At 42.1% G+C, this 576,716-nt stretch overlaps 4 protein-coding genes across 9 annotated transcripts; 2 read left to right on the top strand and 2 right to left on the bottom strand.

Moving 5' to 3' along the window:
* Positions 1-3,360: 3,360 nt before the first annotated feature.
* Positions 3,361-103,871, bottom strand: Grxcr1 (glutaredoxin and cysteine rich domain containing 1). Its single transcript, XM_075943350.1, has 4 exons — positions 103,488-103,871; positions 45,010-45,252; positions 10,043-10,108; positions 3,361-3,645 (listed from the first exon to the last, which is right to left on the bottom strand). Exons 1-4 carry the CDS (start codon positions 103,869-103,871, stop codon positions 3,466-3,468), a joined length of 873 nt encoding a protein of 290 aa, XP_075799465.1. The 3' UTR covers positions 3,361-3,465.
* Positions 103,872-191,327: 87,456 nt separating this feature from the next.
* Positions 191,328-191,714, top strand: LOC142832612 (large ribosomal subunit protein eL43-like). Its single transcript, XM_075943175.1, has one exon. The coding sequence runs from the start codon at positions 191,359-191,361 to the stop codon at positions 191,635-191,637; it is 279 nt and encodes a 92-aa protein (XP_075799290.1). The 5' UTR covers positions 191,328-191,358; the 3' UTR covers positions 191,638-191,714.
* Positions 191,715-236,964: 45,250 nt separating this feature from the next.
* Atp8a1 (ATPase phospholipid transporting 8A1) lies at positions 236,965-446,112 on the top strand. Of its 6 annotated transcripts, none has more exons than XM_075943172.1 (37): positions 236,965-237,217; positions 270,059-270,173; positions 271,596-271,695; positions 272,584-272,682; positions 276,746-276,791; positions 289,493-289,533; positions 295,225-295,298; positions 298,891-298,960; positions 300,212-300,339; positions 305,086-305,197; positions 306,504-306,669; positions 308,581-308,708; positions 310,861-310,938; positions 312,100-312,188; positions 316,487-316,531; positions 324,196-324,268; positions 325,837-325,942; positions 327,310-327,392; positions 329,116-329,165; positions 333,409-333,478; positions 340,435-340,519; positions 342,062-342,201; positions 358,121-358,259; positions 363,260-363,324; positions 382,410-382,582; positions 397,154-397,337; positions 397,431-397,541; positions 405,199-405,273; positions 405,376-405,498; positions 409,453-409,531; positions 413,402-413,463; positions 417,381-417,437; positions 418,524-418,631; positions 434,367-434,455; positions 435,112-435,204; positions 440,284-440,375; positions 441,606-446,112. In XM_075943172.1, the coding sequence occupies exons 1-37, from the start codon at positions 237,169-237,171 to the stop codon at positions 441,701-441,703; spliced, it is 3,495 nt and encodes a 1,164-aa protein (XP_075799287.1). In that variant the 5' UTR covers positions 236,965-237,168; the 3' UTR covers positions 441,704-446,112. The 6 variants fall into 6 exon arrangements, with proteins under 6 accessions (XP_075799287.1, XP_075799286.1, XP_075799284.1 ...); XM_075943169.1 differs by lacking the exon at positions 295,225-295,298 and adding an exon at positions 293,215-293,288 and having other exon boundaries at positions 237,035-237,217; XM_075943171.1 differs by lacking the exons at positions 295,225-295,298; positions 316,487-316,531 and adding an exon at positions 293,215-293,288 and having other exon boundaries at positions 237,000-237,217.
* Positions 446,113-451,815: 5,703 nt separating this feature from the next.
* On the bottom strand, positions 451,816-456,784 carry Shisa3 (shisa family member 3). The gene is made up of 2 exons (XM_075942827.1): positions 455,974-456,784; positions 451,816-453,528 (listed from the first exon to the last, which is right to left on the bottom strand). Exons 1-2 carry the CDS (start codon positions 456,248-456,250, stop codon positions 453,089-453,091), a joined length of 717 nt encoding a protein of 238 aa, XP_075798942.1. The 5' UTR covers positions 456,251-456,784; the 3' UTR covers positions 451,816-453,088.
* Positions 456,785-576,716: the final 119,932 nt, after the last annotated feature.

A 576,716-nucleotide genomic window follows, 5' to 3' on the forward strand; every position in this document is an offset into this window, starting at 1 on the left:
TCAAGGAGCCCCAGAGGCATGGGTCCTTTACTTCATTTCTGAACACTCTGCTGCTGCAAGTCCGCAGCCTCTTTGTTTCCAACTCAGCAGAACTGCAATGCCTTTGTGGATGTGTGCAGCATGGGCCAGTAAGTTCCCAGAGGAAACCCCAGAAAATGTAGGATTTACTTCCTTTTCCCACTTTGTTACAAGAGGGAGGCCCTTGTTTGTTCCTGGCACCAATTGTAGTAGGAGCCTACTTGTTCATCCTGGCCACCCAAAAACCCAAATAATCACACAGAAACTGTATTAATTAAATTACTGCTTGGGCCATTAGCTCTAGCTTCTTATTGGCTAACTCTTACATCTTAACCTAACCCATTTCTATTAATCTGTATATCATCATGAGGTCATGGCCTACCAGCAAAGTTTCAGTACATCTATCTCTGGCAGCAGATCATTGATGGAGGAAGGTCATTGGTTAAATAAAAAGAAACTGTTTGGTCCTCATTGGTTAGAAGATAGGTGGGAGGAGTAAACAGTACAGAACGCTGGGAGGAAGAGGAAGTGAGCTCAGAGACTCGACAGCAGACGCCTCAGCAGAGACGCCATGCCCCAGCTCCGACCCAGGATGGACTTAGGGCCCCACTCCTGGGCAGACTCACGCGATGAAACAAGCCACCAGGTCAGACATGCTGAGTCTTTCCCGGTAAGACCGGTGCACACAGATTATTAGAGATGGCTTGATCGGGATATCAGAATTAGCCAGTAAGTGCTAGAGCTAAAGGGCCAAGCAGTGATTAAAAGAATACAGTGTCCGTGTAATTATTTCAGGGCATAAGCTAGCCGAGCAGGCGGCTGGGGTGTTGGAGACGCAGCCTCGCAGCTCCTATTACTACAGATCATGGCATCTCCCTGACTCTGCCTTCTTCCTCCCAGCATTCTGTTCCATCTTCTCTGCCTGCTGAAGCTCTGCCCTACCAACAGGCCAACACAGTTTCTATATTCATTAATGGTAATCACAGCACACAGAAGGGACTCCTACATCACATCCAGTGTTGTGGGACAATGGTTTTACACTGTAAACAATTGTTTCTTGTATTTGTATAATAAAATGTTGATTGGTCAGTAGCCAGGCAGGGCAATCATGCAGGAAATAGAGGCAGGGAAATGAGAACAGGAGAAATCTGGGAAGAGGATTCTGCAAACTGCTGTTGTGACCCAGCCACTGAGCAAGATGGGACTGCCTCACCGAAAAAGGTACCAAGCCACATGGCTAACATAGACAAGAATTATGGGCTAATGTAAGTTATAAGAATTACTTAATGAGAAGCCTGAGCTAATGGATCAATCAGTTGATAACTAATGTAGACCTCTGTGTGATTAATTGGGACTTAATGGCTGCAGGACCTGGTAGAACAGAAAACTTCAGACAACACCCTTTCAGTATTTAAATACCCTCTTGTTCTTTTCTATTGTTAGTTGCTCTCCAAGGCTTTAAAAATGTATTTATGTGACATCGGCAGGAAGTCAGGCACACTATAATCTGGCCCACTCTCATGATATGGTCATTGTCTCCATAAGATTCCTAAACCTTCTTTAAAAACAATTTTCTCTGACCTTAAAAAATGTGTAAATTAGTCCTTTGCAAGACACAGTGTCCTCTTGCTTTTGACTAACAAGCTTCCAATTGTCTATATATCAGCTATCCAGTACATTCTGTCTGTTTCTGCATGTAGGTCCTCCAGTTGTACCTTTTATAGCACACTCATTGCCTTTCTGTTATGGGACCCATTTCTCTGTATTTGTGTCCTTTGCTCCTTCCTTCTAGGGTTATAAGCCTCATGAAAACAGAACTGCTTTCCCCCATGCCTGACTAGAGAATGTCTCACAGGCATTTGTTGCTTTTTTGATGATTGTATGGGTGTTATGGAGGTTGTGGTGGTTTGAATGAGAATGGTCCCTGTAAGCCCAGTTAGTAGGATTGCTTGGGAAGGAAGTGTGGGCTTGTTGGAGGAAGAGTGTCACTGGGAGTGGGCTTTGGAGTTTCAGAAGCCCATGCAAGGCCCAGTGTGTCTCTCTGCCTTGAATTTGTGGGTCAGATGTGAGTTCTCAGCTGTTGCTACAGCACCACACCTGTCTGCCTGCCACCATGGTCTCCATCATGATGGTCAAGGACAAACACTCTGAAACTGTAAGCAAGTTCTAATTAAATTCTGTCTGCTATAAGTTCCCTTAGCATTAGAATAGTAACTAAGACAGGGGCGATTCTTTCAAACCATTGATAAGAGAATCCATAGCTATAGATAGGGGCAGACAACAATGTATTGTCATCTACTCTGCTCATATTACTTTGTTTCATATACTCATGCTTAAGCAGTTATTCTGCCCTTCTCTAAAGACCCATGAGTATGCATAACTTTATGAGTGGCTTTCCATGACAGTAACACAAAGCAGGTGCTTCAAAGTAAGTTTATTTAAAAAAATTAAACACAAAATAACTTGAAATATCTTATGGCAACATGTGTATATGTGGTAAAGGTGTGTGTGTGTGTGTGTGTGTGTGTGTGTGTGTGTCAGTGTGTAGCTATGTGTGTGTGTCTATTCATGTGTGTGAGTAGGGAATGTATGAATGCCATGGCATGTGTGTGACAGTCAGTAGACAACCTTCCTCTCAGTCCTCACCATGCACCTTGGTTGAGACAGAGTTTCTTGTTCAAGCATGCATAAACAGGTTAGCTGTACTGCAAGGTTTGAAGAATTCTCTTGCCTCTGCTTCTCATCTCACTGTGGAGACACAAAGATTACAGGTGGTAGCTTACTACTGTGTGTAGCACTTTGTGGGTTTGGGGTGTTCAAGCTCTGGTCAACAGGCTACATAGCAAGTATTTTGCACACTGGACCATCTCCCCAACTGTTCTGGCAGTTTTTATAACATCCTCCAAAGATCTATCTGAGAACACTGATAATGCATAATTAAAGTCATCTGCTTTGGCATTGTTATATAACTTAAAAAAATATGGCTTAAGAATACAGGGTCCACTGTTCCCCACCGTTCAAAGCTTATGCGTCCCTGAAGTTAAGGAATGCATCGCATGCATTACACATCTAAGGAGTTCTAACAGACCATCCTAAAGAAGAGTACTACTGCAACAAGCACTGAGATACGTTTTCTTTCCTTTAGGAATCAGAAACATTTGGGGAATGAGACTTTGGATATGTTAGAATGATATTGAGTTCTCTGTGATTTCCACTAGAAACCATCATCTAGCATAGGTCTTTGTTCTTTGAAGTTGCCGAATAAGTGCTTAGTTAATAAAACAACAAAAATAATCATAACCAAAAATTAAAACAAAGGTAATTATAATATACAAACTTTATTTTGTAATCCAAAAACATTACTTTCTTTAAAAAAAAAAAAAGCTTAGAAACCAGATTTTAGCCTTTGCTCAATAAAATGAGGCTCTCTCTGGGCAGAAGCTGCAGTTAGCCAGCACAGTTCTTACAGCGCTGAAGACCGTTCTCATTGCAAGCTGTACACTTCAGGGCTTTGAAAGCGTCCGTAAAGCAATTTCGAAACACTGACATCTTGCTTCCATGGCACACGGAGCATGGAAGGAATCCAAAGCCTCCACAGGAGGGACACTCGTGTGGATGCTGTACTCTCTGCATAGGGTGGCAAGAAACAGGAGAGAACAGAAAACTCGTTAATGTAAACAATTCAGTCAGTGTCGTGAGAGGTTGTAAAACCACACTGGTAAGATAAATTGTGGCTATGCACCTGACACTTTACTATCCTTTATGCACCGCCATTACTATCCTGGGGACCTAGGGGAAGGACAGCTGCAGGATTCTTTCACGGCCTTCCTTAATGACCACCTATGGCTCAGGCTTGGTTTAGGAAGTCTAGTAACTTTTAGCCTAAGTGTGTTGCATGGCACATACTTCCAAGAGTTTCATCATATGAAAACATTTTTGTCAACTAAATAAAGCAAGAGATAATTATTGTCATGAGAAGAAAATACTTTTAGCTTTCCCTTTTGACTCTCTTGACACTTTTCTGTCTTCTAGAAAAAAATACATTCAATGAAGAATTTGAAAAATCAGAAAACTGCGAGCTAAAGTTTGAAGAAGCCAATATCTACTGAAGATTCGTCATTGTGTTGCCAATTTGAATAATTCTTTAATCTTTGCAAAGCATTTTCAAGTGTATCATTATATGCTATTTCCTCCCTCTACCCTCCCCCTCCACATACAGACATCATCTTCAAGAGCGACACAATGCAAGCATCATTATCCTCATTTGATACATAAGAAAACAGACACGGATATCTTGAGACATGTATGCACATCATAAACCTTTCTTAATAGCTATCAGCCTTTCCACTTCAAGCAATGATAAAGGATCTCAAATATAGAATAAATACAACCGGGCCCTATGTGGAAGACAGTATTTCATAAAACCTTACATTCATTTCAGTTTGCTTCTTTGCACACATAAGCTTTCTCGAGTCCACTGTTGGAACTCTCCAAGCCAGGGGTGACTAGAAGCCATTGCAGGATGAGCATAAACAGAATGATGCTAAGTTCCTGACTCGCAGGAAAGGAATTGGCAGCAATGTTTGAAAGCCTGGCTTTGTGCAAAGTTAAAAAACTGTAGGCAAAACACACATACAGACACACACATACACACACACAAACACATACACACACACACACACACACCTGCAAAATGACAAACTCAGACAAACATATTTGAACTATGCAGATATATACAGTATTGCAATAGAGAGTCAAAATTGCACATTAAAATCTCTAAAAAACAAAAAACTCAACTAAAAAGGAACCTAAACTAACTGAATTTATTTTCCAATTGCCTACTATACCCAACTAAAAGAATCTAGAATACAAATAACTAAATGCAATTTTATCCCTATAAGTAATTTCAGAATGTAATTTGGAAAACAAGCATTAGAACATAATCAACTGCATGTCTACACCCTCAGATATCTTTTCATGTATATATTTTCAGTAAGACCCACTTCCTACTATTCTTTGGTTTAGCTCTTATAGTAAGATACAAAATCTATGCAATATCTTATTTTTAACAGCACAGAATTATTTTGATGTAAAGTAGTTGTTGCCGATCTCAGTGACACAAATTGGAAACTGGAAACGCTCTTAAGATCAAGGAAATTCAAAAGTCTCCCAGATAGATAGATTGAGTGTAAATGATAATTTGATGATTTTGTAATAGTTCTGTGCAAGAATTGGTCCCTGTAAAGAAAAGTAAGTTGGATTTAAATTTTTCGTAATGCTAAAATGTCTTTGTAAATATTGGGTGGGGGAGAATATACTTTAAAAGCTAAATATAAGGGAATTAGCAAGTAATTACATTAGTCTAATTTCAGAAATAAGATGATCAATGTAATACATCCCTATAATTGTGAGATGATACATTGAGAAATATCAAGCTGGTCTTGTTAGTATACACTTGCAAACCCAGAACTTCAGAAGTAGAGGCAAAAAGATAAAACATGTAAAGTTATTTTTGACTACATAGTGAGTTTGAGGCAAGCTTGGGAGATGATAGATAGATGATACATAGATGTATAGAAGATAGATAGATAGATAGATAGATAGATAGATAGATAGATAGATAGATGATAGATAGATAGATAGATGATAGATAGATGATAGATAGATAGATAGATAGATAGATAGATAGATAGATAGATAGATAGATAGATAGATAGATAGATAGATAGATAGACAGACAGACAGACAGACAGACAGACAGACAGACATCATGGCTTATATAAGAATTGCATCAACTAGGCAAAGCTGATGTTAAGCCAGTCGTCTATGGCTTAGAAGAGAGCAACAGGATCAGAAGTCCAGGACTCCATCCATTACTGCAATAGTGTAACAAATTTTGACTTCCTAATAGACCAAGATTGCCACATATTAAAAATAAAAATAAAGAATATTCACAAAATTTGAATTTCAGATAAATCACAAATAATTTTTATAGAAACATCTATTTCCTTGGAAGTGGACAACAAACCATAGTTTATGTGAGACTAAAATGGATGTGGGAGTCGAGCTTTGGCAGACTAACAGGGCAGGTGCTGTCAGGCAGCAGGAGCAATGTTTGGAAAAGAGCTGTTTACCAACAGATGTAAATTGTTTGGCTGTTTTTAAAAAAAATGTGCCTCAGCATTTCAGTAACAAACATAAAAGGGCATCAGGTGAACTTTATCTGTAACCAGTTCCCACTGTGTCCTGGAACACTTGTGGACGAAGAAGCTTTAAAATAACATGGTTTTCCAAAAGAATGTGTTTATAATGACAAAGAATAGCAAAGCCGAAATAAGCTGTGATCTCCAGTAGTCACCTAGTGCCGTCCTCTCTGTCACCCTCTCACCCTAAACATTGGACTGTCCATACATAGAACTCAAAATTGTACTGCAACAGAATTAGAGGATCTGAAACATCATAGATCTGAAACAGAGCCTACAAAATTACTTTTGATGAATGAAAACATCAAATGTTATATTCACTAGTATCAGGAGTTTACCCTGACTTCATAATTTATCTGTAAGTCACAACTAATAAATTTCCTAAGAGAAAATTAACATATCAATATTTAAGCCACATTCTTATATTAACAGAGCCACTGGTTTATCAAGACCATCCTAAAATCTTCTCTTTGGAGTCCTTGAATTGTAAAGTGAAATCTTTCATTGATTACTTAGTTGTTGACAGTATTCAGTGAACTAATCCACACTGGGCAGATAGAAGGCTGACTGGCGTGTGTAAGGTCAGGCATTGTAAGCCAGTCTTTTATTACTATATCACTACCTAAAGTCATATGCACCAGCTGCTGTCTCCAGATAAATTAGTCACAGGCTACATGCCTCAACCATATTCTTTTATGTTGGGTTATTTGATTTAAATGCATCAGTATTAGTCTTCTGATTTAAGAGCTTGCCTCGGTAAAGGAAGAGTAAATATTACTTTAAATCTGTTAATTCTGATGCATAAGGCACAGTGATAAAACTACTATGAGACCACTTCTGTTCTAATTTTTAAAAACAGCTATTTCAACTATCAATGTGAGTCAAGACATAGCTTCTGTGTCATATAAATCTGCTTCTCTTGGCCTGTTGCTCATGTGCAGGGACATGGGCAATATCCTTCAATAAGTCCCAGCCACTCAGCTTGCCAGAGAAATGTTCACTTGAACAGTATACATGATAGCATTCTTGAGCTCGAAAAATGTAAATTTATTTGCTGATTTCCTTTTCCTGGCCCCATACAACTGCTAAGCCTTATCCCTCACCTTCACTTAGGATAACCACTAAGCCTTGGACTTGTACTATGAGAACAAAAGGTAGTTGTATGGATGACATGTGGCAACCAATAATATAAATGAGAACTGCAAAACCTGTCTAATGTCTTACTAAAGAATAACCAGTTGTCTGTCTTCTAGGATGTTCCATAAGAAACAGATCATAGTATTAGAACAGCTTATTCTCTGAACATCATACACTAGATAAATTTCTCAAACAGTCTTGTGTCTTGTCATGATAAAGTCATATGACCCATTTACTTATATGTCATCTGAGTTGAAAGTCATAGGAGCATAACTATATAAATAATATTGTGGGCTTTAGAGTCAGACTGATCAGATTCAGGAATCAAACATTTTCTGTAACATCTTGAGCAAATGATTTAGTCTCTTACTATGTCTATTCTCTTACACACATCATGAGAATAATAATATAACATATTTTAACCACTCAGTATATATAAAACACCAAGCATATTACTTGCTACATGATCAGGATTTAAATGCTTTCAGTCCTGCGAATATTTAACTCCTACCAAAACTAACCAGAGTACTGGATATGTGGGGGCCCACAGAAATGGGTCTGCTCCACCTTGACTGAAGATTAGAGAGCTTAAGCCTGCTCTTGATCTTTCAAAGTTACTGACAAGAAGCCTGACTTAAGGAGTGGCCACAAACAAGATATCCTGACCTAGGGTGTGGTTACTTGGTGTTTTGGATATTAAGATGGCCCATAGACGTGGATCCACTCCACCTTGACAAAAGATCAGAGAATTCGAGCCTATTCCTGTCTTTTCAAGGATATGACAGGAAGTTTGACCCAGGGAGTGGCTGCCTACAGGATACTTGGTCCAAGGTATATCCACTACATGTCAGCATCAGAATGCTTAACTCAGGAAATACTTTATGTCTCAAATATTGAAGCAAGTAATTGTTCTGTTTGTCCTTTGTGTCATGTTAAAGCAGTTTTTTGCCTTCTTCCCCTCCTTTCAAATTGGAGTATATAAGCACATGGAAATAAATGTGGGTGGATTCAGTATTCATTGGGTTACCCCCATGGTACTATTCTCTGTCTCTGTATTTCTTTCATCTCTGTTCCTCTTGCTTAACATTTCTAATCCACATTCCCCTACCCTGGAACATATGAACCCATCAAGGCTGAACCCTGGGAGATGTTGCCCCAACATGTGGCTACGACATAGATATTCATATTTGAATGTTGCATCCTCATCCACTTTGATTGATCATCTAATGCTTCTCTAGGATCTCTCTCTTTGTCTAGATTGACTTCCATTAAACCCTAGTTCCTTCATAGGCAGGATTTTCTGGATGACTACAAATTTTACCCTTGGGACAAGAGGTCACATGGCTATCAGTAGAGCTGTATTGCTGGTAAATTCTCAAATTTTCAGACCATAATACTTCATAAATTACAAACTGCATGTGCTAAAGAAATTTAGGAAACCAGATCATGCCATATTTTCTTTCTACATCCCCGGGACACTCCCTGTTCAGAAGCACTTTCTCTCTGCCTGCCCTTTTTCTCAGCCTCTGTGTATAACTGTAATGCAACTGTTACTATTATGACAGAAATTAGCTCAGAACTTTCCTGAGTTACTGCTATTTTTGAGCAAATCTTTGAGCAGACACTGTTGTCTTGGAAATCACAGCTACTCAAAAAAAATTGTCAAATGAGTAAATACATCTTGATTTCCTTCCAAGAGAGACTAAATATCATTAAAAATAACTGTCAAAATCAAGGAGTGTGTAGTTTATTTGGGATGTAAATCAAATACCCAAATGAAAATGATAAAAGGAATCCTTTAGCAACCATACAATATGAAAAGTCACGGAAATAAGAACACAGAAAAAGCTAGAAAGTATTTTTAAAACTAGTATTATGGATAGAGACTATAGACCTTCCAGACATAGAGATAAAATGAGGAATTGAAACAATAGCAGTCTAGGTAGACAGAACTTGCATTAATGAGTGGTTCTAAAGAGACCAAGGAGGTCACATAACTCTTACTTTTGATTGATTTAGAAGGATCAAAAATAAAGTTAGAACAAGAAGGGCCAGTAAAAGCATGTGGATGATGGTCTGCCTTGTTCATCTGGTAAAGCTCTAGACAATCATGAATGTATAATTTTCCCTCTTAAAAGCATTTCCATCAGGATAATAAAGCATATGGTCTTCCTATGTGCAGGAAGAAACAGGCTGATACAGTCATTTACCAGAGAAATGCTAGAAGTTTCCCAGTTACATATTAATTTATTACACTATGTATTTGAATAATTGTGTCTCTTATGCTATCATTGTAAAGGGTACCAACAGAAATTAAAACCTGTGTCTCACAGAAATGATTTTTCCTTTACCTTCATAAATGATGAATAAGTCCATGGGAATAAGTGTGCTTTAAGACAATTTTCTAGCTTAATACTTCCTCAACACCTCTATTATGGAGAATTAGTCTCAGATAAAGTCAACTAAAAAGTTCAGTTAATAGGATGAGGTTGTTAGAAGCAGATATTTAAATCACCCTTGTTGGAGCAAATGCAATGGCAGGTGGTACCCAATTAAACACTCACACATATACCATTTTACAATTGTATGAACATGGAATAAAAATTCAACTAGGAAACCAATTACAATCAGAATGTGCCTAACATCTTTGATTACTAAAAATGAGTTGTTAAAAACACAATTACCTCAATTTTGGTTAAGAGATCTTGCAGTTCTCCTGATTCATTCATTGACAAAATTTTCTCAGCACCCTGTTGACAAGAGGGGTAGGAAGAAAAGAAAATCCATTGTGTTAATATTTGAAAGCCAAAGTCATAACCAGGAAAGGTTAGCTTACCAAACAATGAGCACAAATTTCCCCCTCAGCTCTGAGTAAACTTAAAACCAAAGGCCAAAATGTTTTACTGTCACATACCCACTCCTGTGTCAAGGCACTGAGAAGGCAGTCAAAAGGGGCAAGCTCTGGGAAATCCTACCTCTCACACCAGGCCCAACAGGGATGCATACAGCAAACCCACGGAACCCAGCACCAGGTCTTCTATCTGGAGAAGGGAGCTTTGAGAAAAATCCACAGCCTGGGTTATCTCTGCCCCCTCCTAGTCACCCTGGAGTGACCCTCCTTACTGCCATACATGTACGTTTAAAGGCTAACAAAATCATCATCATTAACCCGGCGCTGTTGTCAGACAGCAAGCACCATCTCCTTTGATACAGTGTGTTCTGCTGCTCGCAGAAGTTGACCCTTAGTAAAATTAAATAACAATCCCAGAGTGTCCTCGAGAGAAAGCATAAAGGCAGCTGGAACACTGGCAGGGAAGTTGCTCCAGAGCTGAAGTTACTATGAAAGGAAGAATAGGAAACATGTCGGCTTTTTTCCACACACTCATCATAGTTCTTTGAACTATCCCCATTGTCTCTCCTTTCCATATTCTTCTTAGCACCCTTCCATGGAACTCCTCAGAGTACAGAGAAGGGAGGAAGACAGTTTGGGTAATTATTACTAATGAAAGGCTGAGTTCACTTTGACCTTGTTCACGCTGTCTCTGCACTGCTTTAAATAAGAGTCTAATCCACCGTTTTCTTAATGAACAAGTCATGGATGAAGATCAAACCATATTTTTATATTCCTATTTGTGGTAAGCATGGCAAATATTCATTTAAAGAAATAATGAGATCTTATTTGATCCCATGGGAATCAAAGTGTATTTTGTGTGAATACATATAAAAGAATAATCCACTTACAGAAGAAGATATTAATGCTAAAAGAATGATGTGTTGGGAAATCCCAACATGGGCTAAAGATCTACTTGCTAGGGCTGCAGAATGCCTTCCAGGGTTAGTGGCATCTGGTCAATTGATCACTTGTTCAGGTCATGAAGAATGTGTGACTTATTTAAGTAGGTGCTGGTTACTTCCCCATGTTGTCTAAGAACTCTAGCCCTTCTTTCATCTTAGTTTACTCTGCCTTCTAACGTATCAACATGAGAAATGTCAAGTCAATATATTAAAATCCACTACAGACGAATACACAGGGAGACAGAAAATGCACAGAGCCTAAGAGGTAGATTACATCCATTCATTCATTGATAGCTTCACCAGGCACACAGACAGATGTGACAGTCAACATAATACAGGTGATGGAAGCCCACTGCCAGAACATTAAACGTAGAAACTTAGAAAGAACCAGTAATATTTTCGAATTGCAGCTTTCCATTTCCTTTCCTGAGCTAACCAGGCTAAAATGAAAAAATCCTCCAGGGAATTGGGCACAAGAACTAAGGCAGCAAGGAGAATATACACCTCATTTTTCTCAAATGAAGGAAAATGCACCGCAATGACGGCAAACAAAATGAATGCCCCATAAAAGCCATGGCCAGTCGGCTTCCCAGCTCTTTCCTACGCAATGCATTCTGCCTCCATCAATGGTGTAGAATACACTATATGCTGAGGAAGGATCTAGTTCATTGCTCTTATATGCATGGAAATTTCCAGAGCATAAATTCCATCTCACATTAGATGGCTAAGCTTTGATCATATCAAGGTCTGACATAATCCCAATCGGCAAGATATAACCGAATGATTAGTGGATAGGTGGTGTACCGAGTACTCAAGATTTCAAAAAGGTTTCCCAGTTACAGGAAGCAAAGAGCTGAATACCTGCTTCCTCCATCACCAGCTGCAGTTCAAGGGTCTCCACAATTCCTCCTCAACCAGTACTCAGATCTGTACCGGGAAGCCAGTTTCTAGTCTCGGTACCATCGGCTAAGCTACAATGGTAACCAAAATCTCTGACTTTATACTGGGCCTCACATCTCTTTGAAAGTAAAAGATATAGGAGTGAGGGTGGACAAGAGTGTTCTAGGGTCCCTTTGTCTGATCCGAAGGGCAGCAGCCAGAAGGGTGATCTCAGCCTCATGGGGCCATTTCCTTCCATGCTGAGGTTCAAGGCACTTGTCATGGAGTTCTTTAATTGGCCTGCTCTTCACTGTGTTTGAGTACTCCAAAAATCTCATCCACTCCTTTTTTTTTCAGTCAAATCAATCCAAACCATTAATTGTCTTACCAAAGATGCCCGTGTGTGTACAACAAAGAGACACTGACACTCTCGATAAATAATATTTTTCTGGTTTGTTTGGCAAAGGATATGAGAATTTGACACTTTTCATATACAACTCCACCATTCAATCATAAGCTACCAGATATTAACCATACAATTATATGCTCCAGTTCGCCAAAGCTACCAGGGCAACTTTGTTTTATTTATTGTTCAGTATTTTTTTCTGTTCTGTATTTTTTCTTAAAATAAATATAATACTGAAAACAACAATAATAGGACAGTAGTAATACATGAGGGAGATTATAGGCATTTAGTCATTGCTGCAAAGTAATCATAATTATCACAAACTTTAAAAAGAATGAAACTAACATTTAAAGAGAAGCTAGAGGATACACAGAGGAAGAGAGAGGAGGGAGAGGGAGAGACTGTTGTCCCCCCACTAGCTTGTTGATCAGTGAGAGAATAGTATCCAAAACTCAGTCTGGGACCTGAGACTTATGATGGGCGAATTTCTGTTTAGGACTGGCAGTTCGCTGAATTCCCAGGAAGTTCCAAGTGAGTGAATGGCACTTTGTACCACAAGGACCCCACAGCCACAGTGAGCATACCGGAAAAATTGGGGAAAAAATAGTTTAGTTTTGTCCATTTCAGGACTGTGTTTTATCCAATTATATAGACTACACTGTGTGTGCCAGGGTAGGTTCTGTCTTGCAAATATTCATTTGTATATACACATATTTGTTGTGTAACACCTAAGCACCTATATTTTAGGTTTTGTTCATATTTACTTATTTATTCCACTTCATCTTACTAAGAGCACAACATAAGTAACAGACCTATGTCATAGCATAATAAAAAATATATTGAATATGATTTCAAGAAAAAGAAAAGGAAACAAAGAAAAGGAAAATACATTCCAAAATGACAGTTATGATTAAGGCTTACACTGGATTCTCAATTATATCCTCAGAAGAAACAAAGTCTGTCTTAGCACCGGAGTCTGGACAACAACTCAGATAAGAGGTAAAATGGCTCATACAAGTAATATCCTTACTTTTTACTGACCATAAAAATTTTGCTTTCAATAAATACTATTAGAGAAATGGCTCTTGAAACCAACCAGTAAAACTTTCAGCCTCCTGCTAGCTTTAAAGAGGATTCTTTTATTTCTCACTTAATTGACTCCCTGCCATGCATTTGTCTCCATTTTGTTGCATGTCCCATGCTGACCATTAAACGGTCTTCTCATGACTAACATAAAACCCACACTCTCAGCAGGGCCCACAAACAGCAGTATTGCTGGTTGACCAATCCTCCCAGAGCTGTCTTGCCCTACTGTAAGTTCCGCAATATTTCCCCTCCTCCCTTCTTTACATTTTACACACAGACTCCATCCATTGCCTGAACTTTCTCCTCAATCGCCACTAGGAACACTTCAATACACTATTCAAACCCCCATTAAAATGGTAACGCATCCTTGAGTTTCTCAGGAGAATCAGCCATCCTTAGACCTCACTGCCCAGCAAGCTGTGACGACATCCTTAGGTATTCAATGTTCTATGTGCCATCAACAACTCCTGAAAACGGGGCAGTAACACATCATTAAATTTTAAGCAAGTATTTCTTATAATCAATACTATCTCAACAAAGGTAAGCAAGCCTGGGAAATATCAGATTGTGTATTTGTGAGGGAGACCATGCTAATGTGATATCATAAAAGAATGTCAGATGAACAGCAAAACAGGCAGATGAAGACTGCAGAACCAGTCCCAGGTCACTCTCTGGAGAGGACCGGGAGGCTAGGACTCAGAGATCCTGCCTGGTAAGTAACCCTTCTGCTGTGTAATCAGGAGAGCAGATGGCACGTTTGGCACTGAGAGAGCTCAACTAGAAAGAAGCTTCACGCCTGCCAAAAGATGTGCCCAATTAGTGTTTGCTGCTCTGATTGCTGCGCCCACCGGAAATGGGAGCCCATATCCACTCTGCCTGGAAGAGGCCGCCTGATCCCTGCTGATGAAGTGAGTATTTCCTCTAGGACTCAGCTCTGGATCTCCTCCAGTGTGTGGCAAGCTTCATGTGTCTCTGGAGTTCTGCATCAAACACTCAGAACGGGAAACTGTTCAAAACAAGTGTAGCAATATCCTACCAATGTCCAAAAAAACACAGCAAAGGCTCCTCTGGGTATTTTAATAATAAAACAACAGCAACAAAAAAACATGGTTTTTCTATGTCCCTGCAGGGAAACTTGGGGGCAGAATTAACTAAGATAATTGACTTATTGAGCAAATATGAAACACAGACCCTTGGGTGTCAAATTCCTGCCAAAGCCGATGTCTTTAGTTTAATGTAATTAGTGTTGAGCCACTATTTTCAGTGCAGTTGAAAAGGACAGTTTTCTAGTAAGGCCAATTCTTACTTCATAACAAAATTACATCATCAAAATAGAGGATCATGGGAGTAATTATTTCCTCCTTCACTGAAAGCCACTCAATGAACTTGATATTAACAAGTCAGTAAGTTGTTTACTTTGTTTGTTTGTTTGTTGTTTTAGTTTGGTAAGGGTTTGTTTTGTTTTGTTTTTTGAGAAAGGGTCCCTCTATGTAGAACTCTCTTTGTAGACCAGGCTGGCCTCAGACTCACTGAGATCCACCTGTCTCTGCCTCCTGAGTGCTGGGATCATAGGTGTGAAACAACACTGCCCAGCCCAGTAAATTGTTTTTTAAGGAACAATATTGATGATTAGGTTAGCAAAAATATGAGGATTGTTTTACATAATAAATTCAAGATTTTTACTGTTATTTGCCCAAATTCTCTTTGCATAAACTGATTTTCAATGCAGTCATTAAGGTCACTAAAACACTGAAAATTTAAATTCTAATGCCTCCATTTATAAGTTAATCTTGAAAATTAACAACTGTAGGAATTTCTTCAGCCACTAGCCTTTAAATTACCTGCCCACTTGGGCGTGGCCTCTTATACTATATATGCCAATGAAAAGTGCATGTCCAACCTCTTTTCCACAGTCATCCATATTTGTCGTACTTATAGTTAGACTAATCAGGTTCTTTAGATACATAGTGATTGTATTCTATATAGATAGGTAATCTTCAGCCACTTCAAAGACCTATAGAATATGACATTTAAATAACTTAAGAGTTCTGTTGAAGTGAGACACGATTGCTCCTGGCAGCACTGATCTAGTCCCAAGAGAATGTTGAACACTGAAGACACTCCACTTGGAGCCTATTTTCTTCTTGGCAAAACTGGCCTTTGGGCAAGGAACTGCCCATGCATCGACCACTGACAAAATACACAATTGTCCAGACAGGACAAGCAGGATACAAGAAAAAAGACTGTCAAATCTTGCCAACATAGGGTAAGACAGTTTTGAAATTTTTCCTGCCTCTGAAAATGGTCTATCAGTTACTCTAGGCCTTAGCCAAAGTTGGTTGCTCCAACTTTGCAAATGGGACTTTGGGTGATTTCCCAGGTAGCCAGTTGTCTCTGTCATTTGTTGCACATTTTGAAAGTTGCTTGGTTGCACTTCCTGCTTACTCAAGTAATATTATTTCCCTTCTCAGGTCGTTGATGGGGATGAAGACTAGATAGTTGTAGTTACTTTCCTCTCATGACTTAGCCAAGTTATTTATAATACAAGACAAACTCTTTAGGATAGGATATTATTGAAACATTTATTATGTGTTTCTTGCTTGATATTGTTTATCCTGGTTCTAATTTTAATTTTTATACCTGACATTTGTTCTTATTGTATATAATTTTGTATTAGGCTTAGAACTCTTTTATTTAAACTAAAGAGGGTGGTGCTTTAGGTATTCCTGCCCACTTAGGTGTAGCCTCTTATACCATATACGAGTCTAGCCTCTTTTGCAGCTGTGGGGTTTGGTTGCTATTCTCCATTTGAGCAGAGGATTGTGATCTGTGAGTCTACCCCTAAATAAATAACCTTTTATTATACTCAATTCTGATCTGGTGTAGGATTTTTTTTAATGTTCTTCAGTTAACTGATGTGCTCTAAGAATCAATGTATTTGTGAATAAAAGGGGTGTAATAATGATGACAAAGTTGCAGGGCTGACATGAAATGATAGATAAGAGTCTAGAAACGTACTTCATACTTGAATGGGAATTCAAAGAGTAGCCTTCAAGGAGTAAATTCCTTAAGAATCCATGCCAAGCTCACAAAGGTTAGTCCACAAACAAATAATGAAACATTCATAGAGTCCAGAAAGTATTTTCCATTACCTTAGATGATGTTACTATAAGTTTAAACAGAACATGATGTTTTTAAAGGGGAATGAGTGGTTGAGCTTAGTAGGTACTTATTCTTCATGATAGATATTTGAAAACAAATACCTAAGTTTGTGGTTTATTCAAAACAAAAGTGATGGGACTGGAAAGATGGTTCCAAGGTTAAGAGCCCCTATTGTTACAGAGAGCTTGGCTTTCAGAACCCATAAGTAGATCACAATCACCTTTAACCCTCTAACTACAGTTTCAGGGAACTGACACCTTCTTCTGGCTTCCATAGGCTTCTGCAGGCATATGGTGCACATGCACTCACATCACACACACACACACACACACACACACACACACACACACACACTCACATTAATCAATCGATAAATCTTTAGTAAGAAGAGTGACATAAATTTTGAGGATTCTTTTCCAGGCCATGAAGGTTTTCAGTTCACTTGAGAGATGGGTGAAGTGTTACTTATTATGGGAGATTTATCTAGCTTTTAGTTAGGGTTCCCTGAAGAGTCATGAACAAATAAAAACCTAAGAATAATTAGTTGACAACACTGCTGAAAACTAAAAATTGAGTTGATTGCTTTTCTGGAACAGTACGGATATTTAATCAGTCAGCAGAAAAAAATATTTGAGGAAGACTCACATTGAGACAGTAATTGAGAAATATAATTAGATGATCAAAATGTCAATTAAAATTCCATTCATTGGAAGGGATTCCAACTTGAATGGGCTCTCTTCCCAGATGAGAACTGGGGATATTTGAACATAGATTGGTTACTGAAGACAGAGCACTGCAGAGCTCACATTCAACAGACTTTTGCATTATTCATATTACTCACAGTAAAACGATCAAAGCCCTGAACAACAAACACCATACCAAGCTGCCACCTCAGAGGACTTTTCTATGGTGCACATAATGGTCAAAAATAATAGAGTATCACATTTTAAAGGTTTTGCAACAGTAAAGAAACACGGAACACCTAATGAGAGTTCTTTTTAGACTCACAATAAAAACACAATCTATCCTGTAAGATCCTGATGAATACACAAAACATATTATTAAGGAACTTTTGACGAAAGCCCACAGTTCAGAAATGTAGACAAGGCTTGGTAAATACCAGGCTTGGTGATGCACAAAATACCTGCCGACGTTGGAAAACTTTTATACCAAGCTTAAAGGTTCACTGGGAACCTTCTGGCTCTACTTCATTCTTGCTGCTGTCTTTGGTCATTTCATGGTACTGGAATCTCCAAAATGTTGGGGTCTCAGCTGGAACTGGGCTACAAATTCAGTAATAACCCCTTCTGGGCTCTTTTTATGGTGCTAAGATTCATCTGCTTTTCAAATCCAGTACCATCTAGGCGAGGCTTAACACATGACCAAGTCAGGCAGCCACCTCTGGAAGATAAAAGAAAAAAAAAAACACTGAAGTAAAAACCTTGCTTTACTGAGAAAACTGATGCTGTTCAGAAGGAGCTAAGGAATTAGCAGTGATTGAAAAGAGAACCGGTATCATTAAGGTGAAATCTTCTGTGAAGTGTTTCCTCTGAGTCAGCACATAGATGCTATTTCAGAGGTGGACTTTTCCCTCCTGCCCACCACTTCCCAAATAACCACCATGGTGACTCAATATTAATTGTAAATACTCAGTTAATAATTGAGGCTTATTACTAACTAGCTCTTACAACTTGAATCAACCAATTTATATCAATCTACATTCTTCCATGTGGCATTATCTTTTTTTTCATCTTATGTCTCGGGTTTCGTCTGAGTCTTGCTGGCCACTCCTCTCACTCTGCCCTTCTTCTGTCCTCAGTCTGGTTTTCCTGCCTAACCTTATCCTGTCCAGCTATTAACCAGTCTTTATGAAACCAATCACAACATAATTTACAATGTAAAGGAATATTCCTCCGTAGTTCATCACCGAAGGAAGTCAGAACAGGAAATAAGGCAGGACAGGAAACTGGAGGCAGGGGTAGGTGCAGAAGGTTGATGCAGAGGCCATGGAGGGGTGCTGGCTTGTCGCTCATGATTTGCTCAGCCTGCTTTCTTAAAGAACCCAGAACCACTAGCCCAGGGATGGCCCCACCCATAATGGACTAGACTCTCCCAATCAGTCACTCATTAAGAAACTGCCCCAAAGGCTTACCTACAGCTAGATCATACAGAGGCAAATTTTCGCAGTTGTGGTTCCCTCCTCTCAGATGACTTTAGCTGTGCCTAGTTGATTGGAAACTAGCCTGTTAGGATGTTGTGTGTGCTGCAGAGGGCAGAACCAAAGAAGTGACCCAAACCCTTTAAAGGAACCCAGAAGATCACAAATGAATTCCAAATATTGAACACTGAGTTATTTACACTGTTGGAATTTAGTTTTGCTTCAATCTGATTGTAAGTGTGACCTGGTTCTTCCTTCTTGAAGTAAGAAAGTATTCAACTTAAATTTGATTTTACAGGAGTACACATTGAGTTTGAACTCTTCAAACAGATTTTGAATTTTTAAAGAAACTAAACTTTTAATGTGTTTGAATTTGTAAAGAGAGTAGTAGGACTCTTAAAGTTGTTTTTGTTTTATATTGTGATATTAATATTAACATGCTGTCTTGGGAATACATGAAAAGGAAATGTTCTTGAGAGGGGTGTGTTTGTGTATGACGATGCCAAGGGGTTAGCTGTGCTAGCTATTTTTATGTCAACTTAACACAAGCCATAGTCATCTGAGAGGCAGAAGCCTCAACTAAGAAAATACCTTTATAAGATTTGGCTATAGGTAAACTTGTAAGGTATTTTATTAAGTAATGATTGAATTGGGAGGACCTGGCCAATTGTGGGTGGGTGGTGCCACCCCCGAGCTGATGGGCCTGGCTGATGGGTTCTGTAAGAAAGAAGGCTGAGCAAGCCATGAAGAGAAAGTCGGTAAGCTGCATTCTTTCACAGCTTCTGCATAACTCTTACTTCTAGGATGCCTGCCCTGTTTGAGTTCTTACCTTCATTGCATTTGAACTGTTATATGGAACTATGAGAGTAATAAACCCTGTTCTCCCCAAGTTGTTTTCAGCCATGGTGTTTCATCACAGCAAGAGTAGCCCAAAACCTCTAACTCCTCAAGCATCTACCCTGCCTCACCAAACAACCTTCTCCTTCTGCCTAAGTTCAGGTAGAAGGCAAAGCACAAATCTGGAGATCAGAAAGAAAAAAAATAAACAAGCAAAAGTACCAATAAATCAAATGAATTCATTATTCGGAGACCATCACTGTGTAGGTCTATTTATTTCATATTTAAAATAGAGGTAATATAGATGTGAAATTCTCCCTGCACTCCTGAAATGGAGGAAGGAGATCGCATGAGACGTGTTGGGAGAGCTCTAGCACTGAAACTGCAGTTGTGGTGTCGGCCACACAATGAATCCTGTTTCCTCTGATAATTAGATATCTGAACTTGAATAAATGATTTATTTCCACACAGTTTGGATTTTCAATTGGAAAAACTATTTTCAGTGTATAGAGTTTCGGGAACTGAGTGAGACAATTTATAGTAAGCGCTTAGCATACTGCCTGTAACACATAGGTGCTTTGTAACAAAAACGCCTTTTTGTTGTTTTCATAAGCTTAGTATTTGTGAACTTTCTGCTGAGCCTAAATCCAAAATGATTTCTGAAATTTTACATAAACTTGCTTTTACTTATCAATAGTAGGAATCTACCTAATAATCTCATCTTATAAGTGCTAGGCACTTGCTCTTCCACTGAATGATATACACAACCCACTTTGTTCATTTTTGAATTCTAAAACAGAGTCTCACAAAATTGCCAAAGCAATCCTTAAACTGCAAGTCCCCTGCCTTAGCCTTTTCAAGTAATCTCAAGCATATACCATCAGGCTCAGTTAACTTCCTAATTTTTAAATTAGCTGATCCCCATGGCACCACCATTGCCCATCCTTCCTTTTAATGAGAACATCCCCTGAAAGTCATCTGAAATAGTGTTCAATGAAGAACTAAATTTCCTAGCCTCTGCGATGTTTGAGTGTATCCACCAGCCTGGAATACGTCTTGACATTGCACTATGGGCTGAAGTAATTCATGCAATATCTAGGCAATTCTCTTCTAGACAATCTCCTCATCTTTTACTTACTATTTTTAAATTCCAACTATCTAAAATTCCATTAACATGATAGAATTAAAATATTGTTAATTATAAAAATGGGCTGCTCCAAAGGAGTTACAACCAAAGAACCACTCATGGGTAGAGATTTCTATATCTGTGGGAGTCCCAACCCAGCACTGCAGTCTTATTAGAGAGATGAATCATCTTTCATGAGGATCAAAGTTTCTGACTCATAATGATAGATACATAGCAATGTAAATGTATAATAAGACAAAAACATATGTATGTATACTTACATTTATATGGAGAGAAGTGTAACTTGGATGCTTGCCCTCCCCACACAAAATACTTCGTTCATTGAAATCTTAATCCCGGTGTTCTTGTTTTAGGGGGCATATCTCCTTTGGGAGATGATTAGGACATGAGGGCACAGTTTAATGAATAATGACATTAGTGTCCCTGTAAAAGAGAACCCAAAAAGCTGCCTTTCCTTGTACACCGTGCTAAGTTGGGAGAGAAAACGACCATCAATGACTTAAGAGGATGTCCTTCTGCAGACACAATCATCTGTTTTCCCCTTGATTGAACCTCTCAGCATTCAGCCTACAGAACTACAGGAAATATGTTTCTGTTGTTTCTAAGCTACCAAGCATCGCACTAAGACATGTGCCTATATGTGTGCATTTAGACATAAATACTTATGTATTGGTGGTAAAAAAAAGAGATTGTCAAGATAGAGCCAGATAGGTTCAGAGAGAACAGAATCTAGCACAAACTCCTGGATACTACCAAAATTTAATAATGTAACTTCTGGGTTAACAATAAAAATATTATAATAGTAATAACCTTTACAGAAAGTTATATATTATATATCTATATAGAGACACATACAACATAGATATATATATTTCTGGCCATCCCTCCAAGAACTCTACCTTCCAGGAGGTATTCTGTTTGGAAATGAAGAAGTTGTAATTCTTCTCTGTGGATTCTATAATTCACAGAGGATGGATAAACCCTGCCCCCACCCTCAGTAGCAAATCTTTGCAGTCCTTTGCCATCTCCCTCTGTTTTGACCTCTACAATCTTCAAAGAAGGGAAGTTTGGGATTATCTTTAAAGCACAAGGCTCTGTGATCCATCTCCTGAGGATTTCCTGTGTCTGAGTGGTTTGAACAGTGCCAGGGGAATTTCTTAAGGATGGAGCAGAAGGGAAATTGTTCAGCATCATAGGAGTTGACAGACCCGCAAGAAATACCCTTGATGTTCTCCAAACACCACTTATTTAATTTCCTTTGCATCCTGCAATGGTTTTTCAAAATCTTAAGTCCTAAAATCACAGAATCTGAAATATAAAGATACCAAGAAAAAAATCAAGAGTTACAAAAGCATGTATTCAAGATAATAGAGTTACCAGGTAGCAAGGCCAGAACTGAAATATATGTGTGATTAGCATTAAAGCTCAGACTTTTTTTTCATTTAAATTAACAAATGTTTTTAAAATAACATCTACCTTTATGTATATAAGAAAGTACTATATTAACATATATCAAGGAATAGTTTAATAAAGAAAATATTAAGTGCTTGATAAACAATATCTATTGCTGTTGAACATTAGTGTTGGTATTATTAATTTGACTCTAGCCCACACTTAGACAGTACAGTATTATAAATATTGCTAAGTGTACTTTGATGTCTAGCAATAGAGAACAGGCTTTGGATCCTGTCATTTCTTGGACCTCACTGACTTTTCGTGTTTTGTTTAAGTCATTGGTAATGGGTGGGAATACAAGCATTTATTAAAATCACATATTTAAGTCTGTATCAGATCCATCCAAAGAGAAAATATGAAGCTCCTTTGTTTACAAGATGAGCTAGCTGAAAAGACACCCTCTTATTAGATGGGGTCTTACCCATCTAATTGCCATTGACATTAGTATCAACTTTATAATTTAAACACATCTAAAGGTACTAAGCAATATTTTCAAACCACAACAACAAAAAACAGAGAAGGTAAAAATATATTTATGATAATAAAGATTAAATTAAAAATTAGATTCAATGAATAAAAAGTTTAATTGAATCATTAAAAACTATAACTAATCAAGAAAGCCCTGGAGAAAAGATATTAGTGATATAAAGTGTTATGACCAAAACCATAGGAGAGTGAGAACATTAATATAAAGAGAGCCCTAGAAATACTTTTAAAAGAAAATAAAGTGAATAAAATAGTTGAAAATATACAACATCCAGTAAGGTATTATAAAGCAGGTGAATAAGAGCCAAAGGATTTTACAACAATATATAAGTCAGTGGGCCTCTAAGCCCTAAGCACAGTTGTCCACAAGGAAGTTATCTGAGCTCCAAAGATGAACATTCACACTGAATAAACTGTGTCTGTATGTCAGTTACTCGCTTGTTCACATCAGTATCACAGTGGTGCACACAGACTCATTTAACCCTACACCCAACCCATCACTAAGTCTGCATGCCAATCAGACTGAATGCATGAATTCAAGGAAGAGATGCTAACTGCTAGCCCCCCTGCCTTATGTTTGACATCTCACACAACCCCCATCTACCTGCTATTGTCAGGGCAACCCTGCAGAGTAAAGCAGGTTTATATATAGCCTGGCATCTTGACAACTTTTGTAATAGATTCCCTCATACAGTGGCATCTTTTTCTTCAGTAGCATAAGGTTGAACAATATGGAATTGTCAAAGATGAATGAACATCAATAATTTGTAACAGTTAATATTTAATCAATCATGAAAGCAATCACAGAACTAAAACTAAAGAATTCACTGCAAATACTGAAACATACCCCAAGCAGCCTTCTGAAGGCCAACACAACCCTGGGTATATTTAGAACTTGAAGATCCTGAAAAGAAGCTGAAAGTTAAATTTCATTCAATACAGACCACACATTTCAGTAGCTACTTTTTCTATATGTCTGGGAGTACTTTTCTTATGGGACTATAGCCTTTATCCATAGGGACTTGGAGTAGAAAAGAGCACCAGTACATCTAATTTGCATCTACAGCATTCAACTGAAATGCGAGGCAGATAACACAAGTGCCTGGAAATTATAAACAAGCTCTTTAAAAGCTGCCAGGCAAACATATATACCCTGAAAGACTCCCCCAAATCCACTGAACACCTCTCTCTCCATACTGATGATCAAATGCAGGAATTGAGCATGCTAGATAATCATACTGCCACTGAGATACACTTTCAACCCTTTTTAAGATGGGGGTCTTAACATGCAACCCAAGCTGGCTACAAATTTAAGATGGTTCTGTCTCAGCCTGCAGAGCACCTGGGATTATAGACATGAGTTTATCATGCTTGGAAAGGATTTGCCTTTTTAAGAGCATAGATGAAAACAGTTAACCTTCAAGAAAATGGCACCTTTCCTCACCATGTGAAGTAAATGTCATTGATACCCAAATTCAGCATTTTAAGTTGGATCCTTTACAACAGTAAAAGTCTCAAATTACAGCCAGCTTTACTGGGTGACTTGGCACATGCCTGTAATCCTAGCACTCAAGAGATGGAGGCAGTGACCATCCTCAGTGACATAACAAGCTCAAGTCCAGCCTGGGATACATTAGACTCTGTACACACACACACACACACACACACACACACACACACACACACACACATCCCTGATGTATTGTCTATGTGTGTATCTGTGCACAGATTGAAAGAGTGCAGTAAAGAAACAAGTCAATGCAAGGGTAAAGAAACCTGAAGAATCCCTGCAGTCAAAAGTGCCCTTGATAAGCCGTGGTTTTCATGAGCTGTCTTTGAATGCAAGTCTCTCCTCTATCTCTCCACAAGCCCCCTGGTTCTCAAATAAAATTTAAGTAGTCCTATATACTACAAAGGCATCATACACAGGAAACAGCAGCAAGAAGGCAAAGTACACCCAGAGCACAAGCAATCATCAGAACGCAAAGCCTCTACCCTCAGCCCCCTTCACTCTCAAGAATCCATGAGGATCTTGGGGACTTTGAGCTAAGGATGAAGTTCATCTTTACCCATCAGGCATTACGCGGCATCTGACTCTTCTCCCGTTAAGTCATTTGTTTCTATGTTCTGCTGATTCAAAATATTTTACCACAACTTAAAGAGGTCTAGTATAGACAAATCAATAGGATAAACTTTATTTCCTAGCATGCTAATTTTCATACCACTTTTTTTAAGTCAGTTCTCGAAATTTAACTGTGAAATACAAAATTCTAACCAATAGCTCTAACCAAGAATCAAAACATTGAAAAAAAAAGTATCTTCTGTTTAAACTTAGATTTCAAAGACATTTTTTTTCTTGAAGCAAGACCCTCTCTATGCATTGGGGAGAACTCAGAACCCAGGAAACTTTGCGAACACAAATGTTACTCTCTCGGAAAAAGTTCACATGGGAAAGTCTAAGCCCACCAGCCCAGAGATAAATCCTGGAGGCTTTACAATACGATCAATGAGGACTTTTCTCATTTTCCTCTTTGTGATGGAGGAAGGTCATTGGTTAAATTAAAAGAAACTGCTTGGCTCTCCTTGGTTAGGAGATAGGTGGGAGGAGTAAACAGAACAGAACTCTGGGAGGAAGAGGAAGTGAGGTCAGACTCGACAGCTCTGCTCTCGGGAGCAGACGCCGCAGCAGAGACGCCATGCCCAGCTCCCAGGCAGACGCAAGCAATGAAGCTCCGACCCAGGATGGACATAGGCTAGAATCTTTCCGGTAAGCGCACCTAGGGGCGCTACACAGATGATTAGAAATGGGCTAAATTAATATGTGAGAATTAGCCTAGAAGAGGCTAGATAGAAATGGGCCAAAGCAGTGTTTAAATGAATACAGTGTCCGTGTAATTATTTCGGGGCATAAGCTAGCCGGGCAAGCGGCTGGGGGTTGGGGACGCAGCCCCGCCGCCGCTCATATTACTACATCTTTGCGTCTTTATTTTGTTCTTTTTCAACTTTCATGTGTGTGGTGTGCGTGTGTGTGTGTGTGTGTGTGTGTGCGCGCATGTGCGCATAAGCTTACATGTTTATGTATGCTCATTGTGTGGCACAAGTCTGTGTACATGAATGTGGAGGCCTGAGGATGATGTCAGGAATCTTCTTCAATTATTCTTCTGCCTCATTCATTGAAGCAAGGTCTCTCAATCAAACTCAAAACTCACCAGCATGGTTAATTTTGCTACCAGCTTGCTCTAGGAATATTCTGCCTTTGTTTCCTATGGCTGGAACTAGAGTCAGGTTGTGGTGTTCCAGCTTCATTCTGTTGCTAGGGCAAATATGATTCCATCTTGCAGGTCCATCACTGAATGAACTCAGGGCAAGAGTTCAATCAGGAACTTGAAGGCAGGCCTGCTTGCTATTCCATATAGCATACCCTCTGACAAAGGAATTCACAACAAAAGAGGTATACCAGAAACCATGGAAGATGCTGCTTACTAGCTGGTACTCAGGTCAGGTTAAACTCAACTAGCTATTTTATGTAATTCAGGAACACCTGCCTAGGGATGCAGGGGTACTTGGTCCTCCTACATCAATTAGCAACCAAGTTAATCCCCACAGATAAGCCAACAAAGCAAACCAATATAGGCAATTCCTCAGCTGAGGCTCTCCTTCCAGATGACTACATCATCTGAAAGACTACGTCAGACTGACAACTAATCACGAACTAGAGCACATGAGTCTTGGGAATCCAAACTCTGATTGTCATGCTTGTATGTCAAGCATCTAAACACTGAGAAATCTTGCCAAACCCCTCTTTTTCCTTTGCAAATCTCGGTCATTTTGATGGCTTTGTATCAAATCATTGAATGTTTTTAACTTGACGTTCATCAATATGTTTGTGATATGGTCTCTAAGAGTCATAATTTCCGTATCTGCCTTTCTCAGATACACTGAAGTAGTCTTCATGCTCCACCAAGTTACATACCCATAGAGCACACTGTTATATGAATAAAAATGCAAACACTGACAGAGTAGAAGATCCAGGACAAGTTTACCTATATGTTAAGAATAGAATCTCTTTATAGATGGACAAGCCATGGGGAAATGAAGAGGGTGCATTGTTGTAGGAGGTCGCTTGTTTGTTCCCAGCTGCTCAGCCCCCAAATAGCTACACAGAAACTGTATTAATTAAATCACTGCTCCGCCTATTAGATCTAGATTCTTATTGGTTAGGTCTTATATCCTAAACTAGCCCATATCCATTAATCTATCGCCACGTGACTGTGGCTTACTGGGTAAAGTTCTATCCAGTATCCGGCATCTGTCTCAGGTGGAGCTACATGGCTTCTCACTGACTCTGCCTTCTTTCTCTAAGCATACAGTTTAGCTTTCCCCACCTACCTCTATCCTGCCCTGCGCAGGCTCAAGACAATTCCTTTTTAACCAAGGGTATTCACAGCATAGAGAGGGAATCCCTCATCACTTCCCTTTTTCTGTTTAAATAAAAAGGAAGGTTTTAAATTTAACATAGTAATTACATATAACAAAACAGTTATCAAGCAAGAATTACAGTTACAACATTTATATGTACTTTATTTTTTATCATAACTAAGAAAAACTATATCTATTTCTTAATTTCATTAAAGACTCCAGAAGGATATAATATTACGTAAGTAAGCAGAAAGTGCATTGTAAGCAACTTTTAAAACTCTAGAATTGACAGAGACATCTCGCTGCCTGGACAGTCACCCAAAGTTCTGTTGGAGCATCCATCTTTAGCCTAAAGGCGCATAGTATGAAATGAAGAGGGTGCATTTGTTAATTCGTTGTTGCTAATGACTTTTTTGTTTTTGGTTTGTTTTTGCTCTTTTTTACAAAGCACGTCAAGTGAAAAGAAGCATGGTTGAGCTCTGGGGCTAGGACTGTAGGCTGATTAAGAAGATCTTATTCAAAATTTCGTTCCCCCACTTTCCATCCACAGATTGTTGAGAGGGTTCCCTGAGTCTGCAAAATAAATGTTAAGTCTTCTCTCCAAAGATTCCAAAACAAACCAAATTCCAAATAAACTTCACCAATATTTGAAGTTCCTCATAGATAGCAAAGAAAGACGAAGAATAAATATAACAAGTCTTTTACAAGACATTCTCTACATAAAAGGCACTTCACCTATGGGTAGTCATTTCCTTTTAATATAGGGTGTTTGTGTATGCATATCACTTAAAGTATAAATGACATGCAAGAAAGTTTTACACAAAGATTGTCAAAGTGGCTACTAGCTACACACAGTAAGAGGTTGAGCTAATATGGGTGGTATTTAAAAAAAAAAAGAAAGAGACATGAGCACCCATACAAATACATAAAGTACTTCTTTAAGAAACTGTGACCAAAGATTTCCTTGTTATGGTAAGGCAGAGATGCAAGCCTATATATCCACAGTGTAATCTACTGACGTTTTGTTAACTGACTTAAAATTTGTGGTATTTATTGACGATTATACTTTCATACGAGCAGTATATTATTTTGGCAACTTCAGTAATTACAGTTTTGAACATATATCACAGAGTCATCTTCATAACATCATAATTAAGGATGCTGGATCTCTATAATAAATCTACACTCAGTATTTCTGAGCTTGCTGTATAAATTCACAAGGAAGTGACTACTTGACTATAATTTGGGGGACAAAAAAAATAAAACTTGGTCACAAAAAAAATCTATAGGCTTGCTGGAATTACACAGTTTATCTTCAAACTACACAGAATATTTATATGTCAAGATTTCTTCCCACACACTAAAAACACAACTTAGGAAATGTAGGATGATTTATTCTCCAAGTAACTTTAGGTCAAAGTTAAAGATGACTTATTAAGGTCATAAAATCACACTGGATGTTGAAATTTATGGCTTTGCTTTGTTCCCTGTCATTTTGTAACCGAAGCTGTTTCTACCCTGCCATAATACATACCTTTAATCAGACAGGATTAGCCACGGCAGAGCAAACCACAAGTCACAAGGACAGAGGACTATAACTCTATTTATGTTAGAGATGGGTTCCCGTGGCGCTACACCTAGAACAGGATTTATTCATCAAATTAAATTTCCACTTCGCTTCCTTCGTAATTTTTCTTCTAAGGAAGTCATTTTGACCCCTAGATTTTATCCTTTAAAATGTGTGATTTTCTTGCATGCTTCTAATGTAACAAACAGTAAGCTAATGGAAAATGTTTGTGCTCCTAATTGATTAAAAATTTTCTTTGAGTGGGTTGGGAGGTGAGAAAGGAAGAGGAAATTGGAGAGAAACATGGCAGCGGGAGGGACTGCAGCTGGGATGTAAAATAAAAAGTAAATACATTTATAAAAAATATAATTGGATATCCAAAAGAAAATTATCTGTGATAAAATAGCATGAAGAAGAAATCTAAAGGCTTGAGCATTTTTTTTAATTTATTTATTTATTAAGGATTTCCGCCTCCTCCCCGCAACCGCCTCCCATTTCCCTCCCCCTCCCCCCGATCAAGTCACCCTCCCTCATCTGCTCAAAGAGCAATCAGGGTTCCCTGACCTGTGGGAAGCCCAAGGACCGCCCACCTCTATCCAGGTCTCCTAAGGTGAGCATCCAAACTGCCTAGGCTCCCCCAAAGCCAGTATGTGCAGTAGGATCAAAAACCCACTGCGATTGTTCTTGAGTTCTCAGTATTCCTCCTTGTCCTCTATGTTCAGCTAGTCCGGATTTATCCCATGCTTTTTCAGACCCGGGCCAGCTGGCCTTGGTGAGTTCCCGATAGAACATCCCCATTGTCTCAGTGTGTGGGTGCGCCCCTCGCGGTCCTGAGTTCCTTGCTCGTGCTCCGTCTCCTTCTGCTCCTGATTTGGACCTTGAGATTTCTGTCCCGTGCTCCTCTGTCTCTGTCTCCTTTCATCGCCTGATGAAGGTTAATATTCATGAGGATGCCTATGTGTTTGTCTTTGGGTTCACCTTCTTACTTAGCTTCTCTAGGAACATGCATGAGCATTTTTATAATTGCGATGATCTCTCAGAAGCCTGGGGGTAACATTCAAAGCCATTGTCTGCATCAGTGCCAAGTACCAAGTTTAGTCGGAAGCACCTCAGAGTTCTCAGAGTCAATAAATCCTTGTCATTATCTGGCTGTAAAATTCTTAATCTTACAATTTTGTGAACAACTCTTCTAATTCTTCAAAGATGGTGTTCTTTTTTTTGGGGGGGGGGGTTGTTTTGTTTTGTTTTTTGGTTTGTTTTTGTTTTGGTTTGGTTTGGTTTGGTTTTTTTGGTGTTCTGTTTAATTGATTAAATTATCCGGGCATGTGACATGTTCTTCCTTTCCTTGGATGAAATCATCAAATATTTGAAATGTCTCTGCCTGATTTATGAAAATTTATTTTATTAATGTGAAGACTAGCATACATGTACTATGAATTCTCCAGTACCTCCGTTTAACAAGACTCGCGCCACCTGTGGCTTTTCCTCAATAATACGACTCAGCTGTCTACCCCGTGCATTCGTTTTAAAGCGGGAACCTAGCGCCTCCTAGTGGTCAATGGTGAACAGTGAAGATATCTATTTCCAGAAAAGGCTAAAACAATAGGAAAACATTACACGGCACACTGCTTTTATTCTTCTCTAAACAGAAGAGTTATCCCCATGGATCATCTCTGTTCTGAAAAACATACATGTAAGATGTGTTTGAAATTATAATAACAACATCTTGTAAATTGTCCAAACCAGAGACACTGAAATGCACTATTGAATGCTCTACATGGAAATACGCTGTGCGAAGCTCTCATCTCTTCTGGGTTCTGCTGAGAACACAATTCCACAGCAGCAAGATTTCATATCTGGCATTTTCTGTGAGACAAACCTCTCTGCTGAAAATATCAATGTCTAATAACAAGGAAACATTTTAGGTTGTATCATCATAATAATACATTTGATGTTAGTAATTTTTTATATGAAGAAAATTGATGCTGGGGAGAAGGAAGGACAAAAGTGTTTTAATATGTCTATGTATGGGCAACAGATGTGCATAGAGTTCATACGAGGGGACGATGAGTGAATGAATGAGGAATTGCGTGGCAGCGCAAATGCAAGGGAAGCCTTCTGCACGGAAGAATTGACAGCAGAAAGAACACTGAGGAGCCGTGACCCGAGAAGCTGTGATGTCACACGCTGTCTCCTTGTAGAATCCCTTAAACTACAAAGAAACAGAAATAAGGGGTGTGCGTGCGTGCGTGCGTGCGTGGGTGTGTGTGTGTGTTAAATACATACATATAAGCACGGGGAAAATAAATTTCAAGAAAAACGGAATAACATGATGTGAAATATAATGACAGCAGCAGTACTGGAGAGATGGGTTCCTACGGATTGATTACCAGCCAAGGCCGCCTATTTGTGATTTACAGGTCAAGAAGTCCTTTCTTAAAAATCAAGGTGGACAGTCCCTAAGGAATGGCACCCAACATTGACATCTGGCCTCCACATGTATGCATTCATATATTTGTTAGCACAGACATGCGCGTGCACACGCGCGCACACACACACACACTCAATCACTCACAGATGAAATGACAACAGTATGAATAAACTTTGTTTAAGACAATAAATTTTGCTGGCTGAATTCCCATGCTGAAACATAAATGTTTACAAACTGTGTCAGTAATATGAAATACAAGATTATGTTTGTTCATAGACCAGACTATCAACTCCTAATTATAAACAAAGAAATATAAGACTAACTAAACAAAACCCATAAGTTGAATGTATTAATATGAGACAGGGACAAGTTCAAGCCATAAAGCCATGAGCTAACTAAAGCTGACTAATTACAATAGTAAAATATTATATATTATAGTAGTAGAATATTAAAGCAGAAGGATAGGGTACTAACAACAGACACATCTGCAAACGTTTCAACAACCGAATCTCAGCTGATAAAATCACACCACTGCATTTGATAAAGATATTAGATGGAAGCAGGAACAAAGTATCCAGTGATGCAGCTAGAAGACACAACTTAAAGCAGGATGTGGTGGTGAGTGTCTGTCCTCTCAACACCCAACGGGAGGAGCAGGAGGATCGGGAGTTCAAGACTACACTAAACAGCAAGTATGAGGCCAGCTTGGCTACATAAACCTATCTCAATAAAATGAAATAAATGCAGAATTTGAAACTGTGTGGTATTTATGTTCGCATGTGTACATACAAACGTAAAAGAAATGTATTCTTTGCAAAAGACTACAAAAGTTCTACAAAAACCTTACCATAGTTTAGACTGCAAAGAAAATATCAATAAATTCCAAATAATAAGAACCCCATGGGTCATATTGTCTGACCACAATGTAATAAAATTATAAGTAATAACTATAAAACTAAACCCATTCACTTTCTTGGAAATTAATAAATTCTTTGAAGAACTTTTACACAAAGGAGCAAACAAAATTCAAAATTCCTACCGACCCGAATTACAACAAAAATAAAGATGTGACAGGTCCATTTGTATCATGAAAGTTATTTTAGGAGATAAGTTCACATCAATGAGTTTTCACATCTTAGACCACAAAATGAACTAATAATTCAAGAAACTGCACAGTAAAATCAGAAGCATCCTAGCAAAACAAGAGACAGAAAATAATAAAGGCTGGAATAGAATCAATCAATTACAAAGCCAAAAATTACTTTAGAACTAGTCTGTCCTGAGCTTCCCTGGAAGCTACTGAAGTTTCCAAATAATTATTTTCTTCAGTTATTAACTCAAAGCTTTGTAGAATACCAAGAGGAATCAATAATACAAATATGGAGATGCATACTACATCTACACCTGGTGTCAGAATTTTTTGTAGGAAGTGTCCTATCCATGCCGGGAAGAAGAGTTTAATGTTTGCAGGTGGAAGATAATGCTTTAAGAGAATTAGGGATGGAGAAACATCTGAAGATAGTGGCTCTCAACCTGTGGGTGCCACCCTTTTGGGCAAGACATATCAGATATCCTGCATCTCAGATATTTACATTATAATTCATAACAGTGACAAAATTACAGTTATGAAGAAGCAACAAAATAATCTTCTGGTTGGGTCACCACAACATGAGGAACTGGATTAAAGGACGGCTGAGAACCAGTGTTCTGAGAAAACAAAGGAAGGGCACATTTGTTGGCATGGAGAGAAAATGTGGGAAGATAGACAATAAAGGAGTCAGACATTTGGTTCAGCTGGTAAAGACACTTGCTGCCACGCCCGAGAATCTGAGTTCAGTCTGTGGTGGTAACCCAGTGGAGGGAGGAGAGAACCAACTCTAACAAATTGTCCTCCAACCCCTACACCAGCATCAACATGTATTCCTTGCACACTAAATCAATCAATATGTCTCCACTGTGGTGATGAAAACTTTAAGAAGTGGAAACTAGTGGAAGGTCATGGGGGCTTCATGCGTACATTGATGCTGCCCCATGGGAGCAAATTGCGTCTGCCAGAAGAAGAGTAACTCCCCAAGAATTGGATTATTATAAAAAGAGAGAACTTATCCTCCCCCAAAGCTCTTGTTTGTAATCATAGTGTGTAACCCATCCGCATGTGCCTGACACACTCATGTCTCCACAGACGTCTCTTCACCAGAGTGGAGTTGGTGCCATATTCTTGAACTTCCAGAACGATAAGCTAAATAGACTTCTTTTCTTCATGAGGTGCCCAGCTTCAAGCATGCCACACAAATGGAGTGGGACAGACTATGTTTTAAGACAAGGCTCTCTCGCGCTCGCTCTCTCTCTCTCTCTCTCTTTCTCTCTCTCTCTCTCTCTCTCTCTCTCTCTCTCTCTCTCTCTCTCTCTCTGTGTGTGTGTGTGTGTGTGTGTGTGTGTGTGTGTGTGTGCTTTACACACATATATGTGGGTATATAATCCATGCAGAGGCCAGAGAACATTAGGTGCCCTGCTCTATCAGGTTCGGCCTTATTCCTTGGAGACATTGTCTCTCATCAAACATGGAACTGGGGCTGGCAGCCAGTAAGTCCCAGAGACCCTAAGGTCTCTGCTGCTCTCCTCCCCTGCATGGTGCTTAGCCCCACGCAGTGTTGTGGAGCGGGTGAGCACTCCTGATATTTTAGGGGAACCCGGGTCTTCAGTGTAAATCCTCTTACCTATTAAGCCATCTCTCCAGCTGCTGAAGACAGAATCTGTAAGGAGATACTGGGCTACATTAGTTCATAACTTGGAAACTAACCCAGTAAATTAGTGTCTTTGTAAGAGGAGGGAAAGACATGGGAAAATCGCAGAAGACACCACAAGAAGGCAGCCATCTGTAAACGAAACACAGAGGGCCAGGAGAGACCAACATGATGAAGTCCTGACCTTGAATTTTGACTCCTCAGATCTGTTGTTTGGGCCACTCAGTCTGTGGCATTGTATACTGATGTCCTTAGATCCATAACACAAGAATCATAAAGCTGGGTGAAACCGGTCATTCAGAGACCAGGAAGTACTGCTATCCTGATTATTCTAGAATGTCCAGGCAAGTAACTTTTTAAGTATATATCTTTAAAGGTTATAAAACTATATTGTAGATGTTCACATGACAGACACACAGATCAGTCAGTCATCCACCAATGATGGGAACTGTACCACAACTGGGCACATGACAGACACACAGACCTGTCAGCCACCGAGGGTGAGAACTGTGCTACAGCTGTGCACATGAGACAAGCCCTCACAATAACGTCCTGTAGGAGCGTCTCCAGAGCCCAGCCTAATGTGCCCAGCTTTTCTTACAACTCTCTCATTCATCGCTCCCTCCGCTGGTCATAACTGACATATTCTGACAAATTTTAAGTTGCATATTGACATCACATTGATCTTTTTAGTCTTAGTGCAGACTTCTGGTAAGTGAAGGCCACACACCCCTGTGACTACTAAATTCTCCTAAGGGCCCCATTCAGTATGAACAGGTTTCATGCACATATTAACTAGTTACTTCACAAAGTGTCAAGTTATTCAACGATGAAGCGAAGTGCGAATATATATGTATGTGTATATATATGTATATGTATAAACATATACATACTGTTTAGAAAATGTAGTTGAACATTTTATTCTGTTTGTATTACACTAGTATTTTTGATAGAACAAGTTTTAGTATATTTTTAAATAACTTTGAATGATTATTGCAAACTTACGTATGTGGTGTGAAAGGTCCTTCTGTCTGTGTACTGCTTTCATTGGTTAATGAATAAAGAAACTGCCCTGGCCTGTTGATAAGGAAGAACTTAGGTAGGTGGGGAGATGGAACTGAATTCTGGGAGAATACGGCAGAGGGGAGAGATGCTATGGAGCTGCCGCCAGAGTCAGACATGCCAGAACTTTGCTGGTAGGTCATGATCTCCTGGTGATATACAGATTATTAGAAATGGGCTAAATTAAGATGTAAGAATTAGCCAATAAGAAACTAGAGCTAATGGGCCAAGCAGTGTTTTAATTAATAACAGTTTCTGTGCAGTTATTTTGGGGCTAAATAAGCCTGGACGAACAAGCTGGCCCTCCCCCCTGCAACACGTATGTTCCAAAGCACAGCTCAAATGCTTCCTCCTTCTTGGAATCTTCTTTCATGTTCCTAGTTAAAATATGTGATCCTCCTCCTTTCTAAATACCTTATTCCTGCTGTTAATTTAGTCCTTACCACAAATAGTACACCACCGAATGAGACAGCAGTATCCTTCACTCCAGTACCACACACTCCTTTGACTTTTAGTTGGATTGGAAGAACTGTAAGTTAAAGTCTTCAGACTGTCTAGAACACTTCACAGTGCTGTGTACCCAAAGAGCGCTCGCTATTTGCTCAGCAGATAGACAGCTTGCTCAGTCAAGGTTTTCAATATGATTAATTTTAAAGTACAGAGCAAAAAGGAAATGTTCTACTGGATTCAGATGCCACTCCACACAGAGGGTTAGCGCCATGGCCCAAGTGCCAGGGAAACTCAAATGACGTAAGATTGCCTGAAAGAGGCTCAGACATTTGGTTTACTGTTACTTCAAGTTACTCCCCGAAACCTTGTTGTTTATTTTAAGTCTTTCAAGGGAAAACATATGTAGCCTACAATAAAGTGTGGCATGGAAGACGCCATTTGCATTTGTAAGAGTTTGAAATCCCTCTCAGTTCCATCATAGCCCCCGATGGAAAGGAGGAAGGCGCTCTTAGGGTACCACAGAGATTAATTTGGAAAGCAAAACTCCTCATCCAGACTCTTAATGCCTCAGACGGGCAGCATGAATCAGAGAGAAGAGCTGAAATCCAAACAATGGATGTGCTCACTGGCCCCTGGAGACTGAAGACCAGCCCTTGTTGGTTTCCTTCTGGAGACAGCCCACCGTGAGCCTGTGAACCACTCGTCCAGCCTCGGCGCTTGCTGTTGGCCAGATGGCGTGCTCCATTGTGCTCATTATAGCCATTCTTCTCATCTGACTCCGTCAGGATGAAACATATGGCTGGATCTTTAGCTTAATTTTTTTTGTTGTTTTGTTTTTTGAAGGGAGAGGTATCTTGGGTTGAGCTCAATCAAACTGGGAGCCCCAGGTGTGATTAAAACGAAAACAAAACCATAAGACAGTGCATGCTGATTCCACCTAAGCAGAAGGAAGCCTGTGCCTGGGCTCAGGGGCTGTAGTTTGTTAAATCCCTGGGTAAAGTACTCACTCAACTGTAATCATATATAATCTCCAAGTTACAAGCTATCTGTTTACAGAAAATGAGTGCTTCGGGCCAGACATTCTCAGAAACAACACACACACTTTCCTCTCAGTTTGTCAGTCAAATAGAAATGAATGGTGTAAGAGTTGACCCAGAATTCAGCCCCAGGTTACAAAATAGTTGCCGATCTTTAAAAGTTTTTGAGTCATTAGTTAAAATTGCTCTTCCTAGTCTGATTCTTTTCTGAATAGAAATCTAAATTTAAAAATTTGATTGTAATTTATATATTTAAGACATTTGTTTTTTATTCAGGTCTAAAGAAACATGTAATACAAATGATTTATCCTATTTCTGCTTTCTTATATATTTAATATAGTTCTTATGTTGTGAGAGAGCCCTCTGGTGGCTGAGAAGACATTAAATCATGGTTCATTAGAGTCAAAAATCGAGAGTCTAACCAATCAATACTTTTCTTCATTGAAATATTGATTTCAAGTTTAGTTGGAAATGGATGCCTAGGAAGTTTTCTCTACTACTTTCCATTTACCTTACTTATATTCATGTATTTGATAGTGTTCAAACTGTCTGGCATATTTTTGATGCAACTTTAAAACTAAGAAAACACTGATAACATGCAAGTACATTTCCTGTCCAATAAGAATGAGAATAATTAATAACTAATACTTAAAGAAAAAAAGCACATGGTTTGATTCCTCAGGGGCTCTAATACATGGTGTGACCTATGCCCTCATTAATTTGCAGCCCAGTTTGAAACAGACACAACTGTATTAAACTTTTATTGTGGGCAAATCCAGTGCATCAAATTAAGCCTGAGGCTTTGTGAATTCTGTAGAGTATTAAATAATGGACCACCAGGCACTTCATCAGCCATGCAGAGAATCACAGCAGTAAGAGAGAATGAAGTCCTATGCTATGTGACAATGTGTTTCAATGTGTAAACTGATAAAAAAAATACAAAATGAAAAACAAAAAGGCGACACTGTGTGGGTGATGCTGTTCCTGTGTAATTTAGAAGACTGTGTCTACCTGCCTCAAAACTTCTTCCAACTGGCATTAAGTTTCAGGAGCAAATAACTGAATTGTGCATTAACAGGTTTCAAAGTTTTTACTGTTTGACTTTTCTAAATATTGAGTTGACTGTAGCAATATGGGAGATAAATTAGAACCCAAACTTTGGCATTGGCTGAGAGAGAGCTCAGTAGGTAGAGTACTTGCCATGTGTGGTGGTTAGAATAAGAATGACCTCCAAAGGCTCGGATATTTGAAAGCTTAGTCACAAAGGAGTAGAACTATTTGATCTGTTTGATAGGATTAGAAGGATTAGGAGGTGTGGCCTTGTTGGAGGAAGTGTGACATTGAGGATGGGCTTTGACCAAGTCTTGCTCCCTCTGCCTGTGAATGAGGATGTAGCTCTCTGCTGCCTCTCCAGCAGTGTGCCTGTCATGCCTGTGGCTATGCATGCTCCCTGCCATGATGATAATGGACTAAGCCTCGAAACTGTAAGCAAGCCCCCTTTAACTGCTCTTTCTTACGAGAGTTGTCGTGGTCATGGTGTCTCTTCATAGCAACAGAATAGTGACTAAGACGCCAAAGAAGCATGACAACTTATGTTTGATCCTTGAGGACCCATGTTCTAATGGGGTGGACTTGGTAATACCAGCACTGGGAAGCAGAGGCAAATACCTGAGCTCACTGGCCAGCCAGCCTAACTGAGTTTCCAGACAGTGAGAGACTCTGTAAAAAAAAAAAAAAAAAAAAAAAAAAGAAGAAGAAGAAGTTGGGCAGCATTCCTGAAGAACAGACACCAGAGGATACCTCAGTCCCCCACATGCACCTGCAAACAGGGACACTTGCACACCAATGAATACGAGAGAGAGAGAGAAAGAGAGAGAGAGAGAGAGAGAGAGAGAGAGACTAAAGTTACGGGCAAAAGAAAATTTTCATTTCTTCTGTAAGAATAAGATTAGAGGGAAAGAGTAACAAGCAGATAAAACTGTAAAGCTGAAAGGGAAGATTTGGCCAATACTACAGTAGGATGCTGCTGGCTGTGGGGCCAGCCATGATAAGCTAAGTATGAACAGGTCACCCATTTTCCAACCTCGATAAATTTAATAAGAGGCCTGAGTCTCAGTAGTTTACCCTGAGGCAATACCTGGTTCCAAGACTGGACCATGCCCAAGAACAGACCATTCAAAGGAAATGCCTAACATTCCAACCACAGTAGATAGGATCACCTGCCAGTGCACACTCACCAGGACACCCCTAGACAAATGTCAGACAATCAGGGGTCCTAAACCTCAGAGACCCCTCACCCAAACCTTTACTACTATAAAAACCCAATTCTAACAGAGCTCAGGGCTCTGGTTATTCCAATATGTTGGCTATGCAGAGAGACGAAGTTTGCAAACTTGGTTAAAATAAAGGCTCTTTACTTTTACATACGGGACTCAGTTTCCTTGTTGGCTGGTGCGGGGTCTTCATGGATTTGGGCATAACACTGGCCACATTATAGAATTAAAAAGTGAAATGGTAAGTTGATGGTGTGTGCTTGTGGAAATTTGAGAAAACATAGTACTTCAATTTACATCCCCAAGGCTGGGTGTTCAGTAGCAAGCCCAAACACAAGTCATGAGCAAGAGGGGTAGGACATTTTTAATAGCTTTGATCAAACAAAAGTATCCTTCAACCTGGAAATGCAGGGCAAGAGTGAATACATTTGGGTCCGGCAAAAGCCTGGGGTTAAATAAAGCAAAGTCCTAATTTGCTGCAGGTATGACCCCAAATGTGCACATATTTATTGTATGCCCTAAGGCATAGCACAATATTGGGGCAGACAGTCCTCTGTAAAGAAGTACAGTCCATGTCCATCTTCAACCTGGACTTGATTATATGTTCTAGTCAAGTCAGTGACATCAAAGCACAAGTGACAGGAAGAGGGCTCAGAGGTCTTTGCTCACTGGGGCTCACCGGAGAAAGGTCTGCTGGAAAGTCCTTTGAGCATTTAGTACACAAGAGTTGGTTTCTGGAGAAGCTTGTGAAGGCCATCTCAAGCTAAAACAGAATTGCCATATGAGCCAGCTATACTTCTCCTGGGCGTGTACCCAAGGGACTCTGTATCCTACAACAGAGACACCAGCACATTCTGGTTTGGTGATGCTCTAGTCACCAAACCAGTCATAGCAGAAATGCACTCTCTCAATATTCATCAACAGGTATTTGGATAATAGAAATATTGTACATAGCCAGGCAGTGGTGATGCATCCCTTTAATCCCAGCACTCGGGAGGTACAGGCAGGAGAATCTCTGTGAGTTAGAGGCCAGCCTAGTCTACAAGCAGGCTCCAAAGCTGCACAGAGAAACCCTGTCTCCAAAAGACAAAAAGAAAAGGAAAAAAAAGTTGTACATATAATTAATGAAATTCAGTCATAAGGTAAACTAAAATTACACAATTTTCAAGAAAATGGAAAGAATTAAAAGCATTTTTGGAGGTAACCCAAACACAGACAAATACTGAATCTTCTCACTTATGTGAGTCCTAGCCTCAAACTGTTAAGTATGAGTGTTCAGGTAGGAATAAATAATATAAATATGATAACAATGAAGAGGTCATCAGTTTGAGAGGGAGTGAAGAGGAAATGGGAAGTTAGAGGGAGACAAGGAAGAAGGGAAGTGATGTAAGTATGTCTTAATTTTAAAAATTTTAAAGAAAAAACATTTGGGTGCTTTGTTCTCAGTTGAAGTCTTTAGTCTTTACTGATGACCAAATATATATGATCTTTAAGTTTTTTCTTTTTGGTGCTACTTATACATTCCATGGATGGAGCTTGCTGGACCAGCAGTTGTTCTGGGAAAGTCAGCCAGTGAATAGAGCTGGAGAGTGGGAACGCCCAGGATACCTGCACATCACTCCACATTCACTGCCCACTCAGTCTACACCAACCCCTAACAAAAATCCCCTGTTCATTCTAAAGCAACTTTAATCACTGAAATCACTGTCTCTTTTATAACATCCTTTTAAAGACTTGTTACCTCCTTTGTAAATACAACCAAAGACATGAACTGTGAAGCTCCTACCGGAATACTTTCTTTATAGTTTTTCTTGCTGCACTTCAAGAGTAATCCTTAGAAATGTTTAGAAATGTTCCTGGAGTCTCTATTCCTAGGGTGAAAAGCTGAGCTCAACAGTAAATGTCTTCATTCTTAAACGAAGCAATGCGATACTTTAAGTAGATAGCGAATTATTGGCTGTGAGACCTCAGCATCAGCTTCTTAAAGAGGTCTCTGTAGATCAATGGCTGTTTTCCATGATGCCCTTTGTGCTCATTTTTGTTTGTAGCTCCATTCCAATGTGAACTTTTTAGATTTCCATTGTAGATTTGATGGTTGGTGCAGAAAAATCATGATTGCTAGTCCATTCCTTAGTGGAATGTCTAAGGTTACTTAAGACTAAGTTTGTAGAGTATAATCTTTTTATGGAACTATGTTCTGATGGCAAAACACCAGAAGAATTGTTGAAACCACGTCTGAGCTGAATGTACCCTCATTCCCCCTGCCAGAAAGCATCCCTAGGCAGTAAAAATTTTATTTACTAAACTAATTTTTTCTCATCAAGTCTTTCAGTCCTCAGTTATTAGCTTTAGTGGAGTCAGGAACTGTAGGAAAAGTTTTCTTGCTTCTCCCATTCTTGGGTTCACTGGCCTCTCTTGGAAGAACACAGTTAATTCAGCCAGCATCACCCACCTAGGTGTTGGTGATGATGGTAAATCAGCAAGAAAGCTACCAAACACTGCCCTGCTCTCCCTGCCCTATCTCTCTGTCTGAAGTCTGTCTGAATCTTCTCCATCTGCCCTGTCCTCCTTCTCCTCCTCTCTCTCTCTCTCTCTCTCTCTCTCTCTCTCTCTCTCTCTCTCTCTCTCTCTCTCTCTCTTTCTCTCTCTCTCGCTGTTTTATTCAATTCATCCCTCTTTAAAGAAAGTTGTACTGTATAGATGATTCCCACATCCCAATCCCACAATCCCATTCTCACTCACCTAATTTAAAACTCATTTAAACGGCATCCTGTGACAGTTTAAAGCACCACAGATGTTAGGAAGTCAGCAGCAGCAGCAACCAAATTTTCCTCCCTAAGAGCAATGTTTCATAATCTGCCAAAACCCAGCAGAGGGCATCCTTCCATTTCAGATCCATGAACTGCGCAGCAACAACTCATTATAGTGGAATGTATTTCACTGCTGGTTCTGCATCGAGATGCAAATGATGGCTGGCTGGGTTGGGAGGACTGTTATACAAGTTATTCAGGGCCCCACCATCCTGAATTGTGGGGTTAGAAATCATTCTCCCCTTCTGAGAAGGAAGAAGAAAATGCCTCCATTTCCTGATTCCCTTCACGTGCAGAGCAGCAGATTGAAATTACAGAAGCGGAGGAGTTACCCGCTGTGGCCTCTCTCTGCTTAGTGCTGAGTGTGCACAGAAAGATCAGAGGGAAGACACAACTGAGAAAGAGCCAGGATCATGACCTCATTTGCAGCCATCACCTCTGTCCATCCATCTGAAAGACAAATGGCAGATCAGGTACCATGGCCTGGTACATGGCCTCAGAAGCATTACAGACATTGTTGCATTGAATGGCAATTGGGTGGGGCAGCATCTGAGTGGGGCCAACCTCATATCTGAGGAAGCTGGTTGTGCTGCCTTCTTTTATGCTGTGGAATATCTGTTTAGTGATGCAAAGATGTGTTGCATTCTTTTATGCTGCATTTGTTTAACTCCATGAAGCTGTGTTACTTTCCCTGCCTAAGATACCTGATTGGTCTAATAAAAAGCTGAATGGCCAATAGCTAGGCAGGAGAGGGATAGGTGGAGCTTCCAGGAAGAGAGAATACATACAAGGAGAAAAAGAGAAGAGGGAGGAGCAAGAAAAGGAGAGGAGGACAACAGGGGCCAGCCACCCAATAACACAGCCAGCCATGGAGTAAGAAGGAAAGAAAGGTATAGAAAAGTAAAAGCCCAGAGACAAAGGGTAGACAGGCGGGATAATTTAAGTTAAGAAAAGCTGACTAGAAACAAACCAAACTAGAGCTGGCCAGGTATTCATAAGTAAGAATAAGTCTCCGTGTATTTATTTAGGAGCTGGGTGTTAGACTCCAAAAAGCAAAGAGTTAAAAAATAAAAATAAAAACTACACTGGCAGGTTTAAATTAATTTTAGTCCTATAGTTTCACTGTAATTAAACTTACAAAGTATGGTGGTTGGAACAAAAATGACCCCCATAGGCACATAGGGAGTGGCACTATTAGGAGGTTTGGCCTGTTAGAGTAGGCATAGTCTTGTTGGAGGAAGTGTGTCACTGGAGGTGGGTTTTGAGATTTCAGAACCCCAACAAAGGCCAGGGGCTTACTGTCTCTTCCTGCTGCCTGTGGATCCAGAGATAGAACTCTCAGCTACCTCTCAAGTACCATGTCTCCGGCATTCTCCCATGCTTCCTGCCATGACAATAACCAACTAGACCTGCAAACCATAAGCCAGCCCCAATTAACTGCTTTCCTTCATAAGAGCTGCCATGGTCCTGGGGTCTCTTCACAGCAGTAAAACTCTAACTAAGACATATAGTAAAACATATTTTACATTATCAGAATACTTCCCTAGTTAAAAGACAGAAGTGTCCATCTATCTTTCTTTGCCTGTTTTTTGTTGTTGTTGTTTTTGATGTTGTTCTTGTTCTTGTGTTTTAAGATGGAGTCTAATGAATCCCGGAGTAGCCTCAAACTCACTGCATAACTGAGCGCCTTGAACTTCTGAATCCTGCCCAGTATCCGTGCTAGAATTACAAGCATGTGTTACCACCCCCATATTATGGAGTGCTGGGCTGGAACCCGGGGCTTTGTGTTACTAGATAAGCACTCTCCACTGGAGCTACATGCTCAGCCACAGTCTACAATCCCTGTAAGTGACAGTCCCCTGCCGGTGAATGGATCCTATCCTTTGTTTATGGAGGAAGACAGGGAGGGAAGAATTGAATGTGAGGAAGCTGCATAACAAGTCATGGATCCAGCCAATCTTAGTTCCCTGGAACGTCTACTTCATGCCAAGCCCTCTCCTAAGTGCTGGCTCTACATAGTAAAGTCCCTTTCCGTATAAGGGTCTTTCACAAAGCAAGGGTTAGGAAGTCAGACATCCCATCCATTCCCTCTGGTTAGCTATGTTACGTGAAGCAAAGGCTTTTACTACTTTGGGAAAGAGGAAGTTCTTAGTAATTTTTGTAAATCTGCATTGTTCCTCTCTATAAATTCTTGCAATCAGCCTATGAGGTCAGCCTTATTGTCATCCCAGTGTGTCACATGATGAGTATCAGAGCAAGGATTTAAAACAATGTTGCCTGGAGTCCATGATTTGCTTCTTCTCCAATAGCCATGGGAAGGGCTGAGAGTTGAGCATCCTGAGGGTCAGACATATGCCGAACATAAGGCTGAGAAGGCAGTAGACGATATCGCCATCACTGTCCTTGTTTTTAACACTACTGCCAAAGCCACTATTTTGTGGGACCTAAGAATGTATACATACAGTGGATAGATGATCAATATTCAAGTCAAAATTCCTTTATTTCAAAAGGTAGTACTTTTCCAGTTCTGTCTAAAATAACATTGTACATCACCAAAGCTAACTATTCCTGGATTCATCACATTTATCTTTCCCTTAGATAACAGGCTGTCTCTAACAGCAAGGGCTGTAGTTAGGGTAAGAAACACAAGGTCCTGGAAACCAAGCAGGAATCCCTTTTAATCCCAAGTTAAAAGTTAAGATCAGACGCTGAGGGTGACCAAGATCCAAGTACCCTTCTAAGGTTTGAAAGTTTTTGATCTCTGATGAGGGATCATTTGGTTGGCAGCACCACTCAGCGGTTGATATGCCCCCTAGGCTCATCCTCTGAAAAGCCTCTCCTGGGGTGTTTTCCCCGAGTGTGTGCATAGATCTAAGGGAGCCAACAACACTAGTAGTGTTATCAAAGAACAAGAAGGAGGGAGGCATATTTGTAGCTCTCCTGGAAGTTGGGTTCTTTCTGCAAGCCTGCATCTTTGTCACACTGCCACGTTACCAAACTCAAAAAGTGATATTAAACAATAAGCAGATAAAACTCTGGCTCCGGACCTCATTGGAAAGCTGCCATTTTTGTATCATTAGGTAAGAAACTGAATATTTGATTACAGAGAATTAAGGAAATTTGCAAATGTTCCTCTTATAAATATTCTATTTTTCTTGCTTACACTAAAAATGTAGTTTCATCTTGGGTCAGCTTTTAAAAGTCAAAGTTAACTGAGCATGTCAGGAATGGATTGGTATTCAGCAAAGCAATTTCACACTGATTTTATCTCACCATGCTTCCCTGGGAATGGGCAACATAGCAGGGCATTGTTTGGAATGGAAATAAAACTCCCAGCCTTTTGGTCTGAGCTCCTCCAAATAGCAAAAGTCTGGGTGGTCGTGTTATCATCTCATACAGTTTCTAGATACATATGACAAAGGCAGTTTCCTTCTGCAGAATACTTACCCCGAGATAATGGCCGTCAATGAACACAACGGGGAGGGAAGGCGCTTCGGAGACACGCCTGCATCGTTCGTCCAACTCCTTCCCGTAGTCACCATTCAGAGCTATGTTTTTCTCTTCGAATTTTACTCTATGGTTTTGGAAGATCTTTCTAACCAGTTCACATCTCTCAAAGGTTGTTCTCACCACACGAAGGCAGGTTGTGTAAATCACCACCCGGTCAAATTCCAGGTCAGCTGATGGTTGCTGGAAGGGAAGCAGAACAGTGTCAATCTATTTGCTTTGACTTGCTTAGATTTTACTATCTGTGCACAGCTCCAACGAACAGCTTTGAGTAAATATCCTATATACTAATAAAAGACACTCACAGAAGTTGAATGGGCACTTTGTAAATTCAAGAGTCATGTTTGTTGCTGTTGTTGTTTGTTTGTTTTTTTTTGTAGGGTTTTTTTTTTTTTAGACAGGGTTTCTTCATGTAGCCCTGGCTGTCCTGCAACTCGAGCTGTAGACCAGGCTGACACCACATTCACAGAGGAGCTTCTACCTCCTGAAAGCTAAGATAAAGTTGTGCTCCACCACAGCCCAGCAGGAGTCATGCGTTCTCTAGTAGAAGAGTTGATGAAACCAGAAGTTTTTGTCATATGCCGAATCTAGATTACATATGTGTGCATGTTTATTTATTATATAAAGGGCAAAAGAAATGATAAAAGGTGAAGAAGGAAGATGGAACACATGGAACAGAAAAGCATAAACGAGTATTTAGGTGGTGAAGGAGGCAAAGGACATTCACACAACATCAGAATAAATAAGAATAAAATATAGTGGTGCTAGTTAGATGGCCTAACAGACTTGCCACCATGCCCCATGACCTCAGCTCTATCTCAGGAGCCCACATGGTAGAGAGAACTACCTCCCACAAGTTTTCCTCTGACCTCCATATAGGTACATATATACACAAAAGAAATGTTTAAAAAGAAGTGTGTGTGTGTGTGTGCGTGCGTGTGTGTACGTGCATTCGTGCTTGTGTGTAAATGAAAAATCACAACAGAGCAAATTACTTTGTGTGGTAACTTTAAAATAATTTATAAAACAGTAAACAAATAAATAAAATTTAGAAAAACCTGAGGCATATTATTGCAATTTAGAATTTAGCGCCAGGTGGTGGTGGTGCATGCCTTTAATCTCAGCACTCGGGAGGCAGGAGCAAACAAATCTCTGTTCAAAGCCAGCCTGGTCTACAAGAGCTAGTTCCAATGCTACAGAAAAACCCTGTCTAGAAAAAAATAATTTAGCAAAAAATAACAACATAATTTAAGTGATGTGTTTGGACTGTTTTTCCCTTCTAAATATCATGTCAAATAAGTTTACTATTGATGGAAAACACACAAGGGATACCATGTGGTAAAGTAATGAGCAGCTGAATTTTTATTACAGAGAAGTTGTTCAATATCTGTATCTGTCTCTTCAATCCAGGAGGGAGAAGGCTGAATGTCTGATGAGACGCTGCTACAAAGCAAAAAAAGGTTAGCATTTAACCAGGTGGAAATTCTTAGAGGATCCAGAGTATCTGAACCACAGGATGATCCGAAGCTGAAACAGCACAGCATCTGTGGATGTTGATGAGAGACAGGACTACAACATGCAACGAAAAGGCCCTGTCACAGGGAATACAGATTGGGTGGTACAGAATGGAAGTCTCTAGAAGCCAGCACAAGGGGGCAGAGGGACCAATTGGGGAACTGAAAATAAAATGAGTATTGGCACACACAGCAGTAGAGGCAAACAATACCCCAAGGCAAGGTGACAATTGTTCTAAGAGTCTTTTTTATGCTTTCTGATAAATCAGACACCTGAAGCCACTCGCCTGGGAACCCTGCCCCAGAAATGCCAGAGTGAACCAACGAGAACTTTAGTCTTCCTTACATTCCAACCATGGAATAAAAGTCCTGCAACATGAGTTGAAATAAATGTTCCCTCCTATTAAGCTGATTATTGTAGACATTTCATCACACTGACATGTAAAACCAACTAACACAACAGGGTTAAGATTATTTAAGACAACAACACACCTTGTGAAATTCCTATGATGTCAAAAATTAAATTAGAAACTATTCCAGACAACTAAATGCTAAAACCAGCCACGCAGAGCTTCACTACTTTGGATTTGAAGAAGTCAGATCGATCTTCCCGTGTACAAAAGGAAAGACAGTAGTAAATCAATCCAAGTCACAAGGATATTAATATGATGGCCTCCCCTCAAAGAAAGAGAGGACTTTCCCCTGATGACAAATTTTGATAAAGATACAGGAATGACCTACTAAATCCAGATGTGTTCTCCACATGTGCATGACAGTGGGACCATCCTCTGGAATATGGGAAACCTACAGCGGCCACATTCTCAAACCAAATGACTCTCTTGGAATTGGGAAGGGCTCACATTGGGAGTGGCGCATGATCATTCTTCATTGTGTACCCGTATCAAGTGATCAAAGATTAAAAAAAATAAAGATAATAGGGATGACTTTTTCTCTCCAATAGAGTATAACAATTAAGCTTACAAACAGAACAGAATCGTGGAAGGAACAGGAGGAGGCGATTTCACAACCGTAAAGGCATGAGGAAGAAAAACATGGTGAGAAAAGACAGGGAGAATGACATATAAAAGATTAAATGGTTCAGGAAGTCATCAGGTTGTAGGCATGTGACCCTAGTGTTGTCAAGCATAATTGTTTTGTATATAAAATTCTGAATTTAGGAGATTATCTTATTTGTAAATGGTTTTATCTAATTTTAAAAAAAATGCTTTAAAGAACCTTATATGGACCAAAGTATCTGAAAGCAAGAGAAAAAGTCTATTTTAGTTCACAGGTTGAGAAGTTTCAGTCCCGGACTGACAGATTCAGTTCCTTTGGGCCTATGGTGGGATATGTGGTGGGGTTGGACAGTTTACTTTATGAGGCAAAAGTGAGCAAGGGGCCGTGGTTCCACCTGTAACAACACTAGAGGGCGCACCTCAGCGATCAAAAGTCCATCTTCAAGCCTTCTATCTTTTAAATATATTACTCTTATATTTTGGTTGTGAGCCTAGCCTTTAACGGCTCCTCTCTTGGAATCAAGCTTTTAATACACGGGCTGTTCGGAAACATCAAGATGTAATTTCTATTTTAGTACAAACTACTAGAGTAGAGAGAGCGGGACCTTGTCAATTAGATACAGTTAGGTACAGACCCAGACTCTGTATGTGCTTGGGAAGCCCATGAGTTAGGAAGCCTGAGCTTTATTATCTGTAACATGTGACAATTATGACATATGTCTAGCTGGTTTGCTGAGAAGTCTGAGAGAGACTGTAGACGTGGCAGAGAAAGGTTTAAATGGCAGCTCAGTATTCAAAGTTAAACAGAGAAAAGGCAGTTCCAGTATGGAATGTTTACGATTGAAAACACACAAAATATCAAGGGAAAATGAAGGTAATCAACCACAGAAATAAACCAACTCCACATTTTAAATTTAGACTCTTAGGAACAAAGCAGGCGCTCTTGGGTTAGCTGCTCCTCTTCACATTCAAAGCAATGGAATGGAGATAAAGACAAAAGATTTATATGGTCTGAAGAGAATGGCTGCCAAGGGTCATGTCTGGGTCCGTGGCCCCATCTCAGCTAAGGTTTGCATTGATATCTGAGGCACAGTCTAAACAAAGGGTCTGCCCAGAATCATGTAGTCCACACTCTGAATAATTATATTCAATCTCAATGCCAACGCCTTCAGTCTGAGAGCAGAGACGAATGTACATGGGCTAGATCGGGGTTGGGGACTATGGTTATATATTACAATAGGGTGTTAAGTATAACTTAGAGGTATGCCTGCCTAGGGGTAGGAATATTTGGGCTGAGTTTTGAAGATATTTTCCAGTTTTACTTATTTTTATTTTCCAGTTTTATAATATGAATTCTAAATGAGAATTTCTTTGATCAAAAAACATTGTCTATATTTGATTCATTTTTCTATCCCTCAACAGATTTGTCAAAGCATCTGGTCCGGAATCTAAAAATAGCTTCTCTGTGGCACACTATCCCTTCTCTCCCTCCCAGAGGGTTACCATGGGAATAGCATGAGGATAGAAGGGATAGAAGTCTCTGGGATGGCAGAGATAGGCCACTGTTGTTTTGTCTGCTGATTCCCAGGGAGAGTAAGAGAGTAACAAAGTCGGGCTTCTCCTCCTTTGTATGAATCTTACAGATGCCCGGCAGCTTCCCCACAACCTGTAACAAATAGACAGAAATGTGGGCAAATAGCTATGAATGAGACTGAGGGGTTGTGAGTCAGTCTGTGTGCCCTGCCCCCCCCCATGTTACCAAGCAATAGCCACAGTGGACTATTAAGAACTTGCAACCCTGTTCATCTTTAGGCATTCTAGGGGACCAGTGAGATTCAAGCTTAGCTCCTCAGCTTGGAGCAAATCCACTGGACTGTCCCACCATAACCTTCTGTGAGCAGCTGTGCCACAGCCAAAGCTAGAAAGACTTCTTAATATAGTCTTCTAAGCCTTGTTCAGGTGTACCCCCAAGACCTTAAAGAATCCAGGAACCCCAGTCTTCAGCACCCATTAAAAACTAATTAGCTGGGGAGTGGTGGCACACACCTTTAATGCCAGCACTAGAGAAGCAGAGACGGGTGGATCTCTGAGTTCATAGTTGCCTGGTCTGCATAGACACAATGCTAATAAATTTTTATGTCTTTAATTCTGAAGGTCATTTACATGGTGCAATTTTAAGGTCATGGATCTAAATTCTGGATTCAGACAAAATTCTGATTAGGTGATAGAGTTACATAGATTCAACCAAGTCAGCATAGGAAACCAGAAAATTACCTTTCCAAAGTCTGGGAACTCCGGGCTCCCCATTCAACCCCACTGAAGCCAGCAGCTCACTATTGTCTCCTTTTCTTCTTCACCCCAAAGTTGCTACTGTTGCTAGACAGACCCCACTGCCCATGACGTAGACTGTAACTTAAAATCTTGGCTTCCTTTCCAAATTACATCTCACATTTACCAGGAACATTTTCAGGCTTGTGTGTGTGTGTACACACGCATGTGCTTGTGCATTCGTGTGTGTGTGTGTGTGTGTCTGTGTGTGCTGCCATTTGTCTTTTTAAAGGACTCCTTTGAGATAAGTAATGTATGGATATCTTTTGTCCTCCTCCTGAGAGCAAACAGGCAAAGAGATTGGCTCTGAGTTATACAGCATGTCAGAAGGCAACCTGGGACCAGACCCAGATCTCTTGATGACCTGACAACAAACCAGTCTGGAGTTTTTAATCAGCAGGCGGGTGGTGCCTCAGAGCTGGAGCACAAGTTATTGCTCACTTTCCCTGTCCATGAGACCCTGCAAACTCCTGTAGTCGACAATGTGTTAGGAAATGCATCTTAACATCACGTTAAGGAAGTAAGTTAACCCCCACCCTGATTCTCATTCTCATCAGGTGACAGTCTTCGAGAGCCCCCTGTCTATCTGCACCAGGTTCCCCTGTCAGCTGAGATCCTGGATCAGCTTCCGGTTTAACCATCCTCCCTGTTTAGGTTCCAGGAGATGATGACTTTCTACCCTGCACTCCCCTTCCAGCACAGATTGTTATGTGATGAACAGTGGAGAGCTCTGATGTGCCCTTCTGAAGTTCCTGTGCACCGCTTGCATCGTTATGAGTAATGAGGATAATGACCCAGTTGAGGAAGTCTAAGCTTGCTAACAAGCCTAAGGAGCCCAGGTAACCTAGAGGAAAAGGAGCAAGGTGGTATCTCAGTGTGTCCCTGTCTTAGCTGGGGTTTCTATTGCTGTGAAGAGGCACAGTGACCATTGATCATGAGAGCTCTTATAAAGGAAAACATTTAGTTGGGGTGGCTCATTTACAGTTCAGAGATTTAGTCAGTCCATTATCATCATGGTGAAGAGCATGGGGGCATGCAGGCAGACATCATGCTGACTGCTTCTTGATCAGAGAGCAACAGGAAATAGTCTGAGTGTCGCACTGAGGGAAACTTGAGCAAAAGACACCTCTAAGCCCACAGTGACACACTTCCTCCAACAAGACCACAGCTCCTAATAGTGCCACTCCTTTGGGGGGGGGCATTTTCTTTCAAACCACCACACTCCTCTTTCCAGAAGGTGATGCTATATGATCCTGCAAATAATAAATGACCAAAGACACTGTTCTAGAACTGAATGGCAAGTTATAGCAGGCTGTGATTGTCCCAGGGACAATCCTGAAAACGCCTCCTTTCCTCTTCTTTTAATGTTTGGTTAAATGTCACCACACATGGGCAACCATTTCCCCATTACACCGTGCACATAAGCCTCTCTGTCCTCTTACCTAATCTTTTCCTTTAAAATAGGCAGAAATGTGAAATATTATACAGTGCACACTTATTTGTTCACTACCATGACCTACAAATAAACTATAACCCTACTGAAGCAAAGGCATACCTTTTCCTTAAGGTCTAAGATCACATAATACAGCCTGGCACATAGTAGCTGCTCAGTAACACTGACTATGCTTTTCTATAATTCACATCGATTTTGTTAGTCTCCTTTTTACTAAGTAACCTTAACTTAGGTATTCAATCTTTTGTCCCTTACTTGTAAAATAGGGACCTCAGAGTCTATCTTATGTTAATTTGTGAGGTAAGATTATTTAACAAATGAAAAATAACAAAAAAAAAACACACCCAGATGCCTAATGAGCTCTCAGCAAAAATGTGCTTTGTTGTAAATCTCATTCGTAACATAAAACGCCACTGACATGCCGGTTTCATCACTGTTCTATAAACTAAAAGATCCCAAAGAGAGATGCTCAGCTCACACACTTCAGCGGCAGCCTTTTACACTGTTACGCAGTGACTATAAACTCTCCTACTGAGGATAACTGTTATTTATATTTGTTTTCTGTACATGAAAACAGTCAAGTTGGACAAATCAGATATCACAGAAACCCCTTCTTTTCCAAGTTCAGCAGCCCCTTTTTGACACGCAAGAATGACCAAGCACACTCTGCAGGTGAATATTCCTGGGAACGGAGCTTTTTGTCTTATTAATTGTCCAAGATTGTGTAATAAAAATGTCAATGAATTGCCAAGAAATTGTTTATTTGTTCACATCAATTGCTGAGCCTTCTTAGACAGTAACCGAGAAGTCAATCCAATCTTACACACCAAAAATGAAATGGCTGTTTTAAAAAAAAAAAAAAAGCCCTCCTGAAACAGTGCTGATCTTGTAGAACATCGGACTTTGGGCGAATGAAGAATGAAGCCTCCTTCCCCAACCAGAAAACTGGTGGGGGCGGGGCAGGCATTGTAGCTCTGCCATTCACCGCTAAGCCAGCTCAAGGTTTCAGGCTAAATCCTGTATTTAAATCTTTTGGAAAACGAATGAATAAGGCAGCAGGAATGACTTGCTTCCCAGCCCAGAGCAGTAACTGAAGCTTGACCCAGATTCCCCTTTTGCCAGCACTTGCTTCTGCATGTCACATTCCATTTTATCCTTCTGTATCTAAATAATTCTGTAGGAGGAGGGAGCTGCTTGTTCATCCCGCTGCCCAGGTCCCGGCCACCCAGCTAGCTTAGCTCCTAAATAATCACACAGAAACTGTATCAATTAAATCACTGCTTGGCCCATTAGCGCTAGCTTCTTATTGACTAACTCTTACATCTTAGTTTAACCCATCTCCATTAATCTGTGCATCGCTACGAGGTCATGGGTCTCCAGCAAAATTTCAGCAGGTTTATCTCTGGAGGCTCCATGGCATCTCCCCCTACACCTTCCTTCTCCCAGCATTCAGTCCAGTTTTTCCCGCCAACCTAAGTTCTGCACTATCAACAGGCCAAGGCAGTTTCTTTATTCATTAACCAATAGAAACAACACATAGACAGAAGGACATCCCCACACCCCAATTCCACTTGCTGTCATTGTTCACAACACCCTTTAGATTTATGTTCACATGTGGTGTCAAGGTTAGCCCATACACACGTTCACATCTGAGAAAACCCAGACATACACAGTTGATTTATTAGAAACAAACATGTTTTCTTGCTTTTGAGGCAAAGGCTCACTCTGTAGTTCCTCCTGCTAACTCTTACATGCTGGATATGGGCATGAGCCAGCATGCCCTGTTCGAGCTTTTGTTTCAGAAGCAAACACTGTGCACTGGGATGAAGTCCACCTTAACCTTGATTTTGGCATTTAGCTATGATCATAACGTCATTGTTCAGGGGACACCCAGGAACCTGAGTAATCAAGTCCTGTTCCTGGGTTAGTGTATAAGGAGGTTTCTAGAGAAGATGTTCATTTAAATTTAAGTCATTATACAAAAGAATGTCATCAGACACCATGAAGTCTGGAGAGGGCCTGAGCAGGCCAAAAAGGGAGAGCAAGGCAGGATACATGGTCTCTACCAGACTACTTGATATCCACCCTCTCTTTCCCTTGTGAATTTTTGTTCTCAGGATTGTAGACTTGACTCTCAGGATTTCAACTGTATGGAGTTTTCCCTGGATCTCCAACTTGCAAATGTACAATAATAAAACTTCACAACCTCCATAATCACAAGGCTAAAAACATACAAAAAATCCCTTGCTAGACATAAATACCTTTCTGTATAGAGATAGGTAATGACCGGGTCTTAGTTAGGTTTCTATTGCTGTGATAAAATACGATGAACAAAAACATTTGGGAAAGAAAGGTTTTACTTCATCTTGTAGCTTGGGAATACTAGAGACAAAGACGTAGAGATAAATACATAGAGAGGAAGACTGGGCAGGAGTTTAAGGAAGGAACAACTGACATAGAAGCCATGCAAGAGTGCCACCTACTGGCTGACTCCTTGAGGCTTGCTCGGCTTTTAATTGGTAGAGGCATTTTCTAAGCTGCAGTGTCTGCCTCCCAAATGACTCTAGCTTGTGTGAAATTGACAAAACACTAGGCAGCACAAACAGATGCATTCTTGGTCCTGTTTCCCTGGAGGACGCTAATGGAGCAGCCACATGAACTCGGGAGACAGTGACTTTTCTAGGACGAGTGTTTCTCTTTTCTAATATGGGAGTCACAATAATCTAGCCATAAGGAAACTAACGCACAATGTAAAAGGTACCTAGACACACATTGTTAATTATATAACATTACAAGCATTCCAGTGTCAGTAATTGCTCAATCCTATGACTAGGGAGGAAAATACTGTTTAAATCTAAAACTTCTTCTGGAAACTTTGTTCCAATAAAAGCCATTTTTCCCCATAGGACACTGGCCTTTGTCAGGATATTTGCACACACTACCGATTGATGGTTAATATTTTCTTATCTCCACAGACCAAACCTGTATCGAGGTAATGATATCCAATAGCATCTGGTCCCAGAACACTGGGCTTACAACAGCAAAAGGCCAGACAACAAATCAATCGGCTACATCCTTACAACAGAGAGATTTTTTTAAGTCTATTTTCTTTGCATCCTTTGAAATAAGCAATTTGTAAATCCAGAAGAAAACACTGGACGATGACATCAGAATAAGTGTCACATACTAGCCATTTTCATAGCTAACCCTTCATCTTATTTTAGAAGACCCTGGTACTTTTACTTAAAATCAAAGCAATTCTTTCCTTTTCACTCTCCCCCCAATAATCAATGATCAAAGAGAATGTCCTCAATTTTCCAAATCAAGGAAAATGTTTGAAGAATCATGTAAATATAACCAATTTCCTCCAGTGGATTTGGATGAGAAGAACCTATTTTAGGGGCTGGAATACCTGTACCCCACTTTAGCTCAGGCTTCCATAAATTTCAGTGTGGTGAAGAGAAGTGATCTCAGCCTCCGTGGAATTTCCAGAACAGATGGAGAATGGAAACCAACAAAGCCAATGAAATTAGAAGTTCAGAAAACTGAACCGAGCCACAGGCAAATTCCTTGTGCCTGGCTCCTTCTTGGGCTTCCATCTTTAACTCTTCGGTCCCTTGGACTGTGTGACTGATAGTTGGCCCAACTGCAACCAAATATACTCATTCTCAGACTCTAATATTGCACATGGGAGAAGTGATTACTGGAGAATAGTATAGGAGGTTAGAAGTATGTGTAAGAAGTGTGTTTTAGCTGACTGTGTTTGAGCTGACTGTGAGACAAGACTCATACAATATGTGTGTGTGTGCACGCATGCACACACACACACACACACACACACACAGTATATAAGTGCACAAGAAAAAACACTGAGGTACAGAGAAGCAGTGTGTCCTGCCCAAAGCCAGAAAACTAGAAAAATAACGAAGCTGGTACTTAATCCAAATAATAGAATTCATGCCTTTAATAAGCTTATTAACTGTTTATTGACTGTGACTGTTTTTACATCCCATTTTATTTGGTAAAGAGTAAGAGATTAGAGGGACCAAAACAGGATTTGTGAATCATAAACTTTTATAGATAGAAATTTTAAATAGCATATTCATTCAATTCATTGTAGCAAATAGCTACAAGCTTAATATTCTAGAAAAGCAAACATTATTTTACAAAACTGGAGTCCCAAGTCTCCCATGAACAAATATCAAGGTGTCATCAGGTCTCATGCCCTTCAAAGCCTTGCCATGGTCCTTGATGGGACCATATTCCTTGAATCATGGTCCTTTTCCACATCTTCAAAGCATGTGACCCAGACTTTGCTTCCTCTTTGGTTCTGACCCTCCTGCTTCCCTTTTATGACCCTCTTGGATTATAGCGGGTTTGTCCAAAAGTCTAGAACACTTTTCTCATTTTAAGATCCCTAGTTTCACTATATCTCAGAAATACTTTGAAAGGTAATGAGTCCTTGTTTGGAGGAACTATGAAACAGACAACTTTTGGAAGGAAGTTAGATAGCGATCATCCAGCTGCCTTCCACAAGCAGATAGGTAAATTTAAAGATAATAGATGCAGATAAAAGATTTACATAGATTAAAGGTAGATAGATAGATAGATAGATAGATAGATAGATAGATAGATAGATAGATAGATACTTACTAGTTTGAAAGTACTATAGCATAGCTATGGGAATAAAAAGACTTCAAGTCACACAATGTTAATACCAGTAATGGAGTTAATCCAGTACAGCGCAAGCAAGCACACAGCTTTCAAAATACGCAGTGTTCAAGGACACACAAACAAGGCCATCTTCCTTGTTAGACAAGCATTCACGTATTTTAAAACTACAACCTGAGTGCGAGTGTAGTAGGTAAGCAGTAAGCATGCAACATCTTGTTCTTCTAAACCTAAAACTTTCATAGAGCCATCCATGAGTAAGACTTTTCTTCAAGTTGCTACTTAAGAAGTGGGAAGAACATAGACACAAAGCAAGTGCCCTAAAGAGAGAAGATGGTGTGTCCTTGTCAATCAGGCATGACTCACCCCTTCTGTCTCTTGCCTTGCTTGCAATAGACTTTGCTTCTATTGTCAGAGAAGCGTGGGACCTTGCTATCAAAGTCAGATACAGAGTGTGACTGAGTGTGGGAGATCCTTCTAATGCAGAGGAAAAGACAAATGGAAAGAGTTCATCTGTCTGCACTAGGCCACAGGCTGAGACTACCTCAGTGCCGCACAATGAGTCCAGATAATATTGCAGCTCAGCTTCGAAGAGAACAAATCACTATCCAGAAGATTCCCAAACTAGAAAAGTGTTGTCTTAACATCTCTACTCTTAAATTTCCCAAATTAAATTACAGCAATAAAAACACCTAAACCGTGGGGTGCATGAAGGCTACGGGAGCAAATAGGCAGAGCAATGGACAAAGCATTAAAGGTCTTCTCTTCTCAAATATATGCTCTAGAGTTCAGAATGATTGACAGAATTGTGTAAGAAAAGTTTAGTGTCTGTTATTATAGCTTCAAATGAGAAATGAACGTGGGTATTTTTAAACAAGAGTGATTGGATCACAGTGTCATTATCAAAAGGAAGAAAACAATTATTTCCAGAAATTCCCTGCATCGGGTCTGTCGAGTTTGTTAGTACAAGCCCATACAAAAAGCTGATAATAGATGCCAGAGATTCAGCCATTAAGAAAGGGATCTAACTAAATTACTAAATAAATAAAGCAGTTAAGTCTCATTAAGTGGTGGATTTCATTGTGAACAATTTTACCAATAATCCAGTCAACATGGATAGCATAAAAACATGCAATTGGATAAATCCTACATTCCAAGATATTAACTGAATGTATTTCTTGTTATCATTTTCACAATGCACTACATAATAGTTTTTATTATTCCTTTTCATCTACATGGAAAGTTTAATACTAAGATATTGCTAGCTTTCTTGTGGTCACAAAAATTAAGAAACTTTTCTCATTGGTGTATAGACTATTTGCCTGCCTTTAATAGTATTCTGTGGCGTGTATGTCTGCTCCTTCTCCATGTTTGGAATAATCACTTTCTTTCTTAGCATCCTGGCTTCAGTAAACTCTTGAATATACCCACTTGATGCCTTATCCGTCTCCATTTTCACTGCTGCAGAATTCCAGCTGCTAAATGAAGGCTGAAAAACCTCAAATGTATATCTTCAGCTCAGGTTTTTCCCCAGCAAAGACCTGAAGTCCAGCTATACCGCTATACCATCTTCATCTGGATATACTCTCTGGAGGCTGAGTTCAGATTTCCAAAGCTAGCAGCTAATCACCACTAAACCTGCTCAGCTAAATGCTTGCCGTTGCCCCGAGATGATCATTTAGAGTTTCTTGCTACAAGCCCTATATCCTATCTGGTGTGGTGGTTTGATTGAAAATGACCCCCATAGGCTCATAGGGAATGGCATCATTAGGAAGTGTGGCCTTATTGGTATAGATACGGCCTTGTTGCGGGCAGTTATAAGCCATCCAGTATGGGTCCTGGGAACCCAACTCCAGTTCTGCAAAAGAACAAGAAGTGCTCATAAACACCGAGCTCTCTCCAGCTACTTAAGGGTTTTGCTTGTCTGTTTTTGGTTTTGTACACTAAGAATGAGCATGTAAATCCTTGGCAAAAAAGAATTGCTTCCTTTAGCTTGAGAATGAAATTCAAGCACCCACAAAGATTTCTTTACCCTGACCCCTACTTTTTTTCCTTCCCCTTGATGCTTATAACACACTTTCAAACACATTTGTTATTTATTTGACAAATATTTATACAGTTCTATGATCGAATATTTATCAGTTCTATATACAAAATTCTTCAGGCCAACAAAACTGCTGTCCTCCTCCAAAATGTATCAAATCCTTTAGTGTCTTGAATTCCCTAGGCAGCTCTGAAGTCTGGAACACACTTGCCTCCATTGCTCCCTTGACATCTTGTCCTCTCCCTGCTCAAGCTCAGATAAAGTAGCACCAGCTCCAAGACTCTCCAAGCCTTTCATATAGTGGGATATGATCCAGTTATCACCTACATTCTCATCACTTCTGCATACCATGGCCTTCACAGAAAAGAGGTCTGTGCTATGTAGTTTTACATCCTCTAGACTCAGTGAAATTTCTGACCCCAGTAATGGAATGCTATACAGACACTTTTCAAACTCAGCCTTTCTGTTAAAAACATTGTAACTTCTTGCTTCCAAGGACCTGCTCACAATCACCTCTTCAATCTCTGTTGGTCTTACATGGTTTGATTATTATACAATGCTGGGACTCATATCCACAACCTTACACATGGTAGGCAGGTTCTCCACTCCTAAGATGCATAGCCCCTATTTTATTTATTAATGCTCTTGTATGTACTGAGCAGATTGTACTGAGTCTAAATGTCTATCTATTTTGAGATTTTACTATTATTGCTATTTACTACGTATGATTTCACTCCTAAAATAAAGCTGAGGATGGGAGGAAAGAGTGGCTAAACGACCCTCTAAATTTCCTGTAAGATGCAAGATACGTTGCTGTAGTGTCTGAAAATGTGGTCCATGGATCACAGCATCAGCAGCCCTTGAGTGTCTGTCTCAGGCTCCATCAGCACTGTTTCTAATGCAGTACTTGGACCTCAGTAAGAGGTGTCTTAAATGCTCAGTGAAAACTACTAGTAATGAATTCTGAAGTTTGTCAGTGTTCTTGTGATAAAAACTGAACTTTAAAATAGCATATTCTGTTTATTTTTATGACCGTCGGGGGATGGGACTTGTCACATTTCCCCCTCAGTTTCTCCTTCTTTCTGAAGGCGACTTCCTAACTCAAACCTCCCACACAGGTGACTGTGAGTACATGCTCTCCTTTCTTGATTATATATTTTTAACAAACTGTGAACCAACATAGCATGAGACCTCACACAATATTCATATTCCTGGAACGAGACCTCAGTGTGCTTAGCTTTTCCAGATGAATATGGATCGCGTTATATCCAGTTTACCAGATATAAGATACTAAAATCTCCCTTAGCTGCCGGTTATATTTTACGAGTGATTTCATTGTTGTTACCATACCAGCTACCAGAATAGCTCCCTGTGAAAAGCTGTAGTCCCACACAAACAATGTGAGCTTTCCTCCCTCTTTGGAAGGCAGAACAAGGGCAAGCTGTGAAGTGAAACCTCTTGGGAAGATTTAGAAAGTATGTTCACAAATTGCTCTTGGCAGTGGGTACACTGCATATTCCTCAGACAAAGGCTTCATTCTCTTGATAGTGCCCAGGCTGAGCCCACCCCTTACCTAAAAGAAAGATGAGGAGGGTGCTGAGATTGTTGCCACATACCTTTGAAATGGTGCTTTTGGTTGTTGTGGTAGTGGTGGTGGTTTTGACTTTCAACAGTGAAGATACTTTTGTCTTTGTTAAAATTCCCATCCTGTCCCCGCTGTTATATATTTTAATATGAGGCTTTAATTTCAAGCCCTTCTCCCACTGTCATTAAAGAAAAATTTGGCTGAAGCAACCCTGAGGAAGCCACACCCTGGTGTGGAGACAGTTTTGGGCTGGGAATCAAAAATGCCAGATTCCAGTTGGGTGGCATCTTGGAGGATTTTGTGTAGGCCATCACTTGCCTTGATACTAAAGAAGAGTATGTTGAATCATGGGGTCACAAATTCAAAGGTTTTTTTCTAGAGTCAAGCAGATGAATCAAATGGGGATCAAGTCATGATATGATTTAATAAAGGCTAGCAGACACTCTGAAGGACTAGATTTCTCTAAGCCCTCCACACATATTTGGGTTGAGAATATTTTTAAGATACTATTATAATCAAATTTCTGAAAGTCAAATTCAGCCTTCAGACTCGCTATGATTACTATATGTGATAGTTTTTCACATATCTTCCCCCTTTAACCATACACAGTGTTAGCCTCGTTATTACCAAAGCAAATAATAGCAATTGTTACATAATAATATTAACACTTATTTAGTGTTTGCTATATGCCAGGCTCTTCTTTAGAGGTTGTGCTTACAGTGACTCATTTTGGTCTTTATGACAGCCCAGTAAGATTCCATTATTGTATAAAAAAAAATGCCTTTTCAATAAGAAAAACACTAAGGCACAGAGAATGAGGAATTTTCCAGAGAGAAGCCGCTTACATTTTTACATATGTAACAATTACCATTCTCAATACAATAGAGTAGGCCAAGTAACAAATCCCACAGTTGGCTAAATATTCACATTATAACCCAAAATAAAGAGATTTAATGAAGAATAAAGGCAATCATCAGGAGTTAATCCTCTCCCTCATACTGGGAATGAACTGAGTTCATCAGGCTCAGTGGTGGGTACCTTCACCCATTGGGTCTAGAATCACCCTACTATTCTACAGAACATCATAACTTATTCCATTCGTTTTATTGAATTTTGGCTTTTTATTAATCATCCTCCCTCTACTACCACTTACTGCCCTCTTTCAGCCCCTATGCTCTCTTCCTACAGGATTCAACTTTTTCTCACTCGCAAGTATAGGTAAGATTAGGGTGGGGTAGAATCGCAAATAGTTATAACTCTCTCATCTCTCCGTGCATCAACCCTTAGTGAGAGAGAATGGGGTGAAGGCCACCATCGTGAGTGAGGCATGGATTTCAGTGGTACCCATGAGATGACACTGGGGTGTCAATAGCATCTATCTTGTGTGTCTGTATAAGGGGGGGAGAAAGAAAAGAGGCAGAAAGGTGAAAGAGGAGAGAAAGGAGAAGAAAGGGGGAGCCAGACATGACAGTGATACTGTCCACATGAACTCACGACGTAAATGGTATTTACAGACAAAAGAACCTCGCTGGATCAAGCCAGCCAATGTTCCAGCATGGATGAGGGAAGGACTCAGAAGCTCCACTCCTATCTGGACTGTTATTGGCAGATGATGGCTAGGGGGAGTGTCTCTTTTTATTCAGAAATGCGAGCCCTAGGAGGCTCCCCAGCTGTAGAAGACTGCCCCACACCTACGCACATACAGGCAGCACCAAGAAGACTCAGAGGATTTGGGGAGAGGAGGACATGACATTAGGAAGACAAGTGGGGAAACTGGTAGGGAATAGAGGAAGAATTGGAGAGGCGGGAGTGGGGTGGGTTGGATCAATTCAAAGAAAAAAAGAAAAATGAAGAGAAAGAGAACAAGGATGGACCTGCCCTGGGTCTCCTATACTCATGACTTTCTGCATCTATGCAAATGCATGTGCCTCTATACCTGCACCCTCTTGTAGCTCACACTCTAACTGTGCAATACTCTAGAATGCTCCCTCTCTGTCCGTCCTGGTTCCACAACCTGCAGAGACTCCTTCTTGAATCTGTTCTCCACAGGAGCACAACTTTTAACCCAAGAGCTTGCTGTCTGGAGCACACGGGAAGAGGTGAAATAAAGCTTGAACAGTCTGGTGGGTGGTGACACACAGGTGTGGGGAGCATCTGATCATGGGAGACAGAGCCAAGACAGAAAAGATAGGATACTTGACCTTGGACCCCAGATGGAGAATGAGGCAGGGCCAGGGACTTCTCATCTTATGCCGTCACATTAAAAGACAAATTTCCAAGAACCTGAGGAACTGGAGAACCTAACTTGGCTTTGCAGGTCAGCAAATCAGATAATTGTCAAAATAAAGGCAAAAAAACCACACTGGATGTAGCAGATTTTTTTGCCTCGATATATTATTCCTTAATGTATTTAAGATATAAATCTACGCCTTCGTTTTCCCCTTCACTCTACACTCCACAGATGTTGTGGATAGACACCAGAGGGGCGTCTGTGTCAGTCGCAGAGCTGACCAAAACGTAAAGGAAAAACGCTGATCACTTTGATTCCATTTTCTTCCTCGCAACCCAAACATGGGAACCTGGGAAAGGGAGGGAGTGAGCGAAAGGAAGCCAGTGTGTGTTCGCGAAACAGGCCACCCACATGTTTGTCTTAGTCTTCCTAGCCTTCCATACACAAGCAAATCAATGTTTCAATAGGAGAGAAGTGTGGGGTCTTGGTGGTATTTGTTTAAAATCTTAATGAAATTTTTTTTAAACAAGTGTAACACTTCTTTAATCAATATTCTACAACAGTGGTGGATTTCCTCAGTGTCTCGGTATTTGTTGTGATCTTCCTCTTTTTTCTCTAATTTTATTAATTTAGATCTCCTCTCTCCATCTTTTAGTAATTTGACCAAGGGTTTGTCAATCTTACTGATTTTCTCAAAGAACCAACACTTATTTTCATGAATTCTTTGTATTGTTTTTGTTTGTTTCTATTTTATCAATTTTAGACCTGAATTTGATTATTTCTTGCCATTTACTCTTTTTGGGTGTTATTTCTTCTTTTGTTTTCTGCATCCTATCTGAGCACCATGGACTAAAGTTGAACATCAACAACAACAGAAACAACGGAAAGCTACGAGCTCATGGGAACGGAACAACTCACTACAGAATGAAAAATGGGTTGAGAAAGAAATCAAGAAGGAAATTTAAAGCATTTTAGAATAAGGTGAAAATGTAAACAAAACATATCCACACAACCTGTGTGACACAGTGAAGGTGGTTCTGAGCGGCAAGTTCATAGCACTGTCTGCAACAAGTAGTTGAAGGGATCGCATATTAGCAACTTAAAAGCACACCTGAAAGCTATAGAAAACAAAAGAAGAAATGAAATATTTTTTTAAAAAAGCATTTAAATGAAATGTGTAGAAAGACAGAAGCTCAAAAAAGTCAAACTCAAGAAAACAATAAAACACGGCAATGTACCAAAGGCAGATGCTGAGGAAGGAGGGTATTGGTCAAAGGTTACAAAACTTGGGGAAAAAACTGTAGGGATAAATTTGAGATATTATAACACCTAGTGATTACAATTAACAGCATTCATATTCCTGAAAATACAAAATACATTAAAATAGTTAAGAATAGATTTTAAGTGTTTTAGCACATACAAAAATAGTAAGTACATGAGGTGATGTACTTCTCATTGGTTTTATTTATCCACTCCATAATATGTGTTAATACACATGTGCATATGCATATAGATACATACACACATGTGTACCAAAGCATGAGGTTCCATAAGTTGAGGAACCTAACTATGAATACATATTTTGTCAATCAAAATGACATTTTTAAGCAGTTGAAAAATAAAATTTTTTATTATTTGTTTCACCAAATCACAGTATTTAGCAAACTGTTTAGAAGTGAACTGAATGTGTATGTGTGTCTGTGCATGCATGCGCACATGCGTGTGTGTGTGTGTGTGTGTGTTAGTACCCCCTATATATCAATGGCAAATTCTTAGTTAAAAAAATACTTCTGTCCTCCGTTAGAGCATTTTCTGCAATGAAATTTTCAGTTACCAGAAACCTGATACAGTCCTGGATTTACAATCGTAGAAGACCCTAAGAGAGAAAAACACACAAAGAGAGAGAGAGAAAAGGAAGTCTAAATAAAGGTGCAAATGAATTCTTTATAGGAAACTTAGTGACATTCTTTTTTTTTTTTTTGGATTAGAGGTTAGAAAAGATCTTAGTGCTGATCTGAATGACAGATAATCCTACTTTCAAGTAGACTGGGAAAGATTTATCAGTCTCTACTTGCTGAAAAGATCAAAGGTGGGAAGAAAGCCAGGGGGAGGAATTATCAGAGGTGATTATTAGAGATAATAAGGATCCAAAAAGGACTAAGGAGATGGCTTGGTATGGGAAGTAAGAGAAGAGTAAAACATATGATTTCCCAAAAATAAATCAATTTCATGAAATTCTATCAAAAATTATATATATACATATATATGCACATGTACATATAGAGAGAGTGTTTTTATATAAACAACTTTAAAACTTAGTTAAAAGGGAAAGGGAGAGAAAGGGGGAAATTTCAACCCTGTAGGATTTCTCTAGTTGATGGGAAAGGAGAAGCCCAGGTTGTGACACACGGAAGTGGATCTGCCGTAGAGACTCCACTCCTTGTTACACAGTTGTCTGCCAACACCATGTAATTTGTTCCTCAGCTCTGTTTTCTCCCAGAATGTTTACCACACATTACAGTACTGTCTGCTATTTCTACGTGACACACTGTCTCAACATACACATCATAATGTCATACTTGGCTCTGTACACCATTCTTCCCCACGTGTGCTAGGCGTGATGGAGGTAGTAATAAATCAGTTCTCACGTTAGATCATCATAAACTGTGAATGACTAACCATGCCATCAGAAATATTAGTAATCCTCTTTGTTGAGCGAGCTGTGTGGTCCATACTTGCTGCCTTTGCTCCTTGCTCCCCTCCTGCCCCTTGCCTTCACCTTGCAGATTGCTGACTCCCGGGAACAAAGGCAGTCTTGGAGTTCCTTCATCACTGTGCCTACTGCCTTACATCAAACTCTCAACCAGAGATGTTGAGGAAGCAGATTAGAGGAAAACCCTACCAATTAATAACCAGCGGTGTCAACACCCTACCCTCTCATCACACACCAGCAAGGTGTCCCCTACTCCTTTGGAGAACCCGGGGCATGGTACCATATGCCACAAAGACAAAGCTTTGTGAAGGACAAAGACCCACGGGTATACTGAAAACATCGATGATAATTATGCCACATCTCCTATCACTCACAGCATTTGGATTCTGACAGGTATCCAAGTTAACAATTTTCAAGTCAGTAGTATAAATTATAGAAACCAGCCTCTATAAAAGTCTTAGTTTCTAGATATAAAATAAAACACAAGTTCTAAGACCTGACTTCTTTTCCCAAGTTTGTGACATATTCTTGGATATGGCCATGTACCTGTTAATCTGAAAAAGATACTGCACTGTAAGAGATACTGTGTATCTACCAAGAACCATGGGCTGGTGAGCTTCTGTGTCATCCAAAGGCAGCCTTTGCACATTGTGAGCTCTCCGCTCAAGGCAGTTTCCTAAAGGGCTCCAGTCTTTCTGTGTCTAGAACCACAGTATCCCTGGATAACAGGAAAAGAATTAAATTCTATAGCACACTGTAAAAAGATGAGAAGAAGCAAGCTGGATGCTTTTAAAACATCATATCCAAGAAGTTAGACCACACACTCAAAGTGTCCATGGGAGATTAGCAAGCACTTTGATGGTTCTACATGAGCTGAGGCCAGGAAACAACGGAGTAGACTGATGGGAACTCCTGGGACCCTCAGACTTGCACTTTGGGAAATGGTAAAGAGTAAAAGCGGGCTGGCCTTGACCCAGCTACCACTGGAACCAAATGAGAAAATTCAGAAAACTTTATTTTTGCCATGTCCCATTTCTGTCAAGAGATGAGACTAGTCCAGATTCTATGTAAATTCTCCTGATTTAAAAATATTAGGAACTATAAGTTGTTTTTAGCCCAAATATTTTCAGATGGTTGTTAGATGCTATTAAAATAGCATCTTAATGAGCTTGCAAGTTGAGCCTAAAATGGATTCATGTGTGTGCAGGGCAGCAGGAAGAAAGACCTCCTGGGACTTGCATTACATGAGTGGAATTGGAACACCTGCTGAGAAAGAACTCATGTACCCAAATAGAAAGGCTGAAAGTGAGAAAATATTGCAAAAATAATAAGAAATAGTAGGGGTCAGGACAAACACCTTAGTGTAATTTTACCCTGTCAACGTTAAGTACAAATAGCTTCAGTGCAGGTGACATGGCCATTTTCAGAACAATATCTGACCATCAAAAGCAATGATTTAGCACAGGGTTAGTCTTTGCCACAGTGAGAAAAGAAAGTGGAGCTGGGACAAGGGGAGAAAACGGTTATGATGACCAATGCTACAGATTGAATGTCTTCTAAAAGATCCCAGTGTTAGAAGCAAAGCGGCACTGAGAGGTATTTAAATAACAAGGGCTCTTCCCTCACAAATTAACTAATGCCACAGGGAAAAAAATGGCTATCAGAAATGAGTTTTTATCCCTTTAATGTCTTCTGCAATGAAAGAAGGAATGTTTCTCCTCTGTGGCAGATCCAGAATTCAAGGTACCATCTTGATAGTGGAAATTACCAAATGGCCGATCTTGAACCTCTGTGCTTCGAGAATTGTGAGAAATAATCTTCCACTCTTTATAAACTTGCTAGTCTTGGATATTTTGCTAAGGTATGTTAAAATGGACAAAGTTACCAATGGAGACATGTTATGCTCTCAGGCATCGCTTTCAAGGCTTTGTTTTTGTAAAAAAACCTTTGTCTGAGTATCTTGTCACAGTATACATTCTGAGGTAATAGGGCTAAGTGATACCAGGAACCTTCCAAACCCTTCTCTGGTGGTGCTGATGCTGCTCCCCTCAGCTGACTGGTTATGAAGGTAGACCCTGCATTTACCCAGGAATGTTAGTGCTTTGTAGCTAAAAATAAAATGGTTTAGAACCAGAATTTATGTGTAGTTAGATAGAAAGCAAAGCTCAAGCTTAAATGAAGACAATCATAGTCTTTGCCCTTCCGGGTTAGTATGGAAAGGACAATACCCACCAGATAGGTCTTGGAGAAATGTTAGGTACATATAATGATGGAGCCAAAGCAATATGGGCCGGCTACCCTGTCCATTCCCCAATTTAGTTCCATTTTAGGTCTTAGAATATATAATAACTAAACATTCGTGTGACTATTTTATGTTTTCTGTCCTCTTTAATTGTTTAAATACATTCTTGTTTCCCTACTGCAGAATTTTGTTTGGACCTAATAAAATCCCAGGTGATCTTATTCTACCCAGAAATACCGAAGTGATTTTTAAATTTTTTTAACTACATTTATTGTGTGTGCATAAAGGTCAAAGGACAACCTGTGGGAGCTAGTTCTTTCCTTCAACATGTGAATCCCTGGGATAAGATTTGGTGGCAGTCACCTTTCCACACTGAGTGCTATCCCCAAAGTCTCTTTTCTTCTAAGGAAGATTTTTTATTTTTTTTACAGTGAATTCACTCTCCCTGAGAAACATAGCTGAGAAACCTGTTAACCTTCATCCTGACTGGACACCTGTTTCTGGATACTGTTTAATTAACACAAGTGTCCCTGGCTTCATTTGTCACTCTCCTCCGTGTAAGGAAGAGTAACCATAATGTCTGGAATTACTGCCAGTAAAATCCTCACTTATGTGTCTCAGCTGAGCTGCAGACATGCAACATTTTCATTGGCAGTTCCTCCAGCCCTGCAGTTGGGATTAATTCCTCTGCAGGAGCTGTCTGCCTAGCGTGGCAAAACAATTTTCATTCATCATCCGCGGGTGTGAGATTAATGAAAGCCACGAGCTCACTGGAATGAGGCACTGAGTTCTCATTTGTACTGTCAACATTGGAGAAAATGGGACACAGTTTTCCTTTCTCCATACTGCTTTTAGCAATAAACCAGTCCAGACTTTCATAAACACCAAGTACAGTACCTTTAGATAATATGTACATTTGTTGTACACATACTATAAACGATATATGTTTATTTATAGTGTGTATGTACCATATATGATGTGGGTGTGTCATAAATAGACCACATATATGACATATATACAACATAGAATATGTATACCATCTACATGTATATGCCATGAATATATAGATATTATATACCTATATATGGTATATTACATGTATTGAGAAGATATTGGCAGCTTCCATAGGCAGGAAATAAACTAAAATTTCAGAAGCCAGCCTCACATAAGTCCTATTTTTAAAGATAAATTATTGGGTTTTGTTATATAAAATTATCTTCTTTGACCCTGAAACAACCACATTAGGGTAAAATGTTGCACGGCATGAGATCATAAATTTTCAACAGCATGCACACATATATTGGAAGTCTCCATTTGAACTTTAATTATCCTGAAGACAGATAAGGCCTGGATAAGGACAACCTGGAGAGATTTGGGATCTCAGACAGAGCCAGTGATCAGATAATGAGAATTTGATGGATCTGAGTCACATACCTACCTCAGATCAATCCGGTGATCAGATAATGAGAATTTGTTGGATCTGAGTCACATACCTACCTCAGATCAATCCAGTGATCAGATAATGAGAATTTGGTGGCTCTGAGTCACATACCTACCTCAGATCAATCCAGTGATCAGATAATGAGAATTTGGTGGATCTGAGTCACAAACCTACCTCAGCTAAAGCCAGTGATCAGATAACAGGAAATTGGTGGATCTGAGTCACATTATCCACCAAATGATGAAGTCAACAGCAGCCAAATAAAGTGAGCCTGACCTTCTTCACAGAGTAGGGAGGAGAAAGTAGCATGAGCTTCAAACAACAGCAACAATCTTGTGTCCCAAAGCACAAAAGTGCTCAGAAAATTGATAGGGACATGTTGAAAAGATACTAAAACCTGGGATTTTATTTATTTATTTATTAGGCTTACATCCTGACCTCAGTTTCCACTCCTCCAAGTCCCTTCCCTCTGCTCCCCACATCCTCTCTTCCTCTGTTTCTATTCATGGCAGGCCTCCCATGGATACTGACAAAACTTGGCATATCAAGATGCAGCAAGACTAAGCACCCCCATTCCTTGCATTAGGGCTGGGCAAGGCACCCCAGTAAGGGGAATCAGGTCACAAAAGCCAGCCAAAGTCAGAGAGAGCTCCTGCTCCCACTCTTAGGGGTCACACATGAAGACCAAGCTTTATAACATCTATGTAGAGAATCTAGGTCCCACGTAGACTGCCTGTTATCTGACTAGAATCTGTTCTATAGGGTTCCCACCTGCAAAACCTGAAACATTTAGAAAATTAAATAAGTAGATTTATTATTTACCAGTGAATAAGAAGCCACAAGTATGAATATATAAGATAAATAAAACTGTGAGAAGAGGGTAAATCGTGTTACTTATAGAAAATGCAAGCTAATATCTGTATTTTTTTTTAAAGAAAATCGTGATTTTGAATGGTTTCGAACCCACTCATAGCCCAGGCTGCCCTCAAACTCTCAGCGGTCTTGATTCAGCCTCCAGAGTAACTGTGACTACAGATCTGTGTCACTAGGTACGTCAGCTTGGCCAATATTATCCTAAAAGTTGATTCAGGTAATAAATCACCAGTTACTTTTTAAAAATATTGTATATAGTATATATTATATACAGCATATAGAAGTTTGATGAGGAAATTTACATGTGTGTGTTCATAGAAACAAAATATTGATACATGTTTAAATTATCTCCAAAAAATTAATTACAAGAAAAACCTACTATACAGAAGAGAAATATTAAAACACCATATGCAGTTATGAAAATTAACCTCATTAGCTGAGGTAAAATAGAAACCATGTGTCTTCAGATACCTTCCATGAAGGATGTGATCACCTGGCATTCTAGTCAAAACTGTGTAACCTAACTCCAGGTATGACAAAATTCCAAAAAATTTCAGATAGAGTTATAGTCTATAAAGTCACCTAAATGTCAACTATGTCAGGGAAAGCAGACAGTTGCAATCATCTCAAGGACATGCATCTAACTCATATTTGAATTATGATTTCTTTATTTTTTTAACCATTTGCTAGTTGGTTTTCTTTTCATTCTAGAGTTTTCAGATGTTATGTTAATTCATTAGTGTGGGATTTTTCCAGCTTCTTTATCTAGACATTTAGTACTATAGACTTTCCTTTTAACATTTTCATTGTGTCCCATAAATTTGGGTATGTTGTGGGGTCATTTTCATTGAATTTCAGGATGCCTTTAATATTTTCCTTTATTTCTTCCTTGACCCATTGATGATTCAGGTGAGCATTGTTTAACTTCCATGTGTTCGTGGGCTTTCTGAAATTAGTGTTGCTGTTGAATTCTAAGCCATGTGATCTGATAAGGTATATTGGGTTATTCCAATTTTTTTTTGTATCTGTTGAGGTTTGCTTTGTTACCAAGTATGTGGTCAATTTTTGAGAAGGTTCCATGAGATCCTGAGAAGAAATTATAATCTTCTATGTTTGGATGGAATATTCTATTTGAGTCATAACATCTATTAGTTCCTTTATTTCTCTGTTAAGTTTCTGTCTGACAGACCTGTACAGTGGTGAGGGTAGGGTGCTGAGTCTTCCACTATTAGCATGTGGGGTTTAATTGTAATTTTAACTTTAGTGGTATTTCTTTTACATATGAGAGTGCCCTTGTATTTGAGGCATAGATGTTCAGTATTAAGGAAGAAAGAAAGCATCTTCAACAAATGGTGCTGGCACAACTGGATGTCAACCTGTAGAAGAATGAAAACAGACCCATATCTATCACCGTGCACAAAACTCAAGTCCAAATGGATTAAAGACCTCAATATCAGCCCGAAAACACTGAACCTGATAGAAGAGAAAGTGGGAAATACCCTACAACAGATGGGCACAGGTGATCGCTTCTTAGGTATAACCCCAGAAGCACAGACATTAAGGGCAACATTGAATAAATGGGATCTACTAAAACTGAGAAGCTTCTGTAAAGCAAAGGACACTGTCACTAAGACACAAAGGCAACCTACTGACTGGGAGAAGATCTTCACTAACCCCGCAACAGACAAAGGTCTGATCTCCAAAATATATAGAGAACTCAAGAAACTAGACTTTAAAATGCTAATTAACCCAATTAAAAAATGGGGCACTGAACTGAACAGAGAATTCTCAACAGAAGAAGTTCAAATGGCCAAAAGACACTTAAGGTCGTGCTCAATTTCCTTAGCAATCAGGGAAATGCAAATCAAAACAACTTTGAGATATCATCTTACACCTGTCAGAATGGCTAAAGTCAAAAACAACAAGGATAGCCTTTGCTGGAGAGGCTGTGGAGGAAGGGGTACCCTCATCCATTGCTGGTGGGAATGCAATCTTGTGCAACCACTGTGGAAGTCGGTGTTTCGGTTTCTCAGGAAATTCGGGATCAACCTACCCCTGGACCCAGCAATACCACTCTTGGGAATTTACCCAAGAGATGCTCTATCACATGTCGAAAGCATTTGTTCAACTATGTTCATAGCAGTATTATTTGTAATAGCCAGAACCTGGAAACAACCTAGATGCCCTTCAATGGAAGAATGGATGAAGAAAGTATGGAATATATACACACTAGAGTACTACGCTGCGGTAAAAAACAATGACTTCTCGAATTTTGCATGCAAATGGATGGAAATAGAAAACACTATCCTGAGTGAGGTATCCCAGACCCAAAAAGAGGAACATGAGATGTACTCACTCATAATTGGTTTCTAGCCATAAATAGGGGTCACGGAGCCTACAATAGGCGAACCTAAAGAAGCTAAGTAAGAAGGTGAACCCAAGGAAAAACATATAGTTATCCTCTTGGATAAGGGAAGTAGACAAAATTGCCCGGGAGAAAAGTGGGATCTTGGGGGTGGGGTGGGATGGGGGTAAGGGGAGATGGGGAGAGAAAAGGTAGAAGGGAAGGAGGGGGGACTTGGGGAAACAGGAGGATCGGGATAAAGGAAGGTTGGATAGGGGAGCATGGAACCACAATTCTTAGTTAAGGGACCCACTTTAGGGTGGGCAGGAGAATTGACCCTAGAGGGGCTCCCAGGTGCCCAAGCTGAGGTCCCCAGTTAGTTCCTTGGGCAGCTGAGGATAGGGAACCTGAAATGACCCTATCCTAGAGCAATACTGACGAATATCATTCATATCATCCTAGAACTTTCATCTGGCGATGGATGGAGATAGAGACAGAGAGACCCACACTGGAGCACTGGACTGAGCTCCCAAGGTCCCAATGAGGAGCAGAAGGAGGGAGAACATGAGCAAAGAAGTCGGGACCACTAGGGGTGCACCCACCCACTGAGACAGTGGAGCTGATCTACTGGGAGCTCACCAAGGCCAGCTGGACTGTTACCAAAAAAGCATGGGATAAAACTGGACTCTCTGAACATGGCGAACAATGAGGGCTGATGAGACGCCAAAGACAATGGCACGCGGTTTTGATCCTACGCAATCTGCTGGCTTGGTGGGAGCCTAGCCAGTTTGGATGTTCACCTTCCTAGATATGGACGGAGGGGGGAGGACCTAGGACTTACCACAGGGCAGGGAACCCTGACTGCTCTTTGGACTGGAGAGGGAGGGGGAGAGCAGTGGGGGGAAGGGGAGAGGGGTGGGAGGAGGGGGAGAAGAGTGGGAGGAGGGGGAGAAGAGTGGGAGGAGGGGGAGGGAAATGGGAGGCTGGGAGGAGGTGGAAATTTGTTTTTTTTTTTCTTTATTCTCCTTTTATCAATTAAAAAAAAAAAGATTTCCTCTTGGGCCGGGCGGTGGTGGCGCACACCTTTAATCCCAGCACTCGGGAGGCAGAGGCAGGCGGATCTCTGTGAGTTCGAGACCAGCCTGGTCTACGGAGCTAGTTCCAGGACAGGCCCCAAAGCCACAGAGAAACCCTGTCTCGAAAAACAAAACAAAAAAAAAAAGATTTCCTCTTGATGGATTTCTCCTGTGACTAATATAAAATGTCCTTCTTTGTCTCTTTTGATTGATTTAGTTTAAAGTCTATTTTCTTAGATATTAGAATAGCTACACCAACTTGTTTTTTAGGTCCATTTGATTGGAAAATCTTTCCCCACCCTTTACTCTGAGGTGATATCCATCTTTGAGAGTAAGGTATGTTTCTTATATGCATCAGAAAGATGGATTCTATTTTTGTATTCAATCTGTTAGCCTATGTCTTTTTATGGGTGAGTTGAGTCTATTTATTTTAAGGGATATTAATGACCAATGATTGCTAATTCCTGCTATTTTAGTTTTCTCTGTTGATGATGTTATTGTGTGTGTTTTCCCTTTCTTTGGGATTTATTTCTGTGAGATCATCAATTGTCTGAGTTTTTGTGAATGTAGCTAACTTCCTTGGGTTAGAGTTTTCCTTCTAATACTTTGTGTAGGGCTGGATTTGTGTCTAGGTATTGGTTAAATCTGGTTTTGTCACTGAATATTTTGTTTTTCCATCTATGATGACTGAAAGTTTTGCTGGGTATGGTAGTCTGCGCTGGCATCCATGGTCTCTTAGTGTCTGCATAATGCTTGACCAGGACCTGACTTTCATTGTTTCCATTGAGAAATCAGGTATAATTCTGATAGGTCTGCCTTTACCTTTAAATGTTACTTGGCCTTTTCCCTTTGCAGTTCTTAATATTCTCTCTTTATTCTGTATTTTAGTGTTTTCATTATTATGTGGCAAGAGGACATTTTTGTTCTTTTGTTTATTTGGGTTTTTTTTTTTTGGTCCAATCTATTTTTTGTTTTTTAAGCTTCTTGTATCTTCATATGCATATCTTTCTTTGGGTTGTGAAAGTTTTCTTCTCTGATTTTGTTGAACATATTTTCGGTGCTTTTGAGTTGGACTTCTTCTAACTCTGTTCTTATTAAATTTGGTCTTCTCATGGTATCCTAAATTTCCTGGGTATTTTATGTTAAGTTTTTGTTAGATTTAACATTTTCTTTGACCAATGAGTCTATTTCCTCTATAGTATCTTCAGTGCTTGAAATTATGTCTTCCATTTCTTGTATTCTACTGTTTATGCTTGCATTTGTGGTTCCTGGATATTTTCCCATATTTTCTGTTTTTAGAATTCTCTCAGTTTGTGTTTTCTTTATTGTCTCTATTTCAGTTTTCAAGTCTTGAATCATTTCTTTCACCTCTTCGATTGCTTTTTCTTGGCTTTTTTAATGAATTTGCTTTTTTCATTCTTTTGCTTGTCTTTTCTCCATTTCTTTGAGAGAATTTTTTATTTACTTTGTAAGGAACTCAAACATTCTCCTAAAGTTATTTTTAGGTCATTTTCATCCCTTTTATTTGTACTAGGTGTTCAAGTCTTGTTGTTCAATTCTTGTTGTCACTTGATTTTGATGGTACCATGTTGCTCTTTGTGTTGTTGAGTGTATTCTTACCTTGTCTACCCATCTTTTCTTCTAATTGGTTTTGTTGGGGTCATGTCTCTCCTGATCACTCACTCTTCCAGATGCCAGTGGATTCAAGGCTCAGATGGTTACTCCTCGTGGTGGAGTCAAGGCCAAGTTTTTAGTCACCCCAGAGGCCACTTGGCATTGCCAGAGGTCACTTGGTCCTCCTGGAGGTTGCTCTGTAATTCCAGATGTTGTTTGGGCCTTCTCCCAAGGAGGTTGCTGGCTTGGGCTTGTTCCTTGGAGGTAGCTCCCTTGTACCTACTCCTGTGGAGGTTGCTGGCTCAGGCCTGGGGCAGAGGTCACTGGCTTGGGCCATGATTTCTTTATTAGCATGTGCAGCGTTGTTTGACACTTTTTTATTTACTGGCCTTTCTCTTGTTTGATAAGTTTGTGCATCACTGATAAGGTTGTCTTTTTGGTGTCTGAAGATCTCTCATCATCATTTAGCCTAGCAACCCAGTCTGGTCCAGATGCTGCACATTAGCCTCTGAGGATCTTCTGATACTATTCTTGAGTTGGACCCAATGTTTTCTGAATTCCAAATCATCTCATTTCCTAGGTTATAACTTTTTACCTTAAAAAGTGCATTCTTTTGAAGGGCATCTAGGTTGTTTCCAGGTTCTGGCTATTACAAATGATGCTGCTATGAACATAGTTGAACAAATGCTTTTGTCATATAATAGGGCATCTCGTGGGTATATTCCCAAGAGTGGTATTACTGGATCTTGGGGTAGGTTGATCCCAAATTTCCTGAGAAATCGCCACACTGCTTGCCAAAGTGGTTGCACAAGTTTGCATTCTCACCAGCAATGGATGAGCGTACCCCTTTCTCCACAACCTCTCCAGCAAAGGCTATCATTGGTGTTTTTGATTTTAGCCATTCTGACAGGTGTAAAATGGTATCTCAAAGTTGTTTTAATTTGCATTTCCCTGATCACCAAGGAGGATGAGCATGACCTTAAGTGTCTTTTGGCCATTTGAATTTCTTCTGTTGAGAATTCTCTGTTCAGTTCAGTGCCCCATTTTTTAATTGGGTTAATTAGCATTTTTGGATGCTCACCTTCCTGGTCCTGGATAGAAGTGGGAGGACCTTGGACTTCCTGCAGGGCAGGGAATCTGGACTGCTCTTCATTCTCGAGAGGGAGGGGGAATGGAGTGGGGGGGAGGGGGAAAGAGGTAGGGGAGTGGGTATGTGTGCGAGGAGGAGGAGGGAAATGGGAAACGGGAAGGAGGCGGAAATTTTTTTTTGCAACAACTAAAAAAAATTAAAATAAACAAAAAAAGAAAGAAATATATAAATACAAAAATTTTTAAAAAGTGCATTCTTTTTTTATTGATTTTCATTGAGCTCTACATTTATCTCTGTTCCTCTTCCTGCCTCTCCCCTCTCCTTCAATCCTCTCCCAAGGTCCCCATGCTCCCAGTTTACTCAGCAGATCTTGTCTTTTTCTACTACCCATGTAGATTAGATCTATATAAGTCTCTCTTAGGTTGTTGTCTAGGTTCTCTGGGATTGTGATTTGTCGGCTGGGTTTTTTTGCTTTATGTTTAAAAACCACTTATGAGTGAATACATGTGATAATTGTCTTTCTGGGTCTGGGTTACCTCACTCAAAATGATGTTTTCTAGCTCCATCCATTTGCCTGCAAAATTCAAGATGTTATTTTTTTCTGTTATGTAGTACTCTATTGTGTAAATGTACCACATTTTCCTTATCCATTCTTCAGTTGAAGGACATTTAGGTTGTTTCCAGGTCCTGGCTATGACAAACAATCTCAGGTATGGCTCAGCCGTTAAAGGCTAGGCTCACAACCAAAAATATAAATTTTACATTCTTAAGCAATTTGTTTTTCTAAAATGATGTAAGAATAGCAAAGTCTCAAATCTTCACACAAATGATAAATCTCTTTTCTATATTTGGCTGAGCACAGAAATATCTGTTCAAAACCATTTTTCAAGATTTTCAAGTCTTTTTTATTTTTGAGATTTTAATTTGATTACAACATTTCTCCCTTCCCTTTTCTCCCTCCAAACCCTCCCATATAATCTTACCCACTCTCTTTCAAATTTATTGCTCTTTTCTTAACTAATTGCTATGACATGCATATATGTATACATATAGACATATATTCCCAAATATAACCTGTTCAATACATATAATTCTACTTGTATGTGTATTTTCATGGCTGATTATTTGTCAGTAGGCAACCAACTTAAAATCTAAAACAGTGAAACTGTAGAAGAAAACATAGGTGGTACCCTAGATGATATAGATGTAAGGCAAGACTTCCTCAATAGGGTTCCATTTTCTCAAGAATTAAAGTTAACGATTGACAGGTGGTACTTCATAAAATTAAGAAGATTCTGCAAGCTAAAGAAACAATCAACGGAATGAAAAAGAAGCCAATAGAATAGGAGAAAACTTTTGGCGGCTATACATCTGACAGAAGTTTAATATAAAAAATATATAAAAATTCAAAAAATTAAGTACACACACAAATGGGTCTAGGGCATTGCTTCTTCTCAAAAGAAGAGAAAATGGCTAAGAAATGTCTTTTAAAACTGTTCATCATTCCTAGCAATTAGAAAAATGCAAATCAAAATAACTGTGACTTTATATTAGCCCAGTCATAATGGCAAGGATCAATATAAAAGCTGGCAACAAATTCTAGAGGGAGTTCAGGGAGAAAGGAACCCTCATGCACTGTTGATGGGATGCAAACTGGTGCAGCCACTGCAGAAATCAGTATAGAGAATTCTCAAAATCATTTTTGGGAGAGGCGTCCAGTTACAGTGAAGTACAGAAGTGCTCAATCAAATGTCCCAAGGACCTCAAAATTAGAGATGAAATGGAAAAGAGGAAATTTCTTAAAAATCAAAACATGATATCAAGCACTAGAAATAGAAGAGAAGCAACATGGTAAATAAATGAAGTCCAGAACTCCAAAGCCCTGGGCTGAAGCAGAGTCTATCTGGAACAGGGTAAGATGCGATCACTCTGGTCTTAATAGCTGGAAGGAAAGCAAGCCCCACTGGTGGCCTAAAACCACAGACCAAAAACAAACAGAAGCTCGCACCAGGACTTCCACAAAATACATGCTTGTTTTATGACTGTGTTTAAGACATACCCCAAACCACCAGGGTCTTAAGTCACCACTTGAAATGTGGTTCCAGACTGGGTGGACATGCCAAAAACTAGTAAACGGGAAAGCAGATGGGGAAGTGAAGAATATCATCAGAGACAACCGTACACATCTGAGAGTGGTGCATGTGACATGGAAATGCTAGCACATCTGGAGATTCAAAGACCCCACTCAGCCCATTTCAGATCCTCGTGGCTCCATAGCTCTCCCAACCTGATTCTTGCTGTGGTGCTCAGCTCTGCATGAGTTCTGATCATTGTTAAGCAAAGACTCAATAACAAAGTTCACCACTGGCCTGTCTCCAACATTTCAGGGAGTAGACTCAGGTCCCCTCAACATAGGGGCTATAGGCTTGCTTTTCTGAGCGTAGTTAATGATTTCATATTTCACGTCTCTAAGGCGTTGAGATCTCTATTTCACAGCACAAGCACCCATGCTTGAGTTCCCCTTTGCGCTATTCTGTCCATCAGATGATAATGACAAAGTACAGAAGAGTACTCAGACACTGCAGGTGTTGTCACTGTCACAGCTGGAGTGTGGAGGAGCAGAGCTCCCAACCCCACAACTGAAAACATTTCACGACTGTCTTTTGAGTATAAGGTAAAGCACGCCCCAAACACAAGGAGCTGTGTACTTCAGTGACAACGAGTTCTAACCTTTTAGTGCTGACTTTTTGTTTCACAAATCAAATTCACTTGTTTACTTTGACATTTTGAATTACAACGAGAGCATATTCCAGCCTGCCAATACATAAAATGGAGAATGGATTTTGTCGGATTACCTACTGGGTATGTACATGGGTTTAGCCCTGAGATTTAGGAAATTTTAATCTCTTGGAGAAACACTGAATAACACTGGAGAGGAAGACCACAAATGCCTCTCTCTTTTCCTTGGGAGCATAGATTCTGAAAGGCATTTGGACAGTTCTCCAAATGCCAGCTCAGAGCCCAGTTACCTGTGGCAGCAATGCATGCACCCATGCCTCACCTTTCCCATCCTTCTCCCACACTCCTCCACACCCACTACCTCTTTCTCCAGCGTTGCCGCCTCCAGAAACTACCTGAACGCAAGTCCATGTTTTCTACTCTTCCTTTGAGAGAAACTCTAGCATCTACATCAAACTGGTACATTTGATTTAAATGTAAATGTTACAGAGAACCAAGAGTCTGTCTTCAACAGAGGAGAACTGCAATTAGACTGTGCAATCATCTGAGCCCAGAGACTGGAGGCTGAAAGAGAAATGTAACTGTGTTTCTATGTTCTGCAAGGTAGCTAGACAGCAACTAATCAAACCCAGGAGGCAGATGACTTTTTTAATGAGAAAATGACAATAATGGCTCTAAAATTTGACTAGCCAGATGGCACCTTCTGATTGCCTTTTAGGAAAAGGAAAAATGCAGGCACTAGCCCTGGCTGGAGAAATTATTCCGTGCATACAGCATATTTGTGAATTGGGTGCTTGGTTTGGTTTGGTTTGGGGAGTGTAGACTAGAGACACTATTGTTCCGCACCTTTTCCTGTTGTGACAAGCTTGTTAGCAGTCTCACTTCCGGAGCTCTGGCAGCATTGGGCAGTTAGCTATACATTGGGAGGTTTGAAAGATACACAGAATGGCCTCCTCTCTTATAAGCCCGTAAGAGTCAGCACTGGAAACTGCAGATCTCTAAGTACTGGCCAGAGGAATGGAGCCTAAGTCATGTCTCTGGCCCTGAAAGCAGCTGTGACAGATTAGACTGGACAGAAGGTCATTTAATGGATAGCCACCTAAACCCAGTTCCAGGAAACTGAAGATAACAGAAGATAAAGAAGCTTTGGTGTAGAGCAACCATATGCCACTCTATGCCCTTCTAAGAGTCAACCTCAACAGGCCCATCAATCCCCTGAACAGGAAAATGTCCCTCAGGTAAGCTGAGTATTCTAACACCTTTATAGTGTAAAGGCTTCCTACATGTAGGTTGGCACGGGGTCCTGTCAGCCATTGCCCACTGTCACCCTTGAGAGTGTTCTCTGCCGTGGTTGCTGTGGCCACAGCTCACTCGATTCTCTTGAAGACACCTGCTTTACCTATCTTCTACTCTTTACTCTCTGTGTCTCTTCAGAATTCTTTCGATGGAGATCACAAAAATGCAGGGGCCAAGATGAGGCATACAAAAGGTGCTATGACAATAGAAAATGGTTTCCCTCAGATGAAGATTCCCAATCTGTAGCATTTCCTGATTTCTGTGGCGCGAAACTGGGGTAATGGCTAACTGAAAACTCCACAGATCTCACCACTAACTTCTGAGTTTCCAGAGGACCAGTTCTCCCCCTTTCTCTTCTCTCCAAGGCATACCTACCACTCTCAGCTTTCCAGTGCCGTGTGTCAACTAGACATCCAAGTATCTTGAATCTTCATCAGCTCTCTATCCCCATGAGCCCACCTTTTGTTTCTAGATGATGTGACTTTACATTGACAGTGTGTGGCGTCTACTGGTTTCTGTTCTCCATTAGTTCCAAAACCAAGCTTTTGCATCATTCCCAACTCTTCTCAGCTACCTCTCTCTCCAGACAGAGAAATGCTTCCTCAGGTGATGGGACGGGGTGGCATTTCACTCAGAAAGTCTATGTGAGAAAGATCAGCCAAAAACATAAGCCACAGAACTCACACTGGTCCTTTAGCTGCAGTAACATCATTGTAATGAAGAGCAAAAAACCCTAAGGTTCTGTGTAGCAACATTACATTTGTATTCTAATAAATAAAGCTTGCTTGTGGAACAGAAAATAAATAGCCACACTGGCCAGCCTTACAGAGAAGGCAGCAATGACAGACATCTTTAATCCCATAACCACATTAGTTCACCATAGAAACCAGACAGTGGTGATACATGCCTGCAGTGATGAGGTGAGCAGGCCTGCTTTTCATCCTGCCCAGCTCCCATATGGCTAGGTTAGCCCCAGAAATAATAACACAGAAACTGTATTCATTTAAACACTGCCTGGCCCATTAGTTGGCCCATTAGCCTCTTATTGGCTAATTCTCACATCTTGATTAACCCATTTCTAATAATCTGTGTAGCACCACGGGGTCGTGGCTTACCGGGAAGATTCTAACCTATGTCCATCGCAGGCAGGAGCTTCATGGCATCTTCCTGTCTCTACTTTCTTCCTCCCACAATTCTGTTCTGTCTTCCTCGCCTACCTATGTTCTGACCTATCATGTCAAGCAGTTTTCTTTATTAATTAACCAATGAAAGCAACAGATAGATAGAAGACTCTCCTACATCACATGCCCTTAATCCCAGAACTAGACAGGATTATAGGAGAGGAAGAGACAGCTCTCCGGATTAGGCTCATTTTGAGATTCCTTGAGGCAAGATCACCATTTTGGACTGAGGTAGAGGTAAAAGCCAGTGACTGACTGTTTTGCAGTTTTGACCTTCAGGTTGAACCCCAATTTCTGTCTCTGAGTTTTAAATAATCATGCTTCAATTCTGGATGATTTGATTAGCAAACACATTTTGTAGAGACTGAGATAAACCAAACATAGAACTCAACCAAAAGCCAACAACTTTTAACTCCTGCAGAAACATTTGGGAGTCTAGTGGCATGGGTATGCTGGAGCCATTCTGTAGCAGCTAAGGACCAGTAATCCGAGTTTTTGATTCCCAGTTCTATCAAAGAAGCACAGAAGATAGTGGGGTGATTGGGGTGTTTTGGGTATTTAGGGTTTCAGAACCCTCTATGCAGTGACACAGAAGCCTATTGGTTCTGGTGTAAGATCCAAAAAGGGTTTAGATGGTTCCAAACTGAGGCATAAGGAGCCCTGAAGCTTAGTTCACACAGCCCAGTAGATCTTATGATACTCGAATTATCTGTAGTATGGAGGGTAACCATTTGGAGCCTCCCTCTGGTCTATCTCAATAAGGAAGTCATAGCAGTACAAGAGAACATTCACAACATTTTAGCAAAAGCTACTGGCATGACCTAAGCACTGGAAATGTGAACATCTGCCATGTCCTGCCATCAAAATTCCCCATCAACACCTCTCACATGTACGTGCGCACCTTTAAAGTCACAAGGTCAAGCAGGCACAGTAGAAATTCATCACAAAATGAGACGGGTTCATCTAAGATCAGGCTCAAGAAGGTTCAAAGATTTAAACTATATGTATAGGAAGGGACATTGCCCTGACATGTACCTCACTCTCCCAACTTGCAACCAAATAGCTTTAGAAGAAAGTACAGTAAGCTGCAGGGTCTGTTTGGTGGGTCTATTCAGGGGAAAGAAGCATGGTTCTTCAGCTTCACACTTAGATCTAACCAGCCTCCACCACATAGTGCTATGTTGCCAATAGCACTCATGGGGTCAGGAACCATAGGAAATATGCAAGAAGCTCATTCCCCCATCACTCCCAGTCACCTGAAGAATTCTGCTTTACAGCCCTGCAATGGCAGAGCAGTCTAAGTGCTTGAGCCCAGAAGGAAACTCTTCTTCCAGATAACAAAACAGAGGTTCAGTAAACTGTAAACTCCAGGGTGTCACCCAGCACACACCATCACCCAGTGCACACCATGACATTGATTCAACTGGTAGACCAAGAAGTTGCAAGGAGCTGTAGAGATGGTTCAGCAACTAAAGATGCTTGCTACTGTTTCTGAGAACCTCAGTTTTAGTTCGTGGAACCCACATGTGTAACTCCAGTTTCAGGAGATTTGATGTCCTATTTTGGACACACACACACACACCACCACCACCACCACCAACAACAACAACAGAAAATTTTTTTAGATAAATAAAATTAAAAAAGGAGTTTTCATAACAGCAAAGGCAATTTGCCATGACTGTCAAAAAGAAGTAGAACTAAAAAGCAGGAAAAAATATATTCGACGTTTGGTTACCTCCCTTGAAACTCAGAGGGATTTAAATAAAAACGAGGAAATACAGCAACCACTGCAAGATGAGGGTATAGTGTTAAGAGCTCAGAAACTGCAGGCATTGACAAGATAGGCCATTCAACCATGGACGCCATTAAGATGAGGAGAAGTCCTAGCTCAGTGCAGTGGGCTCATAAATAAAGAGAATGGTAAGAGGACACACTAAATCCAGGTTATCACCCCAAGAACAACAGCATCTTAGGAACTATACTCTCTTCTGCCAACTGTGGCAAGGCTGTACCAGACTGGAACAAAGAGTACCAGGAAGCAAATGAGACAAGAGGTGCGCAGCGGTAAAGTGTTCCCAGCTGGCCAACCCACTCCTAAGCTGCCCTGAGCTAGGAGCCAAGGACAACTGACAAGGTCAGGAGAAACAGCAACCTGGACCTCCAGCAAGTTGAGTTTGTATTCTATATCATCCAGAAGGTGTGGACTGATGCTGGTACCTGCTCACTCCTTGCTCAGCCTCCTGGCTGTACTAGCTTCTTCCTGTCCATCCTTTTTTTTCCCTTGAGAGTGTCCCTTATAATTCATTTTTCAAAAGCATCTTATCTCCAGATCTGTTTCTTAAGAATTCAAGACAAAGAAGATCTTTGGAACAAAGAAATAAAGGAAGCAACAGAAAGAATTCCAAGTAGCAGAACAAAGGGAAGATGGGAACATTTGGGGTGAGATGCTTTCGTTGTCCTTTTAATTATTTGAGGTGTGTTTTCATCTTATATGACGTAAATTAAGGGTTAAAAATATACTTCCTGGGATGGTAGCACACACCTTTAATCCCAGCACTTGGGAAGCAGAGGCAGGCAGAACTCTAGAAGTTTGGGGCCAGCCTGATATACAGAGTAAGTTCTAGGACGATCAAGGTTATATAGAGAGAAACCCTGTCTCAAAAAAAAATCCAAATAATTAATAATGATTAATAAATAATAATAGTTACTTGTTGCCAAGACTATAGATTGCTCTCCACAAACTGACAACTCCCTCCACCCCCCAATTTACTTAGGACATCCATTTCCTCTTCCCAGTGAAACTGGAGCATCAAGATCATGACGGGGAAACACACAGAGACAGCTGACCTGAGCTTGTGGGAGCTCACAGACTCTGGACCAAGAGCTGGGGAGCCAGCATGGGACCCATCTGGGCCCTCTGCATCTGGGTGACAGCTGTGTATCTTTTGTGGGGCCCCTGGCAGTGGGACTAGGAGCTGTCCCTGAGGCATGGTCTGGCTCTTTGGAGCCTATTCCCTATGGTGGGATGCTTTATTCCGCCTTGGTGCAGGGAGGAAGAGCTTGGTCCTGCCTCAGCTTGATGAGTCATACTTTGTTGTTTCCCATCTGAATAGAAACAGAGAGGGGTGGAGGGGTGGCGGGGGAGGGAGTAGAAGAAGAAGAGGGAGAGGGAACTGTGGTTGGTATATAAAATAAATTTAAAATGATGGATTTTGAAAAAGAGTTTAAGAACCAAAGGGGATGAAAGACACCAGGAGAACAAGGCACTCTAAATCAACTGAGCAAAGCTCATACGGACTCACAGAGACTAAAGCAATAATCACAGGGCCTACATGGGTCAGCACCAGATCCTCTGCATATATATGATGGCCTTCAATTTAGTATTTTAATGGGAAAGTTGAATGTGGGCAGGGTATGCCAGTCATACCCTGGAACAGGTAGGACTGAGGGATGATGGGAGGTCCACTTTGATAAGTTAAATAGGCACCTCAGCCATTTGTCCCAGATTTGAGACCTAACAACAGTGCCTACTCTTGGGTTCTTTTCCTTATGTTTGTCTTGTCCGACTCCAATGTGCTTTGTATTATTTATTATCATCCCTTAGAAAACTGTTTTCTAATGAGAGTAGGGGTGGATGCAGATGGGAGGAGAGGTGGGGAGGAACTGGGAAGAGTGGAGGGAGGGGAAATCATAATCAGAATATATTGTGTGAGGAAAAAAAAATCTATTTTCAATAAATGAAAAAAAATAGGTACTTTCTAATACATTCAGACATTCAGTAAAAGGTTTTTCTCTTATTCCTAATGTGGAAGCATGCTTTCAAGTAATTCAAAAAATAAAACCAAGCTTGTTTGTGAGTAGCAGAAGGAAACCAGCTGAAGCCAGTTTGCTTGGTCTCTCTGAAAATGAGTCTGTCTGGCTCTGCATGCAGAGAGCTTTCTAGCATTGTTCTCAGATGGTAAATGACTTCCAGCCCAGTGCCTGCAGAGCCCCGGAGGAACTGGCTTCTGAGGCAAGCGGGGAGGAAGGAGCTGTGAGAGGGAACACAGTTGTGTGTTTTATTTTTGATTTACTGTAGGTAAGCATCAGAAAGAGACAAAGCCATGTGCATTGTGATGCATAAGCTGTTTTCTCCTTTAGATTGCTCCAGCCAGGTCAACTGCAGTGTGCACCTTTTCCTTTCTTATTTTCTTAATTTTAACTAATTTTAAATTTATATATGTGAACTGTATCTATGTCATTTCCCCCTCTCTCTTCACTCTAAATCCTCCCACATCACCCATCACTTCCCCACAAATTGATAGCCTCTTTTGCTTGAATTATTATTGTTATACACACACACACACACACACACACACACACACATACAAATTAGTATACAAATGCAACCTGCAAGTTTAAACCAAATAGTTTAGTGTTGCCCAGATGTATGTTTTTAGATCTGAATATTTGATATTGTATAACCCATCAGCAGGTTCATCTCTGGGGAAGACCTACTCTCCTCCTCCTACCAGACATCAATTACTTGAAATTCTTCATCTAGAACTGGAGCCTTCTGAGATTTTCCCAACCAACCTTGGCAAGTCAACTGCTCCATTTTCCTTTGATATTCATGGTGATTGGATTCGGTTACTCAAAAAGTATGTCCCTAACCTAAATGTGTGTTTTTAAAAATTATATAACTGACTGACTATAAGTGAATCATATGAATAGTATAGATGACCATAGATACAATAGATGACTAATATGCTAACACTTCACAGTCATTAATATAAAATTGTTTCCAGTTTTACTGTTATTTGAAGTTACTGCAATTATAGTATTACATATGTAAACATGTCAATTAAAAAGCTCTAGACCTGGAGGTGGGCAGAGATAGACATAGACAGAAGATAGATAGATAGATAGATAGATAGATAGATAGATAGATAGATAGATAGATAGATAGATAGATATAGATAGATAGACAGATATAGATAGATAGATAGATAGATAGATAGATAGATAGATAGATAGACAGACAGACAGACAGACAGACAGACAGACAGACAGACAGACAGACAGATAGATAGATAGATAGATAGATAGATAGATAGATAGATAGATAGATAGATAGAGGCTATAAAATAAGAACACTATAAAAGTACTTTTATAATTCAGGTGGTATGGTGGCATTAGTTAACATGAAATAAATGACAAAATAAAAACTAGGTATGTCAAAGTACTTGCACAATGGAGAGGCAGTCCTGCCTGTTTATCAACAGCTGATCCCAAGCCCATCTTCCTGTGCTACCTTCTACCAGTTCAACAAAGGCAGCGCCAAGTTCATCCCTAGCTGCTTCTGATAGCCATGTAAAGCGACAGAGAAGTAACTCTAAGACAGCATACCTAGGATGCTTCTAGACTTACCTTTTCCTAATAAAACAGTAACATCTGTACAGAATATTCTTATTTGTCCCCTCTTCCCTTCTACTTATTATCTTGTCCTGGCTTTCAAATCTATAAGAGGGTGCCACAGATACCCCACAAACCAGAGTGTGATCCAGAATCAAAAAAGGGCCATTGAGGAAAACCTCTGGTCAAGAGTCTAGAATCTCTGCCCTGGTTAAGATCTGACATTCCAGTTAGACAGCTTCAGTCACACTAAGAGACCACCCCTGGATGGTGGGCTCACCTGACACCACACTAAAGAGGTGTGTGGAATTAGTCCTAATGAGTGTACATTTTCTCCCCAGAATCCCACATCTAGTGCTACAGCTTTGAGCCACACTGGTGTAGCATCAAAAGTCTGTCCACTTTGATGAATTATTTAGCCCTTTGCAGTTTCTCTCTCTTAGCATGCCTTTTCTGACACCTTGCGATTTTCCCTAACCTCTGGGCTTCCTTCCTCTTTCTCTCCACTACTGAAATCCAGCCCCCAGTGCCCTGTCCTGTCTTGTCTGCCAGGTGAGCCAGTTTAAATGGCATAGATTTATTTTTCCCTCTCCTTCATTTCCCTCTGCCAGGAAGCAGCTTAAGTGTACAGCTTGCCTGCCCTGGGGTTTCCTTTTAAATTCTAATAAAGCTGTCCTTAAGCTTCCACTTGAACTCATTCTTAATTTGTTTTAGTAATGAGGCTAGGAACCCCAAGAGAGAGATAATACTTTTCCCTGTATCAAGTGGAACCTCGGAAAAATGCTGGGTCTTTATCATATTATCAATCCACCAGATAGGCTCGGCAGCTTTTGCTCCTAAATTCTTGTCATATACCAAACTCTGTGTGTTAAGCCCTGTCTAGTAGTGTCCTCTGAGGCTTGTAGCTGAAAACCTTCCATAGAGACAAAAGAATTCTGGATTGGCGAGAAAAAAAAAGCATGGGAAACCAACCCAGAAGAGATCGAATTTGCCTACACCCTGAAAGTGCAGGCTAAGCTTTGGGGTGACAGGTGTGGGGAGGGGAAGCAAAGACACAAGGCGTGTGGGTGGCTGACTATGCTGGGGACCGCTTGGCCAGGTAGCCAAGGGAGGGAAACTATGCCATCCACAGCAAAGGCAAGGGCCAGAGCCAAGGTAGGATGCCCGAAAGAGGAGCTGGCCTCAGGAACACAGGTTCTTGAGGTAGAAGCTGAGCCAAATTTAGAGGCAGCAGCTGAGAAGTGAGTTCTGGCAAGAGAGGGTTCAGGGGCAGGCTGCTGCCCATGCAGCCTTGGGTTAAACGATGCTGTCTTGAGCCAACAGCATCTCACCAAGGTTTACACAGCTGGGTCAGATGCCCTACTTCTGTCCCCTTAGAAGCTCCTGAGTTCATGTTATATGTTACCAAAGTGTGATATTTTTCATAAGAATAAACTGAGATTCTCTTAGGATAGGAAGTGTGTGTTATTAATCTTTGCACCATCATTGCTTAACAGGGCTCTTTCCCACCTCCATAACACCAATTTTAATTTTTAAGACAGGAAAATGTATTTGCAATACACATTTGGAGAAACATGAATTTTTTTGAGAACATAATATAATTTCATAATTTCTTTTTTCCTTTTCTTCCCTCCAAACCCTGCCATATACCCTCCTTTCTCTCTTTTAAATTCATGCCCTGTTTTTCCTTTAATTTTTGCTACATACATACATATATCCATATATATAAATGTGCACACACACACATATATATACATATATATATTCCTAAATTCACCATGCCCTGCTATAGGCTCAAAGCAGTCCTTTATTAACCAATGGTATTCGCAGCATACAGAGGAGAATTCCACATCACATCACACACACACACACACACACACACACACACCATATATATATATATATATATATATATATATATATATATATATTCCTAAATACACCCTACTCTGCTCAATCTGACTACTACTTGTATATTTGTGCATTCAGGGCTGATAATTTGACACTGAGTAAGCAGTTGATGTGCTCCCTGGGGAACCCTATTTCTTCTGCTCTCAGCATTTTAGTAACACCTTGCCTGTAATTTTCTGAGACAAATTATATAAGTTAATAAAAGCATTTATAAAGCACTTACAATTAGCCAAACATTGGGTAAAATACTTTTTTTAAAAAAGCTTATTAATATCATGAAAAACAATGACTACTACAATCTTCTCTTTGTCCCTTTGTCAACTAAGAAACTGGGATATGTGTGTGTGTGTGTGTATTTTTACAGAATACACGGCTAAAAGCAGACTGCATCTGAAAGGAGGCCATCTCCCTCCAGAGCACAGTGCTGTTACTTACTAAAGTAGGAGAAGTAAGCACATTAATCATTTAAGATTACTAGGGAGTAATCTTTCTATTCTTTTTCTCACAAGGGAAAATGGGCCTTTGGTTCCTGAGTCTCCTCCTGCTTCTCAATAACTGGCAGAACCACGGACAGGGAGGCAATGAAATTGGAGAGTTTTAAGAGTCAGAATAGTCCATGGGCACCATGGGAAAGAGGTGGTGGAAGAGCTTCACGGGCTGCCTACGGCACCAGGAACACATCACAGGGCTAAGGACAGTGATGGAGATAAATGCATCGGGACTCATGGGCCAGGACTATTTTGTCAATCTCCTGGACCCTTACTGTGCTGTTTATCACTGAGTAGGAAAATCCCTGAAAGGCAATGAACAGACATTCTAGTCCACTCCGAAGAATAGAATTTAAGCATGACTTTAAATCTGACACAGAAAAATCAAGTCAAATAATGTCCCTTTCAGTCACTGCCGTGTCCTGAATGACTAACAAGGGAAAGGAGAAAATGCAAAAGTGCTCATCCAGGCAGTGCTGGCAATTACCCAGTTTACCCCAGCAGTCCTTGTGTCTAATTCAGCTCTCACTAGCTTCCATCATCAAACCTATTCTTTGGGGGTCACTATTCTATCCTCAGAAGTCATTTATATAATATAAGAGATCCTCCTTGAGGAGATCAACTTATAACTGAGGCGGGACATACTGGCTTTTCATGATAATTAAGAAGAAAGCCAGGAGATAAAGACATAGACAGATCATCAGACAATGATAGTTATAGTTGGGGTTAACCTTCCCCTCAGAGCTCAGAGAGATGTGCAGAAGAGGAGACAGAAAGATTGCAAGAGCCAGTGGGGATGGATGGCTAGCAGGGTTAGTGTCTTCAGGACACCATAGAACTGACACACAGTTGAGCTCACAGAGACTGTGGCAGCATGGCCAGGTTTGAGCCTGATGAACCCCAGCACTGCGATAAGTGGAAACGAGCCCATATCCCTGACACAGAAGCTGTCTCTAAGTGTCAGCTACTCCCAAATGACAAAATAGTTTCTCAAAAAAGAACAACAAGTAGAAACAAGCCCAAGAAAGTTCAAACATTAATAAGGCAAACGTTACATCTCAGAACTGGAACATTACTAGTCTCTTGTTTCATGTGATACCTCCTAGGCAGATGGAGCGCCCCTACTTCTATGACTCTACTGCAGTCAGTCAGCCATTCAGATGTCTCAGGCTGGCATTGCACACCAGTTCCGCAGCTTTCCTACGTGGAGAATCTAGTCTGGGTTTCTCTGTGACAGAGCTCTACCCACAATTCCACACAACCTGGCTCTTGTGTGCCTACTCTGTGATAATTCTGCCTCTGCAGTACAACACACTGGACGCCTGTGCTATGGTTAGGGCTGCGGAGTGCTGCACCAGGCAGAAGGGAGTAGAGTCCTGAGGTGAACTGTATGGAGAAGTCTATAGAAGGTTCTCTGAAAATCACTCTACCCTCCAAAGGCACTAGGCTGCAGGGGCGGGGGGGATGCCGGGAGAGGCAACCTGAAAGATCTCTGATATTTATATAGAAACAGCTGACTTTCTCAGGACCAATTTCCTCTCTTATTCTCTTACTACTGAAACTGAGTAATTTACAAAAATAAAAGAAGAAGAAGAAGTTTATTCTTAGGCTCATGCTTCTTGGAAGTTCAAGATTATGTAGTCATATCTGTCAAGACCTTGTGGTGCTTCATAACTCGGTGAAAGTTGGAAGCAAAGACTTTATATATATATAGTCTTTGCCAACTTCATATATATATATATATATGAAGAAATGAAGGCAAATTACTGTGATAGTTAAGCAATTTCTATGATAAAAGAATTTATCCATTCATGAGGACTCAAACACCTCTTAATAGAGCTGGCCCATCTTTCAACACTACCACATGGAAAAACTGTATTTTCAACACATGACATTTAGCATAGCAATAGCAGTGATACACAAGCCTTCGAGGACGAGTGAGTCTTATACTAAGTAAAATTTCTGCCATGGCAAGAGTAGTGTATAAGCATTGTTCTTAAAGATCATTTTTAAAGACTCAGTAAGAGGTACTATGGAAAGTCCTGATGCGGACTTTGTCAGAGCTACTGCAACATCCTCTGTCTCCCTCTTCCTTCCACATTTTTCTCTTCATTGTCAAATACCATTAACTTAACTCACAAGTCTGAAGATTACTAGGTGACCAAGGTTTTCATTGTCTCTCTCTCCTGCTTCTGGGACAACTGGGTTTTCCAAACATGTCCTTCTTATAATAGTGGAAACAATGTAGAAAGTATGAGTGTGATCAAGCATGCATATTTACTTTGAGCCTCCAAGTGTGCTTTATCTGTTAATGTCTTATCAGTCAACACCTGTATTAAAAGGTTAAGATTGCATTCTGCTCTTAAGTAGCTATGACACATATATGGTAATATAATACTTCTATATAGAAACAAAACAGCATGGGACAAGACTCTAGTCTATTACACAACCTTAATATACTCTGACAAAATTGCCTAATATCAGAAAGAATAGGCAGAATAATAAGTGACAAAATGCCCATATCATAATCCTAGTGGCCTGTAAGAATATTCTTTTACATGACAAAAGATTTTGTAGACAATACGGATCCACACATGTTGGTGTAGTAACTCTTAACTGTTACAACTAAATATAAGAGAGAAACAACTTAGGGGAGAAAGGATTTTATTTTGCCTTGTGGTTTCTGGGGTTTCTGTCAGCGTTACTTGTGTTAGTTGCTTCTTAATTCCTGTTAAAAACAACATCATAGGAAGGAGCAAGTGGCAGTGTGAAATGACTTTACTCATGGTGACGGGACAATGAAGGGAAAGACCAGGATGGATAGGAATAAAATGTACAAACGTCAAGCCCCTATTGACCTATTCCTCCAAGTATTTTATTTCTTCCTAATGACACTAAGCTATCAGCAACCCCACCATCCTCAACCCCAACTTATATGTATTTCTCTTGGCAAACTTTTAGTATTTCAAATATTTTTACTCTGCTCTTTCATCTTTGTTCTCACTGCAAATTAGGTTCTATACAGCCAACCACGAGTTTGACATTACTTGAATGTACTAACATTTTCTCCTCCAGATTAAGGCTAGACATAAAGTCTCTGGGCCTGGCCTAAATATAGAACGTTATTTTACAACGTACCATAAATATTCTAGTCCAGTTCCTAATAGAGTCTTTGTTCCCATCTGAACCTTCATGAGCATGGTCTTCACGATCTGCATTCTCATCAGCACTCTGATCTTCTGAGCTCACCATGGTCTCCCATTAAGTTTCACTCACAACATTTTTGGGCCTCTCCCATGCACATTTCCAATCCTTTCCAAGCTCTTTCTGCAAAGCAACTCCCATCCTTCTGAACCATGTCACTGAGTACAGTCACAGTAACGACTCCACTTATTAGTCCTAGCGTATCTGTAGGCAAGCTTTCTGACACTGAGACCAAAAAAAAAAAAAAAACACCACAGGAAAGACAACTTGAGAAGGAAAAGTTTAATTTGCCTCCTGTTTTCAGAGGTTTCAATCCATTGTCAATTGGCTTTGTTGCTTCTTGGCCAACAGCGAAATGAAACATCCTGTGAGAGAGAGTGCTGCAGAACAAAGTAACTCACCTCGTAATGAAAGGGAAATAGAAGGAAGGAGCGTGGAGGTGTCCGGGTGAAAAATAAAGCCATAAAGCATTCCCCGGCCACCTACTTCTACCTGTTTCCAGGTCCCTACTTTTTCTACCACTTCCAGTTTCCACCACCCGCTGGGTACCAAGTCTTTAACATATGAGTTTTGAGGAATTATTCCAGATCCAAATAATAATGGTATGTTGTCTTAGACTGTTTCAGTGAGCCCAGAGAAATCATAAATGCTTAAACAGGGTAAAGAAGAACAGTCAGAGAAGACATGTTATTGGAAGCAAAAGTAGGAATTGTCCAGGGCTAGGAGCAATGAAATGCGGACATCCTGTGGAAGCTGGAAAATAATAGTAAAATATTCTTAGATCTTCAGAGAGATTGCTATGTCAAAACCTTGATTTAATATTGTAACACACAGGCTTTGGATAATCATCACTATAAAGTAATATGCCTGCATTATTTTAAGCCACAAAACTAACAGCACTCATTTTAGCACCAATAGAAGGCTAACATATTAGAGTGAATAGTGATCATTATTTACCCTTTATTAAGCATAGATGCTATATGCCTCAATTCTTATGTAATCAGCTTGTTTGATCTGAGCGCAAAGTCACAGCTCTCTATCCAGGGGAAGTCATGAGTCTTGGATCAATGCAAACAAACATGTTGAATCGGAACATGTTGGATGGAATTCACAACAATCTTCATTACAGGGGAGGTAATCACTTCTTCCAGATGCCATACAAGCACAATGCTGATAGCTTTCAAAGGAAAGCACTCCCTAGATGTCCATGAGGGTATATGAACCTGGTTCCATCCTCTCAGTAATATGGAAATAAGAATGGATGTTCAGTGTCATAGCTTGGTACTGGGACTTTCCATGATGCTTTAGTTTTAACTGATGAAGTCACTTCTCTCAATCTCTAGACCCATCAGTTTCCCCCTGGGATCACAGCCCATCTAGATCTTCCCACCATTGTACCTAAGATGATCATCATTCGGGCCCTACCACATGCTCGGACTCTCTTATTGCCTCTTCTCTTTTCCTAAAAGCTATCTGGGACAATAAAGACACTGGCTTTCACTTTTCTATTACCCTTGTAATCTAATAAAGGTTCTACAGGATTTCCTTGAAGAAAGATTATAGACATGCTGAGTGGCAATGGTGCACGCCTTTTATCCCAGCACTCAGGAGGCAGAGGCAGGTGGATCTCTTGAGTTCCAGGCCAGCCTAGTCTACAGAAAGATCGAGTTCCAGAACAGCCAGGGATGCACAGAAAAACCCTGTCTTGAAAAAACAAAAAAGGAAGAAAAGAAAGAAGGAAAAAAGAAAAGTTACAGAGCATAAACTTTATAAAAGAGGAAAAGATCAAAGATCAACTTAACTTTTTCACAATCCCAACTTGTTGCCTAGAAATTGATAAAATACCAAATACTGTTATTGTTTATTGAATTTGTAGCAAAGTTATGGGAAAAAAATGATAATATTTTTTTCTCCCAAGAAAATGTTATAAGGCATAATTTGTCAGAAGAAGGATAAAATAATGGTTATTGGGAAAATAATGTATGAAAGAGACATCAAACCATTAGTGTACTTGTCGCATAAATAAACTTCTCTTAATTAAAATTTTCTGTATGATATTTTATTTAGTTCATAATTTTGTAAATGTCCTATAGGTAATAATGACTCAGGCATTGGCATATTTATATAAATATATAATTTTATAGACTAAATTCTTATATTACTGGTGTACACATGTTGAAATATATCGGAAACTCTGCCAGCATGAGCTAGCCACCAACAAGAGGCTGTCGGCTCTGTGGTGACAATGCTTTCTTAAAGTCTAGAATCGTATGTCCAGTCTTCCAGATCACTGATTCTTCCTTCAGCCTTATCGAGTCTTCTGTCAAAGCCTGTTGTTGAATTTGCCAATTCACTTATTCTGTTCTTCATCTCGAGAATTTTTATTTTGAAATGGTTAACTTTTATTTCTCTGTCAAACATCTCATGTTGCTCATGAATTATTTCCCGAATTTCGCTTAGTTTTTTGTCTGTATTTTCTTGTAACTCCCTGAATTTTTGTAAAAGGACAATTCTGAATTGTTTGTCCGTCATTTCGTAGATTTCCTCTTCATCTTGGTCTGTTTCTAGAGGTTTCTTGATGTCTTTCAACAACGCTGTGTTTCTCTGGTTTTTCATCATCCGGTTATCCTTATGTTGCTGCCTGTACATTTGATGAGACAGTGGCCTCTTTGAACCTTGGTTGGCATTCTTTGATGGCAATAGATCTTTACTAATTCTAGCCTGGGATTCTGCATGGCCCGGCTGGTGGCAACCCAGACATTGAAATTTTCCAATCAGAGGAGAAAAAGAAAAAAAGAATGAAAAGGAATGAAAGCTTAAATGATTTATAGCATAGCATCTAAAAGAGCAAAACTACAAGACTTTAGCATTCAAAAGGGCTGAAAGACAGGAATAGAAAGCTTACTTAAGAAGCAACAGCATGAAAGTTTCCAAACCTGTAGAAAAATATAAATATCAGGGTTCAAAAAAGTCAAAGGACACCAGTCATGTTTAATCAAAATAAAATCACCAGAAATGTATTCCAATAAAACTATAAATGTTCAGACTCCAAGAGAGAATTCTGAAAACAGCAACATAAGATCAGAAACACTGATGACAACTTATGCTGGAGAAGATGTGGAGTAAAGGGAACACTACTGCATTGCTGGTGGAAGTGCAAACTTTGGAAATCAGTATGGCAATTTCTCAGAAAATTAGAAAACAACCTACCTCAAGATCCAGCAATACACTTTTGGAAATATACCCAAAGGATGCTCAATCGTACCACAAGAACATGTGCTCAACTATGTCCATAGCAACATTATTTGTCACAGCCAGATCCTGGAAACAACCCAAATGCCCCTTGACCAAAGAATGAAAAAAAAAATGTGATGTGGTACATTTACAAAATGGAGTACTACACAGCAAAAAAAAAATCTTGAAATTTGCAAGCAAATGGATGGATCTAGAAAACCAGTTACCCAGACCCAGAAAGACAAATGTAATGTGTACTCATTCATAAGTGGCTTTTAGACATAAAGCAAAAAAAAAAACAGCCTACAATTCATAATCTCTGAAAACCTAGACAACAAAGAGAGACATACATGGATCTAATCAACATGAGATGTTGAAAAAGACAAGATCTCCTGAGTAAATTGTGAGCATGAGGATCATGGGAGAGAGTAGAAGGGGAAGGAGGAGAAAGTGTGGGGAGTGGAGAAAAATATATAGCTCAATAAAAACAATACAAGGAACTGCTTATGTACCAAATATCTCGGCAGAAACATTACAGGGCACAGAGGGGTAGCATTCCTCACTTAAAGTACAGAATGGATCCCTGCCAACCAAGAACACTACAGTCAGAAAAGGTGCCATTCAGACATCAATGAGGAACAAAGACTCTCAGACTCACAACTGAGAGAGCTCGCTGCTGAGCTTGTCTTCTAAGGAATGCTAGGGAGAGTGATAAATGGAAACACTGAATAAAACCTAGACTCCCCTAATCTTGTATACTAATATGAAATTTAAAAAGCAAACTTATTAAAGAAAAGGAGCATCACACAAGCATAAGGATGTATGTTCAACCCAAGTACCCATACAATAAGTCAACCATGGTGATTTCTACTTTTAATCCTCTACCTAGAGAGGCAAAGGCAGGTGAGTCTCTGGACCTCATTGTCCAGCCAGCATAGCTGGTCTGAGTGAGAAATTCTGTCTCAAAAGAAACAAGACAGACAGCAGCTAGGGGAATACCTTAGCCTCCACATGTCATACACAAGTGCACATACACATGTGCACACATATACCATATGCACACACATACACCAAAAAGAAAAAAGTAATCAGCCAGCCTTGGTGGCTCACACCTTTATCCCAGCACTCAAGGAGGCAGAGCCAGAGAGGTCTCTGAGTTCGAGGCCAGCCTGGTCTACAGAGTGAGTTCCAGGACAGGCAGAGATACACAGACAAATCCTGTCTCAAAAAATAAAAGGATATAAATCATAAGTACAACGATTCATTAAGGAATATACAATATAAAGACATATATAATGCATAGCATCAAAAAGTTAATGTGGGAGAACCAGTAAAATGAAAGTGGGGAGTATTTTTATAACCACAGTTACATTGCTATCAGATTAAAATGTCTCTTGTAACTACATGTTTTTGTAAGTCCCATAGTAATCACAAAGTAAAAACCTATAATAATACACTAAAAACAGAAAAGGAATGGATAAAAACATACTACTTGAGGAGAAAAATTGTTTAACCACAAGGAAATATCATAAGCAAGCATGAACCAATTCAGAAAAATGAACAAAATGACAGTGGTATATCTTTGCCCACCAATAATTACTTTGGATATAAATGAACTAAATTCTGAAATTAAAAGATATACAGTAGGTGCCTGGATTAAAAAACAAAAACCAAAACTCAACCGTCTGGAATGTAAATGAAACATACTTTTCCTGTAAAGAATTATGTCATCTGAAAGTAAAAGAACGGAGAAAAATATTCCATGCAAATGGAGACCAATAGACAACATTTCATCAGACAAAGTAAACTTGACCAACAAAAACTGTAACAAAGATACCACAAAGGTAACTGCAGAAAAATGCAGAGGTCAGTTTAACCAGATAACAGTTATAACTGTGTATATACCTGCTGTGGGACAATGGTCTTTTATCCTGTCACTTGTATTATTTTTAATAAAATGCTGATTGACCAATAGCCAGGCAGGAAGTAAAGGCAAAAATTATGGGAAGAGGAACGTTTCCGTCTGCAGCTGTCACCCAGACAGAGAGGAAGCAAGATGTAAATGACTTCCTCACTAAAACAAAAAGGAACCAAGCCATGTGGCTAACACAGACAAGAGTTATGGGCTAATATAAGTTATAAGAGCTAATAAGAAGCCTGAGCTAATAGGCCAAGCAATTTATAATTAATGTAGGCCTCTGTGTGTTTATTTGGGATTAAATGGCTATATGACTGGGTGGGACAGAAACCCCGGTCAAAATATACCCAAAACATGAGACCTGGAACATAAAGCAAGTGCTAATGGGTGTGAAGAAAGAGTTAGACCATATTAAATGACAAGAGAAGACTTCAACATTTCATCTGTGGTGGACAGATACAGATAGTCCAGACACAAAATTATCAGGGACACATACTTAAACTATACTCTAGACAAAACAGACCTTATAGATATTTATAGAACATTCCATTCGATAGCTATAAAATACACACCTTTGATTGCATGCACATAAAACATACCCCAGATAAAGTGTTATCTACACACCTTGTTTATTACAGTACTAATCACAGCAGCTAAAACATATAACCCACCTAAGTCACCATTAGTGAAGAAATGAATATGAAAAGGTGATATGTTGATAATAGAATATTATAACACCATAAAAAGTGGAAATTCGCAACAATACTGATAGCCTTTCAGGTTACCTAAAATTAATCTAAAAAGGCATATAAATACCATACGATCTCATATATGAGATACGAAATGTTGACCTTCCAGAGAGTAGAAGAGTGGTTATCAGACATTTGAGGGACTAGCAAGAATTGAGGACTATGGAGCTGTTTGCCAATGGATGTATGGCTACAGTTGTGTAGGAATAATGTGTTTAAATGGAAACACTAGGCAGATAACTAGGAAATAGACAAGCAATTTCTTATAGCCAGGAAAAATAGTGAAGAAAGGAAATGCAGGAGGGAGACAAGAGAAATGAAGACAAGTGCTTACAGATTTTCTGTTTAGATAATGAAAACATTCTTAAATAGCTTATAAATAATGAAAGTACAGTTTAGTTAACTCACTAAAAGCATCTGGTGGTGCAATTTGAATGGGTGAATAAAGTTACATATTATTTATGTTTCAATAAGATTATTACAAAAAACATAATTTGAGAAATCATGGGCTAGTTTCCTTAATTATGTGGTTCCTGTGTATTATTTGTAAGAGCTTATTGATGGTTACAAGTCATCTTGCTGAGAGTGTGTGCTTGTTTAGCATATTGTTCTGGAGTATGACCTCAGGCAGATTCCTGAGGCTGAGGTCATGTAACCAAAACCAAAGTTACACAAGTTCAAATATCATAACAATAGAAGAGTCTCACAAAGTAAGGAGAGTGGGCAATACTGATGGAAATAACAACTTCAATAAAATTCACAGAAATTGGAAAAGTGCTAATTTTCTGAAGACTTGTAGGATGAGAATTACAAGTCCTAGGTTACACAGATTAACCTGAGTCCTAAGTCTATAAGGAGGAGCTAAATTGGAAAGAACAAGGAAAAAAAAAACACAAGAGAAAGGAAGAAAAAAAGACCAAATGGAATGATGACATGCCAACAGAAAATCAAAGGGAAAAACATTCAAGAAATTAAGAATGAGTAGCAGAAAATATTATGCCAACAACAATAATAACAGAAAAACCAGAAAATCGTTTGAGAATGGGAAGTAAAGCCAACTTCAGATAAATTCTTTCAGAACCTGTTTTGGATCATCATCCATTAAACAGCACTTATCCTACAGTGCTTAGTCCACAAGGATGACACCAGCTAAGACCCTAAGCAATAGAGGAGAGGGGGCCCCAACTGTCTTTGCCCTGTTGTCAGACTGATGGATATCTTAAATATCACCATAGAACCTTCATCCAGCAACTGATGAAAACAGAGGCAGGGACCTGCATCAGAGCACTGGACTGAGCTCCCAAAGCTGAGTTGAAGAGTGAGAGGAATGAGAATATGAGCAAAGAGATCAAGACCATGATGGGGACACCCACTGAAACAGTCTACCTGAGCTAATGCAGCTTACCAACACCAGCCAGACTGGGAAGGAACAAGCATCATATAGAAAAAGAGCTTCACAATAACTAATTTGTTAATACCAATACTAAGATTTGTGAGAAATTAATATGTTAGTACACATATATAATAGGAATACTGTCTGGTGTTGAGGCGTTACTTATTCAGCCCTCAGAATTCTTCAAGTAAGAGAGCAAGGTCACGACTCATGAAGAGTATTCCAGGGAACAATAGAATATTACCAGACCTATACTCTGGTATACTATGAACCAAAGATAGATAAAAGTCTTCCAGCAACTTCTATCACTATCATCCATCCTGACTCAGTGGACAAGTCTGAGAGTCAGGCTTTTGTTTGTTTGTTTGTTTGTTTGTTTGCTTACTTGCTTTTTGTTTCTCAAGAGAGGGTTTCTCTGTAGCTTTGGAGCCTGTCATGGAACTAGTTCACATAAACCAAGCTGGCCTTGAACTCACAGAGATTCTCCTGCCTCTCCCGAGTGCTGGGATTAAAGGTGTACACCACCACTGTCCAACCAAGAGAGTCAAATTGCAATCTCATGACTACTTAATCAATTGGAAATGATGTCTGTGATAATTTTTTAAAAAACCGTTAAAGCTGAATAAATACTGTCTATTTCTTCAGACCTCTCCCAGCTGAAAACCAAATATTAAACCAATAGAAAAATTTAAAACCTCGCAAATGATGAAATTTTAAAAGATTAGATGATATCATAACATGATATATTTAGTCTTATAAATATTTGTGTTCATCATTATTAAATTTTAAAAGGTAAATTTGGACATTTTTATATTTGATATACTTTTAAAAGAAGAAATGTTAGAATTCATGTATTATTAGCTTTGAACCAGATACTTTATCTATAACACTAAAAACATTATCAAAGAGTATGGGTTGCATGTATTGTAAGAATAATTGTCAAAAGTTATGAAAAAGTAAGAATGAATTTTTCTAATTATCACCAGGGACATAACAAAAGTCTCTTTGCTTCTTTCATAAGAGTTTTAGGTAAAAAAAAAATAATACACAAGAAAGTTCTGTGGGTAATGCAAATTACTATGCCAACATATCACTTTTTTGTCTTAACACATTAGATCAATCCTAGGTGCAACTACCATAACAAGAGATATGCATGTATGCATACAAACATAATCTATGTATTCAAGGTCCTTCTTTGGATTCATTTTTCTTTGATAATTTTAAATTTGAACAAGAAGTTGTTAAAATTATGGAAACTAAAAAGGTATATTCTACAAGAATATCCTAACATAGTTTGAGGAGAAGGTCAAGGAATGAAAACCATCTAAACTATAGATTCATGATAATATATTGGCAAGACTAAACAACATTGATTATCTGCATCACCGATCCACACTAAGACACTTTATTTAATGCTGCTGCTAAGAACAAAGAGTACCTCAATTTCATCCTGCCAACTGGACCACAAGAGCTGGGAGCCACCCAGAACTCTTATAATTTGCTTTGCATGTGATTACTGACTAGCACTGAGGGTGAAGGAAAAGAGGAAAAATAAGTACTGTAGGTATTGTAAATTATTCCAGTAATCTGGATTTGAAAAATATCCTTAGAGTAGACTTGCTAGTGCTACAGAGGTCACCCACCTTAGACAGCATTGGTAACACCTGTGGGCCTGTCTCAATTGACCAATTGATGAGCTTAGCTTTGATAGGAAACATGGCTCCTCTTCAACTCCAGGAGATCTTCCCAGTAACCCAACCTGATCAGAATCTCACCTCGATGCAAGTCTCCTTCATTTTTCCCCATTAAATATTGACAGCATAGGCAATGGGAAGGACTCCTATTTTACACTACCCAGGTAAATTCGCCATCTGCACAGCTGTTGAGTTATCTTCACACCTTGATGTGTGTGAGAATAAACTAAAAAGCTTCTAACAGAAGCGAATTCCAAGTTTTTGCTTAAGAGATTCTAAACAATACACGTTTCCATGCTCAAACTAGATTTGAGGCTTTCAGATGTCTGGACTCGCCTCTCTTCAGCATTGCCTTCTGGATACCTGTGGCAGGGGTGAAACAAAAACCAGCCTCTGCCTTTGAAGACTTATAATCCAGACCAACTGGAAATCCCTGAGTAATTTATCCAAGCTCCACTTCTCTTCCGAGCCCAGCGGGCCACCAGGTGACTGACCACAGTCTCCTCACTTCTTGTCACTACAACCATCACCCCAATACATACTGTGCATCCCATTGTCTGGTTTCTGTGGTGTAAACTAAGAGACAGAATAGAAACCAGTTCAGCTATCCACTTGAGAGTCTAAGTAAGTACCACCAAGAAGTAAAAATGATTGAAAGAATCATTTAATCAACTCGTCTCTGTATAGTTGAAATTTTTGGAAGTGGAGCCAATAGTTTTTGACAAAGCAGTAACTAAGCAAGGAAATAACAGAGAGGAAGCCAAGCATCTCACGTGCACGCTGGATGCCTTTATCTTTATTTAGCACTTCCCCTCAAGTTTCAAACTGAGTGCTTTAAGATTTTATAACCTGAAACAGGAAGAAAGGTCTAACTGTTTCTTCAATCATGGTTCCTTGTTTACTGAGAGAAGCTTTATATCAAAACCTGAACCAGATGTCTGAGAAACTGGTTGTTCACTTTTTCATTCCTCCCTGAACTAAATCACTAAGTTATGGTGACATTCAGGTAAGTTTGTTGCACAGTTTGCTAAAGTTATGGAAAAGGGCAGATCCAAGAAGTGATACCTATGGAAACCTATTCATCTCGGGCATCCCAGGCAAGACATAGGGTACCATTTATGATGTGCACATTCTTTATGAAGTAGCAGGGACTCAAATCTATTCTCTATATAATGCCCCAAATGTCTTTTTTGCTCATATTGCATAGAGCTACTGTTCTTACAGTAGGGAAAATGGCAGCCTTGGTCCAAAGTCACGGACCTTTTAACCTATGCTTCTCCCTGGAGAGATCAAATAGCATTCATTTTAGGGTAATGGTAATTATGATGAAACTAAAGACAATGTCAAAACTTTGTGATTGCAAATGCTGATTGTTTCAACACTTGGAGTAGACGAGATCATCAAAAAAGTTGTACTGAATTTGTGCTCACAAAATTGTTTACCAAGTCATGCAAAGAAAACTATGCAAGTAATTATTTAAGTGGCAGAGTTTTGACTTGGAAGTTTCCTTTGATGCTCGATTGTACATTTGTAGCACTATTGGGTTAAAACAAAAGAATAAAGCTAGAGTTTCCCTTGTAGGTTTTGGAGTTTGTGGCATTTATTCATAAGTGACAGTATTTTTGAGAGGTTGGTAAACAAGTACAAGTCAAAATAATAAACTAAAATAGCAGTTTTGTGATAAAACCTTAAGCCATAAAGCAATTCAAATAATAAGAAACTGATTAACCACCGGGAATGTACAGGTGTAGAGCCTATTGCCATATAGAAGCTTGGTCTCGAGCCTGACAGTAAAAATGTTTATAACGAGGAAATCTCATTCCTGTAAGGTTTTCTTTAACCCAGAAGTCACATCTCTACAAATTTCTGTGAGACCATTCCCTATCTCATGAAGAATAAGTATCAGTCTCTGATTTTGACTCTCATCCTTAACCTACTAAATCATTCATGAATGCGTTCTACATATGTAAAAAAAAAAAAACCACCACTCTTTGCTGCTCTTTTTTCTTTGGGTAAGATCTAAATTTGTTTCTTTAGATTCTCATGATTTGATCTTTGCACAAACTTCCTTTGAAGTAAAATATATTGCAGTGACATTTGGTTTGAAACTCTTTCTCTCTATCATCCTTGTTTCTTTATAAAATATAGAAGCATGGAATAGTTTATTACAAGAGGTCATTTTGCTTAGGTATCAAAAATAATAGAAAATGCAATTGCAGTGAAAGAGGTGAGTTGCCGCTGTAATCACAGTGATTATAAACACTATTCCTGGGTTGATATTTTAAACAACCTCAGAAAGATAATCCTACTAACACTTCCAGGAAATTGGAAACGTTTTCCTGAGCATTAGATCATTGTCAAAGGCATCAGATCTAAATAACACATACCTATGTTCGGGTGCAGAACTTAGCACTTCTTAAGCTTATTTCCTATGAAGTCTAAATCTCTGTATTTTTAAAGCTTTTTCAAGTACTGCTCTAAAGCCATTAAAAGCAAATTAATGGAAAAATGGACTTCAAAAAGAGTACACCATCCTGAACATGGGAGGAAGACCCATTGGTCTTTATAACTGCACTACTGAACACATTACACCAAACGCGAGAGCACTCTGCTTTTCTGGTGTAGCTATCAATGTAAGCAGCAAAGGATGCTGATTTAAGGATAGGCCAGAAAGGAATTAACTTCTAGGCATTGAAGAAATGCTTTAAGCACTCTAGTTTGCCATCTTCTTTCTTTGTTAAGGAATGGATTCTGTGCTAGTTATCACAATCAGAGGAGATGACGTACAGGTCAGAAATTTGGTTATGAGAAGGCGATGTAGTTTGCCAAGAACAATGAGCCTAGTGGGCATCTGTGCACACAGGGTCTTAAATGGAGAGAGCCCCATGAAGTTGGAGGAATGAGAAGCTATCCTGGAGAACGGAGAGAGGTGGAGAGTGTGAGTGAGGAACCAAGCTCAGAGCGGGAAAGTGCAATGACTTACCTGTAACACTTTGGTCAAATTGTTAAACAGAGCTTGGCCAGCACTCACTTTGTATTTGACGCCTCTCACTGTACCATTTTTGCTTAAAATGTTGACTCGTCTCGTTCCAAAGGTCTTCTCACTGGCTGTCCTGGCTAATACCAGCAAGTCATCCTGATCTTTCTCATGTTCACTATCTTCTGGTCCAATGTGGCCGTTTTGCTGTCCCTCAGAGTCTCTGAGTCCATCTAGTCCACAGACACTGGCACATTCAGAATCCAGAGAGCCCGGGGGTTGTCCATCTTCATAGACTTCTTTCAGAACTCTGCCACTGTGAGACGAGGCAATCCGAAACCGGACTTTCCGCGGCCTGTCACTTTCTGCCTTTGTCTCTCTTTTTAGCATGGTCACCTCTACCCACATGCACAGTTTACACCATTATGGATCTGCTGTCAGTTCCTCCCTTGGCCACAGCAACAGCAGAGCTGACTTCCAAGGACGGCAGCCCTCCCGTGGCACAAAGAGTGAAAGAAAAGAGGATGCCCAAGGACATGCGGTGTGCCTTGGCTATCAATAATGCATGTGCATGTGTGCTATGGTTACCATTAAACTAAAACCTGCAAAACGATCCCAGCCCTTAAATATTAAACATGCAGGGTGGGCTCTGACAGAACAAGTGCAAGAAAGTGGCCTGAGATGAGACAGACAGTAAGCATGCGACAAGGACGTAAGGGGCTTGAATGTCAAAGCAAATGATGGGTGTCGAAATGATCTTAGCCGAAACTACAGGTTACTGTCTAGAATGGAGGTCTGAAATAAAACGTAGAATCAAATGTGTGGGACACAGGTGCCCCCCTCATCCCTAAGTGCTAGTTTCTTCTCCCACTCTCTCCAGGCAATCTTTCAAAGGGACAGCGAGTGTGCTCCACGCCTGCATAAACCTGCAGGGTTAATTCTAGTTAAGTAGCTGATGAGACTGCAATACCATTGCATAGGCAGATTTTCGGCACGTTTATTGGTAGTACTCTTCTAAAGGCAAGCTTTCACACTATGAACTAAAGAACTTCAGGTCGGTCGCCTTCCTACTTCTGCTAGGAGGGAGTGTTCTCTTCAACACAGGGAGGGGTTTGGAAAGGAGCTGTGGAATGATCAAGGAAGAACGGAAAATCCTCCAAGCTAGCCAGATCAGCAACAGCCATCCAGGCGATGGGCACTGATAGATGCTCCACCCAGTCACTCCTGGGTAGAGAAGGCCCTCTGCACCTGCCTGGTGTGTTGTCTATCACTCTGGCAAACATCCAAGAAGCTTTTTAAGTTGTAAGATTGTGTTGAAATGTTGCTAGTGAGTGTGGTAAGCTAACTGAATACCTCGAAAAGAGGGGAATCAACAAACCCACAGTGCATTTTATGGTCAATTGTTTATGTTTTAATCTACGATTGTTGTTGATATTGTTTTTCGAAATTAAGAAAATACTCAGTAGAAAAAATTGAAGACAAAAGTCTCACCAGACACATTAAAGTTTTTTTTTTTTGCGTTTTGAAGTGTGTAACATGGAGGTGGTCCAATGCAAACAAAACTGGACAGCTTGGCTTTTTGCTTTTAAGGACAAGAGTAACCAAGTGCCACCTTTGGCCAATAAGAAATGAACAAAAGTTATTAACCCCTTATGGTCCAGAGCAGTAAAGACAGAGAGTCTTCCGTCTGCAATTTCAAGAAATCGTTGGGCATATGACCCCTTCCTGTACTGGTTTGGTCATGTCCAGGTAGTGTCCAGCAGCAACAGCCACTATGAGTTCTTGAGTCCAGCAGTCCTGCCATGCCCAGAGCCACTGCTTTGCTGCTGTCCTCTCCGTCCTCCAGCTCCTGTCATCTTTCTTCTCCCTTTTCTGCCAAGGTCCCTGAGCCTTGCAGAGGGCATGGTATAGACGTGCGCTATGGGCCTGAGCACTCCACGCTCGCTTATTCTCTGCTCTTTGACCTGCTGTGAGTTTCTCCTCTAACTACCACCCACTGCATGCAAAAATATCTGCTCTCATGAGGTCTGAGAACTGTACTATGAACCTGTGAATATAATAGACATGATACCAGTTTGAGATTAAGCTTATACAACATAGAAATAAGAACAGAATAAAAAATGTGAGACGAATTACAAAGAATAAAAAAATAGATACAACTTAAAAGGACGTAGGAAAGAATTCTCCTGTAGATCAGGTAAAACTGATGAGACTTTAGGAAGAGAAGGGGTTATGCTGGAGTCTATCAAAATTAGGAGTTTCAAAGTGTGTGAAAAACTAGAAGTTGGTCACTGTACCAATCACGAGCTAGAACCTCAAAAGCTATGAGCCACACAAACCTTCATCCATTATCATTATCTCTAACACTTACATAACAGACAACTAACGTGGGAATAAAAAGCAGTTTTCCAAATTGAAACAAACGCAAGTGCCGAGTATGGAATCTGGGGAGGCCTCCTTAGTGCGTCCTTTCACTACTGAGCTTAGAATCTGGGAGGCCAAGTCCTTAGTGCGTCCTTTCACTACTGAGCTTAGAATCTGGGAGGCCAAGTCCTTAGTGCGTCCTTTCACTACTGAGCTTAGAATCTGGGAGGCCAAGTCCTTAGTGCGTCCTTTCACTACTGAGCTTAGAATCTGGGAGGCCAAGTCCTTAGTGCGTCCTTTCACTACTGAGCTTAGAATGGCCTCAGAGAAAGTGTAGAATTTTCTACCTTTTGAAGTACAACAAGACTACCTTAGAGAGTACCCTATTAATAAACTTACATAACAGAAATCTCCAACTTAATACAGACATCTTGTGTTATTTTTATGGCTGGCATGTTTTTAAATACTAACTTCTGTTACCTTGTACCAGTAAATGACACAAATCTAAAAAGAATAGCTACCAGAAACTAGGCTGTTACAAATTATATTTCACAATTGCCTTGTTTTCCTTTCATCCAAGAGCATGAAGCTAGAATGATGCCCCGAGACGTTCTAATTCTATTAACCTATCAGCGTTGCCAAGGTAACAGGGCCTGCTGATCCCACTGTCTGAGGAGAAGGTTAGAACTGGCAATGAGAGGCACATCAGAGAGGTAGCAAGCCAGGAAAAAATAACCCTTTCCTCGTTTAGGAAGCTAAAGGTACTTTGCTCCTCTGTTAGGACTGCAGTTTTGACCTTACAAATAAATGAGAAGGATTTTTTTTTAAGAACAGATGAATGAGAGGTACCCAAAAGAGGTCAGTAAGAACAAAGTTTCTCTAAAGAGAAAGCATAATGGATAGAAATTATGAGTTTCCTTATTGGGAAAGACATATCACGCCAGAAAAAGACGTTGTCCATTCAACAGTCCCAAAACAACAGTTATGCAGCAAAGAGGGTGAGGGCCACAAAGCACCAAGATAGATTTGTGTGACCCATTGGGATCAAAAATAATTTGACACACATTCCAAAGCCTTTATACATGTATACTACTATAATTTGTCTTAATTGGTTCAGATCTTCTTTTTTGCATAGGGAATCTCTCCAGAATGATTCTGCCAGTCATGCTAGAAACAGTACCAGTCACTGACCATTTATGTTGACTACGAGAATGTGAAAATATTCACAAAGTACATTTGAGAAAATGCTCACTTTCAAGATATTGGGAATTCATTACAGAGAAAAGAGATTGTTTGTTAATTAAGAAAAGTCCATTACCATTGCATTAAACCAGCACATTAGGACATGGGCCCCTATATCTTCAGTGCTTATGTATTTTGCATAAATTAATACTCACAGGAGTCACTACTGGTTTGTAGATAACAGATGCTTCAGTGAGCAGAGAGCAGGGACTATATTATACATTGTTTTTCATGGTGAGGGATTAAGAAAGAGAGTCTGGGAAATTTCAGAAATGTTATCATGAAACCTATCTCTTTTTCTAAAGTTCAGCTGGTTTGAAGTCCAAAGGCTGGAGGTGTTACAGATGAAGGTGGACAAACTCGATGAACTGGAAATACACCTTGCTGCTTTAGAAACCAGAAAACAAAATGTGACAATGATAGGGCCATTTTTACTATCTCTTCACAAAAGCTCCATCTGTGATTTGCAGTTGAGGGAACATCAGAAGCCTGCCCCTCTTGGCACAGATGTTACAGCTTTACAGGGTGGAGACCACAGCTGACATCCGGGCAACTTCACTCAGCACAAGTCAACGAGGAGAATCAGGCCCCAAGGGCTAACCCAACAGATTGCTGGGTGTTTTCATGCAAGATTAACTGAATTTCCTTTCATGAAACCATCAATGAGGTTTTGGAGTTGAGAGACCTGAGGTCCTGCCTCTGTAATTTATGAATCATATTCTCCCAGACCATGGAAGCCCGCAACATGTAGCTGTTGTTGCATCTATGTGAAAAGCTCCATCTAGTATGAAGTCTGTGAAGGACAGACCTTGGGACACTAGGACTGAAGAGACATCCTAGCGTGTTTCATCAATTCAAATGCTCAAATGTTTTGTTTTGTTTTCCATTTAACATCTCTGAGACTATTGCACACCAGGGTCTTGGATCGATCAGTGACAATCATGACATAGTTTGTCATTGCTGCCTCAAAACTCACAAGGCATAACTAGCTCGGGAAAATTTTCTGGAGACAATGCCAAAACGCATTTGTAAAAAGTGATACATCAGGGCTGGAGAGAAGCCTCAGAGGTTAAAAGCACTGACTGCTCTTCCAGAGGTCCTGAATTCAATTCCCAGCAACCACATGGTGGCTCACAACCATCTGTAATGAGATCTGGCGCCCTCCTCTGGCCTGTAGGCACACATGCAGGCTGAATAGTGTGTGAATAATAGTGAATAATAAATAAATCTTTTTTTTAAAAAAAAGTGATACATTGCCACCAAAGCTCTCAACTGCAGGTAAAACTGAGTTCGCCATGTGGAAGAAATACAGACATCAGTCCTGCTAGCAGAGACACAGTCCAGAGGACTGTGACTGTAGGAGGGAACCCAGGGTCACAGCCTTAGGCAGCATTACTATTGCTGTGATGAAACACCACAACCAAAGAAACTTGGGAAAGAAAGGATTAATTCAACTTAAACTTTCACATCATTATACATCATGAAAGGAAGTCAGAATAAGAATTCAAACAAGCCAGGAACGTGGATAGAGGAGCTGAAGCAGAGGCAAGGGAGGAAATGTTGCTTACTGGCTTGCTCATCATGGCTTGCTCAGCCTGCATTCTTTTAGAACCCAGGACCACCAACCCAGGGACAGCACACCCACAACAGGCTGGGCCCTCCCCCACAATCAATTAAGAAAATGTCCTACTGCTAAATCTTAAGGAAACATTTTCTCAGTTGAGGGTCTCTCCTTTCAAGTGACTCCAGCTTGTGTCAAGTTGTCATAAAACTAGATGGGACTGTCATCAGATCCACTCATTTCACAGGATTAGACCTCGTCTGTATGGTCAGGAGCTGCACATGAGTGCGACCTATATGTATAGACATCCAAATCGCTTCCGTGTGTTTAACAGGAAATTTTCAAGTGGCAAAACCCTTTCAGATGACAATAAAATCTATGCCACAGTTAAGTTAGCAGCACTTTGATTTTCCTCATTTATTGATTCATACAATAAGGCTGCATCTTCCATTCTAAACTTTAGATGCTGTTGACTACCATCAGCATCTTTAGATTCAGCAAAATGTGGGTAGGTATCACAATGCTTCCCATCATTCAGAGGGACCAACAAGAAAGAATTTGTTGATCAAAAAGGAAATAATTCTAACATTCTGTCAGGAACTCATTGTGGTCCAAAGGAATAGCATTGCTATCTCCATGGGAACCACTGTGCTATCTAGTAAAGATAGAAGCATCTTTTGTCCTCTGAGAAGCATCCAGAATTTTCTTCTCTTCTTTCACTTCTTCCACTAACTCTTCCTCCTCTGCCCCTCACGCATCCCCCCGGGGTCCCAGATCTATTTGGTTGTGACTCTGTATAAAAAGTCATAAAACTTGGTTCCTTACTCCTCTAGGAGAACTGACTCAGTTCTTACCGACATTTTAAGATAATTCTCTCAGAAACTACCGAAACGTGCTTTTGCCAGCACTGATGGCATCTTATGGTATAAAGGCAATGGCTTGTGAAGAAGCCCTCTCTGGCTAGGATGAGGATGGGAAGGGATGAATTGTAGGAACTTCTAGAGAATGCTTCCTGCTGCTTTATTTCAACTAAAAATAGTCTCGAGACTTTGACATTATAAAGAAAACTTGAGATTACAAAGAAAACTTGAGCTAAGTGATTGAATTTCTTGCTAAGTTTTACATGGACTGATAGAGTGAAGGACTTTTGGAGACATTGGCTTAGGTTTCACTGGAGGAAAATAAGTTACTACCAGTAATGGTTCATCACATGTTTAAGTGTTTGAGTCTCATGGAGTTTACTGATAGAGGAATCTGACTTGATTTTAAACAAAATAGTTTTATTACTTATGAGTAGATTTATCTGAATATCTTATGTTTGTGTGTACTCAATTCTAATAAGATGTTAAGAAAGCTACAAAGACACGCAGGGATAGTTTATATTATAATATAAGTTATATCATCTAAAACAATCATCACAAAGATAGTAAAGTAAATCTAGGCAGTTAACACAAAAATATTTACTTTCCAGAATCTAATGAGGTACAGCTTTATATTTAGTGTTTCTCCCCTTTTATCATATATTATCCTAAGAAACAATGAAATCAAAGTTTCATGTCAATCAGAAAATCCTAGCATCCAGCTCTTTATATTTTTACTTTCCCTATTATGAAGCCCTTCTCTTCATTTCTTTGATCAATCCACTTATTCAGTCAGTGCTTTCCAAGCGTACTTTATGTATCTAACAGGGCCCTAGGTAGACCCCCACATACAGATGACAAGCCCAGTGCTTGCCCAATGCAGCAAGAGCCTGCTCTACACCTTCCTTTTCCAGCCCACCAGGTCAAATACCAGCACAGGGCTATTCAATTGTATTTAACTTCCACGAGCTCCCAGGATCCCCATTGTCATTCGTTAAAAGAATGATGTTGCAGGGCAGTGATGCACACACCTTTAATCTCAGCATTTGGGAGTCAGTGCTAGGCAGATCTCTGTGAGTTCAAGACTAGGTCTACAAAGTAAGTTCCAGGACAGCCATGGCAAACATGTCTCAAAAAACAAAAACCAAACAACAACAACAAAAGAAGAGGAATGCTTATAAAAGTAGTGTTTATGTGTAATAAAATTCTTCATTCTGGAAAGTACACAGAAAAAAAAAAGATGAGGCATTTCCTGGTTCATAGTCTGCCTGAAACATCTTGTTAAAGAATGTATTTGTCCTTTACAGATAGATTATGCTATCCACATACAGACCACAGTGTGTTGGAGAAAAAAAAAAAACTATTGTCAAGCAAGTATTTCCACAGAAAGTTATTCCATCTTTCTCAGAATTTCCTATTCTCTCTAAAAGTCAAAGTTTCATATAAGTGCAGAATGCCACTCCCAAAGGGAGGGAGGGAGGGAGGGGAGGAGGGAGTTACAATCAGCCTGTTAGCTTCCTTCCCCTATAACATGGAATTCTTATCCTTTTTATATTTACAACCTCCCACTCTACACAGAGAACACGGATGGTAAAGGTTCAAAGAACCGAAGTCTACGTATCTGTGTAACTTTGTGAGATGACAGTATGTCAGTGGTAAGTTCTCCAAAGCTGATTTTCAGCAGGCCACTCATTGGTCTAAAAGAACCACTCTGGCCCTGGAAGAATTTTATCAGAGACGGTGTGAGAAAACAGGAGTAGTTGAGAGGCCTATCAAGCAGCTGAAAAGACTGAATCATCACAGAATGAGTGTAAATATTGGGTTAGTTTGCCTAAACTTCATGAGGAAACCTACAAAAACACTTGATGTATGTAAACAGAAATCTATTACTAAAATCAGGACTTTTTAAAAATTCATTTTAAAATTACATTAATTTTTGAGCTTTTTTTTCCCCTGTGTATTTTCAAATAAGGAGTCTATTCTTGTAGCTGATAGAGTATTGGTATTCCTTAGAATTGTTTTCCCATCACATCTACAGAGATATAAATTACAAACATTAAAATATGCCCTTGTAATACTGCATATTGATGAATTTTAACAAAAGTCCAATTTTTAAGAGACTTACTACCACCGGCTTTTTGCCAAAACCTGGAGGGTTTTTTTTTTTTCCTTTACATCCAAAGACTTTTGAACATTACTCAAAATTTTATACTCACTTCAACTTGAATTTTATAATACATCATTTGGAGTCTGGAAAATTAATTGTGTCAATAAATGCTCCCATAGCTACAAGTAGGAGAGCATTCTTTATTTTTGCACATGAAGAAAATGTACTGTTGGCAGTGAAAAAGCAGAAAACCTAACATCTTCTTCTTCCATGAATTTCATTTCTAGACCTTTTTTTCTGGGTACCATTTGAACCATCTTGAATGTATAGCATGTCAATACTTCATGTATTTAAAATTATGACATTCTAACGAGAGTCACAACTTCTAATTTATTCATGATTTTCTTTGCTCTACCTGCCACGGTAATTTCAAGGATCTAGGGAAGCTTTTGGAGAAATCAAGAGTAGAGACACACAACTATCCAGGCATATGGCATGAAAGTAAGGCTGAAAGGTCATACAAATGAGCTATTGGTACCCTACCAACACAATATAGCTACTGTGGACACAGGATGATGGATGTGAGGTGAGGTCACCCATTCAGACAGTGCGTGATAGTCCCATAGCTGCTGGGATATTGTCCCTAACTACACTGGTAACAGCTTGTAGTCTAGCACAGAAATCAGATATCCCTACCCCAAATAAATTAATTTATGTGCACAACGTTGAATGCAAGAGTCCCATTTGCCTGCCCAATTTCTTTCGAAAGTATTCTTCATATTTGTGTTTGCTCTGAACTTACCAGTGGAGCCATAGAGCACTCAAGCAGGCCGCTTCTGTGGTTTAATTCTCTTCTGTCACATCAGGAGATTGTAATCAAGCCTTAATAATGTTCTGTGCAGCCCATGGAGACATCAGCTGTCCCTAAAGCCCGGCTAACTTGTCATTCCAGGCATGTGCTCAGAATGGATCAAAGGCTGCCCAGTCTAGGCTGCAACCATGCACACTCCACGGGGGTCTCGGCTAGTGGGCTCAGAAAGCCCTGGAGTTCTGTCCATCATCGGATTTCTTACATCTGATAGATCTGCAAAGACCCTTAGTGTTGTGCTATGGTGTAGAAGACAAGCAGCGGTGGTTGAAAATACCGTCTTGAGAGGAATTTTTTTGTTTGCTTGGTTTTGTTTGGTTTGATTTTTAGTTTCATTTTTTGATAGCAAACTGAGTCCAATCAGTGCTCTCCATATGTGCGTGGATGTGGGACATCCACTATGGCACAGAAAACCTACCAATGGCCACATCCTTCCCTTCCCGAGCAGGTGCCACGTGCCAGTAGCTCCGAAGTGAGGCCTGGGACCTGGAGATTGCTGCTACTTTAAGTACATTTTTATTTCCTTCTTTCTGTCCTAGAATCTGTGACTCCAAGCTTCCCAGGAGACACCATTCATTATAAAGTGATGATGATAAATTTTGCCTCCTTTTCCTGCCGTCTTTTCTAAGAGACGCTCACATGCTGTGTGTGTCTCATACACCAACCTAATGACTACATTGGCAAAACAACTCCCACGCCTGTGTCTTAGGATCATTATAGATGAGCGAGTAGAAAGGTTGTGACAGTCAGAGGATCCGGGTGTCTTCTTCTAGTAGCATCAGAAGCTACATCCAGAAACTTTCACAAACACGACTATCTAAAAATGAGCTAAGCAGGGATAGTGAAATCGCTACAGTGGACAGGGGAAAGCTCAGGAGGCCTCAAACCTATACAAAGAACTATACAAGTTATAGTGATATTTTATTTATGTTTTAAATAAAATCGGAAGAGCAAAGCTAAGCCAATAGAGGTCAGGCAGTGGTGGCATACACCTTTAAACCCAGGATGTGGGAAACAGAGGCAGATGGATCTCTGTGAGTTCAAGGCCACCCTGGGTTATATAAGATGAACACTGAAACAAATCTAGGTGGTGGTGACCTACACTTTTAACCCTAGCACTAGAGGGAATATAAAATGGGAGGAGAAAGAGGCTTAGTCTGCTTAGGCTGTTTAGTCTGTTTTGTCTGTGGTTGCCCAGCCTTGGTAGAGGTGAGACTTCTCTAGTGGCTTGGCTGCTTTGCTTTTCTGGTTGTCAGGTTGTACTCCAATATCTGCTTCTGGGTTTTTATTATTTGTACTACAACAGGCAACTAAGGAATGCCAAGAGGAAGAAAAACAGTGTTTTTTAAGGAAGAGTACACCAACCAATTATCCAATACCAAACGATCAGCTCTGGAAACAGACATGCAACATTATAGAGACTTCACAGGGTGTATTTGTGTCCTTGGGAATATATATGTGTGTTTGTGTGTGTGTGTGTGTGTGTGTCTGTGTCTGTGTGTGTGTCTGTGTGTGTGTGTCTGTGTGTGTAAATATATAAATATAAAAAGCAATTAAAAAAGAGGCCATGAATCTGAAAGAGAGCAAGGAGGAGTATATGGGAAGGTAGAGAGGGAGGAAAATGAAGAGGAAATTATATAATTACAATCTCAAAAAATAAAAGAAATAACTTTTATTCCTTATTTTACTTTATACTTATAAATGATACTTTGCCCCCAGCAAGCTCTTGTTTGATGTCCAGATCACACATGTCCAGGTCCTAACAGATTCTCTCAGCAGATTTTCTCCTGGCTCTTTATATGCATTCCTGGGCTTACTTCTTGGACCTCACAGTTAGTTTTTGTGGACCTTGTTAATGTTTGTCAGCTCAGAAATTCACTCTGTTCCCTGTTTTGAGCACTAGCTCGTTGTTTTATAGACTGTGCGATCTCCTGGGATCTATAAATGCATTGCATCAGTGTATCCTAGTCTGAATTCTCTCCTAGTAAAGAACTGAATAATTTCTAGTACTTTAAATGACATTCAACAGTCAGTGAGCACAACGCAAGAACTATGGACTTAGGAGTCAACAATCTTTCATCCAAATGCTAGCTGAGTCAAAGTACATGTTTTTTTCAAGTTTTATCTGAATATAGTTTTTGTAGTAGGGTGTTCTGTTTTGTTCTAAACATTATCTCTAATCAGAAGAAACTGCCATTCCTACACATCAAAATAATTAGAGTATAAATAATGTCACACAGATCTACCTAGCAGCATTGTGCCTTTCTTACAAGTGAGCAAGAAAGAGGTTTTAAATACTTAGTAAAGGTATTTCCAGTGAACAATGTTCTGTAATTTTGATGAATTGCTACTGTTGCTATTTAACACACTGTTTTTGTGCACCCAGCTATTATATGATGAGAAAGAAGAGGACTTAGGGAGACAGAAAAAGCGTAAACTTCCCGTTATAGTTTAGGTATGAAATGCCTCTCCGAAAGGCTCTTTTAGTAGAGATATTCACTCCAGTTAGCAGCAATACTAAAAAAAAATGACTAGATACTGAGAACATTAACTTAATCAGTGAATTAATCCATCAGTGTATTCATGGCTGGATTAACTTTTAGGAGATAGGATCAAGTTGGAAGAAATACATCACTAAAGCATCACTAATGGCATGCCCCTGAAGAGTACATATTATCTCTGTCCCCATCCTATCTATCATCTATCTGTCCATCTATCATCCATCTATCATCTATCTATTATCTATGATTTCCTCTTCCAGCAGATACACTTATCCTTCCACCAAGCAAGCTGAGTGGCTGTGGACTGAAGTCTCAGAATGGTGAGTCAAAAATCAACCTTTTCTCCAATGAAATAGTTTCTCTTGAGTATTTTTTTTTCACAATAATGAAAGCTCCCCGGACCGTTTTCTTCCAGGACACATAGAGGATAGGTGGCCACATGAGAGGAGGTGCAGGCGCATCACAAGCTGAACTGTGACAGTGAGATCAACCCAGGCTCTATAAGAACACTCCGAATCAGAGATACACAGAGGAGACAAGAGGCAAACTCAGAACAGAGGTGCAACAGCCGCCCCCCCCCCACCCCAAACCTTGACAGATGTTATCAGGCTTGAGATGAACCAAATCACTGGCTAGAAAGTGCTTCCCTAAGTGGAGCCATAGTTGAGTCCAGCCTGTCACAGAGCAGCACAGCCTCCTCCTCCTCCCCCCCTGCCGCCGCCGCCACCCACAGTTTGCAATGGGCTTCCAACTGGCTGGTGTCACTTGCTCTCCACCCACCGTCCCATGTGAATGGTCATGGCTCAGACAGAGCAGGCTAGCCAGTGTTCATGGGACTGGTCCTAGAAGTGACATTCCTAGGAGCGGCAAAAGCCATGGTGGTCTCTTTCTGTTTTGTAAACTCGAAAATTCAAAAGACCCTATATAGCAAAGTGGGAGATGGCTCAGTGAGTGAAAATACATGTCATGCAAGCCTGAATATGTGAGTTTGGGTACAGAGAACCCACTTAAAAGCCAGGCAGAGTAGCGTGAATCTGCAACCGAAGTACATATCCTGCAACAGGTGGAAGGTGGAGACAGGGTTAATCTCCAGAAGCTTGCGAGCCAGATAACATGGCTTACAGAGGCAAAGTGACCCTATCCAAAACAAGATGGGAAAGTGAAGATCAACACCCAGAGTTTGCCCTCTGGCCTCTATACGTGTGCACATGTGCAGTGATTCACATACATTCACACCCACACTCATGAGCAAGCACAGATACACGCTCACCAATGTACACATTACAGCACTTTTTAGTGGAGGGCTTCCTCTTCAACACGTAGCAGGCATATTAGAGGGTACCTGCCTGGCCCACCATTCTCCTCAGGGCCTGTCTAGCAGCTTGACTGACTGGCAAGGAGTGGTCCAATCAGATTACTGAGAATTTAGAGCATAGCAATTGGGCTCTTCAAATACAGAGTAAGATGGAGAAAATGGTTGCCTTGATACTTGGCTCTTCTCAAAACTTGGCGTTCTGACCTGCCTTCTATACCTCTAGATTATTCCGCTGTTTACTTAAATTGGTTTGAAGCTTCCGGTGTCTTCCAACAACAGCCTCTGAGTTGGCAGGGAAAGCTCATCAAAGGGGTTATTTCGTGTGTGTGTGTGTGTGTGTGTGTATGTGTGTGTGTGTGTGCAGTTTTTGAAGTTGTTTTTATTGAATTATTTTCTCCACTGAGGTTATTCCTTCTTATTACCAAAGTGGGAACCAAAATCCCAATGCAAAGGTACTGCCTGTCTGAGGCTGCCAAGTATTGTGAGTTGAATTTGGGCAAATGAAGCATTTGAATGAAAAGATATTGATAGTTTAAACTACTTCCTAATTTTCTTGTTCTTATGTGCTGAGTGGCCGTTGCTGATAAATGGGATCTTGTCACCTGAATGCTCCCCCTTTCTATCTCCTGTACTACCGACACTACCTCAGTCTCTCTCCACAAGGCTACCAACTCCACAGCATCACCCGCGCCTCCCTGTAAACATCACTGGTGTGTCCTTTTCTTCACTGAGTCCCCACTTCAGACCAACTTCTTGTGTGAAAACTGCACTCCGAATTACTAGATCTACGTTTATCTATAAACAGGCTTTGACTTCCATGTTTTAAGTTAAATAAATAGGTTAAAGAGTTTGAATGGATAAAAGTAGACTAGTGAGTCCACGTAAAACTTTTGAGGGAATAATGATCATTTCTCAGACAGCAAAAGAGCTCTTTAATACAGCTCTGTGGGTAGTTTTATCCCCTTCAAACTGGTCCCATGTGAGTCTTCTTCCTCCTCCTCCTCCCCCACCTCCTTCTCTTCATTTACCTCTTTCCTTACACCCATCTCCTCTGTTTGTGACATATTTTGTTCCATATTTCTCCCCCTTTGATTTCTGTGCTCTGGCATCTGGTGAGCACATGAGTACACTCCAGCTTTAGACAGTGGTACAGCTTCCTATAGAGATAGCCCATTCATCCTACAGCTTCTAAAGTCCAGCTTATGAATACACTACATAAAAGGTGCAGCCTTCTATGGGAAATGGAAAAGGACAAAGCCCCTGATGACCTGAGACCTTGTCTATCTTTGTAAACTCAGCTTTATGATTCATTGTGTAAAGGACTAGCATTTTGATATCAACAGAGCACCCATGGCCCTGAGAGCAATCCATTGTTATAAAAGCAGGTGGGGCTGAATAATGTTAATTGTATATTTCAATATTTTATGAATGGGCTTTTACCCATTTCATCCACCAAATCTAGGCTTTAACCCAGTCAGTGATTCCCAGAATATGGTTATTTAAAAGTCTTTCTTAAACTGTGCCAACTGTATCACAGCCCAAACTCCCTTTTATGTTAATGGTTTTATACTCCCTTTACTCTTCTGAAAGGAAATGCATAGCTATAAATCCCACCCCATAGAGATACTCCATTCATCCTACAGTTTCTTCTCCACAACTCTTAAGCAAAAGGTCAAGTTCTGGAAGCAGACAGTGTTGATGTGTGCTAACAAAACTTACAATGCAGCATCTGACCCAGACTGAGGAGTGCAACATATGTGTGTGCGTGTTTCTTTGTGTGTGTGTGTCTGTCTGTCTGTCTGTCTGTCTGTGTGTCTGTGTGTGTCACATTTATAAGGACATATATCATACTTACTTATGAAAATTTGCTACAGTAAAAGCAATATGTTTGATTTACCTCATAAATATACCCCCATGTCTTACAAAAGTATTACATTACATCAGTTGTGTGTATTTCATAACCTACTCAAAATATGAAAGAGGCTAAAAATCATTCTAACTAAGAGATTCAGGAAAACAGTTTGATACCTATATAACCTACCTTCACACAAAAACATGATATAATACTTTGGCTCTACAATGAACTCTATGATGAAGAAGAGACAAATTAAAATCATACATATAAACTAGAAGCAATGCATTGTGGGCTGAATTTTGTTTCCCTAAAATTCTTACGTTGAAGCCTTCATCTTCAGTACCTAAGAATTCTCCTGGCACTCCAAGTAAGGACTCTAAGGAGTTAGTTCCACTACAATGGAGCCTTTTTGTATGGGCCTTTAACCAGTGGGGGGCAGGGGGCTTTATAAGACTAGATTAGGGTTCAATAACAGATGCCAGACTTTCATGGTCAGAGACAGCCATACCAAGGGACAGTGAGAAAGTGGCCACCTACAAACTAAGGAGAGAAGTATGAGGTGAAATCAACCCTTCCTGAATCTTAAGCTTGGACTTCTAACCTCCAAAACTGAGAAAATAACCCCTAGTCTTGTAAAATACCCAGATTGCAGCATTTTGCTACAATGGCTCCGGCAACCTGCTGCAATGTACATATGGAATTCTGGAAGTCCTTGACTTTGACCCAGTAACGGTACTCAAGTGCGCTGTACACCTGGCTGTCACTACATATAACAAGAAAACAGGTTTGGCTTACAAACGCACACCCATGCAAACAGGTCAAGATGTCAGCAAAAACATTACAACATGTGATGCATCAGGTGTTTGTTAGGGCTGTCCCAGGTATGACAAGACACCTAAACCTCTAGACAAGACTTTCCTAAATGACATCACTCACGGCCACCTGCCCCATCATCTAAGCAAAAATATGCCACAGCTTCAGGAATGCCCCCCAGGGGGCAGTGCTTCCCTTCCTGAAAGGCACCTATGCAATTAATCGTCATTTCTCCTGGATCATGTCAACTTACTCCAGACTGGAAGAGTGGTTCCCATGAGACCCAGGTCTTTCTGGTGCTTTAGGATTCCCATGTGCTTCTCTTCCCTGGAAATCTCATGAAAATGATCAGCATTCCCTCTGGGTGTATCCATGGCTCCTCCCCAAGAATACTGGCTTTACTCACTCTTTCAACAGTACATTGAACACAAAGTATACAAAATTCCTTAGGCTCCTGCCCTCAAGAAGCCACTAGCATAGAGAGACTAGAGACGAATGAATGAAATAGAATGGAACATAGAAATATAGATGTGGTCCTGCCTTTCATAAACAAACATACAAGGTCATGGAATTGTGTGTGTGCGCGCATACCCACACACAAATTGTTGAAAGATTATTAGAAGAGTTCTACACCAAACTCACTACAGTTCTTTATCATGTAGTTTTCTCATTATTTTCATGCCTTGACCTCCCCCTATAGACTCTAGATTAGAATACTGAATCTCATGTATGTTGTTCTAAAGAGTTATAAATATTCCATGTATACCATCTAGTTTTCTGTCACCTTCTTTCGAGAAGGGATATGCTGCTGTAACTATGGCATAGAACACAGATCTAAAGCGTTTTGCTTCCAAAGCTACATCACTATCATTTCCACTGATTATGCATTCTGGCTCTTTGCAAACAAGGTGAAAAGAGAAATAAGCCTGCCAATGGTGACACTGCTCAGTAAACAGGATTCATTCTCCAAGCAGAATTGTTCCTAGAATTCTGCTCTGTTGGTGATGTTGTTTTCCCACACACGATACCACTACTGGAACATACAACTAAGAAGTTGCTTTGCATCCTGGGAAGACAGACAAGTAGCCTATTTAGAGGATCTCAGTGTTTGGTGTTTTGAAAGCTTAAATGTTTTCTTTTGTCTGTAAACTTCTACTCTTTCAGAAGCCAAGATTCATAATATCCAATTGTGAAACTGTATCTGAAGACAAGAATTTGGCTGTGCATAAATTATTTGGAGTAAAACCTTATTCCATTCTATTTGGCTACTTCCGTTTTGGATGCTTTGTAAATATCAGTGGTAATGACATTTTTTTTATTTACTACTTACCAAAAAGTGTTCCATATGTTACTTCTTTCAGCCCTTAAAATAAGCCTGTGTAATCTAATATACGCCTCTGCTTTGCGCATGGCAAAGCTGAGGTCAGAGACATTAAAGGCATTGCTCAAAGTCATCGAAGCAGAGTAAGGATTCAGATGCAAATCTAATTCCTGTAGTTTAGCTTTAAAAGGTTGGGATGTCAGAAATGGAAAGACGAGTTCCTCAGTGCTGCTTTCTCTCACATTTCTGGCTGAATGAAACCGCTTGTTCTATTTCTGGAAAATGCAAAGGGCCTCTTATCTTTTGTGCTTCTGTATGTGGTGAACTGTGCTCCCTCAGCCCATGCAGGGAAATATTTCACTCCACTGTCTCTTACAAACCTATTGGAAGATCAAAGAGGAGCAAATAAAATTCCTCAGAGTGTAAAAGCAGCCCGGATTTATTTGACATTGGCATTTTCCTACAATTTCTAGGATATTTGTACTCCTTTAAGGGGCTGGAAAGAGCAGCGGGTTGAATCCATAGTGCTGCTGGGACCAGTTGTAGGCATGAGTCACAGGCAAAGCTCAGAGACAGAACAAGAAGGGAGCTTTAGAAATAAAACTCCATTGTTTCCATTCTCAACGAAGAAAATCAAGGAAGCCATATGGATAATTAGGGACACTTTGCAAATTGAAACTGACTTTCAGTGGACACATTTTCCCCTTCCCACTGGTGTGTGGTACCATGACTCACTAGTACCTATGAGATCATGTTTACGCTCTTCAAATTAAATCTTAAATTCACATTATTTATTGACACGCTCTGTACCCTGTTGAATATATGGCCTGCTAAGGCCATCAGTGTTAGTGGGGGTTCTCTTTCCCATTATTCTCCCCTGATAAGAGCCAGGCACCTGCTTCTTCATTATTTTCCCTTCCACAGCACACCTGCCGGCCTCTAGAGCGTCTGGCTTGACAAATCTACCCATGCAGTTGCCTTTCCCTCTCTGATTACCATTCAAAGCCTCTGTTTTATTCGGAATGGAAATACTAAAATAAAATTCGATCAAGAGAAAGGAGATGATGGAGTACTCAGAAGAAAACCATGTATTCAGGCTGGCAGAAAGGAACAGGCTAATTAAGAGAGTGAGTGGCTCGGGGGGGGGGCATAGAAGAGAACGAGAGCCAGGTACAGAGGCATCAGGGTCAGGGAGCATGTGACTAATTCAAACACCGTTTTCATATGAGAACCTGTGTTCAAGCAGGGGCAAAGCCCATAAGGCCCTGCAGCAGAAAGGTCAGGCAGGAACTGTTTTCAACACAAGGGTATGTTGAGGTAAGAGACAGGTCTGGGCCAGGATTCCCTGAAGAGATATAGAAAAAGCTAAGCAATGAGTAGCAGTTTCTGAAACCAAGAAGAGTATGTGAAGGTCCGGGGTCAAGACCCAGGAACAGCAGGGATTGGTACAATGAACTTTCACAGAGCGGGTTGAAGATGCTGGTCAGTGCTCAGTGGAGGATTCAAGTGTTGTCTTTGGCTGCCTGATTTGACTAGGCTCACCCATTAGCACTGTATTGTAACCTATAGCCTCTGAAAATGGTGTAAGTTCAAAACCCAAAGGTGAGCTTAAGAAAACTGATGCTACCAGATCACATGTAGCTTGCAGATCAAGGTAACAAGAAATAAGGAAAATTATGATAAACAAAAACACGACAGTTGAATGAGTATCACAGCATCAATATGGAAGCAGACCTGTGGCCCCACCTCAACCCCCCCAACAAAAAAATTCTATTTTGAGCTAAATCAAATCAGTTTTGAGAAATTTTTATATATTTCTCCATGAAAATAAGACATCAAAATTCAACTAACAAGAGAGAGAGAGAGAGAGAGAGAGAGAGAGAGAGAGAGAGAGAGAAAGGATAAGCCATGTAGCTAAAATATAAACATATGATCTGATGTTTTAGATTGTTGTTGCTTTTATCTTTCCTGTTTGTTGTGTATAAACTTCTGGGAGTCTAATCAATAAAGAATCAGTTAGGAATGACCCTAATAATGATTTGTACCTTAAAAGTCTCCACCAAAGTCAAGTGTCCCCACCTGGTGACACTGATAGGAACAGAGGAGAGAACGGGGTTGGGAGAATAGAATAATAGAGGGTATAAATGCGATGAAAATCATCGTGAATATATGGACCTGTCGATGAAAGCCCTCATGCTGTGCAGTTCAAATACACAATAAAACAGGAATTATTGCAGCACTGGTCTGAGATTCTTGAATCTTTAGGAGCTGGTACTAGAGGAAGGAAGTTAAATCACAGGAGGCCCATCATTGAAAGGCCTGTCTTCGGAACAATGGCCCCTTCCTCTCTCTCTCCCACCACACATTTGCATCATGATGTTATGGGCTCAGAACTGCAGGGCCAGGTGACCATGGACTGAACCCTCTCACTCTATTGGCTCAAATAAAGCATTTCTACTTCTAATCTGATGTCCTTGGGTGTCTTGCTTTGATGACAGAAAGCTAAGAGTATTATGAAGAAAGGACATGTAGTCAAGGGGAATGGTTATGCAATGTTAGTCAAATCAACTATACTGAGGTAAGTCAGAAATAAACCAGTGAGATCCATTCTCTACTTTGGCATAACAAGTTTCTTCAAAATCAATTGACTCAAACAACAGGAATTCACTATCTTTGTCCAGTGACACTCTCCCATACACACACCAAAGTCTACCTTGGGCTTACTGACATCAGGTTAGGTTTATCAGGTCAAGGTATGGCCCTGCCCATCACTGTCTGGGCTTCATTCTTCTCTTCAAAGTGATCTGACAAAGTTGTTAGATCTGTGGAATCTCTTCCCATGAGGCAAGTTTCTCCTCTGGCTGGCACTAGTATTCAACTTTCTTCTCCAACATGAGATTCCAAGGGAAAATTTCATTTCTTGTAGACCATTTTTCAGGAGCTGTCTCTCTGGCCCCCATATAGACTTGTGTGAGATTAGAATCAGAGGAGTTGTACACACCTGACTGCCATTCTGAGGGCTGGTGGAGCCATACTCATTCTTCAGACTGAGATCATCAACCCAGGTAACACACACTCTGGTCACAAGTTTCAGTGTGGCTAAAACAGTTGTAGGAAAATCCTGTGTAAAAACATTTTAAGAACAATAAAAATATATTTAGTCTATTAGGAAAGAAGTGATTTTTTTTTTCTTTTTAGAAGTGGGACATTGGGAGGTAATCTCATCCAGACATTACAAGGCAGCAAAGGAAGCTGAGTCAGAAGCCAAGAGTTAGTGCCATTTCAAAAAGTCTATATGGGGGCCAGAGAGACAGCTCCTGAAAAATGGTCTACAAGAAATGAAATTTTCCCTTGGAATCTCATGTTGGAGAAGAAAGTCAGACTTTCTCCTACAATCATTTGCATGGGTGAACACGGTTTTTCCTCTGGTGATTCACAGGTCCCGAAATTACATCTCTCTCCCTGCACACTAGTCTAGATGTCCAAGCCAACTGCAGCACCCAGAACTGAAATCAGCCCAAACTCACGACTTAGCAGTGAGTCATCACACCAATCCCCCAGTCACAGTGTCTGTTCTTTATGGAGACAGAGTTGGGACTGAGTGTCAAGGAAACAGGGACATGTATTGAGGCTATATCTTGTCTGAATTCTGGAGATTGTGTGTTAGATGGAAAAGATAACAAAAGCAGAAGACAAGATACACTGAAACAGCCAATATTGTCTGTTTTATACCTTATCACTTTCCACAAAAGATTTAATATGATTTACCACAGAAGACATTCAATAAGACAGCAAAGCACAAAGAGATTAAAAAAAAATCAGAGCCAGACAAAGTGTAATCTAGGAGAGACTTAGGGTAAAGTCACACATAAAGTAGAGCAACATTAAAATCCTAAGCATTGCCTATTATTCTATTCTAATTTTAAAGAGTCCAATACCAACAGTCAGCAAAGGTTCTGAAGCTGAATGAAGCTAGCCACCACCTGCACAGGAACATGAGGGACTTAGTTTAACAAACTACGGCTTCTAAGAAGTTTCAGAAATACTGGGATCCTATAATATCTATAAATTAGGGAATATAAGTGAAGAAAACAGAAAATAGTTTGACAAATGTTTTGGATATTGGATATTGTGCTAATGAGTTAATACATGATTTTGGATCTGGTACTTATTTCTTAGAAAAAATAATTACCCATCACCACCACCACCACCACATAATCTGAAACCTTTCTTAAATTTCAGCTTTATTTTTTCTTGAGGCAGGATTTTTCTCAGTTTTTACTTGTTTATGTGTGTGTGTGTGCATGTGTCTGTGTGTATCTGTGCGTGTGCACACATGACGTGTGTGTGGATGCCAGAGATCAGTCTCTAGTGTCTTCCTCTATCACGCTATACTCCTCTTGAAGACAAGTCTCTCACTGATCTGGAGTTCATCAACTGACCAAGCTACTTGGGTAGCAAGCACTGAGCATCTTCCTGTGTCTGCCCCCACAGTACTAGAGTTACAGACACAATCCCTCACACCTAGCTTTTACCTGGGTGCTGGTTGCAAATTCAGATCCTCATGTTGCTGCTTGAGTGACAGGTACTTTACCAACTGAACCGTCTCCCCAACCCAACTCCTATGTTTCAGGGTTAAAGATATCATGGCATTGTGTTACACAATCAGCAAGAAGCTTGTTTAAGTCATTCTTCTCTTCTAACTTTACCAAAGGCTCCCACACAAAGCCCATGTTAAAACCAAAAAAAAAAAAATCAGTGATAATAATTATATATAAATCTAAGTTGTTATTCTGTTACCTCCTATAAGTTCATTCTCAGTGAAGAGTGAATAATTCTTTTACACATGTCAGTCAAAGGAATAGACTCTGTCCTAGCCCTATTTCATTCATCTCTTTCAAATGTTGATTTGTGTACCTATATTTGCTCACTGTAAGGTCTTATATGGTTGGTCAATCTGACTGGCTCTAGAATTGTCCATGATACAAATGCCTGGGGGTAAGAGGGATTCATGGATTCCCTGCTAATTCAGGGAAGAAAACCCTATGAATTGAGTTCTAGAGTACATGAAAAGAAAAAAGAGATCTGGGCATAAGCATTTACATCTGTCTACTTCTTGGCTTCACTCACAGTGTGACCAGCTACCTCCTTCTCTGACTACTGTGTCATCCTTGCCTTAATGAGTGTATTTTCTCAAACACACTCAAGTAATTTCCCAAGTAATGCCTTCCCTCTTTAAACTGTTGCCCATCAGATACTTGGTCAGTGCCACAAGGGAGGTAACCAAGAAACCCATACACTCTGGATTTTGCTTCCTTAAGCTTCCAAAAGTCCACTAGAAGTTGGGGCTAGCTTTTGATCCCCTCCTTCAGTAGGGCTGGTCCTCATTCATGATCCTGCAAGATCAACAGTTTCTTAGAAAAGCCAGTTCAAGGGCAGGGCAGACCAGGTATTGCTAAGGAGGCAGTCCAATCAGATTCTTCAACTTTAGTTCTGTAAGAAACATATCTGGAATGCCCAGGCTATTTTAAAAGATAATGCTACAGTTTAGATACTAGGTTTACCTCCCCAAGACTTATGTGTTAAACATTTGGTCCCCAGTGCAAATTTCAGAGTGGATGGGGGGTGGGGGAGTGGCTAAACTTTGAGAGCCTTGACCTAATCCACAGATGGAATTATAATTGAGCAGACTCTTGTGAGGTGGGGGAAGGGGCATTGTGAAAGATGAGGCCTAGCTGAAGGTGGTAGGTCATAGCCACGAAAAGCTAACACAAAAGTTAAGTGTTCCTTGTAAACCGGACTCTCTGGTTTGAAAAACCAGAGAAGCACCTGAGCAAAGCTGAGCCAAGGCTTTGCTGCTGGGAGGAAAACAACAATCCCACTTAGTTATTCCTCTTGTGACATTTTGACATATGAAATGCCTTTAGCTCCTGAGCTACAGCTACAGCTTTAATTCGCTCGTGTTTGGCTCATCTTGCAAATTCCCTGTAATGTCGCAAACACCGAGCTAAAGGGCTGCTGGAGCAGCCAGCCACACATTAGAGTCTCTGACTTGTTTCCATTCCACCACGGCTCTCCAAGCAGCCGCTGAGCTAATCCAATTTTCAGGCCCATTAATCTGGAACTTCAAATCAAAAGAGACCACGCATCTCCCCGATGGGTTTTTAAAGCTGTAACAACTGTAGCAGAAGCATCTTCTCAAAGTTCTATCTCTGCCTGCAGATCAGTGAGTGCACCATTTCCCAGTGCCCCTGATCCACATATGGAAGGCCCCTTAAAGGAAAGGCAGAGGGAATGGGGGGGGGGGGGTGTTGAATTTACTTCCCCAGCTTGCCATTAAGATCAACACAATCCAGCCTCTCAATAATGTAGACCGGAAAATGTGTGTTGCCAGAATCTCTAGGTGCCCCACTGAGCTCTTCTGGTGGTGTGATGAGTCACTTTCCTATACCGCTCTATTAGCATGCCATTCAGTAAGATGTCTGATTTCAAAGAAAGCAAAAACAAAATGCCTACTTAGTTATCTCAGGTCCAGATGAACACAAGACGGTGTCTTCTGTGCTCTAGCTACGATTGAAGTGTACCCCACCTCCAAACTCATCACCTAGAAACTTAATCCCCATACAGCATTGCTGAAAAGTGGTGGAGGCTTTAAGATGAGGGGCCTAGCAGGTGGTGGTTAGGTTATGAACACCCTTGCGAAGGGGAAGACACTGGCATCACAGAGTGGGTTAGATCCTCAAGAGTGGACTAGTTCCTGTGAGTAGTGGTTATGAAATAGCAAGTACAGCCCAGGCCTCTGACTCTTGCTTCCTGCTTTGCCCCTGAGCTGCATCACCTGGACCATGGTTACGTGAGATAACCACCGTGTAGAGCCATCTCCCAAGCTGTAAGGCAGCCAGTATTACAAGCCAAATAAGCCTCTTCCTTGGACAAGACTTCATGCAGGATTGTTAGCATAAAGCAGATAAAGATGTAATCACTATCACAAGGTTTATCAGCATTACTTGAATAATAATCACTGAAGAATTGTTTACAGTTACTAGGATGTGGATTCCAACCCAGGCAAAGAGAACCAAGGTCTTCTAGGGTTAGAACACAAGCATGGCATTTTTTTTTCTAATCACTTCTTGATTGAATCAAATTTGTTCTTTGATTCAATTTGATGCGTAGGGAAAATGAAGCATTTAAAAAGTTGAATCTCCCATTTAAAGAATTTCAAGCAACAAAAAGCAAGGCAAGTATTTGGGGGATCTAGTGGAAGGAGGTTTTCCTAGAATTCTTAAAATTCCTTAAATATCCAATTTACTTTCCACTATTTAGATATAGCTCTGAAAACATTTCACTTATGCCAATCAAATCAAACCTAAGCTAAGGGGCAAGGTCTCATATCAGTTTTGACTCTGAATATCTGTAGGAAAACAAAAGCTGCTTCCATGTTTCAGCTATAGATTCCATCAACCGCACATTACATATGTCACTAGTAGTGACAACAGATGTCACTGTGGGACAGATTTTTTTATTTTTCTGTCAGTGTGGTTTATTAACAAGCACTGTGTGAGCATTCACTGTAGAGAGCATGTACTTGGAAACTTTAGGAGGTTAAGGAATAATCGCAATCTTCTTTGTCTATAGCATCCCATGAGTGTGCTGCAAATCTCTCCTAAATGATGCCCACTTTCAAAGACTTACTATGGCATGGGATTCTGACAGAATGAGAGGTCATATGATGTTCCAATCTCTCTCTTTTCTAGTTTGCCTATAAATCCCCATTTCCTCTACATGAGTCAATATAAAAATCATATACTTGACTTGGAAAAGATAACACATTTTCAGATTGGTGGTACCTACCTGAAAACGTTGTCCACTAAATCACCTAGAACAAGTCTCCCAAGCTTTAGGACTCAGAACAGAAAAGTTATACCAAGAAGATAAAACAAGAAACCTTGAACCTTGGGCAGGTGATTGATACAGTGAGGAATTGGGGGTGGGGTAGTGGATGCTGCAAACTGGTAATAACAGACACATTCATTGGAGATACCTACAAGGGTGTAGCAACAGGTATGGTCATTATGTGGGACTTGTTGAGAAAACATATTCTTGACAGTCTGTGGGTACAACGCCCCTGCCATGTCAGGAAGATGCTGTCTAGCAGCAGGGCTACTGGTACTCTGGTCTGGTACTCTGGTTCTTAAACCTTTCTGAAGGGATAGAAAAGGCATAAGCATTGTACTCATGCATGAAACTCTCAAAACATTTTAACTAGATTTTAAAAAGAGTAACTGGCATAGCACTTTAGAATTTGTGAAATTCTCACACACTATGCTTTTAGTTTACTGTCTTATGATAAACAGGTATGACAGACACACTTTCCCTCTTAGATGCCAAAGTATAAACCACAACTTCCTCCCAATCTCACCATCTGTAAATGGGAAAAGTGGGCAAAATATATGGGAAACTCAGCCCACTGCCCTGTTTTACACCTGTATATTCTTGTATAATAGCACCTGCCTATTCATATTTTTAGCAATATTTTTGTTATTTATTTGAGAATTCCATACAGTGTATTCTGAACAAATTCACCTTCCTCTTCAACTCTTCTCATGAACATCTCTACTTTCCTGTCCTCTCCCATCCTTCTTTGATATTTCTTCTTTTTCTTCTTCTTTTCTTCTTCTTCTTCTTCTTCTTCTTCTTCTTCTTCTTCTTCTTCTTCTTCTTCTTCTTCTTCTTCTTCTTCTTCTTCTTCTTCTTCTTCTTCTTCCTCATCTTTGGATTGGGGCCTATGTATGGTCAGCCTATCAGGAGGTATATTATTAAAGAACAATGACTCTCCCTCTCATAGCAGCTACAAAATGCCAACAGATCCTCAGTTAGTGTGAAATTTCATATCCACCTTTCTCCCCCTCTATGCTGAGGTTTTTGTCTGGATGGCACTTGCTCAGATCTCATGCATGGTTTTATAATCTCTATAAATTCATATGTGCATCTGCCCTTCTGTATCTAGAAAGCTAAAGGGAATAGATTCTTTAGGTGTTTGTCTGCTTACTAGCCTGGTCCTCGCCTGAAGATCTCTCTCCCTCCATTCTAAACTAGAAATTTTTCCCTGGCTTGCTCTTGTGTAGGTAGGCACTGCTTCTGTGATTCATGCATACAACAACATTATGTCCACAGGACAGCAGCTAACATCCTATTACCTTATTTCCACCTCCCTTTTCCAAAATGTTCTCTTAGCCTTAGGGTGACAGGGATAATATAGCCCTCATCCATGGCTGTACACTCAAATTGAATAATTTGAGTCTCTACCTTACTCACAGAAAAAAATAAAAACTTTCTTGACTCAAGATTAAAAACAGCTCAGATCTCTAGATATAAGCATAAATATTTAGAAGACAGTTTGACAACATGATCATTCAGCAAAACAACTTAATTAGATTCTACTCCAAAGCCTCTGCCTTTTGACTCTGTTTACAATACCAAGAATGATATTCTGTCCCATGGAGAAGGCTTCAGACCCAATCAAGAGAGTAGCTACTGCAGAAATCTTTAATAAATAAATACATTTTTTAAAAAAGGAAAAAGAAAAAGAGAGTAGCTACTTAAGTCTGTAAACAGTCTTGCCCATATTGCACCATTGGGCATATCTTGTGTTATACAGAGATATTGCAGCATGCAAAGTCCCTACTGGTTAAGACCATTATTGCCTTTTATCCTCTAGCAGCCCGTACAACACCTTCAAACACTGTGACAGCTAACCAACAATGAGAGAGTTAACTTGTCCATTCAAGATTGATGTTTTTTTTATTAGTTACCAAAGTGTGTGATCTCTTTAGCAATGGGGTCTTACCATGCAGTCATAGTAGGTAACTAAAAACAATAGCAATCACCTGTTTAAGTGCTTCTGGGGCCCCACTGAACCATAATTCATAAGAAGATATCTCATCCCTGGCACTGAGATTTTCATTTAATAACCATGTCATTTGGACACATTATTCTCCCATGTAGAGTACCTCTAATTCCAACTTCTTTTTAAAATAAAAATTTATAGTTTTAATTAGCGTATCAACTAATGGGGTTTCATATGACTCCTTCATATAATCTTAGTTATGGTTAACTTAACCTTCATTTCCCCCCACTCCTTTGCTGCCGTTGCCACTTTATTTACAAGTATTTCTCCCTGTTCTTAATTTCAAATGCATTCTATTGCTCCCTCTTATTGTATTTTACTTGCATTGCAAGATTATAAGTTGATAGTCTTATTAGGCAAACAAATGTAGATTGTAATACGATATCTAGAATTGTAGTCCAGCAGAGTGGCTTATGATGGCAATACGGCTTATGCTTCAGATTTAAAAGACATGGCAATGCGGATTATTAATGGAGCAAGTGGAAAAAGGGTGAGAAGTGGTTCAAAAATATGAGATCTCCAGAGTTCTGATACTGCTATGTTCACTAGAGGAAGAGAAATTTGCAAATAAAAAATTAACAAGGAACTATTTGCATAAGATGAAAATCAGGAGCCATAAGCTAGAAGCCCTTGGCTGCTCCTATCTACTTCAACACTGAAATTAAACTTTCTGCCTCAGTTAGGCTTCGCACTGTGGTGATAAAATACACTTCTCCCAGCCTGGGGAGAAGACAAGGGATTTCTGCTCAAAGTTTCACATCACAGTCCATCACTGAGGGAAGTCAGGACTGGAACTTCAATAGGAATCTGGAAATAGGAACAAAACCTAGGCCATGGAGGAAGGATGCTAATTGGCTTGCTTTCCATGGCTCGCTCACCCTGCTTATACCATTCAAAGCCCAGGATAGTATCATCCACAATGGCCTGGATCCTCCCATGTGAATGACTAATTTAGAAAATGTCCCATAGGCTTGCCTCAGCTGAAGTTCCCTCTTCTCTGATAACTCTAGTTTGTATTAAGTTGGCAAAAAATTAAATAAATAAAAAAGCCAACCAAGAAAATTGGGAGAAGGATGAGTGAATTAGCAAAGCAAAGCAATGAATAGTAAAACTATTCTACATGTTATACAAAAATACCATAGACCTGAGTGGGATAAATAATAGGTTTATTTCCCACAGTTCTGGAATCTAGGAAGCAGAAGTACAACCTGCCTGTAGATCCAGGCTCTGCTTTGGCTTGAAGATAGTAACTGTTTCTGTCATCACATTACCAATATAAAGGAAGAAGGAAACAGGGAGAAGGAAAAAGAGAGGCAGAGACGGAGGAGGGGGGTGAGGCGGGGTGGTGATATCTCCCACTTTCTTTTAAGAATACTAATCCAGTTTATGAGGTCTCCACTTCACTTTTGGAACGTTCTCCCTCCAAACAGTACGCCTTTGAGAGTGGGGATCCCAGGCGTGGGTCTGGTGAGGACACATGCATAGCAATCAACTGTTTAATCACGACACTATGTGCAGAGGTGCTGTAATGCTCTTTAGAGATCACAGGACAGGAGATTGCTGCTTCCTGTAGCCTGGGACTGCCTTAGGCCGATACTCCCACGAGTCTAAGCAGATAGTATACAGTAGAGGAGACATTTGTCACGGTGGGAAAGCTAGCATATGCTCATGATACGTTTCCAAGAGCGACTGAGCTGGTTTGGAAAGGTCTCTCTTACTCATGTCGTATCACCAAACATTATGAGGTATCCTAAACAAGACTTGTTTGGAGACTGCTGTGGACAGGTAGGTGGACAAAGACATTGCATTGGATTTAAATACGCATGCTTTGGAAGGCAAGAAGTTACTAACTGTCCTCTAAGTTTTCCTGAAACTGTTCAAAACACTGAACATGTATGTCTCTGTGGCCCAAGTGTGTGCGTGTGTATGTGTGTGTGCATGCCTGAGTCTGCATGTTTGCATCTGTACTTGAGACAACTATGCTGGAGATGCTGGAGGTAAGGGTAGGGGCTGATAAAGACAGACTTACTCATACATCTTGTTCAGAAATGGCTCGATATTGGTAGAACTCTGGCTAGAGGAGTGACCTGGAAGCGGAGCAAGAACATAAAAGTGCCCAAACTGCATAAGAATGGGAAAAAAATACTGAAGAAGTTGGGAGGAGGACAGTAATGAGGCAGTGGATTGGTAACTAGGCAGTAAAACACCCTGCAGACCAACGCTGGAATCCTGCACCAGACACATCACAGTACATGAGCATTTGAGCAAATGACCAAATAGAGTCAAACTCTAGTTTCTCCATACACAAAGCAGAGAAGATAACATCATGATGAAATATTATAAAGCTCATACAGACTTCGTTAAGTGCCTAAGAATAGATCTGGAATTTCCTAGGTAATTACCAAATGCTGTTTATCAATTCTCCCATCTTTTCAGTCTCTTTGGATGAACTATAGGTTCCATGACCAGAAAAAAAAAATATGTATCAAATTTACAATTAGATTAAAGGCATGCAATGTAGGTCTTGACATGTATTAAAAGCTCCAGAGCTATTTTGAGATGGAATGAATGAATGAGACAGAAGTTGGCAATGGCAAACAGCAATGAGGCTAGGGGAGGTTGTGACAGCATCCATAAGCGGGTGATAACCAGAGTTTTAGAAGGATATCTGGCTTTGAGTATCAGCTAAGCCTCTCACTGTCTGCAAGCTGCAGTGGGAATCATAACCCTCCTTGCCCAGTGGGTTACTGGAATGGATGAGTGAGTAAATAATTGGATGGCCAGTACACACACGCCAGCATCCACCATTGCATTGGAAACACTGATGGCAACCTAGGTTAATGAATGTATTCCGATCCATCGGGTTTCTTTACTTGCTGTGAGCACAGTGTGTTTGTTTGTGCAGCATGCATCCAGTAAGAACAAGAATTTGATGATCTGGTTAACTTTCATGTGCATTTTGTAGACTTCCAATTTTGCCCGTTTTTCTGCTTTAAATTTTGTCTCTAGGCTCACATTAATTCTACTGATTGTTTTAAAGTCTCAACTAATATTCTTTGACTTTGTGAAGATGCTTAGCACTTCAGCATGTTGGGAATAAAGCTGCAGAGTGCAATTAACAAAGGGTACTATTTTCATCCAAATATAAACGACTCACACTCTATTCCACTTCTCCCCGGCACTTGACATGTATGCTCATTTGATTTAATTTTATTTTCGTTCTCTGCAATGACTTGTCTCTATTAATTATATACTAAGTGCATCTCATCCCTGCAAACCATTAGCCAGTTATAGAATTTTTCTATTTTTCCTACAAAATGTCAAATTTATTATTGATTCTGTAATTCAAAGAAATGGTTGCACAGTCCTATGAACTCTATGGTAAAATATGTTTATTGTATTTCTTATTGCACCAAAACTTGACTTTTCTGTTATCTTTCTTTTAAATTGCAAAGGCAGTATGAGCTCTTGTCCCTACAGTGATTGCTGAAGCAAAAAGAGTAATTCTCAGGGAGCTGAGTGTTGTATTTCTTAGATGCACTCTATAGATTTTTAGAGCTTCATTCAAAGGCTGACTCTGATTCAATCAATGCTCAGTCTCTTTTGTTTCCTCAATAAACAGAAAATATTGCAGTACTCTCTTAAAGGAATGGTGCAAAGATTTTTTAAGCAGTAAAATCCTTGAAATAAGCACTTGAACAAAACATTTTCAAAAGAAAAATACAAATGGCAAAAAAAGGAACAAATAACCTTAATAGCAAATACATAATTATGAACCTGGCATCTGCCTAAGACTTTCCATTTAATTAACTGGGAAAAAAATCAGACCAAGTCAACTCAACTTCCCTGGCTTCCAATAGGAGCAAACTGCAATTCAGCTCACTAGCAAGGATCTTAACCAAGCAGAAATGTCAGCTGAGTCCTCAATGAGGAACCTGTGCTGGGACAATCCAAATAAGGTCAAGGCTCCACCTAATCCATTCACATGTTTTTTATTTCATGTTCTTCCTGGAAGAGGATGCCTTGCATGCCCCCTTAGCAGACTCCAGACCACCTACCCAAATCACAATCGCTCCTCAAATGTACACCTGGAGGTTTTAATGTACCTTATTTGCCTTTAAACACTACATGCAAGGACTATTCTAAGTGACTTGCACATACTAACTCATTTTGTTCTCATAACTATCCTATAATTATAGATCCAAACACAACTAAACTAGGGCCCATACTTAAGTTGTAAACTGTATGAACAGAAGAAATAAAAATAAAGGATTATGAAATACTACATTTTACTTTCAAGTTGATCAAAAAATTTTGTTTGTGACATGTATTAATAAAGGAGCCTTCAAAATAATACAAACTTTTGCCACTCCTCTTGGTTGTCAACCAGAAATAGATGATAAGAAACTATTGCTGATGATACCACAACCCTAGGTTTTAAGATACAGAAGAATCAAGTTGGAGATGAGTTGGAAGCTGGGAGTTCCATTCATGGTGACTAGCTTTCATAAAGCCAAATGGTACTATGTAGGTACTCTGGGGAATAAAGGGCATTGGTAGTCTTATCTATCTGTAAAGCTTATGACCTACAATGCCAACCCATCAGACAAGGTGTGCCCATTTGTGGAATAATAGCACAATTACAGAGGTAACCAATTGTCCTCTGATAATATCTGAAGCCTACTCTACAGGAAGGAACTCATGCCTGGTGCTGTAAACCAGTCAAAACCCCATGATTTAATGCACAGAAATGGCTCAATTAAAAGCCTGTACTACGCTTGTAGAAGACAAGAATTCAGTTCCCAGCACCCAGATCAAGCTAAATGCAGCTCCAGGAAAACTGAGGTTCTAGATTTCATTGGTACCTGCATTCATGTGTAAATTCTCACACACAGGCATACACATATATGCAAAATTAAAATACTTTTTAATGCCATTAAATTTTTTTTATTGAGAAAAGGAGAAAAAAAAACAAGTTTCCACCTCCTCCCAGCCTCCCATTTCCCTCCCCCTCCTCCCACCCTTCTCTCCCTCCCCCCAATCTAAACAGACCTGTTGGTCGCGAAGAATTAGAAGCTGTAATCAAAAACCTCCCTACCAAAAAAGCCCAGGACCAGATGGTTTCAATGCGGAATTCTACCAGAACTTCCAAGAAATGCCATTAAAATTTTTAAAGTGTCTAGGGAGATCATAGGGCCAGGAATTAATTTATTACTGTTGTTTAGCTAAATTGACATGGCATTAAATTACCTTCTAAACATCTATGTGTATACCCATTGTCAAAAGCTGCTCTCAGTCTTAGTATAACGTCTTGTTATTGAAATGAACAATAGTGGATGCAGGGACTTTAAGATGCTCAAGTTGTTGAAAATAAGGGTAGTTGAGTGCTCAGCCCAAAATGGAACATTTATACCACCCACTTCTAATGCTCAGGTAATATCATGCAAGACAGGGTGGAAAGAATATAGGAGTTAGGAGATGGACTGCTAGATACTAACTTCTGAGCACAACACAGCCATGGTAACCAGGAACTCACCACAAATTGAGAAAATGTCATCATAAAATTGTGGAGAGGCAGAAAGAAAAACCCACCACAAATGCACTGAGCTAGTCAACAGTCAACCAAGGATACTGAAGAGACTCTTGCAACCCTACTTCTCCTTACTGAACTGTGAAGTAATGATTCATTATCGTGAGATGTTTACCCACTTGTGAGGGCACCAGATTTCACCTGATAGTTCCGGACCCATGCTTACCCAGATGGCCCTCATTAAAATCAATGGGCCACAAAACATGCCAAAGGGACCTGTAAGGGGATGGATTATAGTGTGGCAGGGGCAGGAGGAACATGGTAGTGGTTTGGAAGGAAGATTAATCAGAATGCATTGTACAAATATACAAAATTGTCAGGAAACCCCACAAATTTAATAAATAAAAAATATGAAACAAGCTGCTCTACAAAGTGATATGAGTGAAAATTGGAACATCCTGTCTGTAAATAAATAAAAAAAATCACAGTAACGAAATGCTTTTTAGCTATTAAATCATTCTAGAACTATTTCTTTAATAAATTTCTAAAAGAGGAATGGCTACCCTGTAGTGCCTCTGGGTTACAATCAGTCTGATATGTGGGAGCCCTCCAACAGCTGTCTGGTGAGTTCACTTACTTCTCTGTGTCTGAACCTCCTCATAATGAAACGTGGCAGAAGTAACTTTGGAGGAGGTTAGACAATCAGGCACATCAGACAAAGCCAACTTTCCAATTCCCCATTGACCATTTCCCCTTGAAAACAATGTCATCATAAAATTGTGGAGAGGCAGAAAGGAAAACATTCCTCAATATGGGCCTCAGGTCGCCATTTTGATTTGTACAGCAAGCTCAAAAAGAGAAATAAAAGTTATTGCAATAACCAAAATTACAGATGGACTGGGTCTGAATAAGCATGGGATAAAACCGGACTCGCTGAACATAGCGAACAATGAGGACTGCTGAGAAGTCAAGAACAATGGCACTGGGTTTTGATCCTTCTGCACGTATTGGCTTTGTGGGAGCCTAGGCAGTTTGGATGTTCACCTTACTAGACCTGGAAGGAGGTGGGAGGTCCTTGAACTTCCCACAGGGCAGGGAACCCTCACTGCACTTTGGGCTGATGAGGGAGGGGGACTTGGTTGGGGGAGGGGGAGGGAAATGGGAGGCGGTGGCGGGAGGAGGCAGAAATCTTTAATAAATAAATTAATTAATTAATTAAAAAATAACCAAAATTAGTAATATATTGGTAAAGAAAAATGATCCATGTGTTAGTAAGCATAAACTTAGCATATTTATGTGTTTAAATATTTAATAAAGAAGAGTAAAATAAGAAAGTAGTTGTTGGTGAATGGCAATGTTGTTTATTAAATAACCACTTCATTCCTCGTAATTCAGGACACATTCTGGGATTTTAGTGCTTACCCATAGCACAGTTAATCACTTGGAGTATTGTTTCAGCTCTTATCACAGGGACTGGTAGCCCTTGGCAAAGGCGTTTCAATTTCATCTCAGTCCCCTGTGTTTCACAATATGCTCACACCATTCTGTAAATATCAGGGCTTTGTATGAAAAGGCAGGATGCAAATCTTGAAGGGTGCAGACACTTAGGAAATATATCTAAGCTGCCAGGAAAAAAAAAAGAATTTGTTGGCAACACATACAGGAAATCCATTTTGCAATCTCTCTGGGTTTTATCAAGTTTCTGTTTGCTAGGCAAACACTGATCAAGCAGGAACCTAAGAGGTGACTGGAGCTTGTTTGCTAAGCGATTATTCAGTGTTCTCTGGCTGATATGTGGCATTAGCTGCAGTTAATAGACACAGTACTCCAACCTAGGACACATGCCTATTTTATCTAATGTGATGAAATATAAATTTATAACTTCACTTGTTTGATGTGCCAATCGATCCAACACTAGATAAATAGCTAGCTGGGAAATTGGTGCCTGCTGTCATTAGGAAAGTTTTTAAGAACAGGGAGGAAAGAGCAGGTGTGTGAAAAAAGCAAGGTGCCTATTTGTCCTCTCCTCTTACAGCACTAGTAACACAGACGATATCCACGATCTAAAAGATGGTGGGTATTACCTATGCACCAAAAAGAAGCCTCCTAATTCTGCTGTAGGTTCAGTATGGATGTCCTCTAGTTCAGTTCTGATACTGTTACCTGGGTGGCCCTAGATTCCACAGGGTGGAGATTCAATTTCCATGACTATGCTTATCACTGTCGAGGCCAGTTGCAAACCCTGGCTTGTTTTAGCTGGACTTGGATCCCCCTTATATAAGCCAGAGGTCTCTAGTGTCCTGTCCTCGGATTTGATCTATTTGATTGAGTCAGGCATTGAATTTAAGGAAACACATATTTGTCCACTGGCCTACTATGGACTGGTCTATCATCAACTATCCTACAGAACATAGAAAACAGATACACATGGTGAGGAGTGGGGGAGGTGGTACAGAGCTCTTATACCCTCTCCAAGGAAACCCCACCTTAGGAATTCCCATGTTCTCATCTTTCCCCAAGCTCCCTGAATTTAGTCATTTAGGGTTTTAATGGAAGCTTCACTTCATACATATAATTGCAACAGGGTAAGGAAATTCAGGATGGTTTGTTCCGATTTTTCAACATTCCTTCCTGAATATAAAGCAGGACTCCTCTAGAATAAGGAAAGCAGGTGACAGAATTTCCTTATGGCCTACAAATAGCAGGGGATGCTTATACTGCTTCTCTGACTCACCTGGATGAGTAAAATCTGAGGCAGCTTTGATGCCCTGCCTCAGAGATAGAGTCATGAGTCATAATAAAAACAAAAGTATGTATAAAGCATGATATCACAGCAGGAAACATTTACTTAGTCTTTACATAGAGACAGGAAGAGGCGGTCAAAATTCATAGGAGAAAAATCTTACAAGCATGGATATCTCCTTACCTAGAGCCACAGTGGACATTCTATGGGAGACATAAAAGAAGCACTAACTGGACCATTGGCTAAGTGGTCCTGAATTATCCTGATAAATTTATCCTCCACCCAGGACTCAAAATCTAATCTTTTAAAATGACACATTTAAGCTTTTCATTTACTTACATCAAAATATTAAGGAGAAAGTTTTAACTGTCATCCCCAACGCATAGAAAAGCTATCATTTCTCCTGTCTACTTCATTTCTCTAGACACACTTTTGTAAAATCCATGCCATCTTCACAGGCTAGGTAGCTTCCAGGTGGATGGCAAAGTTTCTTTAAGACAAAATATATTTGTGTGAATATATTAGCATGCATGACCTCATGGCTTTTGGAATGCATTGGGCAATATGTAGCATAGTTATTTGGAGTAAAACACAATACTCCATGATTTAACCTCAACTGTAAAATTCAGAAAATGGTAGCATCTTGTAGATTGTGAAGGGTAGTTTTATGTCATCTTGGCAAAAGCTAAAGGCGCCTGAGAGGAGGGAACCACATTAAGAAAATGTCTCCATAAGATTGAGTTGTAGGCATACCTGTAAGGCATTTTCTTAATTAGTGATTGATGTGGAAAGGCCCATTTCATTATGAGGGGTGCTGTGCCTGGGCTGGTGGTCACGCGTTTTATAAGAAAGCAGGCTGAACAAGTCATGAGGAGCAAGCCCCTAAGCAGCATTCCTCCACGACCCCTGCATCAGCTCCTGCCTCCAGGTTCCTGCCCTGCTTGAGTTCCTGCCTTGACTTCCTTTAATAATGAACTGTGAAATGAAAGCATAAACCAAATAAGTCCTGTTCTCCCCAACTTACTTTTTGTTATTTCATTACAGCAATAGAAGCCCTAACTAAGACACAGATGGAAATGTAGTGTGGAAAACTGGTCATAGTTGCCCAAGGCTTTAATCCCAGTACTTGTGAGTCTCTCTGGGTTTCTCCCTGTCTCCTCCTCATTCACCTGGACATGAGAAGCTTGACAAAAGGGGCAGCCAAGGTAGACGAAAGGAAAATTTATGTGTGTGTGACGACTCTGAAAACTACAGAAAGGAACCAAATTATTTGAGGTACTCCGTGAGATGAAAAGACAGTACAATAAATCTACCTGCCTAGATCAAACAAAACTCCAAATAATTCTTTTATTTATTTCTCCTCTTTTCATCAGAAAATGCCAACATCCTCTCTCTCTCAGACAGACATAGATGTCCTGAGTTCATGGATGCAGAGCCATGTAATGTCAGAAGACATCATTGGGCAGCACTCCTTCCTGTCCTCTGGCTCTCACAGTCTTCCTATCCCCTCTCCCATGATGCTCTTCTCTGAGAGAATGAGAGGTGTTGAGTGTTAACAAAATGACTAAAAAGAAAACACCTCAGTAGGTCAAGTTATGGTTGCCACCATGGTCAGAAATCACCTGCTGGTTCAAACAGAGCTACCATGATAGTCTAAGGATAAAGTTCCAACCATAAACAGAACGACCAAGGCCAGGCAAGCCTGTAGTTTTGTTTGTTTTCTTTCTTCTGCTAACCATCAGCCTTTATTGAGATTCTACCTTCAGCTCTGAAAACTCTAACAGTGACTGGTCTGGAAAGCAAGACAGGGGCTTGGATTAGGTAACACACTTCCTTCAGATCCGGAAAACATCACTTAAGGAGGAAATCCAATTCAAATTTAGACATCCGTAGTTGCTCAATCTGACCCAAAGGTCAGCCTAACGCATCTGAACCAGACCAGCTGGTTTATATATAAACTCCAATCTATACCATTTTTCCAAGATTATAAATAGATAATCAATTAAAAAAAAAACCCACAGGTGAAAAAAAAGCAGTCGTCGTTTCAGGATAGGTGGGTACTTGGAACTGTGGGATGTTGCACGGCTTGAGGTCACTTCCATTACAATCAAGCCAGACCTGAACCTTTAACACAATAGCCAGTTCTTTTGTAAGTGACAATTCCTTTTCTATTTATGTGCTCAGGTTAGGAGCTGTGCAAGTCGCTCAATGGGAACTCTTGAGTGAGTTCTGTTGCTCAAAACTCTTCCACCTGAATCTGTCTATCCGGCTTTTCTCATATCTCCACTGGGAATAATAAGGAAAGGAGAACAAGAGCCCAGGATTAATTAGAAGTTGGACTATTATTCAGGCACAGCAGGGAAATCAATGGAGGGCGTTATGCTGATGGATGGCAGGGATGGAGTGGGGAGGTTAAATAGGATAAGCCATCCTAGAGGCTTGGCACACAACGACCTCAGTAAACGCTAGCTGTCATTGTTACCACCATCAATAATATTGTTAGTCCCTGTGTTGCAGTAAAGAAAATACCATTCTTCCTAGTAAGAACCAAAATGCTATACACACCAGAGATCTGATGGTCTTCCATCCTCTTTGTCTTCAAACTTTTTCCTTCGGTTTCTCATTTTCAGTAGCATCTAGCAATACTTTCCTACCTGCCTTCTCTTACAAAGGTACCTCTAATTTCACATCGAGTTAATTGTCTTTTCTCCCTTTAGTTGATTAAATAAAATCTTTGAATAATTTTCCACATGGTTGGCTTTCCAATTTCCATTCCTGTTTTCACCCACACCATGATGACTTCAGCCCCTACTGCTTCCACCCAAAGTTCTCTGCCCCCAGCCAAGCATTGGCTTCTTCAATTTCACCCATGCGGTTGAATACTTTTGTGTGTTCTCTCTTGTTTAGCAAAAACTTAGGCACATTTAATCTCACTTACAGCCCTCTTCTTGAACCACACTATGTTTACCCCACCTCCACACCGCACCCTACTTTTCACAATGTGTTCCCCTTGCTTTGCAAAGATTAGACTTCACTGTGGACAGTCCCAGGCCTCCTCTGCCCTCACTCCCATTCTTCCCACCAGGGATCACATCCAAAAATTAAACTGATTCTTCCACTTATTTCTTCCCCTCAGAAAATGGCTAACACACACCTCCCCTGTTCAATATGCCAAAGATGTCAGGAGTTTGTGGGTACCACAGCTCTGTCAGATCCAGAAGACATGATGTTGCAGGACTCGTCCATATCCTCTGGCTCTTACAATCTTTTCATCTGTAGAAAATAATTCCATTCGAGAAATAAGCAGGCCAGCTTAAAGATAAACAATTAAATTTTTAATTGTTATAAGCAGAAACCCACACCACAAGAATGGGAAGTCCGAGTTCCTCTGTATCCGGCAGGAGTCATTCAGAGAGAGAGTGCACACCTGGTCCTTCACAGTTTTTCTTCCCTAAGCTCCAGCTAGCCACGCCTTAACTGTGCGTGATTGGTTAACAGAGCTTCCCATCATCCATCCTCCGTTTTAGGATGATCCTCTGAGACAGACAGACGGACAGAATAAAATGATTACTTGCCTTCCTCTTGGATCAATGCCAAATTTGTTCTGATATTCTCTGGCTTTAAAACAAAATACAGACAAAACTTGTCCCCTAAACTTTTACAGAAGCCAGCTCCTAAGATTTTTCCTATGGGAACTAACTTCTCTTTCTCATTGTATATCTTTTCTTCTTGTCAACATAAATATTGTTTTCTATCTTGCCAAGGCCAATAGTCACTTCTGGGTCCTCATTTATATAACTTCTCAGAAGTATTTACCTGGCCAACTACTATCTTCTTATAATTCTTTCCTCTTCGACATCCAAGTCAGAATTCTTCTGATTTTTCTCCCTTCCTGGGATTTTCTTTTTGTTTTTTCTCTTCAAATTCTTTTAGATTCCCCTCATCCTTCTACTTCTTAGGGTTTGGTGCCAGTCTTCTGCAATTTGTCAATTGCATCCTCCTAGATCATGTCATTCATTCACATTGATTTAAATATGATGGGGGGGTTCAACTCAGTGAGTCCAGAGTTATGTATCCATAACTTACCTGACACCCTCATTTGGGAGTTTAATACACATCACATAGCAAACTTAGATTTCTTCACTGACTCCAGTCTTTCTCACCTTGGTCTGATCCCATCATTCCTTTCCTTGTTCAACAACCTAAAGGTCACCGCCCCGTCTTCCTTCCTTTATGTCTTTCTTTCCTTTCTTTTTCCCATGTCCAAGGCAGTAGGAATTATGTAGACTAGCCGTCCAGTATGTACTTCAGCTGTGTCCATTTCTCAGCCCTGTGACAGTCACCTCAGCCCCACATCATAATCTCCAAGATGAGACCTCAGTTTCTCCACTCACCTATCCACAGTCTCCTCTGTCAGCATTCTAAGTGATTTTTTTTCATTTTTTAATTTGCTCTGTTTTGATGCTGTCATTTTCCTGTTTCTAGGAATGACCAGCCAAAAGAATAGTAGTTTCTTAAGATGGGGTTTTGAGAAATTAAAGTGTTGCTGTTATAGTGAAAAAATAAGGATCATATCTTAAATATATGTTTAAAGGGTAGATGATAAGACTGGTGTTTGGGTGGATGTATTTCTCATGGCCTTTGTACCAGGCTCCTTGTCTATGCCCACAGGCACCGAAAGGGCTGGCTCTGGTCTACTTCTTGGCTCATATTTCATGCCACCTTTCCTTTCTATCACCTTGTTCAGTACACAGTGACCATATTTCTCTTCTCAAATGGCTGTGACTTTAGGTTGGTTCTTCCATATGCCTGGAATACTCTGCTTCCAGCTAGTGTTCTGGTACCACCTTAAATGTCATTTTGGCAGCACAGATTTTCTTAATTATTTAAGCTCCAGTCCCTCCCAGTCACTTCTCCACCACCCACCCTATTTTATTATCTTATTATCCTTCAAAAGTTATTACAACTTCAAACTTTACTCATTTTAGCCTAGTCTATAAAGACATGACTTTGTCTCCTTTATTATAGTAATCTTTAAGTCCAGAAAACACATGTCAAATTCTCAGTGAGCCTTGATGTATTATTAAATCAGTACATTAGTAGAATATTTTGATGTAGCTATTCTTTTTATATCTGGTGAGGTTTTCCACTGGTGACCATATTCAATTAGTCATTATATTAAACTACCCATTAGTGATATCTATATGTTATTAACACTTTAGTAAAAATATTCTGAACTGCCTCAGCTTCTCTGAATGTAAGAATGGGCACACCCTCTTACAACCACAAACCATTCTCAACTCGAAGTAAAGTTTGCCACACTTGAATAATGGTAGTGACACGAAAGGGAAGACCCAGTATTTGCAAGTGAGAGGGATTGGGTCTGGTGAAGCAAACATATTGCATGTGCCATTGTCCCCTTTCATACAAACCTCCAGGTCTACTTCTCTCTAAGATAATGTACTGAATTTATTTGACAGTTGCGTATGGTTATTCTGGCCAATATTTTATGTTCCTCATGCCTAGATGAAACAAAACAGAATAGACAAACCTTCAGACAGATATCTTCATGTATTTCAGTGGCTGATTACTGTGACATCTATTTGTATAATTGATATTATTATACACAATAGCTTGCTGAATGTATTTGAGTCAGGCCAAAAAATTAATGGGTTCAACTCCTAAGATTGGCAAAAATCTTTGAAGTGTCAGCTTTTCTTTCATCAAAATGTTGTGGGAGCTATTGACAGCCCAGAACACTTCATATCCTCTCTCAAGTAAAAGGGCAAACATATACCACTTCCTAATGTTACACGAAAATATCCTTTTCTTAACATTTTATTTGACATGAGTTAACTACAAGACCCCCAATCAAATCCCAGCAGAACAATGAACATTGGGAATGTACCAGAACCAGAAAGTCCTTCTCTGAGTCTAACAGTCCCAGAGCATAGCTTTATCACCGAGCCAAGTCAGCATATTCCAACACAGAGAGCACAGTTATGGTCTCCCAGCTACAGGGCAGATGGTGAAGTAGTGCAGGCTGCAGCAGTCCTTGACCTAGTCCTAGAAGAATACAGAAGCTAGAGAAGGAGGGTATGGACATTAGGGCCAAACATACACAAGATAAAGAGTCAGGAAAATCCTGAGCTCCCAAAACCCTATAACTGCTTTGTGAGGTGGATGATTAATTGCTTCAAGAGCATGGGGAAATCTAAGTGATTCTCATCTCTCTCCCACATTGTTCTGAAATAATCATAACCTAGTCCATTACTATTGAAATAGGCACATCAGGTCAAGTAACCCTGCTGAGAAGAAACAAATGAAGAGTGTGAATTGGGGGGGGGGGGGCTGGGAAGCCAGCATCTCCAATTGCTTTCCCTCATGCCTCTGAACTGGTGGTTTATAACCTAAGATAAAGCTTTCCTGATTTCTCTTTCTCTTTATTACCTTAAAAGTACAACTCTGTGTTGCCTGGTGGTATGAAATCAAATAAATATTAGCAGTAGCCGTGGATGTCCTGGAGTTCACTGTATGTGACAAAATCCTGCCTTAACTTCTTGAATGCTGAGATTTCAGCCATGTATGCTGTGATCAACTCAAAACACATTATATGTTTCTTTGGTTTTGCTTCTCTCTCTCTCTCTCTCTCTCTCTCTCTCTCTCTCTCTCTCTCTCTCTCTCTCTCTCTCTCTGTCTCTCTCTCTCGCTCTCTTTATTGGAGCCTTAAGATGCTTGGTGGGTATTCTATTTCTGAGCTACATCTTTAAGTCTTGACTCCCTATAAAAGGACTCAGTACCCTCTGCTCAATCTCAGGTTGTATAGTAGAAAGAGTCAAAAGAAAGCTTCCCATTAATTAGCCTTTGTTCTATTAGTTTTAAAATTTGAAATACAATGAGGTCTAAGTAGAGAACACATTCACACTCACAGCTTCTGGTGGGCCATTCTGAACTCCCCCCATCATGATTGCCATTTCCCACTGTAGTCCATAAAGAATAAGAACTGTAGTGACACTTCCTTCCAAGATTTTCCTTTATGGCTCAGACGTGACTTTGGCTCTGCTTGGAGGAAGTAACATGATGTAGACATGCATCCTCCTTGGCAAATGAGCTTTCTCTTTTTTCGTTGTTGTTGCTTCTTCTTCGTTATGGTAGAAAGATAAAGTGGGGAAGCTTTCATTGATTGCCCAACAGTGATGGCTTTTCCTAAGGCCTCTTTTTCTCTTCATGCTAATCTTTACTCTATGTGTTTCTGCATTCAGTTGTTTATTGACTCTTCACAAGGTGCATGTGAGTTTTCAGAAGAACTTTAGGATGACACCGCAGTTTATGTTGTGTATGGAGGGACCAAAGACTGGGGCTAAATTCATTGCTATCTTGATGTTTAATGAGAGAATCAGATAATTAAAATCCTCTAAAATTTAAATATTAAATATACCATGAAGTAAGACAAATACATCCAAATATAATAATTTGTGTCAGACTTTAAGCAAAATGGGAAAGCAAGGAAGAGATGCTCCTGGCATGAAGAGATCATTAGCCCCTCCCAACACAGTTGCTCCTCCCATGAATAACTACAGCAAATGCCCATCACTTTACCCCTTTGCCTTCCTAAAGGAAAAATTCCATGCCGCAGCCAAAACTCCTCAAAAGAAAGGTAGGATGTGAAATTCTGTTTCACTTCTTATTTTTTACTAAGTCAGTTGCTATTTTATTACTTTGGCTCACAATTTTATATTAGGAAAAGAAAAGGACACTGAAGAAAATAAGTAAGCTCAAAGCAAAAGATATCTCACATTTGCTGTTTTTCAATGTCTTCATATAAATTTTAAAAATCTATCTAAGCACCTTCCAAGTTTTTCTAAGACCATAATAACACATGTATTTAATAACCCCATTAGGCAGAATGTGCTTTAGAAAACACTGAAGACTTAGATCATTATGATTAGCATAATAATTAGGTCATTCATCAAGAAATACTATGAATAATTCATTCTAATTAAGTAACTGATAGAATAGTGAATCAATCATCAGTGCCAGAACTCAGCAAGTTAGACTGCAATCAATTCTGGAATACTTCACTTCCGGTTATAACTGGGCAAATTAAAATGTGACTAAATGCTTGCCCCAGGACTAGACACTCAGTAGATTCACCCTGTATATACGGTTAACTCTGCTCCTGCGTTGTTTGAAGAACATGAGAAGAGAGTTGACAAATGTGTCTACTGCCTTGACAACTGCTCTACACATTCTGGTACCTTCCCCTAGCTTAGCTGAGTGAGTAACCTCAGCAGTAGGTGTAGGATAATATGTATTATATAGGTGAGAATATTATTGGGAAAAAATAGATAGTAGACAAAAATCTGAATTATGTTAATGCCAAAGAAAATGCTACTGAGAATAAAATATCTTGTTCCACATCTGTCTGCCCATGTGTCCATATGGGGAAGCAGAGAGCCTCCTTATAAGGCCTGTTGTAATGCTGGGCTTTAGAAGAATCTATTATTAAATATCCTATAACTCTTTCTGGCTTAGCCTGAAGGAAAACAGCTCAAAAGCTGTGTTTATTTCCCCAGGGAATGATAAAAGATCATTTTCAGATTTTAATAAAGGATTGATGCTAAGAGACTGGAGACCAGCACATAAATTCCTACCTACCTGGGGAAAATGATTTATTTAAACTTGAATCAAACTGTGTCTCTTATTATTCTTGATTAAGTAGTCTCTAGACTTTGGAAAAAACCAAATGGAACTTTGTTTCAATGGGAGAGTAACTAACACCAAATATTAAGAGCTGTGAATAACTTAATTGAACCAGGACATGTTTCTTGCACAGGCAGGAAGACAAATGGGATCAATAATCATTTCGTTCCAGTGTGGAGTGCCTGACCCACTCGCCAATTAGTGCTCTAGCCAAAATGCTCACCTCATATTGCTACTGCTCAAATAATAAGTGCTGTTCAGAGCAGTGATGGACTCTGGCTCTTACACTTATCTAAGACACTGAAGTAGGAAGTCTGTGCCTTCCTGCTCCATTTCATTTTATTATATATAAGTTATATTATATGTAAAATTTTATTATATATAGGTTATGTATGTTCAACTTAAAGCAATTTAAAATGTGACTAAGCAAGAGAAGGTTTACTTAATCCATAATCTAGTAAATTTGATATATATTTCTTTACTCTTAGATTCTTATTATTTATAATGTTGGTTGCTAACCATACTGAATTTTTTCCCCTTTTCTAATGGTAGAGTCTCATCCTTCCAGGTCGTCTCAGAGATTCAACCGAGGAGAAAGAAATATTTAACATTGAGGGCAGAGCATAGATTGTCTACCTGGAGTTGGTAGTCCTTTAGGACTTAATGGGATATCTTGAAACTCCATGTTACTTTACTTAGTAATAAAAATCAAGAGGGATGGTAACTTCTGTTCTTTACAATTTGAGCCTTCTTGTAGCATTGAAATTGGATTTATCATTTATTCACTAATAAATATCAATATAAAAAGGAAGCAACCATAATCAATAAGAAAAAGAAGAGGAGGAAGAAGAAGAAAAAGGAAAGGAAAATGGAGAGGAGAAGGAGAAGAAAAAGAGGAGAAGGAGGACAATGACAACAATGAGGATGAGGAGAACTACAAGGTTAAGGACAAGGGAGAGGACTCAGGACCAGGAGGGCCAGGGGGTGAGAATAAGGATGAGGAAGACTATGAGGATAAGCACAAGGGAGAGGACTCAGGACCAGGAGGGCCAGGGGAAAGAGAATAAGGATGAGGATAAGGAAGACTATGAGAAAAAAGACAAGAGAGAAGACTCAGGACCAGAAGAGTGAGAATAAGGATGAGGATATGGTGTGGGATCATGGTCTATACTCTATCGATTATATTTTAAATAAATGCTGATTGGCCAGTAGCCAGGCAGGAAGTATAGGCAGGACAACTAGACAGGAAGTAGAGGCAAGTCAATGAGAACAGGGAAATTCTGGGGAGAAGGAAGATGTGACTGCCTTGCTGAAAAAGGTACCGACCCATGTGGCTAAAATAGATAAGAATAATGGGTTAATATAAGTTATAAGAGTTAATAAGAAGTCTGAGCTAATGGGCCAATCAGATTATGATTAATGTAGACTTCTGTGTGATTTCTTGGGACTAAACAGCTGGGGGACCTGGTGGGTCAGAAAACCTTGGACAACAAGGATAATGATGAGAAAAAGAAACTTTGAGGCTAAGTCCTCAGAAACTAAAGCCTAAGTCTTTTTACTTTATCATGAACTAAATCATTTCAGGCTATCTAGTTCCCCAAAAGGAACCCAGCATACTACAATAGTGACTTCAAAAACAACTAGCAAAACTGAGAAATTTGTTAATTTATGTCTATGGGATAAAGACCCACATTTAAATAACTTAGAGGTCTGTTGACATGAGACACATTTGCTCCTGGCAGCACTGATCTATTCTTGAGAGAATGTTGAACACCAAAGACACTCCACTTGGAGCTTGTTTTCCTTTTGGCACAACTGGCCTTTGGGCAAGGAACTGTCCATGCCTCTACCACTGACAAAGTGCATGGTGTCCAGAATGGACAAGCAGGATACAAGATCAAACCTTGCCAAAACAGGGTAAGAGAGTTTTGAAATTTTTTTCCTGCCTCTGAATATGGCCTATCTCTTATTCTAGGCCTTAGCTAAAGTTGGTTGCTTCAACATTGCAAATGAGACTTTGGGTGATTGCCTAAGTAGCTAGTTGTCTTTGTCATCTACTGCATATTTTGGAAGTTGCTTGATTGTACTTCCTGCCTACTCAAGTAATATTATCTCCCTTCTCAGGCCTTCAATTGGGATTGAAGATTAGATAGTTGTAGTTACCTTCTTCTTATAATCTAGCCAAGTCATTTCTAATACAAGACTTATATTTCTTAGGATAAAATGATTACTAAAATATTTAGCATATGCATTCCTTGCTTAATATTGTTTATGCTGGTTGTAATTCTAATTTTTATACTTGATAACTGTTCTTATTGTATATAGTTTTATATTGGGTTTGGAATTCTCTTCTTAGACAAAAGGGAGCGGTGCTATATAGGAACCTCCTTCAGTCCATGGCCCCTTTTAATAAAAAAAAAAAACCTTAGAAAACTCTATTTGGAGTTATCTTGGGATTATTTGACTCACATTCCCCCCATTTGACACATTCTGCATCATACAAGCAGCATATAAAGTAATTCATTAATTGATTAATTAGCTAAGCTTCTAAATATCATCTGGCCCGTGTGTTGTATATCTCTTCTTATGATAGCCGTTCAAGTCTACAGGCCAAATAATATATTTCTTTTTTATTACTTCATGATAACACGCTATAAAAATGCAGTTATTAGCAATAACTGAATGCTAATATTGTTGCTGACTGAGGTATTGTGGTCAAGCAGTGCAAAAATATACACACCCAGAATTCACACCAATTTCATCAGGCTATGCCATTGCCCTTCCTAGAGTGAAAGGACTTAAGTAATCAGTTAGGAACCATGTATCTGGTTGGCCCCTATGCTGGCTAGTTCCATGTCAACTTAATACACAAATTAGAGTTATCTGAAAGGATGGAACCTCGGTTGAAAAAAATGCCTCCATAAGATCTGGCTGTAAGGCATTTTCTTAATTAGTCATTAATGTGAGAGGACCCAGCCCATTGTGGGTGCTGCCATTCCTGGGCTGATGGTCCTGGGTTCTATAAGAAAGCAGGTTGAGCAACCCAGGGAAAACAAGCTAGTAAGCAACACCTCTCCATCAGTTCCTGCTTCCAGGTTCCTGCCCTGTGTGAGTTCCTGTTTGGACTTCCTTCAATGATGAACAGCTATGATGAAGTATAAGCCAAATAAACTCTTTCCTCCCCAACTTGCTTTTCTGTCATGGAGTTTTGCTGCAGCAGTAGAAACCCTAAGATAGCAACCTAGAATGAATCCAAACTCAGAGGCACAACATTGGAGACAATTTAAACATTCAGCAAGAAATATAGTCTTGCAGCTGAACTCATGTTTAAGCCTTATTTTTGCCACAGTAACTGTGTGTTTCATTTTTCCTTTGCTCAGATCCAAGAAGAATTAAGAATAGAAGCCAGCTAACATCTGCATGCCAATCTTGTTCCTTTAATGACTCCGAGGCTCTTTTGCAGTTAACGCTTTCTGGTGAACATTCACATTGAACATGAACATCCTCCCTCACTTAGTGCTCATTAGCATTGGGCCACCTTGTGTCTGTGCCCCATACCCTTTGTTCCTGACCCTCTAATGGCCCTCTTTTCACAGCTTTATAAAAATAACTTGGGGGCTGGAGAGATGGCTCAATGGTTAAGAGCACGAGCTGCTCTTCCAGAGGACCCAGGTTCAATTCTCAGGAATCACATAGCAACTCACAACTGTCTGTAACTCAAGTCCAGTAGACGTGACGTCTCCAAACAGACATACATGCAGGCAAAACGCCAATGTACATAACTTAAAAATTTTAAAGAAAAGCCGGGCAGTGGTGGCGCACGCCTTTAATCCCAGCACTCGGGAGGCAGAGACAGGCGGATCTCTGTGAGTTCGAGACCAGCCTGGTCTACAAGAGCTAGTTCCAGGACAGGCTCCAAAACCACAGAGAAACCCTGTCTCGAAAAAACCAAAAAAAAAAATTTAAAGAAAGAAAATAACTATTTGCTAAGTTATTTGCCCCCTCCTCATTCTTTCAGTCATTCCTGTTCTAAATGAGGCCATCCTGGCACTTCTGGTTTCTAGGGTTCAACTTCAAGGTTTCTAGGTATGGTATTTGGCAGTTCCCACATGTAACATCTACATTGGTCTTTAAAAGCTGAGGTATTTGTCATTACCAAATTCCCCAGTCACCTAGATAAACAATGGTAAACTTCACTGAGAAAGAACTGGAGGCATTATTGCCATTTATAATTGCTAGGATATGGAAAGTCCTTTCCTAGTGAGGATTTTGTCTGTTCTCCATCCGTGGATGAAGTCTGGATATGAAAGCATGGCCAAACCAGATCCAGCCTTATCAACTCTCGGTAAGAAAGGTGTCTGACTGCGAGTCAGAACTGCTTAGGGAAAGACAGTAGAGCTACAGTGAAGACTGGTTTATTAATTCGTTCATAGTGTTCTCGGGTTCTTGCAGCAATATGTAAGTTGTTTGTCAATAAATACCTACCTATATTTGCATTTAGTCTTTACTACAGTTTGCATGTTTAAATGAGTATTCTGTTTCTAATTGGCTCCTTTTAGCTCAGTGTTATCACCACCCCTACCTCCAAGAACCCCCTGCTCTGTGAGGATAGCATTGCTGTGAAATTGATACCTATTCCATTTAATCCATGTCTCTCCTAACAGGGAGGCAGTTTGCTTCACTTCCCCATTACCAGAAACAATGGCACAATTAATATTTTTAGATGTGAGAATTTCATGGACTGTGTAATCAAGAGCATTTTTCTTGGGCTATATGGAAGAAATCCACTTAGTTTTTATTAAATATCACCAATCTCCAAAATGAATGCACTCTGGATACACCCCTGCCAGGACCTGAAGATCCCTAATCCCCCATACTCCTACACACAATTACCATTATCCAGATAGCTTAGAGTGAAAATTACACCAGAGAAGTCTCATTTCTCTTTGAGCCCCTAATTATCAGTTGTTGGAGTATTCTGACATATGACTAGTCACCTTTTAGAAATTTTTCCTCTCTAAATTATACCTTTAAACTCTTTGAGTGTTTTCCCAAATTTCAGTGAAAATGGCACATCCTCAGTTCAACTTTCTCTTAGTTGGATTCTGAACTTGTTTATGATTGCTCCAATACCAGAAGAAAAGTGGGCCTCAGTAGGTGAAGCCAGAATCATCCGAGCTAATGGTCTGAGATGATTGCATCAAATATAGCTTACTCTTGCAAAATTACACAAAATACATAATTATGGGGGGAGCCTTGGAGAACTGTTCGCCAAACAAGAGCACAGGTTTCGTTGCTCCGCAGTAAATTTGCTGCTGGTTCATGCACACATGAATCCAGCCACAATTTGGCTCCTCCAGCCTATTGATCTGTTCTTGTACATCATCCGAGCCACAGTAGGTATGTGACCATGTTACTGCTCTTGAACTTAGTAATAAGCTTATATTCACTTGTTTTTATGTAGTTTTCCAAACCACACTGAAAAATTGTTTTCGAATGTTATGCACTGCCCTTTGTTTTTCCTAACAGAGAATGATTTCCCCTGACCAATAAGTGGCATGCCCACCACATTGGTTGCCTAAGAGCATGCAACCCATAAGTATTGAACAAAAACCAACCCAAGTGAAAGGACCTCTTGAACGAGACTTTGAGTTTTAACAATCATAATCACAGTAGAATGAACTCTGTGGCTAATGATATAGCTTGGTGGCCCAAGAAGAGGTAGGGTCTTTCCCACACTCCTGCTCTACAAGTCAGCCCTATCAGTTAACTAAAAGTTGAAAATTGGCTCAAGTCTGATTGAACTCTGGGACCCACATAGGGAAAGGAGAAAGTTGACTCCCTCAGGTTGTCCTCTGGCCTCTATATGCATACTATAACATGTGATGTCATGTGTATGTGCACACAGAAATAAAATAAGTCAATGTAATTTAGTGAACCAATGGCTGCTGGGGGAAGGAAAGTTAGTTTTCATCAGGGATTTGGCCCCTGAGAAGTTATCCATACTCTGGCAGATGATCCTACACCCATGAGCACTCAGATAGCACTAAGGAGACTCAATGGGTTTTCTCTTTTAAGAGCATGAAATCAGGGGGGAAAGTGATGGGAGCAAAGGGGAACAATTAAAAGGGAGGGGATGAGAGAATGTTGTTCAATACATATATGCATGTATAAGATACTCAAACAATAAAAATAAAGCATTATAAATATCAGTTACTTTATATGTATCACATTAATAGTTACTAATTGTTCATTTATAATATCACAATGCATGAGTTTAGGGAAGGGTGCTTTAACTTTGCATTTTATACTTCAGATGGCATGGTTTGTATGGTGCACATGATGTGTGTGTGTGTCTATGTGTTTTTGTGTATGTGTGTGTGTACATTGCTGAAATTTAGTGTTTCTCGTCTAATTTCCATGGCTATGTGATAGTATTAAAAGTGAATGAACTAGATGAGGTGGAGGTGGTGAGGTGTGAGGACCTGGCTTCATGCCTTATTAATTATGAAACTTAACATGACAACCATAAAGTACCTGAACTTGATGTGAGGTGACCTCCTTTCTCCTCATCAACAATCTCTTATTTAAGTTTTCTGAGTTGAGCAAGTAGATACTGAAACTTTCCGCTTCATACATCTATCTCTATAAACACAAAATTTCCATACTTCAAAGATTCCAAGGTTCCTACAGAGCATGGCAGGACAGACAGGAAGAAGGGCCAGTGAAGAATGCTCCCTAAATTGTAATTACCTATCTCACAGTTATTTTTAGCGTTATTGACTCTATCTATCACTGGGGAGTGCAGCATCTCTTGTTACACATGGTTACATCCTGCTTGGTGAAAGGGGAGGGTCTTCTTGAGGTCATAATCCATTCCGTGAGTTAAGCAGGGAACAGAACCTAATGTTCTGTTTCATGCCTGGAAGACTCCCTGGTGATGTCAATGATGCTGTTGGTCACAGAACTCACTTTGAGAAACACTGAAGAATCCAAACAAAAAAGATCCAATTTGTAACTTGTCTGGAGTGCACAGTCTTGCAGGGGACACAGACATAGATGCTAATGACTCATATTCAAGGCAGCAGAAAGTGAGTACAGGACAGGAGGCTGGAGACACAGGCTGCCCTGAGGTCTCGGCAGACAGCAATTAGTCATGTGAGCCAATGCCAACATCTCACTTTAGATGCTTTAAAAAGGAAATATAAAAATCAGAAGGCTTGGCAAGACACCAATCAATAGGTCCCAAAACAAATTAAGTGTGTACTCTCAACTCTCTGGCTCTTCTCTTGCCTGTTTTTGCCACAGTTGGAGAATGATATTGGCAACAAGCAGACACCCGCTTCCTGGTAGCAGGGACAGCAATAAAGAAACATGTGCTTCGGAGATAAGAAGCCAGGCAACGCTAGCTTCCTCCAGGTTTCCCCAAACATCCTTTTACATTGGGCAGCTCTTCACCATGGCAGGGATGTCTCCTCACAGAAGGTAGTAAAACTATCAAGCCAGAACAGCATGTGTAGGTGTCTGGGTGTCAGGCTAGGGGAAGACAAATGCAGGTCTGCCCACACCTTCAGCAGTAAATTGCTTTGGAAAATTCCTGAGCGTGTGACAGTTTTTTTTTTCTGGACTCTTAATAGATTAACAATGCCAATGTTATACCCTCAAAATGTCAGTTTAGGACCTTGGAAATCATTGCAATAAAATGCGAGGTCACAGGACTAGACTACAAGGTTGATAGCTCATATGTTCTTCAGGATACAGGAGACTTACACTTACAAATGCGCACAGCTTTGCTGATGAAATCTGCTTATCATAAAGAAAATTCTCAGTCGCAACCCTTGTCTGTTTCTCAGAACCTTTACAGTGGCAGTCTGCACAGCAGGAAGAATGGACACGAGGGAATCCAAAGGACATCAGACTCGAGACTTTGGGCAACTTTTCTGAATAGTACATTTTTACCCACATAATCAAAAATGATTACAGTCATCTTCTAGGATATTGTAATTATTTAAAGAAGCAGATGTATATAAAAGACCTGTGTAATTTGCGAAGTGATGATGGTGATAACCAATATTTATGGAACAATCTTACGTATCTGGAATTTTCCACTACTAATTCAGCCCTCAAAATAATACAACAAAATGAGATCATCATATTATAATAAAAAAAAACTTGAACTAGGAAGGTCAAGTACCTAGCCAATGACCATACTGCAGTTAACAAGCCAGGCTAATAATATTGTGCGTGTGAGTGTGTGTGTGTGTGTGTGTGTGTGTGTGTGCGCACACACACACACATGCTGGTGTGTACTTGCAATGACATGTGTCTTAGGTCAGAGGACACCTGTCAGAAGAGTTGGTTCTCTCTTGCCATCTTGAGGATCCAGAGGTCAAACTCATATCAGCAGATGTATTTAGTAATTTCTCTAACTTTTGAGCTGTCTCAACAGTACTATTGTTATTTCTTAGCTTCAACATCCATCGTCCATTTCTTTAACAAAATCTATCTGTAAAATTAAATTCATTTTAACTGATGAATAAAAAATCTTAAAACTATATTTTTTAGTGGCACATCTTTATGATTATAGGTTAGAGTCAGGGTTAAGGGTTCACTTAGTACTTTTTTTTCTTTTTTTTTAACTTTTATTGAGCTCTACATTTTTCTCTGCTCCCCCTCCCTACCTCTCCCCTCTCCCTTTCAATCCTCCCCCAAGGTCCCCAAGCTCCCAATTTACTCAGGAGATCTTGTCTTTTTCTACTTCCCATGTAGAGTAGATCTATGTAAGTCTCTCTTAGTGTCCGCATTGTTGTCTAAATTCTCTGGAATTGTTGTTTGTAGGCTGGCTTTCTTTGCTTTATGTTTAAAAACCACCTATGAGTGAGTACGTTTGGTAATTGTCTTTCTGGGTCTGGGTTACCTCACTCAAAATAATGTTTTCCAGCTCCATCCATTTTCCTGCAAAATTCAAGATGTCATTATTTTTTTTCTGCTATGTATACTCCATTGTATAAATGAACCACATTTTTTTAATCCATTCTTTGGTCAAGGGGTATTTAGGTTGTTTCTGGGTTCTGGCTATGACAAACAATGCTGCTATGAACATAGTTGAGCACATGTCCTTGTGGCACGATTGAGCATCCTTTGGATATATACCCAAAAGTGGTATTACTGGGTCTTGAGGAAAGTTGTTTCCTAGTTTTCTGAGAAATTGCCACACTAACATTTAAAGGGGCTGCACTAGCTTGCATTCCCACCAGCAATGCTGAAGTGTTTCCTTTTCCCCACAACCTCTCCAGCATAAGTTGTCATCAGTGTTTTTGATCTTGGTCATTCATACAGTTGTAAGATGGAATCTCAGAGTTGTTTTGATTTGCATTTCTCTGATGACTAAGGATATTGAACATTTACTTAAGTGTCTTTCAGCCATTTTAGATTCCTTTGTTGAGAGTTCTCTGTTTAGGTCTGTATTCTATTTTTTATTGGATTATGTTAAAATGGAAAAAAGGAAGCATATTTAACAAATGGTGCTGGCATAACTGGATATCAACATGTAGAAGAATGAAAATAGACCCATCTCTATCACCATGCACAAAACTCAAGTCCAAATGGACAAAAGACCTCAATATAAAGCCAGCCACACTGAACCTTTTTGAAGAGAAAGTGAGAAGTACACTTGAATGCACTGGCACAGGGAACCACTTCCTAAATAGAACCCCAGCAGCACAGGCACTGAGAGAAACAATTAATAAATGGGACCTCCTGAAACTGAAAACCTTCTGTAAAACAAAACAAAATGACAGCTTACAGAATGGGAAAATATCTTCACTAACCCCACATCAAACAGAGGTCTGATCTCCAAAATATACAAAGAACTCAAGAAATTGGTCACCAAAAGATCACTTAGTACTTTTGTATGATGTTTCTACATACATAGATTATATATTTAAGCTAGACATACTTGTCTCCTCATTTACTTATTACTTTTATATAGAATCAACATCCTAATTCCTTTCTTTCAGCTCCCTGAAACATAAAGAATGTGGTCGGTATCTATAGCATCCCTTCTACATAATAGTATTCTAGAACTTTTGACTCAGCTTCAACTTAATATTCAACCCCCTTTGCCTATCTCTACAATCACCAACTCTTCCCAACCTCTGGCAATTATTCTTGTATTCTCAGTTTTTATGAAGTAAACTTCCTTAGGGTGCACTCGTGAGTGAGAAGCTATACGATATGTATCTTTCTGTGTTTGTTTTATTTTATTTAGTATAATGGTCTTCATTGACACCCTCGCTATCACAGAAGGCAGGATTTCCTCCTTTTCTGTCTGAATAAGCATTCTACTGTGTATATATAAGCCACATTTCTTTATAAATTCATCAGCTGATGGACATTTAGATGGTTTCTAATTCTTAACTATTGTCAATAGTACTGTACTGAACATGGACATGTAGACATCACTGCTGCAGACTGATTATCCCTTGATAATACTTACTCAGAAGCAGAGTTGCCAAGTCATATAATGGCTCCATTTTTAAAGGAAATTCCATATTTTCTATTATCACAGTGTTCAAGGGTTTTCATGGCTCTATATCCTTTTCAGTTTCTCTTCTGCATTTTTCATAAAAGTTCTTTGATCAAAAGTGTGGTGAGATCGCATTGTGGTTTTGACTTGCTTTTCTTAGATTAGTGTCACTAAGGAGTTTTTCATAACTCACTAGGCCACTGAGGTATGAAAAAAATATATGTAGAGAGAGACATATATATAGAGAGAGATATATATATATATGTTGTCCACCTTTAAATATATTTGTGTTTGTTATTTGTTCTGCAATTGTCTTTTGGAGTTCCCTTTTATATTCTGGGTGTAATTTCATACTGTAAACATTAGCCTCTTGCTAAATCTATAATTTGAAAATATTTCCCCCATCCCTTCTTTACTCTGTTAATAGTTTCCTTTGCTGTGCAGAAACTTCGTTGTTTAATGTAATCTTTTAGTCCACCTTGCCCATTCCAGAGTATGAAGCATTTTCCCCTCATTTTCTTCTAATAGGTTTATAGTTCCAGCCTTACCTTACTCCCTTTTGAACTGTAGCAGGTGAGAGATAATGACCTAGCTCTTGTATCTGAATCTGAACACTTCATTTTGTATTGACTACACATCAAGTATTAAAAAGACTATCCCTACAGCTCCCCAATTTCCTCTTGAGGGCTCACATCTCATTAATTAAGAATAATCATACTAGAGTGTCAAAATAGTCTCTGGGTATAACTCAATGTCAGAATATTTTCAGAACATACATGAAGTCTCGGGCTCAAAACCAAGCACTTGAAAAACAAATGAATAAATAGGCAAATACATATGTAGATAGATAGATAGATAGATAGATAGATAGATAGATAGATAGACAGACAGATAGATAGTAGATAGATGATAGATAGATAGATAGATAGATAGATAGATAGATAGATAGATAGATAGATAGATAGCATTTATAAGTGTTCAAAGACCAGACTCATCCACTAGGCTGACATTGGAAGGGGCATCATAATTCCCAGAATAGGAGGAAACACTGTAACTCTTTCTGAAGAAACCACTCCCCGCTCATTCAGGAGTCTCATTCTCAGCTGATCCTTCCTCCCTTCAGATATTTTATTCCATTTCTGCCTTCTTGTCTCATACATCTCTTCCTGTTTTAAGACATGGTTTTCCCACCCTTCAAACTGTTAAATCTTTACAGCTTACTGATAAATGTCCTTTCTGCTTGTTATCCAATATTTATTTCTGTGTAATTAAAGACAGAGCCCCCAATCCAAAGTTCTTGCACCAAACCAGTAACTCCCATGGGCTCCTGAGAGGTCATACACTGTCAGTGTTAAGATATACACTGCATCTCTTCACCATCTGCAATTATATGAGTCCACAATGCCCTTTGAGTTCCTCTGACTTCTGCCTTCTAAAACTAAATGTGAAGATTATTTCTCAAGTGATATTTAAAAATTCCCACAAAAGTCATGGTTTTCAAGTAAACTAGCCAGTTGGGAAATTAAATTATAGAACTCATTGGCATCTATGAAATCACTACATAAATAAGAATGCCATAAATATTTGAAGAAATTCTCATCTATGAGACTTACACTTTCTTCTTCCTTTGATACATGAAGCAACGCTGTGGAGAGGCTGTGCACTGTGGTCAGCTCCTAACAAATAGAAACTGCAAATAAGGCAGCAGAGGCAAAACTTCTCTTTCTGAACTTCTTATTTCAAAGCTTAAAAAAAAAAACAATAAACAAACACCCATACTCTGCTGGGGAGACTGGTGGTCTAGGAGCTCATGGGCTTGTCTGTGCTCACCGTAGACTTCAAGGCGTGAGAAGTTCTCCAGAAAGAATGACTCCAGAGCAGTTTCATTTCTTCTCATTTCAAAAAAAAAAAGTATTCATCTGCTGCTTGAGAACATGACTTTCTCACACCCTCTTGACACCTTTCTGACTGTGCAAGTGAAAATGAGAAGGAAGAGTGCTCTGGGTACTAAGAGCCAGGCTTTGAGGAAAAGAGGTTGCAAGAATGGGCGCACAGTCCATATGGGAGCAGGGAAGAGAAGCCAGAGGAGGTCTGGCTTTTGCTAAAACTGTTGTCTTTCACGCTGTCATTCACCCTTGGCACGGCTAGACAAAAGAGACTAAATGCAATACAAACACTTCACACAGGGAAAGTATGCTTAGGGCGAATGACAGTTTATTTTAATTCCCTGTGCATGTAAACAAAAACGGTCTAGAGATGCGGCTGAGGAGTCAAGCTCTTCGCGAGAGAGACCCAATGTTGGCATGAAGAACTCTCCTGGAGCTGGAACACTCCTTCATCCCTCTGGTTTGCAGTTTGAGGCTTCGAGGTTTGATTTATTTTACTTCTGTATTGTGCTGTTTGGTTGGTTGGCTGGTTTGGTTTAAAGTTTGCTGCTAATTTGTTAGCTTGTCTTACGCACTTTAGCAGAGTACATTAAGCACATAATGAGTTTAAATCGGTATTTTGTTCTAAGCTGAAAGACCACTTTATTAACCATCATAAGGTTCTGTGAGTGATATTAGTATTTTAATCTTGTTGAATATGCTCAAACAAAACCATAAAACACCACATTTAATACAGATTCGATACAATCTAAAAGTACTTTTTATATTTTAAATTCTGATAAAATATATAAAGACAATTTGGGCAAATAGTTTGAGGATTAATTGAAGTATAAGTTTTCCTCAAATTAGAAGTTTTAAACCATCATATTGTAAAAATAGGAGGATGAAGAAGGAAGTATAGAATGTCCTCTATCATCTTAGTTCTCCGATGTATTCATTGAGAAGTTTAGAGTCTTTGTATATTTGAGATAGCAAAGTGCTTATGAAGCGTGTATGTGTGAGAAAGACAGGCAGAGAGAGAGAGAGAGAGAGAGAGAGAGAGAGAGAGAGAGAGAGAGAGAGAGAGAGAGAAAGAAAGAAAGAAAGAAAAAAACTTGGGAACATTATTTTCCACTGAAGAAGTTAGTTTGAGTATACTATTGTTTTTGAGATTCAAAACCAAGCCCCCTTCTTTACAGGTAATGGCTTCTTCTGGGCTTTGCTGTTTTAATCAAATGCAATTTTGACTTTCTCTCTGTTGCTCAGACTGTCATAGCTTGGCCAGAGGGAGCTCTTTTTAAGTTGGCTCCTGAGACCTGTCAACACCACATCAGAACATTTCAAACTGTACTTGTTTTTTGGCAACAAAAGTTTCTATCCAGATCTTGAAATATCTTTTCCCCAAGACAGAGAATGAAACCTTCCTAAACATACTGACATTTTTAGCTAGATTTTACTGTTTCCTTATGAACTTTCTACTGAAATTATAGTCTTGCAAAAATGATAATTAAACTTCTGTTTATGCTCATTAGATTTTTTAAAAATTTTATACATTAAAATGAGTATAAAAGATAAAACTATTCTGAGTGATTTGTGATATTTTTATTCTGTCTAATTTTATACACATTTTTCCCAACCCTGAGATCCTATGTTAGATCAAGGTTTCTAACTATTCCCAAGAAACCTCAGAATCAGCCTAGTTTTTATACACCTTTACTCCTAGGACTTTCTCTTATCTTTAATCAGTTTTTTAATTGCTTTTCGTTTAAATTAAGATAAAAATATTTGCAGACAGATTCTTGGCAAATTCAAAGAAATACACTTTGTCTCTCAGTGCATATAGACAAAAGTGTCGATCTTTGGTAGTTAATTTTTTAATTAAACAACAACGTTTATGCAAGTAATAAAACCAAAATTTAAATAATAATAATAAAATTAAAATCGAAAAATAGCTAGATGAGGTGTTGTGCACCTGTAGCCTCACAATTCAAGAAGCTGGAGCAGGGAAATTGAGTTTAAGGCTATGCTGACTACATGAGACTCTTAAAAAATGATAGTGCGTGTGTAAATATATCGGGAAATAGTTTTAAGTCTTTCGTTCTGAGAAACCAAGGCTTGAGTATATGCAAAAAAATCAGCATTTAAGTTCATAAAACGTTTATCTCTTTAACAATGTGACAAAAGGACCCTGCGGAGCTAGATTACTTGAAACTACTGCTTTCATTTTTATGACTGATCGCATATAAGAGAAAGGACCCCTATAGATGCAGTAGCAATACTCAATTAGAGGCACCCAATTGTTAGAGGAAATTATACTGATTATCTTGCCAGAGAGCCTCAAGTTAATTGTGCAAAGGGGTTCTCTACCATTTAAGACTGTATTATGTGATTCACAGAACTCAATACCCAAGCCATCTAAGTACAGGACTTTCCCAAAGTAATTGAGAAGTGGGTTTCTTTCTCTGGCTGGCATCTGTTTAAGAGATACGCAAGCAATAACTTGAAGCACAGACAGATGCATCAGGATACATGAATGATTACATCCTGTATTTAGCTTCACCAAAACTAAGCTGCACTTATAATAAAAGATTTTTCACCATTCAGTTTTGACTAATTAGGAAATAATAATTTGTCCCAAACTATTTCTGCTGGTTCTTATGTTTATGATCCTAAAGACCTGACTAGAAAACTTACATGGCTGATAAACATTTACAAAATTTGGACATATAAAAATTAACATATAAAAAGTCAGTAACATTCATATATGCTAATTAACTGAGAAAGAAATCAGGAAAACAATCTCATTCATAATAGCCTCAAAAATGGTATCTCAGAATTAACATAAGCAAGATAATAAAATACTGTAAAATGAAATACTTAAAATAATAAAAAAAAAGAAATTGAGGAAGGCATCAGAAGAAAGAAAGACCCTCTAGGCTCATGGACTGGCAGAATTGATATTATAAAAATGGCCAATATACCAAACAGTTTACACATTCAATGCCATCCCCATCACAATTACAACAACACAACTCTTCACAAAAAGTAGTTCGCTGCATTTTGCAACTTTCTTTCACTGTACAACTATTTTTGCTAATGTTCATCAATCTGACTGGTTATTGTAGCTAGCTTCACACAGAAAGTCTAGCAAGAGATAGAAATATTTTTGGAAATTCATACATTAACCTTCTTACCTATTGAAATACGCTCACAATTATTTTGTGTTCTGTACCATAGGGTGCAACTATTGTTTTTCTATTTTAAGTATTCATTTTATTTTTATTTGTGTTTCTATGTGTTTATCTGTTACATATGTCTATCTGCACAAGTATGTTCCACGTGTATACAGATATCTGGGAAGGCCAGAAGAGGGCACTAGACTTTTGCAGGTGGAGTTATGAAAGGTTGTGAGCCACCTATCCTGGATGCAGGAGTGAGCAACAACCAGCCTTAACTCTGAGCCATCTCTCCAGGCTCTGTATTTTGTATTGAAGCTCTACCTTGAACTTGAACTTGTCACTATCTTTGAAAGTTTGAAGCCAAGAACTTGGAAGAGACTCTAGAACTTCTACCCATCTTCATAGAGAGAGCAAGTGATGTCAGGAACTCAATCACTCACTGTATTGCGTTTCTTTAAAATTCTCCTGAAGGATCCAAATGTGGTGTCTATACCCCGAGTGAGTAGACACAACATGAATACCTACACAATACAACCTTTGTCTCAGAGAAGTTTCCTCCTCACGATCTCAGGGGCTATATATGCCTCCTGACTGTCTCTTCCACTGCCACATACTCCTTTTAAACATCATCTGCTGTGACCTTAACTAACTCAGCTTTGTCTCAATCTGTGAAGACTTCTTAGAGGTATGTACTGTGAAGATGAGAAACTAAAAGCTTTACTAAGGGTAAGGATCTTGTATGTTCAGGAAAACCCTGGGCAAGTTGACCCCTTTGTGCTATCAAGGAAAACATGGCTAACCTCTCAACTCACACTCTGTTCATTATCTCTTTGGTTCTGGCGAGGCCATGCCTCACCTGGTGGCAGAAGACACATTTTGTTCCTAGGGCTGATTATTATTAAAAGTAGTCGGCTTCCTTATATAGTGTTTGCCAACATAATTTTTCTTTGGGAGCAATAATGAAAGATGTAGATCTTTTCACGTGAAAGCTTCTGAATCAGTATGCTGAATGAATCAAGTAGTGACAACTCCAGACAAGTCTGTGGAATCACTTAGTGAAAAGAAGTAAGTTTCCACTACCTTCCATAAAGTAAATTCTGTGTCTATCTCTCTGTTTGTAATTGTTCAAGAAAATAAATCATAATGCCCTTGGTTATTGCCAGTCAATGATGGAGGAAGGTCATTGATTAAATAAAGAAACTGCCTTGGCCCTGATAGGACAAAAAAACTAGGTAGGCAGAGTAAACAGAACAGAATGCTGGGAGGAAGAGGAAGTGAGAGCAGACTGGATAGCTCTCCTCTCTGGGGCAGACACGATGAAGCTCCGACCCAGGATGGACATAGGCTAGAATCTTCCCGGTAAGCTCACCTTGGGGTGCTACACACATTAATAGAAATGGGCCAGGCAGTGTTTAAAAGAATACAATTTGGGTGTTGTTATTTTGGGGCATAAGGGAGCCTGGCTGTGGAACGCAGCCCGCAGCTCCTTCAACAGAATGGTTGTCCAATGTGTGGACAAGTACATCCACAGAAAGCCTGAGAAAGCTTGGGAAAGAATAGAGTAAAGAATATTTTCTTGGTAGCAGCTTTTTCTTTTGAGATTCGCCAAGGAAAGCAAAAAGGAGGGGAGAGAAGAGGTAGGGATGGAAGGTCATAGAAGTAACCTGAAATACTAGTGAACCTGTTCTCATAGAAAATGATAAAGCAATACAATGTTGGAATAAGGTAGGATTAAAACCTATAAATCAAAAATATTTTACTCACCCTTTTCAATTATATTAAGAAAAAACATATGTATATATGTATATATACATACACACACACACACACACACACACACACACACACACATTCGAAGAGGACAGAGTCCCGCATTTAAAGAATTTTAAGTAATTACTGTTATACACATTCAAACTTGTTTTCTGGTATTATCCTAAAGATTAACAGGAAATGTTTGTGTAAGAGTGAGTTAATTAAAAAAAAGTCAAAAGCAATCTATAAGCTAAATATTTCTCATAATTTAAAGACCTCAACAGAAATTTTATATGTCCTTAGAAAGAGCACTCTGTATTTCTTGCTCTGCTATTTATGAGTTTAGAAGTAAGTAAGAAAATATGAGCATGTATAATATGAACGATGTCTTTTTATACAGGTGTTTTCCCCAGCTCCAGCATCCCTGCCATGCAGATCTTCCTCTCTTCACTCTTCCCTCATTTCCATTGCATAGATGGGAAAATAGGACTCAGGAAAGGCGAGACATGAAAGGACTTGTAACCAGACATGTCTTTTCATGCCAGGAAAGCCAGGGATTTCTGGGATGCCTCACTCAGTAACCTTGGTCAATACCCCCAATATATAGCAGAGAAGGGACTATTCATGGGCACTGAGTAGGAAAGCCATGGGGGAAGGCATTAAATAGGAATGGGGTAGGGAAATGGAGGAGGAAAGAAGGAAGAAGTGAGAGAAAAATCAAAAGAAATGGTGCAGGACAATGTTGTATAGAAACCTACTACTTTGTAAACCAGGAGTTAGAAGGGTGAATGAATGAATAACGCTGAACTTAACAGCTCAGTGTCAGGAATGGGTGCTTACTTAAAAGCAACTGGTCCAGGGATGTCCCAGAGACTTCCAGAACAACAGAGACTCTGGCCTTTCCTCTTAGACACCCACAAGAACCAATACATTGAGGGTCTTGGGTTCACCAGGAGTCATACTTTCCATGAGCAACTGTTTCTCCAGTAGCAATCATGTTCCTCAATGCTTAACGAGCAAAAGAAATTTTCTCAGGCACGTAAACTTGGTCTTACTACCATCCTCATTCATTCAAGTTTACATTCCAATTTACATGAGGTGCTTAGTGCAAAATTTCAGAATTCCAAACATAAATGCAATACATGAAGGTTTGCCCAAATTTTAAAATCAGTTTGAAGTTTAAGAAACCAAATTGCTAGCACTAAGTTGAAACTGATTCCACATGAATCTGTCATTTGAGTCTCACAACAGAGACAAAATAGAAGAACTTGCCTGGGTTTATATTCAACGGTTGTGAGTGAACATGAATATTCATTTTTTATTATGAAGATCCAGAGAAACACAGATGGTTTGTTAAGCAAATTATAGATTTTCTTTCCAGAGTCTTTCAACAATAAAGTGTGAGTCAATTTAAAATCCTTGATAATTAGCTTTATTTGTAATATCTATAAATTATCATAGAGGAGGACTTATTGGAGACAAAGTACTAATAAGCATACAGCACAGTATGTATATTAATATGTGTATATTTAATATCATTTCATTATATTATATATTTATGTGTATATATTACATATACATATATGCATATATGTGTGTTGTACATGTATAGGAAATATTAGTCTGAAGGGGTATTAGCAAATGTAATAAACTCTTAATAAAAATGTTTTATGAAAAGTAAAATGATAATATTTATTTGCAGATTGGTATAGTCACTTATATATACACAGGGCACTTTGGTTATATTATCATTTTCTCAAAATTATCATAACATTCTATTTAAAAAGTTTTCATGTGTCTCTGGCACCAACTATATGTTATACAAGTATCTTGTTTATAATTTGTCTACACTAATACAGAATCTTGCTTGGGAGTCACTGAGTGTTTATCATTTGCAAAATGATTTAGTGTAAAGACCAGCATGGTTAGACTTTATCACTCAGACCAATGTCCAACCCTTCTTCCAGATTACTCTAACAAAGAGCAGATAATCCATACATACTTCTGTGTTTGCAGCAATGCAATAAATGTGTTAATTTATTTTTAATAAAGAAAATAAATTAATCACTCACTAAGCTTTGGAGGCAGCTGATGATAGAATGACTTCACATCTCTAACATGACCTTTTGCTAGAAATGTGAAGATTTATGAAGAAGAAATATCAACACTGGATGCTAACCTATCACCAAAGTGAACTTCAAAGTAATGTTTCCAGACACCATTATTTTAATTTCCTGTCCAGGGGGAAGTGGCATTTTATCAACATTTCTTGCAGTTATTTGGAAGCATAAAAAGCACTTCAGAAACATAAAACTATAAGATCTTCATTTGAGTTACAAGCTAATAAATCCCCCTGTTGTTCTTCCCTGAAAGCCAGCCAAAGAAAAAACTCCTGAGCCAGAAACAAAGAGCTTATGACTCATGGTACAGCAAGCAACAGAAGCATCAGCAAATTTACAGCAGGTTCTGTGTAGGGGAGACATGAAGGAGTTAAGATGGAGCTACATGTGTTGAGGATTTGCATCCCAGCTGGCACACAAACTGGTCAACTTTCCAGTTTATATAGAAGAGAAAGATTGTTGATTGTCTGGACTGAGACATTCTAACACCTTTCAAGGTTATCAACTACATAAGCAATCCTGAAAAACAGCCCCAAGGACTGGCAAGGTGGCTTAATCAATCACATGTTTTGTGTGTTAGCATAAGCACTTGAGTTCTATTCCCAGTCCACACAGTGGTATGTGCTCATAATGCCAGAACTCAGGAAACAGAGACCGGCAGATCCTTTGGACTCACTGAAAAGGGAATTTAGCTTAATTAGCCAACCTCAAGTCATGGGGGAAAAAAAGAAAAAGAAAAAGAAAAAAACAACTGTCTAGGCAAGGGAGCAAATAGGCCTGAGCTAGGACCTCCAAAGGACTGAGCCCAAGCCAGGTTCCTCCTTGGGAGCAGACCCAGGCCAGGGACCTCTACAGAAACAGGCCTGAGTCAGCAACTCAGAGCAAGCCTGAGGCAACAAACTCTATGTAAGCAGGTACCAGGGAATGACCTGCCTAGGGAATAGGCCCAAACCAGAGACATCTGCCTGAAGGGCATGAATCAGCAACCTCTGAGGTAGCAGGCTTGAGCTAGCCACATCTGCTGGAACAAGCCCAATCCAGAGACCTCTGCCTGAGCCAGCAACCTCTGCCAGAGCAGGCCCAAAGCAGCAACCTCAGAATAAAGAGCACCAAGCAAGCAATCTCTGTGGGAGCAGGACCAAATGACCACTGGTATTACAGAGCAACCTACAAGAGCACTGGGCAACCTCCAGGAACACGGAGTGACCAACAAGGTGACTGGAACCATGGCTCTGACTGCACCACAAGGAGCAACCATATGAGCCTTGGATCCACTGGCACCTGGAAGATTGATTGCCAGAGACACAGACAGCCTCAACTACACCAATCAGAGGAAAAAATAGGTAGACAAGGTAAGAACACACACAACAAAGAGCAACATGACACCAGTAAAAACTAGTGGCCCTACGACAAGACTTGAACAACCAAATATAGATGAAGCAGAAGAAAATGACCTAAAAAAATGACTTTAGGAGAATGTGTAAGGCACTTAAAGAGGAAATGAAAAATTCCCTCAAAGAAATGAAGGAAAGGACAAGCAAAAACTTGGAATACATCAAAAAATCCCTTAAAGAAAACCAAGAGAAAGCAATCAAACATATGAAAGAAACTATTCAAGTCTTGAAAATTGAAATAGAGACAATGACAATAAAGAAAACATAAGCTAAGGAAATTATAGAAATAGAAACCATGAAAAAATGATCAGGAACCACAAATGCAAGCATAAATAGCAGAATACAAGAGACGGAAGAATCTCAAGTGCTAAAGATACAATAAAAGAAATAGACTCATTAGACAAAGAAAATATTAAATGTAAAAAAAACTTAACACAAAATATCCAAGAAATACGGGATACCATGAAAAGACCAAACCTAAGAATAGTAGGTATAGAAGAGGAAAAGACATTTAACTCAAAAGCAAAGAAAATATATTTAACAAAATCATAGAAGAAAACTTTCCCAACCTAAAGAAAGATATGCCAATGCAGACACAAAAAACTTACAGAACACTAAATGTACTGGAACAAAAAAAATGGTCCCCTCGCCACATAATAATCAAAATACTAAACATACATAATAAAGAAAGAATATTAAGAGCTGTAAAGGAAAAAGGCCAAGTAACATATAAAGGCAGACCTATCAGAATTACACCTGACTTCTCAATGGAAACAATGAAAGCCAGAAGGTCTTTCTGGTCAAGCAGTATGCAGACATTAAGAGATCACAGATGCCAGCCCAGTCTACTATACCCAACAAAACTTTAAAACACCATAGAAGGACAAAACAATATATTTCATGACAGGACCAGATTTAACTAATACCTAGCCACAAATCCAGCCCTACATAAAGTTCTAGAAGGAAAATTCTTACCCAAGGAAGTTGGCTCCATCCACAAAATCACAAGCAATAGATGATCTCATAAAAGCAAATCCCAAAGAAGAGAAAAACACACAAAATAACATCAGCAACAAAAGAAAACTAAAATAACAAGAGATAGCAAATACTGGTCATTAATATCCCTTAATATAAATGGACTCAACTCACCTATAAAAAGATACAGACTAACAGATTGAATACAAAAATAGAATCCATCCTTCTGCTGCATACAAGAAGCACACCTCAGCCTCAAAGACAGACATCACCTCAGAGTAAAGGTTGGGAAAATTCTTTTCAACAAAATGGACCTAAGAAACAAGCTGTTGTAGCTATTCTAATATCTAACAATATGGGCTTCAAACTAAAATAAATCAAAAGAGACAAAGAAGGACATTTTATATTAGTCACAGGAAAATTTCATCAAGAGGAAATTTCAATACTGAACACCTATGCCCCAAATACAAGGGCACCCTCATATGTAAAAGAAACACTTCTAAAGCTTAAATCACGCATTAAACCCCACACACTAAGAGTAGGAGACTTCAACACCCCACTCTCACCACTGGACAGGTCTGCCAGACAGAAAATTAACAGAGAAATAAGGGAACTAACAGATGTTATGGTTAAGTGGACTTAGCAGACATCTATAGAACATTCCATCCAAACATAAGAGAATATACCTTCTCAGCACCTCATGGAACCTTCTCAAAAAATGAGCATTTACTAGGTAACAAAACAAACCTCAACAGATACCAAAAAAAATGGAATAACCCCATGTATCTTATCAGATCATCATGGCTTAAAATTAGAATTCAACAGCAACACTAATTTCAGAAAGCCCACAAACACATGGAAGTTAAACAATGCTCCTGAAGATCAAGGAAGAAATAAAGGAAGAAATTAAAGACTTCCTAAAATTCAATGAAAACAATTATAGAACATATCCAAATTTATGGGACACAATGAAAGCAGAGTTAAAAGAAAAGTTCATAGCCTATGTAAAGAAGCTGGGAAAATCCCACACTAGAGAATTAACAGAACATTTGAAAACTCTAGAGGAAAAAAAAAGCAAACTCACCCAGGAAAATTAGACAGCAGGAAATAATCAAATTGAAAGCTGAAATCAACAAACAAGAACAAAGAAAAATGAGAAAAGAGTTGGTTCTTTGAGGAAATCAACAAAATAGGTAAACCTTTATCCAAACTAACCAAAAGGCAGGGAGAGAATATCCAAATTAACAAAATCAGAAATGAAAAGGGGTACATAAAAGACATGAAGGAAATCCAGAGAAACATTAAGTCATATTTTGAAAACCTGAACTCCAGAAAATTTGAAAACTTAAAGGAAATAAACAACTTTCTGGATAAATATCATGTGCCAAAATTAAATCAAGACCAGATAAGCAAATTAGACCTGTAACTGCTAAAGAAATAGAAACAGTCATCAAAAGTGTCCCAACCAAAAAAAGCCCAAGACCAGCTAGATATCAACATGTAAAAGAATGAAAATAGATCCATATCTATCACCATGCACAAAACTCAAGTCAAAATGGATCAAACACCTCAACATAAAGCCAACCACATTGAACGTCATAGAAGAGAAAGTGGGAAGTACACTTTTACACATTGGCACAGGAGACCACTTCCTAAATATTACCCCAATAGCACAGACTAGCAAGCTCAGGCTTTAGCAAACTCATGCTAACTGGCCAAGAAAGCAAAGGGTATTCTGCAAGTGCTAACGAGCCTGGTTCTTCCATGGCTGCCTGGTGTTCAAACTGTGGTTGAGCATTAAGACATCCAACAACAGTTGAATATGCATTTCTGGTGCTCTGGAAGTAGTTCTGTGCATCTTCCACAAAAGTGAGCAGTAACTGAAGTCCTGCAACAGAACACAGTCGTAAGTAGAGCATATGAAGAATAAGAAAGGGGACAGGGCTCAGATGAGAACCACACAGTCCAACATTTTTAAGGACAACCAAAACATTTACAGTCACAGGAAGAAAATCAAGGATGTAGGATACCAAGAGAGTCCAAAGAAAAAGACCATTGTAAAAGAGTCAGGCAGAGGCAAATGCTGAGGTTAAGCAAAATGGCTTCAGAACTTAAGGTTACTTAAGGTTTTTATTAAACTGGAAATGGAAGGCCTTGTTCTTTCTACATAAGCAGCTTCTTTTGGCATCAAGGAGACAAGAACAATATCAGTAGGAAATTTACAGTGTGTCTGTACTTAAGCTGCTCTTCCTGCAAGTTCAGTGTAAAAATGCAAACAAAAGAGAATTCAGCTTTATAGTGGTTTGGGGGTGACGTTTTTTTAATTATGTGATATCTTTATGCTCAAATAAATATGAAAAGGTATCAATAGATAAGGAAACATTTAAGCTATGGGAATAAGACAGAAAAGATAATTTTAAAAGATATTAAGCAGAATTTTCAAAGAGGTAAAAATCATGGTTCTCAAGCAAATGTTAAATGGACACACATCAAAGGGTATTATTTAATTCATTCCTTAATGAGGTAAACAGGAAAATGTTCACAGCAGCTGGTTTACTTATGGTAATTGAAGAAGTGAATATGAAGATAAGGTAAGATTGGCATAGAATTTATACTCTGCAAAGCATGAAACAAACCTCTGGAGTTATTCTTCTGTGGAAAAACCCTCAATGGAAGATATTCATCACTAAAGTACAAAAAATGCTTAAAGTACCATACAATTTCACTAATTATTAGGTTTCTGTACTAACTGTGAGCTGAACAAAGTACAGCCCATCTAACAATCCTTGTCTAGACAAGTAATACAATAGCCCCAAATTATAATAAAGGAAAATTCTGTTCACCTTTGGTCTTATTGCCAAGTTTTGAATAATTTTTTGACAGAGTAGCTGATAAAAAGTAGAGGGGAAAAGTATCATCACAGACTGGTCAAATAACAGCAACTCAATAAAAAAAACTCTTAAAGTGATATGAGACAATGAACAATCTGTTAACAAAATTACAGACAAGGTTAAGAGAAAGAAAATTGATCTGATGGCTCATGCATGTAGTTCCAGCCCTCAGGAGGAAGACTGCCATGAGTTTGCAGTTAGCCTAGGCTACATAGTAAAATCCTGTCTCAAGAATCAAAAAGAAAATAACTAATAAAGCAAGACCAAAGATGGGAAACTCTTGAGATCAGCAACCAGTGGACTGATGAGGGAGGAAGGAAATGGCTGCCCAGACCTTTGAGATATATAGCTATAACAGCCGACTTCTCAATGTAATTCTTAAGTCCTTTTATGTAAGAACATGGTTCCTCCCTACCTGACTGAGGGAAAAAATGGAGAAATAAATATCAAGGTATCATCCTCCCACTCTACCAAAGCATGGCGACTGCCATTGGCTAAATCCAACCTCATTTCCGAAGTCAAAGCTCCATTTAAACATAGCAGAATAAATGGATGCCAGGAGAACAGGTGATAATCACCCAGCCCACGGAAGATGTAGAGAACAGAAAATATTCCCTAGAGAAGTGAGAAAGATTTTTTTTGTTATTGTAATTTAAGGAGACAAGAGTAGAGGAGTTAGCTATCGATTAGTTTGTATATTAGAAAGCACTTCTGGGACTCCCTGTTAAATGAATTAAGATTTCTCTATTATCTTTCAAGTATTCATTGAATAACATTTGGTAAAAATGAAGAGTGGATAAAAATAAAGTTTTTAGGTTGGAGTTTTGAAAAAAAGAGCAAAAGTTTAGTTAGTAGTTACAAATAAGTCAACATGAATTATTTGGTGGTGGGAATGGGCAAAACTGAGGTAAAAAGACCAGAGCTCCATGTGGAAGCCATCACTGAGGTTGTTTGGATTCTTTCTCTACATCTTTTGATAAAATACATGCTGCTTCCCTGTCTTATCAATATTACTTCCTAAGAGTGGTTATATGTGTAATAAGACTGTTTTTGTAGGTCAGGAAATCACAAGTCACACTAGGGGAAGTGACTTCCTCAACAAAGACCTCTGACCTCTGGATTCCTGATGCACACTGTAGAAACTCGCCCAGTAACACACATCATCAGGTTTCTTCAACACCATGTGCTCGGGATGCTTCTCAACAGGGATGCTCTCCCTTTTAGCTAAACCCTTGTCTCCTCAAGGTGCAGCCGTCATCTCGCTTCCTTGTGACATCCTTCTCGGCCTCTCTAGGGCAAATATCAAGTATCTGCAGTGTCTAATTGGTACTATTCTAAAGGATACTGTGGACAGAGTCCAGTTTGCATGGATGTGGTGTCTCAGGCATTCTGGTTCCAGTGAAGGCATTTCAATCACTACTTCTTAGGAATACTTACTTGGAGTAGGCTCAATTCTATAGGCTATCATGGCCAAGATTCTCCATGTCAATGTGTGGTTAAGATATTTCATCTTTGATAGCTGTATCTATGTTATTTTCCCCCAAATTTAAAAACCAGTAAAACTTTGTCACTCTGTTAAATTGACTCTTAGAAAAAGAAAACCCACATCCAGCCATATCCCATGATAGAAACTGTTTGAGAATGCTTATAATATCATCTGGTTTGTAATACATAATAAACTCAAAAATAGTTTTCTCAATACTTTATCTTTTTTGATGTTGAGCACTTTACAATTTTTGTTTAGCTGAATTCTAGAACATTGTGGTAGGAGAGGAAAGGAATGATAACCAAAATCTCAAAGGAGATGGCGATGCGCATGGTACTTTCAAGCACACTGAGCAGCACTGTAACTGGTGTGTGCTGTACCCAAGTGTGATCATATAGCTCACGCTAGACCACAAGTCATGGGTCTGAAGCTTCTGTAACTAGCAACTGCCAACACTCAGGATCTTCTTGACAGTTTGTATCTGCCCACCTACAGAAAGACTGGCAAAAACTACATCTCAACAGTAAATGCCTCCCATTGAATGCTCTACATTTTTCAAACTTGAATATATTCCCTTAGCTTTTCTTAAATTATTATTGGAATATTAACAAGAACTCATTGAGATGGACAAGAAACATCACTTGTTGTAAAGCCACTGTGAGCAGTTAGAATTTTGGAAATCACTGAGACTGCTATCTACATCTCACTGAGTGTAGTTCTTTCTTTCTAACAAATGCGCACATGGTCTCTCTCCACCCTCAGGTGCAAACTCTTTATGCACTGGTTCTATCGTGCTTGCAATTAATTATCCTTGGGGACCATCATAGGACTATCACCTACAAGTATTTGGTAACTACCAGTTGGATGGATGGATGGATGGATGGATGGATGGATGGATGGATGGATGGATAGAATGCAACTAAAGAATCTATCAGATAATATTTAAAGAACAATTATCTACTGAAATTGAAATTGAAAGCCAGAACTGAAACACACTTTTGCTAACTGTCTTATCAGAATATCAGATGGAAAAGATATATATGTTATAACACCTATGTCATAAATGAATAAGAGATATAAATAGTAACTGTCATCAAATATGACAATGTATAGCATAAAATCTTAGGTTTTGTGGATGAAGATACAGTAATTAATTGGTTTGTAAACCCTTCTAGGAGCATTTTTAGAGCAGTGTTATACACACTACCAGCCAACACACTGGGAAACAGAATATAGTTAAATATTATCTGGTGATAAGAATAAACAAAATATCCATATAAACCACAACATAAATAAGACTTACAAACATTGTAGTAGATGAAATAAGCAGCCATAAAACCCCATTTAGTATACAAATTCATTAAAGAACTGCCTAAGATAAAGAAATCTGTAGAAAGAGCATATTCCTATTTCAGAGGTCGAGGAGACAAAGAATGAATTCCCTATCTAGGGATGAGACACACAAAATTATATGGTGGTAGTTCTTGTGCAATTCAATTAATATACTACAATTTTAATTATATTGTAAATAGTTGAATGTTGTGGGGGGAATGGATGATATTACAGAAAAGCTATATTTTAAAAGTAGAGTGATTTTTTTTCTCCATTATGCAAGCAGTTGGTGAAGCCAGAGCTGGAATCGATGATTCCCCAGCTGGCACAGTTGCTATCGCTTCTGTTGGGTTGGCTTTTCAACCCCTCCATTTTACGAACATCTTTGATTCTGTGTTTGTACTTGAGTGTTCATATTTAGTCCTCTTTATCCCTTGTCAGTCCCCAGCCTCCTCTAGAGTCCACGCTGTCCATGCCCAGCTGTTCAATGGCCTAAATTTCAATGCTGGCTACTCAGCTCTATTTCATATTTCACTGTACGGTGGTGACTTCTGTTGATCTATGCTGTCCACCAAATGACCATACAATAAGACACTCTGTGAAGTGTGGTCAGCAAGACTTTGGGAGAAATACGACTTTAGCAGTGTGTGAGCATCTGGTGGGAAAACAGGGAACAACAGCCTGATTCTATTACAGGACTCTTCTTAAAGTGACAGATAGGAGAACTTAGGGAGGGACACTGAACCTGATACTCTTACCTGAGAGACTGACTTACAAGCCAGTGTGTGAGAAATGCCATTTTCCAGTCTGACTCTGGCTCCCTGCCAAGTGCTGGAACTTCTTCACGTTCAAGATTTGAGAAACTTGTCTTTCCCTCTGGTGGATTTGTCCACTCTATTTTTTTCAAGGTTCCTGATGTAGGAAGATAAACTATCCCCTTTGAGCTCTATGATTTTAGCAAACTATGTGTAGACAGTGAGATGTTTCCTACTGAAGTAGAGGGTATGAGGTGAATGGCAGCTGATATTATTGAAGAAGACTGAATGCAATGCATGTTCTCTCTCTACATAGTATGATTGAGTTAACCTGTTCCTATTTTATAAATAAAGGTGGACATTTCCCTATTGTCAACCTCTAAGAAAAGAATGAGATGTTATTTTGTGACTTTAAGCATATTTATTTACTTAATATCAAGAGCAATTTTCCATAAACTCTAAAAGTTATTTGGGTAAACTTGAAACTTTTGTAAGAAAACTGTAGATATTGGTAAGTTCATGTCATTGCCCTGATATGAAGCACTCGCTAGTTTCCTAGCAGGGCTTGCCCAAATCATGACACTCTGATGAAGTGTTAAGAAGAGTAAGGAAGAAGAAAGGGAGAAGCGAGAACATTCCCCAGGGCACAAATATCATAGATAGAGAACTCTAAGGCAGAAATTTTCTCACACTTTAATTCAAATACTAGTTAACAGCGAAGAATCTCATGTAGCAGATATTAGTCACCAACCCCTCACCCATTCTCTGCCTTTCTTCTTGTCAACAGAAGGTCACTTTGTTTGTGTGACCAATCTCAATGCCTGAATCCTGATTAGCCTCACCAGTCATGATTTAGCATTACTTTTGTACATTTCTTTTATTCTTCATACTATAATTATCTCATTAACCTGCCCCGCGCACGCGCGCGCACACGCGCACGCACACACACACACACACACACACACACACACACACACTCCCAAACCCTGCTATAAACCACTCCTTGCTCTCTTTCAAATTCATTGCCATTTCTTCCATTAATTACTGTTGTATACTTAGGCAGATGTAAATATACAGATAGATAGATAGATAGATAGATAGATAGATAGATAGATAGATAGATAGATAGATAGATAGATAGATAGATAGATAGTGTTTTCAGGCTGACGATTTGATACTGAATAATCAATTGGTGTACCTTTTTATCCCATTCCACTTGAAATGACAGAGTGTTGCAATGTGCTTAGAATAACAACAGTCATCTTGCCATCCAATGAACTAGACATTGAATTGCTAAGATATTAAAGGTAACATGGAATTGGGTTTTTGACGACATCACTGAGTTAAACCAACCTAACTGCTTCCTCCCTGTGCTTTATACCTCAGTTTAGAAGCTTTCGTACCTCACTATAACTGAGACAGTCTTACCATCAGAAACATGTATGGCATTATCAATTGTGAAACAATTTTAGCCCTCGACAAATTATATAATTAGATAGGCTTTCCATCAAACTCTGTAACAGGGTGGTGAGGCCACATCTTCCCTCTTCAATAACCCTCTACATTTCTTGAGTGAAAGACGCTATTATTGGAACAGAAATGGCTATCAGTGTGAGTCATCTCTAGGTATTTAGATACAATTTACAAGAAACATCCTTTAGAAAAAAAGCAAGATAATTGTTTTATCTCAAGAAGATGTATCATTAGAATCATGTCAGTGCCCCTGGAATGGAAGTTACAGACGGTTGGAAGTTGCCACGTGGGTGCTAGGAATTGTGTGCTGACTTCTCTTCATACTTGACTTGCTAATTTCACTGCATTTGATGCTGAACAATGACATCTCCATTCCTATTGCCCAGTGAAGTCATAAACATTACAATACCATAGCAGAACACATGACCAGATCAGTTATGATACTGTCATACACAATATGTGATGCCAGCTACATAAAACCATATTATGAACTATTATCCTTAATAATGATAAGCCATGTTGCTGCTGTTCTATGATTTGCTATGCTATATATTTTTAACTTAGATAATATTTCTATTTATTTGAGTAAAAAGCTCCATGCTGTGCTGGCAACAACCACATACAGTTCTGGTTTACCTCATCTTATTATTTCATCATTTCTCTTATTCTTCATGCAACCTCCGAGTGTTTTGTTACCTTCATTAAAACAATTACACCAATGAGTTAAATTTAAATGATAGTAACTGTCTACAAAGTATAAAGAAAACATCACAACTTTTAAAAGAAATGAACAATACCACTGATACCTGTCTCAACAGGTACCATTCCTGAGTTCCTATCCCATGCTAGGTAGTGTGTTTCTCACTTCAGTACAATTCTCATGAGAACCACAAGAGAAAATCCAAAAATCCTTCATTCCAAATGTACCAGTGGAATGCCTGCGACCTAGAGAGAGTAATAACTCATCAAAGCTCACATCCTTGGTACCTGACAAAGATGGTGTGCGGAACCAGGTGGCCTTATCCCAGACTACATGCACTCCCCACAGCCAGCTTCCCAGCATGATTCTCGGTTGATGTTTTTGTCCACTTTGCTCTCAACTGCTTCTTTTCTCAGCTTGCCTCTGAAGATAAGAAAGCAATTTTGCAGCTACCTAGTACTCGACTCCCACTGAGAACACACAAAAGAAAAAGACTTTTCATGTGTGTTTCCCCTCAAACCAAAAGAAATATTTTCTGTCATAAGAGTAGTAAAATTGAACCTTGCCTTTTTCCCTTTTCAAACTAAACTGGCTTGATGGGCTACGGTCACACAGTTAAACATCCGTGCTGGGGAGTTTGTTTCTCTTAGTACATTCAGGAGTGTTGGTTTACATTACATAAAATGTACTATATTGTTCAGCTACTAAATGAAGAACAAGATAAAACACTGTCAATCCCAAATTTAACATCTGGCAAAATATATCTTCAGTTATGAAATTTAACAAAGACACCTGCAGTATCTAAAAGAGGTAGGTCTATTATTGTGAGACAATAATCCCACCTAAACAGGTTAAACTAAGGTAGAAGGACCACAGGCGATAGACCGGAGTGGGTAATTTGGTCAGACAATGTCCAATTGAAAACTTGAAAAGATGGTTCAGTAGTAGAGAGCTAACCTAGCACACAGAAGGCTCCAGCCTCAATCCCTAGGACTACAGACTGTTCCACCTGACTGTGAACAGATTCCAGGGATAATTGCCATTCCCACCCCAAACTTCCCAGTCAGTACTGAAACCCAGGAATCACAGAAGATCACAAATCTCACGTAATGTCCTCCTGAGGTCAGGTAGCCTTAGACAGAGCAAAGAAGCAGTAATAGGGGCCATGTGACCATACCATCTAGTGCTCCAAACACACACTATGCCATCTAAGCTCCCAGCCCAGAGAACATTAAAATGACCCCTTGAACAGAAACCATCTTTTAGCAAGTGGAATTGAGCCTAATCCAATGTACTAGTCCTGTGTCCATAACATACAGAATAAGCAAGCTACCAGACACAGGAGAAAGGCAAAAATCAGCCTCCCCTCCATTTCACCCAAAGACTATTGGAAAAGCTAGAATGCCTCCCCCAGTTTTTGGTAATGCTGTTGCCTATTGACTTTGGGGTCCTTACCCATGCGGAAGTGTGATGGCTGAGATGAGGGAGGGAAGAACATGATGAGCATTCAGATGCCAGTCTCAATAGGAATAAAGTAACCCGGGGCCGGATGAAGGATCAGACCCCTCTGAGATCATGTGGGGCCTGAGTCACCACTCTAAGCAACCCACTCAGCCTAGGAGAAATGCTAGCCAATGGGAAAAGGAAGTTAGAATGGAGCAGGAGACGAGAAGTGATGAGTGCTCATTAAGGCCCTCGGATAACTAAAGCGGCAGCTGCCAGACTTCATCCCAGTAACTCTGCTGTGATCACTCGGAATCCTGAGCAAGCTGTGCCAAGATCATGTGGGTCTGAGCTCAAAGGGGACATCACAGAGAACACTGTTGCTGTCCCACCCACACTGTAAACATAGCAGAAGGTAACCTTTTCCTAACTACTGTCAGTTGATAACAACTCCCGGCTACTTTTATCTCTGGAAAACCACCCTCATAAAACCAGCAGCAAGCAGAGCAATGTTCCCTAGGAGGCTGTGAAGCTGCTATCAAACTTTCTACTTTTTTCAGGGGAGATGCTGATGATAACTCATTCTCCCTGGAAGTGACTCTCAGGCTGTTCTTTACATCCTTCCTCTGAGATCAAACTACAGTCAAAACCACTTATTGGTTGTATTTCCTTGTTTAAGTCTCTCTCTCTCTCTCTCTCTCTCTCTCTCTCTCTCTCTCTCTCTCTCTCTCTCTCTCTCCTTTCCCTACTGTCTTCCGTCTTCATTTCTTTCTATCTCCCTCTCTCTTCCTTTCCCTCCCTTTTCTCTTTCTTTCTCTCAGCCTCTGCTCTCTTCACTGTCCTGTCTTCCTCTTAGGTTCCTTTCCCCCTGTGAAGCACATGGCTAACCAAAGTCAGGACTTCTATCGTATCCTTAGCTTAATAAAGGACACATGACCTTAAAATTATTCTCAGCTACATGAGGTGACAGGAGGGTAGGAACTTAAAAAGCTAAATCAAGATTGATGTGAAAGAAGCCAATTTGCAGGCTGGCAAGTTGGCTCGGCAGTTAAGAGCACTGATTGCTCTTCCAGAGGACCCAGGTTCAATTCCCAACAGTCACGTGGCAGCTCACAACTGTCTGTAACTCCAGATCCAGGGGATCTGAAACCCTCACACCAATGTACATAAAATTAAGTAAATTTTAAAATAAGAAGCCAGTTTGGAAAGGAAGTCTGGAAGCCCCTTGAACAGAGCACACACTAAACAAAACCCAAGAAATACAAACTGGAAGATAGAACTAAACGTTATGGTAGGATGCCTTTTGGGAGCTCTTTCCTCATGCTGTGGGACAATGGTCTTTTATCCTGTCACTTGTATTATTTTTAACAAAATGCTGATAGGCCAGTAGCCAGGCAGGAAGTATAGGCAGGACGACCATTCAGGAAGTAAAAACAGGGCAATAAGAATGCTGGGAAGAGGGAAGCAGGGTCTTCCATTGTGACCCAGCCACAGAGGAAGAAAGATGTGACTGCCTCACCAAAAAAGGTACCAAGCCACATGGCTAACATTGACAAGAAATACGGGCTAATATAAGTTTTAAGAATTAGTTAATAAGAAGAGCCTGAGATACTGGGCCAATCAGTTTATAATCAATGTAGACCTCTGTGTGATTTCTTTGGGACTTAACTACTGCGGGAACCAGGCAGGACAGAAACCTCAGTCAACACCCACATCCATTCTTGGGAGTGCCTTTTCTTTCCTGATGGTCTATTTCTATTCTATACCTAACCTAGAAGTCATGGCTTTTTCTCCAGCTCTTCTCTTTGCTGCTGGGACTTTCCCCATAACCTACACTACATTCTTTCCTTAAATGTTAATAAAAGTGTTCATGAACTTTAAATCCATTTCTAACTTGTTCTGTTAATGAGACTAGGAAACTGTCTTCGTTGGGGTATCCGCTACTGTGCTGAAACACAATGAGGAAGCTGGGGAGGAAAGAATTTATTTAGCTTACACTTCCACCTTGCTGTTCACCACTGAAGGAAGTCAGGACAGGAACTCAAATAGGTCAGGACCTTGGAAGCAGGACCTGATGCCTTGGTGTGCTCAGCCTGCTTTCTTACAGCACCCAGGACCATCAACACAGGGAAAGCACCACCTACCATGCACTGGGCCCTCCCCCATTAATCACTAATTGAGAAAATAGCTTACATTTGGATCTCAAGAAGGCATTTCCTCAACTGAGGCTCCTTCCTTTCTGATGACTCTACCTTGTATTAAACTGACATACAAAACCAACCAGTATAGATGCCCAAAAGGGTATCTTTATTTCCCTGGCAACATACATAACTTGTAAAATTTGATGGATTTCTATCAAATCTGAAACCTAGGCAGAGGGGTGGATTTGATCAAACTCCATTGTGTACATATGTGGGAAAGTCATAATAAAACTCTTTCTTTCAGATTGTTAAGATGTGCTAATAAAATTTAAAAATCCGAGGTGGGAAAGAAAATAAATTTAAGCTTGTAATGAATGCAAACTATATGGCACTTCACATTTTGTGTCTTGCCAGTTCACTCCAGGTCAATGGAGTGGAACAGTTTACAAGATGAAGGAGCCAGCTTTCTACCACATCGACAACATCTACAAAGCCATCTCTTAAACCAGGAAAAGTGTGACCTCACAGCATGCCTGCATATTAGTTGTTTATATGTCTCCCAAGAGTCACAACAGAAGACAGCTGGAAATGAGAGAACTGACTTAGGAAATAATCATCCTGTACTATGGAATTTATTCTGCTTTTTATAAATCATTGTTTGGGCAGTTTTTCACAAAACCTACACTATTGGAAGATAGATCACAGCCTGGTCCTGTACTAGATCAAAAATGTTCTAGCAATGATATATAAAGTCTTTAGTTCTAACATTCTAAAATTTGGGGGGAAACGTCAAAGAGATTTTCCATCTCAATTTGTAATCAGTGACACTAGGAAAACTAACAGCCTTGAGTCTTCCAGGAAGGTCACAGAACACATGTATTTTCCATTAATTCTGATTCCCCAAAGCTATGAGATTAGAAATTCATTTATGTAATCCAAATAAGAGGGTGGACCTGGAGATGTGTAACTCAAGTGGTAAAATGCTTGCTTAGCACACACAAAAGTTTGAGTCTAGTCCCCAACACCACAAAAACATATAAAAACATAAAATAAACTTCTAAAAATCATGAGGAAAAAGGCTTCAATAATGATTTAAAAGCTAATGTTATTTAAATGAACTATTCATCTTCCATAAGTTTACCAATTTCAAATTTCATCTTCCCTAAAAGGGAGTTTTAAATATTTGACAAATCATCATGATTAGGCACTAAATTAGAACTGGATTTTATCATGGAGTTTTGAAACAGACAGCTGAGTGTATTAACTATGAAATAGTAATCTCTGTTTAAACTGTTTAGGCCGTTCTCCCATACCCTTCCAGTTTTGGCTTTATCTTACCTTCTTGATATTTGTGTATAATTATTTTTTAAATATATTCTTTAAGAACTTCATATATGTTAAAGTTAAATATGATCATATCTACCCCATTACCCTCCCAATACTCCACTGTATCCCCAAAACACCCCCTCCCTACTTCATGTCCATGATTTTGTTTTTAAGTAACCCACTAAGTCAAGTTGGTTTCTTCTCTATGGTCCTCATAATTTATTGAAATTGGGCTGCTTCAGAATAATTCTTTCCACCACTGTGAACATGTGTTACTTTCATGGTTTAATGAATAACCAACCTGCCAATAGCTACACAGAAAAAGGTTAGGCAGCAGAGTCAGACTAAAAGAATGCTGGGGAAAAAAGGCGAGGTCTTCAGCCAAATGAAGAGAAAGCAGGAGATGAACATGGTGTTTTGTAAAAGGATACCATCACATAGTAGAATATAGATAAGAGATATAGGTTAATTTAAGTTGCAAGGGGTAGTTAGAAACAAGCCTAAGCTATCAGCTGAGCATTTATAATTAATAAGTCTCTCTGTGATTATTTGGAAGCTGACTGGTGGGGAAAAAAAAACCTGTCTACATTGGGTAGTGCATGCTTCTCTGTCTGTTTCTTTATTGCAACAGAGTAATTGCAACACCACTCTCTGGAAGAAACTGTTTGACTTCAAATTCTTCATCACTGTTTTGAATCACACCTCAGACTTCCAAACCAATTTGTCATTTTACCCATAAATATTTCATTGTATATTTTTAAGTCTAATCTTACTTTCTTGTAACATAGACATATCCATTATCACATGTAGAATATTAACAATAATTCTTAGAGGTCATTAAGCTGTGTTCAAATGATAGAGATTATCTACATGTCATTTGGCATGTTTATTTTATTTCAAACATGAATTACAGCCTGTAACTGATTTTGTGTTGCTCAGGCTTTAAGTTTCCCATACTTTAAATCCTCCCTTGCAGTTTTGTTTACAAAGTACTCAGATCATTTGCTGTCCAGAGACCTTTACTTTAATGACCATTTCCTGGTGTCTTTAATATGCTCTGTTCCCTACATTTCCTATAAACTAGTAATTGAATCTAGGGACCAGAGCTGACTCAAGATAAAATTATGAGAAAGAACATTTTAAAAGTAGTGATGTACTGATATACAGGATGTTCAAAGCTTTCTCCTCTTATCATGGTAACAACTAAAACCACCATTTTTTATTTGATAATTTGTAAAATTGGACATCTTTTTTATTGTTTTAATTAACCTATACATTTTTCTCCACTCCCCTCCCTTTTTCCACTCTCTCCTCTAACCTCTCCCATGACCCCTATGAGATCTTGTCTTTTCCTACTTCCTATGTAGATCCATGTATGTCCCTCTTAGGGTCCTCTTTGTAGTCTAGGTTCTCTGGGGTTGTAGACTATAGGCTTGTTTTTCTTTGTTTTGTGTGTAAAAATCACTTATGAGTAAGTACATATTATATTTGTTTTTCTAGATCTGGGTTACCTCACTCAATATTTTCACTTATGAGTAAGTACATATTATATTTGTTTTTCTAGATCTGGGTTACCTCACTCAATATGGTTTTTTTCTCTAATCATCCATTTGCCTGCAAGTTTCAAGATGTCATTATTTTTTACCACTGTGTAGTATTCCATTGTGTAAATGTACCACATTTGCTTTATTCATTCTTTGGTTGAGGAACATCTAGGTTGTTTCCAGGTTCTGGCTATGACAAATAATGCTGCTATGAACATAGTTGAGCACATGTCCTTGGGGTATGACTAAACACGCTTTTGGGTATATACTCAGAAGTGGTATTGCTGGGTCTTGAGGAAGATTGTTTCCTAATATTCTGAGAAACTGTCATACTGATTTCCAAAGTAGCTGTACCAGTTTGCACTCCCATCAGCAATGGAAGAGTGTTCCCTTTACCCCACATCCTCTCCATAAGATTTCATCAATGTTTTTTATCTTGGCCATTCTGACAGGTGTAAAATGAAATTTGAGAATTGTTTTGATTTGTGTTTCTCTGATGGCTAAGGATGTTGAGCATTTCCTTAAATTTCTGTCAGCCATTTGAGATTCACCTGTTTAAGAGCTCTCTGTTTAGGTTTGTACCCCATTTTATTGGATTATATGTTCTTTTGATGTCAAGTTTATTGAGTTCTTTGTATATTTTGGAGATCAGTCCTCTATCTGATGTGTGGTTGGTAAAGATCTTTTCTCATTCTTTAGGCTGCTGTTTTGTCTTGTTGACCATGTCCTTTGCTTTAGAGAAGCTTCTCAGTTTCAGGAAGTCCCATTTATTAATTGTTTCTCTCAGTGTCTTTCCTACTGGGGCTGTATTTAGGAAGTGGTTTTCTGTGCCAATGTGTTCAAGTGTACTTCCCACTTCTCTTCTATGACGTTCAGTGTGGTTGGCTTTATGTTGAAATCTTTGATCCATTTGAACTTGAATATTTGTATGGTGATAGATATGGATCTATTTGCATTCTTCTACATGTTGATATTCAGTTATGTCAGTAAAGCCACCATGGTTTAACTACATCATTAATGGTTAATAAAGTGATAATATTCATATTTCATTATCTCTTTTTAATTTTATAACCTGTAATATTTTTATATAGAGAACTTTACCTTTATTAATCACTTAGTGATCCTGATACATGATTCAAGCAGAAAAAGTGGATTGGTTGTGTGTTTGTTTCCTTCAGTGAGAAAAGAAGTTTTCAAGATAAATTTTTAACGTTTTTAAAATAAATTTTTGAATAGTTCTGCTAATTAGTGTTCAATAATAGAAAAGTAGTCAGGGATCAATGACAGCACTTGGAGAGATAAATAAGTAAACACAGAAGGTTGAAGATTCCAGGAGACTGAAATTTGACTCATTCTTGACAAAATCAAGAACTAGAAGAAGAGTGGCCAGCTGTTGATGAAAAAGTCAATGGATTTTGAACCCTACCTCTACTCCAGAGTTGATCAGGTCAGAGCTTATGTGAAGGGTTCTAGTGGTCATGCATGAAACAGAGAATCTGAGGGGAGGGGTCGTACATCATGCCAGACCCAATAAGATTCACTGGGATATGAAATGAGGTGTATATATACTAGGAATCTATCTGGATTATATATATATCCAGATATCTATATGTATCCAGATAGAATCCTAGTGCCTGAGAGAAAGACTCATTATGAAACTGGAGGAGAATGCATCTTTTATATCAAGAGACGGACAAAGAAATAATCTCTTAGCATGAGATGGAATGTTTGAAAACCTCACTTAAAAAAAATCTACCTTCAATCGTCTGCTTGAGCCAGAAAGTACACTGCCATATCAAATTGCTTTAAAAGTTTCCCTCATCAAATGTTTAAGAACAAAGGGTGTTTACTGGATGATTTAATGTTAAATATAATCGAAAGAAACATTGAGTAACAAACTAGTAGTCCGAGCTAAAAACAGCTGGCCCTTAATTGTGATGGGACTGTGAGTGTGTGTGTGTGTGCGTGTGCATGTGTGTGTGCACGCACGCACATAAGTGTATGTGTAAAACAGTTTTCCTACACAGAGGATAATGTTAATCCCAGAAACTATAGTCTGCCAAATAAAAAGCCCAGCCCTGGGTTTAGAATAACTCCCCTTGAGTTGTTAGTGTCCCATGGACTCCAAAAACAATGCATGTTATTGACACTGATCCTGGCTACCTACCAGAACTTGATGGTAGGACTCTATTGCTGAAGACCTCATATTCATTTACCATATAGGACATATGATCATAGGACATGAATAAATCAAATCAGTACTGCCTAGGAAACTTCTTATCTGCTGGCTACCTTTCTTAGTACTGGAAGGCGCTGTCCAGGCTGCTAGGGAAGCAGCGGGGAGTCAGCAGAGGTCTTACCCAGCCTCAGAACGGCAATAATAGCTGGTGTGGCAAGGTATGAACGTGAGGTCATTAGTGGCACAAATGTTATGGGAGAACCAACCACTTTCTGATTGGATTTAAAGCCTGTTCCACAGTAGGAAACACATACTTTATAGTATAAATCCCCATAAAATCCCATGGTTGAGTAGCTCACAGGTCCGAGGGGTGAATCTACTACTCTAGTTTTGACAAATTGACATGCGGACAAACTCCCCTGTAAATACACAGCTCTATGTTCATAGATTAGTGCAGCTCTCTAATTGTCAGAGAGGTCTCGTTGTGAAGTCGACAGTGGTTAATGCAGCAACTCACAACTGACCACAGTGCAGAGAATAGTTACCAGCAGTGTGTTCAGACACAACCAAGACATCTATATCACACCCCTCTCCCACAAGGCTCGGGGATCACTCATTTCAGAAGAGGTGACAGAAATAGAGAAGAGCCAGAGGTCAGGGAGAGACAGGAGCAGAACAGTGTTTTCTGGAATTGACAGAGCTGCTTCACTCATGATGTCAGAGCAGCTGTGCGGTTGCCTGCACAAGGCCTACTCAAGCTCAAGCCAACCAACACTGCAGTTTGGGGTGGGGAGGCATTCCCGAATCTCCACCCTAAGTTGAAGAGCTATTGACAGTTGATAGCCGCTAGAGGAGGAAGAATCAATCTTCATTAACTCTGTGGCTTCTGGTATTACTCCAGTGGCCCCACATCCAGAAGTATGAGGACAGCACAAATTAGAATTGATAGATTATTCGATAATAAAAAAGAGGACGAGAAATTGGGTGGTTAGGAAGGTCAGGTGGCTCCAGATGAGAAAGCAGATGAGTTGAGGTGATTATGACCAAAATACTTTATTTGAAATTCTCAAAGAGTTAATAGTTTTTAATTGCAGGAGTTCAATTGTTTTGGAAGTAAAATTTCAGGCAACTAAAGGTCAATGTCTTGGCTTAAAAACAGCTTTGTATTGATTTCTATGGTTCTCCTTCCACTCTGCCTTAGGCTACGATCCATCCTCTCCTTTGTCCATTTTCTGCCCAACCATTTTATATTTCAGCAGAATTCTTGCTGTGTTATTTAATGAATTTCTGCAGGTGAAAGAATAACTTCAATAAAAAAAATATAGTGAATTAAAGATGCCTCAGGGGTTAAAAGCATTCATTGACTGCTCTCCTAGAGATCCCGAGCCAATTCCCAACAACCACATGGTGGCTCACAGCCATCTATAGTGGGATCTGATATCCTCTTGTGGCCTGCAGGGAAACATGTAGATGGAGCACTTAGACCTAAAAAATACATAAATAAATAAACTTTTTAAAAAAAATTTTAAAAAGAAAGCCAGTCAAACTAGTGACATCACCATCCAATCACGGTGTCAACCAAGCCTTTGACACAAGGTGGAGGGGCATCTCAAATTCAAATCACAGCGTGGGACTTTCTGTACACTACCATTTGAGACCCCAAATAAATTCTCTGAGAACAACAACTTACCATATTTTTGTACCCTGCTTCTCCCCAGAGCATCGTACAATACAGGTTCTACCTTGAAGATAAGCAAATATTCAATGGGTGTGTCATTCTTAAGGAATAGCAGGACAATGAACAAAGACAACACTTTCAATTCCTGATTTAAATATATGTAAATCTCCAGCATCTCAAAATGTTAAGTCATTTATATGCAACATTAGATGTTCTCTCCTGTTAAATGTATGGAGATAATAAAGACTTAAAAATTATAAACAGCGCATATAAGCAGGCACATCTGTTATTTGCAACAATTTGAGAGTTTCATTCCCCTGGCGAGGTGAATTGAAAGTAAGCTATCATATGTATAATTAATACTATCACAAACTCTTAACAAGAATGCAGAACTCAAAACTCACAAATAGAAATGTGTTTAATTTTAGTAATGGCCTCTGAGATTTTTAAATATTCATCAGTAAAAAAAGTGTGCTCTGTTTCCTTTGCAGACAAAACATTGTCAGAAATACCAAAGTCTTCAGTTTTGCATAGCTTTCCATATTTTTGCAAAGCATAACTGGAAAGATGAACCTTACCTATCTCCTCAACAACTAAAATCTTAGGAACTCGAGAGCTATGCGTAATAGCCCCAACTCCTGGGAAACAAAGTGTTCTCCGAGCACTTTGCAAAGAGTGGCTTGTGATGTTCCATTTGATCTTCAAGCTCCAGGGACCTGTGACCACACATACCACAAATACATCTCAAGTACAAATTATTTGCACTCTTAAACTTTAGAGTCTACAGAAACATTCATAGAGAAAGCAAAAAAGAATTGAAGGGCTAGATTTCCAGGAAGGAAGATAAAGACATGTTAGCAGCCAACTTTTCTGCTTTTACCAGAATAATCGTGAAGAAAATACTAGGAATTTCAAAGACCTAGGTTTCATACACGCTTCCAAAAAAAAAAAAAAGAGCAATGCTAAAATTTTTCATTACATAGAATTTAAAATAGTTCTTTAAACACTTAACCTTAAGAGTCATCAGTACTTAGACCCCAGTCCTTCTGGGGATATACACCATATTTGACATTAATCTCCTAAAACCTGCAGTAGTTTGAAAATGGTTCTGTAATCAAATGCCCAGATGAAACAAATATAAACAATAGAGACCTGCATTTTAACCAAATGAATCTGTCTCCCTTTGATTAAGTAGTAGTGGTTGTATTACCTTTTTGAAGCTTTCAAACACTGTATCTTAAGTTAAGTGCTGTAGACAACAGAAATATTTCCCCAAGGTTTGCCTGGCTGGGGGACAAGAAGGACTGGTTCTCTGACCACTGGAGGTTTGTTGGCCATATGCAGCATTCTTTGATGTATAGAACACTCTCACCTCTGACAGTTTTCTCTTTGTAAGAAAACAACTTGTACCTAATTAGAGACCCAACAACTCCAATATGTCCTCAACTATCTACAATGGTCCCACCTCAAGTAAAGTCATATCCCATGGTACAGTAGGTTAGGGCTTCAAAGTAGGACCTTTGGAGATAAATCACTCACTGCATAATAAGAATTGGCTCCAGGAGTTTTGATAACAAATCATCTAGAAATAACAGCCAAGCAAATAGTTATCAAATGTAATCAAGAAATTTTTATAAAGAAATAGTTTATAAAGCACCGTACTTTCAATAATTCATTTACACAGAATTCTTATTTCTTTGTTTTTTCGAGACAGGGTTTGTCTGTAGCTTTGGAGCCTGTTCTGAAACTAGCTCTTGTAGACCAGGTTGGCCTCAAACTCACAGAGATCCACCTGCCTCTGCCTCCCAAGTGCTTGGATTAAAGGCATGCATCACCAATGCCAGCTTGCACATGAATCTTATAAATTTAGGAATAATGCCAACAATTTAAAGACTCAATCAGAGATACAAGGTACATTAAATGTGCAATCAAGTCATAGTTTACTCACATTTTGTGGGTAAAGATTAGGAGTACTGTAGGAGGGGGCTACTAGTTTGTTCCCAGCCACTCAGCCCCAAAATAACCACACAGAAACTATATTATTCACATCACTGCTTGGCCCATTAGCGCTAACTTCTTATTGGCTAACTCTTATATCTTAATTTAGCCCATCTTTATTAATTTGTGTACCGCCATGTGGTTGTGGCTTCTCTCTGACTCCACCTCATTTCTCCCAGCATTCAGTTTAGTTTTCCCTACCTACCTAAGTTCTGCCCTGATATAGGTCCAAAGCAGTTTCTTTATTCATTGATGGTAATCACAAGCATTCAGTTTAGTTTTCCCTACCTACCTAAGTTCTGCCCTGATATAGGTCCAAAGCAGTTTCTTTATTCATTAATGGTAATCACAGCATACAGAGGGGACTCCCATATCAGAGAAGTAAGAGGACCCTTTTAAAATGTCCATTTGTTGTCCCAGTGTAGTCAGAGGTAAACAGCAAATGAACAGTATCATTTTCTAGTGGTTCCAGGAACTATTTATTGAACTATGAATTGATAAATATATGAGATTTAATCATCTTATTAATTGGATCCCCAGGAATCCCCTTGACTTAACCTAAATCATTTTTGCAAGTTAATAAGGGAAATGGCCACATAAATCAGGGAATCACAACACGGATAAAGACCCTGGACCCATTTTCAGTATTTTTACCCATGCCCCAGAGTATATGTGGCAGAACCTTCCAGAGTTGGGCATGCAGAATTACTCTGGTGCAACAAGAGCCTGACAGACCAGTCTGAGAGAGGTAAGGTAAGAAGGGCCCATAGGACTGTCAGTAATGGATCTCCTGACCCTCCATGGAATGAGGGCCTGACCCGACCTGCTGATGGAACCCAGGAAGAATTTAGATCACAGGCAGTCTTCTGATTCCCTGGGTTCTTATAACAAGGAGTATCTCTTAAGAGGATTAAAGATAGTTTTCCCTACAAGCCCTGTTGGAGGAGGAAAACAATCAAACTGGTTTAGAAGAATAAATATGACATTTCTCTCCACTGAAGATAATGGAACTTTTTCCACAATGTTGCCCTATTGGATGTCTCTTATTATTTTAAAGTATACTCCTCTGAATATAAAATGCTCGCCCACTGTTGTCTTATACTTTGCGATATGTAGATAATACTGGTGTAACCAGAAACCCAAGTTATACAGTAAGATAATGTCATGGGTCTGATATGATGCTGAAAAATTCTATTGCTCCAAAATTAGTGACAGCAAGGAGAGCCTCAGAAAGGGGGTAGAGGCATGAAAGAAGTTGGTAGAAATTCACAAGTTCCTCACTGTGTCTGTTCATCATATGTGTACACATAAAAATACACATACACAATACTGCATATACACTCTGGATGTTGAACGTTTCCCCTTCCAAATCTCACATAAAAATTCATTTACCTCTTCCTCTCCGTGCTTGGCTTAGGTTCCGGCGACATGGCTAAACACACCAAGAAGGTCGGGATCGTCGGGAAATACGGGACCCGCTATGGTGCCTCCCTCCGGAAAATGGTGAAGCAAATTGAAATCAGCCAGCACGCCAAGTACACGTGCTCTTTCTGTGGCAAGACCAAGATGAAGAGACGAGCGGTCGGCATCTGGCACTGTGGCTCCTGCATGAAAACAGTGGCTGGCGGGGCCTGGACCTACAACACGACTTCAGCCGTCACAGTGAAGTCTGCCATCAGAAGACTGAAGGAACTGAAAGACCAGTAAAAGCGCTACCATTTGATACCCAAGCCTACTCAAGAGTGCACAGTCAACTAAATAAATGGGTTAATTTACGTAAAAAAAAAAAAAAAACATTTACCATGGTAGCAGTATCAAATTGTAACTAAGAACGGGAATTTCACAAGGTTATCGAATCCTGGGGCTCCACCTTTATGAATTGACGAGTGCCCCTATTGTAGGAGTGGTTTCTTCATGAGAACAGCAGCTCCACCCCTGCTTCTCTCTCCTTGTCCTTCTGTGATCTCTCTGCCTCTCCCCCATGAGATGACGCAGCAGAGAGTCTGCAGTAGAGGACAGCACATTGATTTTAGATACCCCGTCCCACAGAACTGCAAGAGAATAAGAGTCTGTTCTCTATATGTTACCCAGTCTCGGCTAACCTGTTATGGCAGCAGCAAATGGATGAAGACATCTTTCTAATGTGTTCCGTGCCTGCCCTGAGTCAGTTTTACTATATGGCAATTGCCGGGTTCTTTGGCATAAAATTTTAGCAGGTGGTAGTAGGCAGGAGGCACAGATGACTTTAAAGCTGCAAGAGGCTATAAGCAAGGCTTAGCACAAACATCCCTCTGCCTTGGCTTCTCTGGGATAAAGCCATGACCAAAAGCAAGCTGGGGAAAGAAAGAGTTTATTTGACTTACATGCCCAGATTACAGTTTGTTACCCAGAGAAGCCAAGGCAGGAACTGAGAAGCCATTGTGTGAGGCTGTTAAAGCGAAACCTGGGATGGCACTGGAGACCCCCAGAGTGTTGGAGGTGCCAGAGGGATGGGATGACTGCCAGGCAGAGCTGCATAGAAGGAGAGGAACCAGCGCAAGGGAGAGAAGGGAGTTGCAGACAGCAAAATTAGAAGGATGGAGCCGTCTGAGCACTTTCATATCAGAAGAGAAATACAGCATTTGGAGTGGGCCCTGCTGGGTTCCGGTGTTGCTTTGATCCATTATTTCCTCACCCTGCCCCATTCCTCCCTTTGAAAATGTTAATACATACTCTGTGCCAGTATATAAGTATTTAATTTGCCTTTTGATTTTTCACAGTGTTACAATTAAGTGATTCCTTTTGTCTCAGAAGAGACTTTAGACTCCGAAACTGCTGAGTCTGTGAAAGATTATGGAGACTTCTGAAGCAGGCCTAAGTGTATTTTGCATTACGATATGGACACAGGCTATGGAGACCAGTGAGTGAAGTACAGTGGTTCGAATGAGACCAGCCCCTGTAGGCTCTACTATTTGAATACTTAGTCTCCAGTTAGTGAGACTATTTGGGAAGGGTTAGGAGGTGTGGCCTTGTTGTGGGAGGTTTGTCACTGGGGGAAATCCTTGAGGTTTCAAAAAGCTCCCGCCATTCCATAGTTAGCTCTCCCTGCTTCTTGCTTGTGGACTAAGATGTAAGTGCTTAGCTATTGCTTCAGCCTCATGACTGCCTGCCTGCTGTGGTTCTACCCACCATGATGGTCATGGACTCTAGCCTTCTGGAACCATAAGCCACACATGAAATGTTTTCTAAGTTGCTGTGTTCATGATGTTCTGTCATTGCATCTGAAAAAAATAACCAGGACAGCAAGCAAGCGACCTCCAGACTGCATGAGGTGGATGTGTGCTCACACTCATGATACTGACTTTTTCATGTTATTCCTCCTCCAATCCCTCACCCACCACCCCATGGAGAGTGACTCATTCTGTCTATGCCTAGTCTTCAGCAGAAATGCACGCTTTACAAAAAATAAGAAAACTCCAATAGGAAGACACATGTAGGAAAATTTTGTGTCAATGCAACTGCTATCTGAACAGCAGGACTGCTCTGAGACACCGCACAGAAATCCATTTCTAATGTGATGTATCTAGTTTTTCCGAAGTCAGAAAATTGCCTCTTACAAATGCATTATCCCAGTGGCAATTGGGGAAAGAACAAAAAAATAATTGCTGAGTTCCTTCGTCTTCCATTGTACATTTGAAATTTAGACTAAAAGAGAAAAATCTTTCTGTGCTGAAACTTGACTTATTTTAAATAAAAATAAAAGCAGTTGAGTCTCCTCTAAAGAGCTCGAAGGGGAGGAATCTGACCAGGAAAGTGTCTAGTAAGCTTTCCCTGGAATTGCCAATTTCTCCCCTGATTACAAAGGCAATGGTAATTCAATGTAAAAAAAAATATATAAAATATAAAAAAGTAATAGAAGAAAATAATATTTATATTCAAAGGAAGCCATTGCTAAACTCTCATTTATTTGATTGCATTTTATAGGCTTATTACATAGTAAATCTAGAATAATATGCAACATTACAATTTTTATATTAATTCTTTCTGTTAATGTCAAAATAGCATTTCATGTAAATGTAAGATTATACAGTCATAGTTTTATGTTGCATAATTTTTCTGATTTGCATCTATTGTATGCATGTCCCAAAATATATTCACACTTTCCCCAGTGTTAAATAATTAACTGCCTTCAAACTGTTCATTATTCATAAGCAAATCTGCCACAAACAGCTTTATACATAATGAATTTTCTACATTAAAGATTATTTATTTGGGATCAATTCTTAGAAGTGGATTGCTCGTGCTGAAATTAATAAATTTTAGAAAAACCTCAATGCACATAACCATACATCTTCCTAATGATGCGCTATGTGCAAGCAATACTTGGGATTTTCCGCAGCCGTCCCTGGCTGCCCACGGAGGACTGGTTCCAAGTATCGCAACAAATGCTAGATTTTGCTGGTGTTCAACTCCCATATGAAATGGCACAGCATCTGCATGTATCTCACACACAGCTTTCCATTCTCCCAGTCATCTCTAGGGTAATTAAAATACTGAAATCTCACTAAAAAGATATTGCATGTATTATTCAGACAAAAATGACAACAAAGAAATTCCATGCCTATTCAATATGGATGCAAATATTTTTAAATCTTATTTCACTGAATCTGTGCCTGTGGAACGGATGGCTACAAAAGAACAAATGTATGCTAACAATCCCTGAAAACACTGCTATTTCAAAATGTTGGTAAGCAGAAAGCAGTAGATATCAACCTTACAGGGTCTAGAATCACCTAGCAGACAAACCTCTGGCTGTGTCTCAGAAGAACTTTCTAGATTAGGTTAACGAAGACGGGAACGACACCTTCTGACTATGAGTGGTATCATTCCATGGGCTGATATCATTCCACTGTGGCAAAGAGTCAAACATGAGCATTCACCTCTCTCTGCTTCCTGCTGAAAACACAATGTGAGCAGCTGCCTCACATTTGGCTGCCATGATCTCCTTGCCATGAATGTATGAGCCGAAATAGACTCTTCTTTCCTTAGGTATTTTTGCCCAGTATTTTGGCACAGCAGTAAGGAAAACAGTACAATTATGTAGAATTAAATCCCCAAAAAGTTGGTTAAGCAATAAGAATATTTTCTTCTCCATTAAAAAGAAGTAGTTATGTGGGTTCTCCCAGGAAAACAGACTCAGTGGATAACCACGTCTTGGACTCTTGTTGCAGCTGTGTGGCTTCTGGAGCTGTTCCATTCGCTTGTCAGTTTGTTTGTTTGTTTGTTTTCTATCAATACTGGGAGTGACATCCAAGGCCTTGCACGTGCAAGGCAAATGTTCAGCCACTAACCTGCTTCTCTATCTCATGGTTTTGTTGAGCCATAATCTTACAACATAGTTTAGGATGGCTTCGGAAATACCTTTTCTGGTGCTGAGATTGCAGGTTGAAACCACCGCACTAAGTCATAGCTGGATTTTCCCATCACCTCCGTAGCTCCAAATGGAGTTATTTTGTACTATTTTTATGTGTATGAACATTTTGCCTGTGAGTATAATAGGTGCCCCATGTGCATGCAGTGTGCAAGGTAGGCTAGAAAAGGGTGTCAGATCCCAGTTGGGATTACAGATAGTTGTGAATCACCATGTGGGTGCTAGGAATCGAACAGTATCCTCTGTAGAATCCGCCATTGCTCTTTACCAGAAACATCTCTCCATCTTCCCAAATACCATATATAAAAGTGCCAGTGTACACTCAGGTGTCATAGCCATTTCATAATGGAAAACGTATAGAACAGAGAATGGGCTTCCTTAACTGTAACGAGCTAATCCTGACTTGTTGCTGAGCCAGACATAACTTCCTGACTGTACTGAGCAGCTTTTCTTTTTGACATTGATGTGGTCAACCTAAAAAGAAGAACTTGGAGTTTTTCAGCCCATGGCTGTGTGCTTTCTGCCTGGAGTCTGTGGTAGCACAGTGTTTAATAGAAGGGCCACATGGAGGAGGAAGCCTATTCACCTTGTGGCATTCAGAAAACAAAAATCAGAAAAAAACGAGGAAAGGACAAGGTCCTAACACTCCTTTCAAAAGTGACCAAACTTCCTTCTGCTTTGCTTCTCCTCAGAGATTTCAACCAATGATTTGGTTGGTGTACAGGCTTTGAGGAGCACCCATCCAAACAACAGTACATACATAGGGGAAACCTCCAGGCTCTGTTGGCCCAGAAAGAGCAGAGGGTGTGTCCGCAACCAGTTGTATCTAAGCCAACACACTTTATTTATTTTTCTCCAAAATCTGGTAAAGTACTCTTTACATGGTTGATATAAAGCAAATGTGTATAGGCTAGTTATTAAATAAAAGTAAGTATTTAGAACACCTTTGCAGGAAGTCAGAATATTCCTTCTACAAAGATTATTCAAGAATTATGAAATCATAACTTATTTTTGTTGAACAAAAGCAAGATTCAGTGAAACAAACTTTTAATATTTGCCTTGACTATACAGATATTCTGAATTTGACTGTATCAGAATTCTTGAAAATAAAAAAAAATTGAGTTTATACTGACTTGAAAATTGAGGCCAGATTAGCTAAGAGGAAATATTTCTTAGGAAAATATTCATAATTGTATTATAATGGTAATACAATTATTTTGATAATATATTTGATAATTATATTGATAATATAGTACAATTATATATCAATCTCCTTTAAAGTGACATAGGAATTGAGGTGATTTTTAAATCTGAAATGGCTAAAAAGCTAAGCAGTACCTAATTAATAAGTTGAAGGATGTTCAGACTTACTGTCAGTGGCACTGACACCACTGTGTCATGAACCGTTCATCACATTATCCTGTAGGGCTGATCTTCTTCCATCTTTTTCGAGAGTAGAGACAGGTTCAGGGTTTTGTGGTCAGAGATTTTGTAAATTGTTTTCCTGAGACCCTGAGGACTTTTCCTGAGCTTTGTCCATGTCACACTGTTGCTGCCTCAGTAAATGATGATCACTCCTACTCAGCATGGAGCAGGAGGACATTGTTTTCCAAGAACATCTCAGTTCCCGAGCACAAATATGTTATGCAAACCCCCTCTGTTCAAATGCAATGCTCCCTAAAGCAGCCCACCAATCACATGACTTCCCCTGTTGATACAGCCTAGTGATGTTCCCCTTCTGCTTGGACTTCAGCTTCCTGGTTACCATAGCATTATCAGGTCACAAAATGTGTTTACTTTGAACCATGATCTCATACCAGGCCACACAGCTCTTTGTCCTCCTAGTATAAAACTAATTCGCATATCAGACATCGACAGCACACAGTGCTCATCTGTTGGCCCTGCAGTTCTCAAGAGAGCAAATGCAACCCAAAGTTTCCATTTCTTTCATTTTCTTTCTCAAAATACCCAGAGATGACTTGTTGGTTCTGAGCAAAGCTGAAGGTGAAGCACTCTGGAGACAATTCTAGTGAAATCTTAGCAACATAGCGATGGATTTTTATGTAAGCACATACGATGTGGCTTTAAGCAAACATAGAAACCTGAGACCTGAGTGAGTTTGGTCTTCAGGACCCATGTAAAAGTGGAAGGAGAGAAATTACTTCACAATAGTAATAATAAATTTAAATATGTTAATCTGTATTACAGACGTGGTTTTAATTTGCTATATTCTATCATTTTAAACTTGAATAGCTTAACTTCACAGTAAATAGAAACCATTTTTATCACTGGTTTTCATAATGGAGATAGGGAACTGTTCTTTCCCATCTTTCTACAACAAAGCAAGCTAAACTCTGTCTCCTATACTTTAAGTGTAGTAGTACAATTTCATGAAAACATTTTTGACCTCCAAAAAACTGAACTTACATGAACCTCACAGTCAAGTTAATGCTATACCTTAAGATTATTTAAGAATATGAATTGAGTTGTCTGCCCTACTATGTACTCAGCCAGTTTAAGTTTAACTTGCCTTTAAGAGAACAAACTTCCTTGCCTCAGATTTTCCATGAAATCCCCTTTTACAGCCTAAAGTAATGCATAGCTTTACACTCAAGTTATGTATTCGTCCTTGCCTATGATCCAGAAAAATCGTGTGTGTGTGTGTGTGTGTGTGTGTGTGTGTGTGTGTGTGTGTGTGTGCGTGTGTGTCTGTGTGTGTGCTATAGTAATCATTTGCTGAAGGCAATTTTATAAAATGTGTCTACAATCAGTGCTGGAAACATTATCTGTTTTTAGTCACATTTGCTAATTTGTCAATCGGATTCCACAAAGTTTCTTCCTTTATAAAAACTGTTAGAGATTTGTATAGAGAACCCCGCTTCCTTCCCCATGCGAGGTTTTCTGTGATGCTCAATAAATACAGAGCAAAGCCCTCTATTGGAGACAGAGGTGCATAGGGACAGTCAGAGGTCTGGAAGCATTCAGGCAGGCGCAGACACATGCAAGTGGCAGACTGTAAATGGGGCAGTGACCATAAATCACAGACAGGCACAAGAAATAGGGAGAGAGCCGGGCGGTGGTGGCGCACGCCTTTAATCCCAGCACTCGGGAGGCAGAGGCAGGCGGATCTCTGTGAGTTCGAGGCCAGCCTGGTCTACAAGAGCTAGTTCCAGGACAGGAACCAAAAAGCTCCGGAGAAACCCTGTCTCGAAAAATCAAAAAAAAAAAAATAGGAAGAGAAGTGGAGGACTCAAGTTTTAAAGCTGCTGGAGATCGTGTCTCCTTGAAAAGGCTGGGAAGTTCCGTGACATTGCAACAATATGGCTGCCTAAACAAGACCCGACAACACCAATAGGCATGCTAACATGGAAGGAAGAAATGTCACAGGGCCCCACGTAGAGGCAATGGAGCACTGAAGAAGTTGTTTTCCACAGGGATGAGTCTTCTAATTGACTGTCCACCACCAAGTAGTCATTCCCGAAATCATATGCACACAAGTTACACTAAACAGGTCATACAGGGGTATGCATGTATTTAGGCTCTAAATTTATTTATTTGTATGCATGCATATGGAACAACTAAAGAAAAAGAATCCATGATTTGGGGGAGGAAGCAGAGGGTCTGTGCATTCATCGGAGGGGTTAGAGAAAGGAAAGGAAAGGGAGAAATTATGTAATTATGTTTAAAGTTTTAACATTAAAAAGTAAAATTTTAGGAGAGGTCATAAATGCTTTACATCCGCCAGCATAAAACCAAGCTACACATGGCTGGAGTCACTGCTCTACCAGCTAAGTTTTTCTTTCTTTTCTCCTGGTGTGCTTTTCCTGACCCCTCTTCTCAAACTGCTGCCAAACTAGGTAGCTACCTTGAAATCCAGTCAGGCTTTTACTGTTCTATACAACAGCAATAAGCTTTGCATCTTCATCGTCACTGGTGGCAGATTTGGTGAGAAAACGTGGAATTCTTTAAAGGGAGGAATTAATTAAAAGGGAGAGTTTTTCCCATGTTAAAAAAAAATGGAAGACACAGTTATGATAGAAAAAAATCAGGTCTCTGTATGATTACATAATACATGATTTTAAAATGGAACAATTAAATGAAGAGATAATCAACCAGGAATGACATACTATTAATTATCATTTTGATAATCCGTGTTGTCATTTTGATAATTCTTGGCTTATCTCTTAAAAAGTTGTTCAGTTTGACTGCCAAGATGCAGGCCTTAGAAAAACTTAATAAAATAAATCATAGAGATATTCAGATTCAGATGAAGGAATTTAGTGGATAACCAATTTCAGCATTGCATTATAACGTTAGAGAGGAACAGCCTAAGGTTTTCAAACAACCAACCTTAATATATACAGTAACCTTACAGAAATGACTACCAAATGCAAATATCCCTAAGGCTGTGCAAGAGTTCAATGGACTCCTATGGAAATGCTGGATTTAAGGAGATTCAAGGAAGTGATAGCTTCATATGGCATGCCTTCACCATTTGTGAAACAAATGCTAAACTCATGATCAATTTGTAATAGAATTATCCCTAAAGACTGGATAGACTTGGTTAAAGCTGTTTTAGAACCTGGTCCACAATTACAATTGACTGCCTGGTTCAGAGAAGAGGCTAAGACTATTGAACAATGGAGTAAAGCAAAAAGTATAGAAATCTCCCAAGATCAACTTCTTGGAGAAAAAGATTATGCTACTGTAGAAAGGTAATATTTATATGATGATCACACCTTGGCTTTATGCTGTATGTCAGCTTTGAATGCTTGGGACAGAATTGGAGAAGAAGGAAAGAAAATTGAGTCACTTACTAAAGTTTCACAGAGCCCAAAGGAAGTCTTAACCGATTTCTTACAAAGACTCATTTAAGCAGTAAATAGAATGATACCAAATTCAGAAGCTAGACAAATAATAATTGAATCTCTGGCTTTTGAAAATGCTAATTCTCAATGCAAAAGGATACATAATTAGGTCTTTAAAAGCAAGGTCAGCACTCTTGCAGGAATGGATCTGAGATACAATCAATATTGAATCTCATGACCATAATGATGTTTGGATAGGACAGATAATTTCCAGAGGTTTGAGGAAAAATTGAAATGTCATGTGTTATAATTGTGGCAAACAAGGTCACCTTAAAAGGGATTGTAAACAGGGCATTCTGAGAAACAAGGTTTTTTATAAGCATAATCAAAGCAAAACACTCCTCCCTTCTGGATTATGCAGAAAGTGTAGCAAAGGCAAGCATTAGAATAATGAATGTAGATCAACAAGGGACATTCAAAGTAACCTTTTACCATCAGGAAACTCCTTGAGGGACCACTCCCAAGCCCTTATGCTAAATTCAGTTCTGTCATTTCCTGTCATTTCTGAGGAAACTTTTTCCCTGAACAATTAAAGAACCTAATATATATATATATATATATATATATATATATATATATGTTTATAGTTTTCTTTGTTTATGAGACTCAGAAAGAAAATTCACTAAAGAAGTGTAAATTGTATAAGGTTGAGATTTATCAAAAGATAGTTTTGGATAGTAATGCAAGTTATGACAGAAATTAAATTAGGTACAAGACTCTGGACTCACCAAGATAGGATAGATAATAAAGTGCTTCCTCTGAATTTGTCAAATATAAATGGACTAGACATCGTTAATGTGCTTACTGCCTGTATACACTGTATACAGTTATTACACTTATTGTATATAGTTTTTCTTATTATTAGCTATAGCCTTCTTTTTTATATTAGACAAAAAGGGGAGATATAGTGATGTTTTATTTATGATCTAACAAATAAAGCTTGCCTGAAGATCAGAATGCAAAGCAGTCACAATAGTCAGCTATACAGGCCTGGCAGTGTTGGCACACACCTTTAATCCCAGCAGTCACACTAGTTAGCCATAGAGACCAAGCAGTGATGTTACACGCCTTTAATATCAGCACTAGAGAGGAATACAAAGTGGGATGAGACAGGAACTCATGCTTTCTTTTCTGAAGATTTCATAGAGGTAAGAGCTCTCTAGTGGTTGGTTGCTTTGCTTCTCTGATCTTTAGGCAAGCTTTATTTGTTAGATTATAAATAAAATATCACTATAAAATACATCATTTCCTTGTATTTTATTTTTGTTTTTTTGTTTTTGTTTTTGTTTTTTTTTTTGTTTTTCGAGACAGGGTTTCTCTGTGGCTTTGGAGCCTGTCCTGGAACTAGCTCTGTAGACCAGGCTGGTCTCGAACTCGCAGAGATCCGCCTGCCTCTGCCTCCCGAGTGCTGGGATTAAAGGCATGCGCCACCATCGCCCGGCTTTCCTTGTATTTTATTATCTTTTATGATTGTCTATCTTCTTGGAATTCTTTGTGTATCTGTGTGTTCAATAATATTACAGTGTAGTTTGAAATGGTCCATGGTGGAAATTTTAATGCATAGAAATTAGAAAAGTTTAAACACTAGAGGTTTTTTTTTCTTCGTGAAGAGATTACTGTTAAAACATTTAGTAGCATACCAGTATATACTAAGTAGTTGCTGGATGCATACAGATACATATAAATACATGTATGCTTTATATATCAGACAAACACACAAATTTTTGACATCTCAACATAATCAGATATGTCTTAAGTTTTTTCCTTTATAAATATTCTCATAAACTTTAGTAAAATTCCTGTATGTTGCATACAATTCTCACTGGAATTACAGAAGATGGTTTGTACAGGGCAGAAAAAGCAAGACACAAACAACCCACTGGGCCTCCTTTCATATGAGCAGATAATAGAGAAAGAGTGCTAACAATAGGAACCATGTAGAACCTTCAACAAAAGGCTCTTTGAAGGGCTAGAAGAAAAGGCGCTGAGCCAGCACACATCCCAAAGGGCACATTTCTGTGCTCTAACCACAGTAGTCAGGGCAAATACACTCTGACAATGGAGTATACTTAGAAACTCCTTCCTAGACAAGAAAAATGGCACTTTAAATTGTAGCAATGGGTAACCAAGTTCTGTATCAGAGAGCAAGGCTACAAACATTTGGAAAACCTACGAATCAGAGAGTCTGAGGTAAATTTTGTAGGGAAATTTCCTCCAGGAATTTCCTAGTTATACAAATAATGTTTTAAATAAATGTCATGAGATTATTTAATGGTTTTATTTTCAAAATAACAGCAATACATAAGAGTAACTATGGTGTAAGATCTCAAAGAACTGGGACACATTGTTTCTGCTATATTGCAATCCCCCCAGATCCTCTGTGAACAACTTGCTGATACATTAATAAAACACTTTAAAACGTCACATCAAGGATGTAGTTATAAGCATTAAAATAAACACATAGTACAAGCAATTTAATTCAGTTCTGTGTTCTTAGCAATGTGGAAATACTAAGATTATTCCCCAAGGCCCTCACAATGTAGATGTTCATGTCTATAGCATCACTAGGAAGTGTGACTAGGAAAGCACAATTTTGGCTAACCTGGGAAACCTGCAAACCAGGATGGATGGCAAACATCGTCACATTTTGGGGGAGGGTTGTTTTGTTTTGTTTTCTGTTTTGTTATGTTTGCTTTGGTTCGGTTTTTGAGACAGGGTCTTTCCATGCAGCTTTAGAGTCTATTCCGGAACTCGCTCTGTAGACCAGGCTAACCTTGAGCTCACAGATATCTGCCTGCCTCTGCCTCCCAAGTGCTGGGATTAAAAGCATGCACCACCGCCGCCTGACACAACATCTCATTTTTAATATCCCAGTGTCATCATCCTAGGGTTCTAAGCTCAGTCCCCAGGAGGAGTGTCAGAAAGGAGGAACTGAGTTGAGTCTATTCCAGAGGAACCATTTGTGAGTGACCCTAGTGACATCCAGAGGAGCGCGCACACACACTCAGAACATCGTGAACTCCATTTTATAATTTTCCCTGCTCCTTTTGCTATTGCTGGCATGTGTCACTATTGAAAATGGACCTTGCTTTTAACTGCTGAGTCATCCATGCTAAATCAGCTTTCACAGGTCACAGAAACACAACAGACTCAGCTCCCAAAGGCATCATCTCTTTTTTTTTTTTTTTAATTTTTTTATTGATAAAAGGAGGATAAAGAAAAGAAAAAAAAACAAATTTCCGCCTCCTCCCACCAGCCTCCCATTTCCCTCCCCCTCCTCCCACTCTTCTCCCCCTCCTCCCACTCTTCTCCCCCTCCTCCCACCCCTCTCCCATTCCCCCCACTCCTCTCACCCTCCCTCTCCAGTCCAAAGAGCAGTCAGGGTTCCCTGCCCTGTGGTACGTCCTAGGTCCTCCCCCCTCCATCCATATCTAGGAAGGTGAACATCCAGACTGGCTAGGCTCCCACCAAGCCAGCACATTGCGTAGGATCAAAACCGCGTGCCATTGTCCTTGGCGTCTCATCAGCCCTCATTGTTCGCCATGTTCCGAGAGTCCAGTTTTATCCCATGCTTTTTCTGGTAACAGTCCAGCTGGCCTTGGTGAGCTCCCAGTAGATCATCTCCACTGTCTCAGTGGGTGGGTGCACTCCTCGTGGTCCCGACATCTTTGCTCATGTTCTCACTCCTTCTGCTCCTCATTGGGACCTTGGGAGCTCAGTCCAGTGCTCCAGTGTGGGTCTCTGTCTCTATCTCCATCCATCGCCAGATGCAAGTTCTAGGATGATATGCAATATATTCGTCAGTATTGCTCTAGGGTAGGGTCATTTCAGGTTCCCTATCCTCAGCTGCCCAGGGAACTAACTGGGGACCTCAGCTTGGGCACCTGGGAGCCCCTCTAGGGTCAAGTCTCCTGCCCACCCTAAAGTGGGTCCCTTAACTAAGAATTGTGGTTCCGTGCTCCCCTATCCAACCTTCCTTTATCCCGATCCTCCTGTTTCCCCAAGTCCACCCTCCTTCCCTTCTACCTTTTCTCTCCCCATCTCCCCTAACCCCCATCCCACCCCACCCCCAAGATCCCACTTTCCCCCCGGCAATTTTGTCTACTTCCCTTATCCAAGAGGATAACTATATGTTTTTCCTTGGGTTCACCTTCTTATTGACACACACAAGCCCACAATGCCAAGATGCCATGCCCAAGACCTGTCCACCCCACACTTCCGCTCTATCATAAACAAGTGGCCCTCACAAACAGGGAGAATAGTAAGAAGTCCACGTCACACATTGTATCCACATTCCTTCCTGATGAGCCCCACCCCTTCTGGTCCTTGATATGTTTTATGAAAGAAGGCTAACCACATCATGGCCATCTCAATCCATCAGAAAAAAAAATTACACCATAAAACTGCAGGAAGAAAGAAAGTAGCATTTCAGCCTCTCCCGTGAGGTTCTTCCTGGCCTCTCTGCAAACGTGGACGGCACTCCACGGTGACCAGCGCTAGGTGGGAACAGTAGGTAGTGTCCATGCTGCACGTGTAAGCCCACTGTGCAGTTGTGTAATGATAAGATGATTGCTTAAATTACCATAGAGAAGTCTATAAAACCTGCTATGAGGTGACAGTCTGTGTGTACAAAGACAAATGGCCACCTTGCTTCCTTTAGAATGTGTTGTCAGACATCCTGTCTGTTAAGTAATTGAGAAGGATATTGGGCTATGGTGACTATATGTACATATCCCATAATAGCACAGTGTACAGGGCAGTTAAGTTTGATTGAATGAGTAAGGAAGGACTTCCGAAGTGAAGAATATTTTATCTGCCATCCATGGTAACAGAGAGATAAAGGGATTTGTGGGACAATTAGCAAAAATGAAAGGATTTTGAGTGGTGAGTCATGAACATGGGTGACAGAAATGGTTTTTACAGGTAAGGAAGGAATGAAGGGACTGGAAAAAAAAGCTAAGAGACCCATCTTGGATACAGCTGTGGATGTGATGAATGAGGGTGGACTCTTCTGAGGACAATGAGGGCAGTCACAGACTTAAAGAGCAGCGGGGGCAGTGTGTGTGACCTGTAATTTAGAGATAACTGATGCCTGTGCAGATTGGAGACAGGCAAAAACTCCACACTGCTGTCACCCAGCACAGCACAACCCTGAGAATAGAGGCAACATCAACCAGAGAAAGAACAGTGAATCTACCAGCCGGGGTTAGCAAACATACTGGAACGGTGTGTACTGGGGAAAGTTAGCAGTGATGCTAAGGTCTGTAGTTAGGAGCCTGGTGGAAACCAGGACATTCATGTGACAGGGTGTGCTGGAGCAGCAGAGCTGTAGAAGGATGTGGTTTCTTTTGCTTGCATTGAGTTTGGAGTGCCTGCCGGCCATCTACACAGAGAAGAACCCTCTAAACTCATTTTTTAAAAGAAAAGAAAATTGCTCTCATTTGTCTGGAGACTCAAGACTATAGCAACAGTACAGAAAAGAACTTCTGCCAAAGCACTGTGGACATCAGAAATAAACAGAATAGACTGGAAATATTCACATTTTTAGTTTCTATATTGTTGTAAAGTGAAGACATGCAAATCAATAGAGAAGAAAAGGCTTACTTAATAAATAGTGACTCGCAGTTGGCCATTTGGGGGAAAATGTGTGTATTTCAAGCATTGCCTCGTGCCATGTACAAAATTGAGAACCTCAGCTGAAAAAAGTACCTCCATGAGATCTTATTTCGTGATTGATGGGGAAGGACTCAGCCCACTGTGGCTGGTGTCATCTCTGGGCTGATATTCTTGGTTCTATAAGAAAGCAGGGTGAGCAGCCATTATAAGCAAGCCAGTAAGCAGCTCCCCTCCGTAGCCTCCAGCTCCTGCCTCCAGGTTCCTGCCTAGTTTGAACTCCTGCTTTGACTTCCATCAATAATAGACTATAGTGCAGAAGTGTCAGCCAAATAAACCATTTCCTCCTCAACTTGTTTTTGTTGTGGTGTTTCATCGCAGCAGTAAAAACCCTAACTAAAATAACTATTAACCACAAATACTTTTCCTTCTGTTCTAAGTAGATAATGTATTTCTCTTGCTGAGATTCAGGGCAGGGTAAATATTTTAGACATATTAAAAGCTTATGATTATGATGGTATAATGTTGGAATAGAAGACAATGGGGAGGAGGGAGAAAAACAAGGGGAATTATTAGAAAGGGGAATTATTAAACCTCTTAATGTTTTACCTGAAGCAAATCTTAAGGCACTTGTTCTCTTTAGCATCATGGTATTACCTTAACATCCAGGAGACACAGCTGCAGTCAGTGATAAACCTGTTATGTTAAAGTCTGTTTTGTGAGTTTTTGGAATCTGGGGCTGTGAATGTCTCTAAACTCATTATTGTTTCTTACCACCTGGGCTTTTGGCAATCCTTGTACCTCTGGCTCTATGTTTAATGATAGTCCCTGTAATAACAGCTGAGTGGTTAACTGGAAATTGAAGTATGACATTGGAGATATAGAGAAGTTGGTAAAGAAGATAGGAGAAAGAGGAAGAAGGAAAATATATGCAGTTTTGGCATGACTAAAGATGAATGAGCAAGATAAATACACAGTTAAGTGAGGGGTCCCCCTACCCTGGCCATAGGGAAACAAGAAGGAGAGGTAGGCCCCCAAAATTCCCTCAGTACCAAGTATGTGGCTCTGGTGTCCAAGAGAAAGGAGATGGGCCATCCTGATACCATGATGTTTACCTGCGGCTCCTCCTGTTACAGATAGTGGTTGTGGTCGGGTCAAAGGAGTCCAGGCAGCCTCACTTGTCCATGGCCAGACCTAGAAGGTCAACTTGGGAATTTTCTCCATGCCACAATGTACACGAGGACAATCAACTGCCCAATGTCTTTCCTTATGGCATCTTGGACAAGGTCTCACAGGACCAAGATAAGGATTAGGGCATGCTCAGCCCCAGTGACCAGTTCTACCACATTTGAAACACAGGCCTGGGGGTTCTCAAGCCCTGGCAGGCAAAGGAGTAGCACAGACAGCACAGACTGAGCGGTCTGTTGCCTCGGCTGGTTGGAGGGCCATGGCTAGCATGTGACAGTGATGATTGCCGGCTTTGTCATCCCTTGCATGGTACACCTTAAATGCCAACTCTAAGACTTCCACCTGTGGGGGTCAAGGGGCCTTCCTCCAGATGTCTAAGTTTAGCCTTAATGTCGGGGTAGCACTGAAAAAGAATGAGTCATGAGTAACTGTCTGCCTTCCGTGGTTTCTGGACCTAAGTTAGTATATTGTAGCAGGGCTTTAGTGAGGCATTCCAAAAATTCAGAAAGATTTTCCTTCATATCTTGAATGACCTCTAAGAGCTTATTATAGTTTACTGGGTAGAGGGTAGCTTTAGGGAAACCTGCCAGAAGGCAAGTCAAAAACTGGTCCCTAGCTAAAATTCCACATGGGGTATTATAATCCCAGTGTGGTTCCTGCCTGGAGACCGCCTCTCCCCCCGGGGGTGTATTGCATGTGTTTGGTGAACCTCATCTGCGTGTAGTCTGGCCTGTTCCCAAACTCACCTGCATTCTTCAGGAAGGAGGTTATTAGATAGGATCATATAGATATCATGAAAGGTGAGATTATAAGGAGTGGGAGTAGCTGCCTGCAGAGGTCAAAAAGACAGGGTTTCACTAGCAGGTCCAGAGCAGAAGTGGAGTGTTCTTCCGGCTCAGATGGCATAGCCAGGAACATGTGAGCAGGCAAACAACTTGCAAGGACAGAGGGCTTAGGCTTAGGGTTAAGATAGTAAAAGGCTTATATATAAGGAAATGCCTTCCATTTGCCTATGTGCTGACAGTAGTTAGAAAGCTCCTGTAGAATATTGGGATCAAAAGTGCCATTAGACAGCTTCTTTAAATTGTTATCTAAATTATAACAAGGCCTTTTTTTAAAAAAACAAAGATGGACAAGTGTGGGAATCTGTAAGTAGGGCATAAAGGCCTAGGATTTTAGGGCCTCTAAAAGCATCTCAGGGGGAAGACTGGATTGATGTTCTTGGATGGCTTGCTACCCATAGCTGAAATTGTAAAAACCTGCAAAAATGGCAATACCACAAGGCTTATAGGGGGATGTCTCTCCTCTATAGGGCGGCAAACACCGCAGGGCTTGTAGATGAGCATCCTCTACCTACAGGCGGGTGTTAAAGCCTGACTGGCTCCAGTCTGGGAGACTAGGAAGCCAGAGAGGCTAGAGACTGAGCCGTCTCTCATGGTGGGGACCACTGGCGAATGGTCCAAAAGAAAAAGAAAGAAAAAGAAAAAAGAATCTGAGGTGGGTGGGTAACCCTGGGTTGTCCAATTACGTTTTTAGCTAAGGGAAGCTATCCAGAGATAAACATCAGTGAAGGGCTCAACCGTAGCCATGAAGGCCGTAGTTGGGGGCTGTCCCCCCCCCCCCCATTTCTAGGATGATTGCCAGAAGCTCAACAGCCAATTCTTCCGGTTCAGAGAAATGGTTGGTTAGGCTGACCAAAATGGGGAAACTCACCAATTGAAGCCAGTGGTTTGCATAGAGGTTTCACTCAGGCAGATGGAACACGTGGTTGTTGTGGATAAAAAATACCCAGTTCTGGAAACCAACCTCAGGAGAGGAGCGGGAAAGCATCCCAAGTCTCACAGAACCAATGAAATTACCTGATACGAGTAAGAAGGAAACATGGAACATGCAACAAGCCTGCTCAGGAGTTTATTGGGGGGTGGTATACAGGCCTGGTGAGGGTCAGTGTTCACAGAGAGAGCTAGATTGCATTCTTAAGGAGTATTTTGTCAACTGTTAAGAAAAGAACACCATATTGGTAATTGCCAATTCTAGTAAATCTTGTCAATTTTTATTGATGAGCAAATTTCCTAAAGCAAACTTTCAAACTTATGACAGTGGTTCTTAACTGCACTTCATGTTCATGTTTAGTTACTGTGATAATAAAAAATAAAAACACTAATTGTTAGCTAGGAATACAGTTCCTTACATTGAAATTTACTTTACAGTCACTTTGACCTACATTTGTCAATGGCTGAATTACTTCTAGTGGGTGTAAGCCTAAATGATACATACAAGCTTCAAGAAGTATTCATGGTGGCCGAGTGCAGATATGAGGCCTGTGTAGAGGGCACCATCTTAGACTCTGAATTAGAAGCCATGGTAAGGCTGCCACTCAGACCTGATTAAAGGAATCTGAGTTGCTCACACTCACGATGTCTCCTTATTAGTGAAGGAGTGCACGCTTTACTCTATGTTTATTGATAGGGAAATACACAAACATCACCTTTGATCTTTCTGCTGTTTACACTTTGAACCTATCACTGTTCTATGTTCTCACAGGACTTAGGAAGCAATTTAGACCACAGGCAATCTGAAAGCAATCCTGAGGACTTTGAAATGGGAATCGGTGTTACACTCCGCAGTGCCCCATACCTTCAGAGCAGCAGCTGGTTGTCCCTCTGCCCTTTCAGTCTTGGTGGCTCCTCAGTCACAGCACTTCTGACTCAATAAAAAGGCTATGAAATCAGTTTTTGTTGCTGTGCAACACACCTTAGAGAATTACTGTAGCCTCCTATGTTATAAGAGAACAGATTTTCGATATAGCAATGTCTGAAAATCACTTATAAAGCTATATAGTGGCTTAACAAATCTAATAACACTGTTCAGGTTGAAATGAACTCAATGTTTCCTTGCAATCAGAAAAAAAAAGCACCAATGGCCAGTGTGATAAGAAAAGCAGGTGGTCTTTATGTTCAAGCTCTAGAAAACAATTACTTAGTGAAAACCTAATGACTGTTAGTTATTCTCACACTTGCCTCGGTGTGTAATCACACTGAAGACGTTAAACAACAGTAGAATAAAATCCTTTCTCTTCTGGGCCACGATGGTGGTGCATGCCTTTTAATCCCAGCACGTGGGAGGCAGAGACAGGAGGATCTCTGAGAGTTTGAGGCCAGCCTGACCTACAGAGAGAGTTGCAGGACAGGGTCTAAACCTACAGAGAAACCCTGTCTCAAAAAATCCAAAAGAAAAGAAGAGAATAAACCACTTTTCCAATGTGGCAAAACAGAATTCCAGCGAGTCTACATCCACTGACTGACTCACTTGGTGTGGTCAGGGGGGTGGCAGGGCTGTGAGAAGAGGCTGTGAGATAAATAGAACTGTGTTTTTGCTGTTAGATCTTGTTTGATATGTATTTATCAAAATGCATCATGTATTTTTACCTCAAAAAATAAGCAATAGATTTTCCTGCCTGAGACATTAAGCAAAATGATAAGATAATTTAATCAAGGTTATCAGTATCATATATATATATACATATATGCACACATACATTTATATAAAATAATAAAGAGAAAAGAGGGAAAATATTGGGGGTTTTGCTCACAAAATAATACTGGTGAAAAAATTACAGCAGTAATTGAGCTAGAAAAATTACCATTTCATAACTCCTTAAATCATAATTAGCAATGATAAGAGACGTACATGAATAGTAAGGTCATGTAAGGAAGAGCTGTTGAGGCACAGGCTAATTCAACCCAAGTATCACCCCACAAATTACTTTTTCTCTGCAAGGGGAAGGCTTCCCCCTTTTTCGCAGGGGTCCAGCGACACTTCTCTTTGTCACAAAGCTGCTCACTGCTGCAGGTGACACAGACAGATAGGTGTATGAGTCCCAACCCAACGCAGCAGGAAGCACAGTACTAAGTGATGGGATGTCCTATAAGACATTCAACCCACAGTCCTCAAGTGTCAAGGGCAGGAAAGCCAACAAGCTCTGTTGGGGGGATTGAAAAGACACATTAGGAACAGGTTTTTTATGACTTTTGTTAATCATAATTTCCTTAAATAATTGTGAGACTTTTATTGAACAATGTGAGATGTTTCTGAAATATATATTATGTGTTTATGTTATGAACTAAGGGTGTTGGGCACACAAATGAAATGTGGTTATTTAAGAGAAAGATCTCATTTTGTAGATAGAGGCATGCTGACTTCCTTAGAGGTAAGCACTTATCACTCCTGCCACCTTGGTTAGTTTCAGAAATGTGTCATTGTAACAACAAAAGAACAGATATCACATGAGTTTAAAAATTCAGTAATACATGAGAAATAATGATTTTCTTGACTAGAAACACAATATCAAGGAATAGAGACGGATATGAAGGCATAAATATGAACAAAAATCATGGTCTCAGGCAAGCAATGTGCCCAAAGGGTAAAGGTGCTTGCTGCAAAGACTGATGACCTGAATTCAGTCCCCAGGACTCACACAGTGATAACAAAGAACAGAATCCCTCAAGTTACCCTTTGACCTCCACACCCTCACCAAGGCACACGGGCTTATGCAATACACATTATTATCTAGATCATTATTTCGTATGGAAATTATTACTAAATGACTCCAAGTTCAAATATTGCTCTAAAGTTTAGGGTGATTTGTCTCTTCACTTCTCTCCAAGACAGCAAAGAAATATATAAAGGCTTCACATGAACCCATAAATATTAGCTGCTGAGATCTTTCATATTCTCATTTCAAATAAGATTAGCTTAATAATTTATACATTGGTCGAGGGTGAAGTAATAAGCACACGCTTTCTTGTGAAGGGAAACAAAACCATATCTCAAGTTACACATGAGCTCAGCACTAGAATGCTATAAAAAATAAAGATCAGTGGGTCCAAGACTGTGAATGCCAATATTAGTTTATAGAGAGAAAGACGTGTTTACCGCAGGGATAAGTGATTGAGCAGTCTTATGTAACAGAATTTCACCCATTTCAAAGCAATTACAGATAACTTATTTTTCATCAATTCAACTTTAGAAGTTTAATTTTTATTGTGTTTTGTTGTTGCTTCCACCATGATTTGTGGTGTTGTTGCTATTCCATTTTTGTTTATACTTTCTCCCACTGGGTTTTGGTCATAGTCAGCTATACATTAGATAGTCTTCTCTGGTCCAAATCGTTGAGGTGGTCTAGATAGCTTTGCTATGAAGTATGTGGAAACTTCTAGACTAATAACTACATTAAAAAATAAAATGGAATTTCCTCTCTAATCACTTGAGAAGCAGACGAACAAAGACCACTGTAAGTTAAAGGCCAGCCTGGTATGCATAGAGAGAAAGTTTCAAGCCAGACAGGTCTGACTGCTTTGTAAGACTCTGAAAGAAGAAGAAGAAGAAGAAGAAGAAGGAGGAGGAGGAGGAGGAGGAGGAGGAGGAGGAGGAGGAGGAGGAGGAGGAGGAGGAGAAGAAGAAGAAGAAGAAGAAGAAGAAGAAGAAGAAGAAGAAGAAGAAGAAGAAGAAGAAGAAGAAGAAGAAGAAGAAGAAGAAGAAGAGATAAGGCTGATACTTGTTCAATGACAAACAAGATGCTGCTTTTGATCTGAATAAAACTCTCTTAAGATAGCAAAATAATTTCCTAGAGCTCATTAATTTTACATTGGATAAAATATATTTCATATCCCTTCATTTTCACATGTTTCAAAGGAAAAGTCACAAATAATTAAAGGGCCCTTTGAAATGTTCAGCAGTTGATCACTTGGTATTCAGTAGTCAGTGACTCAACCTAAATTACATTTCTAAGAGATTTAATTTGTAAAGAACTGATTATTAATTTTTTTTTTTGGTTTTTCAAGATTGGAGCCTGTTCTGGAACTAGCTCTTGTTCTGCTCACCTGAGCAGCACAGTAGTTGACCCTGTAGACAGGGGTGAGGGTGAGCCAGCCCGAGGGTATGAGGGGCATAGCTGTTACCACCTCCCTTGTCCGTGGTGTGGTGGTGAGGGCAAGGAAAAGATGCCCTCCCCTTGTCCTTAATGCCTCCAGCTAGTGAGGAAGCTGACCCTCCGTTTTACCAGCTACACTACTGGGGAAAGCAGGCCCTGCACCTTGTCTGAGTTGCAAAGCTGAGCTGGCTCTGATGACATGGGCACAGCTGAGCCTGCCCAAAAACACTAGCATGGGAAAGTTGGCCCCAGCCTTCATCTGTCCTATGGTGACAAGGGCAGGGGAGAGATGTGCCTCCCCTCCCCCACCACCACTTCAACTCCTGAAGCAGGTGGGAGAACTGGCCTACACCACACCTGGAAAGCACAATAGAGCTGGCCCTGAAGGTGTAGGCCTGAGAGAGCTGACTAGGAGGATGTGGAAACAAAAGAACCAGCCCCACCCTTTACTCCTCGCAGCAAGGCTTTGACTAGTTGGGCAACGCTGGTGAGCACACCCTGGTGGTGAAGACAGGAGAGAGCTTGAGGGCTGACCAACCCTGTAACCACCCAGGCCCAGAACCAGGCTTAAGAGTTGACCCACCCCAGCATCCACCTCATCTGTGATCTTCTAGATCATATAAAGGGGATAGTCCTGAAGACCCAAAGCTGTATGACTTCCACCAGACAGGGCAACAACAGAATATCCAAGAGGAGTCCCAGTGAGGACCCAGCATTAATAGTGTAGCAGAAAGCAGAGGCCTTGCCGGGTGGTGGTGGCCTACGCCTTTAATCCCAGCACTCGGGAGGCAGAGGCAGGCGGATCTCTGTGAGTTCGAGACCAGCCTGGTCTACAAGAGCTAGTTCCTGGAAAGGCTCCAAAACCACAGAGAAACCCTGTCTTGAAAATGAAAAAAAAAAGAAAGAAAGAAAGCAGAGGCCTCAAACCAGACCACTGGCTTTTTGCAATGAACACTTGCACATAAAGATATATGGATAAAAGGGTTTACTGCGTGCGTGACTCACTATGTCACACTGCAGCTTCCATGAGGCAATTTTTCCGTTTGTTTCTTTTCCTTCCTTCCTTCCTTCCTTCCTTCCTTCCTTCCTTCCTTTTCATTCTTTTTGTTCTTTCTTTTCTTTTTTCTCTTAAATTTTACTTTATTTTGGGGGAAAGTTTGCAGGGGCAGAGAGCAGATACTAAGAAAAAGAATGGGAAGGAGATGCATGCTGTGAAAGACACGGAGAAAAGTACTGTTGTCTGGGGACCAGCCTCCAGCAGCACAGGGCTTTGACAGGAATCCATGGGGTCGGTAAGCTAAACTTTTCTATCTGAGGGGGGATTAGGGAAAAAGGCACTCACGAACTTCTTGATGGTTTCCTTATTTATTCTTATTACTTTTCCTCTCTCTTCAATCTCATGTTGTTTTACAGCTTTTATCCCCCAACAGAATCTTCCAGGCAGCACAAGAGTCAAAACAGTTGCTTTCCATTTTTCAAGTGAATGATTTGGGGTAAAAACATGGTTTTCATCTCCCTCACATGTTTAAACATTTTATGTATTACAGGTGAAAGACAAATTATCCCAAGAACCCACATACATTCCTACCCAAGCAACTTGTTATATATCAACCATGTGGCCAGCAAGGTATTTTTGTCTTTTATGGGCAGGCCGCATTTTGCAGTTAAAAAGAAAAAGCCAATTACTTTATCACTTACCTTGAAATGTAATCTTATCAGGATTCTTAAGGAAATCACAAACCTAAACTTTCATATATGGAAAAGAATCAGTCAGCTCTACTTTAAATCTTTAGGGTACATATCCATTCATTAATAAATTTTTATATCAGGAGATTGAGGACATAAGTGGGCATAAGGAATTATCATCACTTTAGGTCATCAACCAAACCTAGCAAGGAGAGGACATCTGCCAATAGTAATCGGGTTGTTTTGTTCTGGTTCCCTAACCTTAAAGAGTTCCCTATTCAACCACGTCCCTTTCTAAACCTTTAAATTGTCTTCTTGGATTTTCCACCTCAAAGCCATTTAACAAAACATCTTAGACTAACTTTGTTATTTTCTTTTTTTTCTTTTTTCTTTTTTTCAACAGTGTATAGAAAAGTTACTAACTTTGTTATTTTCAAAGCTTTCTTTCAGCTGTAGTACATTCAGTCCTGTGAACACATCTCCCAACATTAAGGTTAAAAGAATTTAAACAGCTCTGCTATTTGGACTCAATTGTTAGTCATTAACTTGAGCTACAATCCATGCAGCTCCATTGGTGAAACTCACAGACCATGGCTATGAAACATATCCTTGTATTTATTTTTATTCATCAAAACTCTGTATAAACTATTATCATTATTATCAAATTAGATAGTATAGCTTAGGGAGGGGTCACCTTCTTGACAATCCACATATAAAAATGCCCAGTAGAATGGATATTTCCAAGAGATAAACACACTATATCACAGGCAGTGGAGATTGCCCCTCCTCCACGCACACCATACTAGATACCAGAGAAAGAGAGCTGCAGCAAACGTGTAAGGGCACAGCAGAAGCAAAAGACATCCCGTGATCTGTAGTCCCGTGGCCTTGCCGAAAAGAGACTGGCTCATCAGAGGAGTCCCTTCCTCTGGGCTGACCCATGGAACTTCAATTGCTACTCGCTGCTCCTCTGGCATGGCCCATGGACAAAAAAGAACATTAAAAAAAAAAAACAATTCTACTTACTATGCTTGCTTACTTTATTTAGAGTTTCTTTTTTTCTTTTTTTTTTTAATCTGTATCGATGAGGAACGTAGACCATGGTTTAATTTTTTCCTGCCATCTTTGCCTTCTTTTGTATGAGAATAGCAACACCCTCCCCATCATAAAATGAATGGAGACCATTCCCTCCTTCTAGTGGAGACTTAATGTTATGAAAGGTTAGTAGAATTTTCTAACTAAATTCTCTCGGCCTGAAGATTTTGTCTTGAGAAGTTTTTAAGTTATCAGTTTTGATTTATTTAGTCGTCATGAGGATTTGAAATTATTTATTTCCTATGGCGGGAGCTGTGGTTAATTTGTGGCTCTAAAGGAATTGACACATTTAATCTAAGCTGTCAGGTGTGTGCATATAGAGTCATTTGGAACACTTCCTTCCTGTCATTTCTGAATGGTCTCCAGGGGCATCTTCGGTTTCATTCCTGCTGGGCTTGGGTCATTTCGGATGGCTTTCCTCGAGGGTTGTGGCTCTTATTGATCATTTGAAAGTCAGAGCTTTCTGTTTCATTGATTTTTCTTCATTGCCTTTCCATTTCTGGTTTTACAAATCTCTTCATTTATTATTATTCCCGTTCTTCTCCTTACTCCTTGTCTCCCCTAGGCTTTTAGACAGGGAATAATTTAAATTATCAGTTGAGACTTTTCCTGCTCTCTGGTGGTGTGCCTTTGTTCATTCCTGTGTTAGCTGCATCCCACAAATCTTGATACATGCTGTTTTCTCTCTCATTCAGTTCGATGCATTTTTTTTCTGTTGTCTTTAAGCTACACTCCTTGATTGTTTACAAGTGTGTTGTTTCAAGTGTGATGCTCAGTTTCCAAGTACTCAGGTATTTTCTATCCAAACTTCTCTCTTCTTAGAAATATACTAGCCACAGGACATTCACAGCACATTTAGGGTCCACACCAACCTAGCATAATCTTGGCCTTACCTGATTTTATCTGCAAGGACTGGGTTTGCAAGTGAAGCTGGATTTAGAGATTCCAGGGATTTGGATGGAATATTTAGGGGCTATTGCTCAGACTACATTGGGGGCGTCGTTAAGCAAGACAAATGATGAGAGCTTCGGCCACAAGTGAGGTCAGCAGTGCAGCTGCCTTAGTTCCCACCCAACACCCCTGCTCTGGTTGTCTCATTATCTAGGTCTAGATCCCATTCCGACCCAGCCCGCTCCAGCTATTTCTGACAGAAATGCTATCATATTGTAGGAGCCAGCCATGATAAGCTAACTATGAACAGATCACCCAAAGGAAGTTCTTTACTTCCAACCAGTATCACCTGCCAGAGTAGGACTCAGCCATCGATAAGTTTAATGGAGGTCTGAGTCTCAGTAGTTTACCCTTCCTGGTTGCAGGAAGAACCATAAACTAAGATTACCTGAGCACCACCCAAGAACAGACCACCCAAAGGAAATGCCTAACATTCCAATGTAGATAGGATCACCTGCCAGCACACACACACCAGGACACCCCTAGACAAATGTCAGCCAATCAGGGATCCTGAACCACAACCCTCACCCCTGCCTTTACTACTATAAATACCCAACTCTAACTGAGCTCTAAGGCTCTTTGCTTTTACATGTGGGACTAGGTCTGCTTGTTGGCTTTTGGGGGACTTTGTAAATTTGGGCTTAACAATATGAGCATGGTACGTTACATATTTCTGTGTGTAAGTCCTCAAAACTTTAGTTCTAAAAATGATATCAATGTTATCAATGATAAAGTCATAATTTTATTTTTTGATTATTTATACATTTCCATTTTTATGAATATTTTTGAAAGAGTCTCACTATGTAGCCTTGTCTGGCCTAGAATGTGCTATTTAGACCGGTCTGGTCTCGAATTCATAGTTCTCCCTCTGCCTCCCACCTGCTGGGATTAAAGACATGTGCCATCATGCCAGGCCCATTTTCAAGGAATTTTGAAAACAAAAGTTTACCTAGGTGCCAGTGAGATAGTTCAGCTGGTACGGGCACTTGCTTGTAAACTGGATAATCTGAGTTTATTCCGAGAGCTCACGCAGTGAAGGAAAGAACAGTCCCACGCGTTGTCCGCAGATGGACACATTGGCAAATGTGCTTGTGTACACGCATGTGCCCACACTAAGGCATACAGGTAAATAATCCATTTATGTGGCAGCTGGGAAGACGGCACTTCCTCCTCCGCTATTCACAATGGTTTCAGTCTTTTAAAAAAAAAATACATGAGTCTAGCAATGACCACTGTCCTCTTCCATTGATGTTCATCTCAGATCCATGCTACTCTTTTTTCTCCAGTCCCTTCCCCTGACTGTTTGGACTTTGAGCAGAGTGTTTTCAGTACTTCTTAAAGATACATTGGCATTTAGCGCTCCTGCCTGTCTTTACTTTTATATTGTAAGTAGCTAAATCATGGACGGTCAGATGTGTCCACCAATGGTTGGTACCTTTTACATGCTGGTTTACAATGCCACATAATAAAAATATCCACTTCCATTGTGATTTTCTTTTCAGCTCTCTCTTCTGCCTCACTAACCCTTCCCTTTGTCTCTGACCAATAGTTTACAGGGACTAATGTTGCCAAGAAGGCAATTCCTCAAAACTTGTCTGTTGTGAAATACTAGTTTCAAATGTGTTACATTCAAATGTGTTATCGTTGTGGGATATTTGTTTAATGGTGCAAAGATGTTTTGCATTCTTTTACGTTGCAATTGTTTAACTCGGTAAAGCCGTGCTACTGTGCCTGCCTAAAAAAGCACCTGATTGGTCTAATAAAGAGCTGAATGGCCAACAACTAGGCAGGAGAGAGAAATAGATGGGGGTGCCCTGCAAAGAGAATAAATACAGAAAAAAGAAGGAGGAAGATGCCAGAGGCCAACCACCCAGCCACACATCCAACCAGAGTAAGATGGGAAGAAAGGCAATTAGAATAGAGAAAGATAATAAGCCCAGAGGCAAAACATAGAAGAAGAGAAACAGGTTAATTTAATTTAAGTTAGAAAACCTGGCTAGAAACAAGGCAAGTTAAGGCCAGGCATTCTTAAGTAAGAATAAGTCTTTATGTTTTTATTTGGGAGCTGGTGGCAGGCACCTAAAAAGTAAAAAGAAAAACCAATTACACTTGTTGTTTGTCTTAGTTCCTCTGGAATCCTAACTTCCCTACCAGCTCTTGGATTGGCTAGGAAGCCACATCATCCCATTTTCTCCTCAATTCTTTCTGGAAGTCTCTTGCAATTATTCTCTAAAACCCGAGAGTGATTTAACAAATAAAGTGAAAGTAAATCCTCTCTATGGGTTATTTTCATTTCTATTTTTAAAATACAATATTTTTCTAACGGTAGCTTTGGGTCTCAGGCTGCAATTTTAACTCTGAAACTCTCTATGAGGCTATATGAGAACATTATTTTTTTTCAATTTAATTAACTTGCTCAAACAAATATACTTTTTGATTCCATATGTCGTTACAAGATCTGTCTGAGAATTGCTATATCCTAAGTCAGTGTTTCTCCACAACCCTTTGACAACCCTCTATTTAAAAAAAAATTACATTATGATTCATAATAGTAGCAAAATTATAGTTATGAAGTAGCAACAAAAATAATTTTATGGTTGGGTATCACTACAACATGAGGAACTGTATTAAAGGGTCACAGCACTAGGGAGGTTGAGACCCACTGTCTTAAATGCTCCAAAAATCCCTGAACATGAATCAGGCAGAAAAGGCCAGTTGTATTTGGATGGCAGGTAGACGCTATCCATTGTCATCCTTCAAACCATCATCCCTTCCCACTTTTCCGCTCTACTCTCCATCGACCCTTGGCTTTATGACCTATCCTCAAAGCTGTCGTTCCATGGTGGGAGGTATAGCAGGGGTGGCACCTGATCCCAAGCAAGTGACTGGCTAAAACAAGTCATAATTATTTTTCTCCCTCTCAACAAATGATTGATTTTGATCCTGTGATTCAGTCCTGTCTGATAAGACATACAAGCAGGCTGAAGTACTCAGAGCGATGCTTTCTTTCTCTCAGAAAAATATCCAAGGCAGAAATATTTGATTTGTTCCTTTCATCCTGACCGATAAGAAGGAGTACGAAAGTTGAACCTGCAGAAACTACTACACAACCATGGAGTAAACAGCTGGTGGCATTTCTGATAACTCAACTGATTCTTGAGATGATCAATAACCAAGTGAAACCCAGTCTTCTCTACGGACTCTTCTGAATCTTCATGGCTAATGATTGTTTACAAAATGCCCTGTCTAACTATACCTTTCTCCTTCTGCAGGGACTGTACTAGGTTACAGCATTCTGTGGGGTGTTATGTCACACTCAGACACGCCTACTTGATTTACTTATGCTATCATTTTATCTACTGTAAATATATTTGAAATTGTTCTGTTCTAATCACAAAATTCCAAGGACATTCTTTGTGTTCTCCTGAGCCAAGCTCTTCTGATTCGGAGACTACCAGAAATTTTAGTGATCCTTACAAATGGCTGGAGCTGGCAGAATATTCTTATCTTCTGGAATTCTGATTATATGAAGAGATGTGATAAGAAATGGACTTCATTAGAGATAAAAGAAAATCCAACTTGCATGAATTTAAACGAATTTTTCCTTATCTTGCAATACAGTCTAAAAATAAATATCAGACTTGGAATATGACTGCCGTTGAGTCTTAGAGAAGGTGCCTTTGCTAAGGTATTGATCAATATAGGAAGAAAATGTAAATTTATACTAGAAACTAGATAGTAAGGATTACAAAGCAGGCAGATTACAAAGTATGAAGACTTGAGTGATTTAAGGTCATGCCTACTTTATGTCTTCTACAGAAGTGCACCTCCCAGCCATCACAATGTGATGGAGTAAACAGCCTCTCTCACCTGTTGAGGCCAGAAGTGTGCTTTCCCTGTCCCGCATGCTGTTGATCTAAGGAGGAACAGCACTGTCATCAAAAATCAACTCTGTAACCACAGGAGAAAGAATTCACTGTGACAAGACCGCTTGCTAGACTCAGTCCTGTGACTTTTCATGCCCCATACATGAATTTAGCACTGTACTGATAAAATTAATAGCCTTGAAATTGGCATAAATAAGAAGGTACATTATCAAAGAACAGGTCATTGGCACTTGACTGACCAATTGAGGAGGCTAGAAGACAAGTCAACACGTCTGTTAGGCTGTCCCCTGCTGTGATATAGAATAGATTTTTATGTGGATAGAGCCCTCAGCATTACAAAGGAAAGAGAGATGGCATATAATGGGGATTTCAAACTCATTCAGCCTACTTAATATTTTTCCTACATTCAAATAAAAAGATGCAACATTAAAGGAAAGGATCCAACCTCCTTCAAACATTGGTGGACTAAAGGTACCAGAGAACTAAGTAATAACGGAGACAATGATAGGCATTTTATCGTCAAACCTTATTGTTGAATTGAATAACTGAGGATTCAATGTTCAATATGTTCTTCAAAGGCTTGTACCACTATTAGCAATATTTGTATGTGAGTGGTTGAATTAATAATAGCAATAATAAATCCTCCTCTAAGATACTTGTAGATTTTAAATTACTCTAAATTTAATTTAAATGTAATTGTGTGTGTGTGTGTGTGTGTGTGACAGAGAGAGAGAGAGAGAGAGAGAGAGAGAGAGAGAGAGAGAGAGAGAGATTAAAGCCATTTACTCAGTCCTTACAATAATCCTGTAGGCTAAAGTCTACTATCATCTCTACAAGTGCGGAAACTGCAATAAGAGAAGTTAAATTAAATTATGCACCCAACCACAGAAATCGGAAAGCGTTAGTATTTAAAGGCGAAAAGTGATAGTATTTAAAGGCAGAACTCTATATCAGAATCTCTGCTTAAGTATTATGCTATATCACTCCTCAAAGCCAAAACAAAAATTTGAGGCTTAAGGCAGAACTTTCAGCTGTCTAGGAAAAGTACACTCACGCTGGGATAGATTTGTTAGGGTGAATGTCAGTTATGCACTTGACCAGAGAGAGGGCTGTCTCGCTTAGCAAGAACAGTGATCTGGGTGAGTCAGTAAACACATTCCAGGAGAAGATTGACATGTGAAAGAAAGGGCACCTGAGAGGCAAAGACCTTTCTTGACTGCATATAGCACCACCAGCAAGTCAGGGGCCCAGAAGAATAAATAGATGAGAAAGCCAACCAGCACGTGTGAGCTTTATTCTACTGCAGTCAGGGTGTCTACCACCGCTGCCATCCCCTGTGGACATCAGGCTCCAACTTCTTCAGTCTTTCAACTTGGCATTCACACCAGTGACCATCCAGAGATTTTCTGAGGCTTGTTAATTTTTTCTTAGCCCTGATCCTGACTCTTTGAGCCTTATCTCAAACCAGTTTGGATTTATTGATATGGAAGCACTGTTGTTCCCAGCGGAGGACAAGAAGCCCATTACTAGCGGGGGTCAGGGGATCTAGTCCTCTTCAGTTTTGGAGTACCATGGCAGACAGAAGATCAAGTTGGTGCTGAAGGATGTCAAGCTGTTATGAGATTTCTTTCAGGATTTCTGAAAGCTGAGGAGGCAGAGAGATTTATTGGCACAAAGTAGCCCTTAGTTCAGCTCCTTCAGTTCTCAGTCCTGAGAAAATGGCCAGAGCGGCAAGAAGAGGGACGAGATTGATGTTCCACTGACGAGCCAAAAGCTAATGATATTAAGGAAAAACCAGTGACGGTTTTTTAGGAGCCAAAGGGAGGCAGCAGAGTTAGACATGGAGGGGCCATTAAGTATTTGCCTAGCCTAGGGATGTTACCCCCCCCCCCCCACACACACACAAATATTGAGAACCAGAAGAAGAATCAGAAAGATTGGAAGTAGAAAGGACAGAAAGGAAGATAGTGCCAGAAGGGTGATACCCAGTCTTGTGGAGCAAATGTGAAGGCTAAGTTGTATTCGTTGTATTTGTAAAACTGGAGAGAGCCATCAGGAATGGACACACGGATGTGGCTTCTAGGAACACATAAGATTTGAAATGAAGGCTTAATGACTTACAGCAAAGAACAACCATTGAGTTGAGACATTCCTGTCAAAGAAGCTAACATATGGATAAGAACATCTGCTAGCATTTATTATCCTGAAATCAGAGAAAACAGATTTCCAGATGGAATTTTCCACCCCACCCCCAAATCCCACTTCTGTCCTATAAAACTCTGAACCCATTGTGGCTGGGAGCACAGTCTCCTTTCTCTCAGAGACTGCTGCTCTTAATTGTTGTAATCAAGGAAATCAAGGATGCTCTCCTCCTGTGAGGTCAGTCTCCTCTTTCTTTTATTTTCACGTCACCTCAGCCAAGCACAGTCTAACAAAACCGGCAATGGGAAAATTCATTGAATTCTGCAGCTTGTAATTTTCTCAATGTGAGGCTGTTCCAGGAGAACAGAACAAAATCTCACCCTCGGGCGGCCACAGTGTCTCTGCTGCCGGAGCCAGATGCTCAGATAGTTGAATGGTCTGTGAGCACGCGAGAGGACAGAGCTCAAGGAGGGAGCAGCCTGCCTTGCTGTTAGCTGCACTGGGTGTGCCTGAGCAAGCTGCTGGGCTGCCTAGTCTGCACAGAAGCAGGGGGTGGGGAGCTCCTTGACCTTGCCTGATGCATTTTATTGGGCACTTGTCAGGACTTTCAGAACATCTCAATGTCAAAACAAGAGAGTTCAGGCTTCAAGGCTGCAACGAAAGGAGGCAGGTTTTTGAACAGAAAGCTGCAAGGCAGATCGATTTTAGCCTTAACTCACTCCATCTCTAGCTTTTGAATGCCTGCCAAATACTTCAGGTTTCTTCAAGGTGACCCGTGCAATGGTTCACTCATATCCCATCTCCCACTTGCCAGTGTTTCCAAGGTACATTGTACCAGGATAATGACTGTATACATATAAATGGTTTAGTGATATAGATATGAATGCACACACACACACATTATTTATTTGCTAATTCCAGAAAACAATCTGAGTCAAAGTGGAGAGAATGTCAGCTTGTCCTCTTATTAGAATGAAATATTAATTGTAGGAGTAATTTGCAGAATAGGAATTTTTACTACTTAAAATTGTATTGCATTTCCCCCCTCCATTACCAGACCATATTTCCTAATATGTTGGGGAGATGGACATTCAAAGGGAGGTCCTAGCATTTAACTCTGTAGACTTTTCTACCATCTACTCTACAGAGAAAAATCAGAAGTGATGTCTTGTGTGACACAGTGAAACATTGCTTCTCACCTACTTATGCCACTATTAAGAGTTTTGCTAGTCAAGCAAGGTAGCTCTTCCCTGTAATCCCAGCGCTGGGAATGCACAGGCAAGAAGAGTATCAGTTGTTTACGGGCTATAAAGTGATATCCTGTCTCAAAAACACTTTTTCTTTATTTTTACATTCAGCTGGCCTACAAAAGTTCCTGGAGCAAGATATGTAACACGATTAAGAATATTAATTTTGATCAATTTAATGGTTTTGATCTTATATATCAATGAGCTTTCTAGAGTTCAGTCAAAGAGTATATAAAGCCTACAGTGGTCAGATCCATGTCTTCAGAAAGTTCTCTTTTTCTTGTTTTGTTTTGTTTTTTGAGTCAGGGTTTCTCTGTAACTATGGATCCAGTCCTGGAACTAGCTCTTGTAGACAAGTCTGGCCTCAAACTCACAGAGATCTGCCTGCTTCTGCCTCCCGAGTGCTGGGACTAAAGGTATACATCACTACTGCCTGGCTCAGAAAAAAAGTGTTAATAAATGCTATAAATGTAAAAGAAACTTCCCTTAATTTTTTCCATCCTATATAATTCCTTTCGGTAACCTGAACTCTCAATGAGTTGCATTCCCTGTATTTATTTACTTTTAAAAGTTGTGTTTGGGAAAATGAGGGGATAGGCGTAATGGGAATTGAAGCTTCCTCCCCAGCTGTTCTATACCAGGCTACAAAATTGACACAATAGATGGCCAAAGGGGCCCCATGGTTACACCCAAACAACTCAGGCTGTTGCCAGTGCTGTTGGCTGCTCTTCACAAGTTCGTGGTAAGGCCCTATTGCTGACGACAATGCATGCATATCTCATTGGACAAGGACAAATCAAACTGGTGCCTAAGTAGCGCCTTCACTCCTACTGACTGGTGTTCATGGTACTGAAAGGTACTCTGCATGCTATCACAGGAGAAAGGTAAACAGCAGCCCAGCTACAAACCCTGCAATCTACAACAGAGATCTACTGCATGGTACGATGGTACAGCAGTGGCATAGATGCTGCGGGAGTAACCAACCGCTGACACATTGGATTTAACTGGGAGGGAACCCATGTCTAGCACTGCTCGGGGAGCTGAGAACCAGAGACTAGATCGAATATGGGCCTAGAGAAAAAGCAAACACTATTGTTCCACTAAGGGAACATGGCAATAAAAGGATCCCTAAAGGCATTCTGCTGTACAGTACCTCACTCTATCATCATCTGAGAAGTTACCTCTTGCAATACAGAGACCTACAACTGGACAATGTGCAGAGAGTAAAAGACTTTGGAACATGGGGTCATAAATAGCATATCTTCATCAAACCCCTCCCCGGGCTCAGGGAGCTATTCCAGAAGATGAGACAGATGAAGATGGAAGACACCAAGGAAGCAATGTCTGCCAGACACAGCAGAAATGACACACATATGAACCCAACGTGACTGTGGCAGCACACACAGGGCCTCAGTTCAAGCCAGAGGGGCTTCCAGCACTCAGGGGGCAAGTGAACACAAGCTCCCAATTTTAAATAAGAGGTTATTGTCAATCTACAACAACTTGCAAAGAAAAAAAAGTCTTATTCAATCAAGTCTCACTGGGTATATATGTTTAAGAGCAGACCCCATGTCCAGCAGAGGATAATCAACACAAAACAAACTCAATGCTGTTTTTGTAGATATTTTTTTTGTCTCATATCACTTCGTTTGGACGTTTTTTAAAAAATCATATTAGTCATTCACCTGTATATTATAATTTTTGACTTTGTGTTTGTATGAGGTGTGTGTGTGTTTGTATGAGATGTGTGTGTGTGTGTGTGTGTGTGTGTGTGAGAGAGAGAGAGAGAGAGAGAGAGAGAGAGAGAGAGAGAGAGAGAGAGAGCAGGCTACTCATGCTCTTTTCTTCTATTCTGGTTTGTTTGATTAGCCTATTTGGTTTCTAAAAAGAGAGTGAAAGAAGGCATGGTGTTGGATGGGTAGGGATGTGGAAAAGACCTGGGAGGAGATGGTGGAGAGAAAATCGTGCTAAAAATATTACATGAATTTCCAATAAAAACAACTTTTAAAAGAATCTAAAAAGATATTTTTTTAAAAAAAACTGGGCTAGCAGAAATGTGAAGATAGGTACCAAGAGCAGAGCTGAGAATAACAGCCAGGCTTACAAGTAAAGAGTGAACTTGGAAAACCGAAAGAGGGAGGGACAGATGGAGGGTGGGCAGAGGCAGAATGAGGGGGAGAAGCAACAGCAGGCTTCTTTTCCAAAACTGCAGAATAGAATTGCTAGGTATGATGGTTTGAACAGGACTGGCCCCCATGGGGACTCATATAGTTGGATACTTGGCCATTAGGAAGTGGCACTCTTAGAAGGTATGTCCTTGTTGGAGTGGGTGTGCCCCTGTTGGAAGGCATGTGTCACTGGAGGTGTGCTTTGAAATTTCAAATGCTCAAGCCAAGCCTGATGTCTCTCTCTTCCTGTTGCCTGCTGATCCAGATGCAGAACTCTCAGCTACCTCTTCAGCCCCATGTTTGCCTGCATGCCACCATGCTTCCTGCCATGACAATAGTAACTAAACCTCTGAACTGTAAGTCACCCCCCAGTTAAATGCTTTCCTTTATAAGAGTTACCATGGTCATGGTGTCTCTTCCCAGCAATAGAACAATGACTAAGATGTTAGGCAAGATTGACTAAAGCCAGTGTTTTCCACCAGCCGGTGCCACTTAAAAAGGAACGCCCATATTCCCTGAAGTGAAAAAAATATGGCAGTGGTTCAGCAATCCAAGCTGACCCAACATCAGGGGGCTACCCACAGCCTGTGTCTCCTGAGAGAACACATCCATCATTGCTTCTGCATTATCCCTGTCAAAGCCATGAAGAAACCGCAGACAGGCCCATACATGGAGGTGATATTCTGTGAGACATAGAGCCGGTCCTCTTTAAATACATCATTGCAGTGAGTTCCAAAGGAAGCCTTAGGAACTGCTCCAGATCGGGAGCAAGTGGCACATGGCAACCAAAAGCAGTGCACGTTCTGGAGAACATGATCTGGACGAGTGATAAAAATAGGAAGAAGGGCCGGGCGGTGGTGGCGCACGCCTTTAATCCCAGCACTCGGGAGGCAGAGGCTGGTGGATCTCTGTGAGTTCGAGACCAGCCTGGTCTACAGAGCTAGTTCCAGGTCAGGCTCCAAAGCCGCAGAGAAACCCCGTCTCGAAAAGCCAAAAAAAAAAAAAAAGTAAAAAAAATAGGAAGAAGGGCCGAGATGGGGTGGTGTACTGTTGAGGCACAAGTTCTGGATTTTTGTGTGGAGCAGATTCCTTTTCCAGCTGCCATGACTCTTGACTAAAACCAAAAGAGGCCAGTGAGGAAATGCATCATGAGGTGAAATAAACAGGATCCAATCAAATGGCATTAAAATAACTGCGGTTGTCCTTCAGCATCTGTGAGAGAAGGGTTCCAGGCTCAACCTATCCCCAACAAATACAAAGTCCACAGGAGCTCAAGTTTCTCACATAATACGGGGTAGTGTTTGCATTCTACTCATACTCAGACACACACACACATACACACACACGCACGCACACCCCTGTATACTTTTAAATCATCTTTAGGTGGCTTGTAGTGCTTATTACAATGATGCTATGTAAGCAGTTGCTGTACTGTTTAGGGAGCAGCGTTGGCATATGTTCAGCACAGATGATTGTTTAAAATATTTTCTGTGAGTGTCTGCATGTGTACATACATAACACAAATACAGAAGACCAACTATAAACATGTTACTTCTGACATTGAAAATATGGAAACAACCAAAATAATGGCACAGTCGTAGGCCAATGGAAGCCAATGAAATGGATTCGATGTGGACTTTTGTGTAATAAAGAAAAATATTAGGAAGTGCCTAACCTGAATCTGAGGTCCCATGGATAGGCAAATACATCAAACATTTTCAAAGATTTCTGTAGTTTTCAAGTTCAGAGGTCCCCGTTAATATTTATCTCTAGTGTAACCCTTTAAATATACACCTGAGTGTAGCCTTCAAAAATACTTAGAATGCAAACCCTAAATTTGGGACAATCTCACAACTGGTCAAAATGCAGAGAACAAGTGACCGTGGGTTAATCAGTATCAGTTGATCTGTCTACAACACTATCATTATACCAAAGGCTCAGGGACCATCACAAAAGAGGGAAGGAAAGATTGTAAGAGCCAGAGGGCCAGGATTACTGTTGCAAAACAATGTGTTCTAGACGTGACAGAGAAGTTACAGCCAGGAAATCTCAACAATACAGTTGCCTAATCAAGATCTGCATTATCAGGACACCAGTTGGCATGCCAGAGTGAGTGGGGTATTTTCACAATTCGAGCTACAGGCAATCAGTGGCTATTCTTCTGGAATGAAATAACCCTGATAAAAGAACTAATCTCACTTGGTCAGACCTAAATGCATATACATTGAGCAATGCTAAATGGACTAAGCGTATGCATGCATGTACACATGCGCACAGGCACACACACACAATAACAACAAACACACACATCCACAGCAAACACACAAAACACACGTGTGAAAGAGAGAGAGAGAAACAGTAAGGATTAAAGAGAAGGTCTTGAGTTCGAGAGGTAGTTGGACAGCACGTGGGAGAGCACCAGAGGAATTGGAGCAGGGAGATGGAGACCTGGAAATGATGTAAGTATGGTATCCATGAACGGCATCAACAAAGCAGGAGCTTTTAATTGGGGGGGGGGGGGGAAATGAAGCTGTTCCCAAGAGAATTGGAAACCTTAAACCTGGGGAGCAGTGTATTTCCAATTAAGCAAATAAAATACAAACTGCTAACATTTTTAGATATCTTAATCATTCTGTTTAAGAGAATTTTATCTATTATTGTAGTCTATCGTCTGTTTCAAAATTAAATTTAAGGAACTAACTGCTGTAAGTTCAACATTTTCTGTCGAAGTCCAACTTGGGTTTAAGTTTTACTTTTATTACTTGCATTTATTGTATAATAATAATACTGAAGTGCTTAGAAAACACTTTTCCTAGGACTGACCTTTAACAAGCAAGACTTTGTCAACTCTATCAGAGTAATTTAAAATGCTTAAATGACTGCAAATTTATAAATGAAACCAACCATTAATCAGATACTTCCTTAAGACTAAGTCTATGGCTTAGTTGGATTTCAAAACTTAAGGGAAAACTATTGTATATGTAAATTTAATGAATCAAATAGTAATTTTTCTTAAATGCAGGTTTTCTTTAGATAGTTTTGCAGTTCAGAAGTACCTCCCCCTGTGTTGTACATAATGAACACACTGGACTTTCAGGGTCTTCTGGTGGTTCATAGGGCTCCATCATCAGAGTAGGCACAACCCATCTGACCCCAGCTTTTTTGTACCAGTGTCTGTGTGTCTATCTCTGTCTGCCCTTTCCCCATTCCCTCTCCTCCCCTGATCAGGGCTCCAGGACCAAGCCCCACCTGTCCTGGCACGTTTTTCATTTTCAGTGTCAGAGAGAGGAGAGAGCTTTCTCCACCCTCCCTGCACTGAATGTGTATCTCAATATGACACACACTCACGAGTATGAGAAACACTGGTCATGAACTGAAATTTTCAAAACAGTAAGCCCAATCAAATCTCTCTTTTTAAATTTATTGTCTCTAGCATTTAGTTACCATAACAGAAAGCTAACAAAAGCACCACTCCTTATTATTATTGTTATTATTATTATAATTATTTCCCTCATAGAGTTTCTCAGCGGTTTCCCCTCCCTCTGCTCATTTCAGTCCCTATCCCCCAGATCCACTCCTCCTCCATTTCCTTCAGAAAAGAACAGGCTTCCCAGGGACAGAAAGGGACACAACAACACATAATAAGACTAAGTGCAAACCCTCATATCAGGGATGGGCGAGGCGACCAGCAGGTGGAAAAGGGACCCAAGAACAGACACATGCCCATTGTTGGGAGTCCCACAAAAACACCAAGCTACATAACCATAACATATATGCAGAGGACCTGGTACAGCCCTCGCAGGCTCCGTGATTGTCCCTTCAGTCTCTGTGAGCCCCTAGGAGGCCTGTTTAGTTGATACTGTGGGTCATGATCTCCTAGTGTCCTCAATCCCTCTGGTTCCTACAATCATTCTTCCCCTTCTTCTGTGGGGTTCCATGAGCTTCAAGGGGATGGTCCCAATGGAAATCTCCAATTAGGGCTCTCTCTTGGCCTACTGTTTGGCTGTGAGCCTCTGTATCTGCTCCCATCAGCTGCCAGATGAAGACAACAATTGGGCTAGGCACTGATCTATGAATATAGCAAAATACCATTAGGAATCAACTCACTGATTTATTTTTATCCTAGAAAAAAAGATATCTGGGCTATCGAGCCTCTGGTTCCCAGATTAACTATACTTTTTAAAAGGAATAACAAAAGGGCAAATAGCATTAAAAGATAAACGACACTTTTGAATAATCAAGCATATGCTCCAACATGTATTGCTGTTCAAAGGATGACAGAAATTCTGATTCAGTGGGAGCCAATCTAAAGTCAAACAGTTAAAACTCTATCTGTATGCAACTGTGTTGTCTCGTTGCCTCCTTTTGCCTCTGCGCTCTCTGAGCCCAAGTCTGCTGTGCTATCCACATCGAGGACACTTTGCCCGTCAATTGTCCCACATGACAATAGTCTCCAGAAACACCTAACAGCTACACCTAGAATTGTGCGATCATGATCTCCTAGGAGCCTCTCTGTTCAATCGAGTGGGCTATGAAGACGGATCATCAAGCTCACATAAACAACTTTGAGGGTCTCCAGCAAGAAGTGGTAAAGCTCAGACACATTCTAGAAACAATTATATCAGAAACTGACTATCTTGACCACAGAGTATGACACGTAGCAACTTTATATTTATTTATGCAATTATTTGATATCTATTTATCACCCTGGTATGATAAAATATTCTGTAAAATATGCATCCTGTCAGTTTCAATTGCCTATCAGTTGTCCTACATGACAATAGTCTCCAAAGGCCAGATAAGTCAACATGATAAACATCTTAGGCATGTCATATATTCTATGGAATCCACAAAGTCAAACCATTGTGAATGACATATAAGAACCATGCTATGAGGCAAGAAGAGACTTTTAGAATGCATAGATGATCGAGTAGATGGTTTTCCTTGAATGCACATTTCCTTTTGAATAAAACATTAAATATTCAACAAATGCCTTTCCCCAAAGATGTGAGAATTGACTCTTCCTTGGAACACACTGGCAGCCCCTACTCCTTCTGTATAATACAAATCTATATCTTAAAGCTACTCTCATTTAAGCTGGAGAAGAGTATTTTCAGTTACAGTGGAGTAAAAACAAAGTTCTTAAAAATATCCCCAACTTTTGAAGAAGATAATGTTCCAAGATATTAAGTTGAATTAAAATCCCACTGATACTTGCAAAGAGAATGGTAATACAAGCATAAGAAATGAGTCATGAGTTTGAGAGAGAAGTATTGATTTTTTTTGTCACTAAGAATAATAAGTGACTGGATTATTCAGTGAGACAATTTAGAGCTTTTGGCTGTAATTGGTTTGTATTTAAAATTTGGTCACTTAATTTTGACAGCATTATTTGTAGTGCACAATTTTCGTGCCTCTGTAGTTTGGACATTTAAAATTGGAACCGTGTGATTTGTGAACCTCCAGGTCTGTCTGTCACATCACTCAGCAGGATGTTCTTGAAGTCATGTGTGTTTAGCATGTGTCCACGTATCACTCCACTGATATTCCATCCTAGATCACATTTTATTCACCTATCACTTGACTGACGGATAGCTTGGGTTGTTACTTCCTTTGGATACAATGAGTCCTATCCATCTGAACATACAGGAGCAGATTATGCAGAGACCTATGTTTTATGGTTTTATTTTTCTTGGGTAAATACAGTGTAATCCTAGGTCATGTGATACCACGTTTAACTATTTGCCCAACTACTTCAAACAGCTGTGTCATTTAAATTCCAGCCAACAGCATTTGCATATCTCACCCTGTTATTATTTATGTTGTTTATTTCCCATTCTTTCGGGTACCAACTTTTCTGATCTTCATTAACATTTCCCCAGTGGAATAATGATGTTGAGCATCTTTTCAGGAGCCTATTCCATGTGGATATTTTCTTTAGCAAAATGACTCTATACGTATTTTAAAATTAGTTTATTCTTTTTTATTCAGTTATAAGGATTCTTCTTAGCCAGGCAGTGGTGGCTCATGTCTTTAATCCCAGCACTCAGGTGTTGAAATCGGAGTTGCGGGGCTATGTTCCTGGCACCCGGCCGCCCGCATGGTTAGCTTTATACCGGAAATAATTACATGGAAACTGTATTCTTTTAAACACTGCCTGGCCCATTAGTTCCAGCCTCTTATTGGCTAGCTCTTACATATTGATCTAACCCATTTCTAATATTCTGTGTAGCACCACGAGCTGGCTTACCAGGAAAGATCTTAACCTGTGTCTGTCTGGAGTGGGAGAATCATGGCGACTGCCTGACTGAGCTTCTTTCTCCCAGCATTCTGTTCTGTTTACTCCACCCACCTAAGGGTTGGCCTATCAAATGGGCCAAGGCAGTTTTCTTTATTAGTTAACCAATGAAAGCAACAGATAAGATACAAGACCCACCTCTATCACTCAGGAGGTAGAAGCAGATGGATATTTGTGAGTTCAAGACCAGCCTGGTCTACAAGAGCTAGTTCCAGGACAGGCTCCAAAGCTACAGAGAAACTCTGTTTCAAAAACTTTAAAAAAAAAATGAAAAAAATAAGGGTTCTTCTTATACTCAAGGCATGTATCACTTATCAGGTATATGATTTTCTAGGTTTTTTTTTTCTACATTCTTTTAAGCGTTCCTCAGAAGCACAAGAAGGCTTTGATGCCATCTGATAAATCATGTTTTCTTTTGTTGCACATGCTTTTGGTGTTACACCAAATAACTTAATTTACTGAGATAAACTCAGAAAGAGTAACTCCTGTCTTAGTCAGGGCTTTTATGGCTGCAATAAAACACCATGACCAAAAAGCAAGTTGTGGAGGAAAGGGTTTAACTGGCTCTAAGTCACTGTTCAAGGAAGTCAGGACAGGAACTCAAGCAGAGCAGGAACCTGGAGGCAGGAACTGAGGCAGAGGCCAGGGAAGTGGGGAGGAATGGAGGTGGAGGGGTACTGCTTACTAGCTTGCTCCCCATGATTTTCTCAGCCTGCTTTCTTCTTGAACCCAAGATACCAACCCAGGAATGGTACCACCTACAATGAGCTGGCCTCCCTAAACAAGCACTAATTAAGAAAATGACTTGCAGGCCTGCCTACAACCTGACCTTATGAAGGCATTTTCTCATCTGAGGTTCCCTCCTCTCAGATGACCTCAGTTTCTGTCAAGCCGACATAAAACTACCCGGCACACTCCCACTTTTCTTCTGAGTGTTTTATTGCTGGAGCGACTTTTGCACTCGGGCCTGTATCCATTTGAATGAGTGTGGGCAGATGGTCTGAGGCAATGGGTCAGTTCCATTCCATCTTCTGCTGTTTAGATTGCTCTTTGTCTCTAATTGTTTAGACATGGAGAGTTCTTAGCCCCAGTAAGAACATTCCCATGGTCCTTTATGTTTTCCTCTTCTTTTATGATGGTTACTGTTCTGAAAGTTCACTATCCACTGCTGTAGCAGAAGTCCCTAGACGGAATGATGAATAAAGGGCAGAGATTTGTTTCTCACATCTTTAGTGTCTGGGGGGATCCAGTATCAAGGCAGCAGCATCTGATGAAAGGTCTCCACTGTTACTCATTGCAGAAGGGCAAGTGGGCCTATGAGCGTACCAGGGGCCCAACTCACATTCCCCACCCCCACCATAACACCACTTATCAGTCCACTGAGGAGGGCCCAGCCCTCATCCCTAATTGCCTCTTTAACTCACAGGTACAATTTACAATTTATATTTTCAACCCATAAACTTTGGAGGATACTGGCTAACCACAGCAACCATCTTCTTACTTGACGGTTACTCCTTATTTGTCTGAAGTTCAAATAAAGCTGGCTTTACACCGTGCTAGAGCAGAACAGCGAAGCTATGTTTGCATCACTTGGTTTTCTGTAGTTACTCAATAACACAAGCCATCCTAATCGAAAGAAAAATTAAGGAACGAGTTTTCCCTGAGCTCCTCTATGGAAAACATTTATTACCTGAGGCACAGTCAGTCAGCAAACTGAAGGGACATCCAGGGGCAGTAACACAAAGATGACTGGGAGTAGGCACAGTTGAGGTCCCTAATCTACTGACTTAGAAGGTTCATGGGGAAGGGAATAAAGGTGTCCTTAGAGTGACATTTAAGACTATTCTGTTACCATGGATCCAGATGAGAAACTTTGTTATAGACAAATTTGTTTGCTACCCATATACTCTGTTCTATCACTTCAACCATCTCATTCTCTAGACAATCTTTTCCTCTGAGTATTTATTACGGAGTTAGCAACTTACTTGGCAACAGGTCTCATTCATTTCTATAGACTTAAGCCTTACTCAAGCTCTAGTTCAAAAATGTTGGTCATCCCTGCATATGGAATGCTCCCTTCTCTCCCAGTCTGTGCTTGTGTCTTCTTGTCTAGCTGGAATGGGGTGTCAGTCATCCTGCATCACCACCAATCAGCTTTCCCCAAGTCCGTCATAACCTAGCACGCTGATCCAGGCCCTAACATGAATTTAACGTATATTTTCTGCATAATGATAAAAAGGGATCCTTAGGGCAGCAGGGCAGCTATCCTTAAATAGCCTGCTTTCTTTTAAGTCATCAGCTGGCAAGGTGATCGCGGGACCTGAACGTTTTTAAATGACTTGCTGACATCTGAATTCAGCTGCAGATTCTGTAACAAGGTCATGTTGCTAGAACCAGAGTTCCCTGCCAGGGCCTGGCAGGATGCATCTCACACAATGGAAGGTGAGATGTTCCCTGAGCTCTGAAACCAGGTAGGTGCAGATTAGTGCAATTCTCAACCTCGATTACAGTTCGGAACCAGAAAAATGGATGACTTTCTAGCAATCATGAAGGAGCCAATTTTCGGAAAAGAGGGAGTTAGGATACTCCTGCCAATATGGATTCTGTGATGGGAACATGTGGGAAAGAGCTAGAGGAAAGCCACAGGCTGCATCTTCCAGCCTAGACTGTATGAGAAACTGTTTTCATTTCCTGTATGAACTGAACGGCTTTGGCTGTCGGCTTGGCTAATGCACGCATATCAGACAGCTCTATAGAAAACAGGCTCTTATAGAAACCTTGGAACTCCCTTTATAAAGTTATTATCAGTTACATAAGCAGAAGCGAACCTCACTGAAGGGCTCACAGGAATTACAAAAGAGATTGCTCATAAATCAAACAGGTCATCTTTGCGAAGCAATGAGTTTATAAAAATCTCATGCAAAATGCTAAACAGAAACTACTACTCCCTACCCCTCTACCCCCGTTCGTTCGCTTACTTTTAAAGCCGACCTCCCCCCCCCCATTCTCAGTCATTTACTTTGTTTCAGACACATTTATATCAATCAAGAGGAAGCTTGCTTTTCCCCCAGGAGATTGTGGAACCTAAGAGGAGTAAAAATGGCCAGTTGATGACCGTCTTGTTAAGGATTCATTCCTTTTCTTTCTTCCAACAGACTATAGTTTTAAATTATGGCCATCGCTGCTACGGACATATTTACGTTTAAGTCTGCTCTAAGCTGAGAGATTCCAAGAACACTGGAAATGTGTTTTCTTTGTTCTGATCCCAGCCTCTGAATATGAGGCAGGTGGAGTGAGTTCCTCATACATATGGATTGGCCACCTGGGAATTCATGTGAGGTAGAGTTCTGATTAGCCAGTGCGACCTTGCAGGAAGTAGAGGAAATACCACAAATGGAGAGAAGACGCTGTTAGCAGATTTTATTTATCTTTTCCTTATGCTCGAGCTGCAATCACCTCTTTCAAATTAAACTTCTCCGTATTTTCTCTCCCAGATCTGAACGAAATCACAAATGAAAGGCCTTGGTATGAAACCCTTTCTACTGGGTGCCCAGAAGAACAATTCAGGGAGAGGGACCAAACTTACCTGGTTATTCTTTCCTTCCCAGCTCAGGAGATTGCTAGGCATAAAGCCGTCCTCATTCAATCTTCAGGGTGAAATCAAGAACAAATTAAAAACACTTCATTTGCTTCGACTTGTTAGAGTATATTTTACTATACATAAAATAAAAGGTACTGAGGTCGTGCTGATCTTTAGGATATAAGGACATCTTTATGGATTTTATATCAACACCCCACCAAGCTTTGAGAATAAACGACTGCATCGAACTTTCTGGGGCAGAAACCACAAACTGAAGTGCTTGGTTAACCACGTGCTTAACTGTTGATTTGCTTGCAATTTCAGAGCCTGAACAGGTTGAAGTGTTGAAGATGAGCTGGTGGGAAGTACGGGCTCACACCCACGTTGGTGGCGAGGTTCTAAGCCTTTCAGACAAGAAGAGGAGCGGCTCCTACGGCTTCATGCCTCACAGCCTGCTACTAGCGAGGGTTCAAGTGCAGCTCAAGCCAGGAGTCAGCCTGGGAGTTGATCTAGGCTACGATTCCACCCAGATGGCCAACGCAGAATCCCCCACACCAGCAGAGACGTCACCCTGACCAGCTCAGATCCCTAGACTCTGCCTGCCCACACCGAACCCAACACTCTGGCGCTAAGGGCGGGCGGTTCCATCGCATTGCGGAACCAGAGAGTGGATGGAGGCGGCAACGGAGCTTTCATAAACTAGAGTAGCTCTTCCTTTCTAATTAAGACTTGGGATACTAGTGCTGGCCTTGAGAAATGCTGAGGTGTGCCTAGAAACCGAGAATATTAGATCGATGTCCCCTCCCCGCGGATGGTACGGCCCGAACTGGGCGGGACCTGGAGACCCGGCGCTGTCCCCGTCCTACTCCAGGAGACCAGCGAGTGAGCGCGCGCCCCGCAGACCCCGCCCCCGGCGCCGGCTCCGGCTCCGCCCCTCGAGCCCTCCCCTCTGCCGCTGCGGGAGACTGAGGCGGCTCTGCGGACGAAGCTCCTCTGTCGCCTTCCTCCTCCTGCGAGTGCCCAGGCGGCTCCTGGTGGCGACGCTGCCCAGGGTGGGAGGCGCGGCCCCGAGGCGGTGCAGCCCTCGGCGCGGCGCAGCCAGCTCTCCCGCCCGCGCGGCGCCGTGACAGGTGCAGGGTCCCCGCCCGAGACCCACCTGCAGGGGCTGTCGTGATGCCCACCATGAGGAGAACAGTGTCGGAGATCCGGTCTCGTGCGGAAGGTGAGTGACTGCAGCAGCAGGAGGCTGTGCGCCCAGCACGCCTGGGGTCCGACGTGTGTGTGTGTGTGTGTGTGTGTGTGTGTGTGTGTGTGTGTGTGTGTGTGTGTGTCCCATCTCTTAACCCCTCCCAGTCGTCTGGTTGTCGCCTCTGATCCCTAGTGGACCCCTCCTACAGCTCTGCCTTCAGTGCACTGGCAAATGCTTTCCAGGATCCAAAACCTACGAATTTGTGCGCTGGCGGGAGCCCCAAGGTTTCCTTTACACCCGCAGCGCGACTCTTCAGTCCTCGCCTCCCAGCGCACTCGCCCCCCCCCCCGCCCCTCCCACACACACACCGAAAGCGCGCAATCTTTGCAACCTTTCTGTTCCCAATCAGCTTCCCCACCCCCATGAATAGATTCCCCCAATCCCCCGGCCTCCAGTACCCACTGTTGTTGTGCTGCCCCCATATCACGGCTTCCCGAAGAGCCGGTTTGCCATTCCCAGGCGTCGCGATTCTTTGATCCACTGTTCCCAACCTCCCTGGGCTGGAGGAGCCTTAATTGGGTTTGGGTTCTCAGTGGGTACCCGGCGGCGTTCCAGTCTCGGGAGTTCTGCCCCCTGCGGCTCACCAGGCTCTAGTTCGAGGTTTCATTTTTGTTTTTCTTTTTGCGTGAAGCCTGCAGTTTGGCCGGCTTCGCGGATTTTGAGTAAGGTGCATGCTTTCTTTGCTCCACCCAGGGCCAGCTGTTGAGTGGCTCCACTTGTAGGAAGTGTGCAACAGATGCCCTAGGTTATGGACAAGGGCGCCTTGGGAAAGGCTGAAATGCTGTGTAACCTGAATGAGGAGCCCTCTGCCTCCTGTCAGGCGTGTGGCAGGCATTCAGTAAACACTCCTTGGTTTTGTTAGTGCAAAGCTAAAACGCTGTACTTTTATTTTCCTCTGTTTCTTTTCCCTCTACTGTAATCCTGCCCTTGGACGCTGTAAGAGGTGGGATAGCACGATTTTGAGAAATAGTCTATCTTACTGTGATACTGATTCTCATCCCTGTCCCTATCCATGACCAAAAGGTACATGATAAAGTGGTTCTGATGGGGGGGGGGGATAGAAGTGAGAATAGGATTCCTAGCAGGGCGCGCGGGGGGGGGGGGGGGGGGGGTGGATAGGGGAGGAAGGCAGTAAGAACTGTACTGCTCTCTTGTGAAAAATAGGGACTCTGGGCTCTTAATAGGTAGGGTTTTCTGATTCGAAGAGACAGGGAACTATTAAATTAAACTGCTGTGTCAGAAGGTGACACAAAAGTCAAAATTGACCTGTATCTTACTTAAGAATTTAGTACTATAGACATGGGTTTGTTTTGTTTTGGTTTTTTGGTTTTTTCTTTTTTTGTAATTTTGAGTGAAATGAATGAATGCACTCACCAATTGAGCCATGGAAGCCATAAAGTGAGGACAGTTGGTGTTGAAAATGTTATCCTATTAGTTGATGTTTACAAATAAATAGCAACTGATAGAGTAAAGGAAATAGAGGGAAGAAGACGAGATCTAAAACAACAAGGCCGTGTCAGGTTGAGAGAATTGCATTAGTATTTGAGAGGCTGCACTATTGTTTTTGATTGGCACCTGTGTTGTTCAAACCCTTTCCCAACAATTGCCTTATGGGATCTTGCAACACTGCTGGAGGCTGTTGAGTATCATGGTGAGGAAATCTGACCCAGAATGGCGTAGTGAGCTGACCAGAGTCAAACAGCTAGTTCAGCAGCATGCTGGTGTCAGGAGCGACAGATGCTACTGTTCATTGAGTCTGTGTGGTCCTGTGTATTCACAGTATCAGGGCTGTGGTGCTGATGGGTGATTGACCCCCCTCCCCCATATTGGTGGATTTCACCTTATTAGGTTCCAGTATCCCTGGAGCTGTGGGCTGGAAGCATGGCTTTTTGGTTGGCCTCCCCTCCGGTTCCTCTCCTAGGAATGATCTTTGCCTGCTCCTGCTTACTAGATAGGCCCTAATTCTAAGCTGCAGTCCTCTTGGCCTCAGCTGATTGGAACAAGGTGGGCTCCTCACCCAAGGGCAGCCAATCCCTGAGTGATTCACGAGTTTGTAACTTTGTGGCTCTCTAGAAAGGAGTCCCTGTGCTATCAAATGGCTTCTGGGAAAATTAAACCTAGAGGCAGAGGGAGAATCGAAACAAAAAGGGGCAGAGTTAAATGGGCTCGCAGGAGAGAAACTGGGTGGCTGTAGCGTACCCTGCAAATAATACCCAAACAGGCAGCGGAAACTGGATGAAGAGCAGAGGACCTTGCCTTGCCCTCCTTCCATAGTTTTCTGTTCTGAATTCCCAGTGGAGTGTTAAACCATTTCACCTCCTTTGAAGTGACTTGAATGGATTTCTGTTCCCTGACTTCAGATTGGCCAGATGCACAACTGCTGTGCTCTTGTAAGTTGTTTACAACCAAACCGTAAAGAAAAACCTTAAATAAAGTAGGCAGCAAATCATCGTAGTGGGCAGGTTGTTAACTGAACTAACTGTGGGTGGTGGTGGCATAGGTCCTGTTTACATGTGGGGCTTTAATTTGTGTTTATTAATGAGCAAGAGAGTAGGGATGACTGCAGAGCCCTCTTGTGGTGCCAGCTTTGCGTATGGAGAATCACAAGGGGATCATGTTAAATACAGATTCTCATATAGGAGCTCCAGGGGTGTGGAGAACCATTATATTTATGACAAGCTCAAAGGTTGGGCTGAACACTGCTGACCTGCAGACATCAATCTCTAAAGGGCATTGAAACTATTTCAGAACTAGAAAGTGACGAAGGTAATAAGAGTGGCTTGAAAGAGATGCTGTAAATGGGCATGGCTTAGATTAGACTTCAGGAACATGGCTACAGGTAGGGGAAGTCTGGAAGGAAGGTATAAGTTCAGACAGGCGGAGTATGGCTGGATCAAAGCATTGTGACTACCAAGTGAGTCATTTGGCTATAGAATTGAATATTTGGACAAGGTCTTAGAGTTTGCCTAATCTAATTTCTCATTTCAGCATGACACTAATATACAGTCCCCGAAGGGCCTGGTGTGGTGCCAAATCCTTATCACAAAGTGGTACCCCAAACAACCATGTTAGTGTAGTCAAGAAGTATGTTGAAGTTTGATGGGCAGTCTTCCTTGGAAAGGTAACATGAAGGAGGTCTGATATAGATCTGACTAGAGAGTGTTGGAGGTGGAGGGGACAGTCTGGGCAGAGGCCTCAAGGCAGGGGAGTCTGGGATGTTGTTACAGGAACACACCCAGGCTGAACTCTACAGTGAGTGAAGGGCGGGAGACAGACAGATGACAGACACACACACACACACACACACACACATAAATGTTTTATTTGTTTTCTGAAAAGAGAGTATCCAATCTGCATATTTAATTTTAATTTCCATGTTTATAAGATCCCAGTGCATGAAGATGCAGCTTCTGAGACTGGACCCTGGAGGAGAGACTGGAGTGGGCGGGCGCAGTGGCGGCCTAGGTGCCTCCTAAGGTTCTGGTGCAGAGTCCATTCTGAGGAACTCTTTCTTACAGTCTTGAGCCTGACTAGTAGAGAGAAACCTATCAAACTGGCCAAAGATGCTCAGTACAATAAGAGAATAATTCAAATTTTATAATCATAACACATGCAAGTTGACTGTTTCTGCTGAATGCTATTGTTCACACTTATAATCTAAACACTTGGAAGACTGAGGCAGGAGGACTGCTGAGTCATCAAGGTCAGCCCAGGCTAGAGAGTGAGTTCTAGACTAGCCTGGGCTACAGCACTAAAGAAAAGAAACAGAACTGACATGTTTTAAAGATGCTTAGAAATAGTGAAGTCAGGTACAGGGAAATAAATCAAACTTGGGATGTTTCAGTTCAAAGGCAATATTGAAGCACTCATAGTTTGATATTTTCCAGAGAACAAGAAAGATGAAACAGAAGGTTAAATACTTTTAGGTTTCTTTACTGCTATCCCAGCTAAACCAAATGGGTATTGGAGCACAGTTTTCATCATCACAGACTGAAATACTGATGGCTCACATAGAATACTGATGTGGGATTCCCCTCTGTATGTGATGAATATGTTTTATTACCATTAGTTAATAAAGAAGCTGCTTTGGCCCATGGCAGGGCAGAATAGAAAACTAAGCTGAATGCCGGGAGAAAGAAGGCAGAATCAGTAGACACTACCAAGCTGTTGAAGGAGAAAGACACTGGAACCTTACCAGTAGGCCACAGCCTCATGGTGATCCATAGATTAATACAAATGGGCTAATCTGCCAGGCGGTGGTGGCGCACGCCTTTAATCCCAGCACTCAGGAGGCAGAGGCAGGCGGATCTCTGTGAGTTTGAGGCCAGCCTTGTCTACAAGAGCTAGTTCCAGAACAGGCTCCAAAGCCACAAAGAAACCCTGTCTCAAAAAACAAAACAAAACAGACAAAGAAACAAAAAACAAATGGGCTAATCTAAGATGTAAGAGCTAGTTAGAAATATGCCTGAGTCATTGGCCAAACAGTGTTGTGACTAATATAGGTTTTGTGTGATTATTCGGGTCTGGGTGACCAGGAACCAACATGCAGTTTAGAGAATCCTTTAGAGAATACCATTTTCCTCCCTCAAAAGCTAGTGTGGAAGAAGCCAGTCAAGGTCAGCCATGCCTGCCACATAAAGTCCTACAAGATGTTGACTCTGTAGGCCTTTCTACTTTATCATCCTGTGTTGGGACCAGCTTTGACAAGTATACCACTTAACAGGGTAGGGGCATGGGGATTAGAGAAATAAGTAAAGAGAACAAAGACACAAATGAAAATAATAAAACAGAATCATAGGGTAGTATTGGGAGGGAGTTCCATATACTTTTGTACCCCAATACTATAGGGAAGAAGGAAAAAGACTGCTTTAACATGATACAAAGGACAACTAGAACAGTTACTTGTGTCAGTGCTTAGAGCCTTCAAGTCATTACTTCATGAGAAAAGCATTCTGTTGTTTAGGCAGTGAACCCACCCTAGACCAAGTACCCTGAAGGCAGCCACTCCTTGAGTCAAACCTCTTAATTCAAAAGGAGCAGAAGTGTGCTTGAATCTATGACCTTGGTCAAGGTGGAGTGGATTTACCTGTGGAGGCGTCCTTGTTGCAACCACACCCTAGGCCAGGGTTTGTAGCCAGAGTTGTTGTTAACAACTCTAAGCAAACAAAAACTCTCTGACCTTCAGACAAGGTGGGAATAGGCTCACATTTTTGAGCCTCCACTGTCCTCAAGTTTTATACCTTCAACAGCGTGGTCGCTGTGTGTCAGCTCTCTTACAGGAGTTCCAAACAAGAAAGCCATAGGGGGGCAGGGGGTAAGGGATTTTCTTGCAAATGCCACACAATGACAAATGCCCCATCTGCGTTTGCACCCATCTGCAGGAGAAGCTGGGCAGTGGAGTTTTCCAGCTGAGCATGTCACTACTCAGTGGTGTGTCACTAATGTGAAATGGCTCCTAGTCAAACACGCTCAGTCACAATCAGGTACCCAGACTGCCAGAGGCTGTTGCTTGAAGAAAGTGGGGAAAATTTTAGACCCCATACTTTACAAAATCATCCGCATCATGTTATTCAAAACTGAGGAAATATACTTTAAAACAACAACCATAAGCAGACCTCCCCATGGGCTTCTGTTATTTTCTGTTGAGTGTTCCAGTGTGGAAATGTGAGACTAGTCAAGGTTGTTTGAAACATGCCATGATGGATTTAGAACCTGAGCTTTCATCCTCTCAGCAAATGGCCACCTTTGTGATGTTATAGAGTACTATGTTCAGTTCACTTCAAAGATAACAAAAGGAGCAAGGTAAGTTCTCCCAAAGGACAAATTTTAGGAAGCCTTTTCCATTGTATAGACCAAACATGACTGAACGACCTTGTTTCTTTGGCCAGCGTGTGTGGTGTACCTGCCTTGTGCCAGCTAGTTGGGAGCTGGTACAAAAAGGATGAATGAAAGAGTCATGGAGATGGGTTTATAACCAGGAGCAAGCACGTGATCCAGTCTCGAGGTGTCGTTTCAGCTAATGTCATTCTGAAGACACTAAGTGCAGCAGACTCCATTAGGTTGTCTAACATATAGAGAATCCACCCCACGTTCTATCAGTTCACCGACAGTGAAACAGGATGCTGGTGCCTGGTTAGCAGCCCAGGAAAGTTTGCCCAGGCAGAGGAGGCTTGTGGAGGCTGTGAGGAGTCTGCTATGTGCGTCTCTGCTGGGAATTCTGTTAGGGTGAATGTCAGGGTGGGGATGGCTGCCCTTGGCCTGGCTTTCATTCTTTACTCCCTAACAAATGAACCTTTCCATGCTCTTGTCCCCTGGCTTGTAAGCTCCCCAAGGGCAGGACTGTCTGTCAGTTTTGTTCACTGGTATAATGTCACCCTATGGGAGGGAATAATGGACCAAACCAGCAATTCTACTCACTCGGCCAGTTTGTTGGGCTTACATATAGGACCATAAGGGACACAAACCAATCACATCTCAGAAAACTCTCCCCAGTCATGAGTGATGTCTTATAGCTGCATAGGAATGTCCCCTTCGGTTATATACTCATATATACTCAACAGCCTCTGGGGGCCACATACAGTTGGGGCAGAGTTTGCCCAAGGAAATAATTCACAGTAACTCTTTAACCAGCATGTGCTGTGTGTCCACTGTGTACCAGTTGGAAGCCGGGACAGAAAGGGTGGTGAATGGAGTTCCTAAGGCAAGGACTGTGCATGCTTGGGGTCCGTATTTGTTAAATGCAAAGACTGCTCTTCATTTCATTAGAGTTTGTTTGGCGTTTTGGTTAGCCTGCTGGTTCCTCAGAAGTTTTCTCTGGGTATGCATTTAGGCCAGTTGAGGTTGTTTTGTTTTGCTTTGTTTTGTAAACAAACTCTTGAGTAGGCGTCATTATACACTGTACTGTCCCTTTTCAATTATTTCCATGGGCAAAGTCTCTAGAAATAGGACTTCTAGGTCAAAACTCTGTGTGTTTTAGTAATTTTCGATACATATTTCAGATTTTCTGGAAGGATTATTTTGCTTTAGACTTCCATTGGAAATAATCAGAAAGTGTGTGTTCTTCTGATTGTTTCATAATCTCTCGCTCTTCTCGGCAATCCATAGTGGATTTTATTTTATTCTGATAAATATACTGCTCTGGAGGGGTTAGCTCTGTAAGTCTAATTATGTTTTGGGTAAGTTTAGTTTTTGATTTGTTTCTGAGTTTTTTACTTATATTCCTATACAAAGTTTATTTTATATTAATATTTTCTTCTAAGTATATAATAATTATGAGCTCTATGGTGGCATCTGCATGCCTGCAAAGACCACACGTGGGTCACATTCACCTCCCCTTCGCTCTTTCCTGCATCCTCCTCTTATCCCTTCCTAGTTTTACATTTTTTTTTCCAGATTTTACATGCAAGAGAAAACAAGATACTTGAATTTTAAGAACTTCTTGTAGGTTAAAGATTGAAATTCTTCCTTGATTGTACGTTATCTGTTAGTTTTATAGTATTTTGCATGTATGCATGCTAATCTTGCCAGGGGACAGTTTCAGGTGTCATTTCTCAGGAGCCGTCTACCCTTGGTTTGCTGTTTTGAGGCAGGGTCTCTCACAGGTCTGGAACTCTCCAAGGAGGCTATGCTCTCTGGCTGTTGATTGAGCTCCAGAGTTCTGCCTGTGTCAACCTCTTCAACTTTGGGATTACAAGTGTGCACCACCAAGCCTGACCTTTTACTTCTGTGATCTGGGGTCAAATTCAGGTTCCTGTACTTGCAAGTCAAGCATTTTACAAATTGAGCCAGCTCCCTAGCCTACAAGTTACCTTCTAAGAACTATTATCTTCTAGATTTTTCTTTTGCTTAAAATTTCTCCTTTGGCCGGGCGGTGGTGGCACACGCCTTTAATCCCAGCACTCGGGAGGCAGGGGCAGGCGGATCTCTGTGAGTTCGAGGCCAGCCTGGTCTACAAGAGCTAGTTCCAGGACAGGCTCCAAAGCTACAGAGAAACCCTGTCTCGAAAAACTAAAAAAATAAAAAATAAATAAAATAACAAATAAAAATAAAAATTTCTCCTTTGTTATCACTTTTTATTTCAAGATGACAAGTTTTTACTTAAAAATTTCTTCCAGTACTTCTAGGTTTCAGTTTGTATGAGGACATCACTAAGTCCTGAGGGTTTCACTTTCTTTTTTATTTTTTATTTATTTATTTATTTATTTTTTTGGTTTTTTTGAGACAGGGTTTCTCTGTGGCTTTGGAGCCTGTCCTGGAACTAGCTCTGTAGACCAGGCTGGCCTCGAACTCACAGAGATCCACCTGCCTCTGCCTCCCGAGTGCTGGGATTAAAGGCGTGTGCCACCACCGCCCGGCGGGTTTCACTTTCTTATGAGATGTCAGGTCATGGTCTTATTTTTGCCTCAAATTTCTCTCCATTCAGTATTTAATATTTATATTTAATAGTTTGATTTCCTCATTGTGGTTTAGAGTGCTTCTTTATACATGAGTTTTTCTGGCGTTGATCTCCTACCTTAGAACTGGTGCTAGTTAGTTTTCTGTCAACACAAACTAGAGTCATGGGAAAAGGAAATCTTAATTGCGAAAATGCCTCTACCAGATTTGTCAATAGACAAGTCCATAAATATTTTCTTGATTAATGATTGATGTGGGAGGGACCAGCCTCCTGTGGGTGGTGCCATCCCTGGGCAGCAATCCTGTATAATAAAAGCATCAAGAGCAAGCCAGCAAGTAGCATTCCTCAATGTTTTCTGTTTTTGTCCCTGCCTCCAGCTCCGGGCTTGAGCTCCTGCCCTGGCCTGTCTTGATGAAGAACTCTAACCTATAAGCCATAGAAACACTCTCCACTCCAAGTTGCTTTTAGTCATGTGTTTATCACAACAATAGATAATAAGCTAGAGCAATCCCCACCATTCTATATTAGTCCTCTGTTCTGTTACCTAATGTCACATTCCTTCATAGCAACTTAAAAACATGTTCTTCAGCTGGGTAGTGATGGCGCATGCCTTTAATCCCAGCACTCAGGAGGCAGAGGCAGGCTGATCTACAAGAGCTAGTTCCAGGACAGGCTACAAAGCTATAGAGAAACCTTGTCTTGAAAAACAAAACCATATTCTTCAGTCTTACTCTTGCTGGTCTATCTTCTTACAGTTTTTTTTTACTGTTTTTATGTTTATTTACCCACTCAAATTTTTAAATTTATTTTCTTATTTATTTTGTATCCTGGTCACAACTTCTCTTCCCTCCTCTCCTCTTAGTTCCTCCCCCAATTCTCTCCTCTGTTCCCATCCCCCCAATCTACTCCTCCATTTCTATTCAAGAAAGGGCAGGCCTCCCATGGATATCAACAAAACATGGCATATCAACTTGCTGTAAGACTAAGTACCTCCCCACTTATTAAGGTTGGGCGGGCAAGGCAAGCCAGTATGAGCGGTAGCCCCTTTTCCTACTGTTAGGAGTCCCACAGGAGGACCGAGCTACATAACTGTATATTGTGTCATCCTGTCTTTTGAAATCTGTCATTTGGGTTTTGGTTTCTTAAAAATAGATTTAATAAACAAAAGCCATCTTTCGTACATTTTATTCAGTTTTATTTTATTGATAACAAATGTGAAATGGATGTAACTTTCGACTGCGTGTTTTTATGTAAGGCCCTTTTCACCTTCTCCCCTGCTGGTCTGAAGAACTGTAGAACTGGCCTTCATGGATTATTTACACCTCTAATTGCCTTGGCAAAGAGAAGTGTCGGTGTTAAGTTAAACCTTTATTCATTATTTTGTGCACACTATCTTTGAAGATGGCTGATCTTGAGCCTGCTGGGACTATGCTCAATGGGATCAGCTCAGTCATGTGACAGACATTTCAAGTAGGCACAGGAAAGGCAGGGACCAGGGAGCCGCTTTAGTGGGTCAGCCCTGCTTAGGTGAAGTATGGGAAGGCTTTAATGATGCAAGCAAACTCAGGTGAGCAGCGGTGAATTCAAAGGTTGCTTTGTTTTGATTCCAGTCTGGGAGGGTTGAGCTTGTAATTGGCTTAGGCCCTGCCAAAACTCTGGTCGCCCAGGTAAAGTGACCCTGGTGTAAAAAGCCGTTTCCTTCCAGCCGTTACCGCCATCTTTTCTCCTCTTGGCAGCTCCTTACTCTCCTGGAGATGTAGTCTAACTCCTGTCTTGATCATCTACAGAGCTCTGACTTGGCACTTTTAAAACAGGACACAATAAAAGGTGGGGGTTTCGGTTTTGTTTTGTTTTTTCCTACTCCTCTCCAACATTTGTTGTCTGTGGTAGCTATTCTGACTGAAAGGGGCAAACTAGTGCAGCCATTATAGGAATCAGTATGGCGGTTCCTCCACAAAGAGCTCTCAGTGACTCATCCGTAGTACTCCTGGACCGATAGCCAAAGGACTCCATATCCTACCACAGAGAATGTATAAGTTCATGGTTTCTGCTGATAGGTTCATGATGTCCAGGAAATGGAACCAGCCTAGAGGCCCATCAACAGATGAATGGATAATAATAATAATGTCATACATATATATACATACATACACAATGGAATATATAAAGCTATAAAGAAATATGAAATCATGAAATTTGCAAGGAAATGGATACATCTGGAAACTATGATATTGAGAGAGGCACCTGAGCTCAGAAACACAAAATCTCCATGTGCTCTGTTGGTCTTGGCTATAATGTAATCATATGTGTATGTGAACAGGTATAGGTGGAATAAAATGTCAGGAAGGAGACAACAGAAGGTAGTGATGGGTGAGTAGGAAGGATGGCTGATGTGCAGAAGGACTGGAAAGAGGAAAAGAAACCAGAGTAGGGAGACCACAAGGGGGAAGCAGAGGTTACCAGGGAGTGTGGGAAAAGAGAAGGAGGCCCACAGAGCACACTTTGAGAATTTCGTGATTGTATGGAAGGTGTTGTTTGCCACTTTTAATTTGTTCCAGGGCAAGGGGTTTGTAATCCAAAGTTTTCCCCATTTTTCTTTGGTTTAAAACTATTAAATCACTACTTAATATGTAAATTGCATTGCTATATATAGAAAAGTTGTTTTAAAAATAAAAATATTTATACACACACACACAGATGCAAACATCTTGTCACCATTTCCCCAACCTTCAGTGCCTACCACAGTGATTGGTACAGTCCCAGGAACAGATACCCTGTCTTCACTGAAGATGCTGGTACCTAACACAGCATGGACTTCAGGCCTTTGCACTTGTGGGCAATTTTGATGCTGATCCAGACAGACCTACCAAGGCTTCTGAATAACATTGTTTGCATCTTCTCCACCGCTGCTCTTGGATGACACATCTAGACACACTGACTTCAGGTGGCAGAGTTCGGGTTCTGAGGGCCTCCATCGCCCATGACCACAGCTCCCAAACTCTTTCGGCTCCCGGGGTGTCATTCAATAGCAGGGACCAGCTGACCCTTTCAATTCTCTAGTGTATCTTACTCTTTTTCTTTACTCCAGGCCATGTCCCATCTCTGGTCAAAGAAAAGAAACATCTCCATGCATAAATTTTACCCAGGTTTGATATGTTGTACCTTATTAGGAATATGCTTTATTAGAAATATGTTGGGTTCCTTCTGCCATCTATGCCAGAATTATAATTAATGTTCTCTGGTAAAGTCTGTCCATTTTATTAGTTTTGTTTATTTCCACTGGTGGGGGCTGACATTGGAAAAATGACATGGAAAAACGGTCTACCATCTTTAGTGCAAAATTTGCTCAATGTGGGCAAGGCAGTGGCAACTTTGTGTGAAGTAAGTGGTACTCAGTGCTGGCTTCATGGTCTTACTGGGAGCTTCTAAACCATTCTGGGGCTTCTAAACCATTCAAGTCTATGTAAATCAAAGGTTGTGTGTTATCTCTTAGGTAACAATGATGTGTATCAGTGTCCAATACACTGGCGTAGTTCCCTGAGTTTACATGATGGCAGAGAAGATGAGGAACAGAGTGTGGAAGGCCACAGCAATTACTAGCCAAGAATCCAAGGGCATGTGTCTGTACCTGGTAAAATTTTATCTTATCACCTGGTTACCAGATGGTGATAATTTTATTCCTTTTAATTCCCTTCATGGGAATGATCGAGTTCATGAGATGATACAGCCATTAGGTTTGGAGCTTTACTCTCAAATTCTGAACTGATTATTCAGTTCAATATAAGCAAATGCAAGGTGTATGTGGTTTGTTTTTAGCTGTGTTCCAACCACTCTACGAGCTTGTTGACGGTGAGTGGCGCCAGTCCTCACGCTCTCTAACCCCCTTGCCCTATATGTAGTGGTAACTGTTATATCCACTGGTTTATCCATCCTGGGTTTGAGGGCCAGAAATGTATGATTACTTTTCAGCTAACAGGCAGGACGGGGGAAGCTTAGCAACTTGGCAAAAAAGGTCTTTGAAACATCTCTGGTGACTTTTATCTCCAGGGAGGAGGCAGCCCTGTCAGATCCCTGTTGATTCCTCTAAAGATTGTGTCCAAAGCACCTTCACGGACAAGATCTTAACTTTTTTTTTAAAAAAAAAAAACAATAGAAGAGAGAAAGCTTTGAGTTATTAGTTCAGTTCAACACTAGATAGCCACCCATTCCTGTCTTTTTTAAAAACAAAAATCAGGAAAGAATCATTGCACAGGTTGACTTTTTGTTAACTACAAAGTGAATATAATTAGCAAAAGGAAAAAAATTAAGGCCCTCTTAATTTCCTCAGATACCTACTTGAATTTCCCCTGGTCCTATTAAGTCACTCTCCCCATGGACCTTATTATCAGGGCTTGCAAAACAATCGCCTATATATTTTACTGTTGGCTAATACCGAAGATCAAAGCCTTCTGTCTGAGCTTGACAGTTCTCTTCATATCAGGCATCTTCCCATATGTTCGACTGGAATTGTCTTTCTAAAGGCATCCACTGAAGCAGTTGAATGGCATCGTTTCTGGCTGTGCTTCTCGTGGCTTTGGTCTGTTCACTGGCACCTGTTGATCGTGGAAACCACAGACAAGTAGAGTGTGTTTGCTTGGTGACAGACCCCTACGGCTCTCCGTCCTTCAGTGCTCACCCACGTCTCTTTGTCAGCTTTTAAATCATTTTTCACAGACTACATTTTGATCTTATTCTTTCCCCTTACCCAGCTCCTCCCAGATCCTTCCCTCCTGCCCAACTTCTCAGGAGAGAAAGAGGTAAAAGGGGAAGGAGGGAGGGAGGGAGAGAGGGAAGAAAGAAAGAAAGAAAGAAAGAAAGAAAGAAAGAAAGAAAGAAAGAAAGAAAGAAAGAAAGAAAGAAAGAAAGAAGGCGGGCAGACTAAAACAACAACAAACAAATAAGGTAAGGTAATCACTGGGTGTATCAACCACACTCTAGGGCAGGCACCGTGCCCAGGAGAACTTGGCCAACCCAAAACAGGTGTTCTGTTTAACATCTTGCACTAGTGTCTTACAAAGAATTCCTTTGAGAGAAAATGAAATGACTTAGACTTCCCTATAAGACTGATGAGCACCACTGGTCCCGCCCTTTCAAAAGCACTGTGGCCTTGGGAAAGTCGCTGTTAATCTCCTTGCGGGTACCGGTTTCCTTTGGCAGAAGGCTAGTAACCGCCAATAACCTGTCTGCTTTGAAAAGGGAGGAAAGTCTGGTTACACAGTGGAAATTTGGGGGAGCTCCTAGCATGCCCAGGGATCCCCCACCCAAAGAGTCGATTTCATCCACACCGGGAAGATGGTTGAAACAGGAGACGTGAGTGCCTGTGGAGCTGATGATAAAGGGGCATACAGAGGACACAGCCTGAGAGACCAGCAGATTCGTTGATAGAAAAGATGTAGTGTGTTGAAAAGAGAGTCCAAGTTTGTGCCTGTGGCCAAACGGTGGCACCATTGCTAAGCTAAACTTACTTCCACCTCAGAAAAGGTGAGGAACTCCCAACATGCAAGACGTGAGAAGGATCATTCTGCCCCGGGGTGGCCTTTATCCATGGCGTCAGAAAAGTTCTTGAAGCTTTTGTTCCATGCCTCCCCTCAGCATGCTGAGGCTGCTGGTAGTCTCAAGCGTGTGTAGATGTCGCTGCTTTAATGTCGCCGAGAGCTGGGTCTGGGTCTTTGAAGTTCTGCAGCCCACCAGCCGTCACTTACACACCCCAGTCTCATCTCTTCAGTGGAGGTTTCTGTCGCCTTTTCTAGCCACATCCTGGCAAGCTGAGGGAAGCCAGCCCTGACCTACTTGGATCTGTGCGCCTAACCCTTAGATCTGCGCATTGTCTCACCTAACCAGGCTTGGGTTGTTCAATCCTGCCCACGTGCTTACGCCAACCAGGCATCCCCAGCACCACACCCAGTCTCTTGGTTACACTAGGGCAGAATGCTTCTTCATAACTTTGCTAGTTTTCTAGCCTCGTGTAGTGTGCACTTGGGTGTTTGGCGTGCCAGGCAGCTACACCACCTTTCATAAATGGCCAAACAGGGTGCTACAGCTTTCCCCTTGGTAGGGTGTTCAGAGGTAAAAGCTGTTGTTCTGTTTGGCACACAGACGATGGTGTTGTGTGCCCTACTGATGACCGCCCCCCCAAGGTTGTAGTTGGCTGCTGGACTTCAGTTCCTTCACTAGGTGGTTTTGTTTTCTGTTCTTTGTGTATTTTTTGTGATTGAAGCATTGTTTTAAAAGAATCAAGGTAGGTTTTCGATTCTTTATTGCAGAGTCACAAGGGAGTTAAGAAGCAGGTGCCAGTCAAATGCCCGTGAATCATCCTGAGAATAGTGTGACATCCAGGTGATGTTATTTGGGTACTTGGTGGCTTGTATTCAAACGAGGTGAAGTCAACAAGAGCCAATTATTCCTCTGCCTGTTTTGTACCCTAAAATGCTTAAGTGCCTCCAAAGGAGAAAAATTGCTGAGCCTCGTGGTTGCTTATTAATACTTTCCCAGGATCTTCTAGGAGCTGGCTAGCTCATTCAGAGCTGGAATTCAGTGATGTCTGCCTTTAAGGGCATTGATTCTGCCGTCTCTAGAGTTAACTGTCCTATGAACATTCATTGTGACTCAGTGGCTTACTTTTTTTGTGTTCCAGTTGTTGAGAACTTGCTTGCTGGGCTAGCACCGTATGTGACCTTGAAAATTGGGTTTTTCTGGGCTGGAGAGATGGTTCAGTGGTTAAGAGCATTGCCTGCTCTTCCCAAGGTCCTGAGTTCAATTCCCAGCAACCACATGGTGGCTCACAACCATCTGTAATGAGGTCTGGTGCCCTCTTCTGGCCTGCAGGCATACATGCAGACAGACTATTGTATACATAATAAATAAATTAAAAAAATAATGACTATACTTTAAAAACAAAGAAAAGAAAATTTGGTTTTTCTCTTACTTTTCATTAAAATATGATTATGTCAGACAAAAGAAGTAACAAAGAAAAAATAGAGAATTACATCATCTCCTCCCTCCAACCCGTTCCGTGTCCCTCTACCTCCTTGCAAATTCATAGCCTCTTTTCAATTATTTTTGTTTTGTATATACATATACATGGAAATATACATATTTATATTATATATAGTTGTGTAAATATAACCAGCTGAATCCATTTGGTGCTATTTGTATGTATATGTTTTAGGGCTGGCTACATGGTACTGGATAACCATTTGGGAGGGGGGCTCACCCCTGGAAAAGACTCTCCCTCTCCCAGCAGAAGCTGACTGCCTGTAGCTCTTCATTTAGAGGTGAAGCCCTGTTAGGGTTTCCCCGTCTGCATTGGCATGTCAGTTGGAGTTTTCATTGTCAGGGTCTTATTTAAGCAGATGTAGTGTTGAGATTTCTCAGGTGCAGGTGCAGGGGTTGTGTTGTATGTTAGCAGTGGTTTGAGGCCTCCTTTCCTGCTTGAATCCTGTCCTGTCTGGGGAGGGATCACACCTTTCTTTTGCAGCTCTTTCTAGCTAAGAAGACTGCACATCAGCCCATGTGCCCTCTGCACGTCATGGGGATTGCACCCTGACCTCACCTACTTCTTCTAATTTAGCCACAGGGAACGCACCCTGAGCTCATCTACTCCTAACGAATCCCCAAGGCCTCCACCTCTAAATTGTTTCATTCTCTTAATGCCTCACAATGGCAATTAGATTTCAGCGTATGAGCCACTGTGGGACATTCGTAAGCCACACGCAAACCATGGCAGCATGCCTGTGGCACCCTCTAGCCCACATCGCCATGGTACCGAGTCAGCTGGCCTTGCTGCGAATTACAAGTCCACGTTCCCAGAATAGGCCTGAAGAGTCAGGCCTATTCCTGTCTGGACTGTGCTGGTCCTGATACCTAGGGTTAGGTTCTAGACCAGGGAAGGAAAGGAAATGGGAACCAAGAACAGCCCGTGCTTGAACTTTACAAATTTCACCTGCTTATAGGTCTGTATCATTACAGAGCCATGATTGTAATAGGATGGTTGTCTGTCTGTCCCATCCCTTTTCCTAAAACCTCACACATGATAGACAAGCCCTAGACCACAGAGCTGGATTATATCTATAGCTCCTGTGTGCTATTATTTTTAGTAAAGAAATGAAGGGCTGGAAGTGGTGACCTTTAACCTCTGTGAGCTCAGGCCAGCCTGGTCTACATTGTGAGCTCCAGGCCAGCCAAGGCTATATAGTGAGACCCTTTCTTCAGTGGGGCAGGGGAGAGGAGGGAAGAAAAGAAAAAAGAAAAAGGAAGAAGTTCATTTATGAAAGCCTGCTGGTTTCTGGTCATTAAACCATCCTCTTAATTATTTCTTTCCATCAGATGTTTGACTGACATTGGCTTCTAAATCATGGGACAATAGGAGTATTGTTCAGGCTTAGGTAATAAAAAGAACACTTGCTAAAATGGCATACCTTTTCATGTATCCTCTATTTATGTATATATTGAAATAGCTCCTTCAGAGTAATTAAATCCTACTCAGCCTTTCTGAATTCTCTGTGAATAGAAGATGTTCTTCTTAGCTTCCAAATTAATCGTGTTCAAAACATTTCTACAAGTCCTCGGAACACATGAGCCCAGATCTAGGAGCGTGGAGCACGTATGTTGATTCCTAATTTCCTGATGTGTAAACAGTACCTTGTGATGTGTGAAATCTGGCCCTTTAACTGTGCAGACAGTGGGATTTTTGTTTTATTGTTTATTTTATTTTGTGTTTTGTGTTTAGATCCTCTGTATGACATTTCACTTAACTATCATCCAGGTTCTCACAACTCTGAAGAGAGAGAGGGAGAGAGATTAGCTATAAGATACAAAATCTTGTAGGTACTACCATAAAAACAACAAGAACCCTCCCTACGCCATGCAAAACCCCCCCCCCCCTTCCTTTTGCTCTGCCCTTCCTGGTTTTCGATGCTGCTCCTGGATAGACAGTGAAGTGAAACTGGAGTTCTGCTTCTGTTATCTGTTAACTTAGCACATCTATTTCAGGCACGTCCTGTCTCATCAGTTTCTTGCATCCCAAATGAAAGGGGAAACTATTTTGGTGGTCTCTTTAACATTCTTAAAAACACATTTGCTCCATTCTTGGGTCCCTGTGCTTGCATTCGCTCATGACCACCGAAGCCTGTGTCCTGCTTTTTGGGGCCTCCTTTAACTTGTTCTGGAAATTTCTGTCCAACAACAGTGGCATCTGCCAGCGGCCCCACAGACTGTCCCTGCCATGCAATTGTCACCCACATTCAGAGGCCTAGTTTGGTCTTATGCAGGTTCCCTGATGACCCTGCTCAGGTCATCTGTTTCCCCATCATGGTCTTGATCCCTTTGCTCATATTACCGCTCTCTTTGACTGGACTCTGAGAGCGCGGCCCAGTGCTTAGCTGTGGATCTCCGCATCTGCTTCCATCAGTTGCTGGATGAAGGTTCTAGGACGACAATTAAGGTAGTCATCAGTCTGATTAAAGGGGAAGGCCAGTTCAGGTACCCTCTCCACGATTGCTTAGGTCATCCCTGTGGATTCCTTGGAATTTCCCTAGTGCCAGATTTCTTGCTAGCCCCATAATGGCTCTCTTAATCAAGATTATCTCTTTTCTTACTCTCCCTTGTGGCACAATTACTAAAAATCGAGAGACAGAAATTGGGGTTTGACTTGAAGGTCAGAAAAGCAAAACAGCCAGCCACTGGCTTTTACCTCTACCTCAGACCAAAATGGTGATTCTGCCTCCAGGAATTTCAGAATGAGACTGTGAGTGAGAGCTGCCTTCTCCTGTTTTTATATTCCTCTCTAGTGCTGGGAATAAAGGCATGCAGTTTATATAGCAAACTAGCGATTAGAGGTGTGTGTCACCACTGCCTGGTCTGTAAGGCTGATCAGTGCAGCTGTTTTACTCTCTGAACTTCAGGCAAGCTTTATTTATTAAAATACAAATGAAATATCACTAGAGTCCCTCTCTATCCTTCCTCCATTTCAGTCATCTGGTTCCCTCATGTTCTCTTCTCCCCTCTCCCTCCCCTTCTACCTTCTCTTATACCCCCTGCCCATGCTCCCAATTTTCTCAGGAGGTCTTGTCTATTTCTCCTTCCCAGGGGAATCCATGCACGTCTCTCTTAGGGTTCTCCTGTTACCTGGCTTCTCTAGGACTATAGACTGTAGGCTGGTTATCCTCTGCTTTATGACTAATATCCACTTATGAGTGAGTACATACCGTGTTTGCCTTTCTGGGTGTGGGTTACCTCACTTGGGATGATTTTTTTCTAATTCTATCCATTTGCCTGCAAATTATGTGCTTGAACTGGCTTTTTGGAGTCCATTCTTTTTGGAGGGATACCTTGCTTGGCCTAGATATAGTGGTCCTGCCTCAAAGTGATATGCCAGATTTTATTGACTCCTCATGGGAAGCCTCACCCTCTCTGAGGAGTGGATGGGGCGTGGGATGAGTGGAAGGCGGGGGGGGGGGGGGGAGCCGGAGGAAGAAACAGAGTAGGAACTAAAAAAACACAAACAAACATAGAAACTGGCCAAATCTTAGATTATCAACTCACTAAGGAATTACATCAAAGGGAATTTAGCAAATTAGCAGCTGTGTTATTCAATTATCCACATTTCCAGGAAATGAACTTTCTATTTTGTTTCTCATTCTTCCAACATATTTAGCAAGTAAATGTCTGTGGCCCGTGTCACCTCAGGGGGCCTTGATGAAATCTGAGGGCCTGGCTGGCCCAGGGAAAACTGGCCCTGCCTCTAGCTCAGTACTGAAGCAAGAGAGCTGGTATGGACTCTCATGGGACAGCTGGTCCCTGTTCTCTCTCAACACAGGTGATGGAGGATCACCCCTGATGGCATGGTCATAGGGAAGCTGGCTCTGCCCTCTCACTACAGATTGATAGCCCTAGGGGCCCAGACCAAGTGACAAGCTCAGCTACCATTCATACAGTTGTGTTGGCCCACCCTAACATCTGACCCACCTAGGGTCTGCTGGGGCTTGTGAAGGAACTGGTTCTGTGGAACAATACAGGATCTGCAGGATCTCCATGACTCAGGGCAGGCCTGAGGGATATCCCAGAGGAGTTCCGGTGAGGATCCAGAGACGATGGTGTACCAGAAACCAGAGCCCTTGAACCAGACCAGTGACTCATCGCAATAAACATTTGCTAGTAAAGCTGACTATACTATGTGACACACCGCTCCCAATGCCACCAGGATGAATGGAGAGCTGTTGAAGAGGTGGGAAGAGAAAGAAGAAGTGAAGAGGATTTTTGTTTTGTTTTGTGTTTTGATTTGTTTACTTGCTTTCTTTGTTTTGTTTTGTTTTAATTTTTTTTAATTTTCTTTTAGTGGGGGCACTGCAGAGGTGAGGGGAGGATATGGAGGGGCCGGGAGGTGAGGGGAATTAGGGTGCACGATGTGAAATTCCCGAAGAATCAATAAGGAAATTATGTTTCAAAACAAAACCCAGTGGAGTCTGACTGCTCCTCCATTTTCTTCTCTCTTCAGAGACTTTCACAGTTAGTCAGCATGTTGCCATAGCCAATCAGGCTTCTCTCCTTTTGGGATCTTGGTAATAGCTTAAGATGTGTCCTGAAGTGTATAACTTGGCCTCGCATTCCCCTCTTTGATTGTCAAAGCTCCCTGTCCCTTTGCGTTTTTTAGTATATCCTTCCTGCTTTACCACCTTTCCATCAGTTAGCATCCAGTCCACGGGCGCAGCTCCATCAGCAACATTTCCAAGACCTTCTTAGAGTAGATGTTGAGGCTTAGGCAAGCTGCCAGTGCTTTTAGCTGACTGCGACTTCCAGGATGTCTGATAGCTGTCTCGCCGTGGAGACCCCCTTGGTGCTAGTCAGTCTGCTTGGTAGCGTGTTCTCCATTCTTTTTTCTCTCAGACCAAGTGGTCCATGGGGTGTTTCTAAGCCGATGTCATCGAATCCCCCTCCATCTTTCATTGTGTTTCGTGCCTTTCCAGTTGAGCGTGATGTTAGCATTAGTAAATGCTTTATTGCCACTTCTAATAACTCAACCTGCCCAAAGTGATTATTTTTCTAGGACGATTCCCAACTGTGGCTGCCACAGAGACTGAGGACTTGGTCTGTGTGAGGCCCAACACGAGGCATGCCATTAATCTTCATGGAGGTCTGCTTATGGCTAGGGTTCTGTTCTGAACGCCAGGGATTCTTTGCCTTAGTGTTTCCCACTTAGGTTTCGTAGTACTACTTTTAGAGCTTGCTGCACTCAGCGTGACTCCAGGAAGTGTTCCGCCATCATTTTCTTCCTGTTGTAGAGAAATGATGTTAATGTGTTTTCACACTTGTCTATTTTTAGATTCGTTCCCACAGAGGCCCTTAAAGAAAACTACTATTTACTATGTATGGAAAAAGCAGGTCCTTACAGTAAAGTATCTTAGTGGCTGTCAAGAGGGGCAAGATTATAAACATCTGAGAATTTCGGGATACCTTATATCAAAGTAGAAAATTTAGTAAACATTTAATGTATATACAGGACTTCTCTACAGAGTGGTTTGTGTTACCTCCCTGTATAAGAGCAACATAGCCAATAATACTTAAATGTGCTTTTGCTCCTGATCTAGCCTTGCTGCCTAAGTTAGGGGCATCTATAAATCTGTTATTCTCACTTGTAATATACATAATATGTGTGCACGCATGTGTATACATGTGTACACTACTCAGTAAGTATGTCTAGATTTATCATTTTTTTACATCAGAGGCACATTCCTCATATGGAAACATCCCTCATATGGAAACATGATGCATCGAAGAAGAATGATAAGGGATATGTTCTGATATGGAAATGAAATCCATCAGGGCTATGCGGGCCTGGAGCCCCTTACCCGGAAACACTGTGTGGGATTTGGAATTCAAGGAAGAGGTGGGGTCACGTTGAGCTGTGGAATCAATGAGTGGATGGCTGTGTGTGTCCACTAGTGTTAGTGTTTTAGCACTAAGGCAGACTTCATTGGTTTCCTAGTTATGCACTGATTCAGCTGCTCACTGCTTCTCTGGCCATGAGAGAAGTGGGGCTTTCTTATTTCTATCACTTTGAGGAGAGTTCTTTTCAAAGTAAGCCTAATTGTATTATAAAATATCTATTTCAGAGCATGTAGCCATACTTTATATTATGGGGTTAGGTGTCTCTTTGTTGTAAGTTTTTTTTTTTTTGGTTTGGTTTTGTTTTTGTAACTTAGAGAGGTTTAAAGGTAATGGGTTAGGATCACAGCTGTTTGAACAAGAAGGTAATGAGAGGAGGCTAGTGATGTGGAAAAGCTTTTCAGCTCTTGTGTGAGTCCTTTTGGGTGGCAGTCCACCGTGTTCCAGAATGTACTGGATGAAGAACTTAATTAGAGCAAGCAGTTCATCTGATCCAGCAAGTAGAGCCTGTTATGGAAGTTTCCCAAACCTTGATGACCTGTTGAGGAGGGCAGCGGAGCCTTGAGTGAGTCCAGGCAGAAATGCCAGTCATGACTGCAAGCCCAGGAACAGGCCTCAGCATCTGGAAGAAGCTTGGCCAGGTTCAGGGAGGGGTTGGTAAGCACCTTTGCTCCAAAGATAGACGCTTGAGGACGTCTGGCCAGCAGGTGAAGTTGTTCCTGGGCACAAAAGTGAAGCTTTACAGACAGGCCATGCAAGAGCCAAGGTTTTTTGCAAGGTGGACTGTCATTTCCGGGTACCACAGTGCCAGTCGGACTACGCTTAGCATTTCTTATGTCCAAATGGCTGTTAAGTTAAATGGGGCACAGGAAGATGATGGGAGTGGTGCCCCAATACTTCTGTGGGTTAATCTCCAGAGGAAAGAGAAACTTTTCCAGAAGTGGACACTGAACTGGAGGCAGCAGAAGATGTCCACAGTGCAGAGTCTGAGCTGTGCACAGTCCAGCAATGATTGTATTGTATCAATGTGTACAGCCTGAGCTAATCACAGTCCAGCAATGATTGTATTGTATCCATGTGCACAGCCTGAGCTATGCACAGTCCAGCAATGATTGTATTGTATCGATGTGCACAGCCTGAGCTAATCACAGTCCAGCAATGATTGTATTGTATCCATGTGCACAGCCTGAGCTATGCACAGTCCAGCAATGATTGTATTGTATCAATGTGCACAGCCTGAGCTATGCACAGTCCAGCTATGATTGTATTGTATCAATGTGCACAGCCTGAGCTATGCACAGTCCAGCAATGATTGTATTGTATCGATGTGCACAGCCTGAGCTATGCACAGTCCAGCTATGATTGTATTGTATCGATGTGCACAGCCTGAGCTATGCATAGTCCAGCTATGATTGTATTGTATCAATGTGCACAGCCTGAGCTATGCACAGTCCAGCTATGATTGTATTGTATCAATGTGCACAGCCTGAGCTATGCACAGTCCAGCTATGATTGTATTGTATCAATGTGCACAGCCTGAGCTATGCACAGTCCAATGATTGTATTGTATCGATGTGCATAGCCTGAGCTGTTCACGGTCCAGCTATGATTGTATTGTATCGATGTGCACAGCCTGAGCTATGCACAGTCCAGCAATGATTGTATTGTATTGATGTGCACAGCCTGAGCTGTTCACGGTCCAGCAATGATTGTATTGTATCAATGTGCACAGCCTGAGCTATGCACAGTCCAGCTATGATTGTATTGTATCTATACAATTGAAATTTTCTTTCCCCCAGCTATGCAGTCCTGGTCTATAGACCTGAGGTTTAATTTCCATACTTGGGCAGCTGCTCCATTTCTTTAGTGCCTTGATTCAAAGTATAGTATGAGAGAGAGCCCAAGCTGCCAAGTGCCCAGCTCAATGTCCCAGAGTTATGGCCTGCCTTCTGTCCTCCCTCTCTGACCAGCTACTGAGCTCCCAATTTGAACATTCAAAATGACCCTTCACTAGGGCAACGCAGAATGAAGGTTTCAAATCTCCTGTGTAGCTGCAGTAACTGCCTCCATGTGTATAGAGAGCATGAAAACATCTAAATTGTTCCTCCACAGATTTCTTTGAAACTAAACCCACATCAGAGCTTGGGACAGGAGAGAAAGGAGTGTGTGTGCGCACTCAAGTGCACACCCAAATATAATTATTTTATAATCATTTGCTCAAATAACAATACACACACAGAGCCTTTGAAAAGGGCAGTGAGCACTGTTTTGCTCTTAAGTATTACCTATCTTTAATTGCACCTTTAAAGTCACCAGCTAGTTGTTCAGTTTGTATTCTTTTATTAGCTTTTGACTGTTGCAAGCATGATTGTTTATTTAACTACCTAAATCTAGGTCAAGAATCTTGAGGAAACAATATGGTCTCTTTAAGGACTGATATTGGAAAACATTGAGTAAAAGATAATTGGACTCTGCCTAGCATGTTTAGGAGATAATACAGTAGACATTCTAAGTCCTGTCGTGGTCTTACATCTAATTGAAATCAAGTTGGGTCTGCACAGTCATAATGGCTCTCTAGCCATATTAAGAGGCAACAGAAAAATTTTGTATCTTGTACTATTCTTCCGCTTACCTTCTCACCCCTGCATTTCATTCCATTTCTCCTACACAGAGGATAGTTTTGAGGAAAACACTTACTTAATATCAGCTTACAGAATTGCATGAAAAAATTCATTATAGCAAAATAATTGGTTCACATTGGGCATACCCCTGATTAACTATTATTCCTTCTTACTTGTGCCAGTAACAGTTTTTTCCTATATCAAATATTTTGAACGAAAAATTACCTTTTTTAGTCTCCAGGGAAACCAGAATGCAGGAACAGTTTGAGTGACGAGTATCGGTCTGCATTATGACACGATGCCATCCTCGTGGTAATGGTTTATGGCTGAAGAAGTAAGACCTTGGCAATAAATTGCTTTGTTTAGTGTTGTACAGAAATGTCTGGAGCAGATTCTGAATGCAGATCTGGCCCAAAGGCTTCCCATTCCTGAATCCGCCTTTCAGATAAGATAAGATAAGGTAAGGTAAGATAAGTTAAGGTGAAATAAGATAAGATGGGAATGGCTAGAATATTTCCCTGTGTCTGAAGAAGCAGATCTTTGCTCCACTCTACTCACCATTGTATCATCTCATACAATCCCCACTAAACCCTGTGATAAAGTAGAAGCCATGGGTTAGCATTTTATTTCACTTGGAATGTCCAGAGTATTTTAAGCTTAACAAAAAGTCACAATAAGAGATTATAGATACAATATTTTTTTATAAATACAATACATTTTTTTTAACCCCTACATTTCTTTCAGATCTCAGGCTTTTGCTTCGCATGCATCCGGTGGCAGATGTGTCTGATACCATACAGTGGTGGGAAGACAATGAGAGACACAGGCTACAAGGGCTGTTGTTGTCTATGTTCTTTCCCCATCAGCTGTCACAAGCTGAACCCAGACCTCATTGTCTTTCCCCTGTGTTATCACATGCTCTCCCAACAGCCTTTCTCCTTGGATTCCCACTGGATTAAGAACATAAATTCAAGTTGCTCCTTGTGTCTTTGGGCCTGGTCTTGCCTCTCTTCTTGATTCATGGTCAGGATTCAATATCACAGATCCTGTTGCCCCTTTGTTCCCCTAGGGCCTCGTTTCTCCCCCTCCACTCTTTGGTTGAGTCAATGTTATCCCTTATCTTTTCTTACTATCACTAAGACCTCAATTCAGCTCCACTGGAGAGGCCTTCTTTGACCTGTATGAAGCATCACCCTTCCTGGACAAAGCACTGATGTCTGCAGAAACTATAACCACATCAAGAATAGGGAGCTTTAATGGGCTTTCACTCCCCACTAGCCATTTCCTTTGTCTCCCTTAGAGTGACCTGTAATTATCTTCCTCTAAGATAATAAATCTAGAGAATAAATCCCAAAGAGGGAATGTTATCTTCTGCTGCGTCTGTATTGGTTTTTTTTTTTTAAAAAAAATGTCTTCCCATAGACATAAGTACGTTGACTGAGCAAATGATGATATTAATTTTGCCGATTGGAATGTGATATTTGTGATGAGGGTTGAAAAACCTCAAGCCTTTTACATGAATAATTTTTGAGCCTTTCTGTCCTTGGTTGCATCATGCTTTGTGGCATGAAAGGACATGCTGGGTCTGGGCAGGGGGAGGAGGAAAGCTGAGGTCTACTGACTTGGTAACCCAGCAGTAACTGCTTAGAAGAAACCAGGTAGCTGCTGGCAGAAGCTAATGGTTGCTGTGCTGTCTCTTCAACTAGAGAACTTTGGCAACAGAGGCAAGTGAGCATTCACCTTCTGGCTGAGTGATGACTCCAGGTTAGGTCAACTGGTTTGGCAAACATCTTCATAAAAACTTGTTCCTGTAATGTCCTTGTTCTTATAAATACACAAGCTGCCGACTTTCTACTCTTGCCCAGAAGACACTGAGTGCTCTAGAACTAGACAAGAGCATAAGGTTATCAGCCCTGCTTCCTCATTTAGCAAAAACGAGACGTAACCAGGGAGGCTCTCTGTAGTGACAGATGTCATTGATAGAGGAACCAAGACTGGCCCCACAGCCTGTGCACAATTTCAGTCATTGGCACCGCTGAGAAAGGGGAGCATGTGTTCACGTCACAGGGGTAACTAAGATACAGCCCCACCTCCAGCCTTCATTTGTTGATAGTAGAACTTATTGAGGAAGGGTGAAATGGTTGCCTTCATCATGTGACTTTTGTATTCTTGTATGCAAGCGCCCAGCAATGTCTCATTAATGGTATTAGGTGACTATTTACTTCCCTCTGGTGCTATTTTAGGTTCTTCAGAACTCTGTACACTCCCTTTGGTCATAGTATAACTAAAAAAAGACATCTGCCTGATAAATCTTTGATATCATGTGACATCCTAAGTAATTTTATCATTAGTTGAAATGATGATATTATTCAGAAAACATTTTTTTCTGATGAGACTAGATGCAAATCAGGTAGGGTTTTTACTAAATTAAAACCTTTAATATAGCTAGAATTCTGAATTATTGAATCACTATACTCCTTGTCATTTAAAAAAAATTAAAAGGTGTGTTATTCAGCTTTCTGTTGCTGGAACGAAGAATTTGAGATAATGAACTTACAAGGAATAAGGTTATTTAGGCTTGTGTCTTATATTTTTCATCACAGGATTGCTTTGACCCACCACTTCAGTCCCACTGCAGAGCAGCACATTTTGGTCAAAGAAATGTTATCAGGAATCCATATCTCATTATAGATATGCAGAAGAGAAAGAGGAGGGAGGAGGAGGAGACAGAGGAGGAGGCAGGGAGGTGGAGACAGGGAGGAGGAGGTGGAGACAGGGGGGAGGAGGTAGAGACAGGGAGGAGGAGGAGGCAGTGAAGAGAGGAGGCTGAGAGAAAAGGAGAGAGAGGGAGTCCAAAGCAAGCCAGGTGGTGATGTCCAGGTCCCCTTCAGAGGTACATCCTTAAGTACCTAGCTGTTTCCCCTCAGGCCTCAGGTCCTTTTCCCTAAGAGTTTTAACTCCTCCCAGTAGTGTCACAGGATACTAACCAAGCATTTGACAGCAGGGCTTTGAGGGACATTTAAAATCTCAGCCACCACATTGTTCATTTCAGTGACAGCTATACCAGAATTCTGGAAAACTGGTTTAACTCTGGTGGCTTAAGAAGCTACAAATCTTGGCGAGTACAATGTAAAATGAGGCTCTTTCTGGAGCTACTATATTGATGGAGGAAGGTCATTGGCTAATAAAGGAACTGCCTTGGCCCATTTTATTGGTTAGAACATAGGTAGGTGGAGTAAACAGAACAGAATGCTGGGAGGAAGAGGAAGTGAGCTCAGACTCCACAGCTCTCCTCTCGGGAGCCTCAGAGAGACGCCATGCCCCAGCTCCCGGGCAGACACACGCGATGAAGGTCCGACCCAGGATGGACATAGGCTAGAATCTTCCTGGTAAGCGCACCTAGGGGCGCTACACACAGATGATTAGAAATGGGCTAAATTAATGTGTGAGAATTAGCCTAGAAGAGAATGGGCCAAGCAGTGTTTAAATGAATACAGTTTGTGTGTTGTTATTTCGGGCATAAGCTAGCCGAGCAGGCGGCCGGGGTGCTGGGGACGCAGCCCCGCCACTCTTATTACTACACTATATGCTCTAGTAAAGTAGGACCACTGCTTGCCAGTTTGCTCTGTAGAAATTTTCATGTAATCAGATAATTAGGAAAGCTCTTTCCAGACCCCACCCCCTACTGCGGAGGAAGGAAGAAACAATTTGTTTTGAAGGTGTCCATGCTTCCATGGCTCCACCCTCGTGCACGTATGGACAGAGCTAATTGGACTTGGTGTGTTATGAGGATCAGGGTGAAGTGGGAGGGGATCACATGGAAGGAATATAGAGGCAAAATAAGAAGTAGATATGAACATATGTCATTATATTCCTGTGTGAAATTCTCAAAAATAGTTTGTTTTGTTTTTAAGAAACTAATTATATTACTAGTTGTCAAGTGTCTAGCTGAGTACCTAGGACCTGGGAATGAATACCTGAGTGATTCTAGAAACTCCAAAATATGCTGAAGAAGTGTACACCTGGAGCATTTTGTGTTTGTTACACTGGTAGGCAAAGATATAAATAGAAGCAAAATTAAATCCTCTTTGCAGCAAGAACTCACTGTTCAGTATAAGATTGTGTGTGTGTGTGTGTGTGTGTGTGTGTGTGTGTGTGTGTGTGCGCGCGCGCACGCGTGTGTGTGTGTGAAAGAATATGATACTTGAGGTAGTTCAAAACAATGATGGTATTGATACTGAGGCTGGCTTCTAAAAATAAAGCATTGGTCCTATAAAAGCATTAGAAAGCATAGTATGCAGCTAGAGTTATGCTTGTATTTGACAGCCATAATGATGCACTTCCAGGAACTTTGGGGGAAATACGCATATGAGCATCCCTCCTCTCACTTTTTCCTTCTTTCTCTTACTCACTCCTTCCCCCCTTGACATATGACATAAGCAGAGTCATCTGCTAGAAATATATTGGTTCCTAGACTTTGGTTTGAATTCCACCAAAAGATTAGATGCCAGATTGGATTTGGAGAAGGTGGCCAGTCGGGGCTGGGTGAGTTAGAGTTATACATTGGCAGCTCTGTGCAGGAAAACTGGTAAGCAGCAGACCTGCCATTTCCAGGGTCTTCAACAGACTGAAGACATTGGTCCTGTGGATGTATCTGTCCTTCGTGGGATGAAGCGCATTAGGTGGTGTGAGCCCAAGCTGTGGATTCCTGTTTCATCTGTTCACCAGTGGCTGAGTTGCATTGATTCTCATGAAACACATGGTGACTCACTTGACTTTCCAGACAGGCCAACTTAGGAGAATCAGCTCAGCTGTGAGGTTTCTGTTAGTCTGGAAACAGTGCTATAGGAACCATGGTTCAGTGATTCTACACTGTTAAAATATACTAGCGTCCTTCACCACCTGCCTGTACTCCTAAGGGTTGCTATGAATTTTGATGCCTTTCCAGGAAGCAGGTGACTCTATGGGATATGTTGATTGTTCAGCTTTCCTCTGTTGGGACATTAGTTCCTCGAGTCCCTCTGACACTGTCTCACATCATAAATTGATCAACAGTTTTGGATTTATGCATCTTAAAAATATGGGGAGCTTGCATGTACTTGTAAGAAAGAGATCTGTTCTCAACATACTGCTGATGTGGCTTTGCTCGCCTGTGAACTCGTGAGACAACTTGTGGGAATCCAGTGGAATCTTCAGGAAACCTTCCATGTAGCAAGGGGAGCAGATGAGCTCACAATTGCACTACCAGGAAAGAGTAACCACTCTGAGACACTGGGACCGCCTTCCCGTCTCTGAGACCCATCATCTGAATTTATCCACGCCAGCCCATTCTTTAAGCACCATAGATTACTCTATCATATCCTTGGTAAATAGCAAGCATTTTAATTTTTGGTTTTTTGAGACAGGGTTTCTCTATGTAGTCTTTGCTGTTTTGGAACTTGTAGACCAGTCTAGCCTCTAACTCACAGAGATCTGCCTGCCTCTTCCTTCCGAGTCATGGGATTAAAGGTATACACCACTGCCGCCTGGCTAATATCAAACATATTTATAAACACTGTGTATACAGCCTCTGTCACCTTATACTCATTATTGTGGGAGATGGACATGCAATATTTCTGTTTTGCAAATTAGGATACTAATGAGAATAAACACCTGATATGTCTTATTGTTTGCCTTGACATTTATCAGATATATGTTCAATGAGATTTTGGTTTCCAAGTTCAATCAAGACCTTCTCGATACTAACCTGGAGATAAAAGGTCACTGAGGGGGTTCCAGAAACAGTAAACCAATGCTTTAGGGTAGATTTCCATTGACTGCATGAGTGCTGTGTACCCTTGTGCAATTTTATAGCAGGGAAAACTGCCAAGGATGCTAGAGAGTGTGATAGCCATGCATTTCTCTCTGATGTTAGAGAGAGTGATAGTGATGCATTTCTCTGATGCTAGAGAGTGATAGGGATGCATTTCTCTGATGCTAGAGAGTGATAGGGATGCATTTCTCTGATGCTAGAGAGTAATAGGGATGCATTTGTCTCTGATGCTAGAGTGTGATAGCCATGCATTTCTCTCTCCAACCCAGTTTCATCATGGTTTCGGTAGTTTGAGAGGGCCTGGCTGACCAGGAGAGCTAAATGAGAACTCATCCTAAAACAGTGGCTTCAAACTTCTTCCTCTTCCTGTAAAAGTGGCAGACTCCTAAGAAAACTTAGGAGTCTGGACAGGTAGATGATAACTGCTAATAAGTTTAACGACTTAAATGAACACATGACTAATAAGCAAGCCCCCTGGGTTACCAAACCACTCCTAAGAGACATCATTTCATTTTGCTTCCTTTTTTAGGGGGGTGGGGGTTTGAAACAGGGTTTCTCTGGAGCTTTGGAGCCTGTCCTGGAACTAGCTCTTGTAAACCAAGCTGGTTTTGAACTGACAGAGATCTGCCTGCCTCTGCCTCCTTAGAGCTGGGGTTAAATGGTGTGCGCCACCACCACCCGGCTATCATTTCTCTTCTTAAAACAGAGATGGAACTGTGTGTGGAAAGGAACCTGGTATCTCCTTGCCATCTTAATTTTGACCTCTCTAGAGTGGATCGACTTTGTTACCACTGTACCACTGTACCCCCAAGCTCTTCATGAGGCCTTCATGATTGAAGAAAGATCTCACAGACTGGTTATCCTAGGGTCCAGGAAATGAGAAACATCCTCTGAGAAACACCAAGTTCAAGACCAGATGACATGAGATCCTGCCTTAAAAGAAAACAACACAAATATGTTCTTAAAAGCCAGCTGTGGACTATACATGGAACAGCTATCAAATTGCATGAAGAGAATTGCATGCAGGTTTTTTTCCTCAATCAATCGCTACCTTATTATCTGTAAGGCAGGGTCTCTCATTTGATCTCAGAGCTTGACAATTCAGCCTGACTAGCTGGCTCGTGGACTCTCTTGTCTCTACCTCCCGCTTTCTGGGATTGTAGGTGTATTGCCACGCCCATTCTGCATTTATTTGATTTCTAAACTCAGGTTCTCACCCTTGCACAGCAAGTGTTTTACCAAATGACCCATGTCCCAATCCCTGTGTGAAATTAGGATAATGCAAAAGTTGAGGGTGAAGCTTGTGTTGCATCTGAAATATGATGTAGCAATAGACTATGACTGTTGGGCAAAACTGACCTTTCTAGAACTGAAAGAATAGGTGTGATTGAGCATAGCTTGGAGCTGTGACCTTCAGGATGCTGGGATGGACTGTAACTCTGATCCTGGAAAGCTCTTAGTGGCTCCCTGCCAGGCCAGAGACTAGACTCCAGACTGCTTTCTCAGCATTGAGAACCCTCTTTGAACCGGCCTGAGTGCTTCCTCAGCATGACCTCCAGTCCATCCCTACCCTGCCCATCCTTGGGGCTGCTTCCCCTTCTTAGCTTCCCTCTGAGTCTCCTACCATATCTGTGCCCCACAGGCAAGCTTGTCTGTACCACTTGTCTGTCACTACCTCTTGGTTATCAGTATCTTTATCAGGAGGTGGAGGAGTTTTCTCTTGCTTTCCAAATGGGGCAGTGGAGACAACCACTCCTTTGTCTTTTGGGGTGTATTTATTGGGCAAATGTTTGTTGAGTGCCTGCTGTTTGTGGAGAAGATGAATAGCTCACAGACTACAGCCCCGGGCGTCTCCTGTTCTGGTAGGGGGCGCCTGACTGGTAACCAGAGAGCCAAAAAACCTCTTGGTAAGTGGGCTGTGGGGGAGGAGTTGGCCCCGGTGGCTGCAGGCCCAGAGCGGCTTTTCTGGCTTCAGCACTGCAGAACCCTTCAGAAGGCCACATGTCAGCAGGTTGCATGGGAAGAACTGGCACTGAAAGGTGGAAAATGAAGATAAATGGATTTTTGTAGGATGTTATTGTTGTCCTTTACTGCAGGGGAAGAAGGGCTTAACTTAATTCACTCCTGTTTGCTTGCTTAATTTTGCTATGGTGCCAGGTATCAGACTCAAGGTCTTGGCAGTAGCCCCGTCATCCCCCCCCCCCCAGGTTTCTCTAGGAAATAGCAATGAGCCCTTTAAACATTCTCCTGTTCTCTCAATTATGTGACCTGTATTTTTTGGGGGGAAGGGTGTTGTCAGTCTTGCAGCAAGGGGCGTCTCAGGAGACGTTGATTGCGTTTTATGTGTGACCATGGATAACTTAACAGTTGTGTGATGGTCTTGAGAATGAAGTTAGAAATCTTGCTTCTACCTGGAGGAACGGTGAGATGAGTGTAGAGGGATCACTGACGATTGCCTACTTAAATCTTTATATTAAACATTTTTTTTATTTTCACCCCCAAATAAAAAAGAACCAAAAATATTCAATATGTTGTTTAAATTTTAAAACATATTTTAGAATACTGTGTTTGAATTTTACCTAAGCTGTCACTTAAACTAGTCCAAAATTATTGACTTTGGGGTATCTTTTTATAAAATGGAAGAGACTAAGACATTCATTAGAAAGGATGAATAAATCTTATTGGTTTTGAAATGTATCATTTTAAAATAAATAGTAAATGGCACCCTTAACAAAAATATTATATGGGTTTTACTTTTGGTTATAAAAGGAATACCGCCGATGAGGGGAAGCATGTGCCCTTGTCAGACTTGACATTGGAGAATTGATTTGAAATGTAGGTCTGGTCTGAATAAGGGTATTAAAACAGTTCTTTTGTTTGTTTTTTTGAGACAGGGTTTCTTGGTGTAGTCCTGACTGTTCTGGAACTCACTCTGTAAACAAGGCTGGCCTTAAACTCAGAGATCTGCCTGCCTCTGCCTCCCAAGTGCTGGTATTAAAGGTGTTCACCAACTCTGCCCGACAATCGAAACATTCCTTGTCCACTAAGAAGCATGTTTCTTTCAGGTTACGAGAAGACAGATGACGTTTCAGAGAAGACCTCGCTGGCTGATCAGGAGGAAGTAAGAACCATATTCATCAACCAGCCTCAGCTGACAAAATTCTGCAACAATCACGTCAGGTAGGACGGGCTGAGGGGAGGCATGGGAGGACAGGATGGTAGAGCAGAATGGGTGGGAAGAAAATCCTGCCAAGTATGGTAAGCACACATCTTGATTCCCAGTACTCTGGAGGCAGAGGCAGGTGGATCTCTGTGAGTTCATAGCCAGCCTGGTCTACAGAGTGAGTTCACAGCCAGCCAGGGCTACACAGAGAAAGAAACCCTGTTTGAGAGGAGTTTGGTGAGGTGAGTTGCCAGGAGCTCTCAGCTCAGGTAGGACGGTCTACTGTTTTCCCTCCAGAAAAGAAATGCAGGCTGTGGCCTGACTCATGGTAGAGTGCTTTTGTCTAGCATTTATAAAGCACTGGGGTTAATTACCAGCCTCTCAAACAAAAGAAAAGAAAAGGCTAAGATCAAAATCCCCCGGATGTAGGAAGGAGCAGAAGGGGCAAGCACCCATACTCCAGGAACTTTGATTAATCAAAGCTGCCCATGGACGGTTGTCTTTTCCCTAAACCTGCTAATGTAGCAGTGTATTATTTTTACATGCCAAGTTTTAACAGCTTAGAAACAAATCTTGCAATTCTATACCAAGAACCTTTGGAGGTTTGGTTTGTTTGTTCTAGCTAGAGTCTTAAAATATGGGTTTGGATGGTTGTAATTTAGCATGTGCAATACAGCATGCTTTGAGAATGCCTTCCTTACTGTAAACCATAAGCTTTCAATTTCTCAACAGTCATGAAACAATTCCACATAAGCAGTAGGTTCTAAGTCACTTTGGACCACATGAACACCCCAAGTGCTTGCCTGGTTGTCTCCAGGGGCAGATTTATCGTATTTGAGATGTACCCATTTACAAGATTGCAGATCCTCTCGACGTATCTCTGTTGAAGAGTATGGCATGGGTTTTTAATCTCCCCTTATTTATTAGCCAAAGGAAGGAATACCTAGATGTCGCCAAGACCAATGCATTCATGTCTTACTGACTCTGGGCAGTGTGGAATCGCCATGTTCCTAGCATGGTCATAGAGACAGCACAGGAAGAACAACCAAAAAAGCTGTTGGCCTGGTTATCTAGGAAGCTGTGTCCACTGTCTGCCCTGTCAAAGGCCGATGTTTCTCTGTTGATGTGTTATGCAGTGTCTTATCTAAAATTGCCCTTCTTTGCAAGCTACTCCTGGTACTGTTCAGCCTGATAACCGGCCAGGGAAGACAAGTGATGTTCTACAGAAACAAAGCCCCTGGGATTCAGCCTTGGCTGTTTTGCCCGTTCCTTTCCCTGTTTTGCGTACATTAGCAATCCTCACTATAGTTTCCAAATTTGAAACTGTTGAACAACTGTTGTCCTCTGATCGCTCCTGCGCTGGGAACAGAACTCTGAAAACACGGGTGCTAATTGCAGAGGAGTTAAGCTCTATGCTTCCTTTTGTTTTTGCTTTCTAGTACTGCAAAATACAACGTGATCACATTCCTTCCAAGATTCCTCTACTCTCAGTTCAGAAGAGCAGCGAATTCGTTCTTTCTCTTTATTGCCCTGCTCCAGGTAAAGTTCCGTCCATCTTCAAACCTCTGTTCAAAGCCAGTGTGAAGGAAGGAGGAAAGGCTTTGTTAAATCCTCCACTTATACCCTGAGGCTTGTAGAAAGGCTGAGCTATGAGCTGGCCATAATGCGTATTCCCTGCTACTGGTGCTGCTACATGCCCACAGCATCAGGCATCCGCCTCCCTCAGAGCCTTGGGTCCGTGCTTATTCAGATATTTGATATGATCTATTAATTCAGTGTCAACAAGTGTTCGTTTTCAGTGTTGAAGGGAATAGAGACTTTCTCCCCAAATTGTCCAGTTAGTTATCTTTCAGTGAAAGTGTTACTCACTGTAAAAATTATCACTTACAAAAATGACCATTTAAGTTAGTTGTTATAAATGTTTTAAGAAGAAAAACTGCATTGAAAGTAGCAAATGTTCACTGTTAGCAAAAGAAGTTGAAAACGCAGCACATGGAAAAATTAAACCAATCATTACAGCACCAGGGCTAACTGCTCTTGAAAGTGGGGTGTGGTGCTCTGGTCTTCTTTCCGGCCCCCAGCATTATTTTCTGATTCAGATAACAAAAAAGGATAATGAAATGAGCATTATTTTGTAAGCTGATTTATTCGTGTTAGATGTGTAGACATTTCTGCATCTCTAAGTCATCGTTTTGATGGTGATGTGTAGTATCATGTGCTACTCCGTCTTTTTCTCAGTCTTACACTGCATGAGTGTGAGGTACTGTGTATTTATAATCAAGCAAATTAACTTGTTCTGCAGATCCGTCACCCAGTACTAGTAAAATCAGCGGGGAATGTTTGAGAAGACCTGTGACTTTGTTTTTTTAGGTATTTGATAGCCATTCTGGTTCTCACTGGAGTTATCTTGCCTTCTTTCTTATTCAGCAAATACCCGACGTGTCACCAACAGGTCGTTACACAACACTGGTTCCTCTCTTATTTATTTTAGCTGTGGCAGCTATCAAAGAGATAATAGAAGATATTGTAAGTATTTCAATTTTTCATATATAAACTGGCTCAAGTGTATTATTAATTTTATTTTCTTAAGCTACTTAATTTGCAGCATAGGCCCTTTAAAATGCCCATTCAACTTAAAAGTGAATAGAATTAGAAATCAGGTCTAACAGATTAATATCAAAAAATTCTTGATACAGTATCCTCTTCAGTTTATAATTTATTAATAAAAGAAACAAAATATAGTTATTGGCTTGAAGATAAAATTACATTTGAACAGTTTCCAATTAATTGAAATAATCTCCAAATTAAATATGAAAGATTTTTATTTATACTTTTTATTTTTAAAATTAAACATTGTGGTTTTCACCTTGTTAGATGCCTTGTTTCTTATCATTCTATTTTAGTATTCTGAGTTTCCTTTCCATTTATCTTGTCTTATTGAAAGAAAGTAGCAGTAAGTTTGTTATTTTTAGCTTCCATGGTAGGAAAGAGGAAGTCAGTTTCCCTTTGTAAAATAAATTCCCCCAAATAACTTTAGACCTTTTCTGCATTCTATTTTAGCTGTCTTATCTGATAGAGCCAAGGTTGTGTTTTACACAGTGGGTTGTTTAGGATTCCAGTTGTTATACAGTACTCCTTTGCATGTCTAAAAATGACCCCTGTCGGGCTTTAGAGAGTCAGATTTGGGTAAGGGAGGCTGAGAAAGTCTTTATAAATACACAGCCCCAAATTTCACAAATAGTAGCATTACTTCTGCATCATCACTTTATTAATATTATTAAAAAGAGAAAAAACAGACTCACATGACCTGCTAGAATTGAAGTGATTGGGCATTGCGTTGGTGGTCTCAAGGCTCTAAGTACCTAACAGTAGATGCTGAGTACATAAGTGTGTGTGTGTGTGTGTGTGTGTGTGTGTGTGTGTGTGTGTGTGTGTGCGTGTGCGCTCGCGCGCGCACCCACTTAACAAACAGTAGTACTCTTGATTGGTGATATCCTGCTTGGGCCCACACTCAGGGAGATTGAAGGAATTCTCTTTCTTCGTGTGTTCCACTGACTTTCTTTAAGCTGTGGCTGGTTTCAGCAGCCCCTGGGGGCTGGTCCTCACCTTAACTTTTGTCTCTTTCTTTTTATTCTTTTCTTTCTTTAACTTGATTGTTTTCTGGGGCACATGTGATTCATTAGGCATTGTTCTATTGGTTTTGGGTTTGCTTGTTTGTTTTTCACTCAGTGGCTTCAAGAGTTCTCCATTTAAAGCATGGAAATTGAATCTGGAGAGGTGGCTCAGTGTTTGAGGATGTGTACAGCTCCAGCAGAGGACCTGAGTGTGTTTCCGAGCACAGTGTCAGAAAGCTGGCAATTGCATGTAACTGTTTCAGAGGATCTGATATCCTCTCCTAGCCTGGTTTCATTCACAATGCTCACACAGTCATGAATATGAATTTAAAATATCAATTAGTCTTTTTTAAAAAAAAAACACATCATGGTACAAATCAAAATTAGAGTTGTCTGTTGAGTTGGCTTAACAAAACCATAAAGCCATATTCAAAACCATAAAAACACTCTTTCTTTTAAGCCAGAAAATTATTAAACATTAGTAGGTTTCAGTCATTGCAAAATGAATACGTATTCAAAGTCTGTGGGATGCAGGTACCAAGTATCAGTCATGTGCTGATGAGTGAAAGAAGTCTGATGGAGCTGAACATCCAGGAGAAGAACTAGATGGGCACTTGGTAAATAATGATTAGCAAAGAAAGAGGGTGCTAGATAAAGTAATAAAATAAAAGAAGGTCCAGGGTGGCTTTGAGTTTCTGATTCATAAAACCGAGCGTGTGTGTGGGTTCGTGGTTCCTTGTCTGGGCTAAGGTAACATTACAACATGGACACAGTTCAAGGCCCCTTTGAAACAGAGAGAGGAAGACAGACCCAGAGAGAGAAGGAGAGAGGATGTGAGAATGGACTAAAGGCAGCCCCCATGATAATCTTGGTGTGAAAGTGTTGAGCTAAGTAAGGAATGTAGGGTAGAAGTGAGAAAGGGCGGGGACTAAACCTTGGTCATCCGCATCTCTGAAGAAGGGACCAAGTGAACTTGGAAAACAGTACCTGGGGGACAAAAGGGGTTCATGAACAAGGAGTCTGAGTCCATCACCTTCCCAGACGAATTCCATGACCCCTTAAAGACTCAGCTTCCTTCCCTCAGATGGAATTTAGCAGGCCACCTCCAGTCTTGTCAGGGAACTAATTCTGTTCACAGGACACCATTTGCTAATGGACTTCCTATCCAAAATGGAAAACAGCAAACATTCCACCATCTCGCAGTGATAGTGAGTGAATTTTGATTATAAGTCAGTAGCATTTGGAATCAGAGAATAACTATGTTTTTGTGAACTTTTAGTTTTAGGAGGAATAATATTTTTATCATTCAAACTATAAATTCCTTGTCTTTGGAAAGTTAGGAGCTGGACACTGACCTAGTTTATTAACTGGGGGAGACTGGAGACAGAGAGGACCTGGGTTAAGACTTTTTGGTAGGTGAAAACTATGTCCAAGGCCACTTTTAGTTTCGTAAAGTTTCATTTCTTGTTTGATATGAAATGTTTCATTAATTAACCTTTATCTCCATCAGTTAGGAGTTTTAACCGTTGTCCATCATATTTGGGGAAAGCAAAGATATACCTTCTTTTACTATCTAAATTTACCTTGGACTTTAAAGAAGTTTCTTGAGTCAAGCTTATTTTGGATTACTTTCAAAATTTCTTGTCATCTCTACTAAGAAAGAAACAGTGGCAGAAAGTAGTTTGAACTTGACGATTGTATTTTTCTGTTGCTAAGTACAAAATGATTTTATTCCAAACAATATTCTAGCAAATTATACTTTCTTTTGGAAGCAGTAATAAGCCCATGGGATTTCTTCACCATTACACATTTATTGTGAGCAGTTTGCGCTGAGAAAGACATGCCTTGTAGATGTGTGCCTATCCTGTCCCACAGCTCCGCACAGAGAGACTTCGGTCCTGTTTGTATGCTGCACAGTTCAGGTCGTACTCTGGCGACTTGAGTCCACACTGACAGCTCTTCCTCCACTGTCTCAGATACAGCAGTGGCTCCCGGGAGCACTGACTCTACACGTTTCTCTTGGGCAATTATTTTCACTAAGCTTCAATGCCGTATTTTCTTCTCAGATGGAAGGGTTAGGCACTTGCATGTGTCCTCAGTTCTCACAGCTGGTGCAAGCCTTGGCTTTCTAAAGTAGGATCTTCGAGCAAAGGATTAGTTACTCTCAACGCTTGGCTGCCATGTTGCCCAAGTCTGGTGTGTCTCTCTTCATGCTGTAAGTTTAGACCGAAGCCACAGGAAACCTCCGGTTGAAGTCCAGAGGAGATCATGCCCATATGGGGCCGCTGGCCGTGAGCGTCTCACCTTTCCTCTGGCCTTTTGTTTCCTTCTCTTACTCTTCTGCAGTCTTGGCTTATGTAACTGTTCAACCTCACCTGCCTCAACTTAAAAATCACCTGCTCACCATTTCCTTTCGTGGGTGCTTTGGGAGGAAGAGAATAACAGCTATTGCTCGGTGGCGTCTGGTTGTGCGTGGTGGTCCTGTGGGGCCGTGAAGACAGGCTGTAGTAAAAGGGGAGGATGAATGTGTTTCCAGCTGTCGGCAGACATCCGTGCATCTTCAAATTATGGAGGATGTACTCAGCTTAATCAGATAATGAGTCTCACAAAAAGCTGAAAATACTTCAGTCCCATTATTAAATGGCAGTTATTATAGCTAATTCTCTTGGGCGATCTTCTACATGAGTTATTTAAGCAATAGACTAAATCAGGCTTTTGCTTCATGTTTTCTCTAGTAACGTTAAAATGTTATTCTCCCTGTTTGCTGTTTAAGAACTTTCTGAGGGCCCCAAGCTTGTGCTCCCAGGGAGGGGTCTGTGAACAGTCTAGCAACACCCCTGTCTATGAGTGCAGAAATCTAAAAAGCCGGAGAACACAAGTTAAATGACCTTTGTTGGTTGTGAGTGCCCTTTTACTTTATCAGACTCGTTCACTTTTTCACTGAAGTTTTTGTTTTGTTTTGTTCTGAACTTTAGAAACGGCACAAAGCTGATAATGCTGTGAACAAGAAACAGACACAAGGTAGGTCCTTCACTTCTGTCTTGTGTTTACCAAGTGTGCTCACCGTCATATCCTCAAATCAAATCTAAATATGATTCGTTTGAGAATACTATGCTATATTGAAATACCTTCTGTCCCAGATTATCCTTCTTACTTTATTAGCAATTATTAGTATGGCACTTAAAAAATCACATGAGAGTGATATTTTTGAGAAAGCCACTTTTTAATATCCTCAGGTGCTTCCTAGCTATATGCTTCTGAATATATTGTTTAAAAGGTCTACAGTTTTTTCACTGTGTTAAAAACTATAAAATGCTTTTGCTTTATTTGTGGACAGTGTTGACTGTAGAAAGAAATAATACAAAATTATCTGAAATTTTGTTAGTGGTTTGAAAACCACGAAGTTACTCCACACGGGCAGATGAAATTAGCCATCAGAATAAAGCCCATGGTTAAAACCAGGGCCAGATTCTGAATGTGCATAGTATTTTCACGGTCTTTTCTGGTGTAGACCAAACCAAAATGACCTTCAACACAGCCAAGAAGACTGTGTCTCTCATGTTTTTAAAAAGTCTCTAGAACTTTCTTGCAGACATCTTACACCATCCCTGAGTCTGCTTCTGCAGAGGGACTCCTTTCTCTCAGCAGTTCTCTGGTGAAGGGATCGGGTATCTTCCAGCATCACCTAGTCTTCATGCATAGTATTTAGAGCAGCTCCCGTGGGGAGGCCCTATGGCAGGGGTTCTCAACCTGTGGGTTGACAAAATTACTGTTATGAATGAATAGCAGCAAAAGCATTTCACGGTGGCGGGACACCACAACATGAGGAACTGTATTAAAGTGTCGCAGCATTGGGAGGTGGAGAGCCACTGCCCTATGGGAATGCGCTCCTCTTTCTCATCACTTCCCACCAAGGCATCTGCTAGGTGTTTTATATATTTGAGGAGGATGCATTTATTATTATTAGCCTAAAATATTTGGAGTATCTACCGAAATATTCCTTTGTGATGTAAGAAAAGACCAAATGAGGATTTTGGCTTGGAAGAGCTTGCAGCCTACGTGTTAGATGAGTACGTAGGAAAAAGGAACATACATGGTTAGAGATTTGGGTAGAAGGTGAAGGATTGGACTGTGTGGTCTCGATGACACATTAGATTTTTGTGGCAAATAGTATTTTCCCTGTCTGATCCTGTAGAGACCCACCCCCCCCCCAAAAGAGAAAAGTCCTGGAATTCCTTAAGCTAGGTCTTGAATTTGGGGAAGACTGTGGATAAGTAGAGAGACACAGGGGTGACGTTCTGCCTGTGGGTTGAGTGGGAAAGGGGAAGAGAAGAGAGCCTGAGAAAGAAGACGGACAGCTGCTGGATTGCTGGAGTAAGCTATTATTAGAGCATCAGGTGTCCATAGCAGAGGGAAGCAGCCATGTGATTACACGATAGGCCGGTCAAATTTTATGAGACGGTAAATGCCGGGCCGAGGAGATTCCAGCTTTCCTTGTGCGTTCCCAGCAGCTATGACTAAGGCTTATGAATCACAGCAGAAGCAGATTGAACACATAGGGTCAGGATGGGGAACAGAAAGGATCACGGGAGAGGGACTGGGAGCTGCTCCAGGAGTTCCATGCAGAGAGGCAATCATAAGGATGCAAGGGAGCTATCTAGATGTTTGGGGTGCTAGTATTTCCCACAGTGCACGGCTCTTGCGTTTGTTGTCATGTTGTCTGGAATACCTAGTGGAAGCTTTTGGAGGACAACTATGCGAGCCATTTCCCAGCTCGTAATTATCACTGGCAGAGCGCTCCAGTCTTTGGTGATTGGCTGGAGACTTCTGCAAGCTTTGAAAGACAGCTGTCATCATGGTATGATTTTTCGGTCAGCAAACCTTGTGCCAGAGGGAGGCTGATTTCTTATATCTCCACTTCCCAAAGTGCTCCCTTTGGAAGGAACATTCTTTGTGGGTTCTTCCTGGGTTTTTTCCATCCTCTGCATGGGGTTGCAGGATTATCTCTCCATCTGGAAATGAAGACCAGACACGTGTGCGGGAAGGCTTCCCCACTAAGTGTAAATGAGCCTCACTTATGCAATGAAATAGAAGGACTTGGCTATAGAAACCAGGTTAGTCAGCAGAATACTTGGAAATCCTGTATCCAAGAAACAAGGTTGATGCTTGAAGTTGTTTCCTGGGTGATTGGCATCTTCCTGCTAACCTCTGCCTAGTTTGGGCACTGGTACTCTTGGTTTGGCAGATGATGGGAGATAACAAAAATGTTTGAACAGGATGCTGTCTGCTGTCAGATAACTCAAATTAGTTAATATGAGAGCCATCTGTTGCCATTAGACCAGAGTGAAATTCGATTTACTCTCCTGAACCAAGGCAGTGGTTGGTGTGTAGGAGGGGGAGGAAGATATTTATGACAGGTAATTAATTTTGACAAAGATTTAAAGTATTAAGCTTAGATTTTCTAAATGTTTGCCGAGGCCACATAATACATGAGAGGATGCCTCTTATTCTAATGCCAGGGCTCACTCTCGGATATTCCCACTCAAAGGAATGCTTTTTCGTATTTTGGGTCAAGACACAAGAAAGCCTCCTCTGCTCTCTCACTCTCGGCATCCCTGGAGACTACAGAAACAAACAAAAAAATTACCATTTATTTCCAATATTTTTTAGCCACTTGGCTATCGTTTGGTGCCCGTCCGTCACCTCATTTTTACCAGCTAAGTTACAGGGCTTGGCTCCAACTCAGAGCTTTATATTTAAGCTTTGTCCTCGATATTTCTGGAGAAATGCCACTTTTTGCCTTGGAGATCCATATGTTGGTTAAGCTGAGTGATCTGGCAAATGGAAGTTATTTATTGTTTTCCAAGAACCTAGTTGCAGAGAAGGGGCAGGGCATACATTGATACTAACAAGTGCAGGTACACATGAATCTGGGTGAGCTTTGTGGTCCATTCTTGCCAAACAGTGGTGACTGCTTTTCTTTGTGTCTGTGTGCTGCTGTGGTGATGGTTTGTATGTAGTCGACAGGGACACTGCAGAGGACAGGCCCATTGCTTGCTCGTCTCTAGATTTCCAGGAGCTTCCAGCCCGGGGGCCTGTCTTAGTAGATGCTGCACGCACTTACTTGCCTCTGTGTGTGTGCATGTGGGTGCATGCATGAGCAGTGTGTGTGTGTGTGTGTGTGTGTGTGTGTGTGTGTGTGTGTCCATTCTCCAGAAGAATACTTGGCTATAACTAACAAAGGGAGAACAGAGAGACTGGGCATGCAAGGAGCTCTCTTGAGAATTTGTGATCTAAAGTGAGAACAAGATGAAGTAATATATGTATACACATACATTATATATACATATATGTATATGTATATCACTGTGTTCTGGACTGCTTTGCAGGCACGGATCAAATCTTAGCATGGTGGTAACGCTCACACTTCCTTACCTCCACCATCAGTCATTTTAGCACCACTGTTGCCCTAGCTTTACCTCCCGTAAATGGATACAGTATCTATTTCTCGCTTTCATTATTCAGAACTCAGCACAGGGTCATACTTGAGGGCCTCGGTTTTCCTTGCATCTAAATTCACCTCTAGTTCCTCTGATTTCTTCTTTCAACTTCTGTTTTTCCTGTGTCGCGCACACACACGACATTCTCTCCCTGTCATCCCTGAATTGGGGTGTTTGTGCCAAGCTTACCTCTGTGGACTTTACACTTGGCATTGTTACTGTAATAGCTACATTGTCTCCAATCCCCATGTGGATTTATTGTGGTGGTTCTGCCAATGCTCTCTTTAAATTGTAAAACCCTTCTTCTGTTTTCTATGGAATGCTATGAGAATTTCGAGTAAAATGGAAGTCTTATGTAAAATTATGGCATGGAGGGCTGAGAGAAGATGGGCTTGGGTACAGAGAGGAGATGGAGCTTGGGTACAGACTAAGGTAGTCAGGATACTTTGTAAGTGGCGGTGAATAGAAGTGTTGTTTAAAACCCCAGGTTTGGACATACTCCCTGAAGGATTCTCTGCCGATGTCCAGCAAGTGTGGTTTGGGAAGCAGAGCCACCTGCTGACCCCCTGGCTTGTTCTGTGGTTGGATGAAAGCCAACGTTACTGGAGTTAGTTTTCATGCTACCTTCTCTTACTATCATAGCAGGTGTGTTGTGAAAAATAAGCCTTCATTAATGAACTTTCTCTGCAATTAGACTCCGTAGAAAAGGCAATATGAAATCCTCGTAACCTAGGCACACCGGCTTTTTAAAAATTTATTTTATGTGTATGAATGCTTTGCCTGTTTGTATGTATGTGCGCCATGTGTGTGCCTGGTGCCTGTGGAGGTCAGGAGAGGGCATTTGATTCCTTGGAACTGAAGTTAGGATGATGATAGACCACCAACCCAGGTCCTTTGCCAGGGCAACAAGTGTTCTAAACTGATGGGCCATCTCTCTAGCCCCTCTCATCTAGACAGTGGACACACCACAAACTAACTGACCCTCACCTGAATTTCCTCCTCAGTGCTGTACTGTCTCTTCTGGTGTGGAAGTGAGGTAGTGTCGTCAGGGCGCAGGGCGTAATCAAGACCCTGTGGTGTGCACAGTTGGTAGTTGCTGACCGCCCCCTGGAAACCACGTGACTTTTAAAGTCTTCTGTGGAAAAAGCATTGAGGTGCTGTTTGGGTAATTCAGTCTGAAGTGACCCACTAACAGGACAGAGTCCATCTGCTTCAGTTCTCATCAGAGCTGACAAAGGACTTAAAATAGCACCAACCCACTGGCCCATGGAAACGCGGATCTGTGCCTTCTGTCTCAGGGCAGGCTCCCCACGTATGAACATGCCCCTTGCCATGTGAATATCAGCTGACCTGTGTGCAGCTTTTTAGATGGTATGGTTTCCTGCGGCTGAAAGTCATGCATGTGGATCACCTGAATAAATTCAGACATCTCGAAGACTAGTAATATCTCCAAATCATTTGCATGTCCTAGGCGTGTGTCAATTGAGCCCACTGGAAGTCCTCCGCTATAATAACTCTGGATAGGGAGGCAGTATTTATTTATGGAGTAGCACAGCCTGGGTTGTGTTTCACGTCTCCCATAAATCAAAAATGTAACACATAGAAACAAAACCCACTGAGGAAATTTAGGAGCACGGCTTATTCGTGAGGGGTCTGATTTCAGTGTTGCTGCTTCCCTTCCTGTATGGGCAGACCGCTCTCCCCTTGTCTTTTTTTCTTTCTTTTCTTTTAAACACAGCATTACACTGTAGGCACTTCCTCCCACCTGTGTTAGATAAGCCCAGATGAATTGCTTGACCAGAGTTCCTGAGAAAAGTAGGTGTGTTTCAGATAAAGGACGTTTGTTATTCCCCTCTAGTCAGTCTGTGTCAAGCTCCTCCCCTGTGCTGAGACCTATGCAGAAATACAAGCACAGTCCCCTTCCCCGCCTCATGGGACCTTGTGGTAAGGGAGGGAAGATGAAATGCAGATGAATGTGCGAGCCAGACCAGGCACTGAGGACCAAATGAGAAAAGCAGAACTATAAATGGCATCTGGGAGGTTCCCAGTGGGTGGGTGTCAGAGCTCAAAGCAGAGAGCCTAGGGCTGCCTGTGGCTGAAGGGCTACTATGGGCAGCTCAGTGGGATGTGGGCACATGGGAGATGCCAATCTGGAAACTGCAAATGGTCCCTTTTGACAATGGCAGAGATGCATGTTGGGGGAGCAACAAGAGCGTGGAAGGGCAAGTTGGGGTCATGCTTAAGAGGCTTTTGGAGACCCTGATAAGAAAGAGGAAGACATGGTCGTAGAGTGTAGCTAGATTGCCAGTATGAAGCTGACAGCTGTAGAGGGCAGTGCAAGGTTCAAAGTGGCCTTGTTTGTATTGACTGTGGATTGGAGCAAGGGTGGCAGCTAGAAGGACATGGGAAACAGCAATGGTGAGGTTCCCCTAGGGCTGGAGGTGGGAGAGGAAACCCTGCCAACTTTTAGTGCCGACTTCCCGACAGCCAGGCAGCCAGGTGGCTAGGCAGCCACCCCACCCAGCATTTCAGAAGCAACAGGGCTTCATAGCTCTGAGCTAAATCTATTTCCTGTTTGTAACTGGACCACAGTTGAGGATCTTTGAAAGCGAAAGCCAAGGAACTGAGAGATGTGATTGATTGGTGAGGCACAGCAAGATGTTTCTTGTAAGAAATTTCTCAATGAAGGGAAGGAAAAGGTGAGTGGGCTGTTGAGCATACACTGCTGGCCGCGGGCTCCTGTCCTGTCACTTCTCGGCACATTTCCCTTTAAGGTATCTCAGATCTGATCATGGCTCCGAGTCCCTCAGAGGGCTCCTTAGATGCTGATGGCTAGGGTTCCTGGACACCTGGCACGGGATCTCAGAATTCCTCTTTCAAGAAGTTTTTAGAGCTGCTGGGGATACTGGCAAGAGGACACACTTTGGGGGTCACTTTAAAACGTTATAATTGAGGTTATAGAAATGCTCCCAGCCCCCTTGATGCCAGCATGAACAACTTATTCCAAAGGCGGGAGGTTCCCTCTGTCCTTCCTGTCAGTAGAAGAAAGTGGTTTGACCACACACGCAGTGATTGAATTTGGCCTTTATAGGCAAGTTTACACAAACTATTTATGTGTAATGTCATTCTGGGCCACACTGATGCTTCTGCCTTTAAACTATCTTTGCAGTAGAGTGTTCGGTGAGTGCATAGTGCTTCAATAGGAGTGGATTGGATTCTTTACAGAAGTCCAGTCTCAGCTGCACACTTGACCTTTACCATAACCTAAGATCTCTCTCAAAGGCTCGCTTCTGGAAAGGAAATCAAACACACTTATCTCTCCCCACCCCCGTGTGTGTGTGTGTGTGTGTGTGTGTGTGTGTGTGTGTGTGTGTGTTTTCTACTCCATTCTATGTGATACCATTTAGAAAGATCTGCCTTTTTCTCCCCACCTTAGGAAGTGACTGACTGCCCAGGGACAGGTAGCCAGTGACTTTCAGAGACATCCCCAGTGACAAATCTCTTTAACTGGGGAACTGGGACGACATCCTCTTTCCTGGAAGCCGTGAGCATGCAGTGAGCTAGTTTGCAATGCCTTTTGTCTGTCTCCCATAGCCTTATCCAGACCTTTGGGGAGGAGCGACCCAGGAGCTCTAATGGAACGTGTGCCATTCACAGACAAAAACACTGCAACAAAGTGGCCTGCCAGTATACTGCCAGGTACAGGTGCCGGTATACTGCTGGGTACCAGTGACGGTATACTGCCGGGTACCAGTGACGGTATACTGCCGGGTACCAGTGACGGTATACTGCCGGGTACCAGTGACGGTATACTGCCGGGTACCAGTGACGGTATACTGCCGGGTACCAGTGACGGTATACTGCTGGGTAAGGCCAGGCTCCTCTGGGGTGTTTGTTTGATGTCAGAGCCCTCCAGTGCACGCTGTCACACTCATTAGATTGTGTGGAAACTGTAGCAGGTGTGTTTGGATGGCACCAAGGAGAGGTGGAGGAGTCGCACATCTCAGAATGAGCTGTCAAAGCACCTTGCGGCCATTCAAGATTCCTCCCTCCCTCAAGAGGCTCCCGCTCCTTTGCCAGCAGCATTAATCATCTCTAAGGTGGGCAGAATAGGAGGGCTGTTAGCTTTGGGCCAACCAAACTAAGCAGAGTCTCAGCCAAGGACCCCACAGCTTTCTTAGAAGAAGCTGGAATGGAGGTAGAGGAGGCTACAGACGAAAGAGACCTAGGTTCCTGGTTCCCTTGCCAGCACACTGCATGGGATGGGACTTACTTTAATTGTTCTAAGGGTTAGATGGTTGGAACCAGTTCCCAAAGAGAGACAGCAGTGAACTATGACAGGCAGGTGTCCTTGGCTGGTGGTCAAGCCTTGATTTGCTCAAATACTTTCATGTTGTGGCTGATTTTTTTCTTTTAACTTCACCATATTCTGTACTGTTCTCAGAGCCAGAAATCTATATAGTATCAGACTGTGTTTCCTTTATTCCCACACCTTGTATTTCAGAGGCAGAAGACACAGGGGAAAGGATGGTAGAACATTCCTGTCAGCCTGGTCTACTAGTTATGCAGACCCACGAACAAGTGTCAAAGAGTAGGGTCCTGCTGTAACTTCTGAACATACCGTTTAGTGAGGACTTAACGGTAATATGCGTATTGATCAATCCAGGCCGCTGCAGACTCTGGAATAAATAGCAGGTTCAGATTGTATAGTGAGACTCTGCCTCCAAAATAAAAAAAAGTGGGGGGGATGGTTCAGTGGTTAAAGTGTTTGCACTAACCCTGAGTATCTGAGTTCAGTACCCAGGCCCTGCATGGTAGAATAAGAGAGCCAGCTATCGTAAATTGTCCTCTGAATTCCACACAAGTGCCACAGCATAGGTGTACATGCACATAAAAGTTAATATCATCATCATTATAATAATAATAATAAAACCAGAGGGACAGAGGACAACATGCCATTGGCTAGCACTGTGTTCAAAGTGTTCTTAGGTGTGCAAATTTTTTCAGTAGTCCGGCTACCTCTTCAACATTAAACCCACAGGAAGCACTTATGTGGAGAGAATGTACCACTGGTACTGGGTGGAGGCAGGGATCCCAGAGAGATCAACTGGAGAAAGCAGTGATTAAAGCAAGGTGGGAAGGAAGTGAACGGGCTCAGGGCAGGAGACAGGACATGGACCTGGAAGACCACTCTAGAAGCCTGCTGGGACTCTTGCTGTGTGGACCGGAATCAGAAGAGTGGGCCAGAGCTGTTTTTACATGTGACGTAGCAAACCCCTGCTAACACGGCATCAGTTCTAACACCTTGGCTTAGATGTCAGAACTGGAGGGGTGGCCCCCGAGCTGACGAGTATGTTACTTCATCTTTTTTTACATAATGCTTTCGAATGCTTGCCATGGGAATCTTTTTAGCGACTTACAAAACCGAGACATCTATTTTAAGCAAATGTCTCAATAGCTCATTGCATATTTGTGTGGCTATTTTTGTTCAGTTATCACTCGCCTGCCAAAATATTCCCCATCTTAAAGTGGGCAACCCTGGGGCCTCAGCTGATTCGGGGAGACTGTGTACCCACCACACCACCCAGTTCCAGCACGTTTTCAGAACCCCATAAAGAAACCCACACATGTGAGTGACCAGCCCCTGCTGTCCCATTCTTTGAGCCTGGCGACCACTAATCTGCATTCTGTCTCCATGGATTTGTCTATTCTAAGTACTTTATATAAGTGTGATCATACAATCTGCCATCTTTCACTTGGTGTATCTTCAGGGTTCATCCACGCCACCCTTTTAGCTCTTCACTCCTTTCTGTGACACAGAGCATACTATTAAATGGCAGGCCTCTTGTTTGTTTCCTGGCTACTCAGATTCCCGAAATAATCACACAGAAACTATATTATTTGGAATACTGTTTGACCAATAGCTTAAGCATATTGCTGGCTTACTCTTATATCTTAATTTAACCCATTTCTATTAATCTGTGTATTGTCATGTGGCTGTGACTTACTGGCAAGTTTCCCTTCATCTCTTCCTGGCGGAGGCTACATGGCGTCTTCTGACTCTGCCTTCTTTCTCTCCCAGCATTCAGTTTAGTTTTCCCCACCTGCCTCTATTCTGCCCTGCCAGGCCCGAGACAGATTCTTTATTTATTAACCAATAAAAGCAACACATTCAGAAGGACCTCCCACACCAGGCCAGTCCACACGTGCTCATCTGGACAGCAGTTGATGCTCATCTAGGTGATTTCCACTTGGGGGTTCATATAAGTCATGCTGCAGAGAATTCATGCACAAGCTACACGTGAAACAGCTTTTCTCTTCTCTCGGGGCTACACACCCAGGAGTGGGAGGGATTTCAGGGTCTTGTGGCAATTATGTGTTTGACTTTTTGAGAAACAACTAAAGTAGTTTCCTCTACAACTGTATATTTTATTATGTCATTTGCTAGGGAGTAGGGTTGTATCATCAGTACATCTGTGTAACTACTCTTCTGACTTCTTATGGTCACTAGGGGACACCAGTGAAGCCGGCATTCCATCCAGCAGGTACTCACCAGGTACTTTCATGAGGCAGTGTTGTAACCCTGGACATACTAGTGAGCAGAATAGGGGTGGTTGCCACTCTTCTGACTCTTAGAGTTTGGGGAGGAAACAGCCCCTCCCCAGCTACACATATAAGTAAGACTGGGATCTGTATTCTGGAGGAAGTGAAGGGTATTTAGTCTTGAGATAGTGATAAAGGGCCAAGTATCCACAAAAGTTACCTGAGAACATTGCACGAGAGCCGGTATGGAGGAGTGTTCTGATCACAGAACCATGCACAAAGGAGCCCAGAAAGAGCAGGGTGCTTTGACCACAGAAAGCACAGGGAGGGTGTGAAGGGAATGGCAAGAAGTGAAGATGGGAAGTCAGCGGTAGCTGTGTCATAGAGATGAGCTCTGTCAGTAAGATTTCTGTCATACAAGCATGATGGCCTGAACTCAGATCCCCATGTCTATTTATCGGAACAACAAAATTATCAGTTATAGTCATGATTGACAATAACCTTAACTTGGGGCAGACAGAGACAGGCAGATCCCCAGAGTTCACTGGTCAGGTAGTCTATCCAACCAGAAAGTATCTGGTTGGGTGATAGACCTCATCTCAAAAAGATAAGCTGGGGAACAATTGGGGGAAATACCTGACATCAGCATGTTGCCTCCATATACATACAAGTGCATATGCACCCCCATACACACAAGTACACACGCTGGCACACTACATATACATGTGCATTCATACACAAGTCTGTTTGAGATGAGGAAAAATAATATTATAAAAACAAGACATTTTTAAAGATTTATTTTAATTGTGTGTGTGTGTGTGTGTTATGCTTGTGTGGGGGGTGCTTAGCGAGACAAGAGAGACAAGAGCAACAGGCAGCATGTTTGCCCCTTTAATTTTGATTCATGGTGACAAGCCATTCTGAGGAAGACACGAGGAAGCATCAGTAGACACAGCCTAAGCCCGGGCTTTCCTGTGAGATGTGTCCTCTGACACTGCAAAGAGCAGCCTTCCTTGTGGAGTCAGTTTGTGTGTTCTCTGCTCGCCTTAGAGTTTTACGGACTAGATAGAATCCTGGGTATCTATAGTTGAAACTGAATTTAATAACCAAAATGTCTTGCAAGGTATTTATTCTTGCATTTGTTTTTCTGACAGCATGTGGATGTCTCAGTGGCAGAAATGGTGCAGAACATTAGAAATAGGGAGCCAAGTGAGACATGAGCCCTGGTTTAAGAGAATTTGGAAACATAAGAATTTTTATCTAGATTAAAATAGTGTATATTATTACAATACCGGTTTTAAAACATGATGTGGAATTAATATTGGGTTTGCTATTTAATGTTTTGTGTTTGTTTTCGTGACTAAAGGGTTCCTCTCTGTCTCTTCTAACATCCAAAGGAACTGAATACCGTGTATTTTTTTTTTCTGAATGTAGGCAGTAGTTTTCCTGTCTGAACTACCGGCTCCCCATCCCAGTAGCCGCTTCCAAATTACCACACAGAGACTTAACATTATTTATAAACGTTCAATCAGTAACGCAGGCCTGATACTAACTAACTCTTACATTTAAATTAACCCATTCCTATCTATCTGTGTATTTCCATGTGTCTTGTTTCCTGTGTGGCTGTCCCATTTCTCTCCTGACTCCGCCCTCCTTCTTCCCATCATTCTCAGTTCGGCTTTCCCACCTAACTTCCTGCCCAGCCTCTAGCCTGTCAACTTTTATTAACCAATGAGAGTAATACATATCCACAGTGTACAGAAGGATTATTCTACAGCAACTTGAATTGTTCATTTTGTAATTTCCCATTGTGGATGTGCTCTGCTCTTTCTAATTAAAGCAAACCTTGGCTTTGCCCTCAAAGCTTTAATGTCTGTGTCATTTATCAATGAACCATGATTTTTTTTTTCTTTAACTCCTTGGTGTGCGGTGTTGCTACCTCCCGTTACTGCCTTGCACTGTTTTCAGGTTTTGGTATGCATAGTGTGCTCAGCATCACATCACACACCTAGAGTGGGTGGGCTTAGAGATACTGAGTAAGTGTGCTGTACCCTGCAGCAGTAAGTCCATATACAAAGCCCACTCTTCTCTCATAATGTTAGAATAGCTTGCTTCACTTGTTCTTGTAAGCCAAACATGAAATGTTTTTGCATTATTATGGACCTAATAATACATATTTTGTTTGATTGCTTTGTTGTATTACAGTCTTACTAATAAGAAATCTATGATGTCCCTGTTGTATTGTCTTTGTGTATTCAAGTTTAAAAGTTGATAGTTACAGTAATCCATGTAGACCAGCACAACCTGAAGATAATGGTTGTCATTAGGAAATGGATGTAGGCCAGTTGCTTCCCTTTTATATAATTTTTTTGTGTTTTTTTCCTCCCCACCCCCACCCCAACTTACCCCTGACGTTTCCCTGTGTCTTGGAGGAGGCATATAGCCTCTCCAACAAAGCTGCCTTGAGTGAGAGGCGAGTCACTGTGGGGGCTGACATAGACACTGGAAGTTTTTATTTCCATATGTGATCCTGCTGCCACAGCTGGTTCTTAAAGGTGTCACATTGCTGCTCGTCATTTCGCGCGAAGCCATTCATTTCGAGCAACCGTTCCATTAGACAGAGGCTTGTGTCTGGTAGTAAGGGAGTGTTCTTTAACCTGTCATGTCTTCTCTTTGCAGTTTTGAGAAATGGTGCTTGGGAAATTGTTCACTGGGAAAAGGTATGCATTCGTTTTTATTTTGCCGTGAAAGAAGTGCATAGAGGTTCACTTTATAGACGTAACTGTGTACTATTACAGGCAGCCGTCAGCAACTCCACTGATATGGAGGCTGTTTAGTAGTTAATGTGAAGATCTGTGAGTCTCCCTTAGCTCTGTGCACTGAGCGTTTCTGTACTCGTCCAGGAAGGCTATTTTGGAAAGTTCTGTCCAGAACTGTCCTGTTTCACAGTATATTTTGAGCACTCCTTTCATAGATTTTATTTATTTTGTTTTATAAATTTTGTTTTGATCATCTACTGTCCAAGTAAAAAAAAATTCAAGTTCTGATATTTTACATTTGCATGTTTTAGTTAAATTCATGTAGTGAAATCACCCCATTTATTTATTACTATTATTTTCAGAAAAGTAGTCGTATAAACTAAACATCATTTTCTAATGAAGCAGGAGTCAGTCCTTGGCTTTGGAGGTAGATCTGTTTGCTAGACCTCTGCCTCAGCATTTAGTGGGGGGAGTTGTAATTTGACAAGGGCTACCCAGGTGTCCATTCTTGTTAGGCCTTGAAGGTAAGCAAAAATGACGGTCAGTTCTTAGTTCCAGAACTTGGATCCCCCAGTCATCCACAGTGGATAGCCATGGTGACTCATTACATGGCTTTTTGGAGACCACTGTATGGACACTGGACATATATCTCACAGCAGAGTGTTTGGCTGAGACAGCAAAAGTGTTGCCTGCTGCCAATTCATGTACACCCCACTAAAGTCCACGCACTTGATTCTTCCTTCTGACCGTGAAGGAATAGGGTCTCTTCTCAATAAAAAACTAATTCCATTTTTGTTGATTTTTTTTCCTTTAAATCAGCGGCTAGAATAGGAACTGACATCTCCTCTTCCAGAGATGAGAACATTCACATCTCTCTGCATTCTGGTTTTTGACATTAAAGTAATAAGGAGAAAAATGCCTTCAGGGTGTTGTATTTCTGTGCTAATCAGCTCTGTTGCAGAAGAATAAAGTCAAAAACAATACAGCCAAAAACTTTCAGGAGGAACTTGCCTTCATGGGCTCATCTGGTCCTGTGGACTTAGACATTTCATAGACAAGACAGATGGGGTAGAATCAGATACAGTGGATTGAATTTAGATTATCAGTATAGTTAACAGAAAGGCACATTTTTGAAAAATAATATATCAGGGTTTTTTTTTCTTCTTTCCTAAACTTCTTGCTCAGGGAATATACAGTCAGGCAATAGTTCTCTTCTGCACCCTTGTAAAATTAACCTTCGCATTTCCTAATGGTGATCATTATTTTGAGGTTATGCTAGTCTATATGGATTATTGCAACTATCATTTTTAATTTATTTTGTTTTGTTTTGTTTGTTTTTCGAGACACGGTTTCTTAGCTTTGGAACCTGTCCTGGAACTAGCCCTGTAGACCAGGCTGATTTCAAACTCCAAAAGATCCACTCTGTCTGCCAAGGGCTAGGATTAAAGGCATGTGCCACCACTGCCCAACTCATTTTTAAATTTTTTGTTTTTCGAGACAGGGTTTCTCTGTAGCTTTGGAGCCTGTCCTGGAACTAGCTCTTGTAGACCAGGCTGGTCTCAAACTCACAGAGATCCGCCTGCCTCTGCCTCCCGCCCGGCCACATTTTTAAATTCTTAATAGACAAAGACAATGAATCACTGACTGGTTACCCTTGATGATAGCTTTGTTAGTCGTTCTTGAGGTCAGGGCCAAATTTAACATGCATATTCCATATTATGATTTAAAAAGACAGAATTTAGATTGTCACCCAGAAGCCACCCAACTAAATAAAAAGAGCTGAAGTTATTTAGTAGTTATAACTAGATAATTGCATTCCGAAAGTTGGTTCAGTGATGAATTCAAGATAAACACACAAAACTCACAATATTTTGATGTTTGCAGTATCATCAGGAAACAGGAAAAAGAGCCCTCATTCCTACTGATAATGTGAAATGCTTACATACAAAATCTATGTGACCTGTGGAAAGACAGCAACTGGCTTCAGACCAAGCCAGTCTTTTGACTCAGCTTCTTGAGCGCTGGGATCCCAGGAGATGCCAGCAGCCTCACTTATGTGAATCTTTGACATCTAAAGAAAAGCTGCCTTCTTTCTTGCCCCCCCCTAAAAGATGCCGATAAATGCACAAATACATGTTCTTTCAATATTAAAAGTGAGATCTCTTGTTTCAGATTATGAACATAACATACTTCCAAAGAAATTATCATTTTCCTTAAAAGCCTGTCCAAAAATAGATACTAACAAATAAAATAGAAAAGAATGTAGCGTCCTGAAATGACTCATATTCATTATTTGATAAGTGAGGCAAACATTGCAGATTGGCAAGATCAAAAAATAATGAATATTTAGGTTACATCTAAATCATGATTGTACAAAATTAAATTCCATCTGGCTACAAAATACAAAGGTTCCTGGAATCGAACATCAATTGCCTCAAAAGAGGGTGTAAGAAAAAAAATACAATTATAAAACTGGTAAGCATAAATACTTATTATCCCTTAAAAATGTGCAGTGACAATTAACTAATAGAGCAAGGACGAGAATTGATTTTATGTTTAAAGTATAATGCTGTGAATCTTTTGTTTTATTTGCTGCAAGTATTTAATACATTCCCCAGTTACCTGTGGCATCTTTTGTTATGCATTAGGTTTAAAATTTATATAATCATGATCATGAGATACTGATCTTCCCAAACACTCATTGAAGACCTTTGTTCTATTAGTGTGTCTTTTGTCACTTTTAGATATTCCACATGGCAAGTTTCAGCTAAAGTGATCTTTCTTTATTTTTGAGCATGTTATCCAACACGTTCCTCCTTAAACAACTAGTGTACATACTGTAGATTATAAGATGGCCCCTCCAGCTTTCCCTCACCTATTTCTCCCAATAGATAAAACCGAGCACAATGGCCCTATCTGCAATAATTCCCTGTCATGATTCCCATTAAGGAAGTAGAGCCAGGTATTGCTGAGTGGGAGATGCATTGTTTGCCAAAAGTAGTAAGAACACTGGCAAATCACTTCTAATAGTTTTTGGCCACAAAGGACTTTAATTCATCTTCATACCATACTCAGGGATAGTAAATGCATAATAAACAAACTTTGCTGTTTATTTTATTTTAATTATAATTATAGTCTCATTACAGTTATGCCAAGCATCGGACTATGTGATGGGTAGGTGTGGATTTGAGCTTTTCCACTCACCCTGAACATGTGACTCAGGAACTTAGAATCTTAGATGTTTTCTTCCTCTCTAAATTATAAATTTAAGTGGATTCTTTTTGCGTGAGGGTCACTGTGAAGAGTAGCCACAGATACGATTATTTCTCAACTTGTTCTGAGACATCCTTGGGTAGGGTAGAGGTTTTAGCCAGCAGCTTCCTCCTTCTTATTTTTATGTCAAAGCAAGAACATTTGAGAAGTTGAGATGTCAACCAAGTAGTTATAATTGTTCAATAAATTTTATTAAGATAAGTAACAGATTAAAAACAAATATACATTTGCCCCTAAATAATTTTATGCCATTTTTGTGAAGATTAGAATGGTTTTTTTATTGTGTATTAATACAATGGGTTGTATTTTTTTTTTTTTTTTTGCTATCTTTCCATGCAGATAATTAACCAATTCCCAGTTTTCTTTCAGGTAAATGTTGGAGATATAGTTATAATAAAAGGCAAAGAGTATATACCTGCTGACATTGTCCTTCTCTCATCAAGGTAGAGACACCTACTGATGCTCAAACAGGGTAGAGGATGGTTTCTCTACCCTGCATTGACCTTGTGGTTTCTCCAAGGAAATAAAGAATAAACGAAGAATTGCAAACCTCTCGAGATTTTTTAAGTGTTTAAAAAATGGATTGGCTTCATGTTTGCCATACAGAACAAGTATTGTGTACTACCTAGCCCAAGCTTGAGAATCTCCTCTCAATCTCCTCTGGCTACATCCAGATCCTTGTGGTGTGTGTGGACCACTAACTCAGCTTAAGACTCCCTGTCATTGACTTTATGCTGTTCATGGACTGGGCTCTGCTGATTTTTTTCTTTCAGTCCTCATTCACGAATTCCTTTATGGTGCAATAACCATCTCTCTTGCAAACTTTCCTATTCCTTATGGTGATATGGTACAAGAGAACCGATGAGTGGTTGATTTCTTTTTGTCATTGTACCTTACTAAATAATACTGTTTTCTAGCCAAAAAAAAAAAAAAGAGAGTACTTTATTCTTTCTTTTGGTCTTTTCTGTTACTGAATTCAGATAATTTTTGTTGTATTCATGTTTAAGATAGTTGTGAATCAGTATTCAGAACATATGGCTTTAGGATTAAAAACTATCACACTAGTCCTTATGTAAATTAGGATTTAAAACCTTAAAACTAGTCCAAAAATAAATTAAGAAGAAATGTTTTTTAATATTCTTGAGGTTGTTTATCATCATTTCCTTGGACAGTTTGATTTGTAAAATCCACATAAAAATATGGACAGTGTCCTTTTTTCAAAATCTATTTAATCAGGTCGTGGTTTAAAATGATTGGATATTTATAATTGACAAGTTAGTAAATCAGGAAGCTAGTAGCTCCTTGGCTATTTATAGAAGCAGGTCTTCAGGGGTTGAAGTAAGTCAGGGCAGTTTTATTTCTCGAGTTTGTCACTAGCATCTTTGTGTAGCACAGAGAACTGTCCTTAAGTCAGACTTTCTGTTCTCAGCGACTGCTCAGAACTTCGTCAGGGAGCATTTCTGAAATGGAACTGTTTGCTCATGGACTTGATTGGCTAGGTTACGTGAGAGCTTGAGGTGGCTTGGAATTAGGTTAGAATTTCATTGAAAGTTCTGTGTTTCACTGACTTTCCACTTTAAATGAGCAAACTGAAATTTCAGCACGCGGCCACGGATACCACAAAAGCGTGGCACACAGCGACCAAGACTTTATTTAATTCATGTCCAGGCAGGTTGTCGGTCAGGCCTTTTCATTCCCTCCTTGAATCAAACTTTTCTCTGGACACAAAGGCTTACTCTCCTATACTCTGTAAAGCACAATATGTTACTTATACTTTATCAATTATTAAATAACTCCAAATGGTGCAGTCATGCCCCTAACTGCCTAAGACAGATATCTGTGCAGCTTTCCAGTAAAGTTAATATGATAGGGATGCAATCAACTTTGAAAACATTTTTGAATCAGAACAGAGTGTATTACTTTTGCAGTATGTGAGAGGGGGCTTAATGTAGTATACTTGTTTTTCAGATAGCTAACACATAGTTTTAAATTTTTCCCTTTGCTTATTTGATAGGAGTAAGCATAGTGTTGGCAGCAAATTAAGGATTTTTACAAAAAAACTGTAAGATAAAATAACTCTATAAAATGTTTAATTTGATAAGAAATACTTATAATATTAACTTTTCACATTAGAAATTGAAAAATGGGCTTAAAAAATCAAATAAGTATCCTTTGGGTGCAAAATATTTTCATTTCCCTCCAGGCCTGATCAAAATAAGTTTTGAAAAAATCGGCATTAGACATTTTTATTAACATGAATTCTTTTCTATAATAATTTCAAACCTTCTGTCTCTTTTGTCCATTTGTTTGGTTTTTATTTTCTCTGTTGTTTGTTTGTTTTTTCCTCCCATTTTAATTATTTTGAACTGGGACGTGTAGGTGGCAGTGGGGGAGATAGTGAGAGTGGCCAATGGGGAGCACCTCCCAGCAGATCTCATCAGTCTGTCCTCCAGGTCAGAACCACAGAGTCACGCAGGGTGTGTGTACGTGGGTCCTCACCTTAAACCAAGCAACAATGGCGCCCAAACGCAGTTGAGCTTGGTCGCTTCCTTAAAAGCGCCAAGCACGCCTATTGCTAGACAACGTGCTGGATGCCGTTTGTCCCTCGGCTGGGCAAACGGAGCTCCTGTTATTATCAATAGGAGGCCAAGAGATGTTGATTTCCTTTGCACCAGTCACATATGTTTTAACAATATGCCTCAACTTTAAGAGTTTTGCCGCTAACTCTCCAGCATATTGTTATTGTACGGTGGTGTTCAGCTTTTCCTGAAACAACCACTGGAAGCTGACTACATTTTAAGCATGTTTTCTTATTCTCCTATTTCAAAATTTCCTGTGGAATTTCTGCAGTGACTGCGACTAAAGTTTGGGCTTGTATAGGGTTTATAGAGGACCCCTGCACAAGGCTGGATGTCGTACATTTTCGTGCTGCATGCTTGGGGACCGGTCTTTATCCCACTTGTAACTTGTGAGCAAGCACACATTGCTGTGGTCCGTGTCAGCCATCCCCTGGTGTCTGTACCGTGGTCTGCATCTTGTTTCGTTTTCCACTTACTAATCAAAAAAGCTTGCTTTGCGTCTGACTGTGTCTTGGATGTTCTCCTGACTTGCTGAAGTATTTATGAACTAGCATGATTCCTGACTCTTCTGCTTCTTCACAGCCCTGCAGTCATAACTGTCTTAAATCATCATTAGGAATGTCCCAAATTGGGGTGATTTAATTGGCTTCACGTTAGGTAGAAGTGAGCATTTAAACATCCTAATTTCTTAGTCATTTAAAGCTCTACACAAGGTGTTTTGTATGGAGGGCAGTGTTAGAATGTCGTTCTTTTTACTGTAAGACTGGCTTTAGATAAGTATATCTATTAGTAGCATTTTAATAAGTTTTACTGCCTACAAAGAGAACCGACAGTTCAGTTAGTGTTTTGTTTGTCGCCATTCTTCTTTGTTAGCAGGGAAATGTGTTTCACGGTTTGAGAAACCATTTATGTTTCAAATGGATATGAGAAAATTAGAAAGTTGGACAGTTGCCAGAGTGAGAATAACTATTTTGACCATGAGTTAAAAACATTCTTTTGGAATAATTGAGAGTGAAAATACAAATATGGAAAGATTTCTCTGCTTGGGAAATAGCAGTCTATATGAAAGAAAAGCTCATGGGAAAAAAATTGGAGAAGGTGGGAAGTTACTTATAAAATTTGATTGATGTCTATGTCTTTAAGTAACTTTGCTTAATTTCAGGGTGGCATAGTTAGGTTAAATGCCCATTTCCAGCACTTAGGGCAGTTTGTTTTGCACATGTACAAATTGGAAGTTGATTAAAAAATTCCAATATTTGTGACTTGTAAGTTTCTTTTATATTAACAGTCATTTATCAGATAACACACTAGGCTTATTATATAGCCAAGTGTTAATGAGATTGGTTTAACTTAAGAATGCTTCTTGGGTTATGTTCAGAATGTTTTTCTATAGAGTTGAGGATTAAATTTACGGTCCGGCCGCACTCACATGTCTGCAGCAGCCAAGCAAATAAAGTAAGATGCTCTGACAAAACGGGAGAACACAGTCACCACATACAGAATCCACTTCTGGCGCTCCCATGTGACAGCTTCAGGACACGAGGCAGTATAGCCAGGTGGACTGCCGTTAGCTTCAGGACATGAAGCAGTATAGCCAGGTGGACTGCCTAACGTTAGCTTCAGGTCATGAGGCAGTATAGCCAGGTGGACTGCCTAACATTAGCTTCAGGACACGAGGCAGTATAGCCAGGTGGACTGCCTAACGTTAGCTTCAGGACACGAGGCAGTATAGCCAGGTGGACTGCCTAACATTAGCTTCAGGACACGAGGCAGTATAGCCAGGTGGACTGCCTAACGTTAGCTTCAGGACACGAGGCAGTATAGCCAGGTGGACTGCCTAACGTTAGCTTCAGGTCATGAGGCAGTATAGCCAGGTGGACTGCCTAACGTTAGCTTCAGGACATGAAGCAGTATAGCCAGGTGGACTGCCTAACATTAGCTTCAGGTCATGAGGCAGTATAGCCAGGTGAACTGCCCTTAGCTTCAGGTCATAAGGCAGTATAGCCAGGTGGACTGCCTAACGTTAGCTTCAGGTCATGAGGCAGTATAGCCAGGTGGACTGCCTAACGTTAGCTTCAGGTCATGAGGCAGTATAGCCAGGTGGACTGCCTAACATTAGCTTCAGGTCATGAGGCAGTATAGCCAGGTGGACTGCCTAACATTAGCTTCAGGTCATGAGGCAGTATAGCCAGGTGGACTGCCGTTAGCTTCAGGTCATGAGGCAGTATAGCCAGGTGGACTGCCTAACATTAGCTTCAGGTCATGAGGCAGTATAGCCAGGTGGACTGCCGTTAGCTTCAGGTCATGAGGCAGTATAGCCAGGTGGACTGCCTAACATTAGCTTCAGGTCATGAGGCAGTATAGCCAGGTGGACTGCCTAACATTAATTAGCTTCAGGTCATGAGGCAGTATAGCCAGGTGGACTGCCTTTAGTTTAGTATTTTTCTGCTTCAGACATCTCAGTCAGGCTGCTCGCATAGCCCAGTCTATAAAGTGCCTGATCATAAGCCTGAGGACCTGAGTTCAGTCCCGGAGAGCCTGCATGAAAGCACCAGGTATGATGGTACACTCGCAAGCTCACAGCCAAGGAGACAGACACAGGCGGATCCCTTGAGCTCACTGACCAGCTAACCTGGTCTACTCAGCAGGTTTGAGGCCAATGAGAGACCCTGTCTCAAAAATACGTGGACAGCACCTGAGGACTGATACCTGAGCTTATACTCTGACCTCCACATCCGTGCCCTCCCACACACATATGTACCTGACCGCACATGAACATGCACACACACACCAGACACACACACACACACACACAGAGAGAGAGACACACACACACCTCTCAGACAAGTTTTTTCTTACTAGGCCAAAAAATATAAAGTATATTGTCACTTTGTAAAAATACATCCTTTAAAAATAGCCTTAGTAGTATGTGGTCTGTGTGATCTTGTCATCACAGCTAAAGGATTAAACTAGTAAGTACAGGCTTGTAGAAGGAACAATCTGGAAGTTTTTTTTTTTCAATCTGGAAGTTTTTAATCAACCATTTTGCATAACCAATTTACATGTGGGCTATGAGCATGAAGCCTGACTGGACATTCTGAGCTGGAGATAAATCTGGACACAACCCTCCATTAGACTTCAGAACAGTCTGTGTTGTGTCTGTGTGGATAAGCGGTTTACATAGTGTGGCTCCTCATTAATGTGATCTTGAAGCTCACCACCCGGTGTTGTCAGGAAGTAGCTTTTGGGGTTCTCCCTGCTGGAAGGCTCATCCATGAGTGTGTGCATGAGTAGCTCTGCCTCCTATTGTCTCGCTGTTAGAATGAGAATCACTAAGAAGCTAGGTGACCAGAGCTTTGTCTAGAACAAATGGCTTTGGTGAGTCTGAGCTCTTAGATCAATGGCAGTTGGTACCTTCCTTTCCTTCTCCAACTGAATCTTTGTGTTTCTCAATTACGAATAACAGTGAGCCCCAGGCCATGTGCTACATCGAGACATCCAACTTAGATGGTGAAACCAACTTGAAAATTAGACAGGTGAGTTCTGCCATCAGCTCCCAGTTGCTGCTTTCTACTGTGTGTTTAAGAACCTCTAAGTGTCTAAGAGTGATTCCATCTAATACAACTGTTTTCTCTTTAATATTATTTATAATACTATTTTGTATAATAGCTAATGCTTGAATGATAATAATAGTAATAGTAGCAGTTCTTAATGCTTGTGTGTGTGTGTGTGTGTGTAAGAGAGAGAGAGAGAGAGAGAGAGAGAGAGAGAGAGAGAGAGAGAGAGAGAGAGAGAGAGAGAGAGAGAATGCATACAAGTGTGCCTGATTGGCCTGCACTCATTATATAGACCAGGCTGGCTTCAAACTCACCGAGATCCACCTGCTTCTGTGAGTGCTGGGATGAAAGATAAGTGCCACTACCATCCAGTGTTCCAAGCTCTTTGGCATGTTAATTTGTTTTTCTCAGCCCCCCCCCCCCCCCCCCAGTTAGCACTGGGTTTGCCACACTTACAAGCCAAAATTTTCATTGCTCTTCAGAAGCATTTGTCTTGGGAATTTGAATTACTTGATATTTCTAATTTGCTTTTCATTCTATAAAAAGTTGCACAGAACAACTGTGAGATTTTGTCTTTAAAGCTTTGAGAGGATGGGATTAAAATATGTAGCACTGACTTCTTGCTGAGTGACAGCAATGCCAGTGGGGTGTTTGGATTGTGGTAGAACTGGACGTCGTGAGAGAACTGAAGTCAGATGGCTGGGTGAATGGTCTCGGTGCCTGTCACCTCCCGCTGGGTGAATGGTCTCGGTGCCTGTCACCTCCAGCTGGGTGAATGGTCTCGGTGCCTGTCACCTCCAGCTGGGTGAATGGTCTCTGTGCCTGTCACCTCCCGCTGGGTGAAGGACTGCTCGCAAGTTCTCCCTCTCAAGGTGGGAGTGAGAGAAGGAGAGAGAGGATGGATGGACAAACTGCTCTGTTGAACAGACTGTGCCTGTGTTTCGTCCCTTTCATTAGACTCTCTCATCTTTAAAATACAGAGAGTCTACAGCAGCAAAGATTGATTTTTACTTGGCACACTAGGTACTTCAGAACTTCCACAGAAGTTACATTATTTTCTACTAAAGGTCCATGCTCACACTGATAAGGATATATTATAGTTTGACAGTACTGTATAAAAAGACAGGGAATTACTTGAAAAATAGTGAGATTCCTTGTCTGTAAGACTTTGGAGAGTGCCCCCACCATACTTAAGTAAAATACTCTGTTTGTCTGAAAATATTCCAACAGGGCTTACCAGCAACATCAGACATCAAGGACATTGACAGTTTGATGAGAATTTCCGGCAGAATCGAGTGTGAAAGCCCAAACCGACATCTCTATGATTTTGTTGGGAACATAAGGCTGGATGGACATGGGTAGGTAAACTCACTTTCACCGTGTAATCCTTTAGCCCGTATGGTTTTCCTCTGCTCTCACTGAATACTCACTTCCCACCTTTGTTTTAACCATGTCTGTTTTCTGACTCACATTTTTTGGGAAGGAGGCTGAATCCCAACCCACTCGTGTAATGTGATCCAGGACCTTCCCATGTTCTGCCAGTCTGGCAGTTAGATGTTGTCAGTGATGTTCCCGGATTCTGGAATATTCTTTGGTGGTTAAATAGCCTGTGACTGGTTCTTTGACTGAGATTCTTGCCATGAACTTTCCAGTGCCCATGACCATGGTCCATTCCTGTGATCTCGGGACGCCTCGAGGAGTTCAGACTGTACCACAACTGGTTATTTTTTATCTCTTCTGTCTGACTCTATTGTATAACTCTATATGCTTTTTGCTAGGCCATACTATCATTAAAGTCACTGTTATCTGTTACCAGATTCCCATCTTTCCTCCAACTTCCTTATTACCACTCTTACTCATTCAACTAGAATTTCGTATGTACCTGATAATAAAGACAATTTACAAATATTACACAAGCCATAATGAACAAATCAGATAAGTACCTTTGTTTGTGTGTTTTCACTGATTCATTCACTCCAACAAAGTTACTTAAAATTAAAAAATTTATGAGCAACAGAAATCTGGAAGATCAAGGCACCAAATTTGGTGGCTGATAAGGAAGTATTGCACCCTGTGTCCTGGCATGTTGGAGACCCTCAGGCATCCTTTGTAAGGTTTCAGTCCCAGTCACAAGACCATAACTCATGTGTATGTGTGTGTGCTTGTACACACTGCACCTGTGTGAAAAGTGTGCACGAAGAGACCTCAGGTCAACCTCAGGTGCCATTCCTCAGGAGCCATTCCTCGCGCCAGCCACTTTTGTCTTCTGATCCAGGGTCTTGCACTGGTGTGAGCTTATCAATTGATTGGCTGGTAAGCTATGTGACTGGGTAGAAGCTTCCGGGATGTTCCTGTCTGCCAGCCCCTGTGTTGGAATTATAAACACAACCAGTACCTGGCTTTTTTTTTTTAATATGAGTTCTGATAACTAAAGTAGGTCTTCATGATTGCACAGTAAGCCATCTCCCCAGCCCCATGAGTGCAGAAATTTCAAGAGTTAACTACCCCTTCTCAAGAAACCAACATTCTAAGTGCCACAATATTAAAGATTGAATTTCAATGTGTAAATATATAGGATTTTGTAAGCTTACTTTCTTGTAGTAAAGTAAATGAAGGGCAAACAGAAATAAAGGAATAAATAAGAAAATTTTATCCTTTATTAATTAAAAAACAATAGAGCCTTCAGGAGATACAGCCTAGGACAAGAGGTGAGAAAAATCTATTAGGTAAGGAAATTTCTTTAGGAGGGAATCTCTTGGGGTGATTGAAGTCAGCCTCCTTTAGGTGGCATTTGAGCAATGGTGATTGTTCAAATCACCTCCTAATTAGGAGGTTAGGAGCTTAATCACTTGAGTATCTGAAGTAGACGATTCTGAACAGAATAGTGTGAATCACTGTGATTAGAAGAAGAGAAATTGAAGTGAAAGCCAACAGATGGGCCAGATCGCATAAGGCTGTGTAGGGTATTATAGGATTTCTGAGCAAACTTGGGATTCATGAGTGAGTTATGGAGGGGAAATATCATCTTTAGTTTTGGACTTAATAAGTTTATGGTGTCCAAGCAGCATTTGAATATATCTGGCCAGCAGTAGTGGCCTTTAATTCCAGGACTCAAGAGGCAGGAGCAGTCAGGTCAATGTGAGTTCGAGGCCAGCCTGGTCTGCAAGAGCTAGTTTCAGGACAGGCTCCAAAGCTACAGAGAGACCCTATCTTCAAAAACCAAATTATGTATATGTCTGAACTTTGAACTTTGATAGTAGTTCACATAGATATTTAAACTCCTCACTGGGGCTGGAAAAATCATTGAAATTGAATATAAACAAAAAAATCAAAAGACCCAAGGACTGTCTAGCATTGGGAGGCTGAGAGAAGAACAGGGATTAGAGATCAAGTTCATGGGATAAAAACCAAGAAAGAGTAAAGAAACTTCCAAGAAGAAAGAGAGGTACAAAGTTGGGTCAGCTGTCACTCATGACCAACTGCAATGTAGCTGATCACGAACATTTTGGTTTATTGAGTAGAGATCATGGCCCTTGATTAGAGCAGGATGAGCCTGGTGCGGGTGAACCTGACATCATGGGGAAGAATTGCCTATAGCAAGCATGGGCTTCTTTATCAAGGAGGTTTACAATGCAAGGCAAAGAATTCAGGCAGAACTACGCAAGACAGATGGGGTGTGTGCTGCCCCACTTCTGTTTCCTGTCTTCATTCTTTCCCTCTTTGCCCTGCCTCCTCTACACAGTAGATGTTGTCTAGAGATAGGTGTGGTGGACAGGTAAGCGGCAGCTGGATGTTCTGGTCCAACAGCCTAGAGGAATGTTGTCAATGTTCTCACTATTAGAATATGAATAAGATACTAAGTAAATGGCACGTGACACATACCCTGAGGTGGCAGGCACACTTACCTCATCCCCCAAAATTTCCTATGATCTTTGAGGTAAATGTTAATTCTAGAATTTTCAAAGTAATCTTTCCTTGAACATATGGTTATAGACTAATGATAAATCTGGCCATTTGGACCAGTATCATTTCTCAAGTCTGACATTTTTTACCTGGCCAGCTTCCATTCCTTAACCAACTTCTCATTAAATTGGTGCCAAGCAAATCCATGCCATGAAGAAAACTTGACGTGATAGTGCCAAGATTTAAGGAACTGGAATTTTATAATAGGCTTAATTTTATCAGAAAGATCAAAATGAATGGGTGAGGCAGGTGCTCCAAGAGGAACAGGTACAGTGGGAGGCAGTGGGAAGCAACAAATGTATGTCACCTGTAATACTGAGCTCAGTCAGATAGGTGAAGATTGGTGGGTATACTTATGCCCTGGAGCAAAATCCATCAACTTCTCAAGGACTTTGTGGAACCTGCTTTAGCATCAAAGCCACCACCACCACGCCAATCCTGAAGTGTACTCCAAATATTGACATATATACAAGAGAGTTCTGTGGTTTCAATATGGTTTTGTCTCCTGCAGGGTTTACATACTGGCAACTCAGCCTCCACTGTGATAACTGCAGATTGACTCAAAATTAAACCTCTTTTTCATACATAATAACCAGTCCTCAGGCATTTATATTCCTTCACACAATGGTCTCAGTTTCATTCCCATCCCCAGAGGCCCTAAGGGCTGCTGTTGGATGTAAGTGATGGGGGATGAAATACTGTTTCCTGAGGACTCCCACAGGGGCTGTTCTAACTTACACATCCGGACTGAGTATATTTCCTGAAAGAAGCTCCAATGCCCAAACTATCTCTATCCTCAGAAGCTGACTCAACCACCTAAGCCCACCAGAAACAGAGTTCCCCCAGCTCCACAGCCTTTTCAAACTGACAAGTCCTATATTTTTTATAGACTTTCACTGAAAATGCCTTCCTTCTTTTCCTAGAAGTTTTAAGTATATTTTCTTTGTATCAGACTTTTTTTTTTTTACATTTTACTTTCTTGTTAAATGAAGACCATCATGGTTATTAAGAATCTTTGACCCATTCAATTTTGGGTCTTCCATTTGCATCAAATGACTCAATGCACACCTGCAATAGTCCCTTAGTACTCTTGAGTCAAATTTATATACCGCGCCCAATAACGTGCCCCATGGTTAGCCTTAGAGGATACACACAGAAGACCCAACCTGGGCCTTATTCATGAAAATATGATTTAAAGTCTTGGAAGCACATGGCTTTAAAATAATTACCATTTATGGGAAATGTGTTTGTATTGCTTGGGAAACTGACACTAATCCTGTAAGATGAATACTGTAAGGTTTAGGTCTAGGCCCTGATTTCAGAAAGGGGATGATGGTGCCAGAATGCAGAGAGAGCTTTGGGTTTACTTTACTGTGAGTTGTTTTTAAACCCTGATGGTGTACAAAATTGTCTGTAATTTAAAATTGCGTTTGTGTGTGTTTATTGAGAGGGTGGGGACAGATATCTTAGCTCCACCAGTTCCAAACTTTACATAAACTTAAGTCAACTTAGTAACGCAGGAAAAATCATATGTGAGATCAGCTACTGCATCCCCAAGCATTGCTTGCTATTTGAGATAGTGTATTGGATTGCTCTGACTTCCATGATGATAGAACCTGATAGTTTTGTCAGTAGAAATTTGTTTTTCTTCCCATCTGGATAATGGAAATTATCCAGCATGATTGGACTCTAATGAAGGCTATCTTTGCATCTGGCCAAACACATCTTCTCTGTGTATATTTACGTGACAAAGAAGGCTCTCTGTTGTCTTGTTAGGGCACTAATGGCGTCAGAGTGCTTCACCCTCCCGAATTCACCTAAAACTCATAGCCTGGTAGAGGTATGACTACAGATGTCATCACCATTTGGGGTTGGAGCTTGTAGTCCCAATATTTGGGGGATACTTGTACTCCCCCAGGGAGAAGAAAGCTATATAGGAAATGACCAGTCTGGTCTTAAGGACAAAACAAATGTCTTCCCAACAGTTAGACTGGAAAATCATCATTGTTGGTAGGAAAAAAAAAATGCTTCCTTTCCAAAAATAAAGTTTTCATGGTGGAGACTTTGATAACTGTGATGGCTGTGCGTCTCTTGGGCATCTTGGACAATGTCATTTCTAATGCCAATACACTCTGTCACAGCACTGTCCCCCTGGGAGCAGACCAGATTCTTCTTCGAGGTGCTCAGTTAAGAAATACTCAGTGGGTCCATGGGATAGTCGTCTACACTGGACATGACACCAAGCTGATGCAGGTGGGACTTTTATCTATGAAATCTTTTCAGGCTCTTTTGGAAATGCATGATTCATTGTTCTTGGTGCCCTTGGCCCAAACAGAGCAAATCAGCCATCAGATATTTCTTAGCCTCATACCACACACCCATATTGGGAACAAGGTGAATGAGATCTTGAAATTCCTTCCCTGTGAGAAGAGCTCTCTACATATGGGAACATTGAGAAACTTCTCCCAAGATCACATGATGCAAGAACGCCCAATGGTGGTGTGTGTTTTCCAACTGCTAGTGCTCACTTCAAGTGGTCTGTGTACCAGTGTCTGCAATAAAATATTTATTTTATGCTTTTATTATAATGCAATGATCAAATTTTAAACTTGGAGTTTTTTCATAAAATTTAAAGATAATATAAATTAAACAGCCATTTTTTTTCCCATGGCATTCCATACAAGACTGTTTATGTCATCTATTGTCCTGATGTTTCTATACATCCTTGGGGGCTTCATCTCTCCATTGTAATACTATCTGCATTCAGTAGTGTAGCAAGTATAGGAAACTCACTTTGAAATACTAATAGGAGTTCTACTCTAAGGAGCCGTGTCCCTGTACATCATACAGGTGTGATGTTGCTGTCAACCCAGGTGAGATGGTTGGTAGGGCTCCTACCCTGGTCGTGCTATCAAGTCTGTCATTCTTCACTTATATTTGCCATGAGGGATTTCCTTTTCTGTCCCGAGGATGCTCAGATCTGGCATAACTACTGAATCATCACATACAGCAGAGAAGCCTTCCTTGTCCTCTGCTGCATAGGTCAGGCTTGCTCCACAGTCCTCCTGCCTCTGCCTCCTAAGCCAGCCTGCTGCTGCAGCTGCTGTTACTGATCATAGATGATTTGACTCGAACTACTGCATCCAGTAAAACAGCTGCTGAGCGGCACCAGAGAAGCTTTGGATGTTAAGATGTTTGCAGAGCCGTGGGCCTTTTTTCTTGGCCTCTTTTCTAAGCCAAGGCAGGGAGTAGGTGCTGTGGAAAGATCTTGTTTGCTTAAGTAGACAAGTACATCTTAACCTCCCTGACACAGTCTGCAAAATGAATGTTAGCCTCCCCTTTCTCTCATTATTTTACAGCCCAGGAAAAGGTGTACATGGTAAGAAAAAGAGGTGGCAGCCGTGGGCACCTTATTGTACTTGTCATGTGTTTGGAAAAGTTTACAGCTCAAACCCAAGTGTTCGTTGTGACTTTGTCACCTTCATCGAATACTAAACTAAGTAAGCAATGCTGAACTGTGCAGTGTTTACCATTCATTCTGTTTTGTTTTGTTTTACAGAATTCCACAAGTCCGCCACTTAAGCTCTCCAATGTGGAACGGATTACAAATGTACAGATTCTGATTTTATTTTGCATCTTAATCGCCATGTCTCTTATCTGTTCTGTGGGCTCGGCCATTTGGAATCGAAGGCATTCTGGGAAAGACTGGTACCTCCATCTACACTGTAAGCAATGAAGGGCTGACTTCCTTATTTTTTCCCTTGGAGTTAAATAGACATTTGCTTCACTCAATCTTAACTTAGTTTGAGGAATGTCCTCTTGTTTCTGAAAAGAAAACTTGTGGCTAGGGTAACTGGAAGTCTTCTCTTCATTTTTTTCATAGATTTCCTGGAAAAGTGAGTAAAATCTAGGTTCTCAAAACTTCAAAATACTTAAAAACATACCTCCATTCCATAGTAGTATAAAATGCTTTATAAATAAATATAACCATTAACATGATACACGAAATAAAAACTGCCCTCTAATATATATTAAATGTGGCAGTTAAACTCACGAAAGGAGATGATGTGTGGAGAAAACTATGAGGTACTGAATATATTATGAAAGCATAATTTATATGCTTTAAAAATGTTTGAACTGAATGTTCTTCCTTCCTACCCTCCTTCCTTCTTTTTTTCTTTTCTTCCTTTAAATGTGCTTTCCTTTGAACTCAGTAAAAGAAATTTTATGTAAATGTTCGTTTTATTCCAAGGAGAGTGGTCTTAATCACTTCCGTCTGGAATATGTATTTTCTGCTGTTCTCATATTAATCTATCCCCTCTGGGGATTTCTAGGAAATGAGTTTGCATTTCCTTGTGATGAATACTTAGTCAGTAAATAATTTCCCCAAAGTGTGAAAACAAATTTCAGTAGTCTTACAGGAAAAAAACAAAAAACAGATTTTTTAAAGCTGTTTTTATTACATTGATCTAACTTTTTTATTACATTAGTTAGCTCTGCAGCTAGTCCAAGTTATTTTATAGTTATTGATTTATTATTTCAGCATGGAAAAAAGTGTTATTACTGCAATCAATTTGTTTGTGCATATTCCTTACACTATATTAGTCTTCCCTGTTTTATTTCCCTTACTGAGGAAGAAGTTATACTTAGGAGGCTAATTTACCTCCACATGAATAATGTTCCTGTAGCTAAGGATACAGCTCAGTGTAATGCTTACTGACTGTTCATGAGGCTTCCTGGGAGACCAGTACTGAAAAAATAAGTGTTCTTACAACTTGGATTGTTCTAGTTGCTATTGTGTTTGCTTTGGAACCATGCTTTGAAAATGCTTTAAAGAATTTACATAGAAGTCTTCTGCCCGATTGAAACTTTGCATTTCCAAACCTTCAACCCTCCTGATATCTCTGAACTTCCTTATTGGAACAGGATGTGCTATACCAATAACTAGAGCACTTATCTTTCATCCACACATGCCGCATGCCACCACTCTCCCCTGCCCCCGCCAGAACAGAATGGGGTTTCTCTGTTTAGCCTTGAATGTCCTGAAACTCACTCTTTAGACCAGGCTGGCCTTGAACTCAAGAGATCCACCTGCCTCTGTCTCCCTAGTGCTGGGATTAAAGGCGCCATGCCGGGTTTCTTGCACTTTTTAATAGCACTATGGAGGGCTTAATAGGATTAACATACTGAATACAAGTACAGCTGTCTCTCTGTAGCATTGGAACTGATTCTAGGACACCAGGAAAAGACCATAGCCTGACAGATGCCCAAGCCTTTCATTTAAATGGCCCAGTATTTGTACTGTGTATTCTGTCATGTACTGTGAGTCATATCCAGATTACTTAATATGCATGATGCAAAGTATATGTTGTGTAAGTAGTTACTACACTGTGTTATTTATCATCTACTCATATCAGGTATAGACAGATTATTGTCAGTCTAAAGTTGGTTCAGTCCTTCATGTGGGACCCTAGAGAAAAGGATGACGGAACTTTGATTCTACACTGAAAGAGAGGTTTGAGAATCAGGATATGTTATTAGCAAAGTCTTTGCCTAGCTGTGTAATATAGGAAATTCGGGTTTTCTCACTGCAGACATAAAAAGTTATAAATGATGTTCTCTCTTCTCCCCAACAGATGGTGGCGCTAGTAATTTCGGGCTGAACTTTTTGACTTTCATTATCCTTTTCAACAACCTCATTCCCATCAGCTTGTTGGTTACATTAGAAGTGGTAAAATTTACCCAGGCATACTTCATAAATTGGGTAAATATGAATTTAAACTATATTTCATCTTCCTAAGTATGTATTTTGTCCCTTTTAAAAATTTACTCTATTAGGGTTTTTTGATTAGTGGAGGTTAAAAAAAAATTTAAGTCTTAACTGTATGGTTTTTTTTTGATGACTCTGTGGTGGTAGTTTTTAAGCCTTATATTTTAACATGGTCTGCTCAGAGTCAGGCAAATTGATAACACCAGACATCCTGAGGAAAACTGGTGTCTAGTTCAGGAAGCCTGTTGTGAACGCAGTGTCTGTAGAGGAAGGAGACCCCATGTGTATGGAACTGGAAACCCATCTTGTAGAAGCAGTGTCATAATTCACCACATAAGCAGCTCTGTCCAGTCACCTGACTTCGTGCACCTTCATTTCTGGACACTAACAAGGTGCTTAGTCTCACGGTGTTTGTGCAGCTCAAGAATCTGTTTAGAGGCAGAGTTTTCTAAGCAGTCAAGCATGTAACTGTGTTTCCACCACCGTGGCTGTGGGATTTGCTCATCCATCTAGCTCATTTTCAACTCTGTAAATGATTTTGGCGTGCATGGATTTCCTTTTTGAATTATTATATTGATGATTTTAATATTGGAGAGATGTAGTAGACATCCGGTTTCTATATTCTTCCATCAAATATTGTTTTGTTCTTTCTGTTTTATCTTAGTTAAAATTAACGGATTTGTGTAAATTATATTTTCAGGCATTATTTGCCAAAAAGTTGAGTTTTTTGAGAAATTTTGATTTCACTTTTTATGTTCCAAACTCATCTTAAAGCTCTGGATGTGAGCAGTATCGGTAGTTTAAAAATATAACCAAAGATACGTTTGCAGCTGTTCATTGTCTTCCTGTGGTGAGTGATCGTGCTAAAATGTCAGCCTCTTTCTTGTGCTTGGGAAAGATCAGTGTGGTTTAGGAATTTGAAATGAGCAGCAGGCATAGTTCACTTCACACAGGGAACGTATGCCAGAGAATTGAGCTATATATGCAGATAAATTAAAGTTAATGAGGGGCTCTCATTCATATAAATAATTAGGTAAATGCGCCATGACGATCAAATGGCTACTCAAGTCCCTATTTTTTATGTGAATTTTCAAAAAGTAGAATTGGTTTCAGATATATAATGGTAATGTTGAGTTAGCCTGGCAGGCTCTTGCTTTTTAACTACCCTCTTAGCCAGCAGAGACTTTGTGATGACCCTGACAAGCCTGCTTTCTCCTTGGGCGAAAATGAGATCAATAACTGTCTCCTGGATTCTGGTTCTGGCCGGTTGTCATGTTATACAGTATGGATTTCCGAATGATAACTTTGTGATGTTTACCCTCGGCTGTCCTCTCGTGCCTGTTCTTCTGTCATGCCTGTCCCTCCTGACTCAGACCCCCTCCTCTCCTCTAGCCGGTCAGCGTTTCATGTGGTTTCCAGACTGATCTGTGTGAGCCCTCTCTTCTCTCTCAACACAACTCACTTGGCAAATGTCTGTCTTCCAACATGACATGTAAACTCAAAAGCCTGCCCCAGAAACAGAGACAGGAAAGGTGTGAAACCCAATGGAGCCACAGCCAAAACTCGTTAATGCAATATTCTACTATAAAAACTCTCACATATTGGGGTTGGATGATGGGGTCAGACCTCGTGGTCCCTGGGTGCAAGGCAAGTTCAAAGAAATATAAAATTATACCTTTCTCGGTTGACTGTCAAATATCTGTATTAAAAGAAATTTAGCCTGGGAAGTCCAGCCAGATGTGGTCACTCGAGATAGCTTTTCCCGTTGCTTGAAGAGCTAACCATATGAAAGCATTAGCTGCCTCTCTAGCAAGCATCCCTGAACAGTCACTTTGTGTCGCTCTAGGGAGCCCTTCGTGAGTATTGCATAACTTAACCCCAGCACAAGGTTAAGTTTATTGACTCCACAGCAAGCTCTCACTGCCGTTTGTTCCTTTCCATTCCAATGAGAGCAAACCATTCCCTGCTGGATACTTCTAAGGTCGGCCACATAGAATCATGTCCAGACAACAAGGAGCTAGAGTGGCTCCACAGAGCTCAGCAGTCCCGTGGTGACTTGTGAAACATGAAGAAAACAAAATGATTTCTTTTGCTGACCCCGTCCCCCAGCCCTTTGTATTCAAGGGTGTCACTTCCTTCTTTGTAGGATCTTGACATGCACTATGAGCCCACAGACACTGCGGCAATGGCCCGGACATCTAATCTGAATGAGGAACTTGGCCAGGTAAGCTCTTCCTGGCACAGTTGGATCAGAAGTGAGAGTTGGTAGAATTTCTGCCTTGTGTGGTGACTTCAGAGGAAGTAGCAGCTCTTCATTTTCCCTTGTTTGAATAACTCACATAAACGCATTTCTAGTGCCTGACATACGGTGGTCATATTTCATAGCGAAATTTTCAAACAGTAAAAAGATTTTTCTTTTAAGGTGAGTTACTGTGCGAAGGCTAGGTATGTTACTTAGCAGGCAGTCTGAAAATATTGGCTGTTTTTGAGTTATAGGACTTTCATCCGGAACGAAGGAAAAGTTTTAAGTTGTATGAGTCGAGTCAAATAGGAATTCAGATTAGATTTATAACTGAGACTTTATTAAGGTATACAGCCTTGCCTCACCTACCAGGGATTGTTCTGAGCAGTGCATTATCAGGAGATGTCATCATTATGCAAGCATCATAAAATGCACACAGCTATGACCTCAGCAGGCAAGCGATATAGTCTTGTGGTGTCCACATCATACGTGCATCCTTCACCAGCTGAAGCATCCTTAGGTGACATGTGACTGTGTGTGTGTGTGTGTTTGTAACCATTTATAGGTGCTAACTGAAAAGGGATTTTTGTTTTCTGTCCCTCCACTTTCCAACGCCAACTATTCAAATTGCATTTAGAACAGATTATATTGTTCCTTACCAATTTAGATGGTGTCTGAAGTTAACTACACAAGCTCTTGCCAACCGTAGAATTTCTTGTTATTTTGAGAAATACTGGCTAGGTCTTAGTACTGTCTGTGTTTGAAAATAACAGTGAAACATTCTGTCAAAATTCAGAGTATCCTGAAGCAGATTTCTCTCTGACTCTAGTTTTTCTAGTACACATTAATACCCATATACAAGATAATTGATCACTAAAATACTAAAAGAGCTGGATTGCTCCTTAAAGAATGTACTAGAAGCAATTCTAGCTGTCATTATACCCCCACAGTAGAACAAAGTTGACTTTTAAAGAAAGTATAATTTAAATACATTTTCTTCCCTCTATAAAAATCTTCTGGCCAGGATGGATATAACTCATAGGTAGGGCTCTTGCCTGTTATGCATAAGACACCAAGAGGAACATTTTTAAATTTTTTTTAAAAACCCCGAAATATTAATTAGGACTTTAAACTTGTTCATAGGTTAAATACATATTTTCTGACAAAACTGGGACCCTGACGTGCAACGTGATGCAGTTTAAGAAGTGCACCATCGCGGGCGTGGCTTATGGGTGAGTGGGTTCCCTTTACTTGGCGTAAGAAATACACATTTAATTGATGCATCGGTTTGAAATATTTGGAAGTTCTTGTGCAAGGAGGGTTAAAGTTTTGTTTTGCTTTTCAGTCTAGAAAGCAGTTCTTTTTACTCTGGGGTGGATTAATTGTGTATTTTACAGTTAGTCTTGCTTTTTTTTGGGGGGGGGATGCTATGCGGTGGAGAATGACTGGCATGTCTCTCAGTATTTAGGGCCTTGTAAGGTCGCCGTCTGGGCCTGGCGATAAGAAACCATTTCCCTTTACTCTGACCTAAGTCAGGGTGCAGTGGAGATATGGGAAGAGGCTGCAGAGGGGCCTTCATCTGTTGTTAAGTTAAATAATACTATGGTGCTTAGACAATTCCTCTTGTTTTGTCCTTTATTATGTCTCCTCTTTGCAGTCACAGAGCAATCTAAAGTGCTGGTGACAGGAAGGAGGTAGGGACACAAACATATTCACTTTGAAGAACAGCCGTGATAATGTCCTTCTGACTGGCTGTGGCGTCCATTTACTTTATGTCTTATTATATGTGTGCCTACCTAAACCTTGAGTGGCACTAGCCTTATCAGCAAATTTTGCAACTGTCCTTACCTCAGTGAAGCGAGTAAATACTGGTTTCTTAATCACACTTTCTTGCTTTGGGCATTTCTGACTTACACCCACTGTTTTCATTCATGTTTTATCTTTAAGCAGCAAGTCAGTGGAAAAGGGGTGTTCAGTTTTGAAGACATTTTAAACTGAATTTGTTATTATTCCTATGTACAGTGTCTGCAAACAGGAACAGAGACCAATATGCTTGTTCCCAAGGGCAAGAGAGAGTTTGATTCAGAATGACTTCAGCCTGTGGATACAGCAATTGATGTCTTTTCCACACCATAGAGACAGGCTTTTGATTTGGGAAGAATACTGATGTTTCCAGTTTGCATTTTTTTTTCTCTCTCTTTATCCTGAAGCCTGATAGTTCTCAGACAAAACAGCTCTCCCCCATCCTCCCCAGAATTGTTCCTGGGCAGGAGACTCATAGTCACATTCTTTGACATCAAGTACTTACACATTCTACACAGGTTCAGTCAGAGACAAAGGGGCTTTTCCTTATGCTCAGAATAGGGTCTTAACCTTGACCACAAGTGTAGAAGCGGAGCTCTTCCCTTGTCTGTCGATGACTTCTTCACGCAAAGTGTGGGAGGACAGCCTGGGTTTGAGCGAAGTGCCAGTCCTGACAGGTGGGCAATGAAATGAACATGCTGTGAGAACATTTAAAATTGAGGTGAAGAGATAAAGTATGAATCTTAGAGCCGTGTCTTAGATTCCCTCCTGCGACCTTAGACAGTTCCCTTTCAGATATTCTTAACTCTGTAAAGCTTTAATAAAACTCAATGAAATGAACCTCTAAGGTCTTTTCAAGCTGTGGACCCCTAGCATCATGTTTAGTAGTAAGAACAGAAGTCCCTTTGTTTGCAGGTGATCAGCAATATGATAGGAGTGGGTCTTGCTCAGGTGTGGTGTCATGTTTTCAAGAACACTGGAAGCCACACTTCAGCTAGTTAAGCTCCTTCCAAACGTCACTGAGGGTTTGTTCATTTGTGTTAGTGCCCATAGGTCTTGGTGTGATTTTATGTATATATTTCATATGTGAATTATCAGGGGTGTAGCCTTGTTGCCTGTTCGCACAGGTGACACACAGAGAAGAGTCAGTCACAGCCAGCCATCTTACTGTGCAGTTTTTAGCAAGTTCTCTGTATCCAGCAATTCTGTGAGAATAGAATAAACTCCAGTGTTTCAGAAATTAATTCTAACAAAGTTTCTCTCATTTCACTTAAGCTCTGCCTCAGACTTCCTTTGGATTTCATGACAAATGAAATTCAAAGATTCATACACAGTTGCCAGCCATCACTGTTTCATAGAAATCAACTTTGTAATAAGGATACCTCTGTTTATACCACTGTTACACACTTAGGAAAGTATCAGTGTAGCAGGTTACACTCTGGGGATGTTGTCACAGCGGATTGAGTTTCTGCAGTAAATGAGCACATCTGTGTTCAGTGGCCGAGTTCTCAACACTGTGACAGTTTGGAGAGTTTTTCGTATAGCCGGTACTTGTCAGCAATTTAGTCTATGCTATCTTTGGGGCAAAAAAATAAAATAAAATAATTAAAGAAAAACAACAGTCTATTAAGCAACTTGAATAATTCTTTTGTTGCTGTTTTATTTTTATTTGAGGGATCAGACATTTGACTAGTGTTAAATCATGCACCCTTCCCCTTTAGATAAAACAGATGAAGATTCTTAACAACAATAGTATGTGAGTAGTTTACATGGAGGTTTTGTTTAGAAGCATGTTTGATAGATCAGCTAACTCTACAACCCTGAGGAGAGATCCACCAGGAAAATCTTCGCAGTTATCCTACACCCAGCTCCAAGGACGAGATTATAGCCTGCTCGTGTGTCTGGTGACCAACCATGACCTTTCATTTACCTACAACAAATATTGATCTGCCTCCTTCTGCAGGTGGCTCTTTGTTAGGTATCAGAAACCTACTAATAAACTGAGTTTACATGGTTTCCACACAGAATTCACCGTGGTCGATAGGTATTAGTTAATTATAATACAATAGTGCTAACATGGATTAGAATAGTTGCGAGCCTCAGATGGCATGGGATAGAGTAATGAGGTCAAGGGATGCTTCTACACATAGTGGTCCTTAACCCAAATCTGAGAATGAATTTAAGTGCCGAACTCCCCGGGACAGATATGATCACACTGACTTGTCTTCATGGCAACTCATACAGACAAGTCACTTGCTGCCCATCACCCTCTGGATGCCACTCAACGTCTGCCAGGGCTGCACCAGACTCAGGGGCAGGCACTGTGGCCCTTGTGCTCTGGGGCTGGTAAGTCTCAGGACTTAGGAAGCACTAGCTCCAGAGCTGGTGTAAAGCCTTGAGCAGGGGTACAGTACCAATGCAGCCTGTCAGGACCTTCTCTATGAATGGAATACAATACCAGTGCAAGCTGACAGGACCTTCTCTATGAATGGGATACAATACCAGTGCAAGCTGTCAGGACCTTCCCTATGAGCAGGGGCACAATACCAATGCAAGCTGTCAGGACCTTCCTCCAGTGTTTTCTGCTTAGACAGTTACCAGCGCTCCCCTGGATAGTGCCAGGGCTGGAGCCCAAACTTTGAGGTTAATCGCAAGTGATTGTCCTTGGTTCTATAGCCCATTTCCATGGTGCATCGCCACAGGCCAGCACCTTTCCTGGAAATCCAGCCCAAAATGGTCAGGGTGAGTGTTTCCTCCAAAACAATAAACACAAGCCTTTGACAGGAAAGAATAGTGGGCCAAAGGATCCCTTTCATTGTGACTGCTGTAATAGAGGGGATGTTGTTCCTGGATGAAAACTTAATGTTTTGGAAGTACAAGACACTGCCCTGGCTAGGTAGGTTAAAAGTGGGTAGGCATTTAGGGAGTTAATGAAGTCTTTAAGTTTACAGCAGCTGTTGTGCTTATCAAGAACCATCTGTGCATTTGAACTCTACCTGTGTATAGAAAGTCTAACTTAAAGGGGAGATGCTGATTTAACATGTGTAATGAAAGAATTGCAAAATAAGAAAATCTACTCTGATGGGTATTTTGTGTCATGTGGAGGTTGGAATGGACTGTGTATCCGGGGAGCTTTTCTCATGCTTCATGGACTCCTGAGTAAAATTAAAGTATCATTGAAAACATTTTTCAAGATTAAAAATTGTTTGATGAGTGGACTATTTTGAATATCAGTGGTTCCATTTAATCAAACAAAGTAACTATTAACTTGTACTTTCCCGTCCCCTCTTAGGAAGTTAGTTATTGTCTCAAGGCAGTAAAAGCTTCCTGAAAAATTTTTGGCAGATTTTTTTTTCTGTGCCCTAGGTGACTAGCATGTTTGTGTTGTTAAGATACTTTGTAATGGACATAAATATAGATGATTGACGTCCTGCGGGCTTTATAGCATATGTTTAAACAGCTAAATTTAAACATGTTTATTACTAAATTCTGGCTTCTGAGCATCAATCAGTTCTGGGCTATGGAGTACCTTTGTAACTCCACCTGGTTACCATAAATCCTCACGTTCTGCACATTGTACTAACCGCCATTCTTTCAGATCCAACTAAAAGCTCATTTTTCTTAACTTTCTAGAAACCCGCCTCTTAGCACTTCCCTCATTCATGGTTTTATGTTTCCAGCCTTTCTGTGATTGTTTTTCCCTCTCTTTCTGTCCTTCCTCTTGAAGCCATGTCCCTGAACCTGAGGATTATGGGTGCTCGCCTGATGAATGGTAAGCTACTTTGATCCTTTGATCTCTTTGAAAGGTTCCCTTGCATGGCTGTGTTAGTTTCCCTGGTCTCACGGGAAGTCTTCCCAGGTGTTGGGTGATGACGCTCTGCAGTGCATGCTTCTTAAACTCTGTTAAGTGTCTTTAATTTTTCTATCGAAAAACCTTTATAAACATATTCTAAAGCTTTAAAAGTTGCTAGAGCCTTGTATTATTTATCTATTACCTGTAAGGATTGATTCCGAAGTGCCCTGGTAGGGAACACTCAGCTATAGCTCTGAAAGCTTGCTTGTGTTTTTTTTAGCTCGGCACTGCCCCCTTCTGCCTGAGCTGCGGAACAGATGATGCTGGGCCATATCAGGCAGGACAAGTGTCCTTTTCCACCGCTCCTTATTCTAGTGTCTCTTCCGAGGCTGGAAGATGACCTTTAAATGTGCAGCACAGTGTTCTGAACTCTCCCACCCGCAAGCTAACAGTGGACGCAGCATGATTCACTTCAGTTCCTGTTTTTCACTTTTTCCTGATTCTTTGTGAATTTCACATCATGCGTCCTGACGTCAGCATCACCTTAGATTTATTAAACACAGCATATTATGAGTTTAGCTTGACTGCTATGGGAAGTTTCTGGGTTGTTCTACTTTAAAATCCTTTCAGCCCTGGGTTTATGTTTTTATCTAGGGTAGTTTGGTGAATTTTGTTTTTGTGTGAGTTGTCATGATTTGGTAGCAAATAAAAGTTATGAAATTGATTACTTTAGAGCTTTTTTGAGAATACTGATTTTTTGAGACTATTGAGGCTTTCTTCCATGTATTTGGATCACATATACTTTATGATTAAGTTATATTCCCGCTGTTCGTTGTGTTCCAGCCACAAAATAAGTGTTCAACCAACTGGAATTTATTTCACTAGAGATTTGCTAGGAGTTTGTAGTAAACCTCCTAATACCCAAGGCTCATTGTTGATGGAGGCAGGTGTTTGATTCGTGTGGCCAGTGGCACCATCAATGCCCGTTACACAGAGTTCCATACCTTGTCAGAACATTTTATCATTGGTTGGCCATTCAAGCTAAACGCTGCATGCACCCCTACTTATTTGGTCCTGTGACTCTAGTGACCATGTTTATTGGGGTGTTCTTTGACTTGTGGCTGAGTGCCATCTGAGTAAGCTCCTCAGGCTTTTTAGGACCTGTGTGTCTTTTCATTCACTGCTTGCCTATAGCATAATAATTCTACCATTTTAAACCCTGTTTAGTAATATAGGAATATAGAACTAATACACACATCTTCTTATGAGACATAATTTGGTTTTCTTAGCTTCTCCAAAAAAATATATATATAGTTGACCCAGATCATTAAAAGCTATGAGCAGAGGATGTTTCGTGGCGTCGGTCACTGCTGGAAAGAGATGATACCATTTCATCTTCCTCGTAAGGATTATTTTTCATAAAATATCTTTTTGGGAAAAATCTGAGTTCAAGTGAAATATCCCAGCTTTTTCACAAATTGTATATTTTAACTTGCCATTGAATCTAAAAGAAGGTTGCTGTTTTAAAAATCAGCACCAGGAAAGACATGTGTCGCCTCACCGTTATGGCAAAGGCGCCCTCTTTGTGTCCTTGGGTTCTCCATCTGTAAAGTGATTACGGGTAGGCTTGCAAAGGTGGGGGTACAGATCTGTGAGGTTCTGTGTAAGGTCGTGTGGAGTAGCCATGCATGTGAACTTCGGATTCTGACCCCCGAAGTTCGGATCTTGACCTAACCTTAGAACAGGCCACTTGTGGCCCGAGTAGCTTCATTGGAAAACTATGGTCACCAATAGCACTTACCTCCGTGAGAAACTTTGAAGATTAATTGAGCTCTAACCAGAAGGGTTTATTCTCACTCCTCGTCATATCTGTGACACAGTCATTTTCAAGTTGATAGAATTTAGGTAGAAAAGCCAGTAAGTAATCTGCCCAAGAACACAGCCAGCAGACATGGAAACCAGCATTAAGCCCAGCGGAGCCTGATTATGAAGGAGGTTTACTCTATCCCACACCCATAGGGATTAAAGGACTTGTGTTTCTCTCAAAATTGGCATGGAATCCTGCAGACAAATTCCTTTCTTTTAAAAACTGTTATCTAAAGTGATAGCATAAATTTTGAGAGGATTAGAAAGAAAAACACCTTTTGCTTTCAACACCCATGTAATCATAATTTTTTCTTATTTTCAAAAGATATATATATAAGTTTTTTTAATATATATATGTGTGATACACACACACACACACACACACACACACACATATATATATATATCTTTTTTAAAAAACTTACTTTGGAAAGTGTAAGGATAAGCAGCACCAATAGCTGTCCCTGTCAGTTGTTTTAAAGGTATGTGCTCTGGGCCAGTTTCATCCCACCTGTGCCTTTCTCCCATTATTATTCTGAAGCAAATCTCACAAAATAGATTATTCCATTTTTTCTTAACTATTTGATATAGTCACACATCATATTCTCGAGTAAATGGCCACAGGGTGATTCTCCAGAGGAAATGCCTTTGAGTCGGCCCTGCAGTCATTTCAGTGGCTTTGGCTATTATTATAGCATCTGCAGTTGATACTAGTCTCTCTTTTCTGTTGGTTATTTTCTCATTTTATTCTAGTCTATAATTATGTGTGGAGGGAGTGGCATTTATTTATTCTGCTGTAAAAATGTAGGCTCGCTGAAGCATTCTTCCAGGCGTGCTCTTATAATAATGAGCTCTAACACATCTATATTAGCGTCTGTCTTCAAAGTAATCCCCTTGGCAAGCTGTCTTATTCAGTGGTGCAGACTTTCACACAGTGTTTTAGAGCTCCTCTTTTGCAATTGCCTTCAGAAATACTTGTAGTCACCCAGGAAACTGAGTCTCATTGCTTTGGTCAAAACCAACCATTATCAGCAAAAACAGTGAACTTAATCACCCGTTCAGATTCTTGGACTTGACTCTGAGTAACAAACTCATGGCTAAAAATTAAATCTCCCTGCAAGCAATTTTGATTCCAAACCAGCAGGATCTTTAAAAATCTGAAGGGGCAGACCCTTAAAAAAGAAAGAAAAAAAAAAGTCAGTGCCCTTACGGCTGGGGCCAGAAAGTCCTTCTGCTGTGGCAGCAGGGTTTACTAGGTTAGGGAAGGGGTCAGTCCCTGGGTCAGAGAGGATGCCAGCCCAACAGGCTCTATTCCACCCTGCTCATTGCCTCAGAAAACTGCTTTGTGCTGCCAAAGGAGCTCTACCCCATGTTGCCCCGGAGATGTGGCACTGATCAGGAAACCAACCTCTACACAGCAGCTGTATGGTGGACGGTCCACCCTGAGCTTGTCCTGGCTGACACACTGTGTAAGTGCTGTTCCAGTAGCTTTTCAGCACCCAGCCCATCACACAGTGTCTCCTGGACCATGTGTCAGTGGCTGGGATTCACCTGGCCTCCGAAACAGAAGATTTTCCAAGTCAGATGGGGATGCTGTTAATCAACACATTTCACTGAAGTGTTGAAGAGAGAGATGTACCTTTCTGGTTTTGAGATGATTTTGATTTTAAAATTGAAGCCTTGGGGTAGAAAGAGGAGTTGCAGACTGAGGACTCTGCTTCCCTGCGATCCTTGCCACGGGTTATTATTACATAGCTCTAGGGGTTAACATGTGAGCACAGCCCGGAATCATTATCTTACGGGATAATGGTTATCACTGTTCACCACGTGTTCTTGTACAGGTTAGCCTGCCAGCATCACCTACACCAGTGCTAATCTCTCTGTGGCTGGAGCGCTCTTGCCTAGTGGTCCCCGTTGGTTTCTTGGAACAACTTAATGAAAAATGCAGGAAGTCTCCTTTCAAAGCCTGTTCTTCTTGGGAAGGTTTCTGGACAGGAAAAAGTTGGGAGGGAGCAAAGGCTTGAAGGAGGGACCTGCCACCTAGTGGTGCAAGATCTAAAACACACTCTTGACTGGAGGGAAGTCCAACAAAAACAAGCCACTCTGAAGAATGCCAGTAGAAAATGGAGGGATGGAAAGGCAGAAAACTGAGGGGCAGAGCCTCGTGATTTGACAAAGAGTGATTGAGAATGAGTAGGGGCTGCCCAAGATCAGAGTGTGTGAGGTTCTGTGAAGGCTTGCTGCTTAGGAGGAAGAGCTACGGAACTTGTGATTTGAGGCCACACTATAGCATTCCCTAGCGAGGTTCCTTGCATGGGAGAAACAAAAGTACCCACCCAAGGGCCTCATAAGTCTTGGATCCAGTCCTTACCCCATCCCAAAATCTAGGAGCAGCAGAAATTAGACATTAAGCAAGGTCTAAGAGTAACTGGCCAGCCCAGACGTGTTCCCAGAGGGGCATCTAGGGAACAATCTGTCTTTTAACCTTTGGCTAGAGAAGCCTTGTCAAACAACCCTTTCTGGGGAAAGCTGATGAATCTGAAGCATGTGAGGAGTGTAGAGATAGAATTGAAAAGACCGTAGGTCCCTTTGGGTCTGGCCTGAATTAAAAAATGCTCTTGTCCCCGTACACACACCAATATAGAGCCTCCTTAACAGTAGCCCTGCAATTGGATGGATACAAAAGTAGATGTGTCATGTGATGGCCAGCAAGCTATCTCTTCATCCACACTCAGTTGCATTAAATCAAGAAAAGAGATCTCTAGAACCTCTGTCTCCCATAAATTGTACTAATGTTCAGATTCTTTATTGTTTCTTAGTCAGAACAGGGCTTGATGACCCCTTTTTCACAACCCGTATTGTGAATAGGCTTCAAACAAGTTAAAGGTGCACATAAAACACAACCTGCATCCTGTCTGTCTGAAATCTGCCTGGAGAATTCTAGTTTTTTTCATGTGAAAATATTTAGATGTGTGCTGAAAGTTGTATGTTTTTATCTCTAAGCCAGAGATAGTGATGCACACCGACCTAGCCCTTGTAAGATTGAAGCAGAAGAATTGCCAGGAATTCAAGGCCAGCACAGGATACAGCACCAGGACAGCCAGAGCCATCAAGACACTATCTCAAAGGGGGGGGGGGAGTAAAACAAACTGTAGGCATAGACCATCAACCCCCAGGATAAAAATTTCCTTTGTGAGTAAGAGAGGTTTTGGGTTTTGTGTGTGTATCTGTCTCATCAAGGGTGTTGAACACAATTTAAACACAAACCTGCATACTCGGGACTTCTGTAGTGTTTATCTGAAGTTTGTCTTGCTTGCTTCTGGACAGTAAAGCTGGCCATTGCCTTCTAGTGGTCTGTCCAGATGTCCTGTTCACTAACCTGCTCCCTGCTCTCATTGAAATAGTGACTTTCGTAAGACAGGGAAAAGCGGTCCTTATAGTCACCCCGCTGCTTGTGTCTTTGCTCATGTGCATGAGTTGTCTGTGTCCATAGGGTGTGCAGTTTGGTCTTGTGTAGTGTATGTAGATTTTTCAAGTGGCTATTATCTGAGACTTGTTCACACTCTGCAGGGAACTGTCCCTTCCATACAGTATTCTGTCTTGTGGACACACCACAAGTCCCTTAAACAGTACTCTGGTTACCTCTGCTGTTGTCATTGAAGCTCTTAAAGAACCAGAAGGGAAAACTATTTCCTTCTTATCAAAAGAATGTAGCCTCCTTCTGGGTGGAGACCAGCCCTGGTCCCCCAGGATTAACCCAGGTGAATCAGTCACCTTCAATCCTGCTGAGGAAATGGGAGGGGTGATTGTTCTTTTAAGGAGACTTCTCACTTTTTCTTCCCCTTATTCAGGGGAAGTCAAGCTGCAGTTGTGAAGTCAGCATAACTTTCTTTTACCTCTCCTTCTCTCCTCTCCCTCCCCCCACTCCTCCCCCTCTGCCAACTTCTCCTCTCTCTCTCTCTCTCTCTCTCTCTCTCTCTCTCTCTCTCTCTCTGTGTGTGTGTGTGTGTGTGTGTGTCTTTCTCTCTGTCTCTCCCTTCCTCCCTCCCTCCTTCCCTGCCAAACATGGGCAGGATATACTTTCCCAGGTACTCTGGTCTTTCTTATTCTTTTTTTTTCTTTTTCCTTTTCTTTCTTTTTTTTTTTTGTTTTTGTTTTGTTTTTGGTGGTGGTGCTGCTGATGATAGATAGGGATTTTTTTTTGTTTATTTGCTGTGGCTGTTCCTCCAACTCACAGTGGCTTACGAACTAAGGCCTACTTTCTTCCCCTTCTCCATCTTATTCTTCCAGGGATCTAAACAGATGTACACCTTGCTTCTCTAGGTTTTTTTTCTTTTAGACACTAATAAAATTGTCCTCAAGGTTTCTTCTGAGCCTAGTCCTAAGTTCTTTTATTAATAAGGCTAAGAACCCAGAGGAAAGACCCTGTAGAATCAGTTCTTGCCTTACACCTGAGAGTCCTAGGGGCCAAACTCCAGTCGCCAGGTTTGCCGTCAACTGCCTTTTCCCACTGAGCCATCTCATCAGTCCCAACAGTAAAACTATACTTTTTAAATGAGAATGTTTATAGAAATGTGTTCGCTCTTCTATCTTCCCACTGACAAATCATTTGAAAGCCATTAGATCCCGTACTTAATACTCAACCAATAAAACCAATGATAATTTTCAGAATTCTTAACTACAACTTGCTAGCAAAGATATTTTTTAAATATTTTATTTATTTGTTATGTATATGGTGTTCTGTTTCTATATAGGCCAGAAGAGGGCGCCAGATCTCATTACAGATGGTGTGAGCCACCATGTGGTTGCTGGGAATTGAACTTAGGACCTCTAGAAGAATAGCTAGTGTTCTTAACCACTGAGCCATCCCTCCAGCCCTAGCAAAGATATCTTATATAACTTGTATAATTCACCAGCCAAGTGCTGATACTTAAATAAAAGAAGCTGGGTAGTGTTGCAAGCACTCATGAGATTTACTTCATCAGCTCAGGGAGGCGTACTGGTTCCATTTATTCAGCTTTCTTCAGTGACCTCTCCCTTTCTCACTGAGGTTTAGGATGTCAGAGGACGTCTTGGTGCTTCACACATTAGCGCTGTCAAAACTCCGTAACTCAAGCTTAAATTATGATTAAAATCTTCTAGACTGTGATTACTTATTTCATGGAGATGTTGGTTTTTCCTCAGTCAATTCTGAAACTTTTATACAGAAAAGAAAATGTTCACATTTACATTTTCAAGGTGCATTCAAAGATACTTTGAAGTATTTTGCCATGCCTACTTACATGCTCCTGGTTTTGGGTTTGAGTTTCTTAAATGCAGGTTCATGAGTTAATAATAGATTAAAAGTTAATGCAGATCCTATTTGTTTCAAGTAAAGTACATAATTCATTTGTTAATGTAAAGAACCAGCCACAACACAAATCCCATATACATTCGTGATTAGTTTCCTTTCTGAATAGCTTAATATGATATACTCAGAAATAATCTTTTACATATTTATAAAGGTTGTCAAACTATGTAAATATTTTATTGTTCACATTTTTATATTTCATACAATCATTTGTATTGTTACTACATATAAAGGGTTTTCAGTTGGCCAAAGTAAAATCATATTTTAGTAACCTCATTAATACTTAGAATATTTTTTAAAAGCATGATAGTCATGAAATCAATTATTTGAATTCATTGAAGATAATCATTCATCATTAGTTAGAAGTAAATGGATAGGCCTGTCTGTATAAGCGATCCAACTTTGTTTTATTTTTTTTCCCCTTTAGGCAGAACTCGCAGTTTGGAGATGAAAAGACATTTAATGACTCCTCACTGCTGGAGAATCTCCAGAATAACCACGTAAGTGTCGTCAGAACGTGATCTGTTCCCCCGTAGATGAGCACTTGCGTCTTTCTCAGCTGCCCTCCATCTTTCTGTTTGTTGTTTTTACTTGCATGATCTTTTTTTAGATTTCTTTTACTTTATGTGTACCAGTGTTCTAAATGTCTCCTGTGTCCAGATGCTTGTGTCTTTCCAAAGATTTGAAGTTTCCCGCTGTGATTTTATTGAGCCTATTTTATACGACCCCTAAATAGGAAGGGGAGATAGAATATAGTTAGAGTAAACAGAATTCAAATATTATTAAAGCTAGAGGAAAATCAGAAAGTCTACAGAGGACGGAGTGGGGAGAAAAACGAAAGTCAGGAAGAGCGGGCTGTAGGTATGAGAATAGAAACAGTAGAGTGGTGCAGAAGCGGGGTCTAACCTGCTTGAGCAATACAGCATATGGAGATGCCAGTGGGATTCTTTACAAAGAAAATAAAAACAGCAAAAATGAAAGTAAACTAAAACACAAGTACTGTATCATCAATCCTAATCTCTTCTTGCTTATACTGTTAGAAAATGCCTTTCTTCTCCCTCAGCTGCCGTAGTTTTAACTATTGGTAAAAACACCTGCCTATCTTAGTACCAACTTACGACACAGCCTTAGTACTGACTTATGACATCATAGCCTTAGTACCAACTTACAACATCATAGCCTTAGTACCGACTTACGACACAGCCTTAGTACTGACTTATGACATCATAGCCTTAGTACCGACTTATGACATCATAGCCTTAGTACCAACTTACAAATTCATAGCCTTAGTACCAACTTACGACACAGCCTTAGTACTGACTTAAGACATCATAGCCTTAGTACTGACTTATGATGACATCATAGCCTTAGTACTGACTTATGACACAGCTTTAGTATTGACGTATTGACTTATGACACAGCCTTAGTATTGACTTATGACATCATAGCCTTAGTACTGACTTCTAACACAGCCTTAGTACCGACTTATGCCTTAGTACTGATTTATGACACAGCTTTAGTATTGACTTATGACATCATAGCCTTAGTACTGACTTCTAACACAGCCTTAGTACCGACTTATGCCTTAGTACTGACTTATGACATGAATGGATGATATATGGTTGATAGATACATAGATACAAATTTATAGATATATAGATATATTGGAGAAAGGGAAGGTGGCATTACAGAAAAATACACACATAATCACCCCCACTCAAAGGTTAGATGTCTGAAATTTAACTCTGACTAGAAATTACAAACAAATAAGTGAATATTTTAGAATATGTCTTCTGCCCACTAAGGACCAAATTCATCATCTTTTTCTCTCATTTCTGTTTAAGAACACAAAATCATGTTAAATAAATGTTTACAGAATGAATGAGGAAGTACAAGAACAAATAAATTGAGCTCTAACTAGGTTTTCTTCATAATAGCTATTGGCTGTAATCCCACACCCCCAATGCTATCCAGCTGTACTGTTAATAAATGGCCGTGAAGTAACATTACTGCCATTAGTGTCAAATGTTTCAATGAAAGGGATAAATTATGTGTTTACTCCTCACAGCCGACCGCACCTATCATTTGTGAATTTCTCACAATGATGGCAGTCTGCCACACAGCTGTACCAGAGAGAGAAGGCGAGAAGATCTTTTACCAGGCAGCATCTCCAGGTACAGAAGAAGCAACAATGGAGTATTTTTCTGTAGACAGTTGTTCTGAAATTTGGCATTATAGAACTTAAATTTTCAATTTAATTTATAAATGGAACATAACCAAATTATGATTTTAGATTTAAAACAATTGGATCCTAATTAGAAACTTGGCTTTCAGGGTTAAGTGTGTGTGTGTGTGTGTGTGTGTGTGTGTGTGTGTGTGTGTGTGTGTGTGAAAATATGTTGTTTTGTGTATGTGATTTTTCTCAAATTAATTATATGGAAAATTGAGTTATAAAGTGTACACAAAGGAATAAAATATTTGTATACATGTAATTGTTCCCCCTTATAAGTAACAATAAACTCTTGCGTGATGGGTTTTACACATAGTCAGATGGGAGATTTGTTTGCCTAAAGAAAGCTGCTATGCATGGTTTTAGAACATAATTCTGCCCTCTCTTTAGGGACTGGAGGGCACCTTTTCTGTGTTCACTTAGATGAGGAGAGCTTCTTGCACTTCAGGGGCATTCTATAAAATATTTACTGGTCATTAAGCTATTTAGGCTTGATTCTAGACTTATTTCCAAGATAAAATTAGATAAATAATCCAAACTTTAAGGGAAATGATACACTTTGTATTTAAAACCATATTCTTAATTAGTGGTTATGTCTTGAACAATTCATCAAATTTCTTAACCAGAGTAAGAAATTTTGTTGTTTCACATAGAGTATATGTGTGTATGTATATTGTATATGAGTGTATGTATGTGTGTGCACATATGTGTATATGTGTGCACATGTGTGTGTTCACTGTGTGTATGTATGTATGTGTGCATGTGTGTGTATGCACGTGTGGATATGTGTGTGCATACACATGTATGTGTGGATGGATGGATGTGTGTGTGGATTGTGTGTGTGCATATGTGTGTGTGGATTGTGTGTGTGCATATGTGTGTCTGTGTGTGTGTGTGTGTGTCTTATCACTGTCCCCAGTGACAAAGCTTGGTGACACGGTGAGGAAAGCAGCTGACATAAACTAAGCCTCTGTTCCCTTTAAGTGATTCAGATCTCAGGCTTTGGAATTAACACTCAACCATTTGGGGGGAATGGATAAATCTTTAAAAGACTTCCTGCCACGGATTTGGAGAAAGGTGTCCTCAAGCGTATGCTGACTAAGGTTCAAGCTGTCACTTTCGGGTGTGGGTCACGAACGGTTGTTCCCATTCCTCTGGCATCATCTTATACACAGAAAGGAATGGGTTTCAGAGCACAATGAAAGGAATTTTTAACTGAGCAGAAAACTGCATTTGTGCCAGTTTCTTTCCCTTACATTTGCATATATCATCTGTCTCTGTCCTGTTTCTGTCACCTGTTCCCTGACACAGATGAGGGAGCACTGGTCAGAGCTGCCAAGCAGCTGAATTTTGTCTTCACTGGAAGAACTCCTGACTCGGTCATCATAGATTCAGTAAGTCACCTGTGTCTTAAGGGTGCTTTAGAACCTGCACAGCGCATTCTTGTAGCTTCAGAGATAAAGGCAGTGTGGAACAGACCACAGTGGAACCCAAGCTACCTCTCCAGGGGGCACCACTGTCCACTCTTTCATTCGGTTCTTTCAACACTTAGCAAAATTGTGGCTGATAATACGCTTGATAGACAATGTTGATTCTTCCAAACTAGACCTATCTACTGATTTTCTGCCCTACTGAAAGGAGATTTATCTGCCTTGAGTCATCTTTCCATTTATTTCTTCTCATGATTCCAGGCATTATTAAATGTTTGGTTACGTGAGTATGCAGAAGCCTGGGTATAGTGCATAGGCCTGTTATCACAGTGCACGGGAGGTAGGAGACAGGAGGATCTGGAGTTCAGAGCCAGCATGGGCTACATAGCGAGTTTGAAGCCAGCCTGGGCTACATGAGCCTGGGCTACGCTGTCTCAAAATAGCCAACAACAAGAAGGTCATTCTTCAGGATCTGCTTTTACATGGGAAGTTTTAAACAGATTTATCACAGCAGGTGATATCCGGGTGGCTACAAGCAGACCATGGTTAGTCATCAAGGAAATGCAAAACCATAGTGGAACACTACTGAGCACCCACTGGGAAGACTGAAATTAAAATCATTGATGGAAACAAATGTTAGTGAATTTCTGAAGAGTTTCTAATAAAGGAAAGCTGCCTCAATGCAGCAGCTATACTCAGTTCTCAGCTACTCAGGAGAAAGGGAAGGTCGTGTCCACCATAGGAGGTCTAATGGAGTGCTCATGGTGGCTGTCTTCACTGCTACGCCAAACTGGAAGCAAATAAATGCATATGAGCAGGAGAGGATGAACAGGTTGAGATCCGTCTGACAATCGAAACAATGAAAAAGGCGAACTCTTGATTCTTGAGTAGTCTGAATAAATCACGAAAACTCTATATTGAGGAGGGAAGAATGCCAGGCACGAAGGAAAGCCTCCTTTATGAGCCCATCTGTCTGCAGCTGGAAACTGTGCAGACGTGATTTATAATGATAGAATCTTGAACAGCCATTGCCTTGGAGCGGGGAGAAGATTGATTGGAAATGCAATGAGAGAATTCATTATGGGTCAGATGTTCTGCATCCTCAACAGGGCGGTGTTTGCACAGGCAGTACCTTTATCAAACTGTACAGTTTGCATTGAAGATCTCTGTGGTTTATTTAATGTAAATGATAGCTCATTTTAAAAATTATTATTAGTGTTTTTATTACACCTGTACATATATTCATAACTAAGCATCTTTGCACTTGGTATCTTTTCATTAAACTCTTTCCTAACTCAAATTTTTTTCTTAAAATTGGTTTTCCATCATTTCCTAAGGATAAATTTTTGACATTTTTAATTGTATCCTTTTCCTTCTCTGACTCTGTGGGTCCTTGCCTGCCTAGCTAGTAAGCTCTGTACGGCCACAGCAGATAATCTTGTCTGTTGGGAGTCTTTCGCAGTCTCCACTCAACAGAGTTCTCCCGCCTGCCTCTGTGACCCTCGGAATGCTTCTGAGCCCTCTCCTGTCTTCCACTATTCACTAACCTGAAAGTTTAATAAACTCTCTCCTGTAATTGAGAAGGAGGAAGGGAAATTGTGTTTGTGTTGACATTTTACAATAAAAATTTGTAACAAGTGATTATTTCCAAGAAACCTAAAGTATTTTCATTTCTTTTATTCTGCAGCTGGGGCAGGAAGAAAGATATGAATTGCTCAATGTCCTAGAGTTCACCAGGTAAAGACACCTGCTCTAGAATTTGTGTGGGGGGAATACATTTTCATTCATTTTTTGTTTTTCCTATATATAGCTGGAATGTATGCTTTACTCTTATTTATGGGTTTAAGCAGAATATTAAGATCTTCCATGTGGTTTAGGTGTCCTGTCTGTAGACAAGTCATGCACAGTTTTCTTCGGGACATGGGACTGTGTGGCTTATGCTGGCTGTTCAAAGGGTCTTTCTGAGAGGCAATTGCCTGAATCCCAGCTGCAGGACAAGACTAAAGCCCTGTGGCTGGCATGTTAGCTAGCCTTCCGATATAATATCGAGTGTCTGAAACAGTCACCTCCTGAAGATGAGTTTATTTTGACACGTTTTGGAGACTGCACTCCATGACCAATAGCCTAGCTATGCTGGGCCTATAGTGAGGTAACACATGAGTCAGGAACATGGGGAGAAGTAAACCTACTCACCTCATGGCTCCACTACCATGGAGTCTTCAGAGATGGCCTTAGTGCTCATGAGATACTTACAAATCTCAAAAGAACAAGAAAGTAGGCATGGTTTCACAGATGCCCCTCAAAGCCTACCCCCATTGGCCCAAAGACCTCTTACTTTTTAGAGGTTCCCACCTCCTAATAGCACCTCTTTGGGATCAGTCCTCCAATACATGGGGCCTTTGGGGGTATATTTCAGTTCTAAACTCTAGCATCTAAAGACCTAAAATCATAGATACACTAAGAGGCAGCAAGATTTATGTGGAATGAAATTGTTAAGATTCAAGAAGCCTCTGTATTCATTTTATGTTCCTTATGTCCACTTGTCTCTGTGAAATAGGAATTACCATCTAATAGGAAGGAACAGAAAGCAAAGTGAGTGTCTCACTCACTCCTTTCTTAAAAAGAAATAATGTTGGCAGTGTTCATCACTGTGACAAGATCCTGCCAGAAACAACATAAAGAAACTAAACTTAATGTTAGCTCATGTTTTAAAGGGATACAGTCCATCATGGCGGGGAGAGCAAGGTGCCTGGAGCTCCATGGATAATGGCAAGAGCTTGTGACATGTCTCATTAAATCCCCATGAATCCAGGGACAGAGAGATCAGAGCACCAAGCCATAACCCTGAAGACATCTCCTCCAGTAACACCGTTCAGCCCAGTAGGCCTCATCTCCTTAAATTCTTAGCACTTCCTAAATTAGCTCTCCAACAAAAGACCAAGTATCAAATATAGGGGCTTATGGAGATGTCTTTGCACTCCAGCTAGAGCAAAGGTCTTCAGCTATACCACCCTACTCAGACTTATATTGGGCCTTGTTGCCTAGCCACCCTATGTTCACGGGACAAATGGGTCTTACTACAGGATCTCTAAAGACTGTATGTCCTCTCAAAGGACACTTCAGAAACAAAAGCCCAGGAAAGAACAATGCTTTGTTTGAGAAAAGACAGGTCCACCTGTTTTTCTGAGCTTTCTCCTACATAAGCAAATTTACACAGTGCCTGGGAGAGACAGTTCCTTTTGTATGCTAACTTTGGTGACCACATGACCAAATAACAGGGTCTTCTGAGACAATAAACACTATCCTTGTGCTATATTTTCCAAACTGTTCAAAGGAGGAAGCTAAGTTAATTACCTAGGATAGAATATTCCCACATACATCATTCATCTCTGTCTTCATGATAAAGTGTCTTTTCCAACCCTGTTTATGTTAAAGGTAATATAAACAGCATATAAATTAGCATATAGATGTGGTTTTTGAACACTCTATGCTGATGAAAAGTGCCGTGGAGAAAAATAAATCAAAAGTGAGGACTTTCCGGTCTTTGATTCTGTAGTGAGGGTGGGCCTCAGCCTGGAAAGGGGAACGATTGTGATGCTGTCATCTCCGTGAGTGCACTAGCAGTTTGGATCAGGATAACGGTGGTGAGATTGAAGAAAAGTTGATGGGCTTTTTACACCTATTTTAGGGAGATCAGTGGAACTTGGCTATAGATTGGATGGGGGGGGCAGGAACAAAGAGAAGAAAGGGAAGGGTGAGGATCCTAGTTCAAACAGCTAGGTATATAGAAATTCCTTTTACATGGATGACAGAGATAGGAATAGGAACCGATGTGGTAGATGAGAAGTTTGGAAACTCTATGCTTTAGATGTCTGGGAGACATACAGATGAAAGTGTTCCATAGGGAATTAGCTATAAAACCAGAAAATAAAACCAAAACTGTGGTTGAAGTACCCGTTCAGTAGTCCCTGTCTCCAAATGATACCAAAAGTTTATAAGTCAATAGGACCTTCTGAAGATAAAATAGAGATTAAGGAGGAAGTGGAAGGCTGATGAACGAGCTACTTATTACAAATAATTCTAACTATTAAGGATTGATTGCAAACTAAGAACTAGCCAAATATTGTGGCACAGACCTATAATCCTCACTAATTTGGAGACAGAAACAAGAAGATTCCCTGGGATGCAGACAAGTTTAAGGTCATCTCAGGCCCCTTTCTCAGAACTTGCCTTGAAATGAGAAATGGACTGTGTGGTATACTTCAGTGGTAGAGTGCTTAGCTAGCATGGGCAGCTATTGCAAGAGGGGATTAAATAAAATCAAGTTTTTATTGTTAAAGATAACAGAGGAGAAAAGCAGAATGATAAATAGCCCAGAGCCGAGAGAAATCTTAACAAGAATAATCACCTGTTCAGAGGCAGCTGCCAGTGTAGGTAAGGGGAAGTTTGGAAAAGATCTGTTGAGTATTCGTTGGAATGGTGGGAAGATGGGCGTGGAGGGGACATGGGTGGAGCCTGAATATAGGGCATAGTTCACCCAGAGTTGAGTTACAGAGTTGAAAGGACCTGTGACTCACAGGGGAGGATGCCTGCTGGGTGAGGTATAAGGGAGACACTAGAACATGTTTGTGGATCAACATGATCCACATAGAAGGGGAAGGGGGGCAGATTCACAGGAGAGCTGCGTGGTTTCAGAGTGAAGCCGCTGAGAAGGTGAGGTGAGCGATTTAGCCATCCTGTGGAAGGAACGGCTCTGATCAAAACAGAACTGCTTCTACCTGGTGTCAAGTAAATCCGAGGGAGGAGGGAACAACCTTAGCCAGCTTTGGAGGCTGAAAAACGTGAGGGATTGAGGGTGAGCCCCTGAAATTCAAGAGTCTGGAGCAAGAAGGAAGCGTGGAAGGACTTGGAGAGTCAAGAATGTGTGCTGAGGCCTCGCAGGGGTGAGGGAGCCAACAGAGGGAAGAAATGTACAGGTGGTCATTGTGGAGCACCTCTGCTTTGTACATCCCGTAGTATTCCCCTCGGACTCGGTGACTTTTCTCTGCAATGGCCATCTTACTTTGATGGATCTCAGAAGAGGTTTCCCAGTCGCGATTAGAGATCTTGCCAGGGGAAGTAACTTGATGATTCTGGGACCATTAAATCAGCACTGAAGTAAGAATGTCATGGGCCAAGAAGGGCTGAGTTAATGTGTAGGCGAAACCAGTTTGCATATTCGTACAGTGTTTCTACCCTGGCTGAGGCCTCACTTCCTCATGGTCAGCCATACTCTAAAAATATCTAATGGAAAACTCTAGAAGCAAACAATTTCTAAGTTTCAAATACCTTTTACTAAGATATATTATTATAATTTTTCTTTTAGTCACTATTATTAGCTGCTTACTCTAACAAATTGAACCATGTCATAGGTATATATGTACAGGAAAAAATGCATTCTTGGGTTGACACTATCCCCAGTCTTTGGCATCTTCTGGGGGTCTTGGACTGTACCCCTCTCAGTAAAGGGCCTGCTACAATCATTTAAACAACAATGAATGTTTATATTGCTTCTTACAAGTACTAGCATTTGCCTTTATCTGTGATTATATAGTTAAAAATATTGTTTTTGTTTTTAACTTTTAAAGTGTAGCCTATAACCATCTATTAAGATACTAGCTCAAATAATTTTCGAATATTAACATATTAAACATGTTGCTACTCTGATGGGTATTAACTCTTAGAGGTGTCTGGGGAACTGTTTGACTTATTCCTTTAAGACAGAAGATGGTACTCCAGTGATGTCAAAAAATCTAATGTGACTCTCTGAGGCCACCAGCTGTGCACTCGGGAGATAATTTGTATATACGAAAGATTATGGCTCATAATGTGGTCAGGTTAATTTTGTCACCTTGAGCATTAAAATCTGCGAAGCCCAACAAGAACCTGTCTATGCAGATCTGCGGTATGATGACCCATTATGGAAATCTCTTTATTTCAGTGCTAGGAAGAGAATGTCGGTGGTGGTTCGCACTCCCTCCGGGAAGCTACGGCTTTACTGCAAAGGCGCTGTGAGTCTTTTGTTTTTTTTTTTCCTTTCACAGTTTTGATTTACGGTGGTTTATAATGTACGTGTTAGGCATCCTGCTATGGAAATGTAACACAGATGTTTAACGTGAAACTGATGACATCCACGTTTGTTGGTGTTTTATAGTAACAGCCTTCAGCCTCTTCTGGTGAAATGGTGAATTCCTTCTGGATAAATTTGGTGCTTTGAAAAAGTCTGGCATAGGTTACTTTTGTAATTCAATTTTTAATACATGATATTTGAGGTTTGTGTTATATTAGCTCTGTTAGTGGATGACTAAATACAGAAAATATTTTTAAATTGTATTAGAATCTAATGATACACTCCGATTTTAATCTACTTGCCTAAAGAGCGTAGAAATGAGGAGAGGGTTGGCTCACAATTATTGCTGCAATTTCTCATTTGGTATTGCTTGCTTGTCTTGCTTTAGACATTATAGGACTGCTGATTGTTGGCTGGCTTCAGCATGTGAGTAGGTTATAGTGGCAGAAATAGTATTGCCTATTCCCACTGAATTTTCCAATGAAAAGCATGTTTACAGTGGTGGGAAGCATGAGAACCCTACCAACCAGGCCGTTCTTTGCTGGGATTCATCAGGACTTTCCTCTTGAGGTGCCCTTTGCCTGGTGAGACTTCACACATTTCAGCTTGGAATTTTACAGTTTTAAGGGACTCAATAAGTGTGCTCAGTTCCATGGAAACTGGGAAACTAAAGTTAAGAAAGCCAAACCTCTTGTTTAAATTCCTGTTGAGAACCTTAAATGCCTTGGCTTTAAAGTCTCGAAACACAATTTTTGAATGCCGCTGGTTTTAGGACACTTTGGTAGAATTATTTCATGATGTCTTCTGAATTTGGATATGTAGGGTTTTTTTCTTTTTTTGGTTCTTGTGTTCCCATTGATTAAGATGCTGAACATGTGTTCGTCATGAGTGTTTTATCTTCAGACTTTGAACTTGACTTTAGAGATGTGACGACAGGACCTAAGCCATGTGAGGAGCTTAAGTCTAGCCAGGGAAGTCCATGCAGAGATGGTTAGGATGTGGTGCTGAGTCACATGGTACAGATTGTCCGTGTTCCTATGGCAACATGCACAGTAAGAGAGTGAAAGGAAACTAAGACCGCCAGGGCACTGGTCGACGTCCATCTGGTTTGCAACACCCAAATCACACCTTCGCTTTACAATCTTGGGCATTCTACCTCTAAACATTTACTGGAGGGAACTAAACTATTGGACAGAAAATAAAAACATGGATTTTTTTTTTTAGCCACAGAGATTGCACATATTAACATCGCGTTGTATCATTTTCCCTCCCGAACAGAGATAAATCGTAAAACAGCAAGAACTGTTTGACAATGGTAGTTTGTAAATTGACATGGACTAGCTGAACATGGGCCAGGCAGATGGGTTTGTATGGATTGGCTTTGGGTGAGGGGTTGTGTTGGTTTTGCCCCCATACCTGTGCTCAAGAGCAGGTATTTTCTTCTTGATCATTTCCTTGTTATTGGGGGGAGATGATTTGAGGGCTGCGAACAGATGCAGACAGAGGTTCCGGTTAAACCTTATCATCTCTTCCAGGCAAGAGCCGCTAGGGATGGCTGGAGACAGGCACAGAGAAGACTGGGAAGGAAGATTTAAGGCTTAGTAATTGATATTCGCAGGTGCTGAAGGAAAGGATTATCAGGGATCATTTGGGGATTTCTACTTGGCTTGCCAAGTGTACTAACACTGCTTTACCATGATAGAGAGCTGGGAATTATACACAGGGCTATCAGGTGCCGAAGCCGGGATTTCCCAGGAAAAGAAATTGGAGTAAGAGAATCTGGAAAAATGAGCCAGCTGTTAAGAGTTCTTGCTTACCTTCCAGAGAACATGAGTCTAGTTCCTAGCACCCACACAGCTCCAGGGGAGCCAGATTCTCTTCCAGCCTCCAGGGCACCCACAGCAATGATCTACATTCACATAGACACCCTGAAGAAAAGACCAAGTCTTCTTTGCTCCACATTCCTTGGTTGCAGGTAGTTCATTATCTATGGGTGGAGCCTGTGGTAGCTGGAATGAAAGGACCCACATAGGTTTACGAGGTGTAACCTTGCTAGAGTAGGCATGACCTTGCTGGAGTAGGCAGGATCTTGTTGGAGGAAGTGTATCACTGGGAGTGGGCTTCGAGGTTTCAGAAGCTCAACTTATTCCCGGTGGCTCACTCTTCCTTCCTGCTTGCTGAAGATCCAGATGTAGAACCCTCAGCCCCTCTCAGTACCATGTCTGCCTGCATGCTGCCGTGCTTCCTGCTGTGACGATAATGTACCAAAACTCTGAACCATAAGGAGCCCCAGTTAAATGTTTTATTTTATAGGAGTTGCTGTGGTCATGATGTCTCTTCACAGCAATAGAAACCCTGGCTAACGGCCCCTGAGACTTCAGCCTTCAGTGTTTAGCTTCCCTTTCATTTCTGGAAGACAGTCTCACAATAGACTTTCTGATCTTTCTAAGCCTCTCGACCGTGATATTCCCAGAGCCTTAGGTGCAGGTGTTCTGTTATAGATGTATCTCCTATGACCGGCTGGGCTCCCACAATTGGCTGATCTCTGCTTTGGGACCAGTTGGATCAGTTGTGGTTTCTCTGTTTGCTACAAGGCAAAGTTCCTTTAGTGGGAAGTGAGAGCCACACTTAACTGTTGGGCTAAGGGTGAGTTTTAAAATGGAGTTAAGAACTGTGGCAGGAGGAGGTTCTCCTCCAAGATCCATAACATCACTAGTGCCAGGTCGTTGGCTAGGCTTCTAGTACCAGGCATGATTTCCCTCCCATGGAGCTGGCCTTAAGTCCAATTAGGGAGCTCAGGTGCAAGCCAGCTTCCCTACTCTGAGGCCAAGCCCAAAGTGCTGAGCTTTCTAATCATGCAAAGGGGCTGCAGAAACACTCATGCCAACCCCTACTAAGACTATAAAACCATGAGTTTGGCATACGTACAAGAAAATACAGAGCCAGGGATGTGTGTGGAAATCTCACACCAGAGGAGCCAGGGCACCATAACCAGAGAAACGTGGATTCGCTCCAGATTAGACCATCTGTGTAGACGCTCTGCCTCAGGGTGTTGGAAGCTCGGCATGATAAATAAAAAAGTTACAGCTATTTGTATTCAAAAGACATGGGGAAGGGGATCTGGTAGATGTGCAAGGTGAGTCAGAAATCTTAAGCGGTCTTTAAAATCATAAAGTAAATTCTGAATTAGGCACAATTGAGGGGAGACTGAGGTTAGCAAATTAGAAGACAGTACTGAAAATTCCCTGCAGCATACAGTAGAAAGAAGCAGGGATTGGGCTGGCATCTGATTTATAGTTCCTGGTTTTTAAGAGTTTTTGTAAGGAAGATACCTTGCTTTCTTAATTTTTAAATTAAAAATGGAAGCATTTACAGTTTGCATCTGCGATCATAGCCAGTTAGAGAAAAAGGACCATTTACTCATCTAAATCATTAGTTTATTCAAGAAGTTTACTCTAAACCACAGGAAGACTTGAGAAACTTGACTAACATACTTGATCTTACAGGAACCTTAAGGAGACTGAAGATATCAAAGTAGGTATCTCTTAAAATTCTCTGCTGTATCCAAAATAGATCATCTCTAAAATCAGCTGCTTTTAAGCAGTTCTTTCTCACATCAGAGGCAAAGTTTAGCTAATTCTGAATGGAGCCTATCACAGAAAATATTTGTGCATATTCAAATGTGAGCATGTCATGGGCTGGTGAAATGGGTGAGTATTTAAATAAAGGTTCTGACCTAAAACTTGCCAACGTGAGTTTAATCCCTGGGGCCTGCGTGGTAGAAGAACAGAACCCAGCCCTGTAATTTGTTCTTTGGTCACCACACACACAGCTTGGCATCATTTTCCTATCCCTTTCCCTCCCTCCAATCCCTCCCGTAACACTGTTCCTTGCTCTTTTGAATCCATGGCTTCTTTTTCATTCATTGCTATTACATGCATATGTATATATGCATATATATTCCTGCTCGGTCTGTTTCATGTTACTTGAATGCACTTAGTCACTGTTCTATTGCTGTGAAGAGATACCATGACCAAGGAAACTCTTAGAAAGCCTTTAGCCTTGGGGCTTGCTGACAGTCGCAGAGATCTAATCCATTATCATCCTAGTGGGGACCATGGTGGCAGGCAATGGAGCAGCGGCTGACAGCTGTATCTTGATCTGTAGGTCGAACAGGAGAGTGGGCCTCTTGTGGGCTTTTGAGACCTCAAAGCCCATCCCCAGTGACACACTTTGTCCAACAAGGCCACACCTCCTAATCCTTCTAATCCTTTCAAACAGTTCCACTTTCTGGTGACTAAACATTCAAACATATAGGCCTTTGGGGGATATTCTTAGTCACTACAGTATGTTTTTAGGGCTGGCCGTTTGGTACTGGATAGCCAAATGGTGTGATCTTCCCTGGGGAAGACTATTTCTCCCATCATTAGCATTCCTTAGACCTCAACCCTACACAGAGAGTTTATTCTTTTTTAAAATATATTTTGGTTGGGGCTGGGGAAATACAAGCATGAGGACCTAAGTTTGATCATGAAAACCCATATAAAAATAAAAAATAAATAGTGTGAACTTGTAATTCTAGGAGAAGTAGAGATGGAGGATCTTTGGGCTTTGTTAAACAGCCAGTGTAGCCAACAGGCAAACTCCACAACCCAGTGAGAGACCCCATCTCACAAAAATAAGGTGACTAGCTCCTGAAGAACGATACTGGAGGCTGACCAGTGGCCTCCACATGCGTATGAATACACACATGCATACATGCACATGCGCAAAAATATGTCCATAAACAGAGCTGAATTTGAACTTTAGTCTTAAATACAGTAGGAGCCAGAGGTGGTGTCCCATGTCTTTAATCCCAGTGCTTGGGAGGTAGAAACAGGAAAATCAGAGGTCAGGGTTGTTCTCAGCTACATAATAAATTCAAAGCCTGCCTGAACTACGTGAAACCCTGTCTCCAAAAAGCAAAAAGATAAAAAGCAAGAAGAAAACAGTTTTTTGAGTAAATGATCACCAAAAAGGAATGATTAACCGCTGGTTTAAGTTTCCCCAAAGCCTCGGACCCATCCATAGTAATAATAATTTGGCTGTGCCGTGCCATCTACAACAATAGTCCGGTCACTGTGGTTTTCCAACTTTTCCTTACTGAGGGCCAGGGTACAAGATAACCAAGTTCCCTGAGGAGCTTTCATAACTTCTAAGTCTGAACCGATGGCATACACCTCTTCTAGTGTCTAGGGAGGAATTTTTTTTCACTCCTAAAAGCATGGCATACTTAAGTATTTAGTTCTTTACTTGCAAGTACGGCCAACCACTGTGACTGTTTGGAAACATGTATGTGCTGCAGAAGGCCACATCCCCTCCCTTGCTTTTCTCAATACCACAAAGAATGTGGTCAATGAATCGCTTCTTCTGAGCGCCAGTGTGTTCAGACATACTGTGGAATTCAACCTCCCTCCTCTTTCACTTACCACTTCTGTCTTTCAAGTTTTTAAAAGGTTTTCTTCCTCTGAAAATGGCCCCTGTTAGCCTTGTGGAAAAATAAGAACTCCAAAGTGACTCCTTTCCCTCCCAGGAAAGAGCCATGATCGCAAACTGTCATTTCCTTCTCTGTTTTCCTTCCCATCCACTACTGGAAAATGAAAAGAAATTCATAACTGGAGCTTGGGCCATTCCATCTGTTCTGAGGTCACTTGGCTGTGTTTCTCTCAAGGGCTCTAAATCATACTCCATTAGTCAGTTTCCAGATCTCGGCCCGAGCCTGGAAACCCCACGGTGGGTACTACCACCAAGAGAGTAATTGCAGGTAAATGATTTATTTTTTCCTGGTCTAATAAAAAGTCATGAAGGCTGAATACTGACGTTCTTTAAGACATTAAACCAAAGCCAGCGAATAACTGAAGGAACAATAGGCAATTTATAAAGGAGAAAAGAGCAGAGGGAAGTAAATGGCGCATAAAGCCAAAGCCAACGGGACTTTCGAATGGTTCGGAGGAGGGGTGAGCGGGATCAAAACACACTGTGTGGCAATTTCAAAGAAATAATACTGCTTTTTAATTCGGGAGTTTTAATTTACAAATTAAGTCAACCAAATTTTAAAGCTAGATACAGACACAGAGATGTCAGCCGTTTGAAGCAGCTCCAGGATTGAAGGTCCTCATGTGTCCCCACTGAACGTCTCAGGACATTTGGTAGCCTCTTACTGTGCCTCCTCGAGTATGTCCCTCTGTGAGGACAGACCCAGAAAGGTGCTCTTGTCCCTGGAAGGGTCTATAGTTGGGTTTTATGTACACACATAGCCATTGAGGCTCCAGCTCATGGGGGAGCTGCATACGACAGATTTCTTTGTCGGGCAAACACACCCAATATTATTCCCTGAGCCTAGACCATTTTCTGCTAAATACGATTCGCGAAACTCTACAGACCCTCCAGGGATAGCCCTCTCAGCCACTTAGTGGCTCCACTTCTCAGGCGCTAAGGCTGCAAATGAAGGCCACCAGGCCCAGTTCCTTCTCTGGGTTTCCAACCAGTTCTAGATGAGTTACAATTCTTACTGTGTCGTAAACATTATGTGGAAAACGTTATCGTACTGTTTATGGAACTATCCCGAGAAAATGTGTGTGCATGTTCTCTGCAGACCCAACCTTACAGGCCAGATTACATTTTCTGCCTGTGATTGATTGAATCCACGGATGCAAACCCACAGGTCCAGCTGTATTCCTTCCTGCCTTTGGGAATCATTGTTACTCAAAGGCAAAAAAAAAAAAAAAAAAAATCTGTGCTTAAAAGAAAACACCGGGAGTTTTTGTACAGATTCGCAACTAATAACATTGCTGACCTCAGTCTTATTACATTCCAGGATACTTAATTAATCCACCGCACCTTCTGCTTATTTTCCAGGACACAGTCATTTATGAACGGCTTGCAGAGACTTCAAAGTACAAAGAAATCACCCTAAAACATTTAGAACAGTTTGCTACGGAAGGTGAGCGTTCTATGAATAGAACTTGATTGAAACACGAAGAAATCATGGACTTTTGATATCTTGCAGGGTCATTGGCGGTTTCACTTCCAGATTTCTTAGATGAATTATTAGTTATTGGTGATAGCTTAGATATTCCTATGCACTATTCCCACAAGTTTTTTTCTCAAGGAGAAAAAAAAACTAAAATACCAAGACACTTTGGCCCCCATTTGATCTAGTAAAGCCTTTAAATCTGTATTACTTTTTAGAATGAATACCACTTAAATTGCTTTACCTTGTATCTCATGGAATTAGTTAAGAAAAATTAAATAACTGAGCTTCCATAATCTGGATAATAAAAAGAAATAAATACCTATATTATTATGTAAACTTCTAATCTGATTTTTTTATTATTTTTATTGAACCCCACCCAGTGTCTGTGTGAGACCCAAGAGTCTATGGCAAATAAAATCTGCCCCGTAACTGTCCTCCTGAAATAGATGAAGATGTATGAGGCCAGCAATACAGGGTCTAAACAATTGTTCTGGATACAAAAAATGGAAGAGGGCCGTCCGGTTTTCTGGTCCATTAATCGGAGAATGTGTATTATCGTATTACCGCGCTTGATGGCGGCATTCACTGAGTGTGTAAATCATCAACCTTCGTTTTCACTCCTGTTTCAGCTAGCCCGACCCCTGCTCAAGTCCTTGCTTCTTCATAATCAGGTCTTTGAAAAGATAAGAATATTTTCTAAAAACATTAGACCAAATTAAGTAAGTAAATAATCCGTTTCAGAATAGCAGGGCATAATGTTCTCCAAGTTCCGAAGAATGCAAGAACTCAGAAACCTCCACATCCCCCACCTGGGTATGCCAGGTTTAAGCCTCATAGTTTCCGGTCACACAGGTTTTAGTTGGAGGTCTGGACTCCGCCACACTGGTAGCAGTATTACCAGGCTCTGGTTCCCCTGTTTGAATTGTCTTGGCCCCCATCACGACCCAATTCTTTCTGCTGAAAGAGACTTCTTTTCCCTTTGCTGCCCCCAAGGAAGTCTCCAGCCACGTTCCCAAAAGAGGAAAAGAAAAACTGCTCGAAATACAGCCTGAAGGTTTAAGTTCCACCGAGTGACCCGGTGGTCAGGAATGCTGCTCCTCTCTCGGGAGGTAGAGCTGTCCTGCAGACAGTGAAGGGGTGTAGGGGAAAGGGAGGTAAAATGGATACCCTGGCCAATGAATGCAGAGAACCCCCTATGTCCCAGGAAGTGAATGGCACAAAGTATGGGGAGACAGTTGAAGAGCGTGAACCACCTTCTGGGTTTGGGACTTCATCTGGGTGGACCCTAGATGTGGAGGAAGGGTTAAAGGGGCTTGGAATTGAAGCAAGGTACAAAATTTAAAAGCCGAAAGTGCATTCTAAGCATTTGATATTAAGGTTTGTATCATAAAGTCACATGTCAACAATTTGATTTGGAAGACTACTCAAAATTGGATTTTGTTAAGTATTGGAAACGTCAGACGTGTGACTCGGTCTTCTGTGGTGTGCTGGGCATGCTGCCTCTTGCAGGGCTGAGGACGCTGTGTTTTGCTGTGGCTGAGATTTCTGAGAGTGACTTCGAGGAGTGGCGGGCTGTCTACCAGCGAGCATCCACATCGGTGCAGAACAGGCTGCTGAAGCTGGAGGAGAGCTACGAGCTGATTGAGAAGGTGCGGGGCGTTGTCACCTACAGAAAGGGCATTTCCACAGGTGTCCAGTCTTTCCTTGCCAGGGAACCAGTAGAATCAGAAGAGGCTATGTAGTAGGTGGCTGGTGGTTGTCTAGGGTTTGCTGAGTTCATTTCCTGTCATGGGCCAGGAAAGACAGAAGGCAAACCTCCAGAGAAAGGTAAAGAAGCAGCTTTATCCCTTTGGGGTGGGAAGGGGCTAAGATGGAGTTCTCTCGATGGATGCTGGCTTGGGTATGCTATGGGGCCCCTGGGCCCTTTCTTTCTCCTTATTAGCCCTTCGTGTCGCCAAGTTCTCCTCACAGTGCTTTCTGGGAATGAGAAGTCACAATCCCAGGGAGCCTGTTTTTACTTTATTATCTACCTGCGTCTTTCTAAGCCCCATTCAGGTATTCACAAGACTTCACTGTTGGTCCTCAAGATCAGCAACCAGTAAATCTTAACATGGTCCAAAATCTTGCTGAAGGGCCCAAGGACTGGGTATTGTTATATATAGATCTTCACTGTCCCCAGTTTTGTGTCATGATTTGGCTACTCTAGCAACTCTTGACCAGTGTATGTCACTGCTTCTGTATCACTAAAGACTTGGGACATGTGCCCCCACAGACACATATACAGAGACATACATACAGGCACATATACATGAGAACATACGTGCACATGGACACACACACACAGAGATCTACACATACAAGCACAGACACAACACGTACATTTATTATTGATATGTTTGTGTAATATGAAATGATGCAGCTCTGAGGATTTGTAGAGAACCCGGTGCCTTCTCCTGCACTGGAGCTGCATTGGGCTGCACCCGCTGTGTCCTTCGCCATTTCTGTCAAATACCTTGATTTTATGCTTAAAGAAATCAAGTCTGTTCGGGCTGACGGTGGTAGATAGCCTGATACGGCAGCAAGAACTCCTGTGTCCTGAATGAACGACAGCAAGCTTTCTGTGTAGTCCTTACTGTGCGCTAGTGGTGTAGGAGCACTTTCATCTGCTAACATGCTTAATCCTCTTGAGGAGCTAATTGTCCCTACTTACAGATGAAGAAATCTAGGTGACAGAGGGACTAAGACCCTGAACCAAGGTCACAGAGTTCAGGAGAGGATTAGCCAGAGCCCTGTGCTCTGATGTGTTCAAGGGCCCTCGCTCTAGCTTGACCTTGCCACTTAGTCACTGCCCAGTTACCTGATTCCCTCAGTGTCTCCCCTCACCCTCCCAGGGTGCAGCATGGGATCAAGGGAGCCTCTGAGGTGCAGTCCACCCGGTCATGCCTGCAGGTGGATGAGGCTGATGTTTTTTCCTCTCTGCCGTGAAACTGGGTACTTCCTGGTTTGGAAGGCAACTAGCACCAAGACCTCCCAGGATTTGTTCCCCTTCGCTCACACCCACCCCACTCCACTCCCCACAACCCTTCCCTTTATGTAACACTAGGGAACATCTTGTTCTAGCTGCAGTGGTTTTCTCTGACATATAAAACTCAAGATAGTCTTCTGTTTCCAAAATACACTGCAATTACCTTAGGGTTAGTATCTGGTTTATTACATAAGTTAAGGAATATTATATGCCCCTTTATGCTTATTATTTATTATTTAAGGGGAAGACACCTAGAGACACACACCTATGATAAAAAAAAATCCACTTTTAACTGGAATATACATTCAATATTTGTCCAGCAGATGGCGATCGTGAGTTATATTAAAATTTAAGTTTCCTGGGAACTTGTTCCCTCCCACACACACTTGGATAGTATACAAATACAGAAACCTCCTTAAGACTGCCTTTTAAAAGAATGGGGGGAAAAAGCAATTTAAAGCTAACTGAGTTTTAGCATTTGTAATAAGCCGCATGTTGAGAAATCTAAGATGCAGACGTGTGGGGAGACTGGGTCCCGTCCTCAGCCAGCCTGCGGGTTTTATGTGCTTTCCTACTCCTAACATGGGGTTCTCCTTCAGGCTCTCATTTAACTAACATTCACTGAAGGATCAAGGCAGCTAGACCACAGGGTGGCTAAGCGAATGAGGACAGCTCCCTGAGGCCTCTAGACACCACCGTGCTCTGCACAGATTCCCTAGGTGAGGAACTTGGAGGAAGGACCACTCTCTCTGTCTAAAGGAAGCTTCTGAAATGGCTCTCCAAAGATAGTTTTGCCAGATACAGGACAACAGTAGTCTTTGGGGGCTAGGCAAAGTTGGGGAAAAATAACACAGGGGTCCAGGTGCCTGAGTTCTTTTTTCTGGAAAGTGTCAGCCAGTCCCATTCTCTTGAGGACTGCAGGATTTCCACGCGTGTGAGACTGAGCAAGATGGTTCTGCTGTGTGCCGGAATGTCCCCTCTCTGTTAAAACCAGCTGGATTCACACTCAGAAGCTGTGGTTACTGCCCCCCTTGCAAACAGCCTAGTGGGACCCTTTGAACAGAGAGGCCACCAGTTCCTTAGGTGTTTATTTCATCCGCCGTAGCTTCTTTGGCTGAGACACACTGATTGTGCACTCTGGTCCTTTGTGTTTGGAATCCATTAGCATGTAGACGGTGGTATTGGACTGAGAGTCGAAGGCAGTTCATTTCTAAACTGTGAGAGTGGTTTTTGCTTTTCTCTTTCTTTTTAGAGCAGAGTTCGTTTTCCAAACAAAACACTGGCTCAATCCTAAGGTATGCAATTGATGATAGCTATGCTGCTCCAGTTAGCCTGAGGGCAGGGAGAAGCCCCTACTGTTCTCCCCTCTGCCTCCACCTTGCTCATGGTGGTCCGCAAGGGGCTTCCCAGGACTCTGGGCTCCACTGGGTACAGTCTGAAAACCGTATCATGTTACATCTGTGCGCGGCTGTTTTAGAAACGTGCTTTATAAAGGGTCAGATCATCGGTGTCATGCAAGATACTTCTGAGCATGTTTAAATTAGTGATGCAAGATGCCATGGACACAGTAATCGTGTTACATTGAAAACATTCTAAATTGGAAAGATTTGTAGAGCTTCTCCTAAAGAACTATAGTTTTCATGTATGGTGGACCAAGTGACATTTTTACAGCGTCATTAAAGCTGCAGTTATAAACTCTGTGAAGTCTCATATCCCTCCAGTATTTGTCCAAACTAGTAACTTGGTTTTTAAAACTCAATTAAAGCCTTTTTCCTTCGGGGGGTTATAACTCCTGCATAAGCTTAAAAATATGTGGCTAGGTGTGGTAGCATTGCCTTAATCCCACCACTCAGGAGGCAGAGGCAGGGGGAGCACTGTGAGTTTGGGGCCAGCCTGGTCTACATAGACAGCTCACGCCAGCTGGGGCTACAGAGTGAGACTCTTTTTCAAAAAGATGGTGGATGGATGGACAGATGGATACATGGATAGATGGATGAGTGGGTGAGTTGGTGGATGGATGGATGGATGGATGGATGGGTGGATGGATGGATGGGTGGATGGGTGGATGGATGAGTGGATGGATTAGTGGATGGATGGATGGATGGATGGATGGATGGATGGATGGATGGATTAATGGATGGATCGATGGATGAGTGGATGGATCGATGGATCGATGGATGAGTGGATGGATGGATGGATGAGTGGATGGATGGATGGATGGATGGATATTAAGTCGATACAAATAGGCCACATCCAAGAGAATACTGACACTTATCCTTTGCTGTGACCCTGTTACATTTCTTCCGGAGCATCTATATCTTAGAATGCACTAGATTTACCCTCCAGGACCACACCACACTACACGGAACAGAACATAGGAGGCTCAAATATGTTCCCAGACACTGCCCTCTCTGTTGACAGTTATTGTTACAGAAGATTTGGGATTTTAGTATCTATCTGTAAAATTTATTCATGATTGTTCAAAGACAGTGTTGTTTGGGTGCCAGCATTTGCATTCCTCTTCAGAATAATCATTCTAATACTGTGGTTTCTTTCAAGACCTGCTTACTGGTACCTTGTTACTGAATACAAGACAAAAGGTGACAGTATAGGGAAGGCCAAGTTCCTCAACAATTGGAAGTTGAGAGGGTTGAGATGTGGGGGGCTGGAGTCCTGGCAGCCCCCCCCCGCTCTGCTCTTGACCCACTTTGTGGACTGCAGCACCTCCTCTTCTCTCTTCGTCACCGCCTGAGAGAATTTACAGTTGTCTCATTCTGCAGACGCCAAGCTTGACCTCTTTTGTTTTCCTTTGGAGGACAGGCCCTATATTCAGACTCAGCGTGCCACTTATGAAACCGCTTCAGGTGTGCGCTCAATGGTGTAAAATCAGATTGCTTTAAAACAAACTTAAGCTTCGATCCAATTTATTTATATGTGCTCAGGAAGAATTATAAGTAACAATAACGAGAAGGTTTTGTAGTTGATTGGTGATTGTCTCTATGAAGTTTCTTGCCTTCTTAATGTAATCTGTCTCTTTCATTTTATTCTACTATTTCTAAGACACATAAATTACTTTTACCTTAACCTCATATGATGCTGCTATATTATATATGTGTGTGTGTTCTTTAAAATTAACAGAACACAGTATTTCCCTGGTAATAAAAGTTTTATCTTTTTATTTCAAGTCGTGACTTGGGGAATGTATGCTTCAAAGTGAACATTTGAGCCAGGGGATCCTTCATTATGAGCTGGGGAGTGAAATCAGAATGCTGTAGTTTGGGCAGCATCTTGCCCTGCCTTGTCTTTTGTGATTAATGTAGATCATGCAGTAGACTGAAGCTTCACGCTGGCGGTGGCCATAATTACCATACTCATCACCCGTCCCCAGTGCTTGACTATACCTGGCCTGTGTTAATCACTCAGTAAATATTTGATGAAGAAATGAATTATTCAATTAAGTAAATTATGCAGAAACTAGCGCCTACTAAGTGCTTTCCTAATGAAAACCTGCCCCCTAGTTATAATTTCACGTGTGCTCTCCAAGCACTGGTGACCTGGGCAGCAGTGGTGCCACCACTAAGGATCAGTAGAGGAGTGTGTTAGGAAAGGAGCAGGGAACTTTTGTCATTCTTTCTTTAGAAATATAGGCTCGTTCGTTTTTTTGGGGGGGGGTGGTTTTTTTGTTTTTTGTTTTTTTTGATTTTTCCATGTTACTTATATAGAGACATAAGGAGAAGATGGTTAAAGACACTCAGCGGCAAATACTTGGTCTCTGATATGTGATGGACTCTGAAGCGTTGCAATGGGAGTGGATTAAAAACCTCTGCTTCCCGTGTAGTAACTGGAGAGGAAGAGCACACTGAGAGAGAGAGAGAGAGAGAGAGAGAGAGAGAGAGAGAGAGAGAGAGAGAGAGAGAGAGAGAGAGAGAGAGAGAATGTAATTCTAAACAAGGTTTAGAGCCCAGGCACGGAGACAAGGTATTATGATGGAATATCAAAGTCATGATCTTTTATTGATATTGTTTTCCTTATTGCCTTTATTTTCTCCCGAAAAATGTAGTTGATATTTTGAGGATATTTATAGATTGCCTTAATGTGGTACAATGTAGACCAACCGTGACATTCATGTGACTGATTCCAACAGCCTTGTGCCCTTGGCAGCGTGTAGCCAGAAGTGCCTTCGAGAATTCCTAGAGAAACAGCGAACTTAATAGAAAACAGGAGTTTTTCTTGAGCGCTGCCGGCTGCCAGGTTCACAGAGACTTTTGAATTACAATGGAATGCCTCTCCAGATAAAACTACCACGTCTATTCTTGGTGGCTGCAAACGCCACTTTCATTTGCCCTAACAGCTAGATGAAAGTTTATGTGATGTCCTAGTGACCATGGGATTTAGAATTCCAGTAGTTTCCTGTTTTACTATTTGCTTGAGAACATTTGCAGCTTGGCAGCCCATCTGCCTGTCAACCCTGCCCTTTTCTAACAGTTACTAAGCTTCAAATCTTCTACTCTTTGCCTGATTTTTCCCCCCTCAGGGTCAGGGATCGAACTCCCAGCGTTTTCACACGTGCCAGTCAGGCTACAGCACCCCTAACCCCAACTCCGTGATACCCTGAGTTGTCTAGAGCTCCCTAGAGTGGATGTACAAGATGATTGTCCATTAGGATGGTCAGGAAAATGTTGGAACTTCTGACTACATTCATCTCATCTTTTTTATAATTCACCATGCATATAATTTTTAATATTATGAGCAAGTATGTTACTCAAGATTTTTTCCTAATATACTATACAAAAACAGTTTGGGATGATCTATCTAATTTCATTCCCCCCAGAAGAATCCTATTAAACCCGTAATTTTACTCTCTTTCTTGCTGTTGAGAAAGTAGATTCCCGGGTCATTTAAGTTACTTGATACAGGACATAGATCCATGTTAGTCAGCAGAACAGGGATTGAAAACAAAGTTCTGTCTTAATTCCAGTCTCATGTTAAGAGTCCATAAATTAGACTGCCAACTCAGTTTAGAAGAAAACAGAGTGTGTAAAAATATTGGAGACTTGAAAATCAAACATAATCAAGTGGCAGTTGCATAGTCATTAGCCCAGCATTGGGGAAGGACTGGACATCAACTTACTCGGGAGTTTTCCACTTAGCAAATGAGGCAGCCCCTACTCTTTGTGGTATACTCTTAAAATAGATAGATAGGTGGATGGATGGATGGATCCCCTACTCTGTGGTATACTCTTAAAATAGATAGATAGGTGGATGGGTGGATGGATGGATGGATGGATGGATGGATGGATGGATGGATGGATGGAACCCCTACTCTTAAAATAGATAGGTAGATAGATAGATAGATAGATAGATAGATAGATAGATAGATAGATAGATAGATAGATAGATAGATAACATACGATTTTCATGATTTTCCCTTCAACTTATGATCTTAGTTCGAATGCTCATGATTTCCTGTCATTTCTGGTCACATGCTCCCCGTTTCTGGTATGACAGCTCCCTTTTTAAAAGCACTCCATGGTAGACTTTCCTTCAACACTGGGCATCACTATCTTCTGACCCAGATAAGATAGATGAGTTGTTTTGGAGAGCTACACCCAATTGCTTCTCAAAGTTTGAGTCTTTTCAGCTGGGTGTGTGAAGTTCTGGTCTTATTTGCTAAGTTCTTAGTTTTATGAGTTCAAATGTGATTTCTGTTCAGAAAAAAAAATCAAGTTAAAGCCTTTTTCTTGGCCTTGGAAGAATTAACCAGTTGCATGATGTCTCCAGAAGCAGCCAGCAAGTCGTTCCAGTGAACTCATGTCCTTGGTTTTAGTCCTGTAGCCCAGCTTACACTAAAAGGGAAAGACTAGGAGCTCCTTTGTAAATGAAACTGCAACATGGCGTGCTAACGGATGCTGAGAAGCAAATTCCCAGAAGCCCCTGCTTCTGCATAGTACAGAACACAGAAAAGCCTGGCTGGCCCTGAGAAGCAGTTTGTGGTATAGCTCTGAGCATTCCAGCCACATCCAGATCCCAGGATGACTGCAGTTAAAACTGAAAAACAGTGGCCTCTTAACTGACCCCTGAGTCACCAAGCTTCAGTGCCAGGCTGGCCACTTGTGAACTTTCTAGAATGCAGAACTGATCTCGTGTCTCCCTTACTGAAAATTCTTCCCCACATACCCTTTTGGCTTTGTCATTACCATAACACATGGGCCCTTCAGCCTTCCTTCCCTGGGGCCTCTAGTCTCATATTCCTCCCCACCCCGCTACATTGCATGTATTGTTCTTGTACTGGGTAAATGACAGCTTCTCAAACAAGATCTGCTTCCTCGTGGCTCTGTCTTTGCATGTGTAACCTGTAATTAGCATCCCTTTTGTTTCTTCACGTCTCCTGGCTGTTTTCCTAACTCTTAGTTCAGTGTTTAGGGTTAAAGGAATTCAAGCTTATGTCATATAGAGTTTGTTTTATTATTTTGCTTTTGGAGTAGCCATGCTAGGCTGGTACTTCTTTCCTGTGATCATCAATTATGATCATTTGTAAGTACAGAGTGCTAAACACACCAGTGTGTGTGTGTGTGTGTGTGTGTGTGTGTGTGCGTGTAATCAAGGATGTATGTGTGGACGGCAGAGGACAGTCTTGGATGTTTTTCCTCACATGGTCTCTCACTAGCTTGGAACTTACTTGATTGGGCTAGACTGGCTGGCCAATAAGCCCCAAGGATCCTCTTGCCTCTACCTCCCCAAGCACTGGGATTAGAAACACGCATCTTCACCCAACTCTTTTGTAGTTTTAGTTTTTGACATGGATTCTGGGGGTCCAGCTCAGGTCCTCCTGCCTGCCTAGCAAGCACTTTATCAGGGAGCCATCTCCTCAGTCCCCAAACATAGCATTCCTGTAATGTGACACAATGTTTCTCTGGTGGTAACTCTATATTGTAGTTAAGAAGCCTTTCCTGGAGTTTAGGATTGCACAAAGGGGGAAGAACCTGGGAATGGAAGACCTGAAGCTAGGCCTAGGAGAAAGGCAGATGCTAAACAAGCAAACAGCCAGCGTATTCAACCAAGAAGACTCGGGTGTAGAGAGGGGCCACTGCAAGCCTTCTATATCCACAGATCTGCTAATGCCAGATCAACGGCCGCACCTACCCTCTGCCCATTTCTCTCCATTTGTTTACGTACTGTCTTTGGCACTTTTTATGCTATCATGATAGAGTTATGTTGCTGCAAAGAATTGTGACCCTTCAAACCCCGAACTATTTATTATTGTTTAGAGAAAAGCAGGTTGGCAATCTGGCTCTGACCAGCAGATTTTTTTTTCAACCTTAGTGGAGGTTTTATTGTTGATGTTTTTATAGATAGTCATATAATAGATTTTTCAATAGTCAAAATGTCCTTTCAGAGAGACGAAATCAAGTTCTATCTGATGGCTCACACCTTTAATCCTGCACTTAGAAAGCGGGTGGATCACTGAGCTGGCAGCCAGGCTTGTCTCCATAGAGAGTTCCAGCAGTTTTTACAATGAGGTCCTCAAACCAGCAACACTATGGGGAACTGCACATCCCCAGGCCTCCCACGAGCCCCATCAATGAGAAATCCTATGTGTGAAGCCCAGGGTGTGCCACTGCACCCCTAGAGGTTCTAATGCCTGCCAAGGTGAGAGCGAGGCAGGCAGAGGTTAAGGGAAACAGGCATTTCCGATAAGTTTTTTTCCCCCCATTTTGAGATAGGATCTCACTCTCAAACTCCCTACATTAGCCCCACCTAGTCTCAGATCCACAGCAGGTCCTTCTGCCTTGGTGTGCTGAGTGCTGAGATTACAGTCATGAGCCACCAGGCTGGCTTGCTTGAAAAATTACAATTCCTCGATGGAAGGAACTCACAATTGTATTCCCGATATCTTGCTCTGATCTCCCTGCGTGGTGTCATGAGTGAATGAATGAATGAAGAGTGGATGAATGAGTGAAAGCGGACACGAGTGTGCCTGTGCACAGCAGCTAATCCCTAACGGTGAAACCGGATCTACATGTGTAAGAGGGAATCAGGCGTGATTCACCTACCAGGATGACTGGGAACGGGGCAGGAAAGCATCTTCAGGAGCAGAGTACTGCTCCAGGCAAGTGTTTAAGGGACTGATGTCAAGTCGGATTCCATCCCGCTTGGCTCCTCTGGGCATGTTGCTCTGTTGCTCTCCTCCTGATGTCATGGCTCACCTGCTCCTCTCTGAATCCAGGTAGTGTATTTGATCCCCTGAAGTCAATAACTCCCGATCACAAATGGGAACCATTTACCGGGATCTGTAGCCTTCTCTGTGCTTTGGCCATGCTGGGTGCTTCTCCATCCTCGCTGTCCTACCATCAGCCTCTTTCACGCTGACACTGGGGCTCCTGTGTCTTGCTTGGTTATGTTTGTATTTCCTCCAGGGGTAAAGCTCTGCATATCAGTATTGAATCTTTGTCTTCAGAGAAACGGATGCCCAAACAGACCGTGCTGCATTCAGAAGTGCGTGTTGACATGAGTGTGATTATTGTATTGTTCTCATTCGAAAACATAACACAAATACGGTATCTAAGCACTGATGACCTACTTGCTAATATGAAAATGCAGGTCACATTGGAGGCCTGTTACTTAGTAAAGTATACATACATTGAGGGGAAAAACAATGTTTCTATATCCACCTTAATATGTGTTACCGAAATATACTTGGAGTTTTTAAAGATTCTATATGAAAGTTTTTACTTTCACTGAGGTAGAAATTTTGCATTTATCTCCTTTTAAAAAAAAAGAGAGACTACATACTTTAGAAACATCTAAAGAAAAAATGAGATTTTTGAGGGCTTTTGTGGGTAATTAAGTATTATTTCACGACTTTTCTGTGATAACTAAATGCGCATTATGTCAAAGAGTCATCAACCTGGCCCTTTCTAACTTTTGGCATGGTGACATTTTGAAAGGAAAATTAGCGTTTAGGCTTTTTTTTTTCCATTCCATGAATACCATGGGAATTTCCTGGTGTTTCAACACATTCTGAATATGTAATTCCCACAGTGGCCATTAATGGCCATCTGTGTAAGGTAATACATATTTGGGATGAAATTGATTACCGCCTGAACACTTTGGTGCCACGATCAGGAAAAGCACGCAAAGTTCACATCTTTTCTGTTCTAATGACGGCTGTGTAGCTAAAGATATTAATTTCCGAAAGCAAAACAGCCTATCAGTCAAGATCCTAATCTCACAATGAATGCTGAGAGGAAGGAAAGGCGTCTGCAGAGCCCTCCACTCACGGTGGAGATTGCCGTGCTCAGGGCACTCAGGATAAAGGGACACAGCAGCCTCTGGGGTGTAGTGTGTCTTCACACCTGGGTTAGGACCACTGTCGTTTTGCTGAAGACTCAGAACTGGTCATGACACCTGTAGAAACTCCTGTGAGAAGAGCCACCTTCCGCATGCTGGCCTGCTCATCACCTTTCCCCACATACCTGACTGGCCCTACATCTCTGCTTCTTTATATTTTTTGTGCCTAGGTTAAAATGTTTTCCTTTGCCGTATAAAACCAGACTCTTGCCTTTTTTCAAACAGGATTTCTTCATGATCTCTCTGGTGAAGTCATTTTATTTTTATAGCTTTGTGTGTGGTAATTTGTACCTATATACTTTCTGAGCTCATTTTCCCCCCGAGAGTAGAGCTGGGAACTACACAAATGTGTATGTTTATACAGTTCTCATGGCTGTGTCCCGTATCTTAACTCACACCAATTATCTAGTTACCCCGTGTTTTGTGAAACACATTACGAAAGGTAATCTTTTTCTAGTTTAGAAACTTTCAAGGCTTTGTCTCTGAACAATCTCTGTGATTATTAAAAGACCTTATCAAGCCCCCATAGAAAATTTAAAATTTGAACAGAGCTCTGTCTTTATCCTCGAGAGGATGTGAGCCGGAATGATGTAACTGCAAATGCCTTAAAGTAGATGCAAGAGCTGATGGAGGCACTGTGCGCACGTTGGGATACGGCAACACTGATGCTGCCTCGCTGACAGTGAGCCTTCCTGCCTCTTCTCTTTGACCTCAGTGATAATTATTCATCAGGGTATGATAGATTTCAAATCTGCTTCCTATTAGAGATAATAAAATAATACTGTCTTCTTTTTTTAAAAAAAAAAGAATTCTTTTTGTGTCATATACTAAATGTCACATACCAGGTGTGTCTGATAGCTGTTCAGGGGACTTGGAACATACTGACAATAAAGAGGTCTCAACGGTAGCAATATTTTGGAACATTTGGGTTTGGATTCTGTCTTGTCACTTAGGGAACATACCCAGTGCTTACTCTCAATGTCATTTGGATGCAAAGATAAATGATGTGATCCTGTATTTCAGCAATCCTTCCAGAGTCCCACATTCTAACACCTGATTGTAACATAGTCAGACATGCTCGGGACCAAAAGTGTTTCAGAGTTAGTTCTTGTTGTTGTTCGTTTGGTTTGGTTTGGTTTGGTTTTCTTCCCAGGTTTGGAACTTTGTCTACATAATAAGATTCTTCAGAAATGAGACCCAAATCTAAATATGGACTTCATTTCTTCCATATACCCCTCACTTACAAGTCTGAAAGTAATTTGTGTTATAACTGTCCGCATCTTGTTGTACCTACACTTTGACTGCCACCTGTTACCTGAGGTTATGTATTCCTTCTCACTTGTGGTATCTTGTTGGTGCTCAAACACATGCAGGTTGCATGTCATTTCAGGTTCTTCCATGGTACGTGTTCAATCTGTATGGTACGTGAAAACATGTAAGAGTTAGCTGAACTCTGAGCAGAAAGGGAAAAGAAGCAGTAACTTTGAGTTTGGCTTCGTTGTATGAGTCAGGTGTCACTAGAGGAGGCACTGAGGAAGGTGAGGAGCTATAGCTATAAACATACCATGCAAGCACCTTTCATACACTTGGCCCTCGGTGTGTCCCTTGTAGAAGAGGCTATGGACGAGATAATTTAGCACTCAGTCCCACCCATCCGTCTGCCTTGGCATATCCACCATGGAGGCTAGAAAAACTAAATGCATAATTGGTGACAGCCTTATAACATAGACTGGCCAACTGGTTTTGTTTGGAAATATGTTGGAGTGTGGAGAAACAGTTGTTTTCCAAATGAGAAGCAGATAGATTTGCTGTTGACTCCTTGTTCTTGCCTTCAGAATTGCCATTTCAGTTGTTCCCAGGGCAACCACTCTGAGACATTAGGAAATGAATTGTGGAGTTGAATGTGGAGATGTGGTTGAATTCCCAGTCACTACCTACCTCACGCCTACTTATGGAAGGAAAACCAAACCTTCTCCTAAGTCATTTTTAGAGTTTCCGCTAGAAGCATCCCGGGCTGATGTAGGCATAAACTACCTGCAAGTCTGGCATGTGCTCACAACATGTCTTACTGTTAAGTCTTGGTAGTTCTTGCGATGTTGCATAATAACCAGACCTGTCTTGATTATTGCATTTCTTATGATAATCTGTATTCAGTAACCCTTCACTGTTGTACTTGTTTTGAAACACCATAAGCTTAATAAACGTGTGTGTTCTCATGGCTCCATTAGCCAGCCATTCCTCTATCTCCCTCCCTCTCCATGGCCCTTATTCTCTGAGCTACAAATATTGGAAGTAGATTCACTCTGCTGTCACATCCAAATACTTAAGCAAAAGGAAGGGTTGGGTGTCTCTCATTTTAAATCAAAATCTGGAGACTATTAAACTAAACAAGGAAAGTATATCTAAAGCCAAGAAAGACTGAAAGTTGGTCTTTCTCACCAAGTAGCCTAGTTGTGACTATCATTCTTAAAGGAAGTTAAAGTCCAGTTCCAATGAACACATGAATGATACAAAAGCAAAACAATATCCTGACAGTGATGTGGAGACCGTCTTTGTGGTTTGTTAGGAGATCAAACCTGCTAAAGCATTCCTCTGAGCCAAAGCCTAATTCAAAGCAAGCTCTTGGCATGGGTGGGTCTGTGACAGAATTCTCACTCTCAAAACACAGCTCTTAACCTCTTCAATTCTGTGAAGGCAGATAGGGGTGAGGAGTGTAGTTCAAAGCCAACAGGTTGGCTCAAGTGCTTTAAATGAAAAGGCCATCTCCATACATGGAAGTTCCAAGTCCTTCAGCAATTGCTGATGCAGGAGCTGCAACAAGGTATCCAGAAGGTCTAGTGGAGATAGTTGATGAAGACTTCTATATCAGCAAACAGATTTTCAGTGAGGATCAAGCGAGCTTCTAATCAGAAAAAGAAGCCACCCAAAGCATTCATAGCTAGAGAGTAGAAATCAGTGCCGGACTTCTAAGGGACAAATTGGGACAATACAGCTGGTAGCTAAGGTAGACCAGTACTCATTTGCCATTCTGGAAGTCTTTGGGCCTTCGAGGGTTATACTGCAGTGAATCTCCTCTGCCTATGTCCTGTATATTGGACAGCAAAGCCTGGGTGACATATCTGTTTATAACATGGCGTGCTGGACATTTGATACCCATTACCGAGGCATACAGCTTGGGGAAAAAATAATTTAAAATATTATTACTCATTGACAGTGCACCTGGTCAGCCAATGATTTTAACAGATTTATAAACATAAGAAGATTAATGTTTTCATGCCTGCCAGCACGACATTCACTCTGCAGCCCACAAATCAAAGAGCAAGAACGGCTTTTAAGGCTTATTACTCAAGAAATACTTTCTGTAAAGGATGTGGGTGTAGTAGTGATTCTCTGATGGATCTGGGTAAATTGAAAGCCTTTCAGAAACAATTCACCATCCTAGATGCCTAGATCCAATTCACTGGATGAGGGAAAAATAACAACACATTAAAGGACCATGGAGAAGGGTGGTTCCAGCCTTCAGAGATTCCTCTCAGGGATTCAAGACTTCCGGGAAGGGAGTAACTGCATATGAGGTGGGCATAGCAAAAGAACTAGAGGCTGCAAATAAATTTCTGTAGTCATATGATAAAATTTTAATGGATGAGGGGGAAAAAACACAAGTAAACAAAGCAAAACTGCTTTCTTGCAGTGGGATCCAAGGAGGATGCTATGAAAATTGTTGAAATAATAGCAGAAGATTTAGAATGTTCTAGAAACTTGTTTGGGAAGACAGTGGCAAGGTTTGAGATGACTGAGTCCAACTTTGAAAAAGTTCTACTGTGGATAAAAGGCTGTCAAACAGCATTGCATGCTGCCGAGAAAACAGTGCCTGGAATGAATTGACCACGTGGCAGATCTCATTGTCTTATTTTAATTGGCAAGCCTCCTCAGCTGACGTGTCAAGAGCTATCAGCATCAATCAAGGCCAGATGCTTCCCTGGCAAAAACATGTTGATCCTGAAGGCTCGGGTGACCATTAACATTTTTAGCAATAAAGCATTTTGAATTAAAATACTTGCATTGTTTTTTCATACATGATGGCATTACATACTATATAGTATACATAGATAGATAGATAGATAGATAGATAGATAGATAGATAGATAGATAGATAGATAGATGATAGATATAGTGTAGTATAGGCATAAGATATATTTACTGAAAGAAAACAAAAAGTTGCCGTGAAGAGACACCACGACGACAGCAAGTCTTATAAAGGAAATACCTTTAATTGCGGTGGCTTACATCTTCAGAGGTTTAGTCCATTATTAGCATAATGAGACATGGTGGTGTGCAGGCAGACATGGTGCTGGAGGAGGAGCCAAGTGTCCTACATCGTGACTTGCAAGCAACAGGAAGTGGTTTGTCTCACTAGGCATGGCTTGAACATATATGAGTCCTCAAAGCCCACCTCCAATACAGTGACACACTTCCTCCAACAAGACCCTAAATACTCCAACAGGCTATACCTCCTAACAGTGCCACTCCCTTTGGGGGCCATTTTCTTTCAAACCACCACAATTGTGGTATTTCAGAATCAAAACTCGCAGCATCCCTGAGGTATGAATAAATTCACTATATTAGCTTTTATGGGAAAGATCGCACCCAATACACTAGAGTCCTGTGATGATCTCACCTTCCAGCACACAAATCTAAAGCCACGAGGAAAACACTCAAACTGGGTTTTCTTAGAGACTCACGCTGTCGCTCAGCTTATTGTTCCCACCTCCTCATCATGTTCGGTTCTGTTGGTGTGTGTTTCCTGACACTGCATCAAAGTGAAATTTAATCTCTTTTTAAACAGGTCAAGATCGTTTCTCCCTGATCTGTTTCCAGTAGCCACCTACTCCTTTTTAGCCGACTTTTTAGTGCCCCTCATTTTGGGAGTGGGGGTCAGGTTTGTTTTCATTTTATGAATCAGATCCTTACTTTAGAAAGAGTTAAGGTAATCCTGCTTCAGGGAATGTCATTCTCAGCCAAAAACAACTGGATTAAAGTCAAGGATCCTTAAGAAAGAAAACAACAGGATAGCTGGGATTTATGCCCAAATCCTTGAGTTACCTTTGTCTCTAATTTGAACATATTTCACATTTTGTTCTTAACCAATAAAGTAGTTTTCCCCTTCAAATCTGTAACACTTTTTCCCCCAGAATCTTCAGCTACTTGGAGCTACAGCCATCGAGGATAAATTACAAGACCAGGTGCCTGAAACTATAGAAACTCTCATGAAAGCTGACATCAAAATATGGATCCTGACTGGGGACAAGCAAGAAACTGCCATCAATATCGGTAATTCACCCCACTCCAATTTTAAATCCTGGAACCTTCTAACAGGCCAGTGTGTTTTAATAAGATGAATTAAAGGTGTGGTAAAACCCTGATCTGGGGACACTGAAGACAGGGACTTTGGTCATGAGATAGTTAATCTGAACAGATTCAAGAAGGACAGGGCTGTTGGAAAAACAACAAAGCCAGTCTCAGTGGACCTCGGATCCCTTGCAAGGAGCCCCACCCCCTGACCTGGAGCAGGTACATGACATCATTGCCCTTTTCCCTAGAGAACGTCTCAACTTTATGTGAATTCTTATATCTAACGTACTTAATTCTAACAGACTGAAATGTGTGAAAGGGTCTCTTCTAAGAAAGCCTCTTCCTATTCCAGAAAGGAGATTATGTCAGACTGTCCCAAGGGTGGTGTCTGGCTAGTTTCGTATCAGCTTGACACATGATAGAGTTATCTGGGAAGAGGGATGTTGTGGAATATTTGTTTAACTATGGAAAGATGTGTTGCTCTTCTACCTTGCCTGCCTAAGACACTGATTGGTTTAATAAAAAAGCTGAATGGCCAGTATTGAGGGAGAAAGTATAGGAGAGACTTCGGGCAGGGAGAGTAAGGAGGAGGAGGAATTTAGGCTCGAAGAGAAGAAAGAAAAAGAGATACCAGGGAAACACAAGAGGCCAGACAGACAGACACATGGCAGGAAAGTAGGACATACTGAATGAAAGAAAGGTTAAAAGCCCTGAGGCAAAATGTAGATAAATAGAAACAGGTTCAGTTAAGTTAAAAGAGCTGGTGGGACAAGCCTAAGACCAAGCATTCATAGCTAAAAAGTCTCTGTGTCTTCATTTGGGAGCTGGTTGGCAGCCCAAAGAAAAGCTTCTGACTTTGGAGGCACGTTGCTTGAGAAAACGCCTCCATCAGTTTGTCTGTAGACAAGGCTGTAGGGCATTTTCTTGATGGATGGTTGATGTGGGAGAGCCTAGCCGGCTGGAGTTGCTACCCTGGCCCACAGTCCTAAAAATTTAAGAAAACTGACTGAGCGAGCCCTGGGGAACAAGCCCGTAAGCAGTGTTCCTCTACAACTTCTGCTTCAGTTCCTGCCTCGTCCCCAATTGGCTTTGGGTCAAGGTATTTATCACAGCACTGGGAACTTAACACAGACTGCTGGTAAGAGAAGTAGATGCTATTAACCAAGACACCTAGTCCAAGGGCTAGAGTCTCCCTGTGCCTCTCACTCAACCGAGCCACCTTCTGGGGAGAGAATGCACTTCCCACTTGTGCTTTCTCACCTGCTGAAATAAACCCTGACACCTTGCTTGCTACACCTGTCCCCCAGTGTGAATTCTTCTGGAACACAAGAGCTGAGATTGCTGCTATAGCTGGGGTCAGAGAGAACACGGGAGGAGGCCACCTCTCCTCATCCATAACAAGATATTTTGAGACATGATATCCCAAGGCTCTCAATGCGTAGTGTTATTAGGCTCACCTATTTGTTTACGTGTGGCCCCAATGCCCCCCTTTAAAGTTGCAGTGGCTTTGTGATCGCCACACCAGCTCGTACAACCACGCATGCACTCTCAGACACTGCATCTTGCTGGAGGAACGTTTGATCCATCAGTGGCCTATGAATGTAATGTTTTTGCAGCTGTCTTTCAAAGTCTAGAAACTGGACCGCTGGTGTGTTTATGGGCCAGATCTACTTGTTGTGGCCAGACGTTTTTCTGAACATAGGGCTCTCCGTTCACTTTCATTCTGCAGTCAGTTCCTAATTTTTTTGCAAAATGTTTGTATTAGTTCTCTCGAGCTGCTATAAGAGAGTATCACAGACTAGGTAGCAACAGAAAGGTATTTCTCACATTTTTGGGAAATAAAAAACTGAAATTTGAGGCGATATAAGATGACACAGACCATAGCAGGCCACTTCATTTAACTTTAATCACCGCCTTAAAGGGCCATGTCCATGTGCAGACCACAGTGGGGAGAGTCAAGGCTTCAGCACATACATTTGAGGATGGAGGAGACAAAATGTGATTCGTAATACAAGTCTCACAAAGAGGAAAGTATTTGGTGTTGTTCAAAACCTGTAATGCTAATAATATGGAAAAGGAAGAATCTTTTTTCCAGGTTCAGTAACCGTGGATAGATGGCCCAAACACTGTAAGACAAAGATTCACTTCTATATACTGATCATGAACATTACATATGAAACTCCCCAGAATTGAACATGCATGTTATACATAGCATGGAACCACACCCTTAGAAGGTTGTTAAGATCTCTTCATCTCAAGTACATTTAGCTAACAGCGCATTTTAGTTTTAGCAGTCACCCTAAATTGTCCTTAAAATATAACAGCTATACCATAAACATATAGTAAATTTGTATTAGGGCTCTCTAAAGGAACAGAATTTGTAGAATGAATAATTCTATGATCATTATGCATTATATATGTTACATATAATAAATATATATTCATAGTATATATATATTCAGTCTTAAAGTTTTGTTCCTCTAAATATAGAGACACAGATATATAGATATATAGGAATTTATTACAGACTGTGGTCCAACTAGTCCAACAACGACTGTCTACCAGTGGGGAGTCCAAGAACTCAGTAGTTGTTCAGTCCAGCCCACAAGGCTGGGTGTTTCCATAGGTCTTCAGTCCATAAGAGAATCCCAAAGAAGTGGGCTCTGATGTCAGTAAAGCTGTGAACTTGCTATTGAGGGTGAGAGCAAGCAGGCAAAAAGCTTCCTTCTTCCATTTCCTTCATCTAAGCTGCCAGTAGGCTGTATGGCCAAGATTAAATGTGAAATCTTCCTACCTCAAATGATCCATAGTAAACATGGGTCTTCCCACTTCTAATGATTTAATTGAGAAAAAAAAGTCCCTCACAGGTGTACCCAGCTGCTTGGGTTTTAATTAATTCCAGATGGAGTCAAGTTGACAACCAGGAATACCCATCACAAAGTCTGTGTAAGTAGTAGAGATTTTATTTATTGAATTTTTTTAGGTTAGCATTCAAGCAATGAGCAGGCACAGGCTCAGCCTGGCCTACCGGGTGAGCTCCAAACCAGTGAGAGGCAGATGGCACTTGAGGGATGGTACTCGTGGTCAGCCTCTAGCCCTGCATACATGTGCATGCATGTGCATGCATGTGCATACATGTGCATACATGTGCGCGTGCACACACACACACGTCATATGGGAGGAGAAAGGGCATTGCACAGAGGGAAATCAGGAAGAACTTGCAGAAGGTGACATTTGAGGAAAGACCTGGAAGAGGAGGAGGAGTTTGCTGTGGGTAGCGAGGTATCGACTGCCCTCTGCTCCAGAGAGAGCCCCGGTGCTGAGGGGGAAGCCAGACAGGATGGCAGAGACAGGCCTTGAAAAGTCTCTGGGTTTGCTCTGCGTGACAGGGAAGACATAGGATGATATTCCACAGGGAGAGACATGATGGGCTTCCTGTGGACACAGACTGAGTGCAGAGTGAAGTCAGTCTTGAGAAGCCAGTAAAGCAGCAGAGTAGTCAGTGAGGACACTGCCACAGTGACCCAAGGGCGTGTGATGGTGGCTTTGACCAAATGGCAATGATGAGAGGTAGCTGGTATTCCAATTTTTTAATCTTTTTTTTCTTCTTTTGAAAATAGAATTTTTCTCACATCCTGATTACAGTTTCTCCTGTCTCTGTTCCTCCCAGTTTCTCTCCACCTTCCTTCCCATCTGAATCCAGCCCCCTTCTATCTCTCATTAGGAAACAAACAGCCTTCTAGGGGATAATAATAAGATAAAACAAAAACTGTCACATTAGAATCAAACCAAACAGAGGGAAAAGAGCCCAAGAAGAGGCACAAGAAACATATAGATGCAGAGACCCAATCGTTCACACACCTGAACTGGAAGCTATAAATTATACATGAAAGATCTGTAGGATAAAAAGAGAGAAGATATATAAATAAAATAAAAAAGAGCATTAAAAATAACTCTTAAGCCCTGTCATGACATTATGAGACAGGAACCTCCAAAGATGCCACTGAGTCTGTTTTCTACTGGCCGTCTACTGCGGGGCATCTATGCGGCCTACCCCGAAAAGTAGTTTGTTTCCCCAGTAAGACTCCCTTGGAAAAAACTAATTTTTCATTGGCAAGTAGTTAACCAATTGGAGCTCACTTTTGGATTAAGAATGGGGCATGTGTCTGCTTCTTTCTTCATCTCTAGGACCCCATCTGGTGCAGACCAGTATAGGCCTTGTGCATGCTGCCTTAGCCTCTGATGATTTAGAAGGCCTTGTTTCCTTGGTGTCCTCCATCCCCTCTGGCTTGTACACCCTTTCTGCTTCCTCTTCTCCAGCGTTCCCTGAGACCTAAGGGAAAGGGTTTAATGGAGGCATCCCATTTAGGGCTGAGTGTTCCAGGGTCTCTCATTCTCTGCATAATGTCTGGCTACTGTTGTGGCTACGGTATTGGCTCCCATCTGCTACGGGAGGAAGCTGCTCTGATGATGGCTGAGCAAGGCACTGAGAGTACAGCGACAGTGAGTGTAAACAATGCTGGTATAATTTTTGCTAGTGTAAGATGAGTCAGGTAAGAAAGGCAAGAAAATGATGTCACTACCATCCAGGACAGGGAGATAGTGAGGCCAGCAGGTCCAAGAGAGTCGCCCACCCTCCCGAACCTTCTCTGTAAACACCTGCTGGCCCGGCCTTTACCCTTCATATTGGCCACCATAAAGGATACAGTGTATATGCCTGGCAGCCTTTAGGATGTGGAAACACTAAACTCGGTTGTTCCATATTGTTTATCAAGGCAGCTGCAAATGTCGTCCTTACCTCACACCCTTCCTGATGGCCAACGAGAGTGTTTCATCTTTAACTTCCTGTTAGTCTGGGAAACAGCTGATTACCCTTCCCTCTCTGTAAAGATGCTCTTTCGGTATTTGATCATACCCTTGCTCTCCAAGCGTTCCTTCTTTCCTGAAAGACTAATGGTGCCTGCTTATTGTTTGCCTAGGACACTCCTGCAGACTTCTGAAGAAGAACATGGGGATGATCGTTATAAATGAAGGCTCCCTTGATGTGAGTGATATTATGCTTCAATGCCTTCTGTTGTTTTTTTTTTATATCCGATATCTGTGGAAACACTCCATTGGCGTAAGGTTAAAAGATAGCTTTGTATACTTCATTCTCTTTGTTTGCTTTAACTGTGTGCTTTAACAGCTTTGGACAGCACTAACGTAAACTGACTCACGCTTTACACGACATGTATTAGCTAAAGAAACTTCTATCTGGTTTCCTAAATGTTATAAGACAGAAAAGTTGCTTCACAAAAACCCTGGGTCGGTGCGTGTGGCCTGCAGCTCATTTATATGGAATACTGCATTTTGTGTATTCAGCCTTTTAGATCTCCTTTAGCTTTGAAAGTTAATACCTATTTCTGTTTTAAAGAGTTTATTGAAAGGGATACTAAACCAATACAAAATAACCATGTCTCTGCAAAAGGTCTCTTAGTGGTGTGTGTGTGTGTGTGTGTGTGTGTGTGTGTGTGTGTGTGTGTGTGTGTTTTGATGCCCTAACTACTAAGATGACATATTTAATGGACTAATATGTAGGACAAATGACCTGTAAATACTTTAAAGTCAAGGTGGTTACTGGTAATGTAAGGTGGAAGACAAAACAGTGAGGTGATGGGTTTACACCTGCTTAAAATACTCATGATGACGCAAAAAGCAGAGGGAAGCATTGATAATTAGAGGTTTGGGTGAAGCTGCAAAGCCACCCGTCTGTGTTGCGAGATGGTGAAGAAGTCACTGGGGAGAATGCTTAGAAGGTGCCTAGGGGACCGAAATCCTCAACCCTTGATTGCAAATGTTTTAATTACTTAACTTCAAAACCTGGTACTTTTCCCTTTTCTTGTGAAGTCTTTGAACAACCTGCAATAGTGTGTGGTTTTGCAGCAGTACAATCATGGCCCTGCATCTGAGCCTCTTTGGGAGTCTTCCCACCTTCTTATGTATTAGCTTTGGGTTGGCACAGCCAAAAGACTATCTTGTGAACAATGACCAAGTTGGCCCTGCCTTTCAAAAGCTGACACACACGAAGTAAAGTCAAGGTCCACAAGACAGACTCAGAGGTGAGGAAGACGTCTGCTTGGGGCTTCTGTGACATGTTAGGATGTATTCGTAAAGATGACAGTCTGGTAGAGATGAGTCACTCAGTGAGGAAGACTATTTGAAGCAGAAAGTCCTTGCAGCAAAGATCAAGCCATACTTGGAGAAGGAAAAGGGAACATTGAACTTGGACATAAGGTTGTAACTTGTTAAAGATTGTTTGTTGGAGTAAGTAGAAGCATGCAGTGTGGATTTCCAGTTTCGGGAAACAGTACAGATCATAGACAAAGGACCGTCTATGTTTGCATCTAAATTTTATCTTACCATGTGTGACTTTGCCCAGAAAGCGGTTCTCTACCTGATGGATGTTTTTGTTTTGGTTGCTGCTGTTGTTTTTACATTTCTTCATTTATGTAACGTGTGTACATACGCATGCCATGACATGTATGTGAGGTCAGAGGGAAACTTGCTGGAGTCAATTCTGCCCCTCCTACCACCTGGATTCCAGAGCTAGAACTCAGGTCAGCAGGCTTGGCAGCCAGTGCTCTTACTCACTGAGCCTTCTCACTGGTCCGTACCCCTTAAAAACAAGTGGTAAGCTTCAGAGGCCTCGCAGAGGACCCAGGTTCGGTCCCGGCACCCGCGTGGTAGTTTATCACCTTCCCTAACCCCAGTTCCAGGGCATCCCATGCCTCACATACACGGCGGCAAAATACTTAGACGCATAAAACAAAAAAAATCTAGAAACAAATTTAAAAACAATCATACCACATGGCACACAGCTTTTTGATTTCTGTGCCTTGGTTTATTTATATCTTAGTCAGTGTGCGTGTGCCTGTGTGATGCCTATGCGAAAGCACTTATTTTGCTGTGACATGGTACTTGCAAGGCACCTGGAAAGAAATGACAGAGTGAGAACTGGAAAGGTGATCTCCAGCCAACCAGAGCAAACAGGCCAGGTTAGAGAGCACGGCGGCCCAGAATGAAGAGCACTATCCTCAGCGTCATGCATGTGAGGTACCTAGGAGAGTGATGGGCTCTAGGCATATTTGGAAGGGTAGGGAGGCATGGATCTCATGTAAAAGACCAAAACAAGGAGAGGAAGGACGTGGGGCCCCAGTGCCTCAGGAGCCTCTGAGAATGGCCCCAAACGACGCTCCATGTGCTCATAGCATTATGGAAAGTGCCATGGGAATGCTCCATCCGCCTGCTGGAGTCTGTGCTTTTCCGTCCCCTGCGTCACACTGGTGAACAGTTTCTCTAGCAGCAGGAGGACCAGCATTCTAGGACCTATGGGACTTAATGCAAAAAAAGCAAGCGCACTTCATTGCCCGCATCTGGAGCTGGACTTTCCCCTTCCCTAGCATGTGGCCGCGTGCCTGCTTTCATTTTATTATGCGCCATCATTTTCCCCCGTTTCTTCAGCAAGCTTGGCCTTAAGTGTTTTAGATATCAAGTACTATAAATAATAGCCTGGAGGGAAATGGCTAAATATCAAAAATATTTGATATTTAATGTCCCAGTTCACTTCTCTTTCAATGATAAACACCGTGACCTAAAGTGTCTTGGGTGGAAAGAGTTTATTTGGCTAATAGGTTACAGTCCATCATCAAGGGAAGCCAGGATAGAAACTCAAGCCGCGAACTGGAGGCACGTTGCTTACAGCTCATTCCTCCTGGCTGGCTCAGCTAGCTTCCTTTGTTATATAGCGGAGGAGGCCGTGTGTTTAGGGATGATACCTGCCCACTCCGGACTGGACCCTCCTACATCAACTAACAATTAAGAAAATGTCCCCATAGACACAGCCATGACTTAATCTGATGTAGGGAACACCTCAGCCAAGAGTCCCTCTTCCCGGCTACGTTTGTATCAACCATGTAAAACCAACTAGCATGCACACTGTATTGTTAAGACAGTGGTGTTTGTTTTCGTTTTTTAGATTTCTTGGGTGGTAACTCAAATCAAAAAGCCCCTCAAAGGTACCTTCGCTACCTGTTTTTCTAAGAAATAAGAGAGAAAGACTCTGGGAACATGCTATTTCGCTGCGAGCAGGGACTGCTCTGGCTTATCCCTCCCGGTGCCCAACAAATTTCAGAACACATAGTAAATACTGGACGGATAGATACCTGAGCGCTGAGTCACCATCATTTCAAATTAAGGGCTTCCCTTTTTTAAAAAATAAAATTGTGCATCAGTTTTCAATTTGAGGTAATTCGTCATATCTGAAGCCTCCTTATGAATGCAATAGTTTAGGGTAGGAGCCAGACTCTGTGGCTCAGTGGATTAACACTCATTTCCCTACGCTCCCGGCTGCCAGTCTTCCCAGCAATGTCTGGGGAAGGTTTTTCTCCCTGGGAGCTGAGTAGTGAATTTACAAACTGGCTGTCTGAGGTCAGACCTCATGGGGTGAACTCATTTGTTTCTCACCAGGGGATGAAGCATCACTTTGCACAGTGCCTTCGTAAAAATCAGAGGCTCGGAGTTCAGGCAAACTCTGAGAGCTGCTGGGTTGCCTGTAGGTAAAGCATTGTTTATATTTCCCATCGCAGAGGGAAAGAAAAACAGCCCATCTGTAGGCTATATACTGACAGATAACGAGCCAGTCTGGGGTGATCAGTCCATGAACACAAAGAACAAGTAACAAGTAATAAACCAAAGACCATAACTGTCTCAGGAAGGAAGATATGGACATGTGTCTTGTCAAGGGCGCTGGAATCGACTTCTGAAATAACACAATGATGACCTTAGACATTGAAATCAGCTTCTCCGAGCCATAGTCTAGCTGTCTATATATAACGAGACTGTAACCTTGGGCAGAGCATTGGTGTGGCAAACATAGTGTGTGAAACATACAAAGAGATGTTATGAAGCGTGGTGGGACAAGAACTATTCCAATAGCTTTCTATTTTGTTTAATGCGTGTTTTTATAAAAGTATATCATTTCCTATCTTTAATATTTTTCATAAGGTGCTAAGTTCTAGCTGTAGATCATCGTTCATGAGTGGCCCATGTTGCTGTACACACTGCCCAGGTTTTCTACCAGACTAATGTTAAAGTGGGGGAGACAGGTCTCGTGTTACGTTGTTATAAAGAATTGTGTTTTGAAGTTCTGAAGACTTGCATACACACCATCCCCTTTCCGCAGGTGGCACAGCAGCGCGTGCCTGTAATCTCAGCATTCAGGAGGCAGAGGCAGGAGGATAACAAGCTTGAGGCTGACCTAAGCTGCAGAGGAAGATGCTATTTCTCAAAAGAAGTGAAAGTTTCTTCTGGTGACTTTGATAAAGGGGACATTTGTCTCACTTTCCTGTTATCTTTTGAGTTTCAATGTCACTAACTTTATGAACACCACAGAGAGAGACACACACAGGTGAAGAATACTACTCAGTATCTCATTCCCCTCTTCTTTGGATTACCACCACATGGCGAAGTAAGATACTCTCTGACAATGCAGATGTCTTAGGCAGAAAGACTTGTTGAGCTTTTTAAATTCAAAAACAATAATTTCAGTGTGTGGAAAAACCTCAGTGGGTATTACGTTTGCTACGCACTTATATGGACCTGAGTTTAAATCTCCAAAATCTACCTTAAAAAAAAAGCCATCAGGGTGGCACCCTGATGTCTTTAACCCTAGAGGGAAAGAAGTCCAGATTCAGGGGGCTTTCTGGCCAGCTAGCCTAGCTGAGATGGCAGGACCTGGGTTCAGTGAGAGACCCTTTCTCAAGAAATAAGATGGAGAGAAATAGGAAAGGCCATCCAGACAATGTCCTCCTGCTTACACACACACACACACACACACACACACACACACACGAGCACACACAAACACACACGAGTACATGTGCATATTCCACACATATAAAGAAAGAAAAGTTCATGGATAAGTGTCATTAAAAGGCATGTGAAGCTGACGAAAACCTTAGGCAGTAACAGATCCTTCCCATGGTTTGGGATTTTTCTGTGTTTCATTGACCACCCTCTTAAGGATCCTGATTGCATACTTGCTGAGCAGCATCAGGGAATTTCAGTGTACTGGCTTCCTGGAAATACGCTTTTCCCCTGCCCCACCCAGGGCGCAGGAATGATCCCACCCACCTCTCAGAAGTGCCTCGTTCCTTTACCGATTCTTTCAGGACTCCTTTTTACATTTCCTGGAAATCCTTCAGTCTATCGGAAAATAATTTATTCAAAACATGTTAAAAACTGGAAGCATTTAAACTGTGAGGCAAGAACCAGGGAATCTTATACTGTGGCCTATTTTTACTTCCCAGATTCTAATTAAAGTCTCTCAAAATGACTGAAACTTGTTGTGGGAAGACTAGGTTTATGTCACATTCAGAAAGGTAATTGTGGGGTCACTCAAGTCCTTTTTGCTGTGACAGCACTGTGGATCTCTAGAAATGTTTCCGGGTGGCTCAGCCTTTGTTTGTTGTTCTTTTTGTGGTTGTTTGATAGCTTTTTGTAATTGTTAAGGTTTATTTTTATGGTTTGTAACTACGTGTGTAAGTCTGCGTGTACACATGGACACCAGGGCCTGTGGAGACCGGAAGTATCGGATCTCCTGGAGCTGGAGTTACAGTTATGTTCCGCCTGATGCGGCTGCTAGGAACCAAACCGGGGTCCTCTGGAAGAGCAGCATATGCTCTTAACTACTGAGCCATCTCTCCAGACTGAGGTTGGTAGCTTTGGTCCGAGTTTTTGCATGATTGAAAAAATTTTGAAGGCTTGCCTCATTCCAGTAACTCAAAACAGCATCCCCAATTTCACCTGTCAAACTTAGGGCAGGTTGGAGACTGTTATTTCTGAAGCCACAGGTAACTCCAAGCCCATCATTCTTTGGGTCTCCTGTGCCCATCCTCACATGCATCTAGCATCTCTCGCGTATGAGGAATCTGTGGACTTTCCCAGGGGGAAGATACATTCTTATTCTTAGATACATTCCTACTCTGGTATAGCCTTCTTTCTACTGTCTGGCTTTCCCTTGAGGAACAGATGGAGAGATAGTCTCTATTTGTTGATTCAGTTAACAAGATTGCTATTCAGAGAAATACCCTCCGCTCACAGTCAAAGGCTCCCGCATTCCCAAGTTCCTAACCAGCCCCACCACCTCCGCTCATCTAGCTGTGCTTTCTCTAGACTGTCTCTGCTGTTACAGACATTCTCGCACAGCCTAGTCAGGAGACCCCACCTGGTGTTTGGGGAAGCTGTGTATCAGCTGTCTCCTAGGAAAATGTCATTTGCTGACTTTCTATGCATATGACGAGTTGCTTTTCTCATTGCCAAGACAAAATACTAGACAGAACAATCCCGGGGGGTAGGGAGGGGGCATTCCTTTGGCTCGTGGTTTCAGTCCATCGTAGTGTATAGTGTGAGGGTATGTTAGAATTCATGCATGCAAGACGATGCAGCTTCTCCTCCTGTCTTGGTAGAACAGGAAGCAGAACTGGGACTAGAAACTGGGCCAGGCTTTTCCCACTCAAAGGCCTGCCCCTAGTGGAAGACGTCTGCTAGCTAGATACCGTGTTCCAGAAGTTCTACAACCTGCCCAAACAACACCTTCTCCTGGAGACCAAGCACTCAAAACATGAGCCGGTGAGGAATATTTTACAGTCCAGGGCAACTGAATCTCTGGACTCGCCACAGAGAAGAACCTCAGGAGGAGATGGTAAAGACAGAGTTGGGGGTTTGGTAGAGATTTCAGCATGAGTTAATAGAGTGAGAAAGAAGACACCCTCGCACATTGGTGTGGGCGTGTGTCCCAAGAGTGACCCTTTCATGTCGCAGCCATAACCAGGAGGCGATTTTGTTGGCTCTTGGGTTGCATCTCAGAGAGTTACTGAGACTTCCTCCTATCTTGCCCCCTTCTTTTTCGATGAATGAGATTACATGGCTGTTCTGGGGTGCTTTGGGTAGGGATCACAGTCCGCAAAATGTCCCCCATGAGCTACAAGAGTTCCTCAAGGATGTTAAGACGTTGATATTGTCACTTTTCTTTCCTTTTCTCTTTTTTATTTTTTCTTTTTTGTTTGGTTTTTTGTTTGTTTGTTTTTGCTTTAGAAGAAAAGGGGTTTGTCTGAGATTTCTAGTAAGTATATTGTGATTTTACCACTGGGAAAGGAGGAAGGTAGTGGACTCATAGGCTCATTGCTACTTTAACATTCCTTCTTGAAAATAAATCTATATAAAATATTCTCTAGATAGGCAGCTTTCACAGCCAATGTTAATTGGATTTGAATGTTTTATTGCTAGCTGGCGAAAGAGAGGCTTCAAGCCAGGCTCAAAGGTCAGGGCCATCCTCTCATCCACGGTCCCTTACCCTCCCCTGGTCCTTCACCCTGCCTTGGTAAGCATTCCAGAAACGCTGTGACCGCAGCCTTCACTGCTCCGATTTCTTCAGCATTATTTGCAGGAGAGGAGAGCTTCCATGAGAGATAACTTTACACAGCTTCTTGCTCTGTGGGAGAGGAGAGCGTCCATGAGAGATAACTTTACACAGCTTTTTAACATGTCTCTATTTAATTAGAGAATGTGGCCCCAAACCAGCCATAAATTTGATTATGCATCCCAGTATTTCCTCTCTGATATATGTTGGCCACACCAAGCATTTAAAAAAAAAAAAAAAAAAAAAAGACAGAATTCCATCACTTTGGTAAAGGAAAACACTTCCAACAATTGCTAATTTTTTTTCCTATTCATTTGATTTTCTAACCTGAAAATGTCTCCTATAACATACAGGACATTCCAGGTATGAATGCTGAAGTTGTCATCTATACCCTTTTAAGCTCGTCTTACATGTTTTATGCAGACAAACCTCACTGTTTTGGGATCCAGCCACCAATAAATGGCTTCTGAAAGAAATCCAGAATAAGCAAATCATTGACTTGATTCCAGAAGAGAAGGGGCAGGGGGAAGAAAATGCGAGCTACTTCAGGTTTTGTTTTGATATGTCCCCTGAGTCTAATACAATACGTTTTGTATTGCTTTGAAAACTAGCTTAGACAGGTTTGAAACCACACCGAGTTCCCTTCCACTGCCGGTTTTGGTATGTCTAGGCTGCTGTTTCTCTTACCATTAGCAAAGTTCTTTCAGTGTGAGGTCGCAGTCTTCAGATGGTAGTTAGAGGTGTTCATGTCCTCTATCTGAAGCCTAAAGCTTTCCTGTCATGCCCCGTGGTAGGGAGATTGTTTAGATCCTGTAATTCACACTGTTTACCCCAGGAAGAAATGAAAGCATTAGTAAAAAGTGAAAATGATGTTTGAACAAATCGTCTCTGCTCCATGCCTCTAATTTAAGACCGTATCCGCTGGCAGCCAGAGTATGTAGTTGAAAAAGTCTCATCAAACACATTGTTTGGTCTCGTGGAATTAAACGTGTCCCCTTTTGTTAAACACGCTGCAGCGAGACTGGCTGGTGTACAGAAAGAACCCTGAGTGAAATTGTTCACAGATTCATAGTGTCTCTGGTTCAAGAAGTTCTCCCACCCCCAAGTCTGAATATTCTTTCCCTCATTCGGCCTAAACATCTGCACTCTTCCCTGAGACCTAGAATTACAGATAAGTGATCTCTAACCATGCTGTTCCCTTGCTGTTCTCCCCTCAAACTGTTGACATTTCTGAGGGCGCACTCCTCGCCCTCCACTTTCCTCCCATCTCTCCTGCCCAGACCTTGGGCGGGTCAGAACAGCATTAAAACCAACAGTTTGTGAGAAACTGACTGATGGGGTTCCAGGTGTACCCAGAGGCATTGCGCTCTGCTCCTGTAGGTAGGGCGGGGTGCCAGGTGTACCCGGAGACATAGCGCTCTGCTCCTGTAGGTAGGGCGGGGTGCCAGGTGTACCCGGAGACATAGCGCTCTGCTCCTGTAGGTAGGGCGGGGTGCCAGGTGTACCCGGAGACACTGCGCTCTGCTCCTGTAGGTAGGGCGGGGTGCCAGGTGTACCCAGAGGCATTGCCCGCTCTGCTCCTGTAGGTGGGTCCGGGGCCGTTAGTCCACACTGCAGATGGACCCTTTGCGCTCACATGCTGGATATCACAGTGTCCCTCCTGATGTTCCACGCCAGCTACTCCAAGTCCAGAGTGTGCTCAAGTCTGAGTTGGGATGTATCCTTAAATAACTGTACCTTCTCTAGTGACAAAATGACTCAGTCACAGGATTCTGCATCCTGAGAATCATTGCCGCGTCTTCCAACTTGTTTCATTAATTCTTTCACTCAGCTGCAGGGCCACAGGGCCACAGGGCAAGTAAAGGAGGATGCCCTTCTGGAAAATTCATGGAATTCAGTTTTGCCCGTATGAGAATTGTACACAGGAGTTATTTAAGACATGGAGTAATAGGAACAGTGTGTATTTGGGCTCTGCCCTGAGAAAGTCCTGCAGATAATGATTCTTCCATATTCCTCCGTTCATTAATTGAAATTATTAAGCAAATGGGTTCGTCATTAGCTTTCTCTGGGTCTGGGGAACAGTTTCTCATAGGCCTCAGAACTTACCTTCTCCAGACCGTGGATTTGGTAATTTGCTGATTTTCAGAAAACCAGTGGTATATTCTGAGCAACCTCTTCCTGGCTGAATTGAAGGCACTCGGAGAGACTGGATGTCTGCCGACCCCATCCCTCCCAGAACGCTTCCTTTTCGTGTTTGAGTCTCAGCCACCGCCGGAGAATATTTAATACCAACCTCAAAATAAGTGTTTAGGAGGCTCTCAGTGGTGGTTTGAAATAATTACCGTGGAGGCTTTGGTAAAAGCCTTTATCCACAAAACTATTTAAATTATATAATTGCTCCCCCATCTCATTCTTCCTTCCTTTTCCTGGATTGATCTTTCTTTACTGCATACCCCGACCCCGACACCAAAACACAGGCTGGCTACGCATTCAACACTCCTCTCTCTTCCTCTCTCCTGGACTCCAAGCAAGACTTGATGCTCTCAGGGAATTATTTTCCTTATGGAACCTATCATAATTCCGAGTCTCAAACCTCTACTGAGGTTTGAGTGCAATTTACCCAGCACTCCGACTTCCTCCTCTTACCTGTTTCCATTTTGTGACCCTTGACCTTTCTCAGATGGCACAGCCCCTCTGCAAGATTGAACTGTTTTCTCAACAACAGCGTTACACATCTATCCTCCTTCAGGAAAACCCATATTTGTATATCAACAAAGCATGCGATTTTTTTTGTCTCCTCCCCCGCCCCATTATCTTCAGCGATATATATTGACGAAATGCATTCGTTTGGCTGCCTTCCACTGAGCTACTTTGGAGGACCTCTCTGACCATATGTTTTTAATGACTTCACCTTCTGTCTGCCCTTACGCATTTTGGAAAAATTACTTTATATTGGTTTGGTTCTATACACATATGTTTTTAAATATTATATTCTAATTTAGGATAGGAATTTAGAAACACCAAAGGTTTTCTATCAAAAAAACTATGTCAAAGAGCACTAGCTCTCCTGACTGGGGTGCATACTAAACAGACCGATTGTATATACATGTAGTTTCTCTCTACTCTCGGGTGTATATCCTTTTACTATTGCCTGCAGTAGCTGAAGGAGCAGTTGATATATGTATTGCGTAGGCGTATTTGGAATGTCCACTGTTCCACTGAATCAGTAACACATTGTAGAAAAATAAGTAATACCCAGTGGTTTATCCAAGTTGTTATTACAGGAGTCGTAACTCACCCTTTAAGAACGTGCTAACATTGTCCATACTTGATGTAGTCGGAGTATGTTATTAAAAATGTTCCTGGAATGTTCTGCTAATTTGCAATTTTAGGGTGTGAACATTTGGAGAGCATAAAAGCGGGAAAGAATGAAGCATTTGGTCATAAAACTCATGTTCTAAGTGATGATGAGTTAGGATCACATGCCACCAAAATAGCTAATAAAATAGGTTTAGATACCAAGTTCTTATTTGTGTTCTTTTTTAATATTTGTTCTTAAATTATGGTGAATTAAAGTAAATCCAAAGTAGAATACGTCCCCCTCTGTCCAGGTGACACTTATGTCTGTGCCTAAGAACTATTCGGTGCCTGAAAATTGCCATAGTGGTGCTATAGCTGAAGAATACGCTGGAGAAATAGCCTTAGGATTATCGTGGACTGTTTTACACAAACACATGTATTAATTTATTCACTCACACAATAAAACACAAATCACGGCAGAGGAACTCCATTTTACCTTGTGATTTTTGAAATGAGCTGTATCAGATCATGCTACCTCAGGCAGAAATTATTAAGGGAAAACAGATAGTAATTATATAAATATTTCTCCTCCCACCATGCACCAGGAGCTGCATGCCCTTGGAGAAGAGGTGATGTTCTCAGTGCTAGAACTGGGGGGGGGGGGCAGTCGGGTTTACAGATCATGTTTATGCAGTAGAAGACATGTTGGGAGAGTAGAGTTTTAGCAGCCACAGGTAGATGGGAATATTGTCATTGGGAGACTTTGTAAGAACGTTTAAAGTGACCCCAGCCCGGGACTGACTGCGCCTACTGGATTTTCTGTTGCTCCACAGAGCTTGGCAGTTGGAGGTACTGTCTCTTCACATAGGTAACTTGTTGCGCCTGATGCCAGAGCAGGGGAAAGAACTCTGGTGTCAGCTTTGTGACGAGCACTTGGCAGGACGCTTTCTCCACGATGAGGAAGTGGAAGTCAGCACAGTGCATCCTAACAGTCACTCTGGGAAGTTAGCACTAATCCAATCTGATGAGTAGGGGGAAACTGGACTCGGAGGAGCCCAAGAATCCTGCCTGAGGAAAGAGTCAGTAGGTGGCAGAGCCAGGCTCCAGCTCAGATTGCTCTAGTGCCACCCCAGGGGAGGTTGTCACCTGATGGGAGGTTGTCAGATGAGTACAGAGAGTCAAGCCCATGAGAGTTAGATGAGGACACGGCTCTATCACAGCAGGAGATCTTTTCTGGAACTCTTGACTTACGTAGCTGCCTCATCTTACCCAAAAGGGATTTTGAGCTAGGCGTGGTAGTGCACGCCTGGAATCCCAGCATTGGAGCTACTGAGGCAGGAGGTTCACGAGTTTGGGCCCAATCTGGGCTATATATTGAGTTCTAGACCAGCAAGAATCTCAAATCTCTCTCTCTCTCTCTCTCTCTCTCTCTCTCTCTCTCTCTCTCTCTCTCTCTCTCTCTCTCTCTCTCTTTCTCTCTTTGTTTCACACATACACACACATTTAGAGGTCTTAAGGTGTTGAGTTAATGTTTGAAGCTATTCAGTATTTTTTTTCCTTTTTTTTTATCATGAATTTCTCAAAACATCTGCTTTTTCCTTTTTACAGAAGGTGAAAGGTTTGATGGCCTTTGTTGTACTCTGTATCCATCTGAGACTGCGGGAAACCTTGAATGTTGAACCATGTTGAACCATGGCATATGTTTAGCTCCCAGAACTTAGTTCTTCACAATATGACATCCTCACTCGTTTGACGCTGTTAATACACTGCAGTGACATGTAAGCCCCGACCGGCGTCTCACGTCTCCCTTGACAGGCAGCCGCCTCTGTGCGGATGACATCTGTGCTCACCTGCAGACAGGCTCCCAAGAGCTGTTTCACAGGGGCCCCGCCTCCTGCCAGACATCTCAGCTGGGTAGTCTTCATCTTTAATCAGCCTATTGCTAGACTTTGCTCTTTTGGAGGACAGCAAGTGAACTTGAAGCACTGGGCTCTAATACCGGCTGTGAAGGACAGTCCTCCTAATCTGAAGTCCACTCTCACCAAAATGAGAGCTGCATCTTCCCACTGATATGCCCGTTTTCCTTAATTCATTAAGACAAAAGAACAAATCCAAGTGTAACAGAATTGCCTTAGTTCCGTCTGGCTGCTCTAAGAACAGTACCACAGATGGGATGGCTTCGGCAACAAAGATCCATTTCTCTACATTCTGGAGTCAGGAATGTCTGCCCGCAAGGTGCCAGCAGCTAGGGGTCTCCTGGGCCTGTGTCCTGGTTCACAGTGTCCTTTTGCTGTATCCTCTGTGGCAGGAGGAAGGAGCACGTCACGGAATCTCTGTTATAAAGCCATGTACAAATCCCAGAGAGATTCCATAACCTAACGACCTCACGCGGGTCCTGCCGCCTAGGACGCCATCACATAGGAAGTCAGCATTTCTGTGTAGGAAGTTTGAAGAAACACATATTCATCCCAGAATAAAAATGCCTTGTTAAATATTGCCTGGAAGTTGGTGTTATTCAGAATTTCTATGTATTAGTTCTTCCTTTCTGGGGCTAAACCCTCTTCATAATATAGTTTATCACTTTTTCTTCTCATGTTAATAGGTTCCCAAAACTAGATAGAAAGCTAGATGCTTAGTTGTGTTTGGGCCCAAACACCAAAATATGCTTTGGATAAGTAAGTGTAAGTAGGCTTTGTTTCTTTCAATGCTGGTTAGACCTGCTGCTGATGCCCTCGGAGTATCCATGGGTGACCACATTGTGTAGGGTCACTACAGCTAAGAAACTCTAGCTTCAGGGCAAGCTGTGGCAGCCAGTAGCCTCAGGCACTGTGTGCTGGCCTGTCCTGGATCTTCTCCTTCCTGTTCCATGATGGTTCTTTCCCTTTGCCTAGGGATTTCTACAGATTCTCAGGAAGGGTGTTCCTTGGAAGTAAGTGTTCCTAAGTAAAACTCTGTCCCGAAAACCTCTGAGAGGAATCTGGAAAGGAACAGAAAGGCGAGGAACTGAACAGGGTCGTTTTTATGCAGCTGCTCTCTGGGGCACTACATTTGGGGCCCATCCCAGGCCTGCTTCTTAGGTGGCCCGATACGCTCTCTGCGCATCTGGCCCTCAGCTTCCTCAGCTGGTTCTAAGCAGTTCCGCCAAAAGAAAAATGACAGCTTGTGCCCTGTGATCCTTACCATACAAATCACAGCTTCTGATGTATCTCCCTGTAAGATCGTATCTGATTTCATTGTCTGGGGCACCTTCTGTGATTTTTGTCAAGGGTTTCCTTGCTACAGATCTTGTAAACGTAATGCAAAAGATTTCTATAAAGCTGCTAGTCTCCGGGCTCCTGCAAGATTGTTGTTGTGGGTTGTTTCATTTCACTGGAGTGTGTTCTGTGAACATGCTGTCTGTTTGACCGGCTTCTGCTCTAAATATAAGTGAGGGTTTAGGAAAATCCATGGCCCTATTGCTGTTGTAAAGAATTCTGCTTACCCTAACTGCCTTCTTCCTCAACATGCCTCCTCCCTCTCTCTCCTCTTTTTTCCTTCCCTCTCCTCACCCCCTCTCAGTTTCTTATAAACCAAATAAAGTACCATTTCCTCCCGCTTGGCCTACAGCTGCACACCTTGCCTTGGTCACTCGGTAGTTAGCTGGGTGTGTGTCTTATGGCATTCAATGGGCAGTCGATGCTGTTTGATGCAGAAGTAGATGTGGGCTTGTCATTAATTATTTGTTCCCTATTTCTTTTTTATTAAGAGAAACACAGTAACATTTTCTTCCTTCTAACTGAGCGTACCCCAGATTCTTGAAGAGTTTAGAGGTAGCAGGAAAACATTCACAGGGGTCACAGGAGCAAGTGAGACATTTTAACTTCCCACAAGGAGTTCTGTTGTCACTAACAATTTTTTTCTCTGTGGCCTCCTCATCACAGACTTCAGGCACTGGAAAAAGGCTGAGATGCAAATCAAGCTGTGCCACAGCTATGTTGCATAAGCAGACAGGGTATTTAGGGGACCCAAAAGATGGAAGGAAGCATTCTTGTTACCTGGAGAACTTGGAGAAAGTAGACTCTTGAGACTTATTTTTAGTAGACTCTTGAGACTTATTTTTAGTTTATTTATTCATTTCTTGGAGTAAGAAAACTTTGACCTTGTACATAGGCTTAAATGGCCATGAGGGCTGGGGATGCTGCTAAGGGGAGAATGAAGCACACAGATGTTTATGAGTCAGGTTTTAAGCCGGAGGAAAGAAGGATGTGGACTAGCCTCTGGGGGAGAAGAGATTGATGCCTCTGTTTTACTGCCTATGCTGGTTTGCCATCTATTGCTGTGATAAAGACTGACCAAAACCAGTGTGGGGTGGAAAGGGTTTGTTACATCCTACAGATGAGAGTCTATCAGGGAAATCAGGGCAGGCGCTGAGACAGGAGTCTGGAAGCAGGCACCACAAAAGACCTCTGCTTACTGGCTTACTCTCTATGGCTTGCTCAGCTTGCTCTTTTAACACAACCCAGGACCACCACTCAGGAGTGGCACCAACTGACAGGTTCAAAGGCCAACCTGATAGAGCCCATTCTTCAACTGAGGGTCTCTCTCTCCAGTGACTCTAGTTTGTATCAAGTTTGACAAAACCTAACCGGCACTGAGAAATAGCGTTTGTTGTAGCAAGGTTGTGACGTTGCAGAGAGAAGGTGGGGCAAGATGGTCGGGAAGGACTTCCTTGCCTTGAATGCTCTCCTTGAGTACACAGGTGTGAAAGGCACTGGCATCCAGGGAAAGGGGACTAAAGAGGAGAAGCCATAGGAAATGTCACAGCCTTGTCAAACCCACTTTTCCCTTATTGGCCAGAACTATGACCTTTCTTCTGTCCCTGTGTCTGGCTCCACAAACTGCCTGAGCCTAGGGACACCTCTGATGTCCCCTTTTATCGAGCTTACAAATAACAATGGGCAGGATGTTGCACAGGCCTTGTGTTGTTCCGCCCTGTACCGTCTTTGATCCTTTTTTTCTAACTTAACTTCTTCTTTACATATTTTCACTTTCACAAGTCACTGAGTTTAAATGTTTAAACATTTCCCCCTCCAGTAGCCAAAGAGAAAACAGAGTGGCAGCTAATACAGTAATAAATTCATCCATAGCCACAGGAGATAAGCCTCGATGCCATGAGGCCATAAAGCACAGCTCCCACCCAGGCTTGGAGAAAATGCAATGATGTTTCATAAAGAAGAGAATTTTTTAAACAGCACCAACAGTAAATAAGGATAAAATATAAATCATAACTAGCGGCACCCAGCCAGCAACAGAGCTCCTTGTACACGGACGCTCTGAACTAAAATAGCGCGAGTTAGCAGGCTGGTGTTGGTGTAACCTCGCACCCGAGGTGGGCTGCTGAGTTTTTCACCCTGCCTGAGATGTTGCCTCTTACATCTCCTGACACCTCTTGATTTGCTGAAGGTCTTTGATAAGTCACCAAGGAAGCACAGGTCCTGATGCCACAAATAAGAGAGTTTTCAGCCAATTTGAAGGTGTCAGAGAAGACCTTAGAAAAGGAAAGCAGGGCACCAGGGCTGCTCCCACAGCCTGGGGAGCATGGGCGTTCCACAGTGCTGGGGGTGATTTCTTCGTCATTTACAGCTGATCCCCAAAGAGACCTGAAGTCTCCCTGGGGTCCCTTGTAGGTTCTGCTTCAGGTTTCCAGCTCAAGTGTCACTTAAGCAACGCACACACACGCACACACAGAGGCTGTTTATCTTTATTTGAAAGTCTGCTGTCTTTGTCTGTCTGTCGTGTGTGTGTGTGTGTGTGTGTGTGTGTGTGTGTGTGTGTGCCCACACGCGTGTGCACACTAAAGAGAAATGGACTGTTGCCAGTGGAATGCTGTCATTATTTATCAGTGCTGTCATTAAATGTCTTTCTGAGTGTGTGATAATTGTAGGCTCTGTACATGTTGTGGGCAGAGCCTCAGCCCTGGACACTCCCCAGGAGCTGAGGGCTTTGTTAACATAGGCTTGGTTGCACAGGGCAGCCTGGGAGCCTGGTAGGTTAGCTTTCTTTGGCAGGAGAGACATGCAAGAGTCAAGCCTGTGGAAGGAACTCTGGGGAAAGTTCCTCAGGATCAAACTATGGATTTGATACCATGTAAGGGGATAGATTTTAGTGGGTTGAAGCCCTGGATAGATGGGAGAGCAGGAAGAGACATGGTTGTGCTTTAACTCTGTTTTATGAACAGGTGAGATGAAGGGCAGTGAAGGCTTCTGGGAAACCACAGAAAGAATGCTGTGGCCTTGAACTTGCTTCTGGTGCTACCTGATGCTTCAGGCATTTGGTTTCTTTTTGATGGGGTGTACTGAGAAAGACAAACCAGAGCAGAAACTTAATTCTGAGCTGATGTTACTTTGTAAATGTATTCTTGAGCAAGGAGCTTGAACACTGCACTGCGTCCTAACACTGATACAAGAATAGTATCTATACTTCGTGTTAACATAAATGTCTCAACACATAGTTCTTAAAACAGCCCAGTGTACAGCACATGTCAGGCATTTTATTCTTACTCCAATTTTTCACACCTTTATTGGTTTATCCACCTAATCTCTGAATTTGCTTTTAAAACAATCTGAAGTCATGTGCTTTAGACTGCCATTCATAAACTTTCTTGGCAGAATTTTATAGACTTTTATACTTCCTTAAGTCCTCTTGGAGCAAGTGTTCGCTCCCGGTGTGATGGAATGTGTCATGATCAGATTGGAAGATTTTACTGCTGGGATTATTGGGCATTCTTACTCTATAGTATGACATGGTTTGTCATTCAATAAACAGATTCTAAAATGCTAGGATATAGTGTGAACCACGATCTCCAGTGTGAAATTTTAATCTCCTTATTGCTTCCCACACCATGAAATGACTGGGCCACACCCTTAAATTGGAGAAATACACTATCAGTTACTTTTCTGTGACCAAATGCCCAATAAGAACAACTTAGCGATGAAAAAGGGTTCCTTTTGCTCATAGTTTCCCGGGTTCAGTTCATGATGTGGGCAGGGTGTAGCAGACCAGCACAGTGGGCAGAAAGCAGGGGCAAGCAGAGATTGGAACAGACCCAGGTAAGAGCACCTCGGCCCCGCACCTGGTGACACTTCTAACAGGCGCCACCTCGCTTCCCCACATCCCAGCAGCACCACCACACTGTGAAGCTGTCAAGGTGTGAGTCCATTATTAGTTCAGAGCGCCCATGATCTGCTTGTCTCTACAAACACAGTCACAGTCACACTCAGGTGCCGCTTAGGCTAACGCTGTTGACAAGCCAAATAAACCACCACACTTAACTCTCTGTTTTGAATATAATGAACACAAAGTATCCTATAAGTGTATTCTGTGTGACTGTATTTTATTCGTATAAATAATTGTAGATTTAGTGCCCATGCCATAACTTCAATGTCTGTTTCCTTGTGGAGAATGAGTGCTGTGTTTCTTCAGCGCCGGGGCTCTTTAGAACAGGAACTGGACAGAACCATTGTGTTGGAAGAAGAGTCTTTAGCTGGGGAGGAAAACTGGGTATACAAAATGATAATTTTTTTGTGTGTGGTACGTTGTTTGTTGTTAGTAGTGATGGTGGGTTTGTTCTTTTTTTTTTTCCTTTTTCCCTCTGAGGGAAAAAGCCTTGATGAAGGACCTACACCTGTTCTTATGCAATTTAAATGAATAAAGCTTTCCCTGATACTAAAGGTTTTTATTCTGCTTAAGAGTAAACTTTTGGTTGATAGAAAGGCTCCTTGTATTGACTCCATCACAATTACCAAGCTACATGTCTCTGCCCCCCACTAAAATACAGCATCACGGAACCATGATTGGAGCCACGGAAGCCAATTCATAAAGTTACAGGAGATTACGAACCCTGTGTTTCCTGCTCTAGGTTCCTGGGCATTAAATTTCAATAGCACTGAGTATTCTCAAAAGGACACTCATAAATTATTTCGAATATGTTCCCCAACTTTTTTTCTTTGTTCGCGGCAAACCAGTTCTGACTAGTTCATAAATTAGGTCAGCATTGTTCTTTTTCTTGAGAAGAGAATTTGCTGAAAATGCTATGGGCAGTATTGCAGTCACGTGGTGAGAGTAATGAATGGCAGAGTCACGCAGGATGAAGCTGTGGACAGGTATATAACTGTGGACAGGTATATAACCCACAGAACCTAACTGATAACCTTGTCAGTTGCCCTCTCCAGGGGCTGTTGTGAGAACTGAGTGAATGAAGGTTTGTGAAAGTATTTTGAAAGTAATCACTAAAAATAACTAAATGTAGTTACTACTTGAAATTTAGCTACACCTTGAAGACTTTGTAGTAGAACAAATAGAATGAATGTTGACGACCTTGGCTGATGTTTCAGGGTACCAGAGAAACTCTGAGTCGGCACTGCACCACCCTTGGGGATGCCCTTCGGAAGGAAAACGATTTTGCTCTTATCATTGACGGGAAGACCCTCAAATACGCCCTAACCTTCGGAGTGCGGCAGTATTTCCTGGACTTAGCTCTGTCCTGCAAAGCCGTCATTTGCTGCAGGTAAGTTGTCCCCAGCACTGTCCACTTGCAACCAAAGTGACTTTATCTTAATGGTATCTTTTAGTGATTTTATTTTAATTATATGTCTGTGTGAGGGCAAGTATGTCCACACATGTGGAGGAGCCCAGAGAGGCCACAAGTACTGGATCCCCCTGAAGCTGGAATTGCAGACAATTGTGTGCTAGTAACAGCGAACTTGGATCTCTGGGAGAGCAGAACGATGCCTCCTAACTACAGAGCTCTCTCTCCCGCCCCATCTTAGGCTTTTAATTTTTAAAAGTTCCATACTGTTTTTCTTAATCCAGAAATTACAAATGTTAGGTTCGTTCATTTGTTTACCAGAGTCCCAAGGTTCACCACCTGAGGTGGATTTGTCAGCAGAGACTTTGGAATGAGTCCTAACGATCCGTATTAGATGCTATTCATAATCTGAACCCAGCAGCTCTTTGCCGTTATCTGTATATAAAATCAGCCAATGGCAACCAGGTATGTGGCACAGGCCAATAATCCCAGCTACTTGGGAGGCAAAAGGCCAAATGTAGAAAGCTTCAGGTCTGCTTGGACAATTTACGGAGACTATATACATACATACATACATACATACATACATACATACATACATACGCAAACAAACTCTCAAGAGGGCTGTGAATGTGGTTCACTGGGTTTGGCCTAACACGTGCAACACTCTGGGTTCAAACCCCCATACTGAAGAAAAAAAAAGTTACGGAGCCAGAGCCGAGACTGAGTGATAGAGTGAGCTCTTAGCCTTAGCTTTGACCTTCAGCACCAGAGGGGTGGAGGGGGTGTGAATTATTTATCTGCATTTATTTCCATCTTGGTTCATTTATGGAAGAGCCCTGTTGTCTCTATTTAGATGGTTGATCCAACTGCTAGAATTTATTTTGTGGGGATAGCATGTTGGGAGGTACAAACTGAGTCCTTCTCCAAACAGCTGAATACTTTTCTGATGACTGCTTATTTACTCTAAGACTTGGGCCTCCTAACTTATAAGACTGCTCATATCCTAGATTTACATGTCTCTGAGTTACGACGGCCTAATGCATACAAGCGCCACTGAGCTCCAGCCTGTCTGATTTTCTTGTCAGGGATTGTCTTCCTCTGAAAATTTAGAGTACTGCATAGCACTGCCCATGCCCCTCTCCTGAGCTTACCTCAGCTAAGGATTTTCCTCTGCTGTCCACTGACTGACTCTTACCAGCTGGTCACAATGGATCCAGAGACACGGCACTACCTCAACTCTCTTTCTTTTCTGAGGAGACAGAGTGTACATGGGGCTTCTCGAGAATTTCTTAGTCTCTCTTCTCACCATTGCCCTTAGCTTTCTTTTCTTTGCTCGAAATACTTTTAAAAGTTCTATTTACTAATAAAGGAGAATTATTCCTTTTAAACCATTTTTTGTCTCCGCTTATCTACCTTACATGTACTCTTTGAATTTCAATTGGAATTTACTTACTGGGATGTACATAAACCACACCCTGTAAGGATCGGGTATAAGCATCATTTTGACCTGTAAAGCTATAGTTTCCTCAGAGAATTAAGACTTGCCTGTTATTTTCAGGCATCTAATTATTTTACCTATGGAGTCTGTTCTTCTCTGTGGGATGTTACTAATATGACTGAGATTCTTGAGTGATATATTCCGTAGATGCCCAGTGTTCATAACAGTCATGTTCTCTGTTTATCACAAAAATAGAAATGACCTTCTGCTCTTGCTTTTACCTTGGCATCTTCATACTTTGTAAAATCTGGGGCTTCAGTAACTTTTCTTGGTTTCTCACAACGTCTTGACAAGTGCTTAGTAACACTCAGCTCTCACAGGCTCCCACGAGCTATTTAGTCACTTTCGCTAATGGGATCATGAGGATCAACAGGCGATTGCTCAAAAACCCATCAGTGTTATGACTACTGGCTCCTACTCAGAAACAGAACACAGACCACAAAACAGCAATATTTAGATAAAGTGGCCAGTTGGCTCAAGTTAGCATTGGTGACATGCCTACTATGTGCTTGGGGTGGGTATTGTACTGACCAGGTACAAGGATGACTTGCTACCTGCTCTCCTTGCTATCTCTGTCTACTCTACTGCGAGCATAATCAGTTGGTCTGAAAGATGCAGGAGGCCAGTTTTCCTGACGCAGCAGACCCAGCAGCAAAGCTTCATGCATTCCCTCTATTCTTCAAGAAGATAAACCACAGAATTAAACAAAAACAGAAGAACACTAGAAAGCAGAGTCGAGGGAGAAGAAATATGTTCTGTGCTTGTGAAATTCTCCTGAAGATCCTTGTCCTGGAGGATGATAAGTCATACGGACCTCAGAGCCCTTCCAGGCCAGGGATTGGGAAGGGACTCACCCTGCCATGCACCAGCAGCTCGGTGCTGACACTGTCCTTATAAAGATGTGTGTGGCTGCCTCCTCCCTCCTTGGCTGTTTCTGCTTGTAGTAAGGCGGCCGCTGCTTAGTTCCCAGCTGCTTGGCCCCAAAATAATTACACAGAAACAATATTATTTAAGTCACTGCTTGGCCCATTAACTCTAGTTCCTTATTGGCTAACTCTTACTTATTAATTTAACCAATCTCCACTAATCTGTGTATTGCTATGTGACAGTGGCTTACCTGCAAAGTTTCAGCACGTCTGTCTCTCTCTGACTCTGCCTCCTTTCTCTCAGAATTTAGTCTTCCACACCTACCTCTATTTCCTGTGCAGGCCCAAGACAGTTTTCTTTATTAACCAATAGTATTCACAGCATACAGAGGGGAATCCCACATCATCTGCTTTATGAGTGTTTGGGGGCTTTGAATTGCAGACACTGGTTCTATTCAGTATTTTGATGTTGTTTTAATAAAAATACCTTTTTTGACTTCTTTTTTTAAATTATAATTACCTTCATACTCTTTTCCCTAAAGAGAAGCTTCAGGCCTGGCTCTGCGGCCGGTCAAAACACATAATTATAATTACATCAGTGCCACAGCCGGATTAATGTCTGTACACCTCCTTGGCCTGGTGCCTCTTCACATAGAAACCGCTGGCGGAGGTCGTGTTTTTCTCATTCCTCGTACTGACCTTAGTGTAATGATGTTCCTATCACAGCTGGGGAATGTGGAGCAAGCCTGTGTATGGTCCTTGGAGAATGAACCCCAGGGTCACTCCTCATTTCTCGTGACCTCCCAGCCTCAGGAAACTCTAGATTTTATTCTATTAGAGGAGTGACGCTCAGATAAATATTGATTCTTATTTCAAAATACTGTAATGATACTGTTTCCCAAGTTCCTTGTGCTCGTGCTAACCCTTTGAGGTTAGTCCTCAAATTGAGACTCCTTTCCAGCCCGCTGCTTGTCAGTCCATATCCATATAAAGATAATTAGGAGGTGGACGGACCATCTACTATGGTCTACTGGCGCAACAAGGAAAATCTTCCCAGAACAGATAACGAGTCTCTCGTTCACTTCGTCTTCAGGATTCTATCAGATTTCTTCTGACATCAGCACCCAGTTCAGAAAGAGGCTTTAGTGTTGGCCCAGTTGCCACGGTTACAAAAATGGGCTTTTCATCCCCCCAGGCTCCCACTGAATTAAAAGAAGCTGCTGGCCTCTGTCAGTAGTCATTGCATCTCTCAGTCACCACTGTGTTCCGAGGGGACTGTTCACAGACAGAACTAATCCCCCCAACCAAAATTATCCAAGGCATTTGAGTCCTGGTTTTGTATTACAGAGTATGGGCTACATGTTATACCTCAAGAAAAGAAGTGTGTGTGTGTGTGTGTGTGTGTGTGTGTGTGTGTGTGTGTGTGTGTGTATCTGAAATCAAAACAGTGAACATAGCCTTGTTTTTGTGAACAACTTCTGTGTTCACAGATATTTGTGAACTCAGATTCTCCGTGTGTCCAACATATTGGTGTGATCAGAGAGCCCCGAGCTCAGTTGGGGTTGGATTTTTATAATAGCAAAGGTAGGGCTGAGTGATTTCTAAGGTTCAGGACCCCTGATTGGCTGACATTTGTCTAGGGGTGTCCTGGTGTGTGCTGGCAGGCAATCCTATCTACAATGCTTGTAATATTAGGAATTTCCTTTGGATGGTCTGTTCTTGGGTAATCTCAGTTTGTAGTCTTTCTTGGAACCAACTATTGCCTTATGGTAAACTTCTGAGACGCAGGCCTCTATTGAGCTTGTCACGGTTGGGTCCTATAACAACGCTACGCAACTTTTGTGTTTACTGTTGGGCAATTTACTTCCAAGAGCTTCTTGCTTTCAACATGTCAACATAAGCATCCCCTTCCAGTACTTCTTCCCTTTTATTCCCTTGCCTAGGTCCACTGCTTCTTACTTGGCATGATCACAGATATATTGGTTGTTCAGTTGGTTGTTTAAGTGGCTGATCTAGAGACAGGATCTCCAGAATTCCAGGCTAGCCTTGAATTCCTGGTCTTCGTTCCTCCTCCTCCCAAATCCTAGAATCACAGACATGTGCTGGAATGCCCTTTCAGCTGCTTTTGAAGAACAAAAGAAAGTTCTGGTTCACCTCCTCCATTGGGAGCAGACACACATGCTTAATGCAGGATGGTGTGGACCATTGCCGTTTCACAGATGACCTGCAGCTCTTTACGGAAAACAACCTTTGCTCCAGGACTCATGGGGATTTGTGGAAACAGCTAAGTCAAGAGCTATTCTGAGGTTCTAGAATCTAGAGAGAAATAATCCTGACTTCAGTTGCTAATGCTTTTGGTGTGTGGTTCCCCTCTGTATGCTATGAATATGTTTTGTTACCACTGACTAATAAAGAAGCTGTCTTGGCTAATGACTTAGCAAAGTAAAGCCAAGCAGGAAATCAAGAGAGAGAGAGAGAGAGAGAGAGAGAGAGAGAGAGAGAGAGAGAGAGAGAGAGAGAGAGAAGGCAGAGTCAAAGAGTATGCCATGTAGCTGCCGAAGGAGTCAGGTGCTGGAAACCCTATTGGTAGACCACAGCCTCGTGGTGATACACAGATTAATAGAAGTGGGTTAATTTAAGATGTAAGAGCTAGCTAGGAATATGCCCAAGACATTAACCAAGCAGTGCTGTAATTAATAAAGATTCTGTGTAATTATTCGGGTCTGTATGGCAGGGAATGAAAGTATAGTCTCCATTTGCATGCTTTTGCCCTAAGTCTTCCCATTTATATATTAGCACAGTGCTGGTTTGGAGAAGGAGTTTGTTTGTTTGTTTGTTTGTGAAGTTTTTGTTGCTATTTTGCTGTTTGTTTACTTGCTTGCTTTGTTTTTCCTTTTTTAATTTCTCAAGGCAGGGTTTCTCTATGTAGCTCTGGCTGTCCTGGAGCTCTCCCTGTAGACCAGGCTGGCCTCAAACTCAGAGATCCACCTGCCTCTGCCTGCCAACTGCTGGTATCGAAGGCATGCACCACCACCACCTGGCACATGATGCTGTTTTGACTGGGGATTCAGAAAACGTGTTCTCACTCTACGACTCTCTGGCATCTTAGACACTGAATTAAATCATTCTCTCTGCAACATGATGAGATTGAGAAATGGTAGCAGGGATAAAATCCTCCAGGGTGCCCAGCTGCCTGGAGCAGGTAGAAGAGAGCTACTGAGAGGCAGAAACTGAGGGAGCTCATGCTCACACATTTCTTCCTACAGTACCTTCCTACCCCAGCTCGGGAGCCCTGCTCAGAGACCTGCCTGTCACCCTTGCAGTGTTTGGATGAACTCTGCTTCTGTTGGCTGCTCTGCGCCTCTCTGTTGCTTAGCTCCTGGTCTGGGGATACAGCTGTTCTTCCTCTGACCCTTCCCTCCAGAAGAGTGGGAAGGCCACAGAGCAGTATCGCTGTGTTAAATAGAGTATGGTCTCTGAGGTCCTCATCAGTTCACATAACCCAGCTTTTCAAAGAGTCTTGCTTTTTTTTCCCCTCTGTAGTTGTCAGTTTAGTTTAAACATATTTTGAAACTTACATTCTGTGACAGTTGGTTGAAAATTGGCTTAGAGCCTCCAGCTTTTAGACTGTCTAGTAATCACCGTTCTGCTACATAATTTATGTACTCATGTCTCCTGGAAAGCAGAAGTTAAATTGAAGTAAGCATTTTTCTCTACTTGCAACATCTCTAATCAAAGCTTAACCCCTTTAAGACTATCCCCCCCCCCCCATGGTAGACTTTAAAAAATACATAAATAAAGAAGTCCACTTGAATTCAGTAAGCGTCGTCACATAGAGTGGCATTCCCAGGCAAAACCTTTTGCCTTACTCTGCCCAATGCCATCTGCCAAGAAGAGGCCTAAAGGGACACTTTGTATATTTTCTGTTGTAGCATAAGTATGTTGACTAAAAGGGGGAGTCAATGAAGATCTACTTCCTGAGTCTTTGGGATTGTCTTTAGCTCAAGGACATCTCTAAATAAATGTCCTACTTAAGAGGTATCTAGAGAGCACAAATGAAGCCAGTAAATACTCAACAGACATTCCTCAAAGAGAAAGAGAATGTGCACGCCAATGGATGCCGGGCAGATGTTTACTTTGAGAAGACTTACAAACTGTTAATGAACGTCAACCCTGTATTTACTTCCAAGAAAATCTGAATAAATGTTGGAACTGTGGGAGAGACTGTTTCCTGACAAAAGAACATACCGAGTGGGTTTTATAGCTTCATAAAATGCCCATATTTTGCTTTAACTTGATCCTCTGCTCAACTCTTGCTCCTTTCCTTTGCTCTTCCACCTCTACTAAGGGATGCTGAAGGAACTCTGGGTCTTATTGTATGTAGTAGCCACTTCTGATGCACTACGCCAGGAAAGTCCACGTTTGCATGAACTTCCTGAGAATAGACAAGAAACCTAAGAGCTACCAAATGCTGCTTGCTGAAACTCAGTATGGTAGTGTCAGGTGAGACTCTAGAAAAGCCACCTCAGCAATGCAAAGACACACATCACACACTTCAATCACAGCTACTTGTACCAGAAACAGTGTTAAAATATTAAAAAAAAAAAAACCTGTGTGTGCATACTCAGCACATTTTTACAAAGTCCACAGGCAGCTCACTCCAGCATGGCCAGTGTCCAAGGAGCCCCTCATGTTGCCGTTGCTTACCAGTAGCTGCTACCTTGATTTTCATCTCCATCCATCTTAAATTACATCTTCTCTTACTCAGCTTGTCCTTTCTGTTTTATATTTTACTGACTTCCAGTGTGCATATGTATCTCAGTACATTCAGATCCTTAGGAGGCCTTTGTTTTTCGTCGATGGTAAATACTGAACTTTGCAGCTCTCCCCTAAGAACTCCCTGCCAAGCTTGGCACCAGCTGATAAACCAGAACTCTGTTGTAGCCTTCAGCCAAATAGCAATCACCCAATACATTACCTACGGTCTCCTCAGCTCAGAATTGCTCAGGACATGATATACACAGTGGAGGATGTTTCTACGGTCTCTCAACCTGCAGACCCTGCTATGTCAAAGAGGGAGGCGGAATTCATTAGGAGCCCGTGATGGGTTCGGGTGCTTATCTTTATTTTAATAAATGTGTGGCTCAAGGAAAATTAAAGGAAGTCTGAGTTCCGAGCTCTGCTGGAGCTCCACGTGTGGAAAACAGCTCGAAAAGTAGGCAAGATTTTCTGGCAGCTCCAGGACATGGAGCAGAGAGAAAGGGAAGGCGCCCTACAGGAGGGATGGTTTTGAAGCACAGATGTGTCAGCCAGGGCACAGAGAAGTGGGGAAAGGGTACATACGGACGACTTGCAGATCGAGGTACGAGAGAGGAGTTGGTACCCGCTGTAACATCCTGCAACAGGAAGGAGGTGTCGAGATTGAACCGAGGGAATCATGCTTGCCAGACACACACTCTTTCAGTGAGCTCCAGTGCAGACCTTAACCTATGCCAAACTCTGATCTTGGTGTAAACATTACAATAAAAATTCCCACTAGGAGTGGCTTTCTTTTCCATGCCCGTTGTAAGGTCTAAATGCCAGTTTCGGTTTGCTGAGGTGCAGTGGGCACACCACAGCCCTCAGATACGCACGGCCGACATGAATGATCCCTGTGGAAAGTATTGTCTGGACCGTTGAAACTGAAGGCACGGTGTTTGATCTCTGTGTAAGTGTACACTCCACAAGAAAAGCTGGGCCTCAGAAAGGAAATCTTTTCTGGAGTTGCTGTTTCATTTTGCTTTCTTCCCCCGAGAAGAGCTATCTGTGTGTTATTTCTGCAACCTTGGCCTTTGCATTGTGAAGTCTCTTCCGTACCTTTGAGTGCACAGAACATTAGCAGATGTTGGTTTTGGAGGCTTGGCGGGTGCTTGCTCACCGATCATCTGAATAGCACGGTTTTCTTTCGCAGGGGTGGTTGAATGTTTTACTGTGCGCCTATGTTAAATAGCCCTAGGATTTGCTGCATCAGCTGATGTTCCAGGATTGAATCCTCCATGAGCTCCTAGCACCATTCCAGTACACATGTAACTTTGGTATGTGGTTTGGCCACATATTAATTAATGTCTTCTCAGCTCGAAGCATTATTAATGAGCCTTACAAATTTTAGTTAAAAAGGAAACCAGTAAGATCAAATTAGGTTTTTCTCTCTGTTTGTAACCGCGTTATTAGTCAACCTGATACGGCTCGATGGAGAATAGCCTGAGATTCCCAGGAGAGAGCTAAGGAGGTAAGGAAGAAAGGGGAGCACAGCTCATCCTGGCTGACTTCTAAATAGCAGCCAGGAGTGAGCCTCACGCTTAACAACCAAAGTTTGGTTACTGCGTGCATAAAACACTTTATGATAACTAATTACCCTAGTTACCTTTAATTGCCATCTCGATACAGCCTAAAATCACCTGAGAAGGGAGTTTCAGTTGGAAGATGGCCCAGATTGCGCTGACCTCTGGGCATTGTCTGTGGGGATTGTCTTGATTATTATTAACTGATGGAGGAGAGCCCTGCCCAAGTCCGCAAGCAGCATCCCCCCCCCCCCGGGGTTTCTGCTTCCAGCTCCTACTTGAGTTGCTGCCCTGACTTCCTCTGTCGATAGGAACAGAAATAGTGTTTCCTCCTCTAAGATGCTTTTGGTGAGAGTCTGTTATTACAGTGGGAACTGCAACTATAGTTCTCCATGTTCCTGAGGGCTTTACCTTTAATGTGTGGCTGAAAGGAATATAATAATTAATCATACTAAATTATGTTTTAGGGTGATACCCCCCCAAAAATAACAATCCCACCTACACATTTAAAATTGTACTGACAATATAATGTTCTTAACTTTTAAGTTTATAGCATAAGTCTTTTGGCTACCCATGAAAAGTCCTAACAGGATTCTTTAGACTGTGTAGATGCATATACATAAATCATTATCCATATTCTATTCAGAAAGACAATTATTCCCACTAAATGAGCGCAAAACAAAACCTGTATAAGCTAGACCACCTGGGCCTGGAGAGATGGCTCAGTGATTAAGAGCACTGGATGCCCTTCCAGAGGACCCAGGTTTGATTCCCAGCACCCACGTGGTGGCTCACGACTGTCTGTAACACCAACTCCAGGGGATCCAATACCCTTTTTTGGACTCTGCTGACACCAGACACCCATGCAGGCAAAACACTCAAATACATAAAAACAACTTTTTAAATAGACCACCTATATACGTCTTAGCTTGAATGACAAAACATTCCTATGCTCTCTGTTCTAATGTTCACAGGGCATTGAAAGTTACTATATAACAAATGAGAACAATAATGAATAACATGTGCAGATGCTGCAGCCAGAATAATATCTGAGACGCACACTGCATTCAGCTCACCGCTAGGTTACACCACAAGGGACCACCCTCTGCTTGTGGTGTGCAGGAAGAAAAGCAGACCTTCGCAGCCCAGGCTACGTTAGTAATCCTTCACAGTAGAGTCACTTACTGCTTCCAGAAAAGCAAAGGCAACCGTGGAAGACAGGCTTGAATCATTTCAGTCTTGCAGAAAGCCCACAAGTGGGACAAACTGTGCGCACATACAGACATATACACATCTGGGAGAAGGAAACAGCTTGTTCCGACACTTGTGTATTATAGAACTGGTCAGTGTTGGTACTTAGAAAGCTGAGGCTTCGATACTCCAAGCCCTGGACATAGAGTTCGTGATAAGCACTAGGAAGAATTAAATAGCTGTGTGGTGAGGGTGCTCTAAGCCATTGTAGAAATTGCACAACTCCAAAAGCATGTGCAAAATCAAGAAAGCAAATCCTGGTGAGGAGTGTAGTAACCTTTGAGGAGCTGGAAGGACCATGCTCTGCGGAACCTGAGTGCAGGAAAAAATCCGCCTTGTGCTCATGGATGTGCAATGATCTCTTCTGTCCTTGACAAGGAGGCGTCTTCTGTCATCTGGAATTACTAAGTCTGGGCGAACTATCAAGACGCTATGTACCATACCCGCTTCTCTTAGTCTCCTTACATCCTAACAAAAGCAACCGAAGGGAGAAGGTGTTTATTTCCCTCAGAGTTCTGGTTCCGGAGCATCCAAGGAACTAACGTGGCAGAAGCCTGGGAGTCACATTATGCTCGCTTTGTTGTGCATCCCCGTGTCCCCACCCTGTGTAGCAAGAAGCCACTTTTCAAGTAGTTGCCTTAAAAACAGCACCCATGGGAGTGTCCTGAAGGCGTAAGTCACAAACAATGCCACATCAGTTGGAATTATGATTAACAGGGTGGTATTTATTTAAAGGGGAAAAAACTTACAGATAACCGTCCCAGACAACAGCCCTCTGCACAATCAGGAAGAAGTCTAGTCACCGGAACCAGAGCAGGAAGCAAAGAGAGTGAGAAGGGAAGTAGCCGCTCTTTTAAAGAAAGAGAGACCACGCCCCAATGGGCTGGTATCTCAGTGGCTATTGGCTGGAGGAGCAGAAGGATCTCCCGCAACAGTGTCTCTCCTCTGAAATGCTATGGTTCTGCATGCTTCAGAACTCAGGATTCTGAAATGTGGAATATGTACTTATAGGTAATGAGATACTATGAAGATGAGCCCCAAATCTAAATATGACTTTCATTCATATTTCATAAAAATTATCTCATTATATATTATTTATGATCAATTAATTGTTAAATAATTGAATAATTGTTAATGTTATTAAATATTATTATATAAATTATTATAAGGTTTTTACATGAGCCTGAAACATGGGGCCAGAAGATAATTTTATATATTTCAGTGTGTTTAGACTGTGACTTGTCACGTGAGATCTGATGTTGAATTTCCAACATCACATTGGCACCCAGAAAGTTTCAGGGTTTGGATTTGAGGGACAAGAATCCTCAGTGGGCTCAGTGGGTAAAGCGTTTGCTATGTATACCTGAGATCTGAGTTCAAATCCCCAGCACCCACAGCAACATGTGTGTGGAATCCTAACAGTCTTGGAGTGAGATGGGAGGCAGAGAGCAGGGAATCCCTGGAAGGTCACTGCCAGCCAGCCTGCCATACTCAGAGAGAGAGAGAGAGAGAGAGAGAGAGAGAGAGAGAGAGAGAGAGAGAGAGAGAGATCCTGTCTCAAACAAAGTGAAAGGGGGAAGAACCAACATTCAGGGTGATCCTCTGACTGCTGGTGTGTGCTTTAGCTGGTATGTGCTTTAGCTGGTGTGTGCTTTAGCTGGTGTGTGCTTTAGCTGGTATGTGCTTTAGCTGGTGTGTGCTTTAGCACACACATGTATGCACACATACACACACACACACACACACACACATACCTTGTTCGAAATCTTTATTGCTGACCTTAGTTTTACTAACCATAATACCCCCTGAAGCACCCCCGTCTCTCAGAATGGCTACGAGCTGCCCCAGCACCTTCTGCCACAGCCTGGACATGATGCGGTGCACACACACTCTCTTCTGCTTCAGTGAGTTGACTTGGTGCCTTCCAGGTTGTGCTTATTCTGTGCTGTATTTACCGAGGTTGTGTATCTCAGTGCACTTGCCATTAATTAAATACTTGCTAGATCACTGAGATAATCTAAAGAAAGCTATGGCTAAGAAAACCAGGTATTACCATGTGGAGCAGAGACGGAAGTCGCTGGCTGTGATCACCGAGAAGAAGGGACAAAAAGTTCAGTGTAGTTCTTTCTGAAGCTCCTGTAAGTCACTGGTTTAGCTCACTATGTGAGTTCAGTTCATTAAAAGGCTCCACAATGTCCTCGCTCCACAGTGTGGTTTTCTAATGTGTGTAGACTGGGAGGCGTTCAAAGGAGCTTGATAAAATGTTCTCAAATGCTTCCCTTCATTCATGCCCATTGCCATTTGCTTTCTATAGCATTTCTGGTGAGCATTCTTTTCTGACATTTACCAAATGTCAACCGTAGCCCGTGTTTAAAACCTTGTTGGCCTAGGGCCAGTGGGCTTACCAATTTATATTAGCCTGTTAAGAAAAATTAAATAAAACGTGAAAATGGAATGAAAATTGCTTTGAAGAGAAATGGAGGCAGACGCTGAAATGAGCCATTAGTAGCCTGATATTCATTCTCTGGTTGAGTTCAGAGCTGTGTCGTTCTGTACCGTTGCCAGACTCCGAAAGGAATCCAAAGAGAAAAATTAAAAATAATTCCTTGAGATAGCAGCTGTTTACCAGTTTCTCTTCTGGATCAGCCTCTGAGAGCACAGAGGAGGCAACTGGACCACTCTGTCAGTGACTCTGCTCAAGCTGGGCTTCTCCAACTTCCAGCAGGATTCAGAGCTGCCCGTACCTCACCCCTACCTGGCTCGCTCCCTTCCTCTGGGCAGTAGAGCCTCCTCAAGGCACAGATTTGTGCAGAGTTCCCACCGCTGGGGATTATCAGCACAATCAAAGAGTGTATGTAAAGACCTATCCGTTCCTTAAATGGCCTTTATTTTTCAAAAGAATAGCAAGTGATTTGCATGGTATTTCAGCAAGTATCTGTTACACATCTGTGGTGGTTACTTTAATAAAGACTTTATCTCTGACTGGGGTGGACTGGCGCGTGCTATAATCTAGTATCGGGAAAATGGAAGTCAAATGAGCCTCAGCTGCATAACTAATTCAAGCCCAGCTTGGGCTTACACTGCCTCAAATGTCTCAAGATGATGGTGGTGGTGGTGGTGGTGGTGGTGGTGGTGGTGATGGTGGTGATACGGCTCTAAGATATTTCTGTGCACTAGCATTTTATATCTTGGTTGCTTCTTTTTACCCATGTGTGTCTTCTTATCCATGGTGTGTGTCAGCACTTTGCTATGGGGTCCATGCAGGCCTAGAACTTATGACCCTCCTTCCTGCATCAGCCTCTAAGTGCTGGGATTACCAGTGTGTGCCACCACACCCAGCTCTAATTGCTATCTTAATAGTTGTCTGGACTGACTCACTGTTTAGTCTTCCTGTCTTTCTATTTCCAGCGCAGTATGGACAATAGATTAGGTTAATTGTGCTGCCGCCAAAGCACTTTGTCTTAGAACGTTTCTATCATTATTTTGGCATTTATTTCTAAAATGGCTTTTTAAGATGCATGGAAAATGCTTCAAATTTAATACCAAATGTGATATTAGTATAAACACTGGTGCTTTCTGTTCCTGGTCCATGTTTGCAGAAAAGGCTATTGGATTTCTGCATGCGTGTTCATCTGTGCCTCTGGAAGAAAACGGAGTGTATAGACTGTGTTCTAGTATCTGAAATTTACTTTTCTTGATACTCACAACGCTGTCTGAGGATGGGATGACAGACCAGCCAGCCCCCCACTATTAATTTCAGGAGTTTCGTGTTGTTTTACATTACATATGTCTGGCACTCGGAAGTTTCAAACTTTTTCTTTCAAGACACTGAATAGAACCTATTTAGTAATTTATTGTTTGGCTTTGTTTGTCTTAGATGTATTTTGCTTTTTAAGTACGTGTATATAAGGGAGAATGTGCTTGTGAGAGGCAGGTACCCACAGAGGCCAAAAGGAGGCATTGGATCTCATAGAGCTGGAGTTACAGGCAATTGTATGGGTGATGGGAACTGAATCCTGATCTCTGCAAGAACAATATATCCTCTTAACCACTGAACTGTCTCTTAGCACCTCAACAGCTTGTTATGCCTTCGCTTTGAATTAAATTTCTGTGTCACTTAAAATGCTTAAGAAAGCATTATGTCAGCCAGGCAGTGGTGGCACACGCCTTTAATCCCAGCTAGGCGGATCTCTGGGAGTTCGAGGCCAGCCTGGTCTACAAGAGCTAGTTCCGGGACAGGCATCAAAGCTACAGAGAAACCCTGTCTCAAAAAACCAAAAAAGAAAAGAAGAGAGAGAGAGAGAGAGAGAGAGAGAGAGAGAGAGAGAGAGAGAGAGAGAGAAAGAAAGAAAGAAAGAAAGAAAGAAAGAAAGCATTATGTCTCCTGGATATCAGATTTGCTTCTAGGACTTTTGTTATCCTTTTTGTTTTAAATTTCCCTTGAAGCAACAGACAGGTTCACAGAACACCAACCATTTGCAACCCTTCCCTCGTAGTTCATTAGAAAACCAATCATCTAGATGTTTTGCTTCAGGTATTGGTCAAAAACATCTCCAATTTTCTTTTTTCAGGAAACAGGAGTGATTGGTCATTTGTTATTTTTTTTTTTAAGGGTTTCTCCTCTTCAGAAGTCCGAGGTTGTTGAGATGGTTAAGAAACAAGTCAAAGTCATCACACTTGCGATTGGGGATGGCGCCAATGACGTCAGCATGATACAGACGGCCCACGTGGGGGTTGGGATAAGTGGCAATGAAGGTTTGCAGGCAGCCAACTCTTCAGATTACTCCATAGCTCAGGTAAAGCCTCATAGCTACAAAACACACTAACACTGCTTTCCAGCGGCTGACAGTGAAGAGGAAAATGCTAATGTCTTTTCGTTCCTCTCCTAGTTCAAATATCTGAAGAATTTGCTGATGGTTCATGGGGCCTGGAATTACAACCGAGTCTCCAAGTGCATCCTGTACTGCTTCTACAAGAACATCGTGCTCTACATCATCGAGGTAGCAGCGCATCCTGCCCCTCCCATTCGTAATTCTAACGGCTCTCTTTGTGGAGATCTTTCCCGTTGTCTTCATGAGTACTTCATTGTCTCACTTTTTAAAAAAAAAAGCAATTTGAAGATTTGTTTTTTGTTTTATGTGAATGGGTGTTTTGCCTGCATGTCTGTCTGTCTGCCTGTCTGTGCACCATGGGCTTGCAGCACCCACAGAGACAAGGGCAAATCTCCTGGAACTGGAGTTACAGATGGTTGTGAGGCATTGTGGGGACTGAAACCCTGGTCCTCCAGAAGACAGTCAGTGTTCTTGACTGCTCCGCCTTTTCTTCATGTTTTATAATGTCTATTGTGTTCAAGCAAATAAGACGGCAGCCGTGAGAATAGTCATCAATGTTTCGACACTAGCTAAAAGTATTAGGTCACATTGGTAGGAAGTCGAATTGCTAATGAGTGATGTTTTCCGTTTTTAAAACTTTGAAGACTCTAAAGCTTGAGCATGTATGGAATTTCTTCAACACACTGCCAGATGGGTAATACACACGTGTGAAAAACTATATTTAAAAGGTAGCAATCCTGGTGATGGGGTGGGAGGCGGATGAAAGCAAGGAAGGACAAAAATAAAGTCAAGGATAATGGTTAGCTCTGGTTCAGCGAGGCGCATGAGTGCAATCAGGACCTGCACTAGGTTTAGCTGTCAGGCATTCTTGTTGTCTTAGATCAGCAGATCTCAGCCTTCCTAACGCTCCAACCCTTTAATAATACAGTTCCTCATGTTATGGTGATCCCCCAAGAATAAAAGTAGTTTTATTCCTACTTCATAGCTGTAATTTTGCTGCTGTTATGAATTGTAATGCAAACATCTAATACACAAGGTATGTGTTACATGACCTCTGTGAAAGGGTTGGTCAACCCCCAAAGGGGGTCCTGACCCACAGGTTGAGAACCACTATCTTGGCTCTTCTCTACCTCTTGCTAGCCATCTCTTTTAGTTCCTGAGGTTGGCAAATAACAAGGCTCTAGATAAGGAATTGCTCTAAAACATTCTATTTCTAGGTTCTTTCCATATATCAACTATAACATCATCTTAACAGAGGAAGCCTTAGTCTGGGGAGCTCCCTTGGTCAAGTAGAAGACTTGTCGGCCCGAGAACATGAGTTCGAATCCCAGAGCCCATGTAAAAAGGCAGGCATGGTGCAGCATGCGTCTGTAATCAAGGCACTGGAGAAGCAGGTCCCAGGAGCTAACCAGTCAGCCTAGCCTGCTCAGCGAGCTCCAGGACAATGTTTCCAACAAGCAGTCGGGGGCTCCTGAGGAAGGATACCCAAGGCTGACCTTTGACCTCCATTCACATGCACACACATGGGCATCTGCACACGTGCAAACACGTATGTACACACAGAGAATTAAAACTTGTTACCCTGCAGATATTTTGGTATTAAACTAGGCGTCAAATAACAGACAGACCACGTCAAGCGCAGGCCATAACCCCAGCAGCTGGCCAGTGAGGACAATGGAAGCCGTGTCTGTCATTTTAAGTTTTCTAGGGGCTGCATTAGCAAATGCCACAACAAAAACCCAATTGATTTCAGTATTCTATTTTAAGTCCATTTAAGTCTATTTTAACTATTAAAGTTTTTAATTTTAATAATTAAAATTATTACCACCCTCACCAATGTAAAAATTATGAATATTTTTGCACTTGGGCTTATATTCTACATTCTTTCCTCCGTGCCCAGTGTATGAAATCTTGTACATATTTTGCCTTCAATGTAGTCAGAGACTGCTCGTTTGTTTTCCGGCCACCCAGCCCAGATAAACACACAGAAACTATATTAATTGCAACATTGTCTGGCCTATTAGCTCAGGCTTCTTCTTGACTAACTCTTACATCTTAAATTAACCCATTTCCAGTAATCTGTGTATTGCCATGAGACTGTAAGGTTCTGGCAGCTGCAGAGTCTTTCTCTTTCAGTAGCTACAATGGCATCTCCTTCATTCTGCCTACTCTCTTTCTCTATCTCTGTTCTGATTTCCCATCTGGCTTTACTCTGCTAAGACACTGGCTAAAACAACTTTATTCATTAGCCAATAAAAGCAATACATATACGGAAGGACTTCCCACATCACTTCAGTGCATCTTAATTTGCACTGAATGCATGCCAAGTGCTCTAACATGTATGTGGCTTGCAGAGCAGAGCAGGCAACACAGTGTTGGTGAATAAGTGAACAAGAAAGGGTTACTCAGTTGTGATTTTTTATTTTTTGGCATTTATTATTTTGTGGGTATAGATGTAGACACATACAAACTTCAGAAGACAGAAAATCAGAGGACAACTTGCAGGAATGTTTTCTTTTTTATTTTATTTAGTTATTTATTTGGTTTTTTAAGACAGGGTTGTTCTGTGTAGCTTTGGCTGTCCTAGAACTCACTCTGTAGACCAGGCTGGCCTTGAACTCTCACAGAGATCCACCCACCTCTACCTCCCAAGTGCTAGGATTAAAGGCATGTGTCATCACCCAGCTTGGGAATCTATTCTATCCAGGTTCATTACATGGGTTCTGGGGATGGAACTTTAGTGTGGCAAGTCCTTCTGTATATGTGTTTCTTTTATTGATTAATGAATAAAAAAAAAATCTTCCTTGGCCTATGATAGGGCAGAGTAGATCTAGGCAGGGAAAACTAAATTGAATGCTGGGAGAAAGAAGGCAGAATCAGGAGAAGCCATGTAGCCCACCACAGGGAAACAGATTGGAACCTTGCCGGTAGGCCACAACCACATGGTGATACACAGATTAATGGAGATGGGTTAGTTTAGGATATAAGAGCAAGCTAAAAAATATGCTTAAGCTATTAGCCAAACAGTATTGCAAATAATATAGTTTCTGATTATTTTGTGATCTGGGCAGCTGGGAACGAACAAGCGGCTTCCTACTACAGAACTTAGATCTTCAGTCTTGGCAGCAAGCGTCTTTGCCTCCTGAGCCATCTCAAAGGCTCTTTGTCAGTTCCTTACATAGCTCTGGGGAATTGGAACAGATGGGCGGGGGAGGGGGCAGTGACAAGGTAATGAAGAAAAACGTAGAAATCTGGGGCTGAGTGGTCTGGGCTCTCTGCTGGAGAAACCACATCACCCAGAGGCTGAGAGTTCTTATTAGAAAGAGCTGAACATAGAGGCAGGGTTATTGCATATACCTAAAGAAGGAGGCAGGGATATTACATATAGATACACAAGGAAGTGGGGTTTATGGTATACAGCTGGGTTAGGGGGCAGGTCCAGCTACTCTGTAGGGCAGTCTCTGTAAGCCAACAGTCTTCAAGCTGTAAATATCCGGGGAGAAAGCTGTGGTGGACGTTTTCTGCCTACACTCACAGCACTCACACCTGGTGGCTTTACCAATCCCTCTGAGCCTCACCCCAGGGGGAAAGCTTTGCCGTTTCCTCCCTAACTCTGGGCCTGTGGAGTCGTCATGGCTATGCCCATGTCACCAACCCACACTCACTCAGTACTTCGCTCCCTCAGGGCTTCCTCCGCTCCCCACGGTTTCTTACAGGTTTTTTATTTGTTTATTTTTTTTAATATCTGGCCCCTAGGTCATCAGAAACTGTATCATAATAATGAACCTCCAGGTAGTCTGAGTTTCACGTTCCTCTGGACAGCTCTGAGGAATGTGGATAATATGCTCAGAAAGCCATCTTCTACTCTTCCAAGGACCTGCCCACATCCTCACAGATGGCTGTTGGTGCCACCTTTCCCTCTATCCCGTGGACATTTCAAACGCATCTGTTGGAAGGGCATGGCCCACCCCCTTCTTTATGGAAATAAGACCCATTTTCACTCCGCATCTGCTGTGTTAGTCGGAACTGCTAGGTAGTTGGCTCAGTCACCTCTGTCAGAATTCTTGTTATGCGTTAGATTGGGATGTGGACCCCTAATTTTGAGGTATCCAGACTATGTCATCTCTTCATCCCTTCACATCTACAGTTAGGTTACCATGCTCTTAGCTAAAGTAGCCAGATACATGGAAACATAGCCTCACTGATTACCATTAGATTTGATCCGGAAAACCTGTGTTTGTTTAATACAGACTTTCAAAGTAATTTATAAGTTTTGTTGTTGGGTATTTGTTTGTTTCTTTGTTGTTTTTTAATCTTTGAAGTCAGGAGTTTGGTGCTCACCAGTTATCCTAGTACTTGAGGATAGCCTGGACTACCAAGTTGGACTGTCTCAAAAAAATGAACAGCAATAGCAGCAACAAAATGTTCGTTTTCTATATACATTTGTGGTCCTTCCCTAAAAGAATTATTTTTATTTCCGTCCCCTCCATATATCTAACTTTCCTAATTATATGTTCTCACTTAAATCAGTGAGAGAGTGATATACTTTATTTATATAGATTGCTTTTGTTTTAAGAATTTTAAGCCAAGAATGTAAGGTGTGTCAACAGAGAGCTGTGTACAAAGTATAATTTTTAATGAAATAGGTTCGTATTTTAAGTATAGACTAGTTGACAATCAATTGGTTTTTTTTTTCCTTAAATCTGACCGACAGCAACAATGAAGTGTGAAAACCTAGATTCTAATGGGGAAACTTAAACTTTGTTTAATTCAAGTGAAAATGAAGTATTCACACCCTGTTTCGAACCCAGAATTATGTGACTTGTGGTTACCCAGCCCTGAATTTGACTTGGCTTTGAACATAAAGCCTCTTCATGAGCTATTTAACGCTGGTCGCATTCCTAAGGGGTTAAAAGGAAGTGAGATAAACTCCACTGGAAGCTTCAATTTTATTTTTCTGGTAGCACTTTTTTGGAAATGTATTTTGAATATAATTCAACTGTCCTGGACATGGGTTGAACTTTTAAATCCATTCCCTCCATACCCCGCTTCTGCCAGCTAAAACAAGTTCTGCAGATGTTAATGGCTCATGTCAATACTGAGCATGAATAGGCAGAAAACGTCTCTGAATGTCTCCAGCCAGGACAACCGCCAGTCTGGGATCTCTCCTTTCTGTTTGTGTGCTGATGGGGCGTGGGAGCAGGGACCCCACTGACTCTTTGCAAGCTGCTGCTTAATATTCAGAAGTGCTCCATCAGGAAGATGTCTGTGAGGCTTTAGCTGACATGCCTCTGCGGGAAGGGCGGGGGAGCTTACAAAAGAATGAGTAAGGAACGGGGTCTTAAACCCAAAGGGTGTAATAGATTATCAGCAAGAACTGCTTTCTTGCCATTGGCCTGCCAGGGCTATCACTAGCTAGCTCTTCTGTTGCTGGGAATTGCAACCACACACAGGTTCAGCAGGTGGCGATAGACAACTTGCTCGGGTCGCTGCCTGGCAGTGGCTGTAGGTGTTCACTTAAATCACTGGCTCCTTTCTTTCCCTTCTGAATCCTCTGATCCCTTCCTAACAAAGAGGAGCTTTTCTTTAAGATACTTGGTGGCATCTAGGTTTTCTTAGAGCCCACAAAAACAATGTAGTGTTTCCTAGAAAGTCATTTAACTCAATAAGGTGCTACTTTCCCAGTAAGCTATGCTGGGAAGTAAATTCCCTGGGAATCTAAATAATCTGGAAGGTCTGATGCTTTCTTTCTACATCCAGGGCTTTAGTTGGGTGAAAGGAGGGGCTCTATGTGTTTATGGTAATTCAGGTTCTGTCTTAGGGGTGTGTTAGGACTTGAACTGCAAATCTCAGACTAATGTGATCATGGTAGACGACTTTTCTGTCAAAGATATTCTCTTTCTCCTTAAAAGAAAAGCAGAGAGCAAACTTTTGAATACCAACTATTTACATAAAGATGTCTCCTGTACTGAAAGACTCTGCCCTTATGCAGGCATTTGAGTCTGTTCTCTTTTAAAAAGAAAAGCAGCACAGAGACTAAGCTTTAGAAGTACAAAGGATAAATTTCTAAGCACATGGCACATACCTTTCATCCAGAAAGCACAGTGATTAAAAATGTGTTAAGTCCCACTTAAGTGTTTTCGATTATAACACAGTCTGCTTATATATTTTAAAATATACTTTGAATGCAGACGTGCTGGTTTTATTTGTGAGCTGTTTTGTGTTTGAAACCTTGTCTGTTCATTGGTCTTAAATTCTAATCTTGTACTCCAGTTACTGGCCATATCCACTTTATTAACATGAGCTTACACAGTATCAACTTTAACACAGTATCATATCATGATTTAACAATGCATTTAAAATTAGTCATTCCCTGTGCGCTGGATTGGAGGCATTCACGCTTAACACTTGCTCAGCCATTCCCTTCCACTATAAACAGGGAGAAGGCCAGTACAGAAACTAACTGTTCATGGGGTGGGGGCAGGGGACGTCCTGGGTTCATACTGATGAATGTCGAATTTGTAGCAGTTCATGCTTCCACAATGAGGTTAAAGGACACATGAAGTGTAGCAAGGTTTCTGTGACTCCAAGTGCTCTCTGGAGCCGCACGCCAAACCTCTTCCGGCTGCCTGCTATTACTGTGCCGTGTGCGTGTATGAGCTTCCTGATGGGCCAGGCATCTTCCTTTTCCAAGTCCGCTTGATTCTTAATTATATTTAGGTTGGCTTTTTAAAAATGCATTCTTTTTTCAAGGTATTGCCAGTAATCACTTTAGTTTTATATTTGCTTTAAATGCGCTGAATTAAAATCATTATTACTCCTAAATTTTGTTTCCAAGTTAGGGTTTCTCTTTCAAAGAAACTGACAAACATGTTCTAGTAATTAAAGACCTGACTTTATTCTGGCATTGAAGTTGAAGATGGGCTCACGAGTGCCTGTCACTGCACCTCCAGGAGATCCCATGCCTCTGGTCCCCTCCGGTACCTGCAGTTATGTCCCCATACCCACACGCAGACTCATACGCCTACACAGAATGGAAAATTAAAATTTAAATTTTAAGTTTAAAAGATTTCAATATGTAAATTCAAATTTAACATTCTGATGGCAATAGTTATCAAGAATCTCAGAAAAAAAGAACAAAAAAAGGAAACATATTTAAAGCATTAGTTTTACTTGAAATGTTTATCTCAAGGGAGGAGAAAGATATGTAAGGTTTCAGTTAGGAATCATTTCTGATAGCAAGAGCTGTTAAACCAGCCGAATCTCCACACTGCAAGTTCTGAATCCATTAACAGTGTGTTAAGGGGTTGTGAAAATTCCAGCGCTCTTTGTGATGTTAAGGGGAAGAAGTAAGCTGTGACACTATACAGTTGGTCTCAAGTAAAATAAACCGTGACATTATTTATATAAACTACACACATGACACAGGAGAAAATGATAATTCTATGACTATAGAAAATTACTTCCTAAATAAAGAAGTATAACATCTGTAATAAAAAATAATCTTTAACCAAATCCTTCTAGGATTCTGAAAGGGGAATTCAAGCTATGAAAATTTAATGACATAAATATATTCACATGAAGAAGCAATACCCATTTTTTAAATCTGCTATTGCTTGCCCATATAGGTATTTAGATTTGGCAAACAGAGCAAATTTTGTCTCAAATGGCAGCTCTATAATGAAAGTGCCCCTTTAAGTCAAAAGTAAAGACAGGAAATGTCATTGTCCAGAGACCTGCAGACAGTCCACTGGTGCTACCTTTAGGGTTCCATGTGTTGAAATTCTGTCCTAATTCTGGGACTTGGGACCTGTTTTCTTCCTAGATCTGGTTTGCCTTTGTCAATGGCTTTTCTGGACAGATCCTCTTTGAGAGATGGTGCATAGGACTTTATAATGTGGTAAGTTGAGCCCATTTGATAATCCCTGTTTTGTTTACGGCTGAAGCTAAGTGTAACCGCCGTCATCTGCCGTGTGGTGTAACGAGCAGTTTGTCCCTTCAGATGTTCACAGCCATGCCTCCCTTAACCCTGGGGATATTCGAGAGGTCGTGCCGAAAGGAGAACATGCTGAAGTACCCTGAGCTGTACAAAACATCTCAGAACGCTCTGGACTTCAACACCAAGGTAGGAGCTGCTGTCCGCTCGAGTCTTCAGAGGGGTTTTCTCTGTGGCTGAAGCTTGGGCCATCTGGCCTGCCTCGGCCAAGAGCTCCGGAGTACTGAGTGTAGAAGTCATTTGAAGGTTCCGAGTATGGGGGACTAAGGAATTTTGTTAGTTGGATTGGATTGCTTGGGGGTTTTGTTGTTTTTTATTTGTTAGAATTTTCTTTTTCTTGTTTTTCTCTTTTGGAAGATGACAAAATTAAAATGGACCCTCTCTTCATCAGGGTTCTTGGGGCAGCAGTGAGTAGACGCGGCCTGCCAGGCCATGTCCCTGTTCTTTCAGACAGTGTGGGAAATGGGTCACTTCTCACCAGCTAGTCACCTGGGACTGACACAGCCTGGCTTCACTTGTATATTGGGGTGAGGATCGTTATCTCATTCTTTCCCAGCCTCCTATCAGAGAAAATAACGTTCTCATTAGAATCTTAGACTGGTTGAGCTGGACATTAATTAAAACTATAATCTCCGGGAAGTAACTTCCTGTTTGCTAGGTAGCCCTGAGGCTTAAAATTAAAAGAGCAAGATGAAGCATCCAGCGTTCTGTCTAAAACTGTAGTTTGCCTGGGTTGTTGTTTTGTTTTTTGTTTTTATCTAGAAAGTTGTTATTCTATTTTCTTCATTAGCCTAAAAAGCAACGGGTTTCCTTCTGTGTGATGATTTTAGCCTCTCTGTCCCTTCTCCCACCCCCGCTGTGTCTTCCCACCTCCAGTCTTCCCCTGTACTCTCAGATCTCATAATTCTGTTACCCCGCCCATCGCCCTTCCTTGAGCCTCTTCCTCCTTTCCTGGCCTCTGCTGGGGTCCTCAGTCTGTACATACTCTCACCTGAACATGCATGCATCAAACTGAAGTCACAAGGGCAGAGGCGAGGAGACCGGGAGATGAGTGGGATTGGGATGCATGCTGTGAGATGCACAGAGAATCAATAGTTTAAATGAAATAACTAAATAGTTTTTAAAAAAAGAAAGAAAAGAAAAGATGAGAGAGAGAGAGACTAAGAGCCACACACGAGAGAGAAGATACAGGGTTTGTTCTGTACCTGGGCCACCCCACTTAATATACTATTTCCCAGTTCCATCCATTTCCATTCAAGGTTCACAGACTCATTTTCCTTTAATGCTGCATCATGAACGTCCCCCATCATTTTCACTGTCCCTTCATCTGCTGGTGGGTGTTTGCGCTGACTGCCCTGCTTGGCTTCATACTCTCCCTGACACCTCCTGTGCCACTGTCCTCTCCTGTGACCTGTGATAGTCAGTCAGTCATTCCAGCAGCAAAGATTCGCGTATCTGCCGAGTTTACTTTGCTGTGAGTGTATCTTCCAGCCTGTTTCCACACTAGGATTACGTAATGATTCAGGTTTCTGTCTAGTGTAACTGAGTGAATTTAAAATGGCAACCACCAAGGTATATGCCATTTGAAACTCTAATAGCCTTTGATTAGGAATAAAGCTAATGAACAAACGTGATACCTCTTTCCTGACTCGTTTCCACTTAGGTTAGTGCACGATTAGTAGTAAATCTGTGGCAGTTAGAGATAATTGCAATCCTGGGTTTTGAATTTACAGGCGTTGAGCATAGGAACTTTTAATATGCATTAATTAATTCATAAAGCTCCCTAGTGCTATTTAGTCTCGGTGTACCAAGAACAATGTGAAACAGGTGTCTCAGTGCCTTTGTAGCACATACTGTAAATGATAGTGTGGAGTCTATAACAGGAAGCTATTTTTCTCCTGAGACTCAGTCTTCATGAATACACTGCATGGGTGTCCAGCAGCTCACGTGCATATACCTGGTAGCTTCAGGTTAAATAATTGAAATTGCTCAATTAAAACATCAAACATCCTGACGCTTGCCTAATTTGTACTCTGGTTTTGAAATGTATTTTTAGTGGTGCATTCTTCAACTGTCTCTCTTCATAGTGTACAGTGTCTAAGTTAACGTCTTAGTGTTTTATTGTTTAGGGTATTTATTTATTATAAACAATTGGTATCAAATTCTCCCCCACATTGCCACCATGGTTTTCATTATCAGTGGCGAACATTTTCAGATGATGAAAAGCTTTTACGGTCAAGGCAGGTGCAGTGGTCATGAGCTCTTGTTTCCCTGTAAAAGTGATCTGGGAGCCAAGTGCAGACTGGTACATTGACAATACTTCTCACTAGCCTAGTGGGTTTTATCAAGCACAGCTACAGGTCCTTGCCTCCACAGTTTGGGCTCTGTGATGCTATTTCAGAAGGTAGCATCCAGCCACAAACGTGACCATGTCCCTCTTGAGTGAAAGCCCACCTTGATCAGCCCAGGATTACCTAGTAATTCCTGAAAAGCTACATCCATCCTCGTATGCCCTCTACACATGACAATTATGGGCACAGTTTTGTGGTCAGGAAAAGGGCCTTAACAGGTAGTCTGCTGCATTGATGTAAGAGTAACTATTTCCTTCTCTGTTTCATTGTGGAAAGGACTTTATCTGTAGAGCCTGTCATTTAGAAAGACTCCATCCAGATCAACTCAGTTAGGCTGCACGCGCCCCATATCTCTTTGGTAGGTATTTAGCTTATACATTCAGCTTGCCATCTATTTTCCTAGGGCTTATAGATTTTTGGCAAATGATTTCAGCGAAACCGTTTGATTGCATTCCATCTAAATGCTCTAAAATTCAGGAACAAATGGTTACAAAATGCATAGTTGTCTACACAGCGGTTGCCGAGGGTCCCGAGTGTGGAAGCATTGTTCCCTTGAATGATGAGGCTTACGTTTGTTATGGTAAAAGGGGTCGGAGGTCCTGAGGTCACGACAGGGGTTAAAGGATTAGCATGTGACAATAAGTATCAGTCGGGGGAAATGGAAAAGTAGAACTAATTTTTCTTGCACCCACCTGTGCTTTCTGTCAAATAAAAACTTGTGGTAATGACATAGTGAGCGGAGGCAACAAAGGTCAATGAGTAACCCAAGTTCAGATGTGTAAAGTGCTGGAGCGTAGATCGGATCATACAGTCCAGTGTGGCTGCGTGAACTAACAAAGGAGGTTGAGATCACAGTGGAAAAGTCTGGGAGGCGGGGCACTTAATTTCTGTTGTTTGAACAGCTTAAAGCTATTAATACGTGCCGATTGCATTTAGCATTAAGCTTTGTTTGCATGAAGCCATCTTAAATGGTGAAACTCCAGCTGTTGGGGGCTCATAAAGATTCGAAGCAGTATCCTATAGCTTAATCTTTCCCGTTCCGTTACCGGTCCCGACGATGCTGGCTCTCCCGTTCATAATACACAGGACATAAAAAGTAATGGCTGTTAAGTGGCTGTGGTGACTGAAACTTGGTACTGACAGATGTTAAATAATGGTACAAAGCCTTTGATAAGTTCAGACATAGTCACAATGCTTTATTTTAATGAATATATAATCTAAATGTTAGGCTTTGTCTTCTTTTCCACACTCTATGTGTGTGCGTGTCTATTGCCAGAGAGAGAGAACAGCGTTATGTATTCGTACCACTGAAACATTTACACAGTAGTGGGACAGGAAGAGGGGGTGCATTTCCCAGTCATAGACTTTTAAAGGTCGGTTCTTCGAGAATTGTGAAAAGAATCCCAGTGTAAGAAATTCTGGGACCTGCATTTGTTATGAGATTTTTTCCCCCCTTTGGCCGGCAGAAATTTAAACTTTTGATAGTGATTTTTTTTTAACATAGGAAAAAAAAATTCCAAGTGAAGCTGAAAAGACATCTTGAGAAACATAAAAATAAATAAATGACCCGTGAGCATCTAAGGCAAAGAGTGTCTGTCAGTTCTGTGAATTCACAGCGGTGGCCTCGGCAGAAACACAGTTTGTGCATCTAGCTCGTAGATAAAAAGCAAGGTCAGAGGTCACAGTGCGGGTTTATCGCAAATGGTTCTCATGGATTCTTGTTTTCCCTCAGGTTTTCTGGGTTCATTGTTTGAATGGCCTCTTCCACTCAGTTATTCTGTTTTGGTTCCCACTCAAAGCCCTTCAGTATGGTAAGTAGAAAGGATATGAATGCAAAGAGGTGGTGGTCTCTCAACATTCTAGGAAAGCAGCTCATTGTCAATACGTGGTCAGCGTTATGGCAAGCTTTCCTTTCGTGGTTTTTTCCTTAATCGAAAATACTGTGTCTCCAAAAGTTGTGCGCACAAAGGAGACTTTCATTATTCCTTTAAGTCACGTGATTAAATGTGCAAAGCCCTTCTTCTCATGCTTCCCAAATTTAAAAATGTTGTCCCTTTCCCCCTTCGCGAGTGTCTGCCACGACAGTGATGAGTGCCCGTGCCTGATGTCATCTGTTTATTGTTCCACGAGGCTCACGTTGAACACTTTCCACTGAGCGTCACCAGTTGTGACTGCGTTTTTAGGTGATCTTTAGCTGACAGTTTTCGTGTGTTTTCCCCTCCGTCCTGGAGTGTGCACTTTTGTCTCGGCTAGTCTCAAGGGAGCGATTTTATCCCATCAGTTATGAAAGAGAGGATCACGGTGTACTTCCTACGGATATAAAAATGATGAAGTGGGTGCCTTAGGGAGGAAGGATGTCTGTCATGCCTAGCCTAGTGCTTTGAGTCCCCGAGGCAGACCCCTTCCCTGGGATGCTAAGGAAGCTGCTGGCTCCTCAATTCTGTTCTCCACGGCGGCAAGAATGAAAAACATTGGCTCATTCTCCACGCAAGCAGCTGTCAGTCCTTCCTTAGTACAGGTATTCCCACCACATATGAACTCATGGCTGTTCTCATAGCTCCATACCGGGCCTGTTCCTACCCGCATACAGATCCTTTAACATGGGTTTCCAGGATGACCTTGAGAAGACATAAACCAAATGCTTCAAGGATTAACACACTTGCAACAATATCCTCCACTTCCAGAGTCTTGTGTGTTCTTCCCCAGAGAGGCTCTCCCAGATCACCCCTGTTCCCCTGCTGCGGCCCCCACTAGGTCCCATCGTCATCCTTATGTCTGCACACTGCTTGCCTAGCCTGGCTTGATGTTTTGGCCTCTCTGCCTCCTCCTCCTCCTCTAAGCCTCAGCAGGCTGAGGAGTGGGTCAGTTTGACTATGCTCGGAACAGTGCCTTGCTTCTTGTGGGTACTCAGTCAGCTGGGGCTGGATTACCGAGGCTCACAGGGGGTATGCATTAAGTGTTCCAGAGAAAGTGGTGGACTCCTGACTGAGCCGAGATTGTAATCTCCTTTGTCAATGACTCAGGAAATTGTTAACAGCAAACACTGCTCAATTTCAAGATCATGGGAAATAGTCTGTTTTTTTATTGAGGTATAATTAAGTTACTGCCACATTTACCTTCATAATGCACCGTTCAGTGGTTTTTAGTATTGAACTGTGTAAATGTCAGCATCATACAATGCTACTGCCTTCATATTTTAGCACCCCCGGAAAGAAATCCTGTGCCCTTCAGCAGTCACTCCCTAATTTCCCGTAGCTTCCTCATAGCCCTTGCAAACCACTCACTTTTCTATCTCTGTGAACTTGCCTATTGTGAGCATGCCATGTAAAGCGGAGTTCTGTACATGCGCTGGGCTTTTTCACATTGCAGTATCCATAGTGATCCCCTTTCTGGTTAAATAATATTCCACTGTATAGCCATACCATTATTTAGTTACCCACTAATCACTTGGTGTGCATTATGTTGTTTCTGCTTTTTTGAAGCAATCAGATACTGAAGTCCAGGGTACAATTCAGGACATCCTGGCCTTAGTCAAATTCACCAAGGAAAGTTAGTTTCAAAATGTGTAAAATCAACATAAGAATTAAAAGCAAGATACCGCCAAACCATGAAACTACCATTTCGACATCCTAAACTAGAGAAGGGAAATTTAATATCAAAAATAAGCCAAGCCAAACACCATGCAATATACTTTAAACATGCCAGATCTCTTGCTGTGTTTTCCTGGGAAACAATCCACATCAGCCCGCTTCAACCCAGCCGTCCCCAGCAGCTGCTGCCTGGGGAAACCAAATCCAGAAAAGTCTCGAGGATCCTTGGCTTTTTCTTCAAAGAATGAGTTATAGGTAGCCCAGGCTTCAGTTTTCAGTTTGGTGTTGAGAGTTTGTAATTGTTTTTAAGTGAGTGCTAGGAGATTGGGAGACTTGTTTTGCTTCGGAAGGAAGGAAAAACTGGAGCCCGTAGAAGCATGCAACATGAAACGTAATAATCATTTTTAGTGGAACAGTTCCAAGAGCTGTCTATAGATGTCTTATAAAACTCGAGAGCATTTGGAAGTCTGTGGGGGTCAGAATTTGAGTCTTTATCAATTTTAGTAATAGTCAGTTTTTGTCTTTTTCAGTTGTGATACAAACTCAGTGTGGGATAAGTCACATGGTGCTTTGGTGACTACAATGGCAGTGAACTTGTGCTTGTCTCTGCATTCCCCACTGCCGTATATACCCAGTTTCACTTAAGGCTGCCCGTGAAGAAGCTGTCGGCCAGTGCTCTGATTAACCCTTGAACTCTGGTGTGTCTCGGTAGAGTTCTGAGAGACAGGCTGGACAGACCTGAAAGCACATGGCTCGGTGTCTCACACTGGGGGAAAGGATGTTCTCTTTGTGAGTCGAGACACTGGCTGCCACGGGATTAAAGTTTCGCGTGGCACCACGTGACCAGGATTTTAATGTAACCAGGTACACAGAGTTCACTAGCAGAGTATCAGATTCCATGCTGGCAACCAGCCTTTAAAAAACAAAAGCAAAAATCAGTCCACTATCTCTGGGGGTGGGAATGCTTGTTGAGTTTTGATGTAATATAAAAGAATTACTGGGAAAGATTACCAAAAGAAACATAGACACACCCATCATAACTCCGTGTATATCTCTACAAATCCGTATTTCTCTGAAATATTGTAACCAAAGCAACATGGGAAAGCCCAGCTGTAGTCTGTTAAATTCTGGACATTAAGGAGATTAATGTAAAATAATGCCAATTTTCTCACTCATTTTTGTTTAGGAAAATAGTTATTTTTCATAAAATGTGTTTATATGACTTAGTACTGGGTTTATTACTGTTATTTTTAGATTAAAAATACAGATTTTTTTAATGTTCTGTTTTAATTTCTAATTTTGTAAATACTGATAGCTATAAAGCATGTATGCAGAAGTCCCTGGGGATGCACAATCATTTCTGAGTGAGTCCAAAGACCGGGAACAACAGCCAGTAGTTTAACAGAGCCATCCAAGTGTCCCTGCCTCAGCCCAGACAGCATATGTAACTTGAGTGAACCTGAAAACCACCCGAGTGGGGAGCCTCATACTGCCTTTCATGACAGAGCTGAGTACCCTGGGACTGAGTATCAATATTTTCCACCAGTAATAGCATCTCCTGGTTAGTTGCTATTCCTTCATCTACAATTATTTTTTGTTACTTCTTCCTAGAATAACAAAAGACTTTAAATGTGCCCAGAAGTCCAGCCAGACCGTCAAAGCATCCTGTGCCTGAGATCGGCTTGGTGTATGGTTTTTCACGGCTCCTCTTGGTCCCATGTTAGCAGCTTCATTGAGAAGGGTCCAGTGACTGTCCCTGATGCTGTCAGCCTTCTGAAAATCTCATCCTGTCAATACCAGAACTTTAGGCTTTCCAAATGATTGAGTTCAACATTTTTGTGTATTTGTTTATTTTCATCTTGTGGAGTCTAAGAATTGGTTAGCGAGTCAGATTTCTTATTTGGTGTTTAATTTGTGGCCATCTGCAGCAACTCTATGAGGAAGCGCAGCATGGTCTCAAAGATACACTTCAGTTCTGGCCCTACCATGCGCCTCTAGGTTCTTCTCGTGTTCAGAATGACTAAGTTGCTGTTTTGGTTTTGAACCTTCCTTCATGTTCTTCCCTAACAAGCCTCCCTTCTTTCCTTGCAGGCACAGTATTCGGAAACGGGAAAACCTCAGATTACTTGCTGCTGGGAAACTTTGTTTACACTGTGAGTTCAGCCCCCTTGCATGCTTCTGTCTAAAGCCACTGCCTTTTGTCTCTGCCCCTTGCCTTTCACACTTAAACGTGTGCAGGGTGGGGTTAAGGGTCATTTAGGGTTTCCTTTAAAAATGAAATAAGGCATTTGGAATATTAAGAGCTTTCTACATATGGTTTTGTTGGGTTTGTTTTGTGTATTGGGCTTTTTTGTTGTTGCTTGTTTTGTTTTGAGATAGGACCTCACTGTGGTAGCCCAGGCTGGCCTTTAACTCCAAGCCCTCTTACCTCAGCTTCCCAAGTGCCAGAATGACCACCTGGCACAGGTACACCACACCTGCTCTTTTTAAGAATGATTTGGAGTCACTGACTTTAAAAGATTTCTGTTACTTTGATTTTCAGTATTTCCTCTTTACTCTTACATTCCCATTAATTCTGTTTCCCATTAATTCATTTTTTACTTTCTCCTCTAATTTATCTTACTGCCATCACTGATGTGTGTGTGTGTGTGCGTGCGTGCGTGTGTGTGTGTGTGTGTGTGTGTGTGTGTGTGGCTTACCGAATGCTTACAACATCATCAAAGTATTCTTGGGTGTGTAACCAGCAAGTTCTCTAAAGGCTCATGCTAACTAACAGTAGAGTGATTTGGGACAGAAGAAATGACTCAATGGTTAAGAGCACTAACTGCTTATGAGGACCTGGGTTCAGTTCCCAGCACCCACATGGTGCCTTACAGCCATCTGTAACTCCAATTCCAGAGGGTTTTCACACTTTCTTCTGGCCTTGGCAGACGCCAGGCACACAAGTGGTACACACATATACATGCAAGGAAATATCCAAACACGTAATATTTTTAATGAGAGAGACTCGTAGGCTTAGGTAACGTTTCCCCCACAGCTGCCAGAGACCCACCATGCTCTTCCCACTACCTCTAAGATGCCAGAAAACACTCAGACCGTTCTTCTGCTAAAACCCAAGAGGTCTATGGACTGCTAGTGCGCTTGGCCAGACAGCTGAATCCAGAGCACAGTCATTCCAGCCTGAATTGTATATTCCACGACCAGTACTCTGTCAATTCCTTATACGCCTCACTCCCCACCTGCTCACTCACTCACTCAATCCTCTTCAGCCTCTGTGTAGAGAAAACGGGCCAGCCAGCCATTGGTGTGGCTGACTTTTTGATAATTGTCCTCAAATGTCATTTTGAGCCTGAGAGTATAGCTCAGAGGAGAACGCATTTCAGTCCCCAACACTGAAAACTAAAATACACAAATCTCAAGTGTTGAAATAACTGAATGATAAGAAATTAGGTTCATTTGCTGTACTGACTTGTTTGAACTCTCAACTTCACACAATCTAGAAGAGAGTCTTAATGAGGAATTTTTTAGATCCACTTGTCCTATGGGCATATCTATCTGTGGGGATTGTTAATTGAATTGAGAAGACCCTCTATTGAATGTGAGTAGCACCAGTCCATGGTTTGGGCTTTGCATTATATAAAAATAGAGAATTCTAGCTGAGTATGAAGCAAGTGTGCATAGAGACACGCATTGGTTCTGTCTCTCAACTGTGGATATGATGTGTGATGGTCCTGCCTTGATTTCCCTGTTATAATAACGGGAACCTGGAATTGTAAGCCAGGCCAAATCAAATGTTTCTGTATTGCTCAAAACGGGGATGTTCTAGTACAGCAACAGAAGTCATACTCAGAGGGCTTCAGGTTTGGGAAAATTCTTGGGATTTCTTTCCACTGGTGTCTTCCCATTGAAAGAGTAAAAGAAAAACAATGGTTGAGAGGATTGTTCTCTTATAACATGAATGCCAAAACAGAACTGTGTATACACTTAACTAGGTAGCTGAAAATAAGCCACGATTTATATTCTGGCTGTCTCTTGGGGACACACCATAAAGTCTCAGGTCTTAGAAGAGTACTTTGCTTTCATTTTGTCCCTTACTGGAAATTTTATTGTAGCTTATGCCAATATTTACTAATATGGGTTTAGTATCTGCAGATATTAATCATAATTTACCAACATATATCCTGATGAGAAAGCCCAACTGTACCCCTATACCTTAACTTTTCAACCCTGCCCAAAAATGTCTAAACATGTACTGTCCCCAAAAGCTGAAAGAAGGATTGGGCCCTATGGGCATTGGCAGTCGCCAGTACCAGGCAAGAAATACATTTTCAGTGCTATGAGTTAATCCTAATGCCCAGAATTTCCTTGATTCATGATGTTTCAGTTTTTTTTACATGAAATCATAAATAGATCATAATAATATGAGCACTGGTCTGAGTAGTCTGTATTCAGTGTTTTAGTCAAAAACAACCTTGGGAGGAAGATGCTCTAGTTGGTCTTTCATCACTACAGACAAACATCTGCACAAAAAACACTTAAGAGATAAAGTTTATTTGCTCAAGGTGTTAATCCATCCTGGTGATGGATGATTAATCTTGGTTGTCAATTTGACACACTTGGGAAGAGGAAATCTCAAGCAAGGAATTAATCGCCTGCATCAGACTGGCCCGTGGGCATGCGGTAGGGCAGTCTCTTGATTGCTAATTGATGTAGGTGGAGCCATCTCTGGTCACATGGGCTTGGGCTGCATAAGCCAGGTAGCTGATGTAAACCTACGCGAAGCCCTTTGGCCTCTGCTCCAGTTCCTGCCTATGGGTTCTTGACTTGAGTTCCTGCCCTGATTTCACTCCATGATAGATATAACCTGCAAGACGAAATCAACTCTTTCCTCCCCCAGGTTACTTTTTTTCATAGTGTTTATCACAGCAACAGAAAACAAACTAGAACAGAAATTGGTACCAGAAGTGGGGTCTTGCTCCCGCAAACCTTACCATGCTGTGTGTGGGGAATAATGTAGAGTGTGGCAGGCTGGAAATGACATTGAGTGCTCAGAGCGTAATGGGCTGATCTATGAGGGCTTAGAAGACAGCAAAGACAGACTTAAGAAGTTTCAGAGAGACATCTGAGAGCCCCTCAAAGATTCTCGGGGCCATTCGTATAATATTTCGAATTTAAAGTCTGAAGTTTCTGGTCAGCTGGAGCTGAAGAATCAGCTGTGATTAGCAAGAGGACTAGTGTCACGGCAGCAAAACCTTTGCTTTGCTAGGACAGTCGAGCGATTGATGCTGGGCAGCAGGGGCCAGAAAGTTGCCACAGAGATTAATAAGAGAACTCCTCTCAGATGACGTCAGCCTGTGTCATACTGACATAACACTAGACAGGATACCATATAATCACCCCAAAGGGTGTGTGTCTCAAGAAGTGACTGACTCAGCAGGGCGGTAGTGGCACATCTCTCTAATCTCAGCACTCGGGAGGCAGAGGCAGGCGGATCTCTGTGAGTTCGAGGCCAGCCTGGTCTACAAGACCTAGTTCCAGGATAGGCTCTAAAGCTAGAGAGAAACCCTGTCTCAAAATAAAACAAGAAGAAAAAAGTGGCTGACTCTCATAATCCTACATTTGCAGGCTGTATGTATGTATGTATGTATGTGTGTATATATACACAAAGTTCCAGAATAAAGACTTAGATTCCTAAACATCTAGTTGTTTGCTTCTATAATTCATCTTTAAAATTCAGGAAGTGAAAAAGATTCTGTTAAGGGAAGCACATGCCGTCACTGCTCATGGACTGTACAGGATACAACCAGCGGGGCCCTCGTTAGCCTCCTTGACTAACTCTGCAGCAGCTTATGTGAGCAGAGGCAGAAGAGGGGCGGCAGGAACCATGCACATGGCAACTGTTGCCATGGCCTAAGGAGTGCCATTAACCTGAACCACAAGTTTGATAGGCACAGAGCTGGCTTCACTCAGACCTACTTGTTCTTTGGAAGGCCTCTCTGTCAGTTGGCAGATTTGGATACCATGACACAATATTATAAGACAAAGTAACATTTTCCCTTTCTGTTTTTAGTTTGTAGTGATAACTGTGTGTTTGAAAGCTGGACTGGAAACCTCCTATTGGACGTGGGTAAGAATATCTCTAAGCATGTGTCTCTTTGTTACAAAGTCTGCAGTTAGTGATTGTGGAGCACTGGGCACAGAGGGAGGGAAGTTGGGATTTTGCGTTGAAAACACTGAGCTAAATGTGTTTATTATTGAGACCTCTTGAGCCTTTAACAGTGTTGTACACTGTTAACAGCTCACAAAGATGGAGTCTTTCAGGCTAGTGATGCCATAGGACTGGTGTTCCATGGGAAACCTGTTAGAACAAAAAAATTAATGAGATGTAGAAAGCTTTCTTATGAGACTATCTTTGGATTGCCAGCCCCCAAATAATGACATGGAGACTTTTTATTAATTATGAGAGCTTGGCTTTAGCTTGGGCTTGTTTCCAACTAGCTCTTATAGCTTAATTAACCCATTCTTTTTTAATCTACGTTCTGCCATATGGCTCGATTACCTCTTCTCAGTACAGCACTTTCTACCTGCTCCAAGTCTGCTGGTGGATCCTGCCTAGATCCCTCCTCCTCTTCCTCTTTCTCCCTGGAAATCCCACCTATCCCCTCTTGCCTAGCTATTGGCCATTCAGCTCTTTATTAAGTCAATTAGAAGGTGCCTTGTCAAAGACACATCTTCACAGTGTGCAAAAGATTATCCCACAACAATGAGATACCCGTCTTCAGACACTTAACAAATGAACATTCTGTATAAAACACGTTCCACTTTCAACACATTAGTTTTGCAGCCTGTCCACTTCCAGATAGGGAGAGTTACTAAAGAAAACAAAATTATAGTTCGATACTCAAGGAGGAGGGAAATTGGAGCGAGAAATTTGGATTTGACACCTATTGACTTTGGTGTAATTCTCTCTCATGTGTCTAACATCTTTGAGGAAGAGCATGCGGAGCAAAGATAAAGGAAAGTGGAAGCTATGGATAAAAAGGATAAATGTCAGAGCAGAGGCCAATGGAGGCGATTGCGGGATGAATGCACACAGTTATAGCCCAGTCCTGGGAGGTGGGGTTTTTCTGAATTCAGTACACATCAGAAGAGAATCTGCGACTGTCTTCATAACGTTTGCATGCTTGACTGACCCAGATTTCCTTGCTCACAGTTCAGCCACATTGCCATCTGGGGCAGCATCGCACTGTGGGTGGTGTTCTTTGGAATCTACTCATCTCTGTGGCCTTCCGTTCCCATGGCCCCCGATATGTCTGGAGAGGTAATGTATGTTAATGACTCATGACCCAGCAGAACCTTAGAAATGGGGATCCGTTACCGAACCCTCATCCCGCTCAGCATGACTTTCCATCCTGAGGGTCTCTAGTCAACTGCGTTTGACCACCCTCAAATGCCACAGGTGGGAGAGATAAATCTCCAACCGGTATTTTAAACTTCAACATTTAACTTAAATCTGACTTATCCTTTCCTAAACACACTGGAACAATAAAATATGGTTGTAGGGAATTTGAATCTTGTCACGAGTACCCACATAGAAGATACCATTTTAAAAAGTAGACCATAAATCCACAACTGCGCTCAGGATAAGAGACTTCGGGAAATGGTGTGGCTCCTTCTTTGGGACAATCTGTCATTCCCGCTGTTGTCTCTGATTCCAAGAAGAAGTCAATCATCACGAGATGAAATGCGCTTTTCAAATTGTCTAAGGACAACAATTTGACTCTTCGTTTTGAAGGAACTGAGGCACGTGACATCTCAACCTTATCATACTCCATTTTCAATTCTGTCTTTCAGTTTCTTGTTACACTGGGAGGAATTGAGTTATTAGGTGTTCATAGGGGAGTGTCAAACTATCCCCTTTCCTTCAGAAGAGGGTCCAGCAGTAGGAGGGTTTATGATTTCAATTGCAGGAAATTTGACATAAAATGTATGAAAGAAAATGTGGAAAACATTTCGGGATTTCCTGTGACCTCACAGTTACTTGCAAATCAAGGTAACGTGAGCCCTGTTGCGGGCTGTTGTTCCGCCGTTTCCACAGGAGCCCTCTCCAGCGGTCTGCACGGAGTTTCTGCCCGTTAGTCTGCCTGAGGACCCTTCACTTTTGACAGTCTGGTTTATAGATCATTTTCATGAAATCTGATCTGACAGCACCCTGCTTTTTATAAATTAACAGAATGCAGGCACTTTAAAAAAAAATGTGGTTAAATTTATTAGAGAGAGGCATTCTACACTATTCCAGGGAAACCAGATGCATCGACCAGCCCGCTTGTCCCTCCGTCACATGGGAAGGCATCTTTTGAAACATGCACACTGTGAAGCCTAGCAAGTTTGCAGAATGTGTTCTAAAGAGAACAGAGAGAAAGCTACAAATGCAGCTCCTCTTTGCCTTGGTTTCCCAAGTCTTTTTTTCCTGCAGAGGAACATGTTCCATGCATGTGACAGTGCATGTTGCCTATCTCTGACCCAGCCCTGCCATGTCCCTGCTTTAAGATGTCCGCCTGAACCTGCTTTTCCCCCAAGGTCACGTCTAACTGAATCTCTTTCACTGCATGTTACGTCCACTGCATTTACCTTGTTTCTTCGTGTTTATTTTATCTTCAAAACGAGTACCCCAGGAGACTTTGAGACCCCGATCATTTAAGTAGCTGTGGCTTGTGGGTCTGATGACAAGAACTGAGTCGTTGACCACCTACTTCTAGGACAAGTGTAAAGTATGGTTGGCTTCTAGCCAGCCACATAGAATTCTACCCCTGCCTGTAGAATTCCTGGTATTACCCAAACACAGAACTTAATATTGTCTCCTGAGACGCACGGCAGTGCCGTGTTTAATTCGAAGTGGAATGAATGTCAGTGCTCCATCACATTCTGTTCGCCTCATGGATGCTGGGACCTGCTAATGGGAGCCCTGTTTCTTCCGGCTTCATGACTACCGCAACTTTGACTAAAGTATTTACATAGCTGGAGCTTCGCTGAAAATAGAAGGACTGAATTAGTTCAGCCGTAGTCTTTGCTAGCTTGTCCAAAACATGTCAGCTTCACTTAGCCAACAGAAAAGATGGAGTCTTTACCCTTCTGTCGCCCTTCAGTGCCTGTCACATCTTTTGAAGTGTGTGTACATGAGCGTGTGTTCAAGTGACCCTCATCTCCGACCACGGGTTTGACAGAAATGCCATTCATGTTGTCAAACGTAGGTGGTGTTCGTTTGTTGCTTGAGCAGTGGGGTAATTGGAACCCCTCTTTGTAGCAGTTCATGATAAGCACAGTCACTGGTTCTAGTAAACCTCAAATCACTCCAGAAAGAAGTGATTTCTCTTGTGTGTGAAATTTTACAAAGCCTAAAGTTCTATATTTCAATTGAGACTACAGAACATGTATGTGTGTGTATGTGTGTGTGTGTGTGTGTGTATGTATGAAGTTTTCTTTCTTGTGCCAAGGCTTTCTATCCGTTATAAATCTGTGCAGAATTGATTGGTCATCTTACAGTTTATTTAGTCATCTAACTTTCATAAGGAAGCTGTTACAGCATATATAGGGCAGTATATTATTGTAGGTTGCAGCGGTCAGCACTGCCTGGTCTGACATGTACTGTATAGTACACACCATGAAACAGCCCCCAGGACAATGCCCAGAATGTAGGGATAGTTCAAGAACACCTGACACACTGAGTAATAGCTGTCTGTCACCACAATAGCAAGGTCATTGGTGTCTGATTCAGGGATTCTACCTCCCCTGCCATCCTGTCCTTCCCTTTCTCGACAGCACTTCCTCCCAAGACACAATTTTGTACATGGGTGTCTTAGTATCTATTGCTGTCAAGAGACAACTTGACAACTCTTATGTAGGAAACCATTTAATTGGGTGGCTTGCAGTTTTAGAGGTTTAGTCCGTCATCATGGCAGCATGCAGGCAGACATGGTACTGGAGAGGTAGCTGAGAATTCTGTATCTTGCAGGCGACAGGAAGCGATCTGTCTCACTGGGTATGGTTTGTGCACATATGAGCCCTCAAAGCCCACCCCCACAGTGACACACTTCCCCCACTCCCTTTGGGGCCCATTTTCCTTCAAACTACAAAAGTGGGTGTGTTTTAGTTGCTGAAAAGCTTAATATCTATGGGCAGGCTTTGGAAGCTGAGACACTCGACGGCCTTAAAGGGACATTGGCTGAATAGAGGAGCTACTCCTAAAGATAGCCAAGACCCGTGAGGAGCCATAGCACCAATCAGCCAGTGCTGTTGAACTCGAACTTGCCCTCAGGTTCTTCTCCAGTGACAGCATGCATAGTCAGTCAGTCTGACAAATGTCTCCAGGGATTCCTCTGCATTAGCCACTGTTTCAGGTTCTGGATTCAGGACTGACAGAGATCGTGTCCTCCTGCAGCTGACTTCTCTAGTGGGAGGAGAAGGACGATGGGTAAATAAGCGGAATATACATGGGTAGAGAAGCGCAGCGGGCAAGGGTACCATGTACCAGGTTTCCCTCGGACCCCTGAGGCTTCTGCTCACGGTCAGACACTAAGCCACTGGAGGAGCCTCAGGGTCTCGTAACCTGACTTGAGCTTTGCACGGGGCTCTGGCTGTTGTATCAGGAGCCTATGCACGGTTATTTCAGGGAACCAGGTGAGAGATAGCCGTCTCTCGGACCAGGAGGGCAGCGGTCCAGAGAAGAGGTAAGATGCTGAGAGCTTCAAGGGATGGGACTTGCAGATAGGTTTCGGAATGTTGGCAGGGAGAGGGAGTTTCAAGACTGACTCTAGTGTTTGCTGTTAACACAACAAGAACACGTTAGACATTAACTCCCTGGGTCCCATCACAGACTTGTCTTAGTGGCCACTTTCAAGATGAATTAACTGAGCAGTTAAATCTGAACTCACATGGGAAGTGGCAGAAGGCTTTCAGCAATGCTACTTCTCTGGTACTAGATGCTTGGTTAGGACTCCCTGAGTTTGCAAGGATGCTCCCTTCTGGTGGGTGTCTCATGGATTTTCATAGAGAAGGAAACCTGTTGTCCTACAGTGCTGCTTTTCCCAGGGATCAATGCGGCAAGGGTGATTACAGTGCCACAGGATGAGTCCTAATGTTGTCGTCACCATTGTCTTATCCACTTATATGTGGCAGGGTTTCCCCAGGGCGCCATGATGAATGCTAATTGAGCATTCGTTTAAACTTCTGCTGTATCTTCTGCAAGTGGAAAAAAACACAGTAGGGTAGAAGTCGCAGAGAGATCGATTTCAGCTCAGATAACTCTGGAGCAGGATCCTGGACTTGCCAACATTATGCTCAGGTGATGGTGACCAATTCAGTCACTAGCAACACTGAGGCAGTGACTCATCCACCCCACACCTCCATGGTGCCTTTTATTCCTAGGCATCTCCCACCCCACCCCACGGCTTCTAGAGTCTCTCAAGTAGAACAGGTTGAAAGGGCTCGACTCTTACGCAGCTCCCAGGTCTCAGAGTGTGAGTTATATAAATCAGGGAATGTACAGATATAGGTTCGTGCTCCCAGTTCAGCTCAGTAGGCTCATATATGGTTCTGGATTTTGGAGTCATCTCCACCTTGTGCTTTTGGTTCGTCTTTGCATCCCCGCCTAAAGACACAGCTGTTTCCCACAGCATGTGGAAGAGAAAACCCTTGCTCACTGACAGCAGGAGGAAAGAGAGCCCAGAGTGTTGTCCAGGCAGTGCAGTTCGTGGCCGGCATGGCTTGTGTTCGTTAGGTCATATTGTCATGAGCTGAGAAGTAGCCAGTGACTAGCTAGTGGATAAGAAAGTGCAACCTCAGAACGTTCGTTTCAAATCCCGCTGGTTTCCTCTGACGAGCTGAGGAATTCTATATCATTCCTTTGGTGCCCATTGCGGTTCCTACTCCCAGATGGGAGCTCTTTCTTTTCATCTTGTAGCCATCTTCCTGCGTTCATTTATCCTGTTACTTCATGGCTTACCTGGAACCCTGATCAGCTTCTTCGCTTAACCAGGTATGAAACTGTTTTCATCTCTTTAAAAATGCCCAGAATTCTCATCTCTTGGTATCAGCACCCACCTTTCTTCAGCTCATCTACAGAAATCCTACAGGAAGATGGCTCAGCTGTAAAGAACTTGCCAAATGCACATGAGCATTATGAGTTCATTCCAGGACCCAAGGGTTGTTTGGTCGGTTGGTTGATTAGTTGGTTGATTGGTTGGTCTTTTAAACGCCAATGGTATAATGTAATCCTATACTTGTAAACCCAACACTGGGAAAAAAAAAAAAACAAGCAAATCACACACACACAGACACTCTAGAAATTCTATCTTCATATCCTAGACTTTGACCTATTTTGATAACAAAATCAGCTACTAATAATGTCCATCTTGTTTTTTGGGGAAAAAAAAACTATGAAATGTCATGTGTTAGAATAAGAGAATGCGTGGTTACCGCTGATCTGGGGCACCATATGCCTGACTGAGACACTCTTAGAAACCCTTATTGGTGTTGACTTACCCAGGAGCCACAGCTACAGTTTGAGGTGGGGCCTAGTGCACACCTCACAGTCACAGTGGTCCAGTCACCTCCTCAAGGTCGTGAGTGTCTGAGTTGCACTTGGAACCCAGCCTCTTCCTGTCCGCATGACCGCTATGCCGTCAAATACGTTCATTCTCCTTTCTTCATTGTGACCTCTTCTCCCTGCACCATGACGGCTTTTCTCCCAGCCTTAGCAACAGTAGATGCTTAATCTTCATTGGGTACCAGTGTCGTAGATCAAAGCATTTGTATTTATTTCTGTGTGCTTGGTGAAGTGGCCAAATGCTGCACGTAGCATTTCCATCACCAGCTGTCCTCAGCTGCCTCGGTCACTGTTTGGAGGGTTGTTTCACGCAAACCCACGGCTTCTTTTCCTGCGGACTTGCAGAAGGATCACCTGCACGTCAGGGCCTTGCTCATCCTCCGCTGACTCCTCGTTGGTGGTTCTCAGTGGTGGGTAGTGTTCCCGTGTGAGAACATTCCTTTGTAGTTCTGCACTGTGGCTCTAACCCAGTCTTCTGCATCCCTCCCCAGAATGATGGTCACACGATAATGATTAACTAGTAACTCTGTGCCCAAAATTTCTAAAATATGATTTTTTAAAAGAAATGATGACATTAGTAGAAGAAAATGGATTCTATGAAGTTAGACAATTGGAGGGAAATCTTTAAAAATAAAGAGGAAACAGCGACAAGCTAAGTATGTTACTGTTTTTCCTGCCACTCACAAATATGGTTGTGATTTAAGAGGGGGACTTTTTTCTTCAGACTTGACTTGTGTTTTTTTCACACCAGGACAACAGTTTATGGGGTACGGCAGGCCCTGGGGATAGCGCTGTGTCATATAAACATAGACCAGCCTGCTTTTCAGACTTGTCTAGATGACGGCACTGGGTAGTTTTTGGAATTTCCAGAAGAAAATGTTTTAGCCAAAATGATTAGTAAACCAGATTCAAAAAAAAAAAATAAGAAAAAGTAGCTATATCAAACTCTATCAAGGGTCATTTCACGTCAGGATTAATACCAGAAGCTAGGTTGCAAAAATGAAAAGAAAAGAAAAAAAGGAAAACTTTTAAATTTATTGTCGCTTTGCAGACACACACTGTAAAGTACCCCCACCCCCAGCGCCATCTGTTTCTGCTCTCCCTGGCCTCAGGGACCTATAAAACTACTGAAGGAAATTGAAGTTAAGGAAAGAGCATGTGTTTTACAGAATTTCAGATCTCTTGATTGAGGTTTGTAAAGTCCGTCTGAAAAGCAGTAAAAACTTTTGTTGGGCCCTTCGATGTCACCCCTTAAGAAAGACATTCAGGAACTGCAACCCTGATAAGATTTTCCTAAACTGTGCTATTGCCTATTTCCAACATCATAAATCATACTTCAGATGAGGAATTTCCTGGTTAAAATAGTCCTTATCCATCCATCAGCTCTTAATTACTGGACAGCAATATAATAACTTATTGGTTGTAAGGCCAGGGCTCCTGAGTGGGGCAGGGTTTTTATCTGAGATTACTGTGTTAAGTCAAGTAGCCTGGAGGGACCCACTAGCCTAAAAGCCAGCAGAAGTTCATCAGTGAGCTAAGGACAAGCATGCCCTTGATCACAGACCCGTGCCCTTGACAGTAAGGGAAACAGCTGGTAGGTTGCCATTTCCAGGCCCTTCCTGTTCAGAGAAGCCTGTCTAGTACTGCTCAAGCAGAAGAGGTGTGAACACACCAAACAGGATTTGGACTCAGGACCTTAGCACACACTTTAAAATGGACACGCTCTCCTAAGAGCCATGAAGAGATGTGGCATTGCTTTTCATAACCACAGCTTCTTTTCCTCCCGTGCAGAGCAAGTGTCAAACGTAGTCCAGGCTCTGTCTTAGGAAGCGGAGAGCGGAACCGGTCCTTGCCCATAGGTGGTCTTGCTAATGACACAGAAGTGACATCATAGCTGTGAGCCAGATGTGGTCTGCCCAGATAACTGAGCACCGACAGAGTGCAGCATGTGACAGATGTTCGTTAGAGCAGGGAGCAGGGGGACTTGATGTGTCGGTTACTCCTCTACGTGATGAGTTAGTGTCAGTCATTTTATAAAGTAAAGTATAATGGGAGGAAAAGAGTAAAGGAACGGGATAGAATGGATGCTCAGAAGTGGTTTTGAAGCTGGGACAGTTAGGCTGAAACTTAGATGCCTGTTGTATATAAAAGAATATCTCAGGATCAAGGAAGAACAGGAGTCTGTGGTCTAAGGCTGTGGTGGTTTAAAGGAAAATGCCCCACCCCACCCCCCAAAGGGAGTGGCACTGTTAGGAGATGTGGCCTTGTTAAAGGAAGTGTGTTACTGTGTGGGCAGGCTTTGAGGTCTCCTATGCTCAAGATACTGCTCAGATTGTCAAACCACTTCCCATTGTCTGTAAGTCAAGATGGAAGAACTCTCAGACCCTTCTCCAGTATCCTGTCTACCTGCATGCTGTATTGCTCCCCACCATGACAATACTGGACTAAACCTCTGAACTGTAAGGGAGTCGCCAAGATTAAATGTTTTCCTTTGTAAGAATTGCTGTGGTCATGGTGTCTCTTCACAGCAATAGAAACCCTAATTAAGACAAAGGCATTTCTATTTTTAGATAGTAAGAACATTGAACATTGAGATATTCACCCCTGTACAATTTACCCAAGTAATGGCATAATGCTTTCAATATGCATTTCTCATAATAATAATAATATTTTGTTACTGACTTCATCCTCATTTTTTGTTGTCTTTCCATTTTTAAAATAGCACAATAAGGAAAGCCAAAATGCAACAACAACTCTGTTCCTAATTACTTTTACTATTCTGGAAACTGTAGTCCTAGAGAACAGCATTTCAGAGGCACAGTTCCCAGACTTCTGCTCCCGTGCCACTTCCAGTATGCATAGCTGTATAGCCGGGCTTTACTGTTTGGATAGAATTGACTTCTGATTGAGCCAGTGCCTGCTAGTACCTTCTTTTTCCTCCGAACACCTTCCTTACTGGTTTACTCTCCGTCATCTACTCATGAGACAATGGACATGTGAGAGTTTCCTGCAGGGCACTGTTGCTTCCACACTGGGCATCTTAACTGCTCTCCAGCCCCTCATCACCTCTAGAATTCTCCACAGAAGAGAAGTGGAGATGTTGTTTACTGGTGTCTACTTTACATACTTCCGAAGATGTTTGGTTGGTTGGTTTTTGGTTTGTTTGATTTTTTTGTTGTTTGGTTGCTTTGTTTTTGTCATATATCTCAGGTTCCAAGGTAGCAAAGGATATTCTTGTGTCTTGGATTTGATGAGCCAGATCCTTGCAGCCACTAATGTTGACTGACTGAGAACTGGATTTACAGCAGACAAGACCCTGTGGGGGACTGAGGTTGGGTGGGATGGGATTGAAATTGGAATGTGGCCACACACAGTATACTTCTTCCAAAGAACTGTATGACTGCTACTGTAGGCAGAAAAGGAGAAGCCGCATAGAGAGGGAGCGCCAAGAAATAGCATAGGAAAAAAGTAAGAAATGACCTGCAATTTGAAGCCAGTCATGGAAATAGTTTGAGGGTTTTGTTGTTGTTTGAATGATTATTTCACGAAGATGATGTTTCCTGAGGAGATTAGCAGATGCATGGGGAAGAGAAGAGAGGAAAAGTAAACTCACAACATACGACCAAAAAAGAGAGCTGGGAGTGGAGGGTTTGAGTTTTCCCCTCACAGTACAAATCCCTCTGGGTGTAGAAGGCTGAGCTTAGCCAGAAAGCAGTTAACTTCTTGAATCAACCATTTTATAACTAAATCCTAAGAAACAGGATAGGCTTTCTGGTAGTGTTTTCTCTAACCTGAACCTTTCCTGCAAGAAGTCCTAAGACTTCAAAGGTGCAAGGAAAACAGAAGACTCCACTCACCACACCATCAGGGAGTGTGTGTGTGTGTGTGTGTGTGTGTGTGTGTGTGTGTGTGTGAGAGAGAGAGAGAGAGAGAGAGAGAGAGAGAGAGAGAGAGAGAGAGAGAATCTATGTAAGTGTGTGTATATGGGAATTGTGAATGGATACATTGAAAACAATTTTTTAAAGTCACAAGTTAGGGACTGGAGAAAGAGCAATGTTAGTTATTCTTCTAGAGGACCTGAGCTGGAATTGTTCACAAACATTCATAACTACAGCTTCAGGAGATCTGATGCCCTCTTCTGGCCTCTGTAGGCACCTGCACACACACATGGTGTGTGCTTACATAGACACACATATACAAAAATAATAAAAAAAAAATAAACTTTTTAAGGAATTTTTAAATTTTTTAAGGAAAAAATATGTCTTTTCTGAAATTACAGTCTTGCCTAAGAAAATAACCTTCAGTGTGGAAAAGAACAAACCAAAGTAACCTGACCAAAGAATTAAAGCAATTATTATTTTTATCTTGAGATTTCTTATACCAGAGAAGATTAATGATGTTTTGCTTTTTAAAAAATAAAATTATTAGTAAAAACTTCTTAATAACTTAAGTAGCTTAAAATCATTGAATAAGCGTCAAAAAATAGGTGAGGGGCGGGCCAAACAGTAGCCCACATATACCTCTGATGTCAGTCACGCTGATGGGCTCTCTGTATCATATGCTGGACTTTGCATAGTTTATCCACTTAACAGGTTCTCTCTTCTAGTTGCTGTGAGAATGCAGCTCTGAAAAGGAAGGGTTTGCCCTGAAGCTTATCATGGGGGTGGGAGGGATAGATTAGATAGATAGATAGATAGATAGATAGATAGATAGATAGATAGATAGATAGATAGATAGACAGATAGACAGACAGATAGACAGACAGACAAGTATAATGCCTGATGATGATAGAGCAAGCTGCAGGGTGCTCAGTGCCATGGAGCTGATGGAGTGATGGAGCTCTGAGTACGAACCTAACCAACTCTGGCTACAGTTGCAGGGGTCTCTAGGACCACCAAGGCTGGCAGACATGCTAGAAAAGGCCATGTTAGTATTCTGTGTGTACATTCATGTCTTGCTACATATACATATATCTTACTGTGTGTGTGTGTGTGTGTGTGTGTGTGTGTGTGTGTGTGTGTGTGTGGTAAAAGGGAAACAAAGGCAGTTCAGTTCAACACGATTAAGTAGACTGTACTGGTTCAAAAATCTTGAGTCTGACCCTAAGTAGTTTATTACAGGCATGTTTAAGCACAGCACAGTTTGGTAAAAAACCTTCCTGGTGATAATTAACTCAATCCCATGTACACAATAAAGCGCAAAGTAAGCTAAATAAATATGGGACATGACTGCATCAGAACTCTTTGTAAAGAGTGTGTGCTCCTTTCCATGAAATTGAGTTCTAAGACTGGCTGAGAAAAATAAGCTTATGATAAGGGTCAGGGGGAGTATTTGGTGTGGTTTCAGTCACACAGATAGCACCAAAGTCACCAGACTGTTAACCATGTCAGCTCCCAGCCTTCCAGGTGGATAACAGGTTATGCATCCCTTCCTTTGTGGGAACAATCCGATGTGGCTCATACTCCAGGTTCCCTAGGTTTATCTGTGAGCACAAGGACCCCTGTGCCTCCTACATCAAGAATTAGAGATAGAAAGTATAGTTTAAATGAAGTTATGCCACTTGAGCTGATGATGCTCAGCCCAGAAACCATGTATCATGTAACGAAGCACCCTGTACCAGTACATGAAAAATCCTCTTTGTGAGATATTGGTCCAGGGAGTCTGAGGCTACCAAAACATTATAGGCTATTGCTGTTGCCCTTGGTTTTCCACCAGAAACTGAAAATAAGTCCTAATTGCTGAAGAGCCATGTACTTTGGGGGCAGGAAGATCCAAACTGGATCTAATCTTAAAGCCTACTCCCTGAGTGCTAGCTTTCTTAATACCAGGAGGCCCTATACGAGCTGCCAAGGGAGAAAAGCAGCCAGTATTCCTACCTAGCAGTGATACCCATGAAACACAACAATGACCAGCATGGCAAGATGTCCCTAAAGGTGCAATAGTGGCATGTATCTTTCTCTTTACTCAAGGCCCTTCCAAACAATCCATTTTCTGCTCATTGCATTCTGTGGGCAGGATCTTAAAGAGCTTACAAAATAGGTCCCTCATGTGGACATGCATTTACTCAGTAAGACTGATCTGTTAGCTGTTGCTGTTTTACAGCGAATACCTGAGTTCCATAGCCTTGGAGAGGCATTGCAAGGTCGGCCAGTGCATTCGTAATAACAAGCTGCCCCTTGCGGCTCAGTGGGCTCTTTACTCCATCTCTTCCAGGCCTTCCTTAGGCTGTCCTGCCCTTGCCTCTGAGAGGCTGCAAGTCACCTCACCACACCAGGCACCCTGGGACCCTGTAGGTCCCTGGTGATCACCAGATTCGTGAGATGCTAATCCCTCCACAGAAGCTGGGTGCAGATTGACACACAGTGCAGAAACTGAACTGTCAAGTTGACAGGAGTGTTTGTGGCCCCACCCCTTTCCCACAGGCTACTGCATTTCAGGAGATCTATGGACTGGTACAGGTGTCTGTTGAACGGCAGCTCTTTACACGCCACGACTGGTGACGCATTTTGTTTATCTGATTTAATTTAGTGCATCTGTTGATGACTGCAGAGAATGACTGTCACTGGTGGATGCTATGGCTTTTGAGAACACTGTTTCTGGCCTTGCCTGTCTGTTGCAATCGATGTGTATGAGATGAGCGGGCTCTCCCTATGCCCAGATAGTAGCCCAGAATCGCACGCATTTGAGACTCGTTCTCCAGCGTGCTCCACCTCTCCACTCACATCCCCAAGCCTGTGGAAGTCCTGTGTTTCTGGGAATCTACTCATTTTGGAGAGTTCTTCCCCAACTATTTTTAAATATAGAAACCCCGTATAAAGCCTTATCTAGACAATGCCACTTCTTGGTTTTGATTCTTTTGCTGGAGTGCTGTGGACTGAACCCAGGCCTCACATACAGCGCATGGATAGCCTATCCTCTGAGGACTGTTCCCAGGCCTATTTGTCCAGAGTTTTTAAAACTGTTGCTAGTGTTAACTTGCCGCTTCTTTGGATTTATATTATTTTCTGTTACAAAAAAGAAATGAAACAAAAGGATAAAGAGAGGAAGGGAGGAAGACAGGACTACAGGACTTGGTGACATGTGCCTGTAACCCAAGCACTCAGGAGGCAAAAGCAGATAATCATTTGTAAGATCAAAGCCAGCCTGGGCTACATAGCAAAAGTCTTAGTAATACACCTATAAAGTTAATATATAATATAATAATTTCTATTTTCACCATTTCCTGTAAGCAAATTTCTGTGACTGATGTACTTAACCAAGCCCTCACCTGTTAGCAAATCTTTAAGGCTGAGATTTATTAATGATCAATTTATGTTGACTGATACTATATTTTGGCATTGGAAATATTGGATAAGACAAACATTTGTATGTATGTATGTATTGATCAAAAACATTAAATTTATAGATTGCTTTTCACTGAACTTGATTTAAAAAAAAAACAACTCCCTTCCTTAAAGTTCACGGGACAGACCACTAGAAAGAAGAGGAGATGAGAGTCCTCTAAAGAGTTCCAAAAGTTAAGATGAAAATAGGAGAACATATCAATAATAATGAGTGCAGCCATGTTGATAGCAGAGGAATCAGACCAAAAAGTCACTCTCCCTGGGGTCTTGTGGCCAACCAAGCCAAAGGCTGCAGAGCACCAGACCTGCTCTGGTTGGGGCCCATGGGCTCTCAAAGGTGCTTTTGTTTTAAAAACTCTGGAAGAGCAAGCAATCCTTACCAGCCCTTCTAGTAGCCAAGTCAGAGACAGTCAAGAACTGCACAGCTAAAAGCAGCAAATGTGAGTTTTCCGTTTTGTAAGGTTGACTGTGAAGAACTTCTGTTGGTGTCCCCACTGTGGGTCAGAGATGCAGTCCTGGTCCTGGACCTCCAAATGCGCTTGTTGTCTTCTCAAATATTCTTCTGCATTTACATGAAAATTTCAGAGCACTTCCCCTGCCGGATTGTGTTTTCCATTAGAGGTAGGCCTGCTTTATTTTGAAGCCCTAGTGGTCCCATCTGGAGCCTGTGACCTCTGCAGAGACAAGCAGTTACTTGTTCCCCAGGCCGAGCACAGGCAAGCCTGCAGTGTACCAACCACACAGCCCTATGTGCACAGACACCCCCCTCCTTCCACAAGCCCCTCTGGGAGCCGCTTTTGTGGCAGATTCTATTTGGTTTCACAGGACCTGGAAGAGGACAAGGGACACTTGGCACTGCCCCCCAATCTCCCACGTTCAGGACCATTTGCAAACCGCTCTCAGAGGGAGCCCCGGACCAACAACCCCTAGCAGACGTCCCCATAAGCACCATTGTCTGCACGGGGCTTGCCTTTTCCCAGCTGACCTGCCTGAGAGGGGGGAGCTGTGAAAAGTTAGAGACAAACTGGCTTCCACGGAGGGAGGGGAGCTTTCTTGTACAGAAAGGAAGGAAATACCTCTGTGGGATTTCATTTTTTTCCCCCTCCTCTTCATCCAAAAAAAAAAAAATACAAAGAGACTCTCTGTCTTAAACGGGAACGTCGGCTTTAAATCTCTTAGGTTTGGATTAACGCTGCAAAAGGGGAAAAAAAAATCTGACAGGCTTTCAGATATGACTCAGAAAAAGTTTTTCCCCTCAATTCACGTTGTTCATTTGTAAAGGCCAAGGCGGTAGCTGAATAGTGGGCTGTAGCTGTCCCCTTGGTCATTAGCATGACAATGGGCAGAATTAGCAGCCTGCAGGATCCAGTTTTTCTTGTCCTGGGAGACATTTAGCTCGAGGTTAATACAAGGTTTGCCAAAGGCAAGAGGGAGTCTTTTCTTCTCCTGCCCTCAACGTTAAAATACATTAAAAGTAAGCCAGGGAGACAAGTTTTCCGTGATGTGCGTAGCACTCACCTTACCCTTTCCCCAGAAAGCAGAAGATATGCCAGCGGTTTTTGTTTTGTTGGTTTTGTTGTTTTGTTTTCTAACAGCTGTTACCTTGCTAGAAAGCGGCCTTGAATGGCAACAAAGGCCCGCGAGTTGATAGACATTTCCTCTTACACAGTTACGGTTGGTTTTCACTATTGAGGATGTCAGCAAGCATGTCCCAGATCATGTTTTGCTTATTAAATAAAGTGACTTTTATGGGGACATTTTTCACTTGTTGGTGTCTGGGATATGGGTGCTGTTCCTCAGAACCCATGCGGCAAATTCTATTTTCTGAGATTTTTTTTTTCTTATGATGGCATGTTTTTATTTTAATTTTATTGCCAAAAAGAAAATAGGAAAAACTCGGTGTGCTTGAGTGGCAGCCTGTGTGTTCATACAGAGAAAGCATGTGGGTCCTTTCCGGTGCCCCTTTGAGAGTGGGGACGAATACCGGGTCCGTACATGCTTCAAAACTGATCTTCCTCTATGATGAGAAGGGATTGACTGCAGCTATGCGTGATCATGAGTCTATGCGGAATTAAACTCAAGATCCTTTTTTAATTCCTGAAACAATTCCTGAATTCAAGATTTTGAAATCAGAACCCTTTCTGATTGATTTGCAGAAGGGTGTAAGTATGTATGCAGGGGCTAACTGACCACTGTGTACTGGAATTAGCATAGTGTATGTGCGAACCAAGTAGGTACTGCAGGCTTGACCTTGAGAACAAATCAACTCAAAGAGAAGCCAAAATGTGTCTGTTATTGTACAAAACTCATCTTTTTACACTCTTGGTGATCTAACTCTATGACAGTGATATTTACTTCAATCACGAACAGCTAATAGAATTTATTACTTTTTAAAAACTGCAGAACTAATTTGTTTATAGTCTGAAGGACTCTGATACTGAATTGGAGATTTAATACAATGGAATAATTGAAAGTTAGTCTTAGTATACCTTTATTTGAATTCCACATACTAGATATTTGGTTTGACTTTAACAATCATAGATGTATACCGATTAAAATTTATGTGAATCGTTGAACAAAATTAAGATTATGTCTATTCAGTTGCACAAAATAATCAAGTTGTTACTTTCATAGATATCTTATTGTACCACAGTCATAATGTATCTGGATGATTGTAATGTCCTGCAGTATAAGTGTAAAGTTCATTTTCATGTGCCAGAATTATTGGATTTTGTTTCTAGATATGAATTATTTTATATGCCATATTATTTCACTTAAATCTTGAATATATTTTCTCAGAAAGATTGATAATGATGCCCCGTTACAAAAGGTCAAAATTTACACTTTATGTCATTGAGCACAATAATTTTGCAAAATCATATGTATATGAAAAGTTGATGTGTGATCAGCTACTTGAGAGAAAAAGCTGGGGTGTAAATGCATGATAAATATGGCTTTTAACTCCAAATACCTTATGCTTGAGCTTGGAGCGTTGTCTTCCCATTATAAAATGATATTTAAATTACCTTAGTTACATTATCTTAAGAAACTAAGTGTGAATGGTATACCCTTTGAGGGACGGAAGTGTCAACTGTGATGTCCTCCACAGGCAGCCATGCTCTTCAGCTCCGGAGTCTTTTGGATGGGCTTGCTCTCCATCCCTGTGGCGTCCTTGCTTCTGGATGTGCTCTGCAAGGTGTAAGTGCTCACATATGGCTGTAGACACAAAACTGTGTGTGCACGGCACCCCTGACGTTTCTGTCATTCTCAGACATGCAAAATCTGCAAAACAGGAGCCAGGAACTTTATTTATTTTAAAGAAGAAAGACATGATTCAATAAGAAAACTAAATGAGCTGAAAAGGCCAAATGAGAAATAAAGTGGTTACTTCCATGTGCGCATTGTTGGATTGGAGAAGATTGTATCAGGGCACATGCCTTTAGGAACTCCCTGCGAGACTTCAAAATAGAAAATAAAAAGGTTTTTAGCTCTGAACATGTTTCTGGGGAGCTATGAAAGGAAATTTCTTGCTTCTCTGATTCTAAACATATATAAACTATGAAAGGGACAAAAACTATTTTTCATAATTGTTATGTTTTAAAATGCTGTCTTACCCTACAACATAGTTACTAAAGTTAGTGATATATTTATTCAGTAACTATTTTAGTACTGTAGGTCTCAATTAGCTTCTATGACTCCTGTCCCTATATTACTAAACAAAAGTGCCCTAGCTTTTTCGGTTTGTTGAACTTCCCTGGTTACTGCCGTGCTTGCCAAGGGCTCACAGTCAGCCACATGTCCACATCTGTGAAGTCTTCGCAGGAGAAATGCCATGCAAATCTTTTCCCTTGCAGTATCAAGAGGACGGCTTTCAAAACGTTAGTGGATGAAGTTCAGGAGCTTGAGGCGAAATCTCAAGACCCCGGGGCAGTCGTACTTGGAAAAAGGTAAAGGGCAAATTGAGTATGTTCTTTCATAGGAGTTTTACATTTTTCTCCTCCTAGTGGCTAGAAATAAGCTGTGAGACTTGCATTTATCATTTAACTTGGCACTGGTGGTGTCACTGACAGGTTCTGGAATCCAGGAGTACGGATTCAAACCAGGTCTGCCGTTGCTAAGCAGTGAGCTGTCTTAGATGAGTTTCTTAATGCTCAATTTTTTTCATCAATAAAATGGGGCTCATATGCCCCATTTATAGAGGTTGTAAGGATTGAATGAAATAACGGGAACGGGATGACATAGGCCTGTAATCACAGCATCTAGGGGGCTGAAGCAGCTGATCATAAGTTCCGGGCCAGCCTTAGCTGGTGATTAGGGAGAGCATGGTGGCTTCCTGCTGAGAAGCAGCTGAAGGAAGGGCAATGAGCTGTAGCGAGGACCACAACAGGACAGGAACACTGTCCTACGAAACCAAACATTTGCACATAACATCTTAACATTTATCAAATCACCATAGCAAGAAAATGTGAATTCAGACACCAGAGGCAAGCGCTGGAAGATGGCTTAGCGGAGAAGAGAGTTCACTATGCGAGCATTAGGACCTGAGTTCAAGTCTCCGGCACCACATAAAAAGCTGGGTGTGGTCATCCATGCCCATAACCCCAGCACTTTGGAGGGGTGGAGGCCGAAGCTTTTTGGGGTTATCGGAGTCAGTCAGCCTATTTCCAAATTCAATGAGAGACCCTGTCCGTACAGAAGAAGGGGGAGAGTGACAATACCCAGCAACCAGTGATCTCATGCCCTTCACGGGTGCCTGAGTAGACACACCCCAAAAAGAGGGGGTGCGATAGGGATTATAGAGACTGTGGCCTCACTGAGAACAGAGACTCTTGGATGTCACTGGAGTATATGTGAAGCCATGTATATTATGTGCAGGTAAATAATGAAGCTCACGGTTTGATATTCAACTGTGATCATCAGCCAACAGAGCTGGTCCTTAACAAGTCTGGGCTCAGGATCTTTGTATCAGATGTCACCAGTTTGTACATTGCCACTGTTTGTCCCTTGGTCTCAGCATATAGGAGAAATTAGGACATACGGGGTGTCGGATGATTTGGTCGTGGAGGACCATGGTGGGGATTGCCCCCAATTTCTCAGTATTCTTTTCTTAATGGAAAGCAGTTTCAGGATTGCCTGAGAACCAACCAATGGAATTCTGTGTCCCAGTTTTTACTCCAGTCTTGATGTCAGTATGACAGCCCAGACTCTGAAAATAAAGAAGGATATAGAAAAGCCGTTCTGGGGCTAGGGAGATGCTGTGGAATCTCGAGGGCCTGAATTCAGAACTCTAGAACCCACAAAAAACCCCAGGATGGTCGAGCATGCCCGTCACCACAGCCCTGTGAGGGCAAGAGACAGGCAGATCCCCGAGCTCATCCGTGGAGTCAGACACTTGCCCAGCAATGAGCTTCTGGTTCACTGACAGATCCTGTGTCAGGAAGTAAAGGTAGAGGATGGTCCAAAAAAAAAAAGACTCACCATCAGTGCCCCCTGCGTTCGTGCACACATGTACACAACTACACTAACAAATGACGTTCACCAAGAGTACAACACAACACGCACGCACACAAGCACACGCTAATTTTATTTTCAATAAAGCCTAAAAATGGTTTTTTAAAGAAGAAGCTTTATTCAGCCTACTCATCACCAGGGTGAGAGAGATGGAGGAGATCCCCCCCTCCTAGATAGGGATCCTAATCTGTGGTTCATTCTCCCAGCAACAGTGCTGCGCATTAACCCTTTCATGGTTAAATGCCTGTTAACTTCCTGGGCATTTCCTACAGCGAGCCAATCAAAATAGTTTGCCAGCTGTGTGATTTTAAAAAAAACACTGCCCCAAAGCAGCTTGTAGCAGAACATGTTTATTTCAGGTTACAGGTTACCATCCATCACATAGGGAAGCCAGGGCTGGACCTGGCAACAGAAAATTGAACCCAAAGACCATGGAGGAATGCTACTTCCTTACTGATTGGCTTTCTTCGACTTGTTCAGCTGCTTTTCCTGCACAGTCCAGGCCCGCCAGCTCAGGCCTATAGCTCACACTGGGCTGAGTGCTCCCACATTAATTAGCCGTCAAGAAAATATCCCCACAGACTTGCCCGCGGGCCAGCCCACTGGAGCAGTTCCTCAATTGAGATTTGTTCTTCTTGGATATATCTAGGGTTATGTCAAGTTGATAAAAAAAAAAAAAAAAGCAACCACCACGCCAAACCAACTCTTGCCACTTTACCACCCTTCAAAGGTGACCAGGATTCCTTTAAAATACACATTCCTTGACTGTATATGAGTTTTAGCCAATAACATATTTTAGTGTTTCTAAAAGAAATACTATATTTAAATTCAGTATCTTTTCATTCACCTCCACTAAATACCTAAGTTACAACATTGTAATGAGTTGGAAATATAAAGCAACAGTGTTTAAATAGTAGTTACTGTGTGATTGCATTAAACGAACTTGGAATTTGCAGATTTGGTATGTAAATAAGAGACCTACAGGATTAAGAGAACTACTGCCTAAGAATTGTACTAGATGTGGTTTTAGTAAGGCTACATCTTGATCCTTTGCCCTCTCTCTTCTGCCACGCTGAGTTATCCAACCAAAAAAACTAAACTTTTAGTATACTTATTTGTTAACATGTTATCCACATATTTTATAATGGGACCTGATGGTAATCTTAGTCCCCCATAAACATGGGTGACATAAAACTGCGTCAACTTTGAAATAATAAATTGTTTCCCGTGGGTAGAATAAGGCCAGGGAAATCCAACTCACCATCACTTCTAATTTGCTAAGCACCCTCCTGTAGATGGCATTTATATTCTGGAGGAGGCAGAAAACAGAGTCACCAAGGAAAGAGCAGAGCAACAAAAACCTATTTGTTTTCTTAGCAGTGAGGTAGGAAGGGGGCATGAGGACTTAAAACTCATGTATAGCGGCGGTTCTCTCCCACCGAGCCAAGGTTAAGTACAAACCAAGGCATCAAAAGTGAGTCTTATAAAGCACTTTTTCTAATAATCCCTGGCTTCTGGGGGACAGGAGTGGGAGGGACCAGCATTTGTTGAGTGCTTCCTAAGTGTCAATCTCTCTGCTGTCAAGCCGTTAGACCCTGCCTGCCTGTCTGCCAGAGAGTTATGTATTATCCTCCATTATAAGTGAGATACCCAGGAAGGTTTGTCTACAGTGGGCCAGTTAACAAGTAGCAGACTCAGAAAGTCAAAGACGGACTCCGGAGTCTGTGCTCTTCCCTGATGGATGTGCTAGGTTTCCTGGAACGCCTCGGTGCTCAAGACATAAATAAGTAAATCGGGGGAAAGCATCATCCTTTGTATTCCAGTTACTGAAATACAGAACATAAAGTCCGTCCCTAGACTTCTTCAGATTTTGGTGTTGTGATAGTAAAGTATGATATATTTTGGAAGGCCAGCCTGAAACCTAAAAAAAAGGGGGGGAGGGATTTGGGGAAGAAGCTGCCCGAAAACTCCTCTGCCCTCCTCCAGCCTTCTAGAATCATTGCAGCTTCAAACAGCAGAGACTGCCAGGCACCCTGTCCATAGTGCTCTGCGGACAGAATCAGATTGTCCCAGGCTCGCACTCCGAACTTTCCCAAAGGAGTTACCCATCCTGGTGGCCTTCGGCTCTCAGTCTGTGGTGTTAGAACATTTAAAGAGGAGGACAGGGAAAGTGACCTCATAGAGATGAGCCTTTCTCCTTTGTGTGTGGCAAAACCAAGGTTTACAACTACCGCGGTGCCGGTCAAGCTTCCCATGAATATGTTTTCTTCTTTTAATGCAGTTAATTCCCAGTGACAATAAAATATGTCCATAAGCCCTCGTTAACATCCCTAGGCTTCAAAAACTATGTGAAAGATTAATACAAACGTCAACATTTCTAAATATTTTCCTTCTTCGATTTTTGCCTAAATGTCTGTGTAATTCATTTATACAATGAGAAGGATCTCTTTTGTGTATTGTGTATATGATAGAGATAATTCCATTGGGGGCTTTCAAAAAAAATGGCAAAACACAGAACTAGCGTTATTTACAGCAGCTTGACTAAAGCTGCATAGTAAGGAAAAAAACAAGAGATTTTTTTTTTGTTTCAGCCGATGTCCTTCCAGTTGTTAGAACACGCTTGCATGTCTATTCCCTTCTGCAAAAACACCTTCTTTCCTCCCACGGTGACTGTTCTTTGCTGTCAAAGAACATTGAATAAGTCAGTCACTAGAGAAAAAGCACAGTTGGTAAGAGGTGCAAGTGTGTCTCCAAATTGCTCAGATTCCTCCACGCAGCAAATGTTTGAATCCCTGTGCATGAGGAACTCCACTGTGCGGTAGAGGGAAGACGTGTGATTTCTCACAGTGGGAGTCGCGCAAGTTCCACGGTTGATTCTGGAGACCTCTCTGTGGAGGTCAGGCTAAGCATTCGTGGATTTTTGTTTTCCTTGTTGCTTTATCTAGAATAATTATTTTTTTTAAAAAAAACAATTCGTATTTTAAAATGAAATTGACATACCATAAACCAGATTAGAGTGGTAATAGAATTTTTCTAATTAAAAGGGATACTATTTGCACTTTGTATTGTTTTCATCTTTTAGTATAACTAAAACTATCATTTTATATCAGAGTATGTCAAAGTGTAAGCAAGCTACGGTCTGGGTGAGATCGCTGTATTTAAATTCCTAAAAGCTCTGTCCTGAGGATACTGAGTCAATCAAGGTTTTAGATGATTTGGCAATGTTTTACTACTCACGTTGAATGGAGTCGGTATTTCATTTGATTTAGATATACTGGTGCTGGGTAAAGAAATCTTAGTTTTTCTAGATTATCATTAAAGATAAAACAGCTCCCTAGCCGTGCAGGGAGCGCTCACACTCTCATTTGCTATCTGGGAAAGTAGAATAAAAAAAGAGTCAGGTCGGACTGCTGGACTGCCGGCTTTTGTTCGGTCTGGCTCCGCTGGTAGTCCTGCAGAGAGCCCGGCTCCCTGAGTTGACATTGTGTTTCACACGTCCTGTGCCTGCTCCACAGCCTCACGGAGAGGGCCCAGCTGCTCAAGAATGTCTTTAAGAAGAACCACGTCAATCTGTACCGCTCTGAGTCCCTGCAACAGAACCTGCTCCGTGAGTATCAGAGTTTTGATTAAATTCTCTGTGCTCTGTGGATCCCAGTATTTATCAGAGCGATGTGTTATCTTTCCACCATGTTTAACCACTTAGAATTAATGGTTTAAAATTTTTGCAAGGTGGTATATAAAAACAAACGGTTGGTTAACAAGCCCGTGGGGCTACACCGTCTCGCGGTGAATGGCGGATTTTAAAATGCTCTCTCCGCACTCCTTGCAGCCTTAAATCTTGAAAAGAAACGGTGGGATAAATCTTAACTCTGAAAAGCTGCCTCTGCGTTGTTATCTTTTCTACTTGAATAACTTCACAAGAGTCCTTTCAGCTTTCAGGCAATGCAAGGAAGCATATATTTTCCCCTTCAAAAATATTTATGCATATTTAGAGTTAGGAGAAGTTATTGGGTATCTCACCCTCTTAACATTTCAAGGACCTGAAAGAGAACATAATACATACAGCCCTATAGTAAATTTGCTGGTGTCGGTAATATATCTTTTATTTTGTGTCTCCACATGTAATCTATTTTCCTTTCTGCTCATGTATAGTGCTCTTGATCTTTATAAGGCAGGGGCCTTTTCCAAAGAAGTGATTCCCCCTAGAGATTATCTCCTATCCCCACACCCCCTCAGAGCATGTAAACATCACTGAGGAAACCAAAGAGAAAGTTACCTAAAGAAAGCAGGCCTCTCCTCCACCTCTGGCAATTCCGTGTGTTCGTCCCTTCTCCTCCATTGGCATTAATTAAGAAATGATCATATATCTATTTAGAGAGTCTAGGGTAGTGTTTTTATCTGTGTGCTCAATCATGGTAGAATAATTCAGTCAAGCTAATTAATACATTCCTCTGTTCGCCTATCTATCCCACTGAACCTTCTCTCACCTGGCACCTATCTGAAAATGTATCCAGTGCCATGATTGGACTCTGAGCCCCTCCAGTCATGGAGAAGCAAAAATGAAGGGACTAGCCTTGCTGTGTGGGTCAGAGGGCTGAGGGAGATTGGACAGCCTCTGCCTAGCTGAGTGGGAAACAGAATTTAAGCACCACACTGGCAATCTCTGGTTCTCCCAACTCGCTGACCTTTTGTCTTTTCCAGATGTCAAAAATGAGTGCCCTTGCTTCTGAAGGTGGGAAATATGTGTCATTTCGCCACGGCCGACCGCCAACCCTCAGAATGAACGGTAATTTCCAGTGAGTTCACTAAGCGATGTCTGTTCTTTCGTTACTTACAGACGGCTATGCTTTCTCTCAAGATGAAAACGGCATCGTCTCCCAGTCGGAAGTGATTAGAGCCTACGATACCACCAAGCAGAGGCCCGATGAGTGGTGATAAGGAGGCCCCAGCAACAGGCTCTGCTGTGTCTCTGAGGAGAGCTGTCACAATCTAAGGTCATCGCTACAACCTGCTGACCAATCCCAGTCTGCTCCCCGGGGAGGAAAAGTGGATCTGAGCTCATCTCACAGCTGGACTTCATGGACATGCACCATCGCCCTCAGCCGTTCTCAAGTCCCCACTAAGGCTTTCTAAACCGGAAATGGCCTTGTGTCTTTGCCTGAGGGCTTTCTCAAACGGGACAGGTCAGTGTTCACAAGCTGTCCCTCTGGGGCTGTAACTATCAGTTCATTGGCTCAGCCAGCAGTCAATCAACCATTTAAAAAAAACAACTCTCAACCGGTGTTAAGGGGAGGTCTCTTGATATCCAGACTTGGATTTCAGGCCATGCTGAAACAAACCAGCATTCTTGATTCGCTCTTCTGAACACTTCTGAACCAGGCATTAAGTGTTTGTGTCAAAAAGTGTCTTGCTAAGTGTTTGCCAAAGACGTTCGGTGTGTGTGTTTCTCACTCAGTAGTCAACTGCCCAGAAATCTAAAAGGAAGTTTCCTTGCAGCATGTACGATCCGCCTGCTTGACTTTTCAAATGTGAGCGCGACTTGCAAAAATTGAACATTTCCAGGCCTTTGCTACTAAAATCTGTGATGTTGCACCTTTGGCCTTACAGCTGCTTCTCTGTCGATTGTCTCTGTATCTGTTCCAGTTGGAGGGACCTATGTCCCTGTGACCCTTGTTACAACACTGGTATTTTTTTTTTAAACTGTATTGTCTGTCATTTCTGATGAACTTTAGACTCCTTTAGATGTTCCTAAGAATCTGGCTTCTGCTGTGTGTTGAATGATGTCACTTCGTCTTCAATTTTTTTTCCCCTCCTAAGAAAATTATGCTTACGTGTTTCTGTGGGATTTCCCAAGCTTCTGTTTCGACGTCTGGGACAATCCAGCTGATGATGCATGGGCTTCTTGTCATGTGCGTAGGGCTCGGCTTTCGTCCTGTGTTCCGTTTGTCCTCACCATGTGTTCCCACTGGAGATGGGATGTGTGACAGAGTTGGTGTGACCGTAACTACCCATATGCTTAAGCCTGAAAATTATTTCGCAGCTCACTGGGCCGGCAATTCCCAAAGTGAGTCACGCTCCGCTTATTGACAGGAAACAGATAAATAGCGCATTTGCCTGGTGTTAAGGAAACACCTATCCTACTCCGGGAAACCGTCCAGTCCGTGACTACTTCTCACCGCGAACAGGGCTTGCTGGTGCACTTTCAAAAAGATGTCCATGCTCATTTGTCTTGGCATTTCCATGAAATCTCCTGACAAATGCCTATTTTGCTACCAACAATAAAAGGTGAAGGGGCTGTTTAAAAACCACACCCAGTTTTCTACAGTTTTTACAGTATTTTTTTCATCTTCAGAGATAAAGGGAGTTCTAGTTTTCAGATACACTTCAGAGATCGAAACAAACTCTTCTGCCTTTTATTCAAAAGCCTGTTTGCCTTTAAGTGGGTTACCAGCAAAATAGACTTTGAAACGTGTACAAGGACTGGCTCTGAGGAGAGGGATTCTCCGAATTACCCCCCACACACACACACACACACACCTCCATTTACCTTATTTTCCCCCTTTTTCTCAGTCTGGATTTAAAATCAGGCTGTTTCTTCCTCCTCTAAATGTGTAGCTAGTTACCAGTGTGTCTCCGCATTCCCTACAAATGAGAGGTTCTAAGCATTCACATAATTCTAAAGGGAGTGGAGTGGACATATCACATCTCCAACCCGGCCTGTTGGAGCTGAGACTAAGCAACCCATGAATCAAAACGCCTAGCAGAACTGCACACGTAGAACTGTTCACCTTGTAAAGCTGTAGACTTGAACCTTCTACCAACTAAGTCTGGCGAGTGGGTTTTCCTCAGCCTCCTAGTGGTGACCGTTGAGGTCACACCACAGACATGAGTGCCTACCCAGGGATGGCTTCCCTTTGCCCTCATTATTAGCGGCACCTGTCTCCAGATTCCTCCCATCAGCACATTGTGGGTGAGAATGCAGTGGTCTGACACCCGCGTGGAAATCGAAAGTCTTCTTTTTAATCTTGTATCACGAATTATTTCGATGGGACTCCTCCACGTGAGATTCCTCGTGGTTAATCAGTACACAGCATTTCCTGAAATGAAACTCTGTATTCCCTTTCATTCCCGCATCCTGTGTTTAAACAATGGACATCAAGTCAGTCTCCCTGTCCCTTAGGCTGGGGAGAGCAGGGGAGCAACAGCTTGAAACAGAGAGTTGTTGATGCAGTGAGTTTATAGAGACTTGATACTCTGGAGTTTCTAACCATTGTTAGGTGGGAGAAAAGTTCATGGTTTTACTGGGATTTAAAAGACTGCATTCAAAGTGACTTTAAACCTATGCTTGCTCAAAGAAACAATATGTAACTCCACCTTAAAAAGTCCCCTTTAGGGGCTTTAGTAAATGCTGACATGACTGCTTTGTAATGTTTACACTCCAGAAAAGACTATTTATAGCAGAAAAGCCTCATTACTCTAGCATCGAAAAGCTGGGAGTTTCTTCATTGCTTCTGGAAGAGACCCAGGAATCTATAGCATGGGTTCTCTATGTGCTAGATATACATGGAAAAATCATTGGTGCCTCGCACCCTGAGAGATACTATACCGTAGAAGGTATTAGCGGGAAAGCAGTGTTCTCAGGAGCGGGGGAAATTTGAACCTGGTAAGTGTGTTTCTTGGCTGGCACTCCCCTCAGCGCTCCGCGTGCATCGACAGCAAAGAGAACTTGCTGGAAAGTTCACAGGCAGATGAAGGGATACTGCCAGCTAAGGGAGCCATGCATTGTGTTGTCATCGAAGAGAATCAGTCAGGCGTTTCCTTCCCAACAGGCAGAACGAATTCTCGAAAACGACCAGCATGTCATCCCCACATCTAATTATATATTCTGATTTTTCAATTCAGCATCCCAGAGGGCTGGGATGATACTCACAGGTTAATCTGTGCCACACTCAGTGCCACGCTCATACGCCGGCACTGAAGAACACCCTCTCAGAAAGGGAACGCTAGCCAGAGAGCGATAGAGAGGGACATCCTCTTAGAACAGCGCGGAGCTATCGCAACGCTACCTGCTCGTCCTGTGGCGGGTTGTTTGATGGCTCCGGGTCTTAAAAGTGTTTCATGGAATGAATCTTTAGTCTAATAAGTAAACTACAAAATTCATCAAGAAAACATCTCACTCATGCATACTGTGGTAACCACGTACGTGGAATTCCTTCTGTCCGTTGCTTACAGTCACCCCATGTGACACCGTGCCTCAGAAATGCTTTGTAATGATGAGTATTTCTGGACGGCCTCTTAAACATACCACAGCCTGGTGTTTCTCAGATTAAAATAAAGCACTTGTGAAACTCAGTTAGACTTTGCTGTGTTTTACTTAATCCTCAACAGCTATTAAGGTGGAATGTAAGTTAAATTTTGGAGAAAAGGAAATAAATGCTTTCCATGTCTCTTATTGATTTTTTTTCTGTAAAACAACAGGTGTTTAAGTTTTTGTTTCTGTGTGTGTTTGTTTTGTTTAGTTTTTGATAGGTTTGTGGTTTGCATGACTTAATATTTAAAGTGATCCAGGCAAATGCATGGCTTTTGTAAAAAAAAAAAATCTCGATATTTATTTCTGTCTTATAAAACCTTATCATGGCCTAACTAGAATTTAATAGTCAATGGATAAATTAATTGGTCCTCCACACAACTTTTTTTTTTTTTTTTTAGTAAATGGGTTATTCAACAGAATCTTTTTATTTAATTGGATCTTCTGTTTGGCTTGCCTCTAAGATCTTTTCTTTAGAAAGTTCATGAAACTTCTCAGCAAATGAATCTTCCCTAAATAGGAAGAAAGCTGGATTGCATATGTACTGATTCTGACTTAGCAGCAGCTTTCCACGGGTAAGTTCGCTGCGGCAACGCTGTGGACAGAGTATTGTCTTTATTCCCAGTCACAGACTAGAAGCCATAACTGCAGTGAGCACCACTTGTTGGCCTCTCCCGGCTTCAGTTTTCACTTCCCCGAGTGGGTCACGTTAAAGTTAGAAGGCAGCCTCGAAAGGCAGCTATGAGAGGTTACACCGATGCTCAGCTCTGTGGAAAAGCCATTCCTGCCGAAACTGCTGTAGAGGTTGTGGCGCTGCGTGAGTGGGGAGTGTCGAATCTGTGCTTAGAGTGGTTCTCTCAGGTTTGTGTACCTTAGTGTTTATAAATAGTTACTAGCGTTGAGTAAACTCCGTTTCTATGCACTGTTCCGTGTCCTTGGCCTTTTGTGGATGTGCATGTTTTAAACTGCAAATTTTAAACATTTGTCCTCTAATTGTTATTAAAAACAAAATAAACTTTACCATTACATAAAGGCACTGGCTGAAGTTTTCATTGCTACTTTTAGAAATTACGTCGTTTTGTAAAGCAGTTCAGTCTGAGACAGTGCGGCCACCTGATAGTTCCTTCACATTTTGTTTACAGCTATATTTAATCCACTTCATTCAGCTAAGTGAAATATAAAACTAGCTCTGACTTGATAGGCGGGTGGTCTGTGTGATTAGCGGAGAATTATTTTTTGGAAAGTTATCGTATTTTGACTTTATTGTTTAGAAACGTCTCCCACGTATCTCTGCATTTTAAACCAGCTTGCCAGTCAATAGTTCACTCCACTCTCTGTCCTTTTGTGTTGGATGAATTTCATAGGTTTTCTAAACCCACTTTAAAGAGGGAGGGAGGGTGGGAGAGAGAGAGGGGTGGCCAAGTTTAGATAATAGCATTTGAAAGATGGAACCATAAAATAATAAAATTGGCCAAAAGTTCAGGGAAACACCAGAAATAAGGATAATTTTTTTTTTCAGAAATAAGAATCATTTAGTAGAAGCGCACCCAATGAAGATGCAGTTTGATTAAGTGCAGAAATAGGATTTCTTGATACAGAGGTACTGGGCATGACAAATTGGAAAGTATCTGATTTGATTATACTGTGGTCGTGTCTGATTGGCTGTTGGGAGCCCCTGTCCTCTCCCACATACCTTCTGAGGCACCCCGAGGTGGGTCTTCATGCAAAACCTCAGTAAAGTGCTTGATGGAAAGTTATCTCTGAATCCTGTTATAACTTACACACTTAACTGTCATTCCCCTTTAAAAAAAAAAGTGTGTGTTGATACTGATGCCTTGATTTAAGATGCCTTCTACTGTTACCATAGGCAACAGCAAACTGAAATATAACGTCATAAATTCAGTATGTCATCCCCATTTAAAGTCTGCTTTCCCATGCTCACAGCATCTCTAACCTAAAGCTACCAGGGCTGTAACATAGGCACCTCAATTTAATGAAGAAAGGTCTTCCGAGGCTAGATAGCTTTACAAGTAAACTCATAAAAAGACTTTGGAAAATATGAAATACTTTATAACATTTGGTCTTTATTACCTCTAAGTACAAACTGGGTAGCAACTGAAAGAAACATTCTGTTGAAATAATTCCACTAATAATGAATGTCTAACTGCAGTTTTAAATAGTCAGGTACATAATTGTATGTTAACACCTAGCTCCCGTAATAACATGCCTGTGAATTCTTGTTTTTTTTAAACATATATGAAATTTAAAAAGTAAACTAATGCCAGCTCAGTGTAACGTATCAGATTCCTGGTTGTGACTGGATGTATTTTCAGGAAGCCTTTTATTTATCTCATTTTAGAGAAAATTTTCCTGTGGGTTCAAATCAATCTGATAATGTGACATACAACTCCTAACACCAAAAAAAGAATAAGTGGATAGAAGAAATAAGAGGGAAACAACCTATCCATTTAGGCAATTAGAAGTATAATAAGTTGTCTCTAGAATGTATAATAAAGCAATCTAACTCTGTTAGATATGTTTTCTATAGCATATGATAAAATGAATGTCTAACCCATGCAGTGTTTTGGGCCCATGTGTTAAAGGCTTGGTACACAGAGTGGTACCCCTGGGAGGCGGGGCCTACCGGAAGATGTTTGGACACAGGCTTTCACAGGGGATTGGATGACTGGCCCTTCCTCAATCCTGCTTCTCCCCTTGGCTCGCGAAGGATGCAGCTTCGCTTCCTACATGTTCTGGCGATGATGATGGCATGCTGCCCCAGCATGAGCCCAAAGCAAACAGAGCCTCCAAACCCGTGAGCTCAAATAAACCTTATATCCTGAAGTTTAACCTCAACTATCCTGTCCCAGAGCTGGAAGGTGACTAACAATAATCACAGTACCCCACATGCTGGAGCAATAATAGGCGACGACAGAAATCTGGCCACCTGTCAAGGGGTCATAAGTTATCAAGATATTATTCTGTTCTCTGTCCCATGGTGGTGCCTGCCATCCCACAGCAATTGGTCCTCTGTTCGTACTCCAGGGCTCTTCACCTGCTCTGTGTACACACATTAATTTAGTACCCCGCTCCCTCTCTACTAGAATGCAAGTGATTTAAGACAGTGGTTCTTCCTACCCAGAAAATCCAAAGCAATGAGAACTGTTAACTCTTCCATTTTACAAACGAGAAAATGAGCCGTGAAGCAAATGGCCCAAAACCTCTTTTCTGCAAAAGCCAGAAACCCAAGCAGACATAAGGCTTAAAAGTCCTGCCAAACCACGTTCTGGTGGTGTCTCCTGTTTCTCACATGTAAAGGGTAATTTTTTTAAAGATTTATTAATTTAATTATTTATACAGTATCCTGCCTGTAGGCCAGAAGAAGGCACCAGATCTCATTACAGATGGTTGTGAGCCACCATGTGGTTACTGGGAATTGAACTCAGGACCTCTGGAAGAGCAGTCAGTGCTCTTAACCGCTGAGCCATCTCTCCAGCCCCAAGGGTAAAATGTTTATCATTTAATACTTCTTTTTATGCTTTATTTCATGTTCTTATACTGTAGTACAGTCTACATATATGACCCCTGATGCTATAGGACATGCATGACCCTATTAAACTCGTCAATTCCCCCAGTGGATTTTCTGAGAAATATGTTGAACTGTTTTCCTAAGAAACTTGGACCTTCTAGGCTATGCTCATAAAGAACATAGAATTTTAAAGCTGACTTCCTGGGACACAGATCTTAACTCTCTTGCCCTTGTCTCTTGCCCTGGGACATTCTGTTTAACCTTCCTGCCTTGGTTTCTCCATCTGCTAGACAAGCATATAACTGTCCTACTTCAAATGAAAGAAGATTCAACATCAGAGCATAGAAAGCTCTTGAGAAATATGCATTGCTTAATAAATGTAACCATACAAACAACCATATTTCAAAGTTCTAGTTTCCTAGAGTTCTAGTTTTCACAATAATCATAATTTGAGGATGCTAGAATTCAAATTCTTCATGAAAACAAAATTTCAACCAGACAACTTGCCCCTGTATCTTGTGGTGGTGGGATATGGCTATCTTGTCCTCGGAGATGTCAGATGACTTGACCCTTCATGTCTAACTGTCCAAAACGGAAAATATGAGGACTCACAGTCCCTTACAAAATCTTTCAAGACTGCCACTTGTACTTGGTGTGTATCCAGTCACATGGATGTTCAAGAGTTCTAATCTGTCCCTAGATGTCCCTGGTTCTTTTCCTTCATAGATCTTCTTGCCTCAAATTCCATCACTCTTCTCTACTGCCCCCGCTAGTCTTCCTCACTCAAACCCTCCACACATTTCCACATTTCTTTGTGTCTACAACAGGCCCTCAGTACGAGTATGTGGTCTCTTTCCATGTATCCTGCATTCCCGTCATGCCTGCAGTTACGGTGAGTCCTAAGCACTGACTCAAAGACTTACCTTCCCCTACCTGACTGTGAGCTCCCAGGGAGAAGGGACAATAGCAATGCCCCTCTGTTTTTTTTTTTCTTTTTACATGTGTATGTGTGGTATTGGTGTTTGGGAGGGGAGGGTTCACATTTGTGTGGGAGTGTGCATGTGGAAGCCCAGGGCTGATATCAGGAGTCTTCCTTGACTGCCCTCTACCTTATTCATTGAGGCAGGGCCCCTCAGGGGAAGCTAGGGCTCACTGATTTTGCTGGTCTAGCTATCTGGCTTGCCAGGGATCCATCCTTACTTTCGTAGGGAGCTGGAAATACAAGGTTCAGCATTTACGTGGACGCATTCGGGCATGCAGGCTTGTCCAAGTACATTATCCACTGAGCCACACTCCTGATGCCAACAGTGCTTCTTTCGTGAAAGCACCCACAATGCCTCTTCTCGAGTATTAGCTGCTGTGCTTTGGGCAGTAATGCAGTGGAGTGACTTCTGGAATCAGAACTGCATTTATTCCCCTTGGTGTTCTCAGTCTCTCACACAGAGCTAGACCCAAAGGTAAAGAATGCCATTCAAAGGTTTGTTAAATAGGACATGTCTAGAAATTGCCATGGGATGGCTTTACTATGATAAGATCATAGTAATATTAATAATATTAGCAGTCGCTTAGCTTCCAAGGAGAAGACCTGTGCAAAGATACCAAGTACATGAGCATATGATTCCATGTCACTGAATGCCACATAACAGTGAGGTACGTACACAGTATCATCCTAATTTTAAATACTATATGGCCAGTTGATTGGCTGGAGAATCCTGCAGGGAAATCTAGATGTGAACCCTCCACAAATTCCTCAACATCAGTGTGCCTAAAGAGTGTGTTCTGCTCTCCAAAACAGCAAGAAAAGGAAAGTACAGCCACTGAGGAACTAGAATCCCGCTTGGCATAGGAGGGGACGTTTCCACCCTCTAGCAAGACTCTGAAAGTGGGCATGGGAGGGGGCATTTCACTCTCTAGCCGACTCTGAAACTGAACACGGGGGGCATATCATTCTCTAGCAGACTCTGAAACTGAGCGTGGGTGGGGGCGTTTCACCCTCTAGCCTATTCTGAAAGTGGGCAGAGGAGAGGGCATTTCACCCTCTAGCCGACTCTGAAAGTGGGCAGAGGAGAGGGCATTTCACCCTCTAGCCGACTCTGAAAGTGGGCATGGGAAGGTGAGACTGGCTCAGTCCCCTCACTGTGACTCTGCATAAAGGATTGGCTCTGAGTCCTTAGTAATCTGCTGAAGCTTTGACAATGTCTAATAGGTTCCCTTCTCCCCCCCCCCTTTTTTCTCCCTTCCTCTCTTCCTCTATCTCCCTCTCTCCCTCCTTCCACCCCTCCCTTCCTCACAGGTATATTACCCATGAAATTCATTTTTTGACAACTAAAGAGATTACAAAGTAAAAAACATTCACTGCCCTCAGAATCAGCATATAAGAGCACACCCACGTCCGTTATGTGAGACATACCCATAACCCCAGCACACAAGTCTGGGGAGAGCTGACGAGGCAGGATTGTGAGTTCTAGACCAGCCTTGTTGTAGGGACACCTTATCTCAAAAAAAAAAAATGTTCAAAGCAGATGGGGTCCTGGTGTTTGAGCCAACTCTACACAGCAACTCCAGTATTACTGAGCTGTAGAAAACTGCCCAACACTCCTCTGCCTCCACTTCCAAGGCCGTACTATGGTGATTATAATGTGTTTGGAGCACGGGGTAAGTTAATACACACCTACTCGGCACTGTAGTAGGAATTTGGCAGATGTTAGGGCAGACATGGCTACAACCAGCCTAATGATAGAGACATGTATCAGACATGAGCACAGTCTCGAAAATCTGTTCTTTACGTTCAGCTGCTTCTGTAGTGGTCTCGTGTAATCTTGAATACTTGGGAGAAAGACCACATTTGCATGTAGGAAAGAGAAGAGGCTAGAAGTTGGCACAGCTCTAACTTCCTGGCAGAGGAGGCACGTCTTCAAACTAGTTTCCTCTGATCCTCAACTGGAAAGCAAGGAAGCCAATTCACCCTCGTAGGGCGGAAGCCTACCTCTGTTGACGCTGGGCAGAGCTACCGAAGGTGATAGGTGACAATAGACTCCCATAAGCTAGACTCTCCAACTGCACCATCGGGGTGACAGCGAAGGAGATGGGTCACATGAGGAACAGGCAAGGCACTGGGAACGGGCAGGTGTCCAGCCTGAAGGGTCGGCCGGACCCCACGTTGGGCAGGACGAGCAGTGTCACGTCTTCTGTGTGTTACAAAAGACAGAACTTCAGATTCCTATGAAAAATGTCAAGATGCTCAAACTCTACAGGCCATGCGACTGTGTGTGTGTGTGTGTGCGCGCGCGTGTGTGCGCGTGTGCGTGTGTACCACAAACAGCCTGTTTTCTGAGATCTCTGTAAGAACTGACCTCTGCAGCTTTCGTAAGTTCTGACGAAGACAATGCTTTCCTTCATTCTGACATATGGGATAAAGATACCTTCTCTTATTAGGCAGCAAAGAACTGAATTGCCACCAAGAGTATACACTGAAAACTTTGATTTGAAAATCTCAAATAGAGTTCAGGAAACCAGAGAAATGTATTTATTCTAGCCTGGTCCATCTGTGTAATCACCAGACATCACATACACAGTAGCACAGAAACTGTGGATTCCTCGATGGCTCCCCTAACAGATGGCCTTTGACGTCCACAGAAGTTACAGTGTGACTTCTAGATAATTAGTGCTGTCAATGTGGTAAGTGAGTTAAATTACAAATCTTCACATTTATATATAGCTCTTTTTACAAATAAATTTTTAAGACCCAACTGTCCAACTTTTATTTTTAAACACTAATATTGCTGAACAAAAAGTCTGCAATAAATATTCCCCCGGGTTGGCAGGGGAAGTGATTTTACACAGAACCTGTGCAACAGCGAATGTCTGAGTCTATATTTAAAACTATAGTTGTCCCGTGTGGTTACTGACACCTTGTATTTTGGAAAAAGAAAACTCTTGCGTTTTAAACAAAATTTGTTATTAATTTAAGAAGTAAATGTTCTCATCCTACTAATATTACTTATGGTTAGATTACTCCCCAAATCATAAATAGGTGGTTCACTGGCTCCTCGAGTTTACTTAACAATTAAATTTTAAGTGAACCTTTATAATTACAATTAAGTGTGTTTCCTTCCTTATTTATGAATATATTTGTAATTATAATTCAGTCAACACAGGAAAAGGAACATAGGACACCTTTCTACAAAGGATAGCTGAACTGTCCAGTGAGATATTTTCCTTCAGCCTGAAAACAGAACATCAAACTGCCGAATATTTTAACCAAAGATGAATACGTTGTAGCGTTCACCATGTTTGCAAAGTCAGATCTCGTTGGTAGCCAAGGACTTCAAGACCAAAAAGTGCTGTGTCTTTCTGGACCTCTCTTCCACAATCGTGATAGGTTACCACAAATTTCCTCAAAAGTGCGGGCGACTCAGCCAGAGTAGCAACATCCCACCTGGCTCCTACTTCACCATACGGGCCTATTCACAGCCACCACCCATCAACTGGAACTGAAATCCGGGCAGCTCTTCCCAGGTAATGGGGGTTCCTGCTGCAGAGGGTAGGCAAAATACTGGGGTGACACCAGGAAACCGGACGGCTGGGTTAGGTGTATGGCATGGCCAGTAGAGTAAGGAGGGGGTGATGAGGGTACCAGGCAGCCTGGCTCAGGCCTGGCAAAGGAGAACCTCCGGACAGAGCCCCCTGTGGAGCTGGAGCTGGTGGCTGTGCTGGACTGCCTGGAAGGCGCTCTGAGGCTGGTGGAGGTGAGGATCATGGGCAAGGTCTCTGTCTGGTAGCTGCGGAGTGAGAAGCGGATTGGCTGCTGGGAGGGCTCCTTGGGTCTCAAACAGGTGCAGCAATAAATAGCCACTAAAGAGCCCAAGATGATGAAGGCGATGAAGATGGAGCCGACGATCAGGAAGGGGACGTAGACAGGCTCTAAAAGGCAAACAACAGACACACACAAATGCTGGGTAAAGGTCACTCATACCCTTAGTCTCTGCTTTAGCATCTTAGATGTGGGAGGCCCGAAGGTTCGTTACCGCTACTGCTCAGCTTCTCAAAGCATGTGACTGGCAATCTCCGAATCGCAAACTATGATGTTGGAATGTTCAACTGATACTGTTGCCACTGTTAGCAATTAGCAGTCATATTAAATGTCTGGAAGTCAGAAATGACCAGTCTGTCGTCCTGTTCATGCACTAAAGGGAAAAGCTGAGTTTGAGGGTCACCGTGGATGTGTATTAGGAGTTCTATCTATCATGGTGGGACACTTAAGAGCCTAATCCAACTCGTGGACTGACAATCTATCTTCTGTCCAAATGTTTCCAGTCTAAGAAAAGAAAAGCAGGCCTGTTGAAGGAAGCCCCGGGTGTTACAAGTCTCTAGAGATATATAAAGAGGTCCACAGGGAGCCCCAATTTACTGCATCTCCCACTACCTCACAAACCACCAGTCCTGACTCCAGGAGCCATACCTCTGCCTCTGCATTCCCACCCACAGGCAGAACAACGTGCAATTCTTAGTAGTGGTGAACCAGACTTTTTCTAAATGCATCCCTCAGACAGCAAACTAGTTTGCTTCCATTTCTAAAGGAAAGATAGAAATAAGACTTTTCCCCCTAGAGGTATCAATGGGGCAGCTGCTCCGGTGGCTTCGCTGTGTCAATGAATCACTGAGAGGCAGCCTCCAGCTTCTGGGCTGCAGAAAAAACCCTGAGTCAACCAAGGCCCTTGTGCCGGCTTTCTGTATCTGATTGGTCTTACCACGGAGACCATGAGAGATAGAAACTCGCTCTTATCCGGATACAGATACAAATCAGAATGCTGTTTACTTTTCCAGAGATGCTCAGTTAGTTCTACAGTGTCCCTTATGCCCCCCCCCCCCCACTTAAGTAACAGAGGTGTACAAGGCGGGGCAAAAGTGACCTGCAAGACCTGTGCCCTGTGCCAAGCAGCTGCATGCTGGTTTCATCAATAAACTGATTCTCCGATGGCAATATGCCCATCTTAAATTCGAGAAGTGGCTCGGTGTAGTTAAGTCACCAGAGGTTAAACTGCTCGCAGGAGACAAAGCCACTCTCCATCTGGTTTGGCCTGATCTCAGAGTCACTAAATGGTGAGAGTACTCCAATCCTCTGCTCTCTCTTTTGGAGCCCCACCCACCGCTCCCCGGAGGAGGCTGGCTTATCTTGTCCCAAGTACAGGACCAGGACCGGGAACCAGCAGAGAAGTCTAGTTGACCAACAGGCCATGATAGCCCAGAGTTCCCGCTTTCCAGGAAATAGTCTGGAAACTACTTCCCATGTCCTCAGGACTGGAAATGTTAACACCCTCCCCCAACCACCGAAATGAAATTCGCTGACCCCCTTTCCTCTGGGTTGTCATTTGGGGATTGAGACTCCGGTCCCTCTCCCTGCATTTCTCAGGCTCTCAGTGTGCAGGCTCCAGGCCGCTGCCTCCCAGTCCAGGGGAGTCACCAGCTCTCAGCTCCACACTTCTCGGGTTTCCTAGCCGTAAAACCATCGCCTTGAGCTGTAAAAGGTTTCCCTAATGTTCCAATTCAAGTGGAAAACTTTTTTCAAGGTGTAAATTTCCTCTGCTTGGGGTAGTGATTTATTCACCTTTTAAGTGAGCAAGTGAGCGGAAATTTGACCCGTGTTTTCCGACGTGAGAATAGGGGGCCCTGAGAAAGCCCTATGACCCTGAATTTTAAATCCCTACCTCGAAGACTTGGGTGTTTCTGAAAAGCATGACAATGGGGGCTGGGCCAGAGAGTTAGGTAATAGATGTAAAGAAATAAAGGGAGTTTGGAAGAGTGAGGAAATGTTAACACTCGACAAAAAGAAAAAAAGAAAGAAAAAAAAGAAAGCGAGAGAGGGGAAGGGAAGGGAAGGGGAAGGGAAGGGAAGGGGAAGGAAAGGGAAGGGAAGGGAAGGGAGGGGAGGGGAAGGAAAGGAAAGGAAAGGAAAGGAAAGGAAAGGAAAGGAAAGGAAAGGAAAGGAAAGGAAAGGAAAGGAAAAAAAGAAAAGAAAGCTGCCTACGAACGGATTTCGGCTGTTGACCACAATCGCCTTCATTGCCTTTCCTGACCAGAACGCCCACGAAAACCCAGGCTAGTTCCAGCTGTCTTCTCCAGGAGCACCAGGTGCACGCCAGCCCTACAGTCCCTGCAATCCCTAGCAAACTTTCCCTAGGGCCGAACCGCGCAGACCACGTGCAGCTGGGATCCAAACTGCAAAGCAAAAGTATTCCCTAATCTGAATGCGGTCATCCACCCTTTCTGAATCCCTAGACCCAGCGGAGTTCATTTTGCGCCCCGAGCTAGTAAAGCATGTCTGTGTCTGGTGGACACGGCTATTCCGTGCCGGGGAGCCGCACTTACGCGCGGTAATGCCGGGATGCTCCAGCTCTCCGCGGTCGTTGGTGCAGCCGCCCTGCTCCAACCTGGCGTCGGCTGCAGCGCAGCAGTAGCGCAGCGCACACGAGCCGCAGCAGATGGTGGCGTCCTGCGTGTCGAAGTCCTCGGGGCACTGGAAACCCTCGTGATAGTTGCCCTGAGTGTCCACCCAGCCGTGGCAGTATTCCCCAGGCTGCTGTGCGTCCGCCGGGCCACAGCGCAGCAAGCCCACGAGGAAACAGAGCGCCAGCAGCGCCCCCATCGTCGCCCCGCGCCTGGTGGCAGTTGGAGAGTCGGAGGGCGGAGCTGGGGCTCCGGGGACCACGGTTCCGCCTCCCTCCCGGCACTGCGCTGCCAGTTGACCCGGCGGTCGAGAACGCTCTCTCGTGGGTTAGCAGCGGCGGGGCAGGAGGAGCGGGCTGCGCCACGGACTCCGCTGGCAGAAGGATAGCATGGTGCGCGAGGGCGAGGGGATCAGGGTGCAAGGGAGGCTACCGCGGAGGCCGCAACGGAAGCAGCGGCCGCCCTTGGCCCCGCTCATCGCGCTAGGAACACCCGGGCCCGGGCCGCCTCCTTTCCCGCTTTCCTCGCGGGCCGTCTAACTCGCGCCCCGGACTAACAACCACAAGGCCGGGCAGCGTCCCGATCGTGGACTGATGCGGGTAGTTGTCTCCCCACGTGCAGCCCGGGGACCGGCTGCTAACTCAGCTCCGGCCCCTGACTGTCACGCGGGCCGGAGACAGCCTAGCCGCGACCAAGTGCAGAGAACTTGGGGTGGCTGACAGCTCTGCCTGCAGGGCGTCCCTTAAAAAGGCAGAGGGAGGAGGAGACACGCGGGTGAGGAGAGTCCGCCCTCCGGGGTCGCCGCGCGAGCTAATCACAGCGGACGCACCGTGGTGCGGTCCCAGACACCCGCAGGTTCACGCGCGTCTCCCCGCCTCCCCCACCCACAACGCTCCCCCCGGACTAGGCGGTGACCCGAAGGGAAACAATCACCCTCCCTTCTCCCCCACCCCCCAAACACACCTAGCTGTCACGTAGCCAGGAAATACCCGCAGAACGACGACTAAGGCTACGGTCCCTCCTTCGTCCACGCACGCCAGCTCGCGAGGGGACACGCTGGCCAGGTTGAGTTTCACGGGTTTCATTTAAAAACGAGCGCGGAGGCTGGAGGTCGTCGGGTGTTCTCTCGGCTTCTGCACCGACCCAGTTTATTCCTGGGCTGCCGATTCTAGGGATTCATTCGGTTCCGATAACCTGATTTTTAAGATCACCAGCATTAGCACTTCGCTCCTCACCCCACCCCCTCCACCCCCCTCCTAGCCGCCACAAGTTCACTCTCAGTCGCCTCCTTCCCGCACCGCTGAGCCGGCGCCGGGGAGGACCCGGGTCAGCTCCGCCAGCCGCACTTCAAAGGCCAGGATTTCGGTGTTCGCGCCCGCAAAGGAAATAAAAGAGCAGAATTAATGATAATCGAGCCTATCTGAACTTCTGTTCGGGCAAAGAAACACATTTATTTAAATGATGCGTCCCTTGTGGGCTGTTTGCAGGGGCACGGCTCTTCCAGCGGAGGGAGAGCCTTGTGAAGCCAGAGTTATGTGAAACCTGGGCTAACGTCAGGGCTTTATTTTTACGGCAACCTGTGTTTCCTCTCCGGGTTTATTGGTTAGGTACGTGTGAGGACGTTTGTCTTAGCCACACGGTTTGTCAAGCACTCTGAATACCGCCACCGATTTAGATGTTAGCCAAGTCTCGTGAAACAAATGAAGGAAAAGTGTGTGAGCGCCGCTAACACGAGTGTGCGGTCAGAAGTATTTATCACATCCGCAGCTCGCCCATGGTCCCAGAGGCTTCTAGAAAAACGTCAATGTCGAATAAAGCGGCTTATTTTTAAGTATCTAAACTAAAGTCTATTTCGGGTAAAGAATTGCTTCTAGCTTCTAATCTTAAAAATCGAGATTATCATATAATTATAAAATCAATCTCCATCATGACACGTGCTTAAACGGACTGCGCAAAACTTACTCTCTGATAGATTTGGGGAGGAGGGGACAACGATAAGTTAACGGGATGTTAAGGAAGGCCAACTTACGTTTAGGCAAACACATAATGAGTACGTTTTCTTTGACGAAGAACTTAATTGACGCATAAAGGGAAGCTATTTTGGTAGAGATTTCGTAGGTAATGGATTTTTATTTATATAGGGAAAAAATGTTGCCACTAGGCTTTAAAGTTGAAGAAACAAAAGCTCTAGATTTTTGCAGCCAGGGCGGTTTTGTTTTCAGGAAAACAAAGGTGATTTAGAAACCGCAGCAAGCGTGAGCTACAATGATCGTAATAAAATGATCAGACTCAAAGCCACACTAACTCTTAATAACTTTCCCAGAACCACACTACTTAATACCTTTTTTAAAAAAAAAAGTTAAGATTTGAGGAATTTCATTACATCACAAGTGTGTGAAACTGTACAGCAGCAACAGCCCCTCCGACAGTTCCCCAAGGGTCAAGTTTCCCCCTTATCCAGCTGTTCTTTGATAGCGTTAATATTTTAAAGAGTGATTTGTTGGCACTTCCCGCCCATCAATTACGGTCTCTGTGCCGCAGTGGGGTGCTTTTCCCTGGGACACGAGCTATAATTAATTTCCTCATTTAGAGCCCTTGTCTGCTTGACTTATTCAGAGGGTGTTCTACCCAAATTTAGTTGGATGATGTTTACTAGTGAAAAATAACCAAACTCCTAAATTAGTTGGTGCTCCATAAATCCGGTGCGTTCGAACACTAAAGCAACTGTGCACCATGCGTTCCTCGCTAAGTCCTGGGTCCTAAGTGCTTTCAGGTTACAAAAAAAAAAAAAAAAAAAAAAAAAACCAGGGGACTAGGGCAGGGGTAAGTATGTTGAGAGCTGCTTCCATACTTATCATATCATAAAAGATTCCCTTCAGCTTCACACATGCGTTCAAAGACAATGAGCCTCTTTTAAGGTTTACAAATATCCAAAATTTCAGGGATTCTGTTATTGTTTTCATAGTAAAGGAAGATTTGAAGACCCCTAGAGACTCCCTCCCCAAAGCTTTTGTGGGGAGTGTCATAGCGAAAGATGACCAAAACTTTCTACCCAAGGTATCAGGTAGAGGTTTTAGAATGTTTTACACACACACGTGCACGCACGCGCACACACAAACACACACACACACACACACACACCATCTCAGCAACAAACAACAACAAAAAATCCCTATTTTGGGAAATAACCCAATCTTAAGAAATCACTTTCCCAGCCTATTCTCTCTTGTGGTCTTCAGGAAATTTCTATAGGAAATGAGTTACATGATATGATGCCTGGGGTTTTCTTTAATAAACACCAGGAAGGGGGTGAGGGGAAGAGAAGGGAGAAGAAAAGGGGAACATGGAAAGAAGATGGAATGGCAACATGCTGATTATTGCAGCTGGGCAAAGGGACCTCGTATGACAGAATCATAGCTCTGTTTTTTCACACACTTTCTCTGGTGTCACCACTGTTGGGGACGCAGGGCCTTATGGATGCTGAGCGTGTCCTCTGCCATTGGGTCCTACTACCAGGTCCGATTTCTTTTAAATCATAAATCAGTTCTGTATTCTCCTTTATCAAACCTTGTTCTGTTTGTTTCTCTCTCTCTCTCTCTCTCTCTCTCTCTCTCTCTCTCTCTCTCTCTCATATTCTTTCCAGCACAATAAGTGGAGAGAGAGAGAGGCAGAGAGAGAAGACAACCTGGTGAGGGCTAAGAACTAAAATATGCAAAAGAAAGAGGAAGAAACTCCAAGAAATGCCTTAAAAAGTTGGGGGTGGGAGATTGGCTTTGATTGGAGCTTTCTTTGGCATTGTGGCCAGTTTTCTAGGTCCTTTAAATCCCAGGATGCATAATGTCCAGAACCTTCTTTGTTATTAATGTTCTCTTCTGCCAAAACAGCAACAAATGGTTCTTTAACCCATCCTTTTAACCCAGTCCTTTTCTGGAGTGGTTCTTTATCACCAACTCTCCTTTAACTCCTTTGCTGGTGACCTAAAGGAATTTTAGGGTCACTCACTATAAATCTTCCAGACCCTTGTCCACCTGAGGTAGTTTGAAAGTGATTTCTTTTGAGAGTTTCAGTATCTCGTATTTACCATTAAGTATAGAAAGCTCCCAAGAAATAGGAAGTTTTACCCTTAGAGCCTGGCAACTGGTCCCCATGGAGGTATTGTAGAATCAATTCCTCACGATTGATTGAACAGTCTTCCCCCTGTCCAGAATATCTGGCTGCCTCAGTCTTGTCATCTATAGAAAGCAGGGGTTCGACACGGTGCCCTTGAAGCAGAATGTATGGAAACACCCTGGGGATCTTGGGGAAACATAGACTGAGGCTCCCCGCATCTACAGAGGCTTGAGGCTAAGGAGCTTGGGCATGGTGTGGTCATGCTGAAGCTGCTGAATTTAGGACCATTTTCTAAACCCTTCCTGTTGTCCTCAGTCCACAGCCCCAGACTCAGGACGAGTGACGGAACCAAAACTGCATGTTCATCAAAAGCCCACCTCCTTTCTGGGTCACTTCTCAGCCAAACATTTACTGCCGCTGTCACTCACAGAAACCACTTCCTGGCTCTAAGAGGCCCTCAGTGAAAGTGCTCAAATCTGTCCACACGGACCATAGTGTCCAAACACACACAGGAGCAGCCCTCATGGTGTAAGAGGGACACTAGGGTGGGAGGGAAAGGGTCAAGGGAACAGACTCAGGCCAGCGGCACTGATGTCTGTTCTCACCTGGCTTCCACAAATGTTACAGCTGCCTAGTGCATGGTAGAGGTTCCATAAACAGTCAGAAAGGAAATGGATGGCCAAATAAATGACAAAATGAATGTTTCCCCTTGGTGATTCCACAGCACTTACTTCCACACTGTAATTCCATGTCGGGGCATCTGCCTTCTTCATGAGTGTTACTTCTCACCCTATGTGGCTGGCACATACCGGGGTGTCTGGTAGGTGCCGAATGAATGAATGGCCGCACCCAGTACGTGACTGAACAAGAACTTGTTGCAAGTGAGTAGCGAGCTTTCATGACTATGAAGAACCCAGGGGAGGCAGGGTGGGCATCCGTGGCTGAGGTAGTACAATCAATACTTCGTGGTTTAATAGGACTGCTTTCCATGACAGCACCTTCACAAATGGGAAATCATCAACCCATCCTCCATGGAGACACTGACGACCCTTGTCCAAGGCCATGGGAACCGGGCCAGCAGAACGGATACCCTGATTGTGACTCTGGCAAGGCTGAGCTTTCGTGTGCCTCTCTTGGCCTTGAGCAAGATCGTTTCAGCTCACTTTCTGGTACCTTCTGAAAATAATTCTCTAAAACGAGGAGAACAGAATAAAGCAATCCCTTAGAACAGATGAGGCCGAATTGTAAGAGCCAGATGTTTGGAAAATCTGCTGTAGGTATCGTCCCCTAGACATGACGGGGGAAATGAATTCATGAACGCTTAACAATGTGGTCCTGTTGGCGTGGGAAATCCCGTATGGTCCCACCCCAGAAGAGCTACTGGTGGCCAATGACCACTGAGAGAGGAAGAATCAGGGGTGAGCTCCCCCTTAAACTGCCTAATCCCAAGTGGTCAGCTTGACACACACTCACAACCAAAGCGAAATGGCTTCTGCAGGCTGTCTATGCATGTAACAATAACACTTAAAGAAGACCAAGAATTTATGTAAGAGGTGCCGGAAGAGTTGGAGGGAGAAGAGGGGAGGACAGGAACAAGGCAAAGGCCCTGCTCGTGTACAAAGTTCATAGGAAAAAGCAATTAAAGAAAAGTGCCCCCCTTGAAGGACTGCTGCAGAGACCCATTTAAATAAAGCCATGTAGCCTGGCATGGGGTTGGACCTCTATAACTGGTGGGCACTATGGACACCCATCAGCTGACCTGAATCTGTAGTAGAATCGCCATAGCAAGCTCCTGCTGAAACAGGGGAGGCCTCTTCCCTGATTGGCTTGAAAAGATTATCTACAGTTCCCCATCACTCATTCCTTTCTGTGTTAAATGGACCCATTCATAAGTCCTGACAAGAGCCTCTGGTTATTCCCGTTTCCATCACTCTCAAGAGACACCCCCAAAGCTGGAGACAGGTGGATGTGAGTAAGAGTGGGGTCCAGATGATCGCCCTTGTAGGGACAGGCCCCCTGTACAGACCCGTGTCAGTTGGATTTCTGCAGGGTAGAGCCACAAACACAGGTGGGCACCTAATAAGTATCTGATTAGTCTGTGATTCCAGGTTATGTCAGTAAAGATGCAATTTATTAACTTGGTCTCCTGGCGTCCTTCCAGGGCATGTATAATAAAATGACATTTTTCATGAAGAAATATAAATAAAATTAATTGGCATCCATATTTAATTGAAACTTCCTTGACGGTAGATGAATTCTCCCCCAGCGTCACCCTTGCTCAGCAAGGGACATATCCTTCTGAATGCTTGCAGACTGAAGAGAGGACAGCCCATCCCCAGGGCTCCAGGAGGGGCGGCCTTTCAACAGAGTTCAGAGCAGCAGGAAAAGTGAGCTGACCCTGGAAAAATCCTAAGCTGCTGCTCAGCGGCCCTCACTCTTTAGTAGGGAAAAGGTTTCTGGAGGAAAAAGAAGACAGAGGGTTTTCATTTCTGTCTTCTTATTAACCTCCCCAACCTTACCATCCTCCACAGAACGTTTAAGTAGCCTTAAAGTTTACAAATTACGTATAAGTCTAGGGTCTAGAATCTAGAAGCTGCCATGAAGTTAGTAATAAGAGTACTTTTTTTTTTTTAAGTGTTTCCTTCTCAAATAGTCTGTGTTTGTTCAGCTCTGGGGCGACATGAGGGACCAATGGGGCAAAGGTCCTGACTTCCACCCTTGTAGGTCAACTCTTTCCTCTGGCTCAGGGATACAGAACGTGCACTTGACCCTGGCTCGCACACACCTGTGAGTCATTTGAAGGGTTTAGTCGAAGACCTTGGGTACAACTACACAATCAGATAAGTAATAAGGAAAGTGAAGCCAGTGTCACTTCGTGTGACGTGTGGCAGCTTATGGATGGATGGCGCTGTTTTCATCAATGACCCAGGCAGCTGACTCCCAGCCCTCATTCCTATTCCTCGGATTCTCTCTGGTTTATATGCTCTGCCCTCTACTTTGCTCAACCATTCATTCTCGGAGCACTCTTAAGTTACACTTCCTCCAGGTACTTGTCCTTCGGTGTAATCAAAGACAAAAGAGACGCCACACATGCATCCAGCGTGGCTTCTCTGCTTCATTTGAGATTAAAGTAGCTACAGCAATTGGTGCTCTCTGCAATGCTGTTCCAGTGTAGGAAACCAAAGCCCAACAATTCCGAAATCCTTCATTTGCCATGCACCTCCACTTGTATGTCTAAGACATTGTAAGCTATCACAACGTCTGTCATTAAACTTAATGTATTGATAGCAACTTATGTATATGCACATGGGCCTGTCCTCTATGTGTCCCCTGTCATAATAGCAACCTCCTTTCCCCATTCCATGCGTAGGGACTATCAATCACAGTCCCTCTGCTGGCCAACAGGCCTGAGAAACCACTAAAGTAATCAGAATGTTTTACCTGCCTGGAATTTGTGAGCAGATCAGGCTAGGTCAAGCGCGGGACTCAGGCGTGGCTGCTCAGATGCTCTCATGAGATATGAACAAGGGAAACAGGACTTCGACCTTTGAAGTATGGAGATGTTTGTTTAGGGCTATCAAAAACATTATCCTAAACAAGAATAAGAGAGCTCTAGCCAAGTATAAGGTGAGTCACAGAATGGGGAGAATAGGGAATGTAATCCTGCTCTCTCCAACACAGGAGACTGTGCTTTCATTTTTGGCTTACGACAGTTGGGGTTGGTTTTGTTTGTTTGTTTGTTTGTTTGTTTGGTTGCTTGTTTTTTGGGTTTGTTCATTTTTGTTTGTTTGTTTGTTTTGGGAGGGTTGGGGTTTTTTTGTTAGTTAGTTTGGTTGTTTGGTTAGTTGGTTTGGTTTGTTGTTGTTTTGTTTTTTTTTTTTCAAGACAGGGTTTCTCTTCATAGTCTTAGCTGTCCTCAAACTCATTCTGTATATCAGGCTGGCCTCGAACTCAGAAATCTGCCTGCCTCTACCTCCTGAGTGCTGGGGTTAAGGGTATACACCACCACCACCACCAAGCAACTTTAAATAGCCCAGCTAGGGCCTTGCAGATGGGCACAGCGTAGAAACCTGTGGGTCAGAGATTCCCCTGCCTCTGCCTCCCAAGTGCTAGGATGAAAGGTGTGCCCCACTGCCAGGCTCGGGGCTTGCTTTGCTCTGATGACATCCAAGTGAAAACACTTTGACTATGACCACTAATACCATAGAGCCTGTATTCATACATGACCGCTAATACCATAGAGCCTGTATTCATACATGACCGCTAATACCATAGAGCCTGTATTCATACATGACCACTAATACCATAGAGCCTGTATTCATACATGACCACTAATACCATAGAGCCTGTATTCATACATGACCGCTAATACCATAGAGCCTGTATTCATACATGACCGCTAATACCATAGAGCCTGTATTCATACATGACCGCTAATACCATAGAGCCTGTATTCATACATGACCGCTAATACCATAGAGCCTGTATTCATACATGACCACTAATACCATAGAGCCTGTATTCATACATGACCACTAATACCATAGAGCCTGTATTCATACATGACCGCTAATACCATAGAGCCTGTATTCATACATGACCGCTAACACCATAGAGCCTGTATTCATACATGACCGCTAATACCATAGAGCCTGTATTCATACATGACCACTCTTGCGGTTAAGAACCAGGGAGCTATCGAAAGGGAGTGCCAGGGAAAGACAGTACATGGAGCTTTGACACAAAGGGACAATGGTTTCAGCCACCTTTGTCTTCACGGTGTGGGTCACAAAACATCCAGCAAGTCATAAAATCAGTTTACTGGGACATGAATAGCGTTTGTAAAAGGATAGAAAAATAATTAAGTGGTCTGCTCATGGTTTTAGCTCATGGTACTTTTATGTCAGGCATACGCATAGTCATGTGTGGTTTTAGTAGTCATAAAAATATCTTTTTTTAAGGCATGGAGGTTATCAAAATGTTTCTGTCACTGATTCGAACAAAACTGTATCACAACATTGAATAAAGAAGTCAAAAATTGGCACTTACATTCTCACATAAGATCTAGTTTCTAGAACTGTCACTTGCCCTCAGTCAGCATGCCTGTGTTGATGAGGACAGTTAGGCTCTCGATGAGAATTAAGTCACTGATTAAGGGTCTAGAAGATGCTTCTCCCAGAAAACTGCTACCTTGGCACGATTTGTTCTGCCGACTCCGAGTTCACCTCAGCAGGAGAGCCTGAAATACCCTTTTCCTCTTCAGATCTCAAGAGTGGCCTGTTGTCAATCACGGGTCTCACCTGGTTTCTGGGAAAAAGCCACTGAAAAAGCCTGTGGCTTGCTCCTGAATGATCCAGAAAGCCCCATTCCTGTCTCTCGCTCTCTCTCCAAACCCTGCTCTCTCAGAGAGAATCTCCAACAAAGAAAAGGTGCCAAAAAGCTCAGTTCCACATTCCTGGTGATTATTTCAATTTCCTTCCCTGTTTCCGCCAGTAGCCCAAGTCTCCGCCAAAGCATTCCAGCTTTTGACCATACTTGGGCACAAACCCAGCTTGTGGTAGACACATCATCACCCCTCACGTACAGGCTATATAATCTCCCTGCTTCAATTCCAGTGTGTGGATTCTCTGGCCTTGATCTTTGGCACTGGAGAACACACCTGAGAGTTGCTTTGCTCAAATAAACCTGTTCTGCTTTTTCAATTTGGCTTGATTTGTCTTACTGCAATGGCAGAGAAACCTATTATGGGGGTACAGAAAGCCTATTACCTATGTTTTGGAGCATTAATGCATATCCTCTGCCATTATTTGTTGGAAGTATGTGATCTGTTTTTTATATTGATTTTGTTTTGATTTTATAGGTGACCACAGTTAAGAGATTGCATGAATCTCAGAAGAGACTTTGAACTTTGGACTCCTAAACATTTTTAAGACTGTGATAGACTATGGGGACTTTTGAAGTTGGACTAAATGCATTCTACATTATGATATTGTTACAAACATATGAGGTTCAGGAATTGGAATTTGGTAGATTGAATGCAATTGCCCTCTTAAATTTAGAGAGTGGCACTATTAGGAGACGCCATGTAGCTGATGAAGGAGAAGATGTCAGAGCTTTACCAGTTAGCACAGCCTCATAGTGATATACAGATTAATAGAAATGGGCTAATTTAATATATAAGCGCTAGCTAGGAATATGCCTGAGTGTATTGGCCAAACAGTATTATAATTAATATAGTTTCATGTGATTATTAGGGTCCGGACAGTCAAGAAAGAAAAGTACAGTCTCTGTTTACATAATGGCATCCAAATGTTTGGCCTAATAAAGCTTAAGAGAAAAGACTTCTAGACCCACAAAAACAGGAGTCAACTGGAGCTTTTGGTGGCCATATATTTTCAGATAGGCTTTGTTTGCTAGTGGCGAGCAGAGGCATGGATCTTTTAAAAGAAGCCTTCTTGACTCAGCCTTAGCAGCAAAAACGGTGAGGTTTCTTTAAGTGACTGCTCCTGGCTTGAACTGGTGACATGAATGGTTCTGGCTCTCTTGGGAGGTCCTGCTGCAGAACGTTTAAATGGGGTTTGAGATAAGAGTTCTACAAGTTGCTTAAGGTTGACATGGACCGGCTGCATTCCTGGAGCTGGGGTGGTGAGCATGGCTCACAGAGATGGCAGTGGGCGTACCTCTGCCTTATTGGAAGAGGCAAAGCCAAAAGGCAAAGCTGCAGCATTAATGCTAGCCATACCACTTAGCATTTTAAAAAGCATTCCTGGTCAGAAAATGATTACAGATACACAATAAGAGATTCAGGCAAAAAAAAAAAAAAAAGAGAGAGACCTCTGAATGGATCCTGGTGTTGGATAAATGTACATAAGTTTAGGAGAGAGAGAAGAAAGAAACAGACTAAAGAGTATAGATTAAAAGCGTAAAGATAAATTTTTATTTCCACAGAAGATGAGAATCTGTGGATTCCTTCCAGAACAATATGATTTGATGGAACAAGACTCCTCAAAATTCCCCATGAACCCTAAAAATACTTCATCCAACAAGCAGCAGGAAGCAATCTGTAGAAAACTATGCCCAAATTCCAAACATGATTGTTTATAAATGTTTGTTTTCTTTAAAGGGGTGTGATACAGAAATGAATACTTTACACTGGTATGGACTTTGGTTTATTGGTACAGATTTAGGTTCATTTTTTTTCTGTGTGTGTATTTCTAGTCTTGTTTGGGGTGTTGTGTTTGTACAGCTCACTTGAAAATGCAATGTATAATCAAAAATTACAGATTAATGGATAGTCACCCATAGTGGTCAAACTTGTGGTCATGTTGGTTGGCTTTTCTGGGTGTACAGAGATATGTTTCAGTTGGATGGAAATCCTTGGAGGATTTCAGGGGCCTACAGGGTACAGCAGTTAGAATGTTTTGAGAACTTGGACTTTTCTCAACAGTGAGACTTGTCCGCTTCAGGTGGCACCAATCTGCTTCAAGAGGTTGATGGATGTTGAAGAAGCTTGTTTTCGAGTTTGCCTTTAGTGTGGCAAGCCTAGCCATTTGGGCAAGAGACTATTCTTCCTTGGACTGCTTGATGGTATGATGTGTGAACTGGACATGCAGGACCCACAGAAAAATGACTGCTGAACTTGCCAAAAGAAGGTGAGACAGTCCTTCAGAGTTCCTGCTCCACCAAAGAAACTGCCAGGTATTCTGAAGGACACAGAAGAGAGTGGCTGACAAACTGCCAATATAGGCAAAACAGTCTTTCAAATTTCCTGCTTCATGAAAAGTCTTCCAGATACTATGGGCCTATAGGCTGAAGAAAGATGCCCCGACATTACAGAAGAACTTTGGTTGACTGTCCAGGCAGTGAGATGTCTCTGTCAATTCTAGAGTTTTGGGAGTTGCTTGCAATGTACTTCCTGTTTACTTTGGTGATATTATATCCTTTTAGGGTCTTTGTTGGAGTTGAAGACAGACAATTATAGCTACAATTTTCATTAGTTATGATAAAAGATAAACTAGATATGAAACTTTAGACTCACAAAGATAAAATAGATGTTAGAGCATTTTCTTTAATTTTGCCTAAAGTTAAAACCTTCCTTTTTATTTAGACAGAAAAGGGGAGATGATGTGGAATTCCACTTTGTATGTACATTTTTAGGTTTTACTATCATTGGTTAATAAAGAAGCTGCTTTGGTCTATGGCAGGGCAGAATATAGCAAGGTGGGGAATTCAAGCAGAAATGGAGGAAGAAAGAAGGCAGAGTCAGGAAGAGGCCATGTGGCTGCTGAAGGAAAAAGATGCCAGAACCTTACTAGTAAGCCACAACCTTGTGGAGATACACAGATTAGTAGAAATGAGTTAATTTAAGATATAAGAGCTAGCTAGGAATATGTCTGAACTGTTAGCCAACCAGTCGTGTAATTAATACAGCTTTTGTGTAATTATTTGGGTCTGGGCAGCCAAGAAACAAAAGTACAGTCTCCATTTAGAGAATGCAGTATGTATTTTAAATGTTTAATGCCTGTACATACAAACTCACAAAGCGCATACTTGTTTGTTCTTTCCATAATAAAATTTTGGGAGAATCCTCATCATTGTCTTTAAGATGAGTTGGGCCTTTATAAGAATGGAAAAGCTGTATTTCTAGGTCCAAATAATAAATTCCCAATCAAAGTTTGAAAAAATTATTCTCCTAAACCAGTGGTCAACGAAAAGCTTCTGTACCAAAATCAGATGGGAACAGTCTCGGGCTCTAAGGGCAATATCGTCTCTTTCCCAGCCCTTTTGCTCTAACATACAATTAAAAATGCAAAACCCATTCTCAGTATGAGAGAGACATAAGACAGGCCTTGTGGACTTGTTACGTCTCTTTTTACTTATTTATTTATTTGTTTTTGCATGTATTTATATGGTGTGTGTGCATGCATACATGTGCACATGTGTCCCAGTGGGCAGATGGAGGCCAGAGACAGCATCCGAAGTTGGTTTTCTCTTTCCATCGTGTGGGCTCCAGGAACTGAACTCAGGTCATCAGGCAGCTACCATCTGAGCCACCTGACCAGCCCCTGCATCGCTTTTCAGTATTTAGGCGCACTGACTTCACTCTCCTCCCTACCTTCTGGTGATGTAAGTAAAGGCGGCAGCAGCAGCAAGCCAGGCCATTGTTAACACCCTGCCTCTCGTACAGCACCACTGTTCACTAGCGTTGAGTGGAGAGAGAGCGTCACACATCTGAGCAACACTGTGGGACCTGGGCATTCTGAACATCATCCTTCATGATTTGCAAAACACATGCTGGTGACGCGAAGAAATGACAGCAGAGAAGAAGTACAGCTCTCTGCTCTTCCCCAGTGAATCATCCGGCCTCCTTTTCCTGTTGGATGCTAGATGTCTGAGGACCAGATCTTACAAACTGACAAGAGAAGAAGAGGAAATGTGATCAGTCTTCTGACACCTGTGTCCCTGCTGATCTGTAGCAAAGTATTGGAATTATTATATAATTATAGTATCATTATTTTTTCAGAAATTTCCTAAGAGAAAACGTGAACCCGAGTAACGTGGATGGGGTTCTTCAAACACTGAGGTCTAGATCTGATTCTTCAGCAGCCAGGCCACAAAGGTATGTACTATGAGTCATTCTTAAAAACTTAGTTATGATGCATATATATATAATCTGCTTTAGGAAAAAAGATTATGATGCAATTGGAAAGTGTTCCAACCCAAACAGCTGAAACATTCACTGTTAGCTGTTTTAACTCTGCTATCTGAAATCTGCAACCATGCCAAACAACTCTTTCTCTCCCTCTCTCTTCCAGTAGGTCTGGGCTAGCCCAGCTTTGCTAGTAAAATTTCCTTCTGGGAGATTTGTGACCATCACTCAGAGTGTGGGATTTGCAAGAGTCATTTATGGCAGTATGTGTGCGGGTAGAGAGAACTAATTTCTGTAAAACACTATTTTTATTGCACCAAGAAAATTCTAACAAAATAAACCAATGTGTGAAATATAATTTCTCACCAGAATTATACCAGCCGTCAGACTCCCAGCCATCACTCATTTTCACATTACATAATTTAAGTTAATTGAACCAACTTCTTGATGGTATAGCTAAACCTCAGAGATTTTGTTACAAGAAAGAAAAATAAGCCATTCATACAAGCAATACTCTTTAGAATTAGTAAACGTGGGTTCTTGATTCACTAACAGTGATGTTGTGATCACCTTTTAATTTGTATCTAGTCGAGTTCACTCCATGGTTTTTCAGAGAAAACATAGTTGTGTGTGGTGGCAGATGGCTGTGATTCCAGTACTTGAGAGGCACACGTATGAGGACCTCAAGTTCAAAGCCTGCTTGGACTACATGACAATACCCTGTGTAAATCAAAGATTAGTTAAGTGTCTTAGGGTTTCTATTGCTGCAATTAAACACCATACTAAAAATCAGGTTGGGGAGGATACCACTTCCACAGCACTGTTTATCATCAAAGGTAGTCAGGACAGGAACTCACACAGGGCAGGAACCTGGAGACAGGAGCTGATGCAGAATCCATGGAGGGATGCTACTTACTGGCTTGCTTCTTCTGACTTACTGAGCCTGTTTTCTTATAGAACCTAGGACCACCAGCCCAGGGATGAAAACACTCACAATGGGCTGGGCTCTTCTCCATCAATCACTAATTTAAAAAAGCCTTACAGCCGGATCTTATGGAGTCATTTTATCAACTGAGGGTCCCTCCTTTCAGATAGCTCTTGGTTGTGTGTCAAGTTGACATAAAACACTAGCCAGCACATTAAGTAATAGAATAAGATTGCCTTTTGTGGTGAAATGGCTCAGCAGGCAAAGACCCTTGCCACCAGTCCTGGCAAGCTGAGCTTGATCCTGGGGTGCCACCTGGGAGAAGGGAAGAACCACAAGTTTTCCTCTGACCTGTGCACATGCACCATGACACACAAGGGCTTACACACACACACACACACACACACACACACACACACATGCAAATCAATAAGTGAAATAAATAAATTTAAAAATAAATATTTCAAGATGTTCCTGAATATACAGTTCACAAGATGACAGTTAATTTATCATTATTTTATTTGGCGAGAAAAGTCTTTCAAATTATTTTAAGATATTAATCTATGTGAGATGCTGCTGTGTGTGCTGGACTTGCATTGCCTTGTTTAGTTAGTACTGTGTCACCATTGAAAGACTTGGAATCTAAGTGAGCTTGTCCAACACCACACAGCCACATCTGCAAACTCCTTGTTCATGCTCTCACGCAGACTTCAGAATCTAAATCCATCCATAAAGCTGTCTGCTCATGATGAACCCGCTGCACAGTGAGAACAATAGGCAACTAATTCACCGTGTGACTATTTTATTTATGAGCTACAAGGTTCAAATCCATAGATTTTTTTTTCAGCAAATGATGTTTTCAGGTGTGTGTGTGTGTGTGTGTGTGTGTGTGTTACCCAATTGAGCCTCAATAGTTTCCTATTTAATCTGATTAGTTTCTCCTCAACCAGTGTGGGTCTCCCCAGAGTTCTTTCGTCTTTTGACAGATTTGGAGTAAACTGAAGAACTAGGCATCTCAGCAGCCCCTGGCAGGCTGACCGCTGCCCCAGCCTGACTCACAGTCTAAGTGTTTTGGGTGATTAGGCAGGTGGCATTACGTGGTTTCACTCCTTAATTAGAAAGCTCAGATTTCAAGGATCACAGCTTAGTTAGATTGTCATCCTTTGCTAGTTGTTTCTGCAATTAAGAATGACTTTCTCGGAAACAGATGAGCTATGTGGCATTTGAAAATCAACTTCAAAAGTTCTCATTTCATTCTTACTTGTTTAATATTCAAATCTTTCTAAATGTTGAAAAAACTGACAGACAGAGTTACGGATGACTATTTTACATGTATGGACTGAAATATAGAAAAGTATCTATACTTCCTATCTGATAGGTGGAAATTTTTACATTAAAAACAATAACAAAAAGAACTCAGTCATCTATTTTAAAAAGGAAGAAAATATTAATGATAAATAAAATTTCATATATTCATTGATTACAATAAATTAAATTGAAGTGGCTGAAGGTTTTATGAGGGAAAGAAAAAAATTACAAAAATGTCCTGGCTTCTTTTCACAAAAGGCACACTAAAAACATAAGGACCCAGAAATGTTGACAACAGGAGAAAGAAACAGAGTGGTATAAATAAATATTTAGGAGGTTTGTTTCAGGTATGTTAGAACCAAACAAATAAAATAAAACACTACCTAGAAAGAAACTCCCCAGAAGTAGGCAGTGATGCTGAGATTGGACACATGCAATAATGAAGCCTTCAAAGGCTCAGAAAAAGCGATAGAGCCACACAGGATTAATAGATTAGTAAACATTCCAACTCATGTACCTCAGTTATTCATAAAACTGAAGGATGGTAAATCTTTGCAAAAATTTATATAATGAAGAGCAAACGAGTCCATCAACTTGACCTATTAGTGAGTTATAGGGTTAAAAAAAAACCCTGCCTCCTTGAGGCTAGAGAGATGACTTTGTATTTAAGAATACATACTGTTCTTGTAGAAGACCCAAGTTTAACTTCTATTTTTTTAATATTTATTTATTATGTATACAATATTCCATTTGTGTGTATGCCTACAGGCCAGAAAATGGCACCAGACCCCATTACAGATGGTTGTGAGCCACCATGTGGTTGCTGGGAATCAAACTCAGGACCTTTGGTTAAGTCCTGAGTTAAGCAGACAATGCTCTTAACCACTGAGCCATCTCTCCAGCCCCCCAAGTTTAACTTCTAGTTTGGTCAGTGTCTTAGGGTTTTAATTACTGTGAAGAGACACCATGACCAGGGCAACTCTTTTTTTTAAAAAATATTTATTTGTTTATTATGTATACAGTATTCTGTCTGTGTGTGTGTGCCTACAGGCCAGAAGAGGGCACCAGACCTCTTTACAGATGGTTGTGAGCCACCATGTGGTTGCTGGGAATTGAACTCAGGACCTTTAGAAGAGCAGGCAATGCTCTTAACCTCTGAGCCATCTCTCCAGCCCCACCAGGGCAACTCTTATAAAGAAAACCTTTATATGGGGTGGCTCACTTTCAGTTTCAGAGGTTCAGTCCATTATCATCTTGACTGGGAGATAGAGGCGTGCAGACAGACACACACGATGCTGAGCTGAGAGTTCCTCCATCTTGACTCAGAGGCAACTGGAAATCGACTAACACACTCAGAGGTGCCCTGAGCACAGGAAGCCTAAAAGCCCGCCCCCACAATGGCACACTTCCTCCAACAAGGCGTACCCACTCCAACAGAGCCACGCCTCCTAAGATCTTGGGGGCCAATCACATTCAAACTGCCACACACCTGGGTTTCATTACATTCTGTAACTCCAGCTCCACAGAGTTCCAGTTCCTCTGGCCTCTATAAGCATCCACACTCACATGTGTGCACTCAACATCGACACACATCATCAGAAATCAAGTAAGTGCTTAAAAACAACCTGCCTCTCACAGTTAAGAAAAAAATCTCAGTCTTCAGGAGGTCTATTCAATAAATGATGTCTCTGGTTAACAACAGTTTACGTGCACTTGGTAATTGTTTAAATAGATTCTGAGTGTTCTTACAAAAAACACAAAGACTAAGAAGAAATGCCCATATTAGTTTGATGTAGTTCCCAATGTGTATATATTTTAAAACTTCATGTTATACATAATAACGATACAAAATTTTACTTGCCAGTTAAAAAGAAATCCTTAGCCACTTTTAAATATATTCCAAACATGCCTAAAACATACTAAAATATTTTAAAACCTGACCACATACTAATTCATAAAGTAACTCTCAAAACACTACATCTTTCTAATACTATCAAATAAATTATAGCCTATTCAAAAAAGGTTCCATAAAATTTAATGAATGTTACTGGGTTGTGGGTAATGGTTCCCCACATAGGAAAAATGCATTAGGTTGCGACCTCAATGATCAAGAACATCAGAAAATACAAAGCTGAAAAGCAGATCTGTAATTCACTTTCTCCTGCTTGAAGATGAAAAGGGGTATAAGTGAAACCCAGTCTGGCAAGCATGCTGGCTGACATCATGGCAAACAGGCTAAGGGGGCTTATGAATGGAATACCTTACCTATGGGATGCTTTTAGCATGATCGAGCTGCTCTTTTGAAATCTATCAGTGAACAAATAAGGTTATGGATTGGAGTTGTATAGATAAAGAAACCAACATGTATCTCACACACTGTGCTTCAAGACCCTCTGCCCCAGTGTGGTCCACAGCACAGCCAACATGGCAAAGTGGGACCTGTGCTCAAAGTTACTTTATCCTTTAAGCTACTGGTAGAGGTTAATACTGGATAAGACCTCCAATTAGTGTGTGGTGTGTGTGTGTGTGTGTGTGTGTGTGTGTGTGTGTGTGTGTGTGTGTGTGATATTCAACCATCTGACCCTTTGTTCTTACTCAGACACTACAGGGAAAGTTAAAAAAAGAAAGCAAGTTTATTCACAATATAACTTACCAATAGAGACTTAACCTGCTGAATATATAAAGTCCTTCAAGTAGGGATGTATCAGAAAAGGGTTCCCAGCGGGACAGAAAAACATGAGAAAACTTGCTCATTCTTAAAAGGAATAGAAACATTCGAATCCAAAGTTGAGTGAGGTTCAGCAGGACGGGACAGCACATAGAAGCACTGGCCTGGTAATCCAAGTGGAATCTCTGAAATTCACACAAACGTGTAACAAGAGAATGGACTCCTTAAAGTTCTCCTCTGCCCCCACCTATGCACTGTGGCACACACAACAACAACAATGTTTTATTTGAATTTATTTATTTAGACATTTATTTATAGTGTGTGTGTTCAGATCCACCAGAATCAATGTAAAAGTCAGGTGGGAGTGGCAGCTGTCCATCATCCCAGGCTCAGAAGGCAGATACAGCAGACCCCCAGAGCAAGATGGCTATCTAGATTAATTAGAATGGTGAGCTCCAGATTCACCAAGAATCTGCCTCATAAAATAAAAAAGAGCAATCAATGAAGTCTTCTAACATCATCTTTCATCCTCCACACACGTGAATGTCCGTGTATATGAACACATGCACATACTTGTGTGCACACACTTGCAAATACACATACAGAAACTGAAGACCACATATCCTATTTCCCTGTTTTGTGAAGTTTCAAACTAAACAAAATTTAATCATATTTTATAGACACAGACATATTGGATGATTATGTCTTACATAAGGAAATCAAAACACAATTCAAGACTTTAGTTATTGGCATGCAGTATCCAAAGGTGCCCATTTTCAAACCCCGAGGACCTGTGCAAATGTTTCTTTGCGTGACAGAACGCTGTCGGTGTGATCAAGTCCAGCATCTTAAGGGAGTGTGGCTACCCTAGATTACTGAGGGTCAGCCCACTGCAGTCCTGGAGATCCTTATGGGAGGGAAACAGCACTGTCAGGGGAGATAGATGATCATAGCAGAAGAGGTCAGAGGTCAGAGAAGAAAAACGAAATTGTCAGGTGTTCACTGCTGGCTTTGAAGATGGAGAAAGGAGCGATGAGGCTAGGTCACTTTCATCAGGAAAGTGAGGCAAGGCACTGACTTCTCTCCGAAAGTCCCTGAAGGAGTGCAAATGATGTCCTCCTTCACAATTCTCGTCTCTAAAACTTCAAAACAATAGATCATGTTGGGGGTTAGTGGGGTTATCTTGATTTTTTTGTTTGGTTTGGTTTAGAGTTTGAGTTTGAACTTTTTGGGACATGATCTGACTATGTAGCCTCTCAAGTTGGCACTGAACTTTTTATGCCCCTGCCTCCACTTTCTTCTATTGTTTTTTAAGCTATTAAGTTCATGGTGATGTTTTACAGCAGCCTCAGGAAACGAATATGTGGTGAGGTGGAGGCAGGAGTCTGGGAGAGTCAAGGTCCTCACAGATGCAAACAATGCTGGCTAATGTGCTCAGTCCCAAACTGAGCGACATCTCCTTGAGGACCAGCTTTACAGTAATGTGTTTTAGCTCACAGAAACTGTGTTCCTTAAGTGACAAATCCTTCACTTGCATGCCCACAAAACGCCAGCATAGAAAAGCAGCAGGTTTGGGGAGAGAAGAATGAAGTATGGTTTCCCCTTGTAGTACATTTGCTTGTTGTAAGGTTGTTTGTTTTTGTTTGTTTGTGGGGAAAGGTCTCACTATGGAGCCCAGGCTGGTCTTGAACTCATTATTCTCTTGTCTCAGCCTCCTGATCCTGACATTACAGGCACGATTCAGTACACACAGGCATATACTGCGTTTGCAATGCTAACGGACCATCCAGAAGAGAGATTTAGGCAGCAGAGAGAGAAGTCGAGCCTTCGTGAGAGAAATCCAGGGTTGTCATCCTCCGGGCGTTCACTGAGTCAGTGGGTGACGTACACTGACACAACGCACAGGCCACTAAGTCCAGAGTGGGCGGCCGATTAAAGAAGAAAGGAAAGGGCTGGGACGCACTGCAACTACTGGCCTTGGGCTTGATCCCCAGCATCACTAAAGCAAACAACGAAAAGAGAAGGCACCTGTAAGGCCAGCGGTGAGGGTACTCAGGGAGGAGAGAGCATGGTGATGACCGCCTATAATTCCAGCTCTCTGGGATCTGAGGCAGGGACATCACAAGCTGACGATGATGTGGGCTACATAGTGAAACCTTGTCTCAAAAACCAAAACCAAAACCAAAAAAAAAAAAAAAGGAGAGAATCCCAAATATGCTGTGTAAGTGCTTTCTGTGTATACACTTTGAAGTTTGTAGCGATTAGATTTCAGGAATTCACCACTAATCCCACTGAAAAGGTATACGTTCTATCAGACACACCAGAATCTTGAAATCCTTCCAACTAGCCAGGCAGGCCCAGACTAGCCCTGTGGTCTCTTCCTGAAACCTCAGCCTTCAGGTTCCAGGGAACGTTAGGTGTCTTTGCTCTCCCATAGCAGAGCTCAGCCTACACAAACACACCCGTTTAGCCAACTGCATTTATCCCATGGTGTAGCCACATGCTAGAGATTCATGACAGAAAGCAATTGTGACTGCAGTCACTCTCTTCCAGATCAACAGCGAATCTTGCATGCTGCTTCCGGAAACTGTTAGTGCCCTCAGAAGCTGTTAGGCTGTAAGCTTCTCACAGTGATGTTCTTGAAGCATATCAGTTCATAACTCTGGACTACAGCGGAATGATGGGCACAGGAAATTATGAAAATGACCGCCAGTTGTGCAGAAACTGTGAGTCATGAGATGACAGCAGGAACATTGTTTACCTGGGACACCTCAAGGAGGACTCTGCCCTCGGGATATGCTGCCCACACGGGATGGTTTGTTTGTTCCTTTGAGTGTTGTTTTAGCACACTGCATGATTAGGTCAGCTCTTGCCCCTTCCATCTGAACACCCTGGAGCTGCAAAGGGTAGCGTTTGATCGCGCAAACACTGTGCCAGTGTTCCAGTGCACGGAACACTACAGTGAAGGGGAGCGATTTTCAGGAGGATGAATGAGAAACCCGACTTCTCAGTATTTACAGACGTGTGTGTGTGTGTGTGTGTGTGTGTGTGTGTGTGTGTGTGTGTGTGTTGAGATCCATATACAGTGTATATAGAGTGAGAATATACGTATATATGTATATATAGTAAACATCTGTGTATATATACATATATGTAATGAGAATTACATACAATGTTTCCTGGTGTAGTTGCCCCCAGCTCCTCCCAGGTTTACCTCAACCTCCCATTCACAAACATTTTAATCACGAGACCCTGTGGATATTTCTCTCTTAGGTGTAGGTCAGTCCCATTTCCATCTCTTTCAATGAAAGTTCTAATTGAAAGAAAGGACCAAACTTAAGAACGCAGGTATCTGTGGAGTTAAATACATAGAAACATACTTTAATAACCCAACTACAAAGTTTAACAATCCAGGTATAGATTTTGATGTAGCAAAGCATATTCCTGGAGGGTCTATTTTTATCTGCCACCAGCACTTAAATGTAGGAATTGAAAGTCACATTGACCACGTCTCTGTATGAGCTCATCTGGAAACTGCATGGTGCCATCTGCTGGTGAATTCGTGGGTGCGGCCAGTGCCGTGAGCAGCAGAGGGCGAGATTTTCATTCATCCCGTCATACCAGAAACTCACTTCCTTTCCAGGGGTTACTGTAGGGGGTGTTGTTAAGATGAGTTGGTGGTGCAGGCCAATCAAAATCTGACATTTATGCTTTATTCCCACTCTTCAGTATTTTAATCATCTTGCTGGGTTCTGGTTCTTCATTTTAGAGATCTGTGCACTCTACTCCTTGTCCCAACTCTTCCTGGCACTTATTTCAGCAAACAAATTTGCGAATCTATTCACAGAGACACTATGGGTCAAAACAAACACAAGAACGCCTTTAGAATTATTACATATCTGCAAGATGATTTATTTAGGTGCAAAGTTTAATAAAGAGCAAAAATAGAAGCAACTTAAAAATGTTTCCCATTGCATTAAAAAAAAAAATCCTTCCTGTGAGCCTCATTCCCTAACAGCTCCGCTCTGCCCCTGGTCAAAGCAATGCTTCCTAGAATAGTTTATAATTGATGTCCTAAGACTTTCCTAAATTCCTTTCTGTGTCTCCAGCTCCAGCCCAAATACACACTAAAACTAACAAGCCACGGAGAGCCTTCAGGGTGCTAAATCTGCCATTTCCTTGTCACTGGGACCCGCCCCTCTTCCCTTGGGCAGGCTGCCTCCCTCTGAACACTTTTTTTTTTTGGACTTGGTTTCACAATTGCCACTCACTGTCCTGGTTGCCTCCCCACAAAGCCATCTCTCTGGAGTCCATCTGCAGTGTCACCATCGTCTTGACCACCTGGTCCTTGCTGAAGGGCCACCCTCACAGGTCAGTCCTTAGATGTTGCCTTTCCTCCGCAATCACCCTTTAGCTAACCGAGAGCTTTCCGCAGCCATTGTCTGTCTAGTTTATACTTGGTCCCAGCTTTTGCTCTAATGCAGTGGTTCTCAACCTGTGGGTTGCAGTTTGAAGGTCACTTTCCCAGAAGTCACCTAAGATCATCAGAAAACACAGAGACTGAATTACAATTCACAACAGTCTCAAAACTACAGTTATGAAGTAGCAAGGAAAATCATCTTATGGTTGTGAGTCACCACAGCATGAAGGACTGTATTAAAGGGTCACAACGTTAGAAAGGTTGAGAGCCACTGCCCTAGGGAGTGACCTGGTGATTGGGATGAACATTAGTTTACTTGCGGTAGCCTCTCCAGAACAGAAACCAGTACCTAGCATGTGGAATCATACAAGAATTACTGAACGAATAAGTATCCACCAATAATATTCACTGTGTAAAGTTCAGGAGTGTGTATGTGTGAGTGAGTGTGGTACATATGGTACAGTGTTTGAACACTTACGTGTGGGCTGGCACACAGAGGATGACGGAGTCCTGCTCCGTCGCTCTCTACCTTTGAGGCAGGGTCTCTCATTGAACTTGAAGCTAAACTGACTGCCAGCAAGTTCTAGCAATCCTCCTGTCTCTGCCTCACCCTCTCTGGTGCTGGAGTCACAGATACACATGACCAGACCTGGCTTGGCATGCGGATCTGGGTTCTGAACTCAGTCCTCATGCTTGCCAAACAAGGGCTCTTACCCACCGAGCCATCACTCCAGCCCCTTGGTTATTCATTCTTTTATGTATTAATTCATTAAGAGGCAGAATCTCATGAAATCTAGGATGGTCTTGAACTGGCTCTTTAGCTGAGGATGACTTTGAACTCCTGATCTTCTGGTCAACACCCCCAGAGGGATAGGACTACAGGTTTACACCACCAGGCCCAGCTAATGAAGTGACAGTTTTGAGAACCTGAATTTCGAACCTCGGCATAATGTCCGACATAGGTCTGCCTTCAATCCCAGGCTCAAAAGGAAGTGCTTCAGTCTAGCCGCAGAATTTTAGGGGAAAATATTTGAGAAAAATGGGGTTCCAGGAATGATAATATCTGTTCCATGCATGATTGACAAGATGACACTAAAATTGCCAAAAATATCAAGAGAGAAAAGAGTGTGCAGGCCTCGTGTGCAGGCTGTGTGTGCAGGCCGCATGTGCAGGCTGTTTGGTCCCAGCAGTATTCTCCACAGTCCCCAAAGTTCACTGGTCTTTGCCAAGTGAGACTTTCCCATGAGGTTTTGTCTCATCTGGAGACACGTTGGCCAAGCATTCATATACTGGTCCAAAACTAGGCTGTACAGCTCCTAACAAGGAATAGAGGGGAAACCTCTAGTTCACACTGCAGAGCTAACCTATCTGAATCAGGGAGCTCTCGTTTTAAGCTCAATATATAAGGTAGTGAGCAATCAACATGAATGTTTGAATACACACACACACACACACACCACCACCACCACCACCACCACCACTATACCACACACCACTTACGTGCTCCAAAGAGGATGCTAAAATATCAGTCAAAATAAAACAAATAAGTAAGGAGCCTATGTCTGCACATAGGAGTCCATATATAATAAGAATTTTAAATGTATCTGTTTCTCTCAGAAACAAATAATGTTCTAGAACAGAAACAGTGGAATTTTATTTTGGCCCATCTTGTTCAACCCAGCTCAACAAGCACAGAAGGAGCACCGAAGTGGTTGGCCCAGCATCCCCATGATTCAGGCAGCCCTGCTTCCGCAGGAAGGCATTTCCCGTCCATGAGCACCATCTGGGTCTCTTTTCCACTTTCCCATATGAATGCAGGACAGTGGTTAAGAGTGCAGAGTCTAGGAGCCAGCCTACCCAATCTGAAGCCTCAGTTCTGCCGCTCACTGTGGGACCTTGAACAAGTCCCTGGAGGTTCTGACACCCTGGTTTCTGTCTAAGAGCACCCACCTGATGAGCCTATGGTGAGAGCTAAGTGGGCTTGTACGTGTCAAACACTTGAAATTGGCTTTAAACTTCATCACAAATCACCAATGAGATAGGCAGGGGAGGTTCTTCTGATAGCCACAGAAGACAGAATGTGACCGTGGAGATGGAGACAGGGATGAAGCAATCCCAGACCAAGTGGTGTGGCCATGAGAAGCTGGGATGAACAGGGAGTAGATTCTACCCTGTGATGGTTTGTGAGAATTACCACCTCCCAGCAGCCTCCTGTATTTGCATGCTTAGTCCCCAGTTGGAGAGCTGTTTGACTCTTTAGGGAGGACCTTGTTGGAGGTGGGGTGGAGCTGGGGGTGGGCTTTGAGATTTCTAAAGCCCAGATGCGCTCTCTCTCTCTCTCTCTCTCTCTCTCTCTCTCTCTCTCTCTCTTTCTGCCTATGAACTAGGATGTAAAGTTCTCAGCTACTGCTCCAGAGCCACGCCTGTCTGCTTCCTGCCACGATAATGGACTGTAAGCAAGCCTTCAGTTAAGTGCTTTCTTTTATGAGTTGCCTTTAACATTGTGACTCTTTAGCAAAATAGAACAGTAACTAAGTGTAACAGTAAAAATAAAAGGCTGTGGTTCCCAGAGGGGTCCAGCAGCAGAAATGCTGCAAGTCCCTGAGTGGCTGCAGTGGGCAGCTGGCCATGATACCTCAGGCCATGAAGGCAGCCTGGTCCCAGGCAGGGAGCCCCATGGCAGGGGAGAGACCAAGACAGACAGGCAAGCCATGCAGAATGAGGTTAGATATTTATTTAGTGGGTTATGGAGGGGAAAGGGAAAAGGGGAGCTGAAGAGAGGCAGAGAGAGAAAGGAAGAGAGACAGACAGACAGACAGGAGGAAGGGCTCAGGCTGGAAGCAGAAGGAAGATCTGCTTGCCTCAGGGGAAAAAGGTAGGGGGAATGGGCAGGGCTTGTCTTTTAAAGGGACAAGACAGACCATTACACTAAATCTTAGTGTTAGTTAGATGTCTTACTTACTAAGACATCCCCTAAGCCTCCAGAAAGAGGATACATTGTTTCCACCAGCCTCAAGAATTACAACCTAATATTTTTGCTGGTTTAAACCAAGCTATCACAGCAGCCACAAGAAACAAATACAGACAAGACTGGATGAGGCCACAAGAGGAGAGGTGCCGTGAACCAAGAAACCAACCAATAATTACTGTACTCAGGGAATATTGAACAGACAGGTTCCCAGTCGAACATAGTGTTTAGGGTGCATAGGAGGATATCTGCTCTTCCCAAATACTCTCAGAGTTTATAAACGTTAACAAGGTCAAGGTTTTCAACTTGAATTACTTGGAAGATTGATACAACATGCTAGTTTCTACTGCTTTTCCACATTTACTTTCTGTGAAATATAAACAAGCTACATAAACTAAAATATGTTAAAAAATAGCAAGTTTAATTTTCATGTATACATTTCTTCTCCACTAAAAGGCAATTTACATAAAACACAAACATAAACAACATCTGTGTATATCTCCAGTAATATATTAAGTGATGATGATGTTCTATTTAACCAAGAATGTACTTACACATTCAAAATGATCATTTACATGGTTTTGGAAAAAAACCCACATCTTCCCCCAATGGAAATTACCCTAATGTGTTTTAAAATATGTAAACACACCCTAAATATATCAGAATGGTATTTGTGAAATATCACACATGTTCAAAGTTTGCCCTCACAATTATGCTGTACAGCTTTTAAAATTATGTGACTCTCTAAGCTCGCTCTCTCTCTCTCTCTCTCTCTCTCTCTCTCTCTCTCTCTCTGTCTCTCTCTGTCTGTCTCTCTCTCTCTCTCTCTCTGTCTCTCTCTCTCCAGAAAATCAGAGTTCAGATTTGAATCTGGTATTTGTATGATTCCTTATTTGCACTATTAATTAATTAATTAAGACACTGAGGATTTTAATAAAATTTCCAGAAATGAAATATGTATCTTTGGGGACTGGCAAGGTTGGTACAATGTTTATTTCACACCGTCTGAGCCCCAAGGACTGAGGGACTGAGTAGCTTGATCTTTCAGATTTCTGAGACTTATACAGGACATAGAAGGCCTGGGCTTGGAAACCAATCCCATGATTTGCAAAGTTGGCTTCATGAAATGAACACCTTTGGTTGGAGATGGTCTCAAAGTTCTAGGCAGAGAGTGTCCCTTACCTGTAGTTCCCTGATTGCTTAAAATCAATGCTCTCTGTTCTCCTCCATCTCTTCTCTTCCTACTCTGAGCGAATCACCAATATTCTTTCTTCTTCAAAGACTATCCTCTTGGAAGAGGCATCACGGTGCAAGCACCCTAGTTAAGTGCATGAACTCTGAAGCCACCCGAGACTGCATGCAAGTCTTGCTTCTGCCCTTACTAGTGTTGTGGGCTTTGGTAGGTTACTCACTGCTCTAGAACCTTAACATTTTGAAAGTTTTATTTTTCATTTTGTGTGTACACACGATGAGTGTGTAGGCACATGCATCATGGTGGGTGCATGGAGATCAGAGAATAACTTGGTGAGGTTGGCTCTCTCTCTCTCCATGTTCATGTGAGTGGGTCAAACCCAGGATGCCAAGCTTACAAGGCAAGCACCTTTACCCTCTGGACCTTCCAGTTTCAACATTTTGTCTGGGATGCCTGAAATATGGAGGACCTTTGCTCTATGTTGCTATAGTGCTTAACAAGTCATTAGCACAATTATGCTTCAGAATGTGAGGGAAAGGAGCCAAGCTCCACTGGACACCTTCTCCTGGTTCCTCTAAAGCAGCTTTCTTCATGCTTGATGTGTTGACAGGCTCACAAATCCCAAAATACGCAAAGAGCTCAGAGCACTGCTGGTGCACTGTTCCTTCTGTCTGGACACATGCTAACCTTTGTTGGAGCTGTTTAGCTGTGTGCGTCTCAGCAGCCTTCCGGCTTACCCTCAGCTTTCTGCACTTCAGACTCCATGAGATAAAGGTCAGGATCCTTCACAACTTGATGTCTACTGTGAAACAGATCTACTGGCTGTGAGGGACCAGAGTCCTTGCAAGGGGCTGGTTTTTATGCTCACGCTCTCTCTCCTTCCTAGAAGAAAACACTATTCCAACCGAGGCTGACAGCTGCATTCTTTGCTCTCAGCTACCTAAATCATTGGCCAATCTCTTCCCTGCTAGTGCTAACTTGCCATTTGACCTTGGCTGCATTATGTATCTCTGCTACAACCTGGTCTGACCTCCTAGTATATCATATAATAACTAGAATGGGGGGGCACAGCGTGTGACATGCAATACTCCAAGTAGCAATGGTGCAGAGTCACAAGGAGCCCTGCTGCACTCCTATACTTTCAGATGCTTGGGAGGCTGAGTCAGGGGAATCACTTGAACCAGAAGTTGGAGGTCAGCTTTGTCCTCAGGAGGGGAAGAAGGGGCAGGGAGAGGAGGTAGGGAAGGAATCTGCTTCTAATTGTACCATGGTGAATTCAGACATCAAAAACATTAAAATGTGAAAATAGTATACAGTCTAGAATTCATGAAATATGGCACTGTTAGAAGGAAAATGGATGTGTGCATAAAAGTCATTTAGTGCCTTCTCTGATTAGATTGGGGAAATGTTTTCTTACAAATGCAGGAGTGAATTTGAATATCAGTATGCATGAGTTTATAAATGCCATCCAGTTCTCGAATTCTCTAAATTACCCATATGTAGTCACTTCCCAGAGTCACTCACTGTCATTTTTCATATTCCACCCGATGAATGACTTCGGAGGCGGTCCGAATCTCATTCCCCTCTGGGCACATTTTATTTAAATGATCTACATTACTGTCCCCTTACTCTCCCTCAACCTATTCCTTCTGTTCAAATGCTATCAATGACTGTATTCTCATTAAAAATAAGAATCCCCTGCATTTGACTCAAGACACTAAATGCTCAGCCTGTCTTCTAATTTCGGAACTTTGTATGTGATTAACTCCAGGGATTTCTTCCATAGGTTTGGACATCTAAACAAAGCTGAAAAGAGCTCCCCCCTCCCATCTTCTATTCACTTTGCCCAGAAGCGAGTGTCCCTCCAGCTGTTCTGGGGGCTGCTTCATCTCAAAGGCGCCCTTCACTAACAGGGGATTTTCTGGGCAGTGGCTTTTGCTTATGATTAATTATCATGAACCCAGCGTGGACCTTTGACTTTCTGGCTCTTAGCTGAGTAGCCAAGATATTTCTCTAGACTGAGATAGTTGGCTTCAGTTCTAATTAATGATCGGTCGTTATCAGCTTAGTTTAGACTTTTTGCTCTCTGACTTTTTGGCTGGGTAGCCTAAACACTTCCCAGATCCAAAGGGCTGGCTGAAATTTATGTCCCTCTTTCTGGCACTGTCCTGATAATTCTGATGCTTTCCCGGATCTGCAAAAAGATTTTAATTGTTTACAGTCTTGATTAATGGGCTTGCTGTTGCTTTGATAGTCCATCATTTATAATGATAAGAAGCAAAAAAACAAATGGCGCTTTTCTATTACTCTCTGGGGCCCTCTGGTCCATCCTTTCTAAAGGGTGACTGTTTTGTTTCCTTCCCGGTTTCTATTAAGTTACTAATAATTGCATTATAATTGAACTTTAAACTATTGCTATTTCTAACTCCCGGCAGTATTTATTATACTGCAGATTTTTCTCACTGTTATTTCAACAGTCTTTCCCAGAGTCCTCTGGATGTATATCTCCAGTCAGCCGCTCACCAAGACAGTTCGTATCAGTTCTTTGCAAACGTTTCTCTAGCGTCTATCAAAAAAAACCTAGTGAGCCCTGTCTCCTGTGCTAGCAAATGAATCCCCTGGCCTCTGCAATCGCTCGCTAGCTAATTGCTTCATTTGGCCGAGTAAACTGTCCTTACCCAAAATAGAGCCCAAAGTTCTTTTACACCAACAATTCTTATGTCTGTTTAGCAACTCATTATCTAAGTTCTGGTTTTTGTTGAGGGTTCTGGGTACCCTGCTGGTGTCTGTAAAGGCTGTCATTGGTGTGAATCCATGCCATGGTTAAGCGAATCTGAGGGACCTCTTCTCTCAAAATACTTGGCTCAGAAGGAAATATATCTTTTCCACTTCTAGACTGCCCTTTATCTGCTTTCCTTGTTTCCAAAGGAAAATGAAGGGGGGGAAAGTAGTATTTTTAGGAAGGTGACTTTGTCAAATTTCTTTTTCTATTTTTAAAATGGTTTTTGCTCATTCTAGTTTCATACGTTTTCTTGGCAATGATGCTGGAAGCTGGCTTGCACTCGGTTATATTTGTGTCCTAAATCAACAGAGACCTGTGCCTACAGCTCATTAATTTCTCTATTCCATTTCCAATAGCTCTCTGCATTTTCCGTTTGATGGTAACAGAAATTTCACACGTGGTAGAAGGCATCTCCTATGCTCCCATCAACTTCCCTTCGGGAGGAGGCGAAGGTTTGTCCCCTCTAATTTTGTGCTCTTTGACCTCCTCTCTGGAACCCCTCTTCCCCCTGGCCTCTCATCACCTCTCCTCCTCTTCTCTGTCTTTGGCCTTTAAGTCCTTTTAACCACCCCACCCTCTAATCTTACAGCCTTTGGGGACTCTGTCCCTCCTTTCCTCACTACAGAATACACAGCCGCACCATTTAACCATCACCATGTACTGATGGGTTGCTCCTGTCTCTAAGATAGTTTTCCTACCTCCTACCAGAGCCCTGCTAGCCCCTCACATATCCCTATTTATCACACTCGGTGCCGGTCTACCGTGTGTCAAATACTGTGCCAGGCCTCAAAGACGCAGTGATGATGGAAACACACAGACCGTTTCACTTCCCAAAGATCAGACAGCTGAACAGAACTTTAAAGGAAGGGCTTGCTGGTTAATCCACCAAGTCCAAACAAAAGCACATTGTTCTTCTTGCTCTGTGAATTTGCTCTGTTCTTCTCTTTCCGTCTTTACCGTCTCGCCCTTTTTGAATTATCTTTCTCTTTCTGAGTTACCCTTCTTATGGAATGCTCTGTGTAACAAACATCCCAAATTTTCAGCAGCGTAGAACATAATTCTGGGTCACCCGTGGAGTTGCAGCTCAGCAGGTCTTTTCTGGAAAGAAGTGGGCCAGGCTAGACTTCAAGGTGAGTTCTATGGATCTCTGTTCTCGGACCCACAGCGAAGGACTGGGAGCCTCAGAATGGGAGTTCCAGCAGTGCGCAACCTCCAACCGCCTCCATTTGGAGTCACCCACGTGACCAAGCCTAACCAAGGACTGGTTTCCTCCCCACCACACAAAGGAATACCTGCTGAGCACCACTTCCTCCTGTGCACAGACCTTTTCTACAACCTTAGGAACAGCCAGTCAGTCAAAGCATCCTACGGAGGGTTTACTTCTGTATGGCGCCTACGTCCTCCCCCCTCCACCCCGTCCCCACAGCCGGTGACTGTGCCTGCAGCTTAGAGTGGGTCTTGACGTTATGCCTCCTCCCACAACAGTTGCTCTCCAGAGGAGACCCTCTTATGCTCCTCAGAAATATGTGAGAGCTCCAGCCCTTTGTTACCCTCACCAGCAAGGGCCTGACCTGCTGCTTACAGCTTTTATGGACTTTCTTGCTCTTCCTTCCTTGCTTTCCCCTTCCTTCTTTTTTTCTCTTTCTTTCCGTCATTCCAAGAAAGGAATCACATTATTTTACTCTGGTTTTAGCTTCCCTTTCTCTAGTGACAAATGACAGTGAGCATATTTTCACATATGTTGATCTACTGTACAAAGATTTCTTTTGATGGGATGTTGCAATGTTTTGCCCATTTTTTAATCAAGTTGACTTTTTTTTTTATTACCGGTTTCAAGAACTTGGTGAATCTCGTGAATCCCAGTCTTTTGTCGTCTATTACATCTTCCTCAAATGCCATCTAAAGATCTGTGGTTTGTCTTTTTGTTCTCTTAATGATATCTTTTGCACAGAAGAAACCTTATTTTTCCTATTTCCACAAGGTCCAATTTATCACTTCTCTCTCTCTCTTCTTTGAGCTGAAAATAGATTTTTTTTCATGCAAGGTATTCTGGTTATGGTTTTCCCTCTCCCAACTCTTCCCAGATCTTTCCCACCTCTCCCACCCAAATTCTCTCTCTCTCTCTCTCTCTCTCTCTCTCTCTCTCTCTCTCTCTCTCTCTCTCTCACACACACACACACACACACACACACATTAGAAAATAAACAGGCATCAAGAAAATATAATAAAATAAAAACGAGCAAATCAGTATAGGACAAAACAAACAGAAAACAAAAAGAGCCAAAGAAAAAGCACAAGAAACACATATAGAAACATATAGACACCCAGGTACATACATTTGCACACCCGGAATCCCGTACAATACCTAACTAGAAACCATAATGTATAGCAAAGGATAAGACTTTTTTTAAATGCCCAGACAAAGCTTTATGAGATAAAACCCTCCAAAGATGCCAGAGTTCATTTTGTGGCGTCCATCCCATGCCAGGCATGGGACTTCCCTCAAGTGTGGTTTGTATACCCCATGGTCCTCTGGTGAGAAAACTATTTTTCCTTTGCTAGCAAGCCCTGTGTGTGCTACCTCAGGCTCTTGTGAGTTCATATGTGCATAGCCCTGTTGTGTCTAGAAGGTCTTTGTTGCCTTCCATCCCCATTAGCTTGTAAAATCTCTCTGCCTCCTCCCCCACAGAGTTCTCTGAGCCCCTGAGGAGAAAGGTTTGATGGAAGCATCCATTAAGGCCTGAGTGTTCCAAGATCTCTCCCTCTCTGCACATTGTCCAGTGTGGGTCTCTCTGTTTGTTCTCTCTACTGCATTAGGGAGTTAGCTTCTCTGACGAAGGCTGGCACGGCCTGCTGGTTCCCAGGCAGTGAGTGCCTCTGGGTAATGGCAGCCAGAAGAAGTGCAAAGGAGTGGGATGAGGGAGGAAGGCGGGTTCCTTGAGAGATCTTCAGAGTCCCCGTGGAGGCAGGGAGGAAGGTGGGTTCCTTGAGAGATCTTCAGAGTCCCCGTGGAGGCAGGGAGGAAGGCAAATCCCTGCAAGTGGTCTGCGAAGGAGCTTAAGATGAGACTGTGGAATTGGAAATGGAGGATAGGAAGGAGAATGAAGATTGCTTACCAATCAATCTTTTTCCTCATATGAATCTTGTCTTTGGTATCACAGCTAAGAGTTCTGCAGAACATGAGGTCACAGAGGTTTTTTCCTACCCTTTCTTTTAGAAGTTTTACAGTTCCAGGGTATGTACTTCATCCTGTCATCCATTTGGAAGCAGTTTTGTATAAAGTGGGACACACGCTCTTTTCCTTTTTATATCATATTAACTTTTGTGTTTCAGGAACGATTAATGGGAGGCTTCAGGAGGCAGAAGGCCATCACAGCAGGGAGCACAAGACAGTGCCGCGGTCTGTGGTAGCAGAACAAATGACTGTTCACATGGAAGTGGACCAGGAGGCAGAGAGAACCTGTGGAGTCGGTAGTGGGGCTGCACCTTTCCACGAGGCCCCCCGTGACTCACTTCCATGAAGTGAGCCCTACCTCCCGAAGGCTCCACAGCTTCCCCAAATGGCACCACCAACTAGAAATGAGTGTCTGGAACACGAGACTGTGGTAGGGACATTTCAGATGCAAACCATAGCACATGATAGACGTTAGTCACTGCGCTCGCTCTAATAAAACTTGTAGTCTTGGTCTAGAATTTGCTTCCCTTCACAGTCTTATTGTGGCTCCCTTCTGGCTAGGACTTGCCATGCTTCCCCACCACCAACTACGAGCACTCTTTGGTATCCATTCTCAGCTGACTCCCATGGCAACCATGTTACCATGAACTCTCAGTATCTGTTCTCAGCTGATTCCCATCACAACCATGTTACCATGAACAGGAATGTTGAGCCGCTAGATGACGATTATTCAGGGAAGATTACAAAGCTTCCTAGAATTTGAAGATAGATACTGATGGTGTGATGTACCCCCCACCACACACATACACACACATACACATACACACACAAACACATACACACACAAACACATACACACATGCCCCAAACTAGAGCTGCTAACAGGGAGCCAACACTGCAAGGACGCAGCGGAGAGGCTTGACAATAGACCCCCACTGCCTTTGAGTTGGCATGTCACCCTCTCAACAGTAAAGCTGGAAGGCGTGTGATCCTTGAACAGAGAGAAAACCTCACTGTGAGATGCTCATCCTACATGTAGTTCGGATGACGAAGTGTTTGTCTCTTGCCTTTGAGTCTAACCTTGTCCTTCCGCTCCTGTCTCCCTCTCTCCTCCTCCTTTCTCCATAGTCTCAGGGTCTTTTTGTCTCCTCTTCTCTCTCTCTCTCTCCTCACTTTCCTCCTCTTCCTTTCCTTCCCTTTCTCTTTCTTCCTTTGGCTTCCGTTGGGTTGCCCCTGAGGAAACTGGAGCAGAAAGTCAGTTATACAACCCAAGCCTGAAAGGGGAGAAACAGGAGAGAGCTCTCCTCAGCTCAGACTTCAGCGTGATCTAGCAAACAGACAAACAAACCTAATGAAATAGATGGGAATTTCACTCAATGTCACATTGTTCTTAGGAATCAAATTAAATCAGACTCCCAGATCACACACAATAAGATAGCAAGAAATTTAATTAAAATGGTTTAATTAGAACGGTGGAGAGGAAGGCAGCAGCTTTGGAGAATTTGACTTGATTAAAGGTCATTTGGAATTTAAGTTGAAATCATCTTAATATGGCCTAGGTGACTGGATTCTGGTGGTATGCAGACTCTAGTTGGCGCTGTTTAATGACATATGAAGGTGAGCGTGGGGAGGGGGGTGAGAGGGTCCTGACTCCCCCTGGATCACAGGCGCTTTGTGAGTCATCCGATGGCAGTGTCCGTGAAGGAGGTTGGGTATGGAATAGGAAAGCTTGCCATGGCCTTCCTAGGTGTGCTTCTGGTTGGTGCAGAGCTGGAGAAGATGAGGTTAGGGAAGAGAGCACCACCTCCCTTCCCTTCTGGACCACTGGAGAAACTCTGTCACTCTCCTCTTGGGCTGCCCATCTGTCTGAGAAATCAGGGATTGCCCGGTCACAACCCCCAACCAGGACTGGTACTGTTTATTTACAAACACCACAGCTCACAGGGCTAACTGCATCTCTTTTCTCCCACAGCTCTGATTAGTGTGAAGACGCCTGTGTAAACCGAGGCCTGCAGGAGCGGTGGGAGAGTCCCACCTGTGATGCTTTCAGGACTCTAACAGGGCGGGGGGGGGGGGGGGGGGGGAGGAAACACAGCAATGCGGTGAGACCACTCCAGCTTCCCGCCTGTGAAAGTCTCTTTGCTGAAGCTGCAATGGAATTGACATGAAATGTTAGTCTTTTTTTTCTGAGGGAGGAAGGAAAAAAAAAAACCCTCTAAATAAATTAAGAGCTGACTCATAATTGTGATTTACTTTGGCTTTTTAATTTGAACATTTTAATTGCTTACCTTACAAATTGAGCGTTTTAGCAAAGTAAAATAAGAAAGTAAGATTTACAACTTTGCTTCCACCTTCAAAGGCCCATGCCTCTTGATGTCTCTAAGATGGGAAGACACATGTCTTCTGTTTCCAATTATTCTCTCTCCCATCCACGTTTCTTTCCCATCCTAGGGGTGCCCACATTTTAGTGACTCTGAATTCGTGCAGCCTAGACAAGGAGTACAGAGAGCGAGAGAAAGAGAAGCCCTCTCAACTTCCAGTCCCCGGAGAGTTCAAGGACGAAGGTGGGAGCTCTCCTGGAGAAGCCAGGGGCCGAGCCTTTAGGCCTCCAAGATGGAAGTCACTCAGAGGTAAAAGCCACACTGTCCACAGTGTCCCTCCCTCCATTCACCCCCTAAGTCTCATCAGCCGCTTCCCAGCTCTGAGCACTGTCCCTTCACGCCAGAAGCCATTGCTGGCCCCCAGCTTGCCGGCATCCTTCCTGACAGCCAGAGGAGGCCCAGCACTTCCACCCTTGTGTTTTTGTTCCTTCATGGCTCACATCACAAGTGGGGACAAAGATTGTACACATGGGGAGGACAGAGATCGACCTCTGGTTTTGTTCCTCAGTTGCTATCCACTTTGCGGTTTGGGTTTTTGTTTTTAAATTCTTAATTTTGAACCCTTTTAATTAAATTATAGTCACATCACTGTTTTCCTTCCCTCTCTTCTCTTCAGACCTTGTCAAATCCCTTTCCTCCGAATCCTTCCGTACCCCTCATCCTCAATTGGTCCACCTTTTTGTTTTTTGAGACAGGTTCTCTTACTGGCCTGGGGCTGGCGATTCAGCTAGACTGGCTGTCCAGTTGTGTCTGAAGGACCTGCCACCTCCATTGCCCTAATGCTGGGATGTTGAGTACCTACCACTGTGGCCAGCTTTTTTATATGATTCTGGAGAATTGAAGTGAGGGTCTCATGTTTGTGAGGGGAGCGCTGACCAAGCAGAACTCTCCCGTCAGCCCACACATGATGCCTTAGAGTCTCCTCATACCCGGTACACAGTAAATACCTGGTGAGTACACCAATGGCCTCCCCAGAGGGGCCGGTGCTCCAGCTGCTCTAAGCTGTCTTTTCTGCTGTCAAGGTCTGAGGTCTGCTTATGTTGCACTCTGGAGATCTGTCCAGAGGAAGCTGACCCAAGGAGACTTCACGGGGACAGAATGAAGTACCTCTGAGATTATTTCCTCAGTGAAGGAGTTTGGCATGGCCTCAGAGTGAATCAGGTGTCCAACACACAGAACTCAGAGTTCACCATTTTTATTGCACGCTCTCATAAAACAACCAGAACGCACATCAGGAAACCCTGGAGGCAACATGCCACCCTTAGTCTGGCACAACACGAGCCTTGTCCCATAAGGAGAAAGGCCAAATCTCTGAGCAACTGCAACAGACAATGGTTTTCATCTTACTGAGCATGGCTTTTCTTCGTTTAAGTCTTGGGTTTTTCCAAGGCAGAGATTTAACCACGTCGTCTTTATATCTCTTACAACCCTGAGCATAGGAATATTCGCATAGCAAAATCCAGATAGAAAAATGTGTGCCCTCTTAGTTATGCATACATGGGCTCTAATTATCACAAGGAAATTCTGAAATAATCCTCTTTTTATGGAGCCAGCGTATCAGTCCATAGAGAACTCACCCTGACGATCGTCACAGAATGACCCTGTGATCCCGACTGACTCTGCCTTCTCTACATTCTCAGTTCTTTTTCCTTCAGCCCCCTTTTCAGGACCAGCCTCATCCACAACATGGACATGCCAGCTCTGCCATGTGTCTCAGGTATAGGCTTTTAACGTCTTAGATTTTTTATCAGAATACAGTATTTGTAAAAAGCTGTTAATTAAGCCTAGATGCAGCTATCTAGACTACAAACCTTCTCAGTGTCTTCAAGAAGGCCATTTATTTCCTACCTCCTAGAGAAGCTGAAAGGAGTCCAGGGCAATGGCCTCAAGGCCAAGGTTCCCTCACACTCTCCGCTCCATTATCATTACTCCTATTACTGCTATGGTCCAATGTGTCCTCAGTGTTCACGTTGAAAACCTAACTGTGAAGGCAATGACGTTGAGATGGAACGTTTAAGGGTAATTAAGGCGTGAATTGGGCTCCCAGCTAGAGGATAAGTTCTCTCTCTCTCTCTCTCTCTCTCTCTCTCTCTCTCTCTCTCTCTCTCTCTCTCTTTCTGTCTGTCTTGCATTGCCTTTCTGGAAAGCAGGCCCTTGTCACTGTAAACTGTTCAACCTTGAACTTCTTAGCCTTCAGAACTGTAAGAAACAAATCTCTGATGTGGGATTCCTCTCTGTATGCTGTGAATACCATTGATTAATAAAGGAGCTTCTTTGAGCCTATTGCAGCACAGAATAGGGCAAGGTGGGAATTCCAAGCAGACAGAGGAGGAAAAATAAGGTTGAGTAAAAAAGAAGCCACATAGCTGCCAAAGGAGAAAGAAGCTAGGTCTTGCCAGAACTTTTGACGGTAGACCATGACCTTGTGGTGATGCACAGATCAATAGAGATTGGTTAATTTAAGATGTAAGAGGTAGTTAGAAATATGCACAAGCTAATAGGCCAAGCAGTGTTTTAATTACTACAGTTTTTGTGTGATTATTTTGGGTCTGGGTTGCTGGGAAACAAACGAACAGCCTCCTCCTACAAATCTCCATTCATTTTAGGTTCCCCAGCCCCAGGCACTGCTGTAGCAGCACAGAATAGACTAAAGCAATCTCAGGCTCACCCCACAGTTCATGTCGGCAACAAACATTCTAGTCAAAGAAGGAAGCAGAGAAAAGCAGACAAAGACAAAACTTTCTGGAGTGGAGTCAACTCTTTCCCTAGTTCTCAGAGGCCTGGACCACTGACTGCTGCTTACATCCCATCTGTAATTCCATCTATAAGGACTGTTAAAAATATGGTATGGTTTAGCCTGGCACACAGCTGTCCTGAGTAAAACCCAGTGCTCTATTACTAAAAAGATAGAAAGAAAGAGGAGAGGGGGGAGAGGAGAAAGAAGAGAGATAGAGGCATAGCAGCACACACTTATCATTCCAACCTGCTGGAAACTGAAGCAGGGGAACCACAATTTCCAGGCTGGCCAGGGTTACATAGCAAGACTTTGTGTAAAATAGATGGATAGATAGATAGATAGATAGATAGATAGATAGATAGATAGATAGATAGATAGATAGATAGATAGATAGATAGAGGAGCATAGATAATGTATAACTCAGTAGCTCAGATAATGGCTCAGAATCATCTTGGGGCTTCTTCAGATACAATGCTGTGACCCTCAAGTTTCTGACCTAGTAGTCAATGGAGGACCCCAAGATCCTTCACTTCTTTTCAGTTTATTTGTTTTGCGTTTTGGAAACAGAGTCTCACCATGTAGACCCGGATGACCTGGAGATCGCTGAGTAGACCAGGCTGTCGTCAAACTCATAGAGATCTGCCTGCCTCAGCTTCCCGAGTGCTGAGTGCCCAGGTTAGAGGTTTACATCACCACAGCCAGTTGAAAACCTGCATTTCTAATAAGGTTTTAGGTCATGCTGAAGCGGCTGCTTTGAAAATCCTATGTACATTATTTGGAAAACCACTAGCATTTTCCTCTAGGCAAGGTAAGGGTTTTTACACTCTAATATTGACAATTATTTATTCTAACTTCAATGTATCATTTCAGTAAGAAAAAAAAGCATTAAACGTCTTAATCTCTCAAAGAGACATGTCTCATTAGAGGCAGGAGTCGAAAGAGAGGCTGTGTCAGGGAGAAAGAAAATCCCATTTTGGGTGTTAACACTCAAGGCTCTAACTGTGCGCTCGCTGACCTTTTCTGAGCTAGATCATCTCCCCAGGAGGTGTAGACAGCAGACTGAAAGTTCCCAGCGTCGATTCTTGTGCTCATGGAGAGCTGAAAGTAACAAGCCACTAAGTGACATTTGGCTGGAGGTCCTATAGAATTAGGGATTTTAAAAGCCACATAACTGGCCTGCTTTGCTCAGTTAATGATGGAGCAGGACAATGATGTGGACACAAGGTGGAGAGATGATGTGTAAGAGTACACAACACAGGAGTGGGAAGAAGCTTGGGGCCAAATGGGGTCAGATTCACCAACAAAGTCTCGTACACTGCACAGCCAACCCCTCCCCCCCCCCCATATCCTGCCGCCATCCCTCTCTCCTGTTCTTTCCTCCTAGTTTGAGGGGGTTTGTTTTACAAAATTTTGCTGAGTGAAGGAAGGAAAAGAATTTGTGTCCATGCCTCAGCTTAAAGAAACAAAGATCGGCAAATCCTCGGAGGGTAGATGTGGTAGAGAAAGTGAAAAGTTAACGAAACCCAGGGGAGAGCCGAAAGCCTGGGCCAAGAGTGGGAGGCCACTCTCACAGAAGAGTGAGCCCCTCTGGGGCTGTTTAACACACAAGCCCCCCAACATTTTTTTCTTGCTACCTAGGGAATTTTGGGTTTGATTTTTATGGAGTATTTCCCACACAAACCATTCTCCTGGTGGGGTCTGATTTGAAAATGATGCTTTGTTTTCCAAACCTGCATGCGAGCGTGTGTGTGTGTGTGTGTGTGTGTGTGTGTGTGTACCTATGGGCACATACTCACACTTCTTTAATATTGCTCACTGTCCAAAAGATGGTGAGGTGGGTTCTTTCGCTATTTTTCTCTCTGTCAGATTTTGCGCTCCAACAGGTACACTCTGTGGCTCTTCACTTCCAAACTCTATTCATCTGAGAAGGGATTCAAAGTTCATGCTAGTTTTTTTTTTTTTTTTGTAAATTAAATTACAGCAAAATTCAAACCTGGCACTTCTTCTAGTAGCCATAATAGTAGGGAGCCTTTTTAAAACGTGCAGCCCCGCAGAACTCAGCCCAAGGTAGAGAAGGGGATCATTTCAGACACACAGCCGTCAGCCCCTTCACTCAAGAGCCAGAAGCTGGAACGGAGCTTTGAAGTCTGAAATGACTTTGCAGTCCCTAGCAGCGGCCTTCCAAGGGCTGCATTCGCCGAGTTGACACTGGTGGCCACACCCCTCCATCCAGCCTTCTTTACTTACATTAAATAAGTCTTCACAAAATTCTGAAACTTCGTGCATATTTTGGTAGCTTGAGTTTTTCCTCTTTTTTCTTTTTTTCCGTTTATGTTCAGTCGGAGTCTTACTCTAACTCCGGCTGTCCTGGAACTCCTTATGCAGACGGTGTGGGCTTCTCACTCAAGGAGATCCATCCGCGGCTGCACACCTGATGTGAGCGGCCGTTTTTCATCCAAGCATGGCTTACTTTGTTCCCAACACTGTCGGTAGTTATATAAGGAAGGAGAGAATGACGGTCACCGTTTCCTCCGTGCTGGGCCTTACTCTGTGCTGCTCCCCAACACCCCTCTGATGGCAGACTAGATGTGGAAGTTGGAGCCTCCAGCAGGCCGGGGAGGCCCTCTGGCAACTGAGCTACACCTCAGCCTAAAGGAAATTTTTGAAGAAAGAGTTCTAAATCTATTGTGTGCCGATGGCTGCAATCCTATAGATTTACTAAAAGCAGTAAATCGTGGGAAGATAATAAGTGAAATTCGGGGTCTGTAAATCATACTTGAATAAAGTTGGAAAATCTTTATGAGGAAATGCATGGGGGAATTGAAATTTACAAGACGTAAGATGAACTTTAAAAAATGTTTTGCAATCGAACAGGAACACTGGCCTCTCCCATCTGTGACTACAGAAGGGACTCCCAGGCCATCCCAAGTGAGTCCGTGGTTCCTCACAGTGTGGGGTGGAGGAAGGGTAGGATTTGGCGGGGCAGAGTTTCTGACTGGCTAATTCCCAGTGCTGCCGGCCAGTGGTAAAATTCTCTAGTAGTAACACTGGGAGGCCTTCAAGGACTGTCTTCTGAAGACTTCTCACCTAACTGAAGCTGGATGGAGACTCGGGAACTTTATAGAGCACTGACTTACTCAGGATATTTAATCCAGTTAACACCTGGGTGCTCTCGCTTCTTACCCACAGTCCTCTGCTGCCGCCTCACCTTCCTCTGTTTGGCTCTTATCTGCAAAATGAGGACAATCATATTGGGCACCACCTGCTTCCGGAAGCCATGTGATGCTCAAATATGGTAAACAAAGTGGAACTGCTTTCAAAAAGCTGGAAGCCCTCTGCCGCTAGAATGCTTTCAACTCCCAAGTCAACCGCAAGCCCATGTAGCTCAGAAAAGAGACTCCAGATATCTAATATGCCCTTCCAGCGAGTACTAGCCATCTCTGGGGGGAAATGCTTCCATCAACAGTGGGGTGGGGGCAGGGTGAGCAGCCAGGGGTGTTTTCAAATCCATCTCCCTAATTTCCTGGCACTTCTCCTACCTCCAAAACATCATTAGTTTCCTGTTCTCCGTTCACTTGAATGAGTCTGAAGACAATGAAATTTACCCTGTGTTCACTGACCTCAACAACCAAGATGGAGAATAATAATAATAATTTGGTTTAGCTATCTATAACAGAAAATATATTTCTTTCACCCCCTACTTTGAAAACGTATCCATTCTTGTTGAGATGCCATAAAGGGGCCTGTGTGTCTGTAACACCTGGATCCCCACGACTAATATATTCCGGGTATCTTGGGTGTATTCATTTCTGCTAAAGGCTCCCCTTGGCCCACCTTCTTCCCTGAGCCCCTGACCGCCCACACTGGGGCAGGCCTCACTGAGAACCCTCAGTGAAATGAGAGCCCAGCAAACCAGTCTTGCTGCTGGCCCTGGGAAAACACCAGGTGCACAACCCGGCTCAGAATGAGAACTGGGAAAACACATATAAATCAAGCCCAGCTGGGGAGTGAAAGAACAAGATAGCTGAAAAACAGCGATCACGTGACCGGGAAAGGTTAGATCACACCAACCCAGCAGCAAGCTGATTACAATGATCTTTCTAGAAAGAAGGCAGAGCAAAAGCAAAGGAAGCTGTCTCACCGCCCGCATCGCCACAACCTCTCCTACATGAATATTGGTCCTTTCGTGGTGTTGTATACTGTAAACGGTTTTTCCCCATGTTTTCCTGGTGGCCAGTTGCCTTATGATTTTGCTATGGTTCTTGTTGCTATTGTTATTTTCTAGGTAAATATGTCTGTTTTTCAGTTTGGTGATTCGTCTTTTTGTTGCATCCAGGTTCTGAGTTTTATTTAGAAAATGCCTCCTTAGATCCACGTTATAGAGAATACTGTCTTCATTCTTCAACACATCTAGTAGTATTTATCCGTTTATCTTCACGTTATGGATACCTAGTGTCCCCAAGATGTTTATACAGAAATTTATGTTTCAGCTATTATTCCAGCACTTGGGAAGAAAGGAAGAACATAGTGAGTTTGAGGTCAACCTGAGCTAAAGAGTGAGACTCTGCAACCAAAATAAGAAAAAAGGGGGGTCGGGGGGAGGCAGAGAGACGGCTCAGCAGATAAAGGCACTTGGCAGACAAGCATAACAATCTGAATTCAATACTCACAATCCATGATGGAAGGAGAGAACCACATCCAGAAAGTTGCCCTCTGACCTCAGATGCTCTGGACACTAACACACACACACACATCACTCACACATATACACAATAGCAGTAAATAAAATTGAAAGAAAGCTAATTCCCTTTTCATTTTTGTCCCAGCCAATGACCGCTTTGGAGAAAGCACCTTGCTAAATACCCACAAACATTTAAGGTTATAACTGGACTTTCTTTTCTTTTTTTCGTTTTCCTTCTTTCTTTCTTTTTCTTTCTTTTTTTTTTTTTTTAGGTTTTTCAAGATAGGGTTTCTCTGTGAAATGGTCCCGGCTGTCCTGGAACTCGCTCTGTAGTCCAGGCTGGCCACAAACTCACAGAGATTTGCCTGCCTCTGTCTCTGCCTTCCAAGTGTGGAATTGAAGGTGTGGTGGGCTTTCTGTTTGATTCCATTGGTCTGTCTATTCAGTGTCAGTTTGATACTATCTTAATTACAAAAACTTTACATTATATCCAAGAAGCTTTGCAGTTGGCTTGTTTCAACTACTCTAATCTTATATGTTCTTTTCTTTTTTCTTTTTCTATGTAACCCTTATTATCAGAAAAAAACTTTGTGATATTGACTCTTCCTATCTATGAGAAAGGTCATCTTTCCTTGTGTCCAAGTTTATTTTTATGTCTTTCAGAGGTGTTTTGAGTTTGTCCCATATAAAACTCACATTCCTTGTTAGCCATTCCCTGGCAAGCACATCTGCTCTGTTACTGCCTCTGTTGATCTGTGGAGCCAAGATGATCTCAGCGCTTGATCTCTGGTTCTGAATCAAGAGTAACACGTCTTGTCTACCTCCGTTTCATTTCACCTTTGCCAGGCTCTCACATTTCTTGATCTGCATTTGAAAACATCTTCATGGACCAGCTGAAGAAGAAAGAAAAAGAGAGACAGTCTGGGGTCTCAGGTTTGAGAGGATGACATGAGACAGTATTGAGCAAGGCCTCAGGTCTTGGCAAAAAAGCATTCCCATATGTCTGGGGTCAGAGATAAGAAATTACAGAACTCATATTTAAAAACCTGAAATGGGTTGTAGCTGCTCTGCTTTTCCCCATCAAGTAAACTCTATCCATCTTTGTGACATCTTAGACAATCTTCTAAATCCTCTTTCCTCTGCTTGGTCTGATATAATACAGTAGACCCGTGAGTAACCGTATCGATAAATCCCTACGATAAATTCTCCTTCCCTGATATTTCTCTAACACATCCATGATCCACAGGACTCTCTCATAGATCATCATTGCCAAGGCCGTGGGTAAGGCAGGTTCAAGGCCATCGTGATACACATCTCCGAGCGCACATTTCAATCCAATTTCAACTTAGAGTCTTTGCTGGCTTTCTCGGGTGCTTTCTACCTAGTCCTGCTGAGACCTGCTGCTCTTTGGGTCAGCCAGCTGTCCTCTTTCCTAACGCCTGTCTTCCAATTATCCTTCAGCCCCCTAGACCCCAGGATGACTCAGTGAGCATTACAGACAGGCTTTGGGAAATGCAATAATGTAAAGACACCTGGGGACCTGAAGCAATGATGAACATTTAACATGACTTCGTCAGGAATAAGAGGGACCCTGGTGAAAACAGGGAATGTAGCCAGTCCATGCCATACCTCTCTTCTGCTTATTAGTAAACTTATAATTGGCAAAATGACAACCAATATAAGAATTAAATAAGATGAGAAAAATGTTGTTACTATGGAGACTGATGAGAAAGGTTAGATAACAAGGAATAAATTAGATAACAATGAATTCCTTTATTGAATTGCTACGTGACCTAACAATCCGTAATTCCACATCTTTTTTCTATCACTGAACAAGTGGGACATCGCTTCCAGGATGCCTGTACACTATACATAAACAAGAACACAAGAGCACGGTGGGCAGTTTCTAGTGCACTTGCTGGAACGCCAAGGGTCTCAAGAAAATGGAGGGAAATGTCCATGATTGAAAACGACATGTCCACAGCGGTTCATCCATGCATGTTCGTTTCTCTTCAAGGACAATCTCAGTTTTTCATCATCAGTAACAAACTGCTCTCACATACTTCTGTTCAGACACTGCCGTATTTCGTAAAACTCAGCTTCTAAGATCCTCTGGTGCAGACACACTGAGGGCTGAGGTGACCCTTTGTCTCTGCGCTTACTATGATAATTATGACAAGTGAGTCCTCTAAAGTGTGCTATCAGATTATTCTAATGGGTCATCATGTTCCTTGTATGAAGCTTTCCTGCCCCATACATACTGTGTTTAGAGTCCAGTCCTTGTAAGGAAAGAGATGAGCTGATTTAAAGGAGAGACTGAAGGGAGTTTGGTGGAAGAACAGGTTCCAAAGGGCTGGGCAGACTTACAGGTAAACAGGGATGGTAAGACACCCAGCACCTAAGGCAACCAGGAAGCAGCTGTTTCTCCTTTTCCTAAGCTTGAAGGGAAGAGGCAGGAGTCAATCATCAGTCTCTGGAATCCTCCAGAAAGAGAGATGCAGATGTGGGAAAAATACAGCAGCCACTGAGAATCAGCATCTAACAGAAGAGAGCTGGAGGGGGAAATCTTCCAAGGACTCCCCTTCTGCTTGAGTCCACTGGCCAAACCCCGCTGGAATCCAGAGGCTGCTAAGCCCCAGATGTAAGCTACAAGGGCCAGTCTTCTAGGACAGAAAGCAAGGGAAAGGAAGCAAAGAATATTGAGAGAGGGACAAGCAAGAAGCATCCGGCACAAGACAGCTAGCCTTTGTTTTTCCTAGACCAGGTCTCCTGAAGCCCAGGCTGGCCTGTAGCTGAGGAGCTGAGGATGGCCTTGAACTTCTCATCTCCCTGCCCCCACCTCCTGAGTGCTGGGTTTAAAGTCCTCAACCTCCACTGTGTTTATGGGGTACTGGGGATCAAACCCCAGGCTTTGTGCGTGCTAGGCAAGCATTCTACAGACTGAGCTCCATTCCCAGCCCTTGGCTAATGAGGTCTTCCTGACCTCACATTCTGAGTTCAGCCTTGTTGTTGTTGTTGATGGTGGTGGTGATGGAGGTGGAGATGGTGGTGGAGGTGGTGGTGGTGGTGGAGATGGTGGTGGTCGTTGTCATGGTGGAGGTGGAGGTAGTGGTGGTAGTGGAGGTGGAGGTGGTGATGGTGGTGGTCATCGTGGTGAAGATGGAGGTGGTGGTGGTGGAGGAGGTGGTGGAAGTGGTGGTGGTGGTATTCTTGTTCTTTAAGTACGAAGTCTGAGTAATTTTCTACTTGGTCTAAAGGAAAAAGAACACTTTTTATTAGAGAAAGTAGAAACACCTAGCCTCCTGTGTATGGGAAGAAACCTGGAAATCCATAGCTCAATCGTTTGTTTGTTTGTTTGAGGAATATTCTCTCTCTACACAGCCCAGACTGACCTGGAATTCACTACAAAGCTCAAGCTGGCCTCAAATTCAACAGACTCCGACCGCGATCTCCCAACTCTAGGATATTTAGGCGTGCCATTGATGTGTTCCACTCAGTTTCCCTGTGAACCTAAATAAAAACAGACCTCATTCGTGCTTTTCCTGAGTCGTTTTAATTCACTTCCTCAGCAAGATTCTAGGTATCCCACTCCATCTTCCTTCTCAGATTATCAATTGAGCAAAATGTAAAGATAAAGTCAATAGAGTCAAAGGCGAAGGGTGGTAAAACCCAGGAAGGAGCAGCGACGGAGACTCTCCAGACTCCTCCTTTTTAGTTCTTCCCGTGTTTACTCAAGGTTTTGATGGATGACAGACGCGAACAGCCCGTGTACTCGGCGTCTTGCTCCAGATGGAATTTCTTCCCGGGAAACGAGTGAAGGTCAGCTTGTACTCCCTGTCCGTGTTGGGCAGGTGGAGGCTCCAGTTTCAAAAGTTTACTCAGCTGAGTTTAGAGAGCATACCTGTCGTGGCTTGAATATAAAATGTCCCCCACAGGTTCCTGTTTTGGAACACTTGGCACCCAGCTGCTGGTGCTGTTCCAGGATGTTAGGCAATCTTTGGGGGGTGGAGCTTGGCTGAAGAAAGCGCGCCACTGGGGGCTGGTTTCGAGGCTTTACAACCCGGCCACTTCTCCGGCTTCCTCTTTCTGCTTCCTCTGTGTATACGAAACGTGATCAGTTTCCTGACCACCAAGCCAGCCTCGCGGTCCTGCTGCGCCATGCCTTCCCCACCATGGGACTATACCCACTCTGGAGCCTGGAACCGTAAGCCAGAGTAGACCCCCTCTTCCCTAGCTCGCTTTTTGTTAGGGTACTTTATCACAGCACATCACCAAGTATCCACTTGGTGTATATCCAGCTTTGTGGATTGTTATGGTCCCTCATACATTAGTCTTCTCCCCTTATCTATGGGGCTTGCGTGCAAAGATTCCCGGGGAATGCAAGAAACCCACAAACAGTACTGACTATGCAGAGCTATTATCATGTCTAAATTAAACAGAGTAAGAGAGTAACTACAAGAGATAAAAACCACTTAAAACAATATAACAATTGCTTATAATTTATGAATTCTTTATTTCTGAAATATTCCACTTAATAACTTTTGGACTTCAGTTTCTCTGGGGTAACTAAAACTATAGAAAGCAAAACGGTGGATAATGGGTTTAGTGTACATGCTAATTGTATACAATTTGGAAAGCACATAAGTATCTAAAGAGAATACATGTAGTGAATACCCTCAACACATAGTGGAAACATTGGTCACATTTTGTCCCATTCCCTTACAATTATTTCCCAGGTAGGCATTCCACGCTGTGTGCTGTTTCCTATCACCCTATATTATAATTGACAGCAGAATTAGATTATCCAAATTGTTAAGTGTGTTGGTTAATTTTATGTCAACTCAATACAATCTAGAGTCATTTGGGAAGAAAGACTCTCGATTGAGAAAATAGGATACTCTGTAGTAGCTTAGAAAGTAAGAACTCTGAGGGCAAAGCCGATAATGATCTGTGAGGGGTCGGGGTGGAGTAAAAGCTCGTGCTATTTTGTCTTACAAGTCTGTGGTTCTGGGCAGCTGGTGCTAAAGAATCATTAATTAAAAATCTGTAATTAAAAAGAGACTGACATCATTGGGGCAGAATCTTCTGGAAGTGTTTCCACAGGAACAGCACACAGGAGCTGCAGTCAAGTCAGCACAAGGCTGTACTTCGTGTTGGTGGCTGAACTTGGTAATAGATGAGTTCCCGGTATTGGTTCTGAAGACATGAAGTGGTCATGAGAACAGCTGGGGCTTGGCACCCCAAGAGGCCAGGAGAGCCCATTGGCGGAGGCACAGCCTCAGTTGTACCAGCAGCCCCAGGATTAAAGGAGTCATGAGGAAAAGTTGAAGCTTGGCATCATGGGGTGGGGTCAGAGGCCCTGAAGAGAGCCCAGGAGAGGCTATTGGTGAAGGTGCAGCCTTGTTGCAGTGGGGACCCCCAACATTTTGGAGATGGTGGCACTACGGGATGGCCACCAAAGACAGTAGCAGCTGTGCAGTGGAACTGGCCTGAGACTAAGAGACAAGCTGTGTTTGCTGCAAACACCAAAGAGAAAAGTGCAGCTCCCAAGGCCCTTTGGAGCCCAGTGGATCCTGAGTGGATTCCAGACTTTAAACACTGAACTTTTTACACTGACGAATTTTAACTGTGATGACTCCCTAATTCTTCCTTCTTGGAGTAAAAATGTATCTAACTTTTTTGATTTTACAGGAACTCACAGTTGAGAGACCTTGACTTTTAGAGACTTTGGAGTTTTAAGAAGGATTTAGATATTTTAGAGATTCTGGATATTTTAGAGAGGATTTGAACTATGAGAGTGACATTGGGTGTTTTAAAGAGACTGAACGTTTTTGAGTGTTTCAGTTTCCTAGGACTGGGACTTTTAAAAGTTGGAATGTTTTATGTGGTGATATTGACGTTACTATGAGATCGTGGGGACAAACAGAGGAAAGGCTACGGTTGAATAAGTGATATGCCCATGTCGACAAGAGATCAATTGTGCTGGTTAATTCCTGTCAATGTGGCACAAAATAGAGTCATTTGGAAAGAGCGACTCTCAACTTAGAAAATACATCTATTTTTTAATTAATGATTAATGTGGGGAGACTCCAGCTCACTTCAAGTGGTAGAAACCCTAAGTTTCCTTGGTTATATAAGAAAGCAAGCAAGGCAAGCCATGTGGAGCAAGTCAGTCAGAAGTATTTCTCCATGACGTCTGCCTCAGCTCCTGTCTCCATGTTCCTTCCTTGATTTCCTTCCCTGACTTCCTCAAGGAAGTCCTGAGAGTTGTAAAATGAAATTAAACTTTTCTTCCCCAAGTTGCTTTTGATCACGGTGCTTATCACAGCAATGGTAACCTAAGTAAGATATTAAGTGGTTTGCAAAACAATAAAATTTAAAGGCTGCATGAATACATATTATACGTGAACAGTTAGATCCTTCCTTATTTAACTATTCCCCTGTTGTTGAACAATTAGAAGGGATTTTTTTTTTGGTTTTCCTTATAACAAATAAGATGGAAATAAATATTTCCATTCATACATTTAAAATTTACATTTACTTATTTATTTTGTGTGTTGTGGGTACATGGCACACATACATGCATAGGTCAGAGGACAGTGTTACAGAGTGAATTCTCTCCCCCTACAATTTGAGTTCCAGGAATCAAATCCAGGTCCTTAGGTTTGCTGGCAAGGGCCTTCACCTGCAGCGCCATGTCTCCAGCCCTCCCACTCATGTTTTTTTTTTAAGCTGTGATAAATTTCTTGGAATGAGTTTCTAGAAAAGCAGAGTGATAGTGTCAAAAGTTTCACATTAGAGCTGGCCAAATCGCTATTTAAAAGATTACACAAATTACAACCTCCATCACAGGACAGAACGTGCGTGCTTTCACAGAGTCTGGCTGCCACGGAGTTTGGGATGTGTTTCCGTCTATCAGTGACATCTCCTTGTGATTGTAACTGACAATTTTTGTTCAGTGAGGTCGGCCATTTTTTCACACATTGTAGGCCACTGAACTCCCCTCCTTGGGGGACTGTCTGCTTCTGCAGTTTGGCAGCTAAACTTTCTTCCAAACTTTTGTCCCTCTCCTGAGGATCACAAAATTTCGTACAATTTTCGTCCAATCTATTGAGTGTTTTCAGATGGTCGGTTGCTTTAACAGAGCAAGTTGACTCCAAAAATGTCTTTTCACTTTGGGTTTTGACAGAGAAAGACTATACATTCAGCTGAATGCTACCCAGACTCTTTCCTAAAACTATAACTGAAGTTATCTTAATTGTCTCTCTGCATATATTAAAACACACAGTAGCCTACAGTTTGCAGTCCATAAATCCAAAGCTCTTGGAAACAAGTTTTTTTGTGGGCCTCTCTAGGCCTAATTAGGACTATATGATCCCTTTTAGGGACTGCGAAGAGTGAGAGAAACAGTCGGGTCAAGCACAGGCCTTTTGACAGCAAACTTCAACTTAATGTGAAACCCAGGAAAGCCAGGACAAATGTGTCCTTAAGTGGCTGAGAGCTGTTCCTCTGTTTCCATGGGAGGTGATGATGAGATTATTTCTATGCTCGGGCACACTTTGCAGTGGCTGCTGGAAGTTAGGAATCCCACAGGAGAAGTGGGGGAAAGCAGTGGAATTTAAGTTCGTAGAGTCATTTCACATTTGCAAGTTGGCCGTGGATAGCAAGTAGCTTTTGTTGGGCAATCTCCATTTTGCAAATATTTTTCTCACCTGAAATCCCGTCTGGTATTTACAGCAACCACGTGGGACTTCTATCCCCACTGCCCCATGTTGCAGGGATAACTAAACAACCGCCTCAAAGTGTCTGGCTTCATGGTCAAGGACCCAGCTTCTGCCTGTCAATGGATTGCAATTCCATTTTGTCATCCTGGCATTTTATTAATTGGATTCCCTTTATAACCATCACAGCACCACGGAACATGACTAGAATAAAGAAGAACAGTGACAACCAAAGTACAGGATACAACCCGGGCCGTCTTCTTCCTCAATGGCCAGTCGAGAGGAAATGAGAGTCTTGGTGTGATCTTTCCAATGAGCAGGCACATGAGTGTAATCTCTGGATATTTCTCCCATTGTGATGAACCTGTCTCATTATCTGTGTCCTACGAAAGATTTGATGTTTCCTTTTTCACTGAGTCTGTGCAGGCTTTTATGAAGTGCTGTAGGCTGCCAAGGTTGTAGACTCCCAGGAAGATGCTGGAGAAGACCTGAGACACCATATGAGGAAACAGTACTCTGTCTACAAGATTTTTCCAATCCTTCTCCACTGCCTTGCAACTCTGAGGAACTTTTGAGACTGAAAAGAAATGTAAAGAGATTTTTTTTAACTGGAATTTGGGTGGATAATGGTCCTAAATAACGGTGTGTGTAGATTCTCTCTCATAGCTTTGCTGTTTCCACTGTGCATTTGGTGTTTGGAGGCGAGAGAAGATGGGCAACAATTTTTAACCCATATTGATACGTCTGTGCAGATTTCCTAAACACGAATGCTCTTCCTGGGGGAGAGGAACTTGGCCCTGTCTCTCCCTCATCCCTGTCCTCTCTATCAAGAAGGTAACAAATGGTTGGTTGGTCATTATCTTGCCCGAGAATACTGGGTGCTGCTACATGTTTTATACTCAGAAGGTCTCCATCAAAATGTCAATCACCACAAAATAACCAAATGGCAGAGGTCACTGAGTGAGTCGATAGTGAACCCCACTACAGCTGCCCAAGACAAGCATGGCCCTGGTGACAGGCGTTGGATGAGTAACTCCTTGAGGGTGTGAGGCCACTGTGGGGCCCGGGCTGCTTTGTTCTGAGCACCACTTCACTGAGCGCAAGGCAGACTGAGATAGTCTCATGACTGCTTCTTTGAAAGGAACTCATGAACTCTCAGTACTGTGAATGAAGAAAGGAAGAGGTTCAGGCCACCCTCAGGTAGAAATGAGATGGCTGTGTGGGTGTGAGGTTTCATTATTATTTCTCCCTTCTCCTCGTCTACCACCACCACCAACTCCACGACCACCACTTTCTGCCCGGAAAAATGGCACCATTGTCACCCTTCTGGGAAAACCTCCAAGATGAGAGCAGATAGTATGGTGCCAGGGTCTCGGTGCCCTCCGCTGCCAGCAAAGTCATGATCCTCGGGAGGCAAGAAGGCAATTCGGCTCAACACAGCTAAGTAGCCAGTGTTGGTTCAAACTTTGGGAGTCTGAGCCCAAATGGTTTATTTTAGACATGTTTACACACACAATTTGATGAAAACTTTTCTGGTGATAATTAACTCTATCCCGTGTATACAATAAAACACATATAAATCCCTTGAGAAACAAAGTCAGCTAAATAAAGGCCAGAGATGACTACCCTGAAACTCTCTGTAAAATACATGTGACACCTTCCATAAAGACGGGTTCTACAGATTGACTTAGAAAAAGCAGCTTCCGATGGGGATCTGGGGAGGATCTAGTTTCAGCTCCGTTACACAGCACAAAACGCACTGAGGTGGTGCACATCTGCTGGGCAGAAAACAGGCCCCGCATTCCTTCCTTCGAAGGAACAGCCCTGGGTGCTAACATTGCACATGTCCCTCGAGCTCATCTACGAGCACAAGGACCTCTGTGACTCCTAGAGCATGAATCCAGACCGTTCCGCATCCTGGCTCCTGGTCTCTTTCATGCCACCCACCGCCTCCCATTAGCTGGGAAGGCTCGTTTCCGCCCTCCGCAAAACACTAACAAAGTGGAGTCCCTAGAATTTAGAGCTTTCAAATTCCAGGATTTAATTTTTAAAAAAAAGCATCTGAGAAAATCTTTTCTCTGTCTAATCAGACAGCAAGATCCATACACTAGCTCACATCTCCTCACACTTTATTCTGGAACACAGAAGTTATCGGAATGTAAAGTACTATGCAAAGTTACTAAGACATTGGTTAAGGGATAAGGGTCAAGGCAGAGCAGAAGACTTTTCTCTATCCCACAGGAAAGCATTTGCCTCCAGAGCAGTGAGCAGCTCAGATGCAGCCTCCTCACAACCAGCCGTTTCCAGATACACCACGAGGGTCAAATACTATCTAAAGTTACAGTGGGCATTTGGTTGGAGATACTAGACAGTTACTCAGTTAACTTTATAACCACCCATTCCCCATTCTTCATAGCAACTAAGGATAGGATTCTTCATGAGCCAGTATATAAGTTTTCAAACTTAAAAAGCATCTTTCCAGGACTTCCAAAGAAATCACTGCATTTATAGTGACTTTAAAAACACACAAGAGTGACTTTCTTTAAGATGCCAGCCATCCTCTGAGATTGGAAGGTTTCCAGTGTCTTCTAACCCAGTGATAATGAAGAGAGAACTGTAAAGTTTGTATTTATACTCACACACGCTTTTACCGTGAACATGTGAGACCAACTGCAATGTTCTCGCATTTGTCATGTCGAGAAGGTGAGAGTTCAGCGGACTTCTCAGTTGGGTGACCACAAATCTCCCACACACCCCTCTATATGTCATTTTGATTTAAGTTTCTCTGGCATTTGCATCCAGTTGAAATCCTGCTAACAGAGTCTCAGAAAATTGGTAGACCAAGAAAATTAGAAAATCGGTCTCTTTTGATTATCAATTAAGTAGCTTTTATGACTAATCAGTGTATCATCAACTTTATGATTAAAATTTTGTGAAAGAATCTTAGTTACAGGGTTTTTAATTTTTAGAAAAAAAATATTGTGCTGTCTCTTATTTGCCACAATCATATCACTTGAACTAAATGAATGTTTATGGAGAGAGCACTGAAGGCCTCTTGAACAGTCCTAAAAATGATTGCTTTGTTTCAATCAATGGAATCATTTCTCACTTCATCCCTGTTTCTAATGTGTAAAAATCACTGTCTCTACTGGAATGCAAAGTTTGCCTCCCTTCTAGTTTTCTCATGTTCTCCTCAGTTTCCCCTTTTGCCAATCTGTAGCGAGCACTGATCTGGGAGCAAACACGTATCTGTTTGTTTGTTTGTTTGTTTTTCGAGACAGCGTTTTCTCTGTAGCTTTGTAGCCTGTCCTGGAACTAGCTCTTGTAGACCAGACTGGCCTCGAACTCACAGAGATCTGACTGCCTCTGCCTCCCAAGTGCTGGGTTTAAAGGCGTGCACCACCATCGCCCGCGCAAACGCATCTCTTAAAACTGACACCTGTTGACATGAGAAAGGCAACACACCTCCACACACGTTTAACCAGGAAAGCAGCTATAAGTAGCAGAATGACCCGGGAAACTCGTAAATTAAGCAGTTTACTGATGAACATGCTTCAGAGATTCTTGAGTAAGTCAGTTATGTGAAACTCAGAATACATTGTCCCAAACACATGGTTTTATTGCCGTCACAGATTCCCAGAGCAGACCCTAAGACCCCTTTCCCATAAGCTATTTTTTTTAGCACACTTAGCATCTCGTTCTGGATGGGCCCCTTAGGGAAGAACCATAGGCCCCTACAGTAACCTCCTAAGGCTGCTTTGCCATCCGGAAACTCTCTGTTTTAGTATGGCATAGCATCCAGTCCTTCAGAGACCCCAGTGTAGGAGTCTGAGCCTTCTGGAATAGTAGTTAAAATCCAGTCCACATTACTAACCACATTAGCAATTTCAGTTTAGCCTATTCTTTGATGGGCATAGTAACACCTATCTCTTGAGGTATAAACAAAATGATAAAATGATGTACCTTTAATACAAGCTTTGTCTCAGAAGAAACAGCAATCATGATTACGTGATAGAAATGGCCCCTGTGAGCCAAAGATAAAGGAAGACTGGAGGGAAACTTTCTTATATCAAGTTCATGTCCATGATATATTAATTGAGAAAATGCGTAGTGGATGTGTGAGTTTCCTAGAGCTGCCACGAAGAAGTACGGAGTGAGTTAAAACAGAAATGTATCATCTCCTATCTCTGGGGGTTAGAAGTTCAGCATCAAGGCGTGGGCAGGGCTGGTTCCATCTGAGGGCTGGGAGAAAGCATCTGTCCTAGGATGGTTACTAGGATCCTGATGACTTCAGACATCTCGTGAGCTGTAGCTGGTGCTCTCCCTTGTCATCACATCATCTTCCCTTTGTGTCTGCTTCTCTGTCCAGTTCCCCCTTTTTATTAGATGAGGACACAACCTCCTTATTATCTCCAAGACTCCTGAACAGCACCCCAACTGCTAGGGAATCTAGCGTGTCAACACATGACAGTGCATATGTGAAACCTACCACTGAGCATGTTCCAAACCCATGGAAGGAGGGAGGGGCACTCCTGTGTGGCCTCTGCCACCAGCATAGGGCAACCTGTTTGGAAATCATGCATGCCCTCAATAGTGACGCTCTAGGTGCCTTTCTGTTGTGATAAGACACCAAGACTAAAGTCAACTGATGAAGGGTTTATCAGGGCTTATGGCTCTAGAGGGAGAAGAGGCTCTAATGGGGAGGGCACGGCAGCAGGCAACCAGAGCAGGAAGTAAGAAAGCACATCTTCCCCCACAAGAATGAAGCGCACAGAAAGAACCGGAAGTCTGACGAGGCTGGATATCCTCATAGTCTACGTCTGGCGGCACCTTCCAAGTCTCCCAGGACCACGCCACCAACTGGGACCAGGTGTTCAAACACCTGTGTGAGATGTTTCTCATTTACACAACCACAGGTAGTGAACTAAGGAACCAGATTTCTCAAAAAATACGGTCAAGGGACCCAAAGCAGATGTACAGAGCATTTGTTCTCAGACTTTGTCTGAGATGACTAGGCTGCTTTCCTTCCTGAGCAACATCCATGCTGTAAGAAACTTCTGAGCGGGTGCTAGAGAGATGGCTCAGCCCTTAACAGCACTGGCTGCCCTTCCAGAGGACTCAGGTTCACGTCCTAGACCCCACATGGCAGCTCCCAACTGTCTGTAACTCCAGTTCCAGTGGAACCAACACCAATGAACAAAAAATAAAAATAAATAATTTTTAAAAATACCTTAAAAAGAAAAAAAAGGAAAGAAACTAAGGGCTGGAGAGATGGGTCATCCATTAAAAGAGTAGGCTCACAACTGAAAAGGAACCACTTAAATCCCTTCTTGTTACAGCCGTTCTAAATGGACCCTTATAAAATTCAACACCTAATAACAATTTCACAACACCTGAGATTTCATCCATTTCTCAAAACTCCTCAAAGTGAAGTTAATTTTATGTCCAGCTAAATATTTGAAATGAGCCCACATGGCTCAACACTTTGGAGGATGAGGTCATCCTGACATCTAATAAAGACACAAAGGCACCTAGCTCCCCCTGAGTTGGGAATCAGCACTAAACAACACCCAGGCCTCGTCAAGGAAAACCAGCTCTCCCTAGTGACCCATTCACCACCCAGAAGTAATTCCCCACTGGGAGCCTGTGTCTCAACAAAATTCATTCTGTGTATCCCCCAGGCAGAGGGTAATCTGGGGTCACTCCTTGCCTTCTTCCTGTAGGAACGCACCCCCTCAGGTTCTAGCAAGTGGGGGGGGTCCTCTAAAATAAAGCAGTTCAAGTCCCCCAGGGTAATTCTTGTGATCTCAAAACAAGCACCACCCTCTGGCTTCAAGCAATGTATTAGGCAAACACATTCAGGTCTCTAACAAGCCAGTTGGTGGAGACAATAAGAGCAATTGTCCACTAGCAATGCCAGGATGCCTGGGCCACCTCTGCCTCTGGTCCAGTTAGCCACCTTTCACCCCTCGCATCCACCTAACGTAGCTTTTCTCAGAGACTCTCAAATAACCACTCTCTGTAAGTTTTCATTCCAGCATCCCAGCCTTTTCTTCCACAGTTTTCTATCTATGCTCTTGCTTGGCTGGTGCTCTGCATACGGTGTAAGCTTCAGAAGGTTAAGAACACCACAGTATTCTTTTCTGCCTGGTCTAGGTACCATGCCTACCACTGACTAGATGTTCACTAAGCCTGCACTTCCAGAACTGTTTACATTCTCAACGGCAGGCAGGTGGACCTGCACCCTTGGAGCCCTGTTGACTGGTGGTCAAGGTGTATCCCAGATTGTACTGTATCCTGCACTGGGTGATAAAATACTGACCCCCAAAATATATTACCTTCCTGAACATTTACCCGGCCTAAATAAACAGAAGGAGCCCTGGGGACTTATCGCAAGAGGCTGATTTAGGAGCATCATTGGCACTTGTGTAACATTTTGGAGACTGATGTCCTGAGCACAGATGCCGTCTTTAAGAACTTAACACCAGGCCCAACCTTCTGGGGCCGACTGTGTGGGAACGAAGCCCTCTTTATGTCGCTGGTGATGTATGAACTGATGGCTCACAAAAGGTGAAGCTCAGACTAAGTTATCAGACTTCTGCCTTCTGAGTTATGGCAGGGAGAGCAGACGTGACCGATTACAGCCACTGACAAGAGCTGAGCAGTCACGTGCTTGTTTACGTTACTAGAAGGAAGTGACAACGCAGCCCAATTTAGGGCCTGCAACCCAGCAACACTAAACAAATCTTCTCTCCCATCCACGGGGAAGCTCACCTAGGCACAGCTGGATTTATAGGAAGCAAGAGCCCAAGAGAGTCAACCGTCTATACTGCTTGCTTGGGGCCAAATTACTTTAAAAAGCCACCACTTAGAAGCCTCTAGGAGTTGGAAAAGAGGAAATCTCTAAATAGCGCGTCTAGATTTCTGGTCTGTGCAGCTCGTGCACGTCGGGCAAGGTTGTTTGCCGGAATGAGGGAAGGTCACAGGTCACACAGAGCCACCAATCTAACAACCCATCCCAGAGCGTGGAGGCTCAGTAATTCAGAGTCAGGGGGGCTTCTACACAGCTGTGCACTTTTAATGACAACATCCATCACCAAGTTGAGGCTTTCAAGGCCAGAGGTCTTCTAGCTAAGACAAGTTTACCTGCTCTGTGGGCTGGTCCAGAGATGGGGGTCCAGCGAGCTCAAGACACAGGGTTTCCTCCCTCAAGAGCAAATACAAACACTTAGAGGAAAAAACGGCCCAAACCATCTAGATCCTTTTTACTGCTACAACCTCTGCTAAAGAAAATGGGAAGCATTCCAGGGAAATCTCCCCCCTCTCCTGTGCTGAAATGTTGTTTTTAGGTCCCTGGTGGAGATGTGTTTCTGCATCTATCTTCCTTCAATGTAATGCTTTTTAATAAGAGAGGGGAAGGAAGGGCCAGGGGGCCTCCGAATGGGGAGATCTTCTGACAAAATGGAAAACAGCTTCAGGGGCTCAGACACCAAATTTTAAGCCCCCGTCATGGACCCACAGCAATTTCTATATTCTTAGAACAAAAAAAAATGTTCTGTTGATAGACATAAATGAAGATGTTGTCAAGAAGTGATTCCATGGAGAAACGGGAATGATGGGAGAGAAAGGGAGGGATAGGCCCAGGGACAGAACTCTATCCTAAAAGCAGGTCCCTAAGGCACAACACAAAGCGGCCGTGACGTGTAGGACTGACTTTGACTAGACACAAACCGAAAGAGTCCTTCATGGCTGGGCAACTCGGGAGACATCAGTTGTGCGTCTCTTCCTCCGTTCTGCAACTGTGAGTCAACAGGTTACTGACCACACGGCCTGGCAGTGAAAGGTTTGCTGGACCCTCCGACTCTTCCGCTGTAAACCCCGGGAGGCAGATTTTGCTGCTGCTAGTTGCCTGATAAAGCCGATGCTCATAAGGTTAGAGACAGTTGGTATTTTAACACCCAGGGTTCCCTAGTTTATGATATGAAGACAGTTCTAAAAGACGCTTATTAATCTATCTGTTAGTTGCCTTTCTCATCACTGATAAAATATCCCATAGAAACAACTTTAGGGCCTTTTCCCCTTCAGGGTTTCAAGAGATAACAGCCCACCAACCATGTCAGAGAAAGCACCGCAGCTGGGGCAGCTTGTTGCAGCTCACTCAAGACTTTATAACAGAAACTCAGAAAGGGAATGACCCCTACGCAGCAAACATTTACTTCTCATCGTCTTAGAAGCTAAAAGGTTCGAAATCAAAGATGTCAGCTGAGTCACTGTCTGACAAGGACTCACTTCTTGCTGCATAATCAACATGGAGGAAAGGACGAACAGGTCATCTTCTTCCTCTCATAATCAAGAACTAATCAGCTCCCAAGACCCACTTCTGGACACCTTCACCTCAGGGGCTTTGAGACTCACATAAGTGAGTGTGGTAACAGGAACAATTAGTGCATCACAAGTAAAGAAAGGTAAAAAAAAAAAAATCAGAGGGAAGGGGGGGAGGAGGGAAGAGGAGGGTGGAGGAGGTAAGGAGAGGTTGCAGGGGGGGAGGAGGAGGGAAGGGAAGGGTAGAGGAGAAAAAGGGAGGATGCAGGGGGAAGTGGAGGGTGGAGGAGGGAAATGGAGAGTGGAGGAGGAAATGGGAAGATGCAGGAGGGAAGGGATGTTCAGGGGGCAGGGAAGAGCACAAGAGGAAAAGGGAGGGTTCTGAGAGTCGGGAGAAGAGGAGGGTGCAGGAGAGAAGGGGAGAGTAGAGGAGGGAAAGGGAAGGTAGAAGAGGTAAGAAGAGAGTGGAGGAAGGAAGAAGAGGGTAGGAGAGGGAAGGGGAGGATGGAAGAAAGGAGAGAAGGAAAGGGTGCAGGTTTACAAGCCTTGAGTTTCTAGAGTGAGGGAGCCATCCAATGTGCAGAATCCTAAAGTCAGGTGCAGTCCTGAGACAGTGGAGCAGGAATCAGGCCCTGAATGAGAGAGCGAGCTGGCCTCCATTATCAGCAGCCAGACTGAGCACAGACAGAAGTGGGGGGTGCAAATGGGTTCAGACTGTCCCCTGTGATTCACCAAGGTTGTCACACAGCCAGCCAACAAGATTGCACCAGGCGGCTTGCCTATCCACTCCCTCCTCGCAGCTGAGTTTTGGCTCTCAATTCCGAAACATAGTCAGTGACAGGCCGGTGCTCTGGAGACAGCCACTTAAAACTCCCTCACTCATCCCCTTTAAAGAGAGCGGCTGTGAAAAATTAGGTAGCATGGGCGTCCCCCAGGCATTTCATCAGCTCCTCCCTCTCAGCAAGTTCCCTTCGGTTCCATTACTTTTCTTTTATTGCTTTTCTTTTTCTCTCTCTCTTTTTTTTTTTGACCTATGATATCTTGCAAATGGGAAGCCTCACTTTGCTATCAGGAAATCCAAATTCGAAAGGTAAGCTTTTATTTTCTTAGGAAGACAGAATGATGAAAATGTCCAGACACGGTATCAAATCAACACTTAATTCCAGGTCTCTACAGACCCACTTTGGCGAACTATCTGCTTCATTCATTTACCTAGTCACTTGCTTGTTCAACAGGTATTTATTGAGCCTCCCCTCGCTGCCAGGCATAGCTGAGGTCTGAATGCACAATGATGATACAGCGTCTGCTCTTGTTCTAATCGGTGACAGAGAGGAACAAAGAGACAATGTCATAAATATTCTGGGAGGATAAGGTCCGGTTTGGATCCGTTTTGAGTTGTTGAAGTTATGGCAGCACATAGGAGAGATTTCTGTTTCTAGGTGGGACGGGATTCCCAGCTGATTCCCTGTGCCCGCATCTTTGTTGTGGTGACCAGTCGGGTTTTGTTATGCTGTGACACGGCCTAAGGAAAACAAGATAAAAGAAGCGTATTGTTTGGGCTCACAGTTTTAGAGAGTTCAGTCCATGGACACATCATCATGGAAAAACACGTGCTATGTCCTTTCCTTCTTGGCAAATGTGAAGCAGAGAGAAAAGAGGATTGAGGGCCCAGGACAGCATTCAGAGGCACCCCAGTGACCACTTCGTCCAAGTAGGCCTCACCTCCCAAAGTTTCCACAGTCTCGCAAAATGGTGCCACGAGCTTAGAAAGCATTCAAAATGTGAGCATTGGAGGGCAATTTATTTATTTATTTATTTATTCATCCATTCATTTATTTATTTATTCTGGGGTTTCAAGACAGGGTGTCCTTGTAGCTTTGGAGCCTGTCCTGGAACTAGCTCTTGTAGACCAGGCTGGCCTCAAACTCACAGAGATCCGAGGAGGACATTTTATATTCAAACATAATGCAAGACTCCAACACGGTGACCACGGCCTCAGGATTAGTTTTGTGACCTGCCTTGGCTAGCAGCATATAGGCCAATTCTGAGCCTAGGGCTGAAGATGCTCCAAGTATTTCCACTTTCCAGCTTGTGCCTTCCCTGGAGTCCTGAGACAAGCAGGCCTAGATAGCCCACCAGATGAGGAGGATGGGAGACGCATGGAGAGGAGTCACTGTACCCAGCCCAAAGGACACTGAGACACTGCATCCTGTGGCACAGCCGCCAGCTTCTCAATCTGAGACGAACGATAACATGTAATTGCTGTTCTAAGCCATGAGTCTTTGAACGGTTCTTTAGACCGTGGGATCGGTCCTCTGCAGGAACTGATGCGACAATCAAATTCTAAAAATGTGCGGCTGAGCATCCATAACCTGACTCAGAAGAGTGGGAGTCTAGGAGATGTAAGCCCTGTGAGCAGTCACATGACTGCCTTGTGAGCAGTCACATGACTGCCTTCTAAAACAGCCGTGCTTCCCTTTCTGTTCTTATTGGAGTATTGCCCCACTTCTTCCCTCCTTTGTCGTCTTCATCCGTGTCCCCTTGACATGGAGTTTGGCCACGTGGCTTAACACGGCCAGTGGGTGTGTTTAAGCAGTGGGTACCATTTGGGGCATCTCAAACAGAAAATTTCCTTTTGCTTATGTTCTTCTGGTATCCAAGGGGTGTGTGTCTGTCGTCTTATCCTACTGGAACTTTAGACGGGGATGCAGGGAGGCATTGTGGACAATGTTAGGTTTTTTTAGCCTGGACCACTGTGTAGATGACAATGCCGTTCATTCCCAGTCTCTTGGTGCTGTTTCTTGATGCTGAGAGATTTAGGCTAAACCATGGCTCCAGTGACTCGACTTTGAGCATTGATAAAAAGTGCTTTTTGTTGGCTTGTTCCTCTTAAAACCCACGGTGCAATGATTCACTTCACTTGAGAGTCCGTAACTCTGGAGGCCGATTTAAAAGGTTCCCCAAAACATCTGTCCTCGATTAAACAACAGATACCACTTAGAGACCGTGTCTGTTTTCCAGGGTTTCGGAGCAATAATTAATCAGGCGCATGAAAAAACACAGGCCTCATCCTTTCATCCAGTTAGAGAAATCTCTGGACGGCCAGGGCACCAAACTGTTTGGCTTTGTGGACATGCATTGTGGTGAGTGACTGATTTTACATCTTAGAAAATATCAATATTTACCTTAAACTTCCAGTGAAATTAAAGAAAAACAAAACGTACGAGTTAACTGTCACTGAATATACGGCGGCTGCTGCTGAGCTGCTACCGCAGGGCACCGGGAATGAGAAATAGCCGCGCGCGATGTGCTTCCCGCCAGCTGGAGACGCATTTCAGGTTTCCTCGGTGGCTTTTGATTTTTTTTGTCTCCCATCCATCATCCTCATGTAGTGGGTTTGTTTCCACCGTTTGCCCATAAATCCTAGGCTGCCCTTACTCTTCTCCATCCCACTGTGGCCTTCGCTGCCTTCATAGCGTGTAACGTGCCGCTTGCAGGAAAACCCTGCCAGGTTGAAGCGACCTGAGTTCTCATAGTCTCAACACCAGAACAGGTCTGTTCTCACACTTCCGGGAAGCCACCAGGACCTTCACAGAGGTAAGTCGTCACAGTGGACCCCAGGGCCCTGCAATCTAATTGCTCTGTGAGACTCTGAGGAATCACAGACACTCCAGCAGGAGGAGTGGGCGCCACACTGCCTAAGCCCAAAGTTTGCCCAATGAGGAGACAGAGACACTCTGGATTCGATGGGGCTTGCCCACAGATTTCTGTCTCAAGTTCATTACCACAGACTCTCAGACAAGAAGTTGCCCAGGCCTGTGCTGGCTGCGCCTCATCTGCCTCCTTGAGAAATTTAGGAGCAAACCCAGAAGATGCTTCTTGGATCAGATGAAAGGGACACAAGATCTGTGCGTCACAAATAAAGTCACACTAGATGTGGACTGCACGGAACAAAACTAAAAGGGAACACTAACCTGAAGGGGAGCTCCCCCCACAACCCGCTACCGTTCTGAAGAGTAACTTCGTAAAGACAGCACAACTGGGAAGTGCAGAAACGTTCAAATAACCCGTAATCACGTCACCCACAGGCTTGTTAACACCTTCCTGTATTTACTGCTATATAAAAGTCCTCACAAGACTACATAACTTTACCCTCAGACAGAAAAGAGAAAGTTAACATTTTAAATGTGAAAAAGATCCAAACAGTTAAAAATTATATCGTGGTACGTAAGAAGTTGTCAAGTAGAGTCACAGAGTCTGTCAGTGCTGGAACTGAGGGGGGCGGGGGTTGGTGTTTTGGAAGAAAGAGGTTGGCTGAGGTGTGGTAATCCCCCTGGCAATCTTGAACGGGTCACCCTTGTGGCATTCCCATTTCTCTCCAGCTATTGCCCTACATGTTCCCAGGACTCCTGGGATCCCCTGGAGAGCGGCCAGTGAGGCCAGTGGGTGGGCAGCTTTTGCAGTGGCTAGGTGCCAGCAGTCCATTACCACTCCCAGGTCCCCACTGGAGAGAAGGCAAGCCTCTCTAGTACCGTATGGACTGTGGATGCAGGCTGGGTCAGAGGCAGAGACCGGCTCTTACAGGAGCCCCAGAGAACCCTGTTCTAGCTGAGGTTTCCATCTCATCGTTTCCAAATCCTGTCTAGAGGAAGGAGGTAGTAGGCCAGTCACCTGGAGCATGAAAACTAGCCTCTCCTGAGTCCCGAGTCAGGTAGGGCCCAAGGAGAGAGTCACTCTCAACCTTCCTAATGCCTCGGTCCCTTAATATAGTTCCCCCAACGATAAAATTATTCCATTGATATTTCATAACTGTAATTTTGCTACTGTTGTGGTTTGTAGAGTAAATATTCAATATGAGACTATCAAGGGTTCACAACCCACAGGTTGAGAACCACTGCCTAGGGCCTAGGCAGAGGGAAGAGATGGGCCAAGTCAAGCCGTTCAGTGGGGTCTAGAATCGCACGCACAGACACCAGCTGCACACCTCTGATGCCAGGCCTCTAGGGATTGTAGTGTGGCTCAGCCCTTCCTGAGGCCATGGGGATTAGTAGCTCTGGCACCCAACCTTCTGGATTCAAACCCTGTTTGAATGAGCTAGTTGGCAGCACCAGGGAAGCCATACCTTACTCCGTCTTTGCCTCTAACGTAGAAATAATGAAAGCTCTGTGGCTATGGGGACGGTTGTTGCAGTGATAACTCACGTGAAGTGTTACACAGGTCCCTGGAAATGAGTGTTCCGTAATGTCTAGATATGGCAGTAGCTGAGCCCCTTCCACATCCGCCTCCTCCTGTCACAGTCACGTACACAACCGTGTCTCAGAACTGCAGTAGAGTGCAGATCAACCCAACCCAGCCATCTTCCACACAGCTCTGGAACGCCTGGCAGGTTGTAGCAGGGGGCTGGCATATCCTCTTGGGTCCTAAGACCTAAGTGGAGGGAGGGGGAGGGAAATGGGAGGAGGGGAGGAGGTGGAAATTTTTAATTAAAAAAAAATGACCTAGAGTTTTGCAAAATCTTTCATGCATGTTTTTGGTTCTTCAGCTGTGGTGGGAGATTCTTTGTCTTTGCGCCTCCACTTCCCCTAGAGCTGAGGATAGGGAGCACAGGGCGCTCTCTCTGACTAGCCTTCTGAGGGACTCTCACGCTTCTGTCTGAAAACTAGAAAACACTCTCATACCATGACCCCGAAGCCCTGCGTCCTTGGGTGGGTTTCTGCCTAATTAGTCTCTCTTGACGGAGAACACTAACGAGAACCTTGTGGCCTAACTTGGGAGGTGGTGTCGATCACAAACCATGCCTTAGTCTTTCTCTCCGCCCTTCCCTCTTCACCAGCGTCCTACTGGAGAACTCTGTTTTCCCTGAACCCTCATCCTGAAACAAAGACCCTTTATCAACTCGTGCAAATAGATTCAGGATAGGAGTTGAGAATGCCATCTACACATTAGAATTATCTAGAATGGTAATGAAAGCCCAGCCAGAACAGCTTATGTATTATCTCATTTAATCCACCTGGATCTCGGTGAGTAGCTTTTATTATTATCTCTGCTTTAGAGAGCTCAGGAAACAAAAGGCCAGAGATACCACAAGATCTACTCACTGTCGAGAGGTGTTAGGCATTGAGGAATATCAAACTCAGGAATGTTTTATCGCAAAGTCTATATTCATTACTACAAGTCTGTTACCTCATAGTTAATAAGATCCAACTTCCTAAAGGTTAAAATAAGAACTACTCAAAGCAATCAAATATTAAGATGCAATCAGATATTATCAAAGCATATTTATACAAAGAATATTGTGAAGTAAATAAAATATGAGTCAATATATTTATCTAAAGTGATCAAAGTATAATTAGGATGGGTAATCAAATCAATCAAGGATTAATATGCATTAGATTTTTCAACATCTAATTATAGAACGAGTAATCAAAATATAATGGCAATAGGGATAAGACCAGTAAAAGTTTCTTACCTAAAACTTCAGTTTTCTCCCCCAAGCAGAACCAAATTTACACTCTACGTGACACTATGCATACACTCAGGATCCTTCCTTGGTCCCATGAGCACCCATCCGAGGGCTCTTATCAGTCATCCTGGAGACTGTGAGACTGAAAGACTTGAATACAACAAACCAGGTATGGTGGTGTACACCCTTCATCCCAGCACTCAGGAGACAGAGGCAAGCGAATCTCTGAGGCCTGGTCTCCAGAGCAAGTTCCAGGACAGCCAGGACTACAGAGAGAAACCTTGTCTCAGAAAACAGACACAAACAAACAAAAAAAGAATAATGATTGCATCGGGCCAGAAGGTAAAAGTGGTGAGAGAATCCTACTTGCAATCAGCTCTGTTCTCAGCTTCTAAAAATTGAACCCAGTTTTTAAAACTAATTATTAAGCTCATATTTGTGCAAGACTGTTGTTTGAATACTAGAAATACAGGGACTAACAGAAATTCTTGGCCTTATCTTGGCTGCTAGAAAAGACAGACAAGTAGATATGAGAAAATTGAGCTCCAATGTGAGAAGCTCACATAGATCACAGTGGAAAATGCACGCAGAGAGGTCTTGCCACCAACATTCCAAAATGGCTCAGAACAACAATTTCGTCACCGCTGGTGATTCTGTAGAACAAAAATTGGGCAGGGCTCAGCCGGGTGATTCTTCTGTTAGTCAAGACATCGGTGGCAGTCATTGGGTGTCATATAATTGGTGAGTGGACTCATCTGGAAGGTACAAAGAGGCTGAACTGCTCACATGTCTGCTCCCTGGCAGAGGTGGCTTCAGTGCTGGATCCAGATGGAACAATCCCCTGGAGCACTTTCATGGGGCCTCTGCCGGGTAGCTTTGGGTACTTGGGTTTCTCACAAAACAACTTAGGGATCCCAAAGCAAGCATTCTGACAAGCATGGTAGAAATTGCATGACCACTTATAACGATTTGCCACCAAGTCTCAGAACTTTGACATCTTCGTTCCCACTAGCATACAGAACACACAGGGAAAATAATCAACATCTTATGTAAAAAGTATAGATTGGGGGCTGGAGAAATGGCTCAGAGGCTAAGAGCACTGACTGCTTTTCCAGAGGTCCTGAGTTCAATTCCCAGCAACCACATGGTGGCTCACAACCATCTGTAATGAGATCTGGTGCCCCCTTCTGGCCTGGAGTCATACATGCATACAGAACACTGTATACATAATAAATAAATCTTTTAAAAAAAAGGATAGATTGTCTAGAAGATACTAAAGATACACAAAGAGATGAATCCTCATCCTCTCTGGAATATTGCCTATTCACTGGGGGACACACATAAATCAGTGGGCGCTGTGGAAAGAATGAGGCTAGCTCTGCCTGAGTTTGTGTGGTGGGGAGAAGGCAGGTCTTGCTCCCTCTTGCACTGTGCTATAATTGTGATAATTACATTCGTCAACAACTTTGTATCAGGTGACCCTCCTATGACACGATCCATGTGAGAGGTCGCATCACGTGTTGGTCCTGACGCTCATTCACTAAATTCATAGGCCTGTGCTTCTGATACTGCTCTTATACAGCTATGTGCTCCTGATTTAATTTTATAAACTTATAGGTGGTGTCTTGGTTAAGGCTTTTATTGCTGCGAAGAGACACCATGGCCATAACAACTCTTAAAAGGAAAACATTTAATTGAGGGTGGCTCACAGTTCAGAGGTTCAGTCTAAAACCATCATGGCAGCATGCAGGCGGGCATGGTGCTGGAGCTGAGAATGCTGCATCTTGCAGGTATCAGGAAGACACTGAGGGAAGCCTGAGGGAAAAAAAAAAACCTCAAAGCCAGCTCCCACAGTGACACACTTCCTCCAACAAGACCACGCCTTCTAATAGTGCCACTCCCTTTGGGGGCTGTTTTCCTTCAAACCACCACAGGTGGTAATATTTTATTTGTAAAAATGTGTTTTTGATCAGCCCATGCCTTGTGGCTTCTGCTGGGGTGTGTATGGTTATTTACTTGCATAAATAAGGTAAGGAGTCACCCTGCCTCAGTACTCCCATTAAAAACTGGAGCACACATTTTATAATATGGCATCACCAAAGGCAAGGCATGGATAAAGTTGCTGGGCTCTGCAAGACAGAGTCAATTGCTTTTTGAAATCCCAGTGAAGCTCACTGCGTTTTCTTGCAGTAAGCGCCCGAGTGCCATATGATAAATGCTTCCAAAATGTGACTGAGACTGGCCACTGACGGTACAAAGCTGACTTTCTGCTCACACCATGAGGCAGACCACTGCCTGGTTAAGGCTCAGCTGTCTCAGGAGCAGGCAGGGATCATACACAACAGCCCAGAACTGGTGGAAGCAGAAAGACAAAGATTTGGAATTGAGGGACCCAGAGATTTACAAACAAACTGTTGTAGCTTTCCATTAAACAGTTGATGAGTCTTTTTTTTTTAACTTTTCTTGATTCTTTGTGGCTCTCACATCATGCATCCTGATCCCACTCATCTCCCCATTCTCTCTCATCCACTCTCTGCCCTTGAAACCCTCTCCCAAATCAAAATCAAATTTAAAAGAAGAAACAAAAACAAAAGAAGAGTCTTGTTGTGGAAGCTGTAGGGTGGCCGGCTGAGTCACACAGTTTACCCTTGGTCCATTCATCTTTGCTTGCAAGTGTTCTTGCCTGGAGTCATTGGTCTGGCCCCTGCCACACCACCGATAATGGACTCCCACTGGGGCTCCTCTTGACTATCCTGGTGCTGTCCTGTGTCTTGGCGATCCTGGGTCTGTAGGTTCTTCCCCTTCACATGCTCGGGCAGATCACAGATGAAGTGAACGTTGGGTTGGGCCAACTCTTAGCCCTGGTTTGGGGCCTGGGTGGTAGATGGGTGACTCGGCCCACTAGGAAAGGCCATCAGTCAAGGTGCCTACACAGGAAGCCTCTACAAAAATGAAATCATTCTAATTCCAATGACATGCATATATAATAATATGTAATATGTAAAAGTTGTGTTGATGTGGGCAGAAAAGTGTGGTCTGTACCAGGAAAAACTCTGGCTGTGTGTGGATACACGTGCAAGCATGTGCAGGTTTGCACGCACGGCTGTGCACATGTAGAGGCCATAGAACAGCCTCGGATGTTACTCCTTGGGCACTACCCACTGGATTGATTGATGATTGATTGATTTTTATTGAGCTCTACATTTTTCTCTGCTCCCCTCCCTGCCCCTCTCCTCCCACTACCCACGTTATTTGACTTCATTGTTTTAGACAGATTCTTTCATTGGCCTGAAACTCACCAAGTAAGCTAGCCTGGCTCCCCAGTGAGTCTCGGGGATCCCCCTATCTGTGCCTCCCCAGGGATGGAATCACATGCGTGTGCTACTGCTACCAATTTTCTTTCTCCCCCTTGGGTTCTGGGGACCAAACTCTAGTCCTCAAGCTTGCAAGGCAAGCATTTTAGCAACTGAACTATCCCTCCAGCCCCAAAGAAAAACTAAATTTATCAGTTTATTTGAGCAAAGAAGAAAGGCACAAATCGTGCAGATCAGAAGAGCTTCATTGAGTTCCCCTTTGCAAAATAGGCAGGAGCTATTTCTAGACGAGAACACGGGAAGTGGGGTGCAGACGCAGTGTGAGTAGTGACGATTGGGCCGCTGCTCCCTCTGGGTGTGCGCTAATCAGCTGGCAGCCTGTGATTGGCTATGACTGATTGATATCTGGCTACTTAGTAGAAAATACACTCCTAAATTGGGTTCCCCCTTGGCTTGCATATTAAGTCAGGTGGCAGTTTGCTACTTGGTGTCTCAGGCACTAAAGAACCCCAGATTTAGTGTCCCTTAGCAGGCTCCAGATCTTGGTCCTAAGGCTGAGTCCTAAGGCCTATCAGGCATCCTTGTGCCGGGTCTCCCAGCAACTGAGGACAATGCTGCCTACATGGCAAAGACAGTATAAGAGGGGACCTCGCTTCCAGTCTTTGCACTAGGTAAGGCTCCTTGGAGGAGGATACTTCTAAGCTGGGACTTAAAGGTTGAAAACCGTTATCCAGGCTAGACTGCGTGGGTGTGGCCCGTGTTCCAGGTGGAAGGGACAGCGTGGTCACTACATTGAGACAGCAGATATGTGGACATCTGTGCACCCCTCAGGGTCGAGGGCTAAGGTTGTACACCAGATCATGACAAGCCTTGTAGATTGTATGTGCCAGGGAATTGGGACTTTCAAGCAGAAACCCTACAGAACCGCTAAATACCCTAAAGCCGAAAATAAAATCATGGTCCGTGATACATTTTTCATTTCATTTTATGTATCTATTCTTTGAAGAATTTCATAAATGCATACCATAAATTTGATCATATTCAACCCCACTCCTCCCTCTCCACCTTCTCCCATACCCTCCCATCTCTCCCCAGCTTCTCTCTGACCCCACCCCATCTCTCTCCCACCTTCGCAGCTGAGGTCCATCTTAAGGATCACTCTGATTGCTGCCAAGTGATGGGCAGAGGCAGAGGACAAAGTTACACCACACCCGGATGCTGAAATCTATTCACTTTTGCATTCCTCTTGCCCCAGCCAATGCAAATTCATGGTCCCAGAACCAAAGGACAACTCGCCCAGACTCCAATTCCTTAACAAACCACCCTGCAGGCCAACAGGCACATCCCTCTCTGACCTCAGCCTGGGGGTTAGGGGGGTTGAGCAGGCACCCTGTCACTTGGGGAGACCCAGAAGCAGAGCAGATCTTGGGAAACAAAATGCTAATCCAACCAGCCACCCAAGCTGTGACTGACTCCCCTGTACGCCGAGATGGTCCAAGTAAAACAAGGGCCTTTCAAAACAGCGAGGAATGCTCGCCCAGAGTGTGCGCTAACGACTCCAAAGCCAATTATGGCTCATCTGATCTAACCAAAGCTGATTTCCTCCGGTGGCCCAGCGAGGGGTCAAATGGCCATTCCTGAGGGTTTCCACAGAGCTAAGCCAGAACACGGAGTTCCTGGAGTGTCCCTCGGGCCCGCAGCCCAACTGCGGAAGAGCTAAGCAGTCGAATTTTTTAATTTCCCTCTCTCTCTTGATAATTATAAATACAACACCGCAAACTCCCTTCGAGGTGAGGGTTCACTGCTCACTCGCAAAGGAAACAAAAGGAAATCCTCCATATTTCTCTTCACCATATGTGCAAGATTTTCACTGAAGCCGATCCGGAAGGGGGCGGGGGGGGCTACAAAACAACAACAGAGAGGTATTATTTGCTAGTATGCGTGGAGCAGACAACCACCTTCACGCAGCTCTGTCCACTGAGGTTTGCTCCTCTGCAGTCTCCGCTTGGGCTGGAGAACTGCGGGGTCTCATGCAGTCTGAGATCGCCCTCTAGAGGAATATTGCCTGTATTGCGCCTAGGTACAGATGACAGGGGCATCTCAGAATACTGAGCAAATCTTATCATTTTCAGCTCTCTTTTTACGCACGCGGCTTACAATTCAGATACAAAGCCAGAGATGCTGATTAAACGAAGAAAAATGTCAGGCCGAGAGTTAGTGATCAGTATTAGCCGCTGAAAAAATGCTTGGAATTTAACCAGGAAAAGGCCTTAGGTCCACGATGGTAAGAATAAATGAATAAATGTTCATAAAACGGCCTCATTGCCCCTAACCCCGAGGCTGCCTGACCACAACCTGAGACCCGTCTATTCTTCTTAGCGCTCCAGCAATCCAGACCCCGGGAAAGTCCCTTGATTTCTTAAGTAAAGGATGAAACAATATTTTTAGAATCTTTTGTTTGTACAATGAGGGGCATGCGTTCGGAAAATCTGGACACAAGAGTCCTTTGTACCGAGAGTCCCGCTTAGAGGTACACGGATTGCCTCGTGGGTCCCTAGTTCAGGCTTCCATCCGCCCCGCCGCAAACCAATACTCTGAGCTTTTCTTCCTGAACGTGATGTGGAGGATTAGGTAGAGTTGGTGTCGATTTCACGTCAAACCGAAGAGTGGTCCATATGCGAGAGGAGAAAGGCTCAGCACCACCGAAAGTAAAAAAGAGAAAAGAAAGAAAGAAGCAAATAAATAAGTTCTAATGTTTAGAGGTTTAGTGTTTGGTAAACTTTCATCTTGACGCCATCATGCCTTCGCTTAAAAATACTTTTATTTAATAGAGCCTTTTAAAAACATACTGAAGCATTGGAAGGAAAGTTCTTAATGCTCTGCCTTAAAACGGTACTGATAAAAAAAATCTTGCTAAATTGAACGGAAGTAAGTGAAGAGCACAAACCTTCAATCCGGTGGGACTGAATGGTGGAATTTTAAACCATATGCGGCATCTAGATAATAGATCTGACAGTGCTACATATTCCTGGCGTAGTGAAATGAGTAACATTGGGAGCCAGGAAAGAGTTCAAGTTCAATGCTGTTTGGCCGAACAGCTCTCTATCAGATCAGCATCCACAAACAAATGCAAACTTTACTTCTCCTAATCTAATTCCTGTAGTGAACCCCTGTTCCACTAGGGGGCGCAAACGCGACCTCAGTCAGTGTGGGTCACTCCGGTTTCCGCAAAAGGTGCGGCCGAAGACAAAGTGGGGCCACAGACTGGCAGCCGGGGAAGGGCTGCTATTGGACTTTCCCTCCTGAGCTCTGGAGTGGCCACTAAGAACTCACTTTTACATCTGTCTTCAACTGTGTCGTCTACTTAGTCACAGTGGCACACCCTCTCCATCCACTGGCGACTGCTTCCACTCTGTGGCCAAAAGTGCTGCTCCGAGATGCAAGACTGCCTCGGGCCCAATCACACAAACATCACAGCCACGATCCTTGGGATCTGTCCCCGACTTGGAAAGGCTTTAAGAACTTTCCTTCCAATGCTTCAGTATGTTTTTAAAAGGCTCTATTAAATAAAAGTATTTTTAAGCGAAGGCATGAAGGCGTCAAGATGAAAGTTTACCAAACACTAAACCTCTAAACATTAGAACTTATTTATTTGCTTCTTTCTTTCTTTTCTCTTTTTTACTTTCGGTGGTGCTGAGCCTTTCTCCTCTCGCATATGGACCAGGAGCCAGTCTCCACTAGCTGCTGGAACTGTCTGCCTCCTTGTCCCCAGCCCTCATGGAAGGTGAGCCGTTATAGCACCTCCGTTTCTCAGAGATCCATCATGCCTCCTAATCCAGCTGCAGCTACTCCAGCTCTTCCCACCCAGCTGGCAGGGCTGTCCGGGAGTTCCCAGGTTTTGCTCCAGTCGGACTTCTTTAAAGAGCCCGTGGCAAGTCCTTCCTAAAGTCGTGAATCTGCATGATGACCAGGAACGAAATGCTGCAGGAATTGGTGGACATGGCAGGAGCCCTGGGACAGGTGGACAAGGGACGTTGCCCACCGTCACTACCACAAAAGCTTCGCACGCTTCCCAGTCTCTCTTGAGCCTCGGTTTCCTCGTCTATTAGGAAAGAGTGCGGAGAAAATCAAATTTTAAACGTCTAGCACCTTGGTGTCGAATGCCTTCTCTTTCCCTTTCTCTGTTAGAGTTTTTGGATAGCAAGAGAAACAGCGTTTTAGCTACCGGGCAACTGTTTCCCAGTCAAGGGGAGACGCACAAGGGAGAAAGGAGGGCCGGAGAACAAGAACACGCTCCCCTCAGGAACCCCATACCTGCAGAGGAGACTTAAGAAATAGGGAGAGAAAGAGAAACAAAATTGGGGGTGGGGAGCGGTGAATGGCGTGACGGCATAGCACAAGAACAAGGGTGCGGAGAGACCAGGGGCTAGACCCACCACCCTCGGGTCATTCCTCATCTCAGGAAGAGAGAGCCTGCTCAGTCGGATTCATCCACCCAAATAACTCAAGGCGCGGGGCGAGGGGGGCAGACCTAGGAGAGGAGCCATACTAACAGCCCTCTATGTGCAGGCTTTAAGCAACACTCCTGCCATCTGCTGGGCAAAGTCCTGCATGCAGTTTCTCTGGACTTGAGTCCAACCCACCTTCCTTGTCTGTCATTTGTCTCACCACCCTCTGCCAAACTTGCATCATTTTAAAATGACACTTCTTCTTAGACTTCACACATCTCCAGCAGCACTATCTCATCCAGCCAATTAGGAGATAATTAAAGGACCCCCCAAAGCCCCCGTCCCTGGATGTCAGAACCCCATTAGTTTTCCTCCGATGTTTCTGTTAGTGGGTTATTTCCATTCATTTGTGCACAGCGCTGCGCTGCTCCAGAGCCTCAGATTGCTTCTTTTATGCTTCTTCTCTAGCACTTAATGCAGCTCATAAATTTTATTCCAAAAGTTTAGGCATAAATCGTGCTAAAAGCCCAAGTTTCTGAAGAAAACCAGCGCAAATCAAGTTGAGAATACCAAATCACGGCATCAATAGCACACTGGCCCTCTTCAAATGAAGGACTTTTTCCTCCGTAGTGAAGAGTGGTTTCGAGTTTCCTGACAACTTTTCCCGTCGGGTACATCAAGCTCTGAGTTTAAAAATGAGAATTCAAAAATGTTTGCTTGGTTTTTCTTGTTGCTTTTCCATTTTCAAGATTGAATTTTCTGACATTGCTCCATTGTATAGATAGATACACGATTTAAAAAAAAAATAATGTCCTTGTGCCAGGCGGTGGTGGTGCATGACTTTAATCCCGGCAGTTGGGAGGCAGAGGCAGAAGGGTCTCTGTGAGTTCAAGGCCAGCGTGGTCTATAGAGTGAGTTCCAGGACAGCCAAGGTTGTACAGAGAAGCCCTGTCCCAAAACAAACAAACAAACAAACAACAAAATAAATAAAATAAAATAATAATATAATTTAATATAAAATAAATTTTAAAATATCCTCGTGAAACCACTTTCACTCTGGATAAGATGGAAGGTTGTAAGTTCAAAGTCTACTAGGCAGAGAAACAATCTCACACACACACACACACACACACACACACACGCACGCACACACACACATCGCCCTGTGTTCCATGCACTACCTATGTTGGTGTCAGTAGTGTATGAGGTGTCATTTGGCTGACAAAAGCCAATTGTCCTGGATAAGAGGCTGACATCCAACCTGGACATGAGCCTTAACCACGCTGTCCCATTGCCATCCCATCATAGGCATCTGGTCACATCTTTTCAAGAGGAAAATAGATGTATGGGACCCAAGGAGCTATTGTAGCTTAGGGCTTTCTCCTTATTGGTAAATAAACATTCCACCTGTGAGCTGCAGAGCACTCAAACTGAAAGTCAGTGGCCACGCTACGGCTCCCTTTCACAGGCAGGGACCTTCTCTCAGACAACATAATAATACTAATCGCCACTTCTCATCTTCAAGGCAATTTTTGAACATTAACTAATCAAGCTGTCCAGCATCTGTGTGAGGTGGATAAATAAGGATCATTATCTCCATCAGGCAGAGGGAAATAATGGGAGGAGGTGAGTGGCTGAGGCTCAGCTGAGGCCAGGACAGCACTCCGGGAAAAGTCAGAAGAACCCACTGCAAGACTGGCTTAGCTTCGGCATGTTAGGCTAGACAGTGGGGGCTGTACGTCAGGACGAGACTGCAGGTTCCAAATGGGACTTGTGCTGTGTTAAGGGGACGGCGATGGGAAAAAGTTTTAAGAGATGGCTTCATCTTTAGGGACTGCTACAATTTGGGCATGACTGCTCCCTTCAAAATTCGTGTTGAAACTTGGGGTCATTGTGGCAGTGTTACAGGGTACGTTTAGGGACAACAAGCGGCCAGGATAGATGAATGACATCCTTAAAGGATTGACTCGGGTACCACGAGAGCAGGTCACTATACAATAAAGTCAGTCAGTCCTTGAGTTTTCTCTCCCACACACAGCCACATGCCCAGCGATGGGCACTCTCACCAGAAGCTGAGTGGATGCTGGCTTTGTAGCTCCTGGGACTCCAGAAACACGAGCCAAAATATATTTGTATTCCTTATAAACCACCATGTCTCTGGTACTCTGTTGTGACAATAGAATATGAACTACCACAATGACCCTGAGGGCCTACCCAGAAACAAGACACAGAGTTTATTAACTCATTCACCTGTTCATTCCTTAACTCAGCCCCCAGATGAAAACATGTCGGTTAAACAATAGAATTTATCAACGTTTTGTGTTAGGTGGCTGCCAAGAACTGTGTTGGCTTTGATAGACACAAAATAGAAAGGATAAAATTATGAGTTTGATTTCCTCATCCATGACACTGTTATCAAAAGTGCTTCTCACTTGTCAGACCATGGTGGCACATGCTTTTGATCCCAATACTCAGGAGGCAGAGGCAGGTGGGTCTCTGTGGATATGAGGCCAGCCTGGTCTACAGAGTGAGTTCTGGGACAGCCAGGGCTATCCAGAAAAATCGTGTCCCAGGAAATGAAGAATACATGCTGCTCACTCGCAGACATCATGACTCCCATCACTGTGACCCTATCTCCATCACTGCCTGCATGCCTGCCATCTCCAGGGACCTGTCCTTGTTCCCAGGTCCCTATCCTGCTTGGTCACCACAGTGCTTTTTCTCTACCTTGCAACTGTGACGCTAACTCGTTCCTGCTTAGAAGCCTCCCTGTGGTCCTAATATCCCAGGATTAAGGCCAAGCGGAGTTCTTCCTACTAATGCTTTTCTGTCTAAAATCATCCTTAATTCCCAATTTCAGTTCCCTGGACCCAGGATTGGGCCTATGCTGCCTCTCTGATTTGCACGTTTTTCTCTTTACCTCTGTGTCTGGGGAATTACCATCCTACCACGCATCCTTGGTTTCCTATTCCCTCTGGACAGTCTTCTGTCACGTTCTTAGACTGCATCTGCCCCTCCTCAATGTAACAACATCCTCAAATACCCACCCCTCCTGAAAGTACAGGTCCCCCTTGTTATCTGAGGATACCACTTACAGAGATTGGCTGTAATAACTTTATAGACAGGCAGGCAGACAGACAGACAGACAGAGAGCTAGATATTTACTTAGCCGTCCCTATCCCAGTGAGAAGCCCTCACTTTACACCTGTGTGTTGAGTGTAAACATGGGCAAGAAGAAGCAGTGCCCCATAGTCAGATGACAGACGTCCTCCAGAAGGGACCTTATTTCCCCTTTCCATTGTTCTGTTCCATCCATGGTCACTCTCAGGTAGGCATTCCAGAATGTTAAGTGAAGATGTTTACCAAAAGCACGCCAGAGAAATCAGGTGACTATGCCACCCCCGGGAGAGCCCGTACATAGAAAGCGATGACGTGCATTGAGAGAAATAAACACGAAATAGACATGGTTTAGCCAGGCACACCTTTTCCTGATCGTTTTTTGGAGCACGAGAAAATGCAGAAGAAAACTTAAAGTATTGCTCATTCTGGCAGGCTTCATTGGGTATGGTATGATATCCTTTCAGTCTAAAGACATACAGTATATAGGTGATCAACAACCTCAGACAGAGGGGGGACACTGAGGCCATGTTCTTTTTAATGTGTGTGTATATGTGTGTGTGGTGTACATATCCATGTGTACATGTCCATATATATGAGTGTGGACATGTACGCGCTACTTGCTGCAGTGTGTGTATGTATGCACGACATTGCTACGTGTCCATTTTTCCTGGGGCGTACCAATGGGCACTCCATCTTGTTCTGTTCTTGTGCACAGTCAGGAATGTGGTGCTGCTGTCCTTGTAATGTGACAGGGATGGGGAAGAAGGAGAAGACTTTGGAAGGCTGTTTTGCAAACGAAGCACGTTCCATAAGTACAGCACTTGGCAGCTGAGTAACCACAGACCAAGAGCCATCCTCGGCCTTCTTGCCTTTGGATTTTCATCTGATGGAGCTTAAAGGGAAGTCAAGAATGTTCAGAACGACAGCTCCCTCCTTCCAGCCTCAATAAAAATCAGTGTGGTCCTCTTAAACAGGCACCCTTTGTACCTCAAGAATTCCTTTCGTATTATTATTTCCCAATGGGAGATCGTGCTCGTCCTCAGCTCCGGATCGTCTCTGTGGCCACACAGAAGTTTGGAACTCTGTTAGTCATGCCTGAAATCAATAACCACAAAGCAATAAGCTATACGGTATAATTTGCCAGCTGTGACTTATGATCAGAAATGAGCAGGCCCCCTCGAGGGTTACTTGGGGGAAGAAACATTCTACAGCTTTATTTACAGATAACCCTTACCACCCATTCTGAGCTAAGAATTCAGAGACTAGCTACTAGGAATCAATACATGCTCAAATTGCTCCATCAATATACACGTTCGTTTATTCCAAGGTTATCATGGCTCCTTCGGGGCAAATGTTCATTGTCTATATTGCAACCATGCCATGTTGTTTGGGTAAAATGTGTGAAAAGAAGCACCCTGTCATGCAGGGACGATAGCTTGTGTTTGCAGCCCTGGGAGGTGGCAGACTCACTCAGGGAAGAGGTGAATAGGACCTACGACCAGCATCTATAACTACTTATCTCGGTTAGAAAATGTATCATGCTTATTTAAAAACTTATTCTTTGAATTCAGAAAACACAGCTCCTCCAGGAATTGCTCACACAAGCACTGGAAGGTGGAATATACCACTCCAAAATATGCCACTTAGACATAAGGATTATTTTAAGCCGAAGGAATTTACACAACAGATTCAAGCAGCGTGTTCTGTTCCTCCTCTTCGCCAGCCTAACAGCAAGAGTTAAGTCTCTCATGTAGAAGATGTTCTCTTTATACCAAAGGAGAGTACCGCTTACTTCATCGAGGGCGAGAAGCTGAGACACACACAGCACTCCGCACAAAGAGAGCTTGTTAAAATAACTTTTATCTTCCTTTAGCCACCTTAATAGCTTCCTTACTTTGCACAATGCCTCTCTTCTTTCTGCCTGATATAAAATGGCAGGTTTTATGACTTCGTTGGGTCTGCATTTCCTTAGAAGGTTCCCATGTCACGTAACACATTCAATAACTCCATATGCTTCTTTCTTGTTAATTTCACTTACGTTGATTTAATTCTCTGGCTAGCCAAAACAAACAAAAACCTTAAGTAGTAAAAGTTCTTCCTCCGTGAGCCTGGGAGGCGTACCCAACAGTTAAGTGCCTGCCGCACAAGGGTGAGGACCTGATTCTGTCCCCAGCATCCACAGAAAAAGAGCGGAGTGCAGAGGCCTGTGCCCCTGTGCCAGCACTGGGGAGCCAGACACAGGCTTGCTAACCTGTGAGTCTAGCCAAATTGGCAAAGTTCAGGCTCAGAAAGAGACCTTGTCTCAAAAACTAAGGAGGGGAGTGATGAAGGAAGACACTTGTGACCTATATATTCATGACCACACACGTGTGCAAACACAAAAGGAAAAAAAAAACCTTTACCCCCTTTGACACAGAAGTCACCAAGCACACATAAGGTCAAGTTGTAACCATAGCAACACATTTTATATTAGAGCACTTGATACATGTACATAATCAATAAATAGTAGTTGCATAAATAAAATATGCTCCAAGGAAAGGAAATGAATTCAAAATAAGTTTCTGCTACTTACAAAATGTGAGTTACTTAATCCCTCGGGCCTTAGTTTCCTTACTGGAAAAGTGGAGACAATAAAATCTTCTATGTTAGATGGTCGCCGATGATTAAATACACGGGCTTAAGAAAGCATCTGATAGAGTGCCTGGCAGGTAAGAGACCAGGGTGACAAGCAGGTTTTCACATGAGTAGGAGCTTGAACCTAAGTCCCAGACGGGCAGAGAAACCTGAGGTCACTGAGTCTACCGCAAGAATGACTACCATCCTTAGGAGCAATGAAGAGGAAGGTTCAAATCCCCCCTTCTCTGCAAGGCTCAAGGAGTTTAGTCTACAAAACAGTATGGAATTGACAGGTTAGTAAGCAAAACACACACACACACACACATTTACCCACACATGTAAACACAAGAATCAAACCCAAAGCACGGACCTCCACGGAATGACCAAATAGTTGTGGCCTGAATACTATCCTTACATGAAAGAGACATGCGAGAGGGATGGAGGCAATTTTTGAGAGTAGGTAATAATTTGGAAGAATAAATGGATTGGGATTTAAAAAAAATTTCTAAAGATCCATGTGTCACAAACATCTTAGATGCACAGGAGAGCCGGCAACAGAGGCTTATTACTCCTTATCCTCCACACTTCAGGGCATGTTATTAATGTCTATGGCTAAAATTGACACTAACCTTGAGTTTTCCATGATTAACTCTTTAATATATATTATGCTGCTGCAGTGACCCCCCCCCCCCAGAGTAGGCAAAGATGGTGTGGCCAGAAAAAGGAGGTACCCTTTTCCCTCCCTCCCTACCTTCCTCTCTCTCTCTCTCTCTCTCTCTCTCTCTCTCTCTCTCTCTCCTCTCTCTCTCTCTCTCCCTCAACTTTCTTTTTATTTATTGTGTCTTCCACATTATGCATCTCAATCCTATACATTTCCCATCCTTCCTCTGCTTTTGTATCCTCATCCCCAAAATAAAATAAAATAAAATTTAGGAAGGAAAAGGAAAGAAAACAAATATCTCATTGTCAATATCGTCATGGAGGCTGTTGCGTGGCACCGTGAGTCACACAGTAAACCCTTTTTTCCATACATCTTTACTTTCAAGTCTCGTTACAAAGACTCATTGGTCTAGCTTGAGGCCTCTGGTTTCTGCTACACGATCAATCCAGGGCCCTCACTGGGACTCCCCTTGGGTATCCTAATGTTGCCCTGTGTGATGGAGTTCCCGCAGCTTACGGTGTGCAGGATGTGCCCCTTCACGGGCTCCAGCAGATCACAAATGGGGTAGATGTTGGGATGGGCCACTTATAACCCTGGTTCTGGGCCCGGGTAGAGGCAGGATTGGTCAGCCCACCAACACTCCCAGTCCTCACCACCAGGGTGATCTCTCCAGCATTGTCCCAGTTTACTTACTCTTTGCAGTGATGAGCAAGGGGAGGTGCCTATTCTCCTGATCTGGGAGCCAGCTCTACTGTGTTGCCTAGGTGAGGTGCAGGGACCGCTCTCCCAACTGCTGCAGCTAGTGAGGACAGTCCCAGCTCTCCCACTCTGATGACCTCAAAGCCCATCCTCCTACCAGACACAGGGGTGTGGGGGAAGGTCATCTCTCCTTCCACCCGTGCCGCCATATGACAGATGAGGAACGGGGCCAGATCTGCCACGTTCACATTCTGGGACCAGTTCGCCCAACCCCACGCCCCATCCCCCACCCCTGTCAATAGGATCGGCTCTGCTGTGTTGCCCAGGTGAGGTACAGAGCCAGCTTGTCAGAGTGCTGCATGTGGTAAGGGGAGGGCGGTCACCTCCTTCATCCAACTCAGGTGGCAGAGGGAGGTCATCTTTCCCTCACCCTCACCGCCACATGGTGACCTTCTCTAGTTGAGGACATTTCCAGTCTGATGTGGGACTATGTTTTATTACCATGGGTTAATAAAGAAGCTGCTTTGGGCCTATGGCAGTGCAGGATATATTTGTGGTAATTTTGTGTCAACAGTGTCTGTTGGCACGAACTTGAAGGTTGAGACATGGGAATAAGCCAATGACGTCATAACAGAGATAAAGACAAATATGTTTTCTGGACTGGGGTATAGTTCTGTGGTAGAGTACTTACCTGGCAGGTAAAGGATGCTAGTTTTGACCCCTGTACTAACAAAAATAAATTTAATTTAAATATATGCATTCAAAACTCCTCCAGCTACCCTGCTTCTTCCTGACATTTTGAACGGAAGCTATCAGCTTTATGTTAACATACAGAGTTATGACTCTTGGCACATGTGTTCAGGTCTGACGACAGCTCAGACATTTCAAGGTTTCCATTGTGAAAGATGATTACAAAGTAATGAGGCTGCTATTTATGTATGACTTACGGAATCTGTTCTGTTGTCTTACAGCTGCACAGTGCAGTTTCCAAAGGTTTTTTTTCTTCTAAACTCGAAGCAATGGCAAGAAATCGATATTCAATCAGTTTGTGCAGAATACAGTGAAGGTTTCAGATCGCTATGTCTACAATGCTTTGATGACAAGAAAAGTCAATAAGTCCCATTTATTCATTTGACAAACATGTGCTTTTTACTGGGCTCTGTGCACTGAGATACAAAACAAAAGGTAGAGCCCCTCTCCTCAAGACGCTGCAGCAACTGGTTGCTCAGGAGGGGTGGGCAGCTAGTCTCAGAGTGCTGATGTCACGGTAGAGTGAGGCCATGGTGTCAGGGGAGAGGGAAGAATGGGACCTACCCAGATGTGGAGTGCCAAGAAAGGCTTTCAAGAGGAAGTGATGGATGAAGAGCCGTTTTAAAGATGAATTATTGACCAGATGAGGGAGAAAGAGTACGCCTGAAGGGAACATACAATGAAAGGCCAATATGCAACATGATGCTTTTTCTTCCCTGGGAAGAGCAATAGGAAAAGCTACAAAGAAAAATGAGGAAAAGACTGGAAAACTAAGAGGCTTCTACTTTCGTGGGAGCCATTTTCCTAGCACTAATCTTCCTGTATCCATAGTATTGATTTGTAAGGTGATTAGCCCCTCCCAGGGCTGGGAAGGTAAGACACAGGAACCCACACACCGGAAGCAAAGGAACAGCCAGGCCAGATGGTGTGGTCAACTCTATGGAGGCCTAAATGATCCAAATGAGTAAGTCTGGGAGATCTACTGTTTAGAGATGCTGTCTATCCATTATGGACCCTTCGGGTGTTCTGTGCTACCACCTGGTGCCAAACAAATGTCTACCTACCTCAGAGAGGGAATTCACAACAGACCACAGTAAGAACACCACTAAAGTCCAAATTGGCGAACCAATGAGTTTATTGAGTTAAGTTACAGTATCATGGGTTGGGGGTACTTAACGAGCAGGAATAACATAAAGGCAGTGTCACCAAAAGCCTGCCTCAGCCTGGGTGACTTCCCATGACAACTGGAATCCTGAAGCCCACTGCTACAAGCTGAAGAGTCTTCTAGGGAGCTTGACTGGTCTGCCCCTCTACCAAACACCTCCTTTTGCTCTTTGTCTCCTCAGCAGCCCTTACTGTTTATATAGCCATGGGAGGGAGGAACCCTCTGGTCCTCTTCCTCAGACTCCTGGGTGAGGCTCCCCTTAGAACTTTGAGTCTTCGCAAGCTTCCATTCAGGATGAAATGTTTTAATTCAGAGGAAATTGCTACGCAACACCAGGCCTGGTTTCCAACCCTTTGAAAGCAGAGGGGAGTGAACAGTGTTTCTATGGCACAGAACCCATAAGTGAATCATAAGAAAAAAGCAACTATGGGTCTTGATCAAGTTTTATAATGAATTTGTGAAGAAACTGTCCAGTGCATCCCACAGATAGCAAAGATTGTGCACAGTACAGCAAATATATTTGAATTACATGTATCCGTGCACATGCAGACTGAATTACCTTACAAAACATAGTTGTGCCACGCTTGTGGTGAAACCTTTAGTAAATGTTGGCTTTTTTGGCATCTAAGATCTGATCATGCGCTGTAGAAATCTCCCCATTAAAGGGGAAGGAAACATGCAGTGTGACTTGGGTGGGTGGCACCGAACTTCAAGCCTGGTCCAGATGCAGTAACTGAGATCGTCATGGAGGATCTTTAGATCTGTATGAACCTGGAAAACAAGAGAAAAAAATCAAACATGTAGGTTGGAAGGAACCATAAGAAGAAAGTCAGCCACCGAGGAGGGCCCTGAGAAGGTTCTGATGATTTTACATTCTCTTCCTCGGTGATCCAGGTTTGAGGGATGTGTGTGAGTATCCACCAGGAAGCCTGGAATAACTTCAGGGATCCTGCAAACTCAAGTGCTCAGTGAGGAAAAGAAGGGCAGGGCTTAGCTTCGGGAAACAAGCTCCTTCGGAGGTGTGCATAAACAAGGAGAGAAAAGATGGCTTGACCTCAGTATGCAGGAGAAGGGAAGACTTGGGATCCATCCACTGTGATTGTATGCAGAAGCCGAGGTGAGTTTGTTGGGTTCCCAAGCAGAGTATGGTATTGTTACAAAGCCCAGGCTACACATTCTGGAAGGAAAAGGACTGGAGTCAGAAAGTGTACGGTGGTGCCCACTCCTTGTAGGGAAAGAACTAGCAAGCTTGGTATAATGGTTAAGGGCATCACGCAGCTCCAGAGAGATGATCCATGACAAGAAGAGCTTTCCTACGGCTTCACACACTTGCACACATCTGCATCAAGAACATAGCTAATAAATAAATAAATAAATAAATAAAATAAAATAAAATAAAGCCGGGCGGTGGTGGCGCATGCCTTTAATCCCAGCACTCGGGAGGCAGAGGCAGGCGGATCTCTGTGAGTTCAAGGCCAGCCTGGTCTACAAGAGCTAGTTCCAGGACAGGAACCAAAAAAACTACGGAGAAACCCTGTCTCGAAAATCCAAAAAAAGAACATAACTACGACTCTTGGCACCATGCATGCCTCCACCACCAATTGCCCATGTAAGCCCTGCTTTTTGTTTACGGATACGTAATACCAAAGATGACTTTAAGGGTACCAGTTGCTGCATAGACCAGCGTCAACAGTGGGTGCCAGTGTAATTATGACAATATAAGATATTCTAAACTTAAAACCATAATCCAAATATATCCCAGTTTGCTACAATTGTCCCCTTAACTATTGTACACAACACGCACACAAATATCTGTGCAAGGTGGTAGACAGCTTAACTATCTGTTTTTGATAACCAAATCAGTGTCGTTCATCTGCCAAAACATCATGTTATACACAACAAATATATTTATTTGTGATTTATACTTGAAAAATAAAAAGATATAATCTGCAGTGATTTATTTTATCATTCTAATAATATTTGTTTTTAACTAAAATGCGTAATTTTATGTACATGAGCTTTTTGAGACAATGTCTCACTGTGTAACCCTAGTGGATTTCAAACTCAGAGATCTGCCAGTTGGTGAGCTCTTCCCTGGGGAAGACTCCTCCTCCTGCTCCCAGCATCCCCTAGTTGTCTGTAGGTTTTTGTGTAGGGTTGAGGTCTCTCCTAGGCTCTCCACGTCCATTGCTGTCTTTGTTCAGTTCATGTGTAGGCAGTCATGTTTGTGAGCTGTTATGGATGCAGCTTAATTTCTTTGTTAAAATGACACCTTCAATATTGGTAAGCTCTGAGTCCCACAGGCTGGACCTGTCCTTAGCACCTTGGCATTGAGATGCTGACTCAGTACCCAGTTCGCTCCCTGATGTCTACAAACATCTGATGAATATTTATCATAAAACAAGCACGGTGGGAAGGGTTTGGAAACCTCTGTTTGTTTTTCCAGGTTAGTCCTGAAAAGTAAATAAAAGTAGAAAACTATCTGAATATTTTCCTGGTGCATCTGGACATAATCAACACAGAGAATTCAGTACTTCAGAATTAGATGCTTAAAACAAACAAACAAACAAACACAAAAGGAAACAAAAAGCCTACGGACTGCTTAGAAGCACCTTAACCACCTCCCCAGGGAAGGGCACACCAGTTCGTTATCAAACACTGAATGGCCAGCCCTAGAGCAAGTAGAATTATATGATGTTTCATTGTGTTTTCCTCCAAGCCGAATCCTTCTCGACTGTATATGTTAAATCTCTATCGTTTTGCCAACCAAGTTTAATTTGGTGGATAATATATAATGATCTAAAGTTTCTTCAAAATTGTGTGGTTAAGGGGCTGGAGAGATGGCTCAGCAGTTAAGAACACTGGCAGCACTTCCAGAGGTTTCCAGCACCCATACAGTGGCTCACAACTGGCTGTAACTCCAATTCTGAGGAACCTTATTCCCTCACACAGATACACATGCAAACAAAACACTAATGCACATAAAATAAAAATAAATAAATCATTCTAAATGATTAAAAAAAAGAAAAGAAAAAAAAGAAAGGTCTTATGGCCTATAGAAAAAAGGAACCACGTGATCAAAATATGGGATTTGAGTCAATGTCAAATGTTACATTCAGAAAGAGAAAGGCGAGTGATTAATCACAGAGTCACATGAACAATGCATAAGAGATTTGAATAGAGCTTATCTACATTACATGACATCCTATACTGCTTAATAGTGGCAATACAATTTGATGGGCCTTTCTCACTAAATGTAAGTTTCTTTCTCTCTTTTTTTGCACAAATCCAGCTTTTGCAAAAATAACAATGTTTTTCTCTGTGTGTGGTCCTTCTGCACCTTGGCTCTGTGATTTGTCTTGTGTTCACAAGTGTATCCTTTAGGACCAAAAAGTGGCCTGGCTTTAATAAACAAGAAAATATTTGTCAGCTGAATGAATGAACCATATCTTGGCTTTTTCTTCAAGAAGCAGGAGTGTTTTCTACTCTCCCAGCTAAAAACTTTGGTTGTTACAAAATACTAAGCCACAGCTGTATGCGACCATTTGCTCTCTCCTTCATGCCAAATGCAGACCTCACATGAATCATCCCACCACGGGGTGCCCGGATAATGCATGTGCATTGCAATGTGTCTCCACTTTCTGTTGACAATTCAGAAATGATAGTCTCAAGTTCTTGGAATCACCCAGGCAATCTGCCCCTCTTTGTCTGGATTCTAGCGGCAATCTTCATAATGCGGCTTGCTAGATTCTGATGGGGAAACTCCCGCCACACGAGCAATGATGGAAGTGGTCCACTGTTTCCACACTACCTGACAGCTCTTTGCCCTGCTCAGGGCTTTCCGAATCGAGTACGTGGAGTTTGCCTATAGTCAGCAATTGCTACTTTGTCAAGAATTGTCTTATATCTGTACAGCACACACCTTTAATCCCAGAACTCGGGAGGCAGAGGCAGATGGATCTCTGAGTTCAAGGCCAGTCTGGTCTACAGAGCGAGTTTCAGGATCTTCTTCTATCTGTGATGGCTTTCTTCTGGACAGAAAAGTCCCCAGTAATACTCAAGTCACCCACACATTATTTTTCTTCCATTTTTACCCAGTGTGACTCTTTCTTGCTTCATTCTTTGGCTCACAGCACCCTTTCTGGTCCAGAACACTCATGAGGGGACCATGTTTCCAGACTTCTGACCTGAACTCAGGCTCTGGCAATGACAATTTCAATTTGTGAACATTTTTTTTGATTCCCTAAAATCAGAAATAATAAATTCTGTGAACTAGATATTAACTATCACATTTTGTTGATGTGTATGCGTGATTCTGCCAGAGTGATAATGGCGGGGTTAATGCAGCTTTTGCGCCATCTTTCCGTTGTTCGTTGTTCCTGTTGAGGCAAACAGCAAGGCCTCCCGCTTTTAAACTGATTTGCATAAGCCAACGTGTGAAGTTAGGATTTCCTTTCTTTCAAACATCTGCTGGAAATTTGGAGTAACCCATATGGGTGATCAAGTGAAAGTCTCTAGAAGAATCTTCAGTAATCCCCAAAGTTGTTAGCAAGAACGGCTGAACAAACACGTCGCACCGAGTGTAATATCGGTTTTCCACGAAGATATCTTAGAGACCTCGTGGGGCTTCTTGCTTCTATACAGTGAGCAGATATCCAGGCAATAATTTAAGATGGCAAAGGAATCGAGTTTTGAGGTTTTCGTAGTATCAGAAAAGAGAATGCAATAAAAATTATTCCATGTCTCCCTTACATCCATCCTTTTCATGGATGCTGGCACAAATTTCATTCGTTGCTTCTTAACCAAACAAATCAAAATTGCTAATGGCTTTTCAGCATATTCCTTCTGAAGGTGGGTGATTAAATTCCCATCCTTTACTTATTTCACTGACTCCTCATCACCAGGGAAAGTTAACATTGTGAGTGATCTGCTCCCCATATTCATTTATTTTATAATTAGATCGTTCACATTTTTATTGTTTTCTTCAATTCTGATTAAAATGCAAAGATTCACATGGAGAAATACTCTGCCCCTTCAGTTTAGAAAAGTGGCACGGAAAATTGCAGTGGGCATTGTTTTGATTTTCGTGTCTGGAAAATGTCTTGACAACGGAACTTTCCCACTGATAAAAAACTCAGCATGTGATGTGGAAACATTAGTATTCTTCAGAGAACAGGCATCTGTATCAGAAATCTATGTTTGAATAGGACCAAATCTGTCTTTGATAAAAATCGCACGATTATTTCACTGTCTTCTCTCATATTATAGAAATGTAACAAATTGTGAATAATTTTACAATAACAATTTCTATCAGTTGAAAAAAATCTGTTGAATTATTAATAGGACCGTTGTGGATGTGTACCACAGGTCTGATCCTTACCACGATTCGCCGTTATTGGAAAAGAATCTCAAAGATGGCATCGAAATAATGGGCGACCTGCTGACAAGGATCACCAAGCCCGCTGAAGCTTAGACGGGAGGAAAGCCAGTCATTAAGCTGGTCACCTCCGTCACTCAGAAGCAGGTCTCCTTCTGGCCTCAGTGCTTTCTTCCTAGCTCTTTGTGCACAGTGAGTCAGATCTGCAGTAGTCAAGAGGGAATTTGTCATTGTCCCTGTCCTCATCAGAATCATCATTGTCATGAAATACTGGAGAGGTGGTTCCCAGCACTTGGGAGAAAGAGGCAGCTGATCTCTGTGAGTTCAGGACCAGCCCAGTCTACAGAGCAAGTTTCAGGACAGCATGGATACACAGAGAAACCCTGTCTCAGAAAAAAACAAAACAAAACAAAAAAACACCTCAGCCTCAGTTCTGACCCTTGACTGCATAGGAGATACTAGCCCAGTTACTTACTTTTCTGTACCCTGTGCCTCAGCTCCTTTTTCATGGGTGGATAATACACCCAGTATTATTGTGTGAATTAAATAAGACTTTCACAATGTCTAATGCAATAGGCACCATTTAAAATTTTAGGGGTGGGGGGTTTCAAGACAGGGTTTCTCTGTATAGCTTTGGAGTCTGTTCTGGAACTCGCTCTGTAGACCAAACTGGGCCTTGAACTCACAGAGATTCACCTGCCTCTGCCTCCTGAGTGCTGACATTAAAGGCATGTGCCACCATCACCTGGCCATTTAAACATTTTTAAAGTCCGTTTATAGCTAGACAAGTGTATCCAACATCAAATGTTATGTAAAATACTATACAATTTTCTTGAGATTCTGAAATGATGCTTTTCCAAGTTTTGTTCTGTATTTGTTTGTTTGTTTTGTATTTTGTTTGTTTACTTTTTTGAGACAGTGTCTTATGATGTAGTCCTGGGTAGTAGCTTTGAGTCTCTATGTAGTTCAAACTATTTGTGAACTGGTAGTGATCCTCCTGCCTCAGCCTCTTGAATGCTGGGATTACAGCATGAGTTGCAGCAGTGGACTAGAAGTTGTTAGTCTCTTTTGTTTGGGATGATGAGAATTTGGATTTAAACAATATCAAAATTAGCCTAGATGTGCAGCCCAAGTCTGAAATTATGATTGTGCCTTAGGATATGAAAAGCAATAATTTTCCTCCAGAATGCCATTTCAGCAGGATCACATGTTTTGTAAAACAGAAAAACAAGCTACACTTTGATTGACTATATAAAGTCTCAGTAGCCCCATGGAGGATTTATTTAGACCCTTGGGGTGGCATATGGGTAATGAGGATAGCCTTGAAGCAAGCTGCCAAGGGTCGTGCAGTAACAGAAATGAACCGGTAAGCCCTGGAGCTCGGAAGATGATAGGTGGTCCCATCTGAGACGGAAGTCCTCCTTGACATCATGAGCTCAGCCTACGAGACTCTGGGCAGAGGACCCAGCTGAGCTGACTCTCGACCCACAGAAACTAGAAAATGGTAAATTACCACTATGCTTATGGTAATTCACTACGTTGCCATAAAAGTCACACAAGCAGGCTCGTTTAAGAGTAGCCTCACCGTGCCGGATTGGGGAGCCCACAGAACTCGTCACAGAAATGGTTCACAAATGTCTGTTGTCTAACTATGACCAAGCACGGCACACAGACTCAAACACAGAACAACAGTCTCCAGAGTGGCCGGGGCTGAGGAAATCAAAGATTTCTCGTGATAAGCAGAGTTAGCTTACCAATCTGGGGACAAAAACTTATACGTGATACTCCCCGGGCAGATATCCTCCTTTTGATAGTCACTTGAAAAGGTTCTTCCTTTACCAGCTCCTGGGCTCATTTTGAAACAAATCAGAGTTTTATAATTAATTTTGAACTTCAAACAACTTTTAACTACAAACAGCTACACCTGGTGGTGCCAGGGATGCTGACTACAGACATCACCTTATAATGCAATCAGCTGTGCCCTGAAGCACAAATCCACGCACTTTGCCGCCTCTTGATGAGTCTCTGTGGATGGGCAGGGCGAGCAAACATTCCTGCACAGACCCAGACTGGTACCATCCCAGCAGCACCTCGACACCCTTCACCCTGTGCCTTCCCCTGCCCATCCAGTGGCTATCTGTTTTGGAGATTGTCTGCTTACATGGATTGTCTGCTGTCTGCCAGTTGGGATTTAACAGGAAAGAAGACAGCTGTGACGACTGCCAAATATTTGACCTTTCTTGGTGCACTGGCTAGTTTTCTGTCAACTGGACACAAGGTAGACTCATCAGAGGAGGAGGAATGTTTTTTAATTAGCGATTGAGGGGGGAGGGCCAAGCCCATAGTGAGTGGGTTGTGCAATATGTTGGCTGGTGGGCCTGGGTTCTATATGAAAGCAGGCTGAGCAAGCCATGAAGAGCAAGGCAGCAAGTAGCCTCTGCATCAGCTCCTGCCCCCAGGTCCCTGCCCTGCTTGTGCTCCTGTCCTGACTTCCTGGGATGATGAACTGTGGTATAGGAGAGTCTTCTCTTCATGTGTTGCTTTCATTGGTTAATGAATAAAGAAACTGCTTTGGGCCTGATAGGGCAAAACTTAGGTAGGCGGAGAAGACAGAACTGAATGTTGGGAAGAAGGGCAGAGAGAGAGACACCATGGATCTGCAGCTGGAGGTAGATGTGCTGAAACATTTCTGGTAGGCCACGACCTTGAGTGATACACAGATTGGTAGAAATGGGTTAAACTCATATGTTAGAGTTAGCCAATAAGAAGTTAGAGCTAATGGCCAAACAGTGTTTTAATTAATACAGTTTCTGTGTGGCTATTTCAGGTGTAAGCTAGCCTTGCAGCAGGGATGAAGAGCAAGCCCTCTCTCCATCAACATTCGCAATGAAAGCAGGGTGTGTGTGTGTGTGTGTGTGTGTAACAGACTCAACAGCCAAAGTTGCAATTAGCATACACTTCCCTTTTCCTTTTCCTCCCCATTAAGGTGAGTGTCCCATCAAGCTAGGACAGATCCTTCTAAATGTCTCCTCCCATCAACAGATCCGGTAATCATCACTGGTCTCTTTCTTCATCTTTTCCTTTCCATTATCATTTAACCATTCTTGAGTCTCACCTATATTTAATATTCCCTTCCCAGCCTCCTCCAGGCTCCTCTGCTCTCCATCTCTTCTCTTCCCTGGCTTTTTCCAGTGCTGAGGGTCAAAGCCTGGGCCTTGCACACTACAAGACAAATGATCCCCCGCTGCGCTATCTTCCAAGCCCTCTGCTCTTCTCTGTAGACAGACGTCCTCAAAGAATGATCTATGTTGTGTGCTTATCCCTGCCACTCTTCAGAACGTGGGTGGGTGTGAGCTCCAACCCTGGCCAAAGTAACCTTGTCCGTGCAGACAGTGAGTCCCTTCCAGTCCTTCTACACAAGCTCTCAGCAGCATTTGCCATGACCAGCCACCCACACGCTTCTCAGAACAGCCCCTCTCTCTGTAGCTCCCAAGATCCCAGGCTGCTTCATTTGGTTCTCACTCTCCCTTCTGTTCTTCGTATCAACAGACAACAAGTGCCATCCACACACGCTGAACTTTCTAGATGAGTGTTTATGAAATTATGATCTCTACAGAGTCCAGGGTTTACTGCCTGGAGCCTAACTCCAGGCTTGCTAAATTAGAATCTCTGAGAATTGAAGCTAATTTTTTTTTTTTTTTTGGTTTCTCGAGACAGGGTTTCTCTGTGGCTTTGGAACCAGTCCTGGAACTATTGAAGCTAATTTTTAACCATTTTCACCAGATGAGTTTTTGCAGAGTCGAGTTTGACATGTTTTGTACCAGACCCATTCCAATTGCCTGCAGGGTGCTTCTCCTTGGTCTGAAATGCACCATCTGCGTGCTGGGTGTGCCTGAGGCTCGCGGACCTATCTCCTTTGTTTCTTAGGCATGCAGAAGACTGCGTTCTCACCCCTCTTGCTCCTAGGCAGACTCACATGATACGACCTACACAATAGACTAGGAACAGGCATAATATATGTCACTTTCCAGCCAAGGCAACTAGTGCCAGGGACTGCCCTTTCCCTGACAATCTGGACCTCCAGTTGAGATGATATAGCCACGATATTCCTTCGTTGCTTGGAGTATCGCTTCCAAGTGTGTCTCACACAAGGCAGAAGCAGGGAAGTGAATTAACTTTCACTGAGTAATCTCCCTGAGATTTTGTGATTGGCATTATAGTGGAATAATTTAGCTCATACAGAATGGAATTCATCATTAGTATGAGTGTGTGTGTGTGAGTGTGTGAGTGTGTGAGTGTGTGTGTGTGTGTGTGTGAGAGAAAGAGAGAGAGAGAGAGAGAGAGAGAGAGCCATTTATTCATCTATCCCGCTATATGGTGCAGTCTTTATAGTACAGGTTGACTGTGAACTCTTGGGCATGCCATAATACATGGTTTATGTGGTGTTGGGTTTGAGCTCAAGGCCTTATGCACGCCAGCTGGCCCTTTACCAGCTGGGCTGCATCCCCAGTGCCCCGGCCATTTCTATGTACTACTGAGGGCCAAACCCAGCAATGTGTGCTCTCTTTTTGCTTTAAAAAAATGTTTTTTATATTTTGGGTAGAAGGGGTGCATGCCACGATACACATATGGGGGTCAGAGGATGACTTAAGGGAGCAGGTTCTCTCCTTCTACTGTGTGGGCTCCAGGGATGGGACTAAGGTTGTTAGGCTCTGAGGCAAGGGCTTTACCCACTGAGCCATCTCGCCAGCCCTGCTTTCGCTCTTAAGACAGGATTTCACTTAGTGTTCCAGGCTAGCCTTGAACTCATTTGTAGCCCAGGCTACAAAATGGCTCTCCCGCCGCAACCTCCCAAGTAGGCTGGGCATCTCTCTGATGGAGGAAGGTCATTGGTTAAGTAATAAAGAAACTGCTTGGCCTCATAGGTTAAAACATAGGTGGGAGGAGTAAACAGAACAGAATGCTGGGAGGAAGAGGAAGTGAGCTCAGAGGCCATGCTCCCCTCTCCCAGGCAGACGCCATGAAGCAAGCTGCCAGGTCAGACATGCTGAATCTTTACTGGTAAGACCGGTTCTATACAGTTTATTAGAGATGGGTTGATGGGGATATCAGAATTAGCCAGTAAGGGCTAGAGCTAATGGGCCAAGCAGTGTTTAAATGAATACAGTTTGTGTGTTGTTATTTCGGGGCATAAGCTAGCTAGGCTGCCTGGAGCCGGGTGGCAGGAACTGCCAGCCCGCAGCTCCTTCAACATCTCTCTGTCTCACTCTCTTTCCAGCCCACTCTTCCTCTACTGTCCTCTCTACTTAGTTGTGGAGACCAATAGCTATATGTTAGCATTGAGTGCATGTTCTCATCTCTGTTTCGCCTTTCCTTAGGCAGAAACAGTCCTCAGTTCCACTCAGCTGGAGGGAACGATCCTGGAGAACCATTCTCTGGTTCTTCCCCAAATTACCACCTGTCTCTTTAAGAGGGAAGGAGTTCCTATATTGCCAAGATTACACGATTAGAGAGATTCATGGAACTGCCTTCACGGTCACTTATCTTACATGTCCCAACATTGTACTTTAATATTCACAGTCTGAGCTCCAGTAACATAGAACTGGGAGGGAAGAAGGAAGAGCTCAATGGCACCCTTCCATCCATCTACCCAGGCAGATACCACAACCCTCTTGTTTAACACGATGCTCCCATCACGTAGCAGATAGAAGACAAATATATATGTTGACTCACTGGCTAACTTCATTTCGTTACCGACTGTTGATATATGAGAATTTCCACTACTAAATAAAGAAAGAACATAAAATATTTTAAAGCCAACTACCATAGAAAACCTGGCACCAAGCTTCTTTACCATTCATTCTTGCTCATGCCCCCTTCATACTTTAATATTTCAGGAGCATGAAAAGCAGAATCTGGCTCACAACAACCCGCTCTGCTTCCCATCCCTTTTGATGTGTGTGGGGTCTGAGGCCTTTGGTCTGTTTGTTCTTTTGTCTTGTGACTCTAAATGCTCTTATTTCCATGTTTGTGAAGTTTTCAGAATCCTATTACATGGTACATTATTCTATTCCAGGATCTCTCTGTTCTTACCCTTTAAGAATTCAAATTTACTTAAACACGGGCACTGCGGCATTTTCCTCTTCATCTTAAAACCCCCTTCATCCTGCTTCTGTAAGGCTTTGTCTTATGTGACAGTTACATATTTACTCATTTCAGTTAGTTTACCCAAATTATTGCAATGAGGGCTTGCAGGTGCCAGGCGTAGGGCTCGGGACAGGGAATACAATGATACACAAAACCAAATATAGACCCTCCCTAAAAGAACTGATAGTCTCTTAGGATCAGGAGATAGACTAACTAATTGAGCCCACTTGGAAGCAACATTCCAAACATAGATAATGACATATGACCACACATTGACAGTCACGTGACAGAAACTGAACACAGCTAGGACATGTCTGTTGGGATAGGTATGCATAAATGGGGTACATCCAAGGATGGAAGAAGGGGACTGGAACTTGACAAAGGTTAGTGGTGGAGCACAGATATAGGACGTTTGTACAGGGGAGTCTTGGGAGTACCCACACAGCACCTACTCAAGTACGTGTTTCTAAAGGATTTCTTGGGATTCAGTATGAGGAACAGATGGGAGAGATTGTGTCTAAGGGAACCAATTCATCTCTCCAGGACAAGATGAAATAATACGAAGTGTGGCCGTGGAACAGGAGAGACATGGTTGCTTTGAGAACTATTTGAAAGGTAAACTAATAAATAACCCTCTCGTGCCTCTGCTCAGGAGGCGTCAGCCACTGTGGCTCTGCAGCACACAACACAAGAGCAGCTCAGCGCTAGTTATTGTCAAGTGAGAACGGATACCCAGTTCCAAAGTCTTAGGTGAGGACAAGATAAATAAGCAAAAACCTCAAAGTATCTCATAACTTTAGATCAATTATACATTGCAATAGTATTATGTTGAATATCTCGGGTTAAGTAAAAGACAATTTTCTTTCTTTCTTTTTTTAGGAATCTGATTATTAAAATGTTTTTAAAATCATCTCTCAGGGGCTGGGGATATACTCAGTGGTCAAGCAGTTGTCTAGCATGTCAGAGGCCTGAGCTCCATCCCCCAGCGCCACACAGACACATACAGACAGAATTACATCACGGTTCCCTTGCTGCACTATTTGACAATGCAGCTGTAAGCATAGCAGCTCTCCGCCTCTGCCAACAGCCTTTTTGACTCAACGTTGCTTACTAAAACAAGAACAGGGAGCTCGGTCGGACATAACCCTTCAACTAGTTAAAGGTGAGCTAGGATTTGAAGCCATCCAGAGTCTGGTTCTAGAATTTTTTTTCCTGAGACAGAGCTTCTCTGTGTAGCCCTGGCTGTCTTAGATCTCATTCTGTAGACCAGGCTGGCCTCAAACTCACAGAGATCTGCCTGCCTGTGCCTCCCAAGTGCTGGGATTAAAGGAGCATGCCACCATGCCCACCTAGAAGCCATGTTCTTTTTTTTTCTTTTTTTTTTTTTTCGAGACAGGGTTTCTCTGTGGCTTTGAAGCCTGTCCTGGAACTAGCTCTGTAGACCAGGCTGGTCTCGAACTCACAGAGATCCGCCTGCCTCTGCCTCCCGAGGGCTGGGATTAAAGGTGTGCGCCACCACCGCCCAGCAGAAGCCACATTCTTTATCTCTGCACTTTCTCTGCCTCTTGGGAAAATTTGGTGTCAAACACCTAAAGATGTTCAGTTTGCCACAGATACCTCAGAGCTGTCTCAGTGATTGGCACACTATGTCTGTCAGGGCTCCCTATAGACAACCCTGAATAAAGACACATATATTAATGAAGAGTTGACATATGCAATTATGGAGGCCATCAAGTCCTGGGCTCTGCTGTCCACAATCAGGAATCCCATACAATCTCACAGTGTGGTCCAGTCTGAGTCTGAAAACCTAGAACCAAGAAAACCCAGTGGTTGAAGTCCTAGTTCAAGGGCAGGCAAAGAGTAAAGTGTCAGCTCAAGCAGGTAAGTTTGGGTATGGGTGGGTAGATTTCCAATGAAAATAAAAGTAGGATATATCCGAGGTCTACATAAAAGTACGCTAGAGGGCAGAGCCTTCCTCTCTTTTGTTCTTTTGTTTTTTTGTTCTCGATGGGTCCTCCATGGACTGGTTGATACACACACACCTTGGAGAGAACAATATGTTCCATTTATTCCAGCAATTGAGATGCTAATCTTTACATAACAGTCATAAAATAGGCAACCCATGTTCCATCCAAGTAGACCCACAAAAATATTAACCATCAGAGAGAGAGAGAGAGAGAGAGAGAGAGAGAGAGAGAGAGAGAGAGAGAACGTTAATTCTAAAGATATACTCAGTTGCATCTTTAGGCACTTACTGCTGGCACACTCCTTGGTTGTTGTAATATGGTCAGCGGGCTGTATCCCGCCACCTGGCTAGCTTTACCAGAAATAATTACATGGAAACTGTATTCTTTTAAACATTGCTTGGCCCATTATATCTAGCCTTTTCTCGGCTAACTCTTGCACCTGGACTAGCCCATTTCTAATAATGTGTGTAGCCCACGAGTTGGCTTACCAGGGAAGATCTTAACCTGCGTCTGTCTGGAGTGGGAGAATCATGGCGACTCACTGACTCAGCTTCTTTCTCCCAGCATTCTCTTCTGTTTTCTCTGCCTACCTAAGGGTTGGCCTATCAAATGGGCCTAGGCAGTTTCTTTATTAATAAGAAATCACTCCCACATCACTTGGTGACTGGTAAGAGTGTATCTCTGTGTGCCTCATTTTCTCACGCATAAATTGCTCATAATAAGTGAATTTCCCATTATTTTTGTAAGAATTAAATAGTCATTCATAGACACCACCAAGAAGAAAGAGCTGAACACATAACTGTTTTTACTAAAGGGGAGCCAAATCCACAGGAGCTGTATTAAATTATGTCACAAGCATAATTTAAAAAGAAATAAAGTCTTAGAGGAGAAAACCTTGATGAAATGCATCACCTCACACTGCCCTTACAAGACCCTTACTGTCCTACATCTAATGCACACTGTGTTACATCTAATGCACACTGTCCTACATCTAATGCACACTGTGTTACATCTAATGCGCACTGTCCTACATCTAATGCGCACTGTGTTACATCTAATGCACACTGTGTTACATCTAATGCACACTGTGTTACATCTAATGCACACTGTGTTACATCTAATGCGCACTGTGTTACATCTAATGCACACTGTCCTACATCTAATGCACACTGTGTTACATCTAATGCGCACTGTCCTACATCTAATGCACACTGTGTTACATCTAATGCACATTGTGTTACATCTAATGCACACTGTGTTACATCTAATGCACACCGTGTTACATCTAATGCGCACTGTGTTACATCTAATGCGCACTGCGTTACATCTAATGCGCACTGCGTTACATCTAATGCGCACTGCGTTACATCTAATGCACATTGTGTTACATCTAATGCACACTGTGTTACATCTAATGCACATTGTGTTACATCTAATGCACACCGTGTTACATCTAATGCGCACTGTGTTACATCTAATGCACACCGTGTTACATCTAATGCGCACTGCGTTACATCTAATGCGCACTGCGTTACATCTAATGCGCACTGTGTTACATCTAATGCACACTGTGTTACATCTAATGCACACTGCGTTACATCTAATGCACATTGTGTTACATCTAATGCACATTGTGTTACATCTAATGCACATTGTGTTACATCTAATGCACACTGCGTTACATCTAATGCACACTGCGTTACATCTAATGCACATTGTGTTACATCTAATGCACACTGTGTTACATTGTGTGCATTTTTCATCTGAGTGAAAATATGTTATTTTAGCTCTTATGGTTTAGACACAGGTGGTTTTGCTCTAAGAATAAAATCAGAATGCATGCCTGAAGTCTACATGAAAATCTGCACAGATCCTTGCATACTCTTTGTGGTAGTTAATTTTCATTGCCACGTTGACACAATCTAACATTGCCTGTGGGAAGAGTGTCTTGGAATTGGCCTGTGGGAATGTCTGAGAGGGATTGTCTTAGCTATGCTTTGATGTGGGAAAATCTGTCCACTACAGGCAACACCATGCTCTAGGCTTAGGATCCTAGATGGAGTAAGAGTGAGGAAAGCAAGCTGAGCATGGGCATGCATGTGTTCCTCTTCTCTCTGTTCCTGACTCTGGATGTGACTATCTACTTCAAATCCCACCACCCCAACTACTCTACAATAATGGGCTATAATCCAGAATTATGACCCAAAGAAACCCTTTCTCCCCTGGGTTGCTTTTGTCAGGATATTGTGGAATAGTCCTTTATACCCTGTAAATTATGCTGTTATTAATTTAATAAAGAAGATGACTAGCCAATAGCTGCACAGGATAAAGTTATCTGAGAAAACCAGACTAAGGACACTGGGAAGAAGAGTGGAGTCAGAGAAGTTGCCAGCCACACACAGAGAGAAAATAGGAGGTGCAAGATGAAATTTTGCCATGTGGCAAAATGTAGATGAATTTAATGTGACTTTATTTAAGTTGTAAGAGCTAGTTAGTAATAAGCCTGAGCTATCGGCTAAGCATTTATAATTAATATTGAGTCTTCATATCGGTTATTTGGGAACTGGTGGGCAGCAAAGAAAAAGTCTGACTACAGGGCATTTTATCACAGCAACAGAAAGGGAAAACAGCAAAGACACTTTCCTAGGAAGATGGTTATAACCCAAGTAGAATCAAATGCAACATTCTGTATATACAGTCACTTAGGGTCAGTTATCTCACTCCAGGTTTTACAAGAAGTGTCAAGGGGTGTTTTCTGAATGGCCCTATTACATACTGCTTCTCTTTACCTCACCACAATCCATACAAAGTGTACATTGAGAGCAAGAAGGTGCCATCAAGATTTACTGCTGCAGTTTCAGGTGTCTAAAGGGAGGGGAGACCAGAGTCTCATTCCTCAGTTAGGTGAATGTATGGTAAGGAGACTTGGGCTTCTAGCCCCACTGCTTATGACCATGAAGAAAATTTTAGTTAGGTTTCTATAATAAAAGACCATGGCTTTGTGATATATGAAGAGTAGAGACTTATTTGGCTTACAGTTCTTGAGGCAACAAAGTCTAACAGCATAGTGCCAGAGTCTGGAAAAGGCCCAATAACCTCTGAATGACCCATAGCCACGAGGCCCTGCTTCTCAAATGTTCTGCCACCTACGAATAGTGCCATTTGGGGCACCAAGTCTTTAACACATGAAGACCATGATTGTACATGGACAAAGAGGCCCATCCTTCAGTGACAATAACAGCCAGCAGTTCAATTAACTGACAGGAGTAAATGAAGTACTTATTCAGTACAATTAACCATGGATAAAAACAGAATGGAGACCTGGTCTCTCCTATAAGGAGAATGGAAAATTTTGGCTAAGGATTTGGTCGCTTCCCAAACCTTGCCTAGGGTAAGTGGTCCAACTTTTGAGGCTCACTCTCCAGTTCCCAATCATCCAGGATATATATATTAGTTTAACTTTATTTTATGTACATTGGTGTGGAGGTTTCAGATCCCTTGGAACTGAAGGAACAGACAATTGTGGACTGTCATGTGGATTCTGGGAATTGAACTTGGAACCGCTGGAAGAGCAGCCCATGCTCTTAACCGCTGAGCCACCTCTCTAGCTCCCAGAGCAGCAAGCATTCTAAGCCCTTTTCCTGCTCTACATATCTGATTCTGCACAGGTGTCAGTAAGCCCAGTAAAGTCAATAGGCTCTCCCATCTGTACCCTCCACCCAACAAACAGCGCCTCCTTGCTGTCTGATGCTGACAAATGCAGGGCAGAGAAGAACAAGGGAGAAGAGTTTATCCACACACATTTTAAATTTAGCATTAAATAAACATGCCAAGGGTTTGACCTTATCTGCTAGCCATTTTCAATATTTATATAAACGTGTAATAGTTTTTAAATGGAAGCAAGCTGAAGGAACCAAGAAAGAGCCCTAGTGAAAGCACATTTTTAATAAACTCGTGGCTTCTTAACATTACCAACTTTCAACCCTTGTAACTGCACACACCTAAAAGCATTTGTGATCCAAGCTTGAAATCACTTAAAGTAACTCCATGGTTCTCATGAGGATCTTGAGAAACCAACAACTGTTCTCTTATTGAGCTTCCTCAGTGATAGACTGATGTCCTGTATACAGTGTGTATCAGGGCAGATTCATGAGAGGTAGTGAAGACAAGGCCTGATAAAATTACTAAAGGGCTCAGGACCTTCGCAGCCATAAAATCCAAGAACATAGTATAATGCAAGAGTCTCCTGCAGCTACAAAGTAGACAATGTCAGCTTAAGTTGGTGCTAAGTGTGGACACTAAACTCTGCTAGTTAAAGCAACAGTGTATAGGCCAGGCAGTGGTGGACACGTCCTTAATCCCAGCACTCTGAAGGCAGAGGCAGGTGGATCACTCTGAGTTCGAGGCCAGCTACAGAGTGAGTTCCAGGACAGCCAGGGATATACAGAGAAACCCTGCCTCAAAAAAAAACAAAAACAAAGACAGTACATACATCACATAAAGGAGAACGAATTAACCTCTACGTGGCCTTTATTTTTTAACCTAAATAAAAGGCATGCCTAGCATCGAATACAAATTTATTGAAATATGATGGTATCCGTTTCTTCTTTGGTCTCCTTATGACTTAATTTTAATAAACCAAATAAAGAAAAACAGAGGAAATGTTTTAAAACAAAGTCCTGTGTGTGATCTGCAGAGGTGACATTTGCAGCTGGGCTCCAAATCCAGCCCTGACTTTCGACTTGAACATTCTTCATCCAAAACAACCCAGAGGACAAAGGACAGCAGACCGGTTGTCTCTATCCCTCCAGCCACTCAACAACTTTGCTGCATAGGAAGGCCATGATTCTGCCACCCAGCACAGGGGCTCTCTAGTGTTCGTGTCTGTTTGCAACCCTTGCTGCAAGGTCTAGAAGTTTCCTATTCACTTCCTCCCCTCCTACACACACACACACACGCACGCACGCACACACACACACACACACACACACATGCACACCTGTAGATGAACCCGCACTTCAGTCCCCATACTATGTCACAAAGTTTCCCCCCAGAGTAGTTCTTGAAGCTTCCTGATATCCATGATAAAATGGACAACAACCATCTGGTTGCTGAGAGGACTAAAAGAGTTAATAAAGGCAAACATTGAGGACGGTGCTTCATGTGTAGCAAATGTCCACAAAATCTTATCTATTGCTGTTGTTAGAAGGATTTATTCGGCTGAGGATCTAACTCGGTTGGTAGAGTACTTGCCTAGCACTCACGAAGCTCTGGGTTTAATCCCTAGCATTGTAAAAACCAGGCACGGTAGCACATACCTGTAATCCCATCCATTGGGAGGATCAGAAATTCAACCATCTTTGAATGCATAGCAAGAATGAGACCAGTCTAGACTATATGAGACGCTGTGTTTAAAATATTTTTTTAAAAAATTCTACTGGAAAAGCAATCTTGAGGTGACGTCACTTTTCCAAACCAGATGGAAATCAGAAAACACTGAACCTCTAGAAACAAATTATTTGACATATGAACTCCATCATGAGCATCAGTAAAATGTCAACAAACAACTTGCCACCCAAAGAAGGCCCAAGGGAATAACTCTGTGGATGGACACTATGGGGGAGCCACAGTCAGGCCTACTCGTGGGTCTCCCAGACACCACAGCAGGGCTCTCAGAAAACATATGAGAACCCTGGGGACACCTGGAGCCACAGACTTCTTAAGTGGCAGAGTTTATTGTGGGAGCTGGTGTGGCTAGGCACACCAGCACCACAATGTTGACAGATCCATTTTTGCTTGTCCTCTGAGTAGCCTTGGGTCTTCTTCTTCCTCCTGGAAGACCGCCAAAGTTGCCAGACCTTGGAGTGATCATTCCTCCAGGAGAAAATAAGGAAGCAGAGAGGAGCCATTGCCCCCCAGATATCCCTTCATCGAGAGCAAATCATTTAGTCTATGTTGGCTACAGATCAGCACCAAAGCTTCCCAACATTCAGGAAGCATAGGTAGGCAGATCTCTGGGAGTTTGAGGCCAGCCTGGTCTACACAGAGAAACCCTGACTTGAAAAATTAATAAATAAACAAAAGAGGAAAAAGTAATGTTCACTTTATCCACGTTATCTTACCTTAGATTCTTTATTGTTTTCTCACATCTGTTGTAAAGCTTCCTCCTGTTTTGCAGAGTGTTTCGGGTTCACTCCTCTCTCACACCCTCTCATGGGGGGGCAGGCAAGTTCAGAGACTGGATTTGGCCTCTCCCACTGAGAATTCTTCTCCATTTTAGACCTTTCAACGTTTAATGCCCTCTCAGCATCACTAGCAATAGAACTTTGAGTGAGCGCAACCTTTCTCTGGAAGCGGTGATTTAATATGTGAATTATATGGTTATTAGAATGGGTGTCAAGGAGACAGTGTAATATATGTAATGTGGAGGCTGATAGGGCTGGAGGAGCTGACTCCAGCGGGTTGATTTCTGGTGCATCTTTTAATGTTTATGTCAATTATTCTTATAGCCAATCATTCAAAGTTGTCTATTACCTTCTAATAATAATAATATTTTCCCGTAATGTTGCACCTTTCTCTAGGGGCTTCTAAAGAGCTCTGCAAACATCCACTAGCCTTTTATGACGTGGGCAGGGAACATATAAATACCCAAGTCACACGTCTTTGAACCTCAGCAGGTAAATCGTTCCCTTGACACCACGTTTAAAGAAGAAACCAGGAAAGGCTGCATACATGAGAACTCGGATTTGGTCATTATCAGCATTCACTGGGCATCCACAGACGCCTGCCAGGGATGAGCTTCACTTTCTTCTCACATCATGTGGTGGGAGGCTCTGTTTCCTTCCCCCTGACACTGTCCCTCTTCCGGAGACACTGTATAGACACATACAAAAGGCGCGATTACTCCAGCCTGATAGTTTCAGTCCCTGCTAAGAGGAGGCTGTGCTCATGATGGAACATTCTGGATAACTTTATAAGAAGATCCTTACACAGACCCCCACCTATTTCGCCCCATCCTCAGATGTGATGATGGACGAGGCACACTGGAGGTTGGGAAGAACACCGTGTCAGACAATAGGTGAGAAGGGCTGTCTTAGTCACTGTTCAATTGCTGTGAAAAGACACCATGACCATGGCAACTCTTATAAAAGAAAGCATTTAATTGGGGCTGGCTTACAGTTGAGAGGTTCAGTCCATTGTCATCATGCGGGAAGCATGCATAGTCAGACATGGTGCTGGAGAAGGAACTGAGAAGTCTATGTTTGGATTTGCAGGAAGCAGGGAAAGTCTGAAATGCACTTCCTCCAACCAGACCACACTCCCAATAGCGGCACTTCCTGTGAGTCTATGGGGGCCATTTTTATTCTAACCGCCGCAGGGGTAGAACAAAGGGAAGTGTGCTTAAAGGTAAGCGGCAGCCACATGAGGGGTCCGTGAGAACCAGGGCTGAAAGTGCTCCAGTAAGCAGACAGTGGGGAACAGCCCAGGAAGAAGAGCAGCTTTGGAGCCTCTATGTTCTCTGAAATTTGTTTCTATTGAAAAATATAGTTAGAGCCCATGTCGGTTACTGCTCTGTTGCTGTGATAAAATTCCATGACCAGAAGCAACTTAAGAAAGAACATTTATTTTGACGTACTGTTCCAGACAGACAGACAGACGGGTACAGCCTGACAACTAGCAGAGGAAACAGGAAGCTGACTCATCACGTTGTATTGGCACATCTAGAAACAGAGGATTGCAAACTGGAAGTGACGCAAGCCTGTAAACTCTCAAAACCTGCTGTTCCCGCTGACACACTTTATCCAGAAAGGCCCCTTGGCCGAAACGACCCATCACCTCCCGAGACAGTGCCACCAACTTGGGGTTAAGTGTTCATATACATGAGCCTATGGGAGACAGTTCTTATTCAAACCAGTAAAGAGCCAAAACCAAAAGCTTATTTTATATGTCCCTTTGGCTGGAGTGTGTGTGTCTGGTCTGTGTATTATGTCCCCACCTATGAGTATGATCAGGATGGGCTAAATCAGACTATAATAACAAACATCACCAGAAGTCTCATGGTATTAGAACAACGAATGCTTAGTTTCTGATCTCATTAATCCACCGTAGGTACAAGAGGTTCTTGGGGACATTTGTCCTTTGGTGGTGGCTTATGACCATCCCAAGCTTCAGCCTTGGACAGCTTGGCCTTAACATGGCTTTTAACATGTGGTTCACCATGATGAAGAAAGATGAAACATGTACTCGCTCTTACATGCTTTCCCCAGAAGTGATACTATTTTTATAAATTATTTCTTTTATTTTTTGAGACTATAATATAATTACATCATTTTCCCTTCTGTTTCCTCCCTCCAAACCCTCTCATATACCTCTTCTGGCTCTCTTTCAAATTCATAGCCTCTTTTTTATTGTTGCTATACACATATTTACACATGTACACACACACATATATATACGTATATATACATATATACACACACACATATATATATTCCTAAATACAAAAGCAGACCCTGCTCAGTCTGTAGAATGTTGCTTTTGCATGTATGTTTTCAGGGATGACTATTTGGTACTGAATAACCAGTTGGTGTGCCCTTCCCTGAGGAAAACTGTTTCTCCTGCTCTCGGCATTCCTTAGATGCCTGCAGTTCTTTAGGTATCTTCCGGCATTCCTAGGAGACACAACCCCACAGCTGCCTCCTGGGTCTTCTGGCTCTTACAATCTTTCTGCCCCTCTTCCGCACTGATCCCTGAACACTAGGTGCAGAGGTTGTGTTGTAGAATTAGCTGCTAGGACCGGGCTCCCCAACTCTGCATTTTGATTGGTGACGCACATGATTTTTATTCCTAGTGTATTGGCTGACATCACTCACACTGTCCCAAGCGGCTAGCAGGAAGGCAGGAAAACACAATTTCCTTATGTCCAAGGAGGGGATGAGAACTGGGTCCTGAGCATCTAACACACTAGTATTTACTGCTTTAGTTTAGTATCAGGGCAATACTGTGTTCTCTAGACTCCTGAGACGGTAAGCAAGCCTAGAACAAGAGTGTTACACACATGGGCTGACTTGTTTTGCCTCCTGATACATGAAGACCGACAGAAGACGAACACATGCTCAACACGGTATAGTCAGCTGTGCCTGGAGGGGCCTCTTTGTACCTGGACAGATCTAACTTTTCATCCAACAGCTTCTACCTCCTAATGAAAGTGTGCTTTGTTATTTTTGTCCTTTAATAAGGAAGGCTTAGGGGTGGCATGTTCCTTTCTTTCCCCAGCCTAAACTTCTTTTACCTAAGCGTATTTTCTGGCTTTGTAAAAACATCATACAATCAAGAGATTCTGTGAACCAAATATTTTCATGTTCACTAAACGTTTCTTTCCTGTATTCTTGGAATTCAAAAGCTGGTGATCATCACACCAACTGGAGCAGTTTGTCCTTGTGACGGCCATCTGGGCATTATCCATCACTTCCGGATCACTCTTGACACAATTGGGTTAGGAAGATATATTCCCTCTAATCCACTATCTTTTTTGATAGATGTGATTTTCCTTTTTTCTCCCCCCCCCTTTTTTTTGAGTCAGGGTTTCTTTTTATAGCCATGGCAATCTTAGAACTCACTCTGTAGACCAGGCTGGCCTCAAACTTACAGAGATCCGCCTGCCTCTGCCTCACTCCCAAGTGCTGGGATTAAAGGTGTGTGCCACCCCAGCTGAAATTGGGTTTTTCTTAAGGAAGATTTGTATTCCTTCTGTCAGAAAAGGCACAAAGAAAAGCTGCTCCTATGTCTCTCTTGACTTAGAACTCCAAGTTTCTCCCATTCGCCCACCCTATGAATCCTGATGCAGCATAGAGCCTGCTTCGGCAGACGAATGGTAAATAAATAAATAAATAAATAAATAATAAAGGGGAAGTAAACGAAAGCCTCTTTGTGCCGCCCTAAGAGGAAAAGAAAGGATCTGAGAAAGAGCATGGAAGGCAGGGGCCTGCTCCAGTGCTTCTGAGCTAGCGGTGTGGACAATGTGCTTAGCTCTGTGGTTCTCCTCTTATACATCTTCAGAAAGACATTGATGCTGTCACCCCTGGACATTGTCCTAGGGAATGGAGGAAGGGACACGTATGAACCAGCACAAAGGAAGGGCGTATCCCCTTTCCTGACAAATTTGTCCTATCTTCCTCTCTTCCCTCCTCTACTCTCTTCCTTCACCCCCCCCCACACACACACTTTTAACTTTTGCGTTGTGGAGATGACCACAGTGACCCTTTCTCTGCTCAAAGCCCAGTCCCGCCAGGCCTCTGCCACGGCCGTGCTCCGTCAGTCAATGCCCAGGGGACACTCGGCATTTAAACAAGAGGACGAATCTGTCGTTAAGCATCTTAGGGAGCAACAGAAGAATTCCTAATCACAAATCCACCCAAGTTACTTGTTCTACCCTAGTCAGCCTACGCATCCACGATCCTTAAGAAAACGGCTGCAGAGTAGCGCTGTTCCGTGAGCTGCAGCCCAACAGTAACCAGGGTTGGGCTAGGACTTGCAGGAATGCGATTGTGTGGAGAAGATAAGGAGGACTGCAGGGGTTAGGGAGATGATTCAGAAGCTCGCAGCACCGTCTGCCCTTCCTGAGAACCGAAGTTCAAACTCTAGGGAACCACATGGTAGCTAACCCTCCATTACTCCAGCTCCAGGTCATCTGACGCCCTCTTGTGGCTTCTATTGGGCACTGTACACACATGGTATACAGACAAGCATGCAGGCAAAACCCCTCTATACTCATGAAAGGGTTTGTTTGTTTGCTTTTGTTTTTAAGAAAGGATTGAAGGATGCCAGCAGACCTGAACAGGGACTTGAGCAGCCGTGTGTGATGATGCCCAGCACAGAGAAGGTGGAGACTAGGTGGCATGCGTGGAGCAATGGGAGGGGTGGAGTGGAAAGGGGGGTTAGGGCCATTTTGATGGTGGTTAGAGGGGAGGACAGTTTGGACAAGCTATCCAGGTGGAGATGCCAGGACAAGAGATGTAACTGTGGCCTTCGTTGGCATGGAGAGGAGAGTTTAACTAACGGGTGTTGAGCCAACCTGCAGGGAGAAACAGGAAGTTCATAGGAACCAGCTGAGCCTGGGGAGACCTGTGTTTCTGCTCCTGCCTTTCTAGCCACTGCCTCAGCAAGCCACGGGTCCCATTAACATGCGGAGCAGTGTCTTCTTTCTTTCTTCATTTCCTTCTCTCCAGTTGTATATCTCTGCCCGGCGGAGAATAAAGACGAGGCTTAATCTGGGCCGCAGGCCCTGAGTACCTGTTGTCTTGGCAAAGCAAAATGAACCAGATCCTGTAGAGGTCGTCTGTGGCTTTTGTTTTCCTCCTAAGAACCTTTGCTCAATTTCTGTCTAGGGGACGGACAGACAGACAGGATAGTTTTACTCATTTGTGTTTTCATTTCAACATTCCTTGATCATGTAGTGTTGGGCTCAAAATACAATACCCCAAGTCCCAAAGTGGGGTGACTCAGAACTAAGGGGACATCCTCTGCCCTTCTCTTGACCACAGCCTGATATTTTAACATACCTACTCTCTCTCTTCCAATGCACACAGTGGGTCTCTTGCTCCCCAAAGCACACAGTGGGTCTTCCTCTGAAGGTCTGTTCTAGAAGCAATGCAGTCACTATGAAGTCTAATTAAGTATGAGGCTACTACAGGAAGAAGAGGCCAAAGGTCAAGCCCTGGCCATTATCCCCAGCCTAAGCTCCAGATTCTACCCACCTCACAGACAGCCTGTGCTTACGGTCTCTCCTCCTCTCCTGCTTGCATCTGGCATTCTCTCCCTCTAGGGCATCTGCCTCACCCGAGCTGAGGGTCTTCTCCTTTGTAAGGCTCGGCAATTTTGTTAACCTTCGGTCATTCAGCTCTTCTTGTGAGCAGCTCCCAAGCCTGCAGAGATGACCCAGTCGGTAGAGTGTTCAGGGCACAAACACAGGAGCCGAGTTCAGTCTCTCGGCAGCCATGTAAAACCCAAGCATGGCCGCATGCACCTGCAATTCTAGCAGAGGAAGCAGAGACAGGAGGCTCTTTGGGGGTTTCCTGGCCAGCCTGTCCCAGGTTCAATGAGAAATACTATCTCAAAAAGTAAGATGAAAGGGGCCAATGAGATAGTACAAGCGCTTGGCAGGAAAGCCTAGCAATGAGCCGAATCCCTGGGGCTCACGCAAAGGGGGAAGGAAACCTACTCACCAAAGTTGTTCTCTGGCCTCCACATACACCCCGCCACACTCGTACACACACATCATACACACGTACTCAGTAGGAGAGAGCAACTGTAGAGGATGCCCAATATTGATCTCTGGCTTCAACATGTATGTGTGTGTGTGCTTGCACACACGCACACACACACACACACACACACACACACACACACACAAGACAGTGCAAGATAAACTAGCTTAACACCTGTCTAAATATATTGCTAAGGCTTACAGATATTTTTCTCATCAATGGAATTTTCCAGATGAAAAATGGAAGCTAACATACTGGCAAACTACAGGATTCTTTAGCAAAATGTTGCTCACACAGTATGGCAGCTCCTGGACCCTGCTCCAGGCAGGCCTCCCATCTTCATCCCTTCCTGGTTCAACACACACACAAAACCCATAGAAGTTGAATAGCAAGAGTGTCTTCAAGTTCGAGGACAGTGTTGATGCCTGTGCTTCCTCCCTTCTTGTTGGCCCCTTCCATGGGTTACTACACGGAATGAGCGGGATGGCACAGGACACGTGACTCTCAATGCAGGGTCACTCTGGGCAGCAAAAGCCAGCTTCACCCTGGGCTTTCTGATGTGCGCTCGGCTTGTCCAGCCAGAGCTGCACATAGGCGGCCATATGGATGCATCGCCTCCCACAGTCAGCAAACACACAAGTGAGTCTTCTCCGGGGAGGCCTGGTGGCACCCTTTCCAGTGAGGGCTGAGCGTGGCAAAGACAGCACTCGGAGGGTGGGGACAGTTCCTGGCCACATCCTCTGGCATCACCGGCTATAAAGCCGTTGGGCAGTGCTGTGTTCTGCATTGGTAAGAAGCTGTAGTTGAGGAAGGATGATTAATTAGTCCTCGCAAGCTTCCAGCACAACTGAATCCTCCTGATTACAAGGCATCACGGAGAAGGCCCTGCAATACTTAAACGTCCAAGCGCATCTGCGTTATTCTCTCGTGATAAGGACTGGAAAGGGGACTCTGTAATTGCTTTCTGAGAAACAGAGGCAGGGCTGTGACCATTGTTTCAGACGAGACAGTTTTCCAAGGCTTCTATAACTAAGAAATACGCCGTAGTAAACAATAAAACTATTAAACAAATTGTTAAATTAATTTTTTAGGTCAGCACACAAAGTAATAATTTCTGTCATGGTATCTTCATACATATGTGTCATTGTACCTTGTTGATCATTTAAATTCTGTGAAAATTTCAAATTGACATTGCACATCTCCTATGCTGTGGCACCAGACAAGACAGAGAGGCATTGCTGGGAAAATTGTAAGGAAACAATCAGATAAACTTAAATTGAGGGACATTTTACCAAATAAGGCATCTACGCTCTTTTAAAATCAACAGTCATGAAATACAAAGGAAGACCTAGAACTAATTGGAGATCAAAGAGTAGTGAAGGAACATGACACCCAAATGCAATATGGGATCCCAAAATGTAAAAAAAAAAATGTGGCTGGCCAAGTTTGAATGTGGATTATATTGTATGTACACCAATGATACCCTTACATGGATGTAAAATTGTCTAGATTTGAAAGCTCAGGTGTTGAGGTATTTATGTTCTTAGAAAATATTTGCTTAGCCGGGCGGTGGTGGCGCACGCCTTTAATCCCAGCACTCGGGAGGCAGAGGCAGGCGGATCTCTGTGAGTTCGAGACCAGCCTGGTCTACAAAGGGAGTTCCAGGACAGGCTCCAAAGCCACAGAGAAACCCTGTCTCAAAAAACAACAAAAAAAAAAAAAAACCCGAAAATATTTGCTTATAATAATATAGTCTACACAACTCACTGACAAATAATTCAACAGAAACATAAGTGAAATGAGATCATGAGATGTTTCAATGGGTAAGGCATTTGCCACCAAGACTAAGAACCTGAGTTCAATCCATGGGACCCACAGAGTAGAAGGTGAGAGCTAACTCTGGCAAGTTGTTCTCTGACCTCCACACATGAACCATGGCATGTGGTGTATGTGTGACTCACTCACACACACACACACACACACACACACACACACACACATGATCTGAAAAGAATTACTGGAAAGGTACTCTGCAGGCTAGAGCGATGGCTAAGAGTCTTAGAGCATTGGCTGCTCTTTCACAGGACCCAGGTTCCATTCCCATCACCCACAAGGCAGCTCACAGGCATCTAAATTTGAGTTCCGGGCACTTAACACCCTCTTCTGGCCTCCCTGGACACAAAACACTCATATAGTGCACAGACATACAAGCAGACAAAACACCCATATACATATTTTTTAAAGGTATTCTCCGACAAGATATAATAATTCCAGTTTGTTCTGGAAACTTTGAGAGAGAGGATCAAGTCTTGAAAATGCCATAAGAGATACAAAATTATTTTGCAACAAATCCCCCTCTCTCTGTATTAGTTAGGGTTCTCTAAGGAACAGAATTGATAGAATGAAGTTTTTTGTTGTTGTTGTTGTTTTGTTTTTCGAGACAGGGTTTCTCTGGGTAACAATCCTAGCTGTCCTGGAACTCGCTCTTGTAGACCAGGCTGGACTCAAACCCACAAAGATCCGCCTGCCTCTGCCTCCCGAGTGCTAGGATTAAAGGCATGCGCCACCAGCGCCCAGCGCCTAGAATGAACTATTGTGTGCGCATGTGAATGTGTGTGTATAGGTATGTGTGTGTATATGTGTGAGTGTGTGTATAGGTGAGTGTGTGTAGATGTGTATGTATTTGTGTAGGTGTATGTATGAGTGTGAGTGTGTGTGTGTGTGTTGAAAGAGATTAATCAGCATTGCTTTCAGGCTGTGGCCCAAACAGTCCAACAATAGTTGTCTCACAACAGAAAGGCCAAGGACTCAGTTGGGACTGCGTGTCTCAGCCGTCCTGACCTGGTGCTGGAGCCCAGTGAGGTCCTCGAGAGCTGCCACTCTCCAGCCCACATTGGAATCCTGAAGAAGCAGGCTCTAAAACCGGTGGGAAAATGGCTCAGGAACAGGATAGATGAACTTGCCAGTAAGTGTAAAGTCAACCAGCGGAATGTAAAGGCTTCCTTCTTCCATGTCCCTGCCTGTGGGCTGTCACCAGGTGTGGCCCAGACTCAGAGGAGGGTCTTCTGACTTCAGATGATCTGAATTTACAGTGGGTCTCCCAGTTCAAATGATTAAACCAAAAAAAAAAAATAATAATAATAATCCCTCATTGGTATGCCCAGCTGTTTAGGTTTTACTTAATTACAGATGTGATTAAGTTGGCAACCAAGGCTACACAGTGTTTCCGGTAGGTCACACGACGTGGGGATCTTTCCGAACACTACTTTCTAAGTCGCAGGTCAAAGTCCAGACCTCAGCACACACAGGGCTTGGGAAATGACAGCAGCTGAAGAAAGAGTGCTCAGGCCGGCTCCACTTGGAGCCACAGCTGACCTCACTTTCCTTCCCACCACGGCTTGCAACTTCTCCACCCCTATTTCTGTCTGCCTCTGCACTGAAAATACAGCCTGGCCTGCTCCTCAACATGAGGAAATCCAACACAGCTGTCCAGCACTCAGACTCACCTGCGTCACGGGCTGTGCTTTTAAATATCCACATTGGATCTGGTGACGTAACTCAACTGTTAGAGTGCTTGCCTGGCTTGTACAAAGCCCTGGGTTCGATCCCAAGCACTGCCGAAACCACGTATGGAGGACTCTGCCTGTAATCCCAGCACTCAGAAAGGAGACGAGGACACACCCTGTGATATGAACAGTGAACAGCTTTTCTGTTAAATCTTTTTTTACTTGTATCACTCGGATCATACTTACCCAGTTACCATTTATTCTCTTTATGAGTTTTTCATGGACAACTTGGCTGTTTTTTTTTTAGACCAGAAGCACATTTTTGCACCCCACCCCAAAATTTAAAGTGTCTAAATTTTATAAAGTGTATAAAATTTATACAGACCCACACCAAACACTTCGGGATATAAATCACGCATTACAAAGTACAACCCAGGATGCAAAGATCTTGAAATTCATACTGCATAAGTAATGGCAGTAAAAAGCCAATGGTATTTTAAAGATATTTTAAAGATTTAGTATTTATCATTGTAACACAGTTTTTATGTTTGATGTTATGTGAAGCTATGAGCTCACTTCTGAATCAAGGCTACTTTATTGCTCGCTGTTATATTTATGGAATATCACTGTGAGCAAAGCCGAACAGACCAAGTCTATTCCCAACGTGACCTATAAATAATGTAAGTAAATAAACTAAGCAAATCTTCATGAAGCAATGCATTATTTACTATTTCTTGTTGCTGAAATATGAGTTTAAATTTTGGTTATATATCAATGTAAGATCTTAGCTTTTTCTAGGCCTCCTCAAGGCCTTCTTAACTCTGTACTTAAAAGCCATATTCTTTGCGGAAGCAGGAGCCAGAAGTCAGAATAGGAAAGCAGCATTTTCATCAGAGGCCCATGATCTATGATTATCCTAAACATGTCTACATTAGTCTCATAGTGTAACTAACACAAGTGAGTCCCCTACATATATAGTTTAGACAGCTGGGGTGTGCAAGACCAAGTTACCAGTTGTCACGGTTAAAAGTGTACAAGGAGTGGCCTTGTGGTGGTTCGTCTTCATCGTCAACTGACCAGCTTTGGAATTCACAAGGAGGTATCTGTGGGTGTGTCTCTGAGAGTGTTTCTAGACTGGTCCCACCCTGAAGGTGGGTGATGTCATTCTGAACTGGTTCTCGGAGTAAAAAGGATCAAGAAGGAAGTGTCTCTCTCCTTTGCTCTTACTAACACAGTGCTGAATCAAACCCTTCCTTCAGCTGCTTGTCAGATATTTGGTCATAGCGCTGAGAAAAGTAATTAATATGCCAGGTTTAGGTATACCTCACTAATCAAAACAATTTTATTTTTCCTATATTATGATCCAAAGGGGAGCCACTTAAATTTTCTTCAAGCAATAAAATATGATGACTTCTCCTTCCAAAATATTAACTCTCCCCATGACACCATGCCCTGTTCACATTCAAATGTCAAATGAGCAGGACAGGAAAGGGGCTTTCTACAGATGGCTGTGATGGCCAAGTTAAAAATTAAACAAGCAAAACGCAACAGCACAAGCTAATTTCACGGTAACGAAGAAAGCAAGGGTGATGGTGCCAGGAACGATGGTGTGTCTTTAGGTAGGCCGGCCGGAAAATGTCTCTAGAAGGGAGAAATGTCCAAACTGGAGCATCCTGCATATGAACTTTGTATAATACGCTTTTATGTTTAGTCCTCTCTCTTTCGGTTTGTTTGATACCAGTGAAAGTTCATTGATACACGAGGCTGTAGTTCAAATGTGTCCCCCAAAGCTGGCATGTCGGAAACTAAGTTCCCAATGTTTTGAGAGACTGGGCTTTATAAAGGATGGTTAGGTTGGGAGAGCAAGCCCTGGCCTCATAAACAATCAGATGCTGTCATTGTGAGGATGGGCTAGGTAATCTCCAGAGTAGGGTTGTCACAAAAGCCGCCTCCTCTTGTGTCACTCTCTGCTATGGGACGATGCAGCACATGCGCCATCATCAGGGACCAGAGCCATGCCCTCGGGCTCCAGAACTGCAGTGAGTCTCTGTTCTTGGTAAACTAAACAGTCTCGAATAATCTCACATAACAACACAAAACAGGTTAAGGTGCATAGGGAAAGTGAGTACAAGTCTAGTTAAGGAAACACCCCAGGATAGGGTCTTCTCAGAGAAAGGAAAGGATGAGGGTAGGCAAGTATCAAAGGGCGGATGCCACTCCTCACAGAGCCAGACTACAAAATGGCACCTACCACAAAATTCAGAGGCAAGAGATGAATCCATACAGGAGGTAGCTTTTCAGATGATTGCCATCAAAGTAGGGCTGAACCAAGGTAGTAACAAAAAAAAAAAAAAGGTGTGTTTATGTGCAAGCACGTGTGTGTGAGAAAGAGAGAAAGAGAGAGAGAGAGAATCTTGTGGGTCCTAGTGCATGTGTGTATATGCACTTAGAAACCAGAGGTGTCTTCTTTGGTTGCTACCAGGGTGTCCAACTGGCTTGGGGATGACTGATTCAGTTAGACTGACAAGCCAAGTGAACCTCATTCTACCTGTTCTGCATCCCCAGTGACAGGATTACAAGCAAACACTATTGATGCTGTGTATGTGTTTGTGTATGTGTGTGTCTGTGTGCGTGTGTTCTAGAGATTGAATGCAGGTCCCACAGCAAACACATTATTAGTTGAGCCATCTCCCCAGCCCCAACAGAGGAACTTAGGGAAAAACCAGAGAGAATCCACTGAGCCAAAGATGTTCTGGCTGAGAGGATGAGCAGGCAGATGGCACTCTATGTGCCTTCCTGCTAGTGAGGTCCTTGCTGGGTTCCTGTTCCCAGACAGATGACGTTGTGGCCTCGTCCAGCCTCAGACCAAAGGTCTTGCTTATCTGGGAAGGTTGTCCACATCTCCTAGCCATGCCTAGGAGTTCTAGCATTGCCACTCATGACTCTCACCCCTGAATTCTCTGAAATCAAAGGACCAGGAAAGATCACAGAGGTTTATGAATTCAGTGCCCAGCCTCTAAAGAGAAGAAAGGAACACACTATTCCGAACAGAGATTGAACATTTAGCTAGATGACCAGGCCCTAAGTACATTTGTGAAGACGGGAGGGTTGACTTCTGTTGCAGCTACGGCACCTTTCACTGTGTGAGGTTAATGGGCCTTATTTTCCTAATGCCTATCATTTATTTCACGCTGTCTGCACCTGCTCTCTCTATGAGGCCGCTGCTCAGTAAAATATCAGGGATAAAAGACCATAATAGGTGAATTCACTCGAAATAGTCATGAATTTACAACAGTTTAATAATAATCGATCAAAACCTTTATTAAAGATCTCCTCAGAGGGTAGAAATGGGATGGGAAAGGAAATATGGAAGCCAGATAAAGTCAAGAGGAATCCAAGACTTTTATCTGTTTATGGAACTTGTTTGTTTGCTTGAGACAGCGCCTTGCTATGTAGTTCCTCTGGCTGACCTGGCACTCACCATGTAGCCCAGGCTGGCCTCGAACTCATGGCAATCCTCTTGTTTCTGCCTGCAGGGTGCTGAGATCACAAGCCCAAGCCATCATATTCAGCCTTATTTAAGGTATGCCTAGCCTGCTTGCAGGTTCGTGAGATTAGAACCTGGGATAATTGGAGCACAATCAGCCACATCCTCATGATCCTTTCGGCCACTCTTGTCTCCAGGGGCAACCCCTCTTCTGACACCGAACACCCTCGAGAGGCTTCACCTGTAGTGAACTTTATGTAAATGGACCAGACTTCTGCTGCCTAACATTATGTTTGTGAGGTTTGTTACATGGTGGCATTCAGTTAGTTATCCATTCTCATCGCTTTATAGGATAAGAAGTTATCTTGTAAATGTCAATATTTGACCCTCAGGACTGAATTCCAAGCATACTTAAGCAGGGAAAATATAAACTCATCCCTGGAGTAAAATTAACTCCCTTGACTGAAATCATTTTTACTTTGTTCATTGAGCACGGAGCTCATAATGCATTCTCTCAGACTCTTATTTAATTTAAAATTTACATCTGAGCTGCTCTTAACATCAGGATGCAGACGGATAAGTTCAAGTCACAACCCTTTTCCTCTCCCAAAGAAATAAAGCCAATCTGTTCTCTGGCTCCAATTTTATTCCTCCTATTACAAGTGACTATGCTTGAAGATACATCAACAACACAGTGACCCATTCTCCAGGGGCCTCAGCCCGCTCAGCCATTCAATTGCCGGCATTTGTTCCCCAGGTTACAAGCAACAGAAAGAGTGTGATCATTGAGTAGGCAATTCTAAGCCATGCAAACATGGGCTACAGCTCCTCTCGTATTCCTGCGGGTGCCCGTCCCTTCTCCCAGCTTGCCTCTCCGCTAGCACCTGCCCTTCATGGACACCTAGGAAGATGAGTGATCTCACACCAAGGGGCTCCGGCTCGCTCTGGAATGAAAGCCATCCTGGATTTTGCTTGAATGGCAGTAACATGTAAGATGAGACAGGTGGAACTGGAGATCAGTTTGACATCAGTCATGGGCAGCTGAGGCAAATTTCTGTTTACTCCTTGGCTTGGAAACCAAGGAGGCTTAAACAGTGGAATGTTCTCAGGACCCTGTGATATGTGCGGCTTATTGCAATGCCTACTAAAGTCTCAAGGGTTTTCCAGACTGGTGAGGGGAATCCCTTCCTTCGATCCTGTGCCTACACTGAGGGTCTGGGTGTGAAGGGCACCAAGTCCTAAGTCAAAAGATGTAAAAGTCGGAGCCTGCTTGGGAGCTCCAAGGCCCGCTTCTGTCAGGAATGGCTTAGGCAGGAGGCTACGTAACAACCACAGAACTTGGTAATCTAAGCTTTGGAAATGTCTTTATTGTCTGATGTATCTTTTACTAACATGGTTGTTTGTTGATTCTTTGGGAATTATACATTATGCTCCCCAACCCCACTCATTTCTCAGGCCTGCCAATTCTGCCCTCCACCCAGGTAGCCTCCCTCCCAAAAAGAAAATTAAAAAAAAAATAAACAAACAAGCAAACAAACACAACCCTTTGCTCCTTTGTTTTTCCTGCCTCTCCATCGTAGCCGCCTTGGGCGCTGCAGTGTGTCACGCAGCCCATACTTTTGCTCAAACAGCTTTACTTGCAAACGTCCATCACAATGAGTTGTTGGCCTTGTTCAAGGCCTCCGGCTTCTGGTACACCATCAGTACTCGACCCTCACTGAAACTCTTCCTGGATATCCTGCTGTCATGGAGATCCACAGGACCAGTCTCTTCACCCTCTCCACAGGTCAGATAGCAGATAGATGTTGGGGTGGGCCAACTCAGAGCCCTGGATATGTGTCTGGGTGGTAGTTGAGCTGGTCAGTCAGGGCCTCCACTGGGATCACCCTCCCCAGGTGAGGGTCGGGGCCAGCTCTCCCATGCCCATGCCACTGAGGCCCGTCCTCCCAGGAGGGGATACAGCTCTCCCTCTGAGGTGACTGGTGTGGGGCAGGACCAGCTTTCTGGTACCCAGGCCCAGAAGACATCAATACAGATCCCAACTGTGGTAGAACCATGTATCCAGACGTAGCTCTCATCCACAGGTAGGCTCGCATGCCAGCATGGCCCCAGGTAGCACCACAGACCACCTGATCCGCATGGCCTTGGTGGCATCATGGCCCTTGAACACCAACATGATGTTAGGTGTTGGCCCAGACCCGGGCATCTTCACATCCATCAGACCCTCGCTTTAAAGGGCCACAGAGACAGACGTGGTCCTCAGCGGTAGCCCAGGCCCAACAACATGGCCCCGGGTAGCAGCGGTGGCCACTCAAGTCAGTATGATCCCAGCGACAGCAACGTGGTCTTGGGTGGTGGCCCAGATCCCAGGCACCCACAAGTCTTTTAATGATAACACAGCCACGGACATCACCACAGCCCCCAGATATGGTAGAACCACAGACCAAGACACAGCCCTCTGAGGCAGCTCCGGCCAGACGTCACCGCACACCAGATGGCAGGATAGACCGCCTATATCAACCTCATGGCCATCTCTCCTTCAGATATGCTTTTCTCCACAGTACAGGAACCCTCCACTCCTCCTTCTCCCCGTTTCTCCACCACACACCTGTTCATCTCAGTGGCCCCACCAGCCCAGGCCTCAGGGTGCCAGGTAGGCCTGTGACCTGACATATTTGTTTTTAAACTGATCATTTGAGTCCTAAAGGAAATTTTGGGAGTTGAGAATCTGGACTTTTAGAATTCTTGGGAATTCTTAGTTCCTGGAGTATATCTGAAAACTATTATCTAGTTAGAAGAGATTTCTCTAATTTTCAATACAAAAAAATTTTAAATTATCGAGCAAATACATAAAAATCAAGCAGAGGCAAGAAAAGACGCCAATAAGAGGGGATAGACCTCAAGGTGTCCAGTGTCTCACTTAGTCATTTTAATGGTTTTTTTGTGAGTTTTAATGTTAAAAGAAGCACAGGGTCACTGGAACAAATGACACACTCGATTAACACATAAAGTCACCATCTCCCTCTCTGCCCCCTTTATTCTCAACCTCTTCCCAGAGAAACATGACATCAGCAGCCCGGATCCACGCTTTCAGACCTTTTCCTGCATGTATAAAACGGTGATAGAAAGCTTGCCACAGACGGCCTCCTTTTTCACATAGTTCAATAGTTTCCTTTTCCCTTTAATTACCTCATAGACGCACACATGCTTGCGCGCGTGCGCACCGGCACACACACACACACACACACACACACACAAACAAACACAGACGCTGGTGGAACTCACTCTTATAAATGGTGCCATAAAATTCCAATGTATGGATCTTTTTATTCGATAATTCTGTTGATGAACAGTGAGGCCGTTTCCAGTCTTTTTGTTCATTTGTCAATAAAAGCAATACTATAATAAATACCACAGTGCGCATGTTCTTATAGATGGAGGCTTTCTTTCTATCGGGTAGAGTTTCGCTCACTGTGCATGGTGAGAACTAAGAACATAATTCATTCTAATAGATATCGACATATTTATTAGTCTCTTAAATCCATTTGGCTTCATGATGAAGTGAAGGGTATACATTTCGTTTTCTTCCACGTGTACAGACAACTCTGCCAGCATTGCTTATTAAAGCATCTGCTCTTTTAGTGGACTATGATGCTGCTTTTAATGTACAGCAGGTCTCGTGAACACCAGGGTTTTATGTCTGGAGCTACTGTCTTGCCCCTCTGATCTATTTATCTTACTTAACATCAATAGCAAACTATTTCACTATAGTTCTAAAGTTACTTTTAATATCTACTAAGTTTTCCTTTTATATGCTTTTTTGACTGTCTAAAGATACCCATTCTTCCATTCGAACTTTAAGTTTTACCTCAACAAAAATAAATCCCCATTAAGATGATGAATGGAATTTCCTCTGGTCTCTGGTGTTTCTGTACAGACGTGCCAAGTCCAAGAACCACATCACACACATCAGTCCTAAATAATGGCACAGATCTGTCATTAAAGAAAAGCTCTAACCACACAGATACGAATCTCTTAATGAGGTAAACATCTTACTAAGTAATATATGTTTTTCTAAGAAGCTCAACGAAAAGGGCCTGAAGAAGATATAGTCCAACAATGCTAACACCGTGAGCTCACGTACCAAGGGTTTCAAGGCCTTTGTAAAGAGGCTGGGCCCAAGCCTCGACTGGCTGACGTTATCTGGTCTGCATTTGGTGAGCATGCCCAGGATGGATGACTTCGCCAAAGGTCCCAGGATGTGGTGAGCACAGGCCAAGGCCAAAGCCAAGTCAAGGCCCTCTGGCTCTAATTCTTCTTGTTTTGTCCCCACCCTAGCTCCACTCCAGCTCTATCTCAGGTCGCAAAGGTGCCTGGTCTTCTGTGAAAGCTACATGGTAGAGGCCTCTGTTTGCCACTGTGAGGACATAACTGCAACCTGCAGGGAAGCTGGTGTCCTCTGTTGTTTCTACAGATATACTTGACTTAGAAAACGAACTTTAAATGAACTAAAAGAGCATGCCGTGTTAAATATTCCATGCCAATGATTCCCATCTGTCTTTATCCAATGTGACCCTTTTAAGTGTTCTCAAAGAGATACAAATCTTGTGAAATTACTTATAAATATTTTAATCTTTGTTGTTATTAGACGCGGGGTCATGGCTTTCTGCTTCTGCTCTCCCGGAAAGACCTGGAATTCTGACCTAAGCAATGAAGAGCAGAAACCCCACACAGAAGTGCCACTGGAGGAGCATCTGGTAGGTCGGCCACAAACCTTGCAAAGAAAAATTAGACGCTAGAAAGCGACACTACAAATGTCTCCTTGGTGGTTGCTCCATTGCAATGGTGCAAAGGCAAAGAGACTGCCAGCAACGACTCAACATGGCACATTCACAAGGGTGGGAAATTTAAGCTATGCTGACTGTGCACATATTACTTAATAGCTCAGAGGTTAAGCCATTTGTCTGAGAATATACTCTGACTCAGAGGTGGCAGGGCACTCGACGACATCTTCATAACGTTCACATTATCATTCTTGTTCTAGTTTCTTTATTTTTTTTGTGCTACTTATGGTTTGCTTCTTTGTTCTACTTCCTGACCAGAATGCAGGCAACATAAGAGCAGGGACCACATTGAAAAGAAACTCAACACATTTGTTCGAAACATAAAAAAGCAGTTGGACATGGTGGTGCACATCTGTAATCCTAGAACATGTGGATTAGGGGTTCAAAACTAGCCGAGACTATGAGACCCTGTTTCAAACCACCCTCACTCCCCCCACACACACACACACATACAAAGATAAGATAAACCAGGTATACATCCTTAATCCTAGCACTTGGGAGGCAAAGGTGGGAAGAGCTCTGTGAGTTCAAGGTCAACTTGGTCTATTTAGTGAGTTACAGCAAAGTCAGGACTACATAGAGTAGCCTTGTCAAAAAAGAAAACAAAAGCAACAGCAACAAAGCACATTTGGAGCTAAACTGATCCCTGTTTGAACATCTGTTGGAAGGGCGCCGTCCTTCTCGGTGGTATCCGGTCCCCACTGCACACAAAGTTAGACATCCCAGTTTGCACTGGCCTCTCTAAGCAGCAAATGTGCAGCTCACCCAAGCCACAGCTCTCCCTATCAATCTCCTG

This window comes from Microtus pennsylvanicus, chromosome 12 (assembly GCF_037038515.1).
Source record: "Microtus pennsylvanicus isolate mMicPen1 chromosome 12, mMicPen1.hap1, whole genome shotgun sequence".
In the NCBI taxonomy this organism is placed as follows: Eukaryota; Metazoa; Chordata; class Mammalia; order Rodentia; family Cricetidae; genus Microtus; species Microtus pennsylvanicus.

What these genes read in the sequence shown, in the direction of transcription:
- Grxcr1 (XM_075943350.1), bottom strand. Translation starts at nt 103,871, where the DNA reads ATGCTAAAAAGAGAGACAAAGGCAGAAAGTGACAGGCCGCGGAAAGTC. An exon ending in TTGACGGCCATTATCTCGGG is followed by an intron (nt 10,109 to 45,009) that starts GTAAGTATTCTG and finishes TCTTGTCAACAG; the next exon opens with GGTGCTGAGAAAATTTTGTC. An exon ending in ATCTCTTAACCAAAATTGAG is followed by an intron (nt 3,646 to 10,042) that starts GTAATTGTGTTT and finishes CACCCTATGCAG; the next exon opens with AGAGTACAGCATCCACACGA.
- LOC142832612 (XM_075943175.1), top strand. Translation starts at nt 191,359, where the DNA reads ATGGCTAAACACACCAAGAAGGTCGGGATCGTCGGGAAATACGGGACC.
- Atp8a1 (XM_075943172.1), top strand. Translation starts at nt 237,169, where the DNA reads ATGCCCACCATGAGGAGAACAGTGTCGGAGATCCGGTCTCGTGCGGAA. An exon ending in TTACCAGGCAGCATCTCCAG is followed by an intron (nt 325,943 to 327,309) that starts GTACAGAAGAAG and finishes TCCCTGACACAG; the next exon opens with ATGAGGGAGCACTGGTCAGA. An exon ending in TAAATGAAGGCTCCCTTGAT is followed by an intron (nt 363,325 to 382,409) that starts GTGAGTGATATT and finishes CTGATGTTTCAG; the next exon opens with GGTACCAGAGAAACTCTGAG.
- Shisa3 (XM_075942827.1), bottom strand. Translation starts at nt 456,250, where the DNA reads ATGGGGGCGCTGCTGGCGCTCTGTTTCCTCGTGGGCTTGCTGCGCTGT. An exon ending in GCATCCCGGCATTACCGCGC is followed by an intron (nt 453,529 to 455,973) that starts GTAAGTGCGGCT and finishes TTTGCCTTTTAG; the next exon opens with AGCCTGTCTACGTCCCCTTC.